Source organism: Microcebus murinus, chromosome 6, assembly GCF_040939455.1.
Source record: "Microcebus murinus isolate Inina chromosome 6, M.murinus_Inina_mat1.0, whole genome shotgun sequence".
Classification (NCBI taxonomy): Eukaryota; Metazoa; Chordata; class Mammalia; order Primates; family Cheirogaleidae; genus Microcebus; species Microcebus murinus.
This window is the reverse complement of record NC_134109.1, coordinates 67,628,806-68,205,521: the sequence shown is the minus strand read 5'-3', so window position 1 is coordinate 68,205,521 and position 576,716 is coordinate 67,628,806. Positions and strand designations below refer to the sequence as shown.

The following is a 576,716-nucleotide window of genomic DNA, read 5'->3' as shown; positions in this document are numbered from 1 at the left end:
GGTTTGGCAGGAAAATAAAAATGTTCTATTTTTGTTCTTTTATAAACTTATAAGATTTTAATTTCTATATTGCGTAGGTTTTATAATATACACAATTATATAGCATACAACTCATGCATGTATATTTTATTAGTAGATAAATGTTCACAGATAGGGAATGTATGCTCCAAAAATGTTTTGGCATATATTGCCATCCATTTCTGGGAACTTCTGAGCAGGATGAGGGTGGTGGGTGCCCATGGTAGTGAGGGGCACAGAGGGCGTGGAAGTGGAAGGGCATGAAATGATGACCCCTCTGGCCTGAGTCTGTGTGTGTGGGGTGCTTATGAAAGGGTGACTATGAGGGTCAGTTTTCTCTAATGTATGCCTGGGGAGACTCACCTGCCTGCCACCACCACTCCAAACAGTGGCCTGGACTAGTCTCAGAGCAGTACTGGGTCTGTAAACCAATGGAGGCTAAAGCCTGGAAGGACATATTTATCCATCCAAAGTCAGGATCAGGCCAGGCCGGAAGTGCTTCCTAGTCCCTCCCTTCTACCCTCAATTTGCAACTGTGTGCTCATGCATGCGCACATAGCACAGCACACACGCCCACACTTGGAACTTCCTGTCAGTGGGAGGAAGACCTGGCTTGCAATGGAGAAGACGAGAGATTAAAGGCATGGAAGAAATGATCCAGTCTAGATCTCTCATTCTAGAGATTAGGAAACTAAAGCTCAGAAATATGGAACACAGACAGTTTCTGGCAGAACCAGGACTCAATTGTCCCAGTTTCCTAACTTCCAGCCTCTGAGCTTCCCACTGTCCCCTGGAATCCATCTCACCTTACTTATGCCCATTTCCTTACAGGGCAACTTTTACTTTGTAGGCTGGCCACATTCTCACAATACCAGGTCTTTGGGATGTTGGAAGCCATGGATGAGGCCCTCAATAAGGAGGGTACACATGGATGCATTGCTCACTTTTCCTTCATTTCAATATGATGCGATCCTCAAACAGTAAGCCTGTGAAATATTTCACACGAAGCAGCTCTTTCATCTTTATTTCCAAACCTTCTCAGTTAGCACTCCCAGGCCCTGTGCTCTACATAGAAGGTCCTCACTGTCTTATGGAGCAGGAACCCAAGCAAGTACTTGAAGCTTAATTGATCTGGATGTTTAGAATCGAACTTCATTAGCTGAAATTACTTCAGTTTGCCTAATTTGTTTCTCTATGTGAGCTCTGATAAGGTTGGTTTAACATCTTCTAAACTGTGGTGTTTATCATCATCAATGCCTACTCAAATTACCCCTGCAGAGTAATGGACCAGGAGAAAAATGGATTAAAAGGTACAGCTATTTTGTGTAGATATTTCTTCACATACCACACATAGTAAGTGGAATCTGAGTCATCACAAAAGAGCATTTATTTCCAAAAGACAAGTTCACTTCTTAAAAAACAAAACACAGCCAGAAAAATCCTTTTAATCATCAAGATTCTAACATATTTAGGCATAGGAATTCTATAAACTTTGAAATATTTTTTATTTATAGACAGGGATAAATGCATTGTTTTGTTATTTCTCCAATCTTTTAGAGACTTTGGACTAACCCATGTGTATGTGTTTATAAATACACATAATTGTGTTTGTGGACAAAGAATCTACCTGAAAAGAGATGAATATAAGAATGGCTCTATTGATCCATCCCAAATATAAAGACAATTTTAACATTATTGAAAGTCTCATCAAGTCTCTGGAAGGAACTGGTAGCAATGGTTGCTTCCAAAGTGTGCAGAGAGAGACTTTCTTCTACAAACTGGTTTATCCATGTCCAATTTCACATATTATCCTCTCCAAAATTTAAAAACAAAAAATGCATCGTCAATGACAATAATTCAAAATAATTAATTTTCCCATAATACTTAGCTTGTTTTCTGTGCTACATATATAGCCCATATTTTTATGTAAACTCAAATACCTTCATTCCAGTGCATTCTGGAGATAGCCCAGGAGGTGTTTCAGAGTTATGTTGACAGGCTGTCCATTGGTTGTTACTTTAACATGGAAATTTGATGTGAGAAATCATGGCCAGCCCTGAGAATGCAGAGACCTATTTTAACGTCATAACACCTACTCAATAATTTTGTGTCCTTTTCCTAGAAACTGGAACATGCAGGGGTTTCCATTCATTTATGCTGACAGAAGCCCTGTGTTCAAAAAAGAGCAGGCATTGACATATTTGTAAGAAGAGTCTCTTTTAGGGAGTCCTGCTAATCTTTCCACATTGATAAAAAGCAGCATATTTTTCACATTTCCTTGCACTCCTTAGGTATACTCAGTTACACTAGAAATAGACAATTCAGAGAATGAAACATATGATCAAGAGCCCAAATACCACACACACAAAACTAGGAAACTCAGATAATAATGCAAAAATTGTCTTTCTTATTTTTTAAGTTATATAATTGTATCAATGCTTCACTTCGCTTAAATGCCATGTATCCCTGGGCTGATGGCATGGGGGTGCAGATGATGCAGGAAGTCACTGTGGTCACGTTGACAGGCATATTTAGGTTTATCTGGTTTAGGTTTAGCCCTCACCAGTGGAAATCTGAAACATCTGTCCCTCTGGCCCCTTTCAAGTTGCCACACGCATCTACTCTCTTAAGGAGCCCTCGGAGTCACTTGTCACTTAAGGACCAATCCAGAAAACATCTGTACTGCTTCTTACTCGCCTGGGCAGTGTCTGTGCTTTGCTGTCATTCATCTCCAAACCTCATTCCAGGTCCTTCCCCCCGTCACATAAACACAGGACACCACTGGAACTGCCCACTGGGCTCAGGAAATGCCACCTGTTCTGTGCTTGGGCCCTTGCTGCTGCCATCACCTTGCCAATGGAGAGGGAAATAGCCACCCTCTTCTTTGGGTTTGAACCTTTTACCAGGATCCCACAGCAAGGTTTCATGGGTTCAGAGCTTCTACGGTGCTTTTACTTTTTTAAAAACAGCTTTACTGAGATATAACACACATACTATTATAATTTTCCCATTTAAAGTGTACAGATGAATGTTTTTGGGGTATATTAATATTACATTAATATAATTATATATTAAATATATAATTATAACAATATATAATAATATAATTGTAATATTATATTATATTATTAATTTTTTAAAATTATAAAATATACATAACAGAACATTTGCCATGTCAACCATTTTTAAGTGTACAATACAGCGGCATTAATTACATTCATAATGTTGTACAATAATCATCACTATTTCCAAAGCTTTTTCATCACCCTAAACAGAAACTCTTAACCATTAAATTATAACTCCCTATTTTTTCCTCCAAAACCCCTGGTAACCTCTAATCTATTTTCTGTCTATGCACTTGCATATTCTAGGTACCTCATGTAAGTAGAATCATAGTTGTCCTTTTGTTTCTGGCTTCTTTCATTTAGTATAATGTCTTCCAGTTTCGTTCACGTTGTAGCAAGTGTCAGAACTTCATTGCTTTCCATGGCTGAATACTATTTTGTTGTATGAATATATCAATTTGTTTATTCATTCATCTCTTGATGGATGTGACACTTGGGTTGTTTCCATCTTTTGGCTATTGTGAATAATGCTGCTACGAACATTGACGTGCAAATATTGGCTTGAGTCTGTTTTCAATTCCTTCAGTGTACAGTTAGGAGAGGAATTGCTGGGTCATATGGAAATTCTGTTTAGCTTTTCGAGGAACCTTCAAACTGTTTGCCACCGCAGGCGAACCGTTGTGTATTCCCAGCAGCTATGCATGACGGTCAGTGTTTTACACAAACACCACCTTTCCCCCCTGAGGCAGGCAAACACTGACAGGGCTGCTTGGAAGGGGCAGTTTCAAATGACAACCACTAGTCCATAGTGTTTGGCTCACAGGTGCATGTTCAGAGGCTCCCAGTGCCCCATCCTAATCTGGATTCTGCTTGTTCCTCCAGTCCAGTCTTCTGGTCATGCCTGTCTGTGCCTGGCTCCCAGTAATGGATACTGTTTGAGTTCCAGTCCCTGAAACCTCTGAAGCCTTAATGCAAATGAGTCAACAGACACAGATACCAGAAAGGAGACCCGCTGCTAGCGCCACACGCAGATCTCTACTTGGGTTCAGTTGGGCGAAATTTTAATACCCTTATCACACAGAGTCTGGCCTGATGGCTCTGTCTGAAGAGGCTGAACAATGAGTGAGAAGTTAGTCATTCATTCAATGAGTTATCAGTTGGTTAATACGCTGTGTGAGTCCAGGCCCTACAAGAAGCAGGCTCCCAGACAGGATGAGATGTGTAAGAAATCTATTTGGAACTGCCTGTGAAGGACAGAGCTGTCAGTCTGAGATGTAGGTCTGACCCCTAGTGACAGAGGGAAGGGAAGTTGGAGGAAGCATCCAAGGCTGCTGGGCAATTTGAGGACATCTGGCAATGCTGTGTAAGAGGTCCTCAAGTCAAAGTTGGCCACCAGCGGAGGACCCCTGCCTCCCAGGAACAGGCCTGCCTCAGTATCCCTGTCATGCTCGGTCTGCGGCTAGAAGTGGCCCTGGGGAGGAATGGCCTCAGTGCAGACTCGGGGGTGGATTTCAGAGCAACAGCTGGGGCCACAGTCCGAGTTTGGAAAGGCACGATTCCACTGAGATAGATGATCCAGTGGGTTTGAGTGTGGTGTGACATTTAGAATGAGTCTCAGGAGATCTGTGGGAAAGAAATGCTACTGAGAGGATCTTTTGCCGTTTCCTGTCAGGGGAACCTCTCTCTTGACAGCCCTCTGGGATAGTCACACTGTCGCACTTTTGCTTATCACATCTGCCTGGACAACTCCCCACCTTCTGAAATGCCTGGGTTCTGGGGGCAACTGTGTGTTAACTTTCTTGGTCAAGATGGGATTTCTAACTATGTCAACCTTGACATGAAATTGCTCAGCGCTGGGTCCTCTGGGTGCCTGTAGTTTGGAGAGTGCTCTGACAACCATGAAACCACTCTATTTTCATTAGGTCACTTACCCAAATGGCTCAAGTGGTAGGGTCAGAACTGGAACACAGGGCTCCTGACTCCTAACTTTTTCAGGAGCTTTGGATGGTATTTTACTTTTTTATTAAGTTCTCGTTGTGTGGGATGATTTGGACCCCTGAAGACTTCATTTTTGACCATGAATCTCTCAAGTCTGTGGGCATCTAAGAGGAGGAATGTTTTCCCCAGTGTTCTGGGAGGACTTCATTCTATGGCATTTCACCTCATCTCTGGGGCCTTCCTTTAACTCTGTTTCCTCCTGGCCCAATTCTCCTGCCTCGAAGCATCCTTTCTCAGTCCTCACGGCAAGCCTCCGCTGTGTTTTTCTGGCTGCATTTGGCTCTCTTCCCTAGAGCCAGGGCCCCACCAGGTGGGTCCAAGATCTATCTTCCCACCTTTGTGCTGAGGGACCCCCTCCAGGAAGGTTGGGGTCTGCAGCCTGGATCAAAGATAGAATCACCGATGTGCACGGAATCAGCTTTTGGGTTCAATGGTCCTCAGATACCTTCCAGTCCTTGGAATCCATAAACCTCTAGAACTCTAGCAGGAATATACTCTTCTATGCGGCAATGAGTTAAATTAGAGAAAATGTGTTGACTGGGGACAGGGCAGGGAGTAGTTGATTAATTAGGGGCTGTATCAAGCATTGGTATGCATTAGCATTCAGCTGTTGCAGAGTTTTAAGTAGAAACCTCTTCCCCTGAAGGAAAAATTCAAGGTCCATTCATTTACTAAAGGCTACTAATTTTCACTAAGAATGGAGTGCTAGACTGTCAGCCCTAGGGCCGGGGAGGCTGTGCTTATACAGTTCAAAGAGAAGCCTCAGGAGGTTCCCTTTCCCTGCTTTCTCTGAGTGGTCTTGGGAGGGAGTCTTGTACTCCCTGCACCATCCCTCTTTGGTGGGAATGGGGGTGATGCTGTCTTTGGTGTCCGGAAAAACTTTAATTTTAAAGCTTTAAAATCGTAAAACATGTAAGACAATGGCACATACTGCTCTGCTTCCATTTTGCTCTTGTTAATAAAAAAATTGAGACTTTTGGTCAAACAAGGCAAGCAGTAAGGCTGGCAATGCAAACAGCGATGGCAGGACCCCACTTTGCAGAGGCTAACACAAGTGAAAAATCCTTTTCACACTCAGTAACTGATTTTATCTTAAATCCATCTTGGAGGTTGTCAGGGCACATACTGTTGTCTTATTTAATTAAAAACATTCCTTCTTTCAGCACAGAAGTCCTTAGTACCTACTAAGATTCCCTTCCTAATATTTATTGAGTACTTACCATATGCCGGGCACAGGCTACTTGCTATCTAATCTAAGGCCCAAAGTGACCCTGTGAAATAGATGCTACTGTTAACCCCGTTTGGCAGATGTGGAAATAAATGCAAGTACAGAAGAGTAATGTGATTTACCTAAAATACTGGGATGGCCGAGCTAGGATCCGAGTTTCTGCAGTCTGACTTCGGAACCCATGCTCTGGTCTGTTCCATGGCACTGACAAGTAGTCTATTAAACACATGGAGGAAAAATGGCTCAGTTATAGTTGATAAGTGCTATGGAGGAAAAGTACAATGTGCCAGGAGAAAGTATAACAGGGGTCTTAGCAGTCTGGGGAGTAAGGCAAATCTTCCCCAAGGAAATAATATTACCAAAAACTAGGCACTTGTCCATCAGTCTGAATCAGAAAAACAAGGACGAGTGGTTTGGGGAGAAGGAAAGAGAAATTTTATTACTTTGCTGGCAAAGGATGAAAAGTGATAGACTTTCTCGTGTCAAAATCCAAATTTCCTGAACCTAAGCAGAAATACAGAGCTTTTAAAGGGAGGGCCCCTCAGTTCTAGGCTATTGTGGTTAACTATTCTAATTGTCCCAGCTCCTCCAAAGCAAAGCCTGTGAACCCTGCCAGCTGCCCACCTGGGGGGCTGGTGCCCCTGGGGTAAGAACTAAAGACCTTCTCCCTGCTCCTCCCAACCACTGGCCTGAGGCAGGGATGCAAGTTTCAGTGCTCAAAAAGAATGGGGGAAATTTCAAAGAGACAGAAAATATTTTTGCAATTTTTTCAGGCCATTTCCTTTTATAGTAACACTTAAACTGAGGCCTGAAAGAGGGGTAAGAGCAAGACAGGGGAGGGGGGTGAGGGTGAGAAGAGCATGCAGACAGAGACCGGAAGGAACTGAGGGGGTGGGTCTGGTTTCTCTGCTGCGGAGACAGCTTGCGGGAGCAGAGGCTTGAGGTTGAAGAGACATGCAGGCCTTTGCAGCCCATATGAGAATTTGACTTGGTCTAAAAGCGCTGGGAAGCCACTGAAGAGAAGATTTGAACCTATAAAGACAAGTGTGGTTGCTGTGAAGATCAAAAGAGGCAAAGCGGAAGTGGGGAGCTGGGAGACCACTGCAGGAAGTGGAGGAGAGGAGGGGCGTCTGCAGACGTCAAGTGCCCTGGTGATTGACGTGGGCTGGAAGAGAGGAAAAGCGGAGGACATTCAGATGTGTGGCAAAAGCCCTCAGGTGGTGGTGGTGCCATCTCCTCGGAGCAAACACTAAAGAAAAACCAGGTTGGTGATGGGGGGGAATAAATAGGGCACAGAGTTTTGTACAGGTTAACTTTCAGAGATCAAGGCAACATGCAGAGAAATGAATGAATTGGGAGCTCACAAGGGAGATCTGTGCTAAATATACACATTGGTGACTCACCGAGATGGTGGTTGAAGCCCCAGGGAAGAGTAAAGATGAGATGAGAAAGACCTAGATTATAACCCAGGGCCCCACAATATTTAAAGGTCTTATATAGAAGGAGGACCCACCAAAGGAGAGTGAGGAGAAAAAAATCAGTGATAAAAAAGCCCGATGGAACAATGAGGCTGTGGGAGAGAGTGAAAAAACACAGGCGCAGCATGTAATTACTGTGGAGAATCAGGTTAAAATTAGGCCTGAAAAGTGGATGTTGGTTTACGTATTTGCAAGGCGTGAGTGGCCTTGGGAGGAATCATTTCAGAGCATGTGGGTGGAGACAACATACCGAGTGAGCCTAAGGTGCATGAGTGGAGGGTCAGCGAGTGGAGGGAGAGGGGTGAGTGGATGGAGCCCGAGAGTAAACCGAATACAGATTACAGCATTTCACTCTGTTGTGAGGGACGTTGCAGCGACCCCTGGAGGCTGCGCGGGAAGCCACGGTTCCGGAGCTTGTGCACAGGGGTGCCTGCTGGACATTCCTGCTTCTGGAGCCACCAGCGGGGCCTGATCCTTTCCTGACTGAACCCCCTGCTGTTGACTCTGACGGTGGTAATAAAAAATTGCTCCCAAGGGACTGCTGAATGCGTAATTTTATTCTAGCTTAGGTTCAGAGTTTTTCTCCAGGTTAGACATGGCTGCCTCAAACATAACCGGTGATTTTGGCTGTCTGTAATAATGCAAGATTTGTGTCTCCCTTCCTGTTACAGACCTCCTGATTCATAACAAAACTGAGTGTCTTAGATCAGAGAAATAAAGAATATGCTGAATATGTCAGTGCATTTAATTAATGTGTAGCACCTGGTTTTGTGGTGAGAGAGAGCTGAATGAAGGGGCAGGAGGCTTTAGGACACTAACACCCAGTATTGCCTTGCCTGTGGCCTGTGGCTTTGACGAAGCCTTCTTGCATATTTGGGGTCGAGGGCAAAATGAGAAGTAGGCGGCATGTTTTTGTGTGCTCGGCCGTGCAGCCCCGGAGCCGGGATGGACATTGCCTCCAGCCGTGTACTCACCGAGTCTCAGTGAATGCCGGGGAGGAGAGATCGTATGCGACGTTTACACAAAGCACTCCTTCACCCATCAGTCCTGTCCAAAACCCATTTATCCTTTGAGAATGTTACCAAATTCTGACAAGAGTGAAAGGTGAGCTAAGATAACTTACTGCTCATACAGTTCCTCCCTTCTGGCACCATCATTTCTTCAAAAGGAAGAAGAAAAATTCTTCCGTACTCGTAGAGGCCTTCCTTCTGAGGGGACAGGGGGACCTGTAGGCGTTTGAGGGACACAGCAAAAAAAGAGAAGAAGCTTTTTGTGTGTTGGCATATGTGTTTCTTCGCGTATGCGCATGTGTATGTTTGTGAGTGTGTTTGAAGCCAATTTGTAAATTCGGATCATAAAACTCCTGAAGAAGTTCAAGGCAGTGATTCAAGGATGTTTCAAGACTCCATGTGAAAGAAAAAAATTCACTTGTTTACTTGGACTTAAAGGGCATGCTTAAAAATATTACCTGGATTTACTAGATGTTTTGCCTGTGAGTAGTTGTAACTTGGCCTAAATTTTGTCCTAACTTCACATCTGTAGATTGCTCTGCCCTCCAGCTATTATATCGTTATATCCTGGCTAATGATAAAGTGGATCATTATTTATAATTTTATAATTTTTCAGTAGCCTTATGTTGGAGGTTGTTTTGAGCATTTCCTTCTCTGTGGTAGAGATATTAGCTACAGTTCATAGAACTATCCTTCTTCTTTCCAACTTCTCCTTACGGTAGCAATGACAGGTATAAAAATAAAGCTGAAAGCTGAAATAGCACATCTTTCTATGAGATGCCCCCTCACTTTGAGGCTTTTGATTCTGCAGAGCAACTACCTTTTTGATAAACCAGGAGGCAAGGCATTTTACTTAGGAGAAAGTCTCAGTGGGTTTCCGTGTCTTTGTCACAAAGCTATCGCCTCTTGAAAGATATTGTCCCCATGTCTGGAAAGCAACTGACCCATGAGAAAAATGGAGCTCGCCTCAAATCTCAAACCTCACTGCTTTGTACAATTAGATATTACTAGAATCTGATTGAGGCCCAAAGATGAGCAAACACAAGTCTGCAGCCTGCAGAGTCCACCCAATTCCGGGAAGACCTTTTATTGAAAAAATCCTTAATAGTGAAATTTCTACAAGAAATTTATTTCACTTAGTTTCTTAATAAATCTCCCTGTAATTTCTCAGTAGACCACGTGGACAATATTTACTTGATTTGAATAAATGATTAGCAATATGCATAAGGAAGCTTCTCTTTAGAGTGTATCAATTGATTAATGACTTGAACAAAATTCACTTTATGGCCGTTGGCTGCATTATTAGTCATTTTATGATAATGAGTTTTTGTTGCTTTAAAATGCAACTTTGCAGCCTGAGCAAGAGCAAGACCCTGTCTCTACAAAAAACTGAAAAATTAGCTGGGTTTGGTGGCGGGTGCTTATAATCCCAGCTACTTGGGAGGCTGAGGCAGGAGGATTGCTTGAGCCCAGGAGTTTGAAGTTGCAGTGAGCTATAATCATGCCACTGCACTCTAGCCAGGTGACAGAGCAAGACCCTGTCTCAAGAAAAAAAAAGTAAAATGAAAAATGCATCTTTCTTTATGGAACTCAGTTATGATCATGTGTGTTTGGAGGTTAGCTAGCGAATATGTGACCATACTCACCCTGTGATCATTTAGTGATTGGTTTTGCATGAAAAATTCACAAAGCTTTTTGATAGTGCACCCTTGAAGACCATGACATGTGGACTCATATAATGGGAAGGCTCTTAGATCTCTTCCAGCCAAAGCCCCTGATTTGCAGAAAAGTAAACTAAGGCATAGAGGTAACAAAAGCGTAATGTGTGTTGTTAGGCTTCCCACCCTAAATCAGCACAAGTTTCTCAGATGCCTCTACTGTGCCTTGTACTGCCCCAGGTGCTGGTGGAAATGCATGATTTTTGTCTAAAGTTTACCCTCTAGTAGGAGAGGTGAAACTGGCACCTATAAACATTTAAAGATAGCACACAGCAATATATCACTTATGACCCATATTCCAGTGGTCCCCAACGTTTTTGGCACCAGGGACCGGTTTCATGGAAGACAGTTTTTTCACAGATGGCGGGGTGGAGGGTGGAGCATGGATGGTTTGGGGACAATTCAATCATTATACTTACCATGCAGTCAAACCTCTCTGCTAATGATAACCTGTATTTGCAGCCACCCCCCAGCGCAAGCATCACTGCCTCAGATCATCAGGCATTAGGTTCTCCTGAGGCACGTGCAACCTAGATCTCTCGCATGCGCAGTTTACAGTAGGGTTTGCACTCCTATGAGAATGTAATGCTGTCACTGATCTGACAGGAAGTGGAGTTTATGGGGTGATGGCAGTGATGGGGAGCGGCTGTAAATACAGATTAAGATTCACTCGCTCACCTCCTGCTCACCTCCTGCTGAGCAGCCCAGTCCCTAACAGGCCACTGACCAGTATAGGTCCATGGCTGCAGGTTGGGGACTGCAGCCATACTCAATGTAACAGGCTGTGTTTTATAGCCATGCTACGTATTAGGATCAGGCCATGGTTCAGGTTGGAAAACGAAGCAGGCTTTGAGGTGGAGCAGAGCAGTGACAGCCATCATTCTGTGGTACAACGTCAAACTGGGCCACATGCAGCTTCCACCTGGGTCGTGTGTGGCAGAACTGGTAGGTGTCGGAGGGTGGGGCTACAGGATGCAGAGAATCCTGATGCTCTTACCCCATGGGATTTTTCTTCCTCCTCTTTCAGGCAGTGTCTTTTCAAACAGTAGGCCAGTGCAGAACAGTAGCTAATAGCACAGGTTCTAGAGCCAGATGGACCTGGGTAGGAGTCTCAGCCTTGCCACTTGGTCATTGTATAACTTTGAGCAAATTATTTTACTCAAGTTTTATTCTCTCATCTGTAAAATGAGGAAAATAATTAATGCCTGCCTCGATATAATTCTGTGAAGATCAATTGAGATAATGCATAGAAGTAGAGTACCCAGGATCTGACATAGAACACTGCTTATTACAATGATATATTGGCTGGGTGTGGTGGCTAATGCCTATAATCCTAGAATTTGGGGAGGCCAAGGCAGGAAGATTGTTTGAGGCTGGGAGTTCATGACTAGCTATGAGCAAAAGCCAGATGCTATCTCTACAAAAAATAGAAAAAGTAACCGGGTTTGGTGATGTGCACTTATTGTCCTAGCTACTCGGGATGCTGAGGCAGGAGGATGGCTTGAGCCCAGGAGTTTGAGGTTGCAGTGAGCTATGATGACACTACTGCACTCTAGCCTGGGCAACAGAGTGATACTTTGTCTCAAGAAAAAAATCTATCATTAATATACTTAAATCAACTATACTGTTAGCAATGAGAAAGAAAGAGAAGGAGAGGCCGGGCGCGGTGGCTCACGCCTGTGCACTCTGGGAGGCCTAGGTGGGCAGATTGCTCAAGCTCAGGAGTTTGAAACTAGCCTGAGCAAGAGCAAGACCCCGTCTCTACCATAAATAGAAAGAAAGTAATTGGCCAACTAATATATATATATAGAAAAAATTAGCCGAGCATGGTGGTGCATGCCTGTAATCCCAGCTACTTGGGAGGCTGAGGCAGGAGGATCGCTTGAGCCCAGGAGATTGAGGTTGCTGTGAGCTAGGCTGACGCCACGGCACTCACTCTAGCCTGGGCAACAAAGCGAGACTCTTGTCTCAAAAAAAAAAAAAAAAAAAAGAAAGAGAAGGAGAGAGAGAGAGACAGAGAGGGTGTGTGTGTTTGTGTGTCTGTGTGTTTGTGTGTGTGTGTCTGTGTTGCCATATATCATGTTCTGGCTGTTTTAGCCATCAAAGAGAGATTTGGACTATGGAGTCTAATTGGTTGTCCAATGAATAGCTCTATGATGGCTGAAAACAACAAATGGTGTCAGGGTGGAAGCATAAGGTGCAGTTCATTTGTTAATTGGTCCTGTCAATTATCAATTATTAGGTGTTTACCAATCAGCTTCTTTTTTTTTTTTTATAGGCACAAAAGAAGACTACTTTTCCCAGACATCCTCACAGACAGGTTTAGGCCATGTGACTGCATTATGACCAATAAGATGTGAGAAGAATTGATGTCCACTACTTCAGTGTTGGACATAAAACTACCTGTGAGATTCCCTACTCTCTCCACTTTTCTTCTATGGTCGCATGTTTCATATAGTATAACTAGTATTAATAAACAGGAAGAGCACATATATCTGAGTTATTGCTCATAGCAGAACCAGTGAATGGAGTTGCCCACACTTTATTAAACATTGCATGAACAAGTAAGAAATTTTTATTATGTTGAGCTTCTGATTGGGGATATTATAATGCTGTAATAATAATAATAATTTGGGGACTATTATAGAAACTAGCATTAATTACCTTTACTTGCAAACTGGCCAACTGTTCAGATGCAAAAAAAATGAAGATAATAAAAATGTTCAAGCTGGGCGCGGTGGCTCACGCCTGTAATCCTAGCACTCTGGGAGGCTGAGGCAGGCGGATTGCTCGAGGTCAGGAGTTCGAAACCAGCCTGAGCAAGAGCAAGACCCCGTCTCTACTATAAATAGAAAGAAATTAATTGGCCAACTAATATATATATAAAATTAGCCGGGCATGGTGGCGCATGCCTATAGTCCCAGCTACTCGGGAGGCTGAGGCAGGAGGATTGCTTGAGCCCAGGAGTTTGAGGTTGCTGTGAGCTAGGCTGATGCCACGGCACTCACTCTAGCCTGGTCAACAAGCGAGACTCTGTCTCAAAAAAAAAAAAAGAATGTTCATATCCAAACAATTCATAGAACATGTTTAATAACAATCAACTGTATTAATAAAATATACAAGCCATTTTTTAACTTCACCAAAAAAATTATGTTGTTGGGTTGAGTTTCCTTTTGAATTTGCTATTAGCCAAAAAGTGTTTTTTAAAAATAATTCCCCAAAAGGCAACATTCTTACTCAGTTCTCAGAATAGGATACATGTTTAGTTACTACCAGGGAATGCCCTTCACTATATGCTGCTGAGTGAAAAAAAAAAAAATCTTGTTTCAAAAAGGTACAGATTTGGTCCACTGGAAAAAAAATTACAGAGTCAATTGTGATGTCTCTCATGGTGGTAGGGTTATGAATACTCAAGTACTTTTTTCCATTTACTTTATTATATTTTCTAAGTCTTCTACAGTAAGCATGTATGACTTATGAACAAAAAGATGATAAAAAGCCATCTTTAAAGTATTCTTTAAAATTTATTTCATTCTTTTAAGTTCTTTATGTGTTTACAGATAACCTCTGAAGTTACTAAAATATAAAAAGAAAAACAAATATCAACAAAACAGATTATTAACATAAGAATTTGATAGCAAAACACTTGAAGCACAGAGATTTGAACTTATAGGCTTTAGCAACTTAAGCCATGTCATTAGTTGCAAGTTTTGGGGAGGAAGTGTATAACTGAGCTAGCAGTGCTGGGTGATTTTTGAAAGAAGGGATCTTAAACTGAAATAGCAGAAAGACAGAACCTTGGACTAAAATACATATGTTTGCTTTGGAGAAATACCAATAATCAAAATAAAGACATTTCTGGTGCAGGTTCTTTAAAAGTCCTCTAGTGGGCTTGCTTGCTTGCTTTTCTTTCTTTTTAAATTTTTTTTTACTGCTTTATTGAGGTATAATTGATACACCAAAAACCTGCCCATATTTAATGTATACAACTTAATAGTTTGGCCATATTCATACACCCACAAAACCATCACCAAGGTCAGGGTAATAGACATATCCACTACCCCCAAACATTTCTTGTTGTCCTCCTCCTTTTTGTGGGATGAGAGCACAACATGAGATCTACCCTTAAGAAAATTTTTAAGAGCTCAATAGAGTATGGTCAACTACAGAAACTATGTTGCACAGCAGATCTCTTGAAGTTGTTTGCCTTGACTAACTATCATAAAATTTTATACTTATTGAAAAATAACTCCCCATTTCTCTCTCCCTAGACCTTGGCAACCACCATTCTACTCTCTGTTTCTATGAATTTGACTATTTTAGATAACCTCATATAAGTGGAATCATGCAGTATTTGTCCTTCTATTTTACTTAGCACAATGTCCTCCAGATTCACCTGTGTTGTCACATATGGTAGGATTTCATTCTTTTTTAATGCTGAATAATATTTTCTTGAATGTATGTACCACATTTTCTTTATCCATCAATGGTCATGTAGGTTGTTTCCATATCTTGGCTGTTGTGAATAATGCTGCAAGGAACGTGGGAGTGCAGATATCTTTGAGATTCTGATTTTGGATCTATACTCATAAGTGGCATTGTTGGATCATATGGTAGTTTAATTTTTGATTTTTAAAGGAACCTCCACACTATTTTCCATAGTGGCTGCATCATTTTACTGTCCCACCAACCATGTACAAGGGTTCCAATTTCTCTACATCCTCATCAACCCTTGTTATCTTTTGACTTTTTGATAATAGCCATTCTAATATGTGTGAAGTGTGCATCATACACCATAACCAAGTGGGATTTATGCCTGGAATGCAACGATGGTTTGATATATGCAAATTAACTAATGTGACACACCACACTAATAGAATGAGGGCTCAAAATCACATTATCATCCTAATAGATGCATAAAAAGCATTTGACAAAATGCAGCATCTTTTCATAATAAAAACTCTTAATAAATGAGGTATAGAAGAAATGTACCTCAACATAATAAAGACCACATGTGACAAGTCCACAGCTAACATCATCATTACTGGTGGAAAACCAAAAGCTTTTCCTCTTAGATCTGGAACAAGAGAAGAATGCCCACTCTCACTACTTCTATTTAGTATAGTACTGTAAGTCCTAGACAGAGAAATTAGGCATGAAAGAGAAATAAAAGGCATCCAAGTCAGAAAAGAAGTAGTAAAATTATCTCTATTTGTGGATGACATGATCTTATAGGTAGAAAACCCTAAAGAGCCCACAAGAAAGCATACATTTTTAAAGCCAATAAATGAATCTTGTAGTTATAAGAGACAAAATAAACACACATAAATCAGTTATGTTTTTATACACTAACAATGAAGTATCTAAAAAGAAAATTAAGGGAAGAATCCCATCCCATTTATAATAGTATCAAAAAGAATAGAATACCTAGGAATAAACTTAACCAAGGAGGTAAAAGATTAGTACACTGGAAACTATAAAACATTGAAAAATATCAAAGAAGACAAAAATAAATGAAAAATATCTGTGTTCATGGATTGAAAGATTTAATATTGCTAAAATGTTCATACTACCGAAAGTAATCTACAGATTCCATATTATTCCCACCAATATTCCAATGACATTTTCTATAGAAATAGAAAAAAAATCTTAAAATTTATATGGAAGTCCAAAGACCCTGAATAGACAAAGCAAACTTGGGAAAGAAGAGAAAAGCCAGAGGCATCATACTTTCTGATTCCAAAATATAATAAAAAGTTATATTAATTAAAATAGTATGGTACTGGCATAAAGTTAGACTAATGGAACAGAATAGAGAGCCTGGAAATAAACCCCTGTATACATATGGACAACTGGTCTTCTACAAGTATAGCAAAAATATGTAATAGGGAAAAAACAGTCTCTTCAACAAATGTTGCTGGAAAAACTGGATATCCACATGCAAAAGAATAAAATTGGATGCTTATGCCATACACAAAAACCAATTAAAAATGGATTAAAGACTTAAACATGAGACCTGAAACAGTAAAATTCCTAGCAGAAAACATAAGGGAAATCTGACAATAGTTTTGGCAATGATTTCTTGGATATGACACAAAAAGCACAGACAACAAAAGCAAAAATAGACAACTGGGGCTACATCTAACTACAAAGTTTCTGCACAATCAGTAGAATGAAAAGGCAACCTATGGAATAAGAGAAAATATTTGCAAACTATGTATCTGATAATGAGTTAAAGTCTAAAATAAATAAAGAATTACTATAGCTCAATAGCAAAAATAAAACATGACAAAACCAAATAACCCAATTAAAAATGGGCAAAAGACTTGAATAGACATTTCTTCAAAGAAGACATACAAATGGCAGATGACAGCTACATGAAAAGGTATCCCAAATCACTAATTTTCAAGAAATCCAAATCAAAACCTCAAGGGGCCTAAGACTTTGTAAGGGTCTCCTCTCTACCTGTCCACATCCTACCTCTTCACCTGATCCTCATAAATTCTACACACCTGCCCCTATATTCTAGGTTGTGGCAGTGAGGTGGATGTTCCTCCATCTGACTTAGGTTGTAGTAACATTTAGGTGCAGTAAAATTAAGATAGGAGATTGGAAAGCATTAGATACTTTGTGCACTCCTTAATACTTTACCTTCTTGAATTCAATTTTATGAGTCCTTTTAATATTGTTCAATTTGATTATGGAAATCATATAAATAGGATTAGAAAGAGCATTGAGTTTGGAATCAGATCTGAATTCTTTTGCCTGATCTTGTTATGAACTTTAGTCAACTTATTTAATCTTTATTTTTAAAAAAGATGATAAAAGCATATTTCTCAAACAGGCACTTGTCCATAAACAATACGACATATATACGTTCTTTATTTCAAATGGAGAAACATGATTTGTCTGAACTCTGCATTCAGGCCAAAGTATAACTGAAAAATTTGGAAACCTGAATATTCCACTTAATTTTCTTAAATAATGTATAAAGCTGAAGGGTTTTAGAGGTCATCTAATTCAACATCTCCCTCTTCTTTTACCTCTAACTCCACTGTTGGAGGTGAGGAAAATGAGGCCCAACAAGGGAACTTGGGATGTTCTGGAATGTGCTGCCTTGGCCTCACAGCTGGGTAATTTCAAAGCGAGGCTTTATGCCCTCTTTGTGGTATCTCGTCCCCTCCTATGTGACTTGGTCCTGGTAGGAGTACCAAGATCTCTCTGTGGCACTGCCTTGTCTTAGACCTCACAAACATCCATTGTTGCCAAGCGGGGACCCAGCGCAGCTTGAGCCGTCAGTGGGTGCAGATGGCCAGGAATTGGGGTGGTCAGAGCAACCTGAAGACATTGGCTTTTCTCCAGTTGGACCAAACTTTGGATGGTGGCACTAGTTCCTTCTCCTTAATAGTTTGACCCTTTAGACTTGGCTTAGGTTTTATTTTCTCTTATCCCATTTTATTCAATTGAAGTTTGGTCTCCATAGGTCTTCCTAAGGAAGTGGATCTGAGCTTCAGCACACAATTGCAAAGCCTTCAGTGAGCATTTGCTAAGTGCAGCACTGTGGTAGGCCTGATGACCCACTCACACTTTGTCATGCCATCTTTATCATACCACTGCCTGTCACTTACATTGAATAAAACCCAAGTTCACATGGCTAGCCAGCTGTTCCTTCTTAGATTAAATGTAAGGATGCCAAAGTCAGTCCTATAAATAGACTGGAGATTGTCACTGTTCCCCTCCACTGACACATGTTGCTATTTGAATTATTAGGTTGATAGTAAGGGGGGTGAAGGTGGGGCAAACCTCCAGCCAGCTTGCACACTGCAGTTCCCTCTATTGCAGGTACTCAGAACCAATGCAGGCACTGCAAAAGCAGCTGGTCTCCATATACTATCCAGAAGACACAAGCTTTATTTACTCTCACTTCATGGTAGACGGGGAAGAAAAGAATATTTCCTAAAAGTTTTTTCTCTGTTGACATCTGCACATAACATGACTTTCCTGGAGGTGTGTGGCTGCAGGTGCAATATGTGATGGTGTTGTTATACCTCCAACAAGCCAGAATATATTTTTTTCTGACCCTGACTTTGTAACCAGGATCCTCATATAATTCATTCTTTAACAAACAAACAAACAAGCAAACAAACAAACAAACAAAACCATTTAAAAATGAGTCTTACCTCTAAAACCACCTTAACGTTCAGTGAACTATTACATTACTGAAAGAACCCAGAATACATTTCCTAGATTACTTATTTGCAGTGAATCATGATCAGTTATTCTTCATATTTGTGTTGACTTTTCACCTATTTATGTCTGCCAACAAACATTCAAATTCCTCAAAACTAAGGATCTGATCTTGCACTTTTCCCCTCATTGTCTGTAGTGACCCAGAATTGTTTAAGGTAGATGCTGAGTAAATATTTTTAGTGGGCTAAATAGTGATCTGCTGCTGCTATCCATTTATTTCTTAACTCAGTTTAAGTTCAGAAATGATTAGAGCAAATGCTAGAGACTAATTTTTCCTATCCCCCAAACCCACCTCCTCAGCTCCGTGTAAGTGAGGAAACGGCCACAGTTGAGTTGCCGGGACAACACAGCCCGTTAGTGGAAGCATCAGGACATGACTTTGCAGTTCAATGCTCTTTCCACCACCAGGTGCTGCATCTAATCATCTAATGGCGGCAGGAGGAAATAGGACATAAAACAGGTAAGTCTGTGAGGGAGAAAGCACCAGGAGATGCTGGGAGAGTGAGGTAGAATCTGGGCCAGGGGAAGGGAGCCCACCAGGGACCATGGTGGAATGTAAGCATAAGGGCAATGGAGGGCAGGCTGCACCCAGCTTCTGTCTTGCCAAGGTCCATACCAGCAGTGGCAGGTAGCACATTCGTGTTCCAAAGACGGCTGCCACAGTGCATACGTCCCACAAGTCCTCCACAGGTGGCCTTAGACGGTGTCTAATTCCCCTCCCTTGAATTTGGACTGGCCTGTGCTTTTCCAGTAAACAGGAGAATGTGACTTCTAAGGCTAAATGCAAAGAGATCACACAGCTTTTGTCTCATTCTCTGGGAACACTCACTGGGGGCGAAGGTGGGGGCATCAAGTCCAACTCCCCTGAGACTGCCACGCTGGAGAGGCAGCACGTAGGTGCCCCAGTGGACAGTCCCAACTGAGCCCAGCTTTCCAGCCATCCCTGCCCAGGTGACAGACATGTCAGTGATCCCTGGTTGGCCCCTCCAGACCAGCCCATCTGCCAGGTGAACCCCACCGAGTGGCCTCAGTAGATTCTGCAGGGGTGAGGGGTGGGAAGGTGAAGAATTGCACAGTCAAGTCTGACTGAATTTCTGACCAATACATACATACATACATGCATAACCAATAAAGTATACAAAAATAGTTTTAGGCCACTAAGTTTGGGCACAGTTTGTTACATAGCAACAGTTAGTGGAAAGCTAGCTTCTTCTACACATATGAACATACCCCTCAGGTTTTTCTCATTAAGTGAATCTTACTTGCCTGCCCTGGCACTGAGCGAAAAGTTGCACACCTTGGTTTTAACAGGCCCGGGCTCTGCCAGCCCTGTGGGGTCCATCAGTCCTGCTCGGCCAGCGAGCTTCTATTTGCAGGTGGACGCTGGATGGTGTTATGAGTCATGGCATAGCTCGATGGAAAATCCATTTTTAGTTCAGTGTACAAACAGGAATTGGTTCTATTTGAAAAGAAGAATTTAAAACACCCCGCATGGTGCCACAGTGCAAAGGAGAGAGCTAACCGTGGGAGAGAGATGGTGCTAAAGAACATGGACCCAGAATACTCAGCCCAGAGAGACAAAGAACCACACTCTCTCACAGCCATTTTCCCTCACAAATTACTCAGGCAACATATTCCACAAAGTCTGCCAGAGAAAAGTCTTGCCGTCCAAAATCACTTCCGGGTATAGAAAGGCCTCTCATTTTTGTGCTGGGTTCTGAAAGTTAGGGCTGGTATGGGAATGTGATAGGTGTGTACGGAATATTGTCTTTCCAGAGATAGCTACAGGGCATCTCCTGCCTCACATACCCCTGCCCCATAAGGAAGGGAGTCTGTTGCCCCTTCCTTTGAGTCTGTGCTGACCTTGTGATACTTTTGACCAATAAAATGTAGTGGAAGAGATGTTTGGGGACTTTAAGAAGCCTGACAGCTTCCACTTCTGCCCTCTGGGTGAAGCCAGCGTCCATGTCAGAAGTCCAACTATCCTGAGACAGCTGTGCCACGAGAGTCCCAGTCTTGCCACACGGAGAGGCCATGTGGAGGAGGACGGAAGCCTCCAGTGGCCGCCCCACCCAAGTCCCAGCTGCCAGCCAGCACCAACTTGCTGGCTCCATGAACAAGGTCATCTTGATAGTAGATCTTCTGACTCCAGTCAAGCTGCCCCAGCTGACAGTGCAGCTGCTGAGACCTGCTCAAGCTGCACACTCACAAACCAACCAACGGTGCTGCTGTCCTAGGCCAGGAAGTTTGAGTGGGCTGTTATGTCGAGACAGAAAGCCCAAATAGGATGAAAAGGCATAGCACCGGTTTGTGGCTTGTGGATGTGGAGCAACGGGGGTCTGAAAGCAAGTGCCAGGACAAAGGCTTGGAAATCCAGGGACGGGCCTCAGCGCTGGAGTCAACAGGGGTGGCCGAGAGTCATAAAACAGATCCCCAACGGAGAGTCTCCCTTGTAATTCAGACAAAGTGGAAGAACAGGGACAGAACCAGGAGAGGATACAGAGGAATGGGAAATGCAGTAAGTGTTTTTTTTTTTAAGTGCCAGATCAAGACATATTTTTAACTTTTTAAAATGACCTTTTCATAGAAATTGCTTAAAGAATACATTAAAGGAAGTACGAAACAAACATTTCTGAAATATCTGTGATTTTAATAGGGCCCTGAAGCAAGTGCACATCCCCAGCCCCAAGGCAAGGGCAAGAGAAGCATGACAAAAGTCAGCCACTGCGAAGCCTTTCCCGTGCCAGGGAGGGTTCCCACGCAGTCCTGATGGGCGAGGCAGAAAGGACCATCAGGACACCCTGCAAGTCACTGTCAATTTTATATGTGCCTAGCTTCTTGCAAGGGCCCAGACATTGCCATCCGATCCTTTTGTTATCTTCATAAAGCTCTGAGTTAAAGAACCCCCCTGGATACTATTATATAAATACATACTCAGGAGGGTCTCCGCTAATGTGAAGATTTTAGTACTCAGAATGTGTAAGAAGCTAGGTAAGCATCACCATTTCCAGAATTCTATCTTAATTGTGTCTATTTCCAACTGTGTGAACTATGTGGCACATTAGCATAGATCATGATTGATGCGCTATCACCCTAAAGAAATTGGATTTATTATTCCACTCATCTTTTGCTTCAGTCACATTCAGAATGTGATAAATTTCTAGTGTCTCAGCAAAAGTTATGCTGAGGATAATATTTGTCCTATCCATTAACAGAGCTGAGCCTAAGTTAAATTATGGAATATTCCAAGAGTATTTCTTATGTCTGCTCCTCTTTTTGTAATATGTTGCCCCTTTCCCCACGGGAGACTGGAACATCACATCCCCTAACAACTGACCTCAGTCCTCTGGTGCCCACCAAGGCCTGCCTCTCCCATGTACTTTGTGCTCCTGACCCATCCCTTCCCCCAAGAACACTCACTCATTCTCATGATGAAATATTATATGTGATATACTTTCTTTGAATAATTTTTATTGACATGGTAAAATGTTTACAGCATCATTTATTTATTTATTTATTTTATTTATTTATTTATTTTGAGACAGAGTCTCACTTTGTTGCCCAGGCTAGAGTGAGTGCCATGGCGTCAGCCTAGTTCACAGCAACCTCAAACTCCTGGCTCAAGCAATCCTCCTGCCTCAGCCTCCCAAGTAGCTGGGACTACAGGCATTCGCCACCATGCCCGGCTAATTTTTTGTATATATATTAGTTGGCCAATTAATTTCTTTCTATTTATAGTAGAGACGGGGTCTCACTCTTGCTCAGGCTGGTTTCGAACTCCTGACCTCGAGCAATCCGCCTGCCTCGGCCTCCCAGAGAGCTAGGATTACAGGCGTGAGCCACCGTGCCCGGCCAGCATCATTTATTTTTAAAAGGACACAAAACCATATAACATCCACAATATTAAAAAATGAATAGGGGTGGAAATTTCATTATTTTAACTACTAACAGTAATATCCCTTTCGGGTGGCAAACTATCCTTGCATTAGACAATAACTTGATATAAGCATTTGAGTTAGAAAGGGAGACCTCAGAGTGGAGAGTTGGTAGCAGCCTGAGAAACAGCAAGAAGTGGCTAAAGTGCCCTGCATGAGGCCAGGATCAGGGAAGGAGAGCTGGGCGGCATTCCCAGAATGAGCACAGCAGGCTATATGGTGGCCAGTGGGGACCCTCTGGCAGTGGGGATGGCCAAAGGATGTTGTCAGGAAGGCCTCTGGCTGGTATTTTATTTGAAATTGCAATGTACACTTCTACTCCCTGGTCTTCAGCTTACCGCAGGCACAAATGTGAGTGGTGTGTGTGTGCGCGCGCATACACGCATTCATGCACTCATACCGTGTTTCCCTGAAAATAAGACAGGGTATTATATTTATTTTTTCTCAAGAAGACACCCTAAGACTTATTTTCAGGGGATGTGTTATTTTTTTTTAAGTATGGTACAATAATCTACATTTACTCAAATATGGTTAAGTCGTCTTCTTCTGGAATATCATCATAACTCTCCAAACTCCGAATTCCATCCTGAATTTCTTGCGACTCTATTTCCTTTGGAACCATTGGCCCCAATCTCTCATGTCAAGCAACAGAGCTCTGATGGGGCAGATGAGAAGGACTGCTCATCTTCTTTACTGCTCTGCGACGAAATGCATGGGTTGTGCAGAAATGCTGCATAGCTACGCCCATCACTAGGTCTTATTTTTGAGGTAGGGCTTATATTGTGCAAATGCTTAAAAATCCTGCTAGAGCTTATTTTATGGGTAGGTCTTATTTTCGGGGAAACACGGTACATGCACAAGTGTGTACATTGCAGGAGGGGGTAGACCTGGTAATGAGAAGAGATAGCATCTCTGGAGGCAGGAGCTGGAACCAAGAGCTGACTGTGAGAAAATAATCTCCTCATCAATCTGCAGAAATTCGGGGGAGGGCTTTGGACTTCTACAAGGAGAAAAATGGGTTTGTGTTATTTTATCCAGACCTCAAATCCATGCAATTCTAGCTAGCCTATTGATTATAGACACATCTATAACTATATAGCTGGAAACAAGAATCAAATGTTAAGGTAAGATATTTCATGGGGAGGGGGATGATTTTCTTCTTTAAAGTTTTCTCCACTATGTTTTCTACAATGAGCATTTATTATTTTTAAAATTAGAAAGTTATTTTAAAAATGGACTCATTCTGAGCTCCCCTGGCTTTAGCCATCAAGTTACGAAGGATTTAACAAATTAATCTCATACCTGGTGTTAATGACTAATAATGTATAATGAATGAATAATAACAAACATGTGCAGGCGCATGTGCATTTTAGCAGAGGACTCCAGGAGACTGTAATTCTGTAAGGCACAGGAATACAATCTCAGCCAGAGAAAGACAAGTATGGCTCAAGTCAAGTAGCTCCATAGTCTACCTTCCTGAAGACCAGTGTTACCCTTTAGCTAGAGATGTGGGTAAACCCTGGAATTAGAAGAAGAGTTTTATCTCATGAATAATGGTTGAGAAAAGGAGGAGCATTCTCCAAGGCATCCAGAGACTTACCTGTGGAAATCCTGGTTCTGTTTTGGGAAAATTGGCACTGATATTTCCTAGTGGGTTCTTGAACTATCATGGATTGTTTTCTTTTGGAATTTTTTTTTTTTACACATTTACTCTTTACTCTTACTTGCTCTCCAGTGTGGATAGAATCTCAAATAGCTTGAAGCCCAGGATTTGTGGATATATGTTCATGAGGGCAGGGACCATGTCTCTCCTCCCCAGCTACATCTCTAGGACCTAGGACAAAGCCAGAGACGTAGAAAAAGATACAACGATTAATAATAACTTCTATTATCAAGTGTTGAGAGTGCGAAAGACCAAATGTACTGTAAGGATCTCATGCATACTTAGAACATGCCTATGAAATAAAGACTATCATAATCCCTATTTTACAAATTTAAAAAGCTGGGGCACAGGTGAGTTAAGTTAGTCACTTGCCTAAGTTCACACAAATGGAAAATTGGGAAGCCAGGCAGTGAACCCAGACTGCCTGATGACAGAGCCCACATTCTGATGGCTGTGCTGTGGTAGCTGCCCAGCAAATGGAAGAGGGGCATGGAGGGAGGGAAATAGGGAGGAAATTGTTCGATTTTCTAAAGTACTTTTTCTCCTTCTACAGAAGATGCTGTGGAGGTCAATAATTCCCTCTGAATTCAGTTGGGGACGCCTTGTATTTCTCTATCACGTGATGGGAATTTGACTCCAGGCACCCTTATCCGAACCCCTCACATTAGATGAGTCATTTGGGGTCGGCCTTGCATTAATTTGGCTTTCTGTCTGTTGGAGGTGTCTCAGGTAGGACGCTGGTCGGGGGAGCCTTTTCCCAAAGAGGCTTTTCCCCTCCCGAAACACTAGAGGGCAGTATTTCAACAGGTCTGACGATTTTGAACATGTCATAACAAACATATGCTTCCATTATTTTCAGCAAAAAAGCCTGTTGGACTGATTATTTCAGCTCAAGAATTTTAGAGTCCAGGGGAGGATGCATTTTAATGACTCCAGGGAACGGATCAAATTAAACACATTATCCAGGATTTTCTTCCCTGGCCTCCTCTCACCCGCCTTCTCAGCGCTTCTGTCTGCACCGCATGAGTTTCCGCCTGGTGAATCCTCCCCTTGCAAAGAGGCAGCCCTTGCTAAAGAACCAGGGACCAGAAAAGGGCTCAGCAGCTTGTCTTGGCGTAGATCCTCCAAGGTCACCTTCCAGCAGATCAAACTTAGGACCCATTGAAAGTTGTGTGCCCAGGCGGCATGCCTGCAGCTGGACAGGGCGGCCCTTGATAGGGAAAAACAAACCTAGACCCAGCCGCTGCCACACCTGATGACTTACCCTGAGCTACACATCGTTTAGGAGCTTTACATATATGATCTCTGATCCTCCCAAAAACCTTGCAAGAAAAATCGTTTTACTATTTTACAGACAAAGAAACAAATGCAGAGAGATTAAAAAACGTGATCAAGGTCACAAAGCTAGCAAGTACAGAGCTGGGACCCACACTAAAATGTCCAGCCCCAGAGCCTGCAGTACACATGGCATCTCCCTAAAGCCAAGCTCCTGCTTCTTTTATCCCCTTACACTTGGCTGGAACAGTAAGTGTGCACACTAAATGATTTCCCTAGTAGGGGAGACGATGGACAGAGGGGCAGGCTTCTTCTTTGGGATCCTTCAGTATAGACTTCTAAGTTCTCTTTATCGTCTATGTCCTGCAGTTCCTGGAATAATCTGGCATTTAGTGGGTGCTCAGTCCTGTGCAGAGCAACTTAATTGCATTTAATGATAATCTAACTCCTCGGGTTATTTGACAGATTTATTCATAATTGTAAAGAAGTTTATTTCTGCCTTACCTTTATATAGGAGTTGTTTCTGCCCAGCTTCTTGTTAAATACCCTCAGAAACCCACAAGGAAGTGTTGCATTGATTTCTTAGCTTTATTCCCACTGATAAGAGACATACGTGACTTTTTAAAAGGCAGAACTAACCAATCAATCAAAGCAAGCAGCTGTAACCTGATTTTAGAGCAATCTGCAGGATAAGAGTTGGCCATGGAAAAATAATTTCCTATCACAGTGTGGGATAACGTGCAAATGAAGTTTAAACTCCAGCCTCCTTCACATCACAGAATGTCAGGGAAGTGCCAAGCAGAATGTGTTTATGAATGGGAAAGCCGATGGTGCTACATTTTCTCTTAGGTTAGTCTCAATCTTGTATTCGTAATGGACAAAATAGCTCTAAACATTTCTAAATATTTCACTCCATATGGTCCAAATCCCAAACTTAAAAATATCGACCAACTGCCCACAGAGAAGATTATTTAAAGAAAAATAAAGAACCAATTTAATTGGAAAATCTCAGGAAAGTTTTCTCACAGTTAAAATATTGGCTGCCTGCCCTGTGGTGTAGTTGAATCTGATTTTAGCAAAGGCTGGACAAATAGTCATTAACCATGTCATGGAAAGTGGACAGTTGAACTAGGTGACTCAGGAGAAGTTCCCACCAACTCTACAATTCTTATAAATGAAGCACATGAACGGTGACTGCTGTTACTCTTAATAAAGCCCACCATGTTGTCTTGCAAAGATTCAGGACCGTGATCTAATCCTTCTGCACTGGTGTCAGTGGCTCTTCACCTTTCCCCAGACCCATCTTTCAACTCTTGCAAACAGTAAAGGCCACACGTTGTGAATACACTTCAAAGAAAAGGAAAGAAACTGTGGTCATTAAAAGTGGGTCACCACTGACAGAGATGGGTTAGGAAATGGTCACTTTGCCTAAAATGAGAAAGCTTTGTGGCTCTCCTCACTATCTTGAAAACTAGATGATACATGACAGACACAACTATAAGCAGAAATCCTCTAATTCTTTCTTTCAGCTCTGTGCCCAACAGCATAGCCCTGGCAAGAGAATGGTTGTGTGAACCCCCCAATGTGCTCACCCAGGCCTGCAGAGCACTTGCAAGGTTGTGGTCCCTCCTGGGTGAATAGAGTAGCTGGCCCCACATTAAGCAGCCCTGGACAGCTCACCTATCATCATCCTTGCCTTGCCTAGCTAACAAATCAATCTTTCTTTCTTTCTCTCTCTCTTTCTTTCTTTCTTTCTTTCTTTCTTTCTTTCTTTCTTTCTTTCTTTCTTTCTTTCTTTCTTTCTTTCTTTCTCTCTCTCTCTCTCTCTCTCTCTCTCTCTCTTTCTTTCTTTCTTTCTTTCTGACAGAGTCTCACTCTGTTGCCTGGGCTACAGTGCCATGGCGTCAGCCTGGCTCACAGCAACCTCAAATATCTGGCCTCAAGCAATTCTCCTGCTTCAGCCTTCCAAGTAGCTGGGACTACAGGCATGCGCCACCATGCCTGGCTAATTTTTTCTCTATATATTTTTAGTTGTCCAGCTAATGTCTTTCTATTTTTTAGTAGAGACAGGGTCTCGCTCTTGCTTAGGCTGGTCTCGAACTGAGCTCAAACAATCCGCCTGCTTCGGTCTCCCGGAGTGCTAGGATTACAGGCGTGAGCCATCGCACCTGGCCAACAAACATTTCTTGGGCAACTACCAACCATGTGCCAGGTACTATTGTAGGTACTCACGACACAGCAGCGAAAAAGTCAGTCAGGGTTCCTGCTCTCATAGGACTTAATTCTAGCAAGGGGGAAAGAGACTGAAAAAGTGAATATATAAGAAAATAATAGTAACATTTGCTGTGAAGAAAATAAAACATGGAGGAGGGAAGAGGAGGGGCTGGGGAACTCTTTTAGAGTGTCTGGTGAGGGAGGCCTCTGAGGGAGGCTGGTGAAGAGGCCAGCCACCACAGATTCGGACAAGAGCATTCCAGGCAGAGTGAACAGCAAGTCCAAAGGGTCTAAGGTGGCAATGGCCTTGGTGTGCTTGAGAAGCAGTGAGGAGACCAGTGGGGCTGGAGTGTCGTGAATGCAAAGATCGTGGCGTGAGATGAGGTTGGGGGAGAAGCAGCTGTCCTGTGACTGGGGAGTGACTGAGTCTTGACTGCACTTTGGACCACGACCCATCCTCAGTCGTTGGATAAGGGACATTTCAGGACAGTCACCTTTCCTGAACCTTATTTGGGGTACTGGTTAGTATCTAGCCATAATCACAGGAGGCAGGTGTGGCCAGAATTCTCCCAGAATGACCTCCGCCCTTGGCCATGTGAGGCTTGAAGCTGAAGTCGGGTAGGGACAAAAGCAAACACTTTGGTCCTTCATCAACTTTGAAAACCCCATCAAGCATCCATTTCCTCTGCCATTTTAAGGGCAAGGCCAATATTTAAAAATATTCCAAGCACCCATAATATTTCCCATTGTATCATTGACTCACCCACATAAGAGTTTACCTCCGAGTGCCATCAAAACAGCACTCTCTCTGCTGAGCCGAACCATTTAAAACATCAGATTATTGCAGTCAACTTAAGAACAGCCCAGAAGGGGAATAAGGCTGATGGCTGGGATTTCAGGACGTGCTGTAGTACAAGCTCTGCCAAACACAGCTCTGTCCCCCTAGGATATGTATTCTGCGTTACACTTATATCCTCTCTACGTGGTGGAAAATTCCTAGTCTTGGAAAATAGATTTGAATGAGAAACAATTTCAAAAGGCATCTAAAGAGAGTCTCCCTGGGACGTGGTTCTTTGGGAGAAGGGTGTCCAGATACCAGCTCACCAAAACGTAGAGAAAAATCGGGTCCAGACCACCCCTGCTCTTCCTCCCCCAGCTTCCCTGGTGGCTGTGTCATTTTACAAGCAAGCACCTTACCACTTTGGCCTCCGCCCTGTGTCCTAATCTTGCCCTGGGCTGGCTGCCACCCCATCCTACCGAGTCACCCAGGCGATAGATAGTTCAGGGGACTAAGCGCCAGCCGCCTGGCGTGGGTCCCAGCCCGGTCTGGGGGCGCCACCGCCGCAGACGAGGCGCAGAGGCCCGGCGGGTTTCCTCGCGAGGGACGGCTCTAGTGGGACGGGCGCCCGGCGAACGCCTTTGGGGGCACTGTGAGACCCTCGTGCGCAGTGTGGGTGGCCTGCGTGCGACCTGGAATCCGGAAAAACTAATCTCCCCGCTCTTCTGCTTTCCTGCACGGCCGGGCCCTTCTCCCACTCGGAACATCCAAATGGAAAGAGGAAGAAACAGTTAAACGTTTAGGTTTATTTTCTTCGATTTGACTTCCACACTAGGCCCTTAAGTATCAAAAGGGCCAGCCTCAGGGGAGCGGAACCCGGTATACGCCCCAGCGACCACGATGAACTGGCAACAAGAGACCCCCGGCGGCCCCAGGGCCTCCCTGCAGGGGAGGTGGGGGAAGCGGAGCGGGCCCAGGACCTACCGTGGGGGCCGCGACGGCTGGGGCGGGAGGCCAGCGCCCTAACGGAGGGCAGAGCAGGTCTCCTCTCCGCAGAGGGGCCAGCCGGACGCTGGGGCGGCGAGCTGCTACCCACACCGCCCTAGGGGACATTTCCCACGCTCATCACGGTCCTGGGACACTAGCAAGCTCTCCCCTTATGAAACAGAGCAAGTGGCGTAGACTTAGAGGTGTGTGGGGGGTGGGGGGTGTAGGACACCTTGCTACACGTTCTAGGTGATCAGCTGTGATGATTGGCATTGGCGCAAGAGAGTTTAAGGGAGTCGAATAAATAGTATTCTTTCCCCCAACATTTGAAATACTATCCAGGAATCTTGGGAGACAAATGAGCGCTGGTATTTGGGGAGCCAAAAACCACAAGGGGTTGACTGAGTGGCTTTAGGCCTTAGATGGAATAAACATGGGTCACATGATTTTTTTTTTTTTTTTTTACTTTGGGATTTGTAGAATTTTGGAGTACCACATAGCCGGTTTTTACTGTTGAGTGATTGGTTTGTGACTGGTGAGACCTGGGCCTTAGATATTAGTAAGCACAGTGCAGTGGGATTTTGACTTGCAGGGAATGGCAACTTTATCCCCAGACAAGTAGCTGTTTTTGTACAGGCAGAGCAGTGACTGCCAGGCTTACAAACTTGCAGGAGCTGCACTGGTCTCAGCAAACAGGGAGCTGAGGCAAGGCTTTGGTCTGAGGGAAAAGAGAATGTTTTCATATGTCAGCCTTTTAAGTACAGGAGAGGAAACAATATTTGCATTGCTTGGCTGCAATCTATACTACAAAACTTTAAAAACCAAAGGAAGACACCTTTCATGTGTCCTACAAATTTATATATGAAGTTCTACCTTTAAAATGATGTGCCAGGCATAAATAGGTAGGGCTGTATCAGCTCTCCACCTTCTGGTCTTCTTTTATAATATTTTCAAAATTCAGCAAAAAGTATTACCAGAGATAGAGAGGGACATTATGTAAAGATAAAGTGGTCAGTTCACGAAGAGAACATTAACTATCCTAACTGGGTATGAACCTAATAACAGAGCTTTAAAATTCATGAAGCAAGAACTTATAGAACCAAAAGAATAAAGAGTCAAATCCACAATTATAGTTGAAGATTTCAACATTCCTCTCTTAGTAACTGATAGAAAAAATAGACAGAAAATGAGTAAAGACATTGAAGTCCTAAACAACATTATCAGTCAAGTTGGCCTAATTGAAATGTATAGAATATTTCACCCTAAAACAGCATCATATATACTCTTTTCACATGAACATGAAATATTCATCAAGATTTCGAGTCATACAACAAGTCTCAATCTCAACAAATGAAAAAAGATCAAAACATACAGAAGAACTAGGACACAATGGAATTAATTACAAATTAAGAGAAATATATCTAGAAAATTATAAATTAAAAATGTATTTTATATATGCAATGTTTAGAGGGAAATTTATAACATTAAATGCTTTTATTAAAAAAGAAAAAAATGTCTCAAAGATGTCAACTTCCACCTCAAAAAAATGAAAAAAGAAAGCATACTAAATCTAAAGCAAAAAAGAAGGAAATAATATAAACAACATTAGAAATTAGGAAAATAGAAAATGAAGAAACAATAGAGAAAAACAATAAAATGAAAACCTAATAGCAGTGGGCTGAATAATGGTCCTGCAAAGATATCCATATTCTAATGTCTAGGACCTGGGAATGTGATACCTTACATGGTAAAAGGTACTTTACAGGATTTTATCCAAGTGGGTCCTCCAATGTGATTACAAGCATCCTTATTAGAGGGAGGTAGGAGGAGCAGAGTTAGTGTAGGAGAAGCAAGAAGTTGGAAGAGGCAGGAAAAGGTCACAGGGTATGGAATGCAAGTGGGCTCTAGAAACTAAAAAAGACAAGAAAATGGATGCTGACTTCAGAGCCTCCAGAAGGAATCAGCCCTGCCAACACCTTCACTTCAATCCTGTGAGCCTGATTTTAGATTTCTGACTCCTAGAACTGTAAAGTAATAAATTTGTGTTGTTTTATGCCATGAAGTTTGTGGTGATTTATTACAGCCGCAATAGGAAAGTAATATAATAATCCTTTAAAAAGATTAATAAAATAAATAAATCTGTAGTCTGACTTATTAGGAAAACAAGAAAGAAAGTAAAAATTACCAACATCAGAAATAAAAAAGAGGAATCACTTCATATTCTCCAGATGGTAGAAGGATAATGAAAGAAAATTATGAACAACATTATGTCAATAAATTCTACAGCTAAAATGAAATGAACAAATTCTATTCAAGACAGAAATTATTATAGTTCAATCAAGAAGAAAAGGATATTAAAAATAATATCCTTTTTAAAGGATAGAATCCTACAGAAAGAAAATAGATAACCCAAAAGATATATAGATAAATAACCATTATCCATTTAAAGAATTGAATTCATATTTGAAAGCTTCCCACCAAAACAACACTAAGGAAACGCCAAGCCCAGATGGCTTCACTGTGAATTATCCTAAACATTTAAGGAAGAAATAATACCAGTTGTATAGAAACTCTTCCACAAAATAAAAGAGGAAGTCATATTTCCCAGCTCATTTATGAAGTCAGCTCTACTTTGTGCCAAAGCCAGGCAAAAACATTACAAGAGAAGAAAACTACAGACCAATATTTCTCATGAATATACATGTAAAAATTCTCAATATAATTTTAGCAAATTGAATCCAAAAATGTATAAAAAGGGTAATACATAATGCCCAAGTGGGGTTTGTCTGAGACATGGAAGGCTGATTTAATATTAGAAATCAAAGGGTAGGGCAAGATGGTTGACTAGAGACATTGGTCCCCAGATCATCTCTGAAAGAAGGAAAAGTTTTAGATGAAAAAAATAAAAAGCATAGCTCAGGTGTAATTCTGAGGGAAAAGTGCTAGAACCTACTGGAGATTCCATGGGAAGAAGTTGCGGAGCAGAAAAAGAGGAGTAAGATATCAGCAGAGATTAACGCTGAGAAACTTGGAGTCTTGTGAAAAGGGTAGGTGGCGGTTGTGTTTCTCCTCCCCTCACACCTCTGGTAGTCATCAGGCTCCTGAGCTGCTGGAGAGCTTCTCTACCTTGATGAGCCCAAAAGCTGCTGCTGCCAGAGAACTGGGAGCTTCCTGAAAACAAAGCACCGGCCGCCAGCCCCCTTGGGGTCACTCCCTGTCGCCCCATCCCTGAGCTGAGAAAGTGGGCCCATACTGCTTCTCCACCCATTATGGGCCTTTGTCTTCCCAAGAGAGATTCAGTCCTTCAGTTTTCATGTCACTGGTCCCCACACAAGCATTTCCCAACTCCTTCCTAGATTGCAATGGCCACAGAGGCCAGTAAGTTTCAAGGGAACTGTGTGATTCCAGAGCTTGGACATTCCAGAAAGTCTGCCTGGAAAGAGAGAGGGACAAAGGGTAGGAGAGTGCCAGCTCTCCTCCATTTGGACCCTTTTCTTCCCCTCGTCTCCCTTGCCCACTGCTGCTGAGTGGCACAGGTGCCCCAAGGGACAATTGAGCCAAGACTCTCAGGAGCAACTGCTTCCCCTCTGTTGTCACTTCCACTGTACTGAGGTTTCAACAGAGAGTAGAGTTCACACCTTTCCTCTTAATGACCTGCAGCAGACCAAGGGGTACTCATACTACAAGCCCACTGCCTGCCAGCCCTCCTTGGTGCCTCTCACCTGGCTGCTGTATCAGAGCAGGGCATAGCTCAAAGTGGAAGGACATTAAGCCTACTTGAGCACTCCACAGGCAACTCAGGACCAGCACACTTCTCCTGGACATAGTCAGGGAATGAACTTGGGGGACCAGGAGACAGGCCCACAGGCTGGATCCTATACCTCAGTACTCAAATGTGTTGCTTGAGGGAACAAAGGGGAGATTTGTGAATATCAGGAGATGAGGAGCCCACATAGGTAGAACAGAGAGGAGAGTGCAGCGTGGGTCCCCACTGCAGTGCACTCATAGAACACCCCTCCCCCAATAGGAAAGCCATGATTTTTGTCCAGGGTGGGATCCTGGGCAGGGAAGCTACCAGCCTGTGGCACAATTGCTTGTGAGTTCAGCTAGTTTGGGCTGCTGCTTGCAGCCAGATGCCAGAAAGAGACCTTGGGGCAGGGTAGGAGGGAGAAGAGTGAAATCCACTCCTGACAGCCAGTCTGTGAATTTCAGACAGCCCCTCTCCCCATTAGCAGTCTTTCTGGCTTGGTGGGGCCACTTCACCCCTCCCTGGTGGCTTTCCTCAGTGGTCTGGGAGTAGCCCTTTGGCTCCTGCAGAAATAGCTCTTGTGTCTGCCTTTGTGGAGCCTGAACACAGGCTCATCTGACCCATCCCCAACCTAGACTCTCTCCTCCACCTATCTCTGCTGTGGTGGAGAATAAGGAGTCCCTTGGGAGCCCCAAGGCCACACCTACCACCTGGGACATCAGAGTGCTTCTCCTGATCAACTAGAGCTAGTCACAAGTCCCAAAAAGCACTACTGCAGTTGGCTCTTTTCTGTAAGTGCCATCTGCTGGCAGGGAAGATAACTTGTACAGCCCATTACAGCATTTACTGATTCAACCATGTAGGGAATGACTGACTGTTACCCACAAGCACCATCTACTGTTTCAGAGATTAAACTGGGTGTCCCAGTATAATTCATACTGTTAAGAAGACCACAGGACTGGGGAAAGAGAAAAGATTTCAAAGACATCCATCCTTCCTTGTCAATAAGAGACAGGGAATCTGCTGATGCACATAGTACACAAGGCTACAGTCTACAAATAGCAAGCAATTGAGAAAATCACCACACTAAGTAAATGTATAACTAAGATATCTATTCAGAACCTACACCTCCATCAAAGTACTCTCAGGAAAAGCCAAAAGTCTTTACCCAACAAGAGCTACTGACACACCATTAAGGGGGGGGAAGCTCCGTCTAAACAACAAAAACAAAAAATCCAAAAACAAGAAGTGACAGGTGCTCCAGATGAGAAGGAATCAGTGCAAGAACTCCAGAAGTATGAAACATCAGAGCGAAAGGGCAACCCCAAAGGAGCACACCAGTTCTCTAGCAATGGATCCCAACCAAAATGAAAATATTAAAATGACAGATAAAGCATTCCATGTATAGGAATTCCATGTAAGGAAGCTAAATGAAATTCAAGAGAAAATGGAAAACAAAGTCAAACGAGAAAAACAATTCAGCTAATGATTGAAAAATTCACTAAAGAGATTGACATATCTTTAAAAAAATCAAATAGAACTTCTGGAAATGAAAAACTCATTTAGAGAAATACAAAACACAGTGGAAAGTTGTATGAACAGACTAGACCAAGCATAATAAAGAACTATAGAGTTTGAAGAAAACCCTTTTGAATTAACCCAGTCAGTCAAAAATAAAGAACAAAGAATCAAGAGGAATGAACAAAGTCTATGAGAATATGGGATTATGTAAAATGGCTAAATATTAGAATCACAGACATCGCTGAGAGTGTATAAGAAAATGTACAAAGCCTGGAAGACCTATTGGAGGGAATAATTGAGGAAAACTTCTCTGGTCTAGCCAAAGATTTAGACATAAATATAGAAGAGGCTCAAGGAACACGAGAAATCCATTGCAAAGAGGGAATCAGCAAGACACATAGTCATCAGACTGGCCAAAGCCAACACGAAGGAAGAACTCTTGTGAGCTGTGAGGTGAAAACATCAAATAACTTACAAAGGAAAACCCATCACGTTAACAGCAGACTTCTCAAGAGAAATCTTACAAGTCAAAAAAGAATGGGGTAAGATCTTCAGTCTCCTTAAAAGAATTACTGCCACCCAAGAATTTTGTATGCTGTTAAACAAAATTTCATAAATGATAGGGAAATAAAGTCTTTCCTAGACAAGGAAACACTAAGGGAATTTGTCACTATTAGACCTGTCCTATAAGAAATGCTCAAAAGTGCATTATATATGCAATAGCATAGTAGATAATAACCAGTGTAAAAACAAAAGTTATACCTCACAGCTCTTATAAAAACAATAATACAAGAGAGAAAACAAAAAATAAGGTATTATCCAACATGTTGAACAGAACTGCATCCCACATATCAATACTAAAACTCAACATGAGCAGTATGAATGCCCTACTTAAAAGACATAGAATGGCTGAACAGATGAAAAAATATTACCAAAGTATTTTCTATCTCCAAGAAACATATCTAAATCATAAGAACTCACACAGATTCAAAGTAATGGGATGGAAAAAAATATTTCACTCAAATGGAAATCAAAAGTGAGCAGGTGTAGCCATTTTCATATGAAATAAAATAGATTTTGAATTAAAAATGATAAAAAAGACAAAGATGGTCATTATATAATGGTAAAGGGAGCAATTCAACAAGAGACATAACAACTCTAAATATATATGTATCTAAGTATCTAACACAGGAGCTCCCATTTTCATAAAGCAAATTATTCTAGATCTAAGGAAAGAAATAAACAGTAGCTTGTTAATAGTCAGGGACTTCTGCTAATGGGAATTTTGAAAAAGAGTCAGGGACTTTAACACTCCACTGACAGAACTAGACAGACCATTGAAGCTGAAATTAAGATGGAAACACTAGACTTAAATAGGACCTGGCACAAATGGACCCAACAGACATTTACAGAGCGTCTTACTCAAAACTACTGAATATACCGTCTTTTGTTCACTCCATGAGACTTTCTCCAACATTGACCATATCTTAGCCCACAAAACAAGTCTCAAAAAATTCAAAAAAATCAAAATCATATCATGTATCTTCTCATATCACAGTGGATTAAAACTAGAAATTGATTCCAAGAGAAACACTCAAATATACACAGAAGTCATGAATTTAAAGAATCTGCTGCTGAATGATCCTTGGGTCAAGGATGAAATTAAGATAGAAATCAAATGACTCCTCAAACTGAATGACACAGGGCACAGAAGGTTTCAAAATCTATGAAATATAGTAAAAGCAGCCATAAGGGAAAAGTTCATCAAAAAGACAGAAAGATCACAAGTTAACAACCTAATATCACATCTCAAGGCACTAAGAAAAAGAAGAACAAACCCAAGGCAGCAGAAGAAATGAAATAACAAAGCTCAGAGCAGAACTGAATGAAATGGAAAAAGAAAGAAAGAAGAAAGAAAGAAAGAAAGTATTGATGAAATAATAACTTGGTTCTTTGTAAAGATAAACAAAATCAATAAACCATTAGCCAGATTAATCAGAAATAAAAGACAAAGAACTCAAATAATCACAATTAGAAATGACAAAGGAGACATTACAACTGATACTACAGAAATAAAAAATATCATTTGTGACTACCATGAAAATCTCTATGAAAACAAACTAGAAAATCTAAAGAAAATGGATAAGTTCCTAAAAACACACAGCCTCCCAAGCCTCAATTAAGAATAAATAGAAACACTGAACAGACCAACAGTGAGCAGCAAGGCTGAAGCAGTAATAAAATGTCTCCCAACAAAATAGCTTTGGCACAGATGGATTCACAGCTGAATTCTTCCAGACCCACAAAGAACTGGTACCAATCCCACAGAAACTATTTCATAACATCAAGGAGGAGGAATTCTCCCTAATGTATTCTATGAAGCCAGTATCGCCTTGTACCAAATCCAGGAAAAGACATAACATAAAAACAAAACTACAGACCAATATACCTTATGAACATAGAGCAAAAATCCTCAACAAATACTAGCAAGTCAAATTCAACAGCACATCAAAAAGATAATCTACCATGATCAAGTGGGTTTCATCCTGAGGATGCAAGAATGGCTTACATATGCAAATCAATAAATGTGATTCACCACATAAAGAAAAACAAAAACAGAGACCATATGATCATCTCAATAGGTGCAGAAAAAGCATTCATTAATATTCAACACCCTTTCATGATAAAAACCCTTAATGAACTAGGCATACAAGGAACATAGCTCAAAATTATAAGCACCATATATGAGAAAGCCACAGCTAATATCATACTAAATTGGGAAAACTTGAAAACTTTCTATATAATAATTGGAGCAAGACAAGTGTGCCCACTGTCACCACTTCTATTCAACATAATATTGCAAGTCCCAGTCACAGCAATCAGGCAAGAGAAGGAAATTGGGAAAGAATAGGTCAAACTATCTCTGTTTGCTGATGATATGGTCTTGTATCTAGAAAGGCCTTTAGATTCCACCAAAATACTCCTGGAATTGACAAAGAAATTCAGCGAAGTCTCAGGTTGCAAAATCAATGTACACAAATCAGTGGCATTTCTATATACTGATAACACTCAAGCAGAGAGTCAAATCAAAGACTCAATATCATTCACAATAGCTACAAAAATAAAATACTTAGGAATAGACTTAACTAAGGAGGTAAAAGATCTCTATGAGGATAACTACACAATAACGATGAAAGGAATCACAGATGACGTAAACAATGGAGAAACATTCCCTGCTCATGGATTGGTAGAATCAACATCATTTAAAATGTTCAGAATGCCCAAAGTTATTTACAGATTCCATGCCATCTCTATCAAGATACCAGCATCATATTTCACAGATCCAGAAAAAATAATCCTAAGCTTCCTTTGGAACCAGAAAAGAGCCTGAATAGCCAAAGAAATCTTAAGCAAAAAGAACAAATCTGTAGGCAATACATTACCTGACTTCAAATTGTACTACAAGGCTATAATAACCAAAACAGCATGATACTGGTATAAAAGTAGAGACATAGACCAATGAAACAGAATAGAGAACCCAGAAATAAAACCATCTACCTACAACCATCTGATCTTGGACAAAGCAGAGAACAACATATACTGGGGAAAGGAAGCCCAACTCAAAAAATAGTCCTGGTAAAATTGGATAGCCATATGCAGAAGAATGAAACAGACCCTTATCTTTTGCCATATACAAAAATTAATTTAAGATGGATTAAAGATTTCAATGTAAGGCATGAAACCACAAAAAATTCTGTAAGAAAACATAGGAAAAACTCTTTTATTTTATTTTTTTTATTTTAAATACTGCCATTAATGAGAGAAAAACTCTTTTAGACATTAGCCTAGGTAAAGAATTTATGACTAAGACCAAAAGGCAAATATAGCAACAACAAAAATAAATAAATAGAAATTAATTAAATTAAAAAGCTTCTGCACAACAATGGAAATAATCAACAGAATGGATAGGCAACCCACAGAATGGGAGAAAATATTAGCAAACTATGCAACCAACAAGGGACTCATATCCAGAATCTACAAAGAACTGAAACCAGCAAGAAAAAACCCAAATAACCCCATCAAAAAGTGGGCAAAAGGCATAAAAAGTAGTTTTTGAAAGAAGATAAATGTCCAACCAACATATGAAAAAATGCTCAATATCATTAATCATTAGGAAAAGGCAAATTAAAACTACAATGAGTTACCACCTTACCCGTATCAGAATGGCCATTTTTTTTTTTTTTTTTTTTTTTGAGACAGAGTCTCGCTTTGTTGTCCAGGCTAGAGTGAGTGCCGTGGCGTCAGCCTAGCTCACAGCAACCTCAGACTCCTGGGCTTGAGTGATCCTTCTGCCTCAGCCTCCCGAGTAGCTGGGACTACAGGCATGCGCCACCATGCCCGGCTAATTTTTTATATATATATCAGTTGGCCAATTAATTTCTTTCTATTTATAGTAGAGACGGGGTCTCGCTCTTGCTCAGGCTGGTTTTGAACTCCTGACCTTGAGCAATCCGCCCGCCTCGGCCTCCCAAGAGCTAGGATTACAGGCGTGAGCCACAGCACCCGGCCCAGAATGGCCATTTTTAAAAAGTCAAAAAACAATAGATTGTGCTTGTGTGCATGCAGAGAGAAGGGAATATTTATTTATACACTGTTGGTGGGACTGCAAATTAGTAAAATATCTATGGAAAACAGTATGGAGATACCTTAAAGAAATAAACGTAGATCTACCATTCCATTAAGCAATCCCCCTACTGGGTATCTACCCAAAGGAAACAAAGTCATTTATTAAAGAGACACCTGCACTTGAATGTTTATCGCAGCTGAATTCACAATTGAAAGATGTGGAATCTGGCTGGGCATGGTGGCTCACGCCTGTAATCCTAGCACTTTGGGAGGCCAAGGCGGGGGGAAGATTGCTTGAGCTCAGGATTTCGAGACCAGCCTGAGCAAGAGCGAGACCCTGTCTCTACTAAAATAGAAAGCATTTAGCCGAACAACTAAAAATAGAAAAAAAAGTTAGCTGGGCATGGTGATGCATGCCTGTAGTCCCAGATATCCAGGAGGCTGAGGCAGGAGAATCGCTTGAACCCAGGAGTTTGAGGTTGCTGTGAGCTAGGCTGACGCCACAGCACTCTAGCCCAGGCAAGAGAGTGAGACTGTGTCTCAAAAAAATAAATAAATAAAAAAATAAAGATGGAGAATCAACCTAAGTATCCTTCATTTCATGAATGGATAAAGAAAATGTGATATATGTGTGTGTGTGTGTGTGTGTGTGTGTATACACACCACGGAGTACTACTCAGCCATAAAAAGGAATGAAATAACGTCATTTGCAACAACATGGAGTGAACTGGAGACCGTTATCCTAAGTGAAGTATCTCAGGAATGGAAAACCAATTATCATTCATTATGTTCTTACTAGTAAGTTAGAGCTAATATATGGGTACACATGGGCACAGAGCTATATAAAAGACATGAGAAACCAAGAAGAGGTGGAGTAGGAGGGTGGATATGGGATAACAACTTAGCTATTGGGGACAATGAACACTATTCTGGTGATGGGCACACCAGAAACTCTGACTTTAGCATTCTACAAAATATGCAGTTAACAAAAACACTTGTGCCCCCTTTAATCAATATTTTGAAATTAAAAAATTGGAAAGATGATTCTGAAATTTATATGATAATGCAAAGGCCTAGAATAGACCAAGCAATTTTGAAAAAGAAGAAAAAAGTTAGAGGACTTATCCTAATTTTAAGACTTTCTATAAAGCTATTTGTAATGACAGTGGCATGTTGGCATAAGAACAAACGTATATATTAGTGGATCAGAAGAGAGAGTTCAGAAAGAGACTCACACATAGATGAACAACTGATTTTTGATAAAACTACCAAGGCAATTCAATAAAGTAGGGATGGTCTTTTAAACAAAGAGTGCTAGAACAAACTATATGAGGAAAAAAATACTTTGACTTTTACCTCACATCATATGTAAAAATTAACTTGAAAGGACCGTAGATTTAAATGTAAGAGCTAAACTACAACATTTCTGGGAAAAAAAAAAAACAGGGAAAAAAATGTTTTGTGACCTTTAAGTAGGCAAAAATTTCTTAGATAGGAACTTGAACACCAAAATTAAAAACTTATACTCTTTAAACAGCATTGTTAAGAAAATGCAAAGGCAAATCATAGCCTGGGAGAAAACGTTTGTAAAGCATGTATTTTGCAGAAAGATTTGTGTTCAGAATATATAACAAACTCTTACAATTCAATAATGAGAAAAGACAACTTGATTTAAAAAAAAAAAGGCAAAAGATTTAAACAGGCACTTCACTAAAGAAGATAGATGCTTGATCAATAAGATGCTCAACACTACTGGGCATTAGGAACATGCAAATGAGATAGTAAACATATCCACTAGGGTGGCTAACATTAAAAAGACTGTCAAAATACTAATATTTTTAGTATCTTAATACATTAAAAGACTTCCCAAAATAATGGGGGGATTGTGAAGCAACTGGAATGGTCATACATTGCTGGTAGTAATGCAAAATGATACAGCCTCCTCTTCAGAAAATAGTTTGGCAGTTTCTTAAATAGTTAAATGTACACTTATAATGTGGCCTGACAATCCCATGCCTAGGTATTTATCTAAGAGAATTAAAAAAATATGTACATAGAAAGACTTGTATGTGTCTTTTCATAGTGGTGTTATTCATAATTTCCCCACACTGGAAACTACTGAAATATCCACTAACTGGTAAGTGCACAAACAAATTCTGGTATATCCATACCATGGGGTATTACTCAGGGATATAAATGAACCACTACTGACATGTGCAACAATATGGATGAATCTCAAAAGCTTGTGGTAAATGAATGAACCCAGACCTGTGAGACTACACACTTATGACTCATTTATATAAAATTTTAAAGAGGTAAAGTATAGTGACAGAGCTGATCAATGAATCCTCTGGGCTGTGGGTGGGGGAGAGTGTTGACTTCGAAGAGACATAAGGGGATTTTGGGGAGTGATGAAAATGTTGTGTGTCATGATTGTCATGGTGGTTATAAGACTGTATACATTTGTTAAAATTCATCAAACTGTATACTTAAAAATGGTGAATTCTATGGTATGTAAATTATGCTTTGATAAAGCTGATTAAAATAAAATTTACTGAACTTTTCAGAAAATAAGAGAACTGAGGGAATAGAGCATACAAATCATATTCCCCTGTTACAGAATAAGACATAGCTCAAAGACAGGCTACCAGAGCCTGGACCATTGAAAGGCTGAGGAAAGACGGGTCTTGAGGAACACATGGCAGAAGTCCTGTTTCTCACTGGGTCCTGGGGCACAGGCTTCAGAACCAGTGGCAGCAGTTTCCATTCAGGAATCTGCTGAGAGTGATTTTCCAGCTGAAACTAATGTGAGACGAGAGCAAAAGCTTTCCTTAGAGACAGCCTTCCTGGGTGTGAGTAATTTTAGAACAAAAACCAGGGACAAGCACCACGTGTCCCTTTCATTTTTTTTTATTTTTTACTTTTTTTTACTGTAGTATTCTTTGTATAGTATTGCCCCAAATCACTGTAGCATTGTGTGTATCCCTGTCTCTCTCTACACACATACCACAGACATTAATTTTTGTTCTGAATCATTTGAGAATAAGTTCAAGACATCATGACCAAATTGCAGAAGGATTAACATTTATAAAATATACAAAACAATACTATAATATTTGTAAATACACACATACATAGCAGAAACAGAAAGATAAGAACAGGAATGATAAACACCAAATTCAGGTAAGTGGCCACCTTGGGAACAGGGAAGGAAATGTGTTCAGGGAGGGGTACCTGGAAGCCTCACTATCTGGAATATTTTTCTTAAGCTGTATGGTGGGTACATATTTATTATTGTCTGTAACTCTTTACTGCTAGGATTACAGGTGTGAGCCACAGCACCTGGCCATTTTTTTTTTAAATATCACACTTGTCCCTTTTAATCCTATGTGACATAGGATTAAAAATGCCTCTTCACAAGCTATAGTGGAGACAACGTCACTAGACAGAACCCATGTTGTCTTCAGCGATGGGATGCCAGAAACACAGTTCTCAAAGGCAGATGGAATGAAGATGTTTTCAACATGCTGGATTGGAGACGAAGGCACCACAAAAATAAAACCCAGTGACTAGGACGGCCACTGTTGCAAATTTCTAAATGTTGTTAGAAGGTGTGTGTAGCCACGTCTTAAATTCCACCCTCTAATTGCATAGGCAGAGGTGGCCTTCCTGTTCCCTCCTCCTATTATGGTGAAAATGGTGCATATTTAGCCTCTGATGAGAGACATGATTCAAATTTTGAGTTCAAAGTCATGTTCTCTCAACAAAGACAGCATCATGGCAAAACTAAAACTTAGAATTTCATCGCATGTCTGCCTGTCAGTCCCTCTCTCAAATACCACTGGCTCTCTGCTACGTTCTTTAGCAATAATAAGGAGAAGGTTCTGGGAATATGATTTTGCCTAGGACATCTGTTAACTGCTAAGGATTGCTATGTTTTCCAAAACAAGCGTCTGCAAGAATGGTACTTGGATAATCTTTAGTATTTTCCTTTATCTTCTTCAAAATGAGGCGCATATGTATAGAGTTTAACTCTTAAGATTCTAAGAGAACTATACCTATTCCAGTGGAAGAGAACTCAGCTCCAGCTGCTAAAAGAGCTACAATTCTACCTAGGTATAGAGTATTCCTCTGATGGGCTCAGAAGAATAAAAAATTGGGAAGGATGGAATTCGGGTCTTTGGGCTTTTAGCACAAAGCCAGATAATTTAATTTTAGACTTTAATATTCTGAGGATTCAAGTTTGGAGTTGTAATTTCAAACTGAGAAATTCATGACGGAAGAAAGCTTATACTCAAATTTGGAACATTTTATTATTGACATTTTATTGGAATATCTTAGTGTCATTTAATTTCACTGCACAATCTCTAATGAGCTACTTTGGACAATGTGGCCGGATGTAATTTAGGATGGGAAATAGCATAGGGAGTGCTTGAGTCTAGTATGGCTTTTGAGTTTATTTATGTTCTAATCCATTTTATAGCTTTCTGGGGACAAAAATCCTCACGGTGCACAAGCAGTCGTAGGAAGGACTAACGATCAGTATTGAGGGAGAGGCCTGGGCAGTGGGCGCTACACCGTTCTGATAGCTGGCTGGTTCCTTCCCCTGGAGGCGGTGCCACACCCCTGCTGGATGAAGGGTTGAGCCTGCAGGCCAAAAGGGGACAAAACGCTGAAGCTAAGGAATGATGGGAGGAGACACTTATTCCACTCTCTTCTATTCCAACGTTTGTCAAGGTTGAGAACATTGCATTAGAGAGGTGATTCAGCATCACTTAGGAACTTGTTAGAAGTACAGATTCTCGGGCCTTGCCCAGACCTACTGCATCAGAAACTCATAAGTGGGTGCAGAAATCTATGTTTGTAACAAGCCCTGCAAATGGTTCTGGTACACGCCCAAGTCTGACAGCCTCTGCCGGAAGAACTCTGCCTGCCCTCGCCACACTCTTGCTTTTTCCTGGTAAGTAGGGAAAGAGTGGGAGTAACTGATGAGGTCAATGAGTTTGGGAGAAGAAACTGGGCATTTGAGGCAGTTCCGACATTGCTTTCTTCAGTCCCTTCTGGTTTCCCTTTCTTTGGGAACTGCTTGTAGATGGGAAATATGCTGCTCTGGTCTTACTGTCCCCACCGTGTGGCAAGACTGAAGGGCAGGCACTGCTCCTAGCAGAGAGGCTCGGAGCTGGGAAGTTTAATTTAGCCAGCAGTAGTAAGTCCATTTGCCTCTCACACCTATGCCAGGTTCCCAAGAGCCCTGTCATTAATAGTTGATGTCCAACTGTCTGACCCCCTGTTTGTCATGCAGTTGGTTCTGAACTTGGGCAGGAAAGAGAGGTGATATTTACTTGGGCCCCTCAACTAGACTTTGGGGCAGCAGTGGCACCTGTGGCTTAGGCGTGTGTGGCCACTCTGAACCCCACTAGGCACCTTACTCTGCAAAGGTACTTTGGAGTGTGAATAAGGAATAAAAGGCATATAGAAATTATTTACTGGGTTCTGCTGTTGGAATACTCAGAACATTCCTAAACATCTCTACTACCATAAATTCATTTGTTTTTAAGAAACAGAGTCAAGGAGAAGAATATTGTTCATATCATAGGCTAAGAACTCTCCCTCAGAAATTAGTCATAAACAGGAAGCAATGAAAACTCAGATTAGTTCATTATGTTGTCTACTAGACCCAGATGCACTTTTAAAAATTGTTCATTTCAACTTTTGGATTCTCTATGGGGGGGCCCTCAAACTTTTTAAACAGGGGGCCAGTTCACTGTCCCTCAGACCATTGGAGGGCCAGGCTATAGTGTAAAAAAAACTATGAACAAATTCCTATGCACACTGTGCGTATTTTATTTTGAAGTAAAAAAAACAAACTGGCAAAAACACCCACATGTGGCCCACGGGCCGTAGTTTGAGGACGCCTGCTATGGTATATGTTCAACTTATTACCACTATCCATTCATGATCACAGCTAATCAAGAGTCATTCAGACTTGAGGGATATCTAAAATGGAATACACTTTAGGAACTGAAGAGGCAAGTGGCTAGAAAACTTTTTCAACCATATTTTTTGGTTTTAAGTTCTAGCATTGCAAACATGTATATTTTTCTGTCCTATGACAATATTTTATGATTAACTGTGCATTTTCTTTTCTGTTCCTTTTATAGTTTCTGGGTCTCTAAGATTAAATTAGCCACACATCAATAAACTATATTTTCATTATTTCAACAAAACTCTGCCACTTCCGAAGATGAATTGTTGAAGTACAAGAAGAGGTTAAAGTCACAGGGAGGAAGATAAAAATGTGAAGGTAGTTAAGTGCAGGCTTTTGCGTCTCACTGAATATTTTCCCTGTGGATTGTTCTCCTTAACGTTTTCCTTAAGTAATGATTTAGTCAGAATCAGATGTTATAATTATTCACATACAGAACTGGGAAATACAAAAAACAAAGTCAGCTTGCCCATCATGATTCTGTGCAACTTGGACCAGTACTGAAGCTCACCTTCAGGATGGATTAAATTAAGAGCGCCAAATGTAACAGCAAGATTCACCGAGCATTGGCATCTAGAAAGAAAATCAGATTAGAATTATACTACAATCTATTATTGGCTTATAAACAGGTTACACTGATTGTGCTCCAAAATTTCATTTATTGTCAATTGTTTAGGACATAAAATGCCTAAAAGTAATCGTATTGATAAAGATTAGGTCCCTTGTCTAATCCATATGGGCAGACATTTAATCCTACAATTTGACCACACATTTACGATAAAATACTATACCTTTGTGATGAAAAGTAGTATTATTATGGCAGCACTAGAAATTCAGCCAGCAAAAGAAATAATGAATATTTAATAGCCGTTGTTTATTTTGGCTGTTTTAGAGGATAAAGGGATAGAATAATTTTGATAAAATTTTGAATAGGCTTGCTATGCACTTTTAAATGTTCTAGAATTTGGTGACACTGATACCTTAGGGGTAGTTTTCTTTTACCTGAAGTTTCTTGGGAATTTTGAGTAATTGCTTCTTTTTCTGCAAGCCAAAGTACCTTTTAAGAAGGGAAAAAAATGTTTCCAAAGGTAAACAGGCCAGGATTGAAAGAGAGAACAGAAAGAGGGGTGGGGTTAAGGTATGTGCATGTGTGTGCCTTGATTTGACAAATAGAGTTGCTTGGATAATATTAACTGAGCTCTGAAAGCTGGCAAAGCTAAGGAAAGGTAGGGAGGATGGCCTGGGAGGTCCCCCATGGCAATCACAAGCGAAGAGAGAGAAAATTTGTTTGAATGAGATATATACATAGTTTCTTAAATTGCTCCTAGATGGTGTTCACCCAGAACTTTGTCACTTCTTGACTTGGGAGACAACTCAAGTAGTCTCCAGGAGACAGGTGCTTTACAAATGTCCATTTGTGCATATGGGAGCTCCTAAGGTGTTCATGACTGGGGTCTCCTGGGCAAATTGATTTGCTTAGGTGCTAACCTGGCTAAGATTTGGCCATGCCAGTTCTTTGTAGCCTCGGTATTATTCAAAGGCAAATCAGTGGCTTCTAGATCGTATGGTGCATTGGAGCCACTACTGAATTCTTGGCCTGAATTGATTTCCCCCTCTTTTTATGGGCTCAGCCAGCATCTTGGTGGCAAGGCAGTGAAAGCATTGAGAGGAAGAACTCCTGCCTTTTTACAAATTGCTCATGAATTTTCAAGTGTGCCTGTTGGCTGCTGATAGTGGCAGCTTCCTTAGACCTCCTACCGGATAATGTTCTTGGACACGGTTGCTGGAAAAGGTAGCAAATGAACTGAACTTCTTGTCCAGCACGTCAGATCAAAAGCAAACAGGCAGGGTTGTGCCAAGTGTAATTCACAAAAATGGCCCCAAGGAAATGAATGCAAGTGTAAGCCGGGCTGCTCTCTACAAGGGTAGGCAGTGTGAGGGCATCTGCTGCAGTCATCTGCTGCAGAGCGAATTGTCCCAAAGCTGAAAACCAATTTGAGAAAAGGCAGATATGAAGGTAGGAGCTCTCTGCCATAGCAAAGTGTCAGAGAGGACTTCAGCTGACAGGAGACCAGAACCACTGTAGGATATATTTCTGAATTGCAAAGAGATAAGTATAAAATGCATATATACTTTTTAGGACTTCATAATTAGCAATCAAATTCCTTTTGTAAACAGAGCATTGCATTCCTCTTTGTGATGTTTTAAGTGCCTTTTGAAAACCACATCTCACAGAGTGGTTTAATTCTGAGTCACTCTTGGCAAATGAATTTCCTGAGACATTCAGAGGAAAGCCCTGAATCCAGCTGAAAGAGGGACAAGCACGTTTAAATGGAAACTCTGATCCTGTCTGATAGCATCTGGCATTTCCATTTTGGCTTACTTATTTGCAAATTAAACTTTCTACAAAAATCATATGGGGAAGCCCAACAATAAGCTTTTATACTTTTCCTGTGAATACCAGCAGTGGTAAAAAGCTTTATTCTAAAATTAATAAAAAAGAGCTCTCTCCTGATTAATAACCCACAAAGCCCCAAACGAGTTTAGGAAATTTGGTGATAAATACAGAACTCATATTTTCCTGCCTTCTGGTTCTAATCTTCCCTGTTGGGGTCAGGACTTGGGACACTGCAGGGCCATTTTTATGAAGGTAAAATTGTTAGCAATGCCTTGGCATTTGAGACTAGCATCCATTCTGATCCTCTTCCTTTTCTTCTCGTTTCCCTTTCCCTTTTGTGTTATTATTCCACCTTCCTTTCTCACCCCCAGGAAGCAGGCTTTTGGATCACTCCAATGACGAGTTCATGATTGGTGGGGTCTACCCACTTGAGGATTATTTTGTCTTCCTTTCCATAAAGTCCCCCTAGGCTAAAAATCATGGGCCCAGGACAATTTCCTCACTCCCTGTTCTTTATTCTTTCTAAACATCTCTGGCATCTAGCTTTGCACAAAATCTAACACACAAAATTGGCACAATCACTTTCTAAAACTGTCTGGCAGTACCTGCGAAAGCTGGCTGTATGCACATCCCATGACCCAGCAATTGTGCTGCTTGGTATGCATGTAACCAAGACGGGTCTGCATGCATGTAAAGCACACGTACATGAATGCTCATACCAGCACTGTTCAGAATGGTAAAGAGCTGGAAGCAACTCATCGTAAGTAACTGATTAAAAACTGTGTAAATAAAATACAGCAATAAGAAAGAACAAACTGCAATTAACAACATGTATTACCCTCATGAAAATAATGTTGAGTAAATGAAGCTAGACAGAAATACTCATGTGGTGTGTGTGTGTGTGTGTGTGTGTGTGTGTGTGTGTTTCAAAAATAGGCCAAACTCATCTATGGTGTTTGGAGTCAGGATAGCAAGGACAGGGATGGAGAGAATGACAAGAAGGAGGCCCAAAGAGGGTTTCTTGGTGCAGGAATGACCTGTTTCTTGATCTGAATGTTGTGTACACAGTTGTGTTCACTTTGTGTACTTTTCCATTTATATTACATTAAAATTTCACTTTAAAAGCAAAAAAAAAAAAATCAAACACTGAAAATTATTCTGAGACACATTCTTCTCTTTCCAAAAATATAACCATTTCTGTATAAAACTTATCCATACAGAAAGCTCAATTCTACCATAGAACAAACTACCCTTGGCTATTATCTTAGCAGTCATGGTTATCAGTGTCAGTGGTAAAGCTTTGCATCTAGCTAAAAGGTGTTTCTAGAAAAGTTAGCATAATACCTGCAGAAATTCACCAACTGTTTGAGGGCGTGGCATGCGTCAGGCGTTGTTTCAGGTACTGTGGTGAGAAAAATGGGTCCCTGCCTTCAGAGACCTCCTTGTCTACTTCTTGACTCTCCTACTCCCCTGCCTTTCTTCACCCGGGCCCCATCCCACTTACTCTGCTGAGTCTATCATCTTTTCTGTCTTTTCCTGTGGATACATCTCTTCCCCTTTTCTACTGTGAACACAGGAACTTTCTGTTCATGAAATCATTCTGTAACGGAGTTGGAACTACAAGGGCACTGGGGCACGAAGACAACTGAGGACTGGATTCCAGATATCACTAGTCATGCATCGACTATGCCACCTCCCAGTTACGTGGATCACGACCACCACAACCCCTGCTCAGCTACTCGTTGCTAACACTAACCTGTTAGCTGAACACTCAGCTCTGATATATGCAATTCTGGAAGTTGTGTTAACCTTTCAGCCACAACATGACCAGTTAACACAACAAAGTAATTTGAAGAATTATATCCAAGTGGCAGAAAACATTTAGCTATCACCAGAAGTTATTACTAATAAGTAAGAATGTTTCAGAAATATGCCTATTGTTCAGGTACTGAGAGAGATATTCTAACTCCATGGTTCCATACCTGGAGTCCCTGGATCTCTAGGTAAGAACCAGGACCTTAAGTTATATGCAGTATGGTAAAAAGCCTCACAGAAACTGCACAGCTATCCACAATAATATTTTACAGGCTAGGTAAAAGATGAATTTTTATGTTTGAATAGAATTATATGATCTTTGTATAGTAAACAGTTTAGTTCATGTTGGTTGCACAACATGATTGACAATTTGCTATGACTTTGATAAATGCAAATTGATAGTCTAATGATTACTTAGTATATGGAGTTTTCTTGAAAGATAGATTTCAAAATATGAGGTCTTTGGGGTTAATAAAATAATAAAATGGCTTCCTAGTAGTGAAACATTTGGCACGTACTGATGTAGTTTTGGGTGTCTTGCCCTTCTGCAGGACCAGCAGAGGGCGCTGGAATTAAGTGATTTCCTTGAGCTGTTCTTGTTTCAAGGGCATAAGACAACAAAGGCAAGGATGACTAGAACACAGCAGAATCCCCTGAAGATTGAAGAGTGACCACACTGGATGGCAAATTCACTTCATGTAAGAGCTTCTAGGATTAATGTGTAAGAAGGAATGGTTTTTTTTTTGTTTTTTTTTTGAGACAGAGTCTTGCTTTGTTGCCTAGGCTAGAGTGAGTGCCGTGGCGTCAGCCTAGCTCACAGCAACCTCAAACTCCTGGGCTCAAGCGATCCTTCTGTCTCAGCCTCCCAAGTAGCTGGGACTACAGGCATGAGCCACCATGCCCGGCTAATTTTTTCTATATATATTAGTTGGCCAATTAGTTTCTTTCTATTTATAGTAGAGACGGGGTCTCGCTCTTGCTCAGGCTGGTTTCGAACTCGCGACCTCGAGCGATCCGCCCGCCTCGGCCTCCCAGAGAGCTAGGATTACAGGCGTGAGCCACCGCGCCCGGCCTGAAGGAATGGTTTTTTGATGGCAGTTTTGTTTCTATTGTGGTCTATGATTGCCCACAATTGTTTAGAAACAGGCCATTCCTAGTACATGTTCATTCAGGGCAGAGCTGAATGGATGAGCTTACCTATGACCTTGTGAAATGTCATTTTCATCATAGGGAGCAGGTCTGAGCATGTTAAAATAGTGACGCTGTCTCAGCATTTCTGGGCTTGGTTCCTCTTCCACTCCCCCCTGTTCCTCTGAGGAGGACCCTGGAGGAATTATTTCAGGCATAAATAAGGAGGAAAGGGGGCTTCTCTTTGATCAGGGGTTACAAATTTCCCCTTTCTCCTCACCCAACAGATATAAGGAAGGTGCACCCTGCCTGGCCATCCTGAAGGGAGGCTATGCCTCTGGGAACAAATGCAGTCAGGACAGTCTGAGCTCGGTCATTTCATTTCTTCTACACAACTGATTATCTCTTTCTGGAGAAACTGAACATGGGTCATCTTGTCTTGCTGCTTTTAATAACTACACATTCCACTGATTATTCTTCTACAGGTTCACATTGAATTTCATTAAGGCACTTAATTATAAGAATTCTCATATTCATCATTTCTTCACATCTTAAATGTTCCTACAGTTTTCAAACTTGTTTACTCAAGCTGGTTACTTGGCTTTCAAACTAATTTTATTTATTTGAACTTTTTTCTCTTTTCTTTTTTTTTTAAATTGACATATAATAATGGCATATATTTATGGGATACAGAGTGATGTTTTGATACATATAATGTTAGTAATCATATCAGGGTAATTAGTATATTTATCATCTTGAACATTTATCATTTTTTTGTATTGGGAACATTCAGTATCCACCCTCTAGCTACTTGAAGCTATATATTATTGTTGACTATAGTCATCCAACAGTGGTATAGACCACTAGAACTTATTTCTCCTATCCAGCTATAATTTTGTTTTCTTTAACAAGTCTCTCCATATCCCTCCCTCATTTCTCCCTACTCCTCCCAGCCTCTAATATCCTCTGTACTACTTTTTAATTCTATGAGATCAACTTCTTTTAGTTTCCACATATGAGTGAGAACATGCAGCATTTAACTTTCTGTTCCTGGCTTATTTCACTTAACCTAGTGTCTTCCAGTTCCATCATGTTGCCTTGAATGATAGGATTTCACTCTTTTTATGCCCGAATAGTATCCATTGTGTACCACATTTTCTTTATCCATATATCTATTGTTGGACACCTAGGTTGATTACATATTTCAGTTATTGTGAATACTGATGCAAAAGCATGGTGGTGCAGATGCCTTTTTGATATACTGATTTCCTTTTCTTTAGATAAATGTCCAGTAGTAGGAATGCTGGATCATGTGGTAGTTCTATTAGCAGTTTTTTGAGGAACTTCCATAGTGTTCTCTATGGTGGCTGTACTAGTTTACATTCCCAGTGGTTAAAAGTTCCCTTTTCTCTGCATCCTCACCAGCATTGGTTATTTTTATCTCATTGATAACAGCCATTTTAACTGGGGTGAGATGATACCTCATTGTGGTTTTGATTTGTATTTCCCTGATGATTAGTGATGTTGAGCATTTTTTCATATACCTGTTGGCTATTTGTATGTCTTCTTTTGGGAAATGTCTGTTCAGATCATTTGCCCATTTTTTAATGGGACTATTGGCTTTTTTGTTGTTGAGATGTTTGAGATCCTCGTATATTCAGTATACTGCCAAAGCAATCCTGAGCAAAAAGAACAAAGCTGGAAGCATCTCGCTACCAGACTTCAACATATGCTCCAAAGCTGTAGAAACCAAAACATCCCGGTACTGGAATAAAAACTGACATATAGACTAAAGGGACAGAATGGAGAATCCAGAAATCAATACACATATGTATAGCTGATTGATTTTTGACAAAGGCACCAAGAACACATTGGTGAAAGGACAGTATGTTCAATTAATGGTGTTGGGGAAACTGAGAATCCATATGCAGAGGAATGAAACTAGATCCCTACCTCTCACCATATATGAAAATCAACTCAGATGCATCAAAGACGATTGGGAGGACTCACTGTCTGGAAAGGGTAGAGTGGGTCTGAGCACTGGGGACTTTGGGAAGGTAATGGAAGGTGAAGGTCTTAGGGGAGCACTGTGGAAAGGAAGGCCAAGACAGACTGTAGTATCTTACAGTTTTGTCTTAGACTAGGCCCGTGGGCTTATAACTGCCAAGTATTCTTTTCTTTGGAAAGCAAACAGAAAATTGTTGCTGTTTCAGGGAAGTTATGGTAAAGAGATCTTTTTATGAACTTGAGACCAATAAACTACACTCAGTTGAGCACCATGTAGCAGACAAAGGCAGTTGACTAGAGAGTGATAAAACTGAAGTTGATTTGGTATTCACTTAATTCACAGGGGCAGGGGAACCAAGGAAGAGAGGGACTCAGCTCCTGGCTAAAATTCAAAGTGTAACTTGAGAATTAGTGTAAAGAACCCTGGGGTTAGAGGCGCCAGGTGTGCAACTTTGGGTTGGTCACTCAACTTGGCTGAATCTTGGCTTCTTCAGAAACAAAGGGAAGGTAAGAAAAACAGCCCTTCTGCCTTACAGGAATTTTATGGCAATCAGGAGATAATGTGTCTGAAAGTGCTTTGTAAATTGAAAATCACTAATCAGATATCAGAGACTATTGCTCTCATTCCATTAATATTCTCAGGCTTTTCTTGTTTTGCCTGGCCTTCCTTCTCTTACGTGCCTTAGATGATGTTCTTTAGATACTAGGTAAAAATTATACTGGGAATCTCTTTCATTTTATAGTGTTTTCACATATATAGGCCTACCTTGTATACCCTGGTTACCAATCTCCAAGTAAAAATTTCCTTCTTTGATTTATTACCCAAACTTCACAAAACATACACATTTCTCAATAGGTTTTTGACTGATGTTTACATTTTTAAAAATTTATATTAAATCCCCTCAAATCAATGAATCATGTTTAACAAAAGAACATGAAGGAGAAGTCTTGAGTTACCATTTCAAATATCAGTGGTTGTCTTAGTCCATTTTACACTGCTATAACAGAATACCACAGGCTGAGTAATTTATGATGAACAGAAACTTATTTGGCTTACAGTTCTGGAGGCTGGAAAGACCAAGAGAATAGTGATGGTGTCTGGTGAGGGCTTTCATGCTTTGTCATCCATGGCAGAATGTAGAAGGGCAAGAGAACATGCATTTGAGTAACAGCGAGAGAAGCAGCTGAACTTGTTTTTATTACAAATCTACTCTCTCAGTAATAAGCCTACTCCTGAAATAATGATATAAATCTATTTATGAGGGCAGAGCCTTCATGACCTAATCACCTCTTGAAGGTTCCACCTCTCAACACTGTTCCATTGGGGATTAAGTTTCCAACACATGAACTTTGGGGAACACATTCCAACCATCGTATTGGTTGAGCACCAGAAACCCGTGTGTAGATTATTTGAAAAGCACACCCAGTGTCAACAACAGCCTTGCTGGCCTGAGGGGCAAGTTACTATTTATACTAAGCCACCATTTGTTAATCACCTAAGTGCCTATCTCCTCCCAAATGTAGATTATTAATCATCTTATTAATTGTTTGGTAATCTGTGAATGATGTTTTGAGCCTTTCCCATTCTAACATGGTAGTTTGTTATTAAAAATATAAGTGTTTTAATTACACTTTAGGAAAGTGAGTGGGTGTTTGGTTTTAGGCATACTGTAAGTTTTACATTTAAAATAATAACAAAGAGTTTCTGCATTATTGTTTTCTTACAGAATATGTGATTTTCAGGGATGGATAACTGAATTTAAGCATGAGAAATATGCATTATTATTTCATTTTGATCCTCCCTGTTTGTTAAGATAAAAAACTTGAGGCTCAAAGGAGTTTAAATTTTTTCTAGGGTCCCCAGCTTCTTGTAGAGAATGAATCGGAGCAGTTGTGATACGGGTTGGTCTGTATCACAGACCAACAGGTTGGTCTGAAATCTTTCTAGACTGTTTTAGGCTGGACCTTTTTTCTCCCAGAGAGCTCTGTTGGGAGCTGTGTCTCTGTGTATAACTCTGCAGAACCAACCTCCCCACCTTCCATAGCCCTGGGAGAGCTCAGATGATTGGCAGGTAGTCTCTCAAGGACAACAGACACCACATCCCTTGTCTTAGTCAGCTTGGGCTGCTATAGCAAATTCCCACAGACTTGGTGACTTAAGCAATGGAAATTTATTTCTTATGGTTCTGGAGGCTGGGGCTAATGTGGGGAAGGAGTGAGGAAAGATTGCCTTTTAAGAGACAGGAGCAGGGCAGATATGATGATGATATCTTTAATTTTATATAAAGGTTGTTTTTATACTTCTTCAAATCCTCTTTCACTTATAAACTTCTTGAGGGTAAGAAAAGTGTCTGATTTATCTATCTATCCTTCCAGCTTCTACCAGTAATATATTCTTGCACACAGGTAGCATTTAACAAATATTGGTTGAATAAATTAATAAATTTAAATTTCAGGAAACCAAAAATAAAAGTAGTTCTCAATTGATTTTTATATATTATTTTTAATGCAAAAAGTTAAATTTAATAAATCTTTTTGTTCTCAAGGACTCACATACATGTTAAAGATATAAGAATGTTGGGGATAATTGTTTAATTTTTACCCTCTTTGCTTTTTGGAAAAAAGCATTATTTCTATAGATAACTATGTTTCTTCAAAGTTGATTTACAACTGATTTTCAACACTTCATGTTGAATGAGAGCATCTTTCAGCTTAATTTCCACTTGTAATATTTACTTTATATTTTGTGTACTGTACATTCAATCAAACATGAAGACTATCTAAATGATATTATTTCTACATATGATTTTTGATTGTAGCCATTACACAAAATAAGCTATGTCTAATATTAGCTGGAGCAATTGATTTTTTATGTTGACCTTGTGTCCTATAACCTTGCTAAGTGCATTAGCTCTCATAGCTTTTTTGTAGCCTCCTTAGTATTTGCCATGTATGATCATGTCATCTGTGAATAAAGAAAATTTTACTTCACTGTCTGCCAGTAAAAGACAGACATTTTTTAAAGAAATACAATAAATCCAGCATTTAACAACATAGACTTAATATTCAACATCCAATTAAAAATTATTAGATATTCAAAGAAGCAAGGAGTGACATATAACCAGTAGAAAAATCAGTTAATAGAAATAGACCCAGAAATAATAAAGATCATTTAATAAACAGGCAAGGACTTTAGAATAGCTATTATATATCTTCAAGAATTTTAAGAAAAACTTAAAAATAACAAAGAGAAATATGGAAGATATAAAAAGATTGAAATGAAACTTCTAGAGGTGAAAAATATGATATCTAAAATTTAAAAAAAAATTAGTGGATGGGATTAACACAGGTATTTTGCTGGCCTCTCTCCAGGACCTTAGCAAGGCCTCTTCCTTTCCCTTGAATACTCCCTATCTTCTTTGAACCAAAACAGGCTCAGACATGACTCTCTTCTTCTTGGAATTCAGGATCGAGGAAGGTTGGGCTGCCATAAATTACACCATCTGTTTTGTTCTGTGATTATCTCTCATTCTGAAACATTTGTGACTATTCCCCAGTCTACATTTGGGAGGGGAGAGGAGGTTACTTAGGTGATTACTTATATAACTTGCTTTAATTTTATACTTTTTTCTTGATACTAATTTATTTATAGGAGTGTCAAACGTCAAAGAGCTGCAATTTCATAGTCTTCAGTCATTTCTCCCTTAGAATGTATATGGTAGATTCAAAGACAGGAGCTTCAGGAGGACTCCTGATCTCTAACTGGGAGTTGCCCAAATTCTCTTTCCCCACAGATTTTTATGTAAAATATAACCATTTGGCCTCTGCTCCTAGAACCAGTTCATTCAGGGTCTGGATTATAGAGAAAATTGTTGAAAATGATCTTAGAATGTCCCACTGTTATAGGCATATATAGAGGGGATGAAAATTAGACCATAAAATCTATTTCCCAATTTTCAAAAAGTTCTTCGAGCATTTCCACACAGAGCTTGTGTGACTAATAGGCTATAAATAAATATAACTTTGATGCATTATGCAGCATGTAGTCTGACTGGAACTGAGACAAATGAGGCAAATAGAGGCTTTATTCAGAATCATCAGAATATTTAATGATAAAGTTCAGCTAAAGCATATGTGATTTTTTCCAAGCCTAAATTGCAAGGAAGTACTTTTAGATGACCCTCTAAATGCAGATGTTAAAGTTTATGTATTCTTATTTCTCTCACTTGTAAAATATGACAAAAATTGCAAATTTATAAAAACATCAAATAAAATTAGCGAGCATTCCTCAAAACATATTAGTGAGGGGTTTCCTTGAGTTACTCATATTCATCACGTTTCTGTTTTCACTATTATTTTAATTTAGTTTTAATAGGTACATGTGGTGGTTAATTATATGTGTGAACTTGACTGACTAAGGGATGATGAGATATCTGGTAATGCATGTTTGTGAGGGTGTTTCTGGGAGAGATTAGCTTTATAATTGATAGATAGAGTAATATGGCTCTCACCAATGTGGTTGGGCATCGGACAATCCATCGAGGCTTGAATAGAGCAAGAAGGTGAAGGAAGGGTGAATTAGCTCTCTCTGCTTGAGCTGGGACATCCATCTTCTCTGGCTCTTGGACATCAGTACTCCTGGTTCTTAGGCCTTCAGACTCAAACCAGGACTTAACATCATTGGCTTCCATGGTTCTCGGGTATTCAGGCTTGGCCTGGAACTACATCACCAGCTTTCCTGGGTCTCCAACTTACAGACAGCAGATCTCAGCTTCCATAATTACGTGGCCCAATTCTTCATATTTAGTCTCTTTCTATATACGTATACATATATATACATACACACACACACACACACACACACCGTGTTTCCCTGAAAATAAGACCTACCCATAAAATAAGCCGTAGCAGGATTTCTAAGCATTTGTGCAATATAAGCCCTACCCCAAAAATAAGACCTAGTGATGGGCGTGGCTACGCAGCATATCTGCACAACCCATGTATCTTGTCGCCGATCAGTAAAGAAGACGAGCAGCCCTTCTCATCTGCCCCATGAGAGCTCTACACATCCCCTGAAAATAAGCCCTAGGGTGTCTTCTTGAGGAAAAATAAATATAAGACCTTGTCTTATTTTCGGGAAAACACAGTATATACCTACAAACACATATATGTGCACACACACATATATATATCTCCTATTATTCTGTTTCTCTAGAGAACACTGACTTAATACAATAATACATTCACATGGTTCAAAAATTATATTTAGATGTGTATGTGTTGTATATGTGTGCATGCACATGTGTGTATGTGTGTGTACATTAAAGTTTCAAACTGTGTTCCCCATCTGCTTAGATCTATACCACCACCTGCACCACTATTATTGTTTGCTTATCTATTCAGCATATCTTTGTTGCTATTTGAGATGACATCATAAAAAAACCCTGAAACACACACACACACACACACACACACACACACACAAAGATATTAGTTTATATTCTTATTTTCCTACCTTTTCACCCAAATTGTAACATGCCATACACACTGTTGTGTACCAGAGGCATGCCAAGGGCATGCTATTGTTCTGTTTCTCTGAAATACCTTGACCAGTACAGTCATAATGTATTATTCTTTTAATTTTATGCTGGGTCTGTTTGAAAATGCTATTTTTGGCATTTGGGCACTGATATTTATAAATGAAACTGTCTATACTTTTGTTCTTTCTGTGCTACCATTGTCAGATTTAGGTATCAAAATTATACTCAAATCAAAAAAATAATTTGGAGTTTTCTTTCATTTCTTATGTTCTGGAACAGTTGCAATATGCTTATCTGTTTTTTAATAATTTAGCAGAATTCCCTGTGAAGCTATTTGGGACTGATGCCATGTGAGAAATGCTTTTTCTGATTGTTAGGTAGTCATATTTCCTAGAGAGTGATCCATCTCATCCAGATTTATTTGCACAGAATTTAGCAAAGTAGTCCATATGACTCCTTCATTTTTCTCTCTTTGGGGAGATATATTCATTTATTATCCTTGCATTTGCACTTTCTCCATTTGGGCTGTCTTATCCCCCTTTGTACTTCTTTTCTTCACTCCTGTTGAACAGCTTCCTCATTTATTACTTTTGAAAGACGCTAGTGGATTAATTCATTATTATGATAAGTGGAAATAAAGGAAAGAATCAGGCATTTATCTTGCCTTTTTTCAGTGAACTCAGGGTACCTCAGGGTAACCAAGTGGTTGCTGGGGGGAAATTTTTCTTTATGGGAGTATTCCAGCTAATAAACAGAAAAGGAATGATGGAATATCCCCTTCTGCAAATGCCAGTGAGCTAATGAATCTGGGCACTGATAATCAATGGCTGCTAACATAACAAAAAAGGACACCAGCAGGCATTATGTGTCTTCTGTTAGAGATTCAAAATCATGACGGGGTCTCGGCAAAATAGTGAATCTAAATCTGATCAAAATCAGATCTAACTATCAATTTATGGGAAATACAGATGAGAGTAAAGGATGAACAAAAATATTTCTTCTTCTTTATGGAAAATTGAAACTTGGTTTAGCTTTGTTTCCTTGAAAGCTGGACATTGCTTATGATAAAACTGACTCCTAATGGGTTAAACTGAATCTACTGGGAAGAGTATGAATAAACTATAAATACATGCTGGGAAGCCATAGCTATGGGTTCCTCTGAGTGTGGTGACTCTCATACGCCTTACCCCTTGCTGAGCCTTAGCAGCCAGGCCTATAGAAGTGTTGGAAGAGATATTGGACTCTTTTTGGGATGTGGAGTTTCTAGGCCACAGGGTCTCTGACACTTAATAAGTGGCTTCATTCTCGTGCACTTGAGCTCTGTCTTGAGAGGCCAAAGAAGACTAGCCTGTGGACAGCTGTTAGGACTCCACTTGAAAGGAAATGCCCTATCCTCGCATGCTGTGACTCCTGCACTTGTATTTTTCTAAGTAATTTTCAATGCTAAGTGTGGCCTTTTTATGGTTGAGTAAGTCTATTTGTCTAGTTGAGACTAAGAAGAGCCCCACAACAGGAACTGATAGCAGGAAACAGTAGCATGGTAAATGGCACCATGGGGATACAACCAGCCAATCAGCACTACAAAACCTCCATAGGACAAAGGATCCAGGTTTCCTCAACATGTAAACTGTAGGGAAAAGAAAGAGATGGAGGGCAAGTTACTATTGAAAAGAAACTGAAAATACATATCAACCATTGCAATGTATGGGCCTTATATGAATCTTAAATCAAATGTACTATAAAAACAATACATGACAATGAAGGAAATTTGAGCACTGATTACATATTTCATGATAATTTTGGAAATATTATTTTAGTTGCAATAATTTTGTCATCGTTATGTTTTTTTAAAATACTTTCTTCAGAAAAGTACACTAAAATATTTATGGATGAGATGATGATAATTTCTGGAATTTGCATCTAAATAATCAAGTGGGGGTGAGAGGAATGTACCAATCACCAGCTTCAACAACTATCAATGCAATGCATGGTGGTCACATGGTGGCTCATCAAGCTTATCTCTCTGCTTTCACACACACTTGATATTTTCTATAATGGAAAGTAAAATACTACTACTATTACTGCTACTACCACCACCACCAAACATCATGACTATGTGCAGTTTACTCCACCAATGTAAGGATGATTCAATATAAGAAAATAAATGAATACAATTCACTATATTAATTATTCTAAAATGAAAAGTCATATGATCACTTTCATAGATCCTGAAAAATCCTTCAACAAAATTCAACATCCATTTCTGACAAAAATGTTTAGCAAAATAGCAATCAAAAGATACTGTCTATATATTTATATTATTTTTATTTTTTATGTAGCTCCTAGAAAATTTAATATTATACATATGGTTCATGTTATTTATTCTATTGCATACTACTACTTTAGAAATCTTTTCTGGTTTATAGGAAATAGAGGATGAAGCAATAGGTTAAGTTGCTGCATGAGGAAACATTTAGCCAAATCCAAAATCAGGATAACAATTGGAGTAGACTTTCAAAAAGTCAGTGTTATTAAAGAAAAAATGAAGTGGGAAAACTGTTGTAGATTAAAAGTGTCCAAAGAGACGTAGCAACAAAATACAATATGGGAATCTTAACTGGATGTTCAAAAGCAGAAAAAACAAACAAACAACTATAAAAGACATTTGGGGGACAATTCAGAAATATTAATATAGACTGGATAGGTTTCAGGTGACATTATGGAATTTTGTCACCTGAAATTTTCTTAGCAAAATAGTGACGTGGTTTTATAGGATAATGTCCTTATTCTTAGAACATGCAAGCTGAAATATTTAAAGTTCATGAGGACTACAATTTATTCTCAAAGAATTCAGCACAAAAGTAGGAAATGTTACCAGTTGTTGATGGCATTTGGAAGTTTATTATATCATTCTTTAAACTTTTCTGTATCTTTGACATTTTTCAAAGGAAAGGGTTAAGGAAAAAGCAGAAAGCAATTTGACCCCACTGGTCTAAGATGAGATAATTTGAGCATCAAAAAGAATAATGAATGCAATTGTTTGGAAAACCCTCAAATATACAAAAATTCATGCGATCATAATAATACTCCAAACAAACAAACAAACCAACATATCATCATTTATGATTGGATTTTCCTTTTATACTGATTTATTATTCTGGAAATTGATAGATTAAAGAAAAAAATAAATATTTCTTTTATTCTTCCTAGACAAACTATATTTCAGGCTACCAAATATTGGACATAGAAAAGTATACTACTTTATAGAAGAATGACAGTAACAAATGCAGAAGGAATAATAGTATGAAAAAATCACAAATTTTTAATCTTTAATGAAATAAAAGACCTAAGCAATGGCCCTCATGGTTGCTAAAACCATGATATTAAATCTTGATGGGGAATGTTATAATAGATATAAAAATCTGATCAATCTTATATAACTTAGAACAAGGAGATATCATGATGCTATGTTAATATCAAGACATTGCATCGGTTATAAAGTTTTCTTGCCAAACATTTTTACTTGAATCTTATCAGGCTTCTAGATCTAAGTACCAGTGTGCAGGAAATACAAGGATAGAGGAACAAGTTAAACAATATCAAGAAGAAGCAATCAGTGAAATCCAGAATGTAGACTATTCTACAAGAAAGATGCCTTGGTTTCTTCAAGACGTACTCATAGGAAAACTGAAAGAGGGTTCGATTAAAAGACACTGAAATGATACAACAACCAAATGCAATAATACGTGACTTCATTTGGATGCTGATTCAAGTGAACCTAAGAGAGAAAGATATAGTTGAGATAATCAGAAAAATTGGCTATATTGACTCCAAAAAGATAAAACTTTCCCCTGAAATCCAATTTCTTGGTGATACAGAAATTTACCCAATGTTTTGAATTTCAAGGAAACTGTTTATTCACTCATTATTAATTCATTCATGCATAAGATTCGTTCTGAGTCCATGCTGCGTACACAGCACTGTAGAGAAAGAAACAGTGCACGTCACGGAGCCTGCCCTGTAGGAGCTCACGGGGCGGTGGGGAGGTGGGGTACGCATCTGCAGTCTCAATGGGAGGCATTGCGTGCCTGGGGAAGCTCAGGGCAGGAGAAATTCTTTTAATTGGAAGGATTGGAAAAGACTTCTAAGGTAAGTGGTGAGCTGAGTCTTGAATTTGGGTAGGCTTATTGGGTGGAAAGTGAGGAGGTGGCAGTCTTAATGTTCATCCTAAAATACTTTTGCTTTTTCATCTTGGTCATATGGCAATGAGATCATAAATTTTGACCATTTCTTATTTTCTTCCCCCATGCCCTACTCCTTACAATGGACACAAAAATTAACATTCTTCCCTTCTTTATTCCCTATTCTTCCTCAGTAAGTTCTTACCTTGACTTATTTATCCTTTCCACAAATATGCACTGCGCATTCACTGAAGCTGGCTAAATAAATACGGTAGCTTCTCTCCCGCTGCAAGTCTGAGGGGCCAGATCTTGAGCTAACTCCATCCCAGAAAGTTCAGGTTAGCAATGTTGGGTTTCTAGAACCTTTTCTTCCTTTCTGGTTAATAACAAACCCAGGCCCTATTAATCCCATAGGAAAAGCAACATTCATTTCCAGGGACTCCAGGGAAAACACTGCCTAATGGAATTGCATGAGCCCTATCAGCTCATGTCTTTTTCTGAAACCCTTTCCCTCTGTGCTCATAAAGTCTGCAGAGTAAATCCTTATTAAACTGATAGCTATTATTCAAAACAGCTCACATTTCAGAGCAATTACTATTCCCCAGCCAACTAAATGCCCAATTAGTCTTTAATAAAAACAGCACCTAGTACAGTGCCCAGCAGAGAAAGGTATTTAACAAATCTTTTATTGCCTAATTCATTTAACTCAGGTGACCAAATGACATTTATATAATTTTTCCAAAAATAAATATTGCCCATGGGTTGACTATATGGAAATTATTTTGACTAACTTCCTTGTTATGAAGAAAACGAATCTACAACTGGGAAGGCTTAGACATTATTCCTTTTATACATTATCCCTGTCAAGAACAGGAGAATTGGTCATCATTATTGTTTTAATATAGACTCAATCTAGGCCAACGATCGTGCAAGTTTCCTTTCCTCGCCTCTAATCACCTTCTTCTCTGCAAGGTATGTGGGAGGTCAGGCAGGCAGGGTAAATGGCCCTCCCTGGGCATCAGTGCAGGAGCACAAGGATTGCGAAAGTCCACCTGGGACACATGACAAGGACCCCAACACTATTGTACTGGGTTCTTAAAAAAGAATTATAACCAATATGGTTTTTTAAAACTGAACTATCAGAATGAATAATCTTAAATGGATTTACTAGATTCCTCAAAGCAGCATTTCAACTATTTTAAGCTTAATTTTGACCACCAGTTCCTCCCACCAGAAAATGGCAGTAGCTCTTTACCAGGTAAAGGGTCCATGTCTTGATTCTCTAGCAGTATGTGTTGATATGTTGTCTTCTTTTCATTTATATTACAGAGGACTCAGAAGATTAGCTCTTCAAAGAATTCAGTGTACAACTCTTCAATTAAAAGAGATTTGCTATGCTTGCTACAAATTCTGATAAGATTTTTTTCCCCTGCACAATGTAATAACCTATGCTGCCTTCCTCTCACTTTTACTTTTTGCTTTAAGCTTGCAAATAGTGCTCTCTTATATGCTGCTCATCCCTCACGCCTGTGTGCGCTTGCAGAGAACAGTCTCTGAACTATTGTTCATTTTGAGCTCTCTCTTGGCTTGGGAGCCAGTGCTATTTGTTTTAGAGAAGCAACATGCTATTTTGGAAAGAGTATGCAATCTGGGGTTGAATGCCTCAAGTTCAAATCCCAGCTCTATTGCTTACCAGACAGCTGACTTTGAATAATTCAATTAATGTCTATGGTCTTCACTTTTCTGATCTATTAAATAGGAATAAAATATTACCAATCTCAGAATTTTGTGACAATTAATTAAAATAATGAGTAATATTCCTACTGTATAATCTGTGCCTAATATTGTATTTCATTAACTCTAAGACACAACTGATTATAAAACGTGGCATGATGGGTGGATAATATTTTCTGGGAGCAGGATTGAACACCGGAAAGCTATGTGCCAGAAGAGACTGTGCATCTGAGGGAAGCCGGTGATTTGGAAAAGAGGACAAAGACAAAAACAGGGAAATGAAGGGTTCTGAGGGCAAAAAACTCAACTGATTTTGTTTGGCCCAGCTGTAAACCTTCCAGTAGAAGGGGGACTAAAATTTATAATTCTTTTGAACCATGTTTTGGTTTCCTACAATTCCTGGCTCTATTTGAGAGGACTATTTTGACTGCAAGTAGAAGAAGAAAAAAAAGAGCTTTCAAGAACAATTCACAAAGTTTAAGGTGAGATCAGATGGTCAGAGGCTGCTGTCCTGGTCAGGGACACCTGTGTGGGTGGCCTCCTTCCAGCTCTGCTCTAGACTTTGGAACAAAAGCTCTGTGTTCTCTTCCTTATGAGCAGGGCGGTGGGGTAAAGAGGGCGGAGAGGGGTGTGAGCCCAAGGGGAAGAAACATGGAGCCCCTGTTTGGCTTTGCTCCAGGCCTAGATCTGTCTTTCATCTAGATCAGGTACATAAAGAGGTGGGCTTGGAGGCAACCCAGTCAGTATAGGATTTAAGGATTCAGGAACCCGATTCCTGACCTTGTTCAATGCTTTTCCATTTGTAACAACTGGCATAACCTACGTGGAAGTGAGGGACAGAATGGAGTAAATTAAAAACAGTCAAATTGGGAACTCCAATAGAGGAAAGGGACAGAGACAAAGTCTTTTGCTTCAGAGACATCTAGGAGAGCCAAGATAAACACATGCCGAATGTTAATTGTGGCCACACTGGACCCCTTTTCCCTCCTACCCCTTCATTTCCATCACTCTAGCAATACCTCCTTTTATTCTAATTCCTTTAAACATCCAATGACGTTTCAGATGCTATAACTTCTTTTCCAACCCTGGTAGAACATCATCTCAGGAGGCTGCTGAATGAATTTTTGGGCTGAACATACATCAAACTCATTATATTTCATAAAACATGCATCAAACTATTTCCACATCCGTCAAATCATTTATCACAAAGCAACAGTGGCTTCCCCCACCTTGGGGACCTGAGTCAAGGAAAGGGAAGTGGGTGGCATCGAGGCTGAAGGCTGTTGCTTCAGATAGCAGTTCTTGAAGAAGTAGCAGCTTCTTCCCTCTTGAAGGAAGCTGGACACCCAGGGATTGTTGGGGCTGCACTCAGCAGGGAAGGAAACAGGTAGGCACATAAAGTAAGCCCTGAATACATGGGCTTAGGCTGGGGCAATGGGTTTCTCCTTTTAAAGGTCAGCATGACACCAGAATAAGGTCCTCCTTTTATAAGGTCAAGCTCAATAACTACATCCTGAAGCCAGGGGAATCCCAATGGGCATGAGATTGTTTGGGCAGAAATAAAATTATTTCTCTACTTTTTGCTCTAAGCTCTGAAAGCTTCCAGCTTGCACACCAAACTGCTGCATTGTGTGTTTGCTGACGCAGAAGAATAGCACTTCCCTATAGCATACCACCAGATGGTAATTGGATTCTAATAATAGAACAAAATACAGAGAAGTCCCACTGCTTGGCTGGGTTTTAACTGATGTGACGCAGAGAGTCAGCCCCTCCGCTGTGTGCCCATGTGGGGAGTGAGCTGTGAAGATTTGGGGCCTGTTAAGCTCTCTTAGACACACTGGGCCAGGGGAGGAGTTGCACAGTGACTGTTGGGGTGGCCCTGGGGGCTTCAGCTTTCTCTCTCCGGGCTGAGTCCAGTGGTCTGCTCCTTTCGCAGCATTTTCAGCAATCCCCAAGGGAGCTTGGGATGCTGCATTTGAAGCCAGCTATGCTCCCTTCTCTGCAGTCCTCGGTGCGAGTTGGCCTCCTGGAACCAGAGCTGCAACCCAAGGCAGGAGCCGATTTCTAGCTTTCGGACCACATTCATGTATGTGGTGACTCCCGGGTAGGTCCCTGCCATAAAACATAAAGTACCTTGGATGATATAGATTTTTCCTCAGGACCTTAATTCCAATTTGTGGAAAATAGGAATTATATATTAATAATTTAGGTATAGGACAGGCAACCTGCAGCACATCCCAGTGTATCTATAGCTCCCTAAAGGACATTTTCTCAGGAAGTTACTCATCACAAATGAGTCATCGGAAACTTGGACTCTCCTGACAAAACAGAGCCAGCTGATTAATGAAACTTCTGTTTTCCAGAGATCATTTCTGAAAACGTGCCCCTGCTGGCAATCCACTAGGTTAGGGTCCACCGACTAAGGAATTAGGACTACAAAGCACCTAAGATGATCACTGATTGCTTCATTCATTCAATACTAAGCACCAATATTTGCTTACGTGCTATTGGAGCTAAGAGTAAATCAATCAATCAATCAATCAAGACATGGGGACCTAGACCTAAAGGTATTTACAACTTGAATCATAGACTGAGCTTCAGAAATCACCTAGCCCAGGCCCCTTTTCTTGTAGATGAGGAAAATAGGGACCAGAGAAGTAAAGTGACTGGCTTGAAGTCACGAAACTAAATGATAAAAGAACCAGGACTGGCATGGCATGCCTCATACAGCTCACATCCACAATTCTATTTCCAATGAAGAAAAGTTTATTTTTATATCTACACTATTGTGTATGCCAGAATAAATTGGAAAAGGATGGGGGGTATCTGTACAGCAGGGGGAAAGTCAGAACTCAAAAGTCTCGACCTCCGGTCTTGGGTCTAGTCTTCTGAGGGACTACAGGTAGCCCAGTAGGCAGTTTAGAGAACGTGAATGCAGACACACACAGAAAAGGAAAGCAAAGCCTACACATGTGAGGCCTTGGCAGCCTCTGTGCTATCTAAATTCAGAGGGATTACTTTGGGCTGAGGAATGAAGGAAGGCTTCCTGGAGGCAGGGTCGTTTGAGCTAAACTTTGAAGGACAGCCACAATCCAGGTGAGGAACAGGAATAAGACCATCAAGCCTAGCCTGGCCCCACAGGTGCAGTCCTGGACACACGTAGAAGGGCTGTGTGGCTTGAGAAAAATCTAGATGCTTGCATTTTTAGTTAAAAAGAAAAGTTAAAAATGCTGAAAGCATCAAGAGTTAAATATCAGTGTCAAGAAGGAGAAAGTCAATTGTCTGAGGCAGCGTAGGAGAGACCAAAATCGTTGCCTGTTATAAAGTTAAGTGTAGCCCTAAATCTGAATGTTTGTATGTATGTGAGTGTGCTGAGAGATCCAAGAAGTTTTAAAGACTGATAAAACAATAGAAAATCCTGTGTTGATTTTGGGGATTGAATATGAGCCAGAAGGAAATATCTGGTGAAGAGCTGAGGTTAGCGTTCATGGAGCTAGATGTTCTTTGGGGCTTAGGTTAGTGAATAAATTACTCCGGAAATTACATATACAGATGTTTCCTGACTAGATGGTGACCTACTATGAGATTCTGGCTCCCTCCCCAGAACCAACCCCAAAGATGTCACATAAACAAGTTTGAGGCATCTAATAACATGGCAAAAACCAAAAAAAGATAAAAAGATACCAGAGAGGCGGATGGTGATTGGGTACGGGAGTGTGTATTAAGGGGACAGGGATGGGGGGAGTGAGTGTGGTGGGGAAGATCTGGTGCCAAGATTGGAAAGACAACACAGAAGAGTTTTCTATTAATATTATAGTTATGTCCTGCTCATTCTCTCGCATTGCTATGGACAGAAAACTGCTTGCCAGGCAGAAAACACAGTCCCACTGGCCCAGAACCAGTGAAGTATTGAGGAACATCAGGACAGTGCCGGAGCCCACCTGGGTGGAGAGCAGATCACACACTGGGCAGGCAGAGGCCTGGTCCCTGAGGTTCACTGTTTCCTCAGGCCTCTCATCCCATGGTATAAAGGTTAAGAGCAGGGGTTCTCAAACTTTTTAAACATGGGGCCAGTTCACTGTCCCCCAGACCATTGGAGAGTGCGCACTGTGGGCCCGGGATGAGTTGGCTGCTAAGCAGGACAGGCAGCTGTGGCAAAAACACCCGGTGGGCCAGATAAATGTCCTAGGTGGGCGGCACATGGCCTGTGGGCCGTAGTTTGAGGATGCCTGGTTAAGAGCGTGGGCTCTAAAGCCAGACTGCTTAGATTTCAATCCTGTCCCCACCATTTACTTCTCTATGACTTTGGGAAAGTTACTTAAGTTCTTTCTGTCTCTGTTTTCTTATCTCTAAAATGGACATAATCATACAACCTACCTCTTAGGTGGTTTAAAAGACACAATACATAGGAAGGTACATACAACTGGAACTGATATAAACTAAATGTTCAAGAAATGAACTGATAAACTAAATGTTCAAGAAATATTAGCTGTTATTGTGAAAACTGGAGGATGTAGCCTTGAGGGGAAATGTCACTAATTTGGGAGGCAGAGAATAAATAGGGAATGGTGGAACTTGGAGGCATGTTGTTCACACATTGCCAGCTCCCTGAACTCACCAGGAAAGGCATAGCTAGGGACTGGGTGTTGGACCCTGAGCAAGAACCCTTCCTTTCAGATATCCACTACTAGCCAAGGCTATTGATACTCCCAGGGTTATGTGATTCTTAGAGAAAAGGTGACTGTCAGAAAAAGTAACACAGGGAAACTAAAGAGAATGCAGACTTAATAAACCAGACAGAATCAAATTCAAAATACATACAGGAAATACCCTCTACTAGGATATAGGATAATACCTATTATTGGAATAAGGGAGAATTTTGGAAATAATGAAGAACAGGAAAGAAAAACTGACTGAAGGTACTAGGAATAAAATGTTAATTATCAACATAAGGAATTCAACAGATTATTTGAGAACAGAACAGAACAAAATGAACAAAGGAAATAAAAGCTCAGGTCAAGAAGCCTTCCAGAAGATTTTAAGAAAGATTAAAGCAGTTGAAACTATAAAATTTAAGGAGATGGAGGATAAAAATAGAAGTTAACATCTGTATGGGATTCCAATACGGGATTCTAGGCTTGGCCATGTGGCTTGTTTTAGCCAATGGGACAAGAGCAAAATTGATGCAAGCAGAGACTAGGAAAGGGCTCCCCATTGGGACTTATCATCTTTTGTTTCTTTCTGAAGCCTGAGTGGCACATGAGCAAGCCCAATCTAGCCAGATGGATGATGAGAAACATGTGGCCCAGTTGCCCTTGTTATACCAGCTGACTGCCATTTAACTCCTGGAAGCAGAGCCATTTAGCTGACAAGCAGCTGACTGCAGAAGAACCATCAGCAGAACCCAGTCCAAATTGCCAACCTATAGAAGCACAAGTTAATGAAAGGTTGTTTTTTAAGCCACTAAGTTTTAGCGTGTTTATTGCACAGCAATAGAAAGCTGATATACAGTATGTTAATATCTTAGACTGAAAGGAAGCAGAGTGTGCTAAGCAGAATAGATTTTTAAAATACACACACATTTAGAACCAGAAAATAAAAGACAAAGGGAAAATTCTAAAAGCTTTTGGTTAGAAAAAAAGCAGATCATCTTCAAAGGAAAAAGAATCAGATTGACATTAGCATCCTTAACAACCCTGGATATAACATAATTGATAATATTTTTCAAGTATCTAAGAAAGGAAACTTAAAATCCAGAATTTTACATCTAAGCGATCTTTAAATGTGGTGGTAAAATAAAGATATTCTAAGATATACCAGGCCCCAAAGTTTGAACATACAAAACACAGCTTAAAAAAATTATTAACATAATTACTCCAGTTAGAAAAAAAGTTAAAACCAAGGGCTATGGATATAAAGATGAAAAAATAAGTTAGTAAATTCAAGTTTTATTTAAATAAGTACTGAAGAAAGGAAAAGAGAGTGGAGGGAAGAAAAAGAGGAAAGGAAGATCGGGAATGTTCTTAATAATCCAGAACTAGAATCCTAGGAGATTGTGATGGGGAAAGGCTGAGTGGCATTGTAGTTAAGCACTAGGACTCTAGAGCCGGATGCCACAGGTCTAAATCCTACCTCAGCCATGCTGGCTGGGAAACCTTTGGTAAGTCTCTCTGGGCCTTAGTTGCCTCACTTGTTTAAAATGGGATTGATAATAAAGAATAGACCCAATATAGTAGGATTATTTTGAGGAGTAAAAGTATGGATCCATACCTGGTTTATAGTAAACTTTCCATAAATGTTTGATGTTATTATTAATATGGGTACGGGCTAAAGGAAGGTGGGAGATAACAATTAAAATAAATGAACCACATTGATTTAGATAGAAATAAACACTTTGAAGATAATGATACATAGTGGTGGGGACAGGGAAGGTATATTAGAGGGTCAGGAGAGGTCCCTGCAGAAATGACTTTTGTGCTGCAACAGGAACGATCATGATGCGAGTTACCAGGGCCAGAGCCCCACTCCCTTAAAGCATTCTAGGGAGAGAGCAGGTCCTTTGTGAGGAAGGATGGTTCATGCTTTCCAGGGAGGTGCACCCCAGAAGCAGGATCCACAGATACAAGGATTCCTGAGCCTGTGTGTGGTATACTCACAGCAACTCTCATTTTCAAGAAGTTATGTGAGCTTGAAAGATGACAGTCAGCTTGACAGGGGGCCAGGGACCAGTTGCCAGGGAGGCCTTCCTGAACAGTCTGCTCTACAAAGGAACTTCAGGACTTCCCTATTTCCCTGGGGAGAGGGCAGAGAGGAGAGAAAACCTTAGCAATGACTGAAATTGAATTTCCCATCAGTCAGAGGGATAAGGACCATAGAGTCAGCTTCATTAAAAAGTATGTGAGATTTCTAGTGCATTCTATTTTGTGCAGTAAGAGTCATATGTTTACTACAAAAGTGACTTCCCCTTACTTTCTCTACGTTTCTTCTCTTCCTTCAGCTCAACCCTTTAAGAGTCATCTTTGAGGTCCTTCTAGGAAGGAACACTTACTAATTTGATGGAATTCAGGAAATGATGTCAGTTACTTAAACTCCTGTAATAACAGCTGAGCCTTTTAACCACAGCAACGTCCCCGTGGGCTCCTGCTCAGCTAACATCATGACGCTCAAGCTAAGGTCTCTTTGGAGGGAAGAGATCTTTCTGAATCCTAACTTTCAGGTCAGACAAAAGGATATTGTAGGTCTCAGTTCAGTGAGGAAGGTAACAGTGGTCAGAATGCAAGACTCACTTGCATAGCTTCTTGAAGTGGTAACCATCACCACCATCACCACAATTCTCCTGGCCCTACCTCTAACTCAGAACCAGTTCTGACTTTTAACAATGCCTATTGCCACCGAACACTTCCCTCCAGTGTTCCTAGTTTCACCAGTGACTTTAGGTCTCTGATCACTATGATTCTCACAACCTAGCTCTGTTAGAATGGCTGTGGTTTTGGGGGGAATGCTGATTCACTCTGATCTCTTACTGGGCTTTCAAAGTGTATTTTCATGGAAAAATATTACCCTCCTGGCCAATTTCATAAAGATATTGTAGTTCTTAAAGCCTATGACTCTATATATCTTCTTGTGTGGGCTTGGGGAAGTTAATCTCTCCAAGCCTCGGTTTCCTTATCTATAAATTGGAAGAAGTAATAGGACAGATCTTGAAAGGTTATGATGAGGATTAAATGAGATAATACATGTAAAGCACTTAGCAACTGGCTCATAGCAGCTTGTAGTAAGTGCTTAATAACTGCTGTACGTGGCATTGGTGAAAAGGGAGAGGTCTACATTAGACAGGGTCCAATTAGTAAAATAGAAGCCATGCTGTGCATCCCAGGCATAATAGGTCTTAATTTGAAGAATTAGGGGCTTTGCAAACACTGGAGGAACCAGAGGTGCTGAGCATCGGGTAAACAATTCCCCAGATCTCAGCCTGAAACACTGGAGTGGGGGCTTCTCCTGAGCTCACCAGAAATCACCACAATCCTTAATAACTTATGAGGAACCTCCACCAATGATCTCTGTCTGAGTGATAATAAAAGTGTAACACATCAGAAGCTTGCAGGGAAGATGCCGTGACTCCCAGGTCTGTCCGTGTCAGGTTGCCATGGTCATTCCCCTGCTACCCTCAGAGTAAGGCATTGACTTCCCTCCCACCTGCAAGTCTCAGGTGAGTGCCGCTTGGCATAGACCCCCACCAGGAACCTCACAGGAAGGGGTTATGTAGTTCCCAGCTCCTTCTCCTGCCAAAGCATTGACCAGAGTCTCTCTGAAGGAGCAAACTGCACTGGTTAGAGTTTTCTCATCTTATTTCCACTCTGGTCAGAGATACTAATGAGCAGGGAAAGAGTCCTAGAGGCAAAAAATGACCTGGTTACCTGAGTCAGTAATCTTGGAGTAACAGAAGTTTTGCTGCAATCTGCTTAGGTTTTTTTTTTTTCCCAGAAAGAATTCTTCACATCACCTGGGGATATATTTCTTATTAATACAATGATTGCTTGTATTCATGTAACATCTCTTGGTTTGTAAAGCACGTCCAGGATCATGACCTTCACTTTTATCCTCACAAAACCCCTATGAGGTACATATTATTACTCCAGGGTCACAGGTGTGAAAAACAGAGCGCAGAGACTCTCCCAGCCTAAACCTAGACCTGCTATACCTGCGCTGCCATTGTATTTTTCAGGGTAGGAAATAAATAAGTAAACACATCAATCAGCAAGCATCTGGAGATCCTGTTTGTGCCAAAAGTAAAAGCAATCCAAACACAAAATATAAAATCTATACTATTAATATTTATGCTAAAAATGTTTCAAATATTCGCTACCAATCATAAAGGTATTTTGTCAAGTTATAGTCAGACTGACAGAATATTAAATTCAGACAGGACTTTACAGCCCCACCTCCCTGGTCCAGGAAGCCGAACCACCTGCCTCAGACATATGTATGCCTTGATGATAATGGCTTTGGAACTTCAAGTTGCTGGACTCCAAGATCCATTGGTGATGATTTACATGTTGACATGGACTTGGTGCATTATAATGGTAGTTTTAGTCCTTGAGATGACCTCCAAGTTTTAGTACTGTTCTTTTCCCACTGCCTATAGAAAATATAGTTATTAGAAGCTTTTATACTAGACAGTAAGTCTTTGATTAAACTTGGGAGGCCCAAGCACAAAGTTTTGACTGACAATAATGTAATCCGGGGCAGGAAGTAAACCCGAAATGGGTTCTAAGGAAGATAGTTGCGAGATGCCTCAAGCATGCTGAAAACAGCTGCACCAATTAAAAGGCAATTAAATGTGTAATAAATGGAAATGCTACAAAATTGTTCTGTTAAAAACTCCAGATGGGAATTGCTGGGGTGCACTCGCTGAGTGAGAAATGTGTGCCGAGATGAAGGTTGCCCATTTTTCAGCTGATGTGCTGCTCCGCAGTGCCAGCCAGGCACCTTTAAAAGTGACAACTCAGAAACTCAGTTCTTTTCAGAGTTCCACTCCAGCATGTGAGAATGGTGTGATTGCCACTGGCCCCGTTCAAGAGAGAAAAAGAAATGCAAAGTTCACAAATGCGGGCCAGTGGAGGATAGAGGGAAACAGGGAGAGGTATGCTGCCTGCAGTTCTGCCATGGCCTGGAGCCTGGAATCTGAGCATTTAACAGTACGAGGGGCGGCACAGAGAAAGCAGAACACGACCATGATGCTTGCGTGGAGTGAGCTAATGAGGAGCTGCATAGACTGTAGCAGTCCATACTCTCCCTTCTGGATAAGGGCCACCCCCACTTTTCTGTCTGATTTCATGTCATTCCATAGTCCAGGAAAAAAGATGTCTCAGTTGAATGTTGGTATATCAAATATTTATCACCCAGTTCTATTTTATAGGCCTCTCTTGGGCACCAGATAACAAGGTGAATCAGGCATGATCCATTGGGGAAACAGAACTACTATTCATCACGAGATAAGGGGTTTATGATCGGAATTAGTCCTGAGTCAATTACAAGAGGAGCTGGGGAGGTGAAGGTCCCGGATGGAAGTTAGAGGATCAGAGGGGGCAACATCCAGTGTTTCTGAGAAGCTAAGCATGTTCACCCTCCGAAACGGGACTTTGAGAAAGAGAGGGCCATGGGAGGTCTGTGGGCGGCTGTGCAGACCTGCTGGCACAGAGTGGGGCCCAGGGCTGTCCTAGGTCAACAGAGTTGACAGGAAGAAGAGCTGGATGCAGAGGGGAGGACAGGGAGGACAAGCTGGTGGCCATTGGCACCCCAGTGTCTTTTCAGTCACTGCCTCTAACCTTGGTGACTTCGGCCAGTAGCTGCTGATGCCTCACTTCTGCCATCCTTATCCCATGCAGGTGCCTCTTTTGGCAGACTCTCAACCAGACCCTGTAAGTAAGGGGACCTTAGGAGACAGCCTAATGGGATTGGCACAGGACACACTTCCCCACAGGGTGAGTAGTGATGACTGGAATGATCTGGTTCAGAGCTGAGACTTCAGGTTAGCATGCAGGGTAGGGGAAGACAGAGGGAAAGAAGAGAGTAGGAAATGGGGACCTGGAACCAGGTCAAGCATTGAAGGTGAAGGGCATGGAGAGCTGTGTGGTCTGAACAAATGTTAATACATTTCAGGGACAATAGAACTGGCTTTATGTCACTATAGGCACTGAAGCCATGTTCATTTTAAGCACTCGATTGTGTTTGCTTGAAGGTAGGCATGTGCCTCATGAATGTTAAAAGTGTTCTTACCTGTTAGAACATCCTGGAACCTGGTCTATATAATCAAGACTACTCTTGCAAAGCACCAGGATGGGGCCAACATACAGAATTGGCTGCAGCCACCCAAATTCCAGTCTCTTTCCATAACAGAGAAATGTTCTCCATCTCAACTTTTAGAAAGACAATAAAAAGTGCTGCTTGATAGGGACTCAGGTATGTTATGGATGGATTTTGTGCAGCCTACTTAGGTAGGTAGGTAGACAGATATAAAGACTTGTAGCTACATAAAACAAGCATTCTACAAATAAAACTACTCATCAACTACCATTTCTTCCTAAATCAGATATTAACTCCTAACTCAGGTTATGATAATAACTCAGGGTGGGAATACACATAGCCAGGAATGGATAAAGAAATATTTCTGTAGGGGTTTCCTGGACCTTACAGGTAGTAAAAAAGATTGTCAAACCCACATGAAGGTGAGCTTCAGGGTAGAAATTCTGGCAGGGAACCTGTTACAAAACTTCCAACTAGAACCCATGTCAAGATAGGCAAGCTTCTTTATCTCCCTTTGCTTGTGAGATGATTTCTTTTCCCTATTGTTCGTTTTAATAGCGTAGAAGCCTCTGAAGGAGCTAAACTTATGCCAGGCCTCCCCCTCTGGACTCTGCATGGGGCAAGCCTTGTCCCTGCCTCCAGCTCGGCCATTAACACCCAAGCCTCCTGCTCCCCGAAATGGGCTCTGATCTGGCTTACAGTTCTGCCCTGTTCATTTGGGCTCAATGTCCCTACTTTCTTCTGCATTCAGCCATGCATTTAAAAACTACTTGTGATATTTTATGCTGTATTTCCTATGTTTCATACCAGAGTTATTCAGTGGTTTTAGAATTCCAGATTTATGGAAAAGGTTGCCAAGATGACCACTAAAACTCCTTCTGGCCAACACTGTGTTACACATTGCAGCATCATCAGACTGGAAGTTTAATTATTACCCAGAATCAGAGAAAAACAGCTCTGGCTAAGAGAGGTTTCCCTGAGTCTTATCCTCTAGGAGTCTGGGGTTGGGGAATGACCCCCTCCCATCATCCTGCACTCATTATATTGTTGGGATTCTTTGAAATAGTGAAAGAAGGCTTTTCTTCTTGGTAAACTCTATTCTTTAAGTTTATGGATGGTGAGAAACCCTAATCATTGCCAATCTCTTGAAGGCAAGAATGTCTTAGTGCTCCGTTGTGGTTTTGAAGCTCTAAATTAATGATCTGTTGAGTAATGGAGAGAAACTGCTGGGAATTCCTGGATGTAGCAAACCCTCAGCTCCTCTCCCTGGTGCACTGAAAGTAGCCCGAGCCCACAAGTCAATGTGCCTTTTTGAAGATTAAGAACCAGTTAGTATTTGGAATAAAGGAAGAGGAGTAGAAAATAATTTTTTTTCACTCCTAGCTGGGAATATTTTAATGGAGGTTTTGACTTGTTCTTTTCAAATTATTTGCATGCTTCTTCCATGAAGGTAGTAAAGATTTCTTACCTGAGAAAGTGCATGAAAGTAGAAATAAATTAAATTTCATTCATTCAATAAAGATTTATTGTGCAGCTTCTACGTCAGTTTTAAGCATGAAGAGGAAGGGCCTCCCAAAGCACGTGGAAGGATCAGGCCCACTGTGTGGGGTGTTGTGACCTACAAATCCTCCTCTGCAGAAACCAGACAAAATGGCATCTTTTATTAAAGGAAATTGGCAGATAATGGGCTGCTCTGGGCCTATATTTGCTAGTTGGAGTAGATGAGGTTCAAAACCAGGGACTGAGCATGCCCAGTGACTGCACTCTTACATACGTGCAGCAACGGAGAGTTGAGTCAGGCATGAGGGGTGGAGAGAGGAGACAGACATGCTCCCCCAGTCTCCCAAGACTGTCCTGATGGAAAGCTCGGGCAACAGTCAAAAGTACATAAAATCAGATAATATGTGGAATGGATCTGCCGCTTGCTAAAGACCAGTGAAGCTGTTCCAAGTCCCTGACACCTGAGAATGGTTAACTATAATCTCAGGCCCTTAAAACCATGAACATTAAAGAAAGAAAGGGAGTTAGAGCTGGCAAGAAGTCAACAAAAAGCAAATGGAAGGATATGCATCCTTCTGCAATGCCATCAGCATGATCAGTGGTCTGAGCAGCAGCACCACCAAGCAACAAGAATGAAAAGTTTATGTACTGGACTGTTGTGCTAACTGCTGCAGAGATAGAAAGTGACTGACACTACAGTCTCTACTTCTGGAAGCTGAGAGAGCCCATCTGTGGCGTTACTTGATACGAACCACAAACTCCTCCTCGATAGCTGTGTCTGCATTCTCCGTCCCCTTTAAGAGGTATTGCCAGTCCTCCACCTTTCCAAGATCTCAATTAAATTGTAAATTAATTTTGGCTGAAATTAATAACATGTAAATAAATATAATTTACCTGAATAAGAATAATATAAATATACAAAGCATAAAGAGACATATAACTAAACAGTTGTCCCTCAGTATCCACAGGTTAGTTCCAGGACCCTCCCGGATATCAAAACCTGCAGATGTTCAAGTCCCTTATTTATAAGTCCCATAGTATTTGCATATAACCCATGCCCATCCTCCTGTATACTTTAAATCATCTCTAGATTACTTATAATGCCCAATACAATGTAAATACTGTGTAAATAGTTGTTATCCTATATTTTTTGTTTATATTATTTTTTATTGTTGTATTGTTATTTTTTACTGTGGTGTTTTTTTCTTCTGGAATATTTTGATCCATGGTTGGTTGAGTCTGCCTTGCGGAACCCAGGGAAAAGACAGGCCGACTGCATAGAATTTTGTATCCAGACAAACCAAAGTGTCTTCCAACTGCAGAGGTGAAAGGAAGGAGCGATTTGGGGAGTTGGGGGGAGGGAAAGGAAGAAGAGTAGGAGTTAGGAAACCCAGCACTGAATAAAACTTGCCCAGTCATAAAATTCCCTTAAGCTGGGCTCTTTGAAATATCCCCATTAACAAAGATAAAGAGCCCACAGATGTTCAGCCAGTCTAAGCAGTTGATTAGCAGAACGTCTAAGTGCTTCCATTATGAAGAGTGATACTTTCTCATTCAGAAGCAATAATGAGCTATTTCTTATTGATTCCACTGGGAGAGAGTCTAGAGGACTTCAATATTTTGTGCCTCTATGATGTTAGTGCAGGATTAAAGTTAAAAGGGAGCTATTAAGGTTACGAGTTAAAAAGAAGCCCACACACCTCTATGTAGCTTCACTGACAGAGGCTTCGCTGACCCACTGCATAGCTCAGGTGATTTTTGTGCTGACCTCCCTAGAATTTTGACTTCTGTAAATTCCTCACTTTACTACACTCTGATTTATCTTTCCCAGTCCTCTTGCTTACCCATTTTAAGAGATGCTAAATTACTTTAAGATCACCATAACCCTAAAGTTTACCAAATACAAAAGAAAAACAACACTTTTTTTTTTAATCTCTCTGCAGAACTTGACACTCCTTATTTAAAATCCTCCTCTCTTGGCTCTATCAAACCACTTCTTTTGCTACCTCAGATCATTTCTTACGTCTCCTTTAAGAGAGTCCTCTTCCTCTGCTGGCCCTGGAGTATTCCTCTTCCAGGTGCCACACTTGGCCTCTCATTGCCTCATGCTGCTCACTGTCCTCGGGTGATCTCATCCTTCTCATTGAGTTACCACCATCTCTAGTAGGTGCTCCCTCAAGTTCCTCATCATAAACCCAATTGTTCTATAGGCATTTTCAGCTCAGACTCAAGATATTGAAAAATTCACCATCATCTTCTTTCCTAAACTGGCTCTCATTCCAATATTTTCTCTTAATTCTTTTAACCTCCATTCATCCAGGTAACCTAGCAAGAATTTTAGTAGACAACTTTGATTCTTCCCACTTACTGACCATCCAGTGGTCATTTTCCTGCCTTCCAAACGTATAATCAGTACACACATGGTAGTTGTCAGAAACCCAACATTGGTTCCTTGAAACTAACCCTTCCTCCAGACAAGATAGAAAATAAAAAAATATTCTTTTCCAAGGCAGAGGATAGTACTATCCTTAAAGAACCAAAGGATGCAGGATTAATGGTCCCATTTAATTCACCAGTGTGGCCCAGACAAAAAAATAAAAGACAATTCTTAGAGGACGGCACTTGAGCACTGCAAATTCAACCAAGTGGTAGCCCCTGTTACTGCTACCACACTAGACTAGATGTGCTATCTTTGCTACCTAAATAGCATATTAACATAGCTTTAAGTAAATGTTTTGTGCCCATTGGCCTGGCAAGTGTGTTCTTTTCCATCCCAATCAGGAATGAGACCCAGAAACTGTTCACATTCACATGGGGTGGATGACAGTATACATTTATGGCCCCAAGGACAAACATACTCATTCCCCCAACTGTCAAGAGTGTTGGCTGCAGATGGTTCGCAGCTGAGTCTCTCCTAGGACTTTCCCTGCACTGAAGGGAGGTGCTTTATAAAAGGTTATGCACTTGGGGTCAGCCTATATTCAATGACTGATCAGTGCAGTGCCATGAGACCCACCCCATTCACCTTGACTCTGGACATCTCTGAAGGGCTGTCTTTGTGGGAAGGCTGAATTCTCTCTGCTGAAACTGCATATATTGCAGTTTAACTTCTCATTTACCCGGTCCTGCTTCCCTCACTCCCATAAGATATTGCTCCTGAGAACAATCCCCAATAAACTATATGTGTGCAAATCTCTGTCTGTGTCTCAGAATCTGTTTCCCATGGAACCCTATTCATGGCAGATGCTTAACCACTTGCATGACACCAGCATGTCATGTGATGCAAAACATCACTGTTTTGTTCTTCAGTGCTTTCCTCTGTATAGCAAACCCTTTCCCCCTATGGTAGAGGCTGTTATCTATTGTCCAGATCCCTTTCAGGAAGGAAGGACTGATTTCCCTAGCACTTGGAACTGGTGCTAGAAAACAGTCCTCAGTTTTCAGCCCTCTTTTGGAGAACATGACTTACCCTAAGTCACACCTCCTTCTATGGTTGGCCCTCACTCAACGACTGACCTACATGGTGGCACAATGGGTGGGCTCCCTCACTCCCATTTGGAAAGACTCTGAAGGGGCTACCTCAGCTTGAAAGCTCTTATGGGGTTGGCTGAAGCCTTTGCACTCACAGCTCAATTCCTCTCACTCCTTAATCCTGTGTCCTTCCCCTCCCAAGAGTGTTCCTTAATAAATGTTGTATGTGCTAATCCCCCTTTTAGAATCTGCTTCCTGATGACCCCAACCAACAATGTTCCTCTTTGACAAGATAATTCTTACTCATCCTGTAAGAATTCAGCTCCTTCAACTTAATTTTTTAATCGAGATAATTAAGTGTATTTAAATATGATTAACATTTATGCTTTTGCAGCACTTAGCATATAGACAAATTCCTAAACCACAAAAAGAAATCCTTTGTTAGGTCACATGACCCAATTCAGGTTTGGGAAATCATTATTCAGTATACACACTAAATCAAAGTGTTAAATTGGAATTGTGATTTATAAAATTGCCTCTTATGAGTTCAATTAGTGTGAATCAATTCCTCAAATTCCTGGTCATACCTATCTGATGAAATTTAGTTGCTAAAATGTCAAGGCTGAGGCCCTGACTTCTTAGAGCCCTCAGCAACGTGAAGCCCGGCTTAAAATGGTAATATGTAGGGACAATTTATTGAGCTCCTAATGTGAGTCAGGCTCTGTTTGGGGCACTTTGCTATTATTACTTTAATCTTTATAATGACCCTGCAATGCACCTTATCATTTTTGTACAGATGAGAAAACTGAGGCTTACAGCTAGGGACATACTGGGGCCCACTTTTATGGATTGTGACAGCCAATAGTATGAATCTCTTCCCAACTTTGAATTTGGTAACATCACATGGGTAGCTTGAAATCAACCATGGTGGGAGTATTTGCACCACAGAAATTGACACATTACAAATTAGGGCTTTATGTATTTATTTTGAGAGCCTGTTGTTAAACATTTACCAGTATACTACAGCTTATAGCTAATAGCCAGCTGGGCCAGGGTTCAAACTCAGGCCTGCCAGTCTCCAAACTGTTTCCTGTCCCTCTGTGTTAGGAGAAGCTAGAGGCTGAATTTCAGGGCCCAACACTTTGCTAAGCATCTGGCGTGCTCTACCGAGAAGTACCCCCCTCCCCTGCCCCCAAATCTTCCCCAACTAAATTCTGCTAATTCAAAATAGAATGCAAAGTTCAGCCAGGGGCTACCCGGAATTCCCTTTATTTGGTTTCAACTCTTGCCAAAAGGAAAAGTCAAATGATGAAGCTTTTAAAGAAAAGCCAAAGAGACAAAGACAACTTGGCTCCTCTTTGCTCAGTATCTGTGAATAAGTGCAAAGGAGGAACTGAACAAGTCATTAGTTCCCAATGCTTTGAGGAGCCCAACTGGAGAGCTCTTTTACTTGCTGTGAGGAGATGGACCCCATGGAAGCCTTAATCGACACCATCTAATTATAGGAGATAAAGTTAATCTCTGGGCCAAGTGTCCATCTGCTTCTCATTTCCAATCAGCACACATTAAGAGTGAACACAACATAAACTCAGGAACAACCTCAGTGATGCATTACATTTCCAAGACAGGAGTAAGACAAGAAATGAACTTCAAGGAAAAGAATAGAAGAATGGGCCAAATGCCTTACTAAAATCTGGCATGGACTAGAAGCATCTGTCATAAGGTGGAATAGAAAACAACTTTATCCTCACTTTCCTTATTCATACCTGCTCTGTGTTATAGTTTTTTCTTATCCTTTTGGTGAAATCTAGACCAGACTCCATCATTTCCAGATCATTCTCAGATAAGAAAAAGTTCTGTAACCATCACGTATAAAGTACACGAACTATCTCAGTAACTAAAATGTCCAGCCTTATGTAAGAATCAAAACCCAAACTCCTATTTGAAAAAGATGTTTGAATCTCCCTCCTACCCCAGCTTGGCCTTGCTCAGGATAGGAAGCCTGTAGTGGAAAGGAACATGGGGTGGGAGGTAGAAAGAGGCTGGAGTGCTGGCTGCTTCTTTCTCGATTCTGCCAACGGCTCTCTCCACTCCACTCTCAATTGGCTAGTTGGTACTTCTGTTCCCCTCTGGTGCTGGAGTGGAGGGGAGGGATAGAGGTGATAGGGCTGGGAAGGTCTTAGCTGACCATACAGTCATGAACTGACATTGCCTTCTTTGGGTGGGGCAGATGTTTAGAGCTTTCTTGCCTTACTGCACAGGCGAGAGCCTCCACTAAGTCCAGTGTGGATCATTTCTGATCTTAGGGGTTTATTTTTTTTTTGTAGACACTATCAGATTTATCACAGTATGTCAAAAGTTTTTACTATGAATCACTGTTGAATTTTATAAGATTTTTTTTACATCCATTGTGGTGGTCATATGATTTTGTTACTGTATAACTTGCATTAATTGATTTTCCAAATGTCAATTCTTGCATTTCTGGATTAAACCCCACTCAGTTATGATGTAATTTTCTTCCATAAATCACTGGATTCAATTTGTTAATATTGTAAGATTTTGCATTTGTATTTTTGAGAATGATGGGCTTATACAGGTTGAGTATTCCTAAGCCAAAGATCTGAAATTTGAAATGATTCAAAACTCAAAACCTTTTGAGCACCAACATGATGCTCAAAAGAAATGTTCATGGGAACATTTCAGATTGTGTATTTTTGGATTAGGTATGCTCAACTGGTAAGTATAATGCAAATATTCCAAAATCCTCCTCCCCCCCCCCAAAAAAAGATGAAATCCAAAACACTTCTGGCCCCAAGCATTTTGGATAAGGGATGCTCAACCTGTAAAATGTTTCTTTCTTGCAATGTTGCTATCAGGTTTTGTTATGGTCATGTTGTCCTCATACAATGATTTGAGAAGTATGCACTCTTTTTCTATTCTCTGGAGGAGTTACTTAAGCGTAGTGTTATTTTTTCCTTAAATGTTTCCTGAAAGCACTATTTCTAGAGATTCTTTGTGAGGAAAATCTATTTGATTTGGACATTCTGTGGGCTCTTTGGAGATTCTCCATCACTGGGGACCATTCACCTATACATCTCTGCTTCAGTAGATGTACTTTCTAGCTGGCTGCCTAAGGCGCGATTCTCTGTGATCTACCTCCCCTGACCTTTTCCCACTGTTTCTTCAGGTGGCTTCATGGGCAAAGTCCCTTTGAGATGGTCCAGACTTTCTCTCTCTCTGTCTCTGTCTTTCTCTCTACCCCTCTTTGCTTATCTCTGGTACATACACACAAAAAATATTTTCATCTTACATCCTTCCATAGAGAGAATGTAAATTACTGTCAAAGAAGGGAGCTCTACATTGCTGCCACATAATGTGCCACTACCCTCTAGCCACTCTGGATTTCTTAGCTGTGAGTCAGACACCAGAGAGCTCTGGTCTGGGCTCATTTGCAGCCCTCTGCAGAGTCTCCATGAAACCCTGATCACTAGGCTTGCAGGGAGGCATGAGCCTCCCTGATGAGGGGATAAAGAGGCTCAGAGACAACTTAGGTTCAAATAAAAGCCTTTCTCTAATCCCACTCCTTCTTTCTGGCTTCTTCAACCTCTTTTATAGGCCAAAGATGAGTGATGGGCTAAGAGTCACAGGTCCTCTGTAAGTGGTCCAGTAAGGTGTCTATAGTCTTGAAGTCGGCTGAAATTGAGACTGAGTTCCATGTTAACATTCTCCTACATTAGCTAAATGCCACAAAATATAAATATTGACAAATTGTATAGACAAGGATATAGAGAAGCCTATGCTATACCAAAACAATTTCTAAGTACTGTACAACAGTTTAAAATGCTACTCTGAAAAATTTTAAAGTCTATTATCTCTATTTCTTAATTTCCTGAATTGATCTCAGAATATAAAATGACAGTAGCTCTCAAAGTAGATGATTTTGCATCTCATGGTGCCAGACTCACATTGGGCCCCATTTTGCTTTCCCTTTGAGAGTTAGGATACAGTGGACCACATTCCCTTTATATGGCATTTCTTGGTCAGACCCTAGGTTTGCTGCTTTAGTGTTAGAAAGAGATCTTGTTTTTCCACCAGGACCTTTGCTTATGGCTGCCTGGGAGGCTTTAGCCACTGTGCAGAGGAAATATGAAGGATCCTCAAGAAATTGATGGAAAATGATTATGAAAAATTTATGCATGTATTTCAAAATTTTTCACACCAAAATTGGCTCATACTAACTTGTTATAACATGTCAGAACAGAATCTAGTTTGAGGCTCTAAGAAGGATAAGACATCAGTTTGAAAAGGACCCCTATCAGAGCAACATGCATTCTGCCAAAATTAAACCCAGAAAACCATAAAACTTATGGTGCAGCTTGAGTGGAAGAATGATGAAATCACTGATGCTCTATGAAAAGTTTATGGGGATAATGCTCCCAAAGAAATCAGCAGTTTATAAATGAATAGCTTGTTTTAAGAAAGAATGAGATGATATTGAAGATGAAACCCACAGTGGCAGACTATCCACATTAAATTGCAAGAAAAAATTTCATCTTGTTCATGCTCTAATTGAAGAGAACACATCTAAACCACAAGAATGCACACAGACTCAATGTGAAAGAATGGAAAAAATATTCCATGCAAATGGAAACCAAAAGTGAGCAGGTATAGCCATCCTCATATCAGATAAGATCAACTTTAAGCCAACAAAGGTAAAGAAAAAGAAGGTCATTATATAATGGTAAAAGGAGCTATTCAACAAGAAGACATAACAACCCTAAACATACATGTGCCCCACACAAGAACTCCCAGAAACATAAAGCAAATCTTACTAGAGCTAAGCAAAGAAATACACAGCACCATCATAACCACTGGGGACCACAACACCCCACCATCAGAGCCTGACAAATCATCAAAGCAGAAAATAAAGAAAAAATGGACTTAAACCAAACTCTAAATCAAATGGACCTAATAGACATTTACAGAACATTCTACCCCAAACTACAGAATAAACATTCTTCTCAGTAGCACATGGGACATTCTCCAAGATGGATTATATCTTAGGCCACAAAACAGATCTCAGGGATGCAAGAATGGTTTAACATACATAAATCAATGATGTGATTTGCCACACAAACAAAAGCAAAAACGAAGACCATATCTTCTATCCCAGGGATGCAAGGATGGATAAACATATGTAAATCAATAAATGTGACTCACCACATAAACAGGAGGAAAGACAATAACCATATGATTATCTCAATAGATGTAGAAAAAGCATTCGACAAAATCCAGCACCCTTTCATGATAAAAACTCTCAACAGACTAGGCATAGAAGGAACATATCTCAGAATTATATTAATAAAAGCCATATATGACAAACAAACACCAACATCACACTGAATGAGGAAAAATGGAAAGCATTCCCCCTAAGAACTGGAATAAGACAAGGATGCCCACTATCAACACTTCTATTCAACATAGTGCTGGAAATCCTAGCCTGGGCAATCAGGCAAGAGAAGAATATTAAGGGTATCCAAATTGGGAAAGAAGAGGTCAACCTATAGCTCTTCATTAATGATATGATTCTGTATCTTTTATAGAAAACCCCAAAGATTCTACCAAGATTCTCTTGGAATTGATAAATAAATTCAGCAAAGTCTCAGGATACAGAATCAACGTACACAAATCAGTAGCATATCTATATATTAATAACAGTCAAGCTGAGAGTCAAATCAAAGCCTCAATATCATTCACAATAGCCACAAAGAAAATAAAATAGCTAGGAATATACCTAACCAAGGAGGTGAAAGATCTCTACAAGGAGAACTATGAAACCCTGAGGAAAGAAATTGCAGAGGACACAAACAAAGGGAAAAATGTATCATGCTCATGGATAGGTGGAATAAACATTGTTAAAATGTCCAAACTACCCAAAGTGATTTATGAATTCAATGCAATCCCCATCAAATTACCAAAGTTACACATCACAGATTTAGAAAAAATAATTCCATGTTTCATTTGGAAACAGAAAAGAGCCCAAATAGCCAAAACAATCTTAAGCAAAAAGAACATATCTGGAGGCATCACATTACCAGACTTCATACTACACTACAAGGCTATAGTAACCAAAACAGCATCCTATTGGTATGAAAATATAGACATAGACCAATGGAACAGAACAGAGAACTCAGAAATAAAACCATCTACCAACAACCAACTGATCTTTGACAAAGCAGACAACAATGTATATGGGGGAAAAGAAGCCCTATTCAATGAATGGTGCTGGGAAAATTTGATAGACACATACAGAAGAATGGAATAGGACCTCTACTTCTCACCACTCACAAAAAATAATTCAAGATGGATAAAAGACTTAGATCTAAGGCATGAACCATAAGAATTCTAGAGGAAAATGTAGAGAAAACTCTTCTAGATGTCAGCTTAGGCAAAGAAATTATTACTAAGACACCAATGGCAATCATGGCAACAACAAAAATTAATCAATGGGGCTTGATTAAAATAAAAAGCTTCTGCACAGTGCAGCTAAGGAAATAATTAACAGAGCAAATTGACAACCTACAGTATGGGAGAAAATATTCTCAAGCTACACACATGATAAAGAGCTGATAACCAGAATTTATAAAGAATTCAAGCAAATCTGCAAGAAAAAACCAAACAGCCCTATTAGAAAGTGAGCAAAAGATAAGAAACTTCTCAAAAGAAGACAGACAAATGGCCAAATATATGAAAAAATGCTCAATATCACTAATCACCAGGGAAATGCAAATTAAAACCAAAATGAGATATCACCTTATGCCAGTTATTATAAAATGGCTTTTATCAGAAAGTCCAAGAACAATAGATACTGACATGTATCCAGGTAGAAGGGAATGCTTATACACTGTTTGTGATACTGCACATTACTACAACCTCTATGGAAAACAGTATGGAGACTCCTCAAAGAACTAAAAGCAGACTTACCATTCAATCCAACAATCTCACTGTTGGGTATCTACCAAAAGGAAATGAAGACTTTTCATCAAAAGACACCTACTCTCAAATGTTTATTTCAGCACAATTCACAACTGCAAGGATGTGGAATCAACCCAAATGCCCATCAATTCATGAATGGATTAATAATATGTGGTATATGTATACCATGGAGTACTACTCAGCCATAAAAGATGAAATAATGCCTTTTACAACAATCTAGATGGAACTGTAGACCATTCTCCTAAGTGAAGTATCTCAAGAATGGAAAAACAAACACATGTACTGACTATTAAATTGAAACTAACCCAAGAGCACACATCTGCACAGAGGCAAGTAAAATACAGTGGAAATTAACCAGGAGGGAGGGGGGAATAAACCAACCTAATGGATTATATGAAAACTATTTGGGTGACAGGCATACCTATAGCCAGTACTCAAACATTATAGAAATGATCCCTGTAACCTAAAACATTTGTACCCTCTTTATATTAATATTTTGAAATAAAAAAATTAAAATTAAAAAAGATAAAAACAACAATGAGACATAGCTAGAAGAGAGATATTTGAATGTCCTCATCACAAAGAAATGATAAATGTTTAAGGTGATAGATATGCTAAATACCTTGATTTGATAGTCATACAACTTATACATGTATTGAAATATGTTGTACCCCACAAATAGGTACAATGATTTTGTACTAATCACAATTTTAATTTAAAAAAGTAAAAAAGGAAGTAATTGAACCAAAGCTCTCAAAGCTCTGACCTTCTATGGTTCTAAAGAAAACTGAAGAGCCAGGTTGGTGGTAACTGTGGGTCTCAGTGACACACTTTGAATGGTGGTAAGAAGCACAGAACAATTGCTTCTGTCAAGGCAGAGATTTAAAGCCAATTTACATTGGGCTTGAGTTTTGTTTTTTTTTAATAGTAAACAGATTTTAAGGTGGTCCAGCTCTCCTGGAATACAACTATTAATATATATTTCCCATGTGTACCTTTTATCCTCTTGTAAGCCAATGGGAGGATTAACGGCAGGAGGCATTATTTCTGATCTTTGGGAGGGCAAGGGAAAGTTAAACAACAAAACTGGATCAATACAGAATTGTTTCTGCTTACAAAGACTTAGAACAACAGGGCATTAAATATAGGAGCCTTTAGTGCCCCCTAGAACAAGTTCCATATTTTATAGCCAGAAGTACTGAGGGTCACTCACGCCACTAGTTACAGGGAGTGTTGAGATTAGAATCCAGCTGCTTTTTGCACGATACTATGTTTTTCTGTACAGAAAGAAGAATATGTTCTTGGGCTTGCAGAAATTAAAATTTGACAAGCCAATTCTGCTTTTAGCATGAACAACTTTGTGGGTATCTTTTCTGCTCAAGAACCGATTCTTCTCTTTTCCTTGGAGCAGCAGTATGTTGGTAGGGTGAGAGGTGGGACAACCATGTTAGCCGATTCTGGGGGTCTGGAATGAGGACTAAGCAATTCCAGTTTATCCTGGGCTTCCCTCTAACAACATTGCTATGCTATGGCTATCTTCTGTCGGCTGTGTGGGCCAGCTGGTCTAGAAGGATGGTCTTCTGGGGAAGAGAAGATGGAAGATACAGAGGGCATCCTCTCTGGTCCCAGGGATTTTCCATAACCCGGTTCAGTCCTCTCTGAGGCTCTGCTGCCTTCCTGCCTTTACAGTCTATGAAACAACTCTATCTTAATATGTAGCACCCTCCTATTTTCCCCCCTTAAGCTGGTTTCAATTGAATTGGTGCTGTTACCTGCAACCAACAATTTTAACTGGCATGGTTCCTTCTTATCTTAGAAGGGTCATCTTCAGAAATTGAGCACTTTTAATTTTCGTTTAGTTCAATGGACACACGATCACAGAGGACCATTGTTCTCTTCAACTCTTTCCAGAAGCCAACACAATAGAGCCACCTCTCTCTCCTATCCAATCAATTGCTAAATCTGGACAGTTTTTCTTTCAGAAGGACTCTCAAATCTATCACTCTTATCAGCATCTAATGCCATTAAATTTAGGACTTTATTATTTCACGTTGGTCATTTGCAATAATCTCCCAATTGGTTGACTTGACTCTCTTCTCTCATTTTGAATCCACTATCCCTTGGCTATAGTCCTAAAGTTTGCTTTCATTAGAACCCTGCCTAAGTGCTAAAGTGTCAGAATTTCAACCACAGAATAGGTGAGTGCTGGGAAGGTCTAAACCACTCTATTATTTTTATATTGCTGCATAACAAATCACCGTAAATTTAACATCTCAAAAGGACACCCATTTATAGTCTCACAGTTCTGTAGGTCAGAGTCTGGTAGATTTGGGCAAATTCTAAGCTCAGTGTCTCCTAACGCCAAATTCAAGGTGTTGGCAGGACCAGAGTAGGCTCTTCCCGGGAGGCTCTGGAGAAGTCTCTTCTAAGCCATTCAGGTTGCTAGCAGGACTGAATTCCTTGTGGCTGTAGGACTGAAGTCTCCACTTCCTTGCTATCATCAGCTGTTGCTCTGCTCTGAGGGTCCACCCAGGTTCCTTGCCATGTGGTCCCCTCCATCTTCAAAGCAGCATCAGTGTATCAAGTCCTTCTCATGCTGCTACCTCTCTGACTTGCCCTTCTGCCACCAGCTGGAGAAAGGTCTTTGCCTTTAAATGTCTCATGTCATTAGAAGATTACAAACTCTGACTGGTTTGTAGCCTTACTTACACAGGCAGGATCCCCTTTGCCATATAGCACGGCATCAGTGAGGGAATGGTGGCTCATCATAGTCAGCGGTTCTGCCCACACTCAAGGTGTGGAGATTGTGCAAGGCTGATGTTCACTGGGGTTATTCTTAGAATTCTGCCTGCCACACCCAAAGCCGTGGGTGGGATTTCTCACCTTAGCAATATGGGATAGGTCAGAGGTATGAATTCAGGCATGTTTAATGTGATGGACTGATGAATGGTCCATGACTTTAGTGCAAGGGAGGTCTAGGCAGCAGCAGGGCCAAAGCTGGGGACAGTAGGTGAACTGTGTGCATTTGTGTGGTGGGAGAGGCAGTGTGAGGAAGAAGACTCTTGGGGCCCTGCCACAAGGGAAGGTAGGTAAGTAGTTTGTTATTATACAAGCCTTGTGAACAAAGGGTCAGATGTGTCTAGCAGAATATTTCCTTTGTTGGGGTAGCCAGAGCTTCTCTGGTCACTGTCCCGTCCCAGATGCTAATGAACGTCCCCAATCTCCTCAGTCTAGCATCTAAAGCCTTTTCTTTACAGGCTCCCACTTACATTTCAGCCTCATTTCTCACAAATTCTTCTAATGCATCTTCTGCTAAAGTTCTAGCAGAACTGGTACATAGTTAAATTGGTACCATAGTGAAAGGATCAACATCAGCCACTTGTTTCCCAGGAAGTTTCACAGCTGGTGCTGTTACCTTCATGAATTTACAGTGATCTGGGTCTGTCTTCAATCTTCAGGCTTGGAAACTTGATTTTGTCAGCACATCGAAAGCAGGCTTCCGCCTGGGGTAGCGCTCACAGGAACATTAGTAATATTTGCTATCTGGGTTTCCCTTGTGGCATGGTCTGATCTTTGCCTTCTCCTCCACTTGATCTCTGTCACTCCTGGGGTTTCCAGCCTCTCAACTTTGGCTCAGGAGGTATTCCTTCCTGGGCCCTTGTCTGTTCTATACTTTCCCAACAATTATATTAATAGCAGAACCAGCTATGTAATTTATAGGGCTCAGTGCAAAATGAAAGTGTGGGGCTCTTGTTCAGAAATGCTTAGGAATTTTAAGATAGTGACTGCAAAGTATTAAAGCAAGTGTGGGGTCCTGTGCCACTGCACAGGTTAATGATTTAAAGCCAGCCCACATTTGCAGGGTCTCCCCATTGCTCTCCATTCTCACTCCTGTTCACCTTCACACAGTGAGTTCTCAAAAAGTGCTTTTGAATGACAGCCAAGGATCTCAGATGTACTGGAAAGATGTGGAGATCTTAAGGTTTGTCTAAATCTATAAACATTGCATTGAGAGGAAGTCTTTGACTTAATGCATATTATAAAAATGATAACAGAAAATAGCAGAAACAGAAAATAGCAACTCAATGTAGGAAAAGTCATGTAGTTGAAATGTGGAATACCACCAGGCCAGCCATGGAAGCAGCAAATAGTAGGGAAAGTACAGGATCTCTTTCTTGAGCTACAAGAAGGAAAGAGAGTGGAGTGAAAAAATGAAAAAATAACCCGAGATAGCAAATAGCAAAGCTTTTAGGCTTTGTAAACCTGCTCTTTCTAAGGGTGCCAAAGGCATTCCTGAAAGTACCTTGGAGTAGGGTTGGCACAGTGGGGCTGGGGTGGGGGAGCAGGATAGGGTTACGGTGGGGTGGGGTGGGGGTACCGTTCTCGAAACAGCAGTCATCTAATGATCTTTGATCATTAGCAAGACTGCATTCTGCCTTCCCATGCTAGCCTGATGGGACAGTGAGAATTATGAAATGGCTGTTGGCAGATGAATGGGGTTGCCTCTGCCATCTGTCTTCCAAATGATCCTGTAGGTACAGCTATTATTTCAGTCAGACACTGGCAGGCGGGCAATTGTTCACAGGCTCTTTGAAGAATAGCTGCTGTCAAGGGTTTGGTGAGTGTTACGACTTCCCACAGACCCGTTTTCAGCATGTCTGAGACATTAAAACATGGCGGGGACATGGCCTGTGACTGACCAGGAATTCTTAGCCGTCTTTCCCCTCACCTCAGCCCCTCTGCTCCTCTTCCCAGTTTCCTCCCTCCTCCTCTCAGCACCCTGCTCTGTGTTGAACGCCTCCCCCTGTCTCCTTCACTGCAGGCTTTTTCTTCTAGTCCATTTCCCCTCCTTTCTCTTTTCTTCCCTCTTCCTCTCACAAATTACACAAGTATCTTGGGAGAAAAGTTAATGCTGCCTCCAGGAGGCTGGGAGTGAGGGGAAGGGAACAAGAAAGGAGTGTGGAGGCAGGACATACAAAGGGAAGGAAGATTGCACCAAATCAACTACAAATGCAACCAAAGGCACTCTGGAGTCCCCGGGTGGGGGTGGGGGCTATCTTGGGGAAGGAGAGATGCAAAGAGGAATCAAGAAAGAAGAGATGCATTAAAAAGACACCCCACATTAAATGTTGTGTCAATCCTGGCTAGTAAGTTGGTTGGAAGATAAAAAAACCAGCTAGAAGATAGAGCCTCATTAAAATCCCCCAAAGGTAGGTGTGAACTTGAGCATATTAAATAGCTTCCTGTAATTTGGTGTGCTCATTTTGTCAGCATTTTAATTTTCATCCCTTTATGGACCAATTTGAGTGACATGATCCGGCCCACATCTCGTTTGATGATGTGACAGAGAGATTCAAAGTGCCACACTCAGTTTTCGCCTTTGCACTCCTAAGAACCCTACTAGCATAGACTCAGAGTTGAGGAGCACCCACTGTTTAACCTCCCATCTGGAGCAGGACACGTCTTTGAAAGGATAACACCTTGAGACTCAAGTTCAGGGTAGAATCAATGATTGTTCTTCAAGCCCTATAAATATGGTAAGACATCTAGGGCTCACTGTCTTTTCCCTTCAGCTTGCTTATATTCTTATACTCTTTCTCTTCGACTCTTCCTCCTTTTCTCTTCTTTACCCCTTCATCCACTACCACCATTCTTCTCATAAGTATCACTTAAAAACCAAACCAAACTAAACCAAAACAAACAAAACACCAGCTGCTTCAACTGCAGGAGGTGTCATTCATCAAAATCACTCTATCTCATTAGATAATGTAACTTACATTTCCTCACTTCAATTTGCCAGTAAGAGAATCTGAGTATTGTATGCCAATGTATCCCCCAAAGTTCATGTGCTAGACACTTAATACCCAATGCAACAGTACTGGGAGGTGCTAGGTCATGAAGGCTCCACCCTCATGAATGGATTAATGCCCTTATTGTGGGAGTGGGTTTGTTATAAAAGCTAGTTTGTGCCCTCTTGCTTACTCTCTCTTTCTGCTCCTCTCTTTTCTCCTTTTCCTGCTCCTTCCCCTCCCCCATGCTCTCTTGCCCTTCCACCTCCTGTTATGGGATGATGCAGCAAGAAGGTCCTCACCAGGTGTCTCTCCCTCAATCTTGGACTTCCCAGCCTCTAGAACCATGAGCCAAATAAATTTCTGCTCATTATAAATTACCCAGCTCAGGTATTCTACTATAGAAACACAAAGTGGACTGAGACAGTCAAGTAAAATGTCTGTTTTACTCACCATTAACCAAAAATAGTCTCTACTGAGATTTTAGTGGCATAAAAACTTGGAGATCATTTTTGATACGGCATTGAGATTCAAGTTCAAGGCTATTTGTAACAGAGTGTGGTAGTTAGTTCCAGTGGTTTCCTGTCTAATGCCCTATCAGAGTGACCATGTGGATTTTCCTGAAGCCAGGTACATTTGAGAATGGCAGAAATCCCTATTCATGATTACACCAAGACAACAGATATAAACCTGAACTGTCCTGGACAAACCCAGATGCACTGCACCCTGCCCATCACAGAAAGGCAAGCAAGGATGGTTCCCTCCTCTGAATGCCTATTATTGCATAAAAGTAAAAAAGAAAAAATTAGTGTGTAGAATAAATTCATTGACTTGGGAAAAGTGTGCAAAAACAGAAGAGAGGGCAGGACAAAATTTTTGGAAAAATACGCTCTTAGGAGCTGGGAAGAAGGTGAGTCAGAGAGCTACAGAACAGCAGACTTCATTTCAGTGCTTCTGCAGAGAACTGGCTACTGGCAGTTTGACTGGGACATCCCTGAGAAAGCAGCCACAGCAGTGTGACAGATAAGGAATTAGACTTGTAGGGTGAGTCAAGATTGTTCCCTCATGATGTTTGTTGTGCAGAGGTGGCGAGAGAATGGTATCTTAAGGCCCTCGTGATAGAGGAGACAGGCACTTGCCTTTTAAGAGAAGGAAAAGTGGGAAGAGAGAGAACAAAGACACAGAGAAAGGAGGCTGTGGATGATGGAACAAGGTCCTGGAAGCAGACGTCTCCTGGCAGAGTCGGGGATGCAGGGCTCTGGAAGAAAGATCCTCCGCAAACAGGCATAGGGCTGTGACGATTGGGTGTGTAGAGATGCAAAAGAACTTAGACCAGTAGATGGTGGGAAGTGAAAGTACTTTAGGTAGGATAGTCCTGATCTTAGCACAGTAGAAAATTAGATCATTTGCCAAAAGTAAGGGATTTAGCAAAAGAGGCTTGGGGAGGATGGTAAAGGTGTGCCTTTGCACAGGTGCTATGCCATGTTGACAGAGGATCTGCTGAGATGATCTACCAGGCATGCTCCAGGCCAGTTTTGTGATCAGGAAGATTTTAATGTAAGGAACTGTTAATTAGTAAAACGTGGTTAATCACTAAGAGACCCAGAAGTAGGAGGTGCAGTGTGCACAGAGTCTAGCTCCAGTATCACAAAGCAGGGCAAAGAAGGGCAGATTTGGAATTGGGAACAATAAATTGATAAGTGGCCTAGATGAATAAAAAGATTGTCCAATACTGTAGATAAATAATTTTGCGGCTTAGAAACCATTATTCCTTCTTTCCAGATTCAAAATCCTAGGGAAAAGGGAAGAACTCAGGAGTCAGAGGAAATTCGTGGCTATAGATGTTGGGCAGGAGCAGTGGTGGTACCCGGTCATAGCTAATGCAAAATAGGACAATAGCAAGCAGGGCATATTTCATTTACTTGTTTGTTTTGGGAAATCAAGTGACCTCTAACAACTGCTTCCTGCCTTCCAGAGGCTGGGGAAGCTGATTGTAACGCAGCTGCTCCAGTGAGGGTGAGCTCAGCAGCAGTGTGCTGAGAGGAGGACTGTGCCGAGTGGGCAGGAGAGGCTAGTGGTTACAGACCAGAGCCGAGCGGGGGCTGAGTTCGGGTGGGAGGTACAGGCAATTTGAATCCTGACAAGTGTTGACAGTTTGCCTTCTAAAATGTGATCTCAATTTACACTCCTATTCAATAGATCTGATTTTGAAGTGTAATCAAGCTTTTCAAAGATTTGCTTTCCTCTAAATTAGGAGTGATACTGAATATCTTTTCATGTGCTTAGTTATTTGGACTTTTTTTTCCTGCAAACTCTCATTTGTATCCTTCTTCATGGAGACTTTAAGCATAGGGCAGGTACAATTTAAGAGAATCTTTTGAAAAGAATCTGTGCCTGGTGAATCTTAGGCCCCAGATGTACTTTGGCGAACAAAATAGACATGGTTCCTGGCCTCCCAGAGATAAATGTGTTGTAGAGGAGACAATAAAGAAGTAAACAAGTGTATAAATACACATGTCCATACGTTCTATGGAAGGAAAGAAGCATATGCTGTGACAGCCTCTCACCCCCTCATCGATTCTAGACGTGGTGGTCAGGGAAAGTCTTTCTGAGGAGACATTCAGGTGGAGACTGATAGTCGAGAAAGGATTAGCTGTGTGAAGAGGAAAGGGGGAGGGGTCCTCTTGGCAGCAGACACAGCACCCGAGATGATTTTCGAGGGCGAAAAAGCCTGGCATGTTTGGAGACCTGGAGGACGGCCGGGCCAGGTAAAGCAAGTGAGTGTGAGGTGGCTTTATCCTGTCCTGACTGAGCTCTGGAGGGGGTGGGGTAGTCCTCTAGGCCTAAGCAGACCCAGGAACTGTATTTAAGGCTTTGTTTCTCTAAATAAAACCCTGCAAAGAAATTTTAGGCCAATGTCTTTTGTGGGTTGGCTTATGGCATTAAGCCTTGTGGGGAATGTTAGGAGCTGTCGTCTGTCCAATGGCTGCAGAAAGTAGATTCAGCACATTGCCCGTTCCTGCCGCTCATGCTGTGTGAAGATAATACTCATTAGAGTTCTCCTCTGCCCCTGGCTTTTGCCTTCATTCACCCTCATTGCACCTCAGGGGGGAAACAGAACAGGGACCTGCAGGAAGCCCAATGGCGTGGCCTGTGGTTCACGCTCCTTCCTCCTTGTGGTGTCCTCAAACTCTCGCACCCGGCACACGGGCGGGCAGTGTGCGCACAAGGGCAGCCTGTGTCAGGGGGAATGGCTCCCCCGCCATGGAGAATCATGGGGGAGCCCAGAGGAACAGAAGCACGAAGCAGCCATCATAGACCAGCTCGGCCTCAGGCTCCAGGGAGACCATTATGCCTCCTTCCAGTCCTTCCCGCTGCTCTTTCCAAAGGGAGAGTGGGGCCAGGTGGGGCTCCCCAGAGGGGAGCGCAGAGCCGGCTGCGGGTCTCCCTGGTCAGGATGACGTGTGGCTCTTGTGCGCGGAGCTGAGGAAAGCGGAATCTTTCCTCTCTCTGGAAGGACGCCCTTGGATCTCATCCTTTCATCTGTATCCTGCGTCCCCGGGGTAACTGATGAATCGCCATTCCTTCCACTTCTACCCAGGGGCTTTCCAAGACTTTGGCCATTTCTGTGCCCTCTCCATGTTACTCTGCTGTTAGGATGACCACACCCAGTGAGCACCTGAGTGTTCCTTGGTTCGGTGCCTCCCTGTGCATGGGGAGGTATGTCTCACCTCCCTGAATGGTTTCTGAAATTTCGTTCTGTTTGTTTAACGAGTCTTCTCAGGTGGGGAGAGATCAGTTTCTCCAACAGGGTGTCAGCCTCTCAAGAGTTGGCACGGGTCCTGGGGTGGGCTGTGTCCATGCTGACCCTTCTAGCACTGTGCTGGGCCTCCCTTGCCCCCTGGGGTGCTCAGAATTTTTTCCCCTTGGAGTGGTCTCTAGTCCAGCTACCTCCTGCCCTGAGCAGTTTGGGACTGTGCCATGATGGCAAGTAGAGTCGAAGTGTCTGGGGGAGATTGTTTATTCTTTGAGGGGGACAAGGAAGTCATGATACCATCTACAGGGCTGGGCCTATAGGGGAAGGGGTGGTGGTGGGTAAAGGAATCCCCTAAATGTTGGGTAGAACAGCGGAAGACCGAAGTTTTAGTGAGTAACCCACACCTCCTCTCAGCACTTGGTACTTCCCAGAGCCCTTTCACATTCCACATCTCCCCAGGCCTCTGAGGTAGACAGGGTGGGGATTATTTTCCTTTGAAACACAAAGAACCAGATACAGAAAAATTACTTCAGGACACAAAGCTAGTGACAAAGTCAGGAGGCTCTCTGCTAGGAAGGATACCAGTGAATTTACTTTTTCAAAGAGAAGCTTGCATGGTTTGCAATTTGGTAAAAAACAAACAACACAGAGTGCAATATTTAGAGGAATTTAGTGCAATATTTACTAACAGTTTGGGATTTGGGTGGGAGCAGGTCCATTAATATCAACAGTTTGGGATTTGGGTGGGAGCAGGTCCTTTGCAAATGGCCTAATGATGTTAGTAAGTGACAGCAGCAGGAGAACTAGAGAAAAACAGTATGCTGAAAACAAGAGTTTTTCTGAGACCTTCTTTCCCTCTTTGAGTTGAATGGCTCAAGATGCTTCCAGAAAAGGTGTGCTATTATTGATTTACACTTTAGTGAGATATTAGTTATGTCCTTTTTTTCCTCTTAGGGCTATTTTTACTCTAGGCCCAGGTTCAATTTGTGAAGTAAATGGTTTTCTTTTCAGCAGTCCCAACTTTTTTGGCACCAGGGACCCTTTTTCATGAAAGACAATTTTTCCACACACCAGTGAGGCAGGAGGATGATTTTGGGATGATTCAAGCATGTTACATTTATTATGCACTTTATTTCTATTATTATTACATTGTAATATATAACGAAATAATTATACAACTCACCATAGGTTGGGGGCCCCTGCTTTAAATTATTTTCAATTTAAGTCATTTGGGAATGGTTTATTTCTGAGAAAGGCCTTCTCAGCATCCTTGGAATCATACTGAAAACATCTGTAGAACCATCTTGAGCTTCTTTTTTAAAGAGGAGTGTCAATTACTGTCCAAAGGACATGTCAAATAATCTCCCAGACCATAAAATAATCTCCCAGACCATAAAATCATTTCTTTCCATCCCCGTAGTTGATGACACTGAGTCCAATTTGTCTCACTTCTCTTTCTTGTGAATTTAGCTTTTTTGGAAATTTATTCTAGAAAGTGGCCACCACTGGGTGCCTTTTTGGCCAGGAGTTTCTCCTTCATCCTAGAGCTGGGATCTATAGAATGTCAACGGTTCTGTATCCCTGGGCTATAAAAATGGCCAGAGAGGCTTGGGTAATGTCTGGCCCATCTGCCCTGTGCTGACTATTTTTTATGGAAAGTATGTCCATTCTGCCATCCAGCAGCAGGGTCTGGCTGGCACTGTGAGCCTGTCAGGCCTACTACTTAGTTTGGGGTCCATTACAGGGAAGTAGCCCACTGCTGAGCTAATGAACTTGAGCCCCTATGTGACACAGGAGCTAAAGGCTTTACACTCATTATTTCATTTAATCCTTATAATAACCTGGGAAGTAGATAATCACCCCAGTTTTAAAGCTAAGAAAAACAAGCAGAGAGAGAAAGACAGTAACTTCCCAAGGCCACACACCCGGTCAACTGAGCTGGATTTCAAGCAGGGCAGGTGGACCTCGGCCCTCACTCTTAACCAGAATGCAACGCTGCCTCCAGCAAACCACCGCAAGGCGGCGCCCTGCCCTCGTACACGCCGGTCAGAAAGAGATGTGTTTTATTTTTCCACTTGGGAAGGTGTGGGGTAGGGCATAATTCATATTCTTTTTTCCTAGCGTTTTCTTTCTGTCCAGATGCCAAGGCTCCTTCAAAATCGGTAAGTTTCAGACCAATGTAAATGTCTCTACCAGTATAGGTCATGGTAACTCCAGGTCTAAACCTACCCCCTTCCGGAAAGAAGACAGCACACTGTGAATAAAATGGCATTTTCAATAGCAGGAACCAGATTTTCCTTCCTGGGGTAGTAAAAGAAAGAATTAGTTTTAAGGAAAACTAAGAGAAAGCTTGATGCTTCGACCGCCAAGGATGCAGCATTATAATTAAACAGATTATTGGTGCACATGGTCAAAGCATATAACAGGAATTTTCTTCATAAGTTGTGGATCACCCAAGCCATGTTTTAGATATCAGGGTAAAGCTCAGAGAAGTCATGGGTTCATTTTTCTTCTTTCCATGTCATCTGACAAGTGGCAAAGCAATTGTGATACAATGTCATAGGACAAAGGCTCCAGATCTACTGTTGACAAGTGACACCTGGGACTTGTAGGGCTAGAAATTCCTGTCCAGCTTCCAACACACCTAAGTGTGGATGTGTGATGAGGCCAGGCACCATATAAACAGGCACCCTTGGACTGCTGAGCATGTGAAAGGCAGGAAAAATAAGTATAAAAAAAATCTTCACTCCGTCTGAGAGAATCAATAGCATTTTAAGTGTCTAACAGACAAAATGTGACAGCAGCAACAACAGATATCAGCAGTCAACTCAGAGTCACTGAGGTCTGTGCGGAGTGCCTGTGGGCTGAAGGAGGCAAGCCGGCTTGGTCTGCCCCACTCTATTTGGAGGGCACCTGGTGCAGGTGCCCAGTGGGATGGGCCACTGGAGCAGGCCCCTGAACTGTGACGCCCAGGACCATGGCTCATCAGCGCAAAGAAGAAAATGTGGTAGAAAACTTTAGGGGAGGAAGGAAGGGAGGCAGGAAGTTGAAAATACAACTCAGGAAATCCAGAGGCTCCAGGTGAGGCCCAAGGGAGAAGATACAACGGGGTTCAGGCCAGGTTACACCGTAGCAGCAACAGAGCTTAAGTGCACATTACATTTAATTTCCAATTTCCTTGACCGCTTTAACTTGCTGCTTTAAATCTAGGAAGCATCTGGGGAAGCCAGGTGCCCCACCATGCAGGGCCTGCTGAAGCCTTTTTTTTTTTTTTTTTTTTTTTTTTGTTTACAAAAGATGATTACAGACATCAAAAAGACAAATTTGGGAGTAAAATATGTGATTTTTTTTTTGTTTTTTTCTTCTGTTTTGTTTTGTTTTTATAAATGTGTGTCTTTTTAAAAGCTTCCCAATTGGTTGTGACAGGCAGCCAGGGTAGAGGAACTGCCCTAAGCAACTGTAAACCCACACTTTATTGGTGAGTAACACCTTAGGAAGGGTGGGTTAAAGCAGGATCTAGGATCAAAGAAGGGACAGGAAGCAAGGAGAAGGACACGGAAAGGACAAAGGAGACTGTCCAAAAGGCAATTTCTGAATTTTCAAAAAGCAAACCAGAAGAAAATCCATCATTTGCACCATCTTATTAAAGGGACTGTTGGTGCATTCATATATATATATATATACAGTGAGACATGCCTTGTAGGTGGGATGTGTTCTTTCTCCAAGTCTCTTATGTCCTCACTTCTTTTCATGCTCCGATAATGGCCCAGCTCTGGCATTTCCAGTTCCACTGACCCTAGGAAGTACTGTCTCCTGCCCATCCATGGTCAGATGGGCAAGAGGGTTCGTGAAATGACCTCAGGGGTCATCTAGGAGAACAGCACAGCTTTGCTCTTCATGCCAGCTGGGTGTGCACATGTGAACACGCATGCATGTGTGTAGTACCACCCAGGCTAGCCCATGCCAGGGGAGAGGCACACAGAATGGGCAGCAACAGGAAATAATGATCAGACTTTTGGTTTGAAATTTATTTCTGGTATTTCCCACCAGCTCTTCTTTTCTTCTGTCTACCCTCCCCTACCACACCCGCCCCAATCTGCTTGTTTAGACAGCCAATGATTATAATAAACCAAGAGTTTTCCCTAAGTATGTTCCCATTCAGAGCAGGGGAAAGGTACCATCTACTTTTCATATTAATCCTCCCATGAAATGTGAGAGTTGGCTGTGGTATAATTGCTAATAAAAACTATATTAAGGAAAAAAAATCATCTCTGCAAGGCATTCTGCTTATAATTTAGTTCACAAGAGCAGGTGCTTTTAAATGCATAATTAACTTAAGGCTGAGTCCTCCTCTAGCCAAACAGTCTCTCTCTCCATTCTTCCCTGAAAGGTGGAGACTGCAGTCTTTCCCTCCCACCTGCAGTCCTCCCAGGAAATATTTCAAAGTCCCGTCTGCTTTACCGAGTGTCCATGCCAACCCAGAGATGGCTGTTCTGCTACCTGGTAGTCACCCAAGTCACGTCCCTGAGAAACAAATGGGGCGATGGAATAAGTTGCATTTGCTTTTCCATAAAAATAAATCAACATAATGTGAGCCAGTCTTCTTTCCGATTTAACAGGGCATGAAGCTAGTCTGCTGAATGAGGGCACATGCTATAGTAAGTACTTGAGCACATCACTGACATCAGCAGAAAGGTGACTATCAATTGGCTTAATTGCTTCACCCATGAGCAGGAAAAAAAATACTTAACTCCTGCTGCATAAATAGATGCCCATCGTCTAATTTAAGGTTAGCTCTTTCGTCATTTTTATTTTTCAAGTTTTTTTTAATTAGCATGTATGTAGTGAAACTTTATTATAATACTAAATCTAGTTCCCAGGTCTCCGTTTAGGGAGATTTTCCCATTAGCATCAAAAGTGTGGTGATGTGTACCTACTTGGTAGTATTTTATAGATTTCACAAATAACTGAAAGAAACACACTTTCATCACAGAGTTAAAATATTTAATGACAAAATTAGGGTTTGCTGTCATAGTGAATCAATAGAGCAGGTGTCACTTGTCTCTAAATTAAACAAAAATTATATTTCACATCTTACAGAACTTCTGGAGAATAGCTGTATAACAGACATCAGCAATGTTACAATTCTGAAAATGAAGAGCAAAACCTATCTTTAATATCTTTTACTTAGGGAATCCTGTAAATATTTTTATATAAATACACAACCTTTGCTAGCCACAAAAGTAGTATTAAAACAGATTTCACTGTAATTTTAAGTCTAACACATAATTTTAACTATTTTAAGAGTTTAAAAAAAGTTAACTACTGATGTTACATTTTACAAATACATTCTTTAATATGAAACATTAACCTGAATAACTGCATACTTCCTGTACACAGATACCTAATAATACTAGTGAGGAATACTACAGCTACGTTCCAGGAAGAAGCGGTAACACTGGAAAGTTTCTTTTCTTTATGTGTTATCAATATAATTTGAGAAATCCTTCACAGAAATACAGTATCCCCCAAATTCATAGTGAAGTGCAGAAATAAAACAAACTGAAATTGTCTTCTAGCAAGCTCAACCAAATGGGTCCTAAATGATGTGAGTTATTTTAGCAATTTTCTCTAGGTTGGAACGTAATATTTGCACCGAAGCACCTTCTACAAAAACATAGCAAAGAACTTCACATGTGTTATCCCAGGGCTCCTCTGCCAGAGGCTGGGGGGTGGAGGAGGGGCAGGGACTGCTGTTAGTGCCTCTCTGCTGGTGGAGACCTACGCAGGACTTGGACTCAGGGAGGTCAAGGGCATGGGCCATTCTTCTAATCCAGGCTATTTCCAGTAACAGTTAGGTCTAAAAGGATAAACAGAGTGAGGGCAATATGTGGAATATTTACATATATGATAAGAGTAACTATCACGATTCCACCAGGGAGGAAGGCTCTCAGATTTCACAGTATGCTTATGACCTCACCTTCTGCTATTTCAGAAGCAGCTTCCCAAGCACTGTTGTTAGACAGTTGGCAACCAATTTTATTCTTGAGTTTGGCTGATTATCAAGGGGTTTTAGATTTACCCTTTCAATTATTTATACCAACTATCTATTTCTGAAACCAGAATGCAATTTGGGGAGATGAATATTTCTCTCTCTCTGTATGTGTATGTGTATGTGTGTGTGTATATGTTTTCTGAACAGAGGTCTGCACACAAAATCTGTTTGGAGTGCTATTTGGGGCTTTTCTTAGCAATTATATAGTCTTCTAATGGTACCCACCAAATGGCATGTTGTTCCTTACTTCTTTAAACTTTTAAGACACTAAAAGTATAAAATATTAAACTTACATAATTTACTATATAAATTTTACAGAGTTTTTTTGAATTGGATCATCTTTAAGAGGATTCAGCCATTTGTCTCCAGCAAGTCCCATCTCCCTTTGGACATGCACTGCCTACAATATTTTTTCCCCTAATAGACTTTCTGTCTCCTTGGGAATGCTTTATCAGGAGAATTCAAGCTATTTAAATGAGCATTAATTATCCAAGAGTCATCTTACGCTGCTATGTAAGAGGCTATAGTATAGTATAGACTTTACTGGCTCAATGGATAGGAAGGAACAGAAGGGGTCCTGACAATTCAGGCAGCTTAAAAATCAATGCACCGCAGTGGGAGGCCCACAGCGTGCCTAAGATGTGCAGCCTGCCTCCTTTTTCATTAAGAAAAAGAACAGCTTTTTTAGGTTTAGCATTTTAACACTCTAGGAAACAAAACTTCTAGACTCTGAACCCTACACAGAAAATCAGGAGGAATGTGACCAATTTTATTTAATCTGCCTGGAATGCAAAGGCATCACGACTGTGGTGTTTTATGTCATATTCAGCAAGTTGCAATTGCCATGAAATGCAATTTGTCAAGAAAGCCACATGTTAAATTACATTAAATAAATAAACAGCAATAACAGCATCAAAACCTCCAAAACTCAGATACCAAAATATTGAAGGCCCTTTCCCAAGGACATTGTGAGGTTGTCTCTAAAATAGGCACGACTTTGTAAGACAAGAAAAAAACATTTTAAATGTAGTATGTTTTCACATTATCATTGACACAGACCTTTATCTGGACAAATCAATTTTTGATAAAAAAAACCACCTTTCAATAGCAGCTACCACAATTGGGGCAATGACAAAAGAGACAAACATCCATGAATACACAGAGGGTTTTAAATAGGCTTTTCCTTAGGTTTTTACTCTCAAATTTTTATCCTTCATATGATAATTCCAAATAATCAGCCTGGAAGCAACAGCAGGAGTATTTAAACTGTAGCTCAGAAAGCAGATTTCTATCTGTGATTCTGATTTGTTTTTTTGAATGCTGGTGATGGTTCATGCAAAAAGATTACTACGTAAAGGGCAAAGTCTAAGATTGCTATTTCCATGATAAATCCACTGTTTTCCATAATATAGAATTTTAACCTTCAAATTAGGAGCAGCTAGAAGAATGAGTGAAACCAATCACTGCTTGACTTTTATTTTCATCCAGGAACAATAGCATCTGATGTCTTCCTGCTTAGTATCAGGGGAAAAAACTACATGTTGACAACTTTGACCTAGCTCCGTTTATCATTTGGTCCAAATTGCATATTCAAACTACAAAAAAATTTTTTTCAAAAGGAAAACACATTCAAACACACATACACACACGCACAGGGGAATAAAAACAAAACCAAAATGAAGCTGATGCTATTGTAGCATTTCCTAGCAAGATCATTAGGGAAATGTATAAACACAACACCTTTTCTTTCATAGTAACATTTGAAAAGGAAAAACAAAAATACTCTAAATGTCCAAATATTGGAAAAAAAGAAGCAAGCGGAAGTCCGGAATTCTTGTAAAAACTGCTGAACAAACTCTTCCATTTCTCTTAAGAGGGTCACCAGGATGGGCAGTTTCTCAACATTTGTGCTTCATGGCAAGCTAAGGAGAGAATGAGAAAAGTGAGACCTCATTAGCAGGGAGACTTCACTGGGCTGCTCCCTCTCTTCACATCCACAGTGAGAAGCAGCACCAGGCTTCTACTCTGTGTGGCAGATCACCGTTACTGTTTTTACAGTGGCACCTAGTAAATATGCAACCTGTTCTCAAATTGTTCATTTAACATTGCATGCGTTACTCTTGCTTACAGTGATTTTGTTGGTGCGTGGGTCCAGGTGGGAGAGAATGCTGTGTGGTCTTTCATCCCACTGGAGGAACAAATGGAAAAACCAATGCACAGGCAGGAGCAGCAGCTGGGGTCCTCACGTTTCTGGTTATCCAAAAAAGCTACACTCCTAAAATGTCAGTATTTACTGACATCTCATGAAATATTGAAAATTAATAGCTTGTAGAGAGACAATCTGCAATAATCTACTCCACATCCAGCCTGGACATTCTACCAAGTCCAAAGCACCTGACCATTTAATTGTGTTACTAAGGCCGAGCAATAGACCAAATCCAGACTTTAACTTATTCCTTCCCCACTGGTGTTTAACAAAGGTGGTCTATTGAAATGTTAGATCTTTATAAATGGTAACATCACATACCACTGTATCATTCAACAGTTTCCCAAGCCCAGCTGGAGCCCATGATGAGGTATTTAAGGAAATTATATGCAGGTACAGAACATACAATTAAATCTGTTTTTGCTTTTCTCAGCCAGTTCTTTACCAAGGAGCCCATTCACTGATGAACAGAAGGCTAACCGAGGCTGCTCCTGTTTAGGGATTAATCCCCGTGGTTGGGGCTGGGAGCAACTGGGGTTAAGGTTCTGAGGCTCAGAAATCCTTGAGGAAAGATATGAGGGAAGAACAGGGGATTCTATGTAGGTGATAACTTTGTAGAAAGCCCTGTCATCTGCATCCCGACCAGACCATCTGCCTTTTAAGAATAAGACAGAGCCCACTGATTCCACCCAGTGGTGCTCTGCATCATTCCAGACGATGTCAATAACCCCTTCCTCCAGCAAATCCCAGGGCAATCTGAGTCCTTCCTTTTTCTTCTTGATGTCTTTGACAAAGAAGTTTTAACCCTGGGATGCCATCTCAGCTAGGCCACCAGCAAAAGCACCAGTGCCCCGGCCAGGCCTGTATGTGATGGAGAAGCCTGTGGATCCACCCTCGTGTGGATTAATCTCTGCTTGGAAAGCCTCAGCTGAAAGAGCTCCTGTTAGTTCTGTCTGGCAGTGAAGACCTCCAGAGACCTGCTGCAGTGCTGATGCTGACAGTTGTCAACTGTCAGACACAGTGTTTGTGAAGTTCTGAGCATGCCCAGGCTGCCACGCCGAGTGCTGTGGGCTTTTGCCAAGAAGGGTAGAGGTGGCTAATGACTCCTGACCTCAAAGAGTTTACAGTCCAGGAAACATGGTTGGTGCAAATGGCAGAGCCAGGGCTCTACCTCAGATCTGTGCCACCCTTGGCCACACACTGAGCCCCACCACTATTTGGTCCCCCCGTCTTGCTCTGTCTCTAGTTCTTATGCATTATTCAGCAACATGGACCATCAAATCAACACAGAGCTGTTAAGTGTTGTGCATAATAAATATCAACCATAAATATTTGATCAGTGCTGCTGTCCTGGTATTCATTCAGCTGTTAACTTTCTGCTAACAGGCTCGTGCCAAGTTACCACTGACATCAATCTTCAGCAGTGATTGTGCTGCTGCTCAAACCAGACCCTGGATGCCATGACAGTGCGTCAGGAATGGAGCTAAGAGGAGCCCCTGGGCCATGATCACTAAGCTTTGCAGAAATACAGCTGGATTGGACATTTTGCTACTTGAGGTATTGCCATGGTCTGAATGTTCCATGCTCCCCACCCCCAAATTCATATGTTAAAACCTAACCCCTAAGATGATGGTATCAGAAGGTGGGGCCTTTGGGAGGTGATTAGGTCATGAGGGGAGAGCCCTTGTGAATGAAATTAGTGTCCTGATAAAGAGGCTGGCCAGAGACCCCTGTCCCTTCCACCACAGGAGGACAGGGTGAGAAGGTGCCATCTATGGAACAGGAAGCAGGCCCTCGCCAGACTGAATCTGCCGGTGCCTTGATCTTAGACTTCCCAACCTCCAGAACTGTAAGAAATAAATTTCTGTTGTTTGTAAGCTACTGAGTTTGTGGTATTTTGCTACAGCAGCCTAAACAGACTAAATAAGTGGCATCGTTCTAGTTCTTTAAAAATTCCCTGGGAATTAGGAGCTTTAGAATATGGAAGGCAGGAAGACAGGGCAGAAAGAGCACTGGACGCAGTGAGGTCAGGACACCTGCTGCTACAAATCTGCTGCACGACCTTGAGCTCTTAAGCCACAGCTGCTCCATACCTCAGCTTCCTCATATTTCTGTAAAACAGTGTTCAACTCTAAATGCTGATGGATTTGTTTAGGTGTCACAGTTCCCAAAGCAGTTTAAAATGTCCTTTTGAGATATTTTGTTTGCTTCGTATCTCGTGGGAAGCCTTCTCTTTCAATGCTATGTAACCCATTCCACCTAAATAATGATAACGAAATCGTGACTGATATCCGGGAGATACTTTAAGAGATCTGAGTTCTTGAGGTCGCTTCTGGCCTAAAGACCCAAGGGAAGCACCTGACTATAGGATGGATAGAGACAGCCATTCCCTCCCAGTGAGAGAAACACCACGCTCCCCTCCTCCCCCACAGACGTAGGCTTGTGCAAAACAAGGCAGATCAATGTTCTTTTCTGCGAGAAATGTCATTTGAGGATGCCTAGGTGTGGGTAACGCTTTTGCCTGCTGACTCACTGCCCGTGGCAGGCCATCAAAGCGCTGCACACACCACAGCTTCGTGCTTTTGGGGGCAGGGTGCAGTGAGTGAGCTGCTTCTGTGGTTGAGCTGCGCTTTCCTAAGGGCTGGGACTGTGCCAAGCCCACAGCTCGGGAAGGGACCACACTTCCGCAAGCCGGGTGAACTGGATCTGGGGGCTGAGGGGGCCGAAGGATCATCGTCCTTTTGCTCTGGAGAGGACGAGCACCGACCTATCTAGAAGGCAGCGTTGTACAAAAATGATCCATTCACTCTTGTACCTGGATCATTGCAGGAGTCCTGGGAAAAGCTCTCAGCCCAAAGATCCTTTTGAACTCCAGCCTAGAAAGGTGTGCCATACTCTCCAGCTGGGGTTGGGTGCCCTTATTTAACCAGGAGCTAGGGGAGGTTGTCACCTGGAATGGCTGTTCTCTGCTCACGACTCTACCATGTGCACTGTGCCTCCCTGTAAACACGGCCCTCTCTTTGTGAGTCTACAGAGCCACACCTGTCTGGGGCAGGGGGTTGGGGGGAAGGCCTGATTCCATCTCTGAACTCTCCCCTCACCAGCAGGTCTGGCTGGGACCTGGCCGGTGAAATGACCTCTTCGTGGCCTGCCTACGCTAGCGGGTCCAAATCAGGAATTCCAGTCCCTGGGAAAACAGTCACACCTTATCTAAAGAGGTCAGCCTGCTCGTTAGGAATGCTGCCAATGCCAGTGATTCATAGGCACACATCCCAGCTTCAGAAAACTGCAAGTCTGGCTATGACACGGTCTCTCTCACCCTCCCTCATACCACTAACAGCCACCAGCAGGCCCTCCCGCTCTCCCTGAGAACATCGACAGGAGGGGAAGCCAAAATAAATACAAACTGCCCGTGCCTCGAACCTCTCTACTGAAAGCAGGTAACTGCATGGCATAGATTCTCACCCTGGTCAAGCCAGAGGCCCCTTTTCTTTGCTTTTGGTAGCCTCATAAGTTCTGACAGGTCCTATTTTGAGGATGCCCTGTGTTTAGATAGTAACATCATTTAGCAGAGAGCCCTCTCACCCCTTTCCCTTAGAGTTTGGAAGGCACAAAATCTTGCCCTCCATTTCTTCCCTATCCACGTGCTGAGGACCCTCAAGTGCCAGTGAGGATTCTCCAAGCCCCTCACTCTGCTCCTCATGCGACTGAATAGGGCAGGTTCAGCAGAAACAGTTGTTAAAGAACTAATTATAAATAATAGCAATTCAAATGTGCTACATATTATGCTAAGAGCTTTGAACGTATCCAATTCTCTCCACATCCTAGGAGGTACATACTATTATTAATTAGCACTATTTTACTGATGAAGATACTTAGGCTTAGAGAAATTAAGCACTTGCCCAAGGTCACTGAGATGGTTAACGACAGAGCTGGATTCAAACACAAGATATTAACTACTATACCATATTACTTTCCCAGCTACCTAGCACACTTGGCCATGATATCAGGGAAACAGGGCTACCAGGGCCAAGAACTCAGGCCATCTGATTAGGTTATCCAACCCAGTGTTTATGCAACCCCCTTTGAGAGGGACACCTCCGTAGATGACATCCAGGCATTGTTTACTGCACTTTAGGAAGGGCGATTTCATGGTCTTCCTTGGTAACCTGGTTCATGGTTTAATCATTAACCTGAACACTTGTTCTGGCAGAATTTTATCAGTGCACTATTGATTGCTCTGTTCTGTGTGGGAAGACATGAAAAATAATTGCCTGCACTATCACCTTTCCCAGACTTGAAGACAGTCATAAAGTTATTCCCTTTAGCCTTGCCTTCCCTAACTCGACACTCTGTTTCCCCAGATTTTCACTGTCCATCCCCTATTCAAATGGTATTAAGCTACTGCTGTTATAAATGAAGATTCACATTTCTAATGAATTCTAGCATTTCCATCTCATCACTATCTGAGTATTAATTACAAAGGGAGGATCAGGGAATTACAAAGGGATCAGGGAAACCTTAAATCTGAGCTCACTCACTCCCCCTGCAACAGCAATCTGAGGCTCTGGCCTCCGGCACAGCTGCCTGCAATTCCAGACAGATCTGGCCCGTTTTCCTCCACGGGACTCCAAGTGGGCCCCCTATGCAGCCGTGCAGGAGAACCCTGTCACGACAGAGAATAAACGAGACAACAAGACAGATCTGCACGAGGGGGATGCCGGAAGAGAAGGCAGGAAGCAGCCACTGGAATCGGATCCCCAGCTGGGCCTGAGTGTGACCCTCCGGCTCAGCTGTGGAAAGTTTTAGGTTATCCATTCTTGTTTAAATAGCAAAAGTGGGGTTTCTGTTAAAGCCAGTTAATTTTTTTCCCCAAAGGTCACCTGAAAAGCGTATCCGAAGGGCTAGATCATGAGTCTGACATGCCAACGCAAGTCATCAGCAGATGTTGTTTCTGGAAATCTAAATTCAAACCAACCAGAAGAGAACTGCCCTTTGATCCGAGCACAGGAACAGTAATAAATTCTCTTTATCACCTGAACAACAGGGCTCTGTCTTTTGGTCTGTGACTGCTTAGATAGCCGGCTGCCAATAACAACTCCCCTTTTCCCTTCTGAAAGGCACGGTTCTTAGCGATTGTGCGAATGTGCCTAGTGCAGGCTCGGTCACGTGGGCAACGCCATTCTCTGGGTTTGGAGGGAATCTTGTTGGCAGCTCAGCATCGGACTGGTCATTCTTAAAGAACTGAGCTCCGAAATAACAATCGGGGCCCCTCTCAGAGGGAAAACTGGCCCTGAGGTGCGCTGTGCCTTGGGACTTGGGTTTGCTTTGCATGTGGTGAGGACATAGCATAGAAGACTCAGAACAGGATGGAAAAATAAGCATGAGCAGCCTGAAGTCCTCCATGCATGGGCCAAGGGAGAGGGATAGAGGGATATTCTAAGACCTGACTTCTTTTTGTCCCCCCTCGTCCTGTGCCCTGAAACTTGAACCCTGGGCAGGAGCTAAAGATGGTCCATATTTCCTAAAGATCCAAGGTCAGAAGGTCAGAGAGGGATGAGGCCATCAGAAAGGAGATAACCACAGAAACCAGGTACAAGAATACATTTTTCAAGACTCTGGCATTTAGAGAACAGCAGATGGGAATTGAATAAATGGGCCAAAAACAAAACAAAAAAAAGCTTGATTTTGTATCTCTCATCATGGAAAATACTGAAATAAAGTTTCTTGTCACCGTAGCTCCCCGACAGCCCAGCACTGAGACCCCCGCCCCTCTGTCGGCCCACCTTGTGCGCAGTTTCTGCAAACTGCTGGGCGCTGTTCTTCAGGTCTTCTGTCTTCTCCTCTGCCCGGCCTAACCGCTCCCCGCGCTCGTTCAAGGCCTGGCTCGCCTTCTGCACCGCGCTGGTCACGCTGTCGGCAGCGGAGTGGAGGATGCTGTTTCCTGAAAGAAGGAAAGCAAGAGCCTCAGAAGCCGGCATGGCAGACCTACGGTGACCAGACCCTGCCGGAGGGAAGTGCCCGGGGAGAGGAGTGCGGGCCACTCCGTGGAAAGGCCCCCAGCCTCGTGTCTAGGAGACAAGCTGGCGTTTCTTCTGCTTTGGTCTGACTGACTCACTTGTAGGAAGAACAGCCACTGACTGCAGGATTTGACTGAGCAAATCCTGAATGCTGCTACGGACTCCCACCACTGACATGCCAGATGCTTCCCTCCTGCCAGTGTGCTACCTGGGGAGGCTCAACAGCACAGTGCCTATCTGGATTCAGGACCTGGATTGCAAAGGTCACTGAGAATTCTGACAAGTCCACAGAACTGTACAAGTTCAGCAAGACATATCTGGATCTTATGTGCATTTCCTTTTGACCTGTGGTTTAGGTGAACCACCACAGGAAAACTGGGGCCACAGAACTTTTCTCAATATAATGTTTCATTCTCCTTTCAACTCTTGTCCTCCACTTTACCCCTTCATCCAGCAAGTAAGCAATACCCCCGAATGTATAGCTGCACATAAGTGTTGTGCGTTAGTCTCAAAAGTTCAAAGCAGAGGTGTCGTCTCCCAGCCTGAATCCTGTACCATGGCTCGGACGGTAGGGCCTCCTTGCTTCTGATCTCTAGTACCCGGAGCCTCAGCACCACACTTAACCAGCAGGTAAAAAATGGTTGCAGAAACCAGCCCTAGAAGAAACCTGGCACTCCTAAATTCAGGAGTGATGATACCAAGAAAGTTGAAACCATCACATCTCAAAGGGTCATGCATTCCTGACATCTCATTTGCTAGAACTGGGCAGCAAAATTCATTAGTGCAGAAGTTGCAGATGTATAACCCACAGAGAACTAGCAACTTGCAAAATGACTACAAGGAGATTTATAGCTGCATTTTGTTAACATTGAGTAGAAGATATTTAATGGCATTTTATATAATAGATTTATGTCTTTGAATAAGTTTATGACATTATTTAACTTTGTACCTGGGATGGATACATCTAGCCAGACAGCTTTTAATAGAAATGCGATTTCCACTAGTCTCAGCTGCAAAGGCTTCCTAATTTCTCCTCTGTGCGAACCGTCTGTGGTTTGTGGTTTTCAGATAAAGAAAGTGCCTGGCCTGGTAGAAGCACTTAGTAAATGGTTTTCCATTTTTCTTCTTTAAGGGTAGATTTCAAGGGCTTCAACTATGCACTAAGGGAGGGAGAATGGGATTAACTCAGTGTTACTCAACTGCATCAAGCACTACATAAACCAGGATAAATTAGCACAGAGGAAGAGGGAGCAAAGTAGATGTAGCCCTGGAGAAATCTGGTTGAGCGCACGAGTTGGAATGCAAGATTGGGGTCTTCAGAACAGATTTAGGAGGAGACTTTCACATTATATTCCTGACTATGGTGAAAGCCAACCACCACTGCCTGCCATGAGAATAGCATTTTGCAAGCATAAGACACCTTCATAAATACTATGTCATTTGATTGTCACAATTCCACTAAGATTGAGCTTAGTAGAGGTTAAGAACCTTGCACAAGACTTTATCACCAGGACAATGACATGGCTAGCACAGGAACCTGGTTTTCCAATGACTTTTCTTTATTCCGTCCCTTCTTCTTTGAAGATATGTTGTTGGCCCAGGGAAAGCAATCACTATGACACATTGTGGGCAGACTCGCCTATAGGCGGGTTTTGACAAGTTATTTCCCAAGGTAACGCCTGACCGTGTCCGTCCTCAAGGTACTTCAGCAGGTAAATTAAGAGTTATTGCCCATGCCGCATTGCAAGTCAAGTGTTCCCAAGAAGGAAGAGGGCAACGGGGTGGAACAGGAAGTTGGAAAAGGGACTGGAAGGTGCAGGGGAGTGGGGAAAGAGCACAAGAAAATCTCCTTTTCCTTATATATAGCCATAGTTTAGCCACCAGAGGACAGGGAAAAGATGGGGCACAGAATCTGCAACTTCACAGCTAGGAATAGCTGCATGAAATCAAAGGAATTTTAGAATTAGATGCCATAAAATTAAGAGGGCATATAGCAAAGACCTGCCTTTTCCCATTGGAATTGACTCACATGCTCTCCTAAAAGTTACACACCTCTGTTTTTCTGGAATGAATTCACTACATATAAGCCATACTGCTTTCTTGTCATGATGTCCTTGAATTTAATCTTGTACATGATGTCAGGTAACACCACACTCAGATTTATATGATACTGTTTAGCCAACAGTCAGAGTTAGGACCAAATGTTATAACTAAAAGGGAATCAAATGCTGTCTTCACTATTCAAAGATGACATTGCTGACCACTATCAACAGGAAATCCACTTTTATTAATGGTTATTTTAGGTATAAGAATGAATTTGAACAAATCTCATTTCCTCATTTGAAAAGATCCCTCCCAGTTTCAATTCTACTTACATTTCAGGCCCAGTTAAGTCCCATCACCTTTATCAAATTTCAGGTCAATTCCATTGTCAGCCCTGTAAGTACTGGCTATATCCTTGGGCGCTTAATCAAGTACAGTCATGGGCAACTCTTCTCCTACATGACTTCTTCATTTGGATTACAAACTCCCTGAGTGCACCATTTCACTCTGTTCACCATCCCCTAATCTTTAATATTTCTTCTCTTTTGACTTCGATCTCCTGCTCACTTTCTTCTCTCTGGGCTCCTCTTGTTCATACTGCAATCCCAGGTTCTGTCCTGCACTCTCTTCTCTTTTGCACTCTGCTGACTCTCCCTAGGACAATCTTATCCAGCTCGTGGCTTCAATGACCAAATCCTTATCTTGCACTAGGTTGTGCTGCTGAGCTCCAGACACGTATGTTTTCTTACTGGACAACTCCAACAGAGTGACACAAAGTCATCTCAATTCAGTACATCTAACCCTGACCACATTATCTTTCCCCTCACACCTGCTTTTCCTTTGGGCGTCCCTTCTTTGTGAATAACCTCAATATCTGCCAAGATTCTAATCCAGCCAGAAATCTGGGAGTCTAGATTCCTCCCTCACTTTAAGCTCACACAAATAAAGGTTCCTTCTTATACAACTCTCCACTCTGCCCTCTTTACCATTTGCATTGCCCCACACATACACAAAATCTTTACTACATCTCTGATGATTACTAGAAATTGCTGGTTCAAAGGGCATAAATGTTTTTGAGACTCTTAGTGTGTGTTGAAAATTGCTTCCCTGAAAGATTCACTCAACATTCCAAACTATTCACGAAGTGCCTACCACGTGCAAGGCACTGTTATGTTAATACAATTGATTGACTGACTGAGGGAGCGATGTCATTGATCTGATCTTCAGTTTTTTCCTCTGTAAAATGCAGGTCATGCCATTCACCCCACATGGCTACTATGGAGATGAAGAAACAGTGCTTGTAGGTGCTCAATGGAAGTCTCTCCGCCTCCCTTAAGACCACATCTGCTCTCTAGGGAACTTTGGGAAAATGGTGCAATCCCATGCAATTCCATTGCATGTCTCCCTCTCTTCTCTCCTATCTTGGGGCTAAGCATTTTGAGGCCTGCATGATATCCTCAGTATATATCTTTGTATATCCTGCTGTGTGTAGCACAGCATGTTGCTCAGACAGGGAGTTGAACACATATTCATTAAATCAAGGCATGCTTCGTAAATAGGACACCTAACTCAAAAGTTGGGGCCTATCAGATCGAACTGAGTTAAATCTGAAAATAAAGCAGTCTCCTGAGGCAGACAGAACAGTAATTCTCTCCAAGTAGACAGGATGCATATTAACACCAAAATTTATTCAAGCAGTCTGAGAAGCTGTCAACCACAGCAAATGAAGTCAACTAATTTTTGAATTGGTCTCTGGAGAATAGAGCAGAGACCAATATTGTTTCATCAATGTTGTCTTCACATCAGTTCTACTCAATGTGTGCTTTTAAAAATATATATGCTGGCATCTTATATGTCAAGTGATTTAGAAGACTTTATTGAGAGAGTAATTTGAGATAAATACAAAAAAATAGTATTCGGTCATGTTAGTATACTTAAAAGAAATTTAAATATATAGGAAAATGAGGGAAAAGCGTGAAGTATATTGAAAAATGACAACAGCAGAGTAAGAAGAAGAGGAAAGATTTTTAGAAGCACATAAACTATATCAACAGCTCAAATAGCAACATAATTTCATTCGATTATCCTGGACTTCAGGGTATATCTTGGTAATTAAAGTTTTTAACAAATGCACATATAGATATTTGAAATGTAAAATACTCATCCTGTTTGGAAAACAAGGCAGCAAGAAAATCATCTGAAAAATAAATAAATGATAAATATATGCCCACCTGTATACTCAGTGCTGAGTCAATATGCTTAGCTAATAGCATTCTTTCAAAACAGAAATTTCTTAATAATTTTGCTTGTACTACTTCCATTCCACAATGAATATAACCACTTAGGAATAAAGCCTCATGTATCTAAACTATCTTAGAGGAAAACCAATGTGAAATTATGGGAAAAAATTATAATATATATGTATAAAATGGATTTGGGTTCAAATAAACTTACAAAAATTGGCAGGGAGATTTATTTATATTAAATCTGTTAATAGACCAGGAACATTAGTAACTCTCATACAGAGTGCCCAAGGCATTCAATAATAATTTATTCTCTGAGTAGATTAAATAGACCCTATTCTGTTCTCATTTAATGTACTAATTTTTGTAGCAAAACCATTTTCATGGCTAGGGCATAGGTACAACTTAAGTTTGGTTCAGTATCAGTAACATACAAATTAATTTTACTGGATACAAAGTTGTTGTTTCTTTTCTACCTCCAATCTATGACCATTTTATTGCTCAGTGCCTCTACCACTAGAGGACACATTAGCAAAATAGAAGTTACATGGAGACCTGGTTCCCTGACAGCTTGTTCTCTTAGTCCTAAAGCCACTCAGTGCCACTTATACACTATTTTGCTCCCATCAGTGGTCATTCAGCTAAATGGTAATCAGGATGTTTCAAAGGGGGCTTGCTTAGTACTGTGACTTGCACCAAACATTTTACAGATGAATAATAATTTAAATAAAAATGATGACATTAGCTTTTACTTCTATAAACAGAGTGATAGCAAAGGGCTACCCAGTGAAATAAGTTAGTTCTTAATTCACAGACTCCATTATTTATCTGTGAGCTCAGACAATACCAAGCTTTATCTACATTACATTGACTAATCAATACTAAATCACGCCACTGCATTTCAATGTTGGACAACCTCTAGTTTCCTCTTTTAAGATGAAGATTCTTCCAAAAGGTTAAATTTCATTTGTACTTTTGTGGTAATGACTTAGCAGATAAATTCTTTTAAAAATCCTGGTTCCATCAAGCCTTTCTAAAAGGAAGAGTTGTTAACCCTTGCTGGGCACGAATGCAGTATGAACATCAGCCAATCACAATCACAGAACAGCTACCATTCACTGAATGTGTACTAGGTGGCAGGTACTATTGTAAGGTGTCACCATTCCTCAAAGGAAGATATTCTTACCCTTATTTTACAGCTGAGGAAAATGCATGTTCAGGGAGGTAAAGTATCTTACCTAAGATGACCCAGTTATTGACCCCAAAGCTCTGAACAGCTAGGCCAGCATTTGCCAAAGTGATTCTTTGGGTTAAAATGCTACAAGGAAAACTCAGTTCTATGGCAAATGACTTTGTGAAATGAGATCTAGCCAGGCTCCTTTATTGCAAGATTTTGGAGAACCTTTAATATGCTAATGTAAACTGCAAATGAAAAGGAGGCAGGGGTGAGAATAGGAGAGGTATGGTATGCAGACTCCCCGAACATATTTACTCACAGGGCTTTTTTGCATAGCATATCTTAGGGTGGAGTTCTGCAGAATTCACACTGGAAAATGCTACAATAGACTATGCTGACTTCTAAGTTAAAGGAAGAAAAATAAATAAATCCAGGCTGTCTTCATCTATTTAATAATAGACAGACTGGTCATGTAATTACATTAAAAAGGCTTGCTTTAGAGAGGCAGTGGAACAGATATAGCATGTTGAATGGCAGTTCCAGAATTATCTTTTGTCTCAAGTTGGTGGCTAATTTCAAGGACCAAGAAACTTGTTTGTTGCCTGGAGCTGAATGACAAAGAAAAATGGACTCAGGGCTCAGGAATACTTTGTAAACCCATACACTCAAAAGCCTATTTGAAGGAGACCTGGTAGTTATGTATTGCTAGAGTTGCCAAGGAAGACCAGACCGTTCTCTAAGGTAAATGTCTTCTGTTGGCTATGTTAAGGAAATTTAGTGGAACCTGGGCCTGTTTCCAAGTCACAGACATGCCCTAGAGGCTAACTAAAGACTCAGGAAAAAGCCCAATGCCTCCTCCCTGTCCTGTAGACAACTATGCGTTCAAATTCTCCTTTCAATTCACTGTTCCAATATTTCCAATGACAAGGGTCAAACATTTATAATTTATTCATGTCCCTTTAAACACTTAAACTCAGGATATGCAGAAAAACTCATCAGTATCTTTAATATTAGTGTTTATTTAACCTTGGTTCTTACAAATATGCTCATGTAAGAGTTATACAGTATCAGAAAAATGAATTCAAGAACATTTCTTTTGGTTCTATTTTGTTCCGAGAATATTAGGTTCTCAGACAGATGGCTGAAGTGCAGCCTCAAAGAGGGAACCCTTGTTCTGAAGTTAAAAACCTAAAGTGGCTCTAAATTTGGCAACATGGATTTTGTTCACTGTGTTTGATTATGTTTGATGACAAACCAGTTATGATCTGCAGGTCTCTGCTTTTATTACAGTTGGAAGCTACTGACTTACTTTAACAACTATAATCTCGAGTTTGGATATATACAATTCGAAAATCCTTTACACAGTGCTACTTTAACCATAGTAGTACTGTGGTTAAAAAAACAAATTCTGTTCAACATAGGGAGCCAGCTCCTTAATAGCCACGTGACCTTGAATAAATTACTCCTTTGTGCTTTAGTTTCCTCACCTGCCATGGGGATTGGTCTAGTACTTTCTCATAAGACCGTGTGAAGAGTCAATGAGGTAATGTACAAATGGGGCACTGAGAACAGTATTGGGCACATAGTAGACACTCAACTTCAGCCATAACTAAAGGGGTAAACTTCAATTACCTGGCACTAAAGAGTCTTTCTGTCCCTACTCCCATCACCAGGAACATTTGTGAAGGAGTAGTCTACTACTCTTGCTACCTGTCACACTTCCCAATCATGTGAAACTTCAGGGGACTGCCTCCACCTGACGCTGCTAACATTGTTCTCTCAAACTCAGTGACCTATTGAGTCCATTGTCTATTTTAAGTTATCTCCACTTGGGCACCAGACCACAAACGGACTGACTTCTCCTGAAGGCTGCTCTTTCTCTTGACTTCTGGAACGCACTACCTCTTTGTCCTTGCCTGTCACTTCAATTATTCCCTTCACTCCTTTCCTGGTTAGGGGTATGACATTAGAAAGGTCCAGGCTTGAGTATGGCTCTGCCAAATACGTACTGTGTGGCCTCAGATAAGTTACTCAATCTCTACATACCTATGTTTTCTCATCGGTTTAATAGCAATAAAAACAGTACCTATTTTTCATGGGGTTCCTTTGTAAGAATTAAGTGAAATATACACTTAGCATATGCTAGTGATGCAGTATGAATGCAATACAGCTCGTATCAATAGTAATAACCGAGCCCATTTATTACATACGTGCCAGGCACTGCCTATACTTGTCTGCTTCACGAATTATACCTAATGTTAACCCAATCTTTCCCTCCCCACCCTCCATCTGACCTCCTCCTCCTGAATTCACTGTGTTAGTTAATGGCCCTGCTATGCTCAATTCACTTTTGACTCTAACCTGATGTCACACACCCAGGTGTTCATGAGTCCAGGGCACTCTGTCTCAGCAGGGGCTCTTCGCTTAGCCCTCCCTGTCATTTCTAGTCCCTATGGTGCTTTAGATCTGTTCAGTCTTACTGGACAACCACAGCAGCCTGGATGGTTTTCCTGCCACCAGCCTGTAAATTCTCTAGTGCTTCATCTTCTTTCCAGGCTGCTAACCAGATCACGATACTTTCTTGTTGTCATGCTTTGCCAGCTCTCCCCCAGCACAACACGGGCAACTAGGGAAGGCCCTTCTTGATCTAGTTCCAGGTTACTCACCTGCCACCCCCCATAGGCTCCACAACCTCTGTCTACTGCCTCACTGTTTTCTTGACAAGTTTTAGAAAGTCTTTAAAGTTTGACCAGTTTCTTACTAAAGGTAGAACATATCACAAATAAATTTGAAACAAAATCAATGTGAATAAAAAGCTTAACAAGGAACACTGTGTCCAGCTCTGTTCCTAAGGGTATCTCAATATGAACAGAAACAATTTTGTTTTTCCTTTCTGCAGCATTAGTACTCAAATGCAAACCTAGCACTCAGATTTTGGTGTCTAGCAATATTTTCTGCTAGAAGAAAGCAAAGTTCTTTGGGAAGTGGCAGATTCCATGCCTTGGGGCAAGGAAAACTCAGATAGGCCTGAAATACCTTATTATTGCCAGACAGCAATAATACCAAGATGGTAGGGATGGTGCTAAAAGGAAAAAGAAGCCAGTTTCAAGTGGATCACTGGGCTAGTTGTGATATTTAGAACATCAGTATTAATAAAAGTTATCGTAATAAATGTATTAAAGTAATTTTATATAACTTTGTGGAAGCCATAACTTCTTAATGATAAACAAGAGGTGATATAAAATGTACAAAAATGAAGTTTAAATATAAAATTGATTATAATTGGATGCTTAATTTTATTGATTTTAATTAGTAAGAAGTATTAAAATATTTGTGTATTTCTTCTAAGTATTTATCTATATACAAAGGTATGTATTTGTCTCCATCTATGTGGCAGCAATAGGTAAATACAAGAAATTATGAGTAAGCCAAATAAATTACAAAGAGTAGAAACTTATAGAAAGGACTGATGAGCATTAATGATCAAATATGAATATACCCACTTGGTAGAAAGAGAGACACATTCCAAAGTAGTCAATGTATTCTCTACTTTGGAAATTTGGCTATCTGGGAGACTGATCTCCCAGGTGAAGAAACCTCTAGATAATAAGGCATCTGTGTGTTTCCAATAATGCTAACATACCAGACTGATGTATAATAATGATATGGTGGAGGATTATGTAATGCTGGCCAAGCAAAATAAAGGATTCAGTATTCTGGGAGAAAAATCCATCAAGTTGAAATTGGGCTTAAACAGGGCTACTGAAGTGAAGCATGAAGTTCACACAAAGACCCAGTAAGATAACCAGGGCTCAAGTCTGAATCACCTTGGAAGAACCAGGCCCTGTGCACCACCAAAACCCAACTGATTGGCAACCTAATGCCCTAGGAAATATGAAAGGAAGCACTTGATTAAATTTGAAAGATGTGTGAAAGAGTAAAGAAATAATGAAGACATAAAATCCTGGTGTTGTTAGTTGATAGTAAGTTTAAATGTAATATTCTTTTTTGTAATTCTTATTTTTACATGTGTTTTATCTGTTTAAAGTATCTAAAAATACTCAAAATAATCAGTGCTATTAAAATGTGATTGTAACTTTAATGAAGGGAGTTTAATGAACTAAATTTCACCAACAAATGTCTAAAAGTTTAAAGAAATTTGGTTTTCCAAGTTTTGTCTAGTAGAAATATTTAATAAATTGAGCATGAAACAAAAGCGTTTCCTCTCTATGCACAAAAACCCATCAGTCTCCAAGGAATATAACTGACATTCTTACATATACCATCTCTTTTCTTGCCTCTGAGACTTTGTACACTCTGGTTACTCAACCAGCAATGCCCTTTCCTTCCACGACCACCTGATAAATTATACTCATCAGATGTCAGTCCACCTTTTCACATTTCCCTGCTGGTTTGTTTGTTTATTCATTGAAATACTTTTTGGCCACGTGTAATGTGCCACAGGCACAGCAGCAGGCTGGGAACACAGTCACAGGCAAAGCAGACGTGCTCTCCACACACACACCCCCGCCCCATGCCAGGCAAGGGGCTATGGTCTAGAAACAGGAGGCAGAGTGTGTGTGGTCAGGTGGACATTTGTAACATGTGCGTATACATGTTACGACTAAAAATTAAATGATTAAAACACAATGAACAATTGCCACACAGTTAAATGAACACTGTGCTGCGAAAGTGTATTCAAAAGGAACCCTGCAGTGACTTTTAGTTGCATTCAGATCTCTCATTACACCAGTCTTCTTTCGGTTCCTAACTTCCAGTTAGGAAGACCTGTTTGAAGAGGTAACTGTGATGTGAAGAGACGAGCTGGGGCAAAGTCCATGTGCAAAGGCTTGAAGGGGGAAAAAACCTTGTGTGTCCCAGGAACGGAAAGAAGACTGGTGTGGCCACGAAAGCGGGAAAGTGGCTTGAGAAGACACCAGAGAGATAAGTGGCAGTCCCATTATACAGGGTCTTACGGACCACAGTAATGAGAGATCTAAATGCAACTAAAAGTCACTGCAGGGTTTTAAAATAGGAATAATCTGGACTGAGATAATTTTTGAAGTTATTATTGTGACAACAGTATAGTTCAGGCATGGGAGCAAGAGAGGGGATAGAAAGAACAGTAAAGAAGCTATTGCCATAATTCAGGTAAGAGATATGGTGGCCTGTGCTAGGATGATACCAGTGGAGATGAGATAAGTAGAAGATTTAAGATAAATATCAGTGGATTGAATATGGGAGATGAGGGAGAAGGAAGAGCAATGAGTGAATCCCAGCTTTCTGGCTTGAGCAATTGGGTAGATAGTGGTGCAATTTACAAGATAAAAAAAAGCTGTCAGACAAACAAATTTACTTGGAGGGTGAGCAGATCTGAGAATCAAGTATTTCATTTTGGATAATGTTATGCTTAAGCTGCCTCTGAGATATCCAAGTGCAGTCAATAAGGCAAATAGATATTCCTCTGTGAAGCTCTGTGGAGAAGTCTGGGATAGAGATAAAATTTGTTGAGTCATCAGCATAAAGAGAGAACGGGAAAGGATAAGCTTAGCTAAGAGCATCAGCACCAAAGAGAGAAGGGAAAATGTTTGCAAACCCTACCTTTAAGAATTATAACATTGAGAGTAAGGTGAAGTAAAAGTGCCTGCTAAGGAAACTGAGAAGAAATAGCCTGAGAGGCAGAAGAAAACACAAGGTGAATTTGGCATAAGGGAAAGTTAAGTCAGGACAATGTATCAAGGAGGCAGCTAGGAGAGTGCCAAGATAATTCAATGGGAAAAACCAGTCTTTTCGATAAATGGCACTGGGACAACTAACTGGATATCCAGTTGCGAAAGAATGAATTTGGACCTCTGTATTACACCATGCACAAATTTAACTCAAAATAGATCAAAGACCTAAATAGAAGCTAAACTATAAAACTCCTAGAAGAAAGCAAAGGCATAAATCTTCATGACCCTAATTGAGGCAATGGTCTTAGATAGGACACCTAAAGCACAAGCAACAAAAGGAAAAAGTAGATACATTGAACTTCATCGAAAGTTTAAAAAGTAGGTTGTGCTTCCTCCTCTGTGTTGGAAATACATTATACTGCAATTATCAGTTTAAGTGTAGGCTTAGCCAATTAGACTACGAATTTCTTAAAAATCCTTGACTGTATACTTATGTATGATTTATGTATATAAATCATCTCTGTATACTTGGTCTAAGCAGAGTACCAGGACCATACATCACATGCATTATGTGTCTTGTGCTAGTGTATGAAAATAAATAATTTTTTAAAAATAGGAAATAAAATATAATGGGTAGAAAACATAAAGAGTGCTCATCAAAGAGAAAGAGTTCACCAAAGCTAACTTATTAACATAGGGTGGGAAATTAAATGGTCTTGGATTAAAACAATAAAAGATTAAGTTGTGTGAGGCTCTAGAACAGGCATCCTCAAACTACGGCCCACGGGCCACATGCCGCCCGCCGAGGACATTTATCCGGCCTGTCGGGTGTTTTTGCCGCTGCTGCCTGTCCTGCTTAGCAGCCCACTCCCAGGCCCGCAGTACACACTCTCCAACGGTCTGAGGGATAGTGAACTGGCCCCGTTTAAAACGTTTGAGGACCCCTGCTCTAGAAGAATGAGATTTGAGGCTGAATATCCTTTGCAATAAGCAAAAACAAGTTTACTGTGCTTTTAGCTTAAGAAAAAATATATATGTGACATTTAGGATGTGTCCAGAGAAGTTTTACCAAACTAATTAGAACTGTATCTCGTACTTGCTGTCATGAAGTCATGAGGTTTTTTGGGAATTGAGCATGACTTCCTCATGAAAAACAAGCAAACACCCCCATTGTTGAAGTTGGAGAGCAATTTAGGGGTCAAGCTTCTATAGAAAATTGTGGTCAGAGGGTAAGTAAAAGGATTTATTCAAGGGCACACCTCAGGTAATTGTAGAGCTGGCCCCAGAAGCCAAGTTTGCTGGGTTGGAGCTCAGGGATGTTTTTGACTACTCAGTCTTCAAGCTTTTTGTACGAATATTATCTAAAATTTAATAAAAATTGAATATATGGAAGTTAAGAATCTGACAATTCATTTTCTTAAAACAATCCATGCTCGTGTCTCCTTGGGAAAGTGTTGCCTGCCTTTTGGAGAGCTTCCCCTTAGCGAGCACGTACACGTATACCAGTTCATGATTTCAATATACAACACTACCAAGCTTTGCTTGCAAGCTCGTAAAATCCCTAAGTTTCAAAGTTTGGGTCAATTATGCTTTAGACATTGTCATCGAGGGCTCTGTCTCATGCTGGCACCCACACAGACTTGAGAATCATTTAATTTCTTGGTTTAATTTGGTAAAGGTAAAACTGAAAATCCTACTTTGTAGACAGACTGGGAATATAGTGATGAATGAGCAGCCAGGCTAATACAAGTACAATTTCTTTCCAGGATAATAGTTGCAGGGGGATTTTTGTCATCTCTCTGGTATCACTTAATTTTGAAATTGATATGAAATCCCAATTGGTTTTATGACTATTCATTCATCATTCTATGGTCTTAATGTGTCTTGTTGGGTAACTAATGATTTCCTGTGACATATTTACTTCCCAAGAAGGATGCTCTAAAAACCCCTGCCAACCAGTCATTAAAATCCACTACAATTATCATCAATGGAATCAAATTACTATCAATTACACAGAGGAATTAATCCACACTGCATCATTTTAAACACAGACGTTTTCAATTCATATTAACAAGAGGCAAACTGAAGGAAAGAATGTCACTGAGGACCTGGATGCCTATGACCAAAGTGACAAGTGCAACCCATTTCCGTTTGCACTATTATTAGAAACTACGATTTGCTAAGTGCCTGCTATACCAGCAACTGTGCTAAATGCTTTGTATTTATTATTCTATTAATCCTAATGGCTACCCCTTAAGATAGATACTATTATTCCCCTTTTAAAACTGATGAAACTCAGAAACTCACTTAAAATTATACTGTTAGTGATAAAATCTTGATTTGAATTCAAGTCCAGTTGACTTCTAAAATCACTATTTTTAGTACCATGACTTTCTACAGTTTCTTAAAGGTACACCTTGTGAGGTAAAGTCTTAAAGCATAAAGACTCGATTGTCATTTGTCCCAGCCACATGACACTGCAGGTTCACCTAGGATATGAGCAGGGCACTTGCATGGTCCTTTCTCTGCCTGATGTCTCCAGCTCTTTTCATCAGCTTAGTGACCTTCGTCACAATGCCTGTTCCAGGAATCCAGTTCTGATTCCCTGAGGCTGAGGGAGGTATTCTACCCATGCTTTGCATTTCTCTAATGGAGCATTTATTACAATGCACCCAAACTGCTCGTCTACTTATTTGTATAACTCTTTAACGAGGAGCTTCTTGATCACAGGGGTAACCTCATTTTTTTTTTTTTGCATCTCCAGGCACCATGTCTATCAATTAGTAGGTGTACAACAGAGGCCCATTGAATGGACAGTGAACTGATAAAGAATGGAAGATGTTTTTGGTTTTGCAAAGATGCGATGAGGTTACTATTTATACCTAAATCCTTACTTTCATTGGCATTCATCTTGGACTGTGCTATTCTAATTAGCACATAGAAAGGATCGACTTCTGGATATGGTAAATAAAACTGAAGTTATACAGCATTTTTAAAAATTTTAAATTTTGGGGGGATTTTTAAAAATTCTATCAAAGATATAATCATGTACAAAATACATCAAGTTGAAGATATTTTGATTAATATGGAAAAATTTGTTTTTAATATAAATAGCACTGTTTCCAAAAATTGTTGTTATGGGTCTGACAGGAAAAAGATGACACACAGAGTGAGTGAAAACCAAACCAGATTTTGCTCCTTCCTGTGTTTATTCCGTTTACGATATGAAGGAAGGTGTGTTTTTCACATCTCCTCTGTATAAATACCACACTTTATAAAAGGATTATGATTGAGAAGTCAATTTAAAAGAATGAACTTCCAGTATATTCCATCCCTAGCCAACATATAGGTTGAAATGTTAACAAAATGACATCTAAAAGATAAAGATTTCGGCCAATTTAAAAATATATCACATTTCACTTATTAAGCTTAATAAGTGGTATTATAAACCATTTACAATCCTTGTGTGAAGGATCTTAGATACTGAGGGATGAAGAATCCTCATACTTTTAAAGTAAGGTGACTCTTACACACCATGGGAGTAATTTAGACACTAATGGGCCTTGGAACCTACAAGGTGGAGAGACCACACAGTGCTGAAGAAATGATGATGATTTGGTTGGGGTGGGAACAATGAGAAGAACTGAGGTGACCAGTGATTGGACTATTTCAACTATTCCATGAAAAGATGAGAAGGGTTTGAACTATAAGAGTAAATATGGAAATGAAAAAGTAGAGTTGTAAGAGACCCCAAGAGAGATGGGCTTGTTAAAGATGCCTTACTTGTTTGCAGACAACGGATCAGTCACAGATTTCTAAAAGGGGAATGGTGCAGTCTCACTATGAGATCAAATTCAAGTTACCCGATGTGAGTTTCAGAATTTCAAAAAGTGCTTCTCAAGTTTTCCTCCGTGATGCACATGGAGGGTCTGTAGAATTAATTCTAGGTGTTCACAAAACTGTGTTTTGTTTTCCTTCTTCTGAATACATAGGAAGTATATATTTTCAAGCCTTCTTTGCAGGTAGATTGGTCACCTGGCCAGCAGGCTGTAAGCAGAAGCAATGAGTGCTATTTCTGGGCTAAGGAGAACCCTGAGTGGCCCTCCAGCTCTCTTCTTCCCTGTGGAATTTCACTCTGGAAGGCCAGTGTTGCAATGACGGAAAGACAAGGGATACTGGATCCTTGAGTCACCACTCAGGAGTTGCCCTAGGGAGGCACTAAATTCACAGACCTTGTTGGAGTGAGAAATAATGTTTTATTTGCTAAGCCACTGAAATTGGGAGATGTGTTTGTTACTGCAGCATCACTGAGTGTTGCTCTGACCAATAAAAGGGGTGATGTTCACAATTTTCAGCACATTCTAAGGAGAGTACTCAGATTTAGACCCTTTTGAAAAACTTTTTTTAAACTAAAATCAAGTCAATGCCATTATTTTTGTATATGAGAGTAGGAGGGGTAGAATTCATACATGCATCCTATAAGCATGTAATAAATAAAATTAACCACTCAAAAGATTTTTAAAATACTTGTGTTAAGAGAAAAAAAATGAACATCTTATTTATTGATTTATTGACTGACAGGGTCTCCCTCTGTTGCCTGAGCTAGAGTGCAGTGTTATCTTTGTAGCTCACTGCAGCCTCAAACTCCTGGGCTCAAGTGATCCTCCTTCCTCAGCCTTCTCAGTAGCAGAGGCTACAGGAAGATGCCACCACTCTCGACTAATTCTTACATTTTTTGGAGAGTCAGAGTATCACTATTGCCCAGACTAGTCTCAAACTCCTGGGCTCAAGCAATCCTCCCACCTTGGTCTCCTAAAGTGCTGGGATTATGTGAAGATCATCTAATTTAAAAAAAAACAATAACTAAATATTATTTTTTGAAAGTTATTTTTCAGATGGAGATACCCATTTTATACTTTTCTTCTTATTAGAAATGCATCCATGGGTAAATTAAAATAAAAAAAATATCAGTAAGGTGAAGAATGTCATAGCAGCCAGGTGTGACTACAGTGCAGTCACCATAACTTCTGGGGGACTAGAAGCAGCAGCAGAGAGAAGCAGGTGGTGGCTGTCACTTCACTCTTTTCATCGCCATTCAAGAAAGCCAGCAGCAACGTCAGTTAGTGAGCAATAGCCTTGACTGTGTGTATGAAATCACATTCACTTTGGACTTTTAATGATTTTTAATAAGATAACTGGCAGCATGCCTTTAATACCAGTACTACTTGATTCAGTACAGAAAGGGACTTTGCACGTGTAAAATATTTCTCACTCAAGACCTCGTCAAAATACTAAAGATAAATAGCATTTGAAAATTCACAACTCAGAAGTGAAAAAAATCAATAACCAGTCAAAATGGTAGCAACTAAGTGACAGACAAAATTTTCCTTATTTTAGTTCTTACAATGGGATAAAGATGGGTGGAAAGATAGACAGAGGTCAACAAAAGAAAAAGGAAGGTGAACAGGGAAAGATATTCTTTTTCTCAATTCTTTAATTCTTCAGAAAAAAAATCTTGCTTCAAGTAAAATCTTACATGAGTCTAATTAAGCACTTTTACTGCAGGATGGAGCTATAATTAAAGCCTTACCTTATATGGCTTACTAACTTGCAGCTGCAAGCTAACTGTTTTAACATATCATCATATTGGCAATGGTTTGACAAAATGTAGTAATCATTTCCTTTTGTGGACTAAAAGACATCAAGAACATGAATATTTTAATTCATATGTTAGCTGATACAGACATCATTATTAGAGGTTACAGGGTATATATGGCATTGCAATTTTTTCTATTCCCTTTTTTTAGGTAATTGAATGCTTTGCTTATTTTGAATAAATGTAACTTGACACAAATGGTCTAAAACAAGGGGTAGAAACAGCAGGGAAGATGAAAGAAAATAGGACAAATTCCCAAGCTCTGTAGAACACAGGGAAATTTAGTATTTTTAAAGATGAAAAAAGGGGCCTGACACCTATGCAAACTTGGAAGTCAATCAGATAGTTATTTCCATCAAAATATTTAAATTATTACTTTTCTAAGAAGCTAGTCGTGTCTTTCTCTAAGTTCAGGAGGAGAAGCATAGCCATCATTTGAAATCTGAAATTGCCACCTAACTACACAAGTTAGTTACATAACCACAAGTTCTTCTTGTGGACATATTTGTGTTTGTGCTTTACTCAAAAGGAAACCAGCAAGCCAAATGTTTTTCTGTGGCTTTAAGGGTAGTGGGCAGGCTGGAATCCTCAGTCCCTGGGACTTTGGGGCTGGGTGCATATAGAACACCTAACACAACAGCCAACTGAGGGCTCTGCTACATGGGGACTTGCGCTCATTTCAGCAAGAGCTAGGACAGAATTAATCTCTGTGAAATGAAAAATAAAAAAAGTCAACCGATAAGTAGGGCATGTAATACTGCTATTAATCAAAGAGGTCTAGGGTGCTGCTCTAACATGACTAGCTGTAGACAAGCATCTTTATCTTGGACTGTCCCATCCTAAGGGGTATCTGCCAGACTGAGTCATCTCGAGGAAGTACAAGTGTTAGAGATGCCCTGGTGAGCTGTGGGTGGCTGGAAATAGTAACTAGAAAGGAAGAACAACAGCTAATGATCTCTTGGGGTTTAGCAACCAAAAAGAATCTTTTCCTTTTTGTTAAATTCTAATCAAAGCTCCGGATTCAGTTCCCCAACTGAGAGTTTCACTCGCTTTTAAATTAGCATCAACTTGTCTACTGTGGTCTGTAACTGTGGAACTGAAGGAAATGTAGATATTTTCAAAAATAGCCAGTAACTTATGGGCCCTTCCATGTTTTATTATTAAGTATCTAGCATTTAATTTCGTTTAGAAAGGTACTGAGGGGAAGTGAGCAAGTTTGAGCATGAACAACTCAACTGGCCTTCCTTCTTTAATTCCTTCTACTTCTCACACATTTTAAAATTCCCAACAAATTTAAATAGTGATGCTTTCTAAAGGTTGAGAATAAAAAGTCAATCAGGCTAAAGAAAATGAAACAACAACAACAAAAATCCAAACCATTGAAAAAAAAGATAGTTCAGATCATCCAAAGGCCACCAGGCCATGAAAATAAAGGCTGGAAAAGTTACAAAGATCTCCCCTCTCAACTGGGAACCTGGCCAAGCAACCCCACAGGGAGTTGAGTTCTGTGATTACGAGTGAAAGTTGCATTGTCTGTCCCTGTCTGCCCTCCTCCTGTTCTGTTCTCTAATTTTAGACATATCGGCCTTGGCAGCATCCTTTAACAAAAAGATTGGCAGCTAGCACTTCAAATCCTACATCTGACATTTCCCACAGTAAGAGAAAGGGGTAGAATCCCCTACCATCTTCTTGTAGGTGAACAATATTTATGTAATCACCAAAAACATCATTTTTTAAAAATTTTATTTTATTTTTATTTCGGTATATTATGGGGGTACAGATTTTAAGGTTTCAATAAATGCCCTTTCCCCCTCCCCCCCCACAAGTCTGAGTTTCCAGCATGACCATCCCCCAGATGGTGCACATCTCACTCATTAAAAAACATCATTTTTTATTCTATCATTTTAAAACCAGAAGTTAACAAATATAACTTTGATTTGTTTTTCCCTGTCAAAGTCAAATGAATTCAGTAACTATCCTTCTTGGAATGGACTTCAGCATGGATTAACCATCCATTGAATGCACATAGCATATATTCCTTATTACTCTTGTCTAGAATTTTAGCTTCAGTTACTTTAAGAAAACAGCCAAAATACTATTAAACTAATCATTAGAGGACTGGAACCATATCCTTACCGACTTCTTTCTAATTATACTACCCTTCATATTTTCAGAGTACACTAAGAACTCTTATTAAACATACCCTCCCCCCCAAAAAAAATGCCATTTCTGACTAAAGACCTATTCTTCAGGACAGGAGTAAAGCACACGTTGTCTATAATGGACAAAATAGTAAATATTTTAGGCTTTGTGAGTCATAATGTATCTGGTGCAATTACTCAACTCTGCTGTTGTAGTGTGAAAGCAGCCACATACAATATGTAAATGCATGTGCATATCTGTGTTTCAATAAAACTTTATTTACAAAAACAGGCTGGATTTGGCTCAAGGCCTATAGTTTTGTGGACCTCTGTTCTAGGGTCATAGCTAATAGATTATCACAACTGGCTAGGACCAGCACATCACCAATTTATATAACACATGGTGTTATCTACTTTAAAGAGATGATTAACCATGAACAAAAGAGAATTTGGCTCATGATCTATTGATATAGTGTCCCCTATTTTCCAAACCAAAATTTAGAATATATGCTCAAACAATATGCAAACAAACAAACAAACAAAAAAATTCACTCAATATTTGGTTCTGTGTTTAAAGAATCACATTTCCTGAGAAGGTGACTATCCCTAAAAACCTAAGATGTATGGTAACCATATATATGGTGAGACTTATCATTCTTGAAATATAAAAGTACTGATAGCTAATATGTATTGAATATTTATTCTGTACCAGCCACTGTTCAAAGGCAACTACAAGAAACTCAATCTTCAAAACAACTTTGTGAGGTAGGTACTGTTATTATCCCTACTTTACCAATGGGAAAACTGAGGACCAGATAAATAATTTGGGTAGATCATAAGGCTAGTAGGTGAAAGAGTTGGGATTTGAACGCAGGCATTCTTACTACTGAATCTGTGCTCTTAATCACTACTCTCTGGAGAGGAAGAGGAAAAGGAAGGCAAGTCAGGGCTCAGCCCTGGGAATTTCACCTGGCTGGTCTTTGTTGATCAGCAAATATTTACTGACTCCTTACCATGTGATGAATAGCAAGCTTAGTGTTTCACATATATTAGGCTATTCAATTCTGCCCACAGTGCTATATGGGAGGAACTACTACCCTGTTCTACAAAAACAAAACAGTGGCTTAGGATAGTTATGAATTGCTCAAGGACATACATGTGGTAAGTGATGGAACCATCTATGCTGGTTCTGTTGTGATTACCATTCATTTGAAAATAAGGTGATCACTTTCTAAATCCTATCTGCAGGAGATTCATGTTACAGAGAAGGGAAGTGTTCTAGGCTAGCAGGTTCTCTCCTTATGATGTAGGGCTGTGTATGTGACGGAGGCCTCTTGAGCCTTTACTTCTCTTACACAAGACCTGCACCACAAGGTTGCTTAGAATTCAGATTCTTTCCTCCATCTAACCCCATCAACAGATTGATTCCTGCAAAGAAGGCTTTGTAGATAACAAAAAATGTGGATTCTTTGTTCAGCCTTTTCCTTATTTGCCCTTTGTTCAGCCCTTTTTTCCTTATTTGCCCTTTGTTCAGCCCTTTTTTCCTTATTTGCCCTTTGTTCAGCCCTTTTTTCCTTATTTACCCAGGCATCAGTGCCTATCTGGAACCCTCAAACTCCCCATTGTTCCAAAGAAGGGATTACTGGCACACACTTCAGGTCACTTCATCCTGCGGACTTTAGGCTTTGTCTGCTGCTACAGCTATGGGAGTTCTCTCTTGGGATCTACTTTGACCTTTACTGTGTTTGTCAACCCTTCCCACATGCAGAAGTTTGTAATTAGAGATAGCTACTGATCTCATCAGAGACAGAGTTTGCATTCCTACATTCTCCTAGTTAACTGTGGGTAATCTTCAAGAAGAGAGGGGAATACCCTTTTTTATTCCATCATTTTAAAACCAGAAGTTAACAAATATAACTTTGATTTTTTTTCCCCCTATCAAAGTCAAATGAATTCAGTAACTATCCTTCTTGGAATGGACTTCAGCATGGATTAACCATCCATTGAATGCACATAGCATACATTTCTTATTACTTTTGTCTAGAATTTTAGCTTCAGTTACTTTAAGAAAACAGCCAAAATACTTTTGGCAATTAAGGTTGGCAATGTATTTTTACCACATGTGATCACTATTGTTTCTTACATCTTACTCCTACCCTTTGGCTTCACTTTTCTTCAGGTCAAAGCATACCACTTAGTATTAACAGTTCTTCTGGTAAGGGTCTGGAGATGGTGAATAATCAATCTTTGCTTTTCTAAAAATATCTTTGTATTTCTCTTACATCTATATTATAGTCTAGCTGGGTATGGAATTCTAGATGGACAGCTATTTCTGGAACTTTGAAGATATTAATTGACTTTTAGCATCTCTTGTTGCTAAGGACAAGCCATCAGTTTGTCCTTCCATTGTGGGAAGACTGTCTTTTGTTTTTAGCAGCTTTTAAAATTTTGTTTTTTTCCTGAATGTTCTGCTGTTTCATTATGTTTTTCTCTAGGTAAAGCTTTTGTTATATTTTCAAGTGTGGCATTTGGTGATTTTGTTAATCTGAGTATTCAATTCAGGAAAAGTTTTAGCCATCATTTCTTTTGAATATTGTTTTTGTACCATTCTTAAATTCTCTTTTTCAGAAACTCCTACGAGATGAGCGGTTAGAACCTCTCATTCTATCTTCCATGTACAACTACTCTTTTATATTCTTCATCACTCTATTACATTATGGGTAAATTTCTCATTATCTTGCCATTAATTCAGTGTTTGACTATGCCCAGTCTAGAGTTTATTCTATCAAATGAGTATATTTAAAATATTATATTTTTCATTTCCAGAATTTTTTCCTACTACTTTGTCTTTTCATGTTTTTATTTCTGTTTTATAGCATCTTATTTTTTTCTAATTCTTTCTTTCATTGAGTATCCTAAATATATTTATTTTAAAGTCATTTTCAGATTTTTATTTCCATTTCATTTGGGGGTGAATTCAACTCTCAATTGTTCTTTTTGTTGTCTTTTTCATGTATTATAGAATTTGGTGTAAACATTCTTCTTCATTGTGAGATTTTAATTTCTTCCTTCTTCTCTTCATTGCCTTGACCCTTTCTCCCTATATAACAGTTTTATTGTTTCCTATACTGGCCCTTAATGCAACCAAGACTTAAAATGATGGTCTGGGTCTCCTGGCCTGGGTGATATTCTGGACATAGCAGAACTGGACCTAGGTAGTGGCCAGCTGGAACCGGGTCTTGGGTGGGAGACTATGTCTACTTTCTCTTGCCTCCTTGAAATGCAGATTCATATCAGCCACTGATCCAGGGGAATAGATGGTCAGTGTATTTGTAGACTCCTTTCATGGGGTGAGAAGACTTGGTTCCAAGCAATTAATCTGGCTCCCGTATCTTGCTGGGGGTACTTTTAGTCTCTACCATAGAATAGAATTCAGACATCCTCTTTCCAGACCTGGGGCCTAGCAGCTTCATTCATACCAACTGCTCTGTAATTTTCTTATGTTCTGGTTTATGGATATACTCATTTTTTCCCCCAAAAGTGGCTATTCTTTTTAATTTCTTCTATTTTACATGTGATGGTGCTGAAGTAGCTTCAAAATACAAATGTATAATGTCAAACTGCTCCACTATTCAATTTCCAAACATTCATTTTTATCACTACGACAATCTAAAAATTCTACATTGTTCAGGAAAGGTAATATTTCTTTTTCCCTTTGTTTTTACTAGCAAACAAAGAAAAAAGTGATTATTTCTGACAGATTCACTTATTTACTGCTGGCTAATTGAAAGTGGATGGCCCCAAATGATAACTTAATTTACTTTTGTTAACAGGAAAAAACAAAGGATTGAGAAGCAGCAGCGGCAATTCAGTGACCCTATCTATTATCATGTGCATTATAACCTGAAACTGCTGCAGTTTTACCTAATCTTAATCAGAGAGAAATCAGCTATTTGTGCATGCATTTACTCAGCTTTTAAGAGATGAAGCTGAGAAGTATAATAGGCCCAAAAGAGGAAATCATAATTTTGAAATTATTTTCTTAGTGATTACTAAAGAAAGCTTTATCACATTCATTCAAATTATTTACTTCCCAAAAGAAGATTTATATATATTCTACTTCTGAAGGCTGCCTTACCTAGGACTCCATTTCAATTACTCATGCATGTTGCTGGCTTAAGTGTTTATTATGCACAAGAGTTGAGGAATATAAATGTACCACAATTTATGAGACATGTATTCTTGAAAACTTATGTATGTGCTGAATTTTAACACATCAAATTACATTTTCCTTTTGAATTATAATTTCAAATGTGTTTCTAGAGGAAAAGAAAATATGATCTAAAATACCATAAGAAAAAGCAGAATTAGAAAAGTGAACTTAACAGTCAAGCACTTAACCGGAAAATAACTTAATGATAAAGCAGTGTATTCCTTAATTCAAATGTTATACAGAAACATATCACCCAATGTCAAGAGCAATACTAATGGCAAATGAAATGAGAACAGTATTTAATTTTATTGGAGAAATACTTAAAACTTTTAAACAAAAACCTGTGTTAATGATAGTTGCTTTGAAGAGTTTTTCTACTTTTCTGTAATTGAGAAGGTAGAAAGAACAGATTTTAAAGATAGAGTTGGCTTCAAATCTTGACTTTGAGTGACTGTGTGACTTGAGGCTAGTTAAGTCATCTCGCTGAGGCTCAGTTTCTTCACGTGTAAACAGGAATAACAATAACTACTTTTTAGAGTGAAATGTGAACTAAAAAAGTTGCTTGGTATATAGTAGGAACTCAATATGGCCACTGTCAGTGTCATCACTCACTGGCTTTTTTCCTGGATGACAAGAAAAATGCAAATACAAATACGTTTGACTGCATCGCTACTGTATCTGAGGGAAGGGACATTTCAGAAGCCATGTTTCTCTATCTCCACTCCCTTCTCTGTCTGAATGGAAATCAAATTCTATACCAATTTCCCTTAACAGGGAGGAAGGCAGGACAAGAACAGGAGGACAGGATTAAAAGAAAACATTAATTATAACAGCTACCACTGAGGGCTCACTATGTTCCACAGTACTCCCTATGCACCATGCTAAATGTTTTATACATGATCTTGTTTAATCCTTACAACAACCCTGTGGGGGAAGCATTAGTATTCTATTTAAGAAGAGGAAATCAAGCTTACAGTTTAAGTAACTCATTCAAAGATCAGTAACAGATCTGGTCTGCCCAGTGAATGACAGACCAGAAGTTCAAACCTAGATCTCTATACCCAAAGCCTTTTTCTTTTAAATGACATCATACCACATCCTACCAGGAAGACAGGATTTATAAACAACATGTGACATAATAAGAATATATATTTGGTCTCTGCCCTCAGTTCCTGGCACACAGCTCCTAAAATCCTTGGAATTTCCTGAGTGATAGGGACATCTTTTGTTGTTCATCATAAGCCCTTTACAATCATACCTGAATTTATGCTAATGAGGTAATTCTTGGAGGACAGGGGCTGGTTGCCAGAAGAACCAAGCTAACATTACAGGGTTGTAATCCACCCCCTCACCTGAAACCACCAGAGAGAGGACAAGGCCTGGAAATGGAGCTCATCACTACGGGCCATTGATCTAATTAAGCATGCTTGCATAAAGAGAGCTCAATAAAAACCCCAAACTGACGGGATTTGGACAGCTGCTATTGTGAACACATCCACAGGCAGGGAGGGTGGTTCACCTCTACTCCATGGTGACAGAAGCTCTTGTGCTTGGGACCCTTCTGGACCCTTTATGTACCTTTTCATCTGGCTGTTTATCTATATCCTTTATAGTGTTCTTTATAATGAACCTGTAAATGAAAGTGTTTCCCTGAGTTCTGTGAGCTGTTACAGTAAATCATCAAGACTGAGGAGGAAGTCATGGAAACCACTTTGTAGCCAAGTTGGACAGAAGTGTGGGTAACCTGAGGACTCACTCTCTGTGACTGGCATCTGAAGCGGGGGTCAGTCTTGTGGGACTGCACCCTTAACCTGCAGGGTCTGCACTAACTCTGGGCAGTGTCAGAATTGGATGGAATTGTAGGACACTCAGATGATGCCCCAGAGAACTGGAGAATTACTTCATGTGGGAAACCTACTCATTTGATGTCAGAAGTGTTCTGTGAATAGAAACAGATCTTATTAGCATTAACACAACACTCTAGAGAAGGAACTGCATACCCTAAGTGATACAGAAAACTGTTAACATGGTAACTGCATTTTAGGTGCTCATGTTGAATCCCTTTTAAGTTATGTTTGAATTAAAGACAGAAATCCAACTAGCTAATGTGAACTTGTCTGTAATGACTATGTGTTAAATAAACTTGACCTTGACATTTTGTATCAAAGCTATAAAGAGAATTGTCAGTCTCTCAAAAGGAGCACCATCAGGTTATTTAAAAGTAAGGCATTATGACCATTTTACAAGGGGGCAGGGAAGGGACACATCGAGGAAAAGGTTAATTTTTAACAAAATCAAGTGACCTACGATATCTTCACCATCAAAAGCTTTCAATATCAAGTACCCTAAGACTTCCTAGAAACTTGTAAAAAGCCTGTGAAATTATCAAGAAAAAAATAAATTCCTTAAGTAAACAGGAAGGGCCAAGGTACAAATATACGGCTGGTAAAAAGTAAGGACCTTCTTGATATCGCAGAACATAGCAAGCCCTTCTGGTTACTTAAGTACTGGGTTTTCATAAAAAAATTTAGGTGCTTCTAAATTTAAATGTCTTACAATTATAACAGATTACTACAAGTAATAGATTCTTTAGGAAATATATAAAAGTATATCTTATGAATAGAAAAAAATAAATGTAGGACAATATTACATATTATTACAGCTTTTAGAATTGTTTAGGAAAATGGTGTGGTAGGTAGAATAATGGCTTCCCAAACTTCCCATCCTAGTCCCTGGAGCCTGTGATTGGTATTGGGACTTTGCAGAAGTGATTAAAAGTTGAGGATCTTGAGAAGATTATGGTGAATTATCTGGGTGGACCCAATATAAACACAAGGGTCTTTTAAAGAGGGAGGCAGGAGCGTCACAGACAGATTTGAAGATGTGTGCTGGGGACTTTGAAAACATGGGACGAGACCACGAGCCAAGGAACACAAGCAGCTTCGGAAGGTGGAAAAGTTGAGGAATCAAATTCTCCTCTAGGCCCTCTAGAAGAAACACAGCACTACTGACTCATTTTAGACCTCTCAGCTTCAGAACTATATGATAAATTTGTGTTGTTCTAAGCTACTACGTTTGTGGTAACTTGTCATAGCAGCAAAAGGAAACTGATATAAATGGCCAACGTGATAAACTTTATTGTGGCTGGCAAAATTAAAATACACATCAACTCTGAGATGAACATTTGCTTTTAAATGATCTAAATCTTTTAAAAAATATTATATTTTATAAGATTAAAAGTCAATAGCTTAAAGAAAATACACAAGCATGGTATATATTGACACTATAAAAACTTTCTTACAATTGCAAAAAGTGTTTTTTCCCCCCTTTACCTGTTCTCCAAAACAATCTAACATACCTAGAAACCAGCCATCAGGACAAGCTTTGGCTTTTATCACAGATGTGTGAATCTACTCTGACCTTGTGAAAAACATTTTTTTCCCCCTCACAGGTCTTAGCCTCTCATAATGGGAACAGGGAAGATCAATAAAACCAACCAACTGTGAAAATAAGGTCCATGGGACAGAGTAAAATATTGACAGAGGGAATAATACATAACAATATAGAGGAATAATCACAAGGAGATTAGATCTCTGTGCAATGTTATATGTGAATCATATTCTGCCCCATTTAATCCTCCCTGTTATAAGGTGCATAAAGCCGATCCGGACCAGAATGTTCTCAATTAGGTTAATGAGGGAGATATTGATTCCACTTGAAAGTTCTTTTCTATTGGGCATAGTATTATAGGTAATTATAACAATTACATTTAGATTTTCAAAAAGTACAACTAGTTAAAAGTGGGCCAGAGCTGGTAGGCAAGGGGTTTATCAAAGGACCCTAGAGAGACTGGTCGCTTCCATTACCAAGAAAGCCATTAGATTGGTCAGAGAGGAAGCCAAATTTTTGAAGTGGCAGCTTCCTGTTAGGCTTGTTTTGTTCTTACAGTTCTTCAGGAGGTAAGAACTCTACTCTTCCTCCATAATTGGGGGCCTCTGTTTGGCTGGGTGCACCCAAGAGTCTGTCTCAAGCGCTTTTCATTGTTCTTGACAATAAACTGACTCCTCAAAGCCAAGCCAGAGACATGCCGACTCAAGATTGAACTATCTTTTCTGCATGAAATTAACCAGGAATCTGATGTTCAGTTATAAAAGTGCTTTAGTGGAATTCTTATCTTACTACTTACAATTTGCATTTTTACATTAGTCTATGTATTATAGAATTGCCACAATAAGGCACTGATCCTCTAAGTTCTTTGAACATCCCCTCTTTAGCAGCCTCTCATGTTTTTATATGTTTGTTTGTATCTTTGAATGACTAATCCATTATGCCATTGAGATCTCCATTCCACATTCTCATAAAGTCCTTGTCATTGTTTGGCCATCACAAAGTTTGTCTACATAGCAATAAACTTACTTTGTTTTCCATGTTTGTTTTGGTTGCCTATAAACTGGGAGAGTGGTTGCCAGATAAAAAGAACATCCAATAAAATTTGAATTTCAGGTAAATAATGGATCATTTTTTAGTATAAGTATGTTCCATGCATTATGTCCTGTATTTTTAATTTGCCAAATCTGGCAACCTTAATGCCCTTGTTTCTTGCAACAAACCCAATCTTAGGTGGGCATATTGCAGGCAGAAAGGTAAGGAACATTTGCTCTTATAAATATGAAGTCCCCACCTTCAGATTTACATCAATGTCCAAATTTCAAACAACTACCTATGCTAAATCTAGTGATTTAACCTTATTTTAATGATCAGAAAAAAGGTTGAAAGTTTTACAAGTTTAGGATATAATGTGAAAATTTCTTTTTAAAAAGCCATTTGATTCACTCTTTCATTAAAGGTTTTAGAAATCTTATATTCCTATGTAGTTTCTCAGGTACCAACTTCCTTACCCCTATCCTGGGTAAGAAACAGAACTATATAGCCTTCAACCTTGAGGATTATATTCTGATCTGCTGTCCACAAATTGGGTACTCTGAGTGGTCTCCCCAGAGGTGGGGATGAATTTCCCAAAGGACCACTTTTAGAACCAGTTATTGTTCTTGAGAATTTACAACTTCTCTAAAATTCCATGTAAGCTTTAGGTCTTGATGTTTCTATGTTACAACAGAGCAACAGCTTTTAAATGCCAGCTGTTGGTGGAATTTTTATTGGCCGCTGTGACATAATACAAATAAGGACAGTGAATTAAATTTTTCATAAAGGTAAATCTTTTCAACTTAAGAAGCAGTCACTTTATTTCCAAAGATTATGTCCTTTTTATTATTAAACTTTTTTTAAGTGAAATTATGGCGATACTGAATATAGTTTTTTGTTTTTTTTAACTTTCCTTCATTAAAAAATTGGTTGGCAAACTGTGCCTCTCAGATTCTTTTAACAATTTTCCCTGTAAATCTAAAACCATGGGCATCATGCAGAATGTTTTTTATGTCTGTTTCAAAACTACCACTTCATGTGTCTAACAATATTAAATGGTTTTACTTCTGATTCATGTATCTCTAGTTTTGGCAGTTGAAAGAAAACTGGACTCAAGAAAATAGTCTAGGCTGAGGACACGTTGTTTAAAAAAGAATATTTCCATTCTCTTGTAAAGTTCAGAAAATGTGCTTTAGGTTTTTTCTTTCCTACCAGAAGATCTGAATTATGTGCCCTGATCTCTGGCACAGTGTCACTCGATATATTTTAAACATCGTTGTTTTGGTAAGTCAGCAGTAACACATGCACTCTATAAATGTCGAACACAAAATGCAACACATTCAGCATTCCATAAACCATGGCAAACAACTCAGCATCCCAGATATTTGAAATATCTGTGACATAGCTCAGCTCATTCTCACTTGGAACAAAGAAATACTATTATTTTTTCAATCCTTATGGCCAACATGGATTAGGACAGCTCAAGAATGTTTTCTTGGTTCTTTCATAAGAAAAGGCTTTTGATAAATATGTTGGAAGAAATCATGTAATATTATAAATATGCACATTACAATTTGCATTAAAATAGAATATTTAGGCATGTACTAGTATTTAAAAAAATCCCATTTTGCCTAATATTTTAAAATTTACTTTAATCCTCATGTCACCCTTTCAAGGTATGTGTTACCCTGAAAAAAAGAGCATAGAGAGGCTGAGTAGTATCTAAGCAGCTCAAAGTTACAGAGCTAATGAGTGATGCCATCAAGGGGAGGGATAAGTGAGTCCAGTTTGTGCTCCTGTCTCCAGATCAAGTTATATATTTATGTCTTCTGGTTGACTCTGAAAGTAGGAATAGCTCTCATCTGTTGAGGATTATTTAACCATGGGATAGATACTTTGTGGACAAAATATGTCCACAATCCTTGTCAAGCCAGCAAATGATACCTTGGAAGTCCCCTTATAGTGTGTTCGTTTGGTACAAGATTTTGATGAGGAGATATGACCCCAAAGCATTTAATGCACAAAGTCACTCCTGGCTCAGGATGACACACCATAACCCACAGTTGTTTCACAGCATGCATTTCTGGGTAGCTTACAGCCAAAGAGCAATGAAAAAGAAAAAATTGCATCTGTGACCCAATTTTTGTTTAGTTTCTAGTCATTTATATCATGCACCGAATTGGATGGAACCTAAGAAAGTAGTCCTTCAATTTTAGTTACTTCAATTCTCTCGCTTAATATAAAAGCATCTACCTTTTATTCACCTCCTGGGAACAAGATGAGGTTGAACGGCTGAATCAGAAAATATGAGAAAGTACGTACTTACCAAACATAATGACTAGTAATGTCACCCTAAATTTAAAAAATACATAAAAGATTCATATCTAGAAACATTTTATTAATATAACTTCTGCCAGAATGTCATGCTCCTAATAGTGTTCAGTGGACATCAGATGGTTATGTTGGTGCGTCACACAGGACCGTAAACACACTTGTGTTTGATGCGCTGGGTAGGGTGGATCCCAATAACAAAAGCCCCCAAATCTCCCAACTGGGCTTTTCTAATTGTATACTTTTCTAATTGTATAATATATGTACTATTATTTTTATTGATGCATTTTTTTTTGCTTCAATTCTTTATTCCTTTCTCTCTCCAAAAGGTTTTCTTGGAACTCAGAAAACAATACCTCAAGATAAAGGGCACAGCAGCAAAAGTTTTCCTCCAACCTTCTCTGGCCCTTCTGTCTCTCAGACCCATTCTCCCTTGAGGCTAGCCACAGAAATTAGAATCCTTCTTCCCCAAGGTGGGTCCTAGAAACCAGAATTTCTTTTCTCCAAAGCCAGCCATAAAAACTAAAAATATTACTCTAACTCCACCCCCTCCTTCCTTTCTTTCCATGTAAAACCTGGCCATAAAGAAATTATCTGGCCTACCTTGTTTGACTGTAGGTCATAAGACCCCATTCTAGAGAAGGTCCTGCCATATACTCAGAAGGTAGGACTGCTGCTCAGAGAGGCCAAGAAGAATCTAGATGGGCTCTGCAGAGCTTCCCCACTCGGTCTATTGGCATTAGCTTATACCCTTCTCGTGTGCTTGTATTTCCACGTGACTGTTCACACTTTGTTGAGCATAAGCATGAACATGGACAATTTCCTCTGTATTTTTAGATCTTCATTCTAAAGACTCCCATGTACACGTTAATAAATGTGTACTTTTTTTTCTCCTATCAATCTGCTTCTTATCAGTGATTTCCAGCAAAACTTCAGAGGGCAAAGGGCAAGTTTTCCCTTGGCCCCTGCAGTGTCTATAAGGCAGGTCTTCAATGAAATATCATGCTGTCTAGGAGAAGATGTTTTGGCTGCAGTGAGGAGGATGGAGTGATGAAAGGGTGGGTGATAAGTCTGTGTGTGCACATGATTAATGTAATTAACAGCCATTTACAGAGAACTTTCACACATAATTTTTAATTCAGCCCTCACAAAGATCTTGTTAAATTGGGGGTCATCCCCTCTTCCGCTTAACTGTATCAATATAAGGAAAAGATGACTTGTGCTTATTAAGGGAACTTGGAAGGCAGAGTCTCCAATTAACAGATGAGGAATAAGTGGCAGATCTTGAGTGAAACACCAGTTCTGGCTCTTAATAGCTGTGGGATCTTGGGCAAATTCCCCATGAATCATCATCCTCATTTGTACTATGGTGGGAGATAAATGAAGTTTGTTATCTTGTTACTTTTTCCAAGGGCAACAAAAATAGTCACTAGAGGAACTATGTCATGGATTCGTCTTGATTTAAAACTGTAAGAAACGTTTCACTGCTCTGTCGTAGCAGTGAATCAGCTAAGAAGCCTGGTCTCCTCCATACCGCTGTGTCTACATGGGGGCATCAAGCAGCAACATGGTGCTTTTAACACAACTTAACTTTGTCTGTGAATTACAGTCTCTACTATGAGTGTCTGTGCACACATCCTCCAAGGATACAGAAGTTTGAGCAGTGGGGACAAAATTACACAGGGCTTTATTCTTCAGAAACAAGCAACTCATTTTAATGTGCCCCTGGTCAGAGCATGTGTAGAAGTGTGAGCTTCACACCCCACAGAGCCTTTATTCATTTACAGGAAATGTTAAAACAGAAGGAAAAAATGTAAAAATTATGGCAAATGTTACAGATTCACTTAAAACACTATATTAATATACCAGTATTAAGAATGACCATATTGATCACATTTTTAAAAATAAGAACTTGGTTAGAAAGCACAGGTATGCTTTTTTAAAAAACAATAATGTGTTACCTTGCCTTACACTTGTCTACGCCTAGGGTACTCACAAGGTAAAATATGTGCACACCTCATGGAGGGCTGACCTTGCACTGTTTGGAAGAAAAGTACAATGCAAAGTCACATTTTGATTGAATCTGAGATTCTGTTTCTCCCCAGGGGAAAGCATTCAGGTTTCCTTTAGCATACAAATCAGCAGGGCCAACCAGGGCCAGTTGGTATGAAGGAGACATCAGAGACATCTGTGTCCCTGGAATTCTAATAAGTGCTCAGAAGTCTGGGCTTTATAGTATCATCTGAAGGGCTGTGCATACAAAGGCAATGCTTAACAATTACTCTTTGATGATAATGAAAATATATGGCACTTCAAAATAGCCTCTTTTATATTGGAGGTAACTCAGCAACTAAGTAAAGCCCTATATCTAGAATGGAAATTACATGCATCCTGGAAACCTCAGTCTTCAGGAAAAATGGAGAAAACGAAGCATACTTTAAAGAAAACTATAGCAAAATTGATGCAGGAAACTCATCTAAAGTGGGATAAGGTATTGCCACTTGTCCTCCTCCAGATAAGGGGAGCCCCTAGAAGTGGGCCTAAGTTAAGCCCCTAAGAAATAGTTTATGGGAAACCCTTCCTAGCACCCTGAGGTAAGTACGGTAACATAACTATAAGTGGAGTAACGCAATATGTCAAATAAATCAAATACTAACCACTATACACGAGTTTGCCTCTTTCAGGTCCCCGCCTCAGTTGAAAGCATCCCTCCATCCCTTTAAACCAGGAGACTGAGAGTTGCTTAAAGCTTGGAAAGAATAAGGACCCAATCATCAACTGGTGAAATGGGAGGGACCCTAGGAAGATGGAGAGACAACTCCTCGATGAGGATTTTCACTGCTGAGTTTGTTATTTTTGCCCAGGTTTCTTTCTTACCCAGCCCTGTATGAGACATTATGCACAAGGTGACAGTAAGGACCCATAGTCCTACTGGTGTCTCAGATACCAAGTGGGGTAAAATCTCTCTTATCAGGTATCCTCCATTTGGCCTTGTCAATCCTCATGGTTGTAGTTGTTCCTTATGCCCTCTTCACCTGGTAATCTGTTACATCCTTTATTTTTGTACAAACCAGAAAGAGCAATGGCATAAATAAGTACAAACCTTCCAACTAAAACATCACCCCAATTTGGTGGGAAGTAGCTCAATGACTACGTCACTCTTCCTCCCGTAGATATAGAACGGCAAAATTGATATTGGGGACTATGGACAGAAGTAAGGGTCTGAAAAAGGGAAAAATGTTTTACGTATTATCTCTTTAAAATCTTTCACCCTTTTTGAGGAATTAAAATCTGGATTCCTGCCTGAGGCCAGTAATCAAAGGGAAAGGACAGTGTTTTTTGTTCTTTGTTTTCTAGTATCTTAAACCACTAGATATGGCTCAGTAGAATTATCTGGACAGAGGTCACAAGAGCTATAAACAGTAATAGCCCGAAGCTGAAAACCCCTTTAAAAACCTTATATTTCTGCTTAAAGGGGGGGACAATGGTTCTTAAGATGAGAGTCTGCCATCCTCCTCATTTGCCTGAAAATTGATGAACTTCTCTTTCCTTTTCCTCAAACCACTTGTCCTCATTATTCATTTTGCCTCAGGGACAAGTACCGAACTTTCTGTAACAGAGCTAACATTGAAATAAAACTGTCTGGATTAACTGATGCAATAAAAGAGAGTTCATTTCATCCTGCCCTTGTCTGTCTGTCTGGCAACTGCTAACCATATTTTAAAATGCAGCTCAGCCATCACCTTGCTGTCATGGCAATGTTTTATACCTGTTTACATCTGATGTCTGCCCACAAGGGTAAGTAAAGTTGGCAAAGATGTCTACACTGTAGTTGGATCTCCACAGTTAGCTCAGTGCCTCTGAAGGAGCTCAGGAAATTTTGTCCTAAAATATGACTCCTTGGTATTTTGAATTCAGGCCCTTAGAGATTAACGGGGCCTTGGAAAAGTACCATTGACTTCCTTTCCCTTCCCTGTGATCTCACTATATTGTAGGCAAGAAAATTGAGAATGCAACCAGATCTGGCCCACATCTTTAAAATGATGTCTGACAGATAACACAATATCTGTCTCTCAGGTTAATTTACAAGTCAATCTGTTTCCCCCATCCATTCATTCTCCCGAATATCCATTCATCCTCCCTAGCAACCATTTATTTATTGCCCCGAAACAGAATTACCTATATTCCTCATCTTCCCTTCTCCTCCCCTAAACAGTAGGTATAAAAATATCTGGATCTCATGGGGATATTGAGTAATCACTCTGTGATTCTCCCTATGAGCATGGTAAATAAATCTTTCTCTTATTAATCTACCTTAACTGTGAGCTTATCTTCTCACCCCTATACCAGACACAGAGGCAGCGCTGATTAAATGCTTGTGGGATCGATGAGGAAACATGCATAACAGGGCCTCAAACAACAGTAGGCGGAGCCCACTGAAGGATCACCCTATAAAACAGATGAAAGAATAAGAGATAATGGAATGAGTTAGCCAGGGTGTCTGGGCTCACAGTTCAAGAAAAGGGCTAGGATATACTTCAGTTTATACTTGCCTTGAAGAATAAGTCATTTTTTCCCCCTGCAAATAATTTATACTACTTATTATAAAAGAAAACAGGTTTGCAAAGAACCTACTTTGTGATTCTAACACAGAAGTTGTCAATACCACTAAAGTTTTCTATATAGTTCACAGTAGCTGGCAAATAAATTCTAGGTTAACAGTGATCAGTGGGAATGGTAGGTGTAAATAAAATAGCAGTGTGGGAGGCATGTGGGATTTCCTCACATTTTACTAAGTATAATGAAGTAAAATAAAACAATAAAGTCTCTCTTGGGAGCTCCACCTAATATAACATGCCCTTTAACTAAACTGATGCTCTATTTGGAGCAGACCATGTCTCTTCAGAATGAATTAGCTGAAAGCAAGTCTCTCCTCTGGAGTCTAAGTTTCTACACATGTGATTAACTCCTTTGAGGTATCTTTGAAGTACAAAAATATGTCATACCACATATAACAGTATAACATCATCTCTAATTACAACAAGAGCTACTATCTCAGAAGTACATCCAACCCATTTGAACCAGAGACTTCACTTTCACGGTCCCCTATCATTCATGATGCCATCTCACATTTCAGCAGCCAGAATTGGCTCCACGCCTCTGCCTTCCATCTGTGTAAGCTGTTACGTAGCTTAAGGACCTAGCAACGAAATCAATGGCTTTCTATTTCTGAAAGGCGACTGATGTTAAATGAACTAAAAGAGAGGTAGAGCAGAGGTGAACAATGACCAAGGCTAGAAGATGTTGTCCTAGCTTACTGATCCTCCAAACTTCTGGAGAAGAGAAGACTCCGCAGAGATGCTGCCAAAGTATGAGAAGGACTCCTCCCCTCCACACTTCAGCAGAGCCGCCTGCCCTCTTGCAGTTTGTGAGGACCTTCAAGTACCCCTGTAGGCTTTACTTGGATCTTTCCCGAACTAGCATCAGAAGATCAAAGCTTCCCTGCCTGTCTTCTAGAGATAAGGAAATATCATTTTGGAGAAAGATTTTCAAACATGCCCAAGAATCCATTTCATTTCTGTGTAACTCACTTTCCTTAAGAGAAAAAGAAAAATGTGGTCATATGGGATATATATAATCAATAAATGTAATATAAGAGTAGAACTGCATGAAATTGCAGGTATTTAAATGATAAACCTATGTTGAACTGATAACAGAGAAAGTCAGGTGGATTTGTTTCCAGTTCTCTGACTCAGATGAAAGTCATTCAAAATTGCTGGGCCTCAGTTTTTCTAATAGCAGGATTGGGCCAGATACAGATGTGAAAATAAATAAAATTTAAGAGCTGCTGGAATTCCAAAAACACTTCAAGCCTTGCGAGAGATGTGACTGTGATCTGAGTCAAGGAGCATGTTTTGCAATTCTGCTTAGATTACAGTTTAACTTCCTTCCTCATTGTTCTTATTCTGTAAATGACTAGGAAGGACCAGAGACCAGACCTCCCCCTTCCAATAATTGATCTTTGATATAGATTAACTGCCTCCTTTATTGTCCTATACCTAACTCAGTTCAGAAGGCACTCTGAACAAGGACCCCCATGACAATTACTTCTATAGTGTGGAATGTTAAACATACCTTTACCAAGACAAAAGGACCATCTATACTAATCAGATCATTGTAACTATGCATTAAGCCTTACACAAAGAGATGCTGAAATTTTGCTAAAATTTCCTAAGCTTTGTATATATAAGCCATCCCAAATTTCCACACTTTGGAACATTGACTTCCATTCTTTAGAATACGTGCTCCCTGGGTGGGCTCATCCTCAACCCTTGCATTTGAATAAACTCTCTTTAAACTGGATTCTGACCATTTTGGTTATTTTAGGTTGACACAGAGTACTTGAGAGACCCTGCAGGTGGCCTGGGCTGTTGCATCTTCCCCATACTTTCATCTATTTAATCTATTGAAGTTCTAGTGGACAAGGACAAACAAACAAATAACAAAAAGCGAGATGATTTTAAAGGTCCTTGATGATTTTATTGTTCTTAGGATGAAAATATAGATTAAGAGTTATTATCTTAAATATATACCTGCAACAAAACTATAAAAAGTTAAAACTATCCATAATTGCTGGTCATCTCTCCCCTCCCTTTTTTAACACCTAGGAATGTGCTAGCCAAAATAGTTCCAACGATTATTGCAAAACTCCAGGGGGCACCATTCATAACAAAGACAACATCAGTAGTGTCTCCTAGAATGTGCCACTCAGTGGCCCTAAGGAAGATGCTTTTAGAGTGGAGTGGGCCTGTGTTGGCATCTTATCTCTACCACTAACTAGCTATATGACCATTGGCACGCTATTAATAATCTCTTTGATCCTGTCTCCTTCTCTGTAAAACAGAGATAATAAATTGTATTTCCAAAGGCTGCTATAAAAATTGAATTAGATACCATATGTACAGAACCTGGTGTAGGGCAGCACACCAATGCCAATATTAATTCTCTAAAATCACAAAACTATCTTATTTTACAGCAGGAAAAACAACTGTGTCTAGGACTTTTGGCCCACACATCCTATCAGGAGAGACCAAAATATATTATGAAATTGGGAACAGGTTTCATCTGCTAAAGATTCAGAAGGTACCTAAAAGTTAAAGAGATCAGAAGGTAGTGACCCCAGAATCGCTCAATCTTTAAATCTTACAACTGTGATAACTGGCAGAAAGGAAGACTAATCAGCACGCTAATTTATCAGGGTGTGTTGGCACAACTGTTATAGAGGATAAGAAACTGTTTAAACAAGACAGGCTGCATTCATTAAGGACATATGTGCTGCCAACAAATTACAACATGTTTAATTCAAATGTTTTTTGCCTTCCTTAGGAATCCAGGACTTGTCAATATTTAACTGCACTAAATCTTTTATTTGATTCTTCAGTTAAGAAGCAATTAACCTACACAATAAAACTATAATTTAGGAATTATAGATCTTCAAAATGATAGAGCAGAAAGCGATTTTAGATATCATCTAGTCTAACCTCCACATGGCTCACCTGGGAACACTGAGGTCTAGAGAGGGTGAGAAACACACCCACAATCACAAGAGGCAAAGCCAACTCTGGCACTCGGTCTCGTTTTTTCTTACTACAGGAAACCAATCTTTAGCTTTATCCAATACATATACCAATGATTTAACATATGGGGTATATGGGTTCTCATTTCAACTCTGCATCATTTGGGGCTCATAAGGCAATGAATGACACCCAAAGGACTGGATCAATGATTGACAGAAGCAGCAGGGTAAGACTGTGTGGGAAGGTTTGAGGATATTCAGGAAGGTGAACGAATAACACATTAGGGGGTCTGTCAGCCTGGGGTTTGGGTAGTGGCAATTAGGGTCTATTAAGGGACCAAATATAGAATTATTTTCCATATCTAGGACATAGCACAGTGACTAGCATGTAGGAGATACTTATGATGAACTGCGAGTAAGCAAATGAATGAATGAGAGGACCTGTTCTGAGAGAAGAAATGAGAGCTTTAGAGGCAGCAGAGAAGAGGGCCTGCCTAGTGCAGTCCTTCAGGGGAGAAGGAAGAACAGAGCGAGCAAAGCTATCCCCAGCCTTAGCAGGAAGGAGGTACCTTGTTCCTCTTGCAAGGACAGTGAGCCTGTGGCCATTTTGCTTCCATCCACATTTCCATTCTGAGCAAGTGCAGTAGTTCCCATGGTATGGGGTCTGTTTCTGGCTACTTTGCTCAGGATGGACCATGAAGCAGTAGAATGTTTGAGGGGAGTCTTTCTCCAAAAGCAACGGAAATTTCAAATTCATAATGTTACATTATTTTTAGAGAAAACTCTGCGCTTACATGCCTACGCATGCAAGCTACTGACCATATGGACATGGATGAGAAAAAGTGTTTCACAGCAGGATCAAGAAACAAACCTGATCCCAGGCTAGCAGAGCAGACCCCACCTAACGAAGGATGAGGGAAATGTGGGATTTCCTGGCCAACTATCTATTTGCTAAAACCGCGGCCATCTGTGGTCCTAAGCCTGGTGTGCTTTCGATCTTGTGCCAAGTCTGTTAAGACTGGACTTTCAAAGCAGGAGTCATCTGAAGAGCACTGGGGGCATAGACATGATAGAGAGCTGTACCTCATTACATTTTCCAAATAGGTCAGTGTTTGAAATTCCCTGTCCTTTAAACATCTATGTCTAATATTTTTCACTTTCGAACCACAGGATATGGTCACTTTGAAGAAAATATGCACCACTCATGACCTCTTGTAGTTTTCTAGGATTAAATAGAAAAAAAGCTATAATGATGGAGTCTGCATCAATGCCTAAGGAAGACCTTTTGGGGATCTTATGATGTAAGGAACTTCCTATTTAAGAGGAATGTCAACACTTTGGTGGATAATAATGAAGAACTGAACAGTGACTTCTCCATACAACAACTAGCAGACTAAGAGCAAAATAACAATGTGTGTGTTAGTTGCTAAGAAAGAATAGTGGATTTTCCCCCATGTTTATATGAAAGATCTATACAGCCCATGGAGAATTTTTAATTTTTAATGTGATCTTCACTTAACATCTGATTAAGGCAAAGATGGTGCATTTAAAAAAAAGTCTTTCAAAATTAAGAGAACAGACCTGGCATGGTGGCTAACACCTGTAATCCTAGCACTCAGGGAGGCCAAGATGGGAGGATTGCTTGAGGCCAGGAGTTCAAGACCAGCCTAAGCAAGAGTGAGATACTATATCAAAAAATAGAAAAATTAGCTGGGTGCAGTGGTATGCATGTCTAGTCCCAGCTGCTCAGGAGGCTGAGGCAGGAACACTGTAAGAGCCCAGGAGTCTGAGGTTGAAGTAAGCTAAGATGACACCACTGCACTGTAGCCAGGGAGACAGAGCAAGATACTGTCTCGAAAAAATAAAAAAAAACCCTCCCAAAACCAAGAAAACAGTTCAGTGAAAAGACCAATGACACAAACGCTCTTCCACAACTTACAGAGTTGGCAAGGCTTTTCTTATAAATTTAGCACAGTTTCAATTCTTTTATAAAGAAATGCCACCTAAAAGAAATGTGCTAAGCACCCTCTAACTGTTTCTCATTATGTTGCCAACGCTGCCACTCACCCTTAACACTGGCTTATAGCACTTATCCTAACTCAGCTCTGCATGCCATTCAAGGAATAAATGAGGTGTTACTTGAAAGAAAGAGATAGCATCTGTTGGGATTTTTATATTAATACTTGTAAAACATCTTGAGAAATAATAGGAAAAAGCAACCCAGAAAACTGTGTTCTGCAATGAAATTATAGAAAAAAGGTAGTAAAGAAACTAAACTAAAAGGTTTTCCTAATAGAGGGACTGGTTTGTTCCCATAGTATGAATAATCTTAGCTAGTTGGTAACTCTTCTAAAAAGACCAGCTTCTCTATAAGAGTGAAAACATAGCACAGTGTCTAGATTTAACATACAACAACCTCCTTAGAATGGTTCTCATGCTGTCTGGCTCTGAGCATTTTGATTCTTCTCTTGTTTTTGTCTTTAATTATGCTGCTGAACACCTAATTTTTATGTAAAAGTGAACTTAGGGAAACAGGATGACTAAAGTCCTACAAATGTCCACTCACCTCCCATAATTTTGGATTGGCAGTTAATAAACTCCGGCTTCCTGTCCGTGAGGTACCTCTGGCAGGTGTGGTGGAGGATCTGGAAGAAGGTGCATTTTTCTGAGGCTGTGCTGGCTACCCACTGGTCAAAAGCATTTTCAAACAACAAATCAAACTCTGCAGAATCCTGGAAAAGATAGTGAAATAACTACTGATCTTAATCTATAACAACTGCTGCTTCCTGCTTACCCCTGTCAAAAGACTCATAAAGGCTAAAACAAAGACTCTGATCCCAATCATAAGGCTCATCTTTAATAAGATCCAAGAATATAGAAACTCCACATTTTTCTGTTTAGCAAGCAAACCCCAAATCTTACAGTATTTATAGATGTCCCTAGGAAGTTAGTATCACAGAGGTTGAGATAATCTAAATACACATTGACTGACGCCAGAATTCAGACCACATATTGTCTTCCCAATTACATGGAAAAAAATTCCTTCAGGTTCTCAGCGGTGACCTATATTAATCTTGCTCCTACACTTTGGTAGGAGAAGATTCCCTTCTATTATTTTAGGGAATATACTATGTATTCCCTAAATATATATACTGTATATAATAACAGTTCATACTTTATTATGTTTCATTATTGCTGTTTTGTGTGGAGTGGGAGAGAAGGGCATGCACTTTGAATAGACAGCTATATCATAAAATGTGTCTCTTATTAAGTCCAGTGGAATCTTAATACATAATTTTTAGAGTACCATTCATTTATTTGATTTTTGGTAAATAAACCTCATCACTGTGGCATTAGGAAATAAATGAAGCTTTGATGAACATGGTCTTTTTCATATTGATAACCATGGATATGATTATCTGAACTCTGCCCTTTGTACTTTGTTGATAAACATGACTGGAGGTAGCATTTCTTCAATATGCATCCCCTTAGGCTCCTTCATTAATCATTATGAAAAGATTTATAATTTCCCATAAGAAGGGAACGGGCATCAGAAATTTTCAGTCATGGAACTGAAATAGAGAAATAGCCTTGTTAAGGATGATTCAAATCACCACCACCACTACCAAGGTCAATCAGAGTCATCTTGTGAAGACAATGCCTTTGCTCAGCACTGAGCAATTCACTCACCCGATTAGGATCAATACCATTAACCTGGCGAAGCTGCTCGAGCATCCACTGTGATCTCCGAACAAAAGACGTGGAGCCTTCAAACTGTTTGACCTTTGTGATGGACGCCTGTGTGGGTTTCTTGTTTGTCACTGCCAAGAAGAGATCACTCAGATTAGTGCTTCTGCAGGTTGGTGGTTTGTTTTCTCATTCACTGTTGTTCCTACATGACCCCTAGTGCGCATATGTACATTGAGGGAGAGGAGAGAATAGGAATGAAAATGCGTGCCTTTGGTGAAGGGTGAACACATAAAAAATAGAAGTTATAATCTCCACTCTCAAGCAATTTACAATATAATTATAATTATAGGGCCGGTCCATTTATGTCTTCATCCATTCAAACTAAAAACAATTTAACTGAATAACATCAAGCACCTTTAATGGAGGCTACAAGTGCACAATTACAGCTTGCTAGAAAAGAAGCTCGCAGGGCTGACAGGCATCAGGTAGGGTTCATTAGGAAAGCTGAATTTTAAATGAAATGAAGGTTACTGGCTCCCCTAGAGAACTGCAGTGCATATTTCTAATTTTATAGTACAGTGTAAATAACTCAGTCTTCAGTGATAAGAAGTAATATCTTCACTAAAAAAAGAGGCTCTATAAATTGTCCAGTTTGTATCTTTGTATCTAGTTTGCATCTAATTATGACTGTACCTGGCATTCTGGGCATATCTCCCACACAAATTCCTGCGGTCACCACATTTGCAGGACCAGGACAATTTCTTCTCCCAGACTCAGTGAGTTCTTCCCCCAGCTTCTTCTGTGCTGAAGAGGGACAGCATCATCTCTCAGACTGATGTCACACTTCAGGGCCAGGAGAGAGGTACGCTGACTAGTTTTGCATCTGATTACTTCGTGACTTAGAGACTCAAAGGTGGGGAGGTAATTAAGGGTCTTAAAAGGGCTTCCTTAAAAGCTCCTCATGAGCTCTGGCTATAGGAATTAGTAAGTTTAAATAGAAATGAGGCTATAAAGGAAGTAGGGAAAGTGGAAATCACCACTATCACCACTGTTTGTAATGAATTCAATCCTACTCACTGACTTGCTGAAGACGATGCATCCATGGCATATTCTTTCTCTGTCTCAAATGACCCCGTGGATTCCATATTTTCAAATAACTATGCACATGCTCAACAAGAGGCAAAAAGATTTCTTGAGGGATGAAGGACAGAAAGCACCTGCTCCAGTCACAGGTGGTGGTAAGAAGACCCTATGTGTGGTTCATGTATCCCATGGTCTATTGCAGTTTCAGCATCCGGGGGTCACGAAAGTAGAAAAGCAGAGACCCCGAGAGGGCAATAAAAGGTGGCTGCTCTGCCTTTAGATCTGGTGACAACCTATTTTCCTGCCACTGAAAACTGTCTTCATGACCTCAGTATTATCTTCTCCCTTTGTTCCTAACCAGAACTTAGCACAGATTATTTTTAACATCAAATAATGGTTTGGTTTATTACAAATTATTTCAGTTATATTTGGCTAAAAGCTTCTGAACATTTCACACCAATTACATTTACTTTCATGGTTAAAAAGTCATCATTCCCTTAATATCCACGATCAGAGGAAATTTTATAGTCTTCTATTCACAAGTGGCCTCTCTTTAACAGGTTCCAAGCCTGTTAAGTCCCATTAGGAATAACCATTTCCCTAACTGAATTGAGGCAATATTGTCAGTCTTCCCGGGACTCTATTTAATTTGATTCATTTATTTTTTTGTGCCTCCTATGACACAAATGGGAGACCAAATAGGCTTCTCTGGTAGTCATACTTTGCTCTTATATTTTAATGTTAAAGAAAACAGCACACCTGGAATATATGCAGGTCCTAAAATGTGCTTAAAAGATTAAAGAATGCTTTTAAATAACAGGAAAACATGGGTTCCTGTATTAGACACACACCCATAAACACACAAAGAGGATTTCCTCCTCTGTTTATGTAAATCATACGACAGTTAAGTATCCTGGGAAACACGAAGGTTTTCCTTCTAACTTTAGTTAAAGTTATAAACTCCTATTTTTATTTCTGGTCCATTTGTTTCCAAGTAGTTTACAGCATTTTTAAGGCTCGAACACAATGTAAGATAACTGTGTATTATTGGCATGTGTAGAAGGCACAGTTTAGGAAGGCAAATTCCATTGGAAGTTTGTCATCGAAATGAGGCAGGCAGGAACCCCACCCACAATGACAGATGTCCCCACAGAATTCCTCAACAGCGGCCATGCTGCAGAGCAGGCATTTTAATGGGGGCAGTTGCTGTCCATTTCTGTCTTTTTTCCCCTATTAGTTTTTTCCTTGCTCTGTTCTTAGAGTCTGGCTAGTTTTTCCTGGGCAATGAGCCTGGTTTGGTTTAATTTTTGTTTATTGTTATTATCTCCAACATCCTAGTTTCTATTTTGAAGCAGATGCCTTAAAATTACATTATTATATACACATTATATACAGTTAAATAAAGACTTTTCCCCTTCTGAAATCAAAACACTTGCATAAACATACCACTGCCAGATTTTTTTGAGTACTATAGTTGAAGAAAGCACAGTTTAACCACTTAACCATGTTTTTGGGGTCAATAGCTGATAAAAAATAAGTCAGTCACTCAAAATTCCAGATGTCTATTAAAAAACCAATAATGTACTTTCTCCTTCCAAAGGAAAGCTAATTGATACCACCCCCTGGGAAATGCAACCAAATTACCTGGGTCAGTACTATCACAGTACTATATGTCCAATAGCCCCCCCGCCCCCATACTACAGACTCCCAAATTCACTATTTTGAATTACTTTAAGGACTAGATAATCAGGGCATTTATGTTATGCCTCCAATACTCACGAGGAAAAGACAGATACAGAGGCCTTTAAAAAGGGGCAGAATGGGCATGACGCTCCTAGCTAACACTGCAGACCACCCAGACTCGGCCTATGCCCCTGCTGCCCACACTGGTATCAGAGGCCTGGCAGAAGCATTGGGGCAACCAACTCCAGGTCACTTTGCTATCAACTCTGAAAAAGGAATGTGGTTTTCCTAGCTCCACACCTCTCTTTAGCTTTCATGTAGATGTCATACTACATCTCAGCTATGGTTAAGAAGCAGTGATATGAACCATTATATCCAGAGTATCATTACCATCATTACTCAAGTAACATCTCCACTTCATGAACTAAAGGTCTAATGAGGTCTTTTAAAAATGGCCCATCCATGAGACATTTTACAAAAAATAAAATCAGATACCTGGCTAGAATCAAAAAGTGGAGACCACTGGTCTTGTTTGTGCCAAATCAGAAAATTCTATTTAATCTAAAACCAATAAGCCAGCCAATAACAAAGTAGCAACTAGTCATATCAAACCTGGTTCTGCAACAAGTTAGGAAGGTAGAATTGGTGGAATAGGGAACTAGGACTGACAAGGAAAAGAAAGAGAAATGCAAGTTACTTGCATGTTAAGCAAAATGTGAGAAGAGCAAATACTCTGCCAATGACTCAGAGGCTGATCTTCCATTTCAAGGTCCAATGGTTGAGAAATCAAGTTTTTCAAAAAGCCACACTCTTTCACCTAAAATCTCATTATTCACAACATCATCTCTCAACAATTCCAAAAGGGAAAAATCAATTTTGCCCAAGATACAAATTATCTATTTTAAAGGAAACAATCAGCATATAAATAAAATGATTATTAACCACCTCTACATTCCCTATTATATCATATTTCAGTATTTTTGTATGCTTACTTTTATACACATTGAACTTAAATTGAATCTTATAACTTTCTATAGCTATTTCTCTAAAAAGAAGAAAGAAAAAGCAAAGGTGCTAAAGGAGGATGAATTGTATCCTCACTACAGTTTGACTTTGAGGGTAGGCAGGTAAAATGCATGATTTACTATACCTGCATGCTTAAGATACCTTAAAATTTCATCATGTGCAGTCCTGCTACTATCTCATGGTTAAGGGAAGGCCAGCATTTTGTGGTGCACCTTGTTCTCTGCTCTACTAGAGTCTACTGGCCAGACATTTTGACCTTAACAAGAATATTAATGAGAAACAATGTGGGGCCCAAAAAAGGGCATCATTCTCATAGAATCTTATCAGGGATGCTCTTTGGCTGTGTGAGAGGTGACTGACAAATGGGGAAAAAAAAGATATCCTCTGAAATGTGGGTTCAGGAAGTAAAGGCAAGACTGAGCGCGCCTTCTAGATACTGCTATGGAAGGGGAACAGTCTGACAAGCCAAGGTGAGAAATGATTATTTGGAGCCAGTTTCTTTACTGCTCTTCCAAAAGTCTAATGTATGATAATTCTAGGTAGATTTCACAGTATGCATGGGAAATAAATATTAGGTCTGTGGCTGCATCAGCTATCTTATCAGGTAAGGTGGCTGAATGTTTACAAAGCGTAAAAGCAAAAATATCTAGATTGTTACCTCAAATGCTCTCAGAACAGCGAAACATCTCTCTGCTACAGTTAGTGGGAAATGGAGCATGGTGCTCTCCACACAGGATGGATCTATTACTTCTCCCATTATTTCTCAATGTGTTATAATTTAGGGACATGGTAAGTGTTTAGACTTCCCAGGCCACACAACCCTAGGTTCCAAAACCAGAACAACTCATCAAATGGTCAAGTTTGTCTCTGGGGTCCTCTCTCTCTCCTTCTGTCCCCTCCCCCCATCTCAGGTACTGGGGGCTCTTTGGCCAGTCCTGATAAGACCCAAATGGGCCTCACAGGGTATTCTTGAATCTGCATATTTTAAGGAAGATGGGTTGTGTGTGTTTAGTTCAAAGGAAAAACAAGAAAAATGGTGGCATTTCAGTCACGAGCACCCAGCCAGTGGGGGAGAATGAAGGAAGCTCTTCAGCAGTCCCTGCTCCACTAACCCTAAAGGGGAAGGAGGCGGTAGAATCGGTGCATAGGGCTTCAAGGAAGCTGACTTCCTCAATTTTCTGAAGGGATAATCATAAAGAAAGACATTTTCGATACAAAAGATTCCTTATTTGGTATCACTAAAAAAGGTATCCCCTACAACACATTCTTATCTCCATATTGGAGGAGGAGGAGGAAGGAGTAAAGGAGATAAGGGAAACTCTAGGAAATTTCTCCAAAGGGAGCAATCATTTGTATTTCTTTTGTAAATAAGTCTGGGTAAGTCTTTCAGTAGAAAGAGAAGAATAAAAATCATCTTGTATCAAACATTCTACAGGAAGGCTGCTTTTAATACAAAGGCACAGAACCTGTCTGGAACAGTTAACAGCTATACATTAAGAGAGTAAGTGACTGTTCCACACCAACTCTGCAGGAAGTTCTAGCTGGTTTTAATATTTCGAACTACCAACAAGGAAGCAGGATTACTTTTGGAATGTACAACTTCAATGCCACAGGCCCATAGTTGGTACTTATAAAATTTAGTCCCTTCTAATTTTAATCTTTACCCTGTTCAGAATTTTACTTTTTATAAACTACAAAAATATATGGTTTTTTATTTTGAAAGGGCGTTCTCTTTTTCCAGTAAACGAGAGGTTCAGGTATATCACAAGTAGTCTTGGAATATTAAATTTTAATCTTGAAATCAGAAAGCTGAGCCCCCAGAAGGCTTGCATTTCCTACTGCCCTAGCCAGACTAAAACCATGATGTCTTTTATATTATAACTTGATATGCACTGCTAATGGATGTGGGCATGCATAAATGAGTGGGTGAAGAAATGAATGGCTCCTCAACAAAGGGAAAAACCTTTCTTGCATCCACCAGAAATCATGAACGACCAAAAACTTATTTCAGGTTCAACTGTTCAGTTTTAAAACTCAAGCTGCAATTTTAAGAGATTCAATCATTTTCTTACTAGAAAAGAGGGGTATCCTGAGAACTACAAGTGAAATATAGAAAATGGTAATAACCAAGAAGTTATAGAAATATCAGGAGACCAGAACGAGAGGAAGTTGGGGGTTAAAACCTCTTACTGCAATCTCTTTTCCTGCAATCCTTATTTTAGCTGCATCTCTCTTAAGAAATTGTTTATTTCGGCCTCCTTGAAGATATGATTCCAGTCTCTTAAGATTCAGCAACCCAAGGTTCCCATTGTGTTTGATTTTTTGACTTCCTTAGCCTTTTCCCCATAGATCTGCAGAAAAAATCAATTATTTAGGATAAAAGGGAAGCACACAATGAGTTATAAAACCTGGTTAATATTAGTTATTTCAGCTTTATATTTTATATAAAAAGGGTATAATATGTCTGATTCATGCAAACTGTGGAACAAACAAATCAACAGGCCCAAGCCAAGAAGGTAAATGCCCAGAGTTGTGACAACTGTGATGGTTTCTGAAAGAGATTAAATCGAACACCACCTACTACCATGAAAATAACAGAAGGGGTTAACCACAGTCATAAAGTCTTATTCTGTTCTTACTTCCTCAATTCTGGAAACAGATGTAAACATCATTTTTGATCTATTCTTAGGAGAGATTTACAGAGTTTCAAAAAACAAAGGCATCAAAGAAACAGCTACCTGATTCAAAAATGTATTATATTTCTACATGAGAAGCTCAAAGTCTGAAAAGAAAAACTTAAAAAAGAGATTCCTTTAAATATTTTGTTTTTCTTTAATATTACCCATTATATACTGCAAAGTGTAGGCCAAGCAGCAAATTCTCTTCAAGAAAACACCATGCTTGTAGAAATTCAATACACATTTTACCTAGAAGAGCTGATAAAAAGCATTCTTAGAGTTCACATGCCCTTTACAATGAGAAGAGATGGAAGCATTTCTGCAGCATCTACTTCCTTTATCCTCCCCAGTGATGGAAGAGGTGCACTGGGTCACCACTGGGTGAAGGTTGGACCTACTATTGTGCTTCCCTGATACCATATACCCATTGCTGAGCATTAACTTTCAAGATGTATTTTCTCGAAAAGACCCATGGAAGGATGTTATATGGTTATGTGGGTATGGATTCCCTTCAATGTGAGAAGACCATTCCCCCCTGCCTGAAGTAACCTAAAATGAACAAAATATATGAAACAATGGTTTTCAAGGTATTGTATACCAAGCAATGAAGGACAGTGATACCTGAGAGATGGGAAGGAATGAGCCCTATGATTGGACTAGTTTACTGCTTTGAAAGAGTTTCTGGGCTGCGGTGCAGCACGGAAGAACCAAGGGAGAGACTGGCAGACTCTCTGAGTTGAAAAGATAGAGTCGAGAGCCCAGGGAGACAATGGTGATTAAAATTCTAGGAACAGAGTACTGGAGAGCAGAGAACTACTACACAGAGAACTCCTGAGATCTGCAGAGATTTGGCCTGGAGTGTTCAGCTGAGTGCTGCTCACTACACATATGTGAGGAAACTTTGTGAGGTTAGAGAAAGAATTATTTAAAATGAATAGAGAATACAGTACTCTATGCTCACATAAGGCTGAGAAGAGTGTCTGTTTCTATCAGCCAGACTGGAAAGCTTCAAGATTCATGTGGCACTAGGTAGAATATACAGAAAGGTCTTGCTTCATTAGTAATGAATAATTAGCCTTAGATAGAGTAATGACCTAGTCTAGTCCTGCCTACCAAACGACAATGTAGTATGGAATTTATCCATATAAAAAGTAAAATGTATTACAATAATAGCAAAATTTGAGATGGGAATATGGAAGCAAACTATTGGAATATTGTCATGCTGTACATAAAGTAGTATAATATCACTTGAAGACAGACTATGTTAAGTTAAAGAAGTATACTATAAACTCTAAAGCAACCACTAAAATAATAAAAAAAAGAGCTCTAACTGTAATGGATATGTCAACTTGACTGGCCCATGGTGCTCAGATAGCTGGTCAAACATTGTTCTGGATGTTTTAATGAAGGTGATTCTGGATGAGATTAACATTTATTACAGATTGATGGACTTGGGTAAAGCAGATTGCCCTCCTTAACGTGGGTCAGCCTCATCCAATCAGGTGAGGACTGAATACAACAACAGATTGATCCCTCTGCAAGCAAGAAGGGATTCTACCAGCAGCTGGCCTTCACACTTGTACTGTATCACTGGTTCTTTCTTGGGCCTCCAGCCTACCCTGCAGATTTTGGACTGGCAAGTCATAGTCACATAAGCCAATTCCTTAAAACAAATTCTCTTTTTCTCTTACTTTCTCTATATACACATCCATTTGTTCTGTTTCTCTGGAGAACCATGACTAATATAATAGCTAATAAGCCAAAAAAGAAAACAATTTTATTTACAGAAGTATCTGAAACAATGAAATACTTAGGGATATACTTAATCAAAGAAGTTTGTTGTTGTTGTTTTTTTGAGACAGAGTCTTACTCTGTTGCCCAAGATAGAGTGCCGTGGTGTTAGCCTAATTCACAGCAACCTCCAATTCCTGGGCTCAAGGAATCCTCCTGCCTCAGCCTCCCAAGTAGCTGCCACCATCATGCCTGGCTAATATATATATATATATATATTTTTTTTTTTTTAGTTGGCCAGTTAATTTCTATTTTTAGTAGACGGGGTCTTGCTCTTGCTCAGGCTGGTTTCAAACTCTTGACCTTGAGTGATCCGCTCGCTTTGGCTTCCCAGAGTGCTAGGATTACAGAAGTGAGCCACCACACCTGGCCTAATCAAATTAGTTTAAGACTTGTGCACTGGAAACTACAAAACATTGTTGAAAGAGACTGAAGACTTAAATGTAAAAACATCTCATGTTCAAGGATTGGGAGACTTAATATTGTTAAGACAGTAATAAACCCCAAATTAATCTACAGATTCAAATGGAGAGACATACCATGGTAATGGGTATGGGTAAAGACTCAATATTATTAGGATGTCCACTCTGCTCAGTTTGAGCGATAGATTTAATACTATCTCAATGAAAATTCCAGTAGTATTTTTTTTTTGTAGAACACAACAAATTTATTATGAAAATTCATATGGAAATTCAAAAGACTAGGAGAGCAAAACAACTTTGGAAAAATCAAACCCAAAGGTGAAAGACTTACAGTATCTGGTTTTACAACTTGTTATAAAACTAAATGCTATGGTTTGAATGTTTGTGTATCCTACGAAATTCATGTTGAAACTTAATCCTCAATGCAACAGTATCAAGAAGTGGGAGCTTTAGGAAGTCCCAGCTACTTGGGAGGCTGAGGCAGGAGGATTGCTTGAGCCTAGGAGTTGGAGGTTGCTGTGAGCTAGGCTGATGCCACGGCATTCTAACCTGGGCAACAGAGTCAGACTCTGTCTCAAAAAAACCCCCCAAAAAACAAAACAACCCTTTTCAATTAAATATATCCCTAAGTATGTCATTCTTTTGCATACTTCTGTAAAAAGAACTGTTTTCTTTGTTGGCTTATTAGCTATTATATTAGTCATGGTTCTCCAGAGAAACAGAACCAGTGGATGTGTATATAGTAATTAGGCCATGATGATTCCACCTCATGGACAGGCTTAGTGCCCTTATCAAAGGACTGGGCAGAACTTAGCTAGGCCTCTTTGCCCTTCTGTCATGTAAGGACAGCATCTCAGCATTCACCTCCAGAGAATGCAGCCACAAGGCTCCATCTTGGAAGAACCAACCAGGCTCTCACCTGATATTGAACCTGCCAGTGCCTTGATGTTGGAGTTTTCCAGCCTCCAGAACTGTGAGAAATATATTTCTGTTGTTTATAAATTACTCAGTCTCAGGTGTTTTGTAATAGCAGCACAAATAGACTAAAACACTAAACTAATCAGGACAATGTGCTACTGGTATCAAGACAGGCACGTGGATCAGTGGGACAGAACGGAGAGGCCAGGAAAAGACCAGCACATACAGGGAAAACAGATTTCAACAAAAGCACAAAGGCAATGGAGCAAGGAGAGTCTTTTCAACAAATGGGACTGGAACAACTGGATATCTACATGCAAAAAAAAGGAACTTTCAGTTCATACTTTGTACTACACATAAAAAGTAATTCGAAATGGATGACAGATCTAAATGTAAAGGCTTAAAACTACAAAACTTTTAGAAGAAAAGAAAGAAGAAAATCTTTGTGACCTTGAGTTAGGCAAAGACTTCTTATGTATGGCACTAAAAGCATAATTCATGAAAAAACATATTAATAAGGACTTCACCAAAAAATTCTTCTCTTTAAGAGAATAAAAAAAAAAGCCACAAACTGGGAGAAAATATTTGCAAATCATTTATCCTATAAAGGACTTGCATTGAGAGTATATACTTAAAAACCTTCAAAACTGAATAAAAGAAAATAAACAATCCAACTTAAAAAATAAACAAAATATTTTGAACGAATACTTCACTAAAGAATATATGAATGGAAAATAAGCACATGAAAAGATGCTCAACATCATTAGTCATTAGGGAAATGTAAATTAAACTACAGTAACATACCATTATACACCTATTAAAATTAAATTCAAAAGACTGACCATACCAAGTGTTGGCTTCTATACAAATATTCAGAGCACCTTTATTTGTAATATCCCCAAACTGGAAATAACCAAAACACTGATGAGCAGGACAGTGGATAAACTGTGGTATGTCTGTACATACAATACTACTGAGCAATGAAAAGGAATGCACTATTGATATACACTACAACATGGGTGAATCTCAAAATAATTATGATGAGTGAAAGAGGGCAGACCAAAGAAGAGTACATATTGTATGCTTCCATTTATATAAAATTTTAGGAAATACAAACTAATGCAGAACAGAAAGCAAATTGGCTGCACATATAAGGTTAAAAGGTGGGATGTGGGAAGACTGGGGGCCAGCACTAGCATCACCGCTTCAGCTCCACCTCAGATCATCAGGCATTACTTTCTCATAAGGGACATGCAACCTAGATCCCTTGCATGCGCAGTTTACAGTAGGTATCGTGCTCCTATGAGAATCTATTGCTGCCACTGATTTGAAAGGAGGTGAAGCTCAGGCAGTGATGCCTGTGATAGGGAATGGCTATAAATACAGATGAAGCTTCGCTCGCTCATCCTCCACTCACCTGGTGGTGTGACCTGGTTCTTAACAGGCCATGGACCAGTAATGGTCTACTGCCTGGAGGTTAGGAACTACAGCTATATATCTTCTATTGGTTCTGTTTCTCTGGAGAACTCTGACTGATACAAACCTCAAGACATTCTTCGGGGTACAACATGCCTTTTGGACACCACAGTTAACAGTTAATGCTAAAGCCTAAAGGTGGAAAAGAACTTGACATATTCAAGAAACAGTAAGAGGACTACGGTGGCAAAACATGCCAAGGAAAGGAAAGAATGGGTTAGGTCAGAGATGAAAGTAGGTGCAGATCATGGAGACTCTCATGTACAAGGCTTTGTAAACATGAAGCAGGAGTGTACAGGATCTGACTACATATTAAGAAATACTGTCCAGTTGCGGTACCCAAACAGATCATGGCAAGAGTGTTCATGAAAGCAGAGAAACCCTTTGGAACTGCTATTGCAATAGTCCAGGAGAGAGGTGCCAGCAGTGCCTGAGACCAGATGGCAACAGGGCAGACATAGAGAAAAGGGGATGGTCTACCCTACTCGCCACAGCTGTAGCATCTCTGGATGAAGATCCCCAAGGTCAGTCACCAAGTCCTAGTCATCTTCACACCCAATGTCTAGTGTTTTGTTGGCCATTGTTTAATGAATATCATGCCTTGTATTAATATATGTCAGAATAAAGATCACTCTCTACTTTGTATTTTTGTTTATCTGTATGTGCTGTCTCATCTACCAGATGACGAATACCCCAAGAATACAAGACTATGTCTTTGTGTTCCTTAGAATACCCGGTACGGTGCTTCTACCCAGAGTTTTAATTCAAATATCCATCACATGACATATCTCCATTTCCCACAGAAATAACCAAGTATTTCCTCTGTGTACTGACGACTGTGGTTAGCAGTATCTCACCCACCCTATTCTCTTTTTTGGCCATGTCTCTGTTTTTTTTTTTTTTTCTTTTTTCTTTTTTTAATTCTAGGGTCATTTAAGGCAATGTGGGGTGGGGAAGAGTAAGCAGGCACACCTGACAACCAAATTCTCCCACCTCGGAAAGAGCTGCTTCTCTCACACAGAGAACCAGCATCTCCATGCCTTCTGCTGGGAATTCCAAAGTGGAACACATTGTTATGCACATCATTAGTATTTACGTAGCAGCCTATGAATCATTTCTAAAATAAATGATGCTACTTGTGTTAAATGATTTCTTCCTAAGAAAACTCCCTGGGGATCTTTCCATAGCACAGCCTTGATAAAGATACGGAACAAAAGAAATAAAACACCTGACCCTCTGGTGCTAGATGAGCGGCTGACAGCCTCAGCTTTCTCTGTTCAATTCCCCATGGACAATTCCTACATAAACTGCAACATAACTGGAGGACAAACTTTCTTAAGGAGGTGAGGCACAACTAGCAACACATTAGCTCTTCTCAAAACTCAGCCGGCCATGATGTCTGCACACCTCCTTTTGCTTGTTCCATGGTCTCTTTCCCCTCCCTCAGACTTATAGCCTAGACTAGAGATTATTCTGATAAAGCCAACCAGAATCAGAGAACAGTCACCATATTAAGGCCATTACTCCATGACAAAGAGAAGCTGCTGCTCCCAGTAAACACTAAGGATAGTCACTAAACTCTGTTCCCTGGGGCTGAGGGATATAGCTAAGTGCTTCTCCAACCTTTTGGTGCCTACACTATGGAGTGCGGTTCCTCAGTTTTACCAGATGTCACTATGTGTCTTTCACTGTGAAGGTAAAGACATTATACTAAAAAAATGAGTAGTGGGACCAAGCATTATTGATAATGGTCTGTGTTAGGCAGAAAATAAATTTATTGAAAGATCATGCATACCAATAAGTGCACCTACCAATCTGAATTCTCAAATCCTTTGCATGAAATTAATTTGGTACCAAAACCTCAGCTTTCTTTGACTGAAATTGGGAGCAGAAATGACCACCTTTGCATTCCAGGGTAACCTATACTAGTTTTAAAGCTTAACAAGGAGCCAAATATGTGAAGTCCTAAGATAAATGAAACACTAAAAATGATAACTTCTATTGGCTCCTTCAAAAGCAGTGTGTGCAGTCTTTTAATGAAGAAGCTAAAGTTCTGTTCAGCTTATCAAACCAATTTGATGTAATTAAAGTTCATTTAACTGATTTTACATGTATGGTTTGCATTTCTGTCTATGTAATCAAGGTAATACAGAATTATAGAGTGGGAAGATACTGAAGAGGTTTATTCTCCACTCCATGTCTTACCTTTGGGCATGTTACCTTCTAAGCTACATTATATAGGTGTTTTTCTCTAACTTCTTTTACTTTCATAAAAATAACATACAACTCACTCTAATAATTAAAAAGCCTCATTGACAAGACATTCTTTCAAGTTATGATTATAGCCATTTGCATTTGTCTATATTTTCACATCCTCAAACGTTGACATTTAAATGGTCTCCAGTTTTCTCCATATTAAAACCATACTGGTTCATTCAGCCTCCCCAGATAGGTCTCTCCCCACATCCCCAGTCACCACCACTGTGTGGTCCTCCACTGACACTAGCTGAGCTCACCACATTCCCTTTCAGATGGAGGCAGACCTAAGCAGCATAGTTCAAAAATACATCACAAAAATGCCAAACATAACACAAGTTCACATTCAGCATCAGATTGATCTGAACTATTCGAGAGTGCCAGTATTTCTAAAACCTGTGATGCTACAGGCTCATGGTCATCCTATTATTATCTACCCATTCTTTAGTAACCTTCTTAAATAGAGGAAAATTTTGATTGAAATTTTAATCTTATTTTTTCTTTATGAGCCACACCAATATTTTGCATACTATTATGTTCTTATGCCATTATTTTCATATGGCAAGAAAGCCCATTTTGAACCCCTCAAGGGAGAGAAGCTATTTCCTGTCCTCACCAGAGAGTTTTATACTAGAGAGGCAAGGCTTCTGCTTCCATCCCTTCTCCAGTCCCTACTCCCATCAAAGTACAGTGGAGTACCTTGCAGAGTTCACTGCACACAGTAAGCATCAATAGTGAGAATCCACTGAATGACTCCTGTGACTATTGGGGGAGGGGTTGCTGGAAGTGAGAGGATGGCATTGGGGAAAGAGATTGAAAAATGAAAGCTCTGCATGAAGTCTGCCCGTGGAGGTGTAATTGGTAGTTGCCATGGTGTGAGTGACTTCCACGGAGAGGTTGCATATGTGCTGCAGGTCTGGCTCTCTCGAGCTATATATATATATATATATATATATATATATGTGTATATATATATATATGAGGAAATGTGCCAGATGATGCCGTCCGGGGTTCAAAGGTCACAAGAACTCTCACAATGCAGCAGCCAGCTGAATATCTACTACCTGCAGAAGCAAATGATGAAATACCTCCTCTCCGGAGTGCAGACTGTTTGCATTGTGTAGCTGCTTTCCAGCCAAGGCCCACTCCTGGACGGTGCCTGGAGGACTTGAGATAAGAATGAAGCACATTTTTAAATGTGAAGACCACTAACTCAGAAACTCTGATGTCTTCCCATAAACTGTAGTTCACCCAAATATCATTGTCTAGAACTATGGATCGAAACACTCACTTCACTGCTCAGAGGCAGCAGCTTTATAGGAACCAGCCTCTCTGGACAGATGAGGCATCAGAGGCACTGCACTTGCCTGAGAGTCTTCACTAACAATCTGGTGCCTCCGCCTTGTTCCGTTTAACGGCTGAAGGGATCAACTTCTTGATTATTTCTTCAAACATCCTTATGGAGGATTTCTTAGACCAGGTACAAATTTGTACTTTTTCTCCATCTGGCTTCATGGGCCAAGATCTCCATGGCCAACAGAATAATTTCTTAGCCTTTGCTAAGCCTTCAGCGTACCTTAGCACCAAGGGGTACTGACACTTCTATGAAGAAGGAAAACTTCCCAGGAACTACCAATATTCAACAAATAATCAGAAAAACTAAACTATGCCAAAATTCCCACAAAGGCTCACTTGTTCAAAATCAAGTTTTAGTCTATCAGCAAATCAGCACACTCCTAGACACTCTGTTATGTCAACAAGAAATCCAAATGAGTCTCAGAAGATACATATTCATGAATAAAATGCAAAAGAAAAAAAAAAAAGGATGAAAGACAAATGCATTTGTGCCTGGAAATACAAACCTATTTTGGCAAGTCAACAATTACAGATAAAGTAACAGGCCATGGTTATCCAACTGTCTTCCTATTAAATCTTTTCTCAGCTGCTGTTATTTCATACTTGAAGTCAGTTATAATATATAATGCTGGTCATGCACATTTTGGAGTTCTCAGGCACTTGTGACCCTGTATAGTACAGACACATAGGCTATCATAAACCCTAAATACTGATAAAAGTGTGCCAATTCTGAGCAGAGTTAAGGAAGTGACTGACACAGTGACTAACAAAGGCCACTTCAGGGTTCGATGTAATTACAAAGATAGCATTCATGCCTCTTTTCTATGCGCTTCCTCTGCCAAAGAGGTCAAGGATGTGATCAAGAGTTCTATGGGGAGAAGTCAGCATTTACCCAAACATATTGCAAAAGCGCCCTCTTGATGGCAGGCCATCACCTCCAAATCCTCACGGTTAGAAAGCAGTCTGTGCATATGACCTGGGTGCAAGTCCTTACCACTGCTGTTGATTATCTCATTGCTACACGTAGAAGATGCTACCCTGATGAATAAAATCACTCTAATAATTCAAGTCTACATTGCAGGACTTATTTTTAGAAAAACAAAGGCTTGATTCTTTCAGCAATGCAATGGATCATCATAACTGGCCCCGGGTACAGTATGCCTGGCTGGTCCCCACCTCTTCAGCCTCACTTCCTACTCCATACTCCATGACCGACTGCCCCAACACATGCCATAGCTTATCCCATCTGCACGCTGCTGCATCTGTGACTTCTCAGCCTGGGATGGCTTCATGGCCACTTCCGGCAAATCTACAGTGTGCTCACCCTTCACCAGCCAAGTCTACAGCCTCCCTCTGCCCCAAGACTTTTCTCAGCAATCCAACGCACATTCCCTCCCTTTCTGAAAGCAAGTCTGGTATTTCTCTCATTTTGGGACTTTGTTATATTGAATCTAATTTAGAAACACAAAGGATACTGTTTGCATGCAAATGATTGGTCCTAAACTGCCAGGTTTTTTTTGTTTTTATTTTTAATTTAATAGATTAGACCTTTCTTATACATCTTATTCATTCTGTTCATTTGCTTGGGAAGCATTTTCCCCCCACAGGTAGTGCACAAGGAAGCTTCAGACAAAATTCTGATGACTTAGAAAAAATTCTAAGTCCAGAATGCACGAACCTCCCTCAAATGAAAATGTATTCCCTGATAATGTTGCAGTAGGGTCTTATTGTTCATTAGTTTTTTGGTACTCTTGGCAAAAACCATCTTCTCAATGGTCTTCAGGTTACATTTAGATGACAAGAAAATCAAGCAAGAAATGGTAGTTATATCTCAGTGCCAACAGAAGGTTCAACAATCCACATGAGCCAGGAGAGTTTTCAGAGAGGCAAGTTCTAAACAGAGACTTGAAGAAAGAAAGAGAGGAAACCAAATCTCTCAGAAAGGAGGAGGAATAAACTCACAGATAGTCACTCTCTCAAGTTTGAGAATGAATGGCAAAAATGACACATTTCCAAAGGGAAGGGAATAAAGATGGAAACGGCCACAACGTGAGTGGTTGGAAATTCTAATGAAATGGACAATGAAAACAATGACTTCCATCTCTAGACTCAGGCCATTGTGGCTTCCTCATGAAAGGAAACACAGGAAAGGTCACTGCCTTCTGCATGCGACATTTATTTTTCCTCCTTTGTGCTGGACCACAACCATTAGCTTTCTCCCTTCTCCTGAGAACTCTTTTGTAAAGAGATTCATTTTGCAGATGCAAGTCCATGCCCTGGTTCTTTTTTCCCTGACTGGTGGGAACAATGAGGGTGTGGGGGAAGAATATAGGGATGGTGTCCAAACATAACAGACACAGGCAGTATCTGCCTGAACTCCTGTGCACATTCTGTTCCTAAGACAACATGTCTAACAATCCACAGACCACCGCACCAGCCCCACGCACCAGACCCACACAGACCATGTGTCTAATATTTCTGATGTGCAGACACAAAAGCCATCCACTGTCAATTCTGCTGCCCTACAAATGATACAAGAGAAGCATTTGTAGGATCGCAAACTGAAATTACCACACACTGATCACTGCAAATGGGAACTCCCAAATCTTAAGTAATGGCAAATTTTAAGAGATTGGAGGGTGGGGGCAGAGGGACCACTTGTTTTTTCCTTGGAAAATTGTTCATTCCCTCTCTCCTCCTTTTGAGGCTGCAAGAAGATTTCCTGGCCAGGGGTCCGAATCGAGGGCAGGGGGCTGGGGAGAGGACATCCTGGCTGTATATTAAAGCCAGGGGCAGGAGAGGGATAGTCACTAAGATTCTGATGCCCAGTGCTCAGGCCTTGATTTCAGATTTGTGTTATGATTCAACTCATACTACTGACAACATTTCCATGGAGTGTTGCTCAGATATGTTCAAAAGAGGAGAGTCAAAGTCTCTTGCCCAAGTTCCACCCTCAGGTACAGACTCATCATGCTACAGGCTCCATCCCATCCAGGCCATATCGGCCACCCCACTCTACAGGCTCTGGAGAAACACAGCTAGAATCCAATGCCCTCCTAACGTAAATGAGCTTTGTTCACCAAAGTGTAAGCCAAGCAAGAAGCCAGTACAGTTCATGCATCGTTGTAGGTAGAAGGACAGTTTAAAGTGGAAAGCTAATTAAGTGGCTATTTTTTTTTTTCAGATATGAGAAAAAGTTGTTTGTTGAGACAACAAAGTAAAAGGAAAATTATGTGAGAATACATGAAATATTTTCTTCTGGGGGCATTATAAAAGGTCCATCTGCATGGGGTCCTGGCATATACAATGGAACTTCAAAAGATCAACCTGCTGTCTCCTGAGAGAAAGGCAATGCTCTTTCCTGATTCCCTGTCAGTAGAACATGCTCATTAAAATGGCTGTCCAATGGAGGCCAATGTTTCTAGTGTCAGATCTCCTTATGGTTCTTCACCTGCTCCATCATGGACCAAAACAGCATTAGGAGCACAGGATTTGGCCTAGAAACTATGTGATCCCCGCTGTAAAGAAAGCTGCTCTACATGGGAAATGAACCTTGTACCCATTAGCACAGGACTGCAGCTGACTGAATAACAGCAACCATCGAGGGGGCAGGGGAAGCATCAGAGAGACAGCACTAGACTGCGTGCCAGGGGCTGGGGTCCTTGTGCCCACTCTGCCTGCCTGTCCACGGGCATGTCAGACACGTGTCTCCTCTTGTCTGGGTGAGTCACAATTTCATCATTTGCAAGATAAAACTAGACCAGAAGGACACCATGAGACCCTTCTGGTTCTGGTGTTCTAGGATTCTATGAGTCATGTAAATGCATGCTACACACTGGGGCACCCATTCTCTCAGGCCCAGATGCCTCACTAATAAATATAATGACAGACAGAATACCGTTTTATAGATTAAAAATAGTAAGGTCAAGCTTTCCAAACAAAAGTTGAAAATGTAAAATATCTATTCATTTTTAAATGTCTAACACACAAAAGTTATCTTCAACTCCTTATACCCAGTCACTGTTTTAAGACTCATCTGAGATTGTCAGAGAGATTGCTGGATGAACTGTTGGGGAGGGGGTGGCGGGGGGAGGTGTCTTGGCAAGAGGGGAGCTTTATGCTATGGGAAAGCTATTCTGTTGGGAGTGGCAAAATGTTATACTCATAACTTTGCTAAATTCCCCTACATGGAATCATAGCTGAATATGAGAAGTTTATGTAAATTTTCTGTTTGAGTTAAGAGGAATTTAAACTGCTAACATTTGAATCATAAAGCAGTGTGACTACTCTTTTCTTCTGCAAAAAATCTGAAGGCACAAATAACATTCATTCAAACAAATATTTATTCTGCGCATATTGAAGGAAAAGTGATGCATAAAGAGTGGAGGGAGGGGAGATGAGCTGAGGGGTGAAAATAAGTATGAGGTGATTCAAGTACACCCTACTAGTCAAGGAGTCTGCATTTCAGAAGAGAAATGACAAGTCCCTAAGTGCTGAAATACAAGCAGGATATGTAAATACCACAGTGTGTATTTCTTACCACCAGCAGGTGTATAATTAGGTGTCTGGAGGAGGGAAAGATCATGCACTAGATAGAGTGGAGGGGTGGGGCAAGAGGTGGGTTTTCGGTGCATGCAAGACAGATTCTTTATGAAGAAGTGTCATTTGAGCTGTGGCCGAAAGGACAGGTGTGGCCGATAAGGATCAAAACAAAGAGAAGCAAAATAGATCTGATTTATCCCTCAAACCACCCTCATGCTTCCATAGCTTAAAAAAAAAAAAAAAAAAAAAAAGAGCCCCAGCAAGTGGGAAGGGCCAGTTTACAAGTATAGAAATAAAGCCAACAAGCGAGCAGCTGATTTCTTTTAGATTGCCTTGACCTGGGATGAAGCTTAACACAACTCATATCCTGGACAAGAATCCTGAATACTTCTCTATGCTCAAATTTAATGTTTAGGAAGTAATCTCGTTAAATACATATTTATACTCAAAAACAGAACTTTAAGCTTCCTGGTCTTGTTTCCTGGCCTCAACACAAAGGCACTATTATCTTTTCAAAAAGGAAATTATTCCAGTGCCCCTGCCCAGGTTCTGACAACTCCTGTTTGCCCTCAGTCTTCTTCCTCTTCTTGAAAGGATGCCCAGGGTTATATCACACACCAGGGTGGGACAGCGCATGGGGTTTGATGTAGGAGCAGCAATGACGTGCTTCTGTTTCTGTTTAAACTGCAGGAACAGTAAGGAACATTTAGAATCTCACTTCCCTTGAGATCTGCTACCCATTAACAATTCAGCTGCAAGGCTAGGTTCATTTCATTTTAAAATGTAAGTCAAGAGCCTAAAATTGGTAATTGGGCATTTAATTGGGTATGCGAAGACATTTACTGGATTTTAACAGCTTCAACAGGTAATGTTTAAGAACATTAAAAATTGGAGCAATGATGAATCAGATGCAAATGGAAAATGAATGAAATTTGGCACTATAATTTAACACACAGCTGACTAGTGTTTTCAGCTGACGATGTTGAGCTAGGTTGGTTTTCTTAAATTTCCTTATATGACAGGGATTATCAAAATATTTCACTTTTCAAGCTTGGTTTCCCTTTGTACAAAACTCTACCTTTAAAGTGTTTAATTCAGTTTGGCAGCTATATATTTGACCTACTATGCAGTTGGTATTACTTCAGCCTATAGGGAACACGAAGAAGTATGAGCTTTATTAACACAGCATGGTCAAACAGCAAAGAACATCTGTGAATACATTAGAAATATGGCCATTCACGGGGGCATCCAGAAGGCATTGGCTAGACGTCTGTTAATTGAATAGAATGGCTCTTCTATGATGCGCTATACCCAAAGACCTCAAAGCCATTTATCAATACTGTCACTGCCTTCTGACTATTTGTTCTTTTTTAAACTTTAACGAGGTAATACAATATTCACATGATTCCAAAACAATATATTGAGACATCTTACTCCCACCCCTGTGTCCACTTACTCCATTCCTTCCCTCCTCTCCTGCCCTCTTGCATACCTTCAGAGAATTTCTTTTGGTGGAAACAACAAAAAGGAATAGTCTCATTTTCCCTCTTTCTTGCACAAAAAGTAGCACATTATGTACATTTTCTTTCTTTCCTTCCTCCCTCCTTTCTTTCTTTACATTCCTTAACATTGTATCTTAGAACTTTTTCAAGATTCATAGAAAGATCCAAATTCATAGGGAACTTCTTCTTCATGCAGCTGCATATTTACTCCATCCGGAGGATGTTCCATGGATTATTTAACCATCCCCCCACTGATAGACACTGAATTATTTCCAATCTTTTACTACTGGGAACAATGACACATGAATAATCTTACAAGTATACCTTGAACTAAAGTTCCAGAAGTAGGTTGGCTTCTTGCAAATGCAAATGGACCTGTAATTTTAGTAAACATTGCCCTTGGCCTTTCATAAGCACTATAACACCTTGCATTCCTACCAGAAATCTCTACGATACCAATTTCCTCACACATATGCCAAGACAGCAAATAGTCAAGCTACATTTTTGCCAATCTGAGAGATAAGAAATTATATTCAGTGTAGTTTTAATTGGCATTTGTCTTACTATTATGTTTAAGGTACATTCGTATTTCTTTTCTTGTGAATCATCTGTTCATGTTTTTTGCCCATTTTTCTATTGTGTGGTCATGTTTTCTTATTTCTAGTGGGTTTTTCTATTCTAAGGTGATTAGCCCTTTGTCATATGATTATTCTCCCAGTATGTCATTTGTTTTTTAACTTCTGATGATTTGTGTGCCATGACATTTTGGCAGTTTGGCTTTTTATACTTTAACAAAAAACAGTCATCCATCAATCTTTTCTTCTATGGTTTCATGATTTTTAGACATAGTTCGGAAATCCTTCCCCACTCCAAAGAATCTCAGTTTTTAAATTTTTTTCTGATTTCATTTTTTATATTTAAATATTTAATCTATTTGGAATTTATGAAGGAGTGCAGTATAAGGCATTCATCCAACTTTATTTTTTCCACATGATGATTCTCAGTTTGTTCCAACACTATTAACAGGTTTTTTTTTTTTTTCATCTCTTATTTGAGATACTGTCTTTATTGTACACCAAATTCTCCATGCACTTGTGATGACCACAAATTCTACACATGGCCTTTACCAGATACCTCATCCAGTGCTGGAAAAAGACCTAAATTCAAATACCTAATGACCTTTTCTTAAACTGAACTTTCTCCGAAGACACATTGGGACTTTCAGTCCCAAGACATGTTTCATCCTCATTAGTTGGTGTTCTGTCTGACAAAAAATTCACTAATTGCTTTCTCCTTTGGAGGTGACTTGATGTGTGTTTGAATAGATTTAGGTGAGCAATGCAAACAATGCCTGTGCATTGCTTACAGCAATGACACTGTGAGCAAGAAAGAATGGCTATAAAAGTACACAGTATCTGAGTTCTCATCGTACACTGTGTGACCTGAACAGCCACAGGCCTAAACATGTTTAAGTTGATAAACATACAAAAGCCTATTGATATTCTATAAAAGAATAAACATATGTGAACTCTTAAGAAGAAAATAAGCAACAAAACCTAATGACCAAGTAAGTTTAAACTATATGAGCCATGTCACTAAAGTAGGGAAGAAAACAGCTTCCTTTTAAGGAAAAAGAAGAAAATTTCCATTATTCAGTTAATCATTCCTACTTATTCATAATCAAATATTACTAGAAAATAATATGTAAGATTGGTTTTTGCTATGGTCATTCATATCTTCTCTAGCCCTATATATAATGAGTATTTATTATATAGAGAAGGAAAGCATAATAGAAGTTTTCCTTCCTTAAAAAAAAAAAGAAAAAGAACAAAGTTAAGAGTAAAATTCTTTTCTAGTAATCCATTTTGATACTGCAATTAATAACTTAGTATCAAGATATTATTGATCCAACAAATAAAAAATAAAAAATAAAAACCCTCCTGCTCTCTTCCCTGCTCCAGACTGGCTCTCAGCTGTAGATCAATATTTCTTTTCATTCAGACTCCATGATCTCATTTGGTACACTTTTACTTTCTTGCTTGCATCCAAGATAACTGACTCTCAGGGTTTGTTTGATGGCAATTCTATTACAGTCCTAAACCAATTATTTCAAGAAGAGATGAGGAAAAAGGAGAGGGACTATACAAACAACTTGACAGAATCCATTTTACTCCTCTCCTTTTACTGTTTCTTGCCTTTCTACAGAGCCTTTCTTTCCCTGAGCTCCAGGCACTCTTTTACAAAACAGAAACAGGATCTTGGCTGGCAGGAGCTGCCCCCTGTGAACAATAAAAAGCCAAGCAGAGATAATGATTCCCACACAGGAGCAGGGCAGCTCCTGTGACAGGCAGCAAACTCCCTGCTGGGGGCGTCCGGCTGTCTGCCCCCAACCCACCACTAACATGGGGGCTACCCTTCGATGACTCATTTCTTGCTCCTATGATCTTGGTATATACTCTCCTTCACTTAGCAAGTGGTGAATCTGTTTCCACCAGTAGGCTGGTCAGCCATGTACTCTGAGAAGGGTCTGGCTGCATCTGCGAGTGAAAGACTAAGATGTGACATTAATTACAGAACTGACATTTGTCTTCTCTCTGTGTCATGCTCCAAGTTGTCTTGTGCTAAGGGGCACTGGGAAAATACTTTAAAAAATAGATTTACTAATTCACTATATTGTTCACAATATTCCCTAGGGAAACCTGTGGAAAATTTCCTTAGCCAGGCACCACAGGAATTTACTTTTGGCACTGGAAAAAAAAAAAAATGCAGTGCTCAGGAAACAAAGATTTTAAAAATTTCCCAGAGAATGTAAAACCTATTCCCAAGCCCTTAGGGGTACATTAATGCTTAGTTCATGACCACATGTTTACTATGCCATGGGTGTGACCGAGGCTTGTCCTGTCAAAGGTTTTGTGCTCAATGTGCATAGAGAGGAAGAGCTTCTAAAGAATGGGCAAGGTCGTAACTGGGAAAAGCACAGGAAGTAGTAATAGCACCATGTCCCCAGTGCAGAATCTGCAGTCCAGGTGCACGATGGACTGCTCCCCATCATCTGGTGCTGGGAATGTGGGCTCCGTATGTGAAAAGGAAAGGTAAAGGGAGACACAAGAGTAAAATCTGGAGATAGCCCAGCTCCCATTAATAGAAAAGACACTAATTAAAAATAACCAAATATAAAAAGTGGGTCATGTATGGATCAATGATGAGAACATGTCATGAATCAAAGATTACGATGATTCTAATTCTGCACACCCTGGTCCTGAAAAGGAAAGAAGGGTGAGAAGGACGCTAGAGGGCAGAGAAGAGGACTTAGCAGAGCAGTGTTGTAGGGCAGTTCCAATTTCTGAAAGGTTAGATGAGTCACATTTCATAAGATTTCTACTTTCATCCACTGAAAGGGTGTTTTCCCATTATTTTGAAAATCCCCAAACCAAAGATACTATTCAGATAGTATCCTTCTATTATTTTAAGACCAATGTCCTCACAGTCTTTTCTTCTCCCACTTGCTGTCCTATAATGCCTTACTTTGCAGGTGATGTTACCTCCAGTGAGCGATCCAGAGATTTGATCTCCTGGAGTATTTTGGCAAATCTGAACAGAAGGTGGTAATATTTGGAAATTCCCAAGCTGTACTCAGTGTCTGTGGGCCACTAATGCAAGGGTAAAACTGAGAGGCTGCGCTCTACATCTTCCTTGGAACTCTATGACTTCCTGAATCTCCTTGTTTTCTGACGGCCGTAGTAGGTGGCCAGAGCTCCAGCCAGCAGATGCAGTTTATGTTGGAATACTTTTCAAGCTATGGCAGAAAAGCAAATCCCTGTCTAGGGAATAGGCTTCAGAAAAAAAAACAAAAACAAAAAAAAACTCAAGTCAGTATTTGAGCCTCCATTCAAATCATCATGAAAAACACATTTAAACTTTGTATTAGGAAAAACATTTGAAACAAGACAAAATGTTAAGAATGACAAATCTGAGTAAAACAATGGAGATGACATTTACAAATTTTGTGTATATGAAATACAGAAACAGAACTTACTACTGATGTCCATTTACAGCCACTCATGGCATGGAGACAGCTGGGCTGGCCTGGAGTTTACCTAAATATCCAGAAGGCAGGTGAACAGACTAGGAAATCACGTGAGGACTGTTCCCAGCAGTGACAGGGTTGCACATTTAAAAGCTGACGATCTGAGCTGGCACACTGGGGAGGATAAAGGCAACGCTGGGGGTAGGCACAGCTCTGCTCATCATTCTGGAGTGTAGCTACCAAAAGGGTGGGGAAGAGAGAGGAACTGTGCCTGCGCGGGCTAGTGGTCGGCTGGAGAGACGATGTGCAAGACAGATTAACAAATATCTCTGTTAATGGGGAAGATCCACTCCGATTTGCCCCAAATTAGAGGATAGTGGCCTACAGGCTGGGGGTGCGAATCAGGATGTCAGTTTTCCCTCCCCACACCTTGGCAGTGTCCTCCTCTCACTGACGCCGTAACTTATCTCAAGGCAGGTTCCTACCCGAACTGGCCATCAATGCCTATCCTCTCCTGGGTGACTGGGCGTAAAAGGGGTCTTCCCATACCTCTGGGACCTGGTCCCAACTTAACTAACCTTGAGTGCCTGAACCTCAGGCAGAACTGCCTTTGTTTCCTCCTCAGAAGCAGCAGCAGGGGTTGAGTATGCCCAACCACAGAGCCGCCCCACCTGTCTCCACAGCTCCCCTTCTCTCTTTCACATGCCTCACTGGGGATTTATTTAGTCATTCTCTTCTACTTTCCTATGCCACTTCTAGTCATTCTCAGCAAAACTTCATAGATAAGTAAATAGATAAACAGAACTCTTAAATGAGATCTCCCTCAACTTCCTTATCCTCATATATAATCAGCTCCGCTTGATATGTAACTCAAACTTACGTATCTAAAAGCTAGCAATATTTTTGATACTTTGCATATTCTTTGAGCCAGTAATGTTATTTCTAGAAACTGCTCCAGAGAAAATAATAGGGAATGTGAAAAAAGCTTTAATTGCATGTCTAAGTCATGGCATTGTTTATAATAATGAAATAAAGGCAATAACTTCAATTCCCAATGAAAAGGGATAGGTGGCCAGGCACAGTGGTTCACACCTGTAATCCCAGCACTCTGAGAGGCTGAGGAAGGAGAATCGTTTGAGGTCAAGAGTTCAAGACCAGCCTGAGCAAGAGGGAGACCCCATCTTCACTAAAAATAGAAAAAATTAGCTGGACGTGGTGGTATGCGCCTGTAACCCAACTACTTGGGAGGCTGGGACAGGAGGATCACTGGAGCCTGGGAGTTTGAGGTTGCTGTGAGCTAGGCTGAGGCTATAGCACTCTAGTCCAGGCAACATAGCAAGACTGTCTCAAAAAGGGGGGGAGGGGTGATTGGTTACATGCATTGCTATATTTTCATATAATTGGATATTATGGGACAGTTATAATGCTATAAAATAATGACGTAGAAAGATGTTCACTTAGAAAAGGAAATTATGAAACAATATGTGCATAGGTCTCATGACTATATATGAAGATACACAAAAATAGTACTCCTCTGAGTGTTTATTTCTCTGCAAACAGAGTACTTTTCTGTACTTCCCAAATTTTCTACAAGCATTTTTTAAATACACTATAGGTTTAGGTTTATTTAGAAAAGTTGTAAAAATAATACAGAGAGAGTCTCTTGGTACCCCAGACACATCTTCCTCTACTGTTAACCTCTTAAGGTACGTGAGAACATTCATCACAACTCATGAATCCATACTGATACACTATTAAGCCCATACTTTATGCAGATTTCCTTAGTTTTTACATAATGTCTTTTATTCCAGGATCCCATCAAGTATACCACTACATTTTTTGGTAATAAAAAATATGTATAGCTAAAAAACTGTGATCAAGGAAGCCACAAAAATTTATGCCATAAACCATGGAGACAGTGCTCACGAGGGGCAGAAACCTCAAATATTATAAATCTGCAAGTGCTGAAGGGTCTGCTGTACGTGAACTACCTTTACTCCCTCAAGTGCCCATGTTGAATACTTTCAAAGGCTGCTGTTAGATGTGAAAAACTCCCCAAAATTTAACTTGTTTCAGAAATATGACCTACTAAAATCACTGGCCTGGAATTAGCACAGTCTCCATTATCTTGTTTTGGTTCTGAGTGCTGGCTTACTGACCAGTTTTTGTTCTTCCATAGTGTCTAAATCCCCTGGGATTCTTCTGCAAAAGCTAATGGAAATGTATGACTTATCCTCCTTAAAAAAGAATGCTTTTAAAAAATGTTTTGAATTGGAGCTTTCCTACAACACAGGCTCTTAAATAATTGGCAAACAAAGGAACGAAATAACAAGCTATGTTTAAAGGAGTGGAAAACTAAAACAAAACCCTTTTTTATTGAAGGCTGCCTTCCTCTCGTTAAGAAATCTCATACTCACTTTTTAGCATCTAACTATCTAGCTATCTTTATAAAAAGGACACATCTTATTCAGAAGAAAAAGATACAGAAGACTGTAGTAAGCCACTGAGATTCAATAGATCTATCAGCCACCTGTGTTCTGTGGAGTGGGACTGGCTGTAGACCAATCTAATCCTTAAAAGGTATGCTAGAAAAAAAAAACAACAAAAAAACAGAACAATTTCCTCATGTCAAAACATATTCATGCCTTCAAACATAATTTTAAAGAACTTTGGCTAAAAGGACCTGAAGAGCAGCTTCCAACAGCTCCTGATTTCCATCTTCCACTCATAATGGAAATTCAGTAATAGAAGGCACTGATATCTCCATTTCTGAATCAACAAATTTTCATTTTAAATTCCAGTGACACACTGAAGGAATCTTATTTTGACTTGCTTCTCAAAGGACAGTAATTCTAATATAGCTCCATCTTGCAAAAGCAATAAAAAAACCCCTAAGCTTTGCCTATCTGAGCCAAGAGTCAGGAAGAGATGGGTAGCAGTTGCTGACAGGGCATTTCAAAGACTGTGCCTCTATGTCTTCTCCCCAAACACCCAGATAGAATGGCTTGGTACCAACGTAGTCCTCCTGGCAAATCAATCTTCAGTGCCAACTCTCCAAAAATATGGACGTATTCAGAAAAGCATATGGATCTGTGATGTTTATTAATACTATTTATGAACCCTCTGTTTTCATATTTTTGCCCCGTGAGAGGTACATTCAAAATGAAATATTGAATTCTAAAACTCCTCATTGTGCCTTGATGTGATTTTTGTCTTTAAGTCCAAAGTTACACGAGAAATGAATATTTTTAAAGTCCTATAAACAAAAGACAAAAGGAAGTATATCCTCCATAGTTTTATCAGGAAAACACAAGTAAAGAAACTGCTTTCCTAGATTTTCCAAGACTAAGCTCACTGCTTTCCTTAGTGTTTTGTCTTGGCCCAGCCATGAAAAATCAAGAAGCAAGTACCCATTTAGAAGGATTCACCTGTCTGCTCAAGGGTAAAATAAAACTTACTGTGGTATCTCTGAAAATCTAGGAGGACCACTAAGTTTCTGTGATATTTTTATTCATTACTTTGATCTAAGAGCATTGCTTTAAAAAAAAAAATACATCTGATATCTGGGATTTGAGCAATTTTCTGAGGTATTTGCGACCTCTCCCAGGTGCTGCCAAAAAAAGCTAGTCTTAATGCTCTGACGAGTCTCCCTATCTCCAAAATAAGTGTTCTGAGCAGAGTCTGTTTTCCTGTGCTACAGATTTGGCACATCTGAGGCCACAGGGCAAACGGCTAAGGCTGGGCAGGCTTGCTTCCGGAGATCCACCCAGGACCCCCACAGTGCCTGGAATGTGCAGGCCTCAGAGACCGTTACCTTCAGCCCCCTACATTCACAGGGAGGCCACCGTGGACCAGAGAAGGGCAAATTTGTCCAAGAAGTAGTACTCAGGTAGTTCTGGTTCTTCTGGTTTCTCCACTAGTAAGAGCAGTTGGACTTGTTAACAACCCACAAACAAATGACATTCATCCTCTCAGCCTTCTTTCTCCCTGATATCCTTCCCATTCATCCAGTGTTTAGTCCAGACTGATCTAAATATCTTTGGTCTCTATTTTTAGGTTAAAATGACCCTAAAGAGCACTGGTCATGTAGATCCCCTCTATGACATCCATGTCACTTGACCTCACCTAGTGGTAGGAAGTTTACCACTTCTTGTGAAGGGATGCCATTGACTTCATGTATAGAAATACATGAACATGGTTCCTGAATCCCAGAAAACAAATCTGGTTTGCCTTTTGTTTAGGATCCTCATGCATTTGGTCTTATCCAGAGGAAATATGCCTGGCTTCTTCCTCTATGCTTAACACACTGCTTTGTCTCCTTTTTCAATTGCTCTAATCCCCAATCTCCTCAGCTAGACTGGTATCTCTTTCAGGGAAGGAGGAGACAACACTTTTTGTAAGTAACTTGCTGAATCCTCTACTTGCCTCAATAGATTAGAGTTCATAAAACAGAGAAGGGAAGCATTAATTATTAAGTAATTTTTGATATTATAGTCTTTGATATAATTCTTAATTGGTGCCAATTTTTGAAACATAGCGAAGTGGTTAAAAACACCTTGTTTTATTTATTTATTTGTTTGTTTTTGAGACAGTCTCACTCTGTCACCTGGGCTAGCATGTCATGGTATCAGCCCAGCTCACAGCAACCTCAAAATCCTAGGCTTAAGCAATTCTCTTCCTTCAGCCTCCTGAGTAGCTGGGACTACAGGCTCAAGCCACCACGCCCGGCTAATTTTTTCTATTTTTACTTGCCTGTCTAATTTTTTCTATTTTTAGTAGAGACAGGGTCTCACTCTTGCTCAGGCTGATCTTGAACTCCTGAGCTCAAGGGATCTTCCTGTCTCAGCCTCCCAGAGTGCTAGGATTACAGGTGTGAACCACCTGATCAAAACCAACTTGCTTTTGAGTAAAATCCAGCTACAAGTGCTTAATCTGCTACTTCTTATCTGTATGACTTTGGTTGCAATACTTTCTGCCTCAATGTTCTTATATATTTTATATATAAAATAGGAATATATATTTTTATATATAATTTATATATTTTATATATTAAATATTTATATATTTTATAATATATTATATTTATATATAATATATATTATATATAATATTTATATATATTAAATATTTATATATTTTATATATAATTTATATATAAATTATATATAAAAATATGCATTTTATATATAATAGGAATAATATATATTATATATAAATTTATATATAAATTATATATATTTTATATTATTGATATCCAACTTAGTCAAGAAAAAAAATAAATTCTATATATTTTATAAATAAAATAGGGATAATAGTAACTATAAATTTGAGTTATTACAAGGATCATAAATAAGATAATGTATTTAATGACCTTTAGTACAGGGCCTGACATATTAATTACTCAATAAATGCTGGTTATCATAATAATCATCTCTGGGAAATCTTTGATATCTAGAACTCATCAACAATTTAGATTAGATGTTCTCATTATTTTATTCTGGAATTTGGTAGCATTAATAGCTAACAATTCTGTTCACCTTTATGACTTGTCATTTTATATTAACTTTAAATATTTATACATTTTTTAGTACTTTATGCAATCTGAACTTATACCTGACTTTCAAAGTAACACTGTCATTCTATGTCACGTTATTCTTGTGCCACATGCATTTTACCTACCTTAGAATTAAAATACCAATAAAACAATTGAAAAAGGACTTGCAACTAGTAAGTAAGTAAATCTGGATTAAAATCCAAGTTTCCCAACTCCTAGTCAAGCCCTAGAATATCTTGCTGTTTCTTGAATTCAATTCATAGGTACCAAGCAATGCCCTCTACTCCCTGAATCCTCTCAAAAAAGGCAGTGAAAACATAAAACTCCTGACTCTGTGTTTCTAAACAACTAACGTGGAACTCTAGAATTTCATCTAGTTTCTGCCCCACCCTAAGTGATGTTAGGGATCAAAGCCTGAATAACAACATATTTTGGCAGGAAAGGTATTTTGGTATTTTGCTTCCATGAATTTATGAGCTCTTGACAGTTAAGGCCTCAGTGAACTATCTCTTAAATTATTATCTATCTCCATCTACTCTTTGGTGCTTTATTTCATTATAGCTTTTGTTTTTGTAAGTAGTAAAAAGGTAAGTCATGTAAGCACCCTTAGTTTTTTCCTCAAGATCAGCAACATCCTGAACCTGTTAATTTATCATCACTAGAAACTAAGGGATTCCAAACAAAAACCAAACATTATACTTAGAACACACTGCCACTATTAATTTTTCCACTTCCATTATTCAATTTTAGTCTCCTCATAGCAAAAATAAAAAGGTTTATGTTTTAGAGGAAATTCACTTTTCTCAGCCTTTCTTCCCAAAATCTATATTTGGATTCAACACTCAGTGGTCTGAAACATTAATGGGGCTTTCCATTGAGCCATTACCCTTTTTCTCTTTTTGTTTTGCAAACAGGGCTTATTAAATCTTTGCTGTAGGCAGTAGAAACGAAGAACAGTGAGAATATGCTGATGTGAAAGGTTTCACTGAACTCAAGCAAATCATTTCTGATTTGCCACAACTCCTAATAGTAAATGCCCCAAAAGCATGCTGTTTGGGTGGCAAATATAAATTCACATCACATAAAACACACTAAAAGAAAATTTAAAAAATCCCACCCACCTCCCTACACTAAGGGTGTAATGCAGAGATGTTGACTGCAGATGCTTCCCACTAAGCATCTTCAAATCAGTGTGAAGAATAAATCCCTGGTGCTGGTGCAGCTTGAAGCAAGTCCTACTAGCAGTGAGGGAAGGAAACTGGTATATTTTAGGGCACACTGTATTTCTTTATTTTAGCTATTCGCCATTCTATTTTAAGCGTAGAGACACACACACAATTAAATTTAATAACACAGTTTGAAGCAACACACTGCACAATTAAGTTTAATAATTAATCAAGTGATATGGAAAGCAAAGCCAGTATCTTTGTATTCTTCATAATTCATAGAAAAATTAACCAGATTCCAGGTCAAGACCATGGTCTGCATGCACGTCTTTACTTGCAGTTTCTCTTAAACGTGACTAAAATGACAATCGGGAGATTGTGTTTTAAAGGCACAAACACCGCAGAGACAAACAAAATGAAAGAGAATACAATATCAACAAAACTTTGCAAGCTAAAGAGCAAATATATAGGTGGTTAGTGACCCAAGCAAGCCCAAGAAAGCTGAAACCTAAGCTGGCAGTGGGGTGATGCCACAAAGCAATCCAATTATGGCACAGAACAGAACCTCCTAAAAGCTAAGGATTTTATGGCATCAAGTACCTTTGGAAGTAGGGGTGAAGATGGAGCTAAAATAGAAGGAAGGGCTTGAAAGTCTGTTCAAGAAGCATTTAGATGCCCCAATTCCTTTCTCTGTTTTTATAGGTAGATGCCTGCCTTTTTCAACCCTCTATGTACCAGATACAATTTAGGGGAGGGGCAATGTACTAAAAATAATGCTGTTGTTTTTTTCTTCAAAAAGATCACTCACATACTTATGCTTAGACTCCTCATTCCTACTTTTTTTTACTCAGCTTCCAAGAACCTGGCAGCTGGACCATGCTAAACGTACAGGCAGGCGATTAGAAAATCCTTCCCTGGGGAATCTAACCTGGACAAGAAGTCATTCAGATGTTGACATCAGGGGCTCCCCCATGAAACAGCACAGTGGGATCACCTTACAGGGAAGCCCACAGGCAACAATACCCAAACACATGCTCGGGGCTTCTAATTGGCTTTTAAGGCTCTACTCTTAAATATGAGCAGACAACCAAGCATCACTGAGCCAAGTCTCTAGCATAAAAATTAAAGACCTAAACAGGCAGTTACAATCAACTTGGAGAGAACAGAACTACGTAGGGAAATTTTTTTTTTTTAAATCTATCATAATACTCTCAAAAAGGTAACAGAAGATGGTCTATTCATAAAACAAGAACAGGATGCTATAAGAAAATTTAGAGAAGAAAACTTTACTTAGATTTTATATGTGTGTGTATATAAATTTTTAAAACTCAATTACTCGATTGTGGACTTAGAAACCAAAGTTAAGAAAATCTTCTCCCAAAAACAGAGTGGGAAGACAGGAAAAAAAATGAAAAGAAATTAGGAGAATAAATCCAGGAGGGTCATACTAATCAGGGTCCTTTGCAGAGAAATGAATTCATGCTATTTTGTTTTAGTAGGAATTATTAAAATATTTCTTACAATACATGAAATGACATAATCTATGGAAGGTCTAAAGAAACAGACTTAACGTTGAGCTTTCAGTACAACTCCCAAATAAGCCACAGTACCTCTGTGGAAGGAAGCAGTACCTCTTCTAACATCCAGAGACGGCTTCCTAAAGTGGCCAACTGCTGTGATAGCTGCCAACTCCAGAAGCATGTTAGTGTTGCCAAGATCAGGGATTCACAGCTATTGCTGCTGGCTGCCAAGCCAGGCTGTGCCTGCTACAATCTACACGAGCAAACTGGATGGTAAGCAGCGTGCGTCTTGACCCTCACAGAGCGAGTGACCAAACACTGGGATGCCTGCTAATGCTGTCCCAGAGTAAAAAGCCTCTGCAGCTGTGCCTGCCAACAGAATAGGAAGAAGTACAGCTAAATCTATTAATAAGTGACATGCACAACACTAGCCATGAAAGAGTCTGGGAAATATCAATAATACAACGTTTAGCTTTCTAGCCTTTGCAGTACCAAAGGTAGACTGGAAGGGAATTGGAATGGATGTGAGATAATTCCTATCTGTCACAAAATCCTCAACATCTGAATAACAAAGTATTTGAAAGAAAGAAAAAGGCAGAGAGAATATGGGTTTTGGTGGATGGGGGTTCACGCGTGAAGTTAATTCGAGAAAATTTGAAAAAAGGAATTTCAATGGTAAAGGGGCCCACTGAGTTCCACTACAATAGATGAAAGGAAACCGCTCCTAGACATATTACTATGAAATGACAGAACATTGGGGATGAAAAGATCTCGTAAGCTTTTGTAGAGGAGGGAAATAAATGTCTTATAGGAAAAAATCAGGAAATTAGAACACTTTTGGACTTAACACAATACTGGAATCTAGATGACAAAGGAGCAACACCTTCAAAATTTCAAAAGAGGTTTTTTCCTTTGAAATAAATCAAAACAGGACATAAACAGGTATTAAAAGTATAGTTAGCTACTATTTATTCTTCAGAGGGATCAGTGCTGTGAAGAGAGAGACTCGAACTCCCAGTTGATTGCCCTATTTTATTTAAATTTGACACATTTATTCCAATTGAGAATTCTATACCCAGCAGAGCTATCAATCAATTTTCAGGGTAGAATTACATTTTCAAGCAGGCAAGCTGTTCACACCAGCGCACTGCTGGTATCCAGGGCTCTATTCTAAAACTCATCCTGAGACTTCTCTTTGTCTCTCTCCTGTGTTGAATCCCTGTTTTTTATATTTCATGTTTTCCTCTTACTCAGATATGCCCTTGTTCTCCAAGAGTTTCCTAAGGAAGGGCTCATAACATCTTCTGTGCACAGATACCTCTGGGTAGTGTGTTCATTAGGGGTGCAAATAAGGCCTAAAAACAAATGAGGAGAAGAGACTGTTTCTACCAATCATGGAGTTCTTCTAACAGGTTTAGGAACATTTCATTCTCAGACAAAAATGTGCTACATTTAAATAAAGGATTGGACAATCAAATGGGGGTTTGAGTCCATCTCTCCACAGTGCTGCTCCCCTGGGAAGAGTAAACAGGGGCTGACTACACCCTGAATATATACCACACTCACACACTGTATGTGCTTAGTCAGTGGTAGGTCAACAGACAAGGAAAATGGGAAGAGATGAGTAAAAGACCACAGTCTCATTTCACTCTAAAACCTCACCATTAATGCATTCTCTTTTCCCATCCTCTAAAGAAAAGTGTCAGGAGATGCCTTAGGAAATTTACTTAAGATTTCTTTTGAATATTATTATAATCTATCTCATTTAACTAAATAGAAGAAAACTGATATTCTTTTTATCCACCACTGGTATTGGCCTTGAGGAAACCCACATTTCCTTGATAAATTAGAAAGAGTATCTAGAAAAATATTTAGGAAAATGCTTTGGTTTGCTCAACATATACATAAAATCTCCCACACAAAATTAAAAGATGACTCTAATGGAACACTGTTTCTTCTCTTCTGACATTTCTATCATAAAACTTCTTCTAGTGTCTTGAACATGCAACGCTTCTTCCATATGATCCTTGAGCAGGAAGTGCCCTCCTTATGGAATGGCTCCTGCTTCTACATTTCTTTGTTAACTCCTATTAATCCTTCAGAGAACAGCTCAAAAGTCACATACCCAGGAAAGCCTTCCCATAGCTCGGGACCAGATCAGGCTCCCTTTATAAATGTTCCTGGCTTTTAGTACTTTTCCTTCTTGGCACTGATCTCAGTGTATAATTATATATTTCTGAAATTATTTGACTGTATTACCCCCTCTTATACATGCACACATCAAGTCTTACATTCTATGGAGTGGTGTCTGTTTGTTCACCCATGTATTCACAGTGTCTAACACAATGCAGGCAGCCCATGAATAGGTAATATATAAATGAGTTAATAAAAACAGGTGTGTAGATAGAAAGGGAAGGAAACAGGTGTATAGACAAAAAGAGAGGGATAACGGAGGGAGGGAGAGGGGGACAAAAAGAGGGTGGAAGGAAGGGGCGAGAAAGAAAGTTCTAGCTACAAATCCTGAGTTTAGGTAGAAGTATTTATTTTTTATTATATATATATATATATATATATATATATACACACACACACTTATTTTGCTTTAGAAATTTCAGAGGCTGTCAGAGGACTTACAAAATGAGCTTGATGTTTCTATACTCCTCTAAGGGGGAAATGATTAGGAAAAGGAAGAAATCCCAGGTTGTATCCTCAGACAGTAATCTGGTAATCCGATTCTGGTCAACCACTCCCTTTGGATCGACAGTCTCTTTCTTCTCTAAAGTCATGCAAAGGGAAGGGCCACTGACCCTCTCCTGCCCACATGTTGTCCCCTGTGAGCATTCGGAGCAGACTGCTAGAGCAGGTCTCTGAACTCTGGTCCTTGTGTCCTGGTGTCCCACTGACAAGTACTGAATTGTAATCCTCTGGGCTATCCTGTTCCCATGCTGGCTCCATGTGGCCCACGGACCGCAAGGGCTGCTGAGACGTGGTGTGCTACAGCCACATGGGAGAATATCAACGGTGAGGCACACTGCAAGACGTCACCAAGATGGGGCTGGGAGAGAAATGAGAGAGAGAGAGAGCGAACTGGACCCTGCACATTTTCAACTGTCAATTACTGTAACTAGAACTCCCAGAGCCCCAAAGAGGGAGCAGAATGAGCCTTGTTTTCCACATTCCACTGCTCTGAAGCACTCTGTGGGGAGACATTCAGCAGGAGGAGAGCCCGGAGAACAGCACTTCCAACCAACAGGCTGCAGAGGGGTTTGCACTCCCTCCCCACCGGATACGGTGAGTGCAACCTGCCCCCTGTCCTCCAGGTGGGACATGGGAGCAGACCCCAGAGACTAAGATACCCAGAGATGTTAACTGTCTAAAAATTACTCATTTTGATCCAATGATAGTAATATTAACAGAGAACAAAGGGAAAGTGGCCTTTCACATGAACAAATCCAGCTCTAACAACAAAAATAACAACAGGTGAGTGCTTATTATGTGTCGGGGCCTATTTTAAGCATTCTGCATATATTAACTCATTTAATCTTCCTCACAAACCTAAGAAATTACCATTCTTAAATCTACTGCCCAGATGGAGAAACCAAGGTACACAGAGGTCAAGGAATTTGCCCCAGGCCACGCAGCTAGGAAGTGGCAGAATGGAGATGAGAGCCTTGGCCATGGCCTCTGTCTTATTCACCCTGCAGTGCTGCCTCCCAAGGCTGGAAATCCCCAAGCACTTAAAGTGTCAGGTAATGAATAATATAGACAAAAACAAGAGAGCCTGCATCGATACAGAATGTGGAGTTTAGTAGAGAGGGATCTGTGACTTTCACTTATGACTGAAATCTTGTAATTCCCAACACAAGAGGCATAACAAATAAAAATTGGGGCTTTGAGGGATACTCAATGGTGAGTTACTACATTCTCATTCTTTGAAGGGGAATAAAATATATGCTCCTCCCACTAATATTTTCCAGGAATTCCCAAATTAGAGAATAGACTTCTTTAAGTAACATTTAATTTTAAGATCACAGATATTGGCATATTTAGGGGAACAGCTACCTTTATAATAAAATCATACTGGGTCTGAACTCCAGCCTAGCCATTAATTTCTCTTTTGTGTACGTGGCGTTTTTAAAAAGATCACATGATATAAAATAATGATGAAATATAAACAAGAATAAAAATCAGAACCAAGGATCACAGAAATAGATATACAGCATCAAACCAGGGAATGGAAAAAAAGCACGTGATGTATAGGCTCTATAATAAAAGCAGGATGGGACTGGATTAAGTTATGTTAAAGAATTTGGACTTAGTTTTAGAAAATTAATCAAGACTATTAAAATCAGGCTTTCATTTTAGAAATTAAAAAGTTTTGGCAGAGCTGAGGATTGCTTAAATGGAAAAGGACAGAAAAACCAAAGACCAATTTGGAAAGTACCTCAAGGTTTCATAAGAGAGGAGATGCAGGCCTAAAACAGACCTGTGTAAAGGGACCAGGACTTAGTAACTGACTTGAATGTAAAAGGTGAATGACTTGGAAGACCAAGTCCAGTGCTAAGGTTTCTAGCCTGGGGAAGGTGATAGAGGATGATGCAGTTAACCATGAAGGGATTCTTCAGGGATGCCAGTAGGTGCTATATTGGCCTAGCTTTGGGTCAGGCGGAAATATTTACTGGACAGCTAAGGCAGGGTGGACTAGAGGCAGTCCTGTTAACTGGAGGGGAAGCAGGACAGGTCCCTGTCCCAGGAACAGGAAACTTAATGCTGGTTAGAAGAGCTCTAAACAGGTTCCCTATCCCCTAACCCACAGAACACACTGCATTTTCTTTTTGCTATATTCATCATCTGAGAGTTTGCACTGCTCACATGTATATGCTTTATGGGGTACTTACCCATGCCTCACAACTCTGCTCCCACCTGCATAGCTGTCCCCTGTAGCTGTCCCTGCAAATGAAGCAGGGACATACAACCCTCCCCACCCAGCCTAAGGAACTCAGATTGTGCTACAAATGGCAGCTGCCAAGCAATGAAAAGCTGATGGAGAATATGGCTTTCTACATGCATAACTTTTCAGAACTTTATTTTTAAAGTTTTCCCTTCTAACCCTTCTCTTTCTTTTTGTTTTTATGCTTGGGAAATTTTCTCCAACTCCTTCTATGTCATGTCCCAGTGGCTTTATGATATTTGCCTCCAGCCCCCTCTGGCTATTTTCCTTTATTTCTCACGTATTAGTAGTTCTAACCTCTAAAAAAAAAAAAATAAAATAAAAAAGATCCTAAGAATGCCAAGTCAATATCTCCATTTTCATCTCATTCACTAACAATGGCCCATGTGTTAAGCACCTAAATGTTCCCAAGAACTATTTTCCTCACTAAAATTAGTTTAATTTATAGTTCGTCAAAATAGTGGCATTTTCCAATATCAACAGCAAAGGAGAGAGGAACAGAACGTGAATGTGTCCAGAGTTTTCCATTGTGAAATAACCATTTGATTGACGGCAGCCATGAAACTAATTAAAAACCACAAGGATTCTCATGTTTTGCTGTTTATCCTTTTCTATTTGTCCCATTACAGAAGAGTGATTTGAAGTGATTTAAACGTGGTGGGCTTGCACTCCAACTAGAGGGCCCATTCTTCAGCTCTGATCTAAACAACAGGTCTAGGCTTCTGGCACTGTCCCCAGGGAGAGAGGAAGGGGGTTACGAGGAGTTGCACTTAATTTCTCTTCTCTTAAGAGCTATGGCAGCACTCAGCCCCTCCTGGTGGCATATTCTTATATTGGGCAAGCTGCCCATATGCCAAATTCTGCCCAGTAGAGGTCTAGACACCCACAGAATTGAGATTAGACACATTTACATGTAACAATATAACACACTCAAAAATAGGACAGGAAAAAAAAAAAACATCCTCTCAAATGCACAAAAGACAGAGCAGAAATGCAACTATAATAGTAATTCAGGACACTAAGAACTTCAAAAGTGGTAGCTAGAATATAGCAGAGTGTGAGCTCTGGAGTCAGCTCACTTGGGCTGACATTCCCTTAGCTGTGTTACTTTGGGCACACTGCCTAACCTCTCTGAATGTGGGGTCCTCACCAGTAAGTGGGGTGATAATTACACTTTCTCTTAGTATTGTCTTGAGGAGTGAATGAGATAATTTACGTAAAGTGATTAACACAGTTCTAGCATACAGAACTCACTTAAGAGTAGCTATATTAATTATTGCTTGTCAACATACTTATTATTAGAAACCAAGAAGAGGAATGTGGAGAATCTTTGGTGGAGCTGAAGTATGAGCTACAACTAGGCTCTCTTCAAACTCAGAAATCTAACCATAGAATAAGCAGCAACACTTCTGAAATGAATGTCCCGGGAGAAGGATGTGACTGCATGAAGTCTTCAGCCTTTAAAAGTCCACAATGTAGTATTCTTAGGATGTGTGCCAACCTGTCAGCCCGGTGGCACTTGGCTGTTGTGTACTGGCTGTGGCTGCTTCCTACACTTTGGTACTACTAAAAGCATAACTGGCAAGTTTTGCTGTACCAAGAAATGTCCTATATAAATGTTACTAGAAACTATAGCATTATCAACAATATCTGTTCAGGATTTCATTTTCCACAGAATTATACAAACGAAAGGAAATAGATGGCAAGAAAAGCAAAGGCAGAACTTATGTGTGGACTGATGTTGAGGCTACAATTCAGCTTTAGGTTCTGATTCCAGAGTCCTGGGGTAGCTCCTTGTTTCAAGAACAGAACCTGCTGTCAGGTTCCTCCTATTCAAGGAGATGAAACAGAAGAGTTTACGTGATCAGAGACTTGCCAACATGTTGTTTCTGGGTCCCACTCAAACTACTGGAAATGAGTCTCTTGGGAGGAAGGAGGGGGAACCCAGAATCTGCATTATAACAAGCAGCATTCTATGCATATTAAGATTTGAGAACCACTACTCCAGGGGCTCGTAATTCAGTAGAGGTCACGGGATATACACACAAGCTTTTCTAATACTAGGCAGTTTCTGATACGTACCACAATAAAGATACGGAATATAAAAGCTGAACAAAGGAGAGAAAGTGTCATTCCAAACTGGAAAATCTAGGAGAACCTCCCAGACTGGGAACCTGGGAGGTGGTTAGGACTAACGGCAGAAAAAAGTTAGGCTAGCAAGGAGGAGAAAAGGGACACATAAGCTGTCATAGGCAGAGGGAAAAAACAAAAGCATCAGGAGTAAGTGTGTCTGGAATACATCTGGGCAGATAGTGTTACTGGGGCCTGAGGGACTGAGCTTGTAGGGAGGGGTCACTGTTTTCACTAGAGGGAGAAAGGTGGTACAGCTGGATGAGAGACAAGACTGAAGGCCTTATATGCTAGTCCAAGTCTGAGTTCTAGTGTCTCTTTCTCCCTCTAGTGAAAACAGTGACCCCTCCCTACAAGCTCAATCCCTCAGGCCCCAGTAACACTATCTGCCCAGATATATTCCAGACACCTTACTCCTGATGCTTTTGTTTTTTCCCTCTGCCTATGACAGCTCGAGTGTCCCTTTTCTCCTCCTTGCTAGCCCAGTATCTAAACCTCTGCGGAAGGTTTCTGCAGAGGGGTCATAATCAGATTTCAGGCCCATAATCCCTTATCTACTTTCCAAAATTCAAAAAGCTATAGAAAACAGAAGTTTTTTTATATCCCCATTTTTGGCAAAACCTGCCATGAAATGAAGTGAGGTTACTTATAGTTGCTGTTTATCCAACTTATTGTGAATATTCACACATTTTGCTACAAAAATATTAATGTGGTTGATTACGGGTACTGCCCCAAATCCCACTTGGAGATATTACATAAAATTTAGTTCATGTCCTATGTACCATTTCTGAACTCAGAAGAACTGAATTCCGAAACACATCTGGGACTAAGGTTTTGATAAGGGATCACGGATCTTCGCAAACAACAGGAGAGGTTAAGTAGCCCCTCGCTGCTTTAACAGTCCAAGGGGACCTTTTAAGAGGTTATATGTAAGTGTGGGCAATCAGTGGCCAATTTTCTATGACCATGTACTTGCTGTGGAGGTTTGCCTACAAGGGCAGTTGCCTGTGGACGAAGTCGTTTGGCTGTTATAATTCTTCTTCATTACAGTTATCAGCTTCCGCCTCCCTGTCTCCCTGAGTGTGAATAAACAAAGTACATAATGCTGCAGATTGGAAAATACGTGGCGAAGTGGCGTAGATAAAGGCTGTCTCGTCTTTGTGTGGCTGTCTGTGTATGCACATGTTTCTGTATAACAAAATCCAGTGATACCAAAGCTGCAGAGCTCCTTAGAAATCATTTAGTTCAACTCGTTCAGAACACAGATGAGGAAACTGAAGTTAAAAGAGAGGTCATTCGCTAGAGATCTCACCTCTGAGGCTTTTGCAGCTACCCCAAGTTTCCGTTCTGACTACAATCTCTTATTGAACAAAGGGTTCATCTGTTGTGACTAGACATTGGCAATTCAAGAAGCATTTAATAAATACTCTTCAATTGTGATTTTTATAAGTATAATTGCACCACTGGGTAATATTACTGAACCCCACTGAATCACATACTTTTCTAACCAAGTACTGAAATGGTAAGGGATTTAGACTTGAGTCCATGCTGTATCAATGACTGATACAAGAAAAGCTAAAGAAATACCCGAAGTATTTTTTAAAGGCATTTAAGTTTATATAAAGGTATTATATATATGTATACGCACATGAAAACTCCTACAAAAACCAGAGGATAACAAAATTGAATCTTACCAAACCTTTATAGAATGAAGAACTACACTTAGAAACTATAGGAAAAAAGGCATTGGAAAAGACATAAAGATCTAACTATACATTCTTATTTATTTCTTTTATTTAAAAGCTTGAAACCAAAATAAGAAGCAAATAAGACATGAGGAATTATTCTTAGAAAATATTTCACATATAGGTCCAGAGTTCTTTCTTCTACAAAGAACTTACCTATATTAGGGAGAAAAACACCAAGATTCCTAAATAATCAGGTTAAGGACATGAATAGACATTCCCCAAAAGAATAAATATTAATAACTTTAGTAAGCAAATCCATAACAAAATGTTTAGGTACTCCATAATGAAACACAAATAAAAACAGGAGCAGTACCATAGCTTACCTACAAATTGGCATAGATTAGAAAAATGATGATAATCAGTGCTAGGAGAATGTGATGAAATACACATTCGGGTATATTACTAGTAGCAACCATTTCTGGAAGTTATTTAACAAATTCAAGTTACTCAAAATATTCACATAGCTTACCCTAGTAATTCTATATTTGAAACCTACCCTAAAGAAATAATGAACCCTGTAAACTTAAGTCTGAACATGGATATTTATTGCACCATTATTTATAACACTGAAAAAATCATAATCACTGTGTTCAATAATCTAGCAAAGATAAATAGATCAAGAGAGTCTATTCAAAATGATATTATGCAACCAGTGAAGTGGTGCTTAATTAATCTTAGGTAATAACAGGAAAATGCTTATGACTGAATAGTAAATGAAAAGATTAGGAATCATGATGATTAATACAGAATAATTATAGCTTGGTAAATAAGTGAAGTTAATCTATAAATAGAAAAAAAAATCAAAGCCTGATTGGAAATAAAAGAAAATGATTGGTGAACATGGGTCACTTGTTTTCTTTTTAACTAGTTTATATTTCCCAAAATATCTTTAGATGTTGTACAGAAATTTGGTTTATAAATTTATTTCAATAAAATTAAAGTATTATATTAAATAAAAAATCAATACTAATTTGTCCTCTGCTTTATTCCCGTAAGAATGTTGGAAGATACTTCCTAGGAAATAAGAAAATTCAAATTAGCACAAACATTACAGGGATATCTTACTTAATAAACCCTTTCTACTATGCCAGAAGAAATCAGAAGTGCTTTGAACCTCACTGAAGCACAATTACAATCCTGTGAGGGGGGTGCTATCATTACCAACCTGTTACACAGGGCATCAAGAAAGTGAGTAGGGCTCAGATGTCAGACATCTGGTAAGAACTTGAACCCTGGCCATTTGGCTTGAGCGGTGCTCTTAGACCCACACTATGTAGCCTCTCACTGAGCTCTGAAGTGAGAAGGTCACTGGATCTCATTAGCGCCAACTTTCACAAAGAAAGAGAAGTACAGAGAGGTTACGCAACTTGCTAAATGCCACATAACAAATTAGTAGGTAAACAGAGTATTATGTTGTACAGACTGTAACTTATGAACACCGATAAAGACAAAAATGAATGTAAACAATCTTAACTTATCTGCTCAATTTTGATCCTAATATTAACTTTTTCTTTTTTTCATCTTCTTGGGCCCAGATTAACAGCAAGGCACATTTCCATGGTTCGCAGGGAGAACTTATATCCCCCAAATCCTAGGGCTAGCAGACCTCAAGCTCTTTCCTCTCAGTTCTTTCTATCAGAGAGCTCCATGTCACCCCCGGTTGGGGTAACATCATCACTGAAACGTCTTCATCAAAGCACCTACCGGGTGTGGCACAATCCCAGGCTTTGTAAAACATCAAACTCCAACAGAACTTTCTGAACTACAGGAAAGCAGTGTAAGAGTCAAAACAAAATAAAACCACTTGCCAACAGCAAGAAAGAAGCTCTGTGTATGCTTATTTTCTAATCTATCATGAAGTCCAAAATAAACTCCAGGCTTCCTCATCGCATCTGATATAGATTAAGAGAGTCAGATCTCTGTTGGAAGAGAAATGTTGGGAGAGCTCTACACCATATAACTGGGATAAATGACAAGAGAAAGTTCTACAAAATTATTCCCCTGAGCTACTGTGGCTTAGTCATGCCTAATTCTTTCAGTGTGTTATTTAGAGGTTTCTGGACCCATCCTTCATGGGACAGAAAGAGAAGTAAATGAGGTCCATATCAGACTGTGAGGATGACAGGGTGCAATGATGCTGCCATAAAAATCATGGAAATGCATTACCTCCCACCCAGGACAGAAGCATCAGCCTGTCCTGCAAGGCAAGTGCAGTGTCTGTCTTTTCAAAGGAACTAGGACTCTCAACGGCCCCATTCTGACTAAATATCAGAAATAAATGATGACCAACAAAATCTAAAGCAGAGAGGAAGGCAGTAAAATTTGGGATGGATACATAAGTGGGAGAAGGAGGAGAAATTCTGCTTGTAGCAGCACAAACTGTATTATCCCTGGACAGACTGAGTTGTAAAATTTACAACTTAAAGCAAGAAAATTTTATTTAAAAGTCAAACCTCTGAGTTTTTTTTGTCATGAGCTCCCAACTAAAAAAAAAAAGAAAAAAGAAATATAAGAAATAAAAGCCAAACCTCAAAATTGAAAATTAAACTACTAGTCTCATTTTTGAAAAATGGAAAAAAAGAAATTATTTATTTGAACTGTACTGACATGTTTTTTTGTTTGTTGGCTTTTGTTCATATTAAAAACAGGACTAAGTAGAGGGTAGATTATGAACATTTTGTTTCATTGTGTAAAATCAAAATGTTTTCAAATCTAGCTATTTAGGCTCATTTTAGACATATATACTTCTTTAAGGTTAAAAAACTGAATGAATTACTGCAACATACCCAATAGCATGGCTAATTTTTTTTAAAACTGGTAATACCAAGTGAAGTCTAGGATTTAGAACACTTAACACATTACAAGTGGACTATAAAATATAACAACCACTTAAAAAACTGTTGGCAGTTTCTGATATGATTAAGTATTAATATAACATTCCTATGATCCAGCAATTCCATTGTGATCTGTATAGGCAAGAAAAATGGGTACATATGTCCACAAAGACTTATGCTAGAATGTACAAAGCCACTTTATTCACCACAAAGACTTATACTAGAATGTACAAAGCAACTTTATTCACCACAACTAAAAACTGGAAGCAACCCAAATGTACAGAAGAATGGACAAACTATGACATATCCATATTACAGAATACTGTCAGCAATAAAAAAACAAAACTATTTACACTAACACATGAAACCATATGGGATGGATCTCAAAAACATACTCAAGGAAAGAAACCAAGACGTAAAAGAGTTAATACAAGCTGTATGAGTCCACTCATGTGACGTTGATGAACAGATATAGCTATCTATGGTGATAAGAATCAGAGGAGTGTTTATCTCTAAGCATGGGGGTTACTAACTGGAAAGAGGAATAAGAGAGCTTCCTGGGATGATGGAAATGTTCTGTATCTTGATCTGGGTCGTTTTCAAATGGGTGTTCACATAAGTAAAATAGCAAGCTGCACACTCACATGTGCATTTTACTGCATACACATTGCACCTCAATAAAATATAAAATAAATCATTAGTTTTTACTATACTAAATTTTTACCATCAACTAATTTTATATCTATAAGACAACCAAAAATTTGTAAGTAAATTTAAGAAAACCCATTTTTTTGGCTAATGAAAGGATGTGTGCAATGATTTAGCTGCAAGAATGTTGATTGTAAAATTGTTTCTTACAGGCAAAAATCAGAAAAACAGATTTAAATGGCCAATGATAGGGGATTAGTTGTGGGTATATTTATCTTAGAACTCTATACCTGAACTAAATCAAACTGCTGCATTAATATTTGCTATAGACATGGAACGATAAGATTTAGCAAAAGAAAAATGGGATATAAAAATATATATGGTTGCTATGGACTAAGTGTTTGTACCCTCCAAATTCATACACTGGAGCCCTAATCCTCAGTATGGCTACATTTGAAGATAGGGCCATTATTCTGGCCACAGATGCTTCCCTAAGTATCCCAAGAATGAGGACCATCTCATTGGTTTTTTCAGTAACTTCACAGCTCTTTGGACAGACAGCTGATGAATGATCATCAAATATTCACTAACATATTATAGCTTGATGATGTACTGAGTTACAAACACTATTTGTCTATCTCTTCCACTAGTTTTGTAGGAGCACTGGTTCCATTAACTTAGGCCTATTTCCTAACAAAAGAGGAAAATATGAGAAAGTTAATCAAGAAATAAAATCTTAAAATATCTCAAGTGGGGGAGGTTGATGAGATGGGTATAGCAGAGTTTCTGGGATACTGCTTCATTTAGACATTTTCTGTTTCTAATTTCAGGTGCTCTTTGTATAAATACAAGGCTAGTGGCAGGTCTTCAGTTAAAGCTCTATCTCCAACAGGTGATCCACACACTTTCACCAAGGATCACAGTGAGTTATGTAAAATATTTTGGAACATATTCAAAACTCTTTGAATAAGAGTTTACATTTCATTGAACTTTGATGGAACTATGGAAGGTGGCTAATAATCACACTAAAACGTGGCTCACAGCAAGCCACTTATAACCATTTAGCAGAGATTAAAAAAAATTTTTTTTTTATTAACCAAAGTTTGTTTATTGAATTCCTCTGAATTATCATATGTGCCTAAGGCTTTCTGGTAAAATTTCCTGATATGTAACAGCTCCCATTTTTTGGTAGGTGAATTTGATTTGATTAATCTTAGCTTTTGTTGTTTTGTTGAAACAGTACTGAGCATAGACTGGACGATCTACTCTGAGAACCAAGGTAACACAAGCACTCTTAGGTATTTGGGCTCCTGTCTAAAAGCCACCTCTTCTTCTACTGCCCAAGGGCCCTGTCTTTGTCTCTCTTATGGCCCTGTCAGTTACTGCTTTACATCACACATATGTCACTTTATGTTTTCTCTCTCCTACACTGAAAGCTACAGAAGGACAGAGTATTCATCTGGATTTTCTATAGTGCCTACGATGGAGCAAAGGGTCTTTATAAATATTTGTGGTATAAGTTACAATTGGTACAAAAACAAAATTCCAAATTTTAAGATGCCTAAAAGTTCAGACAGAGAAAACCAGAACATCCAAGTGAGACCTCTCTATTGTCAAAAAAATAATCTGCAAAATAAGAATGTTATATTTTGTTATTTGTACCTTACGAATCTAACATGGATGGGTAAAAAGAATATGAACTTCAAAGCTAAAAAATCCAAGTTTAAGCAAAGCTTCACCATTCACTCCATTAAAAAAACTTGTACAAATATGTGACATCACTGGGTTTCAATTTTCTCATCTATAAAAATAGCAATGTTACTTCACAGAATACTTGCTGTGAAGAATGAAATGAGATTTTTTTCCACAAAAGGTCTCGTACATGTATATACTAGTTTTATCTTTCCGATTCTGTGCCTCCTTCCCATCCTGACCAAATCTTTGTACTCTTTGCTGCATTAAGATATAGTTTGGCTGACCAGATCTAGACAGGCTTTGAATAGTCCCTTTGCAGCAAGAACGATGACGTTCAGTCACACAACTCAAAGGCTGGCTTCAGGGTGTAGGCAAAGGATGTCAGAGGCCTGGCCCCGGGAGCACTCGTGTGAGTGACCTTGTCGGTTGTTCATATTAAAAACAACAGAATTAAGAAAACGAAATAAAACATCTTCCCCCAAATCCCCCACCTCCAATTTAAACACAGACGCAAAGTCATTTTACTGGTTTATGTGAAGAACCTATGTGAATAACATAGGTGAATACATCCAACCACAACTTCATACCTAAATGGCTAATTATCCCATCTAAGTTGACAGGGGCCCACTGCTCTAACATACCCTTGATGTGTCTGTTATGGATTGAACAACGTCCCCCCAAATTCAGAAGTTGAAGCCCTAATCCCCAATGTGACTGTGTTTGGAGACAGAGCCTTTAAAAAGAAAATTAAGATTAACTGAGGTCATAAGGATGGGACCCTAATCCAATAGGACTGATATCCTTATAAAGAAGAGGAGACACCAGGAGTGCACAGGCACACAGGAAAGGCCATGTGAGGACACAGCAAGAGGGCAGCAGTCCACAAGCCAGGAAGAGCAGCTTCCAGACAGCAAGCTCATCAGCACCTAGATCTTGGACTTCCAGCTTCCAGAACTGTAAGAAAATAAATTTTTGTTGTTTAAGCCTCCCAATCTGTGGTATTCTGTAATGGTAGCCTTACTAGATGAATATAGCATCTAGAGCAGTTCTATTTGATTATAGTCAGTCACTGGAAAATTATCATCCCATTCAAATATTGGTTATTAGAGAAGATGTTGAAAGACTCCAGCTTGAGAGTTCAAGTCTTGGCTTTGCCAACAGTCGAAATGTGGCCTGGGGTAAAACATTTAGTCTCTTTCTGTGTCAGTTTCTCATCTATTATAGATAGGTGTCCTTTCCAAATTAAAAATCCTGTGATTTATTTGAATTTATATGCCAGTTTGTATGAATTTTTTTTTTTTTTCCTATTGGAGACCAGAAAAGGGGCAGGCTAGAATGATCTCAAATAGGATTGACTTGGATTTAACTGCCTACTCTTTTGAGCTATTTATTCCAAAATACCTATGGTGTCTTAAATGTCAGGAGACTTCAGTTCAAATCTCAGGAAGATACTCTCAGGTTAGGTTATGTATATCTTTTAAGCCTCAAGTTGCTCTTCAGTAAAATGGGCTAGTAATACCTGTTTATAGGAGTGCTACACTACATAAAGAACATGAGAAAGTGATTGCAAAGTGCCTGGAATGCAGCAGACATTTAATACATGTTTGTTGAATCTGGATCTTCCTTTGCACTCCCCACCCTCAGGTTCTGGTTCTTTGCTCTCCTGTCCCTGCCTAAGGAAGAAAACCTTGAGAATCTACAGGAAGCCTGCTATTCTGACCTACAAACAACACGGAACCTATGGCTCTGTGACCTGTGAAGCAAACACTGCCAAAGGAGGAAGAGAACCATGAGGTTAGTTGTCTCAATCCAGTTCCACATATTGTACAATCTTTCCAAGCAGGAATCACCTTTGTTTCCATAACACCCTCTTTCATTTACTCCAACAAACGAATATGTAAGGCTTTTTATGTGTCAGTTCCTAAACAAACCTTCAGGGGATACACAATGTAGAACTAAGATAGGATCTACTTGTAGTTGAAGCTCATGAAGCTTTTTGCTCCTACACCTGTGTGTGCGTGCATGTGCGTGTGTGCACACACACACACACACACCTTTTGTAGAATATGGTGCCAAGATAAATTGTGGGCCACACAAATCATCTTATCCTATCCATTATAATAAGTAATTATAGAAACCTGAGGGTAAACACTTTCAGTAGGAAAAAAAGACATGCATGAATACACACAGAACACTCAAATCAACTATCTCTAATTATTATCATTTCTTAATGATTAAATTTCCCTAGAAGGTGAATGTATCTTGATTAAAGATGTCTTTCCATTGTCCAAATAATCAGATTTTTTAAAAAGCCTACGAATGACAATTTAATCTTTTTTTTTTTTTTGAGGATCTCAGAATGGTCTCTTTTTTCTCAATCCAAATCTTACTGCTATAAAATGAATGATAGTATGTGTTCCTTTTCAATTTACATATAAATTGATCCTTTAGGCTAAAAATATGCAGAGTTAAGGACATATTAATGATATTTTACAATGCATAAAAATTTCAATATCAGGTAGGTGTATGGCATACATTTTAGTCTTTTATATGAAGCCATTTTAATAATTTTTTATATAGTGCAATTCAATCAACAGGACAAAAATAGCCATTGTCTCAATTGACATTGATTATCATCTTTTGTGTGCAGAAAAGATATTTAACTTTCTGTGCTTGTGGAATGTCAAAGTCATAGTACTGTATATTTCAGCATGTTCCTTTTTTAATTGGTCATCTTATTTTTAAAGCCACTGGGTTAGATATTTTAAAGGATTGTTCTGTTATGAAATCTAACCTGAGAATGAAACACTCATGATAAATTTTCATTTAAAGGTAAAGGAAAATGAAGGGGAGTGCTGAATCACAAGTTTCCATGTCAAGTGGTGCCCTCACTACAGGCAATATAGCTAAGTCTAATTTCTAAGCTGGCAGTTGACTTTTTACTTTTTCTTTGCAGTAAATTGATGTAGTAGGAATATATTAGGTCAAGAAGATGATTTGTCTACTTCACTATGTTCTCCAAGAAAAACAAAGAAAGCAGAAAGCACTCAGAGGAGGGCCAAAACATATATTTGGAAGCATTTGAAAAATAAGTTTAAAAATACACATTCATATGTGGGAGCTAAAAAAAAAAAAAAAAAAAAGCTGATCTCATGGAAGCAGAGTATATTACGGTGGGTACCAGAGGCTGGGAAGGGTAGGGGCAGAGGGGGACAAGGAAAAGATGCCTAATGGGTACAAAAATAGAGTTAAATAGAAGAAATAAGTTGTAGTTTTCGATAGCACGGTACGGTGACTATAGTTAACCATTTATGTGTATTTCCTATTTCAAAATAGTTAGAAAACTTAGAATGTGGCCGGGCGCGGTGGCTCACGCTTGTAATCCTAGCACTCTGGGAGGCCGAGGCGGGCGGATTGCTCAAGGTCAGGAGTTCAAAACCAGCCTGAGCGAGACCCCGTCTCTACTATAAAAAATAGAAAGAAATTAATTGGCAAACTAATATATATATATATAAAGTTAGCTGGGCATGGTGGCACGTGCCTGTAGTCCCAGCTACTCGGGAGGCTGAGGCAGTAGGATTGCTTGAGCCCAGGAGATTGAGGTTGCTGTGAGCTAGGCTGATGCCACGGCACTCGCTCTAGCCTGAGCAACAAAGCAAGACTCTGTCTCAAAAAAAAAAAAAAAAAAAAAAAAAAAAAAACTTAGAATGTTTCTAACACAAAGAAATGATAATTATTTGAGGTGATGGATATCCCAGTTACCCAAATTTGATCAATATATAGACATGTATCAAAATAGCACATATATCCCAGAAATATGTACAATCATTAAGTATCAATAAAAAACAAATGAACAGAACACATGCAGGCATTAAAATTTTATTTAAAAATATATAACATGCAAAATTGGTTCCATTATCATACAGTGTAAAGAGTATTCTATATAATATCACCTCATTTACACAAAAATGTCTTACGGGCATTAGAGAAGATTGGAAAAATACACCAAAATGTTAAATTAGAATTGCCATGAAAGAGACTTTGAATTTTAAGTGACTTTTCTTCTTCTCCATACTTATTATTTTTTAAGAATGAGAATGTATTGCTTTTTAATTAAAAAAAAAACAACCCTAAAACAAGGTAGTCATCTCAAGTTCTTCTTATACTTGAAGGAATATTAGATAGCATTCTGTCCATGAAAGAGATGCTGATATCAGTCCCTCTTTTCAAATTTTTTTGCCAAATCCTTGTTTTCCATTTGATTTGGGGTGTGTTTCTCCTCCTCTGTTAGATCTCTAAATGTTGAAGCATACCAGGTCTCTGTCTTGGCTACACTGTCCTCCTGGGTGATCTCAACCATCCAGGGCATTGCTTCAAACACCACTCCAAAGCTAAGGAATCCCAAGTCTATATCTGAAGCCCACATCAACTCCCTGAACTCCAGGGTGCAACCCTCTAATCAACAACCCCACTGAGAGTCTGTAAGAGGCCTCTCAAACTTAACATGGCCAATTAGCATTACTGATTTGCTATCTTTTCCCTCTCCTGGTCTTTCAGCTTTATAGTAAATGGTATCGTTATTCATTTACTTACAATGAAAAAGTAGATATTATCTTTGATTCCACTCTTTTCCTTACCATCTCACCCAACTCACTCCTCTAGCAAGACCTGTTAGTGCCACCTCTACATATATCCTGAACACACCACTGGTCCCCACTTTTATGGCTTTCACTTGGCCCAAGACACCATCACATCACCCGTGGATCTCTGTGCAAGCCTCCTAAGTGGTATACACTCTGACCCCATTTGTCTCCAGGGTAGCCAGAATGTGAAACAAGTCATGCCATGTCTTTGCTTAAAAACTGCACCCCATGTCCCACCAGGCATATGGTAAGTTCCATATCACGTCTGACAAGGCTTTACGGAATCTGGACTCACCTACCTCCTCAATCTTATTTCCTCATTCCCACTGTGCCCCAGACACTGACCTTTCTTTGGTCCCTCAAATGCATCACACTTTTTTGTACTTTTTGTCTCTTCTGCCTAGAAAGCTTTCTCAGGTTTGCCTCCACAAATCGTCTTTCCCTTATTACTCAGAGCAAAGCAGATCTGAAACTTGTCCCAAGTTTCATAAGGCTTGTGTTGTGCCAGGAATGCCAGACCAGCAGCTGCTTTCAGGAGATCCAACGGCCCCCCTGGATGGCTGGGCTGAGCTGCAGCACTTGCAAAAGGAGCCAGTTATTCCTGCAGTCAGGTTTCACTTCAGGCAAAGCCCATCACCCAACAGCAACTAAACTCTAGATTACATGGCTCAAGGACAAGTTAATGGGATTTGGCAGAACATTAAAGGAAACAAGAAATTACAAAGGAAAATGCACTTAAAATAGAAATAGGTAAAATACACAGTAGTAGAATTTGTGCCAGCTAAATACACCATATTTACATTTCTGTGTTATCTTTAGGGACAAGCAGGAAAGAAGACACAGAGTCACTGAAGTATTTCTAAATTTGTTTGAATCTGCATTTAACTTTACCTTTACTATTCCTGAAAAATCAGAATATGGGCATCTATTGAATCAAAAGTGTTACACACTGGCATATAGGTCTGGCTTTGAATAAGGTCAGTTTACAAACTCCAGGCTTGCCAGCCGGGAGCCCCCGCCACAGGGGCAGTGCAGCCCCAGCAGCACGGTGTGCAGGGAGGGCTCCACAGTCCACGGCCCAATGCACATTAACCTCCCTGGTTTTCATAGCAACAGATGCAGGACCTAACATCTAGAGATTTTGTGTGATTTGACCAAAGAATCAGTTATAAAGACTAGACACTAGACAACATTCTTCTCAGTCCTAGTACATTACAAAATAAAATTATGGTACCTGAAAAGTACGATGCTCTGGAATCCAGGAGAAATGCTAAACCTTGTCCTGTCACCAACAAGCAAGTGTGACCTTCAGTGAGTCACGCTCTTTGGGGCTTGGTCCTCGTGTAAAATGGGTATAACCACATCTTTAGCTCTCCCGTAGGATTGTTCTAAGGGGTAATCGTGACCTCTAATCACACCTCCTATGGCTCTTCCCAGCTCACGTCACCTGTCCACCCTAGCCTAGTGGCTGTCCCCATGCAAAACATGCTCCCACTTCAAGGCCTGTGCACTTGCTGATTCCTAGAATGCTCTTCTCTTGATATCCACAGCTTGTCTCTCCTTAATGTCTCTCCTTAATATCTCCTTGATATCCACAGCTTGTCTCTCCTCCACTGCTTAAATGTCCCCATAGAAGAGGCCTTCTCTGACTACCCAAAATAAAAGTGACCCCACCCCCAACCCACACTCCTCTTTCACCTACATTGCTTTATAGTTAACGTATTTATTCTCCATCTGATATAGCTGATTAGTTGTTTGTCTGTCTTCCCACAACTAGATTGCAAATTTCATGAAAGATGGGGTTTCTGCCTATGTTGCTCACTGCCTGGTAACCCTATAGCCTGGTACAGAGGCTGGTATGGAACATGCCCTTAAATACTGACCTGATAAATGGATGAAAACTGAATATAACAATTGTATGAATGACTGTGTTGTGATTTTCACCTTCTAATCCTTTCTGGGTCTACAGACTTCTATCTATACATAAGAGAGGTTATGTACAGCTTTCTTGGTATTAAAACCCATGTTTTTAATCAGGGTAAACTTTGCAACTCAATCATTTTATATGAGCTAGCAGATCACAGGCCTATTAAATACATGTATGTATATGGCAATCCAAGTTTAACAACATAAATCCTAGCAAAGCCCTCAAACCTTCTACTTCTATCTGTATTGCTCATAGAGATGTTAAAACAACTATCTCCACCCAGAATTGCTAGACCTGTAAAAAAGTTAGAAAGTAAAAATAAAATTTCTCACAACAGAGGAACCATATGACAGACAGCAAAAAGTTCCTGAACAACCCAGTGGCCACTTCTGGGAAGGAAAAAAGGGAAAAGAATGGAATGGTGTTGGTAAGGTTTTAGCTGTAGCTGTGATATTTAAAAAGACGAGGAAATATGGCAAAACATTAAATCTGGATGTATCTTATACAGGTTCAAACTATTTCATAATTAATAAAACAAAAAGAAATCAAAGCTGTAGGACATCCCCATTATAGACATCAGCTTCTGAAAGTTGGAAAACATCTCAGCAGTCATCCAGACCAATCTATATCCAAAGCCTGAGTTCCCCCTCTGACAGCCCAATAGTTGGTCATTTTCCTGGCAGTGCTGTTTGGTAATTTCTTTACATACACAACCATAGTGGATGCCTGTTCCATTCTTCAGAGTGAGTGTTCTAGACCTTTATTCTATTATCTTCTTTACCCCAGCAGCCTCATCCATGGCAGAGCACACAGCTGAGAAAAACCAGAAGAGTTCTTCAGTTCCTCCTCGTCTTCCTCTGAGTGTGTGCACGCACGTTTGTGTGCATGTTTAGAAACTTTTCATTTAACTGAAATCAGCCTATCTGTTGACTTCCACCCTTTGGCCTGTGTGCTCTCCAGTCACAGAGAGTTATTTAACTTTTTTGTCCACATGGCAGCCCTCCAAATATTGAGAGACAGCAGGTATGTCCCCTTGAGTTCTTTCACATTAAACATTACCCCCTTGTTCAACTTGTGCAATGGAAAGAGAGATGCTAACGTACTACCAATGGCAGGCAGTATCTGTTTGGTGTGAGAGTCCCAGCAAGCTGGTATTCTGCGTAAGTAATGCTATGTTTCTATGTAGCCCATATTAACAAAGAATTCATGGAACTCAAAAGTTTTTTTAACTGCTTCAGATCTGAGAGAGATTAGAATTTAGTGTGATTATTTTTCTGTAGTCTTTAACGCAGTCTCTTCCTTTCAAATTCAGAACAAAACCAAGGCCCTAGATTAGCTTTTTCAATTAAATAATTCAAGATTTTAAGTTAAGATACAAAAGTTATCTTGGATGGATGTTACCGAAAGCCACTTGATAACCCCATTTGGACAGGGATAGGTGGCTAGATGAGGTTTATAATGAGGTGATAGAAAATGAAATGTCATATAAAAGTGAAATGCAGCAACCAGTGTGTGCCAAATAATTGTTAAAATCTTTAGCAATGAATAGAGTTTGCAATTTAGATGTACTTCATCTAAAAAAAATCACGCAGCCTTGCTATAAGTGTGTGCTTTACCTAAAGGCTTAAACAACAATTTATGAAAGAATATGATGACTTGATATGGCATAAGGTGCAAATGAGTAAATGTGATACAACAGACCAATGCCACTCAAAGTGTGGTCTGCAGACCATGCTATCTGTTACTACTCTGCAGTAACAAGAAAAATTGAGATAAACCACTTAGAAATTTTTATAGACATGGACAGGGTAGTTGTATGCTTGTTGAATCTAATATTTTAAAAATATGGACTTGTCTTTTTTTCTCATTTCATCTTTCTAGCAATTCATTTTAACCCTATTTTACTAAGGCATTGGTCTAAATAGATTGGAAATTTAAAAACGGATCCTCCACTACAGATATTTTCAGAAGCCAGCACTAGGTTAATTGGGATTTGAGCTCCTTTTCTTATTTACATAATTTCTTCATTGCAATCCTGATTTATGAGACCAATCTTAATGTTGCAAACACCTACACTGCCAGGAGATGGGTATAATTAGGGGGCAATTCACAGAATCATTAAATGATATGAAACTCAAACTATCTTAAAGGACACTAAAGAGCAGAACTGCCATTGAGGGGAAAGTAGCCAAAAAATAGCAGCTCAACTATTACAGCCACTCATTCCTTCACTGGCCAAACAAGAATTATTCCCTCCTTGCTGAAGGGCCAAAGTTCTGGAGACGAGTGCCACTTAATAAAGAATGGATCATTTTTGTTCATGACTTGGGCTACTTGGAAAAGGAAATGTCTGCAAGCCCATTTAGAACCCTAGCTGAGAGCTATGCTGTGAGGAAGAGAGGAAAGACTATAAGGCAATTAGACTTCACTGAAAATTTTTTAAACAATTTGAAAAGTGAATTGCTTTGCTGTAGTATATAATTTCCATGTTTAACCTTGTATTTTAAAGACATCAATTAAAAACAATGAGAGATGAAATCTTTATACAGTTTTTGGAAAAATCCTGCTGCTGCTCCTGGTTCACATTTTACCAGTCTCAAAAGAAAAAACATCACCAAGGAAGTGGAAATGGGATAAAGGCGTCAGCAGGATATAGGAAAATACTACTCCAGGGAAGGGTTTAAGGATGTGGGGAAGGATTCAAGAGCACTGCAGCTGACAGACAGCTTGGCCCTTCCCTTTCCTCTGCTCTGCCTTGCTTTGATGTCAACATGTCATTCTCCAGCAACTCAGGCTTATCGGGATTTACTGAGCCTTAAATTATACATCATCTTTCACTGTCATTTGGTAACAGATACTAAAGCCGGTATCAGAAAATATGCCACTGTGATGCAAGAAATAGAGTTATTTAAAATTAATTTCTCATAGATTTTATCTTACAGGCACCTTAATTTCCGGTGGCTGAGGTCAACATGCTTCTAATTAATCATTTGTCATCCCAGGACTATGTTCCAAGTTTTGGTCACAAGATATAGTTTAAAGTTGTCCTTGCCCTTATTTTTTAGTATGACAGATTAGTAGTACTTAACTATTAATATGCACAGCACTATTTTATATACTCTCAATCACAAGATTGAGATGCAACATCTGCATATTAAACAGAATAGTCAAATGCTTAGCTTTTTTTTTTTTTTTTTTTTTTTTTTTTTGAGACAGAGTCTCGCTTTGTTGCCCAGGCTAGAGTGAGTGCCGTGGCGTCAGCCTAGCTCACAGCAACCTCAAACTCCTGGGCTCAAGTGATCCTTCTGCCTCAGCCTCCCGAGTAGCTGGGACTACAGGCATGAGCCACCATGCCCGGCTAATTTTTTTTTTTTTATATATATATATTAGTTGGCCAATTAATTTCTTTCTATTTATAGTAGAGACGGGGTCTCACTCTTGCTCAGGCTGGTTTTGAACTCCTGACCTTGAGCAATCCGCCCGCCTCGGCCTCCCAAGAGCTAGGATTACAGGCGTGAGCCACAGCGCCCGGCCTAAATGCTTAGCTTTTTATTTTGTTTTTTAATAGAATTCCAAAATACTAGCTAATGTAATGATTTCTTATACTCTCCTTAATAAGTCAAAGGATGAAAAATCTATGAATTTGTAACAATGACAAATCTTCAAAGACAGGCTGACTGTATTGTCCTTCCCTTTCCTAAAGAAAATATCCATCCCTTTTATTCCTCATTTAAAAGACCACATGCAACTATCCTATGTGCCAGGGCCATAGCCCCTTGCAGCCTTCGCATGGACTCTGCTGGCTCCCTGTAGATGTCTCTCTTTTCCCTAATCTATCCATTGTCACAAAGACTCTTTCCTTTTTTACCTTTTGCATTCGAAATGCACATTAGAAAGATGGCTTGCACATAATTCTCGGATGGAGATTTGCAATGATGTATCAAGATTTATGAGCTTGCCTGATAGCATTTCAGTATTTCACTCATACATTTCCAAAGGATATGGCTCTTAGCTTAACAGGTTTTGCTCATTTTCAGAAAATTATTGTCTGGAATGTTTCAAACATGTAAGTACTAGGCAGCAGGACTGCCACGAAGCAAAACATTAGTCTCCCACAGCTTTTACCAGAAGTTATTTATCACAAAGTTTGGGTCAACAGTGTCTTCTTCAAGGAGGAGTAAGAGGAATCACAGATGAGGACAATTTGTCTTGTTTCTCAGAGCTTAACAAAAGTACGCAATTGCATTTCACGTCACTGCTGTCTATAGAGGTCAGACTTGGAGCTCTCACTATTCCTGTAACAACCTCAATCAATGTAGAGATAGAACAAAAATGACTAAATTGAGATAAGAGCACAAATGAGATGGTTTTGCAAATTCTTTCATTTCAACTATGGTTCAGAATTACACTCTGATATATTTCCTTCAGATAGTGGTAGAAGTGAGGTTTTCAAAAGCCATCTACAGATGGTCCACTGAGCTACCCAGAAATTACACACACGTTATAGATCATGGATTCTTTCACTACTAAAACAGTGGAATAACTATTACTATTAGCATTCATATTACTATTACTATTATGATTACTACTGCAGCTGTATTTTATCCTAAGCCAATAAAAAACAAAGCAATGGTTCTTACTTACCAAGAACAAGTAAATCATTTGGACTTTTAAATATAGTCCAGTAAGAGGATATACAATTTTTTATTTGCTTCGTCCTTCTGGTGAAGAAGCTAAGCTATAAGACTTTTAAAAAATTAACAGAAATTAACATAAACTGTGAGGTCATGGTATGTTTATACCAATAAATAATCTTCCTCTCCTTTTTCTATCCCTTTCTGATCAATATGCATACCCATAACTCTGTCCAGCTAGTTCTAATACAGCTACAAGATAAATAATCTTTATCAGGTGAAGGTGAAATAAATAAATGAAGCAGTCAATCAATCAATTTCTTTCTCTTCCTAGGCCAAGGTTTATAGAACAAAAATAGATAAATTGTGAACCTAAAAGAAAATTGCAATGAAAATAAAACAAAGAAATGCAGTTTATACTCTCAAAAATTCACTAATATTTCAGAACTGATTTCTTAATAGGCTTTAACAGACAGATACATGTCTTCTTTTTAAAATCATGATGTTTTAACTTAATTAATATAATTAGAACTCTGATTTTGAAGTAACTATCAGAAAGACTCTGATAGTTAGAGAGTTACCAGTATTTCATTGTATAACTTAAGGTAAAATCACTCCCAAGAAATATGACATAAAAGGTCCTCAGGCCCTAGGTTTTGGATAAATATGAGTTTCATGATCAGGGAATCTGGTGGTCTGTGTCTAAATTTCCATGGAAGCTTAACTGAGCTTAGAGGACAGAAGATTGACCAGGGATGTGGAGAATATACCAAAAGGCCAGAGACATCACCCTGACAGCGCCTGAGGCATAAAAATCTAGCCTTTGCAACTGTGTAACTAAAATAGCAAATTTTCTGCAGATTATTTTAAGGGATAATTTAAATTTCTTTAAAAAGTTTAATCTCTACCTGACTACAGCTGTAGGAGGATGTCTGGAATTTGTTTTGCAGGGTGAGTGGGGAGTATTTTATTTAAAAAATCTTTTTTGATCTCCAGAAAATTTTAGGGAGAACTCAGGGTTCTGGAGTAGAATACCTCCAAAGTTTCCCAGTGTCTGAATTATCTCTAGGATCTGTGACCCCTGGGGACTTGAATTCTCAAAATGTGATTCATGGACAAACAGCTCTTTACAACCCTGGATTCAGAGTATGGACTTCTTCACCTTAGGAATTAGAGGTAGTTAATTCTCAGACACAAATATGACATTCCTAGACCAGATGTCCTGAGGTCATCCTGTCATGGACAAACCAGGGTTGGCACAGAGCAATCTCATGATTTAAGAGTAGCTGAGAAAAATCCAGAAAACTATTGTAGGAGGAAGAAAATGCAATTGTGCTCCTCATCCACTTGCTTATTTCCAGGAAGTTAAGGCGTTGAACTCTAAATTAGTGTGGTAAAAGTACGCTAAAATCCTCGTTCAACGTTATTCCTAATCATAGCAACTCATGTAATGATCTTGTAGAAAAACCCCATACTCTCAGGAATGAAACAAAAACTAGAAGAAAAGATAACAAAATGGGATAGGCAAAAGTATATTTGGTTTCCTATATTTTGCACACTTTTTGACAAGGTACCAGCAACCCATGTGGGAAGAGAAGGATGATCACACATTCCTCGTTGAAGAGGACTGTGAGAAAGGGCTGTTACCACGGTGCACAGTAGGTTCCAAACATGGAATGCAGCTTTAGCAACAGCCTTCCCCAAACACCAACAGCACCCAAAATACTCAAAGACAATGTCTGGGAGGTCAAAATTTTAAATTAGAAATCAAGCATCCCAGGTTTGGGAAACTGGATATCCATACACTAAAGAATGAAGTTGGACACCTACCTCATGCTATATATTAAAATAAAAATTAACTCAAAATTAACCACAGACATAAATGTAAGAGCTAAAACTTCAAAGATGTAGATATAAATCTATGTGACCTTTGGATAAAGTTTCTTAGGGCACTAAAAGCCCAAGAGACAAAAGAAAAAAAATAAATTGGATTTCAACAAAATTAAAAACTTTGTGCCTGAAAGAAATCAATCAATAAAGTGAGAAGACAACCTACAGAATGGGAGAAAATATTTGCTAACCACATATTTGGTGAGGGACTTATACCAGGAATATATAAAGAGGCCAGGCACGGTGGCTTATGCTTATAATACTAGCCCTTTGGGAGGCCAAGGTGGGAGGATCACTTTAGGCCAGGAGTTGAGAACAGCATGGGCAATATAGCAAGTCCCCATCTGTACAAAAATATAAATAAAATTAGCTGCATGTGGTGGCCCGTGCCTGTAGTTCCAGCTACTTGGGAGGTGGAGACAGGAGGATTGTATGAGCCTAGGCATTTGAGGTTACAGGGAGCTATGATCAGGCCACTCTGCCTTTGGCCTGGTCAACAAAGTAAGCCACTCTTTAAGAAGGAAAAATTACCCTATAACAAATACACTGGCAGGAATGTGTAGTGTTTCATTTCCCAGTTCTTCACAAAAACATCTTGAATGTTTTAACAAATGATGAATAAATGCCAAAAATAAAAAAACAAAATTTAAGTTACCTTTAGGGTTCATCAGCTTTCCTTAAAGAAGAATTATTTCTCTTCAGAAAGAAGGTGAAGAGGTGATTTTATTTTTAATCAAATGTCCCTCAAGTTGCTAAATACCTCAGATTAAATTCACCTCCCACTTGGGATCTGGAGGAGTGATCATGTCCAATCTATGACAATTTTAACAAACCTGTGAATATACTTCACACCTGTGACTCTGCCGCCACACACTTAATTTTCTTTGTGTAGTACAGTGACTTGGTTAATGAAATAAACGAATATTTGTCAGTGGACACAGTAGTGGGCGAAGGTGAGGCATGCATACTTAGTTAAGGATGGTGTAGGTGGGTGATAGGCTAATTTCTTATAATCTTTACTTGCTTATGGTACCCAAGAGCCTAAACTATGACAGTATGCTTGCAATAAAGAAATAGCTAGACATATGACAGGATCTAAGAGAGAGAAATTAGGTCATATTGAATATTACAGAAGTTTCATTTGTGGCCTACCAAAAAATGTAAAGTGAAAAGAGAGAAACCTTGGGAAAAGTTCAGATTTCCAGAGATTGATATCTAGAGCCTTTAAAATGTTTTTGTGATTTTTATGCATAGCTTTAGGACAGAACATTCAACAGTATCTAGGTGTCAGAAAGCACCACAAACCCATCTTGACACTCACCAGTGTACTTGCTCCTAGTATTCATAATGCAAAGAAAGAATTAGGAACTCTATACTCAAAACACATATGGAGGAAGGTGTGTAAATGTTCTCATTTTTGTACACTAATTTTTTTTAAAGAAGTGTTAGCTGTGGCCATTTTCTAAAATAACAAGGGTATCATTTACACTTCATTTTTTAATGTTTTTTTCCTGATAGTTTGAAAATATTTGCTCATTAAAATCCTTAACTATGTTTAACATCTGATCAACACCACATCTTCTCTTTCTCATTTCCAAAATGCTGAGTTGATTCTTCAGGGGGTATGTAATACTTTCTTGCTGGTAATAGTTTAAATATCATTTTTCTAGCTTGGTGAGAATGAAACTCAAGGCTAACTGCACATTTCTAGCTATTCTTTTTCTCTTTCTAAATACAACTCACCATACTCTACTTGAATGGGAAGAATTCTGCTAGCTGGCAAGGCCTTGGCCCGGGAGGAGCCATGCTGCTCCAAGAGCTCCTCAACAAGTCTGGTCCCAGTCTTCCTTACCTGCCCCCACCCCAGCGCCTCCTCGACACCACGTCCTTCAGGCCCCTAAACCATTTCACAGTCTCTTGCCTTCTGTATCAATTGTCCTTAGAGGTTTAGCCTTTCCCAGAATAGTATGAAGGGTTTGCCAAGGAACTCATATCCACAAGGAGAGACTGTCTTTTCCCACAAACTGTGGTCTGTTTTGCTTGTTTCTGGGAAACAGGAAAATGAGCCCTATTATCCATATAGCAGCACACGCCATGACCACATGAGATGATGCAAACAAAAGATCTAGAAATCCGGTATGTGGGATGTATTGCTGCCTGTGCAACAAACACAACACAAGGGTTTAATACTTAATAAACCTGGCTTCGCAGTCAGAGACCTGGTTTCAAATAGGCTTGATCTTTTAGTAACTGCCACTTAGTAGGCTAGCTTTGTAATCTTTTTAAACCACATCTTTCTTATCTATAAAATGGGAATAGCATCACTTACCTCACAGGGATGTGGTGGGGAGCCAAAGAAGTATTTGTGAAATAATTAATACAACACCGTACATATAATACAATATCTCAATGAAAGGTAACAATTACTACTGTTTTCATTCTGTTGAACAAAGCAAACCTGGTATGAGGTATATAATCCCAGCTTCAACCAGGAAACTATTTGAGGGCTCCCTAATGGTTCAATAAGGTGCTTAGAGCAGAGTGTGATCTCTGCGAAGAAATTTATAGTTATCTTCTAAGAAATGCAATTTTACTAAAATTTTCCAATATTTGCAAACACACATACTACAAAGCATTGGCTTAATTCAACCTACATAATATCTTTTCTTTTTGAATATCAAAAGGTATCTGTTTAGTGCTTAAGTTCTTTCTTTTTGTTTAAATACTACTTTACTATAAGAGGGTAGGATGCCAAACCAATTCAAAGTTTAGAATCAACTGGCATTAAAACAGTAGGAGCTACCCGGTTTAATGCCAACTGCAAGGCCTGTTGCTTTTCCTTCAGAACAACGATCCACTCTGCACAGGCACATGCAGGAGTCCCTGCGGCTTGGGAAAGCCAGGCAGCAAATTACAGTCATTTTCTCATAGGAAGGAAACTGCTCCCATCTGCCTATTTTAGCCCATTTTATTGACTATGGCCTTTCCTGCTATATTTTTAAATAATAGCTAAAAAAAAAAAAAATCCCAATCCTTCCTTTCATGTTTCAGCTCTTTCTTGTTTCAAAATTGGCCCCACATCCCACCCTTTCCATTGCTGGTCTCTGTGCTCCTTTCTGCAGCCCCACCACCATCAGCCTTGGCAAGACACTCAGTGGACTCCCACATTCCTCGATCTTCATTCCCTCCCAACCCTCGTTTTTTCAGAATACCATGCATCCCATTCCAGGCCTTGCCAGCACTGCTTTCACACAGCAGTCGTTTACCTGAGTCTTTGCACAGTCTGATTTACTGCGTCAGCAGCCACGTCCCCAGAATGAGTCATGCTCCAACTCTTCTGTTAAGTCCTCTGTCCCTTATTTATCTCCTACCTCCTCCCTTTTACCTCCTCTCCCTCACTCTTCCCTCTCTCCAGCAAATCCTTGATGGAAAATTAGCGAAGAATCTCAGGATTAAAGGGAGGCTTGTGTGTTATGAAAACCAACTCCCTAACTTCATAGATGAGAAACTGATGCTCAGAGGAAGTAAGTGACCTCTGCAGAGGTACCCAGTTAACGAGGGGGGGGGGGGAGCTGGGAGCAGTGATTCCCCTGTTTTGATTCCTGATCAGATGTGTTCCCAACACTGCAGCTGCTCTCACCTAGCAGAGCTATTGATGCCATTATTTTCCCTTTCCTTAATCTGCTTAGCCAAAGGTAGATCTCCCTCTTGCCACAGCAAGGCTATCAACTCTGTAAAGATAATCTCTTTTCCTCTTACTAAATCTTAGTGGCTGGAATTCTGCTTGTTTTCAAAATTCTCCTAAGAGCATATCTCTACAATCTTCCAATTCCTGCAAGTACATGGGGATGCTGTCATTTCCAACAGCAGCCTGGACACCAGATAAATGCATCCTTCTATTTGGTGACCATGACTCATTATTTTGCACCCACCTGCCTAGGAAGTAATCCTCGCTTACTCCACTTTAAGCAGAGTGGATCTTTGACACATTAGAGAAACCTCCCAAGAAGTCCATGCCATCACCACCCCCAAGTATGCACTTTAGTTATAATAATAGAGAAGATGATTCTGGTCATTAATGAATTTAAATGAAAGAATGGCATATCAAATTCAATGATGGACTTTATGCCACAGATTTGAGCCACTCTGAATTCAATATTCTAATCTTTAACCTAATTTTTATCTCTCAGTTAAGTATTTCTTCCTTTTGCTTGCATTTTTATTTTTAATATGAAATATTTCTGACATTCAGCCACAATGAGATATCACCTTACCCCAGTTTGAATGGCTTTTATTAAAAAGTCCAAGAACAATAGATGCTGGCATGGATGCAGAGAGAAACGAATGCTTATACACTCTTGGTGGGACTGCAAATTAGTACAATCTCTATGGAAAACAGCATGGAGAGTTCTCAAAGAACTAAAAATAGAACTACCATGTGATCCAGCAATCCCACTGCTGGGTATCTACCCAAAGGAAAAGAAGTCATTTTATCAAAAAGACACCTGCACTCAAATGTTTATTGCAGCACAATTCAAAATTGCAAAGATGTGAAATCAACCCAAATGCCCATCACTTCATGAGTGGATTAACAAAATATGGTATAGGTACACCATGGAGTACTAATCAGCCATGAAGAAGGATGTATTAAGGCCTTTTGCAACAATTTGCATGGAACTGGAGACCGTTATCCTAAGTGAAGTGTCTAAAGAATGGAAAAGCAAACACCACATGTAGTCACTGTTAAACTGGAACTAACTGATGAGCACATACGTGCACAGAGGGAAGTAAAACTCAGTGGAAGTCAAGCAGGGGTGAGGGGAAGGTGAAAACTTACCTAATGGGTACAATAAAGACTATCTGGGTGATGGGCATACATTTAACCTGGACTCAAGCATTGCAAAAGCAATCCATGTAACCCAAAACATCTGTACCCCTATAATACTCTGAAACTTAAAAAAAATTCACATTGTACCCCATGAATATGCAAAATTATTACATGTCAATTAAAATATATATATTTAAAAATAACATTATATCAAACTGAGCTATATAAAAACATATAGAGAACAAATAACAAATATTCAAGTATCCATGATCCAATATAAGAAATAATCCATAACCATAGATATCTTTATGTATCCATTTGTGATATTTCCCCTGCCACCAGGAAAGGTGACCAAAAATCTAAATTTGATGTTTGTAATGCCCATACATGTCATTGTTCTTTTTTTATACATAAATATGTATATATATATATATATATATACTAATCCTATATAACATATAATACTTTTTATATTTGTAAAATTTTATAAAAATGGCAGTACAGGAAATATATCCTTCTGCAACTAGCATTTATGCTTAACATTATGTTTGTAGAACTTATTAATTAATGTAGCTTTAGTTATTTTTTTATTGCTGTATAGTATTTTATTTTATTTAAAATATCACAATTTTAAATCCATTTTCCTATTTACAGATAGTTATATTCAAGTTCTCAATATTATAAGCACTGTTGTCCTAAAAGTTCTTTTTCATGTTTCTTGTGAACATGCTCATTTCTCTAGGGTATAAGCTGAGCCCTATAAGCACATCTTAAACTTTAGAAGGTTTTGCCAAACAGTTCTCCAAAGTGGTTATATCAATTTAAATTCCTATTCAATGTATTAGAGCTCCGCCCTTACCAATGCTTGTTCTACCAAACTTCAGAAACTTTTTCCAATCTGATGAGTGTGAAATGGCATCCCATTTCTTGATTACTAGTGAGGCTGAGTATCTTTCATGTTTACTGATTATTTGCATTTCCTCTTCTTTCAGCTACCTGGTCATAGCTTTTGCCCATTTTATACTGAGTTGTTTTTATTGTTCTACAGCAATTCTTATATTTTATTTCTTTGTCAATTACACAAACTTGCAAATATCTCTCCCTTGCATGTGGCCATTTTTTCAGTCTGTTTATGGTGGTTTTAGTGTACAGAGGCACTTTTAATGCAGTCAAATTAACAATCTTTGCCTTTACAATCTGTCCTTTTTGTAGTTGTTCAAGGAATCCTTCTTTACTCTGAGAAATAAAAATATACGTCTACATATTTTGTGCTAAAAGCTTTAAAGCTTTGCTCTTTTTACATTTAGATCTTTAATCCACAGAATTGATTTCTGCACATGATATAAGCTAGAGGTCCACTGTCTTCTCATTATGAATAATCACATGTCATGGTTCCAATTACTGAGGAGTTAGCCTACCTTTGCCCTTTAATGCCACCTGTAAGACATTAAGTTTCCATATATGCATGGATCATTAATTTATTTTGTCTCTTCACTTTGCTTTATTAGCAGTTTATATTTTTGTGAAAATGGCCCAGAAAAGTTCTTCTTATTCTAGGATAAATACAGACCAAAACTGAACTGATGATGGAGATGCTGAGTGGTTGACAGGTATATTCACAATAAACTAAGTGACTCATTTCTTCTTTTTTCCCCCCACTGCTTCACTTTGAGTCTGTATGAGTCCTTGTGGTTTAGGTATTTTTCCTGGAGACAGAAGATAGTTGGGTTGTATTTTTTCATCTATTCAGCTAGCCTGTGTCTCTTGGGTGGGGCATTTAGACTGTTCACATTGATTGATAGAATTGATATGTGGGATGCTCTTCTGTTCATCATGGTGGGTAGTACCTTATTGCTTTGTCATTTCACTTGTGCTATTGTTTTATTGGAGCTCCGAGCTTTAGCTTTTGGGCAGTTTTACCCTAGTGGGTGTCTATTGTGCTGATCCATGTATAATGCCATTCTGATTATTTCTGTAGGGCAGATATGGTCTTGACAAATTTCCTCAGTGTTTGCTTGCCTGGAAAAGTCTTTGTTTTTACTTCATATATGAAACTTAGTTTTGAAGGATACAAAATTCTAGGCTGGCAGTTGTTCTGTTTAAGGAGACTGAAGATGGGACCCCAATCCCCTCTGGCTTGTAAGGTCTCAGTTGAGAAGTCTGCAGTTAGCCTGATGGATTTTACCTTTGTAAGTTACTTGATGTTTTCACCTCGTGGCTCACAGGAGTTCCTCCTTCATGTTGATTTTGGCCAGTCTGATGACGGTGATTGCCTCTTTGTAATGAATCTCCCAGGTGTTTGTTGAGCTTCTTATACCTGGATGTATAAATCTCTAACAAGACCAGGGAAATTTTCCTCAATTATTCCCTCAGATAGGTTTTCCAGCCCTTGTGCATTTTCTTCTTTACCTGCAGGGATGTCTATGATTCCTATATTTGGCTGTTTTGCGTAATCCCATATTTCTTGTAGGCTTTGTTAATTCCTCTGACTTCTCCATTCTTTGTTTTTGACTGAGTTAATTCAAAAGAGTTTTCTTCAAGCTCTAAGATTCTTCTTCCTGGTCTAGTCTATGCTTAAAACTTTCCATTGTGTTTTGTATTTCCTCAAATGAATTTTTCATTTCCAGAAGTTCTATTTTTATTTATATATTGATCTCTTTAGTGAGTTTTTCATTCATTTCCTGAATTGTTTTTCAGGTTTCTTTGAGTTTGTTTTCCATTTTCTCTTGGATTTCATTGAGCTTCCTTACAATTCATATTTGGAATTCTTTATCTGTCATTTCAATGTTTTCATTTTGGTTGGTATTCATTACTAGAGAGCTGGTTTTCCCTTTTGGAGGTGTGCTTTCATTCTGATTTTTCATACTTCTGGCATTCTCTCACTGATTCCTTCTCTTCTGGGGCAACTGTCACTTTTCATTTTTGTATTTTCTTTTGTTTAGATGGGGCTTTTTTTCCCCTTCCCTCTCACTTGTAAAGGAGTGTCTGTAGCATAAGTTGGGTAAGAACTTTTGACTTCAGTTTGGCTTTTGGATGGATACCTTGGTTACAGATATCCTTGGTCTGGTGGTTTTCTTAGCTGCTAGTTGTTTGTAGGCTATAGCAGTGGTGAGCTATGTGTGTGGGAAGGTTTCCTGTCTCTCTTTAATGAGGGAGGATGGAGGTCTCTGAGATACTTTCTTTTTCTCCAGCCCTGTGGTCTTAAGAGTGTGAATTGTATCAGCACACCCAGTTTAATCTCTGAGCCAGCAGGTGGTGCTTGTGGGTAAGAATCAGCCACACCCTGTATGACTGAGTTGGCAAATACTGTGCAAATTGACCTCCCTGTCAGTAGGTGATGCTGGAAGAAACAAGCTTCAGTGTTGTTTGGGAGACTTGTGATGGGCTCTAGTCCCTCAGGAGAAGCACTCAAATGCCTCCGGTGGTGGGTGGGGCCCTGGAACTCCCAGATGAGTCCTTCTTCCTCATCACAGCAAAAACATGTGAGGGAGCATGGCTGGCCAGGATAGGTAGGGTGAGCCTGCCCTCAGGCTCCACAAATGCTGATAAGGTAGCTGTTACAGCAGGGGTCAAAGATCTGCTTCCAGTTTCTGGGTAAAGCCATGAAGGAGGGGCTGAAGTGGCTCCACCCAACCAGAAAGACTGCTTGTGGAGGCAGGGTCATCTTAGATTCACAATCTGATTGTCAGGAACAGGTTTTGTTCTTCTACCTGCCATCTCCACTCTGTGGTCTCCCTCTGGTGTCTGCCAGCAGGCAGGAACTCAAACTAGCTGAGCTCCCCTTTGAGGGTGCTGTGGGCTGGGAGCTTCCCTGTTCAGGATCCTGCTCTGGGCTGAGAGTATGGCCTTCCTGTGGGGGGAGGGGTGCTCTACTAGTGCATTGTGGCTGGGACCCACACTGCACTCTCTTTTCAGTTCTGCCCATAAGGGAACCCTCACCTCCCAAGATTAGTTCAGAAATCTCCCCTCTGTGCCCCTGAGCAACAAGATCGAGTCCTGGGGCTATAGGGTCTGGCCTGTAGGCCTGTCCACCGGTCTCTGAAGATCACTTCCTAACCGTGCCAGGGAGAAGTGTGCTGGTCTTGCTCAAGCAGTTTTGATGTCCCTCTGCTTCAGAATGTGCCCTCTTCTGATGGAGTGTTCAGGCAAGCAGCACCAGGGAGGGCTGATGACCAGAGAGCTCACAATCCAAGCACCTCATAGTCTGATGCAGATCTTTAAGAGAAAAGGTCTGAGCCCTGTTCTCTGTGGAAGCCCCAACAGAGGGTAAGCAGCAGCTCCTGAGAGCCCCGGCTCAAGTGTCTCTCTCGGCAGCTGGGGGCAGAATAGGGGAAGGAGAGGAATAGAGTCTGAATAGAGGAAGCAAGCACTGTGGTCATCTCTGCCTCTCTCTTTGGAAGGCAGCTAACTGGGAATGTCCAGGCTCTGGGATCATGCAGATCCCTTGGGACCCACCAACTTCCTGTGGCTCCCACAGTCCGGAGTTGAGAGATGTTTGTGTGAGAATAAGCAAGATGAAAACAGATGGGCTGATGCTCCGTGGGGGGGACAAAGGGGCACAGTGGGTGGAGAAGCAATATGGCGCCTACCATCTTGGCTTGGATCTGTGTTAATGGGAAACGCCCCAAGGGGGCTGGCAGCCTGGTGCTTTATCCTCAAAAAGTTCCCAGGTCATTGGTGGCAGCAGCTTTTGGGCTCATGAGGGTAAGAAGGCTCTCTAATAGCTCAGCAGTCTTCTGACTGCCAGAGATGCGAGGGAGGGAAAAACAAACCACTCCACCTGCCCTTTTCGCTGGACTCCAAGACACTCGGGGATTGACCTCTGCCAGTATCTTGCTCCTTCTTGTTCTGCTTCACAACTTCCTTCTGTGGAATTTCTTGTAGGTTCTGGCACTTTTCCTTCAGAATTATACCCAATCTATGATTGTTTGTTTGTTTGTTCTTCTTTTTCATCTAAAACTTTTCCTTCTTCTTTCTGAGATGATCTGGCAGCGGGTGTCTCTGGTCGACCATCTTCCAAGGGAAGTCTAAGTGACTCATTTTTAAGCCAGTAATGCAATTATTCTTCACAAAAATTACAAATCACTATACAGACCTTTGAGTTCACTTAGAAATAGATAAAATCTCAAATGCCAAGGGAGTAGTAAGAAAAAATGAGGGTGGCAATGGTCATGATCCACCTAAAACTAAGATTTACTTCTTAATCATTAAGAATAAGAATTGCTTGTTGCTCGTTTGGTATTTCTACATTCTCATTAGCCTGTCTGATGCTAAAGGATCCCCAGGATCCCCTAAGCTACAGACCCTGGGTCCTAGGGGAACTTACAATCAGTGAAGGACACACACAAGGTCACGGCTGGGTCTAACATGTCAGATTATGAGAAGTAACAGCTAGAGGTACAGACTTACAGGAAGGAACAATTATTCTGCCCAAGGGAAGTTCAGGGAATTAACACAAGGAAGCAATACCGGATGAACTCCTGTCTCTGTAAATTTTGCTAGAAAAGACATAGCTAAAATTCAGCTACCATAAAGAGAGAAATAAGAAACCATTGGACCAAGATACTCTTCTGCCCATACAGTTAGCAGGTTTCAGTTTAATTCCACATTCAGGATATTGTACTCAATATCCTGGATTTGATAAACTACTCACAGTTACAAATTCACCCCATGCTCAAAGCATATGACATGTAAAGACAGAATTACATAGGATTGACACTTCATCTTATAGGTGAATTTATAATAGAACTTCATTAAATGGTGTATTCCCCTAAATAAATGCATTTTCATTTACTTACTCACAAAATGTGGACTCCTAAGAGTCCTTCCACTGCTCACTGTAAGGTGCACCTAGATAAAGATAGCCCTTGCCCAGTTTCAGCTTCACATGAAGCACATTGCAAACAGCTGAACACAAAGATATTAGGTACTGTGGACCAGAACATTTCCTACCATTACTGGTGACACTAAACAAGACTAATTCCATTCAAGGCACAAGCAATTACAGGCAAAACAACTAAAGTAACAATGGCCAGAAAACACTCTGTGAGATAATGTCACAGATATACAGATAGTCTCCTCCAAATATGTGAAATTACAATTGCAGTGGAGGGAGAGAAGCCTCGGTCTTGTTCCCAGCAGCTGCCCTGTCCCTAAGGAAGTACAAAGAATGGCTTTCGCAATTCTCCAGTCAGAAACTTCTCAACTCCATGGGATTTCTAAGTAATTTCTTAGAAACCAGTAATTCCACTTTTATTTTCTTCTTCCCAGTATGATCTACAGTAATAGTAATTCCACTTTACTTGTTGATGGGGACAACAAGGAGCAACAGGAGCAACAAGGAGCATCCGGGTCCTGCCCAGGCCAGCCAGCAGCAGCCACCAACGCCAAAGTCAGAAGATGACAGGCAGGAGGAGCTGGGACAGCCCGATGAGCTGGAGGAGGAAGATGCCCCCCGCCTTCAGGAAAGGAAGAGCAGACAGGTGCGTGGAGTCGCAGGCGCCAATACGCTCCGGAAGCCCAACTTCCAGTTTTTGGAACCAAAATATGGCTATTTTCACTGTAAAGATTGTAAGACCAGGTGGGAGAGTGCTTATGTGTGGTGCATTTCTGGAACTAATAAGGTTTATTTCAAACAACTCTGTTGCAAATGCCAAAAGAGTTTTAACCCTTATCGAGTAGAAGCAATCCAATGTCAGACCTGTTCAAAGTCTCGTTGCTCCTGTCCTCAAAAGAAAAGACACATTGATCTAAGGAGGCCTCATCGACAAGAACTGTGTGGTCGCTGCAAAGACAAGAGATTCTCCTGTGGGCACATTCACAGCCTTAAATACATCGGGTGATAAGACCATATATATGAACCAATCAAAACAGCAGTAATTGCTTACCTAATTGACTTTGGAAAATACTGAAAAGGCTTATATAACAGGTTTTTCAAGTATTTCACAATCTGAAAATATCCTCCAGAAATACATTTTAGGATTTCCATCTTCCCCTTACCTTAAAGTGTGAAGGAAGAAGAAATCAACTAACACCTGACTTTCTTTCCCTTCCCCCTTTTTTATTTTAATAGATTTTGGAAATACAAGCTGAATTCCATTACATGTATATACTGTATAGTGGTAAAGTCTGGGGTTAGCTAAAAACAAACTTTCTGATTTGCTTGTAAGTTATCTCACAACACAAATAAAGACACATTTTGCCTTCACACTCCCAGGAGTCCCTGGAACATATTACGGTACCTAGAAAACTCAGAAGAGGCAAGTGTTTCAGAATGGCTTGGATATAAAACAAAGACAGGATAGTACTGCTAAAATGGAAATATTTATGCAGTAAGGATTCTGACATGTTCCCAAATATTTCTGCTCTCCTGGCTGCCTAGTTTTATTTAATTTTTGGCAAGGGGCTTTGATGCTTATTTCTTTCTTACTACTTTTCTTCTTTGTATAAACAAACAAGCATTTATTTGATTTCCAATCTGTCTAGCTAAGTCCTGGTAGAAAAAAAGGAGAAAAAATTCTTGCCAAAGGGAGCATAACACTATGGGGATTGCAAGTAGGTGGTAAAAACTGGGACAAGAAGCATGGGACTAATAGAAGAGATTAAATACACTTTCTAAAACAGCTTCTCTAAATGTCTTTGGGCTCGCAACATTGCTCTGACTAGTCATATAGATATTTTTCTACATGTAAGAATGGCATGGGAACTCTATCTCAGAGTTCTTTATTTTGCATAAATAACAATTTATGCTAAGTAAGTTAAAGAGTCAAGATTTCACCTATTTTATTCCCTGTGATTACTGAGAAAAATGTATAGGCTGAGGAACTCCATTAGTGCACTGCTATCACTGTTGTGTGCTTGCTTAGATGATTTTCATCTACAACTAGAAAGTAAATTTGTAAATAAATTGTGAATTATGGTTTTTTTAAAAAAATACTTCCAGGCCGGGCGCTGTGGCTCACGCCTGTAATCCTAGCTCTTGGGAGGCCGAGGCGGGCGGATTGCTCAAGGTCAGGAGTTCAAAACCAGCCTGAGCGAGACCCCGTCTCTACTATAAATAGAAAGAAATTAATTGGCCAACTGATATATATATATAAAATTAGCCGGGCATGGTGGTGCATGCCTGTAGTCCCAGCTACCTGGGAGGCTGAGACAGAAGGATCGCTCGAGCCCAGGAGTTTGAGGTTGCTGTGAGCTAGGCTGACGCCACGGCACTCACTCTAGCCCGGGCAACAAAGCGAGACTCTGTCTCAAAAAAAAAAAAAAAAAAAAAAAAAAGAAACAGGGAAAAAAAAAATAAAAAAATACTTCCAATGTAGAGGCTAGTCAGTTATCTATTAGGAGAGTATAACATGGTAGTTAAGAGCAGCCTCTAAAGGCAGGCTGCTCAGTTCCTGTCCCAGCTCTGCAGTTCACTATCTGTGTGAGCAGGGACACGTTATTTAACCTTTCTAGGCCTGGTTGCTCATCTGTCAAAGGAAGGTAATAACACTAACTATGTCACAGGGGTGAAGATCAAATGAGCTAATATATATGCAACACTCAGAACAATAACTAGAGAAGAGTGAGTACTAAGTGTTGGCTTCTGCTATTTTTTTTTTTTAAATAAAATTTCCAGTTGCTATAAGCCAAGGTTGGCTCCCTAATTTTAAAATAATGGGGCAAAATTTAGTGGACAAAAACAAGTGAAACCTTTTATGTAGAATATTTTCACTGAAAATGAGAAATGTAAAGAAATCATAATGGATGAATTTCTAGTGTTCTTCACATGCTATGAGTATGATATTCAGGAATTGCATGCAGAATTAGGCACTTGAGGCTCACTATTAAAGAAGAATGTTTATGAATGCAAGACTGATGTGTTGGGAATAATGGAGGTTTCTCCAGGGTTTCCACACTGTCCCCATTCCCTGGCCCACCCTGCCAAAGGCCCTTCCATACCCTCCCTCCTGGCTGAAAGATCTACTTTTCCTCAAATGTTAATCTTTGGTTCTCAGTTGTTGAGGTTGTTTCTCTCTTGGCCTCTGAGCTATGTTGATGTCTTTCTAAAACAGTCAAGTGGAACAAGCAACAATATTTTTTCATGTTATCTATAATTGCCAAAAACAGAACATACTTATGCTCAAACTCCTTTAAAAATCCTAGGAGTGATATCACTTGAATCTTGGTTTGCTGAAAAAGTGTTTGTAACTATTGTACTCGGCAATAACCTTTCTCCTAAAGACATCTTCAAAGAACAGTTTATTTATTTTCTAAATCACTTCTGATGTTGTCCTTTTCCCTGCTTTTGTGCCACAACAGATGCACAGTCTCTATGTCCTTCATCCAAGGGATGGATTGCAGTAGCCTTCCTTCGGGTGACATTAGCAGAAATGTCAACCAGATACGTCTTGGGTTTATTTTCTTTAGTATAGTTTCCCCCTCCCTTCAGTGCATTATGTTAACCTTTAAAGTGAAATATTTCCAAGTCTTTATAATTGCAACTTCAATAAAAAGTTCTTTTTCTCTAGTTCCAGAGAGCACATAATCAGTCAGGGATTTAATTCTCATTAATCTTAGTATACTGCATAGACAGCCTTTGAATTACCATCCAATGTTGTTACACCTCTGCACACAGAGACAATTGAGTGGAGGGAAGGGCGAGGAAACACTAGAAAACTGAAACAGAGAGGTGCCCTGAGATGCCCTATCTACTGGAAAACAGTCCTCCAGAATTTAGAACAATAAATCCCTAATTAGATTGATCTGTCAGTACCCCACAGGCTTCCTCTTCTCACTTTCCTTAGGAAACCAGACCTAATCTATACAAATGCTCATCATTACCAATGAGAAATTCAAAACTGAGTACAATTATACAGGAAGGTAAGAGAATTCAGCCCCCAGCACTACCATAGGAAAAACTGGAAAATGGGGCAGGAATATTCTGGAATATAGAAAGATTCCAGTTCACCCCTTATTAACCTTACTCCCTGTCAATGTTTCTAAACAAACCAGGCATCCTTAGGGTTTACTGTATTTTTTTTCTTCCATGTCTTGTTTTTATCCTGTTCACAGCCACATGCTAAGCTGTTCATTTATAATTTTAATAGTCTCTAGTTCACAATCCATTATTTCTTCTCCTTCTAGCTTATTAATCTATTAACAACTTCACACTGTGAAAATAAATTAGGATTAGATAACCTACCCAGCTTTTGACACCACTTTCCAGCTCTTTAGCAATCGCTTCAGATACTCATAAACCTAAATATAGAAGCAAGAAACACATAGCTGAAATAATTTAGTATCTTAGTGATTAAAGCAAAAACACGCAATCACCATCTCAAAATCTCCAAGTCAGCCTTGCAGCTGTCATATCTGATCATTGTTTATTTTGATTTATTCATTCCAAAGGTACATGAGACCATGCACCCCTAGCACATAAAGATTTCTAGTGTCTGCTGCCTGAGTATTAGGAAGAAAGAACTAAAGTTATTTAAATTTACTGAAAAATAAAAGCACTCTGCATATCAATCCAAGAAGTTCCCTTGGATTAGAAATTTCCATTAAAACCCAACATAAGCTTTAGATTTTTTTTTAAAAAATGGGGGTGACATTCCATAAGGCCAACAGATGACAGAGGATATAGGGTAAAAGTTCAGCAAAATGACCAAGAGAAACACACCCTTCAGGTTTTTAAGCCTCATAGCTAAACCAAATAGAAGAGTATGCTCAGAAAGAAAAAGTAAAAAGAAGACACCTAAAAAAAAATCTCTTCACAGGTTTGTTCTTCAACCAATCCCAAGTACAGACTGGACATTTGAATAAAATCTGCAACTTTGTGAGAAAACTTTGGAAAGCCATAGACATTTTGGATAAAGTTGTTATAAAATCAAGGAGTTCTTAGAAGCCTTTTAATTTTCCAATTTCCCGGACGCTTACCATCATAATGGCAAACATTTTCCATTCCATCTTCCCACATGCCCACACAGAACTGAAGCTGTTTTCCCCCAAACTGCTTTAAGGTTTGAAATACCCAAGCTAAAGGCCAGATTTCTGAATGTCTCCCTGTGCTGATGACAATTTATAGTCCAAACCAATCCCTTTCTGATACAGCAAATTATTTTGTCTTTTACTGGAGACTGCAGAGATTTAAAGTAGTAGTTTGCAGTTCTAAAAAGCATTCATGCCCACGTCGGCAGTTTCAGGAAGCTTTATTGTTGAACTTCCAAGGAAGCTAATAAACATTTGTCTGGTTTCCCATTTAGATTTTCGGTACTGGAAGAATACACGGCACAAGAGGCATTTCTTCAAATTAGATATTTTTATATCAGCAACAAAATTTATGGACTGCACCAGGTTTAAAAGGCCTAAGTAGAGAAACAGTGTTCTACAAAGAGTGGGCAAGTGACCTCTATTTCACCCTGGGCATCATTCAATGAACTGGAATGACTACTATTAGGAAAACACGTTCCATTTAATTTCTTTTCCCTTCTTCCCGTCTGATCTCGGCACTTTGAGAAGTCCAGTCTGGCAGAAAAGGTAGTGGTGCTGTACCAAATTAGTTTCTAGAGAATCTAGAAAATATGCTGTTTTCTAATCACAAAGCAGCACTTCATCGTATACAAAAAAAGTATATGGCTGAGGCTTCTAGATGCAAGGCTCAAACTTTTACAGGCACCTTAACTGACAGATATTTCCTAGGCCATAGGCACAGATTTGTTTTATTTCATTAGATTTCTTCAAGAGTTCCTATGCTTCTGTTAAGGTCAGAGCTACTCCACTTTTGGAAGCAGAATCCACCTGCAGCTGTGACATAGTGCTCAGACAGCTCACCACCCCCTTCTGTGGGGCAGACCCACGACAAATCACATGGAGATAAGAGCAGCCCGCACCTGTCAGATCTCCCCATAGCTGCACTTCCCTAAAAATGTGGAAACTATTTTAATATATTTTTAATTTGCCCACTGCACTTTTCGTTCTTAAAGACAAGCGACCTTTCCTTTGAAAAATCCTATCTTTTATGAGAAAGTCTTCACCACACATTTTTTTTTGTAACTATGGCATTGTGCTAGTTATAAGTTTTATGAACAAAACTTTTACCTGGACATAAGATTCTTAAAAAGAAATTCTTTCATGGTGACCTGTTAGGGGGAGAGATGTCTGTGCTTTATTCTCTACAAACTTAGCAAATCACTACTCTGGGGATCACACCCGGGGTCGCTGCCACCACAATGAACTGATAACACTAAAGAGAAAGCCTCTGGAGATGCTCTACAGAGTTAGAAAGAGTGGGGGGTTTACTAAAATTACAACTGCATCAAAGAGTGTAGACAAGGGCTGGAAAGTGTGTGTTTGGACAACAGGACTAGAGACTTTGGTTCTAAGAAAATTTTTTAAAAATGGTTATTATACTGAAATTTAAATAAAATTAAAAGGAGTTACCTGGATGTGTAAAAATATATACCATTTTTTAAAATTTAAATTTAAATTTTAGCGTATTATGGGGGTACAAGTGTTAAGGTTACATATATTGCCCATGCCTCCCCCCCCACCCCCCACCCCCGGCTCGAGTAAGAACTTCAAGCATGTCCATCCCCCAAACGTTGCATATCTTACTCATCTGCATTCTCAGAAGGCTATTGTTTAACCCTCCCAAGACGAGAAAGTTAAATATTGAGTTATTACCCATTTTCTTCCTCATTGCTCTGAGTTTCCATAAAACTTTCCTTGGTACAGTTGGGCTTCTTTCTTCTTTGGAAAGTAAAAGCACATTTAAAAGACTCATTCATTCCTTAATGTTTATGGAGCACTGACTATGTTTCAGGTACTAGGTTTAGTATTGAGCAGGAACACATGAAATATGTGCTCTTCTAGAGCTTATATTATAGTGAGGAGAGGAGAAAAATGATCAAGAAAATACAAATTTTCTTGGCGCTTGGTGGAGGCCAGCCAGTCAGTGATCAGCTATACAAAGAACAAAAAGACAGACGGGAGGCCAACAGAAAATAAGAGGGAAAAGCAAATGCCCTACAAAGAAACTTTGATATACCTAAAGAATATGCAGAGATCCAATGTGGTTGGGGCAACCAGATAGGGGATGAGGAGTAAGAGAGAAGCTAGGACTTCACACACACAAAAAAAGGCACTGCATGGTTTAGGGTCTTGTAAGCCACAACATACATTTGGACTTATTCTAAGTATAAGATTTAGATTAATAACATTTGGATTTATTGATGGAGCCATTTGATAGTTATAAGTGGGAAAATAAGATATAACTGAATTTATGTTTGGTTTGTTGTCTATAAAATGCATGATATTGAGTGGGATATGAGAATGGGAGTGAACCAGCTAGGTGGCTTTTCCAGGGGTTCAGGAGAGAGGAAACAGCGGCTTGGAATAGTGGGGTAGCAGATGAATGGACAAAATGGGCTGAATCAGGGATGCCCTCTGCAGATAGAACCAGTAGCTCCTGCTGGTTGATTAGATGTGGGGGGATACGAGAAATGGAGAAATCAAGAATGACTCCATGATTTTTGGCTTGAATAGCTATTTGTCAACTATTGCCATTTGTTGTAAAAAGAACTAGGGGCAAAAGGGATTTGGTGAACAAAGAGGGAATCTACAGCTCTCTGTGTTGGCCATGTTCAGTTTGGGAAGCCTAGTGGACATACAAATGGAAATGGTGACTGGACAGCTGGATAAGAACATTGAAAGCAGTGGAAAGTGGTCAAAGCTGAAGATATCATTTGGAAATCTTAGGCACATAGATGATATTTAATGTCACACAACTGGAAACCGCCTAAGGAGCACTTACAGATAGAGAAGGGTAGAAGACCTAGGAGCTAAAACACAGTCTTCAGAGGTCACAAGGAATAAAAGGCAGCAAAGCAAACAGAATTAAAGGATAGAGAAACCATTCAATGTCTGCACAGAATAAGGGGCTAATACTTCACCAAAAAGTTTTAGTATTTATTAATATTATTATTGCTGTTGTTATTGTAATTTCTTTTCAGTTTATTTTTATTTATTTATTTATCTTTGCAGTCTCTACACCTTCGCCTTTGGGAATTGGGATTATTTTGTGAATCTAAAAACAAAGCTCATCAAGCTTCATCACATTGTGTTTATATGATAGAGTATGTGCTCCTAGGAAAACTTTTTAAAGATAGATTTAGCAATTTTCAATTGTATCCTATGTTTTATCAAAATTGATCATGTTCTTTTAATGGAATTATTTTTTTAATACAAAATGTATAGAGCCTAGTCAAAAGAAAAGCCTCACTTCTATGTCAAACTCTTATATTCTTAGGGAAATTAGGTGATTTTTCCAGGGTTACAGAGCAATTTAAAGATCAGAGAATTAATAACTATTGAGCACCTAGATAAAGCAAAGTGAAAAAGATTGAGAAAATAGTAAATGCAGGGGGGAAAAAAAGACCAAAATTGAAGCAATGAGAGAGCGGACAGCAGTAGAGTACCAGGATGATCTCACAAAGGATAACTTGTCTAAAGAAAAAAAAATCTAATGATTGGAGCATAAAATATTAAGATGCATGATAGAAGAAAACTTCCCTGAAATAAAAAAAAATGAACTTATAGGTTTTATAGAGCACATGTGTTAATATAAAGACATATCCTGGTTAAGTTTCTAAACCTAAAATGTAAAGAAATAATTTTTCTAACATTAAGACTGAATAAAATTGAGTCAGCTGCAAAAGGGGAAAATAAATCAGACTGGCTGTAAGCTTCTCCCTGGCAACATTCAATGACAGAAGCCAATAAAACAACTACAAAGTACAGAAAGAAAAAGAAGCATGATCCAAGAATGTTTTACACCACATTCTTGTTGAAGTATAAACACAACAGGCAGACGTTCTCAAACACGAAAGAACGCAGAGACTATATGCAGCATGTTCGTTACTTCTTGAAAAGGTTACTATTAATAGATAATCTATGACAAAGTCCAGCCTATTAAGAGATGAATAAAAATAAAAACTATAAAATGGAGAGGCCATAGTTAAAGATTTTGGGATAAGCATTAAATCCATTAACATACAGAACTAAGACAAAAATTGTAGGAAGGAAGCATGCTTGTAGAATAGAATGTAAATATTATAGTCCCTGACAAAGTAAAAATAATACAACTACTAAAAGATAAGAGGCATAGGAGGAAAAGTGGGAGGAAGTATAATTATTTGTTTATAAAATCAATAAAGTCATTCTCTAAAACAACATTCCTAAGGCAAGGACACTGAATTTCTATAGAGAACACCAAAAGGTGCTTTTAAGAATATTTCACAATATTGAGATACTCTAAGGAGTAAAAAAAAAAAAAAAACCTCAAAAAATATTTCATTTATTTTTGATTTATACAACTAATACATTTCACAAGGTTGTTTAGGTCTCCGGCAGTGGGATGGGTGAAAGAGGAGAACACAAAAAGGAAGGTACAGAAAACTTCTCTAGGAGACTGTTTTCCCCATAGAGAAATCTGTACCATCTACAGCTATAAAAACTGATATTCCAATATAGCACTAAATTAAAATCCTTTAGTAAATATGAAAAAGTAGAAATGGCAAATGTAGAATCATTAGGCATACTCAGCTTTTCATAGAACAGACCCACTTTACTACAGTGTATCCTGCAGAGCCTCTTCAGTGAAGATAGGTTTTGCTGGACAACATTTATAACATAGCAATTTCCAAATCACAGAAAGAAACAAATTTGGGGCAATGGAGAAAAAGGTAGAAGCTGTAGAAAAGGTGGAAAATAAAGTTGAGAATGAACTGAAGTGTCAAAACAGAAAGAGATAAAAAGCAAAATATAGAAAAAATACATTCATATACATGATTCATGTGAAAAAGCTCAGCAAAAATTAAGAGCCAAACTAAGGCAAAACAAATAAGAATAATCCGAAAGGCAACAGGGAAAAAAACGTGTTGTGGAGATATGTGTGGTGAAGGAGTTTCGAGAGGAAGTGGAATTAATAAAATGAAGTTGGATGGGCTTTGTATACAAAATATAAATAATAGTATTTTCTAAAAATATAAGGAGGAAATGTGTCTGTAAAGAGTATAAAACTTCCATTTTCAAAATACATGATTAACTTGGAATTACAGAATTATAATAAACTAAAATAGAATTATACTAGATTGCTTTTTCTTTGATGTCTTTTCTTGAAATCCAAGATAAGCTAACATGTCTCCACCTAGGAATTCTTTCTTCTCAGATGTAGCATTGCTCTTGAAAATAATATTTTCTTGATGAACACATACCACAAAGCACCTAGTGTCCATGCACAGAGTAGACAGAAATAATTTGGCAAGTGTCTCTCATATCTACTTTCATAGGAGAGATCCAGCCCAAGAATCCAAAAGAAGCGAGAGAAATATGAGAACGTGTAGAATCACAAAGCACACATGACTCTTCCTTTGGTCTAAAAGTGTAACTTTAGGTTGGCTAGGACCAGATATCTTTGAACTTAGCTTACTTTTTGTGTCTCTAGCTGGTATTTGTGTCTGTGGCTCTACTGGCTAGAGCCCTGTGTTAGGTCAGAGCTAAAACTTACAGCTATTTGCAAGTCTGGTGGCTTACTCTGCTCCGTTAGTCCCAGGCTCTACTTGAACACTGTCCATTTGTTTTCTCAACACTGTTGTTCACTGCTCCCCACAAACGTGGGTAACAGGTAAAAGAACATGAATGGATTGATTCTTAGACACTAAGGGGAGGTGTTTGATGCACCAACAAGAGAGTGGCACACTCTTTAGTTGCTGAGTTAGGAATGCCACCTTCAGATAGAAGAGATCACTACTTTGAAGTAAGGTGGAGAAATGGAAAATATGAAAATATAGGAAGAATGTGAAGGAAAAATCCATTCACTTCACAAAGGTCATAATGTATAGATTAGAATTCACCATATCCAAGTCACCATCAATTGTTAAGATGTGCTATTATTTGTGTGACACTAAATAAGTAAAAAGACTATCAATTAAACCATGACATATTTATTTATGACATACTTTTATTTTATACTTACCCAAAGAGCTTTTTTAGTCTTAGACTTATCATGCTGCTATATTCCCTGCCCTTTTCTATATACTGAACAGTAGAATCTTTTTGAAGGCAGTTAATGAGGCAATTATACTCAACCCTATCTTAATTGAAGTGAAGACAATATGAGCAGTTAAGCCCAATCGGCACAATCACAATTACCTCGTGACTGCCGCCTGGCTGACAGCAACTTAGAGATTCTAAGATGTGTCACAATTTCAGAGATGGCAAAATGTTTTTTAAAAAAAAACCTTAGAAATATACAAAATATAGTAATTTATATCATTTCTGATCGTAGCTGATATATGTTTTAAACATATGTACACATAACATGAATAAAAAACCTTGAAAAAATATTTTCTTTGCTGTGTTATCTTTAAATATCATTGTTTCTGACATTAAGCTTTATGGTCTGTGTGTGTGCATGTGTGCAGCCATTAGGCGGGGATAACAGAAAATTACCTGTGTACATTTAGGTTTTCAGAGATTTGGGTAATCATTTTGCTCCCAGTATTCTGGGCCTTATGGATGGAAGGCATTTTAGAACTGCCAAGCAAAAATCACTTAATGCTTTGCCACTTTGCCAATGCAGCAACATGTTAATTAGGTGCAAAATTATATACAAAAATTCTGCCTGGCTTTATGTGGGAAAGAAAATAATTCAACTTCTTTATCTATGATGCACACATTGTACACGACAACAGAAATCACAAAAAAACTTTAGAAAAGGGAAAATCAGATTCTAGTATTTGGCTGTTTGATCTGAAAACACACAATATGCTGGGATCACGGCAATCTCACTTTTTATCCCCTAATACAAGAGCAGTATTAACTGAAATGTATAAGCAGACCCTGCCCACCTAAGTTCAGGATTACTTATCGCCTGAGATCTCAGTAATAGCTAACTCAGTCATGCAAAGATTTAGTTTTTCGTGAGATTCCATTTCTCCCTTCCTTGATGACTTTATGATTATAATGCTTAACCATGCTTTATACCTGCCAAAAAAACTAATATCCCACCCCAAAGCCCCTGTTTATTGTATGGTAGACACTGTTCCTCCAATCATTTCTAAGGGTTATAGAATCAACATCTACATCGAATCCCTTTCCAGAATTCTGCAGCCCAGAGGAAGTCATTCTTTGAAATTTTAATCAGAAAAGGAAAACACACACACACATACAAACTCCACAAAACATAGTTAGCTCATTGTACCAGCACTAGACTACATTATAAGGAAGACATTTCAATTTTTAAATATCGTTTATTTGCCACTAATGAGGGCAAGTCAGGTCTGGCCCTCTTGGAAGCAAAGCAGAAAGCATCTCCATGGTGACCTACTCTCCAAAGCTTTCAAGATGATCCTAAATATCAAGTACCTTCCCACTGGCTAGACATTCCCATCAGAAAACTCACTTTGCTGGTTTAAGGCACTTAACAAATATTCAGCATGCTCAAATAAGTCTTATTGGTGGAATAACAAAGGCAGAGGGCTGATGTCCAGAAGGAAGAAAGCCATAACCCCAGAATTGAAAAAATTACATAAGTATAAGGAATTAAAAAGGCAGAAAATGAACTCTAATTATAGCCCAATGTTCTATGAAAAGAAATTAATCATATTGCAGTTATTTGCCTTTGTCTAAGGAGGTGCAGTTGGTTAAGATCAAGCCAAATACCAAGATGTTCTGCTGCAGTTACCAAATAACATTTACATCCCCTCATGGTGCTCTGGCAACCAAGGCAAGAGAGATACTCATCAAAAGACCACGTGGACACATGGAATAAATGCAGCTCTTGGTATCTGAGTACCTTCCTGACTTCTATGCTAGTTTGGGAAGTCTTGATTCCAACTCTAGATGCTCAGTTAGGCAAGCTTAAAGGCAATGGGTTCCTCTGAAACAACAGAGATAAATGAAAGATTTTAGCAAAAGGTTCAATTAGATGTGGTTACACTAAATTTTCCCAAGTATATCTATTATATGTTACCTTCTTCTTTAGAGTTATTGCTTTGTTGGGCTAACCTGAGAGGTAAAAACTAGGGATTTCTTGCAATTTTGCTGATTGTGATGGCCATTATCTCTAAGTCAAAGCTATCAAGATGTGTTTATGAATCCCTAACTTTGTGTATGTCATATGTGCACTGTATCGTGATGTTGCAACTCTCAGATATTCTAGAAATACAACGTGGACATTCATTTTCTAACAGCCACATTAAAAACTAAAAAGAAACAGGTAATGATAATCATATATTTCATTTAACCTAACATGTAAGTATAGAAAAGTTATTAAGTCATGTTATTCTTTCATACTAAGTCTTCAAAATCTGGTATATATTCTATTAATTAAGATTAGATTTAATTAAAGTGCTCAATAGCCACATATAGCTAGTGGCTATTGTGCTAGATGGCACAGTTCTAGGCCTTTATAAGACATGACAAACTGATGCCCACATCCTTCAGAAAGAAGGGTTCTGGTACCTCTTTGACAAGTATCTTGACGAGACGTGTCATCTTCTGCTCTCTAATAAGACCTCCTGCTCTCTAATAAGACCTCCTGCTCTCTAAACCCCAAATGTCACTCTCTGAGAAATCCGCTATATTTGTGTTTTTATGAAACTGAAAGAGCAATGTGGGCCCTAAAGATGAACTTTGGAGAGGGGTCTGCCTGTCCATCCAATTGGTATCTACAACAGAACACCCCACTGCAGTAAAAAGAATGACGTTTACCAGAATAGTTCCCAGTATAAGATCTAAAGACAGGATGTAGTATTTAGAAGGAATGGAGAAGGATGGTTTCAGTTCCAAAACTCTTACCCTTCTGTGGGCACAGGTAACCTTATTGAATGTATGATTGATAAAAGGTAGAGGGCAGAAAAACTGCAGCTCAGAATTGTGACTATACAAACCCAACATTCATATTGCAAGTGTTGTGCCAGACGGCCTTTCCATGGGTGAGAAACCCATGAAGTATATGGTCTGTGGCTAAGAGGATGTTCACGTTCCCTTTATCCTCAATCTACCATCTGCAACTTTTCATTATTGCTAAGCTGGCTTGATGCTGGGAGCCTCTTTTTTGACCTTTCAGTAAATAAGCTCATTGCAGGCTAAGCACTACGGGTCTATATTTATGCTGGTGCATGTCAGAGACCTGTTCACCTGGATGCAATCCTCTTCTGAAATCAATCTGCTTCTCTCTTTTCCACAGTACATCCCCTAGGCCACCCTACCTCACCCCAACCCCAAACAGACATTAAAGCCAAGTAATCATCCAGGGACTTGGCAAGCAGGGGTATGCATGTCAATCGAAAAGATGAAAAATTCAGCTGTAAAATTTGACAACATAACCAGTTTCTTTTGGTTTTATCCACAAATTTACCCATTAATACGAAGCAACTACACTGTCAGACACCATGCTAGATACTGTGTTTACAAAGTTGAGTAATATAAGATCACTAAGCTCAATGTCCTGCCATCTAGTAGGAGAGAAGACAAACTGCAGGGCAACGTGATAAGGGCTGTGATAAGGACACACGAGGACACTATGGGAGTACAGAGGAGGGGCACGACTCAGACTGGAGGCCTCAAGCAGGCACCTGGGGGAGACGACCTGTGAGGTGAGGCTGGAAGGGCTCGTTCAATTCGGCTGGGTGAGGAAATAGGAAATGCAACTAAAGGGTGATGGAAGAATATGAAAGTTCATCAGATTAACCAATAAAGCTCACTCTGACATGAAGGTGGTGTGTCGGGATAGGGAAGAGAGCGACTAGATGTGAGAAGGAAGTGTGGGGAGTGGAAAGTTGAGTAATGAAGAAGCAAAAACCAGATCACTAAGGGTTCTGGGGCCAAGCAGGAGCAGACCCTGTGTTCACTACATCTGATTCACTCCCATGAATATCTGCCCAACAGCCCAGCAATCTGTCCTCACTCAGGCCCTGTCTGCCTCTCAGGGTTAGGCCGGGCAGCCCTCCACCTGGCCCAGCCCCACACTTACCCTAGGTGTCTGCTCTGTCTGCCTCAGCCCCTCTCTTCCTTGGCTCCTTCCTCTCCTTGAGAGAGTGTCACTGTATGTACTTAAGTCAGGGACAACGAGTGTGAGTGCATCCCGGAGACCAATACCAGTTAATGCTTCCTTCGGTTTCGCAGAGGCTGTGAGGAGCAGGCACAGGGCCTCACACGGGACTTGCTGGCTAAATGCCAACAGGCCGCATGATGTGCATCGGCACAAGCTCCTCTTCAGTGAGTCTCGCTGGGTGATGTGTTTGCTGCAATTCATCCTGTGTCTGAGAAACTCGAAATTGTAAAGAGATTAACTGCTGAGAATAGAGAATGCAAATCTGATGTTGGGGACACAGTCAACTTGTGAAGAGCAATGATTCAAGAAACTGCAGGGTGGAGTTTGACAGAACTCCTAAAAGAAAGTGAAGGGAAATAGAGCAAAGGGAAGAAAACCAGAAATCAGTTCTTTCTGATAGGGCTTGAACCACTTTTGACCCCACTAGCCGAGCTCTCGACTGAAACAGTGAAAATGAGATCAAGGGAATATAAGTGTTGCCATTTGAGCCTCATTTTTATCAAGGAAAATTAGAACCATATTTCAAAGCAGACTGGATTACCAAATAGTCATTCATGCTGCCAACAACTCCATCCTGAGGTGGAGAACCCTAAGCCCAGCAGATTGCCTGGGGGGGGGAGCGGGGGGGGGGGGGGGAGTGGCCTTCACACACAGTGGGTGAAGGTGGGAAGGAGGTTGCCTAGGTGATCACCACATGCAGTTTCCACCACCTTCTGGAACTTCAGGGGCCACGGGGAGTGGGAGACAGTGTGTTCAGGAAACTCTCTTCATGATGCGTGAATGGCATTCTCTCACACTGCTCCCAAGAATAATGAAACAACCAGAATCAAATGGCCAGTTATCTCATTTCCATGCCTGTCCACTGGCAGCTTGATTTTTTATTCAGCACTTACTGAACACAACTGCCTTTGCTCTGAGGGTAGGTAGTGCCGTGAAGAGCAAATCAATTACTCACAAATGGCAGGTGTCTTCATGAAAAATAATGAGGGGATTCGTGCCCTTTTGGCCAATTCTCAATTCCACAAACCAATATCTAAGTACATATTTAATTGTTTTCAAACTGATAGCTGTGTAGAAAAATCAAAATAGGTATACCTACTAGCAGGGAGAAAAGTGTCATGGTGAGAAAACTGTGAAAGAGGAGTCACAGACTAACCTTAAGTTAATTAGAATCAGTTCTTTATGGTGAAATCCCTTCTAGAAAACATGTTTATCCACTCTTCAGGGGCTCACAGGGTTAGCATCTTATCTGGTAACCTTTATCCTCTTCTTAACAGAACCCTGATTTAGGGGCAGGATGCGTATGGGGAGTGAGCAATGTGTTTTCCACTTCTCCTCATTCGCAGGTAGGGTGGCCAAAAAATTGCACTTGGAAGTCACCTGGGTTTCTGGGAGAACCCACTGAAAGCTGGCCTGCTCCTTTTGCCCTCCCCCCTGCCCCTTCCTTCTTCCCGAATGGCAGGTGTGACCCTACAGGTGCCCGCTCTCCTTGCAACCACAGGCAATCGGAGCCAGGTAAGGCAGAGGAACAGAGGTACCCGCCCTGACTCCTAAGAGGAAAAAAACCCTGATTTATTTAAGCCACTGTTTATTCTGGCTTTTGACTAGGTACAGCTGAACAGAATCCTAACTGATGATTTATTCTAAATGTTCCATCAGAATCGAACCCTTAAATTTTTACATCTTTCAGTTTTATGTTCCTTATGACATTTAGTAATTAAATTCTGAATTCTTCATTAAAAAGGTAAACTCAATGGAAACTGCCAGGTTTAGTTCTGAAGAAGGACATCTGAAAACTTAATTGCTATGGATAATAAAACAGTCTCTCTTCAGTACCGAATTGAATATATTTAATAAAAGGTACTGCTATGTAATTGGATTATAACATTCAGAAAGGAATAAAAATTGGTTTCAATGGTTAGAATAATGTCTGTATCTTGACCTTTAAATAAATCACTGAAATTTCTTTAACAGTAGGAGCTCTAGCTTTGACTCTGAAGTACCAAAGAACTGGCATGAATACATATTTTCTCATTTATAAAGGGTAATTTGGTGATTTGAAACAGTTACTTATTTATACAGTCATTGAAATTCATCTGTTGCTTTTTTTTGTACTAAGCAACATGAATTTCTTAAATGCTTTGTTTTCTCTCCCAAACAATTTGAAACAGAAATGAGGGTTTTTTTGTTTGTTTTTAGGTTTTTGCCCTCACCTTTCTCCATCTTTCTTTAGTCTGTCCAAATGTAGCTTCCTCTACCAGAAGAGGCTGAGAGCGTGCAAGAAAAAGCTGTCAATTCAAGGAACTAACCAGTGAAGGGTTGACAAGTCATTTTTTTTTCACCTTCAAAGATGAGTAACAGTAAAGTTTGGAGGAACCCTATTGAGTTCTGCCATCACACAGAAGGTCTCTTCTCTTCCTCAAGCTTGGGCACGCTGACCACCAAGGAGAGCAGCAAACAGTAAGGACACCTCCAGCTGGGACGGGGCAGGCTCTGCTCTCAGGCAGAGGTAGATAAACACAGCTGTTTTTCTTTTTGCTTTAAAACCTCCAAGGAAAAAAGTTCTAATTAAAGTTATTTTTAAACGCATCACAGTGGCATAGCCCTCACCACGTCAGACATGAAGAGCCAGCGTTCTGCTGGGAGCAAGTGGAAATTAAGGGAAGGGTGTCCTTAGAAGCCCATGGTATTCCCCATGGTGTTCCCTGGAGACAGTGCCTTGGACAGACCACACCGCACTGGACATTTTTGCCATGTTCAGATCAAAGCTGAAGCTAAAGGGGCTTTGAAATGTTTTTGTCCAGTGCTCTGGGTTTGCCTCGCTAAGTCATTAAAGAGTTTTAAACCAAACTCTTCAATCCAAGGCTCTCATCACTAGATTATGAACACCTTACAGTATGAAACTTGAACACATACCCATTATATTCCTGTCCTAGCTTTTCCTACCTTTGCTCTCCTCTCTGTACATACAACCTCTTTTCTTGTTTTCTCAAACTCTCCAATCTTCAAAACCTATGCTCTTCTCATTACATCTCAGTCATCTTCCTCTTATCTTTTTTCCCTCTAGATCACTCAGTTTCCTTTCCCTGTCTTCTCTACCTGTTTTGACTTAGGACAGTCCCCTCCACCTCCTTATGGAAGACACACTGGAAGACCTTCTGCGTCATTATTTGGACATGGGGAGTTTGTTTTGAGTGTGGAAAGAGAACAGAACTGGGAGTAAGAAGCCTAAATTTTAACCCTGACTCTGCCACTAGCAAAAGATAAGATCTTAAGAGATTTTTCTCACTGCCTTCTCTAATACCTCCCCCATTGACAACATGAGGGCGATGGACCCAATGCTCTCTGAGGCCTCTTATTCAACAAACCAATGATTAAGTAACTGCTCCATGCATGACGTCTTAAAAGGTATTATGCCTCTAATGGCTCACAATTTATTGGGTACAAAAATAATCCTTGAACTTTAGCATGCATAAGAACCAACCAAGAAGATTTGTTTTAAAAATCAGATTCTTAACTCCAACATCCCACAGATCATGGTTTGGCAAGTCTTTTGTAGTGGACCCCAGGACTCTGCTATTTTCTGAGCACCTGACATTGTTCTGAATCAGTCAGCCTTTGGACCATACTTGAAAACACCACTGTACAAACAAGGCTAGTCAGACCATCACTGCCACTATGGTCATAGATAGACAGATGTGCCCTATCTTGAAGGAGTTTCCAACGTTGCAAAATAATAAGAATTTAAAAAATAATAGCAATAACAGCTGAAATTTACCAAACATGGACTATGTGCTTAGCATCATTCTAAAGGCTTTCTGTATGTTAAAAACATATTAACTCATTGGCTCCTTCACAAAAACAGCTTAGTTAGAAACATAATATAGCAGTTTTTCCCTAGAATTAGTAACTAGGTGACTTTCACTTGATTTGAGAATAATGAAAATGGTTAAGTTGAGAGAACAGAACAATGACATGTGAAGGAATTCAGTTTTCTGATTCTCTGGGACCAAACTGGTTTGAATCAGCTGAGGCTTATGCTCAGACAGGAGTGACAGCCGCGATGGGAACAGCCCACAGAAGGGGACACAGATGGCTTTTTGAAGAAAATAGGGATTGAGGAGCACAACGTGGTGAAAGAGACAGCGATGGAGAAGTAAATGAGAAAATCCAGAACAATTTCAGCAGAATGCCAGGAGGCACAGTGTACACATTTGCAGGCACGACTCGCAAAGACCAATTACAGACAAGAAGAGTCACTGCCAACTACGGTGGAAAGGAGCCAAGAAGGGGAAGAAGAATATCATTTATGCATCGGCTCCACAGAACAGAGATGCTTCCACAAACAAAACTTCCATTCTTAGATACTAAGCACTCTTTACACATGGGGGAAAGTGACTAAAAATAAAGGCTGGGGAGTGGGCTGCTCAACTTAATAGTAAATAGGGAGTGATTGAATAAGAATGTGTAACACAGCTAAAGTTTAATGACAAAAAAGCCCAAATCCATACATTTCCCAATGGTAGAATGACATCACCACCTCCAAACAGTCTTTTTGAAAGAGAACACCTTGTCCCCACATATTGCAAGATGCACTTTTTATTTATAAGGATCCAAGCTCAGAAGTATCATCTTGTTATATAAACTCATATCTCTACACATATTGATTTCTGACTTCAGGAAGATTGCTCAGATTTTCACTAGTGACTAATGGCTTCTTGGGTCAGATCAGTTTCCAATCTGAAAACAAACATTAATTTCACACACAAATAAGTCTCCATATGCAGTATCCTTTGCCCTAGTATTACACAGAAGTCACAAAGTACTACATCCATGAAAACAGGAGAAAAGATGCCAAATCCCACTTCTCTCTGAAGAAAGCAAAAGTACTTGAGAAGGACCTGCACTTTGAAATAGCTCTAAAACTCATAAAAATCCATTTTCGAACCCACAGTGGGAAAGCTACAAGACTTTGTTGAGATTCCTAGGGATTGGCACTGCCCAGTACCTGGACCCAAAGAATCTCCAAGGGAAACTGTAATGATTATGAAAAGCCTTGACTTTATGCCTTTAATGAAACTTTTCACCTACCTCTCAGAGTCCAGGGACCTGATGCTTTGCTCAAAGAATCTCTGTGTAGTGCCAGCAGCTCAGGCTGTAGGGCAGCACTCAAAGCCCTGTGGCATGAAGGTGCCTCACATTCAGTAACAGACTCTGTGACTGGCTCAGAGAGGGACTCCTGACATTATTCTCACATGGTTGATTTTCTGAATTTAGAGAAATGGGAAAAACCAACTAAGAACTGTATTCTGACCATGAGCACATGAGACAACATCTTTAATAATTCTCCACGGACCAGTTTCTCTTCTTCTGTGGCCACTACAGCTGGGGCTCTCCTCAACTAACCAGAGACCAAAAAGGAATAGAGTTTATCCTTAACAAAACTTTCAAAAATTAATATCAGGTGATAGATGAAAAGAGAATATTCCATCTCTAAGAGCAAAAAAAGTTACTGATTCTGTTACATAACAATTAAGACAGAGCTAGCGTGATTGGTTATTAATTCCTCAAGACGTCACACAGAATCTAAGTACTGAAGGAGATGGGTTTTCCCCGTCACCGCAATTTATTCCACAGCATAAAATGGAGAATAAGATCTAGTAGTCATCCTAAAGTTAATCCTAATATCTTGGTGCACATCTTCATACCCAGTGCCCTTAGATGATGACATCAGTGGGGGAGGGGAAGGCACACAGAGTAGCTGAAAAGATGAGGAAACAACTAAAAGTAACCACAGGGGAAAAGGCATGAATCCAACTGAATTGGTAATAAAATACAACAGGAAAAAGCAGAGAGTAAAGCACCATTAGAACAAATGCACTTATCTTACAAACAAAAGCTGGGTACAGCTGGACACCTCCTCATACAATGCCATTATTTTAATATCTAATATTTTTTATTTAAAAACAGTAACACAAGTGTAAAATGCATGGGCCAGAAGGCAAGGTTTTTCTCTAAACTGAGTAATGATATCTCATCCCTAGTTTATTTTAATCTTCAAAATTTCAGAAATGCAGAAACTAAGAGGATTCCATAGAGGAGTAACAGACAACTACAGAGATGGAAAATGGGAACTTCAGTTTAGCACTAGTTGGCCTTGAAAAGGCAAGACTGAGAGGCACCTTAATGGCATTCCGGATTGCTAAGAGTTCTTCCCAGAGGGACTGTGGCAAGCCATTCACCATGTTCCTCACAGTGAGAGAGAGAGAGAGAGAGAGAGAGAGAGAGAGAGAGAGAGAGAGAGAGACAGAGAGACATAAAAGACAGTTACAAACAAATAGATAATTTATAAATGGAAATATTTCTCATAGAATGAATGAGGAAACTGTCTTTAATTTTGCCAAAATCTATTTCCTTAAAATTTCAGATGAATAAAAATAGTGTTAAATTAAGTTTAGCCCGAAGCTGCTTCCTTACATATTTCAAGTTCAGCTTAAAGGTTTCTGCATACATAGTGAACTATAACCTAACAACATGTGTAAACAGACTGTAACCTTCTCTTGTAACAAGAGGCCAAGTCTCAGTCAATCAGAGGTAGCCAACTGTTCAAACCATGTTCAAGTGAGGAAAAGGCCAAGCTGTTACCAATCCAGCTGTTTCTTCACCTCTCTTCTGTTTTTTGTATGTCATCTTCCCTTTTTCTGGCCATAAATGCCATCCAACCATGTGGCAGCCCTGGAGTTGCTCTGAGCCTGTACTTCTGAGGGCTTCCCAATTAGCAAATCATTCTTTGCTCAATTAAACTCTGTTAAATTTAATTTGTCTCAAGTTTTTCTTTTAACAATAGCAACTGGCTTTCTTACGCCCATCAAATTTCAACTGCAAAGACTCACTCCTCCCCTCACTAAATAACTAAACATTTAAAATGACCACATGTGGAACAATAGGCACTCTGTACATGGCTGGAGAAGAGTGTAAATTGTTACTACATTTTGGCAATCTGTTTGGCAGCATATACTGAAACTAAAGTGATACATACTCTTTAATCTGGCAATTCTATTTCTACATATACCTAACAGGAATATGTGGGTATATCCACCAAAAGATGTGTATCAGAATATTCATAGCAGCACTATTTGTAATAACCAAACCCTGAAAAAAGTCTAAATGTCAATCAACAATAGAATGATACAAAAAAATAGTGATACATTTTTACAATAGAATCCTATTCAGCAATGAGAATGACAAACTATAGCTACATGCAATATGGGTGAATGAATCTCATAAACAATACTGAAAGGAAGAAGCCAAGCACTAAATAGTATATACTATAGGATTCCATTTACATAAAGTTCATAATCAGGCAAATCTAAACTATAGTGTTAGAAATCACAATAATGATTATCCTCTGTCATTACTTATCATATATATTTTTTGTCTTTTAGTACACGCTGAACTCTAGACACATGACTTTTTAAGTGAATATTTAGTTGAAAATATTCTCTTATATAACCCTAAATGCCAAGCTAATATTATATCACATTTCTTTACTGTATAATTTTTGCTCATTCTTTATTTTAAAAATTTTGTCATAATCTGATAGAAAAACGTCAAGGTACTTAATTATATATTTCTATTTCTTTTTGTACAACTGCCAAACTAAATAGACCATAAGTTCTTTGCTGTATTTTTGTTATTTTAATTTTTTGCTCTTATAAAATGTGTTTCATTCTTTATGAAATATACTTTCTCTAAAAACTTTTTAATACTTTCTTTGAATTTATACATATGAGATATAAATATACATGGGATAATTGGGAAAACTGAACACTGACTTGATATTAGGCATTAAGGAATTTGTTGTTGTGATATTGGTACTTTGTACTTTTTAAAAGTCTCTGTTTTTTACTGCACTCCAGCCCAGGCAACAGGGTGAGACTCTGTGGGGGGGGGGGCAGGTGGTAGAGTCTCTGTTTTTTAAATATACACATACGGAAATACTGAAGAATGAAATGATATGATTTACATAAAAATAATCCAATGAGAAGAAGTGGATGGGAAATAAATATGACTGTCTGGATGATGGATACCTGGGGGCTCATTATATTATGCTCTCTACTGTTGCATATTTGTAACTTTTATATAAAAATAGCAAAAAATAGTATGACTTTTTTTTTCATTTGGGTAAATACCCAGTAGTGGGATGGCTGGATCAAATGGTAGAACTACTTTTAGTTCGTTGAGGAGTCTCATATTCCATACAGGTTATACTAACAGTTCCACTAACAGTGTATAAGTGTTCCTTTCTCTCTGCATCCACACCAGTATCTTGTTTTGGAACTTTTTGATACAAACTATTCTCACTGGAGTTAGGTGATATCTCATTATAGTTCTGATTTGTATTTCTCTGATAATTAGAGACACTGAGCATTTTTTCACATGTTTAATGGCATTAGTCTATCTTCTTTTGAAAGGCTTCTGTACATGTCTTTCTCCCACTTTTTAATGGGGCTGTTTGGGGTTTTTTTGCCTGATTTGCTTGAGTTCTTTGTAGATTCTGGTTATTAGCCCTTTAATGGATGTATAGCTTACAAATATTTTCTCCCATTCTGTAGGTTGTCTATTTTTTCTATTAACTTTTTCTTTAGCTGTGCAGAAGCTTTTTCAATTTAATAAAGTCCTATTTATTTTTGTTGTTGCTGTGATTGCCATTGGGGTCTTCCTCATAAGTTCTTTTCCTAGGCCAATATCTAGAAGAGTTTTTCCAACATTTTCTTCTAGAATTCTTATGGTTTCATGCCTTATATTTAATTCTTTTATCCATCTTGAATTAATGTTTGTGAGTAGTGAGAGATATGGATCCTGTTTTAAACTTCTGTATGTAGTTTTCAAACTTTTGCATCCAATTTTCCTAGCACCATTTATTAAATAGAGCTTCTTTTCCCCAGTGTATATTATTGCCTGCTTTGTCAAAGATCAGATGGCTATATGTGGATTGTTTTATATCTGGGTTCTCTGTTCTGTTCCACAAGTCTATGTCTCTTTTTTTGTGCCAGTCCCATGCTGTTTTTGTTACTATGGCCCTGCAGTATAGCATGAAGTCTGGTAAAATAATGCCTTCATATTTGTTCCTTTTGCTTTACTTGAATGTTTATTGCAGCACAATCACAATCACAAAGATTGGAATTAACCCAAGTGCCCGTCAATTTATAAGTAATAAAATGTGGTGTATTTATACCATTGAGTACTACTCAGTCACAAGAAAAAAATGATGAATTAATGCCCTTTGTAGCAATCTAGATGGAACTAGAGACCATCCTTCTAAGTGAAGTATCCCAAAAATGGAAAAACAAACACCACACGTACTCACTATTAAATTGGAACTAACAGATCAGCACTCATGAGCACATACAGAAGTAAAACTCAACAGAAATCAAGCAGGAAGGAATGGGTGAACTCACACCTAATGAGTACAATGTATACTACTAGAGTGATAGGCACACTTATACTTTTTAACTCAAGCTGTACAAAAATAACCATGCAATCAAAACATTTGTACCCCCATGATATTCTGAAATAAATACATATATTTAAAAAATAATCTAGAAAATTTCATTAAGACAGATAAACTTATTTCAAATTTGTAGAGTTTGAAGTGGCCTATTTAAGTAAATGCACATAAATAGTCAATATATGTTAGCATGAAGATAGTTATCATATATTATATTCACCTATTAATAGCATAGACTTTCCCCCTAAACCTCCACAAAATTCATTGCTAATATTTTGCCCAACCAAAAGCAAACCTGAAGAGTGCTAATCTAAAATATCATTTTGTATTTCTCTTTTTGACTTATTCTAGATAAAACTACATTTCTAAAGTGGTAGGATTGTAATTCTTCATGCTCTGCAAGTAGCATTTAATCCTGAATTATGGAAATTGAATCCCAACTCCACAAGTAAAACTCTCTTTATCATTAGAACAAAATTCTGAGTTGAAAGAATTTAAAGTATTGTTATTCAAGGAAAACATAATACACTAGGAATAAATAAGCTCCTCATCTCACTAAGCATAAAAGCAAAAAGGTATGTTTTCCCTCTTGATTAGTTTAATGCTGTCCACAAATGCCATCAAACAAGCAAAACTAGAAAAGGTGTGACCAAGGGGCATTCCAGCCCAGAGAAGGAAACCACCACATCGGGAAGCTTTTGAGAGTAAGGAGATATCTCCAAACATACTTTATTTCTTCATATATTTGTGAGTATGTGCAAATGCTTAATATATAGACAATTCACTGCTTAAATTTCTATTAAATTTCTGATAGATAGAATGAGGGCGACATCTTCTATACCTCTTATAGCATTCCTTTGTGGCGAAAGGAATGGGCCTCATCTAAATGTCTAAAATCCTAGGTGTTGAGAATATAGTCACTTACTCCAGGAGTCTCCCCTCAGAGGAGAGTAGCCTATGGCTGCCATAACAAATTTACTACAAACCAAGCAGCTTAAACAACCTAAGTTTCTCACAGTTCTGGAGGTCAGCACTCCAAAATCATGACGTCAGAAGACCATACTCCTTTTGGAGGTATGAGGGGAGAACCTGTTCCTTGGCCCTTCCAGCTTCTGCCAGCTGCCAACACTCCTTGACTTGGGGCTGCAACACCTGCCTTTCCATAGCCGCCTCCGTGTGCATCTCATCTCACTCTGCCTCGTTCTTATAAAGACACATGTGATGGCACTTAAGGCCCAAGAGGATGAGAATCCAGGGTAACTTCTTCACTGGAAAATCCTCAACTTAATATCTGCGAAGACTCTTTCAAAAACAAGTGAACTTCACAGGTTCCTGGGATAAAAAGGAGGTCATATGATGAGAGTCATCACCACTCTCCATCAACATCCATCACTTTCCCGTTGTTTGCTGTGCTGTGGTCACACTGGCCTCCTGTCTGTTCCTCAGGGGTGTCACACTCCCAGCTGAGTGTGTGCTCTGCCTGTGGGCCTCCCTAGGATATCCTCTCCTGCTGCTTCCACCACCCCTTCCCAATACCCCCAGGAAACTCTTTTTCAACCCACACATCCAAGTTTGCCACTCACTTCCTACTGAGGATGTCAAGTTCTTCTGCTCTGTTTTCCTTCATAGGAATCAATTCGGTATTTCAACACTGATTATGTCTCTCTCTGCCTCTGATTACCACGAAAACAGTTGATCATGCTTATTTTTGTCCACAGTTAAGATCATAATAAATATGTATTAAATGAACGAAAAACTGAACTCAGGCCAAATGGTGATCATAGGCTTAGAAATCGCCCATACTAACAGCAGAGGTCAGCATCTTCTTCCAAACGGGCATAGAAAAGACCTGGGGCACGAAGCCTGGAATGAACAAGGAATGCTACTTGCTGTTCTTGGATGGGGTGGAGGTGACAATGGAGAAGTTTGGAAGAAGAGAGTGAGCTCCCAGGATGGGCTGAGGATCCTTGCAAGGGCTGCCAACTCTTAAGAAGAAGACAGGGAGCTGGTCACTGGCTCTTGGAAAGTAACCAGTACTTTCCCAAAGAACACAGGCCCATCTATCACCTTTGGCATGCATGAGAGGGGTTACCAAGCCCAGGTCTTAACCAATCACAGCTCCTTAACAAAGGTACCAACATGGAAATAAAGCTATTTCACAGCCTAACTGCTTTCTAAGGAGGGTGGGTCCTGATGACTAGCACGTTCTCCAGAGACCAGTGCCAGGGCACTGAACCAAGTGGGTTAACAACAGGACATGATAACCACAGCAGTCGCTTCATTCAACAGCACCTACTATGCACCATGAAATAAGCCAGGCGCTTCACGTAGGCAGTATCACCTTTCATCTCTAGAACCACACCCACCACTCAGCTTTAGAGCTGAGGAAACCAGGGCACAAAGAGGAGAAGAAACTCACCCAAGATCACACAGCTGGTGTCAGTATAAGATTGAAACCCAAGTCTGTGTGACTCAGAAGCCTACACTCTTTTCTCCACTGCACGGTGCAGCTATTGGCTACTGATCCCCACATATACTCAAGCACACAAGAAAGAGCTGAGTTTTCAAATGGCAGACAACTGAGCAATTGAACATGAAGAAAACACTGCCTATTAGGTGTTTGGCCACATGGGTCAATAGAATTAAGGGGGAAAAATCACTGAAGCTTTGAACAGACTGAAGTTACACAGAAAAGTATAAGACCTCAGCAAGGAATTCAGCACCAAGTTACAGAGGCTGGCACACTGACAGCAGAGGGCTTTGCCACTGTCTGCCGGGATGCAGGGACAGATATTTGGTCAGGGATGAGGCTGAGACACTACAGACTAAGCCCTCAGATGAAGGGTTTGGCTTTTAAAGCCTTTAATAGAAGAAAATCCAAATGAATAGCATTAGTTTGCATAAAAATGAACATGGAGAAAATAAAATGATAAACCAGAAATTTGTTTTCAGAAGTTTCTTTTACATCCTTAAAGTATGTTATCAAACTGCAGTTATCAAACTGCAGGGAATCCCAGCTCCTCAGGGACTGGGCGCTCAGCTTAAGCCATACTGGTGCACAGACTTGTGAAAGCTGCTTGCTGTGGTTTAAGATTCTCCACCCAATTAAGACATATTAAGAAGAAAATAAGAATCGACAGCGGGTCAGCTAAAAAAACAAAACAAACAAACAGAAAAACACGCTTAATGAGGGGCAGGAATTTGTGTTTTGTTTTTTTAAACACACTGACTGGCCATACCTTCAAAACCAAAAATTTGAACTTCATTCTTAACAGGTTGTAGCATTCATGCTGGGGACAGGGCCATGGCACTTGGTTATTAACAGGTAACACAGCCACAAAGTAGTCAGGTTGTGGATCCCACTGTGTTCTTTACTTGAACATACTGCTTTTTAAGCATTCAGTGTATTCTTGTGGCTCCTAAACTCCCTGAGGATGGAACCACATTTTGCGTGATTCTGCACTCCTCCAGCTCCCTCACCCCTAAATACCATGCTTAGTACCCCCAAATGCCAGCCAGCATTTATTGAGGTTTATGGTGTGCTAGGCTCTTTGCTGGTGGTCTTATTTAATTTACACACTAAGCCCATGAGGTGTGTATGAGTTGTCCCCATTGTCTAGGTGAGGAAAGCAGTTCAAGGAGGTTAGGCATGTTCTGTGACCACAGCTAGAAAGGGATACGGCTGAGATCTGAATAGAGTTGTGTAGGATTCCAGTCATGCTCTTATACTATGCCAAAACCTTCCAGCACATTTAACGACATCCATAGACATCCAGCCTTGCTTTACATTGAAACTGCATTGGTTTGTCACTGACTTGCCCTTCAGAAGAGACAGATATTTTCCATCTTCGGAACAGATAATTTCATACAAGCTACTGACAAAATTTGTGATCAGGATCCTAATGTGTGTCAATTGGCTCCTTGATAGAACTTTGATTCCTGTTTGAGGAGCACGCAAAGCCACCAGCTGCTTTCTTGCCTTTTCTAGTCCCGTCTCTGACAGGTGACTGATGACTTTAATTCCTTAGGGCCAGTAGAAGAATGCTATCAAATGTCTGATAAGAGTGATGAAGAAACTACCATTTATTAAGCATTTATTATGTCCTGGGGCCAAGCAAGGTGGTTTATGTATATCTTCTCATACAATTTTTTTAAGTCCTCACAATAGCCCTCCAAGATAGATATTTTTAACCAGCATTTTACATATGTGGACACTGTGGCTCAGAAAAGCCAAGTGACTCTCCCTAGGCCATACAGCTAGTCACTAGCAGAAACGAATCCAAATCCATGTTTTTTTCATCTCCAAAGCTTTTGCTCTTACACGGTTACTTAGGATGAGTTATTTTGATCCTGGAAATGGGAGAAAACAAAACATATTATGCACACAAAACTATCCCTTGATTAGCTATTACTGGGCCATGGTATTCCCCACAAATGGTAATCTATGCATAACAAAATAAAGCCTCAGATCAGAAGGGGCTTATATAACTTCTTACTGATACAGTATATACAACTTGCCAGTGTACATAAAGAACTCTATGTTTTCCAGACCCATCAGAAACTTGGCAAAATGATATTCTACAAAGTATCTCTCATAAAAACAAAACTAAAGTGCTAATTGGATTCAATGTGGTTAAGCTAAAAATAGAGTAATCCGACTCATAAAACCAAGTAAATCATTTCAATCCAAATCTCACTTTTTAATAGTGCGCAGACTGAAGTATTTATGACGCTAACTACATTGTATAACATCGAGTTCTGTATCCTCAAAAGACTCTAAGTACTATCATCCTATTCCTACCTCTAGGCAAAAATTTAACTGGTCCCAGGAAAATTTAAACTCATTTCTGCAAAACTCTCCCCCTGCTTACAACCTCTAAGATACTTCCAAGCCCAGACTAAAAGAGCTCATTTCATGGGGAAGAAGATTCCTTTCTTCCTCTGACCTCAACGTTCACAGAGCTGGATTGTAGCTCAAAATAAAATTAGATTTTGGAAGGAAGCAAGTTTAAGATATTATGTAGAAAAACCTTGGCAACAAGATTCCTGTCATATCATAGTCTTAAAGCCTAAGAATTTTATCTGAAAGACTGGCTGTATAGTGACTTAAAAAAAAAAATACCACAAACACTTTCTGAAATTGAAGAAGGCATTTATAATCCTAAGTGCCCTTAGTTAGTAAATCAATTTATGAAAATGAGTAATGTAAGCCTCTTTAGTATCAAGTTGGATTTTTTCTCTAATACCCTCTGTTAAAAAGAAAAACCAACAGAAGCCAAATTAAATGAAATCAAAGTGCATTTAACACAATGTCCTCTAAATTCATGGTAACAACTGTTACCACACAAAAAGATTCCAAGCAAGAGTCTGTAAGTAGCAACAATGAACAAATGAATGCTTCTTACTGCGAGATAAGGAACTAAGTACTATGGAATAATGATCTAACCAGGAAGTCCAGGTGTTTGTCATAATGTGCATCGAAATCAACCCCAGATAGAATTATCTAAGAAGGTGTAAAATGGTGATGGCACTTGATCAATAAATGTTCTCAGTGTTACTACTACTACCACCACCAGTAATTTTAGAGGAGCTGCCACTTTCTGCAAATAAAAATCCTCTCAGGGAAGGTGTTCAAATGACCTATCAGCCTTTACAGGTTTTTATAAACTACAGTATTTCTTTACTAACATCTCAGATCGGTCACTCTGAGGAACTGTTTTTAACAGTGTCGGGAAGGGAAGAGAAAGTGATTTCAGGGTCAAGGAACAGTGGCAAACCATGTTGGTTTGCAGAGAGGCTCTGGGAAGCCAAGGGCATTAGTTGCATAGGACACCTGAGTCAGGAGCAATGCAGACAGGGAGAATGGGGAACAGGGGAAGCCTGCCTTCAGACAAGCTCTGAAATACGCACAGAAAATCAAGTCTAATCTCAGAGCTATGTTATTTTTGAAAACAAATTAATATTTTTAACAGTTCTAAATTCCATAGAAGAGTGTGTTTATCTTTATTTATATAAGTGACTTGTGTTTATATATGATGTGACAAATGTGAATGTCTTTTGGAGACATGGTATTTGAATTTAAGTTTAAAGAAATTTCTTTCCCAAAGAGGGTTGGCATAGCAGTGCTGTAAGTATTGGTCTATAGAGTCCTTATATATAAAGTATAAAAGCTGACAAATAAAGAGGAATAATTATGTACAAAAAAGGAAAGGCATTAGCTCAAGCAGAATTGCTCATAAGGGAACCAAGGACTTTGCTATTATCAGCCAAAGAGGCTCCCCTGGATGAATCAATAAGTGTAAGGTCCAGAAAGGAAATATTGGTTTCCCTTTTTAAACAGTACAAAAGGCCAAGAAGCTTTAGAACTAAATAAACCAGGCTCAACCTGATGATACTGTACTAAAAGCAAAGTCACAGATATTTACATTCAGTCCAAATCAAACCTAATATTAGAACTGAAACAAATAGTTGTCTCAGTCAGATTTCAGTTTCCAAAAAGAGAGACATCACTTGCAACTACTAGGTTAGTGCTAAGCTCTGTGACAGGCCCCCCAATGCATGTTAGGAGACTGAGTCTACAGAATAGCTGGGTCCCTACCTTCCAGAAAGCCATGGAATCTGGGGGTATGTGGGGGGTTGAGGAGTGGAGGCTGAGGCTGATTCCAAAGAGCAGTCATACACTCAGTACTTCGGGCAACTACCTCTAAAGGCACAGATTTTTACAGCAGTCCATCTCAGTCCACTGGCCAGAAGTTATTAGCAGTAGCCAAGGCTTCTACCATCTAGGTCTTTAGCCAGGGGTTTCTAACCATTTTTTATTATCCCCTTAATAAAAAAAAATTATGGCCACTAATCCCTAATAATGTATATTTATAAAGTATATAAAAAGACTATTCTAATATATTATGGCAATTATAAAGCATACATGAAGTATATAAATTAGAAAACAGTTGTATCATACATTTTAAATTGAAATTATAATATTTTCTTCTCTTAACCCAAAGGATCAGGCAGTACACCACATTTAGAGACACAATGGCATCGTTGGCCTTTCCCCTCTAAAACACTCCTATTAGGCACTTTCCACTTTATGGGTACCTAAGTCTAGAGGGAAGTGACAGGGAAGTGGGATAGGCCTGCACACTTGGCCTTTATGGAGGAATCCATAGGGAGTTTCTAACAATAACCAAACCTTAGAAGAGAGATAGCCACTATTCCCAAGACTGAGTGGTACAAAGTGCTCTTGCATACTGATGTGAAAAGGAATGGCACAGAGATATATATCTTCCAATTCAGCTTAACCACTAATCCCACCTCTTCTTCATCTAAACCCAATTCAATCAGAGTCAAAAATCAAACTGGCAAGAAGATCTGAACACTGTTTTTCTTTCTTGTGCCTGAGCGTAGTGGTTGTGTGATGTTGGGCAAGACATTTAACCTCTGTGGTCCTCATTTTTCACATAAACATTGGCATTAGCTTTGAGAATGATTAAGAATTCTTCTAGGCCAGGCGTGGTGGCTCACGTCTGTAATCCTAGCACTCTGGGAGGCCAAGGCGGGTGGATTGCTCAAGGTCAGGAGTTCGAAACCAGCCTGAGCAAGAGCGATACACCCCATCTCTACTAAAAATGGAAAGAAATTAATTGACCAACTAAAAATATATATACAAAAAATTATCTGGGCATGGTGGTGCATGCCTGTAGTCCCAGCTACTTGGGAGGCTGAGGTGGTAGGATCACTTGAGCCCAGAAGTTTGAGGTTGCTGTGAGCTAGGCTGATGTCACCGCACTCACTCTAGCCTGGGCAACAAAGTGAGACTCTGTCTCAAAAAAAAAAAAAAAAAGAATTGTAGACATAAAAATCTAAAGTTAAAAAAAAATTCTTAAGAAGTTAATTTTCTTCATCCTGGTTGACTCAAATGTTGGATCTGATATAATGTCAAATGTGAATCATTAATTAAATGCACTGACGTAGAAAAAAAGCATGAATGTGTTTGTTGACATTTACCACTTGCCCCGCCCCTCATATAACAATACAATAGATGGTTAATGTATTCATAATTGAACCAGACCAAAAAAATGAGGTACCTCTTTTGAGGAACATCAGGGCTGACTCTGGGTAAGAAACCTTCTTCCCCTCTCTTTCTCTGCAAACATAGACACAATCACTGACACATACCTGCAAATGCATATGGAAATCAAATAATGGCATACTCTAAAGGGAACAGACAGCATATGTACTTCAAAGAGAACTTGGTGTAAAACAATGTTAAATATCACAGTGATTTTTAACTGGTTGTTAAGCACACAGAATGAAACAAGATAAAGAGTTCTGGTGGAACTGGGTTTTAAAAATAAGCTCATTTTGATCCACAGCAGATGACTAAGCAAGGCACAGAGAACTGAGGTTCCAGGCCCCTTCTACCACTCCCTAGCAGTGTGGATGTTTCTCTAACAAGTTATCCATGTGCTCCTCAGTTTTTTCATCTGCAAGATGGGTATTTAAAATAGAAAGAAGACCACAAATATTATTTCTCCTGGTGAAAACTGAAAATATAAAATATCCAGCAATAGATGAATGCTTAACTATTCTCTGGTACTCAAGGAGCCATTAATCTTATCTTTATAAAAGTTGTGTAAAAAATAAAACTCTTGTTACCATGTTAAATAAAAAAGGAGAACAAATTGTACCTAGAATATTACAAAGGGGGAGGAATATTAAAAAGTATGAAGCCTGAAAAGACAAAGTCATGATTTTCCCGTTGGTTTTTCTTTTCTTTCTTTTTTCTCCTTGGTGCCACATTTAATTTTTTTTTAAATAAAGAACATGTATGCATTTATTAGGAGAAATATACTTAAAAATTCATGGATGCAAAAACAGTTGACTTTTACCCATCCACAAGATGGAAAGGATGGAAGGACAGAGAGAACCTACATAACTGCCACTTACGCACATTAGCTAGAAAATGGAAGAGCACAGCTCACCATTCTGGTGCTTCTGCTTAGGAAAACGAAAACCTGGATCTCAAGGAATCAAAGCTGAGTATGTTCTTGCCATCTCAAACCCACTTGCCAACCCCCTACAGGCTTCTCAGAACAGCATACTTTGTTTAAATGAATATAAACATTGAAATGCAGTAACACAGTTTACCATGAGATCTACAACCTAAGCCACATGGGATCCACGTATGGTAGATGAAGAATAATTTATGTTAAAAGCTGGGGTGGGCAGCTAGGGGGAAGACAGAATGAATATCCTCAGAGAGGTTAAATCTAAAAAACAAAAATGGAGCTTCCATTTTTCCCTTGAAAGCCTTCTTTAAGGGAATGTAGAATTGAAACCGATTACTTATGAGAAAAGAGCATTTGGGGAAAGTTTTGATATATTCAATTCCCATTAAAAGATCATTTATTCCTCCATAACATGAACTCTTTCTTTAGAAGAAACACTCAGGTACTTCAAAAATTTGAGATAACAGCTTCCCACTGTAGCCCACAATGGAAGAATTTATAAATGGCTCATTATGGATGATTCTAAAAGTCTGAATATATCAGAGAAACTTGTATTTTTTCTTGGTAACTGGGCTATTAGGTAGAATAAAATTTCCTGCTCGGTAATTTGATGAATTCCAAGGGAATTAAAAGACCACCCAGCAGCATCTTAGTGTGAATAATAGTAAGTTAAAAAAAAAAAAGACCAAAGCCAAACCAAGCACCAGCTGGAATAACCCAGAGTGAACGTGTGAGCTCACAGCTGGAGCTTGAATCCAGAAATGGAGCCCTGAGCTCAGGTGGTCTCAGCTCTCATGAAGACTCCTAGGGAGACTGGGCAGGAGCAGGGCTATGCCCAATTCCCCCCACGCACTTTGTTTGTTCCACAGGGGGACTGTGGTCAGGGCACTAAGGACACAGGTGTCTGCAGCACAGTTCCTACCCTCTAGAGGCTGCCAGTCTGCAGAATTAAACAGAAAGCCAACCGACAAAACCCAGCAATGCTAAGTGCTATGAATGGGGATGACAGGGAAGGCCAGAGGAGGAGCATGTTCATGCTCAGAGCACAGTAACTACCTGGTCATATATCCTTTATGGTACTGGACAACCTGGCAACCTCACTACACTCTGGTTATTTATAGTTTCTTTTGGAAAGTTCTGCATATGGTTTAGCATGACTGTAATTGGGGTGGAAATGTCACTCAATCATATTCTGAGCGTGCGCGCGCGTGCGTGTGTGTGTGTGTGTGTGTGTGTGTGTGTGTGTGTGTGTGTGTGTGTGTGTAAAGGAAGGGCAACAGGAAAGAGCTGGAGAAACAAGAACCTGATCCGGGCTGAAAAGCTGGGTGCACAGGCATTTGTATCGGCCTCTCCCACTTCTACTATTTGCTTAACTGTGCACTTGATTGACCCCAGAAAATGTTTTGTTTTATTTTGTTATGATTTTTCTTTTGATCCAGTGAAGATAGGTGTAGGAAAATAACATCTCCCATTTCAGGGACAGGACCTGGATCAACTAAGCCAGTCCTATCTCCCCATGAAGTTTGACAAGGAGGCCTGAACACAATGGACTTCGGCGCCCAGTATACCCAGCAATGTGCAAATCCTCATGGGAGCAGGGTGGACATTTTCAAACTCTCGGAAATAGAACAGCAGCATGATGCCACCTAGAATTCTAGTTGGGGGTAAAATAAGTTTGGAGCCTTGAGAATCAAGAGGAGCCTGGCTTACAAATCAGCAGTCAGAATGACCTGGAATCTGCATATCAGGAGTGAGACACAGACAGGAGAGGAAAAAGAGTTGAGAGAGAAAGGGGAAAGCAGCACAGGAGGATAGGTAGGAAACCCCCACAACCAAATCTGGGCTATCATGTGACTTTGCCTCACATGACTTGGCTAACAGATACCTGTCATCAATACACATTAACATCTTTTAAAAAACTGCAGATGAATTACCTTCGCATGGTAAGAACCAGTGGGTGTCCCACTAATGATAATAATCTTGCTCATAAAGCTGAGTACCTTCTATGTATCAGGCATTATACGCACATACATAGTTCAGTTACTCTTCAAAATACCCGTGGGAAATAGATACTATTGCCATTTTCTAGATGAGATGAGAAAACTGAGCCCCAAAGACATGACAGAGCTAGTACGGTCAGTATTTCACCGCAAGTCAGTCCTATGCCTAAGCCTGCGTTCTTCTGTAGCTGGGGTGGGAGAATACAGGGAGCAAAAGGGACTCTTGGCGTCCCTAAGTGCCTCTGACAAAGGAAAACCTGATGGTGTTAAACTCTCCTTACCACGGCAAGGCGCACTAACTCCTAAAAGCGTTCACTAAGAAAATTACCCAAAACAAAGAATTCATCTGCATGTCTTAAAACAGTGCCTTCGTGGTAGGCTGCTGTGCAGGCTGTCTGCCAGGTACACAGTGCCTCGCCAGCCGCTTTCCTTCTGGAAAGCCGCCTTAGTTTGCCATCTCCCTAACCACCACTTGCTCTACCTTTGCAATTAGTCAAAACTCATCAAAACGAACAGAAGTGAGTGAGCTGTGAAACTCCTGTTCTTAACAGTGGGCTGTGTGGTGGGAGAGCACACAGATGGAGTTTCCTTTTTAAATGAAATGTTTTGGCACTAGCCTGTGTTAAGAGTTTTCCCTCGTTTCCATCTGGTTTTAGTATTGGAACGCATACACGAGAGAATGGAAAAAGAAAACTCTGTTGGCGTGCTAAACCACTAGAAAAGCTGAAGTGGCTGACAGCACATCCTCTAAATCCTTGGAGACTAGAACACTCTGCTCAAGGAATGTTGCCACATTATTTTTAAGAGAGCTCTGTTCCTCAAACCCAGCCCTGTCCTGGAGAAAAAATTACTAAGTGTATCTTCTTTGAAGTCATATGGATCCAGGTGTGATCAGCCCTGGGCAGCATACTTACTGACTTTAAACTTAGGCTATTTCACCTGTAAAGCAGAAACAACAACAGAAGGCTGCTGTGAGGATTAAATGAGGTGATACACGTTAAGTGCTCAGTTACCTAGTGTTGGACCCTCAACAATTCACAAGGCTTTAGAAAGACAATTATTATTACCAGTAGTTTTCACAGTAAGACGTCTAGAACCACCCAAGTTCTAAATCTGAAAAAAAAAAAAATTAAAGCATCTACTTTTTCTATTATGCAACTGAAAAAAAATAAGTTCATATGTGCCAGTGTCCCCGTCAGGAGCCTCTGTGAATTTCCCTGGGGAACTAATTTTCTCTCTAAAAGTTAAATATATCTACTAACAGTGTCATTCTAATTGTGAATTTCTTAATGGCCCAGTTATTGGTATACAGGACTTTCACCACCTAGCCAGACCTTAAACCTGTAAGACATCAAAGTAATATCAAGACATGTTTATCAGTGAAGATGTGCAAGTTTGGGATGTCTTCTCTCACACAACTCCTATTCCTATAAGAGAAGGAGAGCAGAGCCTAAGGACATAGGCAGTAGAATCGGACTACATGGGTTCAAATCTTTGTTTTGTTACTCACTAGCTCATGATCTTGGCAAGCTAATTCATCTCTGTATGGTCAGTTTCATCCTCTACAAAATAAGAACAGTATTATTATCCACCTTATAGCATTATCTTAATGATTAAAGGAGTTAATATTTGGAAAGGGTATGGGACCATGCCTGATATAGGAACTCAATAAATACCATTACTACTATTATTATTACTATTATTAATCTCAAGGTGGGCTGGTGCCACCCTGACCATATTGAGCATTGGATGGGTGCATGGCAAGTGCTATATTGAAGGTCATTTATAAATGATACTTGGTGGTTAAACTAGTGGGCTAGAAAACATCTCAGAAGAAAACCCTCTTTTAACTTCATGCAATCAACAGTGATTGTTGTAAATGTTTTGACTCAAATCCAACAAATAGTATAACAAAGAATACTGCATTTTTATAAAATTAAAAAGGATGTAGGAAAGCTTATAAAATCAAGGCACTGCAAATCACTTTGATTTTTATTGCATTTTCTTCTAGAGTTAAAGTTTTATATCTGAATTTACATAGCATATCTCTGCAATAAAGAGACAAAAGGCTTACCCTTTTGTATATTCCTAATATAGGAAAGTCTATTAATCAATAACCTCAGAAATATGACAGGAAAACACTGTGTGGGTCAAAAGTGTTCCATGTCTCTATCAATTGTGAAGAGTTAGAAAGGAATCTGCTCCCTAAAAGACAGCCCTCAGGGGGAGGAGGGGATGGGTATAAATGAGATATGCAACATCTGGGGGATGGTCACACTTGAAGCTCTGACTCAAGGGGGAATGGGGGGCATGGGCAATATATGTAACCTTAACATTTGTACCCCCAAAATACGCTGAAATTAAAAAAAATGGAAAAAAAAAGACAGCCCTCTCTACCATACCCCTCCTGGGCCAAGTAAGAAGAAACGAGGTGCTGTGGCAACATGAGTATTGCCATGGGTCAGGGATTGGGTGGATGTCTGAGTGTGCCACTTCCAAAATTGTGGCCACACGAGGTCACGACCTCTGAGGAACACTGGTTCCTTCATCTAAGAAATGAGGAACATATCACCCAGCGGTCAGAGATGCTGCAGGGATTGACTATAATTAAAACAAATAACATGCACAAGATGATTGCTTTTTTACTTTCTTTCACATAATTTTCTAAACATTTCTTACTTTCAGCAATATTTACTTGAATAATAAAGAATAAATATGCAGCATTATTGTAGTTGTTTTGCATTTCCTCTCTCACTGCTAATACCTTTGTACACCTCTGATATCAGTGTGAATTTCTTTATTTTTCCTGGACAAAAACTCTTGGGAAGTCAACTCACCACTGCTCAATAAGCCATTTCTATGATGGCCAAATCTCATCTATCACATTCTCCTCTCTCTTCTAATATTTACATACTTTGAGATGAGAGCCAGTCTGAATTAGAAAGTAGATAAGAATTCTTTCTTATGCCACATTGCTGGCAATTAAATCTGGGCACCCTAATTCCAGTAAAAAATAGAATTTTCTCAAACCCTCATATATGTTTAAATGTTAATATAACCTGAATTCCTTCCTACATGATATGAATGGAATAATGATGAAATTTCGTATAAAACTTTCAAGGGGCTTCAGAATCCTAGAATCTCAGAGTCCAAATGAACCTCAACTCTAACTACTCTAAACTTTTCAACTAAATAAATTAAAGCTCAGAAAAATGCAGAGGTTTGACAATAGCCAGATGACAAAGAAGAAGCTAAAAAATATTTTGTAATAAAATTGAGTACCCAAAATACATTATGTCAAATGTTCCAATAAGACAACCCAGAGTATACCTCCCCCAAAATAGTGAAACTTCTCAACCTTAGCTTCAGAAGTTCTTGCATAAACTTTCAAAATATAAATAAGCTTCTGCACTACCCCTGGTACTGCATTAGTAGAACTATGGTAGAATCAGGCCATCTGAATTTTGAGAAACTCTACAGGTATTCTAAGGGACATCTAGAGTTGAAAACCACTGAGATAAAGGGCAGTAAAACCAGGTTCCACAATCTTAATCCATGTCATTACCTTCTTTGGGTACCATTTACATAAATTACTTCATCAAAGAGCATTCAGAACTTTTAAAAGAAAATTTTGCTTTCTCTATAAATCTTAAATCATTTTGAAAAGATTTAAGATTTTCTGCTTCGACAAAATATGTAGAAGAATGTACTAATCACAAAAATTAAAGTTCCCACATGCTCCTTCTGTGGGGAAAAGTAGCAACCAAGGAAAGATTTTTATCCCTTTATGGATATGAAGACTAGCATCATATATTACACATACAGAATTAAAATGGGAACAGGAAAACAGATTTTAAACATGAAATTACAGAATGCTCAGTAGGTAACTGGACTCTAATAATAAACTGATTTTAATGTAGCATGTTTCTAGTTTAGTTGTATAGACCCAAATTACCATGAAGGGAACAAGTGACTTATAGAAATTATTATGGGTGGGGCTTGCTTTACACTTTGGGTTAACAGTTCTCAGTTATAAATAAAGTCTACACTATAATCAAGTATGTAAGTAAGCAAAAACTCAAATAGCATCTTCCCCTAAACATCTATTGTGTCTTGACCCAGCAATGTGCCAGGCGCTATAATGAATTCAGAATACATCAGTTCCAGTCTTTCAGCAACCTGTCCATAAGCACAGGTTTATATGATACACAGCTGCTTCTATCTGAGGGTTCAAAAAGGCCATCTGTAATAACTTCTCATACTTATAAAGGAGAGGACAAGTTTCCACTAACTTTATGGGGCAGACTAAAATAAAAGAAGGTTAATAAATTCTTATAATCATCCGCTAGTGACTCTGTAAAATTTTTAAAAATCAATTTTATTGAGATATATTTACATATAATCAAAGGTACCCATGTTAAGTGTGAAGTTTATGGTGTATACATTTTTATGTATACACCTGGGTAATCACTGCTACAACGATTTAACACTTGCACCCCAGCAAAAAAAATCCCCTGAGCTCCCTCACAGTCAGTTCTGTCACTATAGCTTAGTTTTGTCTGTTCTACAATTTCACATAAATACAATCACACAGTATATAGTCTCTTTTTTTTTCATACAACATAATGCTTTTGAGATTCATCCATGTTGCTGTATACATTGGTAATTCATTTCTTTTCGTTGCCAGGTTGTAGTCCATGGTAAAAATATAAAATAATTTGTTCATTCAACATGTAGATGGGTATTTGAGTTACTTCTGATTTTGGGTTATTATGAATAAGACTGTTACGAACATTTGTGTACAAGTCTTTATGTGGACATATGTTTTTATTTCTCTTGAGTATATGCCTAGGAATGGAGTGTGTGTTTGACTTTATAAAAAGTGCCACATTGTTAACCAAAGTAGTTATATCACTTTTACATTCTCATCAACAAAGTATGAAAGCTTAAATTGCTCAACATACTTGTTAACACTTGGTATTGTATTTTAATTTTAGTCATTGCTGAAAAGAAAAAGTGGAAACCAATGCTTCAAGAATACTAATTGCAGAGGCATCTTGGTATATAAATCCTTCCATATCATTCAATGTCAATCAGGGAATCCAATGAGAAACATTCAAATCCTATCCCAAATACCATGGCTAAACTAGAAAAATTATTTTTCTCCTTACAGAATTACAGCAAAATAACCCAAGAAAGATCATCTTATTTCCCCCCACTCCAGCACCTTTTTTGGATACCTCCAAAGTACATATAACTCACGCTGAAAATAATAAGTCTTACAATCGGGGACCTCTAACTATCAGGTCATAAACTGTACTAGATACTGGAAAAAAAATTCACACAAAGAAACGTTAGTAAAACATACTGGGCATACATAAAACACCCATGCCTAGATGCATACTTTGGCAAGCTTTTAAACTCATGACACTTCTCCCCCACCCCTTTTTTCTTATTTTAATGCTTCATGCTATTTGAAGAGCAGTTAAAAATTATTTGCAGACCTTGCCCTAATTTGGACAAAGTTTGCCTGCTCAAAATGAATAGCTGGTTTTCATCAACCAAACACAAAGCTTAAAGGGCCTGGCCTCCCAGAAAGTGCAGGCAGTTCACACTAATAGCCGGAAGAAGCCTGTCATTACAGGTCTCTGCTTTCACTTCACAGCCTCCTGTGCCAGTTGAGCTACAAAGAGGTCGTTGGTAGACTGAATAGGAGAAAAGGAGGAACTCAAAATCCTGCTTAGTCTTTTAACGAAGCTGCCATTCCCTATGCCTGCAATGCCCTCTCACTCACACAATCCTTTTTTCAAAACCAGAGAAGCCCTACTTTTCTTGAAGCTCTTGATTCTCCCAACCAGGTCAGATTCTCCTTATACATGCTTTCACATCACTGTATATTTCTTTTTTAACCTTATTAGTTTATGTTTGTTTTAGTGAGTAACTTGTTAATGTCTACGGCTTCTCCCCCATGAAATTAGGTAAGCTGCGTGAGTGTTTCTCATAGTTGTACTCCCAGAACTCAGAGTGCCCAGCACATAAAAGTTACTTAATAAATATTTGACTAATTAATTGCTAACTAAAACATTATCAATGATGTGACTGATATGCCTCTAAGCTTCACATAAAATAGAAAATAAAGGCAGCTGCTTCTTTCTCAATTATGAGAAAAATCAAACTGCAAAAACTTGGGTGTCAAAGTTTGCCTGGCCTTCTCCTGCTCCAATTTCCACTAGACTGTCTGCTTAAATGTCAGATCTACTTTATCAATGTATCCTCTCAAAATTCAAAGCCATGAAAAGAATGAAGACTTTCAGAACAAAAGATTTTCCTCCATTAGAATGCAACAAAAAAGCAATTCTCATAGTTTCGGACATTAAACCTGAAGGTCTTGGTAATTTGTAAAGGAAATGTAGTTATCCAATAAGTCCCAGGTCATTATCTTCTATGACCAGGGAAATGGTTATGTTATTTCACTGAGATGAGGCTGTTAGCATCCCCATATCACTCTTGCAGACTTCATGATCAGAAACAGGCAGACAGTAGCATATCTCTGAATTGCAAACCAAATTATTCTCTTTTAAGTACAGGTATGTACCAGGCTTCTCACCTACCTTTCTTTCAACTACTCATCTACAAGAAATCTCAAGGAAACATTCAGAGAATAGAGTTTAAAAAAATTAGAATCACTAAGTGTCTGTGCTCAGCTGATATTCAGCTTAGCTCAAACACAAAACAAAATTTATTGAAATATTCATTATTGTGTACACAGAACTCTAGAATCTAAATTTAAGAATATGGAAATATTTTTAAGACCTGAGTTTCATTAACAAAATATTAGGAAGGTATTAGGAAAAGCTACTTCTTTCTTTCACTTAGACATTAGATACTAACTGAGCTCCCACTATATGCCAGGCACAGCACAGCACACTAAAGAAATACAAATATCTTCTAACAGTAACCAAATTTTATTAACTTAATCTTTATTTGGGAAAAAGAGAGGCCAATGTTTCCAGGTCAATTGTCTCATATTCATTTAAATAAAAGCTTTCTTCTAACCACTGAAAAGTTACTCTAACCAAAGTTCTATGCTCTTATTTCATTTTAATCTAATATGCAGTCTTTTAAATTTACATGTTCTGGTAAAAAGTTATTTTTAGCCCAAAGTTAGTTCTGATAAACTTAAATGATCAGAGGCTTAATTTTTTTAAAAGCTAAAAATGGGTCCAAAAAAATAAAACTTTATTACCAAACCACAATTGAAGGAAATAATAAAAGATGAATTAAGGTAAGCTTAAATCTTCCATTGCCCCATTACAAGAAATATTATTAGGAATATTACAAATGTCCCACATGCTTAGATTAGCATCACTCATAACTCCATGGAAAATTCATCCAAATTTTATCTCAAAAATCTTAGCGTGAATCCACAGTAAATCCCACAGATCTCCTATAATCACAAACAGAAAATGGGAAAAAAAATTCAACAAAATTCTAAGCTTAATAAACAGATGTCTCTTCCTGACAAGGCTATGGCTGTCAGGCAAAGCAATGACTTGTGAACTAAACTGATTTTCTCACATTCCATAGGTGCCAATATTAGTCTTGAGACATGCCATTACTGATTATTGGCAACTGTCTAGAAAAAGAAAGCCAATGAAACTCAGAGTGCTAGTAATGACAATTACCCAAATACCAGGCATTGTTCTAAAACAAAAATCCCAGAGGACAGCTCACTCTGGCGGTATCCTGATGAAGGCAAGTATGGACAAACGTGTCTGCCAAACCCTTTACAGAAGCTCTTAATGAACAGAAAAATACATTAAAATTGAACTTCATTACCTTTCCAATACATGGCAACCCCACAACTACAAGTGCCACAAGTAAAGAAGGATCAGACGAAGACAACAGAGAAACAGGGAGGAGGCTGGGAGAGCAGACATTACAAAACCTGTGCATATAACACTCCTGGACACTCAGAATTTACTGTTTTAAAATAGGAGTTGCTTTAATAATATTAATATCTAGTTTTCATTACCTGACAGGCAGATGTAAGTTAAGTATTCGCCTTGACCCCCAGTTGCCAAGAAAGGAATCTTTTTCTTTGTCCTCCTCTTGACTTGGACAGCTCCCAGCATCCTTTCATCAAGAGGTGCAAAAATTTCCTTGCTGATGGCAGATTTGGCACTCATCGTAGAACAAGTGAGGAGGGCACGTAGTGAATTTTCTAAAGAAGAAAAAGAAAAGGAAAGTTGGAACTGACAACATTGTAAGGTCTCATATAAGAATGAGCAGCACGCTGATTTGCAGGTGAGGTAATTTCCAATTTGCAGTTTAACCTCTTACTTGAAATGCATTATAGAAACATTAAAAGCAAGGTCTTCATATTTGTAATAACGAAAAAATAAAAAAGGAATATGCATTTACGCCCTGAAAATGTCAAACACAATGTGAGATGAGCAGCATGAAATGGGATCTAGAAAGTTTGTTCATTTCCACCCCAAAGGCACCGAACTTGAACTGACAAGCAGTATCCACCCTATTCCTGTCCCGTAAGGAACAAGATTTCACACTTGCAGTTGAGAAATCTTTCCACTGCCCAACAATCCTTAAAGTCAAGAAGTTCTTCATACTCCTTTAAAACCTCTTTTAACTCTAGTGCAAATCCATTTCCCTAATTCTATTCATAGTGGAAATAATTATATCATCTTCTACATAGTAACTATACATGCAACAGAAGACCATTAAATTAATACCCTTCTGCTGCCTTTGATTAGGCTAGGTAAGAAATTCTTATTTATTAGCCTCTTTCAGTGGGCCCTACTTTCCAGTGTTCCTCTGCATCTAGTTGCCACACTTTGGACCCTTGATAAATAATCCACATATTTCTTCAGCAAAAGTGAACACAGAATTCTAAAAACGTATCTGACTAATGCTAAGTATGTTGGAAAAGTTACCCGGGAGTTCCTACATGTTATGCTCCTGTGGTTAACTGGCAATGGGTGCCCAATAATTAAGAAATAAAGCAGCATGTTGCTATGATATATGATGTACTATATGATATACTATGTATATATGATATACTATGATTTAGTACAGTATATATGATAGTAGTATATATGATATACTATGATTTCCTTTAAGTTAGCAAACAGAATTTCCTCCATAATGATTTGCCCCATGACTTTCAACTTAAGCAGGGTGTTGTAATTTACCAGGGACATTTTTCCAAAAGAGAGAAACACATACTAGTTCTTTTCTAGCTCCAAGGCCTCCCAACTCTCACCATTGGGGAACAGGTAAAAAAGAAAGCCAGTGGTAGCTCAATGCAATGCAGAAAGCAAGCCACAGTCCCAAATTCATCTGGCATCCTCTGACCAGAACCTTCCCCACTGGCACAGCTTTTGCTTTTTCATCACAGATTCACATTTTTCTAAAACTGTAGTTAAAAGAAATAGAAAGCTATCATTTTATTGTATACAATCTGTCAGAAAAAAAAGAAAACATGCATGTTTTACCAAACTCTTAGGAAATTCTGTTCTTTTTGGAAAACTGGTGAGAAATGGAAATGACATTACCATTTTGTTTTGTATAGTGAAATTCAGTAACTAAGACCAAAAAAATTTTAAAAAGGGGAAAGATAAAACCAGTAATTTCACTGAACACAAATTTTTGAATCAAACAAACCCAAGTTCAAATTATAGCTCCAACATCTATACTTATGTGATTTATGAGTAAATCTCTTAAAATTGCATATCATCAGTTTACTAACTACAACATGGAGATATCTTCACCTACTTTCTGGAACTGAAGAATTAAATTAAAAAATACATATAGATCACTTATTCTAGTGCCTGGGTTTAAAAATGTGTTTCAAAGTGGAAAACCTTGATTAACTTCACTACTATGATATAAAAATAAAAGGCCCTCTGAACTTGTAGTAACTGAGTAAATGCTGCCATCCACACCAGAAGGTATGTGCAAAAGTGAAACCCAACTTAATTTACCAAAGCCTCACTTTTCTCACTCATGGGTATGAGACCCCCTAAATAGGGATAAATGGTCTCTCATATGGAAGGCTCTATACTAAATGTCATAAGGGTGAGGAATTAATAGGCATCATCCTCAGGAAACTTAGTAGTAGACAATTATCAGACTCACTCCATGTGAAATTATTGAAAGTTTCTGTTCAGGGCAATGATATTAACAGGCCTGTGTGGAGCACACATATGTGTATGTTTTTAGTGTCACCCTAGGAACGGGAATGTACAGTGGGTTAGAAGGGAGAGAATCAGACTGTAAAAGGAGTACCATTATAGCAATAACTTTGTGGCAGTAACCTATAAGACTATCCCAAATCTGCTTGTGCATCTGAATGTGGCATAGAAAGCTTTTCAAAAACGCAGACTCCTGGGCCCCTCCTTGATACCCACCAAATCAGAATCCTTGGATCTGTATTTTAAACAACTCTAACTTGCTCTCATGCAGCCATGTAGTCATCCTACCACCTAATTTAAAAACTGTTGGCCTAAAGAACTGAAGTCTAAACTAGAAAGGGTGGTGATGGGAATGGGAAGGAAGAATGAATCATTTCTGGAAAGAATACAGGAGTAATGGGGTTTTCCTCCTGATTCAACCAAGCAGCTTTATCAGGTCTGACCTCTTACTGTTGGTTAATCAATGTCCAGCCCAAGGCTGAGACCCCACTGCAAGAAAGTAAGCGGAACACAACAATGCACAGCAATGGTGCACCAATGACCATAGTTACTTCAACCTACATCACCCCATGGAAGCCTTTTCTTTTCTTGGTCCACAGCTTCTGTAGGATATAATTACAAAGCTTTTCCATCCAAGAACCAACCTACAATATGATTTGCAAGTCAAAGCAGTCAGTAAGCGTTAGATGCAAAAACTAATCATGGTTAGTTTTGATCTTCCTCAAGGCCTTTTTCATGTATCTTCTTTTCACTTTTGGCCACCTCACCCAAACATATCCCATTTTTGTTAGTACATGGTTACTGTAAGTGAATGGCCCTCCAGCACCCGTGCCACCAGGAAAATAAGACTGTCCTTTAGGGTGGGAGTTGCAAACTCAAATGACCTCAGGATCAGGCAGATGAAGCACATTAGTAAAGGAGTACAAGTGTAAGATGTTTTTGTCCTGCAGCATCAACATTTTTGGTTTCCAGTAGTGGAAATGATATTTGTCCTCTGTGGTCAGAAGACCAGGAGGAGGGATAGGGAAATTAAAAATTTCCAGCAAATTAAAAATTGCCAAAAGGCCTTAAATATTTCTCATTTGAGAAGAACTTCCTCTGATGAGACAACAATGCCATCTATTTAGTTTAACACTATTAGATATTTATCTAACTTCATTCACTTCCCTGTTCTGATCTCATGTTTAACATGCAATCTTCTGATGTTTTGGCCCTGTGCTATGCCAAAACAAGTATTTTGGACTCTCTGACAGTTATACTTGCCATTGTAAATGAGGAACCTGGAATTTTAGGTATCAGCCTCATAAACTAGTTAACGTGACTCAACACTGAGGCTGATGCACTCAACATGCTGATGTAAAGTTTCAGTCTTCAAATTTAAGAGCCAAGGTGATATCACCCTGGAAGACTTTTGAGGAGAATCAGCTGGTCCTCTCTACTGCAAAGGAACTCCAGTATGGTGAACCCAAATAACTTGGAAATAAGATTATTTTCTAAAATTGGATTTCTCTGCATTGTCACTTTGTTTTTGAAATTCTACAAATGCAACTTTGACTCCCACCTATAATCTGATGACATTAATCATGCATCTAGCTCAGTATGCCTTCCTGGCTTTAAACCCATGTTATCTAGCTGCAGACTAAGTATTTCCACGGAGAGTTAACCTAGACTCCTCCTCCTCCCTCAAAGCTCCCAACCTCCCAGTCCTATGGCTTTGATTTAATATTTCTGGACTCTACCAGTTTTTCTTCATTCTCACTTCCTCCACCTTAATTTAGGTTTTCACCAACCCTGGCCTGAATGATTTTGATGCCTCCTATAAAAGGGTTCCAGTACTGCTCCCAATGCACAATCAACCCTCTGCACTGCCCATTATAATATCCTGAAGGATGAATATGAATAAAACTTAACTGTATTTGTTTCTTCTCTATGCCTCGGGTCTTGACAAAGAAACAGAATTACCTTAACAAGGAAAAGGTCAATGTTGTAAATGTTGAAACCAAAGTAGAGAAATGTTAAATTATCTTGCTTAAACTCCACAGATTATAAATACTAAATGCTACAAGTCATGTTTTTACACCATCATGAAATCTAAAGATAATCTAAAAATATTAATTTTGCTCCAAAGCTCAAAAACGTTATAGGTAGTCAGGAAATATGCATTTGTTATGCAAAGACAATCTTTTTTTTTTATTTCATATTAGGACCAATGAGATAATTAGAGGCCAATTTAGCCCTTTTATGAATGTTTACTTAAGGAAAGGTCGCTGATTCTTAATATACAAAATTTTTACTTAGACAACATTACTCTTTCATAAGATAGTTCGCAAGATGAAAACGTTAGTTTATGTCATGTAGGCATGTAGATAAACAATAAATTAGACAAAAATGTTAGTCCACCAAGCCAATCTTTCCACGCAGTTCAACTACTACTCTTAACCAATAGTTCTTCCAAGTAGAATCTGAAGAGTCAGATATGCCAGTAGAATAGACAGATAACTTTAATCTGATGATAACATTCAAAGTTTAAAAGTGCAATCACTCCAAGTTCAATCATTCTTTACTGGTACAAACAACAAGGGCTATGGCATGGACTTGCAATGGTGAGAATCTGTAGGTAAATAGCAGACCAAGAATCCCATACTTAGGCCTTCACAAGCTTTACAAAATGGGAACTAGATCAATAAGCCTACAGAAAATCTTCTAACAACATATTGAAGAAGACAGAAACTTCTAAACAGGAAAAACAAAAATGACAGGGATATGAACAAAAGCTAAAAATATTTTCTATTCTGCTAGAAAAATAGCTGGAGAAAGGCAAGAAATATCTTAAAAGAAGAATTTCAAATTAAGACTGCATATCTCTTTCACCTGGGGTGCCCAGGTCCTGCTCACAGAGATTCAGGGGACCTGGGGGCAGGGCCTAGGACTTGTTTTCTGGATGAACTCTTTGGTTTATTCCGCTGTATAAGATTCAGAACCACTGTCTTCGGGTTTTTCCCCCTATATTTCATAAATTATTTATAAAATAGATGAAAAGCCTCCATACATGGCAGATACTGTGTAAAGCCCTAGTAATGAATCCCTGAAGTTTGCATAGCACTTCATGATTTACAAAGCACTTCCACATTCAATCCCACATGCACAATCAAGATAACCACTAAATGAATCTCCCAAGTTTGCTTCAAGACTGTAAATTAGCATCCTTAGATATGTGCTTTTATGAATAAACTGTCACTTTTAACCCACTCCACTGCTCTAAGGATTATAAAGAAGCATTATAATTGCTCTCTCACAGAGATTAACATTTGAGTTGGAGCCCTATGAACCAGCAACTCTGGTATAAGAGAAAGTGGTGTGAGCATTCACATGTGCATGTTTATTATAGATGCATGCCTCCCTCAGATTCATTTTAAGAGAAAAACACTATAAACAACCTAAATATCAATCTTCATTGGTGAAATACAGAATAGACCATCTACCTAACAGAATATGACATATCCTTTTAAAACCATGGGATAGACCTATAAATATTGACTTGGAAAAGTGACCATGAAACAATAGAGTGAAAAAAAGAAGGTTACAAAACAGAAAATGTGCTCATAAATGTACAAGTGTATGTATATATTTATATGCATAAAGAGATGTCTAGAAAAAAGTTTTCCAAAATGTTAATGTGATTATCTCTGGATTTTGAAATGAAAAAATAGGTCAGAGATTCTGCAAGTCAGTATCCTTACTACATGATAACCTTAGTAGAGTGCTCCTTAAACATTATGGTTTTGAGGTATACTCTTTCCCCCAAACTGGAATACATATCAAAATACATTTCATTGATCCAATTATCAGGCTTCCCTACTCTCTTTTCAGCTTCAGTCCAAACATAGTGTTAAGAACACCAAAGTAAATTAGTAAACTTCCACCCTCAAAGAGTTGAGAGGAAAACAAATGCTGTAAATAACTACAGGCCTGGAAGACATTCTTGTGAGACAAAAATGGCACCTTTCTCTGACCAACCATGCTCCACACCCGGGCCCGTGGCCTGGTGAACAGGGTACCGACTACAGAGTAGCTTGCACCTGCTCTCTTGGACAACCACCTCTGGAGCAGTGCAAGAACAGCACAACCTTACACAACATCCCTGGTCATAACATTTAATTCTTTAAGGAAGGAAATAATAAATCTCCTTTCTACCATCAGACTACCAAATAAGAGGAGACTTGGTTGGCTTTCTTTTCCCTCTATATACCAACTCTCCACGTAGGAGACATTATGTTCACAGGACTGATTCTCTGAGCCTGTGACTCATGTCTGCTTCAATTATAAACCTAGCCTAGACTATTTTCATCTCCTCTTTCCTTGTTTATATGTTCAGTAAGCACATTCTTCTTGTAGGTTTCATATCTAAAGAACAAATCCTGTTCTACACCCAGAAAAAACCTGTGTTTATTTACATTGTGTGTATACTTTTTAACCCTGTCAATCACTACATCCAAACTTTAACAAATGATACCACAAAGCTGAAAAATAACACTGCCAAGAGCTATAAAGGATATGCCATTTGGAGGATTAAGATAAGATGAAGATTTCATAAGCATCACACATTCAAGGGATTCTGTAACAGAACCTCCACATTTACAAGTTTAAACTTCAAGAACCATTTAAGTCAGTTCTACATCACCCATGTACCCATTCTATAGTAATGGGTAGAAATAAAGTACCAAAGAGAAGGTTAAGCTGGAATGCTCTCACTGGTACATTATGAATTATGACAATATTATCACCCAAAATGTCAGACAGGCCTTAAAAAGTGAACTGAACCATATCAAAACAAACAAAAAAGAGAACAAAGAGTAATAAGAGAAAACAAACCAAAAGGAGTTCAAATTGTTGGCACCCACCAATTTTTACTGAGCACTCATGTCATCATGATATCTAATAGCTGGTTGACAAACTAAGAAAACAATGTATTGACTTGAGAACATCACTGATAGCAGATGGCACTGGCAATAGGTAAATCTATCCCAACCACATTCAAATGGACAAAAGCCACACAAGGATTAACTTAACACGGAAATAAACATTTTAATTATGTGCGGCTGAATGAGTATGTTTCTTTTACTCACAGTGAAGAAAAGACAGAAGAGGGGGAAAGCACTAAACCCATACATAAAAAGATGTGGAAGGCTTAGGAAGTGGTTCAGATGTTTTCCCATTAGAGGACCATTTGATGACAGAAGTTATAGATTAATAAAACAAAAATGTAGCTACCACTAAAAATAAACAAATAAATGAATAAACTCTCCAGCACATACAAGATAAGCCCCTTATATCATATATTTGTTGATTCAAACCTTAGGTAAATTTTAAGTTTTCTTGATTTAAGCTAATTCTATTTTAGAACAGATTTCAGATACAACACTAAAAAACTCTTGAGACTTTAAGAACTCCCATTTTTAAGTGCATGAAACTTATAAAAACCTAAGATACAGTTGAAACAAGGTTACGTGTTTTCTAAAATTTTTCAAATCAGAGCAAAACTTTTTCAAAATATTCTCTAAATCTAACATTTAAAACATTTCCTGGGGCGGAGCAAGATGGCGGACGAATAACACCGCCAGACAGAGTGTCTCTGAAGAAAAGACAGATTGTAGCAGAAATTAGAGGGAAGAAGCAAGAAGACAAGCATACAGCGGACAAGGGCCGGAAGGAGGGGTACCTGAGACCCCGGGAGACTCCACGGGAGGAGGCTGCGGAGGAGAACTGGAGGCTGAGACCACCGGAGCAGCCCGCAGACCAGCAGTAAGGACTTTCTGGCTGAGCAGCACCATTCCAGCCCCGCCCTGACAGCATTCCCTGGAAGCAGAGGACAGAACTTTGACCCCTGCTAACAGCCTGAGGGCAGGCTTACCCAACCCAGCTCCGCCCAGAACAAGAGCTGTTAACAGGACACAAAATCAACAGCATAGCCTGTTCCTCCAAGCAAACACCACCTACTGACAGGGACGGCATCTTGCACAGCCTTTCCACGGCACCCACTGACTTAATATACAGGGAGTGGTCCAATTTCACCCACAGACACCACCTAACGCCTCAGAAACTAAACAAGGTATGTGAATACCCAAACAATAACTTAAGGAAAGAAACAACAACCGATTGACATGGGAAGAAATCAGCGAAAGAACTCAGGAAATATGAAGAACCAAACGGAAAACACACCCCCAAAGAGGAGCACCAGACGCCTAGAAATGGACACCGACCAAAATCAGGCAACCAATATGACAGAAGAGGAATTTCGTATGTGGATCATAAGAACACTCACCCAGCTGCAACAACAACTCAATAACCAACACAAAGAAACCACAAAAAGCCTCCAGGATATGGGAAAAGAAATAGAGACAATGAAGAAAAGTGTAACCGAACTCCTGGAAATGAAGAATCAATTCAAGGAACTACAAAATACAGTGGAAAGTCTCAAGAACAGGGTAGATCAAACAGAAGAAAGAATCTCAGAGCTTGAAGATAACACCCCCAATTAAATAAATCAGTCACAGAAATAGAGCAGAGAAACAAGAGAAAAGAGCAAAGCCTACAAGAGATGTGGGATTATGTGAAGAAACTTAATGTGAGGGTCATAGGGTTACAAGAAGGGGAAGAAGACAACACTCAAGGGTTGGACAAGCTGTTTGAAGATATAATAGAGGAAAACTTCCCAGGCCTTGCTCAAAATCTTGATATACAAGTTCAAGGAGCTCAGAGGACCCCTGGGAGATTCAACGTAAACAGGAAGACGTCACGACATGCAGTCATCAGACTGACCAAAGTATCAACTAAAGAGGCCCTTCTAAGAGCTGTAAGACAAAAGAAGCAAGTAACATACAAGGGAAAGCCAATTCGAATAACATCAGACTTCTCTAATGAGACCTTACAAGCAAGGAGAGACTGGGGCCCCATTCTCACTCTTTTGAAACAAAACAATGCCCAGCCTAGAATATTATTCCCTGCAAAACTAAGCTTCGTATATGAAGGAGAAATAAAAACATTCTCATACAAGCAAAGGCTCAGAGAATTCACCAAGACAAGACCAGCCCTACAAGAAGTACTTAAAACAGCGTTACGCACGGAACATCATAATATTAACCCACGAATATAAAAACAACCAAAACCCAAAGATATTAAAGGCCAGATATTACAATGGCTCAAGACAGAAATCATAGCAACAACATCCAACCCAACAGAATGATCAGTAATCTACCTTACCTATCAGTTCTCTCAATAAATGTGAATGGCTTAAACTCTCCACTCAAGAGACATAGGCTGGCTGAATGGATAAGAAAATACAGGCCAAGTATATGCTGTCTTCAGGAAACACATCTAACCTGCAAGGATGCATATAGACTAAAATTAAAAGGGTGTAGATCAATATTCCAAGCAAATAGAAGCCAAAAGAAGGCTGGTGTGGCAGTTCTAATTTCAGACGATTTAGTTTTTCAACCAACAAAAGTAGTAAAAGACAAAGAGGGTCATTATATAATGGTGAAGGGCACAGTCCAACAAGAAGACATAACAATTTTAAATATATATGCACCCAACTTAGGTGCACCCAGATTCATAAAGAAAACCTTACTGGAGCTAAGCAAATGGATTAATAGCAACTCCATAATCGCCGGAGATTTCAACACCCCACTGACGGCACGAGACAGATCCTCCAAACAGAAACTTAATAAAGAAATAATGGACTTAAACAAAACTCTAGAACAATTGGGTCTGACTGACATCTACAGAACATTCTACCCAAAATCCACTGAATATATGTTCTTCTCATCAGCTCACGGGACATTCTCTAAGATTGACCATATCCTAGGACACAAAGTAAATCTCAAGAAATTTAAAAAAATAGAAATCATACCATGTACCTTCTCAGATCACAGTGGAATAAAACTAGAAATCAACCCTAACAGAAACTCACATTTCTACACAAAAATGTGGAAATTAAACAACCTCCTACTAAATGATTACTTCATAAATGAAGAAAGCAAGACGGAAATAAAAAAGTTCTATGAAGAAAACGACAATGGAGAGACAAGTTATCAACTCCTCTGGGACACAGCTAAAGCAGTTCTGAGAGGAAAGTTTATCTCCATAAATGCCTATAACCAAAAGACAAGAAGATCACAAATAGACAATCTAATGAAACGACTCAAAGAGCTGGAAAAAGAAGAACAGACCAACCCCAAACCCAGCAGAAGAAGTGAAATCAACAAGATCAAATCAGAACTAAACGAAATTGAAAACAGGGAAGCTATTCAGGAGATTAATAAAACAAAAAGTTGGTTCTTTGAAAAAATAAACAAAATTGACACACCATTGACTAAGCTAACGAAAAGCAGAAAAGAGAAATCTCTAATAAGCTCCATCTGGAATAAAAAAGGAGATATCACAACTGATCCCAAAGAGATACAAGATACAATTTATGAATACTACAAAAATCTTTATGCACACAAACTAGAAAATGTGGAGGAAATGGACAAATTTCTAGAAACACACAGCCTCCCTAGTCTCAACCAGGAAGAAATAGATTCCCTGAACAGACCAATCTCAACAGCTGAAATAGAAACAGCAATTAAAAATCTCCCTAAAAAGAAAAGTCCCGGTCCAGATGGCTTCAAACCTGAATTTTACCATACTTACAAAGAAGAACTAGTACCTATCTTGCAGAAACTATTGCACAACATCGAGAAGAACGGAAACCTCCCCGACACCTTTTATGAAGTGAATATTACTCTGATACCAAAACCAGGAAAGGATGCAACAAAAAAAGAAAACTACAGACCAATATCCCTAATGAATATAGATGCAAAAATTTTCAACAAAATCTTAGCTAACCGAATCCAGACACTTATCAAAAAAATAATCCACCACGACCAAGTGGGCTTCATCCCAGGGATGCAGGGATGGTTCAACATACGTAAATCTATAAATGCACTTCACCACATAAACAGAAGCAAAAACAAAGACCACATGATCCTTTCAATATATGCAGAAAAAGCTTTTGACAAAATTCAACACCCTTTCATGATACGAACACTTAAGAAAATAGGCATACAAGGGACATGCCTACAAATGATACCAGCCATATATGACAGACCCATAGCCAACATCATACTGAATGGGGAAAAATTGAAATCATTCCCACTTAGAACTGGAACCAGACAAGGCTGCCCAATATCTCCACTTCTGTTCAACATAGTACTGGAAGTCTTGGCTACAGCAATCAGACAGGAAAATGGAATCAAAGGTATCCAAATAGGGGCAGAAGAGATCAAACTTTCACTGTTTGCTGATGATATGATATTGTATCTAGAAAACCCCAAGGATTCAACCAAGAAACTCTTGGAACTGATCAATGAATTTAGTAAAGTCTCAGGATACAAAATCAATACACAGAAATCAGAGGCATTCATATACGCCAACAACAATCTAATTGAGAACCAAATCAAAGACTCAATTCCCTTCACAATAGCAACAAAGAAATTAAAGTACCTAGGAATATACTTAACCAAGGACGTAAAAGACCTCTACAGGGAGAACTATGAAACACTGAGGAAGGAAATAGCAGAGGATGTAAACAGATGGAAATCCATACCATGCTCGTGGATCGGCAGACTCAATATCATCAAAATGTCTATACTACCCAAACTGATCTACAGATTCAATGCAATACCTATTAAAATCCCATCAGCATTCTTCACAAATATAGAAAAAATAATTTTACGCTTCGTATGGAACCAAAGAAGATTCCGAATATCAAGAGCAATTCTGGGCAACAAAAACAAAATGGGAGCCATTAATATGCCAGATATCAAACTATACTACAAAGCTGTAGTAATTAAAACAATATGGTATTGGCACAAAAATAGAAAAAATAATTTTACGCTTCATATGGAACCAAAGAAGACCCTGAATATCAAGAGCAATTCTAGACAACAAAAACAAAATGCGAGGCATTAATATGCCAGATATCAAACTATACTACAAAGCTGTAGTAATTAAATCAATATGGTATTGGCACAAAAATAGGAATATTGACCAGTGGAACAGATGTGAGAATCCTGATATAAAACCATCCTCATATAGCCATCTCATCTTTGACAAAGCAGACAAAAAAAATACGCTGGGGAAAAGAATCCCTCTTCAATAAATGGTGCTGGGAAAACTGGATAGCCACCTGTAGAAGGCTAAAACAGGACCCACACCTTTCACCTCTCACAAAAACCAACTCACGCTGGATAACAGACTTAAACCTAAGGTATGAAACTATTAGAACTCTAGAGGAAAAAGTTGGAAACACTCTCCTAGACATCGGCCTGGGCAAAGAGTTTATGAAGAAGTCCCCAAAGGCAATCACAGCAGCAACAAAAATAAATAAATGGGACATGATCAAACTACAAAGCTTCTGCACAGCCAAAGAAATAGTCATCAAAGTAAACAGACAACCTACAGAATGAGAGAAAATTTTTGAATCCTATGCGTCCGATAAGGGACTGATAACTAGAATATACTTAGAACTCATGAAAATTAGGAAGAAAAAATCAAATAACCCCATTAAAAAGTAGGCAAAGGACTTGAACAGAAATTTTTCTAAAGAAGACAGAAGAATGACCAACAAACATATGAAAAAATGCTCAACATCTCTAATCATCAGGGAAATGCAAATCAAAACCACAATGAGATATCACTTAACCCCAGTGAGAATGGCCTTTATCAAAAAATCTCCAAACAATAAATGCTGGCGTGGTTGCGGAGAGAGAGGAACACTCCTACACTGCTGGTGGGACTGCAAACTAGTTCAACCTCTGTGGAAAGCAATATGGAGATACCTTAAAGCAATACAAGTGAATCTACCATTTGATCCAGCAATCCCATTGCTGGGCATCTACCCAAATGATCCAATGACACTCTACAAAAAAGACACCTGCACTCGAATGTTTATAGCAGCACAATTCATAATTGCAAGGCTGTGGAAACAGCCCAAGTGTCCATCAATCCAAGAATGGATTAATAAAATGTGGTATATGTATACCATGGAGTACTATTCAGCTCTAAGAAACAATGGTGATATAGCACATCTTATATTTTCCTGGTTAGAGCTGGAACCCATACTACTAAGTGAAGTATCCCAAGAATGGAAAAACAAGCACCGGATATATTCTCCAGCAAACTGGTATTAACTGAGTAGCACCTAAGTGGACACATAGGTGCTACAGTAATAGGGTATTGTGCAGGTGGGAGGGGGGCGGGGGGCAGGTATATACATACATAATGAGTGAGATGTGCACCATCTAGGGGATGGTCATGATGGAGACTCAGACTTTTGGGGGGAGGGGGGGAAATGGGCATTTATTGAAACCTTAAAATCTGTACCCCCATAATATGCCGAAATAAAAAAAAAAAAAAAAACATTTCCTACTTGAATCCCTGATTTGGAGAATGCCACCACTTTACCGCTTCCTGGCAGAGCTTCAGTGAGTTTCTGCAATTGCTATGTCATCGGTGTTAGACTCTGACATAAAGTCTTTCACAGTAGTGAGGGGCACAGAAGACAAGGGGCCACTTTACACATCACATCCTTAGGTTTCAAAGGTGAGACGCTGTGCCCTTCAATGCTTCCATTTCACAAGTGAAATTTCCAGTAAGGTTCATTAACACTCTGATCTCATAGGACCTGGCCAATGACTGTAATCTGACTTTAACCCTTCTCCCCAGTGGTGGGCTTCCTGAATTTAAGACAGTGAAGTAGAATCTCCATGGTGATAGGCTCCCTCTCAGTCTCCAAAAACACTTTGCCCACCTGTCAGCTACCTCGAATTCTGGCACAAGAGGTACATACACTGAGATATGTGACTTTGGTATTCAAAGATCCTTATTAATATGTTTTACCCTGGGAGGCAGGAAGAGACTTTATTTTACAGATGAGGAAACTAAAGCTCATAGTGGTTAAGCAAATTGTCCTAGATTACACAGCTTTTCATGGGCAAAGCAGAAATTTAAACCTAGGAAGCATGACTCCAGAAGAGTTTTTGCTCTTCCTTACTGTGTCACATTGAAGAAACAAGAAAGGTAGGGATAGGTGAGGCAGGAGTGCATTCTAGGTAAACAATTTCCACTGCTTCACAGTTCTGCCACTGAGCAGTCTCACTTTCTGGTGGACAAAAGATACTGTTATCATTCCTGCCCAGCAGCTACAGAGATAACAAACTAGGCTCTAGCTTGAAGTCATTCTTTCTGGATATCTGCTCATCTCAGGTATGCACGTCATGCTGTTTGGTTGGCAAAGTGGACTGCATAGTCTCTTAGGATAGAGCTTGTTTTGATTCCACAAATAAAACTGGGGAGTTGACAATACAATAGCCGAGAGATTCTACGACAGATCTCTGTCTCCATAAATGGGACAATGCCCACCAAAGCCTCATCACAGCTGTTTGCCACCCTCCTTTCAAGACCAGCAGTTTGCAACAGAAGTCAACTCCTGAGAAGAACTTGGATGACTGCCACAAGGCAGTTTTATGAACCTTGTAGGCTATTTTCCAAACCGGAAAGGGCTTAAATATGAAAGGCACATATTTCAAAGGTTTCTGCTGGTTCTCAAGGGAAACTCCTCTTTCCACTTCCTTTGCTGTATTACCCCCCTCTGGCATTTCAAAAACACAACTTGGACCCTCTTTGCTACCTCTCCCCTCACACTCTTTCTGTGCCTTCTATCTTTTACTGCCAGTACTTCAAACCACCTGAGCTTCACACATTTAAAAGGCTCTGCAAGGGAAAGTTCATCATTTCATTGTACTGAGAAGAATCTCTGCAAGACCTTCACAAACGAGCCAATCAACAACCACTCTTTGACATCTTTTTTGGGTCCTAGCCACCAGCAGCATATACCTAAGTTGAAAAGCAGGGGCAGGGCAGAATTCTGACATTCTTAAACTGAAAAGTTTAATAGCTGGGAATGATCCTAGTGATGGCCTAGCTCACCCAATGCTCTTATTTAACTCATAAGGAAACTGAAGTCCAGAGGGTGACTCCAAAGTCATACAGCTAAGGAAAAGCAAAGCCAAGGCAGCTAGATGTTGCTCTCCACTTTACTGCAATGCTCTTTCAAGTAAAACTCAGAGAAGCATGAAATGATAATATGAAATATTATAGCAGTCCCAAGTTTGTGGAAGGAAGGAATAGGTGGTATGTATGTTGAGAGAGCAAGGAGAAGAAAGAAATGGACAAACTGGTTAGTTGCCATGGAGAATCTTCTCAGGTTCATTTTTTGGGGCGAGGGGGAATGGGCATAAAATTAAGTGATGGATGGAATACCTGCAGCTCATAGGGTCCTAAACCTCAACTCTTGGCTATCACCTTTTATCCCTTGAATTTTCACAGTTTATATTTTCTCATTTGGCTGTCAAGGCCAAAAGCAATGATGGCCTGCCCAAGTGGAACAGCCTGGGGTACTCCAAGAAGCACAGAGTAACTATGGCCAAGTCCCAACCCACAGGCCTCTGTGCTGACCCCATCTGACAGGAGCCTCTCCTGCAGTCTCAGTGCTCTGAGCCACTGGCAGGAGAACACCCCCTGGGTGAAATCACATGTCCATCATCAGTCTAGGAATTAATATTCTGGTGGTGGTGGTCTCCTGAAAGTACATACTAACCACGCCAGCTGGTGTAAGGGGTTCTCAGTACCTATTTCAGGCCCTGGCAAACACCAGGGTAAAAAGATAGGAATCTGTCAAGCCCAGTTCTTGTCTTTGGAACTGTACCCTTCAAGTCTCAGTACAAAAACACCACCAGGTGCCTGCAATCTGTAATCAGTGCTCTATTAAAGTACTCTCAGAAATGCTGGAATTATCCTGATTTCCACACACAGCTGCACAAGGTCCTGTTGGGTAACTGTAAGAGTCTTTACAGGTTCACTTAAGAATCCCCAGAAGCAACAAATTAGAATGCCTTGGTTAGGATCCAACATCCCATGACAGTGAAATCTCCATGTGGGTGGGATGCTGGGTAGGTGGGCATCCTTATTCTATGTCTTGAGATGTAACAGAATAACCTACAAATCCAGGTCAGACTTAAGGTCCATATGCAAATGCAGGCTCTGCCCCATTCAATCAGCTCTTCTGTCATTCAATGTCAACCCCTTTTTAATCAGCATGTTCTGGAAAATAACTAACTTCTGACCTAACTAGATGTGCAGTATCTGATAGGGAAGAAAAAAAATCTATTAATTGAATACTACCATAACGTGAACTCAATTAACACTAGTACAAGTTTAATGGTATCACACATTAACAAATTATAAAGACATTCAAGCACCTGTGATCTAGGATCACCACTTAGAAGCTGGGGGCCAAAATACAGTGATCACTTCTGTCCTGCCCCAACCTGACAGGTGCTGTGGTGAAAAGAAGTCTACATTTGTCATCAGAGGACCTAGATCTGAGCCTGTCTTTGCCTTTACTAGATGAGTAACACTTAGGCAAAATCCAGCCTAAGACCTGCATCTTCATCTTTACAATGGGACAATGCCACCCATTTCAAAGGACTGTTGTGAAGGACCAAAAAGGGAGGTCATGAAAATCAGCTCCCGGGGTCTGTCTGCTCCCACCTGGGCTGCCTGGTCCTTGAAAGGCAGACAGGCACATCAGCATGTCAGCTTATATTTGCAAAAGCATGTGCATCACAGTGTATTTTACAAAGCCTTTTCTCAAGTGTCATCCTATTTCATCTTACAAACTTATGAAGGCGGTATTATTGCCTCTGCTTGACAGGTAAAGAGAATGGATGGGTCTTTCTCCTACAGTCTCATCCTATTCCCATTGCTCCTCTCTGCCTCACCTCATGTAACTGCCAATCGAAGCAAGAAAATAATGACAGGAGCCAACTGAAGCTTGCCCCACTGTGACTGAAGTGTTATTATCCAAGGGAGATGCAGAGTGGTGTGGACATTAAAAAAAAAAAAAAAAGGAAAAAGAAAAAACAGAAAATGGATACACAAAGACCAAAGCTGGGGTGAGACCACACACTCATTCAATATGGTGGTGCCGTCCCACACATTCAGGATACTGAGAGAACAAGACCAATAAAGTCCTTTCCCTCATGGAGCTTACACTCTAGTAGGGAAGAAGAACAATCAACTAGGTAGTCAATCAATGCAGCAGCTAAGAAGAGATCAACATAGGTCCTGTGGGTTCAGCTAATAGGCAAATGATAAAAAATAATAGCCACTGTCATTCACCACAAACCATGAAAAGGAAAATCAAATAATGTGGGCTCCAGGCCTTCTGAGAGGATATTCCTTTGGCCTTGAATGAATATTTTTGTCCTAGCAGCTTCTGCTCCTTATTAATAGAGGTAACAAAGAAATATCATCTAGGGACAGGACCTATCCTTTTTCATTCAACAAATATTTACTGGGTAACAACTATGACGTGGGCTGTGCACAAGAGTTGGAGATCACAGACAAATTAGATATATTCAAGGAAAAAAGTTTCCAGTCAAGGAGACAGACAAGGAAAACAGGCAACCAGCTAAATGAAGAATCTGAAGTTGCTGCTCCACAGTGGCAGAAGATGCAGGCACAGTTCAATCCTTCAGAGGCTGGTGATAAGAAGATACTTGTTCTATTAAGCCTATCCTTGAAATGTAATTAAAGAATTTAATTAAGTCGGACTATGTGGATTACACAAGTAGATCTACTTCAATGGAAAGCCATAAGCAACACTTCGGGAAGCCGTTAGCTCTGCATGTGTGACCTAGAACACATGCCCACTCTGGCCTCTACTTCCACCTGGAATCTGTGCAATGGGTGTGCCCCGAAACTGCTTCAGCCCAGGGAGACAGACAGACCCCCGTCTCAGGTGGAACACGGAGAACACTCTATTCTGCAGGGAACTATTTCTGCACAGAACCTACACACTTTCAGAGCAGCAAGAAAAAGTACATAAGTGGTCATGGAGATACCACAAGAAAAAGATGACTGAAACAAATAGGAACTCTGCAAATGTCCATTTGGTACTAGGTATTATTGGGAGGAACAGGGAGGTGGAAAGAAAACTACTTTAAAAATGCTCATCCCCACCTGTGTAGAGAAGTTCACCAAAGTGGGAATAGACAGACCTGAGGTCATAAATGGATAGTTTTGCAAGAAAAGTTTTCATGGCTCACACACATTTTAAAAAACATTTTATGTAAAACAGATTTCCAGTTTGTTGTAAAAGTTTGGAGGACTTGGCAACACTACACCCCTGCTCCCCACTATCTCTACAATCCCAAATTCACCAGTCCTCACCTCTCCCTATTTTTTCATCCAAACTGAGGCTTCACATGAAGTGACCCCATCATCCAAGTTGCTCTGTTTTTCTAATAACTTGCCTGTTCGCTAATTTATTCTTGTCTGGTTACTAACAATGCAGAAGTGATATAGATACTAAATTAATTAGCATGATTGGGAAAATGAGTAAGAATATATTTTCAGAAAGGTAGGGCACAGTTTAAAAAAAAAAAAAAGGAAGGTACTGCCCAATGGGAGAGTAAAGCAGAGATCAAGAAATTGTCACGTCCTTTTGGGGGAACTGAACCAAGGGCATCAAAATAAACAAAAAATAAGCCAAACATTCATATCCCATAGTCGTCTTAGAAGTTTTGTAAACACTTTATATTCTCTCTCTCTCTCCCCCAACATGCCAACTGATCTGATAAAGTGCCGCCCAGCGAGCTCTGGAGAGACACATACAAATAAGGTGGAATGTGTGTTGAGGAAGAAAGTGAGGTGGGGACGCCAGGGGTCTTTCTACAGCCAGCTGGTATAAAATTCTGGAGACTACTTCAGTCATATTTATCAAAAGCTCTGAAAATAGGCAGTACCTTTCCAATACCAATTCTACTCCTAGGAATTTTTCCAAAGGAAATCATCAAACAAGTGAGCAAAGATGCATATTCAAGGATGTTCATCTACTCAACTGGTATTCTTCAAAATACCAGCCTGGTAGTTTTCTTTCATCGATATCCTCTTTAATCTCTACATAGAATCTTAAAGAGTCAGTGTTCTACAGACACTTGAGGGCCCAAACTTTATGCATGTTTTCAACCCTTTCAACCAGGCATTTCATTATCTGTGTTCAAGTCTCTGCTACGAACTCAGGCATAAACAAGACAATTGCTGCCCATGGACAGGTCCACAGGGCAGGCACTATCCGGAGACTATGCCAGATGGAGCTCTGGACCTGCAAGGGCACTCTTTATAACCACTGCTGTTTCAGGGACCACTGGCTTCAAACTGAGAGCTTAAATACATAAGATCTGCATTTTGTTTTTTAAAAGAACTTTTATGTCTAGCCTTTCCCTCAAAGCCCCATGCAAACAGACTTCTGAGATTTCTATGTTCACCTCAAAGGTACCTAAGAAAGCCATAAATCACAAAATGCCAAAAGATCATTCCCAGGACAATCACCATTTGCTTTATGCACTAAACATCATTATGGAATCTGTCTGTTAATTCTCTGTGCCTTTCCATAACACAGAAATCACCTATGTTTCCGGACAGTTGTGTAAAGGTGACAGTTGATAGAACGGTTTCCTTATAAGGTAAGCCTAACCCCTGAAGAGAAAGAAGATAGGACTGGGAATTGGGAACTTTTACTAGCCAAATTAAGATAAAGTAAAACAAATTAAGATAGATAAATAACATATCTTTTTCAAAACAGTACCAATGCCTTAATAGGTTTGATGACTGGATGATGACTTGAGTACTTCTTGGCTGCAGCATTCCTTGAGGCTGAGTGACTTACAGAATGACTCTGCTGATTTCCACTATTCTAATTCTACCCCTCAGTTATCATATACTTCTCAATGGTATGTAAATATAAAGACAGCTCACTGTTCTTAGACGGAGAAAGCACAAACAATTAAATGCAAAAAAGTAATATCAATAGAGTGCAAAAAAAGACCTTTTCATTTTTTTCCTATGCAATTAACTTAGAAACCACATGGCAATTAGCCAAGAAAGAATGCTCAGAAAGAAACAAGCTTAATTACAGAATCCACATCCCACAGATACCTACTCTCTCTTACAAAATTAGGATGCTCTAATTTCTTAACAGAAGTTGAAGGAAAAAATTCCAAAAAGAATCTGGTTTGAGAAATATCTACTGAGCTGAGATTTTATTCTATATCATTAAATACTGAAGAACTCAAAAGAGAAAAAAAAAGCACTTCACAATCAGCTTTTAACAAGAAAGGAACAAAGAAGAAAACTAGAAGAAAAGATGTAGGAAGAAAAGAGAAGATTCCACAGTATTTCCAAAGACCCAGGCCAATCAACTTAGAGACAGCTCTACAGATCAGGGAACTTGTTTCTTGGTGGAAGAGGCCAGGCACTAAGCCAAGGGCCTAGGAAGCAGAGAATCTCCAATGAACCTTACTATTTCCAAGCATCTGGCCTCAGAATGCCAGCAAGGAGGCCACCCATCACCAGGGTGGGCTCTGTTCCACTAGACAGAGCATATGCTGAGCCAGTGACCCATGTATGTATGATATATCTTTGTCAAAGATAGCTGGAGAAGTCAAGATTTCTTCTCTGCTTTCTTATATGAGCATGATGGTTGTCCTCACCACTATACCTGAGGCACGTACAGTGGTTACACACATCATTTAGTCCATGGATTGCAGAATGGCTAGACTGGATCATGAGAGAGCTAGAGTTGGAACAGATGTTATTGAGAATCATGGATTCAGACTGAGATGATGCTTTTCAAGTGGTCCCATGGCTGCTTCTCTATGTAGCAGCTATGACTTCCAGATGGCTCCCAATGGCTCAGTGAATGTGTGCTTTTACCTATGAGGATTGGATCACGTTAGAAGAGGGTATCTTTGGAATTGTGTGTGGGAAATGAGTTATGAGCCAGGCAGGCAGGGTCATGCCTCAGAATGCCTTGCTTATCACTTTGTGCTTTTGAGGGAAGCTGTCAAATCTCCTAATTTTCTGAACCACATGGATATGCCTCCCCAGTCTGGGGTGAGTAGAATGATAGGGGAGGGAGAGCCTTAACTTAGGAAGTGTCTACCCAGCTACAATATGGTCTGCCTAAAAAGATAAATTGAGCCAATCAGATTCTGAAAGAATACTCAATTAATAGTGGGAGCTGAAGCTCCAAGGTCAGTTATACAGAGCGAGACTCAGATGAGAAGGCTGTTCCCATGCAAGCTAATGTCACAGAGAAAGCTGATCTGTAAACTGAGAAAAGGGTAGTGCAAAGAAAGAGGGACAGAGAGAGGGTGGGGAGAGAGAGCAGCGAGAGAAAGAGAAAGTGGAGAGAGGGAGAAGCCTCCAGAACTTCCTGTTCATATTCAGGCTTATGAAAAACTCCTGTTTTCTTAAAGTAACTGGAAAGAGATGCTATTTCTTACAACCAAAAGAACCTAGCAAAAGCACTGAATACTGGCAAATAAACCCAAATCTGCAAGTAGTATGTGTCTCTCTTTACTCATAAAATAGGCCTAACAGCTGCCCAAATCAGTTCATGCAGGTCATTGAGAGAACACAGATTAATGTGAATGTGCAATTTGTTATTAAGGGGTGTGGATAGTAAAATGACAGCCAGTTCAGAGTTTTAAATGCACTGAGAACTTCCATTGCCTATGTTAGCTGCTCAGTTCACTGAGCTTTTGTCATCCCCAAAGGCAACATAAATCCATTCAAAAGACATATTAATGCAAGATGACTTTTGTATTTTATGTAAGGGGAAAATCAACCAATTCAAGGTTATGATTCCCATAAACTCAAACCACACTAAATATGTCATCTTAAAAAGAGAGAGAGAAAGAAAAAGGAAGTATGCCTAGAAGACAAACTTTGGTGACAGACAAGTAGATCTCTCAGAACTGCTTTTTCTCCGTGACTGCATGGCCTCAAGGGCCTGCTTCTCACACAGGAAGTCTGACGAGGGAGCTGGTAGCTGGCCCCACCCAGCTCTCCATCCACTCCCAGTGGCAGCATGGAACCCCGGGCACCTGGTGGCCCTCCTCTCAAGATGATCATTCTTCCTCCTGCTGTTTCTCTACAGGCTGGGCTAATTGCCACTCTTTTCCAACCCATGCCCATAGCTCTATCACTGTACCAAGCTCATTGTAGGGAACTGTCATTTTCTGCTGATAAGTTTACATTTCCAACCAGATTCTGAGCTACTGAAGAAGTCCCAGAACCTAGCACAGTAGCTGGTACATCCCAGAGCTGAAAAAGGCTGTCATGAATGCATGGATCCATCCTGTTCCCCCTCCTGTTCCACCTTCCTGTCCCTGGCCTTTCTTTTAAGGGCACTACTTAGCCCATAGTCATGCTGAAAGAGAGAGACTGCTGTAACCAACCACCTACTAGCTTCGCCTTTCCCTGGCTCTGCTGCAGCCATACCAAAAACAAGACCATGACCAACCCTGTGAAGGCACAGTCTGCATTCCACATATTCCCTAAACATATTAAACCGATTTTTAAAAAATAACAGGGAAAGAAAGAAAAAGAAATCAAAGACACAATCTTACCAGCTTATATAAAACACCTAATGCAGGACCATAATTCAGGGGTCAGCTAACATAAAGGGCTACATAGTAAATATTTTAAGCTTCATATACCATATAGTCTCTGGTGCAACTGTTCAACTCTGCTACTATAGTGTTAAAAAAGTCATAGACAAGACAAATGCATGGACATGACTGTGTGCCAATAGAACTTTATTCATAAAAACAAGTGGCTGACCTACAAGCTAGAGTTTGCTGCCCTCTGATTAATCTAATGCAACACATACCAGGTATATATGTATGTGCAAAACATCTATGTCAGCTGCTGAGGTATATATAGCACAGCATCCCAAGCCTACATTATACTGGAGGAGAACCAACCATAAATAACTGAAAAAATTTCTGATGAGTAGGATAAGAGAAGCACAAACAACACTGAACAGTCAACTTTAGGAAAAAAAAAAGTTTCCAGTCCTACGTTCCTATCTATGTATCCAAGTCAGAACACAACTCCTCCCATCCCTCAAAATAAATTGCCAAATTCTGTTCAATTCTCCTTTCTAAATCTTTCCACATCTACTTACTTCTCTCTCTCTTTTGCCATTGCTCTAAATCACAGTGACATCATCTCCTGCCTAGATTACTACCAACATCCTCTGAACTGAAGAACCAGTACCTAGTTTTACCTCCCTTCAACCCACCTCCCACAGTGTACCAGCTGTCTCTCAGCCCAAGCCACCCTTTGCATTCTGCTTTATAATGCTGGAGTTAGAAATCTGCAAACCACATCTCCCAGATCCCTTTGCAACTGGCTTTTTGTTACACTCTGTCTGTGACAGCCACTGGCAGGAGACTAGAAAGCAGAGGTTAAGAGAAGAAACTCTCTTCTGCCTCCTGTCAGCCTCTACAGCAGCAGACAGCTCCAGCTCCCCACACTGTTAGCACTCTGTGTACCAGCCATGGACTTTCCTTTGATGATGTGAGCACCAGCCACAAGGCAATCCCCCCCAGAGGTCCAAGTACCTCCTTAGCAGGCAGCACATCAGCTCTATGACAGCTCCTACTCTGAGTGTCTAGGTTAGTTAACATCACCCATTTCCTCTTATCTGTCCCAGCCCCAGGGATGGCAGCTGCTTCCTAAGTTCCTAGTCTATATTGCCTCTGCTCCCAGTATTTACTCTTCCATCCAATACCCTACACATCCCTGATTCCCCGTGTTAAATTACCTCAGTTAGTATCTGAAATACTAACTTTGCATCTCTTTTCTGACCTGATGCAGTACTTGGTGCCAAGAGTGGTTTGGAGGAAACAGACTAATAATGGGATTCTGTGATTGCTTTCTTACCTCTCTGACCTTTAACAGTGAGGATCTCCTTGTCTCCCTCCAACACATTCCCTACATGGCACCTACTACGATTCTTCTAGAATGTCTGTCATCCCCTCAATGACTCACCACTGCCATCAGAGAGTGGGTTTGATAAGGCTCTCCAGGTTCTAGAGCCACCACTTCTCTAACTTCTCTAGCCACTACTTCCTCCTCCCTCAAGCTCTAAGCTCAAACCACTCTGAACCTCCTTTCTACTAAATCTCTTTCAATCCCTTCACAAAGCTATCTCCTCAGCCTTGTATATTGCCCAAATCTTCTTTGTTCACCTGGTTAACTTCCCACTTGGGTCAGAAAGCACTTTCTCCAAGAGGTCATCCCAGATCAAAAAACTTTTATCTTTGGGATTCATTCATAGGCTAATCACATAGACAAAACTACCTTAGAAATATAGTAACTAAACTCCCTTGGATGTTTATCACTCCATACTCTCCCCTTTTAGAGGACTAGCCTGATTCTAACTTCCACTCTAAAAAGTGTACTGAGATCCCAATAAACTTTATTGCTTTCCCTTCACAAACTTCATACACCAGATTTTAGAAACTGTTTTAAACCAAGTATGCTATAAATCTGAACATTGCTTTCAGAACTCAAATGTAAAGAAAAGTACATCAACGAGGTAAAAATCATTATATTGATCTTTCTGTATAGATTTACTATATAAATTAGAGAAAAGCTTCCATGTTTCGAACCCATTCTCCTCCTCTCCACACAAATAGTTGAAATAATAAAATAAATGGCTTAGTTTTCCTGTAGTTTTGTAATTTAAGAGTAAAAGTAATAAACTTAAATAAATTTTACTGCTCCAAACTTAACCTACCTTCCATACTTAAAATTTATTTATGATAAGTCAAACATTTACTAAAAGCTCATAGGTTAATATTTTTTTCTAATGCTTCTTGGCTATTTAGAAGACTTCTTTTTGTTGAGTACGCATCATAATATTTTGCTGTTCAAGGTTTTAGTCCTTAGGAATTTGGTTAATCATTTACTTTTTTCCTTAATCTCTTGGTAGCAATAATACACCTAGCAGAGATCAATGATAGCACATATTCTCCCTTATTTATTTTCAGGCACAGTAATAATATTAGGACTATCCCTAGCATGAGGTTAAAATAGCACAGCACCAGGAAAGTGGAAATTATTCTCTGAAGTTGGTTAGCTTTTTAAAATAGAAAAATTGTTCCCACTTTTCATTGTTACTTTATTATCTCTTGACTTTAAGTGTGGATCAAATGCCTGCTCCTGTCCCTTTTTCTCCCTGCCTTCCTTCCTCATACCAATCCTTCCTAACCTTGCAATAACCGACCGAAGTCGGCTTCCTATACCTGAATCTCTCAGCCTCACTTCCCTCTGCTATATCCCTAGTAGTTCACGCAAAACAATAATCCCCAAATCACTTCTTGTGCATTTCAGTTTAATCGCATCTCATTTTTGGCATCGCATAGGCCTCCTTATTTTTCTCTTTTCAAAAAAAGGAAGGGAAGAGAAGGAGAAGGAAATTTTGGTGACAGAGACATAGTCCAGAGCACACAAAGGCACAAGGGTGAATGGGAATGCACCCTGAGAACTGACAGCCAGAGAAAGAAAGGGAAACGCAAAAGTGCAGAAGGCCTCCAATCTCATCCAACCTCTCATTTTACAGATTAAGAAACTGAGGTCCACAAAGGGGAAGTGACATTACCTAGATTCACAAAGCATCTATGTGTTAAAGCCATTTCCCGCAAACAGGCCAGAATCCTGCCCACTGTTCTCAGTGTGCACGGTCCTCACCATCCCTCCACTACGGCACTGACGCATACAGGTGCTCCTGTACTGAAGCCAAGACAACCTGCTTGTACTTCCTAAAGTCAAACTTGACACCATCATCCAGGCCTTAACTTTCTCATGTGCCCCCTGCTGCCTACTCAACTTTTTTCCTTGATCTCTTGGTAGCAATAATACACTTAGCAGAGATCAATGATAGCACATATTCTCCCTTATCTATTTTCATATTCTCGGGAGAATATGAAATACCAAATCAAATACCAAATCAAATATCAAATCAAATATCACATCTACCAAGATTCAGTTCAAACCCCTTCTATGGCTGCTTTCTTATTCTCATTCATCCCAACTCCTACTCAAACTAACCCTTAATCTAACTGAATATTTTGTAACTTCCATCAGAGTACTCATAAGATATTACCATATGTATTTGTTTTCCTGTGTTCATTGACTAAACCATAAACCCCTTGTGGACAGTATCCTATTATTACGCATCTTTGTGTTCCCAATCCAGAGCTCAGTGACCCATGCCTAGGAAGCACTACATAAATGTTTTAAAATATTTATAATTCTTTTGATTATATAAGCAATACAAAAATGCACAAAATAAAAAATAAAAGGATACAATAAACCCATCCTTCAGAGATAACTATTGTTAATGGCATGCCATACAATCTCTTAGACTTCTTTCTGTGACTATCTAATTCATATACAAAAATAATTATTTTCAATAAGATAAAGTATTTTTACCTGAAAAATTATATATTAAATAAATAAAAAATAGTGTGTATGCACATAAAAAGATAATGTATCCTATTTTTTAAAACTGTAATATGTTTTTCTGGATACAAATGCCATATTTTGACCATTTTTCTATTAATGGATATTCATACTCTTTCCAATTTTTCAATAGTAAAAAATATAACCATTGTGTATCCAAATATTTTTGTAGAAATTGGCACATATTTAAAATGTTGATATGTCTAATATCCTTTCAAAATGCTATACTAATTTTAATTAACCCTTTACCCTTAGTGTATGAGATCGCATTTTTCCTGTCTGATACTTAGTATTATCAATCTTAATAGCCTTTGCCAATCTGCTAAGTGAAAAATGGCATGTTATTAAATTTGCATTTCTTAGGTTATTAATGATGTTGATCACCATTGTATATGGTTGTCCAGGAAGTGAGAAGGGGTTATTAAAATAAAAGCAAAGGGAAAATTTTTTCAATAATGTCAAACTAATATCCTCTTATGCATGAGTTGCAGATGACAAGTGAGAACTTCAGTATTTTTATTTAGTGATTGAACTAAAATTTTCAGAAATATTGGAAATAAAAGAAAAATTCCTCACTAATAAATGTAGGAATTTCAGTTCAAGTCAATTTAAGGTAACCACAAAATCTCTTTCAACTAAATTATATGTTGCTAAAGAATGACTACTACTTAAGAAAGACCATGACCTCTTATATAGGATTCTGTAAATAAATCAAGCTCAGCTACTTTGGCCCAACTGTTAGAACTCATGACTTTGTACAAATCAATCTGACATTATTGAATGCCTAATGCAGGCTTGGGAGAGACACTGAAGATATAAATATTGCTAACATCTAGGCCTTGACCTTGAAGAGTTGCCGTTTTCTGTTGTTTTAAAAGGAAACTATTTTGGAATAGTATTGTTTTGCTATCACAAAAACTTCAAGGAATGCTCCTTAAAATACTGATATTCAGTATTCAATATTCCAGGGATAGAAAGCTCAACTCCGGCCATTTCCAAGAAATTAACAAAAACATTACCACCTATGGGAGAAAATGAAGACTGCTTTCAACCTGTTACATATGCTCCTCTCATACCAGGAAACATTCATCCTTTTAAATTACATATTATATGAAAGATAATTTGGTTATTTTATAATTAATATACAGATGCTCCTCAACTTACAATGAGGTTATGTCCCCATAAACTCATCATAAGTTGAAAATGCAATAAGTCAAAAATGCATTTAATATACCCATCATAAAGTCAAACTCATTGTAAAGTCAAAAAATTGTAAGTTGAACCATCATAAGTCCAGGTGCTCCTCAACAAGGGGTTATGTCTCAACAGAAAATCCAAAAATCATAAGTCAATCTATGGTAAATCAGGGACCATCTATATGGTAAATCAGGGACCAAATATGTATTTCCCATTACACTACAATACTAAAAAAAAGAAAAAAGAAAAAAAATACCATTAGTCATATCTTATTCAAACTGCAGAAAACCAAACACAAACAGAAATCTTAAAGGAAGCCAGAAGGGAAAAAAAAAAACCTTACTTATAGAAGAACAAGGACAACAATTACAGCAGACTGCTCATCAGAAACCATGCAAGCAAGACGAGTGGAATAAAACTTTCAGATTGTTGATGGAAAAGAAATTTTTCACTCAAACCAACATTTATTGAGTATCCATGCTATTATCTACTACAGGCATCCTCAAACTATGGCCTGCAGGCCACATGCGGGCCGCCTAGCACATTTATACAGCCCTCCGGGTGTTTTTGCCACCGCTGCCCGTCCTGCTTAGCAGCCGACTTGTCCCAGGCCCACAGTGCGCACTCTCCAATGGTCTGAGGGGTGGTGAACTGGCCTGCTGTTTAAAAACTTTGAGGACACCTGATCTAGGATATAAAAAAGAAAAACTAAAACATGAATGTTTCTCTGAATGAACTAACAGGTAGGCTAGGAAAGAAACTGTAATAGGATAAGTAATACGTAGTACTAGTGGATGTGAATAAAATGCTACGGGAATCCAAAGGGACTAAATATGATCTGTGGGGGGGGGCACTCACAGGTGACATTTGAAGACTGTAGAATGTCTCCCTCCCTCACATCCTACCACACCCCAGTAAGACTTCAGTTTAATAACAGAGGATTGTAGCTCAAAGAGTTGCAAGACACAGACATTCTCCTAGGAGCAGTACATAGGAAAGCCCAAAGCCAAGAAGGGAGACAAAAACAAGGTCACCAGAGGAATTTGAAACCTCTGATACCTCTAGCCACAACAAACTGCACACAGTCCCACTCCTAGCAGAAAGAATACTGTTATGTAAATGGTTTTATGAAGATAACAGTGATTTGGGTGTTAGGACAAAGATGCTAATAGTTTGTCTGGGGTACAAATTATAAATGTTTTTCTGCTTATCAATCCCTAGGGACATCACCAGAAAGGCCTGAGAATTTTCTTTAAAGTTCTGTAGAACACACTTTAAAAACAATTTTTTTTTAAACATGAGGGGATTGAGTTAGGCTCTTGCGGTTTATGGTCTGTGATTTCTGATTAACTATCAGAAAAGAATGTGAAGACAGAGGCTTTTCTTTTCTCTTGGAACAAATATTTGAATGTCTCTGTCTTTGATGATAAGGACTTACTAAATGATCAGTTTAAATGCAAGAAGACTCCAGGTCCCTGCCTTAAAATAATTCACCATCTAATACATAAAACTAATAAGGATTTGTGTATATATAGGGCATTCTGGCTATAGTTTCTGGCATAGATCTTCTAAAATCGGTAGAATTCCTGAGTGATAGATGTGCCTTTTATTATTCTTGACAAACCCCTTTCAACCATACCAGAGTTTATTCTATAAGATGACTCTTTGGGGCCCCTAGATAGCCTCAGAATAGGGGCTGGTCACCAACAAGACAAGGCATGATTGGAACTTTCAGTCCCCCCTCCCCCCAATTCTTCATGTCTCTTATTGTGGTTTTTATTTCTAACATTTTCTTTTGATTCTTAGAGTTTCATTCTCTCTGCCTATATTACCCATCTGTACTTGCATGTTGTCTACTTTTTCTACTAGAGCCCTTAAGGTATCATAGTTCTTTTGAATTCCTTGTCTGATAATTCCAACATCTGTTTCATATCAGAATCTGGGTTTTGATTATTACTTTGTCTCTTCAGACTGTGTTCTTTCTTGCCTTTTGGCATGCCTTGTAATTTTTTGTTGCATATGAGATATTGTATCAGTTTATAGGATGTGAGGTAAGCAGGGCTTTGGTGTGATAATTTATTATTTTTCCACCATAGTGAATATAATGAAGCCAGAGGGAAGCATTATCTTCTACAATAAAGCAAATTCTTGAACTCACCCATCATTATTCCCTGTTCAAACATGTGCCTTCTCTAGGTCTTTTGTATAAAATGTAGCATGTAGAGTCACTAGGCTAGTTTCTCAGGCTACCACTCGTAACATCATTTAAGCCACGGTGAAAGATGTACTCACACCACCCATCAAGGTTAGAGAGAGCACCAATCTATGCATTTTACAAACTAGGTGCTTTTCTTGTAACTCAACAAACTGAAACTTCACGAGGTCATTCTCTAAAATTATTCTCTGTAAGCAGATGAGGTTGCACCAATACTTTTAGGACACTGTAAGTGAATCGGGATGCAATATTTAACTCCTTCACTAATAATCATCACAGACCCTTCAGAGAGAAGACAATAAGCTCCCTATTTCCAACTTTAATAATTTTTTGAAGTTAATTTATGGCAGGGAATTCCATACCATTGAATTCTTGTCTCAGTCCTGTTAAAGAAAGAGTAATTTCTCTGACTTCACAAAGCTGGTCAAAGTAAAGCAACAAGTCAGCAATGAAATGTTCATATCACAGATGCTTAAATATAAAGGTTAAAGAAGCAAAGATATGAATATGATCTGCTTCACTGACTTCTGGCAAAAGATTCTTAAACTGACAAAAGAAGCAAGAAGAGCAAGATCAGAGAAAAGCTCTAGCCAGCTTCTTTCAAAGTGACCTTTTAGCTGAAAGGCAAGGGAAGACCAGTTGTTAAGACTAAAAATAAGGAAGATGGGGACAGTAGCCCCACTGATGCACAAAAAAATAGACATGCTGATGAAACCTCTAATTACCACGGAGAATGGAGCACTCTTCCTGTGAAATACCTTCTCTCCTAGCCTTTCGTGTCTCAAATCCTGTTAAGTTACCACGCTGTTCCATCATCATTATTAAAATATGCTTTTAGGAAGAAACGTAAGTCCCCAAGGGATGGATTTCGGCTGTAATTTTATTAGGGAAACAAGCCTAATTACGGATGTGCATGTGTCCCTTTTCAGAGAATTCTCCGGAACCATCGGTAGTCAAGTAGGACTGAACAGTACAAACCTAGCTACCAGGCAGGAAAAGATTAATATGTTGTTCTTTTATTAGATTTAGCAATACAGTCCATTTAATAACATGAGATGATTCTTCTGCCAAGAAAAGCATAGGAATACAGTTTGGCATCACCACCAGAATACCTTTTAGACCAGGTCAAGACACTCACACAGCAACCATTTACAATGCATGTCACAACTTTCCCTTCTTAAACCTCGTGCTGGGTGACTCCTGTTATTGGCTGAGGCCACACCAGTGTCACAACATTAAACAACAAGATGAAGCATCACATGAATTGACAGTAACACAATGGCAGCAGGAAGTGATGTTCCCCAGGGAAAGAACTATTCACCAAGTATGAAATTAGCTTGAGAAATTCTCCCAGTAAGAAATTCAATCAATTAATTCATCAAACATTTATTGAATCATACATAATATATTAAGCACTGTGTTATACTTTGGAGTAAGAGACTAGGAAAAAGGATACAAAGACAGTTGGGGCCCAGTGACCTCTAAGGAGTGTACCATACCATCTCAGAAGGCAGACAGACAAGTCGACAGTAACAAGAACAGATGGGAATAATAGTGCAAATTGAAGAGGGAGGTTGATAAGGAGCTAAAGAAGAAAGCAGCTGATCTGCAAATTCTAACTTGAAATACAGTGATAGGCCAAATGAAGGGTGCCACTGAATCTGCAAAAACTAACAACTAAAACATGGTCGAGTAGAATTTTCTCAGGCTACACCCACTAATCCCCACATCTCACCATCTACCATTCTCAACACTCAGCAAAGTAACAACTTTGCTTCTTCCACTGTGGGTCCAGCTCAATCGAATTCAAGGGGAATAGGGCACTTAATCAACTTGCTCTGGACAATCTGCCAAACGGTTCACCAGATCAATGGTCCATATGAGAATTATAGAGAAAGGGGAAAGGAAGGCAATACTAAGTAGGATTGTGGTGGACCCCCTCAAAGTAGTTTTAGAGGCGAACCTGATTGGACTGGGAGTCACAGAGAAACAGCACCTAAGACTAATGTACCTCTTGGCTCTTAATAAAATCACTTATTGTTTAAGCAATTTCACTTGAGTGTTGTGTTACCTTCAGCTGAGAGTCCCACTTGAGGAGATCTGGTCAACTAGAGCTGTTAGCTCTTCAAGGGCAGAGTTCACGTTTCTTTCACTTCTGTGTATCTCTAATAGCACCTAACACAAGGTAGGCATTAAAATAATTGAGGAAAAGAAAAAAGAGGTATAAAAATCAAAGTCCAGGTTGCATTCACTAGACTCTACCCCTCAGACACTGGGTAGAGGTGGGGGCAGTGCACAGCAAGGAGCATAGATATCTCTAAGCAATTAATGGTGAGCACAGTAATAAATACACACACAGCCTGAGCCACCAGCATAAAAACCAGCTTTGTCCAGAGCACTGATTCTGCCATGCAGGTGGAAACGACTAGGTCCAGTAACCTGACGAAGTAAGACTAAGGCACCAAAAGTGTATGCAGTCTTTACCTCTCTCATTTACCACACATAATGCCAATATTTTAGGAAAGACTAGTCACTGCTGGGAGTCAGTCATAATCCCAACAGACATAATATGATGAATGTTGACATCCCAAAAGATCAAAATCTTGAAAATATAAATCTCAAAAAAATAATTTAAAAAAATTTAAAGATATTTATTTACATTTTTAAAGGAGATTATTTGAGAAACATAAAAACATGACAGAATACTGCGTAGACCGCTTTACACAATAAAATAGGCAATAATAACACACATATTTTTGCAATCATAAACATTCAGGTATACTAACAACATTTGCATGGGTATAACAGTTATGAGCAAACAAACCACATTCATAAAGAAATAGGTCAAAAGGGAAATGTACAAACACATATCACTATGGTTGGTAAGTGCGACTCAGCTTTTTAACTACAATCATCTGAAATACCATGACAGACATCCTAAGCCTCTTGATGAGATAGATCAAAAACCACAAGGGGTCACCCCAGCATATGCAGTCACCCAAAGTGCTGAGATCTTAAGAAATGTTATCTTTCACAAATACAGATGTACTGAATAGAGATCTCATCATTTGTTGACAGAGTTTCAACATTTTTTATGAATAGACACAATGCTTACATACAAAGTCAACATTGTAATAATGCAGTTTCATGGAGTCCAATTTGCAAAAAGTACATGAATTAGAATTCTCTAAAAGTTTACACACAATTTATACTTCCAGTATTGGAAATGATGCAAAGATGAAATACGAAGCATAGCAAACTGTAAAAAATAATGCTAACAATTTAAAACAGTAGGAAACAAATAGACATAAGAAAAAGAAAAAAAACCTAAAAGAATTCAACATATGAAAAAGTGTATTACAGGGAGAGATTCTGGGCAAGTGCACAAAGATAGTCCATAAGAGATGGACTAATGTCATGCAATTATCCTGTGATTATGATTTTAGATGTTAGGAATTTTTAGACTAGAGATTTTAATCTTTTGGGATTTCAACACTGGGGATTGTGATTATATACCATGGTGTCTTTGGGGATTATGATTCAAATCCATCACTGCCAAAATAGACCCCAAAATGTAAAATGGCTCAAACACCTCTGTTCTTGTTCCCATGACAGGGAACTAGTGAAAGAGTTGTTCTCTTCCTCATATTGAACCAGGGATTCGGGCTGATGGGCTCTGCTGTCTTTACCATCATTCTATTGGCTAGAACTCAGGCTGCACCTAACTGCAATGGAGGCTGGGAAATGCATTCTTGCTGTGGGCTCAGGAAGAGAAAAATGTAGATGTTAGTGAGAAGTCTACGGCTTCTATCACTGTATTTTATGGCTTTTCCTTCCCCTTCCGAGCTTTCCCTTGCCCTGTTTCTGTGTGTGGGTGTGTACATATGTATGTGTGAGAAACAAGTGCCAGGAACCCTCACATAAACAGGGCTGGTGCTTTATTCCGAAGGAAAGAGAATAACCTGATATTAGGGCCCAGGAGCAGCAGCACATGGAGCATCTCTGCTTCAAGCAAGGGAGATACATTCTCCTGTGTCCACATGCCCTTAGAGCCCTTATCAGGATTCAGCCAGATAATACTCATGAGAGGCTCATGTCCAAGCTGGCAAATATTAGGACAACATAAAATTTCCCTCATGAACCGCAGCAAAATGCTAAATATTTCCTTGGGGCCCTCGATGATTCCATTTTCTGACCAAGAAACATCATGTCTTAGACATAGTACTTTCCTCACCAACACTAGAAGCTGGCTTTCTTCTCAGAGAAATTTTTCAGAGAAATCAGATTTCCCTTCAAAGACATTTTACATGTCAAATACTACATAGAAGCAGCGCTGCACTGAAATGTGAGCATGAGAACTGACTCAGTTACCCCACACTAGCACTTGACTGAGCGCTAAAGTCCCAAAACACTTGACTCAAAGTCAGGCCTCAGCAAGATGAGAAATCAGCATATGACATGGACTTTCACAGTCTATCCCAGTGTTAAATCACTGACATGCAAATGATCTACTCCATGAGTACTCTAGACTAGACCACATGCCCCTTTGGCAAGGTACCTATGTGAGTTATCTTGCCAGCCTCCACAATGCCTTGTCTATGCCTTCATGCAATAAGCATTTGTTGAATGAATAGTCATTTTTCTATTTGTCATTAGTAAGTCCTCTGCATGTGTCCGTGTGATGGCTGTCAGTCTTGAGGACACTTTGCTGTGTGACTCATTCTGTACACAACCTTGCGAATAGGTGTGGGGTAAGTGCTTTCTGTGATGATGGCAGTGGTGACTATGACAGCACAATCAGCCACATTATAGTAAAGGACTGTGGTATTTCATGCCTGTGGGTCCAGTCACCAAAAGTAGCGCAAGACCTCACATCCTAACAAGGTTCCCTCACCCTGTGGCATGATTCCTGTCCCCTTCCCTGTTTTAATTTTCTCCATAGCTCATATCACTATCTGACAACTTATTTGTGTGTCTGTCTCCCCAAGCAGAAGCTCTGTGAGGGCAGGGAATTATGCCCATGTTGTCCGGCACCCAATCAGCGCTGGGCGCATTAGAAGTACTCAATAAACATTTGTGGAAGGAATAAATGAAAGAAATAAGATTATGTGGATGATGGCCGGGCGCGGTGGCTCACGCCTGTAATCCTAGCTCTCTGGGAGGCCGAGGCGGGCGGATTGCTCGAGGTCGGGAGTTCGAAACCAGCCTGAGCAAGAGCGAGACCCCGTCTCTACTATAAATAGAAAGAAACTAATTGGTCAACTAATATATAGAGAAAAAATTAGCCGGGCATGGTGGCACATGCCTGTAGTCCCAGCTACTTGGGAGGCTGAGACAGAAGGATCGCTTGAGCCCAGGAGTTTGAGGTTGCTGTGAGCTAGGCTGACGCCACGGCACTCACTCTAGCCTAGGCAACAAAGCAAGACTCTGTCTCAAAATAAAAAAAAAAAAAAAAGATTATGTGGATGATTTTCTCCAAATCTGAAGATTCTAGAGCCACAAAAGAAATTACTCCTGCCATGCTCCAGCACAGTCATATTCTTTTGAACATCTCAAAAGGAGATCCCACAGATGAGACAGAAGCCATTTTTTTGTACCAGAAAGGAGAAACCCAACTATCCTGTCATCTTAAAGTCCCCAAATAAACTGACAATGGACAGAATCTCCAGGATTGGTCACACTTCTGGTAGCTTTTCTCCAAAAAAGAACCACATGTGCAGGCCTGGCATATTTCCCTCCTGGCTCCCACTTCACTCCGGAGCCCTGGATCTAGCTCTCTGAGCCAGAACCAGCGCCCATGGCAGGAAGCCAGACAGGAGGATGGGAAATTTCTCCGCTTCAGAAGCAAATCTGCCTGAGTCCCACATGAACCCAATGTCAGGCTCTAGACTCAACTTTATACACTGGAAGTAGCCACAATTCATTTTTTAAAAAAAGTTAAAATTCCCAAACATGGCCATTTACCTGATAAGACATATTACTTTAGATTGTTAAGGAATCACTGAATGTTATAATTAACTTGACAAGCTGTTGCTTGATGTAGCTTTAAAATTCATGTTTTACTTAATGTTGGCACATGAGGAACAGTGTCTATTGGCAACAATAATCCCTATTTATTCATTCTTCTGTTGACTCTCGAACAGTGATTAAATAATACTCCGAAAGTAAAAGAGACTACCAGCCTGACGATGTGTAACACAAAAGACATTTTACACATCAAAAGTTTTTATACCTACAGAACATTTTACACATTACGAGTTCTTACAAAATAGTATCTAACAATTCACAGAAGAATGGCTAAGTTTTTAAATCCCAAAAAGAAGAATGGTTCTAATATTTTCCACTATACTTCTTAAACTTTCCACCAAGACTTTATTCAAATATACTCTGGTCAAAGGTTTGTTTCAAGTTTTATTAGTAAATACTACGCCAGCCAGCCACCCAGCCAATGTGTATTATGTGCTAATGCCAGAGACAGGCATGGAGAATTCCAAGACTAAAATATAACTTCGATCACAAGTTACTGGATTCATTAGCAAAACAAAATCGACAAACTGGAGGATAGTTAAGATTATTTCTAAGTTATTTGTTTTGTTTTGAAACAAACTGTCTTTCAGAAGAGTCTCACAGAACTATAAGACTATATTACGAGACATCAAGTTAAAAATGTTTTAAGCAAATTAAAAAATGAAACTTCAAATAGTTTGATAAGTAGAGAATGGGTATCAATGGGTTCTAATATTTGATGTTTTAAAACTTAAATATACAGCTTCAGATATTATTGAATTTTCTAGGGATTTTTTCCCTCTAAATCTCTTTTGCAGATTACCTGGGTTCTTTGGTTTTCTGTGTTCTACTTGCCTCTCAAAGTAAGAGAGAGAAAAATACAAATTATATAAAACTATACAATAAATAATTTAAACACATTTCCTTCCCAGACCCAAGGTACAAAATGTTGGGTTGTAAAGGATTAGATAGCATAATCAAAAGCATAGAGAAGCTCTCCTCCCTCAGTAAAACAGAAACCCAACAAACCCAGTCCAACAAACTGAGGAACATGGCATCGTCACAATGTTGTCACCTACTCTTTGAGAACTCACTCCAGCTTGGTGCTGACCCTCAACTAAGAGATGCAGGTTTTCTAATCCTATTGGCTTCTGTTACTGGGCTCCAAAGCACCTACATGTAGCCTCTTCATGCAAAATGACATCACGCCAGAAAGTTAAATTTAGAACCAAAATACCACAAATTTGTATATTACATGTTGCCAGATTCTCAGCAACGTGACTGTCACCTTATGAGCTTCAAATCATTCAACACCATTATTTTTTTTAGAAGGAGTGGCACTCTCCAGAGAGAAATGCTATTCTAATGAGCTATTCCCAATCTCCCCCATCAGCCTAACTTTAGCTGGTTTTGTTTTTATTTTTTTTTTAACTCTAAAACACTTAAAGCATTCCAAACACAACTGCTACCAACAGTGGCTCACTGAGATTTGAGAGAAGGGGTCTTCAGAGCTTCAAAAGTACACTTAGAGATTCTAACATAGCCTTATTTTCTCTTGGAAATCATCTGCATAAGAGATTCCACCTCCAGATGCATTCCTGGAATTCTGAGTTCTCACCACAGAGACTTTTAGCAAAGCCAGTCCTCATAAATAAAGAGTTGTTAAGTTATGGCTCACTTTACAATGGATACTCTCCCTGGAGACTTGAAAAGAGATTTATGGACTGCTCCAAAGTTGTCTCTAATTAGACACAGAGTGAAAACAAAAATAATCTAGTCCTTATTTCCACTGCAACAAAATTTTTTCTCCAGTATTCAGGCAATTAATTTAGTTCCAATTTCTACTCCCCAGGTCTTTATATTATTTGCTTTTAAGAGAAAGAAGGGAATTAAGTAAAGAAAACCCAAAATTTAAATGACTTCAGATTGATTGGGCTACTTCATACTTAGGTAAATAAATAAGCATGGCATAAACTAATGTTTCATATACATGTAAAACATGTTTTTATAAAGCATTTACCTACCTTTAATCGAGCCTTTTAGTCAGGACTGCACCTCATGGAAAACTCCATACACAAAGCACCTTTGCCCCTAGTATTTCAAGGCCCTTATGAGGAGAACTTTCTAAACAGGAAACCAAAGCGCAGCAAGGCGGGGCTATCTGCAGTGTTACCAGAACCCAGAATTCCTGGCATTCTCCAGCCATAAGTTCAAGGCTCCTATCATCATATACCATATGCCTTCCATGTGAAGATGAGTTTGTTCAATGACTTATTTTTTTTTTTTAGAATTTGGTCAAAGTGGCAAACATGAAAGAAAAAAAAATTTTGACAAGATGGTAGTGGCATGGAGTTTCTCAGCCCATCCCTATGAAAGAACCACTTTTCTACTTTATACTCTGATGTTCAGGTATTCTAAAGCTACCTTCATCAAAGTCAGTGAGATGACATGCTAGAAAAGCCCAAGAAACTAATAGTCCAAATACAGAAATCTCAATGTAACTAATCCCCTAAAGCAGATATTTAGATCATTTCACTATGACAGATTTAATGTTGAGACAAAAAACCAATGCTCCAGTGAAAAGTGAATTTGCTCATAAACACAAAAACTTATGCAGTATTTAAAATTTACTTTCCAACAAAGAAATTTATATTCCATCCAGAGCCCTGCAATCTTTGACATAATCTTTGCTCTACTCTCCACCGGAACCACAAAGTAATTACAAAGCACCTGAATGGTGATGTGGGCTCTGATCCAAGCTTCCTACAAGATGACACTTTTCCAGATGGCACCTGAGGCTGTCAGGTGTAGTCAGGTGTTTCTTACATTGGTAAAATACTCAAGGACATTATGTAAGACTGCTGCTCTCCTGTATATGCACTAACTTCAGACAGCCACTGCTGTTTTGGAAGCACACTTCCTTTTCTTACAAGGGAACTCTTCCATGTACCTGGGAAATAAGAGTTAATGTTGGTCATAAGCCAGGAAAAGCTATAGTTATTAGAAATGGTGACAAAATGATGGGTTCAGTCCAAGAGAGTGAGACAAAATAAAAATTCCCCAGAGACTACAAAACCCAGTCATTTTAAGGAGGCATATTTTAGAGATTTGTTTACTATTCAGTGATGGAAAAATGAGAGTCCCAGGCTTAAGGCACCATTATGTAGCTTTTAAAATTGCAAGATGCTTTCTTGAAAAGTTTGGTTCAACTAACTGCAAGATGAAAACAAGTATTTCCAAGCCACACAGTTGAGCAATAAATTGCTTCCTGGGTTCAGAAATTAGTAGAAAACACATGAGCCATTATCAAACTCCACAGGCAAGGCAGGCTCTTCTCTGGATGACTGAGAGCTTCAAAAGTTAATGAGTTACTACTGTATCCTGAATTTCCCTACCATGACCAGAAAGACAACACATTCAGAACATTGTTTTCTATTACACCATGAAGCTAGAGCAGACACTCATCTTGCCCCTACATTTGTTTTTCCCTTTTTGAACGTCATTCCATTTGAGAAAAAGGACAGCTAATTTTACTTAGTGTACCCTAACACATTCATGTCTAACATAGCATGCGGGCTTTATAGCTTCTACACTTTAATTGACCAAACTTTTGCACAGCAGTGATTCTGTTTAACATAAACATCTAGTTTCAAATTCTAGTTTTACCACTTATTAACTGTGATACTTGGAACAGATCATTCACATTCTCTCTCTCTCTCTCTCTCTCTCTGTCTCTCTCTCTCTTTCATAGACACACACACACACAGCTGAAAAAAAGGGAGAGCTAATTTATAAGGCCAGCAATGATTACATGTATGTGGCAGGAAATGTAAAAGACAGTGTCTAGAACAGTAGTTCTCCAGTTTTTGGCCTTAGGACCCCTTTACACTCAGAAATTATTCAATACTTCAAAGAGCTTACCTTTAAAAATTTTAGAAAACATAAGAATACACATGCACACATTCCAATAGCCAATATGTGGCCTCTTAGAAAACTCCACTATACACACGTGAGATAATAAAAGAACTAAATTATGTCTTAGTATTACTATGAAATTGTTTTGACCTTATGGACTCCCTAACAGGATCTTAAGAACCCCTCGGCATCCTCAGACCACACTTGGAGAACCACTGGCCTAGCATGCAGAAAGCAAAGAAGCTGTCAAAGACTATTAGGGTTGTTTCAAAAGGATTCGGGAACCAACACAAAGGGGCTCCCACTAGCCAAAGATGAGACAATGTTAGTTTCAGTAAGAACAAACTCAATGTATTGAAACACCAATATTTTTAAATTCATGAATTTTTAACGAGTCACCCCTTTTTCTCCCTCCCAACTACTCCCAATTGGTAATCTTTGGACACTAGAAAGCCAACTATTTTGAAAACTGGTAAATAAAGTAAAAGGATCAAGTATTAGTCTTGTCTTTCCTATATAACTGTACCTCTGGAAGGCCAAATGGCTGATTAGCAGGAGTTTCTCTTTGGAGAAGTAGTTTAACTAATACATGAAGAAATGATTGACATGAGATAACATTTTGAAACACCTAATGAATTGGTAGATTTAGGGAGCAACAATTGTCACTGGCTGTCAACATGTCTCTCTCACTCACTCATACATGCACACGGGCAATCGATGTTAAGTGCCTTCTGATGGGAATGCATAATACCCCTCATATAGTATTCTTGACAAAAAATTCAAACAATTTGATACAGCCTCTAGATGTAACTACTAGTTCACAAGAAATACAGAGGTTAGAGGAATATGTTAAACAGAGGAACATTTAACATTTAACTCCAAGGGATGTAATAAGCAAAATCCAGACAAGAAGAAACTTTACAGGATAAATAGTCCAGCTAAGCAAAAAATAAATCACAAGGAAACGATGGTAAAGAGTGAATGTGTAGATTAAAAGGGACTGCAGAGGCGTGTCAATCAACTGCACTGTATGGACCTTATTTGAATACTGATGCAAACCGAAAAGAAAAATGAGACACAAATGCCAACACTGACTTAGCTACTCCATATTCAATTATATTAGAGAATTTGTAAGGTGCGAGAATGGTAATACAGCATTAAAAGAAAAAAAGAGTCCTTATCTTTTAGAGATGTGTACAGAAATATTTACTAGTGAAAAAAATTGGATGTCAGGGATTTGCCTCAAAATAATCAGGAGTAGGGAGGGGAGGCTGGGGTCCAGAAGAAGCAAGATTGGCCATAAATGGATAGTTGTTGATACTGGGAGAGAGGCACATGGGATCTATATTACATTCTCTTTACCTCTGTACATGTTTGCAATTTTCCATAATGAAGAACGTTTAAAAATAAAAACTAAACGTAGCCATGAAGTGCCTGCTTGTCTTCTCCAGGTAAACCATGAGATGCTGAGAGGCAGGACCTGCCCCGCACTCAGCACCACGCAGGGCACGCAGGAAGCATCGTGGCGATATTAATGAACCAGGCTGCCAGCCAAAGATCTGCAAAGCCACACTGTGGCAAGGTATGCTCAGCAAGGTTCTGAGCCAGCTGTCTCCGAACCTCACACATCTTTTCAACAAAGCAGAAAACAAAACTGTATTTATAGTATGAGCATAACCAAGAACCATAAACAAAAACTCTACATAGAAAAAGGTGTAAAAAGCCCTTCATAGAAACAGAAAATATGTGAAAACAGTAAGGTTTTTTTTCTCTCTCTTGGGTATAGTGACAGTGGAAATTTGTTTTTCTTTGCTTCTATTTCTCTGAATTTTCTGTGATTACCATATTATTTTCAATGTTGGAGATAACCCTAAAAATTTTTTACTTTTAAGTCATTTATACCAATGCTCTATCGATGGCTATTTTCACATAACAATGATATTTAGTTATATTTCTATGAACCTTCCTATGGCTTGGGTAAAGGACAAATATTCTGAAGAAAATGTTGAAAACTATCGTGAAGGGATTTTTAAATTGAATTATAAAAGCAATACAAGAACACCCTTATTCATATTTGGGAAGAAGAAGATAGCCATTATCTTTTCCTCTGCAAAATAAAGGAGAATTACTATTAAAAAAAATCACATACAGACAATCTGGATCAAGGGAACCTCTTAATAAGGGTTCTTCTAAAACTTCAGTTCCAGCACAGAAAGCTGGGGACAAACAGGGATATCTAGGACCTAATGAAAGGGTCTCCTCTTTCTGGGCTCTCCTCTATACCTCCTTTTCCACATACTCTGCTCACTCACCCCCTTAACCCCTCCCACCAGCTCAAGGGAGGAAGGAAAAGGAAAGTTTCATTTCATGCCAAGATTCCACACCTGGCAACACCATATTCTCCAAGGGAAGATACATCCCACAAACAAATGAATTTATTATTTTTTAGAGAAAATGTTCCCTTTAGATAAAGATTCTTAAAGAACTTAGGCAACAGTTAGAATCCCATGCAAACTTTAATTATTCCACTTAGAAAATAAATGAAACAATATGTGCACCAGTGACTATTAATAATTGAACATGAAAAAAGAAAAATGTTGGAAATTTGGCATGGATAATTGTTATGTTTTCCACACGAGTCTAATTAAACTTGATTTAGACTGCATAGTGCCTTTTTTTAAACCCCGCTATTAAATAAACAAACAACAACAAGAAAAAAAAGGCTAAAACTGCCACTTCTCCTGTGCTCCCATATGTTGTGGGAGGTTGTACTTAAAAGAGGAAAAAATTCAAAATGACTCAATATATGGCAGTGTAACCTTGTAGCTAAGAGTGTGAGCATTGGACCAGATTGCCAAGGTTAAAATTGTTACTCTTCCATTTATTAGCTGTGTGACCTCGGGAAAGCTGTTGAACCTCTCTGTGCATCATGCATTCCTTATCTATTAATATAAAATAAAGATATAAGTTTATTCTTATGGAATGTCATAGAGTTGTTATAATAACTAAGATGAGAAACTGAAAAATGCTTAGGACAGTGCCTAACACATACAGACTCAACAAATGCTACCTACTATTATTAATAAAATCCATAAAACTTTTTCTTTTTTTTCCATTTTTTTACCCAAGAAAAAAAGATTTTACAAACTTCTAATTGTTTAGCCTCATCAGTGAATATTGTAATCTATTTTAAACTTTGACTCTTGTATTTTCCCCAAAGTAAAAATTAACTTTTTCTCTAGGGAAAAAAAAAAAGATGGAGTTAGACACCCCTTTACTTTGTGCAATAAAGGATGGAAGCTGCTCCTGCACACTGACAAACAAAACAAACAAAAAATAATGGTAGCAGATTCCTAACTCCTTGAACCCAGAAAGATCACATTGTTTGAGGCCCTGTGCAATCCTCAGAAATAAAGAGTGAGTGACCTCCCTCAACTCCTCTGTATTGGAGATCTCCTTTCCAATTATACTAAATCCCCCATGGGTCTTTTAAGTGAAAAGAAATTCAGAAAATCTATGCCAAAAAGAACAATCAGGAGGAATTCCCATGGTTCTAGAGAAAGGAACACAAATATTAAAAATACTTACATATCATATACAACTTTTGCCCAAAAGAAAACACTAGATGTGAGCCTGAGGAGATTTAAAAAGTGCTGTCCCTGTCCAGATGTATAGTGTATAACACTGAATAGGTAGTCAAACATTAGAAATTCATGCAGATAGTCCAGTAATGGCATAATCAATACCCTAGTCAGCTAGGTGTCAGGTACAAAGTAGTATCTCTGGTTTTATATATTTGCACCCAAGCAAAAGTGCTGGTAATGAGACCATTTTTTATTTACCAAATTCCTGGAAAATAAACAGCATTTTAAACAGTGGTTCATGCCTGTGATCCTAACACTTTGGGAAGCTGAGGTGGGAGGATTACTTGAGGTCAGGAGTTCAAGAAAATGCTAGATGTGTCTGTACTATCAGGGAGACTACTTGTTTGTGGACTCACTAACAAGACGTGAAAAGGATTGCTGGAATCATAAAGTAAACCTAGGAAAGCATAAAACTTAAAAAAAATACCAAAACATCAATATATTCCAGGCTACTAAGTCCCATGTGGGAAAGGAGAGATGGAATGGGATCGACATAATACTTCAGGCTCTAACTGCATGTGTATTTGGTGTGAGAACTAAAAGCAAAGTCATAGGCTTACACTGAACAAAAGAAGCTGGCAGACAGAGATTTTAAAAGTTTGAGATAAGTGCTTTCCGTGTCCAGATGTATGGTGTATAGCGCTGAATATGCAGTAAAACATTTATTAGGAATACAAATAGTCCAGTAATGACATAATCAATACCCTAGTCAATTAGATGCCAGGTATAAAGTAGTATCTCTGGTTTTATATATTTTCACCCTAGCAAAAGTGCTTGTAATCAGATAATTTTTTATTTACCAGAATTCTTAGAAAATGAACAGTATTTATTTGTGGTAGTTGTTAGGGTATAAAAGTAAAGACTCCTCACTCCTCCATGGCTGCCCCAATGTGGATAGAGCCTTGACTGATATTCAAGGGAGAAAGATATAAAGTAGGAATAGAATCAGCAAAGCTGGTGAAAGATCATACATGTCAAACTGTGACCTTCAAGTCTTCACTAAAGTCTATTTCATGGGACTAGGATTCCTGTGGAAACCAATGTGGGAGAAATGCTACATTCAGATTCTGCATGAGGGAGGCAGAAACAGCTTCTTTAGAAGCCAGAAGCTCAGAGGCAGGGGAACATGAAGAAAGCACAGGGAAGTGTGGGATCACCAGAAGGCTCTGGGTTGATCCAAAGGGCAGGGAATACCAGGAGATATTCAGTTACCAAGATTAAAGGGGGGTAGCATATAAGAATGCAATGTATTCAAAGATGAAAGATTCCCCAGGAACCTGCAAGTTATGGTCATATAACTAAGGGTGGTCTTGGGCCAGAATGCATCCCAATGACTTACCTGACTAAGTAATCCCCGGAGAACACTAAAGGGTAGGAACATTTTGGAGGAAGTTTACTTCTAACTCCCAGAACAAACCTGGTTGGAAGACAGCATCCAAACAGTGAGAACTTATTGGGCTTGGCTATTTCTCCCAGGCCTTGGATCATAGTGGGCATGGGCAGCTCAGCAAGACAGACAGGTACACAGTGGTTGAGAGCTCTAACTGTGAAGCTAAACTGCCTCGCTTTGAATCCCAGCTTGCCATCTACTTGCTCAAATTCAGTACTTGTTCAGTTTGCTCAGGCATCCATCCTGAATGCTCCCTCTGTCCAGATGCTCTTGGTTGTGGCTCACCCACGGATCTTCTCCCCGAGTAAGCCACAGGACTTCTCTATAACACACAATACAACTATATACTGCCCCCAGCTCAGCACATCCAGAATATTTGTAACCTATCTTTGTACATCTTCTTTTCTATTCAGTCATCACTGTATTGTATGGCTTCTTTATTTTCCCATCCTTCCTGCAGTGCACACAAGCAGGACTCCCAGAGATTCTTAATACATCTCACACCCCAGCCCCTGCCTGTGACTTCTGATTTGTCTGCAACTCACTCCTTAATGTAGCTAAGTGCTGAGTCTGAGTGCCTCCCCCAGGCCTCGGCAGCAATTCACCAGGCCCCCTGCAGTTCCCACAAGGCCCAGAGGCCTCTCTGAGCCCAGACTCTTCTCTTTGCCAGATGTGTCTTCAAAGCAATGACCTTTAATATTATGGAAGGCTGTAAGTATCCCTAAGACCCCAAATCCTCCTGGCTTCTCAAAGTAAGGACCTAGAATTTACTAAAAAGTACCAGAAGTAGAAACTAACCATCAGAGAGGAGTAATGTGATAAAATATCAGGAGATCAAGCCTCTATTTTTTATACTATTCATTGGCAATACCACCCAGGGTTAGGGTACTCTCCTGGCATTCTCTCTATTTCCTTTTTATCTTTCCTGCTTCAAGAGTGACTGTTCAGTCATGCAGCTTGGTGTAGCAGAACAATCCTGGCTCAGGAACCCAGAGACCTGCATCTGGTCCCAATGTGCCACTGTAAACGGCACGGCCTAGGGACAGTCACCAACCTCTCTAGGCCCCAGCTTCCTTCTACGTAACACTGTGGATGCTGAGCTCTGTTTCCAGCCTTGTCCTGCCTAGGGGTAAGTTCTTAATTTTTAAAATTATTCAATGTACAATCTTTCTCATCAGCTACCCAGCCCCGGTGAGAACAGCCACCACTAACTAATAACCCACTATGTGCCAGGCATCATTCTTGGCAGTTTCCCATCTCAACTGAGACTTCCTGAAAGATCTTAGGGAGGCTAGGGTTCCTCAGTTGCAATTTAAATTTAACTCTCTTCTGCTCTGCTGAGCCCAAGAGGCGATGCTAGGTGGGCTTCCACCTCACCTTCCACATTTACAGGCTTTCTCACACTAGTGTAGACATACACAAAAGCATAGAAAAATAAACAGCTACAGATGACTTGTGTCCAGAATGAACTATTTGTCCTTAGAAAAATGCTAAGAACAAAGCAGGTGGTTAGTTATTTTGGGAGCAAGAAAAAATAATCAAGGCAGGGCTAGAACTGTTACTTGGGTAAAACAGCATAAGATAGTAGAAGTCAAGGAGATGCAATGCTCATCAGCAACTGTTTATTCTTCTTATTAGAGAAAAGTGAAGCAATCCTTGAAGGCCTGAAGCCCCAGATAGGAGAACCCTAGTCTCAGGACTCCTGAATACACCACAGTCTAAAGGAACTTGTGGATTCATAAGCCTTGAGTTGGGTAGAGAAGTGCTTCTTACCTTGAGAATGGTTTGAGAATTAAGGTTTCTCATAACCTTAACCTATGAATCTATCAAAGAGTTAACTTAGTAAGTTACACAAACAATAAACACAAAGGAGTCAAAGAAAGGAAAGATCTGTATCAGGTAGGACTTGGTTTTGGCCTTGCTGGGAATGGAAAAATGGATGAGACATGGACAAAGGGGAAGATAGTATCAGGAGGAGGGAAAAGTAAAGGCAAAGGAAGGGATGAATGAACAGGTTCCTTGGGAAAGAATAAGGAGCTATATCTAAAGAAAGCACAGTGAGTTGCCTAGTTGGCAGCAAAGTTGCTCTAGGCTATAAAACATTTCATTCCATGGCAGATATTTTGAGTGCTGCTGGACTTCTGCCATCTTTTCTCATCATCCTCAGCCTGGAAATCTGGACACTCCTACCCTGTGCTTTGCCATTTACCTAATATTTTTTGAATCAGTAACAAATAGAGCTGTGTCTAAAAGATTACATGTTCAAATTCTTTTTTTTTCCAGATTATAGATTTCTGCATTCTGATTACTTAGTGAGGATTTTTTTATCACAACCTTCAGCTGTTTTGAGATGAGCAGATTTAGTCTTATTATAAAATTTGTTTCTTGGTGAGTCTTTCAAACTCCCTTCCCTGTTAAGTATAAGAAATGTTGGCTCCAAAGCCTTGCCATTCAGAGTAGTATTTTTTGAGCTCTCAGAATTATTGCATATAAACTACAGACTGGTGGGCTTGCTTGGTTTCAGTTACTGCCAAAGCCCAACACACATTATACATAACAACAGATGTCTCTAACATAGCTTCCTACTAACTCTTCCTCCAAAGCTCATCATAGTGAGAGCCACAAAAGATTCAGTTAAACTTGCCCTGTTCTTGAAGATTTTGATTGCACTTGTCAGTCACCTTCAGAAGCAACATGACCATGTAAGGCAAAAAAAGAGCTCTAAATTATCATAGTAATTGAAAACTCTATGAGTTCAAAAGGTTTAAATGACTTAACATTTTCTAAAGTAGCATAAAGTGATTAAAGACATATTTTTCCCTATAAAATATCGCTCCTAGTACATATTTCAAAAACAGAGAGGTGTGCCCCAAACCATATACAAATACTCTTCCAGCTGAATTTCCAGTGAAACCAAAGGTAAGGAGGTTTAGAGAAAATGGAAAATCTGTTATTAATGAATAGTCAACCCAATTACATCATGTGAATCCTGGATAAAATCTTTCTCACCTCCCCTAATTCTACAACCAGCATGGGTAACCTCAATATCAAAACCCATTGACACTCTGTTCTCTTCTCTGAGGGCTTCACATCCAACCACCATCTCCTCCACTGCACCTGAGCCACCCACCACCCAAACATTCTGCCCTTTGTCTGCAATACCCTCAGCTTCAGCTTCCTTATTAAAATCCCTTTCACTGTGACAAACCATTTGGGCCTCATCAGAAGTTCCATGTCACATCCCTTCCTACTCTACTTCCTTTCTAAAGGCCATCATTTTGATAACATACTTTCCATAGCACTGTTGTCAAATGCACTAACTTACCTTGCTCACCCTCCTTTTGCCCTTCCCCTTCTGCCTAACTCCACCTTAGATGATGCCCAGTGTGTCTACACCTGAGCACCTGGGCACTGGAGAAAGCCACATGTAGGCAGATAGTATCACTCTACATTCATGAGTCCCAACTGCAAACAAGTCCTCAACCAGGTTGGGCAACCCCACATTTCTCTTACCAACTCATTTTCTCACTCTCCTTGACTGCTGTTTCACTCTCAAACCTCCACCTCTTCTGACTCAAGAGGTTTAAATTACTTAACATTTTCTAAAGTAATATAAGTGATTAAAGATATATTTTCCCTATAAAATATCATTCCTAGTACAGATTTCAAAAACAGAATGGTGCACACCACCACCACCCCCATTCTGTGAATGGAAGCCATCTTGCATAGCACCTTCCTGTTATCAGACTTTCATCTGGAGCAGCCCTCAGCTTCTCTCTTATAGCATCTTCTTCCCTCTTCTCATTTAAGGCCAACCACTCCATTTGGGCTTTAGATTCCACTCCATCCTAGCTTCTCAGGCTCACATGATCAATGAACCCTTGCTTCCCCTGTTAATCTAACGAACTACTCCCTTTCAGCCAGATCTTTCCCACCAGCTCTTCACCATACTCGAGTTCTTCCTTTAAAGCACTCCAACTCGACCTCACATGGCTCTAGCTACTGACCTATTTTTCTACTTCTCTTCACAGGAAAAACAGAAATTTTCTTCCTGAGTGTCTCCATTTTTCACTTCCCATTCATTTTTCAACCCATTCCAATCTGGCTTGACCCCATACTTCACTGAATCAGCTTCAGTTCAGGTCAATAAAATAATGACCTCTTTACTACCAAATGCAAAGCAGATGACGTCTTGCAATGTTCAACAATGTCTCCCTGAAACACCCCTTACCCTGGCCTCTATGACCAATACTTTCCTTTCTAATGCCATGGCTCCCTTCTCTTTACAGACTTGTCCTCTCCCATTTATTCTTTATGGTTCAAGTTCCTGCAAGCTTGAACCGAGGCCCCCTTCTCTTTTCACTCTATATGAGGAGTCGAAAGCACAAATACCCACAGAGGCAAGAAAGGAACATAATTTAGTGAAGTAAAATTTAATTTTATTTCCCTCTCAACCCTACAATTTACAACACAGCAGAACTAGTAGGATAATTGGCAAGAGATCTCAGGCATTAGGGTAAGATGACAATAGGGAGTGGTATGGACTATAATAAAATAGAGAGCCAATGCTCCTACTAGAATAATAATTACTTAGCTCAAGCTGAAAATCCCAATTTCTATGTGAAAACTCACAATTTTTAAGTGTTGGCAACTGTGTCAATTAAGATTTTTTATGGTATAAAAGTAAAAGAAATCCTGGTTTAAACTAGGTTGCATCAAAAGGAGAATTTATTGGCTAACTTAACTGAAACGCCTAGAGGTACAGCTTCGCACAGGCTTTAATCAACATGATCGGGACTACTTTCTCTATCTAGATTCCACTTCTTCTCTGTGTCCCCATTCTCAGATAAGCTCTACCCCATGGGTAGCAAGGCAGTTGCTAGACCTCCGGCCCACATCCTGCCAGGTTTAAGAAAATAAGAAGCTCTCTCTTTCTGGAGATCCTCCACAGTCTCAAAATTCCCTCTGATTGGGCCAACTTGAATGATAAACCCATTCTCAAACCAACTATTGTGGCTAGGCAACTCGGGAGTGATTGTCCAGCCCTGGGTCACACATTTCATTCAGCGCCAGAGACAGAACTTTATGTGAAGCACAAAGTCTGAGATTGGAGAACAGAAGATTTCTCAAAAGGAAATTTAGGGGCTGCTACCAAAAGAGAAAATATATTCTGGGCAGCCAAAAACACATAAATATATGCTATAGCGACTCATTCAAATATTTTAAAAACACTACACAGGCCAAATAAAACAGGTTTGCTGGCTGAAGGTGGCTTGTCAACCTCCAGTTCCAATCCTTCTTTCTCTTCTCGTTTCCTAGGTGATCTCATCCAAGGCTGAGCCTTCACCTACCATCTTTATGCTGAAAATGCCGCGTTTTTATCTCTGACTCACAAATTCAACTGCCTACTCAACATCATCACTTGCATGCCTCAAACTCATCTCAAATTCAATTTGTCCAATATGAAATTCATGATCTTCCTATCCCCCACCCCTCTCCTACCCAAAGCTGGCCTTCCCTGGCATTTTTATTGCAAAGGAGCAGGGCGCTGAGGGGAGACAACTTGTTACTTTAGCATTAGCACTTTTAAATAAGGAGTCATAAAAAGCAACCCTAACCTGAATATTGGTACTACAAATCTCCAAAAAGCATTTTAAAATCTTCAACAAAGATACTAGAAACTTTTAACAGAATTTCAAGGATACAAATAACTATCTCACTTATAAACAAGTGGGGACCATTAAGAATGGTTAAAAAATTATTGTATAATGGGTATAGAGTTCCAGTTTGGGATGACAACAAATTTCTGGAGATGGATAGTGGTGATGGTGCACAACAATGTGAACGTAACTAATGCCACTGAACTGTACACTTAAAAATGGGTTAATATGGTAAGTTTTATGTTCTGTATATTTCACCAACATAAAAAAAACTTATGAAAATGATATACGTGTTAAAAAAAAGATATGCTCTTTTAAAGTCTTTAATTATTAACTACAGTTTGAACTTGGTGACATTATATCCTATTAGGTGTAATGTAAATTAGGGGTGCATTATACTACAAATGTATCATGATTCCATGGAAAGTTTCTTTTCTGCTCTTTGGAATAGGATCAACATGACTGAGGTACTGTTTAAAAAGAAAAGAAAAATCTTTCAGGAAGTCAACTGAAAGACTACATTGAAATTCTTTGTTACTTCCAATATTCTAGAAAAATATTTAATATCTTAATTCATCTAAATTTGCAATTTCCATTTTCCATCTCCTTCCCATTTTTAAGACACATAGACATAAACTTTCATCATAACAAATACAAAGGGAGAAAGATTGTCAAGGGATGTCCAAAAGTGCTTTTACTAAAGTTGTTTGTTGGTACAGCCATAGTTTTCTAGCAAATATATTATCTGATTTCTTCCTGACAGTAACCCAAGATGTAACCAACACTTAAGTGCACATACAGTAACATTCATTGGGTGTCAGGGAGATGGGGGGGAGGGGATGGGTATATTCACACCTAATGGGTGTGGTGTACACTGTCTGGGGGATGCACACACTTGAACCTCCAACTCAGGCAGGGCAAAGGCAATATATATAACCTAAACATTTGTATCCCTGTAATATGCTGAAATAAAAATAAAAATTTAAAAAAAATAACCCAGGATGCTACTAGGGCAACTATTACCATATTTTGGCAAATATAAGAAATCACTGATCGTAAGACGGACCAATATTGTATGTCCCACTATACTGGGGGAAAACTATGACAAATTTAACCATGACACACACAATATCTGTAAAACACACCTTATTTTCAGATATGTTAAAATGTAAAATAAACAAAAATGTATGTCTTAGAATCTGTGAAAACTTTATCAGAAGCTGATGCTTTCTTATCTTCACAGATAAGAAACCAGAGGCTCAGAGGCTAACCCAAAGTTAAAGTTAATACATTCAAGAACGGACTTGGCCCCACAGGATCAGTTTCCTAATCCGTTCTCCCCTGACTCCTGTTCCTGGGTCTCAATGATCTCTAGAGTTCCTTCTGGGCCTCCAAAAGCTTTTCTGACACACAAAGTCGGTAAAGGAAAATTATAAATGAATCAATTTAGTAAATATTTTTAAATTGACATAGATTCTAAGAATAATTTAAATCTTGACTATTCTCCAACTCCTAGACAGCCTAAGAATACTGCTAGCTTAAATAGCAACATATGCCAGGTGTGTAAGAAAATGACTACATCATTAATTTCACTGCTAACTCAGTAGGGAGCAAGCTGGCACAAAAACTTACAGTTGACAATTAATTTTAAATGTGATTTAGAAGATGATTTTCACTTAGGAAGTATTATTACTGAGCATTTAGTCAAGCTAAGACTTTCTTTGGTAATAAACTATCCATTTAATGATTTTGTTTGTTTCCCAAAAAAAGCCCATTTGGAAAGGTGCCACATTGTAACTAATTACTGCACAAACTAATGCAAAGCACATGTGTAAGCCTAATAGTTCTAATCAACCTGTGCAGGAGACCTTTTGATTTCTAAACCCAACATCCATTAAAAAGAAAATGTGTTGCAAAAGCCAAAAAATTTTGGAGTGTGGCATATCTGAATAAGTCTGATAGGCTTAATTCATGACAAGCCTTTTTTTATTTAAATCTAATCGGTTCACATTTTGTATTCCCCACAACACCTACAGCAATCATTTAAACAAACTGGAAAATAAGTGCACATGATGATATATATATATTAAGGAAAAATGACTTTCCCTCTGTTTTGTTCCTTCTTCCTAGCTCTGTGCTGGTTCTTGGTGGTAACTGCCCTAAGTGTGTCTTTTTGTCAAAGGTACATCAAACTGAATACTGGAAGTCCTCAAGGAGCTGACAGTCAAATCAATGAGGAAACATAAATAATATGCGCGTGACAGATTACCTTTAAGTATCTTAGTAACTGAGCAACACATTAAACGTTTCAGCATCACGTCCAAGCAGCACTGGATGTGAAATTAGGAGACCTGGTGCAGCCAGTTGCTAGATATGACCCTGGGCAAGTCACGTCTCCTTCAGGGCTACCACAAAAGAAATTAAGGCAAAAGAAAAATCTGCAAACCTAAAAGCACTGCATAATATAAAGTATCATTAATGACACCAGAAAAAAGGTCCTGTTGCCCAGAATATTGCAGTGATTTCCTTTTGAGGTCCCTTAAGATGAAGTTCGAGGACTCCTAAAATGAAAAACTAATCATCCCATTCCCAGGCGTAAAGACTCCTTATTGCCAAAGGATAAACACTCAACTGTTTAGCTTAGCAGATAAGGTCCTGCAAAAACTGCCTTCTCTACAGCCCCTTTCCTGGCTTTATTTTTCAGAGATCACAGCAAATACACAGCTGTTCCCTGATGACATTCTCTTTCACATGTTTTTGCCTTTACATTTCTGGTGGGGTTTCTGGCTGTGATTATCCTGCTAAACCCAGGACTCCACAGATTCCCATTATTGAACCTTCCACATTATCTTGGGGATTTGAGCATCTGTAGGATAATGAGGGTCAATGCCTTATTCTCTTTTTTTTAATTTTTATTTCAGAGTTTTATGGGGGTACACACATTTTGGTTACATAATTTGCTTTTGTACAGTTTGAGTCAGTTATAAGTGTGGTGTGCCCTTCACCCAGTTAATGTGCACTGTACCTGTTAGGTGTGAATTTACCCATCCCCTTCTCCCCCCAACCTTATTCTTATCAGTTGTCCCCATACCTCATACAAAGCCCAACCTACAGTAGCTCAATAAATGTTCTTTGAGTGACAGGCAAGAGAAATCCTTATTTGCATACCACAAAAACATGGTGCCAAGAAGAGAATCTCAAGGGAAGACTGTCAACTGAAAAAAGGCTTAAAGGCCCTAATAAAAATACTACAGGTACACATCTCTTATCCAAATCCCCTAAGGCCAAACGTGTTTTGGAATTCAGAATTTTTGACATTTTAGAAAGGTAATATGGTACACATACCTTATGCTCCTAGTAGGATCTAGGTCAGCACCCATACTCAAACACAGTAAGACTGCCGCAGCAAAACTTATAAATAATCCCACTAAATGAGATAAAGGAAAAATATAAACAGACTCATGTTCATTCAAGTCAGATCTAGCCACCAAATGAGTAAGAAGAGTTTTCAGAGCCTTTTAGATTTTGCAATTAGAAAGAGGACAGTGGATCCATACCACCTTATTTGTGGTATGGATCATATCCCCTTCTCATTTGCCCAAAAATTCACTATGCCAGGACTGATCCATAGTTAGGCAACAAATAAAAGTGGTCATACACCCAACCAGCAGCAGAAGGGGTTCAGAGGCACATAAAAATGGCTATCATCATGGGTAACTGCTGCAGCCCCTTAGACCATTCAAAAAAAATTTTTAAAGACTTGCTGGATCTAGCACTAAGGGACCATGCGAGAGAAGCAGTGATACAGAGAGCAGGAAATGAATGAATGAATGACTGTATGCCTGCATGCATACATAAATATTGCTAGGAAATACAATAACCCCTATTATTGATTTCTAAGTGGCTCTCTAGTTGCAGGGACAGAAATGTACACATACAAACAATAGCATTCATACACCAAAATCAAACTATCCCAAACAAAGCTAACTTGCTTCCATATCAAAATAGAACCAGTAATGCATAAATACAAATGTAGCTCATTTTATTGAGCTCATTGACTCTGCTTTACTATACTTTGTAAATGTTACATTTTTTCTACAAATTGGAGGTTTGTGGCAACCCTGTGTCAAGCACCATTTTTCCAACAGCATGTGCTTACTTTGTGTCTCTGGGTCACATTTTGGTAATTCTTGCAATATTTCAAACTTTTTCATTATTATTATATCTGTTATATTGACCTGTGATCACTGATCTTTCATGTTACTACTGTAATTGTTTTGGGAGCACCCATACAAGATGGCAAACTTAATAAACGTGTGTGTTCTGACTATTCCACCAACCAGCTATTCCACCATCTCTTTTCCTTTCCTTAGGCCTCTCTATTCCTTGAATACAACAATAATGAAATTAGGCCACATAACAACCCCACAATGACCTCTAACTGTTCAAGTGAAAGGAAGAGTCGCACATCTCTAACTTTCAATTAAAAGCTAGATATGATTAAGCTTAGCGAGGAAGGCATGTCAAAAGCCAAGATAGGTGAAAGCTGGGCCTCTTGCACCAAACAGCCACATTGTGAATACAAAAAAAAAGTTCTTGAAGGAAATTTAAAGTATACTCTGGTGAACACATGAATGACAGGAAAACAAAATAGCCTTATTGCTGATATAGGGGGATTCTGAATGGTATGGATAAAAGATCAAAATGGCCATAGCACCCCCTTAAGCCAAAAGCTAATCCACAGCAATTCCCTAACTCTCTTTAACTCTATGAACACTGAGAGACGAGGAAGCTGCAGAAGAAAAGCCTAAAGCTAGCAGAGGTTGGTTCATGAGGTTTAAGGAAAGAAGCTGTCTCCGTAACACAAGAGTCCAAGGTGAAGCAGCAAGTGCTGATGTAGAGGCTGCAGCAAGTTATCCAGAAGATAGAGCTAAGACAACTGATGAAGGTTGCTACATTAAGCAACAGATTTGCAATGCAGACAAAAGTGCCTCACACTGGAAGAAGATGCCATCTAGGACTTTTCATAGCTAAAGAGGAAAAGGCAATGTCTGGCTTCAAACCTTCAAAGGACAGACTGATTTTCTTATTAGGGGCTAAGGTAGCTGGTGACTTTAACTTGAAGTCTATGCTCATTTACCATTCCAAAAATCTTAGGGCCCTTAAGCATTATGCTAAATCTATTCTGCCTGTGCTCCATAAATGGAACAATAAAGCCTGGATGACAGCACTTCTGTTTACAGCATGGCTTATTGATTATTTTAAGCCCACTGTTGAGACCTACTGCTCAGAAAATAAGATTCCTTTCAAAATATTACTACTCATTGACAATCGACCTGGTCACCCAAGAGCTTTGAGGGAGATGCACAAAGAGATTAATGTTAGTTTCACATCTGCCACCACAACATCCATTCTGTAGCCCAGGGATCAATGAGAAATTTTGACTTTCAAGTCATCTTACTTAAGGAAAAAAATCTGTTAGGCTGCCAGAGATGGATCTGGGCAAAGTCAATTGAAAACCTCCTGGAAAGGATTCACCATTCTGGATGCCATTAAGAACATTTGTGATTCACAGGAGGAGGTCAAAATATCAACATCAACAGGAGTTTGGAAGAAGTTGATTCCAACCCTTTCAAAGGTTCAAAACTTTAGCAGAGGAAGTTACTGCAGGTGTGGTAGAAATCACAGGAGAACTGGAATTAGTAGAGGAGATGTGACTGAATTGCTACAATAGCATAATCAAACTTGAATGAATAAAGAGTTCTTATGCATGAATAAAGTAGTTTCTTGAGATGGCATCTACCCCTGGTGAAGAGGCTGTGAATGTTACAGAAGTAACAACAAAGGATTTAGAATATTACATAAACTGAGCTGATAAAGCGGTAGTAGAATTTGAGAGGACTGATTCCAATTTTGAAAGAAGTTCTACTGTGGGTAAAATGCTATCAAACAGCAGAGAAATCTCTTATGAAAGGAAGTCAATTGATGCAGCAAACTTCACTGTTGTCTTATTTTAAGAAATTGCCACGGCCACCCCAACCTTTAGCAACCACCAGCCTGATCAGTCAACTCCCATCAACATCAGAGCAAGACCTATCAGAAAACAGATTAGGACTCATTGAAGGCTCAGATCACCATTAGCATTTTTTAGCAAGAAAAGTATTTTTTAATTCAGGTATGTACATCGTTTTTAAGATATACACTTAATAGACTAGAGTATAATATAAACATAACTTTTATATCCACCAGGAAACAAAAATTCGTAACTCACTTTATTATTGCAATATTTACTTTCTTGTGGTGAGTCTGGAACTGAACCCACAATATGTACAAGGTATGTTTGTACATAAATATATTCTTTTAAACAACCAGAAAGACTCCCATATAATGCCTCATGTGAAAAATTTCTTTTAGACCCAAGTGCTGGCAGGAATATAAAGCTTTCCCTGAGAAACTGGTAGGTTCATTGCTTTCTATTAATAAAAAGACAGACTACATAATTAAGAACAGGAAAGGGAATGCATAATTCCATTTCCAATGAATCCTACCACCTGGACTCCCATTTTGTGGTTACCTATGAACCTAAGAGTATTCCAGGGAGCAGGAGAATTCTGCCTCAGAACATTTATAACAGACACTACTTGATTCTATCACACACCAGAGGCCAATAATAACAGGTTTAGCTACCATTTACCCTACTGAGCCCTCATTGCATGCAAGGCAGGGAGCTAAGCACTTTCAAAGTCTCAACTAATCCTCACATTAGTAATAGAACCTATCTCCTAAGTTTACTATCCCATTTTACATATAAGGAACTGGATGTTTCAGTAAAGATCCCAGAGCTTTAACACATTAACTGCCATGTGATTTGTATTCAACTCATGCTAGTTTTGAGCCTGGGGCCTCGTGAAGCATATGTAACTCACAGGTCTCTTCACTTTGGGAGCTGCGAGAACTATTTTTCAAGTTGCATATAACTCACACACAGAAAACAATAAAAAATAACCTTTTCAATAAATTAGAAAGGATCGTTTTGTTTTCGAAGTTCTTACTCTATTTTTGTATTAAAACACTGCAGTCCCAAGGAAAAAAATTTTTTCTAGTGGGGCAATGTGTTAAAGAAGGAAAGCCAAATGATTGTGATGTCATCCCTTGCCAATTACTTGGTTTCCACTCTGAAAGAAATGGCACATCTCAGACTTATCCTCCAAAACACACATTTCTATTCCCTACTATTCATCTTTTTCAGAACACATGTAGCAGAAACAACACTCTCATTCACACCAAAAGCCTTTCCCACGTAGTATCCCAGCTAAAAATGTGTTCTCTCCCTTTCTCCCTTCTCAGCTCTCCTTGAGTGTGCCCCACCCACTCATCCATCCATCCCCTTCTGGGCACCTCAATTATACCAGGTGCCATGCTGAGGATACAAAATGTACAAGTCACAGCCACAGCTCTCAAATTTCAGTCCAGATGTAAGCAAATAATCAAACTTGAGCATGGTAAGTTGTATATGGCACAGGATTAAAACAAATCGACTCTGCCTTGTGTAGAAGTTCAATGGTCAAAAAAGGCTTCCAAGAGGTAGTGATCCTTGACTGGGTCTGAAGAATGAAAGCAAAGATAGAAGATGGATGAGGAGGTCAATGCTACCAGGACACTTCAAGCCCTTCAGAATACTATCAAATAATCCTGGAGAGTTAAGTTGGGAAAGAGAGGTAGAGCAGTCCAACAGGCTGGAGGAGGAAAGGTGAACAGCCCTAGTTGCCCAAAGACCAGTTTTCCATGCCTGGCTGACCATGGCACCAGGACAGCACCCTGCCCTATAAGAGAGGACAGCTGAATGCACAAAAGAAGCCAAGGTGCTCATCGACTCACTAGGAAAGCCTGGCCACTTCCTTCCCCAGCTCTCCTCTCAGCACCCTTATCCCACTACAAGCCCTGCGGATTCTAACAACTAGTCTCTTGCCCTTTTTGAAGGCCAGTATCTGCCAATTACTCATGCCCTTAAGACCTTAAGTTGAGGATAAGACAGTATTCCCTCAAGGGTGCTTCATTCTGAGGGGCAGTATAGTAAACAAAACGCTTGCTGTGCTGGGCAAGGAAATAGGAGAATTGATTTTAAACAGCTTTTAAAGGGAAATAGCTAGATCATAGATCAGTTACACATAGCTTCAATATCCACTTAAACACCAGGGCACAATAAAGGCTGACAACACTGATGGGTTCTTATCCGCTGCTCCTGGGCCTTTAAGGCTGTAATTTTCATGCTTTCTGAAATTGCTGTGGCCTGTCTTCATCTGACTCATGGATTCCCACCTCCTCTTTAAAAAGAAAGAACAAAATCCTATTGTTATATAACATATTCTTTATTTTTAATTAAGGTGGATTTAAATTAACTGTTATGAGAATTTCCCAACACCCTATATGATAATTAATGAGACACAGCCTGATTTCCTACACAAATTCAGAGTGAAGAAAGTCACAAGTTCAAGGATTCGCCCCTCATAAATACCAAGATGATAAAGAAGTGACAATATGTTTCAACACATATCCCAGTTCCTACAAGTGGAAATTTGGCCAGACCAGTATACTATAAAATATCAGTATACTTCAAAATTATTTATTCAAATACACCAATATTATTGCCAAATTCAATAAATATTTATAGTGCAATAAATCTTTATATTAATTTTAGAACAAGACAAAGCCATTGCTTAGTTCTCCCCTCGTACTGAATAAATTAAAGCTTTGGTTAATACAATAGAAAGCATGGAAACCATTTCTAAGAGAGAATAACTTTAAACTGAAAGTTAGATTTTAAAATGAGTCTTAGAAGTATTTTAAAATTCTAAAATATTACAGTAAGTCAAGAAATCAAGAGATTGGAATTAAGAGCACTGAGTTTACTATTAATTCATGATACCACTGTACAGACTCAGTTTCCTAACATGTAAGACAGAGGTATCTAGAAAGAAGAGAGTGTGAGAAGAAGAAACGACAAAATGGTTAATTAGATACCTAAAGCCTTTTCTTGGTTAAAAACAATGGATTTTATGATATACACAGAATAGATCCTTTCTAGAAAGAAATAAGTTCCCTATTTTAATTAAAAGATAAACGCTTTTTTAAAAAAACAAAAAATAGAGAATAAATCTGCTTCAATCATCTCAGCACAAGAGTAAACTTCTATTTTTATGAAAATGTCAGTTTATAAAATAAACATGACTGAGAAGTACAAAATATTTGTGAAAGATGCCTATATGTATCTTCCAAGGAATTTTTTTTGCTCAGTTTTATATATCCCAATATACAGGATAAACAAGAATAATTTGGCTCATACTATTATTTCCTATTATCTCTAGTTATTTTTAAAGAGGAACATGTTTATCAATAGCATGCTTAGGACAACAGTTAAGCACAGTAGAGTAGAAATACCACAAGGAGATTCTCGGACCTAAGAAACTCCCTGCTTCCAACTAAAGGTTGAAATGGACAAGAGTATCACCGAGTTTCAAAAGAAAATGAAAGGTAGAAAATACAGAATAAATACAGTGGTAAAGACAGAAAGAAATACAAACAGAAAGACAGAATGTTTGAAGCGACAGAAAAAAATAAACAGTCTTGAAATACAAGACCTACTAAGACAATAGATGCAAATAAGAGGAAAACCGACCAACAACAGGAAAATCATTTTGGACAGAGACCCGAACATGGTTCGGGCATTTTACTCTGCAGGAATAAAGGACCGTGGAAGTACTGATCCAGATGGCAGTCACCACACTGGAATTATCCTCTCTCTGGTCTTCAGGAAGGTTGGTGGTGGGTCATCTCCCATCGCTCTACCCTGAGGGTCGAGAATAAAAAATCACTTGTCCTCAGCCCACTCTGAACCCTGGGGTTGTTACGAGCCTTGAGCACCCCAGGACCTGAAATCTAAAAACGATCTCAATAAAAAAGAAACTAGATCTAACCTATCTTTCACTCATCTCTCCCCAAGTCTTCAGAATCACATCAACCAAAAACTCACCCACTGACTCATCGTTTTACAGAAGGGTTGGGTAAGAAAAGAAACAGACACATTTACCTGAACACAAGCACTCACCCAAGGGCAATGTCTCATCTACCAAGTCAACTGTCACCATGGGGCCGTGCCCTCTGGGCTGCAGTGCCCACTAGTGGTGGGGAGGACTGCAGCAGAAAGGAAGCACAGATGGATAGAATCCTTCAATTAACTTAAAACCCTTCACATGTCAATTATTAAATATAACCATCTCAGCCACCCTAGAAGGCTGGTGTTACTAGGCTCATCCCACAGATGGTGGAGAAACTGAGGATCAGAAGGGTTGAGTCTAGCATAAATGGAACAAGACAGATTTCTAAGTGCTGAGAGGTTCAAAATGACTTGGAAATGCTTCCTGAATATTCAAGGCACATCCCTATATAGTTAAATGCCTTTGGGGCTCTACTCCAACTATGGACCTTTTCTCTTGCCCCAATCACACTGTTAACTGCTGCTTCCCACCAAGCACACATGCCATCTTTTTCAAGAAACTTCTCCTACTCAAATACATTAAACAAAAGTTAACCAAGTCCTACTATAAGGTATACCATGAGGATTCAAACTTAAATTAGAGAAAGATCCTGCTATCAAACAGTCTATGGTTTACTCTGGGAGATATGACTGTCTATGGAATGGCACCACCATCATCCAATCATGCCAGCTAGAGCCCGAGGAGCTATCTCTTGTGCCCCCATCTTTCTCACCTTGTACTTCCAAACCATCACCACATCCAGTCATATCACCTCTTTCTATCTCTCTGTACCTCCACCCAGTTCTCTCCATCTTCACCTCCCTGGTCAGGCTACCAACATTTCATCCTACACTACTGCAAAAACTTCCAAACTAGCCTATCTTTATCTTCTCTTGGACCTCTATAATTCATCCAACCATTCCCTTTACTGCAACCAAAGTGAATTTTGTACATCTGATCACTTCAAAATCATATTACAAACCCTCATAGCTCCAGGGAAAAGACTGTCTCATACCTATTATCCTCCACTCCCAGCCACAGGGGCCTTTTCTGCCCCTCACTCATACCAATGTCCCTTCCACCACAGGGCCTTTGCACATTCTGGACCTCTGTAATGTCATCTCTTCCCTCTTTAACTCCTACTCATACTTCAGATCTCAGCTCATCATCACTCCTTAGGAAAGCTACCCCAATTTCCCTGACTAGGCTATATCCCCTCAAACATGTATCCCCTGGAGCACTTATAACTGTTGTCATGTAACACTTTATGCGATTATTTTTATATACAGCCACGTTTTAAAAATTCTATAAAAGAGGAAGCCTTGTCTGGTTTTGTGGACCATGGAAATTGGTTACACACAGTATGTACTCTTGCTGAATGAATGAAAAGACAGAGATAAGTTCAATACAAAACAAAAATGAAAAAGGTGCCTGAGAAAGACGCAGATACAGAGCCCTGCAGGATTTTAAAGAGGAATTTCCTGGGGTCTCTTCACCTCAACATAGCACCGTAACACTCTGTCCCTGGAAGGAAGGGGGAGGGGAATTATGATATATTTATCTGTCCATTCTCCCCTCCAAAGCTGGGACAAGAAATAGAGACAAAGGAAGAAGTGGGGCTCTGCACAGGAGCTTGGCCCTGCAAGTTTGCTTGTGACAAAGACAGAGGAAAGAGGTACTGGTAATACCCACAAACCCACTGAAACAGTTGTTCCAGGTAAATTGCTCCCTGACACCCTTGGACAAGTACCACATCTTTCTATGGAAGCCCTTCCAGCATATAGATCATCACCCTTATGAGAAGCTGAAAATCTTTCCCCCTTCTTTTTTTCTTTCTTTATTTTTTTGAGACAGTCTCGCTTTGTTGCCCAGGCTAGAGTGAGTGCCATGGTGTCAGCCTAGCTCACAGCAACCTCAATCTCCTGGGCTCAAGCAATCCTCCTGCCTCAGCCTCCTGAGTAGCTGAGACTACAGGCATGCGCCACCATGCCCGGCTAATTTTTTCTCTATATATTAGCTGGCCAATTAATTTGTTTATATTTATAGTAGAGACGGGGTCTCGCTCTTGCTCAGGCTGGTTTCGAACTCCTGACCTCGAGCAATCCGCCCACCCCTGCCTCCCAGAGTATTAGGATTACAGGCATGAGCCACCACTCCTGGCCTTTCTCCCTTCTTTAAATGTCAATGGAGTCTCTGTCATTCAAAAATGTGTTTCTTCTCAAAATCCTCTACAATTAATTTCCCTATCCCTCACCTAAGCTAAGCATATTTAAAATGCAGGAGTTGCTCATATCAATATACTTCCTATTAATAAGTGCCTGATCTTCTCTCTTTTGATATCCAGTTTTTCAGGAATAGCCTCAGGTTCTGGCCATACTCTCCAGTCGCTCACTGCCTCAGTATAGCATGGTGTGGTAGGAGTCATACTGATGAGACGGGTGACCCTGGGACCAAGTGACAACTTCTCTGAGCCTTGGTTTCTGATTATGCAAAATCAGGCTAATAATAGCAAACATTCTCTTAAGAGAATTGAAAAATCATAAAATGTGCTCAGCACCAGTGCCTAGCACACTACATAGTACAACCATTAACTATTAATATAATTAATATCACATGGAGAAAGCCTCAGGCATTCCCTGGAATGAGATCCTTATTCACAAACCAAAGGCTTATATATAAAAAAAAAAAAGTCTATGAAAACTTCTCAGAAAAAAAAAAAAAAAAACTTTAGACAATTGTACCTGTAAGGTAACTCGGCCGTCGGTGGGAGATGTGTTTACTGCACCTCTGCCAGATACAACAGTGGAACCTGACCTACATCCTAGTTACACATCCAGGAACTAGTCATTAGTTACACCCACTCAAAAAATAAGGATGTGGAAGGTCCCTTACTCCTCCTATCACAATGTATACTTTGTGTTTACTCAGTACACTGTGAAATTCAAAATACAAAGCACTATTTATAAGTTTCTTCCTTTTGGCAGGAGGTGAATCATAAGTCCAAATGTCAACCAGCCAAGTCCAAACCTGACATGTACAACCTATACACGTGTGTAGGATGATATAATCTGGTAAGAAAATGGGTTTAGATGGTGGCCACATCAAGTGCACACAGCCCCTGGGGGACAACTGCTCCTTGGTAACACTGGCTCATCACACCTGCTGGGGAATCCTCTATAGAAATTAAATGTGGGATGAAAATGAATACCTTAGCAGAGGAGAATTTCATTAAAATGTTCTCATATTCTTTTTCTCAGACACTTCATTTTATCCAGGGAAAACAGTGTGAAAATGAATGAAATAAAATTCTAATCTGTATAGGAAATTTGGCTATCTGCTTACCCACGACCCTGCACTCTGTCATGAAAACCAAGGAGGTGCAGCATTAAAGGTGTCAAAGAAACCACCAAATGAAGAAACTATTCAACTGAGAAGCCTCAAGAGAAGCCTAAAGGCTTCTTTACTGCTACTTTAAATCAGAAAAACAGGTTGTAGTTCTGCTTTCTGTGTCCTCAGCTTTTAGACAATATTCCCAGTTGCAGTGGAAGAGGCGGTTTGGTGGGGCCCATGTTCCAGGAAGCATGAAAACCAGCCTCCAGGATGGCCAACTGCGTGCCTGTGTTTCTCAGGGGCAGCTGAATGCCCCAGGGTCTGTCAGAAAACAATCTGCCCAGGGCATTCTTTTCATTTCAGGAATAATTTCTGAAAGTCTTTACTGCACACCAAAGACATTAACCTGCTATGTCTCAGGCAAAACCAATGGGTGATTTTCTTTTAAGATCAGGAATGAATGAACAATAAAGGATTCAGCAATACTCTGCCTCTATTTTATACAACTGTCCATTCAGAAAAAGACTATTTTTTATACAGAACATAACTTCTAACAGTGATATTATTCATCAGCATGTCTTAAATTATTTCCTGGGTAGCTATTTGCCAGGTAGGGAAAAAAAAGGAGCAGATACAGCAAGGCCTACGGGTCAGACTCTGAGCCCTGGCAGGTCACTGAAAAGCCCTGAAGAGCTCCCGGGAACAACCGGACCCCATTTTTGTGTTTAGGAAGAATGAGTGTCCCAAAGCCCAACACATGCCACTAAGGATTCCTGTTCCCACACAGCCCCATCCTGTGGAGGCCGAAGGCAGTTCCTGGGGCTCTGTACCAGTGCAGACCCTCACCATCAGCACATGTTTTTCTGGCTGTAGCAGAGGCAGGGTGGGAAAAAGGAAAAGGTGAGACGGTGAAGTTTGACTCCTAAATTATGTTCTCTTTCTCTCTCTAAATCCCTGACTTTTCATCTATAAAATGAAAATACTCAAAATAGTAAATACCTCATAAATTATTGTCCAGTTTAAAAAAGTGCCTTCTTCCTCCCTGCTAATATCTTCAGCCTTCACCCAAGAAGGTAAGTTGCATCCCTTTATAGACAAGTCCTATAACTTAAGCTCTCTTTTTAAGTCACCATGAAACATGTTCCTTATTCACAGGACTGGGCTCTGAGAGGTCTTTTGCTATTTTCCAAAGTCACATACGTGCTCAAAGGTCATTTTGAAAGCAACTAAAAATATTCAAAAGGATATGTACTGAAAGTAATTCCAAAACATTTTCAGCAATTCTTTTGTAGTTGGTTTACTAGAGTGATTTCTACAAAAGGCAAACTCATCTGCAGGTTAAACAGTTTTAAGCTTTCAAGTGGTTTCATAACTTTACAATTGCTCTGGGCCACATACCCTTAGTTTCCTTGCTAACGGGTTGTATGCCTGTACAAATCATTCCCTGTCCTCCTCCTCCTTCCCCAGAAACACTTGGGGATATAATCAGCTATTATCAGTGACAAGTAACCCCCATGACTATAGATTTCAACACTTTTCACAAATGTTCCATGAAACTCTTTCTGTGTCTTTAAAAATATAAAACACACACACACACACACAAAACAACACAACTGAAAAATAAGCAAGAGACTTTTCACAAAAGATTCCAAATTGGGCTAGGCACGGTGGCTCACACCTATAATCCCAGTGCTTTGGGAGGTCAAGGCAGGAAGATGGCTTGAGCCCAGGAGTTCAAGACCAGCCTGGGCAACATAGCGAGACCCCATCTCTACAAAAAATTTTTTAAAAAAGTAGTCAAGGGTGGTAGTGTACATCTGTAGTCCCAGTTACCCAAGAGGTTGAAGCAAGAGGATCACTTGAGTCCCAGGAGTTCAAGGCTGCAGTGAGCTATGATCCCAGCTTGGGCAACAGAGCAAGACCCTGTCTCTTAAAAAAAAAAAAATCCATATTGCCAATACACATATGCAAACATGCTAAACTCCAAACAGCAAAAAGAGAAATGTAAATTAAAACCACAATGATAGACCCCTATACAAACATCACAATGGCTAAAATTAAAATGACTTCTCAGACTAAGTGTTGGCAAGAATGTGAGCAACAGAATTCCTACTCACATCTGATGGGTGTATAAAGGGCCACATTGGAGAAGTGTTCAGCTGCATCTACTAAAGCTCAACATATTCACATCTTAGGACTCAGCAGCTGTATACACACACAAACACACACACAATCAGAAATACAACCCTATGTTCACCAAAAGACACACATGAATGCTCACAGCAGCATTATTCACAATAGCCCAAAACTGGAAACAACCCAAACACCTACCATCAACAACTGTGGTATGTTTATACAAAGGAATACTATCCAACAATGAAAAGGAATAAACCTCTGCTACACAGAAAATACGAATGAATCTCACGAACAAAATCAAGGGAAAGAAGTCAGACATATGAACCCAAATAGAAACTCAAAGTAGAATGGTGGTAACCAGGGACTGAGGGTAGAGGAATTGGGAAGATGTTGGTCAAAAAATACAAAGTTTCAGTTAAACAGTAAGGAATAAGTTTAGGAGACCTACTGTACGACATGGTGATTCTAGTTAATAACAATGTATCACATACTTAAAAAATTATGAAGGGGGAAGATTTTAAGTGTTCTAACCACAAATAAATGCTAAGTATGTGAGGTAATAAATATGTTAATTAGATTGATTACTAATTCCACAGTGTATACATATATCAAATCATGTTGTACATGATAATACATATTTACATTTGTCAATTAAAAATAAACACAAAATTTTTAAAAAACAAAAAGCCAGGTATAAATTAAAACAAAAGTATGAGTGTAAGTATGTAAAGCTCAAAATTGGGCAGAAGTGCCTTGTGTGTGAGCAGTCAGTACAGCGGCTGCCACGGAGGAGGAAGCGGCTAGAAGGGGCACGAGGGAGGCCAGTGTTGCTCTCTTGCTCCATCTCTGTGAAGATTAAACAGATGTGCTTCTTCTTAAAAGGAAATTCACTGAACTGTACCCACAAAATTTGCACTTTTTTCTGTGTTTGTTATACTTCAATAAAATTATTTTTTCAAAAACACAAACCCATCTAGATGTCTCTTCCTGTGCAAAGTCAAACAGGGATCACCAGTGAAACTGTCCACTGGCATAAATGTCTTTAAGCAGTCAGGCCTGGTGTAATATAAAGAGCAAGAAACACCACGTCCTGCTCCCACCTTCAGGCCTGCTCCCAACTCTGTCACTTGTGAGCCTGTGATTCTGAGGGAGTCTGACTCTGTGGGCCACAGGTCAATTAAAAAAAAACTGGGTAATGAAGTACAAGAATCAAATGAGACACCATGAGAGTACTTTGTAACCATAAACAGGTATCCCAACATTCATTCTTAGGACATCATCATATAGCGCAGCAGATGAGTTGAAGGGCAGGGAGAACTTGAGGAGATTTAGGAAGAGTGTGAGGAGCTTTGGGGGTTACTTTAAGAGTTTTGGGGGTCAGTAGCATAGGTTCTTTATGGAATTTCATTTCAACTCAAATAGGAAGTCATACTTTTCATTCTCACAGTTGTATCACCAGAGCTTGCTCTATGATAAGCTTTATTTATATCAAGAATAGAGAGCTTCTCAGCTCATTTTTCATTTTGGAGGAATCAAGTTTCCTTTACTTTCAGCTTCTCTCTCATTCTGTCTTCAGCTGCTTTCTGACTGTCTTCATGCAGTTTGAAGTTTCCTGGTGTATATCTCTCTGGACGTCTTATGTCTCTTTTGGTCCCAGGTTAGGAATAAGGCCTTATCCAGGCAAGAAGGTGCTTGGAATACCAGGCTTGGCCGACACAGATTTGGCGGCTCTACCGCCTTGCTCCAAGGACTAGCCGCCGTCATTTCCTGGAAGCCTGTTAGAAACACTGACTCCCAGGCCCCACCCAAAACCTAGTGATTCAGAATCTCAAACTTGTCAGAATACCCAGGTGATCACATGTACAAAAGGTCTGAGAGGCACTGACCTAGGTCATATGGCCTGTAACCTGACAAACTCAGAGGCCTAGAACTAGAGGTCCCAGCTTTGCCCAGGTAATGGATGGAGTTCACGCTAAACAGCCCCTGTGTGAATGGCCTCACCCCAAACCTGGGCCCATATGAATGAGTGATGGTCCTATATCGCTTACTTAGTTTTCCAAATTCTAGTCCTTTTTCTGGAACTTGGGAGTGGGCAGAAAGGAGGTAGGGGATGAGGCAGATGGACAGAAGGGAAAATGGAAAGGCGTGTCTGGTCTTATTTCCCTGTAAGTCTCAGGAAAAGGGCGGGAGGCTGATATTTGAGAGCTAAAGCAAGGAGAAAAGGGGAATCTACTCATGCTGCTACACACTAGCGCGGGACCTTCGAGAAGCTACTTCACCTTTCTCTACCTCAGTCTTTTCAACCGTAAAATGGGACAAGTGACAGGACCTACTTCTCAGAGCTTGTGAGAATGAAAGGAATCAATATTTGTAAAGTGCTTAGAACTGTGTACTATGTTAGCACACAACAATCTCTAGGTAAATGTTAAGAAAAATTTATTATTTTTATGTCATCGAGTTGGTTTCTTTCTGACAAAAAAAAAATTAAGACTAGACAGTGTAGGGGAATCCCATTAGAAAAGCAGCTGTCCAGCTCAATGTATTTTTATTGACTCTCTACCATATGCCAGACATGCTAATTTGTATCCTCAAGAAGGAATTCATAGTCTAGTGGGGTTTGAGAGAAAAGGCTAGTCCTAAAGAAGGTATCCGAGTTCAGGACTCCCTGTTCCATTTAAAAATCAACTAGTAGATAGACCAGTGGGTGTGTGATTGGCAATGTCAGAAAAGGATGTGGAAGTCTCATTTCCCAGTAGGTAAAATTGGGAGAAATATCCACTTTATTAGCTTTGAGTTCTTTGTATAGGTATCAACTTCCTATCTCCAAGGTAGAGTTTTTAATTATTGTCATAGTTGTATAAGGATTTAATTTTAAATCCTTACTTCAGGAACACCCAGCTTTATACTCCTAGCTTCTTCTCAGCCACAGGACAGCTTCCTTATTGCTATTTAATGATAGGGTAGATTAATTCTTCAAGAATAATATTAACTTTTCAACCACTAGGTACTGCTGGCTTTTAGCTTAGACTATACAAGGTAACACGTTCCTAGGCAGTCTAAAAACAAAGAACGGCTCACTTCTATATACCCTATCTGACCAAGCTTAGTTAGACAGTTAGCCAAACTGTGGCTCAGACAGTGGTCATGGAAGGTGACTGGATTGTAGCCCACATATTCACCTGCCAAAGGAATCAGACAATTCTCACTTCCTAACAACACTTCCACCTCCACCTCCTGGAAGTAGAGTAAGTCCCAGTAAAGCCTAGTGTATTAGGCTTCAACCCAAATAATCTTATCTTTGATGATCTGATGTTGGTGCAACATCCCTGGCATTGTAACAAAGTGAACAATCTCATTTTCTTCAAAGTCATCAGGTGTCAAAGACTCAAACCTGCCAATCCATGAAAGAGTCAAACAAGAAGGTGGAACAGGGTCTCACAGGGTAGGAGAGCAATGAAAGTCAAGATATGAAGGCTGGAAACTAGTTTGATTTATTGCACTTGTGGCTTTGTTAGTTTACGTCTTAAAAACTATTTGTATATATTGTTTCCCAGAAGAAAGTTAAAAGGATCTGTCAACTTAATAGAAATGTAAACACAATCTCTTATTTCCTCCCACTTCAAATGATAAAGGAGACAGAAACAGAACAAAAGTTCACAATCACCAACTCACCTTCATAACCTATGAGGACACAATGCCCCGAGCCAGCTTTGTAGAGTAATTGTGTATACTTTACAGAAGTGCCCACAAGCCCACCCCACCGGGAAGGCGGGCCAGAGGGGTGAGAATTCATCCCATATAGTGACAGAGGAAGCTGTGAGTCATGAGAGCAAGTGGCACAGGCTCCAGGTGAGAGAATAGCAGCCAATGTCAGGTTTTAGTTCCTAATTCTTCCTCACCAATTGCTCTCCATTAACCTAATTCAATTTAACTTTCCCAGAGTTAATAGATTCATGGGAGGTAAGCTAATGAAAGGCCCAGATTTTCTGAAGTCAACAATGAAGCAAATATTTTCAACCTCATCCCTGGAAACTTTAACACATGCTGCTAATGAAGCTCAAATGTTTGCATTTTCACTCTCCCTTTATTTCCTCGAGCTTTCAGATTAGCTAAGTGTTAAGTGGGGATGGAAAGCAGCTAGGCAAGGATGGGTACATCCCACCACCCCAAGGAAATGTAGCACCAACTGAGCAACTCAGGAATGACTTTATGATCAAAAAGAAACCAACTCCATAACAGCAGAGTAAAGACCAAACATGTTGACTAAAAATGATCCAGCTTCAGCTGAGACTAGTACAGAGGCTTTTACCAAAACTCTGGTAATTTGAAAACTAATGAGCAAATTAATTTTGCCCTGAGAACTAGGATTCATAGCCTGTCTCCTTCACCCTGTCCCCATACCAACCCCACCCACACGAATCAAAAACCTCTTGGCCTTGGCTTTCATCCATATGTTTTGTTCCTTAATCCTCACCATGGAATCCTTGGTCCTTATGGGCAGAAGGCAAATAGCATGTAACACTCCAGGCACATCATGCTAGGCACCTTTCTATGAGTTCAGTCTTACTCTGATCTTCTAGATAAGAAGCCCGTGGCTCAGATGTTAATTACCTTGCCCAAGGTCTCACAGCACAGCAGCAGTGGAGCTATATTTCACTTAGCTCTGACCCATTCCAAAGCCACCTTCTCTACTCAAAGTGTGATCCACAGAGCAGCAGCAACCACATCGAGGGAGCTTGTTAGAACTGCAGAATATCAGAACCCAAAATCTGCAAGTGCTTCCTGAACATGAGTTTGAGAAGCACAGCTACACCACACCGCCAAAGAAAGAAGAGTGTCTCTGTCCAGGGCTCAAATGCCCCAGCCCCAGTGGGTTAAACCTCATTTCATATCATGACTCTTGCACCTAAATATGTTGATGTTCATGTAATGCCAAGTACCCCATGAACCCTGCTTGGATACAATCAGAGTTTTTAAAAAGAGGCAGGGAACAGTCTTGACAGAGTTCCCCAAACAAATTAGAAGATGACACTAAAATGAAATGCTACCACAGTCAAATCTTAGGGGAGAAGCTAAACACAAGCTGCATAGTCAGCATGCCCTCTGGTGGATCACACAAGGGAGCCTAATTATGGAATTCGTCTCCAGAGGGAAATCCAGAAACACACTCAAATTTAAAGATGATAAGGTATTTGCCATGAAAACTATCCCACTGACTCAGGAGCAACTTGAAACAAAACCCTTTTAACTCAGAGAAAGGACTTTTGGATGAGACAATAACAGGATAATCCTAGAAGACGAAAAGACAGACAATGAGAAACGAATAATCCAGATATTTTTTCCCAGTAGCAGAAAGTTTGACCTGAAACTGACACCTCACCCCTGGACTTTTCTCATTACTTTTTTTTCACTCTCCTTTGGCCCCAGCCACATTCTTCCTTTATTGTTTTTTGTTGTTGTTGTTGTTGTTGTTTAATTGAGATACAATTCATACAGCATAAAATTCACCCTTTCAAAATGTACAATTCAGTAGTTTTTAGTGTATTCACAAAGTTGTGCAATCATCACCATATTTAATTCCTGAGCATTCTCATCACCCCAAAAAGAAACCCCATACCCATCAACAGACACTCCCCATTTCTCCTTCTCCCCAGCCCCTAGAAACCACTAATCTAATTTTGTCACTATGGATTTTCCTATTCTTGACATTTCATAATGGAATCAAATACTAAGTGCTCTTTCGTGGCTGGCTTCTTTCACAAGGCATGTTTTCAAGGTCTATCAATATTGTCACATGAATCAAAACTTCATTCCCTTTTTATGGTTGAATAGTTTTCCACTGTATAGAGATACACATTTTGTTTATCCATTCTTCATTTGATGAACATTTGGGCTGTTTCCACTTTGGGGCTATTAAGAATAAGGCTGCTATGAACATTCATATACAAGTATATACATGAACATGTTTTCAGTTCTCTTAGGTATATACCCAGGAGTGGAACTGGCCATTAGGAAGCCAATATTTAACATTTTGAGGAACTGCCAAACTGTTTTCCAAAGGGGCCGCTCCATTTTACATTCCCATCAGCAATCTACTGTGCAAGGGTTCCAATTTCTCCACAACCTCCATTTGTTATTATGTATCTTTTTGGTCCTAGCCATCCTGGTGGGTGTGAAGTGGCATCTCACTGCAGTTTTGATTTGCATTTCTCTAATGACTAAGGGCCCAGGAATACTTCCATTCTTGAGTTCTGTCCCATGCACGCCCCCTTGCTCTCATCCTGAGTGCTGTGCCTCCACTCCTGCTTATCCTCACCATGCTCTCCTGTCATCACTAGGACTCCTCCGCCACTCCAGTGAATTTACAGAAGAAAGAACTTGGTAGCTTATTTGACCACCACCACAGATTCACTAAGTCTCACACAGTGCTGTGCACAATCCTTTTTCTTGTATGTGCTGAAAATTATTGACATGCAGGCACAAATACAAGTCTTCACACTCCTGCTTCATTCTCTCCCAACCTAAAATGCCCCTTCTCTCTAGAAAAGTGCTACCCACCATTTACAATAGCACATTCAAGCTCCTTTATGGAGACTTTCTTTGCCACCACAGCTTAAAATGTTCCTCTCTGCTCTGAAATAAGAAACAAGTAATCACAGATAGAGTACATTCATCAATTAATATCTGTATTTAATGGATGACCCTATATGTCAGGGATTACTCTAGATGAAACCACCCTATCCATAGATGGTGTTAAACAACATATTAGAATAGTTGGAATGTACTGATTTAGTGATGGAGTCCTGAAGGATATTTACATAACATTAAAAATGTTCAGTGTTCTGGGAAATGTGGACTTAGATAAATATAACCAAGTTATTACTGTTTATATTGTTACCTATAGTACTTCTCAGAGTCTTTGATATAATAATGCCTATATTGAGAATCTCTATAAGAGGAAAAACTAATAGGCAGTGCTTCCCAAATTGATATGTCCGTTCTAAGAGCACCTCTATTATTATCCACACCAACAACATTCTTCCAACATACTCTGGGAACTGCTGAGTTAATTCAACTGCTGCTCAATTCTATTGGCTGGACAGCATGGAATAGAAACCATGTTTTCTACTGGGGTAAGGAACTAAATTTGCTTTGTTTTAGGATGCCACCCATTGGTAGACACTCTATTAACATGCCAGGTTACCAAAAAAGAAGAAGAGAAACTGTATGTTAAATGTGTTCATAGTTTTTAAGACCCATCTGGATTCTGAAATTGGAAAAAATATATCTTAAAATGGAGCTACTGCAGTTTAACCAGAGTTTTAGTTTAAAAGCACCCTCTAGGAACATTGAGACTGGTGTTCCAGGAATGGGCCTTGACTCTCTGTGACCCAGTAACAGCAGCCCTGATAACCAAAGAGAAATAAAGCATCACAATGACTATCTTACAACAGATTTATTAAAGGGAGCAAAGACATCATGTACTGAGAAAAGTGAACAACAGTGATAAGAGGCTTCCCTCACACTGGAAAAAAGAAATCCCAGCAGCAAAAAGCAGAGGTAACACCCAAAATATAAACATCAAGTTATGGGAAGGAATTTTAAAATAGAAATATTCCCTACTTATATTAAGTGGGAGAAACCATTTAAATCAGCTAACAAATCTTAAGAATTACAACCTGAAGGCTATTCCTTCACCAAGTGCTGATTACTGTCAGGAAGACAGTTTTGGGCCTTGAAGTTTTATCTATTCGAACACTAAGTGGTACACTTGAGTTTTTGAATAGGTTTCTGATTTACTGATACGTTTCTCTAGTGCTAATCATTTCAAAACTAAAACAAAGCACAAATGGACGGCTTAGATAAAGCATGAGGGTCAGCTGGGATCCCCTTTGGTACAACACAAAAACTAGTCAAAGTGCTGACTGACCTCCTCGAAAACCTAGTCCATTTGGGTGCTACATTACATAAACCTTATTTCTTCCTTAGGATGTTATCGCAAAAACCCTCCTGACTCAAGCAGGCTCCCGGAGCCTCTCTGATGCAAAGCAGTTAAAATTCAAGGCCACAATCTAGGTCATCGTCAGTCATGGCAAGCTCTCAGCACAGAACCATGGCTTGGGAGACAAGAAGAGCCGAACATTGGGTTGAGTCAAAACAGTGCTTGATTATAAACTAAATTACACAGGACACCACACTGATACTGCACAGCTACCCCTGCAAGCTAGCCTTCCACCCTCTTGGAAAGTGAGAGAGAGTCTCAGCCACTGCCAATACCACCTTCCTCCAAAAGGTCTTTGCCGAGTCTAACTACCATGGGACATCTGTAGTGGGGTGTACTTCATGCCACCCACCACCCACCCAGGCCTGGGTAAGCTGTCCATTCGGAAAAGACACCACTGCAAATGCTTTTCAAACTTGCTCCTAAATGATTTAATCTGTCCTCCAACCACAAGAGTGAAGCGGTCAGAATTGTATATAACCTTCTTTCCTCGAATGTCTGAGGTCCCCAAAGGAAAGAAGAAATAAGGTAGTTATTGGATTTATCAATATAAAGGTCGCCAATCTCTGACTACCCAAGAGTGATCTAGAAACCAGAGATTAAGTATTTTACAGTATGAAAAGAAAGGGGGAATCCTACCTTTTTGTAAAATTCATTCATTTGAAGAGCAATCAGAATTATTAATATTAAAATTAGACAACAGTGATTGGCACAGGTATTGGAATACAAAATTCTTAAGGCAAACTAACTTCCCAAAGTGCCCCAAAGAATATCTGTCTCTATAGATGAGGCAGTAAAATAATGGCATTTCAGAACAAAGCTCATCTCTCTTACTCTCACCCATAATCAAGTGATTCCACGGGCAGGGTCTATAGCAGCATTTGCATTATCTGGAACAAGTCAGAAATGCAAATTCTTAGACCTCCACCCTAGACCTAGAGAATCAGACTCTGGCAGTGTAGCCCAACAATCTGTGGTTTAACAAGCCCTCCAGGTCTTTCTGATGATCATGTGTGAGAACCACTGCCCTAGGATTAGGGAAGATGCAGCACCCAGAGTGGCTCAGGAGCCTGCTTAGAGCCTTATTAACCGAGTGGCAAACTCACCTGTTCTTGCCTCCAACTGGCATTGGCTTTTTATCTCACAGACTGATTTCACAGATGTGGGGTTGAGTCCTTACTTCAAGGTCACTATTAGAGGTCAAGTCAAGAAGTTGCCAGGGTCTGGTGACGACTTCATCAACCTTGGATCTCAAACTAAGGCCTTGCTGACATGCCAATTCTGGGGGCCAGGACCATAAATGCTGATAAATCAACCCCGGTCATCTCCTAATCTACATCATGCTGCCTCCCTCAGATAAATATGAGGACTGGAGCTCTGACACTTAAAAGACAGATGGATTTTTAAGATAGAGTGGGGAAAAAAGGTAAATAGCCACTTCCAAAGACTCAAGCAACTAAACCAGTTGATGAGGGATGGGTAGAGAGGAGAAGACTTAGATGTGTTATAATTTTAGATTAACTCAAAATACCTGAGTAAAGAGCACAGAGATACTACCTAAGAGCTGAATGGTGCTTTAAAGTTTCTTAGCACTTTTCATTTCCATTATTTTATCCAAGTCTCACAACAAACCTGCAATGGAGGAAGATAAGGCCACCATTATTTCCATCTGACAGAAGAGAAAACTGAAGTTTTAGAGTGGCTAATATTTTGACCATCAGCACTGTCGTCAGCTGTTAAGCTGAAACTTGACCTCAGGTCTGTCTGGCTCTAGAACTGTGTAGCGTATCCATACCATGTGCTTCCCACATCTGGAAATCTGCCCCAAAGCAGACTACCCCCAAGGAAAAAGCAAAGAGAAAAACATGCAGCAGAAATGGTGAGCCCCTAAATCCTGACACTTGAGTAGTGTGAGAGTGTCCCTTTAAGAACTTAACACACAAACTCAACAGCCAAGGTGTTCAGCCAAAAAAGAAAAAAAGAGAGAGAGGCATATTTCTAGCCTGCATAATCATTTCTGGACCGATTCCCACTAGCAGCCTCCGAGGCGAACAGCGGCTCACTGCCTGGGCTGAAGCTCCTCCACCCCCAGGGTTATGACAGCACAGCTCTGACTAGTGTGCAGGCAAAACCCCGAAACTCAAAACAAGAAGTGAAAAAGTGGAGCCAGGGGAAACCGTCGTCATCCTCCACACCCTTGCAATCTGCACAATGCCAGTTCCAGGGTCCTGGGGTTGCCCAGACCGCGATCTTAGAAGCCAGTGGAATGTGGTGGATGATCCTGTGGACCCCTGGCCCTATTCTTTCCCATCCAGTCCCCGAGGAAGGACAAAGGAAGGGGAAGGGGTTCGCTTTAAAGTCCTGGGGCCAGACTCAAAGGCAGATACACCCCAGGCGCCCTCTCCTAAGAAACAGTGTCATTCCAACTGTCCACCTCCAGGTACCATCCTCTGAGAAGATGAATGGGACGGGGTAGTAGAGTGTCATAAACCTTAGGAAGGGCTAGAGGAAAAAGCGGGCCACCCACTTACTCCAGCCACGTTGCCCCGCCGTATGTGTGAGGCACGATTCCGGCGTGCACTGCAGGCGCGAATTCGGAACCTGGCGCCCTTGACCACGTCTGAGGTCTGGAGATGGGGCACTGCCCGGTGGTGCTAAGAGCCCAGGGGGCAGGAAGCCGTGCCCGCCAGAAAAGCCCGCCACAGTTTTGGCAGCAATGATTTTCCTAGAAGACGCCAGGGCTCACAAAGATAGGGGTGATTTGCAGGTTTTTGTCGGGGGCAGGGGAGCTCAGCCTAGGGACGCAGCGACCCACTGAGCTCCCCACACTGGTGGTCTCGGGCCGGCACCTCCGGGGCCCATCCTACCGCAGGGGCAGTGAGGAAAGAAGGGCTCCATCCTCAACTTTCTCGGAGGAAACTGCTCCGCTCCGCGGTTTGCCCAATCCTGCCCAAACACCGGGTCCCAGGTCTGGAGCGAAGCAGGGACCCAAGTCACTCTCTGCACGCACAAAACAGCTGCTCCGGAGCGCGCAGCCCCTTCTCCCGCCACCCACCAACTTGAAAGCATCTCTGGGCGTCCGCCTACTCCTCTAGCCCCGCAGCCGGCCGCTACCCGGGCCGCCCGCATCGGACGGAGCGCCAGGCGCCCCAACAGCGGGGAAGACTGCAACCGCATCCCCCCGCCACCCGGTCTGGCCTCCGCCCTGCCCGCCCGGGCCCCCACGCCCCGGCCCTACCGTGCAGCCTGGCTCGTGTCCCGGCCGTGCCAGTGCGCGGCACGCGTCCCGGCCGACGAGGCTCCTCCCCGGGGGCTGCCCCGCGCGGAGCTCCGGGCTCCGGGCTCCGAACAAGGCTCAGCCGCCCCGGGTGCTGGCTCCCCGCCGCTCGCGGCTCCCGCTGCCGCGCGCGAAGAGGGAGGGGTGGGGGAAACTCCCGGCAACTCTAACTCCGGGCGCTGGAGCTCCAGCTGCAGCCGAGCGCCCGCCCGCCGCCGAATGCGAGCGCCCGCGAAGCGAAGCTGCCCCCGCGGCTGCCTCTGAGCATGCCCAGTGCCGCCGTGGGCGAGCCCGAGCGCCCTGGCCCGGGGCAAAGAGCAGCGGCAGGGGGCCGGGACCCGCCCCAGCTTCCAAGCGCGGGCGTGAGGGGAGGAAGGGAAGGGCGGGTGTAGGGCGAGCGCCCTGAGCAAAGGACCAGGGAGAACCTTGGTCAGTGCGTGAGGGCCAAAGCGAGTTTCACAGGTTGTGGGAAGTTTGTGGGCTAGGAAGGTGGGCTGCTTCCATGAGCCTCCCTGTAAGACTATTTTCCAAAGGACAACCAGGAAACATTTTTTCTCCCGGAAAGAACGAGTGGACCCAGCAGATAGGTTTTTATCCAGGGCACTCCTTCCTTTATGCTTAGGATCCCAAACTCAGAGCTAATGGGGCCTGGCAGGCAATGTGAGTGAGTGAAATGGGTAGGAGGCGAACCGGAGAGCCCCAAAGGCAGGGCCGCTGCTCTGCTCTAAATGCCCAGCGTGATCCTGCAAGAATTCCGACCTGGTTTTGCTAGATTTTCTGATTCTTCAAGGAAAGATAGAGATCTAGATTTTTTTTTCATGTAAAATATCCTTATTTTTAAATCTTGATAATACATTCAATCTTTTCAGAGCACTCGGGACCCAACAAAACATGTCTGGGTCCCTTTCTTGCTGAACTTCACAGACAGGGATTTAGGAGCTGTGATTCTGCATTCTTTTAGCAAAGAGGTGCTGAGTGCCCACTGTGGTTTGGGAAGGCGCTGGAAAGGATCCAGGATGAGTCAGACTGCCTTCAAAGTACTACCAGTTACTAGGGGAAATGGGTTTTCCTGACAGTAGAGAGCTACAGATAAATGCTGAAGCATTCAAGAAGGGAGAAGTTACTAATGTAGAAAGGGGTTGTGAGAAATAACTTTTGGGAAACATCGTTGTTAAAAGTATCTACGTGGGGAGTCACTGCAGGATCAGTAACAGTGCCCCTTGGAAGACAGTTTGGAGTGTGAAGCAAAAGGAAACACCAGTAATACTGACCCTGTGTCTTTATATGAGATTTTGGTAGTTTTTCTTCATGCATTTTTGCATTAATTTTTATGTTTTTAAACATTGCATTAAAATATTAATCTTGATTACTGAGTTCTGTAGCGAACCCTTAGATTTTGCATGCCTCCTCACCCTGGCCTGGCCCTGTGGAGGTTTTCAGTGGTGCTACACAGGCCTGTTTGATTGGAGTATGAAGGGCAAGAAGTAGCATAGTGAAATGGGAAAGAGGGTTTGAGTAGTGGATGGGGGTTCAGGCAGAGGGTCCGATTGCCAGTCTGTGTCGCCTGCACTTTACTTATGGGCTGTGTGGAGCTAGCAGAAATGCTGGCGGAAGAGCATGGCATAATCCAAACTGAACTCAAGGAAGGTGGGCCCTGCAGGAGACCCAGGAAAGTGGTTTGGAGGAAAAGAATGAGAGAAATGGGGATACCTAGGGCATGTGCACTGTTGCAGTTTTATGAAAATCAGAGAGATTTCCCTGATAAAGCCACATATGTTCTGCCTATCTCTGGAGAGACAGGTGATAGGGTCTAATTAGTGCCAACTGGTGGGGCTGCAGGATCCCAGCCTAAACCTTAGCCTTTTCCCCTCAGGTTTCCATGGGCAAGCTGCACTTTCCTCATCTGTGGAATAGAAAACAGTTCTCATGGAGTTTTTGTGAGGATTCAGAGAAATATTGTATGTCTAAGGGCTTTGAAAATGTTAGGAGTTCTTATCATCTATATAAAATCTGAATCGAAATAAGGAAGTCCTACTGCTTTACAAAAATTGTCTTAAGTAGCAAGTTTCTTTGATTTAGTAAGCTCTTTTTGTATGTTGGGATGCTTTTTACAAAACTTTGGAATAAGCTTTTGGGTAATTCAACAGTTTCGTGAAGCAAGGTATTTCTGTACTAGTTTCTATCACCAGTTACCCCTTCCTTTCACTACTTTCTTTTTTTATGTTCCCTTTCATCTTCTTCTTCTTCTCAATATTGGAGATCTAGCCACAATGACTCCCCCCCTCCTCTGTATACAGTGTCCTCTAACTCACATTAGAGGTCATCAGTGTAGTGTCTGCCTCAACCAGACACCTGGGACCTACCTTACTCAGTGCAGTGGGTGGTTCTCCCTGCAGGTGAGCTAATCAGTTGCTGCATTCATGGAGAACAGACCACCACTTATATGTGAGAAGTATTTGAAGCATGTAGAACTCTCAAAGAAAAAAAATGCTTGTGTGTTTACACAAGAAACCTTTCAGAAGTCATGGAAAGGAGGAAGTAGTTAGCCCAGCGACCTATCACATAACAGGTAGTTACAAATATTTGCAGAATAAATAGCAATTTCCATCATCAAAATCTTCTGTGTATCTGTTCCACCCCTCACAGTTCCTAAGAATTATTATTTTTAAAAATCACAATAATGGTAAGGCCATAAAGAAGAACAAGAACAGGATGTAAACATTTATACAGGGAGGGGACTCTGTGCTTTAACAAGCAAAATGCTTTGCTTAAGTTTTAAATTGTATTTTTAATTTGTATCAGTAAATAGGGCTTGATACTAAAAAAAAAAAAAAGTTCAATGCAAAAAAGCCCAGTACAAGGAAAAGCAAGTTTCCCTCCCCAAGAACTACTATTTTTGCCTGTTTCTTGCAGATAGTTACAGAAATACCCTATGCATATGAGAGCAAACATAGTTGTTTTGTTTTGTTCCTTAAAGTCTAATCATAAAATGATAGAACTGAAAAAGACCTTATAGTTCATCTAGATGCCAAGTTAGACTTTTAACTTGCTATTATATTCTGGGGGAAGGAAAGGAAAACATAAAAGCCATCTTCTCCGTGGCATAAGTGAACTCATGGTTGTAATGTTGCTAGGACACATGGCAAAACCCTCCTTGTGAGTATTAATTGGTAGAAGACAAGCCTGAGTTCAGAGTAACCCTGAAACTCATAATGCTCCCCGTCAACCTCAACCTAAAACACCCATGGATTTAGATGTCTTAGGTTGCTTAGGGCTATAGAAAGAAGTGCTGTCTAAATAACAAATGGAATGAATTGACATGGACACAGAGAGCTTTATTTGAAATTGGGCATTGTAACATAACTATTCAAACAGAATCATGTATACATCATCACTCATAGTATATGTTTAAAACTAGTGAAATATATATATATTTTGTAAATTCTTCTCCATAGTGTAGCTAATAGCTTTTCTAATTCTTCATTCTGATGATGTGATTTGAGGTAAGAAATTCAGTAAGTCATTAACTTAACAAATTTAAGGTTGAACCATATGAAACTGCCATTTTTGTTGGTTATAGTCTCTTGAATCTTGAAAATTTCATATGTTTCAATCTTTATCATATGCCCCCAAATTAGTCATTGTTGTTAGAACTGGAAGAGTCCCTCCTTTAAGTTTCCTAGAATACCATTTGTTTTCCTACAAAACCTATGTCACTAAGCTAGCTCTAAGAAACCTATTTAATTTCCGAAGTTTGTAGTAGTACCAGATTCATATCTGATCCTGGGCATTGGACCCATTCTGTGCAAAAGGGTCAAGAAAAAGGAGGAAATTTCTCTTCTTTTGGTGAATATAGCACCAGCCTTTGTTGGTCTTGAAATAGGTAAAAATACTCATTTTTATTTCTGTTCCTTCTGTACCTTACTTCTCCATTGTTTTCCTGAAACCCTTTTCCATGTGCTTATTGTCCTCATTCTGTCTGGCCTTAGTTTTCGTAACTCACCTAGTTTGTCTTTTATCCCCTATTCTTAATAATCAGCATTCCATCTGAGTGTGGTGGCTCATGCTTGTAATCCTAGCACTTTGGGAGGCTGAGGCAGGAAAATTGCTTTAGGCCAGGAGTTCAAGACCAGACTGGGCAACATAGTCAGACCCCTGTCTCTACAAAAAATAAAGAAATTAGCTGCTCAGGAGGCTGAAGCAGAAGGACCACTTGAACCCAGGAGTTTGAGGTTGTAGTCAGCTATGCTGATGCCACTGCACTCTAGCCAGGTGACAGAGCAAGACTGTCTCGGAAAAAAAAAAAAAAAAAAAAAAAAAAAAAAAGCATTCTTTTCTTTAGGACTGAGTAAAATAACATGATTAAATTAATTCACACTCATGTGTGCAATGTTATCAACCTTTCCAAACATATATGCAATTTTAAGAGTATTTTAATCTCAAAGGAACATTTCTATAATAAAAATTTGGAGAATTAAAAATGACAAGAGAAAAAATTCTGGTAGTGAGGGGTAGAAATAATAAGGAATGGGAACATTTAGTTTAGTTCCCTATCATTCTACATTTTGTAATTTCTTCTCATTCTTTTTCTTCAGAACTATGGATTCTTTTAAAATTTTGGATTTTGTTTTGTTTTTCACAATGGCTCCCCTAGCAATAGCAACAAGCATCTCCAGGGCCAGGGATAGATCTGTGGCTGTTGCTTGTATGTGACATTTGTAAATTTGGAATGAGACTTGTCACTTTTAGTGACATTGTTATGATGGGGTCTGGGAGACCTGGAGAATTCAGACGGGCTTATGGAGTTTATGCGTGGGACCATATTTTGTTTCCTACACAATTAGCCTCAGTCTGTGGTTTTGTCCTTCAAGATTCTAGCTGTTTTATAACTGGAGTCCACCTTCTTTTTTGACTGAGTTGCCAAGGTACAACATTCTGTCTTTAATTTACTTAAACATATGGTTTCTTTCTCTTCTATGCTTTTAAGAACCAGGATAAACATTGACTATTGACATCAAATTTGGTGAGCCTTGGCCCACCGCCATTCACCATAAGATAGAGAATTTCTGAGAGACGTGGTAAACTATGGGTCTCATTTCTTCCCTCTCACATGTATTGGCTTTCTGTTTCTGTGTCTCTAATTATATTACTTTATCCCCTAAGATGCTTCAGCTTTCATATGCCAGCATATAGATGAGACATAGACTAGAAGGAAAGACAGTTCCTTGGAAAACATAAAACAAAGCAGTTTTTGTCTTGCAAAAGGACTTGGTTACATCCTGAACTTGGTTGCTCTGTAATAGTTTTATATTTCTTTGTCACATTCTTTCAATTAGATTGTTAGTTCCTTGAGTGCCTGGAACAAGTCTTAAGGGTCTTTAATTACCTCACCAATGCCTATGGCAGAGGCAGGAGCACATCAACAAGTGACAATGACAACCTGTCACCATTCAGGTGAATCATCACGGACAGGAGATAGTTCATTTTAGAGATAAGAAATCAGATATTGAGAACAGGCACATAAGTGTCAAATCGTGATAACTTTTACCATCAAAAGGTACGTCGTGCTATTAAAAGTGTATGTGAGAAATAGCGGACAAAGGAAAGGAAGACTTCTTTGAAGAAATAATGATTAAGCTGAGGTCTGCAAATAAATCTGAAACAGGCAAACAGGCAAATGAAAAGCAAAGCTAGAGAATTTCAGGCAGAGAAAATAGCGTGTACAAAAGCACTGAGTAGGATGGACATATGTAAAGGTTGGAAGGAATCTTAAAGGTCTTTCAGTTTAAACTGTCACTGACCCCATAGACTTTCCCATGTAGCTTAACATCTAATAAGAACAGCTGCCGTAAGAACAAACTGTCCTTAGCAAGAGCCATCAAACAGTCTGGTGTTTAAAAGCAGCATGGCATGGTAGAAAAGGTATGGATTTCATTGGACGGATTTGGGTTTGAAACTCTGTTCCAACTCCTTCTTGCTTTATAGTCTTAGGCAAATTCTATAACTTCTCTAACGATCAGACTTCTTATCTCTAAAATGTGCAGATGGCTATCTACTTATGGTTTTTATTGAAGGATTAAAAAGGTACACATATGCAATATACTTAGCACAGTACCTGGGCCACAGCAAATGCTGAATAAATATTGCTATTAATACTTTCATCCCATGGATACCCATCTTGGTAACTTCAAGAAAAATGGAAGGGGAAAACCAAGAGTGTGTTTTGAATTTCCAATCTGAGCTATTTCCTAGAAGCCCTGCCTTTGCCACTGGCAATCCTATTTTATCTCCACAGATGGAATATAGCATATCTTCTTTCTCAAAAGCAATTTACATACATAGAAACTGCTTTTGAAAACATTTTAACCTTCTCTTGTCCATATGTCCTAGTGTTTCTGCCTATTACTATATTTCCAAAGAAAGGGCCAAAGAATGTAGATGAATACTTTAGAGATTCCATCATTTGTGTTTATGAAGTTATGGCTCAAGATTTACTAAGAGATTTTTTTTCTATATCATAAATTTATTTTTAATAGTGAGTAGTTCTGGATTTTGATCACAAATAGGTAAGCATGGCTCTTCTTCCCTTATTTCTTGAGTTGCTTGAATTAGAAGTCTTGGAGAATGATATCCAGCAGAAAAATGAAAATACACAAAGGTTGTTTTAACCACCCTCTGCAGCAGCAGAGCCTCTACCTGAACTCAGAAATGGTTTGTTGTATTAAGTTCAGAGCTCCGTAGACAGAATGGTCCTAATTAATGCTTCCTTTATTTCAGCAGTATTTTTGAAGGACCTATTTTTAGTTTAAAATTACTCCGTCTCCACCAAGATCCAGAAAATCTGCTAGGCTTTGAGCAAACAAAGAATCCCTTATTCTGTTGGGACACAGGCGAGTCAGAGACCACACAGGGCTACTATCTCACCCAGAGTTTCTGTGCTGCTGGTTTAGAAAGGATAGACCAATATATTCCATCCATAATCTGAGACGGAGAGGACTCCTGTATTACATACATCAGCTCTTTCTCCTGTTCGTTGGGGACCCTGAACCCTCCCCAAAGACTAATAGTGTAAGAAACACCTGCTGCTCTCTCCCCAGAAGCTCTTCAGGCCAAATAGACCTGCACAGCCAGACATGGCCCTGTGATTCGCTGTGACTGCCCCATCTTGAAAACATGAGGCCTAGGATGTTGCTATTCAAAGTGAACTTCTCTTTTCAGACTAGCAGCTTCGGCATTACCCAGGAGCTTGCTGGAAATGCAGACTGTCCTGCATAGCCCAGGCCTGTTGAATCAGAATCTGCACTTGAACAAGATCTCCAGGTAATTCATTTACACATTAAAGTTTAAGAAGCGCTTCCCTAGCATGCCCAATCAGAAAGATTGGAGAAAGACAAACAGCCCTTTAAAGGTGAAATCAATTTTCTTTGCCCTTGATGTCCTGTCTTATTCCAATCTCCAGGCCTCATCTCTGTGTAGCTAAAGCCTACCCTCTTTCCTGGAGCTGTCTGAAATGCCTCCTCTGTGGAAAGCCTCACTGATCGTGTCAGCCAGAGGCCTCTCTCACTCATGTACCTGTATCTTTCCTTTGGCTTTTACCATGATTTGCTTATACTGCACAAGTATCTATGCACAGATATAATTTGTCCTGCTTGAGGCCTTGCTGGAAGCTTCTTTATATCCTCTATGGTGTCTGGCAGGGCAGGCCCTGGGAAAAAAAGCTTATTTGTTTATAGGAAGGAAGGAAGGAAGGAAGGAAGGAAGGAAGGAAGGAAGGAAGGAAGGAGGGAGGGAGGGAGGGAGGGAGGGAGGGAGGGAGGGAGGGAGGGAGGGAGGGAGGGAGGGAGGGAGGAAGAGCTCCATCAGTGAAGTAAATAGCTCTGGAAAACGGAGTTCAGTCCCGGGGTGAACTTGAGCCTGATCGGTATGGGAACCCAGGAACCATGTTGCGTCCATCCTAGAAGAGCCCCAGAGCCCCAGTACGCTGTGGGCATGGGACTGTCCCAGTTTTCCAGAAGCTAATTGGCCTGGATCAGATCCCAATCCACCCCATCACAGCACTCACCAACCAGATCTGGCCCAAAGCAGGCCTCTTTCGAGAAGTAGAATCATAGTTGTGTTTGCCAGGACCTTGACCCCTGGCTTTAAGCATGCCGTGGGCTCTAAAAGTACTAACTCCTTGTTCTATGTCTATTCCCAATTGAAAGTTAATATATTTATTTTTTTCTTAAAATAAAAGTATTTTGGAAAATGTTTTTTAGTGTATAGCATTTTTTTAATCTTTTTGAAAAATATTACAATATTCATAATTCAAGTTTTATACTGCCTCCTTGAGTAAAGGCAATGAGTTTCTAGCTACAACTTAAAAGTTAAAAGAACAAGTCATCTCATTACTTTTAATTGATATCTGAATCAATTAAAAACTTTGGCCCCAGATTAAACATATGATATATATCATATTTATAATAAATATATTTTCCCAACAGACATCCTGGTCTCATTATAATTTTATCACATATAAAATATAATGGGAAAGGTTCTCAGGACTTACAAGAAATTAGACTTCACTAGTGTCAATAAAGTTGTGACTCATAAAATGAATGCATGAGAGAGATTTTGTGGCAGGAACTGCAGTTCGCATAGAGTAGGGCATAACTTCTTTGATAAGCATTTAAAAAGTATGGCCAATTTATCCAAGATTAATCTTCTTGGGGTACCATAACCTGTTACAACACTTCCAAAGAAAAATTGGTGAACTTATGGGGAAAAAATATTTAGAGGTTTTAATCCAATGAGTCCTACCTCTGTGAGTTTTTCTCAAGGAGATACTTAAAAAAAAAAAAAAAGGAAACAGCTCTATTATAACACTTAGTTATAATAGGGAAAATGGATAACACTTTTTAGAAAATGGGGAAGTAAGTACATTTTGTCATATTTATTTGATGGATTATTATGTGTCTTTTATAAATGATAAATAGAATAACCAGAGTGTTTATGAAACCAGCTCAATTGAAAAAAAAAAGTCAGAACATGAAATCATATAAAAGTGTTATTGCCACTGATCATATACCCAATATTAAAAGTTTACTCTAGGCCAGGCACTATAATAGACACTGGGTATTCAGCCATGAAAAAGAGGAATAGGTTCCTGACACATTGACCTCACAGTCTGATGAGGTGGAAAGATTTTTAAAAAGTTACAAACTATGACCCATGCTATGAAGTAAGGTTGTTCATAAATAATAGGTGGACATAAGCTGGTTGCAGTGTGGTGGGGGGTTGTTCATGAAGGCAACCTCTTTGAGAAGGTGAAGGAAGAATCAGAATTAGCCAAGGAAAGATTAGGGGAAGAATGTTCCAGGTGAAGACAACAGGAACAGAAACCCAGAGGTGGGAAAGAGTTCAATGCTATCACAGAAGTAAAGACAGACCAGAGTGATGGAAACATGATGAGTGAGAGGAGAATGGTAAAACCGAGGGACTAGGTCACACTATGCCTTCAGGATTTATCTTTTTAGTTCTATCGGAAGCCACTGAAGCTTGTGGAGCACAGGAGTGACCTATTTACATTGTAAGACCACTCTTGTGCTATATGGTTAAGTGGCTTGAAATATATCAAGAGCAAAATAAGAGAAACCACTGTGGAGACCATTGTATTATAGTAATACAGGTGAGAGAGATGAAAGTGGTATAGACTAGATTTAAAACTGGGGAAATGAGGAAAAGTAGACAGATTGAGCTAGATGTTGGAGGTAGGAAAAACAAAATTTACTGATGGCTTGTGAGTAGGGATGGAAATATTAATGACAATCTCCATATTGTTTTCTTAAACCACTGAGTAGGTGATGTCATTCATTTATTTGGTATGCCTGGAAATTCAGGAAGGAAACTTAAAAATCTATTTTGGGCACGAAGTTGAGAATTTCACAGAGAAAAAAAGTAGAGGAGTGAAATAGTTCAGTATATATGTATGGAACTCAGAAAATAGGTCTGTTTGGAAATTATATATTTGGGAGCCATTAGCATTTAGATGGTATTTAGTGCTATAGTATCAAATGATTGTAGAATGCCTGGGGTGAAAGCCCATTTTCAGCTCCAAGGAACTCTACAGCATTAAGAGGTCTTCCGGAGGAGGAAGAGCTATCGAAGGTGACTTCCAGGTTGGAAAGGGATTGAGTAATTCTAGGGCAAAGAAAATAGTATTTCCAGAAGGAAGGTGTGGTCGGCTGTGTTGAATACTTGCTGAGAGACCCAGCAAGATGATGTGCTCCTATGCATAAAAAATAGTTGTTTTATTACAGTGGCTGTTTTAAATGTAGTTTTATAATGTTTAAGCTTTATTTAATAATTAAAACTTAATATATGATTAATTTAATAGCTTAATTTCAGATGGAGGTATTTACTTGATTTTGATCCCCAAATTCTTGTATTAATTATTATGTTTCACATCTCTCTATTTATCTTCACCTTATCTGTTAAAAGTTGACTCCCTTAACCTTCCAAATTCTAACAGCATAACTTCTAAATGCACAAAGTGCCAGCTTTTGCAGTAGACACCACATAGAATGTACAATTGGCTCCATATAAAAGATTTCAAATGATCTATAACAAATGTTCTATTTCTTTCTTTATTTATAGAATTTTGCCAAAAATGCTCCTTTCCTTAAAAAAATTATCTTATTCAGATAAATTCTGATCTCGATTTGACAGATATGTATTAGACAAAGATAACTGAAAATATCAGAACATGGGCGTTTTTTGTTTGTTTGTTTGTTTTGGTTTGGTTTGTTTTACAGTCTGATATTTGGGAACTAAAGAAAGAAAGTGAAATGGTTTGGACAGGAAAAGCAGAAACTGTTGTCTTCCCAGTTCAGGGGTGGGGGCGTTGGGGCAATCCTCTAACTCCTCACCTTCCACCCTCCACTTAAATACCTTGAATATTCATTTTCTTCATAATGACTCAGAGCATTGGTACCCTGTGGTATTCATTAATAGAAAAAGAAGAAGGAAGGAACCTCCAAAAGGACTGGTTTCAGCAAAATTGGCAGGACTCCATTCACTTCCTCTAACTCTGCACCTTAGGCTTTAATTATATGTTACACAGTCTTCTCTCCTCAAGTACAAATTCTTGGCAAGAATTCAAATTTATGCAGATTGTCTTCTCTAACCCTCTACAACTGTGTTATGTTTACCAGAATCAGTCCAAAGCTAGTGCAGTGAATGAATGTTTCATGAGACAGGATAGATCTCGTCACTCATTTGTATTCTTTCTTTTCTACTTCTTATCCATGTCGTTGGGTATATTCAAGCAGATGTCAAGAAAATACGTCATCCTTTTCGTTGTGTTATACATGACACAATATAACCCACACACCTCTGGGGACAACGGGAGTAAGTGGGAATGTTGGAGACCTCGCAGCTGGATGGGGGGGAGACGTGGCAGGGGCCACAGGGCCAGAGAGGACCGTTCTCCAGAAGGGATGATTGCATGTTTCCGGTGACGTTCTTGATTCTTAATTTTTCACCTAGAGAGAATTAAATATGGTTGTGTTTAACTTGTGTTTTTTTTCCTTTCAGCTATTGGAGGAGCCCTCCCAGGTCACAGAGGAAAAACTTCTATGACAACTATCTCTTTTTATCATAAACCAGCTACCCTCTTTGGAGAACTATTCACTCACTTTGGTTGTTCTTGGGGGTAGACTTGCTGTGAAATTGTCCGACTATGTTAAGAATAGATATTTTTCATCCTACTGAAAGCTATTGTCTTAGTTCAGGCTGCACTAACAAAGTACCATAGACTAGGTGGCTTATAAACAGCAGAAGTTTATTTCTCACAGTTTTGAAGGCTGAAAGTCCAGGATCAGGGTGCCAGTCTGGTCAGGTTCTGGTGAGGGCCCTCTTCTGGGCTGAAACTCCTCTTCTCATTGTATTCTCTCATGATGGAAAGAGTTTGAAGCCTGGGGTCTCGGCATGCATCTGTAGTCTTAGCTACTCGGAAGGCTGAGGTGGGAGGATCCCTTGAGCCCAGGAGTTTGACACTGTAGTGAGTGATGATTGTGATGCTGCATTCCACACTGGGTGACAGAGTGAGAGCCTATCTCTTTAAAAATAATTAGTTAAAAATTTTTAATTAAAAAAAATAAGTTGAGAGAGCTCCCTGGAGTCCCTTTGATAAAGGCACTAATCCCACTCATGGGACTTCTTCATGGCCTAATTACCTCCCAAAGGCTCTACCTCCTAATACACATTGAGGATTAGGATTTCAACATAAGAATTCTGGGGAGACATAAACGATCAGTCCATAATAGTTATATTGGTGTACAAAGAATGTCTGTTACCGTAGCGTAGTGGCTCACATATGGGCAAATGGTTTACTTGAATAGTTAGTGAGATAAGAAAAAGAGAGAAAGTAATGGGATAATTAAAGCAAAAGCAGAACATGGAAGTGGTCACCCAAGAACTGATTTAAAATTTCTCTCAACACCAAAATTAAAGTCTTCTTTTACATATGTTTTCATGTAATGGCTTGTAGGTTACTTCGTTTTCAAATATTTTAGCATGAGTTTTCCCAACACAAATTTTCTTAAAAAGGGTTGTATGAATAGCAGGACAGCAATATGCTATTGTTTGGGAGCAATTTTCTGTTCTACGCATCCATCCATCCATCCATATTTATTATTTTTGCAGTTTATACAGTCATCTAGGAATATACAGTAGGTTTTAGGTAATTCACATGAAAAATTTAGAGTTAGCAAAAAAATATTTAAAATTTCTGCCTTCAGTTACATAGGAAATCTATGATCATTGTAGCAAAATTAGAAAATACATATAAGCAAACAGGGGAAGAAAAAACTCCATAACTGTACCACCTAGAGGTAATCTCTGTTAAAATTTCATTGTTTCTCTTTACAAAACTACCTATATGTATGTAATTACAATGAACTCATACTGTGCATACTGGTCTGTAAACTGCCTTTATCATTAAGTATTATGCTGTAACCTTTCTCCATGATCTTAATATAAAGCTATATAATTGTTTTTAATGGCCCATCTTTGGTTGTTTTTAGGTTTGTTTGGGGTTCATTTTCCATGATAAATCACACTTGAAAGAACATTGTTGTTTATACATTTGTCTTATTTTTTCTACATATTTCCACAGGATAAATTCCTGGAAGTGATATGGATAATGCAAAGGGTATGCATATGTTTAAGATGCCTGTCAGGGTAAGCCCCAGAAAGGATATTCACTTATATTTCGTCTAGTAACATAACTTCTACCATACCTTCCCATCAATGCTCAGTGTTGCTTTTTGAAAGATTTACCCCTCAGCTGTTTCCTTTTATATATCTTATATCTTCTCTAATTGAGAACAATTTGAGAAATTCCTCATTCTATTGTGTTATACAAAAAAACAAAATAAGACTTAAGAAATGTCTTGAATGAAATGGAATAAGTAAATATAACCATGACAGCAAAGCACTCTTCTTTCTCAGGAAAAAAATAAAATCCTCTTAATTTTAGTCTTAAGATTGTTTGGAATAATATCTAACCAAGTCGTAACCCTTTACAATTTCATGATATTAAATAGGGCTTGTTGGAAATGAGTCATTTTGTACACATTGGGAGTTTTATGGTTAGTTTAATGTCACTGAATTTAATTAACTTAAATTGTCACTTGCACATCATTATGCTTTGGTAAACTCTTCTCAGACAGCTCTTAGTACTGAACAAAAATTTACAGTTCCCTCTAAGTTACAAGATCTATTAGATTAATTTATTACTTGAAGAAACTGAAGCACAAACCAGTAGATCCTTCAGTAGCAAGAATAAAACACACCGTAAAGTTATAAAGGTATAGATGTTATCATGGAGGAAGAGAAAATTAACTTACATATTTTCAGGTGCCAAGCTCAGTCTTTTGCAATCACTCATAGATAAGATTACAAACCAATGCCAGAATTTCAAATAGGGTTTTTGCTTGGAAGTGACAGTTGATTTCGGAAACTCACCCTTGTGTATTCTTCAACTTCCAGAAATCGCACAAGTACATAAGAAAGAAATTCTCCTTTATTACATGGTTCTATTTTAAGAAGGCAAAATTAGAAACAAAAGTTATTTTTAATATTATGATATAAAGTATTACAGTGAAGGATATATGAAAAATCTAAGATTTCTTCAAGAATAATTCCTAAAATATATTTTTATTATCTTAACCATTCATGCTTATTTTGGAGGAAATTAGGAAATTCTAATTACATAATTAGACTCTAAAGGACTTCCTTCCAACATACTTTTGCACAGCTATTTTCTGCTTTGTATGTATTTTTTTTAAAGATTGACATAGAACTTTACATTTTAAAGTACTTGATTGACAATAACATTTTTCTATACACTGTCATGCTCAAAAAATTTCCTTTTAAAATAATTTATACTTTAAACAATAGATCTCTATTGGTCTTTATTGCTCTTTCATCATATGTGTTTTCTGAGAGTGTCTTTTTATTCAAATTTAGTTCAACATATATTTACTGAATAATTGCTTAGTACAAGACTCTACGTCAGAGCTCAAAAGAACTAGGAGGCTTGAGAGAGAAATCAGATTAGTGGTTCCAGGGGCTGGAGAGGGAGAATGAGGAATGCCTCTTTAATGGGTATGGGATCTCCTTTTTGGATGATGCAAAAGTTAAGGAACTACATAGTGGTGATTGTTGTACAACATTGTGACTGTGCTAAATGCCACTCAGTTGTACACTTTAAAATGAGTAAAGTGGTAACATTATATATTTTACCAGAATAAAAAAAATCTGGCAAACAGAAGAAAAAGAGCTAGTATGGACAATGAAGGAAAGGCATAAATATTCTGCTTCAGATGTTAATTTAATGAAGAAATATATTTAACTTGTCCTTCCAATCTCACTATTGAGTTCATGCAGTAACTGTGTCTAATCCAATTTAATAAGTATATATTATTAGGGCATTCATTGTACTTCACACTGCACAGGAATGCTGAAATGAGCAATCTATGGTTCTTGCCTTCAAGTGGCTTTCAATTTTATGGTGACTAAAAATAGCTCATAAAATGTATAATACAAGACAGAATGCCATAAAGCTGTACTACAGAGATGAACATAGCACTAAGAAAGTGCAAAGGATAATTAGTTTAATTATTAGACAAAGAGTCAGGGAGGATATAGCTTTGTACTTGATCTTCAAGGATGGCTATGATTTTGCCAATCTCATAAGATGGCAAATACCAGTCCAGGTGTAAGGAAGAAGATGAGAAAAAGTATAGTGCCAAGAAATGAAAGGTAGTTATAGATAGCACAGAGCACCCACGCTTGGCCGACGGGCATAGTTTAATAGGCCAAACAGTGGAAGTTAAGGTTGAAAGGTGTCAGAGTTTGAAAGTAACTTAGAAGTAATTTATTCCTACTCTCCACCTACAAAATGGATCTTTTCTACAAAGCCTGACAAGTGGCCATTCAGCTGCCCTTGGAATCTCTCTAGTGACTCAGAAGTCACTGTAAGCTAAGGCAGCCCAGACTGCTGTTAGGGAACTGAAATTGTGAAGAGTTCTTATACTGATCAGAAATCTGCCTCCACACGGTATCTATCTATTTATGTTCATTCTGCTTTCTGAAACTATACAAAATAACATGAAATATTTTTCCCATATCAGCTCTTCTAGTATTTGAGTCAAGAAATATATTCTCCTTTTTTTCTTCTCTTTTCCAAATTAGATATTCCCAGGTCCTTTCATTGTTTCTCTTTTGACATGCTTTTTAAGACTACTGCAATCTGTTCTCTGTAAATTCTCACATCCATTTTCAATGTATCAACGAATACTGAATTTATTTCTCTAAGCTTGTTCTGAGTAGAATAACTTCTGCTTCTAATACAGCCTAAGGTTCTATTCAAGTTTCTGGCAAGCACATCACTGATTAGAGTTAACAAACACCTGTCTAAAATTGTTTTCTGTAAGTGAAAATATTAAGTTATTTCTTCCCAATTCAGTACACAGTGTTGAACTTCTAAATATATCATGGGGTAAGATTGGGCCTATAACTGTATACTGTAAGAAACTTTTGGATCTTACATATCAAGAAAATCAGCTTTGTTTTTAAAAATAATTTATGGTTGTAAATAAATTCATTTTATAAACTTGTTCTTTTTTTTGTTGTAGAGATGGGATCTTGCTGTGTTGCTCAGGCTGGTCTCCAACTCCTGGCCTCAAGCAATCCTCCCACCTCAGCCTACCAAACTGCTAGGATTACAGGTGTGAGCCACCATGCCCAGCTGAAACTTTAGGATCTTGATTCTTTCATGTGGTATATTAGCTACTCTGCTATCTTCTTGACATTTATTAATTTGGTAAGCATGTCATTGATGTTGATATTCAAGGCATTAATAAGCTGTTTCAGTGAAAATGATAGGTGATAGAATTTTAAACAAACTGCTAAAATTGTCCTTCTGGGTAGACTTTAAATTAGCCATTAATTGGTCATCTGTGGAAATGGTCCTTGAACTAATTATGAATTCACTCAATTATATTTTCATTTTTATTAGCCAATATTTTATTATTTTGCTCACAGGTTTTTGTTATGGAGCATATTTTAAAATGCATTGCTAAAATTAGCATACTAGCTAGGAGCTCAGGCTTTGGAGTTAAAATTTGGAGACTGGAATTGGGCATAGTCAGCTGCCAGCCATCCTCTTGGGCAAATTACCTGCTTCTCTGTGCTTCAGTTTCCTTGTCTATAAAATGTGTGTAGAAACACTACCCATTTTAAAAGGTTGTCATTTGGATTAAATACACTATTACCTAGCAATACTAAAAATAAGAAGACATTAATTATTACTATTTTTATTATGGTGATTTTTAAATGTCTACGAATTCATCAATATTTCTCCCTTTAAAAGATTGGCCTAATTTCTCACCCCTTATGTGTGTGGACTAGGCTTAGTGACTTAGTGACTTCTAAAATATGGACTGTGGCATTGTTTTTCTATAAAAAGAATCAGGGATACCTCCTTACTCTCTCCTGGATTGCTCACTCTAGGGGAAGGTAACTGCGACATCATGATAACTGTGTCAGTTTTCTGTTTGTGTGTAACAAGTTGCCACACATTTAGCAGCAGCCAATTATCAACTCACAATTCTGTGGGTCAGAATTCAGCATGGCACAGCTAGGTTTTCAGGGTATCACATGGCTGAAACCATAGTGTCAGGCAGGCTGAGTTCTCATCTGGAGGATCTGGGGAAAAATCAGCTTTCAAACTCACTCTTGGTAGAATTTATTAATAGTTTAATAAATTTATTTATACTATTAATTTATTATAGTGCAACCAACAGTTCAAGGTCTCCATTTCCTTGCTGGTTGTCAGCCTGGCCACCCTTAGCTCTCAGAGGCTGCCCACATGCCTTGCCAGGAGGCCCTCTCCAAATGCTTTCTATCCTTTGAATCTCTGACTTGCCCTTCTAGGACTAGCCAGAGAAGACTCTCAACCTTTTAGGGGCTCATTTGTTTATGTAAGGCCCACCTGGATGATCTCCCTTTCTTAAGGACATCTGATTTGGGAACTTAATTGCATCTATAAAATCCCTTTACAGCACTACCTATATTACTGTTTGATTTAATAACTGGAAGAAGGTATGTGTGCATGAGAGGCCAGGACTTGGGGCCACGTTAGAATTCCACCTACCACAGGTACTGATTGGTAGAGCAGGATGTCAAACCCAGGTAGTCAGGCTTCAGAGTCCATGCCCTTAACTATTAATGCTATGCTAAGCTGCCCCATTATATTCTTAGGTTATGGCCGTATTGTGGAAAGAATGGCATAACATGAGGAATTGAAACAATCTTCTGTATACCTCTATAATATATAGTATATGTATATAGAGATGTATATTCATATATTTACATATATGTATATAATCTTCTGTTAGCTACCAAGTATTTTTGAACAAGGACATTATATGCTCAGAAAATGCTTGCAGAAGTCTACTTAAACAGAAGGAATCCACAGAGGAAAATTGGAAGCAAGGAGAATATTTGGGGTGTTATCCAACATCCCAACATGGAAATAATAATTGCTCGTAAGTTGTGAAAGTGACAGCCTGAGAGGATAGAGAGATTGGATGGGAAATCATTGATGACATAGAATCTACTGGATTTAGCAAGTTGATTTACTATCGGATGTTGAAGGAGAGTCTTGGGACTTTAGGTGTCAAGAGATATTAATATAAATATGGGAGAATTAAAGATATACATTGGCGAGTTATTCAATGGTGGTAATTTCTCAAGTTGTGTATGGATGACATTCCCATGGAACTATGTAAGGGAAAAAAGTAGAGCTGAAGGAAGAATGTTAGGGGATACTTAAATATAGAAGTGTAGTAAGTATAAAGTCAAAGAGAGAAAGAAAAGGAACATTTTAAAAAGCAGAAGAAGAATGAGAAGAGTTAAGTAGAACAGAGTTTCAAGAAGGAATTGGGTAAGTAATATCAATTTATGCCCTATCTTAAGGTTAGAGAGGATGCGGGCTGAGAAGTTAAATTACAATCCGTTTTAAAGTAACTGGTAAAAAAATGAGGAGGTAGCCAGTATATTTCCAAGTTCAGCAATCTGGGAAAGCTGACACAGAAAATAAATCAAATATGTTTCTCTTAAAGATGAGGAGAATGACCTGGTCTCCGAAGCCCATTCTAATTCTAATGTTCTTCCTCTTGGGAGCTAGAGAATACTGAAAGATTTCAAATGATGGCTAGTTAAATATTTCTCTCAGTGGAGGTTGTTCATTTAATTCACTGCCAAAAATAGCAATGTTGCATCTTAAGTGTTTCCTGAATTTAAAACCCTGGACACATTATTTGGGCGTTGGTCATTCACTGCAATGAAAGTCAGAGTGACGCGGTTCTGTCATGAGAGACATCTGACATCCATTCATGACAGACCTCCACCACTCATTTGTCCAAGCCACCACCACCCTTCAACCAAACCGCCCTGCACCAAGCTAGCAGAGCTTCTGGTGACCTTGGGAGAAGGGGCACCACATCCTCCAAACCTGGTAACCAAGATTACAATACGTGGATGTGCTGGACACCGACCAGAACCACGGTAAAAGGGCTTGAATAAGCACTTGCCACGCTCTGGTCCATATGCTACATTCCACAACTCGGCCAGTTTTACTGAAGACAATGAATGTTTTTTTCACAAATGTATACATGTCATTGTTAATTTCTTTCTTTTCTTCTCTTTTTCTTCTAACTTTTCCTAATTATCTTAGGAAAATCAAACTCTCAACTCTCTCATTCTCTGCCCACTTTCCCCTTTTTCCATTTGCTCAAAAACCAGCCTTAATTCTAATAAAAGTAAGGGAATACTGATTATACACCTCTATCAAGAAAATTAAATTTATATGCTTTGAAGTTAAATTAGGCATTGTGAGGAACTGACACCATTAATTTCCAAAGTCCATGAAAATTATTAATAGAAGCTATTCCTTTGAAAGTATGAACAAAATTACCCTATACATTATCACAGTCCTTTAGAAAATGTTTTCCCTTAAGCAGCAATATTCTGATTCTGCCTGTCTATTTAACTGTTGACATTGCAGAAGTCTGGTTTTCTACTATTTTTCATTGCTAATGTCTAATAATTCAGATATATTATGAGGAAAAAGTAGAATTCTGTATAATCCAGAAATTCAGCCACTATCTTCAATACTGTTGTTAGAAGAAAATGCATTCTATATTTCTAAAAAGTGAATTCCAAGTTTAGAGCACAAACTATTTGAAAGTTGAAAACTGTGCATATGCAACTAAAGTACAGTTAAACATCTTTTCTATAAGCTAACCAATCTGAATTTCCTGGCGTTATTCTGTTCAAGTTACATCCCTGTGCAATACCACCACGATCCCACTGTTCTGAATTTAGGGAAGTAGCAACTCAGAATGGCCAAGACCTTGGAAAGAATTATGTTCCAATCTTGATTCAATCACTTACATGTCCTATGGTTTTGGGGAAATGATTTAACTCCTTTTAACCTTAGTTTCCTATTCTGTAAAATAAAAATAACATGAGTGCCTCTCTTAGATTATTGTGAACATTAAATCAGATTATGTATTGTAAGTTCCTGGCACATATTAGGCACTCAATGATTACTATTTCCAGGTAGTAGAACTGTGGTCTTTTTTTTTTTTTTTTTTTAATCATGCACCCATATCAGTAAAAATATTTTCATTATAGGCCGGGCGCTGTGGCTCACGCCTGTAATCCTAGCTCTTGGGAGGCCGAGGCGGGCGGATTGCTCAAGGTCAGGAGTTCGAAACCAGCCTGAGCAAGAGCGAGACCCCGTCTCTACTATAAATAGAAAGAAATTAATTGGCCAACTGATATATATATAAAAAATTAGCCGGGCATGGTGGCACATGCCTGTAGTCCCAGCTACCCAGGAGGCTGAGGCAGAAGGATCACTCGAGCCCAGGAGTTTGAGGTTGCTGTGAGCTAGGCTGACGCCACGGCATTCACTCTAGCCTGGGCAACAAAGCGAGACTCTGTCTCAAAAAAAAAAAAAAAAAAAAAATTTCATTATATAGTCTTTATTTATTCTTTAATAAATTATCTACATTTTCCTTCTAGACCAATATAGCATGGACCAACAACATAAATACTTTCTTCTCAGATTCCAGTGAATTATCTTATGTCCAGCAGAGGTATGTGCACCTTGCTTTGGAGATGATCACTGTAGGATATGAATGGATATGGAAGAGGGGCTTAAAAGATTTGCCTCTGCCTGTTTCCTAAGCTGTAAGTTATAATATATGGAAATGTATAAGAAGTGGAAGGAGTGATCCCTCTGGACAGGTGGCTATCCATATTTTTGTATTTTGTGATCTATCATGAATGTGTCACAGAAAACCATCCAGGGATTTTAGCAGGATAATGTGAAACATTAGCATTACTTTATTGGTTTACCCTTCTCTACCTCCAGGTATTAGAAGAATCTGCTGGGTGAAAATGCCTGCAAGTAGTTCATACTATTGAGTTGACTGGAGGAAGTAAGATTCAGGAGGGTTAAACTAATCTTTCATTTATGTTTCACATTGGATGCTATCATTTACACACAGAAATATTAAAACTAGTTTAATGTTCTGTTTTCCTAAAGAGTATATTTGTCCCTGATTGTGGAACTATTCTTGATACATGGGATTTTACATTACTCTTCAAAAATAAGAGAATCTGGTGTTTGATTTCCATGTGACTTCTGAATTTTCTAGATGTTCAGCAGTGACTTTTATATATTCATTTTTCATTATTTCATCCAGTTCATTATCATAATGCTGTTATTACTACATTATTGATTCCTTTGTTATTTTATTTCTATTCAGTATTGTAATAATATAAAAATAGTTAAATGAATTGGGACTTGTGAAACATGTCGATGTGATGTGCAACCCTAAAAAAAAAATGAGAGTGTCACCTAATGCTAAGATGAACTGAATTTTATCACTTTAGGCTCAGAATGGGGGTAAATTAATCTCACTGAGTAGCTTTTAATTCCTGGAAGGTAGCAACGCTGTTTATGTTTCTCTGTATTTATATATCTAAGATGAAGCTATTACTCCGGGCCCCAGTGCATACTGTTGAATGAATGAATGAGTAAATGATTTTCTGTCTGGGAGATTTAACTTTCTTAAAGATTGCCACAGAACAAAGCTGGACTTAAGTATATCTGGGAAAGTTTATATTGCTTTAAAGTCTTTCTTCATCCTCTAAGTGACATTTTTGCTGACCAGTCTGAGTTATCCAGTTTCCCCTACTTTGTTTCCTCTTTGGTTTCATAGGTACCGATCAAGATGGCTTTCATGATGAAGATTATATCTTAGAAGGATAAGGAAACTGATCGTAATGTAGGTAAGAATGCATTTTGATGTCTGATCCAGTTAAATATCATTCATCTGACCCTTGCTTGTCTGATCTGCTTGTCTACCTATTTAGAAACTGGAGACTATGACCCACATGGGAAGAATACAACAGTAGAGTCCAAATTCATTTCAGATCCTCTCTAATGAAGGGATCTCAAAGTTGTTCAGGCTGTGAGACAATCTAAAGCAAAGCACGTCCTTCCTTGAGTGATGCACAATTTGTTTGGATAGTAAATTTGTATTCAAATTTAACTGTCATTTCAAATGAGGTCTAAAATTTTGTGTTTATAAACTAAAATCGAATCTGTGTTCTGCTAAGAAGTCAGGCTGCCAGACTTTGGCTAACTAGCAGGTTCCTACTGAGCATGCATGTGAGGGATAGTTGCTTTGTAGATGCATTATCAGTGTTGACTTGCTTTGGTGTGGTTTTCAGTCACTACTGTCTTTTTTAAAAACATAAATTGTCATTAGTTTCATCATTATGCATTTATTTTCATTTAAGATCATGTGATTAATTCTACAACTGTAGTGATGTGTATTTGCATTAAAAGTATTATGGTCACTTTTTTTCTGTAACTAGACTTCAGAGACATGTGTAATCAACATGAGTTGTCTATTGTTAAAATGTATATATATAATCTTTTCTGAATTTTTTTGTATAATCACACTTCTGTTAATCACTGAATTCTTTTTCTAGTGAAGACTGGAATAGATCAAGAAATTTTGTGACCAGTAGGATAAATAATTTTGATTTTATATCATTATATTGTGTCCAGTTCTGACTGATTCCATTACAGTCTATGTCAGGGACTGTCAATGAACTTTAAAGAAAAAGAAAATGACCCAATCCCAGATGTTAGGGTTAGTGACACTTTGGGTAAAGAGAGGTAAAGGAAAGAATGTTGATGATTGAAGCGCCTAGGATCTTTTGCTGAATATTTAAGCTTAAGATTTGCACCATCTTCTTTGCTAGCCACTAGCCAAATGTGACTATTTAAATTTAAATTTTTATTTATTAAAATTAAATGAAAAATTTGGTACCAGCATGGCACTAGCCACATTTTAAGGCCTCCATAGCTTCATGTGGCTAGTGGTTTCTGATTGGACACCATAGATATAGAACATTTCTATTATCACAGAAAGTGCTACTGAAAGCATTGAATTAGACTATAAAACATTCAAACAAATTTTATTCAAGAACTAGCAGTGGTAGCTGACAGAATGGTACACAGCACTCCCAAACTGTTCAATTTGTAGAAGAAAGAAGTAAACAGACTATTATTCAATCCAAAATAAATGATGGAACCCCTAAATAGAATAAATTGTCAGTCAGCTTAGTAAGTTTGGAGAAGAATTTGTTTTGAGAAACATAGACCTAACAGTGTCACATATTAGTGACAGTCAAAACTTGTGACACTACCTTTGTTTACAGCAGGGAAGTGATTCACACTTTTTAAAGGGGTCTTAGTTTCTGATATGTGTGCTTCAAGACAGGGACTGTTCCTTTTTAATTTTAGACAATCGGGTTAGTGCTTTTCTAAATAGGCATTTAAATTAATTGTTAGATAAAATCACAATTTAAGTAAAGCTATGTATATCACCTGTATGGCTGCCCATGATACCTTGAATGCTTTCCATATTTGGGGAATTTCTCACTTTAAGAGCCCCACTTTTCCAACATGGAAGTTCTGACTTTGAAGGTAAAAACTCAAAATCCTCAGTCTAAAACAAAGGATGAGCTTCAGACAGGTGACCTAGGCTCAACCAGCAGATACAACCACACAAAACTTTATGCCAGAGGGAGCCACCTAAGGAAACAGGCTCCACAGGAAATGCTGGTTGTTGCTCCTGTGGGTGGCACAGGGGCGTCCAGTTTTGATAGTGGCAGCGGTGTAGCGTTGGCAGGGCTGCTGCCTGGTGCAGAAGTGGTGGTAGGGCTGGCTGCAGCAGCCATTTCAGCCCAGTTCATAGCATGTGACTCTTGGCAGTGGAGGTGGGGACCACAGTTTCCTCATCAGACAGTTCTCTGGTTTGGTTTTGAGCATTATTCCTGAGAGCTTAACCTCCAGTCTGTTTCTTTGGCTTTTCCATTTTTTTGTGGGCTACCTAATACCCTTTAATAGATACTTTTTCTGCTTAAACTAGCCAGAATGCATTTTGTGGTTGCAGCTAAGAACCCTGATGATACAGGCAATGATGTCACTTTGTGTTTTTGACTCATAGATATTAATTACTTTGGTCAATATGCATTTATGGCATGTGTACCAAGCTCTGTGTTAGGATCTCGCTGAGCTTCCCAACTAGAGGGCCTTTGTGAATAGCGATGTAAGAGCTGAAATACAGGAAGTTGGACAGGTGTTAGACATGTTGAGATTGAAGGGATTCTCCTTTCCTACCACCCCAAATCCTATCTGTCACCAAACCCTCACAATTGTATGTATTTCTTAAATATCTTTCCTGTCTTTCCATACCTCCTTTCTCCTTTCACAGCCTTTCATTCATTTACTTTTTATTTCTTACTTAAATTATTGAAATAGCCAATTGCAACAGCTAAAACCATGTGGTTCCTCCCAGGCTGTGTTGTTACCTGTCATTGCTTATGCTGTTCTGAGAACCTAGAAAACCCTGCCTTTCCCCTTATGCATGTGGACACCTCCTACTTATATTTTTAGCTGTAGATTATGTCTTTTCTATCTCACATACTATGTTGTATGGTAATTATATGGTTATTCATTTGACTTATGCAACTAGAGCACATTATCATGTTTTTCACTGTTGTGTCTCCAAGACTTGCGCCAGTGCCTGGTGTATAATAGGGACACTATCAATACTTGTTGAGAGAACAAATGACTTATAATTATTTATCACATTTTATCTCCCTGTTCAGTCTATGAGCTTCTTCAGACTAGTACAATGTTTAGTGTATAATAGGGACTCAATAATGATTTCTTGTACACATTAATGAGGTACATATGGGGCATTGTTGAAGGTAATTGATGGCAATCAAAGTTATGATTCTAATGCTCAGAATAGAAGATAGGGCTGGAAATAAGGATTTAGGAATTGTCAGGTGGTCGTTTGTGGCAGCCATGTGAAGGATTCTTTCAAATCACAGACTGGAGGGAGCGTAACTGACCTATGGCCTCAGCTGCTGTACTTTGCAATCCTTCCCATATTTGCCCTCAGGCCAGCCTTCCAAATGTGGCTTCCAGGCATTGACTGGGGGCAGGAGGGATGCTATGGAAGGCCCATTTCTCAGAGATGGGGAACTTCCCTGATAAGTGACTTTAGTATGAGGACTCTCCAGCAACATTGCCAAATACTCCTCAGAACTGCTTAGCATCACCTAATTTTTCTTCCCTCTCTTTTGCTTGGGATCAGGATGGCATCATAATCTGTTGGGTCTCCTAGCCTCTATACGCTTTCTTCCCATTTTCTTTCGAAGGCATTTCCCCAAATAAAATTCATGCACATTTAATCTTGTCCTGGGTGTGGGTCTTGTTCCAGAGATCTGCGAATTTAAAAGCTCAGGCTATCTGCACTTCTCACACCCAACCAGATCATTGCAATGGGTACTCCCATTCAAAAGGGAGAAGAATGAAAGCATAGAGCAACAACTAGACTATAGCAATTCTGAAGTCTAGCCAGGGTACATGCCACCAGTTTCTCCTATTTCAGATTAGAGATATTCATTGATTAGAGCTCATTCTGCTTTCTGAATAGATCCCTAATCCAGTAGTCCCCAACCTTTTTGGCACCAGGGACCATTTTCATGAAAGACAATTTTCCATAGACTTTGGGGGGAGGGATGGTTTCGGGATGATTCAAGCTCTTTACATTCATTATGCACTTTATTTCTATTATTATTACATTGTAATATATAATAAAATAATTATGCAACTCACCATAGGTTGGGCACCCCTGCACTAATCCATTGTTCTCCTAGACTCTTTTTTCTACCCTCTGGGCTCTTGCTTCACATTCTGAAATTTCTTGTTTTTCTGTAAGAAGTGAACTGTGTTGTAGTTGAGTCACTTTTTCAGTTTGCTTCCTGCCAGTAGAAAATTAAGGCCCAGAGGCCTCTTTCCATTTTGCATGATCTATGTACCTTTTAGTTCAGGTGATGTAATTCCCTTAAAACATTGTGAGTTTCCTGTGAATCTGAGTGGGTTCATTCCATGCCTCAAAAGTCATATCCATAATTCTTTTTGAGACAGACCTTTGTCTCTACTCTGGGCCATTTTAAAGATAGTAACTTTAAGCTTTGTAGAAGCTGGGTTTTTTTGTTTGTTTATTTTTATTTGTTTGTTCAGCCAAAAGTATGTACTGATTACTACCTAAAATCATTCAGAGGTCTTAACAAGGAATCTTACAATCCAACATACTGGTGGTTTGATCTTTACTCTGAGGCCATTTCTTACTTTGAGAATCCCTTCTGAAGAGAGTGGGGATGAGAAAGTTTTCCAATCTGACAAATCCTGGCCCATCTATGTGTCCTCTAAATTATGCTTGTAAACAGAACAATTCCTTCTTTAGCTTATCTCTGTTTTCAATTCTTTATCATACCCAACAAAAAACACCAGTTGAGAATTTCAACATTTTGCCTGGAAATCCAAAAGGTTAGTAGGCAATTTTATATCTTCTAGGTTACCGCAGATGATATATTTGCCAATTGTTCCACCACTTCATAACACAGGTCTCCCTGTTCCTGCTTCTATGCAATGTCTCATTGTTTCCACTGACATTCTCCTCACTGCCCTTCCAGCCCCCACCAGCTGTCAGTCACAAAAAATGTCATGTCTTTCAGGTTTTTGTTATGATTGCACTCTACTTCCAGGTATCAATTTATGTTTTAAGGGAATTATGTCACCTGGGCTAAAAGTTACAGACATCATTCAAAACAAAAAGAGTTACCTATTGCTGTATAACACATTATCGCATACAACAACAAATTATTGTTTCTCATGATTCCATGGGGTGGCTGGGCATTTTTTTGCTATTTTCTCTGGGGATTACTCATGCATTCAGCTACAGGCTTAGCTGGGATGGTAGGTCCAAGATGACCTCACTTGCATGCTTCACAGTAGGTTCTGGCTATTGGCTAGGGTAACTTGTCCCCACCTCCACCCCAGCACACCCCTATGCTCCCCACCACTATGTTTTCTCTTCCTTTCCAGAAGGCTAGACTGGTGCCTGTCTACGGCAGACTCTGGGCAGTGTTCCAACACAACAAAAGCAGGAGCTACAAGGCTGCTTGTAGTCTATCCTCAAAAGTCACGCGGTGCTACATCTGCTACATTCTATTGATCAAAGCAAGTCACAAAGCCAGCCCAGATTCCAGGGGTGAGGAAATAGATTTCCTCTCGTGATGGGAGAAGTGGCAAAGTCAACCGCAAAAGAATATCCACTCATGAATGGGGGGTTTGCTGTGGCCATCTTTGCCAACTACCCACCACAGTCACTAACCCAGCTGCACATCTTAGATTCCTCTTCTCCACTACTTCACACACTGATCTATTAACCCTTTGCACTCGGATGTCGAGCGTGGATAATGTCGAGTGGATAATGAAAAAAAAAAGCAAGCAAGTACAAAGGGTTAAAATGTCTCTTGATTCTGTCTCCTAAATATTTCTGAAACATAACCCTTCCTCTATGTTCACAACGCCACTGCTTTAAGGCCTTTATGATTTCTTGCCTTTACAATTGAAATGATCTTCCTGCCAATAGTTCTTCCTCCAGTGCACCAGCAAGATCCTTCAAAATGCAAGTCTGGTAATATATTTCCATAGCTTAAAATCTTTCCGTTGGTTCTGGTAGCATTCTCTTTCTCAATCTAGGTGTTGGTTACACAGGTGTCTTTACTTTGTGAAAATTCATTGAGCTGTAAACTTATGATTTGTGCACCTTTCTGTATGTATAACTGAAATGAAAAGGTTTTATTTAAAAATACCCCCATAGCTTCCCATGGTCCCCAGGATAGAGTCAAAATCTTTAGCTTGATATTTAAAGCATTTTGTGATTCTTGTTTTTTCAACTTCTTGTCACTACCTCAACATATGTGTGCCTAATTACCTGTGTTCTGCAAATAAATTTTTTGTACTATTTACCTTTGCTCTGCCTGGCATGCTCTTTCACGATTGCTTAACTTTTTAGCTGCAATTTCTCCAGATTAAACACAAGTGGCGTCTTTGGGGACAATTTTAAATTCTCTTAAGGCTTTGGTCCCCAACCCCTGGGTGGAGGACCAGTACTGGTCCACAGCCTGTTAGAAACTATACCACACAGCAGGAAGCGAGTGGCAGGTGAGCAAGCAAAGCTCATCTGTATTTACAGCCACTCTCCATTGCTCACATTACTGCCTGAACTCTGCCTCCCCACCCCAACCTCCCCTCCTCACCCTCTGGTCTGTGAAAAAATTGTCTTCCATGAAACCAGTCCCTGGTTCTAAAAAGGTTGGGGACCACTGTTTAAGGCATTTATTTCTTGGGTGCCCAAATCACACTGCACACACCTCTAACACAATACTCTTACATTGCTGTACATATTTATTTTTATTTCTGACTCTTCTATTGTATGGTAAATTCCCCCATGGCCAGGAACATGTCATATTTGTCTTTCCCCAGTAGCTAACATTGTGTTTGGCATATGGTATTGCTATGGACTGCATGTTTGTGTCCTGCCAATATTCATATGTTGAAATCCTAACAGTCAAGGTAATGGTATTAGGAGGTGAGGTCTTTAGGAAGTGATTAGGTGATGAGGGCAGAACCCTCATGAATGGAATTAGTGCTCTTATAAAAGTAACCCCCCAAGAGCTCCCTTGCCCCTTTTGCCATGTGAGGTTACAGCAAAAAGATGGCCATGTAAGGACCAGGAAGTGGACCCTCACCAGACACCAAATTGGCCAGCACTTTGATATTGGACTTCCCAGCCTCCAGAACTATGAGAAAGAAATTCCTGTTATTTATATGCCATCCAGTTTATGGTTTTGTCACAGCAGCCTAAACAGACTAAGAAATACGTAGCTCACAAACATGCTTGGAATACATGAATGAGGGAGGTAGATGGAGGAAATGTAATGTATGAGTGGTGCTGTGAAAAAATTACACTCCAATTGAGTAAATAAAATATAGACACATAAGTCAAATGGAAATACGATGCAAAAGTAAATGAGTCGCAAGTAACACGCCGTTAAATGCTAATCGACCATGAGTGATGTGGGAGTCAAACGAGAGACATGCTCAGGGCATGGAGCGGTAGGGACTCAACACCTAAATCTGAAAAGTTATTTGGGTGGCAGGAAAGAGAGATGAAGACAATTCCAGTAATTAGGATAACTTAAAATATCTAGGAAGCGATGAAGGCCTGAAAGGCCTTTTTTCTGAGATGAAGTACTTGAGAATGCTGTATGTAGAAGGGAAGAAGTTGCGTTTTTTTTTTTGTTTTTTTTTTTCTTTAGAAAGAGGTAGAAGATGCCAGAGAGGGATAGGGGATAATTGATTGATGGGCCAAGATCCAAGAACAGATAGAAGGCAAAGAATCAAGGACATTTGGAAAATGTGACCAAGGAAAGTCTGAAGATTCCATGAAATGGTGACATTTTTGCTGTAAGTGGGGAAAACCCACGCTGGAAGGCTTCAATCTTCTTGGCCTAGTAAGAAGTGAAGTTATCTACTTTAAACAGACAGGATGGAAGTGGGAGATTGAGAACATGTGGGACAAGCCGGGGAATCAGGTAAAGACGAATACAGAGCCCAACGCTGAAGTAAGGAGACAGACACAAGATACAGATCTATGGGGAAATGCATTGTCCGTGTGTGTATTAGAGGTGCACTTTAGGGGTGTGTGTGTGTGTGTGTGTGTGTGTGTGTATACATATATATGTTTATTACAAAATCCCATCACACAGAAATAAACATTATTAGGTGACATTACAACGAAAAGATCCAGAAGGTCTGGTGTCTAACTGACTGGATATGGGGCTTGGGCATGAGGTGCCCAGTTGGCCAGGGTGAGTTGGAGCACTGGGAAGAGTAAGTGTGCCTTCGCCAGAACTGCAGTGGCCGGGAGGGTCACCAGGTTTTAGAAAGAAGATGCTGTACATGGATAGTTTTAGGCATTAGATTTGATGTAGAAAATCATAAAATGAAAGAGATAGATTCTCATAGCTTTACATAGCTAAGGCTTTGGTAATGAATTAATGATGAGAGTGGGATAGTAGATAACACAGAGATAGGGGAACTAGAACATGGTTGGTGAGGAAGGAAAAGAACAAGGCAAGTGCTATGACCAGAGGCTAAGGAGCAAAGATTTCCAACCGTATTTAGTGTACAAAGAAGTCAAGGAGAAAGAGAACAAGGAATACCTCAATTCCATGATTAGCTGAAAAACTGGCCATTGATTTTCTTTAAATTATGGCCTCGCTTTCATAATTAGCTTTAAAATGGATTATCCCACAATACCACAAGTTGTTGCTCAAATGTTCCTTTGATTGGTTCATTACAAAAGGGAAAGACATTTTTTTTCCCCAGCATTAAGGAGTAGAGTCTATGCAGGGGTCAAAAATTTTCAAGAGAAAACTTCACATTTGCTTTGAAAGCCTTTGTAAGGTGGGTCTTTACTTTCATTGTTTGCTTTGCCACGTTGGATTTATGTCATTATTTTTCACTGGACAATTTTCGTAGGCTTCTGGTGCAAGATGATATTGCTTCCTAGACAATACTTCCTGCCAATATATATAGAGGCAATATTTTTGAGTGTAATCTTCTCTGAAACTATCTTGGCATTTTTGCTGAGAGGCAGTTTAAACTAGAGAGAAGCTGACCAACTGCCCAAGAGGACAATATCCTTGACTAGTTTGTATCTAATTCTTTGTTTTTTATTCTGAAGCTCTGTATTTTTAATGGAGGCTCTTAATTTTCTTGCTATCAATGTGTAAAACCAGCTACCAAGAGAAATAATTATAGCAGATTTTGTGCATAAATTGAATGTGCCAGCGTCATTATTAAAGTGCATTTACAAAGGACTTTTCCCTGGGCTTTATCTATGACTGAGGGATGAGATAATAAACAACATCAGACTGAATGCTTTTATTCAACTTATATTTACAGAATAATCCAGGCAAATGGATGAGAATTTTTTAGATGTACCCAAAACCTGTACTATTCATAGCTGTTATGTATAATTAACAATATACCACAAAGTATGAAAGCAACATTTTAGTATTTTGTTCCACATATTAATGCTACTAAAATTAAATTCTCTATCAGTCCCACCTCAAATTATTCTTATAACCACTTAGAGACAGCTTTGTTTTTCTGAAATATCTTTCTTGCTTCTCAGTTATGCATTACAGAAAATTATTCTGCATCTCATCCAAGCTCAAAAGAAAAAAAAATCCCAGTTTTAAGTGCATGCTAAAATGGTGTCAAGAGAAAACTCAAAATAGAAGCCCCAGGACAGAGAGAGATCATTTTGTTCAGTAAGTTTAAATGTAGTATTAGAGGTCAGCGTCCACCAAATTGAGCATCCAGGCTATTATTGTTCAAAATTTCAAGTTGAAACTTTCAAGCGATGGGTAAAATGGAAGGAGTAAACAATACCTGCAGGAAGTTTTCTTCCAGATGTATGCCTGCTAGAGACCTCCAAATACACATCCTGAGCATGTGAGTAGGTGGTGTTGCTAGGTATTATTGACTCAAATGTATTACTTTTTGAAACATTTGTAACTATTGTCTTTAGCTGCATTTATCTGAGGGAAACCAAAATATTTCTCCCCAAAACCCTGAGGATTATTAACACTCAGCCTCAGCCTCTCTTTGCCTGATGGCAGGACATAAATCCGTCCTTACTGGAGACAGCACTTGTTTATTGGCTCAGAGAAGAGACCAGCAGGCACCAGTGGAATGTGGGAACAGATTTTACTATCTTCCCACCTTTTAAAAGACCAGAACTATGCTCTCCTTTGTCTCTCCAGTATATAGGATTTATGGCTGTGTTAAAATACTATTTAAGCAAGGCCCCTAAGCCACTGCCTTGAGAGAGAAATACTTTTGGACTGAAGCCCCTCCCGCGTGATGGGCACAGCATGCACTAATAAACTTCTGCTTATATTTTGTGAATTTGACTTTTGTTTTGAACCTAAAAAGGAAAGGAAAAACATTACGATTTCTCCTCTACATAGAAACCAAAAAATGGTTCTTTGGGCTGCTATTATGTGCATGGTATTGTGTTTAAGTGTTTGTGGGAGCTAAGATGATGAGGTCCAAGTTTATGTTCCGTGAGACACCAGGAGTGGAGGTGCGTGGGTGTAGGAGGGAGCATGGGGGAGGCAGGCTCAGCGGGCACAGGGGTGGAGTGATCATGCCAGAACCGTCCCCTGTTGTAGGCAGCTGCTCTCGCTAGAGAGGAACCCTCATCAGCCTGGACTCCAAACCAAACTACTTATCTCTGCCAGGATGAAAAGAGATGCAGAGTATTTATTAAGTGTCAAGAAGTCGTTCCATATGAAAGTAATCTTAAACAGGTAATCTCAAGGAATTTCAAAGCTGAAACTATCTCTTTACTTCTGTTTTTCCAATAATGGTAAACTAGGGTAGATACTCATGAAACATTGAATGTCTGTTGGTTGTAGGTTGAACATACGAATCTCTAAGTTAAAGACAGAAAGATTGATTTATTCTTTATTCTCACAATATTGAAATTCAACTCTTTAGGGGCTATACTTCTCTTTCTTACTTCATCGTTATCAGTGAAAATGGATTTTTCTACCATGATTCAGAAAAGAAAACTATCCTTGATCATATAGTTAAAAGTAAATTCATCCCAAACTTTAACACAAAGCATTTTCCAATTTGGTAGAAAAGTGAAAAAGTTTTCTTCCTGCTCTGCTTTCTGTGGGTATGTACTTCATAAATCTTTTTCTTCAATTTTCTTTTACATGGTATAATTGCCTCTTGGCTAGCTCCTCCAGGTGTCCAAATGCTGAACCTGAAGTTCAACATTCTGGAATTGAACTTACTATACTCCCTCCAAACATGCTTAACCTTCCTTGACAAATTCCTACTCATCCTACATTGCTCAGCCTAAATTTCACTTCTCCTCTTGTGCCTTTCTAGCTTTCTCAAGTGAAGTAGCTGTTTCTATTGTCTCATGCTACTTTTTCACATGCTTACTATTTTATTTACATACTATTTCATCATTGTTAGCTCCTCAAAAGCAAGGACTCTAACTTGTGTCCTTTCAGCTACAGCACTGCATGGCATAGATTAGACACTGAAAATCTTTGTTGAATCAATTTACATACATCTGCTGCTGTCTTTCTTCTTTGTCTTAATGCAAACATTTCTCAAGGATAAGACATTTTGATTTGCTTAGTATTAGATGTCATTAACAAACTATTAGATTTTGGTTAAGCCTCTTAATCACTTGGATTCAGTTTCCTCATTGATAAAACATAGAAGAAATGTTTTTTTCTTTCTTTAAATAATAATGATATAAATATATACACGTTTCTTTCTTTCAATGTTTTTCTTCTTCCTCACAGGCTCCACTTTGAGGTCTGGATCAAAAGGAGAGTTGAAGACAATAAAAGATTTTTTTTTGTTTTTTAAGACAGAGACAGAGTCTCGCTTTGTTGCTCAGGCTAGAGTGAGTGCAGTGGCGTCAGCCTAGCTCACAACAACCTCAAATTCCTGGGCTCAAGTGATCCTGCTGCCTCAGCCTCCTGAGTAGCTGGGACTACAGGCATGCACCACCATGCCCAGCTAATTTTTTTTTCTCTATATATTAGTTGGCCAATTAATTTCTTTTCTATTTATAGTAGAGACGGGGACTCGCTCTTGCTCAGGCTGGTTTCAAACTCCTGACCTCGAGCAATGCACCTGCCTTGGCCTCCCAGAGTGCTAGGATTACAGGCGTGAGCAACCGTGCCCAGCCAAAGATTTTTAATTCTGGAGAAGAAAGATCTTAGGGGGGAACAGAGGCACTTTCTTCAACTATAGAAAGGACTTTCATTTGGAAGAAGGGCAACTGAGTCTGCGTGGCTACAGGAGCTAGAGCTAGGACTAATGGGTGAAAATCATTAAGAAACATCTGAACATCAGATAGAATTTAGTACATGTTGTCTATGGCTTACATCCCAGATGTGTGAATTTCAAGGATCAGTAAAATACCCATGCCACCCAAATTTGGAGACTGATCAGGTTTTTAATGTTTTATTTTAGCAAATTAAAAAAAAAAAACAAACAAGCCAAACAACAACAAAAAAGCAAAATGACTTTTTACTGTGACCATAATTCATAAAGGAAAAGATAATTTTACCAAAAAAGGTAGGAAAGTAGGAAAAACATAATAAAGAATAGGTTCTTTTGGGTAAGGATAGTGGCAGCCTTACAAGGCTACACACACACACACACACACACACACACACACACACACACACACGCATATTATTTTTTCCCTTCATTTTGCTTAGATCTTACAAACATTGATACTGATTTAATGGGCCTGCAGATCAGTATTTGAGCATCAGTGTCCTAGGACTCTTTTTAAGCCTGGCATTCAACAATAAGAGGTCAAGATATACACACATACACTCACACACACACACATACACACATATTTACATATTTACATTTAATTTGGAGGCTTATCTCAATCTAAGAAGACATTTTTCTACAAAAATTTGTTTGAACCTGATATATACTTATATTGCTTTGACTTAATTTTTACAGATAGAACATTATATTTTTGAACAAGATCCTTGATTTTGAAATCTCTTTCTACATCATGTTTTTCTTTGAATCTCTAAAACAAATAAGTGTTTATTGGTCTGGAATTCTGGATGTAAATATAATGCTGGGTTCTTAGCATGGTTCAAATTGTATCTTTATGAAAACCTTACTTTGAAAGATGAAGGCACGGCAGGCCAGGAGACCTTTCTGCTGCTGGTTTCCTGGGTAATATGAGATTGCTCTGATCAGGGTCCAGGATGAACCCAGTAGGAGGTGGCTCTCCCAAGGGTGGGCGTGGTGGGTATAGGATTGATTACTGGTGGCCTGAGATAAGTAGCTGAAGGGGAGCCTATTTCTTAGGACAAGAGCAAAGCCACTGCTTAGATAAAAGGGTCTTGGTATTATTGCAGCCAGAGGGAAAGACTTTGACCTCTACCCAGGTGTGGAGTAAGACTTACACAGTAAATTATAAGGAAGTTTGGATTCCCAAGTTTATGGGCATCGGTGGTGAAATTCACAGCTTCAGGAGGTGTGGAAGGCTCCTGCAGTGCTGTCATAAGTGGGCATGAAGTTTGCATTGTCACATTTGTTCAATTTCTCCTGAACATAAGATACTTTAACAGAAGGTGCTCCTAGAAGTAGTACTTTTTTTCTCCCTATAGGCAATTAGGTTATACTCAGGAACTTGCCTATAACATCTTGTAGTCATAAATATAGAGCTCTGCCTGTGTTCCACCCAAAGCTACTGTAAAAATGTAACATAAATACAGGGTTTCAAATTAAAATTCTCAGTAACTATTATACATTATTAAAATGGCCCACTTTATAAAGATAACGAAGTTGTCATGCTAAATGACATAGCCGAATTATAAAAACAGGTTAGGGTAAATTAGTCATATAAATTGAGAAGTATAGGCTTCCAGATAAATGCATCAAATGCCTTTGAAAAATTAAGAAATATAGGCTCATTTCTGAAATCGAAGAGCAAAACATACATAGTAAGTGAATCATTTCCCTTTTTCTCCCTCTAAATAATATTTAAATTGAGTGTGCAAAGCTGGTGAATCACCCTTTTGGAATAGCCTATCTATTGGTTTTAGAAGGGCTCTCACAAACTCTTCCCAGAAATTAGAATAATGACCACAGTAAAATCCCCCAAAGCTTGTCTAAGCCTGAGGCGTGGAGTTTTATTGAGATCCTGATGTATATGTCCTGGCAGCACAACCACAGGGCTAAGTTGTAGTGTTTTGCAAGAGTCACCCAGAAATCCCCAGGGTTCAGTCTGACGCTCTAAAGAAATGCCTGCAAGAGTCACTTTCTAGAAGACTCTGAATCTTAACCCCTTAGCTAAACTCCAGATACTTCTTGTGGCTTCCATGTGGGTGAACATAGCATGAGAATTTGTCTTCTTTAAAAATTAAATTCCAAGGGAAAGATGTGATTTTGGGTCTATTGTCTCATTCCCTAAAGAAAAGAAGAGTGTCATTATTGAGGTTATCACTACATATGTGAAATGGAGATTTTTAAGGAAACTATCTAGGTAATTCAGGCAGCCCAAATTTTTCTTTCATCTGGAATACACAGATGAGCAAAATAAGTATTAGTGTGTGTGCATTGTTTTCTTTTCTCTGTGGGAGGTAGGAGTGGTTTCTGCAGTAATTGTTTGACTAACTGCCTCCATCCTCTGCCTTTGTGTGCAAACAGCCTATGCCCCCTCTTGCTATCTTATCAGTGTGTGTTTGCTTCTCTTCCAAAGGTATTTGAACCATCTTATTATTGTTATTTGCCCTCAATACTCCTTTTAGATATGGCAGAGAGTAGCCTATCAATTCCATTTTGACGATGGAAAAATGGACCTCGAGGGCGATTATGTGGTTGTTGCTGGTGGAGGCAGAACCAGACCTGGGTCTTGTGACTCACAGTCAGGAGCTCTCCATCCCACACTGCACTGTGGAATGTGTTCCTCCTCGCCTAAAATTACAGCTGAAACCACTAAAAGCTAGCAAGACCAGTTCTCCTGGTAAAAGCACTAGGTCTTAATGATGAATGTCTAAGAAACCCAAGATAAAAAACTATGCCAACTTCAAAGCCAACCATGGAAATATCTCAAGGGAGCAGGGAGACAGGTCTGCGTGTTGTACCTAGAGCACCTAGAAATATTCACCTCTACTGACAATTCATCTGTACCTATTGAAGGGTGACAATATGCCACCCCAAAATATGCCACGTGGCATAAAGATTATTGTGAACTAAAGGCACTTAAAAAAACAGCAAGTATGATAAGGGTATTCTGACCCTCCCCTTTTTCTTCCTGAAAGGAGATAAAATGCCCATATGGTAGATGTGCTCTCTACATCAGAAAGAAGGTGACATTCTTATCATCAGGGTGGGAAGACAGAGAATTCTGTACTAACAGACCTTGTTAAAATAATTCTTATCTTCCTTTAGCCTCCCCACCATAGGTCAGATACTTTTCAACAATTACTTCTCTTTGTTCAATCTAGTATAAAAGCATTTCAGTTTTGCAACTTCTTTGGGGCTTCATCTCCTTATGAGAGCTCCCGTGTCATGTAAAACGTATGTCCACTAAATTTGTATGCTTTTCTCCTGTTAATTTATCTAAGGTCAGTTTAATTCTCAGCCCCAACAGAAAAACCCTAAGAGGGTAGAGGTAAAACTTTCCCTCACCTATATTATTTTTTTCCTCAGCACCCTTTTCCTGGGATCTCAGAGTCAGAATCGTTTGTAAAGCACCTCAACGATTTTCTCTGCCTTTCCAACCAGATTCTCAAACTGGCTGAACTATATTAATTAGAGGCTGCCCTGGTCACCATGTAAGGCAATAGATTAAACTACTAGCTTAGTTGAGAAAAATATCTGTTGCCTTCTCCCTGCAGTACACCTAGAAGGAGGCCATGTCCTGGCAGATAATCAATACCTATTAGAGCAGAAATTGATGTGTCCAATCAGGTAATGCCCTGATTGGATTTTCTCTACAGCGGAGGGAAAATTTGCCCAGAGGAATCACTGTATGCTGGTTTCTTCTTTCAAAAGTGAGGGCAGCCTGTTGCCACCTTGTTACCTGGGGACCACATGGCGTGAGCACCGCTATTTTCATTGTCTGCACTATCATGGATTTAGATTTTGAACCATATCTGAAGTGTCCTAAGTTTTCTCTTCTATTATGTTTGTATGTCATTCTGAGGTCAGACATATGGAATGTGGGGCATCTAAATCTACCAGATCAGTAAGGAGGAATTGACAGTATAATTTTTGCAAATTAGCAGTAGAATTTATAATACTGAATTGATTGAATTACAGTGAGGCTACACAGAATTCACTTAAGATCATATAAATATGTATTAGTCATCACAGTTGTTGTGACATAAATCATGAATAATTTAGTAAAAATTTATTGGGCACATACTAAATACAAAACACTAAGATGAATTCTGTACAACTGTTTTATTTCTGAATGTTTTCACTTCATGTACATTTTTGAGGGTTTGTAGTTAACATTTACTAAAGAACAATGATTTGTTTTTGACTTTATTGAGCTAGATTCATTTTGTGTTTCATGAGTCTCTCTTTTTTCCACTTATTCTTTTATTTGGACATATTCACGGGGTACAAGTGCAATTCTGCTGTGTTGATATATTTCATTGTGGTGAAGTCAGGGCCTTCAGTTTTTCCATCACTGGAGCAACACACATTGTACCCACCAAGCCACCTCCCATCATCCATCCCATACCCCTCGGAGTCTCCACTGCCCATCATTCCACACTCTGCTTCCATGTGAACACATTATTTAGCTCCCACTTATAAGTGAGAACATGTGGTATTTGTCTTTCTGCATCCCAGTTGTTTCACTTAAGACCATGGCCTCCAGTTCCATCCACGTTACTGCAAAAGACATGATTTTGTTCATTTTAGGGCTAAATAGTATTCTACTGTGTGTATATACCACATTTTCTTTATCCTATGATTATCTTTTATTTTTTACTGTTATCTATGCTGACTGTTGTGTTATAAATCAATTTAGAAAATAATATATAGTAGTGGCAGATATGTTTTCACCTGCAGTGTCTTTGTTATGTAACTGATGTCTCTCATTTTAATAAGTAAGAGATGAGGTAGATGCTTCTCGTATTTCAGAAAGAAATACAACTTATCAATTTAAAAAAATGGATGGGGAGATTTCAGCATCTTGCTGTGGCTTATGGATAGATTTTGGGAAAGTGTCCCAGAGCCTGAAAGTTTAGACAGCGACTGTTGATTCCAGACTTTGCCCCATTTTCACCTTTGTCATGTCTTGAGGATTTGTGACCAACCTCCTGGTTATACAATCTCTTGACTAAGGAGAACTTGAGAGGTCAGGCAAAGATTGCTCTGTCATAGAGATTAGGCAAAACCAAATTCATTTCATTAACTGTAAATAGTAGGGCAGGTGGAAGAAAACGTGAAACTGGCTGCCTCCCTCCTCTGAAACCATGAATACTCTTCCCTGAATGAAACCCTGAGCTTTCAAAGTATTTTCTATGAAGGCTGGGAACACAATCACAGTTAGTGAAAATTTTTCCTTAATTATATAGAATACCTTTTTGCCTCAGAGGAAGGTAAAAGGGTCTACCTCTATACTGAATGAAGATGCTGGTGTCTAACCTTCTAAAGTCTTTTGGCTGCTTATCCATGTATCTCTAGTTTTGGTCTAAGCAGCTCTGTTGTAAGGCTTAGCCTCAACCTTTTGTGATCACATCGAAGTAGAATCCAGCTTTTCAGATGAGGATAAAATCACTCCCACAAGCCTTGGCAGACCTGTCGCAGTGCTGGGGATCAATGTGTACTCCCAAGGGCGGGTGACTGAGTGACAGGCCAGGGCTGGAGACGTTATCTATGGATAGACGTTGCCAAGTCCACCCATAGGAGGCTCCACATTCTGTTGGAACGGATAACAGGGGTAAGGAGAAGGGCCACAAACATGGTGTTGAAATAGAAATTTCTGAATGTTTTCCTATAGCACAAGGAAACATAGCAGGGTGATGTTAGAATACAAAATCAATTTAGAAAATAAAATATAGTAGTGGTAGTCCTCACTATAAGGAGTACTAAAACTGTTACTACAAAGGAAACTTAACCAGTACTGGCCAACTGAGCAGACGAAAATTTACAAAAATTTATTAAATCAATAAAGAAACACATAAGTTGCATTTTTGCATCTTGTTGGTGATTTCTTTTTAAAAGCAGATTTAGCAGCTCCTTCCTACTGCATCATTCCCTTTCAATTTGCAACTCTCATACTAGGAGGCTTTTAACTCCTTTTCTTCTGACCATATTCAAGGTAGGATCATATTCAAGAGAGCTTGAGTGGCTGTCCAGGATTGAATAAAGCACCAGGCTACACGGTTTATCTATACCCTTGACTGAATCATCCCAACAATGTTATGAGATATGTAAGTAATATTCTTGTCCCTCTTAAGTATGAGATTCTGTTGCTTGTCCTATTAACTTGCATGCTTAGCACTGCATCTTCTCTGAAGAGCCCATGATGAGTTTAAGGCACCTGACCCCATTAGTAGGGTGCAATATCTTAGGGTCAGCGATAGCTCTTGTGTGCCCAGCAGTCAGCGGCCTTCCCCCTTCATTCCTTGCCATCTGCCCAGTCTGTGCAATGATGGTCATGTCCTGGTTACCTCGGCTTGGACTGCAGCCTCAGAACCAACTCCCCATCTCTTGGCTGGGTCCCTGACATCCTGCCTTATCCTGACTATTAGCCACAATTACTCAGGCAATTCTTTGATTCCTTCCCACTTTCTTTGCTTATACCTAGACTCCTGGATCCCAGATTCCGTATAACTACTTCCCTAACTGCCCTTGCTTCTCAATGGGCTGACACTCCGGATTGTCCTCCTGATGTTTTGGATCTCAGCATGATTTTTGAGTGTCCTTGCTACTTCAGCACCAGTATTTCCCTCCTCAGGCTCAGATCTCAGCTTTGTGGTGCCCATAGCTCATTCAATTTGGGAAGCCTTCTTAATACACAATTATCAACATTAACTTAGGTATACACGTAAATACTTATTTAGAATGAGAAAGTAAATCACAATGTGGCTCCTTGGAGATTCATGTCCCTTTTTTCAGAGAGCTCCTTAGGTAATTTGTCAGAAATGCTTACACAAAATGCTTCCTGTTGTCACCTGGCTTCCCTTAGCACACTCTGAATACTCATAGACCAGTGCAAGGAAGGGGCCCTAAAGCCCAAGTGTCTCTAGCTTCATAATAAATGACTCTGACTCCTTCACTGTAGCTTTTTGCTCTGGCTATTAGTTCCAGAGAACCAAAACTCAGAGAGAGAGACAGAGAGACAGAGAGACAGGAAGAGAGGGAGAGGTAATGTGCATGTGTGTGTACATGTGAGTATGAGTGAGAGATTTGATTCCAACCATTGCCTCCAGTTTACCAGTTCGCTCTCCTGTGGTGCAGAACTCCTCTCCTATACGGCATTTTTATATTTGCTGTTACTTATTGACAGGCTGCTCTGCTGGAAGATTAGTGCATTTATGGTACTTCCTGTTACATTGTGAGGTGTGGCCAGGCATGAGTTGATTAACCACCTTGGAGAGGCAAGAGTCTAGAACACACCCAGCCAGGCCTAGGAGGCCCTAGAGGGTGTGCCGGCTGCAGGCAGAGCATGGTATCTGGACAGCAGGGAGACAGGTGACTGGGCCATCTGGTGAAATTGGAACAAAAGGGAGGTCACCACTGGAAAAACAGGGATCCACATAGGCCAGTGGAGTCCAGCACTATGGCCCTCTCCTCCTTGAACCAGAGGCCTGGAAAGCAGAGCAGAGGGCTCAGCTCTGGGCATCTGGCAAGCACTGCCTCAGATGACAGAGCACCACCTGGAGTTTGGAGGAAGAATTTCAGTTCTGGTGACTTCAGGAATCCTGGATGGTTATTGGGAGAGGAATCCAGCATGGTGATCAATAGATAGATTGAACTGCTAGAAACAGGATCAAATTTGGAGGCCAGATCTTGGAAAGACTCAGAGGCAGTGGCATTATATCGAGGCTAGAAATGTTTGAATTTTGGGGATAGAAACATCCACCACTATACTCTGCACAGCCTTGAGCAAGTTGTTTACTTTCACCATCTGTCCCTGGCCTCTTTAAAATTCTGTTTAAATAATAACTGTGTTTAAGAGTTACTTTGATAATTAAATGAGGTAACCTCTAGGTGCATGATGCTCATTATAAAGTGTTTCATGGAAGGAACCAGATCTTATTCTAATTTTATTGCTGGTGCCTAATTATAGAAGCTGGCACATAGTAGGCCTGTTATAATTGTGCCTAATCACCTACAAGATGACTGGCATACAGATGTATCTGTATAGATAGATTGATGTGGATATATAGAGCTATGTATGTGTATATAATAATATAAACTTATTTGTATATTTATCTATTATCTATTAGTTTTTCAAACTGAGTATAAGGTCAGGGCCAGAGTAGCATAAGTGATGACAATTCTCAGATAATGTGAAGCTATAGTTCTGTCCCACCTCCAAGGGGACCAAGGCTGGGCCTGCAGGTGTGAGTGAGGAGGCCCTACTGCACAGGCAAAGAAAGGAAAGAAGCAGGGATAAGAACTAGGTAGACTGACTTGTTTGTTTGAAAATACCCTTTCCACTTAAAATGGAGTTGGAATCAAAGTTTAGACTGATTTTCCTAAAGCATCGATCACTATTTGTTTTCATGCTTCTGACTGTTTAAAGAAAATGAGGCTCAGCTAAAGTCTTCTTGGGACAAGACTCAAGTATTAAGTATTCAGTGAGTTTCACTATTTCCCTGTTTGCCCTGAGGGCATCTTTTGCAAGGGATAATGAAGTGTTCTCACTGATTCTCTATTTGGTTTTCAGACTTTGATGTGCTTAAATAAAATTTTTGGTATTGCCTTTGATCCAGTGAAGCCCAGAGCTGCCCTCTACTTCATGGAGGCAGCAGGAGTTAGTTCAGCCTTGTATGGCAGATAGCTTGGGTCAACAGCAGAGAGCTCAGCATAGGGGCCAGAAGCAAGGGCTTTGGCCACAGATAAGCCTCAAACCAAGTCGTGGCTCTGCCATTTGCTAAACATCTCATTTTATGCATGCTCCATCTCTGCTTAAAAGCATCAGTTTACTCATTGGTAAAAGGGTTAAAATAATAACAAATACCTCATAGGCTTATTGTGACTCTTAAATAAATAATACCAATATAATAGTACAGTGCCTGGCACAGAGTATGTGCTTAATGCAAATTAGCTGTTTGTGTAAGGGAGAAGGAAGGGAAAGATGCACAGGTGAGGGCAACCGCCTGACAGCAGTGAGGATGGGTGAGGAGCCTGGTGTGCTTCTGGGTGCGTTTGTGTGGAGTGCAGGGCTTGGAGGAGTGGTGAGAAACAAGAACTTGCATCCTGGCAGCAGGGGGGCCAGATTCCTAGGTGCTGAGTTCTACTAGTCTGGCCCATCCCTTTCTTTCCAAGTTGCATCTCCAACAGTGGAGCTTGTTAAAAGTAGAGATGCTTGGGCCTCATTCTAGACTAACTGAATCAGAAGTCTCCATGGTGTTACCTGGAAATCTATATTTAAAAAATGTTCCCCAGGTGGATTCTGATACAGCTGATTGGCAGACTGGCTTTTGGGAAACGCTGATATATGTACTTAGATCACATGGTGTCTATGGTCTATTGCAACTCAGCAAGTTTACGGTTTGCTCAAAGTTAGGTTGGGTTCACAAATTAAATTCAGGTCAGTGCACTTTCTTTCCTAGAGGTGGCTACAACTTCTTTTTTTTTTTTTTTAATTGGTAGTTGCTATCATTTATTGTGATTACTAAGGCTATTTTTTTTATTTCAGCATATTATGGGGGTACAAATGTTAAGGTTACGTATATTGCCCATGCCTCCCCTCGAGTCAGAGCTTCAAACGTGACCATCCCCTAAACGTTGCACATCTCACTCATTATGTTTGTACATACCCATCCCCTCCTCCACCTTCCTACCTGCCCAACACCCGATAAATGTTATTCCTATATGTCCACTGAGGTGTTGATCCATTAATACCAATTTGCTGGTGAGTACATGTGGTGCTTGTTTTTCCATTCTTGAGATACTTCACTTAGTAGAATGGGTTCCATCTCTATCCAGGAAAATTAGTCTTCCCTCCACATTTCCTCTAGATGAGCTCATTTAGCAATCTATATGTGGCTTTTGAAGTCCTTCAGGCTACCTTGGAAGCTCATCTGCTACTACAGCTAGCTTAGCGTTTTCAACTTGTTCTCATTCTAGGGTGCCTATGAGGCAGGCCTCTTGGCACATCTAAAGTGTGACTGTCAAGCAAGTGGCATCTGTTACCTATTATCAGAAGAAGAAGTAGGAGCACTTCTGCCCACTGCATCTTGGTATTGGAGTTGCCAAGGAAAACACAATGTTTCGCTCCCAAAGAGAAGAGACTGAGCAAAATCAGCTTCAGTGGTGGGCAGTGGTCTCCCGTGGCCAGTGGGTCATTCCTGGGAGCTGATGCATGGAGCTTGGTCCTCACATACCTCTTCTGTACTGTAGCAGAAGAAACCTGTCCCCTCCCCACAGGGGACAGATACAATAGTGGGGTTGGCTAGGGGCCATATGACATGCATCCTTAAGCAGAACAAAGAAGGATACATGGAGTCCAAAACAGGGAAAGACATTCCCACACAAGGTGACAAGCCCAGTACAGGCTGTGAGGACTCATTATCTCTTGGTAAGGGAGCATTCTAGGCCCGAGGCCTGTTCCTAGGCAGCCAAGCGGGGGTGGAAAGACTGCTGGCATGGTACTGCCTTTCCCAACAGTGACCTTGCTAACAGGCTCCTGTGACTGTCACTGCCTCACCTAGCTTCAGATTTCCTCTTAGAAATGAAGATCTGCCCACATTCAAAGCCATCATTATCAAAGCCATTTCTCTGAAGTCTTCTGAAGAATAATCTGGGCACATCTGAGAATTAATGTCTTTTAACATACTGTGAACAAAAGAGAGAGTTCTGTTTAGATTGAATCCTCCAGACTCATTAGTTACTGGGCTATGTCTTATGCTCACTTTTGTTGTTGCACTAAAACTTTTTTAAAAAGTGTTCTTCTAAACTGAGAACCTTAGAAACTTTTCAAGATCTCCCTGAGCAGTTGTTCTGGACTTTTGTGTTTTTGTAAGTCATTTTATTTTGCCTTTGCATATGCCAGGATCTATTCCTTTTGAGCATTTGTAATTGTACACTGCAGAGAGTTCCTGTGGCAATAAGGAACAATTTTATTAAAGTCCAATTTATCCCTTCACTGTTTTTATGCTACCTAGAACAAGATAGGTTTTGTAAGTTCTGATTTCACAGACATGCAAGTTTCAACATTTTCTCTGTTGTAAAAATCAATATCCCTGAAAACATAATGATAATAAAAATGTCTTAGATTCCCAGTATAACCAAGAATGTCCTGGCATAAAGTATTAGGTCATCAATTTGTGAGGAACACTAAGGAGAACTGAGATGGAATCAGATATAATCACTCAAACAATAGTAGGACAGGAGGACTGGGAGGGGGATGTGGTTTGTCATCATATCCATGACTGGTGACAGTTTGGTTAGCTTACCATGTCAGTGCCTTGTTCATCATAGTATATGTCTTTCCCCACTTAACTATTCCCAGGCTGTTATATCCTTGTTCCCCAGATGTCAATCCCAGGCAAGATCTGGAAAGAGATTAAAGAAATGACTAAATCTGCTTCCGTTTCAGGCATGCTGGATGTTGGCCACAATAGACAGCCCCATCTTATGCGCATTTAGCACATAAGAACATAATGGGACACATGAAGAGATTTGATTAGCTACCCAATAGCTCACTCCCAAACCAGCGAATGTCCAAGCCAGTGAGAATGGTGCTAGTGTGACCCTAAGGCTACGTGCAGTCTTGCCATGAGTTCCTAGAGCTTTTAAATGGAACAATGAGAAAAGAAGATATTTTTCCCCATTTCAAGATGCAAAGATCTGAGGCTCAGGGTGGTCAGGACATAATCTTAAAGTAGGTTTACTAAAGTGGACTTTCCTTCAACTCAGAAAGGAGCTAAGTAGAAGCAGGAAGAGAAACAGTAGGCTTGAAGAGAGAACTAGGCATATAACTTCCCTGGGGACCTTGGAAGGATAGTTATTCATATTTTAACTAGGAAATATTCAGGCTAAGTTCCAAAAACAATTCATATGTTTTCCCTGCTTTTTAATTTGTTCAGGAAATTCTAAAATGGAATTAATTATTGGGTCTCAAAAATGGTTACTCATATATATAGACCATAATATTTAATAGTTATGAAAGTGGAATTAGTTTTAAAATATTAACATACATTTGAAACCACTTATAATTATTCTAAAACAACAAAAGTAAAATAGGACAAGACGTCTAAGCAAAAATGTATAATACTTCTTACTGCATGCTAAAGAAAATGAATTTAAAATTAGACATTAGCTAGACCTTCAGTCTAAATAGAGGTATCTCATCTGTGCTTGCCTAACATTCCATGAAAATCCCTCTTAAAATGTACAAGCATTTTTTTAAAAAAACAAATAGCATGGCTCTGATAAGCAGGATATAGGAAGACTATGTGCCAGCTCGAGCAGGATTTCCCAATATTGCGGCATCAGTGGTGTTGGATAGAGAAGCACAGTTACGGACTCTGTTTGCTCCACCCTCTGCTTGGAAAAGTACACATCATCTGGCAGAAGACGTGAAAAAGCCCTCTGTTACCAACACAGCCTGTTGCTAGCTTAAGGATTCCAACCAGAAAGTCAGGCAACCACATTCCTTTCTGCAAGAGGACGATATTTTTTACAGGCAGCCAGATCAGGGCTCTCTTCTTCTTCTCTTTCTTCTCTTCTTGTTCTTAATTAGAGACTATAGGTTTTAGAAGAAACTGTGCCAGATATGGGATACAGTGCAGTGGAATGTCAGGGAGTACCTGGTGGTGGCACTTTGACTTGGGATCACAAGCATGACAGATGGGGGCAGAGGCAAGAAATGCCTGGCAGCAGGAGTGAGTGAGTGTGCTTGGACATGGGAGGGTGTGTGAGGGGCTTCACATCTTATCTTTAGAAAACAAGTAATTGAAGACTGTGCCTAAGCTTCTAACATAGTCAAGAGATTCTGGCAGTGAGAGAAGAAGGTTTATTTATTTATCAAAAAAATATTAATTGAGCAACTGCTATGTGCCAAATGCCGTTTGGTAGTAAAGAAGTATTATTTAAAAAGGGAGACTAGGATCTGGTTCTAGTGTGTGTGTGGGGGGGGAGGGAGGAGTGGGGGGGCACAAAATAAGCAAACCATTGAAAAAGTGTAATCTTTGATAATCATCAATATGATGAAGAAAATAAGACGGGGTGGTGGTACAGAACTGGGGCTCCTCAGACCACTTCATTTAGCTGCAGTATAATCTGAGCCCAAGGCTACAGGGCTTGTCTAGGAGAAACTAGAACAGATGGGGCAGAAGAAATAAAATTTCTGTTTCTTTTCTTGTTTGATCTTCACCATACCCTGTTATGCAGGTGCTATTGCCATCCTGTTTTAAGTTGAAGGAAACCTAAGGTAATAAATGGGCAAAGAAAAAAAAAATTAAGAGAAGTCTTAAGCAGTTAATGTGTCTGAACATGTTAAAATTCATAAGTAATGAAATAAATATACTAATAAAGGAATGAAATTTAAAATTACAATTAGAAACCATTTTCAACAACCAAATCTGCAAAAACCAAATTATTTCTAGTGATGGTGGTATAAAATTTGACTTTCTCATTTGCTGCTGAGGAGAAGGTTAATTGGTACAACTTATCAGTAAAACAATCTTATCTGTTGGAATAAGTCACAAGGAAATAACCAGAAAAGCAAATAAAGAGTAATATAACAGATGCCAACTATAGTACTATTTACAAAATCCCCAATTGGAAACAACCTACATGTTTGACAGTAGAGGAATACTTCCATTTGTAGAACCATTACATGGTCATTAAAGATGAAGTTCATGAAGATTTATTAATGACACGAGGAATGATTACTGAAATGTTAAATGAAAAAGTAGGCTAGAAGTTGTATATGTGGCATGGTGAATTTTGGTAAGTGGACCGCCTGAGGTCGAAGTGGACATATAACTGTTCGACTAGAAATTACACTTCCCAGTTTCCCTTAGCAAAGTGAGGCACATAACCGAGTTCTGGCCTATAGCATTGAGCAGAAATGATGTCAGCAATTTCTAGACCATGTTCCCCAAAGAAAGCTGCTTGTTTTCCACATCCTCTGTTCCCTTTTCCATAGGCTGATGTATGAATGTGGCTGTGAGGTAAGCCAGTGTTGACCATGATAACAAGAACACTCTAAGGAATTGCAGAACAAGATAGAAGGAGACTTAATCCCTGGGTAATTTTGTGGAGTAGAGCTTCTACCTGCTGAACTTATCCAGTGGAACTTTAACAAGAGAAATATGCTTTTATCTGGTTTTCAGCTGTTGTGATTTGGTCTCTGTTTAAGAAGTTGAACTAATACTGAAACTAATACACATAGAAACTATGTAAAATATATAAACATTTTCATTTCTTATGATTATTTAACACTTAAAGACACTAATGGTTTTAGTAATAAAACTAAGTAGCAAGTTCTGATAGATTTGTTAATGAAAGCAGAATTCTTAATATTATGCCATTCTGGCAATCATGGGCATATGTTTCAGAAAAGCACTTAGATATAAATTTAAAAATAGTAGAACCAGATGCAAATGTAAAACAGTGAAAGCTCTGCTTAGTTGCTATAAGGTTTTAACTTGATCACAGATCTGTGGAGTGTTGGTTGTAATTTTTGTTTTTCATTCCTGCCCATCACTCCCAGAGTGGGATATTGTGTGCTCATTTATCCAGTTGACTCTTGTCAGAAATTTATAGCTATAGATTGATACATTGTTCCAGTTTGGGGCCAAGGGGGAGCTTCCTGTACCACAAGTGAAAGGTAAGAAAGAGAGTGAGAGACAGGCCTTTCTCTCAGGACAACTTCACTTCCTCCTCTTCATCAGCATTATTTACTAGAACCAAGATAAATAGTCAGCCGGGGCTTCTAGAAGCCCATTAGGCTGCATTGCAATGTCTTATTGTTCTAGCAAAGGAAAACTATGGTAGAACCAGCACAGGAGGGACAGTTTGCTGCCGGGGAGTGGGGGAAGACAGAAACACAAATGGAGACTGAGTTATGGGGGGGAGAGGAAGAGAATGGCGCATAAGAGAAGGTCAAGTCCAAATCCAAGTTTAGCAATCTGGTCCAGTTCAGGCAGGCTTTAAATCCAGAGGAAGGGAATGAGGCATTTAAACTACAGGGAAAAGACGATGCGACAATCAGGAAGAGTAGTGTACTTCCAGAAAATCTTTCTAAATATAAGAATGAAGAAAGAGCAAGGACAAAAACCCAATCTTCAGAGAAATCAGCTGTCTGGACAGAGACAAAAAGGAGGCTCCATTCCACGATGCAAGCAGAGGGCAAGGCTGTGCCGGTTGGCACTTGTGTCCTGTGGGTAGAGGGAGAGACCTGGGCATCCACATGGCAAGAAAGGAGACAAGAAAAGGAGAAGAACTCTCACATTTACAGAGCATCTAACATTCCATATATCCTATTTAATTCTTGCACCTATCCTGGGAGCAACAGAAATGTTCAGTGATTTGATCAAGATCATGAATTTAATAGGTGGAGGATTTAGGTTTGATTGACTCTAAAATCTATATTCTTTTTTAGGCCATTTTGGGGATTTTCAGGGATTGTTGTCCAATAAATAGCTCTTCCATAAATTGAGAGTTAAAGAAACCTAAGCTATTTCCCAAACCTGATGACTTGCAGGGTGAGAACTGTTGATTTACTTCCCACAAGAAGCCTCTTGTTAGTACACAGAGTGGGAAGAGGAAGCCTACAGATAGATAGGGAGATGCCCAATGAGGAGTCTGAAGAATGGCTCTACCCCACTTTCCCAAGAATCTCAGCTTGCTTTTGTTCCTGATTAACTCCAAGTGGCCTCATACTGTCTATCAGTGACCATAGCAATCTTCCAAAGAATTTTCAGGAGACTAATAGCTTAAAGGAAATTCTATGGTAAAATATGAGAAGATGCCCAATTCTAAAACTGATCAGGTAAAACCAGATTAAATTAACCATTATGTACTATTTTTGTGTCATCAAGTAGAGGAAAATTATACATGTTTTTCATACCCAGAGTTTTCAAGAGTATAGAGAAAAAAACAACTTGAATTTGCTGTTGGTAGGCATGTAAGTTGACAGCAGCACCTATTTGCTCAATTTACCCAGAAATTTCACCTTTGTCATCTTTCTTACAGAAGTAATCATGCAACTGTGCAAGATATGTGTACACGGATATATAATCTAATACTATTTTTTTAAAAAAAACCCTGAAACCAAGTAAATATCCATTCATAAAGAGTTAAACAAATCACAGGGCATTTCTCTCTAAGGAGTACTATGAACCTAATTAAAATGTGGTTGAACTATATATACTTTCATGGATGGGTTTCTAGAATTTATTGAGTGCAAAAAAGCAAGTTAATGAGGTATATCACAAAAAATGACATACCTGTGTGCTCATATACCTCTGTGTGACACAGAGAAAGGTCAGAAAGGGTACCTACCTTTTAGTGGTTATTTGAGGAAAGAGAAGGAGGAATAGGGAAGGGGTGAATATGGTGACCCCCACTCTTCATGCATTTTTGCATGGATTGAACTTTAGGAAGATAAATTGAGCATTTATTACTGTTATAATTTTAGAAAACTCAAAATAAAAGTGAAGGAAAGTGAATAGTAGACAATTTTTTTTTTGCACCAAAGGCAGGAAATGATGACTTGAGGTCATGGGTGATTCTGTATCAGCATCTACCACGGAAATACGGACACATGCTGAAATTTTCTCCACATAGGAGAGCCAGAAAAATCTGCTCCAGGCAGAACTCAAGCTAGTAGAACAAAAATCTAGTTTCTCCTATATACCGGTGTACTCCAGCCAGTGTTCCTAGTATCATTGTCTATTCCTCAGCAATTCTTTTGACTCTGAACTTCAGATTAACCTCTTGTTTTTCCCCTGAAGCATTTTTTTCTTCCCATAAATTTACATTTTAATGTTTACTGTGTTCATGACATTGTAAGATTCTTTATAACAGGTGCAAAAAATTTTGCAAAAGTTTTATAAAAAAAAGTTATCAAACTTTTGCAAATTTTTTTATACATGAATAAAAGGCAATGCCTCTCAGGAGGTTATAATCAAACCAGTTGTCACTAGCATGTAGTATATGTATGAAATTAATTCAGAAAATAATATCAGAGGTTAACTTCCCCCCAATTGTACATATAGCTGATTTCCTTTCATTTAACTTTGAATAAAAAGTAAGGGTTAAATGGAAGATATGGAGAAGATCGGAGAGGTGAATAGAAGAGAGGAAAGTCAGGAGGAGAATGAAAGATGATGATAAGACATTGAGGGATAAGATAGCATCAAATAGTAAGACTTTCTTTTAAGCTCTTGGGTGGTACCACAATGTAAATGACAGCCCATAAAAGAAAGCTTTTAACTCAACTGTGTCATTCTTTTCATGAGTCTTGAACCCCTGCATATGGCCTCTTCCCTGTCCTGTAATTTGGTTTGTCCAATCCCTCCAACCACTAGGTTTACTTTCCTCTTTGTAGTCTAACCTCGCGCCTCAGAATTGACATGTGGTGTCTATGACAGCTGCTGTCATCCTTAACTAGGGTTCAATGTTCTCCTGTGGTAGACAGAATAACGCTCCCCTCTCCAAGATGTCCATGTGTTAATCCCTAGAACCTGTGACTATGTTACCTTACAAAGGGGAATTCGGGTTGTTAATCAGCTGACCTTACAATGGGGAGACTATGATCAGTTTTCCAGATTGGCCCTTACAAGTGGAAGAGTGAGGCACAGAGGAGGTCAGAGTCATGCAACAGGAGAGGGCCTGGCCTTGCCTTTGTGGTTCTGAAAGTGGAGGAAGGAGGTCATCAGCCAAGAAGTTTAGACAACCTCTAGAAGCTGGAAAAGGCAAGGAGACATCCTACCAGAGCCCACAGAAAGGAACTTGCTGGTGCCTTGATTTTAGCCCAGTAAGACCCCTATCAGATTTCTAACCAGAAGAATTATAAAATAATAAATTTTTGTTGCTTTTATGCCCCTCAGTTTTGTGGTAATTTGCTATAGCAGCAATAGGAATCTAATATACCCTGCCTACTTTAATATAAAGATATCTTTCTGGTCTGTCCCAAAGCCCTCAAGACCCTCTAACTTTCTGGAGTCTCCTGTGGGCACTGAAAAGAAGGTTCTGAAGATGGCCAGGAAATGGACTGCCAATGAGATGAGTTGACTTGCTCATCTGTTTCCCCTTCCATCCCAACTACCCCTTCATTCTTCCTTTCGGCAAAGAGCTCCTTCTAAGCACTGTCTCAAGAGTTGGAAACAGAACAAATGGGACTACACATCAGTAACAAGGCATGTATTTGAGATATGATTGGTTTTAGTGCAGTGTCAGAACTGGATGATTGACCCCATCTAAATTCAATGGGGATTGCTTAGTAAACACTTATGATTATTTATGGCCAGTGGAAGCTAGATTGCTGTTCTGTGCTTATAGTAAAGTAGAATTATATTCTACTAGGTTTAGGTTAATAGATGGCTGCGTAAATGACACTGGAGACTCACTCTCCACTCTCTAAATGTGAAAGAAGTCATTAGCAGATAAACTATATGAATAAATATTCACTGTGGAAGCTACCTGTCCTGGTAGATTAGTCACTCACAAACTTTAGAATACATAAAAGTCACCTGGAGACCTTGTTACAAAAATGTCAATTTCCAGCTCTGCTGCTAGTAATTCCAACTGAGTAGGCCTGGGATGTATTTTTTGACATGTGCCCAAATGATTCTTATGCAGGTAGGTAGTCAGTGCAGCACACAATGAGCATGGCCTGAAAGAGTCCTGCTTAGGATGGAGAGAGATGGCATTCAGACACACTAGTGCTTTGACAATCAGTAATTTCCCAACTTTTCTGCTTTGGTCCTCTTCACATGTATACAGTTTTTCACCATTACCTCATTTCATAAGAACGTGCATGCTTGTGTGTGGTCACACATCATAGTCTCTAGGTGGGCATGTGTAAAGCCCCCCCAGGGTCTGATACTATTTGCCTACTTCCTACTCCACTCATCAACAGGTGGTTCTTAGCCTGGAGAAAAGCAAGTGTTTCTGGGTGGGGAATTTCTGGGTATGAGGAGACATTTGCTAGCACTCAAGGCATCATGGGACTTGCATTGTGGTGAGTAGCAACAAGTCCTTGCACTTAGGAATGTTCCTTCCTTTCAAAGGTAGGGAGAAATAATCTAGTCCCTTCTCCATGAGGACTTACTGTCCAAAGTCTAGACTTCCTTTGATCTTGGCAGGTGGGACATGGGAGGGAGCCCTGCCTGCAGGTGTGCAGGTTGAGTGTAAATTCTAAAAGGGTGAGTGTAGCTGGAATCTAGTTGAGGTTCTACTCGCCAACCTGGATGTTGGAGTAAGGGCATGGTCTGGGTCTGGCTGGAGGAAAAGCCACCTTTAAAAAATCCACACACACCCCAAATGCCCATCAATTCATGAGTGGATTAACAATGTGGTATCCATATACCATGGAATACTACTCAGCCATGAATAAGGATGATTTAATGCCTTTTACAACAATTCGGATGCAACTGAAGACCATTATTCTAAGTGAAGTACCTAAAGAATGGAAAAACAAACATCACATGTACTCACTATTAGACTGGAACTAACTGATGAGCACAAATGTGCACAGAGGGAAGTAAATTGCAAAGGGAATCAAGCAAGGGGGAGAGAGGTAGAGCAGATGGACGAAAACCTACCTAGAGGATACAATGAACACTATCTGGGTGACAGCCACACTTTTAACCCTGACTCGAGCATTACGAAAGTGATCCATGCAATCAAAAACATTTATACCCCCATAATACTTTGAAAGTAAAAAAAAAAAAGAATCTGAAAACAGAGTGTGTAAACATACTAGGTGATATTTTATCTAGACCTTAAATTAGTATTCAGGACAAAACAATTTCAACAAAATTAAAATATAGTATGTAGAATTATGAAATAACTATACACATTTTATTTTGAAAGATCTATGTGTTAACTAAAATAAAGAAAAAGAAAAGCAAATAAATAATCCACACAGTCTCTGCTAGTTGTGGCTCTGCCAGGTGGCACGCCCATGGTTCTCTGTCTTAACCTCCCTCCTTGACTTCAGTAACTTTAGGACTAGGGTGATAGAAAAAAGGAAAAACAGGATGAAATTTAGGAAGAACTGTGTTTACTGCCGCATTTTCCAACTGTTGGAAATCCCTGCTTTCCTGACAATAATCAGGCCTCATGAAAGGCCTACCCTTAGGACTCTCAGCTGCGCTCGCTCATCTACCCACTGGAAAAACAAATTCTTCAGTTAGTGACGCATTATCCCCTTGTGTCCTGTCAATCCTCTTCTGTGCCAATTTCCAGCTTATCAGCGAGACTTGCTTAATGCCTGAGGCCGAGGTACTGCAGTATCTTTTAATTAACTAGTTGCAGGCAGCTAATTACTTTACTGCAGTTTCTCATCAGTATACAAAGTCTATTGACTCCAAGTTGGAAAATGCCTCTGAACATTTTGAAAGCCATTACAAAACTTCTATTAGAAGAGGCATCTTTTAAAATACCACCCATCATCGAGCTCAGAAGAAGAAGAAGGGGGAAGCATGGAGGAAGCAAACTTGAAAGTTATGTTTCTTTTTGGTCCCTTCCCCTTTATATTTCCTGTCAAAGTAATCCCCCAAGAGGTTTTGTAGAAGTTCTCACCTCCTCACAACCTACTGTCCTCTCCCAGTGATGACAGCGATCCTGGAACTGCTGCACCCCCCCGTTCTGAGCGGTTCCCATCCTGAACTCTCTGACCACAGTAAGACTGAGAAAGCTGCCTCCCCGCTCCAGCGACAGGCCACCGAAGCGGCAGGAAACCTTTCTGATTAACGATTTTGGTACTTGGCTCCCAAGCACTTGCTGACCAGTCTCTTTGGTCCAGATCCAGCCTTGCCTCCAACCCGCTGGCTGAAGTGTCTGTGGCTTTCTGTAAAAGGCTGGACACACTCTCCTTATTAAAGCAAGATTAGCAGGTGCTAAGGAGGGTATTACAGATCATTAGCCAACTAATCATTAAAGTACCTCATTGAGGAGTTTTCCCAAGAAGACCGTATATTGTGCTCGTGCTCTCGCTAGATGGCCAGGCACGGGCAGGGTATTTCACATGGAATCCACCTCAATTGTCACACACTATGAGCTAGGGATTATGCTTGATCTTCAGTCGATAAACTGGAGGTGCAGAGAATTGGAATAACCTGTAAAGCCACACATCTGATTAAAAACAAAACAAGGCAGAAGAAAGAAAGTGCTTTAGAGGGAAAGGAGGTAGTAGTGAAACACTTCATATTGAGAGCAAATACTTGCTTGGGATGAATATATTTTTCTGTCTGACTCCTCTGCTGGGTCAGCAGATCAGTGCCGCAGTAGTATTTGCTGGGTTGAGAAACGATTTTACTTTGTTGGTCTCATTTGATTTTTCATCCCTTTATAGCTGAAGCCTGTCTTGGCCAAAATGATCTCAGACATAATGTTATTTCTGCTCTTTCGCCTATTCTGTCAGTTTAATAAATATAATGACTACTCTTTTTCCTTCTAGATGTACATATCCTATAAATTGGTGTGGGGCAAGAGAAAACGCCAGAGGGTCAGCAGAAGGTCAGCAGCTCACAACCTTGGCTGCACATTAGAATCACCTGGAGAGATCTGGAAGGAGCCTGGGCGCAGGCCACGCTCCAACCTGCTCAATTAGCATCTCTGGGGAAGGGGAAAGGCACCGATGTCAGCCTCGCTGGGTGTGGCCCAGGCATCAGTGTTTTCTAAGGTATTTCTGGTATTTCTCACAGTGCTCCTGCAACTTTAATGTGTGCTTGAAGCACTGGGGGGGCTGTTAAAGTGCAGGTTCTGACGCAGCAGGCGTGTCAGCACTGAGAGTCTGCATTTCTGACAAGCTCCCAGGTGCGGCTGCTGCTTCTAGGCTGTCCACATTTGGGGTAGTGAGGCTCTAGATGAGCTGTTCTCAGAATGTGGTCCCTGGAACTGTAGCATCCGCATCACTAGGGATCTTGTTAGAAATGGAAATTCTTGGGCCCCATCCCAGACCTGGTGAATCAGTTCCTCCAGCGGGTGAAGCCCAGTAATCGGCTTTAACAAAAACCTCCAGTTGATCCTGATGTACATTGAAGTTTGAGAACCACTCCTCAATAACAGTTTCCAGTTTGCTTCAGTGTTAGGCTTTTAAGAGGCAAGAAAGAGAGGCCAGTTTATACCAAGCGATGGAGCAGGCTCATTACAAGGATTCTTGTGGAAATGAGATCAGGCTTCACAGGAACCCAGGAAAAGTTGCACAGCCAGGATATATGTGAGGCTCCACTGTGGCACAGAGAGGCATCCCAGGAACCGGGATGTGCTGGGAGCATGAAGTCTTATTCAGCGTCTGGAATGACTGGCCAGGCTGACTCATTGCTCGGCCAGCTGGAGGGATTCGCTGTTTCTTCCTCCAGTGCCGCCTCTTATGATGACCGAGCAATTCTTCCCCAGCTCTGCTTACAGCATAGTGGCTTAGTTGGAGTCCTGGAATGAGGTTACTTGAGTTAGAATTCTGGCTTACTATGTGTATAAGAAGGCATTTTACCTAACCTCTCTTGGCCTCAGTTTCCATGTCTTGAAAAATGGGAATACAAATTGTACCTACCTTATAGATTTGTAGGATTAAAGGAAATAATATATGTAACATATTTAGAGCATTGCCTGGGACCCAGTAACTGCTCAAAAAATCAGGCTATCGCTATTGTCTTTTTGTGTCTTTATGCTTCTAGTTGCATCTTCCACTAACTGACTCTCAATCTAAACCTGAGTTCAAATGTTTGAGAAAGAGACACAGATTGCTGTAGTGAGTCACTGGTGTGGTTACCGGGCCAAGCTCTCCCACCAAGCATCTGTGTACATCCCGTGTATTTGCTGCGTGGAGTTAGAGGCCCTCCTCTGGTCCATGATACTTCTCCTACTTGAGAAGACCCGTTCAGGTTATAACCAAAGGGGGAAGAAAGCAAATGCGATATTGCGCCACCTACAGGAACTCTGGGGCTAGTCCAAGGCAGCGTGCTCCTCAAGGTGTGCTGGTCCCTTAACTTGGCCCAGTCAATCTCACCATCTGCTGATGAGCTTTTGTGTCTGACTCCACAATGTAGAAAACCCGTTTTTACATGAATCTACTAGATTGCAACTTAGCACGTGGGTTACATAAGTGGGGACTCTGCTGTGCCATTGCTGTCACTTCTCCCCCCTCCTCTGGAATCACAGGAATGGATTTACATGAAAGGAGGAGATGCTGCTCATTGATATAGGCAAAGACGATGCCAATATGTGTAGTATTCCTAGGAATAGGAATTCCTAGGAATAAATACTACACAATTTAAAAAGTCATCCCTCCTCACCTTCCCTAGAACTTTAAAAAGAAATATCTTTGCTGTTGTCTATAAGCTTGGAGGAAACAGGAACTTTTTTCTCTTAGAAACACTTTTCAGCTGGTCTCCTGTGAAAAAGCCACTGGGTTAATCTACTCAGATGTGTTAACTTTATAGTTCACTGATATTAAGAGCAGTTTTGTAATGAATCCTCCATGGATAAGACAGTCCTTAATAGTATAAGTGGTAACTACTTGCTCTTTCCCTATTTACTGACTTCTGAGTGATGAGTTAGAGCCATGCGGAGTGTGAGATGCTTCCCTTTATAGTTTTAAATTTGCATGATGGCATTCCATTCTTGAGCATCTAGAATGTCTCTGCTGTCTTTTCTTTCTCTTTGTAGGAAAGAAGAAAGAAAAATAGTACCATGATTATAATGAAAAGTCTCATAATGATCTGAGGCTACCCTTGGTTCCCATCCCTCCTGTCTGCATCCTGCAGTCATTAGTTTCCTTATCAGAGGATTTTCAACTTGGAAGAGATATCTGGTTCAACGTCTGACTTGAATAAGCCTGGATAATACAGACCTCCTGTAAAGAAAATAAATTCTTGCAGATTTCCAGTGTTACCTTCTTCACTTTTTATTAGGAAATTTCTTAAATATATAAAACTAGATATATGTGTTATACATTATAAAAACTAAAACAAATTTGCAAATTAAATATAATCAAAACTAAAACCAATACAGTTCAAATTAACAATTAAAAAAGAAGATATTGGTTGAACTTAAATTGTTAATGCTGAGTGTATTACCATGTTTCCCCCCAAATAAGACAGGGTCTCATATTTATTTTTCCTCAACAAGACACCCTAGGGCTTATTTTCAGGGGATGTGTTATTTTCCCCTCAAAGCCTCAGCTTGCAGCACATACAGGATGGCTGGGACCTGACAGGGGGAGCCGACCTTGTTGGTGGGGCAGCCCGCAGCTTTCTGGTCACCTCTGGGATAGTAGCTGTCACATTGGGGCAGATGAGAAGGGTTGTTCATCTTCTTTACCGCTTCGTGATGAAATGCATGGGTTGTGCAGATACACTGTGTAGCCACGCCCATCACTAAGTCTTATTTTGGGGGTAGGGCTTATATTGCACAAATGTTTAGAAATCCTGCTAGGGCTTATTTTAAGGGTAGATCTTATTTTCAGGGAAACACGGTAGTGGAAAGATGTGTTGGCATAACCCATTCATTTTATAACTAAAGAGGGAAGAAAACATATGCAATATTGCGCCACCTACAGGAACTCTGGGTCTAGTCCAGGGCAGTGTGCTCCTTAAGGTATGCTAGTCTCTTAGCTTGGTCCAATCAGCTATGACTATTTTAATTATTGGCAATAGTTATTTATTTTCATTTTCATTATTTTGTTATTTTAATAATAAAGTTTTAAAACTATTACCAGTGGATCAATTTAGAATACATACTCCTTATACTGAAAAATAAAAAGTGTCATTAAACAGAGTGTTTATTGCATCTTTACTGGCAACATGTATATGGCACTTAGCAAAGGCACAGATACTTGAATGTTTGGCTTTTCAACACTTACATGCCATAAAATGATTCAATTTTCCCATCACTTTTCTCTGTTCAGATTGCTACAAAAGTCTTGCACAACGTGTAATGTCATTTGTCCTTGGGTTGGTGTACACCTCATTATAAACACAAACACATAGGCAGCCACTGGACTCTCATGTTCATTCAGATGACATGGCTATGTTTGCATTAATATATAGATTATCATCAAAATGATAACATAAAGTTACATTCTTATAGACTTTTTGAGTTTGGGGAAAATCTGAGGACCATCAGATGTCCTAGGGACTCCAAGTTAAGAAACATTGGTTGAGTTACTGCCTAAGTTTCACCCCATTTCGTTCTCACAGAAACCCTACGAGGTAGACACTAGCATTGACCCAGTTTTACAGGGAAGGGTTCTGGGGCATAATGAGTTTAAGCAGTGAGAGAGGAAGCAGGATTTCATTCCAGGTCCATCTGTCTCCAAAGCCTCTCTCCCTGAGATCTATCAATACCTCTACTCTAGAAAATCTGTTTGGCTACTTCAGGGACCTGCACAGGAGCAATAGCATGCCTATCTTTTCTGCAATTTCTTGAGGAAACTCAAGGCAAAGATGGCAACCATAAGCTGAACTAATGCAGTGCCTGTTTTGTGGAGCAAAGGTCTCAATTTTAATGAGAACTCATTTACCCAACACATATAATTTCTCTCAGAGTCACTTTCAAAGGCATTCAAGCCTGATATGGACATTTTAGACCCCATACCTGAGGCCAGTGCTGAGCTGTATTGTTGGGTAGGCATTGCTGTCTGTGTCTTAAAGTCTGGCAGCTTATTCATGCATTTATTCACTAACTCATTGTACAGAATAGCGGGCTACCCTCCCAGGTAGCCTATCAGTATCAGAAAGCAACTCACAGGTCCTGATCCTCCCATTTACAGATTCAGGGCTTTGCTCCTGGTTCCCTCCCTCACCATTGTGTAGCAGTGCCTCCTTTTTTCTTCTAGTAGAGGGCGTGGATTTACTGGAGAGTGGTAAAAAGCACTGACTAATCTTGGCATCTAGAAGCTCTGGGTGAAAGTCTCTCTTCTGCTGCTAAAAGCTCTGTGACCTTGGACAGATCACTTATCTCCTCTGAGCACATTATTCCCCTCTTTAAAATGAAAATATTGATATTGAATTCACAGGTGTATTGTAAGGGGTCCATGAGACCACGTGTGTGATAATCGTAAAAACTTTAAAGCATTTTCAACAGCAGACCGGGTATTTCCCCAGAACACTTATTGAGTATTTAATAAGTGTCATGATCTGTGCTGGCACTTGTGAAATAGAAAGATCAGACATGATCCCTGATCTTAATGAACTTTAGTGAAGGAGGCTAGCATTTAAATGACAATATCATGATGTAATAAGATAAGCATAATTGCAGAAATATGTGCAATGAAATAGACGCAGTACTCAAAGTGGCTTGAGTGGGACAGACTGAGCTTCTTAGAGCAGAGACATGAATTTAGCCTTCAACTGTCATTAAAAGTCATAGAGACACACAGCAGCATGGTGGATTTGGGAATTAGAGTCAGTGAGGTGGGGCAGGATATGAGGTAAATGCCACTTGGTCACAGAGAACCAAGGCTCCATCCTTCAAACTTGTTCTACTTTCCTTGTACCATGATTAGATAACAGTTGTAATGCCCACCCATGCAATTTCCTTTCTACCTAGAATTGTAGAAGGTAATTACTTTGTGTCAGTGTAGAATGTGTTTTAAGGATGAAAACCATCAAACAGTCTTCATTTAATCAACTTTTGCTGCTGTTAGTGCATTTGAGTTGCAGAACCAGCTCTGAGAGCTTAAGGCTACTTCATTAGGGTGTAGCTCTTTTGGATAGGGCTCCTTTCCCTTTGGCAGGCTCTTGATTTCCTCTGAATACATCATTTGGCCACTGCATTGTTGCTCTTTGATTGTCTGTTTAGGTCCCCAGAGCTAGAATACACTTAACCAAATTTACTATAAACAAAGGAGATTTTATCTCTGCAGTTCTTTAGGAAACAGGAAACTTTTCCTTTCCCTCTATGAAGTTGATGCCTGGAGCACTGAGTGAATCAACCTGTCTGTCTTATTGAATTGATCGGAATATTTGGCATCTTTCATTCCCAAGCCTTGTTGTTATTATCATCTTGAGATTTTTGTGAAGGACACAGTTCGTATTACGTTATTCTGCAATGTAACGCAATCAAGCCATGACTCAGGCAGTGTTGATATCTTCTGAATGACATTTTCAACAAATGCTCCAAACAATGTGGATCAAATGGCATCATCCACTGAGCTAAGGAAGTGTTGCTGGAGCCTATATTATTCTCGGTCCACTGCCTTAAACCTCAGGGAACAATTAAATACCTGTGTATCGGAGACAACGAAAAGGGAAAGTGAGAATTAAGTTTTGTAGGCTCTTTAGATTTGATTTGACCGGTGACATGATTTCACAGCCTACTTCATAGCCAAAGGCCCTTTTTACAGATAACTTTCCCAGTCTGATTTTGAAAATGTGTGTGTAGTTTTTAGAAAGTGTGGTCTAAATCAGAAGTTTCCAATGTGGGGGGATCACACCCACAAGACAATCCATTGTCACACTGGAAGAATATATTAGAACCCATATCTATGTTTATATTTATAAAAAAGGATGAATGGGAGCTTCATGTAATAAAGAAATTGATAATGCTCTCAGATGGTCTGGATGTCCAATGGCCAAGGTGCCACGAGGGAAGGGTGGGAGCTGTACAGCAGTGATGTCACTCAGCCATTTTCTTTCAGCATCTTGTGATGTTTTGTAGGTAGAAGCATAGTTAAGTGAGCCAGGGCCTTAAAAGATTTCTGTAACAAAACCATGTAGTGAAGGTAATATTAGGTAATAATGCAAGGTCAATGGGGGAGCTGATCATATCTGACAAAAAGTTGACCAAAACCTTCAAAATTATAAGCAAAACTGTTTGAAGTGTGGATTTTACTACGGGCTAAACTGTGTCCCCACCCCACCCAATTCATATGTTGAATCCTAACTCCCAGTAACTCAGAATGAGACCTTATTTGGGAAATTGAGTCTTTACAGAGGTAATTAAAGAGGTCATTAGTGTGGGCCCTAGTTCAATATGACAGTGTCCTTATAAAAAGAGAAAATCTGGACACAGATATAAATAGAGGGAAGACCATGAAGACACAGGGAGAAGATTGACGTTCACAAGCCAAGGAGAGAGACCAGGAACAGATCCGTCCCTTCACAGCCCTCACAAGAAACCAATGCTGACACTTTGATTTTGGACTTCCAGCCTCTAGAATTGTGAGAAAAGAAATTTCTGTTATTTAAGCCACCCAGTCTTAGAACTTTATTAAGCAGCCACAGCAAATGAATACACATTCACAGCCAGTCTCATTAGCAACGTGCCTTAGTCACTGTGCATTATGCCTTGAGTTATTAGTTAATAATAGTGGCATGCTAGTAGGACTAGAATGACATTTGAAACTAAGCTTTCAGAACATGAAGACAAACTAAAAATTTACAGTGAAATGTATTTAATCATACTGCCATCACAGAAAATATTACTATCAATAATAAGATGTCTAGGAAGAGAAGAAACGCTTTTTGCACCTTTGAAAAACAAAATAATTTTAAAAAATAGTGATGTTTGTTTTAATTCAGCTTCTAAAATTATTTTATCTCCACTTTACTATATAGGTACTATGCTATTGTCCATATAGTAGCACATGTATGTAATTTATAAATAAATAAATATACTTAAAAATGGTTGAATGCTCAAATGTGTTTTATCGGTGGAGCATGTAATTAAAAATGTTTAGGGACCACTGGCCATGATAATGTGGCTTAGATTCCTCATTTCTAAACCTGGATATTTTAGGTTTTCCAGATATAGAAGATGATGTGGTAATTTGTCAAGGAAATAGAAGTTATGAACTAATCAACGTTTCATTCTAACAGGAAAGAGTTTATGAATTGTGTGACTCATATTCTCCTATGAGGATTTAAATAAAAAGGTTTTCTTGATAGATTTCAAGTTTTAAAGATAGTTTCCAAAATGTTTTAAACAACTCTGTTTTTGGACGGAAAATAAATTTTGTTAATTTTTTTCTTTAACATTTGTCTTCTATTCAATACTACTGGTAAAATTCTCATAATGGCAAGAAACTCAAGTACAGCCCTAAAGAGTAGTAAAGGATCTTTATGAACCCATTTGTTTGGCAGTTTTCTTGAGTGTTACATATATAAGAAAACCAGGAGGGCCGGCAGCCCCCCTAGAGAATGCAATTTAATGCTGCCAAGGCATCAGGGAGTAGAACTGGGTAAGGAGACACCTTCATACACATCACATACACACTCATACACACAGGCACACACACTCACACCCCTCCACATGTATGTACACATACATGTACACACATCAGCATTTATGTATCATAGGAAAAAGACTTGCCTGACTTTTTACCAGAGAGCCAGCTACTACTAACTTCCACAGGAGAAGAATCTATAGTAATCAGCATTCCACATATTTTGAATGGCAAGCTTCAGATGAGCAGCAGTGCAATAAATGAGAATTCAAGCCTGTTGTAATTTTGATTCTGTTCCAAAATGATTCTTGTTCTCTAAAGAACAAAACATTTAGGAAGTGTAAGTACATAGTGATTTGCCTTATGAGGTTGAAGTTTGTCTGTGTTTTCTGATCACCATCAAGAAAAGCAGAAAGAGAAACATTGGTTCAGGATGGTTTCTACTTATGCCTCACAAGCAAACTTGATTTTATTTATCAGTCTTGCAATCATCACATGTCCCAGGAGGCATGTAAGTGAACCAAGTTATGGTTCTATGCAGTCACCACTGCCTGTCACTCACAGCCTGCAAGTCTCTGCCAATGTCAGAAGTTGGAAATTTGTTATGATGGTTAGGACCAGTCCTCGTCTCTGTCCCTTATCAGCCAGCTCCTAGTGGAGCATAAATTGCTTGGGTGGCAAAAGTTATCATCTTGAGAAGAAGGTGTGGATGGAAAATAACAGAGAGGTAAGACCAAATCCTAGGGTACTCTGGCACTAAGAGATTGAGAAAAGGGGACTGGGATCAGGGAGATAGCAGGAAAACAAACTAAGAGTGTCGTCATGGTTCCCAACAGAAGAGAGTGTGATAAGCTCTATGAAATGACACCCCTATTCCCACCTCCACCAATTCCCCATTTATTGTTTTCAGCTGCAGAGATGGTCATTTTCTTCTATGTTGTGAGGTCACTAAATGTATCAGTAGTTCTGAGCCCTCAGAAACATTTGGGGTTTTTGCAACCTATAAGAAATGACCTCAATGTCATCCTTTACTTCCTATTTTATATTACCCCCCCCTTTTTTGCTAACCAATCCTCATGGGATTAGCATATACTAAGGGAGACTATGTTTAGATTGGAGGGAGAATTTTACTGAAGGTTTAGAGATATTTTGGCAATGATATTTCATCCAACATGTATTTACTAACTGCTTATCAGTTATAAGATGCTATTCTAAATGCTGTAGTAAATAGAAAATTGTTCTATGTTCACTGAAGTCAAGATGTCCTCAAATGTCTGCAATGTAGGAATGAAATTATTATAAGAAAATGAAGCATAAAGTGCTGAGGGGGTCAAAAGGAGGAAGGGCCCATTTTCAGTGGGAAGGATTATAAAAGACATGAAAGGGGAATTAATATGTGAGTCGGCCTCAAGGAATCACTGCCATCACTGGGTTTCAAAACACAGAAGTGAAATAAAGGGCAATTTAGGAAAATAGAAACAATATGAGGACAGGCACAGAGATGGGAAAGTATAGCTCATTTTGGAGAAAAAAGGTAGTTGTCAAATTTAGCTGGGGCATAAAGATATATATGTAAAAAGAAAAAAAGTGAATAAGGTTAGAGGAGAAGTGATGGCGAGTGTCAGAGAGCTGGGGACAGTGTGGCAGGGAGGTCTGGAAGGCAGGGAAGCCACGTGGCGACCTGCAGAGGGCACGTGCTTTGGGGTCAGAGATGGATTAGGAAATCTGTCCAGAGACAGATTAGGATTAGGAAATCCAGGCTCTCCCAAATACTAACTCTGCAAGTCAAAGCACCTCTCTAAATCTATGTTGTTCTAGTGTAGAAGGCACTTTCACACTTACCTAAAAAGAAAGAAACAAACAGCACCAAACCAAACCATGATATTCATAATGTCAGTCTTGAGACATGAACAAGAAGTTAAATTATGTTCAGCATATCTTGTTCAAGAAATCAGGGAAGGGACTAGGAGGCTGGGTTAGGGCACCTAGGAATCTCTGAGGCTAGCTTTCCTAAGACAGGTTAGTGTAGACTGTACAGGAAAGAGAGATGTGATAAGGCCTTTTGTGTTTCGAAGGTTTAAAATCTAACTATACGCCCCTCTCTGGGGGAGGAAAGAGAGAAGAGAGAGATTCTGGATCTATGAGGTGGTGGATGTTGGACAGTGTCCTGAACAGCATCCCCGGGGGCTAGGCAGCATCTGGGAAGTGGGTGTATGTGACACAAAAGAGCAAGGAACAAAGAGCTGCAACCATGCGGCAGAGCTCAGCAATGGGAGATGGGGCTGTCCTTCCTCAGGGAACCACAGAAATCTTCACCTGGGTCTAGACCCCCAAGGCTTCTTTGCAGGGTGAGTACCCATCGCTGGGTGGACCCAGCCTCCAACAGTGCCACGCTGTGGCAGAGAGGACCAGTGGCAGTTACAATCCCCTCGGACTGCGGTTCTCGCTGCCCCTGCCTGAAAGCTGAGCAGCCCACTCCCCGGAGTGGGAGAGCCCCGGCATTTAGGAGCAAAGCAATCGTATATGTGGAGGAGGCTTAGAAAGGCCGATAGCATGCCTTCTGACGATAGAGAATATAAGAATTTGAGAAATTAATTGAAAAGTAAAGAGAAGTGGCTATCTGTAATTCAAATTTGTAGGGCAGTTCTAGGTGGTAATTAGAATAAAATAATTAGTATAAAAAAGAAAAATATATCTAGTTCTAAAGGACTAACTTTTGTCTCTCTAGAAAATTCAGCTCTGTAGAAACTCACATTCCCTAATGTTCTGGATTGGGGAGATTTTGTTTGGTTTTCATTCATCAGGGAATGAAATGAAAGGATTGAATTTTCCCTTTAAATTTAACTCAGGTTCAATGAGTCTGTGGATGAGAAAGTCTCTAATAATCCTAGATGTCCTGTCTATACCTTTTAACATCTCTACATTTACTCCTCGAGTTTCTTATGGATGAGGAAGGATTTTGAAAGGGAGACAATGAGAAAAACATCACTCACATTAGTTTCCGACTGAATCACAGCTGTTCCTGGTCAATCATCATTAGGTGAAGCTCTAAATTTCAATCAGCATCTTGGTTTATTGAGTACTGGGTCTGCTAAGAAGTCCTTGAAAGGTGCAATGAATAAGATCAAAGCAGGGCATTTCTTCCTTGTTAACTAGTTTATCATTTATTATTGGTTGAGTGCTTATCAGGGTTTGGAAAATAAATCAAATTCTTAGATTTAGCAGGTTCTATAGTGGTTGTTTAGTTCAACCTTTTATACCAGGCAGGAGAACTTTCCACAAGACCCTGCCCTTTTGTGACAGAAGATCAATCAATGTAGGGTCTGCTAAAACACACCGAGGTTTGTAAAACTCACTACTTTGTGGGGCATCCACTTGTTATTCAAAGTGTAGTCTGAGAGCTGCAGCCGGGAGTTAGCAAGAAGTGCTGAATCTTGGACCCCCAACCCCAGACCTACTGAATTGGAATCATCATTTGACATGATTTCTGAGTGTTTGTATACACTTCTTGTTCGAGAAGCACTGGATTATTCCATTGTTGGATGGTTTTCAATGTTAGGAAATGACATCTTACTAAAAAGCTAGACTTGCGGCTTTAAGGCCACTTTGTGGCCCTCTAGGTCCTTAACTGCAGCCTTTTGACTGAATCCAAATTTTACAGAGCAAATCCTTTTATTAAGAGGGGTGCGGCAGAGAAAGATGCAGCTTTTCTTGCCTCCTTTGGTGCTTAAAAAAGATGAATCTTGAAATCAGAAGGCTGCAGGCTCCTCACCCCTGCTTGGCAGTTAACCCTACTTCCCGCCATTCCTGCAGTTACATGGCCTGGCTGCCGCTGCCACTGCATCATCTCGTCCCCCGCCCTCCGTGGTTTCTGACTCTGCTCAGGTGAGGGCTGCGCTATGGCACAGCCGTGGCCATACAGCTGTGGGGGCTCTGGCAGATGCAATGCTTGGGTCATATCCTGTTGCATCCACCAAGACTCTGGCTCTCCGGTGCCTCTTGAAGGGATGTGGAAAGGTAACTAAGAAGTGTAGGGGTATGTATGCCACGTGGGGGTGCAGGGGACAGGAAGGATCTGGGAGATAACTTGCTGGCTCTTCTCCCTCCTGCTGACCTGCTCCTGGTACATTGCCTGCCCCACCTCTCCAGAGACTCGTGGTCAGCCGTGTTTCCTGGGAAGCTGCAGACAACTTGAGAAGATTGTGCTTTGTTCTTGCTCTCCTCTTGTCCCTGCCGCACACTCTTTTCCCTTTCCATTTTCTCTGCGATTGTACCCCCAAATAAAGCAGTAATACCTAAGCTTTGCCACAGAGTCTGTTTTCTAAGGAGCCTAGACTAAGACATCTGCCTTGTATACGCTTCACTCCCTGCTTCTAATTCTGCCATCTGGCTAGCTTTGGAGTGGTCGACATCTTTCACACAACTTCCTTCGCATTCTAGAAGACAGCCACCATGCCCTCTCTTCACTTGGTTAAATACCCTTAATTTCTGTTGATGATTTCTCAAAATGTAGTTTTCGGGTCTCCCACTTCTTGTCTCACTTTTTTATAGGTCATTATTTTCTTGAATTTTGACTCCCTCCCGATGTGGTTGGTACAGAGCTGAGTTTGTGAGCAGGGGACTTCTCATTTCTTTTATTGTGGGCATCACAGTACAATTAATACAGATATGCAACCTGGGCCTGCTGTTGTGAGAAGAACACTGACTATCTGGGTTGTGGTGATTCGACAGGTTAAAAATGAGCGTAGGGAAATTAGACTTGAGTCGGCAAAACATATCTGGTTTGGCCTTCTGTGTCAGCTCTGAGAGAGGCCCAGGTCCTCTGCTGGCCATGGAGTTCCTCGGATCTCCCTGTTCCTCAAAGATGCATCGTGTTGACTCTCAAGGCAGGGGTGGTGGGATGAAGTGTCCATCTTCTTTGGAGACTTACTCCCCTTGGGGTTAAAGTCTTTGTCTTCTATAATCCAGGCAAGCCCAGAGCCAGAGGATTCCTGAAAAACATTAAAGATTGCAGCACATTTAGGTTCTCTGTCCCAGAATGCGAATCTCAGATGATCATCTAATAACCATTCAAACTCTTCTAAGGTCTAGGACAATTTTACCTTTCTGAATGTTTTTTTTTTTTTCTTAAAGACTGTATTTCCCATCCCCAAAGTTTAGGAGCTTTTATGATTTACGAATAGGCATTGACTGAGTGCCCACTGGGAGCGAGTCCTGCCCCAGTCTTACCAGAAGCACAGAGAAGGGTAAGAGATGGTGCCTCCAGGGTCTTGCAAAGACGAGGAATACCATACAATGAGGTTCGTCATGTTACAAGGAGCCCGTGAGCACCGAATGAGTTCAGAGGAGGGAGGACCCTATATCTTAGAGCAATCAGAGAGGCACTATGGAATCTCAGTGAAGAGAAGACTTTTAGACTTGTTGTAAGGCTCTTTCCTTTAGCCTTCCTAGCAGAAAGTTACCGAGACCCAATTCTTTAGGTCGCTGGAAACTGTGTTGGTATTTCCCTTATACCTGAAGGCAAAGGCAGGGGTTATACTCTCTGATATTTATAGAATGCTGTAAACATATATGGTATAGTACCTTACAGGGCAAGAGGAATGACATTGAAACATTTTTGTTTTCAGTTTAAAAGACTGGTGAAGAAGCCATACAAAAATAAACATCAAAAAACATCCTTCTATTCAGAATTAATACTTTCAGCTTAATCTCGGCCTCCTGTCCCTTGGAGATCGGAGAAAGCAGACTCAATCATTGTTGCTGTATTTATAAAGCTATTTTTAAAAATGTAGAAGGGCTACAGTACAAGGCCAGGGAAAGTCAAGCAGAGAAATTTGGGGAGGTATTTTATCACCCACCAGCCGGTTTGTAACAGTTAATTCTAAATGATTCATGGTAAGGATACAACACTAGATTGGTTTCTTTATGCCCCCAGAACACTCCTTCTGGGCAGTCTTGTTTTATGAATATGAAGGTGCACAGAGAATGCAAATTAGTTTTAATATTTTATGGCTAACTTTACCGTGGCTCCTGAGGTCTGAATCCGGAGGGGAGGCATGCAGGGCTATAAAGCAAGAACCAGTTGGAGAAGCCAGGGTGAGCTGTTAAACACATCCATAACCCCTCTTCATTTTTGATGGGGGATGGTGGTCTGTCTTAAAGTTGTGGTTTTCCATCTATGGGTTCTGCAAAGACCTTGAAATTATAGGTAAAATACAGTGTGCATTCAAGCGTTACAAAAAGATATTCCCTACCCTCCATCATCTTCCTTTGCCAAATCACTCTGCAACAACTGTCATTCATGGGCAGCTATTCTCACTCCATAACACTTTCGTCCTTTGTTCCTTCTCCACTCCCACTGCTTCATTTGACCAGCCTTAACAAAACAAACAAACAAACAAACCAAACACTTTTGCAAGCCTAGAAACTCTCATTTTATTATTAAAAATTTTGCATATTTTCATTCTCACTCTTGCAATCCACTCTGCTCTCAGTGGTCAGTGAACTCAAAAAAACCCCCAAACCTTAATCTATATCTAATACATGGTGGGAGGGGGACAAAGAAAACACAACTCTCTTTCGTGGCTTTCTTTTGTGCTTGGAATAAAAATCCAAAATTCTATCCTCCAGCCTAGACCATGTCAATGGCTCCCCTAGTTACAATGTGCCTTCCATTCTGGCTTCCTCTCTGTTCCATATACGGTGTTCTCTTCCCTGATTTTGTTCTCACTGTCTGCAAACTCTCTGTTCTCTTTGCCTGGACAAATTCAACCCATCCTACAAGCTCAGCTTCAATTGTACACTCACAAAGAGAAATGATTGGATTCTTTTACCTAAACTTAATTTTCCTATTATGTTTGTATGTATAGTATCTCTCCTTTTCAGAGTTTATTATCATATTTTAAAACTATGTATTTATCTTTGTATGTATTTACATAGTGTTTTCCTCCCTTCATAGAGTCAAGTTACCATGAAGACAGGTGCCTCCCTTCCCCCCCATTAACCTGTTACTACACCTGGCTGAGTACACTCCTGAAATATTATAGGGTTTCTATAACTGTTTATTGACAGACTGACTGAATATATGAATATGACTGGCATTTAAATTAAGAAGAATAAAAAAATTATGAATGCTAGAACAGAATGCAGACATTAAAAATTATTTAGATACATATTTATTGGCATAGAAAGATATCCTGGTCAATTTTTGATTGGAAAAAAATAATTTATAAGACACTGTGTATTGTTTTAATATAATATATTAAAAAGAAAATAGGATACAAAGTATGTAAAATTTCATTTAGACAGGAGGTGTAAATTCAAGAGATTTATTGTACAATATAGTGACTATAGTTAACAGCATTGTATTATATATTTGAAAATTGCTGAGAGTAGATTTTATTTAAATGTTCTCACTACAAAAAAAATATGGGAGATATGTTAGCCGAAGTTAATTAGCTTGATTTAGTCACTCCACAAGGTATACATATATCAAAACAACATGTTATATACCATAATTACATATGATTTTTGTCAATTAAAAAAATAAAAGAAAAATATTGATATATATGTATATATCAAAATATAAACAACTTCTTTAGATGCCAGATTTTCTGTGGTTTCTATTTGATTTTACTTATTTGTATCTTCTTACATTTAATTTTTTTGTTTTAAAGTTATAGAATCCATTAATTAATCCACTGATTCATTCAATAGCTATTTATTATCTACTTTGTATCAAGATTGTTCCAGAAACTGGATTTATGTGCCGATTATAAAATTCAAATCCAAATCCTCTTGTGTACATCCTCTTTTTAAACCTTCCTCTCTAGTTAACCACTTCTACAGTATAGATAGATCCCTCTAGGTGTTTTCTCTAGTCGTTTGATAATATTTATATAATATAAATTTTATTTCTTTATGCATTTATAGATATTTTTAACATAATATGATCATACTATGACTATCTTTCTGTGACTTCTTTATTTGTTTATTTATTTATTTATTTTTTGAGAAAGAGTCTCACTCTGTTGCCTGGGCTAGAGTGCTGTGGCGTCAGCCTAGCTCACAGCAACCTCAAATTACTGGGCTCAAGCGATCCTTCTGCCTCAGCCTCCTGAGTAGCTGGGACTACAGGCATGCGCCACCATCCCTGGCTAATTTTTTCTATATATGTTTAGTTGGCCAATTAATTTCCTTATATTTTTAGTAGAGACAGGGTCTCGTTCTTGCTCAGGCTGGTTTTGAACTCCTGACCTTGAGCAATTCGCTCGCCTCGGCCTCCCAGAATGCTAGTATTATAAGCGTGAGCCACCGCGCCCGGCTGACTTCTTTTTTTATAATAATATACCCAGGAAAAATTTTTATGGCACTATGTTTAAGTGTACCTCATTATAAAAGAAAAAAAGCTGCATGTTTACATAATTAGTTCATCAGTTCTCCTATTAATGAACACTTAGGTTGTTACTAATTTATTCTCTGAGGTTCCTTAAAACATATGTGCACACAAATACAACAATATGTTATTTAATTAGCAGTAAGATTAAGAGAAAAGGAATGCTTAGTCATAAATGACAAAAGACAAAAGTTACACCAAAATGGCTTAACACAGCAAGAAATCCCTCATTATATTTGAGGGCTAGGCATGAGAAGGTGACTGCTAAGTTGCAGCCACTTTTCAACTTGAAATTGACCTTTTGGTGTCTAGAAATTCTTAAATTGAGCCAATTTAAACACACTGCCAAAGCACTTTCAGTAGTAGCAATATTTTATGAGCAGATTTAATTATTCACATTGTTGATGCCATTGTAATAATTTTTAGGTAGATGAAAGGGGTTTAAGTTCAGACTTTTCCCAAAAGGAGAATATTTTCCCTCAGTGAGTTATTTTATGTAGGTGATGTTTGCTGATAAAAAATCTGGTAAAAAGAAATCTCTCAGAATCTTTTATACTGTATTTAAGTTTTTTTGTTACCTGAATTTGAGATCATAAAGGAAGAAATATATGAATAAGTAGAAGGATATAAAGAGAAAAACAGCATTTCTTGAAAAGGGGCATGAAATTGCCTCCATTCCTGACTTTCTGTTCATTAGTCTAGTTTATTGATTTTTTATTTATATATATCTTTAGTTCCTCATTTACTTAGTTTTATTTATTTTTATCTTTTTAGAGTGACATCCATTGACATCCCCGGGTGCACTCAGGTTGGTCCTGAAGCTTATACAATTTGGTGGCCTTTTAAAAATACAAAGTTAGGTTTGTATATTATTATTCATAATACAAAGTAAATATTTAGAATGAGAAAAGAAATAACAAGTTACAATTTTTAAAATGTTGACAAACACCACAAACATCACAAAGTCCTGTTTATTAGTTAATAGCCTGTCACACCTAAATAAAACTTAACTTCTGTATTTTCTTGGCTGTATATTTTTATCACCTCTTTATAAGACAATTCTGTAATGTTATTTTGTATTGAGAGAATAGAAAGAGAATTAAGACTTTCTTCTGTCTGATTAATTTAAAAATTTAAACTCATTTTTGATAGTTGATATGCATAAAACATGCAACTTCACACACAAATATACTCAATTTTTACAACACCTTTATAGATTTGCATTTTGAAAATACAAGAATTCTAATGCATGTTAGTTCATGCGATTTACACCAGAAAAGAAAAAAAAATATACGGTACATTTCTATTGTATAAACTGCATTATAGAATATATTCCTGATAGGAAATATATTGTATACATTGTATGTATTGTATGTGTAGGTGTTTATAAAGGTAGAATCTTGCCACATTTATACATGTGGTGATTGGAAGAATTTTTCACATAGCAGTCTCTACCTTGGTCTATTTCAAACTTTTTTTTCCTCCACTACCCACAGACTGTAGGTGCTGGCTGCCTCAGGACACCCTCACGTTGTAATATGACCTCTGGTCCTGAACTTTTCAGTTGAGGGAGGGTTAGCAAGATGGGCAGTAAAAGTATTCCAGAAAGTCATTCCTACATGGGATGGCTAGCAATTTTAACCATACAAGAAAGTGACTGCAAACAACATGAACATACCACAAGAAATCCTAATTAAATATGTTCCCATCTCAATTTTGCCAGATCCCCAGAATGCCTGCAGCCACTCCCACAAACTCATCACAGAGGGAAGTGTGGCAGAGAGGAAAGGCAAACTGGGAAGAAGCAGTGGTCTTAACTCGTTGAGATTGATTTTTTTATCTGTTACAAATTTTATGAAAACATAAATGACAACCCCTCCCTGAACTTTATAGAATGGAATGAGGGGCTGTGAGTGTAGGTTTCATTAATTTCTTGATAAATTTATTTCTGAAGGCTTTCAAATTCTTTTCAAAACAAAGAAGGGGAGAGAGAAATGAAGGGAGAGGGGAGGTCAAACTTGAGTTTCTTACATAGATTTTATTTGGAAGCTACACTGGTACACTTTCATATGTTTGAAAAATGCTCATGCTTCTAACACTAATACTTATTGGGTAAACATATATGTTACCTTATGCTAAATTAGATGTAAAATAAACAAGACAGTTTTGGAACTTGCCTTTTAAAAGCTTAGAATCTATCATTTCAAAGGTTATGCTATGGATTTCAGGTCTGAAAATTAGAAGTTCAACTTTGTATACCTTAATTTTTTTCTGTTACTTATTCTTAATATTTTTAAGTAAAATTTACAGAAAGTGGAATGCACACCTTAAGAGTGCAGATCACATCAAGAGTTTTGAGAAATATAGAAACCTCTGTAGTTCTTCCCCCAATCAAAATATACTTTTATCATCCCCCAAATTTCCTCCTGCTACTTTGTAGTCAACATTCTTCTCCCACCTTAACGCAATCATTCTTTTGATTTCTATCATCATAGATTAGTATTACCTTACCTGCTCTTGGACTTCATATAAACAAAATCATACATGCTATTTTGTGTCGAATTTTTTTTGATCAACATAATGCTCTTGAAATTTATTTATGCCGTTCTGTGTATCAGAAGTTCATTCATTTTTATTGATGAGTAGTATTTCATTTTATGGATATTTGTCTATTCATTATCCTGTTGATGGACATTTGGTTTGTTTCAGATTTTGGCTCTTATGCATAAGGCTGCTGTGAACATTTTGTGCAGGTCTTTTTGTGAATTTGTGTTTTTGTTTCTCTTGGGTAAGTAGCTAGGATGGAATTGCTGGGTCAAAGAACAGGTGTATGTTTAACTTTAGAAGACACTGGCAGCCTCCATTCCTTCTTCAGTGAAACATAGTACCAGTTCTTTAGTTCTTCTCAAGTACTTGGGGATCCTCAGAGGAATGAGTCTATTAAAACAAGAATGATTATTAATTAAAGTTTGTGACAAAGTATGCAATTTTTATGTCAAAAATTTCAACTTGGTAAATAGTTGTTTTAATTACCTGAAATTAAACTTAATAATTACTGAGGCATCCCAAAAGCCTTAAAGGTCAGTGTACTTCACAGAATATCTTGGAGAATTTTTTTTAAACAGGAAATTATATCAGGCAGGAAAAAAAATTACACAGTTATTTTAACAGAAAGAATTTAATATAAACAATTGTTAACTGGATATGAAATTATTAGCCAGGTAACTGAAGAGGAAAAATTGAACAGGAAAGTGTAATAGAAGTAGCAATTACAAAAGCATCTACCTTCTCCTAAGCATGGAGGAACAGGGAAAAGGGTTGGAATTATTAAAATGTAGTACTATGGGCCAAAACTCAGACTGTATGGGCACTACTTGGCTGGAGTGGAGGTCTTGGGGCAGGGCTGGGTGAGGGTGAATAGAGGGGCTGTATGACAGGGGTCTGCATGCTATGGCCAATGGACAAAGCCCAGCCACTACCTGTTTTTTGCATGGTCTGTGAGCTAAGAATGGTTTTTACATTTGTAAATGGCTGAAAAAAATCAAAAGAATAATTGGATTAGTTTCCTAGGTCCACTGTAACAAAATACCACAAACTGGGAGGCTTAAACCAACAGAAATGTATTCTCTCACAGTTCTGGAAACTAGAATTCCAACAGCAAGTTGTCAGCAGGGCTATGCTCCGGCTTAGACTCTGGGGAGAAGCCTTCTTCACGGCTTTCCAGTTTTCTGGCGGTGGCTGTCAATCCTTGGCATTCCTTGGCTTGAAGCTGCTTCAGTCCAATCTTTGCCTACGTTTTCATATAGTGTACTTCTCTTTGCATGTCCATGTCTTTACACAACATTTTCCTCTTACAATGACACCAGTCATATTGGATTAGGGCCACCTTAATGACCTCATCTTAAATTTATCTGCAAAGATCTTATTTCCAAATAAGATTACATTCACAGGCAGGGGGGTTTGGACTACAGCATAATTTTCTGAGGGACACAATTCAACCCATAACAATAATTGTATTTCATGACACATGAAAATTATAAAAATATCCAAATGTCAGTGTCCATAAAAGAAGTTATACTTGCCATGTTTATTCATTGAAATATTGTTTACAGCCACTGCTATAAGGGCAGAGTTGAGTAGTACAAAAACATATGGCCTGCAAAGCCTCAAATGTTTACTATTTGGTCCTTTATAGCAAAGGTTTTCTGATATCTGTTCCATGTGACTGGTTTTGAAGAATTGGAAAAAGTGCAAATTGGATTCAATTGCTGGTACTGGAAGGACTCTTAGGTGAAGAAGACACATTAATTGCGTGATGCTCAGAGGGACATGAAAAGACAGAAAGCCCCCAGGGAGCAAATATGAGAGGAGGAAGACTCTTCATTCTCCTCCTGTGTTTTAGTTTCCCGGTGTTGCCTGCTATTGGAGATGAAGAGGGAAGAAGCTGAAAAAGCGGAAGTGCGGTTTGTGGAGTTCCAGTCCTAGAAACATGAAGGTATCATTACACCTCGTAGATATGAAATGGATACACAATAGCTTATATATTGATATCCAAGAAACTAATGTTCTTATAGATATATAACTAAACTTACATTTTTATATACATATATAAACTAACTTATCATTTTGAGATGATTATAGATTCACGTACAATTCTAAGAAATAATACAGAGAAATCCTATATACACTTATTCATTTCCACCATCTTGCAGAACTTTAGTACAATATTATGACCACAATATCGACTGTGATATTGACTGTGTGATATTGTGACCATGATATTGACTGTGTGAATGTAAGTTTTATTTTCTCTGGCTAAAAGCTGGCGAGTGCAATTTCTGGGTTGTATGGTGGTTCTATGTTTGTTTTTTAAGAAGTTGCCAAACTGATCTCCAGAGTGGCTGTAGCATTTTACATTCCCACCAGCAATATATGTATGAGTAATCCCGCTTCTCCAAATCCTTGCCAATATTTGGTATTGTCACTTCTTTTTTATTTTAGCCATACTCATGGGCATGTAATGATACCTCATTGTGGTTTTAATTTACATTTCCTAATAGCTTATGATGTTAAATGTCTTTTAATGTGCATATTTGCCATCTGTATATCCTCTTCATTAATATGTCTGTTCATGTTTTTTGTCCATTTTCTAATTGGATTTTTTATTAAGTTTTTAGGGTTGTTTATTATAGATACTAATCCCTTGTCAGATATATGGTTTGAAAATATTTCCCACCCAATCTGTAGTATATCTCTTCATCCTTTTAATAGGATCTTTCACAGAGCAAAAGTTTTTAATTTTGATGGAATCCAATTTATCAATTTTTGTCTCATGGATCATACTTTTGGTCTCAAGTCTAATAATTCTTTATCTAGTCCTAGGTTCTGAAGAGTTTCTCCTGTGGTTATTTTTTTTCCTAATAATTTTACATTTTCATTTAAGTCTTTAATTCTTTAAGGCTTTTTGAGTTACTTTTGGTTTAATGTGTGAAGTTTAAATTGAAGTTCATCTTTTTGGCTTATGAATGTCCAATTGCTCTAAGAACTGTTGCTGAGAAGATTATCCTTCCTCCCTTGAGTTGCTTTTGCTCCCTTGTGAAAAATAAATTGGACATATTTGTGTGAGTCTATTTTGGGTTCTACATTCTGTTCCATTGATCTGTATGTCTTTCCTCCCTAATACCTTATAGTCATAATTACTGTAACTATATAATAAATTGAAATCTAGTGGACTATTTCTTCTTGTTTTATTCTTTTTTATTGTTTGTTTGTTTTGAGACAGGGTCTCCTTCTATCACCCAGGCTAGAGTGCGGTGGCTCACAGCAACCTCAAACTACTTGGCTGAAGCAATCCTCCTGGCTCAGCCTCCCTAGTAGCTGGGATGCCACCATGCCTGGGCAATTTTTCTATTTTTTGTGGAGATGGGGTCTTACTGTGTTGCTCAGGTTGGTCTCAAGCTTCTGGCCTCAAATGATCCTCCTGCTTTGGTCTCCCAAAGTGCTGGATTACAGGTGTAAGCCACTGCTCCCAGCCTCAATCAAAGTTGTTTTATCTCTTCTAGTTCTTTTGTCTTTCTACATAAATTTTAGAATAATTTTGTCTCTATCTACACATTGTCTTGATGGAAATTAGATGGGAATTGCGTTAAACCTGCATGTTGAGAAGTCTGTGAATCAGGAGTTAGCTATTTGCAGAACCGATTTGCCTGTGACCCTTTCCATTGTTTAATTGCCTGCATTAATATTAATTAAGACACACATTCCTGTGTGCGCGTGCATGAGAGTGTGTGTGCCTGTAAAGAAAAATGGGGAGATTTCCATAGAGTCTGGCATAAGCAGCTCAATGAGGGTGTAGGAGCCCAGGTGATAAAACTGCCAGGTAGAACCTTTAGATGTAGGTATTTTGATGTGGCCAATTTGGTTGAGGTAATTTGATGCAGCCCATTTAAAAGACAACATCACTGTCTTATTGCCAACTTCTATTAGCAACAGGTATTCCTACGTCATTCCTAACCCCCATTCATGGGGGATTGTCATGTTCAATTGTGTTTATTTTTGTATTTACCGACATTTTCGTCTCAAATATGAAAATTTTAAATTAATTAAAAATATGAATATGTCATACATTTACATGGATAAAAATATCAAAACAGTATATAAAGAAATGCACCTTATATTCTTATATCTACCCTACCCTTATGCATCCAATCTACACTGTCCCCAACAGGTAACCACTTTTTAATTTGTTTATCATTGCAGAATTCTCTGCATATATTTTCACATATACACTTAGAACGTTTACTTTAAAAAACTATCACTGAAAATGTAAATATATGAAAGTTTGACTTTTGGTTTTTTTACTTTGTCAGACAGTAGATATGGTTTATGATCTCAGTTTGGTTAATTTTTTTAACAAGAAAATTTATAATAATGTATCATGACAGTCAGCACCTTCATTTTAAAAATTTTTGTTAAAACTTTTTAAATTTTGGCAAGGTTTTCCTCACTTTCTTACCTTCCATATAATAATATTATTAAATACATCTATTTAATTTTAGGGCTTGAGGACTTTATAAATAATATATTCTTATTCCTTTATTTGGAAGACTTGCTGAGAGAAAGCAAAGAGAAGGAGCTTGTTCAAAGCCACAGGGCCAGTTTGTGGTAGAGCTGGGGCTGGAACAGAGGTCCGGTGCAGGGCTGCCCTCTGCCTATATCCCCCAAAAGCTCTTTGCTGTGAGATGACTCAGATTTATTATTACCATGGCTGAAATCCATGGAAAAATGTTTCTGCCATTCATTTCAATCCTCTGCCAGTCATGTGGTTCATCCTTTATAAATGAGAATTTCTTCTTTTTTTGCTGACAGCTTCATGATTTTAGTTGTTTCTGCTCTCTTAGCATTTGCTCAGTTCAATGATTAATCCTCCAGTTGGCATCCACTTAGATTGGAGTAATATCTTGCCAACCAGAATGAATAAGTGAATAATTGAAATTTTTATCAAGGATGAAACTTCTTTATTATATTATATTTATTATATATGATAGTTTCAATTTTCCGAATTTCTCTTGTCAAATGCACTCTTTCTCATTATCTTCTTTATGTAATGTTTAATTTAAATGGCCAGTCTTGGGTTCTTATGCAAGAAAATGTTAGCATGACCCTCAACCAACACTTTTCAAGTTGGGCTTGGCTTGTATTAATGTAGTAGTCTGACCCCTAGTGGTTATATGAGACATCTGCACCGCTCATTGTAGGAGCAAATTTTAACTGGATTTTCCGAAAAGTGAATCATTGGACAATAAATTTCTTCTTGCAAATAAATAACATAAAAATGAGAACAAAATTATGAGTTCAGAGAAGAAATAATAAAAAATGGTAATTAAGGCAGAATTATATTTCTGTGAAAATAATTTCTGAATTGGAATTTTTACTGGTTGTTAGTCATGCATAACATAATCAGGCTTCACTTATAAATGCCCTTATGTTCCAGGAATCCATTCTATGTCATTTATTGGAAACAAAAACTTGTTTCTTCTCCAAAATTAATGTTTCGTCATTGTCCCAGAATAGTCCTTTCTAATCTGCTATAGAATTGGAATCAAATTTAGAGCTGGATGAGAGTTTTGCGGTCTGAAGATCAGAGACCCAGAAAGGGTTGGTCACAAAGTGAAGTCATAAAGTGAATTATCAGCAAATCTGAGCAGACTCTGTCTTTCATGACGCCCACAGTCTAGGAAGGCCGAGTCGCAGCAGGAGTCCAGCCTGGCCTTGATTTCCAGGAGCTGGGAGGCAAAGCCATTCTGCAGGAGAGCACAGGGCGGGTCTTGAGGGTGCAGGCCCGGGAAGGAAAGGCTGTACAAATTATAAATGTAATAGGTGCTCACTGGAAAATGTCCAAACAGAATGATATAAAGTAAAAAGTAACCCCCCTTCCTTAGCAGCCTGAATTCCTCCTTACCTATAGTTTAGAAATCTTTGATGTGAAACCACTAGATATTTTTCCTCACACTTTTTTCATATGTGTTTATATTATACAAATCATTCCATAACTTGATTTATTCGCTTAATAAAATATCTTGGACATCTTTCCCAGTCAGTATATTCTTTTTTTCCCCCCTTTATTAATATATGTTTTTGTCCTTTATTTTTATTCAAATCGTCATCTTAGAGTCTACAGTTAGTATATTCTTATTGTCTGTCTACTTACTGTTTTGATGTAAGGATGTGGCCTAATTTATTAACTATCCCCAGTTAATTTACATATAGGGGTTTTAAAATTTTTTCTGTTACTGTAAACAATACTTTAATGAACATTCCCGAACATTTAACTACAGACCTATGTATGCAAGCATACATACAGGGTAAATTCCATTAAAATAAAAATTTAGGTCAAAGCTTTACATAATTATAATTTTGAAAGTTAACAAAAGTATGCTTTTGAAGATGATATTGCCCCTCCTCCCTTTCTTCACTTTTTCCTTGTTCCCAGTGCCCGTCCTTTTGTCCTTCCTGAACACTTAACCTTTCTTTGTGAAAAGAATGAAGTCTTGCTATGAATTCCCTCAATTCCCACTTCTCTGTGTAGATGAGCTGACATTTTCTCCTCTCCCTCGCTCTTCCTGCCTCTCGAACAGCTGAGGAAGGTGCATCCTTCCCTTCGCCACCTGTTCATGTCTGTCACGTCTCTTTTAGGCTTTCTGAGACCTTCTCCCATTGGGTATCCCATTATCTATTGCTTCTTTAATCTCTTCTTGGCTTCTTTATTTCTACCTGACTTATAAAATTGTCTCCTCTATCCTAAACCATGCTCACCAAAGTCTATCTCCCTAACACTTTAGGTACTTAGTGAAAAAAGAATCGTTTTGTCAAATAAGTTTGAGTCATCCTATACCAAATCATCTTCCTTTTGAATATTTGTAACTCTCTGCAGCTTGGCATAGGTTCTGAACAGTTCTACAATAATAAGAAGAAATCTGTTTACCTTTGTTTCCTCAGTATATTGCCAAATTATTTAAACATAAAACCCACTCTTTCCCCCGTTTTTTCCCCCATTCTTTAATGTTTATTAACATCTATAAACACCTTTTAAGAAATTATGCTTTAAGCATAAAAAAATTTGTCTTGTCTCTGTGACTTTGCCAAATCCCATTCTTTTTTCCTTCTACAGTTTTTTTTTAATTAGAAAAATTTTAACTGACAATAATTGCACATATGTATGGGATACATAGTGATGTTGCAATACATATAAGTATAGCCATCAGATCAGGGCAACTAGCATATCCATCCTCTCAAACATTTACCATTTCTTTGTGTTGGGGACACTCAATATCCTCCTTCTAGCTACTTCAAACCATGTATTTTTGTTAACTGTAGTCATTCTACAGTGCAATAGAATGCTAGGACCTATTCCTCCAATAGCTGTAATTTTTGTATCCTTTAACAGATCTCTTCCTAACCCCCTTCCTCTCCCTTGCCAGCCTCTAGTATCCTCTGTTCTACTTTTTACTTCTATGAGATCAACTTTTTTTTTTTTAAGATTCCACATATGAGTAAGAACGTGTGATATTTGCCTTTCTGTTCCTGGCTTATTTCACTTAACATAATGTCCTCCAGTTCCATCCATGTTGCCTCAAATAACAGGATTTCATTCTTCTTTATGGCTTAATAGTATTCCATTCTGTATATATACCACATTTCCTTTATCCATTCATCCATTGTTGGACATCTAGGTTGAGTCCATATCTTAGCTCTTGTCAATAGTACTGCAATAAACACGGGTTCAGATATACTGAGTCTTTTTGATATACTGATTTCCTTTCTTTGGATAAATGCCCAGTAGTAGAATTGCTGGATAATGTGGCAGTTCTATTTGTAGTTTTTTGAGGAACTTCCATACTGTCCTCCATAGTGGCTGTATTAGTTTATATTCCTCCCAACAGTGTGTAAGAGTTCCCTTCTCTCTGCATCCTCACCAGCATTTGTTATTTTTTGTCTTTTTGATAATAGCCATTCTCACTGGGGTTAGATGATACCTCATTATGGTTTTAATTTGCATTTCCCTGATGATTAGTGATGTTGAGCATTTTTCCATTTATTTTTTTGGCCATTTACATGTCTTTAAAGCTAAAGTTTTTAGAAGTCTAGAGTCTATTGTTTTTCTGCACTTATTTTTTAAACTGCTTGTTCTCAGACAACCCATTGCAATATGGTCTCCACCCTGACCATCTACCGAAGTCTACTGAAGTTGTTCTGATTTTGAATGAGTTTCCAATTGCCAAATCTGGGAGCTTTCTCTCAGTTCTTGTCCTTGTATTTCTTGTTAAGAAAACAAAACATATCATTTAGTTTTGTTTGTTAAACTAAGGTTTTTGGTTTAATTGAAAGTGAACGTTTCTAATTGATACACATGGTTCTTGAAATTTCTTCTGTTTCCTTACTTCTGAACTCAAGAGCTCTCCAAGAGCACCAACATATTTTACGGTTTTCTTCTCAACAGCAGACAGGGATTCAGGCAGTTTAGGAACTAAAGTCTTGCTAGTTGGGAGGAACTTCAGCAGGGAGAGGAAGGGAGAAAGAAGGGCAGATAGGAGAAGTAGTGGTGATTTCTTTGTAAGTTGAGGATTGTCTAAATAGTTTTCCTAAAGAGAAGATGCAGAACTCAAACACTAGAATCTTTCACCCGACTGGAATGTACAGTCGAATATCCAGGCACGGCATGGAGTAGTGGTAGTGGGTTGTAATCCAACTATTTATTTTTCAACATCTCTTATTTTCAGATATTTTCCACAGCTTCTTTCTGGGGAAACAGATAGCAAATCTGAGTTATTTGTTCATTTTGGATTTTATTAGTAGAATAACTTACATTATTTTTGAGTTGGTATGTCATCATCATTTGCTTGTTGCTAAAGACTCCTGCTTTCCTAAAAATATTTCCAATTCTTCTATGTTTGTTCAGATGAATGTTTTCATCACAGCAATGGATTGTGGAAGTCAGGATACAACAGACCTGACTGCTTCTTCATGAGAGAGAGAAGTCCTAGGGCCAGCTGATGGCAGTTGTCAGGAGTCAGTGTCAGCATGATAAAGACATGATCTGGGACATAGAATTGGAAGTCAGTGGAGTCTTGTGTCAAAGGTGGAACCTGAGTAGAAGCAGAAAAGGAGGTCAGTTGTGGAAATTCATGGCCAACTGTGGAGGTGCAATAGCTGGATTCACATTCAATAAAATTATCCCAGTTAGCCCAGGACCAGTCTTTCAGATGGAAGGTGAGCAGCTTCTCCTTTCCCTTGCCTACTGCCTGCCTAGGAGAATGCTTTGTCATGCCTATGCCTGGAGAGGATTAAAAATTGTTTTTGGAAATTTTAATTATTTCATAAATTCCTTTGAGATGATAATCCTCATTTTTTAATCTTCTGTATTTTTTTAAAAAGCCCATACCTACTTTATTACATTAAATTATCAATAGATCTGCTTGGAGCATGGTGCTGCTGACTTATAATAGGCAGGTATCTTTCTTTTCATTTTATACCCAGAAAGTAGTTAAGTGAGAGCACCCTTTAGTGCAAATTTGTGGCAGAGTTGGGGATCTGGTAGGTTTCTGAGACACCTGAGTTGGGTACCTACCACCCAAATATAGTGGCTAGAAAACACTGTTGCCTAATGCTGCATGTGCAGAAGTTATTTCCTGCAAAAGAAATGTGGGGCTGTGCTAGGGAAAATAGATAGAAATTCAGTTTTTTTTCTCCTCAGTTCCACCTCCTTCCCTATAATAGTTGCATGTTCCTGAACTAGACTTATATAAAAATCAATCCTATTACCTGACTGTCTGGTGGCATGGGACATCTAGCATTAAGAAAAATGTCATTAAAGAAAATGGTGGCCTTTAAAGGGATTTCTATTGATTTTCAATAGGTTTACTGTTATCCTCAGGCTTTCAGACAACATTATCTCTTCCTATGGAAAATAGATTGTGCTTTTTGTTTTTAATCTGAACTTGCCTAGTGCAAGGAAACTACCAGAGTCATTCTTGATATATCAAATTGAGAACGTTACTGCAAAATTCACACTTGGGGGCACTTTGCATACCTATATGGATCAAAAGAAGCTATGGGAAGAGAAAGAGGGGAAAAATGGAACTGAGACAAAGAAAGGACTATGTGAGCTAATGATAAATAGAACAATGACTCAATATCACATATGGAGAAGAGTGACCTTGCTGAGACTCCAAGAGGCCACCTATGCAACAAGATTCCCTCCATCACCAATGAGCTCTGGTTGATCAAGGAAGATAAACCTAACTTTCCAAGTGCTCATGAACGCCAGGAAGCTAAAACAACTCTTGTTTGGGTTCAAAACAGCTCCTCTCTGAGATAATCTGTGAAGAGGTAGATAAGAAAAGGGAAGACATTTCTCTGCTAACTGGAGAGAAAGATAAGCCACAGAAAACTCGGGGCCAATGGTCCCAAATGACAGAGGCCCGAGACCAGCGTCAGTAGAAGATACTGGAGCAGGGAGACCACTGAGCTATAAGTAGTTGCTCTGATGGTGTTTGATGGTCTCTTCCCTTGTTGCCTCCTCTCCACTCTTAGAGACGCTGAGAAAGTGAATTTATTAAGAGTCCAATCCTTGTGAGGCTTAGGGGCCATTGCAAAGATACATGTAGTCACTTCTGGAAATTTTTCAAATATTTGGAGAGAGGATACCCTATATAAAAAAGCCAAGACTTTCTTCTCTTTACACAGTTGAGAACTTGGAGCACTGAGATTAGGGTTATGTACATGTAACTCTATTGTATTCCCTTCACATGCAGCCTGAATCTAAGACAGAGTAAGAATTATCCCTTTGTCCTCTGGTCACAACCTTGACTTTGTTTTTCCTTGCAAGGATACCCCTGATGTTTATTTCAATCACATTGCACTTTCTACAAAAAATCTTTAGGGGAAAGATTTATCTGTTATTCTACCTCCACCCCCAGATGTTTTTCTTATACTTAGGAACTGAGAAATTGATGTTATAAATTCTCTCTTGTAGCATTAGTGTCCCCAAGACTACTATGCTACATTTTCACCCCTTGTGAACATCTTTATCTAGCTGCACCATTGTCACTTTAAATTTAATTTATCCCAGATGGACCATCCTCATCTCCTTTTCTTCTCCAACTGGCTTCCCCTCCTTATCCCCATTACTATTAATGCTCTGTTGTCTCACTTGTCTCCTGTCTTGAAACTTCTGTATCAGGACATAGTTATTGAGCATACACTATGTGCCAATCACTGGGTGTCTTTGTTGGTTCAGGCTGCTATAACAGAATACTATGGATTGGGTGGCTTAAACAACAGAAATTTATTTCTCATAGTTCTTGCGGCTGGAAAGTCCAAAATCAAGGTGCCAGCAGATGCAGTGCTGGTGAGGGCCGGCTTCCTGGTTTGCAGAAGGCTGTGTTCTCATTCTATCTTCATATGGAGAGAGAGCGAGAACACGGGAGCACGAGCACTTTTATGTCTTTTCTTTCTAGGGCACTAATCCCATTCATGAGAGCTCCATCCTCATGACCGAATCACTTCCTAATACCATCACATTGGGGGTTAGGATTTCAACAGAATGAATTTTGGGGGAACGTAAACATTTAGTCCATAGCACTGGGTTAAAATTTGTGGAAGATACGGAGATGTGTGGACTCATTGATTGGATAATTTCGATGATACAAGCAGTCAGGCATGTCTAAGCAGTACAAATAGCTCCCTAATCACTTGCAGTGCAGGTGTGGGTGGAGAGGACACTGTGGGGCACTACCCAGATCCCCTCTGCAACAAGACACTCATTCTCCCACGGTACCCGAAGTGCTGGCTGCTGATGGTTTGCACCAGAGTTATTCTCTGAGCCTCACCATCTGCCTGCACACCCACCCCAATAACTGGACCTTTGGATAGGGCACCTTTCACTCAATTTGAAATAGCTCTGCTGCACCATTTGAGCTCCAGAGTCCCCGTGGCATTGGCATCACAGCTCAACCGCTCCCTCTGCCCAATCCTGCTTCCCTGGCTGTTCTATGAGTGTTATTCCTAGGAGACTCCCCAATAAATCAACCACACGCAAATCTCAGAGAGTCTTTCCCCCAGGGAATCCAGCCTAAGGAAGTGGCCATATTTCTTTTGTTCCCCTCTAAATTATGTTAAAGCTCATTTAAATATTTAACATTTAAGCAGATTAAAACTGGCGTAGCCCCTCCTAGCTGATTGTAGGATGTGCGTTTGTGCTCTCTTGGTCCCACTGCCCTTTCTCCTGGATTGTTTGAGAACTCAGAGGACTTTCTGAGCCTAAATAAGAGTTCCACTATCAAGTGTGGCGCTCACTCTGAGTCACTGTTGCTGCTGCACTCTGTCTGCTGGACTCCGGGCGTCCACCTCTCAGTGTGGCTCAGCCTGCTGCGGGGAAATTTGCAGGGAAGCACGTCCAGTCCTGAATGGGGCGAGCATGGCCTGTGGGTGCCTCCACTCCTTGACCAGGGTGCCCATCCCTGGTCCAATGGGTCCTCCTCCTCTTACCAATTCTTTTCAGTCACACTCAGAGACACTCCTTCCTGAAGCCAAGTGACCCAGAGGCTCTGAAGCTGCTGGGTTGTACCCCAATCCAACTCCACCCTACCCCAGCCCACTGAAAATAGACTTTTTGGGGGAATTGTATTAAATTTATAAATTTATTTGATGTTATATATTACTTTATAAAGAAAAATTCAGGTATTTATAATGACTTATCCAAGAACATAGAATCAACATCTGTTTGTTCAAATCTACTTCTGGGTCTTTTAGAAGTCTTTAAACATCTTTCTCATATAGGTTTTGTATATATTTTGCTAAGTTTATGCCTAAGTATTTTATTTTGCCATCTTTTGCCATGTGCATTGAGTTTTCCATTTTACCTTCTTGCTGGTATTTGTTTGGATGTATTGATTTTTTCCTATTTGGCCCTTTTAAAACTTGTATGTGCCCTTGTATCTATCTAATCTTTCTGCACTTGTTCAGATTCTACTAGTCCCTCAAGACCTATATCTGGTAATACAGCCTCTGTGAAATATTTTTTCTATTTGAACAAAATATTTTCCTGTTTCTAACCTGCATTATGTTTGTACTTTTTAAAAACACTTTCCATATTCTACCTTGTATTGTAATTCTTTATATGTTTGTCTTAATTTCTCTCTTAGTTTTTATCTTTTTAAAGACAGTGAGTGATCTCTTATTTATGCTTCCTTTTCTCTGTCATGTTAAGTCCTTTCCTTCCATGTAGTAGAGAGTTAAACAATATTATTTATGAAATTGAATTAATTCACCAGGGGAAGTTATGATAAAACCAAAAATATAGTTTCCTGAGTGGGTGCTATATTTATTTATTCATTCAACAAAAGTTTATTGAGCACCTACTTTGGGTCAGGCATTGTTCTCTTAGATCAAGAACTCTAAAACCTTTTTCTGGAAATATTTTTTTCCTTGAAAACCAAAATACATGATCTTGAGTTTGGTCATAGATGAAAGAATATAAAATATTTCTTTAAAAAGTATTTATTTAATAGAAGAACAATTATGTTGCATCAAAAACATTAAATTTGAAATCTCATGGAAAAACACACTAGCTAATATAATAAAGTCAAGGACAGGGATTTATTTTCCCATTAATTTATATTATATATATATATATATATATATGGAAAATTGTTTAGCTGAATAAAATGTGACATCTCTCAGAAGATTCAGTTGAGAAAGTTTTTAAGATGCTCTATTGTTCTATATTCTTCTCTCTACCAGCACATTATGCCTCACTCACATCCAGTGAGCTATTCTGGACATCTACTAGTTGATTTTTGATTCTTCATCATACTTTCCTGGATTCCATACTATCCCCTCAGTGCTACAGGGATTTCTCCTGCTCTTGGTAATTCTCTGACTCCAAACCTTTTGTGCACAATATTGTGTCCTCATTTTTCTCTTTTTGTTTATATATTTATAATGATTAATTGATTTTGTCTGCAAAGTTTTATCAGAAGATGTTATTTCATACATGAGAAGTCAAACCTTTATATCAATGATTAAGATTATTCAGAATTAGTTAACTTTATTATTTCTATAATGAATTGACATTAAAGTTGAGCTTGAGAATCTTTATACAAAAGAGAAATGTCTCTTGTAATAAAATGTCTTAATATTTGTGATCTTAAAAATTACATTTAATGTATTAACATTCTAATTTATCTCTTTCTACTCCTTTAGTGGTTAATTTCTTCTCTTTGATGGTTTCATTATTTGGTATATTTTTTATTAAGACATTGCTAGAAAAGCAAATTTGTTTACTTATTTAGCAAATTAAAATATTAAAAGGTCTTAACAAAGCAACTAATATTTTAATCTAGAATTAAGATGAATGATGGCTCCAAATACACCCAAGGAAACAGATATTACTCAGGAGAATCACCAAATTCAATATCAGCATTTAGAGGAGAGGATAGTGTTTCTCAAGGTGTGGTTCATGGATCAGAATTTCTTGATGTGAGGACTAAGACACACGCAGACTACAGATGATTCTCCTGCACACGACAGTGCAGCAGTCATTGAGCTAAGGTTAGTCAGACCCAACTTGATGATTGTTGATCGTTATTTTTTTGATTGCTACTTTTCAAGAATTGTTAGAACCTGCCCACCTCTCCTTCATAGAAGCAAGAATCCTTAGAATACAGAGACCTTAGAGATTATCTAGTCTAATGATATTTTTACAGGCAACACCACCAAGGTTCATAGAGCTTAATGACCTAGTCTAAGTTCATATGTTAGAGAAGACAGAATAAACGGGTTCAAATGGGAGTAACAGAGCATTCCCAAATGTGATAGGAATAGTAATAAGTCCTGGCTCTGCCACTAGGTGGATCTCAAGCCACTAATTTTTCAGTTATTTTGTCCTACCACTTAACCTCTCCTTTCCACACTTCCTTAAATACGGAATTGAGCAACTAAATGAATATTCTGGTGTATACTGGGGACTAATGATGTGTGTCATTGGCTTAGGCTTTAATTATTTCTCCCTCTTGGTAATGCTAAGTAACCAAGTTACTTTCCCTCAGGGGTACTCCAGGGGTATGCTACCCATAGAGAAAATCGTGTGGGAATTGGAGTTGGGGGACCTGAGTTTAAGTCCTGGTTAGCAATCAGCAAATGTAGTAAGCTGCTGCTGCTGCTGCCGCTTTTGTTATTGTTTTTAATAATTAAATGTATGACCTTGGGAGAGTCGTATCTCTAGATTTTAATTCCTCATTGTTAAAAACATTTCTGTTTCTCGCTTTACTGTAAAAATATATTTAAAAAGTTAATGAAATGCTTTGAAAAGTTAAAAGCACTATAGAAGTTATAATGTTATTGTCATTTTAATTATTACTAAAAGTAATAAGTATTCTACTATAACTTTTTAAGAATAAATCATTGATTTTATGATTTTTTTTCCTGAAAAGGATTTGTGGTGTCTTCAAAGGGCATAATAAAATAAAAATAGAGAAATATCAGGACCAAATAAGAAAGGAGAATATAAAGGTTGGCAGAGTGTAGCTTTGTTCATAGAATAGTAAATGTGGAGGTATAGACATTACTTCCATTGTATCCTTTGAATGTTCCTTCAAACAGCTGCCACCTGAGGAGAGACATCTGTTATATAGCACTTTTTAAAATTGTTTCTTAGATGCTTAAATGAGGGACACTTGATTGTAACTGAGGTGAACTGTACTATATAGCCAGGGTGAGGGGTCTCATGGCTTTGGTTTGTCTTCCATTTTCTTTTGAGTCTCTAGTTGGAAGGAGGGTGCTGGATGACATTTTAATAAACCTATATCCAAAATCACATTTTCAAAAATTTTCAAGGGATAAGGAAAATACATGAGATATATCTGTTAAAAAATCTGCTAGGGGATGCACAGTGAGGAACATATAAAAGTAACCTTGTGAATATTTACATGAATTAGAGGTTAGTAAAAGGTAACCGGGGGTGGGGGTGGCTCACACTGAGATCACTTCCTCAAAGAGGACATTCTTTCACTGCAGTGACAGCTGATTAAAAATGGATGGAACAATAATATGTTGTCTTTAGCATAAGATAATTAGGCCAAATCTCCAGGATATATACACATAGCTCATTGAGGTTCACTCTCTTAGCCGAAAGAAATGAAAATAGACATTGTGAGGTTTAGATACAGCAAAGATAATCAATTGAAATTGAAATGAGGTAGGGTTGATGGGAAGGGCCATTTTGAAAATGAAGTGAGTTGATTGACTGCAAGGTGAAGAGATAGAGGGGGAAGGAAGGAAAAATGAGAGGAAAGGCTCATGACGTAGGGTGGATGGATTAAATGAAGAAAGAGGCTCAATATTTTTATTGGGGATGGAGATAGACATATGGGACCTTCCACTCTACTTCCCTCCTGGGTTTGACAATCTGTTGTTAAATACTCGGAGGGTGGGCTTTTGGGTTGTGTATTTCTGTTATATAAGTGGAAAATCTCCCATAAGCCTTAGTGTGGCATCAGTGATTATCTCAGTAATTAATGAGATCAAATGATGGATTTGGATACTATTGGTGAACTCTTAATGTTAGCAGAAGAAAGGAGAAAAGATATATACTGGAAGAAGGTGGGAAGAAAAAGAAAGCACCAGAGCAGGAGGAGAAAGAGAGCATCACCTGACTTGCCTTTGTGTTATAGGGCAGCGGTACTTAACCCCTCACCATGTGATTCAGTAGTTCTGCGACAGCCTGAGAATTTGTGTCTCTTTTATTTATTTATGTATTCATTTATTTATTTATTGATCCCCAAGTCTCTGACACGCATTTCTAACAAGTTCCCAGATGATACTGATGCAGCTGGTTTGGGGACTACACTTTGAGAGCCACTGCTATAGGGGTTTAGTTTTACTCTGTTTATGGGAAGAGATTAGGAAAGACAGTTACCACTCTCTGGTATAGACTCCATTTTTGTCAGTTTGTTGAACAAATTGAAAGTGATTTTTAGAACACTATTAAAGGCTTTAAACCGCAAATTAAGAGCCTTAAAGACAAACAGGAAGGGTTAGCCACCATTACATGCGTCTATTGAGAGCCTGAACAATCATTAGAATGAATAACGGGGCTGCTTTATTCCAGTGCTGTGCATGGTAATAAGCGAGATTATGGGTGAAAAGTGACTTCTAACATGGTGCCTACTAAAATGGTATGTGAGGGGAATAAAAAAATCCACACGAATTCCATGATGAGTTTCCACATTCTTCTGTAGAAAGTTTCAGCGTCTCCTGTAAAAATTGTAAGCACCATCTTCTCTCCTTTCTGGTATAGTAATAAAATTGGTTATGAATGCTTTCGGCTGTAAGAAATAGACATTTCCATTTTTATATAAGAAATAGAAATCCCTGACCAACACTAGATTAATAAAAAGACACTTAGTTTCATTTCGTAACAAGAAGTCTGTAAATAGGTAGCTACTGGGGTTGGTTCAGTGGCTCAGTGAAGTCAGAATTGCTTTCTTTATAATTCTCTTGTCCTTTTCCTGTGGTAGCACCCATGTTGTTTATGGCCTAGCACACGGGCTGTCTTGGAGAACGTTTCATATGTGCTAGAGAAGACTGTGTGTGTTTATTGGGTGAGTGTTCTGCAAATGTCTGTTAGTGTCACTTGTCCTTGATTGGCAGGTGGGTGGAGCACAATCCTGGTCGTGGCTGCATGTGTCTACACAGCTTCCACCGTATTGATCTGGGGCCTGGGGCTTGTGAGGATGTGAGAGCAAATTCCTACCTCGAAAGCCTCGGGCTGTTGATGTTCTTACTGAGATTTCGCAGATTTTCTTCACTAGATATTTTCCATTTGCTGTATGCCCTTAGGACCATTTCCAGAGTTTAAACTTTTTTTTTTTTAAATAATATTATTTTCAGCAGTTGAATGGTTGCGTCATTGACAAGAGGGTCTGCATTCCTCGTATCACCACTCTGGAAGTTGGTCTCCCTTTCGTATATTTTTGATCCTAAGAGTATGTTTCTGTTATTTTACATCGATTAAATAAATTAAAGCTAGATATGTAAAATCATAGATTATGGGTTAATTATCTCAAGGTTGGCAAGAAAATCAACTTCCCAAGACAAATACTGTTTAAACAAAGAATTAATAACTTCTTCTAACAAATACAGTTTCTGATAACAAACATTTATAGTCTAAAAGTTATAAGTCAATGACCCCTGTAGTTTTTTTAAAAAATTCAATTTTTTCCTTTTAGTAAACAGATTCAGGGAAAAAAAATCAATTTTACAGTTGCAACGCAGTGAATAAGCATAACTTTCACTAAAATTTTGTGGCAACGAATATGCAAATACCACTCACATTCCCCTTATTTTTCATTTCAACAAAGGTAATTTATAACTCACTGCTTTGCATTCTCAAAAGCACTTATTTCAATAGCTCTTTACTTAAAATTTCTATTAGTTGCTATTGAAACATATGGCCTATGATTTTAATCAAGGCTGAATAAAAAATTTAGAGTTCAATAATTTATTTTTGAGCTGGTTTTAGAGCAGGTAAATGAAAGTAATATATGACACAATGAAAGTAATATATTCGAATATAACTCTTGGGGCAATTTTAAATTCAAAGACCAGTTTCATTAAATATAATGACACAATGAATCTTTTACACACCCTGCTGCATGAGATTTTCCAAAGAGATTTCTATTGCAACCAGTAGACTTGTTGCAGCCGACACCCAAGTGGTGCTTGGATCACCCACGACATGGCAATAACTAGTCCTAACAATCTGGCAGTTGTTATATTGTTATTTAATATGTCACAACCCTCTGAGCCGATGTGGACTAGATTGATGACCATGATCGGGGGGAGAGAGGAATGTGCTCAACTTTTATTGTTTGGAGACAGCTTCAGGGTTGTTGCCTGGTAACATACTGCAGAAGGCTGGTTTCTGTTCTCTCCTACACATGTGCTCCTCAAGTTGGTATCTATTCCCTAACTGCTCCTGCTCCCATGACATTTGTCCCATTCAGGGAGCACACCAAACTTGGGAGAGCTAGACTATAGAATTTATGAGCAACTTATCAGTCACTGAGAAAGAGAAGGTGGATGAGACTAAAGTTTACAAATCAATAGCCCAGCTCTGCCACACTCATCTTCCCTCACAAGTGGGGTTTCTGATGAAGTAAAATTGGGGCTTTAAAGCAATATAGTAATCCTTGCGTTAAGATCTGGCAATTGCATTTCATTTTTGATAGTTCAGCCTGTGCAGTTTTCATATTAAATAATAAAACCATTGGCTCCTGTACATAAAGGAGGGGTAGAATTATTACATGATGGCCATGTCCTTTCAGTCTTCATTCTTTCACAGCTTTCATGTCTATGCAGTATATTCAGGGTTGTAAAAGAAGCTGACCTCTCTGAATTTATTAATAGTGTCATTTGCCTAAGTATCTGGTAACTGTTAATAGAAACAGGCATTGAAGTCTAGTCACCTTTCCCGAGAAAAGTGCCATCACTCTCTGCCCCTTGATGACCCCAAATCACATTCCTGTGGCTACTTCTTTGCTGGTTGTTTCATGTAATTTTCTGTTATAAACATCACTGCTGTTCCTCTCTGATGTTGAGAAGGTTGTTCCATTAGGGTTTGTACATCTTTCTTAAAGTCATTGTCTTAGTCCACTTAGGCTGCTATAAACAAAATACTATAGAGTGGGCAGATTAAACAAACAGATATTTATTTCTCACAGTTCTGGAGGCTGTGAAGTCCAATATTCAGGTGCCAGCAGATTCAGTTCTTACTGAGATGGCTGCCTTCTTGCGTATCCTCAGATGGTGGAGAGAGGAAGTTTTGGTGTTTCTTCTTCTTATAAGGGAACTAATCCCATCAATGGTGCTCCATCATCATGACCTCATCTGACCTTAAAGGCTAACTCCTCATACCATCATCTTGGGGGTTAAGGCTTCAATATATGAATTTTGGTGGAGACACAACGTTTAGTCTGTAATGGTCATACATTGATAGGCTGATACATTCAATTTTCAATTAAATATGAGAAGTCTGAGATAACCAAGCCATGGGGTCTTAGAATTGGGCAGCCCAGGCAACTTAACTTTCCTATATCTGAGTGTACACTCTTTCCACTGGGGAACTTCTCCCAAGAGTAGGGTGGGCTAATCTTTATTTATCTGCTTGCTCCAGGGGCATCATTCACTGCATCTATCATTATATTATTACAGTCTTCTTTGCCATGTCTACCAGGATGCATAGCAGGTTATCGTACAAATTGAAATCCTGAAACTCTGTCTCTCTTGGAGTCTAGGCTCTGCTACCCCAGATTTTTGTTAAGTTATAAACAAGAGTGAATTTATATCATAATAAAGTTTCTTCCTGCTTTGAGAGTTCAGGGAATTACTTTTAGCTGGGAAAATTAGGGGAAGTTTCATAGAGAGAGCATCATTTAATTTGTATCTTCAGTGGTCAGCAGTGTTTTGACATGATGAGATGCAGAAAAAGGGATTTTAGAGAGAGGGAACAAAAATCAGGAATAGAGAAAGTATGGAGTTGGAGAGTAAAAGTGCCCTGTTTTGTTAAGCTAAAGTGGGTTAAGTTTAGAATGCTAAGAGATTGGTAATTAATTGTAAGGCATAATTGGAGGATTTGAACAAGAGAATGTAATGAATGCTGGGGGCTTTCCAACACTGCACAGCTTTTGTCTCTCAGGCCATAACCTTCTCACTATTTCTCTTTTAGAGCTTTGATTTCTTTTTAAACTTCAAGGTCCTTTCTGATTCCTAACAGCCTATATTGTTTTGAGCAATTGTGGAGGAGTGAAAAATTTTGTCTGTTTTAAGCTTTATTTAAATGGAATCATAGTTCTTGTACTCTTCTGTGATTTGAATCTTTTACTCAACATTATATTTTTTTTTTTTTTTTTTTTTTTTGAGACAGAGTCTCACTTTGTTGTCCAGGCTAGAGTGAGTGCCGTGGCGTCAGCCTAGCTCACAGCAACCTCAAACTCCTGGGCTCGAGCGATCCTACTGCCTCGGCCTCCCGAGTAGCTGGGACTACAGGCATGCGCCACCATGCCCGGCTAATTTTTTTATATACATATCAGTTGGCCAATTAATTTCTTTCTATTTATAGTAGAGACGGGGTCTCGCTCTTGCTCAGGCTGGTTTTGAACTCCTGACCTTGAGCAATCCGCCCGCCTCGGCCTCCCAGAGAGCTAGGATTACAGGCGTGAGCCACCGCGCCCGGCCAACATTATATTTTTGAGATTCCCTTATTGTCTGATTGTTGCTGTGTTTGTTTTCACTGTTTCATTTGTGTTTATTGCTTTATAATTTTCCTTTGTAGGAATATACCACAATTTATGCTTTCTATTATTGCTACTTTGGGGTTTTGAAAAATGCTGAAAAACACATTCATGAATAGGTATTTCTTCCAATGCACATGTACAAGAAGTTTCTCCAAGATCTATTTCCAGGACAGTAATTGTTAAATAAAGGGGATGCACATGCCAAATTCTTTTTTCTAAGCAGTTGCAAGTGGATGAGAGTTCCTATTGCTTCATGTCTTATTGTTCAATCTTTTAATTTCTGTCAAACTGGTGGGCATGAAATTATATCTTGCTATGACTTTATCTTGTATTTCCTTTGATCACCAATGAGCTTGAGCACCTTTCTTTTTTGTAGGGAGCAGACAGTGAGAAAGATGGTGATTTTTTTTTTTTTTTTTTACCATTTTGGTGATAGAATTTTCTATTTTTCCTTGTAGTTCTGTCAAGTTTTGCTTTATATGTTTTGATCATTTTATTAGACACATATAAGATTGTTGTAAATACTGGTAGTTTAAAATTTTGTCACTATCTTTATCTCTTATAAGTTTTTCTCTGTTTATTTTGCTTGATATTGGCTTACCAGCAACCTGTTTTATTAGTATTTCTCTTTTGCCACCTTTAACTTTGAAATTTTCTGTATCCTCACATTTTAGATTATATAGGTGTATATAAATACATATATATTTATATGCGTGTGATATACACACAACACACATATTTCTTTTGTATCCATTTTTGTCTTTTAACTGCCACATTTAATCTATTGACATTTAATGTAATAATATCTTCAGACTTAAATCTAACATCTTATTTTGTACTGTTATTCATCTTGTTCTATGTTTTTATATATGTTTTTAAATTTTCGTGTATTATGAATATTTAAATTATATATGCATTTATACATTTGTATATTTTTTCTCTAAATAAGTTCCTTGGCTGTGTGTTCTCTTCTTCCATTTTTTGGATTGATTTTTTTCTTTTATCAACTCACTTTCTCTCGACACTAGCTTAGAATTTATACAACTTTATTTTTATCATTTTCTGTACAAATTACCACATGAATCCCTAACTTATAAAATCCTATTGTTAAATAAAACCTTTACCATCTCAGAAAATACAAGGTCCATAAAACACTGTTATTCAATTTATCCCCCTCTCAATTGTATACTATTTTTTTGTATATTTAAATTCTATACTAAAAAACAATCCTAGAAGGCTTCTTTCTGAAGTATACATCTTTAGAATTTCTTTTAGTGTAGTGTGACAGTAAATTTATATGTCAGCTTGACTGGGCTAAAGGATGCCCAGATAGCTGGTAAAAATTATTTCTGGGTGTGTCTCTGAGGGTGTTCTTGGAAGAGATTAGCATTTGAATCAGTAGACTGAGTAAAGATCTGCCCTCACCAGTATAGGTGGGCTCTACTAAGGGCTCGAACACAAAGGCAGAAAGAAAGGGTGAATTAGCTCTCTCAGGATGAGCTGGGACATCCGTCTCCTGCTCTTGAACACTGGAGCTCCTAGTTCTCAGGCCTTCAGGAGTTGGGGACTTACACCAGCATCCTCCCCCAGTTTTCAGGCCTTTGGACTTGGACTGAACTATGCCCCTGGATTTCCTGGTTCTCCAGCTTACAGACAGCAGATCATGAGATTTTTCATCCTCCATAATTGCATGAGCCAATATCTATAACAAATCTCTCTCTCTCTCTCTCTCCATATCTATATGTAACCTATTGGTTCTGTTTCTCTGGAGAATGCTGATTACCACATGCAGGTTTGCAGCGGCAAATTCTTTCCATTTTTAGTCTCAAAATGTACGTGGTTTACTTTTACTGTTGAAGGGTTTGTCATTGGTTATGAAATTCTAGATTGGTAGTTTTTTTGTATTGTTTTTTAGCACATCGAACATACCGTGTTTGTAGCTTTCATTGCTGCCGTGAAAAAATCAAGATGATCTATCTTATTTCCTTGACTGATTAAGATCACTTGATGTATGGTGTCTTGTTTCCTCAAATGAATGATGTATGTAATTGTATCTCTAGATTATATCCATATCTAATGCTACATTTTTTTTCATTTATTATGCTTGATATTTATTGAAATTCCTGGATCTGACGTTTGGAGACTTTAACAAATTCTAGAATATTCTTGCTCATTATCTGTTTCAATATTATTATTCTAAATGCTCCCAATTATTTTATTTTATTTTTCCAGAACTTCTCTTAGATGCATGTTAGATCTTCTCAATCTTGTCTCTAGTTTCTTAATCTCTTTTTTAAAAAATGTACATTTCTTTGTCTTTCATGTCATGTTCTGAATAAGTTTTTGGATTTATCTTTTATCTAATTTTATTTCTTTCTAGTTGTGTCTAGTATGCTGTTTAAGATATCTATTGAGTTTTAGTATTTTTAGAAATTCTACTAAGTTATTTTCATATATGTTTTGCTATTCTTTATAATTTCCCTGCTCATATTTTCAACCACCCCTTTCATTTCTATATACATATTATAATATTTAATATTCTATGAGGAATATTAGCATTTTGATCATTTCAAAATCTCAAATTCTTTTCAGGTCTGAGCCTAACGTTTATTATTTTTTTATTGTTCTCACCTACAGTGTTGTTTCTTTGGGTGTTTTGTGATTTTTGACTTAATTTGCTAGTATTCATTTTAATTTCATGTATAGGAATATTTTTGAGGTCTCCAGAAATAATTTGTGTTTGCTTCTGCCAATTCCCTTAGGTGGCTACCAATGCAGAATCACTTTGAATTCTCAATTAAGGTTTTAGGGATTACACAGATTGCATGGTTTTGGCTTGCAAACTTGTATGAGGACTGGATTGTGGCTACAAATTCTCAGGGGAACTTTTTCCTCCCTCATTTTTTAGTGCCAAAGTTGAGACTATTGTATTCTTATGCCTGGGTATTTCTTTCTTTTTTATCCTTATACTGGGGGTGAAACCCATCGGGATTTCAGTTTTATCAAGAAGAATTTCTTATAAGATTCCTTACTTAGCACTTGCTCTAGGCTTTGCCTCTATCCCTTGAAACTTATGCAGACTTCAAAGCAGAAGTCGAAGGTCTCCAGAGTTCAGCAGAAGCACTCTTGCAAAGCCAGCGTAGGTACGCACTGACATTTCTGCTTTCTTACTTTCACCTCATTTTTGTCTTCTTCATATTCCTTTTTTCTTGCTTTTTGTTTTTTGAAAGAAAAATAAGAAAGCACATACCTTCTATCTGAAAACTGGCCCCATATACTTTTTAGATGGCACTAAACCAAACAAAAACCTGAAGATATGTTGGACTTAATTTTGAGTTCCTAAATAATTTGGATTAATGAGATATTTTCTTTTCATGAAACACTGAAATTCAAATTTTTGATTCTTTGTCCTTAGAGAGAAAATCACTCTAAAAAGCAATTTGATATATTTTTGTCTTCCTGATTCACAGTTTTAAAAATTTCTTATAAATAATCCCTGAAGATTGTCATTATAATTCATAAAATTATCTGAGAAAATTGTTAATAAGTATGACAGGAATCAGGGATGATTTAAATGTGCTATTAAAAACACTTCAGTGGAATTAGACCTAATATGTCCTTCCAATACCTAATTTTGGAAGGTAATTATAGATCAAATATTCAGTAAGATTGGGAGTTGATTTTCTTGCCTTAGGAATACAAGATTTTCATCCAAGTGACATTTACATTAATATACCTTGGAAATGGCATCTATATTAAATCTTACTGTGCTATCCATTCATGCAGTTGGGAAAAGCAGAAAATAAATGGAAAATTTCAGATGTACTCTGAAATAATCAAGCGATCTTGAGGAAAAGCTGAGTTATTTAGGAGGTATTGTCTCTTACCGTCACCCATTGTCATCCAATATTTTGTTTGAGTACCTATTTTTAAATCAGCTTCTACTTATTAACTTTTCCTTTAAATTTTTTTCTTTGCCTTTGAGCAAGGACAAACTTTCATTGTGCTTTATGAATCATTCAAATGATATGTTTGAGATGATATTTTCACTGACACTTGAAAAAAGCAGTTCACTGTATGTTTCCATCAGAGTAGGTGGCAATTATGAAAATAATCTTCAAATTCCCACCTTCACATTAGTGGCAACAGTAACTCAGGATTACACTGGTAGGAGGGCAATACTTGCTATATTAATGCCATTAATTTCTTAGAGATGAGTGACAGCAAGATACAGCCCTGCTGGCGACAATGCCAAGCAAATGCAACATCCTTGGCTTTAGGAATAGGTGGGATGAAGCAAGATTATGGTTTTGAAGTCATCTCTGCAGTCCCAGCACTGCAGGCTGGTCGGCATGCAGCTACAAGTATGCATTGATTTAATAAATTTTGAGAACAGAAATGCTTTCCAATTTTAAAATAAAGCCACTGTCATAAGAAATGTTAAGTATTTAATTCAAAATGCTCAGCTTCCTAGATATGAATATTAAAAAGATACAGAATTTATTAACCATGTTTTAGCTCAATATTGTGGTTTAACTCTGTATTTTATGAAACAATCATGACCTATATAGATCTTGGTTTATTTTTTCAGCCATGCCATAGTTAATGGACCTTAGACTCTGATAAAGGCATCCTTAACATTGCCCTCAGCTTGATTAAGTTTTAGACAGGCTTCTTCCTGATTCTAAGCCTCTGACCTCCTTTTTTTGTGACTGTTCACTTTAGAAAACTTGGAATTATAAATTCTTCCTCTGCCCCTTTAAGATGTAATTTTTAAAGAAAGCTTCATGTCAGTTTTACACCTCAGGCAAGTGTATACATTTAAATCATATAAGATATAGGCATTCCCAGTCCTGTAACCAGCCCCATGAACAAATTTCAATGACCCCTATATGTTTTTTTTTAAATAATCCTCTCCCTTAACTGACTAGTTCACTTTTTGAGTTGTTTCCCAGAAATGGTGGATTTTCTGTAAGACAGAGGAGCTGAGATTCTGAAGGCCCCTGGGCAGACTTCCTGATGCCAGGACTCACCACCCTCCTCAACCTGCCCCCAGTGCATGTAGTTCCTTGTTAGTTACACCATGACCTGTCCAAGGCCCGTGGCCCTGCCTTTAAAAGCCCATGATTTCTGTTAGCCAGAGAGATGGACTTGAGGCAGCTTCCCCATTCTCCTGACAAGAAGTCTGTCATACTAAAAAATTCCTTTTTGCCTTGGCAATCCTCATTGTCTCAGCAATTGGATATTTGTGTGACGAGCAACTGGACCTAGGCCAAAACACCCTGTGGTTTCAACAACGACTATGGGGGATCATCTGGGATGGGGTTGCTCATGGTTTAGTGGCTACAGAGCAGGGAGAGACCAAAATCTTTCCTTAGCAGCTGCCTGGCCACATTTGCCAAAGGGCAGCTTTGCACTCTCCCAACTCCGCTGTTACCATCCCAGGCCTCCGCTGCATTGTGATCGCCTCCTGTTTGCCTCCGAGGATAGGAACTCTGGATTTTGACATTTGTGTTCAGAAGAGTGAGTGCTATTATTTCAAGGTACCACACTGTGGGGAACACCCCTCTCAGCCTGGGGAACTCTAAGGAAATTCCTGGTTGTTTCTCTATTAATTTTGTAAAATTAAAATCTTTGTAGTAAAATCTTTGAAGATGGGTTTGTGTCTAGTATATCTTGGTGTCTTTCCAATTACCTAGAGTCAATCTTACACATAGTAGAAAATATTTTAAAGATATGTGTTGGGTAAGCAAACTAAAGACACATTAGCAAATGCAAAGCAATGTTCTTAGCCCTTGCCCCATCCCAGGCAGAGTTGCCTGGTAAGCAATGCCTTCAAGTGCATGCCCCACAGGCCTCTCTTCAATTACCTGTGCGATCAGAACTGCTGATTCTTGTACTTGCTTACCAGAGTTATAGGCAGAATCAATCGAATCACCTTCCAAGTTCAGGAAAACATGAATACAGTTAATGTAAGCAGAAAGTGCCTCTGTTGAAAAGGCACCCACTCTATGTTATAAAGGCTCCCAGCCTGTGTTATTCTATCTCCAGTCTTGAGTCAAGTCAAACTTTGACTCAAATAGGATATTACAGTTATAATTTGTATGAGGTAGCAAATCTGAAATTTTCGACTCCTTCAATTCATGAACATTAAAGTAAATGAGGATATTTATTTCAATTGGTTTGGCTCTCTGGGTGTGGTTTCTGGGAAAGCTATTGTTTTTTCCCTTGAATAAAAAGAGAGAGGTTGCATATGCTGTTAGCCCTTTCTTTTTTCTCTTCTTTCTTGTCTCCAACTTGATATAATATTCTCATTCCTAGAAGTGTAGCACATTTTGGAAGCATAAAGGATAAAAATATATGCTAAGGGTGGTAGAGTGAAAAGATGTAAAGTTGTGGGTTCCTAGTGGCAGCTTGGTATAGTTATATTAGTGCTAGACTTCTCGTTGTTAGTTAACACCATGGCATGCCCAAAGCCCGTGGCCCTGCCTTTAAAATCAGGGCCTTTTGTTTTTTTGTCTCTGTATTTTTGTTTTCTTTTTTGATGGGAAAAATAACCTCAATTTGTTAATGCTAATGTACTTGAGTTTCTGTTGTATGTAGACAAATGCAGACGTGACAAATATACTGGACATGCCTAGAACACTTGTGAATGAGCCAGCCGCCTGTGGCAGACCTGGCCTGTAAGTGTTTTGTGCCGTGTTCTGTCTGTTGAACAACTCTTTTGCCTGTTGAATTCAGTGACCTGAATTTTAAGATGACCATTCCAGTTTATAATTTAATGAGAAATTTGTGTGCCTCTTAGTGGAAACCTTTCTACCTTGGGAAGGAAGATCTATAAACCATCTGGACCCAAGGTTGCAAGGTTGCAATGGTGGAGTGTTATGTGTAATAGTGAAAAGGACTACTTTTATTTCCATCTGTTCATTTCAGGTGTATGTTTAATAGCAATGGAATAAATACCACCATATATTTTTCTCTGGTTCAAAACATGCTGCATCTTGGAGAATAGCCCACCAACTCTGGCGAATCTTCTGTAAAGCATCTCCAGGTGTGTCTCAGGCTACCTGATAAGATGAGGGAATAACATGGGTGCAAGCCCATTACTGAATTCCTGTCCCCTCTTTTGGTCTAAAATGACAGTAGAAATGAAAGAGGTTTTGGTAGTTCAAGATTTTTCATTTTTAGCTGAGATACCTGAATGTCCCTATCCCAAATCTCACAGTCCCACTCTTCCGAATAATGTCCTAACCTTACCACAAAAAACTTGCGTGTGCTTGCATTGAACAACCCAGTGGGGGTACCTGAAAGGAGTTGGAGCCACGGAGGAGATGGCACAGGAAAGAAATACCCTGGTGCCTCCCTGTATTCTACTACTTTAGATTGCGTTTTCTTGGGGCAAGGATTTGTGTGCAAGAAATGATTACAGAAGTGCTTCTGGGGGACGCTCATAGGGGACTGCAGGAGGCTGGGTCAGAGGGCGGCAAAAGCTAGGCTTTTCAGAGGGTGACTGTAGCTGTCCTGCAGGGAACAATTGGAGTGTAAACTCTGACTCAATTCTCCACCTTGCAAAGGGGGTGCATTTTCTCACTCCCACTCACCCCCAGTCATTGATGAAGATGGACTGCACCCACCCCAGACGGAAATTCCCATGCATCTCCAGCTCTATGCTAGACAAAGTGGGTTCCCGTACCTGAAAACAGGTGTCTGGAAAATAACTGCAGGCATTCCCTTGAAATGATATTACACAAAAGTGAATGGAGTACACACAAAAACCATGAAAAAGGGATCCCAGGTGATCTGAGTGCAGTAACAACTGAGCCTATAACTGTGCTCTGTTTTCTTTTTCTTTTTTTAATTTCAAAGTATTACGGGGGTACAAATGCTTTGGTTATATAAATTGCCTTTGCATTGCCCAAGTCAGAGCTACAAGTGTGCCTGTCCCCCAGACAGCACACACTGCATCTGTTAGGTGTGAATTTACTTATCCCTTCCTCCACCCTCCCACAGGTGCCTGACACCCTATAAATGTTACTTTCCATATGTGCACATAAGTGTTGATCAGTTATTACCAATTTGATGGTGAGTAGATGTGATGCATGTTTTTCCATTCCTATGATAATTCACTTAGAAGAATGGGATCTAGCTCTATCCAGGATAATACAATAGTTTACCATCGTTTTTTGTGGCTGAGTAGAACTCCATGGTATACATATATCACATTTTATTAATCCACTCATATATTGATGGGCACTTCGGTTGTTCCCACATCTTTGCAATTGTGAATTGTGCTGCTATAAACATTTGAGTACAGGTGTCTTTTTTTTATAGAATGTCTTTTGTTCTTTTGGGTAGATGCCCAGTAATGGGATTGCTGGATCAAATGGTAGTTCTACTTTTAGCTCTTTGAGGTTTCTCCATATTATTTTCCATAGACATTGTAATAGTTTGCAGTCCCACCAGCAGTATATGAATGTTCTTATCTCGCCACATCCATGAAAACATTTCTTGTTTTGAGACTTTTTGATAAAAGCCATTCTCACTGGAGATAAGTGGTACCTCATTGTGGTTTTGATTTGCATTTCCCTGATGATTAGAGATGTTGAGAATATTTCTGCTGGTGCCTATCATCGTTTAAAATTACTGGATGCCACAGGCAAGGAAGTATAGTTCCCTGTGAGATGGAATAGAGCAGAGAATGATGGAGAATGATCTGAGAACAGTCAGTTGACCCCACAGCATATCATAAAATTTCCCTCCTGACATTACATATTTTTCTATAACCATTCATTCTAAGGATTGCATAATAGGTCAAGGTACATATGTACATATTCATTTCTGCAGTTGCCTTTTTGGTTGGGAAGTAGCTCTTCCCTGGATAAATATTATGGAAAAACTCTGCAACCAGAATTTGGTTTATCTCCTTAATTTTTTCCTTAGGAAAAATAGTGTCAGCACTTTAATAGGGCTTTTGTGAAGATGAGGAGAGGTACAGCATTAGTCAAATACTATGGTAACATGTAAAATTCCTGGTATGAATATGTATCAGCAGACAAGATTTTACACAAGGTTTGGATTCCAAAGTCAGTTGTTTACAATTTAGTGTTTGAAAATCAGAACATATGTTTCAACTAAAATAATATTATAATTGGTATTTTGATTTTCGATATTTCTCATGGACTCATTTTAACCCAAATATAACTGAAGTGCTGAGTTATAGTATAAATAGCACTATCCTCTCCCCTTCTTTCTTTCTCTGGTTTTCTCTCTCAGCTCAATTAGTGTCTTCATGAAAGTCCATTGCCAAGCTGTGGAAGCAAAAACGCCTTACAGGTCATTTAGATTTGAGTAGAAATTTAGATTTATCATGGGCCAGAAGAATTTGGAATTAAATCTCTGTAATTGTGAGATAATTTATACTCTGAGAAAGAATTTTCAGACACTATGTGCAGAAAAATATTTTAAAAGAGAAGGTAACATTTTATTCTTAGTTTGTGTCCTATTAGCCCTGCATAGCTTATATTTGTTGCCTTCTAAGGTTAGTATTTGTATCTCTCAGGAACAGTGAAGCAGTGGTTTCCATTTTGAAAGCATTCACTATGAAATTTGACATTTAGAAGATGCTAGGCAGATGCAGCATGGAAGCTTTTATAATCTTGGGCACATTCTTGTGCTTTGCTTTGTTTGTTATATATAACCTTCTGTCTTGCTTTAAATGCTGTCTAGTTCTGTTGAAATATAACTATAATTAGCCTACATAATATAATCAGATAATCACTACTGGCTTACCATCAAGTCTGGCTGTAGATATATGTAGTTTTAATTTGTTTTTCAGAAATAGTTTATTGACTCATTTAAATAAAAATTTTAAGTAAACTTTATATTTTATAATAGATTTAAATTTATAGGAAAATTGCAGACATAGTACAAAGAGTTTGAATATATCCTACTTTCAGTTTCCCCTATTATTAGCATCTTACTGAATGGTACATTAGTCCCAATTAATGAATCAATATCGATCCACTTTTATTTAACTAAAGTCCATACTTTATTCAGGTTTTCTTAGTTTTTACCTAACTTTTTCTTTCTGTTCCAGGATCCCATCTGGGATATCACATGACATTTAGTCATCATGTCTCATTGGGCTCTCTTGGCTGTGACACTTTCTCAGACTATCCTTGTCTTTGATGACATTGACAATTTGAGGAGTTCTGGTCAGGTATTTTTTTAGATGTCCCTCAGTTGGGATTTATTTGATTTTTTTCTTTAAGATTAGATTGGGTTTGTGGGTTTTGTGGAGGTAGACACAGAGGTGAAGTGTCAGTCTCATATCATAGCAAAAGAACATGACTTATAATTGTATTAAATGATTAAATACATAAAAGCCCTCAGTACAGTAACTATCACACAGCACATATTATATGTTAGCTATCACTGTTGTTGCTATCATTCTTCATTCAATTTGCACAATGCTATAATTACAATAGCTAAGATCCCTCCCTATGATTTATAGATTTTGAAAATTCAAAGAGCATGCTTACTGTGAGTGTCTAAAAAATAAAAGAGAACATTACAGAAGTGTTGATGTGAGGCTTGATCACTTGGCTGAGGTAGTATTTGTCAGATTTCTCCACTGTAATATTTTCCCCCTTCTCATACTATATATATATATGTATGTATACATATATGTATATATATACACATATATACGTATATATGTGTATATATGTATATATGTGTATATATATACATATATGTATACATACATATATATACATATATATATATATATATATATATATATATATATATATATTTGAGACAGAGTCTCGCTCTGTTCCCCGGGCTAGAGTGCCAAGGCATCAGAATAGCTCACAGCAACCTCAAACTCCTGGGCTCAAGCGATCCTACTACTGCTTCAGCCTCTTGAGTAGCTGGGACTACAGACATGTGCCACCATGCCCGGCTAATTTTTTCTACATATTTTTAGTTGGCCAATTAATTTATTTCTATTTTTAGTAGAGATGAGGTCTCACTCTTGCTCAGGCTGATCTCAAACTCCTGACCTCAAATGATCCTCCTGCCTCAGCCTGTCAGAGTGCTAGAATTACAGGCATGAGCCACCGTGCCCAGCCAGTATATATATTTTTTGGAAGAAAGTCACTATGCATAGCTCACACTTTAGAAGTGGGGAATTAAGCTCCACTCCTTGAGGGTGGAATATCTACATAAATTATTTGAGTTTTAATTGGTTTTCATTTTAAATGTATATTTCTTTAAAAGTGGTAAGTTTGGTTCTGTAAATATAGGTTCAAAAATGAGGAAAATAATAATTTTCCACAACCATTTCAAGTTTAAATTAATTTAAAGCTTTTTGTCATAGCACCAAACCTCAGGTCTCTTTCAAAGACATATCCAGTAATCTGGAAGATATTGATTTAAAGGAAGAAAGTTTTCAAAGATAGATTTATATATACTGTGAAGATTGATCAAATTTCTTTCCATGTTAATCTGATGGACATTCAATAATCCGATGAATTATTTAGTATCATATGCAAATTTCCAAACTAGATTGAGGAGAAAAACTTCTTGCAGAAGAGGTTCCTTTTCTTTTCCCTGGCAGAGTTGTGTGTTGTATATCTTCATTACTTCCACTGGGAAGAGATTAACTTTTCACTGTTGATATGTTTTGGGTTTTATTTGGAACAGAACTCTCAGGTAGGAAAGTGATTTTACTCTTCAACTTGCAGAGCTTTCGATATCTATCATAATTCCTGTCATATCCTGTGGATATTACTTTGACCACTGCAGCAAGAAATTCTGATGTAATCAGTCAGTCTTCAGGGAGTTCTTTGAATCAAAACCATTAGGAGTCTCTAAATGAGCCCCGCTAGCGGCTCTCGCTGGGTTGTACTCACAGGTGAGTTTCCATCAGTAATTAGATATTTCATTCTTGGCACTGAACAAGCATACTTGTCATACTAGGACGCTGCAAGATTTGGAGCTTATTTGTGAAATAAAGGGGAGCAGAAAATGCAGACCTTACTGTGACAGTGAAGAAGACTATTGAATATTGAGTTTGGTTTTTTTTATTTGCTGGGGGTGTCATTTCATTTACCATCCATAGATTTAAAAAGAAGACTACTCTATCAATTTGTGTTATGCTAAAGTAAAATTTTACAAATTATTTTCATCCGCTTTATATCCTTGCCCTGTTCCAAATGGAGAATTTTGAGTATATTTTGCTTATCTTGTTTTTCAGTATACTCTTATCTATCAATATCTTAATCCATTCATCTGTCATCTGTTTATAAACTGTTCATATAACAGTGATATACAGAATTGAAGAAAATGGGTGGGATAATTGCAAACCCCGAGAGGATGGAGTAAGAGTAAGGTGGGGATATGGCTAAAACTTTTTTAAGAGTTCAGGGTTTTGATCCTGGTGTTGAACAAGTCTTATATGCTTCATATTTGGGCCCAATCCTAACACACTGCCAGTTATACAATAGACGCATTTTTTTTTTTTTACCTTAAGGAAGATGTGTGCTCTTGGTTTCTAGGAGGTCTGAGAGAAACAAACAAACAAAAAATCAATGAATCAGTGCAATCTTGCTTTGTCAACTAGAAAAGTAATTCTGTAAGCATAGTTTTGATTTAATAGATTTGGGATTGGGCATAGGGGTGCTCATTTTAAATATTTATTTTTCAAGTACTCCAAGAATTACACATTTATTAACATTATTTTATGATTTACAATTCTGGAACTAAATTTCCTATTTTTTTGAGTAACCTCAAAATTGCCTTTTGAGGGAGATTTCTAATTCCCAACCAAGATACCATCTTCTGTACACTTCCCACTTTTTCCAGGAGGATCTCAGCCTCCACTCCTCTTCCCCCAGCTCTGCCAATTGTTAAAGCACATGATGTCAAGAATTGTGAAAGGGTCTGAGATTTTACTCTATTTTCATGCTAACGTGTTAGCCCGCCATAGTTTCATAAGTGCTGGCAGGAAAAGTGAGACTCTCATGTCAGAGACAAAGGACTTTGTTACCCATGGCACAGCAAGCATCATGAGCTTCATGGTCATATTGGTTTCCTTGCCCACTAAGTCCCTTAAAAGCAATGAAAGCAGCCCAGCCAGATGCTGTGCACGTGGTAGATTTTTATCACCACTGGGAAATCCTAAATTTAGGAAACTCTCAGTTGTGTAAGAGGGCTGCTAGAAAACTTGCCCAAACTTTGCTTTAGAGGGAGACATGTTTATTATCCTGGTGAGGAAACAAATACACCCTCTGCCCTAGAGAGAGACACTACCTCTGTCTTCCAAGGCTTTTTGCTATGTAAACATCCTTGCAAAGCTAGTCTACAACAAAGGTGTCCTTGGTTTTTTCTTGGAAGACAGGTAGAAACACAGGAGAACTGTGAAGTATATTTGCCACATATGGCTCTACATAGTATATAAATGATCTATCATCCATCTATTTATCTATTGTCTATCTATCTAGAAAAATAAATAGCTGGACTCTACATATTCATTTTTTATCTATTTAATCATCCCATTATTTCTTCATTCATTCAAGTATCTCAATGTTTACCATGTCCCAGGCACTGTGCCTGGTACTGTGGCATGTTAGAAATACAACAGTCAGCTAGAAAGATGCAGCTCCTTATTGTGTGAAGCTTACAGTCCATGGGGGAAGGGAGACTTAACAACATAATTACACAAATTCCCACTAATTACAATGTGACAAATACAAATAAGATTCTAAGAAAGTGAATAACTTGAGACATCAAGGTTCTGATGGGGAAATGGTAAAGCACCTGCTAGAACTACCAAAAGACCTGTGTGCCTGGAGTGAAGAGAGTGAAGAGGAGAGTGGTCCTGAATATGGCTGGGAACACTCAGGGACCAGAGAACACAAGACCTTGACTACTGTGAAGGAGTTAGGATTTTATTCTGAGGGCACAACGGAAATACTGAAAGGTTTTAAGCAGGAGAATGGTGTCATCAGAACTGTGTTTGGAAAGACCACAGAGTCTCTGTGTGGACCATGACTAGAGGAGCACAGGATGAGATTTGGGGAATTTTATGTTAGGTGAAACGATGGACAAGTTGGTGGAAAAATCCAGGATAGAGGAAGATGGTTGGTTCTGAGATATTTAAGAGGCAAAACTAATAAACTTGTTGACTGGGTGAGAGGAGAATGGGACACATCAAAGAATGCTCCTGGATCTTGCTTGAACAGTGAGTGAGTGAATAGAAGCCTGTGCTGAGAAAGAACATGGTGAAGATGGGACAGGTTAAGTGTTGACAAATCACTGTCACTCAACATCTGTCACAATTATGTTTGAGAAAAATGTTATTTATTGAGCCTTGCCTCAAGGACATGAAATCCATTTATTTCTCTCTGTTATCTAGATTCCATTCCTGTATTGAGCTATGTGCTTCATAAAAACATTGTAGTCCTCCTAAGAAACGCTTTTATTGAACTGCTCTCTTGTGTAATGCCATCATTTTATACGGCGGATGTTATCAGAAAGAACTACATGACACTCACTGCAATGTTTTGTGAAGCTCAGGGCCTTCTCCATGAGAACATGTGGGGGAAATTATTCTGTGATCTTGGCACAGAATTAATAACTTTCTGAGCAAGTGGTGTGTTCTTAATTTATAGACATGAAACCATGGAACAGGCTGAGATTCTTTCTTTAAATGATTGGCTGTTAGAAAGCTTGGAAGCAATTTTGTTGCCCTCTTCTAACCAGGACATAGGGTTTTTCTGGTGTGCTGACCTCACTCTTACCTACGCACCCCTCATTTAATAATTAAACTCATTTAATTATTTATTTCCTCTTGTTGAACTGAATGTATTTCTAGTAAGCTGCTTTAAATCTTTTCTGGAACAAGTTGGAGTACAAATAAATAAGTGCAAATCTAAAACTAAGCCACTGGTGACTTTGGATAAATTCCTTTAATCTACTAGTCTTTTGTTTTTCATGTGTAAAATGAGGGTTTTGAACCAGATAAGCTCTTAGTGTTTTTTTCTTTTCCTTTCTTTTTCTTTTTTTAGCTCTCTAGTTTCTGTTTCTAAAGAAAATTAAGAGTGTTTTCAAGCTTGAGTCATCATAAGCAATAATTCAAGTACCTAAAATTGACTAAACATCAACTACCATCTCTTTGTTCATGGAATTATTGATTATTCAGAGCATTCCTGTTTTTTAAAATGACCAAGGAGCTGCTTTTGTCTTCCCTGACATTCACTACAATAGTCTACACAGCATTGTGTTATATTAAAACTAGAAACTAGTGTTTCTCTTGCCCTCTTTTCTTGCTCTTAATGAAGTTCAGCTCACTTGCAGCAATTTCAGAAGATGTTTGCTTTTTGCTTACTGTACACAAACAAGTCTCTCATGATCTGGACCCATTCTAAGAGTTACCCATTGCTAAGTGGGTTTCAAATGTCACTGCCCAGGCTCCTCAAAGAGGAAGGTATCCCTCTGAGGGATGGTCCAGGGTTTCTGGTTCCATGGCAATGAAGCTGAAGGATGACACCCTAAGGTGACAGCTGGTGTTAATTTGAATTGGCCTTCCTGAAAGTAAAACAAGACATTCCAATGCCAGTTCCCCTAGGTATTAGGATCCTTCATTGTGAACTGAGTTTGCTGTTTGGCACCATGACCTCATGTTACTCAAAGGCAGAGATGACTTTCCTCAGTCTGTCATCAGTTCAGGTATTGAACAGTTCAGGTATTGAATGCCTGAGTTAGTACAATAACATCTATTTACAAAACATCTCTGTGCATGGAGTTTTAGACTACATATAGGATTCCTTTGTATTACACTGTATACACAAATAAACATATGTTTTAGGTGCAACTCTTTTAACAAACATTTATTGCTTACCTTTAACGGACCACTCTCTGTGCTATTTCAGTTTACAGGAACAAATGAGTCCATCCTGCTTAGTAGCATCTGCTTGGTGTCTATTTGGGAAGATAAGCAAATGGGTACAATGCCGGAAGTTAAATACTCATCAAGCTGTATATAAAGAAGAATGAAGTACAGAAAGATGAACTTTTATTAGTGTCTTGAGACAGTGGATAGAGCAGGAGTGTTGAGGGACTATCTGGAAATTAGTTCATGGAAGAAGACATGAAATTAATTGTAGACTTCGTTTCATACTCTATTGTCCTAGCCACTGCAGGAAAATCCACTACAATAGAAAGATGTGACAGATGATGTAATTGTTTTCTGAGACAAAAGATTTCTTGCATTTGTGAGTCTTTGCTAAATTAATTTAGCATTTCAGTGAAGGGCAGAAGCAAGGAAAAGGAGAAATGATGTTCTTTGCAGGGTTGACCATATAGCACAGCACATGCAATGGCTTTGGAGGCTGACTGTCATTCCTCTGGGACAAAAGATATAAGAAGATACAGAGCAGAGTATAGGTAGATTCAGCCTCTCAAATAAGCTACAAAAGTAAAAATAGAGAAAAGCTAGTGTGGATTTCAAAGTAGAGAAGTGGGCAAGATTTCAGAAATCATTTTAGGTAAGCTCAGCAAGGATATAGGTCTAAGGACCTCTCTTTTCTCCTTTTCAAAGCCCCAGACATGAGATTCCTATTTCTGGGCTGTTATTAATTTGTTTGGGTACCCACCAAGTTCTAGGTACCACAGTCAACACAAACTTTGATATTTAAAACTTAAAAATCTTCATTTTTGTAAGCCCCAGAATAGAGGGAAAATGGGATAATGTTTGGGACATGTTGGACTTTCGTCTCACCAGGGCCCAAGTGACTCCCTGGGAGTGGGCGAGTGGTGTGCTCAGGTGTTCTAAGGGAGTGATACCCAGAGAAGTTAATTATTTGGTGCAGGATCACATAGACGTTGGTGACTTTTTTTTTTTTTAATTATTTTTTTTATTTTGGCATATTATGGGGGTACAGATTTTAAGGTTTCAATAAATGCCCATTTCCCCCCCTCCCCCCAAAAGTCTGAGTCTCCATCATGACCATCCCCCAGATGGTGCACATCTCACTCACTATGTATGTATATACCCGCCCCCCTCCCCCCTCCCACCTGCCCAATACCCTATTACTGTAGCACCTATGTGTCCACTTAGGTGCTACTCAGTTAATACCAGTTTGCTGGAGAATATATCTGGTACTTGTTTTTCCATTCTTGGGATACTTCACTTAGTAGTATGGGTTCCAGCTCTAACCAGGAAAATATAAGATGTGCTATATCACCATTGTTTCTTAGAGCTGAATAGTACTCCATGGTGTACATATACCACATTTTATTAATCCATTCTTGGATTGATGGGCACTTGGGCTGTTTCCACAGCCTTGCAATTATGAATTGTGCTGCTATAAACATTCGAGTGCAGGTGTCTTTTTTGTAGAGTGTCACTGGATCATTTGGGTAGATGCCCAGCAATGGGATTGCTGGATCAAATGGTAGATTCACTTGTATTGCTTTAAGGTATCTCCATATTGCTTTCCACAGAGGTTGAACTAGTTTGCAGTCCCACCAGCAGTGTAGGAGTGTTCCTCTCTCTCCGCAACCACGCCAGCATTTATTGTTTGGAGATTTTTTGATAAAGGCCATTCTCACTGGGGTTAAGTGATATCTCATTGTGGTTTTGATTTGCATTTCCCTGATGATTAGAGATGTTGAGCATTTCTTCATATGTTTGTTGGCCATTCTTCTGTCTTCTTTAGAAAACTTTCTGTTCAAGTCCTTTGCCCACTTTTTAATGGGGTTATTTGATTTTTTCTTCCTAATTTTCGTGAGTTCTAAGTATATTCTAGTTATCAGTCCCTTATCGGATGCATAGGATGCAAAAATTTTCTCCCATTCTGTAGGTTGTCTGTTTACTTTCATGACTATTTCTTTGGCTGTGCAGAAGCTTTGTAGTTTGATCATGTCCCATTTATTTATTTTTGTTGCTGCTGTGATTGCCTTTGGGGACTTCTTCATAAACTCTTTGCCCAGGCCGATGTCTAGGAGAGTGTTTCCAACTTTTTCCTCTAGAGTTCTAATAGTTTCATATCTTAGGTTTAAGTCTGTTATCCAGGACGTTGGCGACTTTTAATCAGAACACACAGTAGACTGAAGTGGCTTCCTCAGGAAGACGAGTAATCATGAGACCTTTGTGGAAAGTAATGATATAGCTCCTATCTTAAAGCATCTCTGAGTACCAGGCATGGTACTAGATGCTAATATATTATTTGGTATTCACTTGATATATATGAAATGTGTATACCATTTGTGATGTGAAAACCAAAGCTCCGAGATACTACGTAATTTCCCATTGAGGAAGAGTGTTTGAAAATAAGAATTACCTAGGCACTGTCTCAACACTGAATATAGAGGGGACAACAAAACTAATGTTTGTTGATCACTTACTGTTTTGGGGGTCAAAAAAGAGCCCTGGAAAGTAATTATTATTTTCATTTAAGATTAGAGGAAACTGAGACTCACAGAAGGTAGTTATTTGTCATATATTGAACAGCTACTAAATGATAGAGTTAGAATTTAAACTCAGACTTGCTTATTTCAAAGTTCATGTACTTTGGCATGATGAATGCAGGCAGAATTTGAACATATTGGGATTTTGTCTTGATCATCTTCTCCTTTATCCTTTTTCTTCCACCTTGGGGCTCCACACAACCTAGAGCTTAATTTGTGCTGAATTCTTGTTCTCTTCTCTCGGGTTGTTAAATAGCCTCTGCCAAACATAAAATGATAATTAATGTGATAAAAATGATACTTAATGTGATGACCAAGTGTGTATGAAATTTAGAAGGAACACTTTCTGATTTCTATTGATAAGGAAAAGCTTGCTGCATGGGTCCTGGGGAGAGAGGGTGGACAAGATTAGTCAAATGACCCTTTCTCCTAGTTTCTGGAGAGAATACAGTGTTTTACTGGGCAGGTACTTAGGAGGATAGTGGGTGACTTTGGGTCTAACAAAAAAAAAAAAAAAAATTTGTCTCTCACTCTTGAAAGCTAGTGACCATAACCTAGATCTAGAAGTTTATTCTTTTTGATTATTCAAGGATTTCTCAACCTTGCCATGATCCACATTGAGGTGGATGATTCTTTGATGTGGGAGACTGTCCTGTGCATTACATAATGCTTGGCAGCATCTGTAGCCTCACTCATTTGATACCAGCAGGATACTCTTAGTTATATATATTGTCGTGTGTGTATATATGACACATATATTTTTATATATTAATTATAATTAATGATATATGGCATATATCATATATATTTATTATATGTTATTATACACACACACACACACACACACACATACACACACACACACATACACACAAACACAAATAAAATAAAAATGTCTCCAGACTTTGCCAAATGTCCTCTTGGAGACAAAAATCACCCTTGGTTGAGAAACACTGGTTTAAAGCTACCAAGGTTTTCTAATGATAACTTTTACTAAGTCTGATTATATTTAAAAAAGTGGTTTTACAGATTGTTCTGTGTGAAGTGAGAAGAACTAAACCATGGAAGTCTACTTGTGCCCCTGTAATTAGTGTGGGTCTACTCTTCTGCTTGGTAGAAATATTTAAAGGAACTTTCTCTTTGAAAGAGATAAGCCAGGAAGCTGAAAATACCAACGGGTAGAAAATCTTCTTTTAATGAAAATCCAGCTGCCAAGAAAGAATCTATAAATGATTTCTTTTTGGGTTATTGTTCAGTTCCCCTGGATGGTATGCATAAAGTTGGTAGCGAATATTATTGGCTGAATTTCTGCTTAGCAGTTTTGTTAAAGTTCAAATACAAATTACACTTTACTTAGTGTCTAATTTAGTATATGGAACTTTATTCTGAGGCCCTGCAAGAGCTATAATTGTCACCCACCGCAGTCTGGACCTGTTAGCCAAGTGGCAGCCTCCTTTAATTAACTGTCAGCTTCTGTGTTGCTTTCATCCTCCTTAGCCAGGTAGTGTAGAAATGGTTCAGCGTTGTCCTTGGTGGTTTCTCCTGGACGTTAACTCTGGGAGAAGCACAGAGAAAGGACCAATTTCTTCTAACTGTTCAGTCAGTCATCAAGCCCAGGAGCCTTCCTCAGCGTTGTGACAGTAGTTGGAATTCTTTTTTGTATGAGTGCCTCTTTCTGCTAGCTCAGGTTTCAAAAAGTTGAATATTTTTCCTCATTATAGAAGAATTATATGCCCATTGTGGGAAATGTAGAAAATATATTATGAAGCAAATAATAGTTGTCCATAATCATATCATTAGGAGACAGTTGCCATTAAAATTTTAGATTATTTTCTTCTAGGGTTTTACTATGCATTTTACATTGATGATATCAAACTATAAAATATAATTTAGTGTCCTGCTAGTTAAACTTAGCTCTATATCAGGCTCGTTTCTCTGACATTTACAATTCTTAAAACTTAGTTTATAGAAAGAAGTGCTGAATGAATCACTGTAGAAATCCTTTTGCCGTAGGTAAAGAAATTCAGCATGATCCTCTTTATGCGGAAGGAAAATTAAAGCACAGAGTTGAAGTGATTTTTCTCATATCCATGTTAATTTTTTAGAGTAAAGGAAGAATTTGAATCAAAGATATTTGCATGTTAAGGTTTGTGTTTCAGAAAGATCACATTGGCATTGCTCTACAGCAATGCCAGGCTGGACAGGGAGACCAGTTAGGAAATTGGTGCAATAATTCAGGTGAAAAATGATGAAAACCTCATTGAAAAAAACCCAATCAAATAGGGGATTGAAAAGAGGTGATGGATTAAAGAGATATCAAAGAACCACAAGTGTCACTGGCATTTGGCAATGGTTTATGTGGAAAGTAAGGAAAAGGGAGGAATCCAGGCTGTTCTTAGGTGTTAGCGGAAACACTGTTTACCAACTAGCAGAAAGTAAATGGCAGAACGGTTTGGGAGGAAGATGATCAGTTCTATTTTGGATAAAGTGAAAAGAGAATTCCCACAGGACATGGAAGCAGACATATCTGATAGACTGTTGGCTTGAAGTTTGGTGGAGGAAAAAGGAAGGAGGGAGGGAGGAGGACACAGAGAGAGAGAGCAAGTATGCAAAGGATTTCTGGGCCAGAACAGTTGACTTGTGGTAGATTATTATTTATGGGGTAACTGATATCACTGAAGTAGATGAACTCACCTAGGGAGAACATGCACGGTGAAAAAAGAGAGCCTAAGATGGAATCCCTCTTTCACTCTAATAAAATTCTTTTTAAGTTGATCTCTTGGCTAACCTGTGATGTCATTCAAGGTCTCATTTCTTCACTGAGATGGCTTTTTGCCACCAAACAGAAATATTTTTTTCTGATCTCAGTTGCCCTCACTGCAGCATTTGACATTGATAGTAGCTTTCCCTGCCTTTCTGAAACTTGTTCCTCTTAAGACATATGTAACCTAGATGCATTAGTGAGCAATGTAGAATTTAATAAAAATTCCATAGGAGAGAATAAAAAGGATGTTCACATCTTAAGCTACATAGCATTTTGAGAAATTTTCATGGGATATCTCACTTCTCCCATGTCTATCTTCTCAACCCTTCAGCCTCTTGTGTTCTCTCTCCATGCTCTCGTCCTCTGTGTGTTTGTCTATCTTCCAGCAACTGGCATTTCAGCTTTACTCTTCCTGAGTCCTCCCCTGCCTCATCTCTGTCACACTTTCTATTCAGAGCAATTTACCTCTTTGTCTATCTCCAAGCTTTTATACCACTACTTACTACTTAATACTGTCTTCAAATACTCCATAGCCATTAGGACAAGGATGAAGATTTCAATTGTTCCCAGGTGGAAAAAACATATCTACTTGTTACCAAAATCTGTCCTTATGTGAAGGCCCCAGGAGATTACCTATAACAAAAACTGTTGATATTGAAATTAAAAATATATGCATTGAATGAGAGCCTTTTACGTTTGCCAACTGAGTGTGGAATTATGTCCATTTTTTCCTAGGAGTTCATCACCTTGTGAAACTAGCAGATGGTCTACTCTTTCATCTCACTCTGCTATTAATACAACCCTTTCTTTTTCCAATGGAGGGAAAAAGTGTGGCTTTTGCAGGGGTCTGGGGTGTGGGATTGAGGGGCCTTAAAAGGAACACACACATTTGGTAAGCATCTGCCCACACGGTTGGCACTGTGATTGCTTCATTCAACATTTCATCAACAACTACTGTGTGAGTTAAGTATTATTATTGTTCCCATTTTATAGATGAGGAAAGTGAGGACCAGCGGGGTGGGCCAGCTTACCCACAAGTGGAGGCACTCGGGTTGTCGTGGCTGGACCACACATGCTGCTGCTGAGAAGTCACACAGCAGCCACAGAAAACCACCCTATGTAGGGCCACTTGCTATTTTTCAGCCTTAAGGAAACTGATTTGGTTCTGTCCTTTTGTTGTTGCTTATTTTAGACTCCCTACACATGGGAAGAAGGCTAAACTTTCCATGCCCAGAGGCTAACGATCGGCTCAAAATATGGGCAGTGGAAAGAGGAATAGGGCTATAAATATGATTTTACAGGAGTCTTTTGTAAGAGAGCAGAAGGGCTCAAAACTATCAATTTGGAAATTTGCAAACTTAACGCTTGTGCTATTTAGAAAAAGCCTATCTTACCTTTAACCTCATGACTTAGCAGCTGACATATTTTTTTTTATTAATAATTAGGCCTCAGGCTATTTGGGAGAGGACATGTATACGGCTCCTATAGAGAAGTCTATGGAGCAGCCACTGTGCAAGGACGTGAACACTGGCACCTTCAGTCCCACTATAATCTCTTGTCCTCAGGTGATATTTGACAATAGTCATATAATTGCAATAATTCCAAGAGCACATAAAGCTGCTTCACTATGTAAGGAGGCTTCTTTTCATTTACATTTCTATTTTATTTTATTTTATCTTTGAGCTGGACCCTCGTCATTCACTTCTGTGGATGCTTTACCGTTTGCAATGTCAGTTTCCACGAAGGGCTTTGTGGGGCCAAATTTTGACAACCACAAAAATGTAGGAATTGATGCCAAACTAGCAAAACGCTAAATAATAAAATATATTGTCCTGTTAAATGAGAATAACATCTCCAAATTGAGGTGCTCAAGGAGGTGATGGCAAATAAAAATTTACTGCTTTTAGCTTTTTTTGTTCCACTACTTTGTTACTTGGAAGTAGGAATGTGTTTCTTTTGGTAAAGTAATATTTCAGAAATCAGGACTGAAACACAAAGAAGCAAACTTTTTGGAATAATGCAATCAGAGGAACCTTATGTAGCTCCTGGGTATTGAAGTGTCTTCACTCATGATTTTTTTTTTTAAGAGCTCTCATCATTCAAATGGTTCAATGACCATAATTCCCTTTTCATTTAAAATTGTTTAATATTTTTAAAAGATATTCTGCTGGAAGCTGTGGGGGATGCAGATGGAATATGACATCTTTCTTAATTTTTAGGGTTTTGTAATCCAGGGAGAGTGATAATGCAGGTAACTATAAGACAAGGAAGACTGGCATGAGGAAAGGCCCATTAATATCATAGACATAGTCCATTTGGAAAATAAGGGAAAGAAATATTGATTCTAGTTGCAGAAAATCTGGGGAGGAAAAGATGAAATCTAATCAAGTCTTTGAAGTATGCATAAGACTTCATGCGGAGGAGGAAGAGAGGAGCAGTTAGGACAGATGCAATAGTATGATTGAAGGCAAGGGAATGAGAATTGTATACCCTGAAATTGTATATCTGGAGATAAGTTTGCATGGGTATCTGGGGTTACTAAAAGTATTGCATAAATGAAAACTAATACTAGACTACAATAAAGACAGTTTTCAGAGTTGCATTTTCTGATTTTGAAAATCTAGATATAATGTAATACCTTTTTGCTCCAATGTTCCCCATCATTTTTTAGTAGTAGATTTTATATTCTAATATATACTTTCTGGGTTTTTTTTAAAATAATTTTTCTACATTTTCTCCTAAAATAACTTAAGCCTAATCTAGGACACCAAGGGTTCCTGCTTGTCCAGTTAAAATACGTCATAACTGACTTCTTTGTTTTCATTTCGGCCCTTCTTCAACTTTTCTTTCTGTGCAATAACCACAGGGGCCATTTAGAAATATAAAGCAGATCTTCTACTATTGTGCTTGAAATCCCTGAGTGAATTCCGTTATTCTTTTTTTTTAATAGATTAATGAATATACAGAAGATTTCGAATAGAAAATAAGTTATTTGTGATATATAAGGGAGAAGAGTCAGACACATCTGAAAGAACTTTCTATGGTGGTCCACAGAGCGAGTCTTCCTGTCAAGACTTGTATGTAATAATAGCCCACCATGGTCAGGCACTGCTCCCGGGACACATGTACACATTTAATCTTCACAACTATTATATGTATAAGGTACTATTATCATCTCCATTTTATAGGTGAGACAACAAAGGCACAGAGAATTTGTAACTAAAAAATGCAGACAAAGAAGTCTTAGCCATCTTCTAATCTCGTGGTACCCAAATACTGGACTGCAGGTCAGTGCTGTCTGCTTTACCTTTTCCACAGGTCATTTCTTGCTTCCCATTCCTTTTTATTAAGTTCAATTTGCTATTTATTTATGTCTATCTACAGTAAGGATCTGTGAGTAGTAATTTTCTTAATCTTTGTCTAAAAATGTCTTTATTTTGCCCACATTTTTTGAATGATGATTTAATAGGAAATAGAGTTTTACACTGAGATATTTTCCCCTGGCACATTGAAAAAGTACTCCTATGGATGCTAGCCTCTGTTGTTGCAGTTGAGAAATCTACTGTTTTTCTAATTGCTTTGTTTTTCTTCTCTGGCTGCTTTGATTTATTATAAAATTTTATTGATGCATAAAATACACATAGTAAGTGCAAAAATCATAAATGTACAAGGTAGTTGATATTTTTAATAAATATACACTCATTTAACTACCACCCAGATTGAGATTTAAAACATTTCCATTATCCAGAATGTTCCCTTATGCCTCTTTTCAGTCAATATCCGCCTCTCCTCTCTCAGCACCTGAAACTCTCACCTTTTTCTTAAATTTAAATTTTATTTATTTATCCTTTTACAGAGCTCCCCATCATGAATTATCCAGCTATCCTCCCTCTTTGTTTTTAATCATAAGCTCAGACTTGCACTTAGTTTCTGAAAAAAAATTTTTTTTGCCATTTTCTTTAGAATTTTTAGGTATTTGTAGCTGGAAGTTCTTTAAGTGATTCTACTTGACAAATGGCCTTAAGTAGAAGTCTAAAGAAAAGGTTATTCCACTTAAAATAAAATTATTTTATTTACTTTATTGCACTTAAAATAAAATCCCAACTCTTTAACCTGACTCATATTACTCTGTATGAAATGGCTCCTGTATACACCTTGAGCCTTATCTCAGACAGCTCCCTTCCTCATTCAAGCAGTACTGGCCTCATTTTCTTTTGTTTTGTTTCTGGCTTTTTTTTTTTTTTTTTTTTTTTTTTGAGACAGAGTCTTGCTTTGTTGCCCAGGATAGAGTGAGTGCCATGGCATCAGCCTGTCTCACAGCAACCTCAAACTCCTGGGCTCAAACAATCCTACTGCCTCAGCCTCCCAAGTAGCTGGGACTGCAGGAATGCACCACCATGCCCGGCTAATTTTTTTCTATATATATTAGTTGGCCAATTAGTTTCTTTCTATTTTTAGTAGAGACAGGGTCTTGCTCTTGCTCAGGCTGGTTTCGTACTCCTGACCTCGAGCGATCCCCCCGCCTCAGCCTCCCAGAGTGCTAGGATTACAGGCGTGAGCCACCACGCCCGGCCTGGCCTTATCTTGTTGCAGAACACAAATCCCCTTTCCTAAACTCCAGGCCTTGTCTTTGCTGCCCCTCTGCTTGGAATCTTTTCTTTTGCAGTTCTTTGTACGGCTAGTTTGTCCTTCAAGTCACAACTTCAATGTCAGCTCTTCAGTGTCCTCCTCAGAGTGGCCTCTCCCAGTTATTCTCTTTCTCATCACAATGTATATTTCCTTCATGGCACTTATCACAGTCTGTTGACATCTTAATTTGTAAATTTTTAAATTAAATTTAATGTTTTTAGTTCCTGACTGCCTCTCCATCTCAAATGTCAGCCCTCTAGAAGTTAGCTCTCTTAATTTTCTGATTCATCATTACAATATGTCTGGGGATTAGTGGAGTGGGCACATAATTAATGTTTGTTAAATAAATGAATAAAATAACTCTTATAGCTTCAGGAAATCTTTAACTCCAACGGACATAGATGTTACCTATGCTTGATCATGGAGCACTTGAAAAGTCCTGTTTCCACATCTTGAACCAGATTCCTTCAGTGCTTAAGGCACTGTTCACTAGGTGAGTTAGGCACTTTCTGAAATTTGAGCCGGTTCTTGCTAGTTAAAGATAAACCATTTAATACCTATAGCAAAGAAAAATGGCCTCTCAAAAGACATCAGAATGGCAATATTTCTGGGGTGGTTCTTGAAGAGTCTAAGACTCATTGATGTTTGGTCCCAGGAACACTTCTCTTCTTGTTATCTCATCCCCTACCTGCCCTTTCTGGGCCCAATTTTAAAGTTAAGCTCCAGTTCTTTCTTATCTCTCTTTTTCTTATATAAGCTACCTTACTATCAAGCTTTGAAACTATTTTTGCATTTCAAATAGAGTTCTGAAAATTCCTCCTGTAAATCAAAAGGGTTATCTGCCATTTGCTAAGCAGCTGATTTAAGAGAATAGGATATATAATTGATTCAGACCCTTAGACATCTCATTATATGTTTAAGCTTATATTTTATTGCTTCAGGAAAACCGTATAAAAGCAAAATCACAAATTCCAGCAGCATACCGAAGTGACTACATTGAGTGTAGATATTTGTGCCATTCAATCTCTCACAGTGGCAAAGCCATTTGTGAAAGCAAAGATAGCATGGAAGCCACTTAAATGAATACTTGTGCAGTGAACACATGAATAAGAATACTTTGATATTTTCAACCCAAGTGATAGACTTCTTTTCTTTATTCCCCCAATCTCTCATGTGTCTCTAATGGAATCAATGATTAATTAACTGATCAATATTTTTAATATTTATTGTATGTTTGTGCTGGGTTTAGCACTAGGGCAGGTCTTTTATACGGGGAGGGCAGTGGCATTAGTTGGGAAGTGTAGACAAAACTTTAAGACATTGTATTTGTACATGAAGATTAGAGAACAAAATAGTAGTCATTCAGCAAATATTTAGTGTCTATCGTATTAATATTAGATACTGTCTTAGATATTGGTTATAAATTCTCATGGACTTTAAATTCTACTGGAGTGAGCAAAACATTAAACAAACACATTGGAAAATTAGATGGCATATTATATGATGGTAAGTATTATGTAGTAAAATAAAGGAGGGAAGAAGTATCAGATGTTCAAGGAGTGGAGGCCTATCATTTTAAATAAGGTGGTCTGGGAAAAGGACAGTGAGAAGGTGATGTCTGAGCAAAGACTTGAGGGAAGGTGGAAGTCATGTGGATGTGACAGGAGTTTATGGTTATAAAGAAATTTAGTATTAAACAGATTATTTATATTCATTTCTAAACTTGAAGTTAATTTCACAATGGGCATATATCATCTTAATAAATAAGCAAACAATCTTGAAACCTCCATCAATACTATCAAATCAGTCAGCTTAATATTATATGGGGCTGCTCTGCTGGGCCTTCCCCATCCTGTTCTCACATTCAGTTGAGGTGAATGTCTGGCTGAGCAGATGGGCTGTTAATAATCTTGAGTCCTATTGTGCCATTGGAACCTTCATCCCCTCCTTAGCGTTAGATGTGTCACAAGGTGAGTCACGGAGCTGGTGAGGCAGATGGCACCTGTCTCTCACTGTGGTTAGATTAGACAGTGTTCTCTGCATACAGATGGAAGAGCAGACAGGCAATGCAGGTGGGTGGGAGGAAACCGACTACCCAGGGAATTCCCACTTGGAATCTTCTTCCCTGGCAGAAAACTGGAAGGTTGGTTGCCCTATATTTTTTCCTTCATTTTTAACAAGGATCTCCACAGTTTTATAACCTAAGAAACATGCTTCAAGAGGTAATTTCTCGAAAGACATTTCTCTAAAGAAGAAGTTTTTTGCTTTCATCGACTGGTTCAAGTGTGACTTTGCTATGACTTTCTAAACTTCTACCGAATCCTGCTGTTTTCTCCTCTGTACAGGAAAGGGCAGGCCTTGTTGATTACGGGATTGGGATATGACTTCCTTGAATGTTACCCAAAGGTGTTGTCTGTCTCACAGCACATGAAATATTATGTACCTTTACATATGGTCATCTCTGAAGATGGAAATAGGGATGGAGTTGGTATTATAAGGTATGTAATTTTGAGATAATTTTAACATTATTTCTGCTACTTACATATGATTAATAAATGATTACAGGTATTCCAAGTTAGTCATAGGATTCAGTTATTCTCATAAAATTCAAATGGTGCACCTGGAAGTCAGGTTTGTTTTCCCGTAAAGTGTTGGGAAAGATTGATATACTTTATTTTATGATATCTACTTAGGAAAACTTTTGCTAGAAGAAAAATATGACTATTGTGTAATCACTCATACCCAAAAGTGCAATTGCAAGAATCTAAAAGGATGGGGAGAAATAAACCTTTTTTGAGCACTTTCTGTGTGCTGGGTGCTTCGCATATGTGATCATTTATTTAAATTTCGCAAGAGCCCCATGAGGAAGACATTGTCCTCAGTTGACAGGCAGAAGAGTTCAAGAAACTTGTCCAAAAAAAAAAAAAAAAGGAAACTTGTCCAAGGTCACACACGGAGAAAAAGGTGGAGCCTGAATCGAATCCAGATCTGCCTGACTGTAAACCTCTTCTCACCACATTATTCCGTCTCCCTCTGGCCATTGGTTTCTGACTTTTTCATTAATATCATTAATTACTTTTTTAAGTGTGTTTTGTTGTCTCTTTGGCAGACAATAGGTATTAGGGGACAGCAATTGATTAAAACAATATAGTATAAAAACAGTATTAACTTTCTGTATTAGTTATTTATTGCTATGTAAAAATTGCCGCAATTGGGTGATAATGATGTGTCAATGTAGGTTCATCAGTTGCAACCAATGGACCACTCTGGTGGGGGATGTTGACAATGGGGGAGGCTGAGCACATGTTGGGGGGGAAAAGTATGAGGGATATTTCTGTATCTTCCTCTCAATTTTACTGTGAACCTGAAACTGCTCAAAAATGAAATCTTTAAAAAAGTTATCTCAAAACTTATTTACCCCAAAACATAGCAACTGAGAACAATAAATATTTATCTTACACAGTTTCTGAGATCAGGAATCTGAGCATGACCCAGCTGGGTGATTCTGGCTCAGGGTCTCTCCTGAGGTTGCACTCAGGCTGTTGGCCAGGACCGCAGTCAGCGGAGGGCTAGGCTAGGGCAGGAGGATCCGCTTGTAAGATGGCTGCTAGCAAGAGGCCCCGTTTTTTTTGCCACATGAGTCTCTCACTAGGTTACTCATCACATGGCAGCTAGCTTTTCCCTCAGACTATGTGATATAAGAGAGAAAGAGTGACCAACCTGGAAGCTGTGGAGTCTGTTCCAATCTAGTTTTGGAAGTGATGTATCATCATTTCTGCTGCATTCTATTGGTCAGTGTGGGAAGGGACCACACAACGGTGTGAATACCTGGAGGGGTTGAGAATTGGAAAAAGTTTTCCATGAATTGACTTTGTTGGGCTCTGTTTGCCTGCTTCTTTCATGATAATATTTAAAGCTTGCATAATTTGATCATTCTCTCATTAGCTTTGTATCAAGCACATGTGTTGGGAAGAACCTTGATTGTTCCTTTTGTAGAACTAACTCAGGCTTTATACTCTTAACACTCTTTATAGAAAGAAGTACAGAATTCTGTGTCCTATGTCTTATTTTAACCGTAACCCAAACTCCAAACCTTGGCATCCTGTGTCTGCAAATGATCTCAGTAATGGTTAAAAGAATCCAATAAAAGCTAACAAAATGCAGGGGCATCTTTCTATTCTGAAGTAACTTTTCTATTACTCTTTGTGGTAATTTTTGTTTTATCTCCAGTTGTCTCAGAGTGGAAGCTGGGAAAGTAAGCATAAATGTTCTTCCTCCAGTGCAAAGCACAGGTGCATTTGGTTTTATACACAAGTACTCAGGGAATGAACACTTGAGTTGGTTGTCTCTGAATTACAGCTCCATCTTCCCAGAACATGCAAGGCCCAAAAGACCGTCTGTGTCACTGTGGTAGATGTTGTAGCTTCTCCCTTCCAATGGTCAAGTGCAAAGTTTTGCATCTCAGTTCTTTCTAAACTCAGGGTGAACTCTTCTCCTACCTCAAGGTGACCAGTATCCTTCAGCAGCATAGAAGACCTAGTGTAGGGGTTCTAGTGTCAGTTCATCATGAAACTTTTAGCTTATTATTTCTCCAAGTTCAACAGAATCTTTGAAGGTGGGAAATATTTGTTAAAAATGCAGATTTGTAGGCTTTCTCCAGATATTCTGAACCAGAATCTCTGTAATTGGGGTTCAGACTATATCTTTGATTTTTAATTTAAATAATAGATTTACTAAAATGTGATTTTCATACCATAAAATTTGCCCTTTTAAAGTATACAATTCAATGGCTTTCAGTATATTCACAAAATTGTGCAACCACCACCAGTAACTAATTCCAGAACATATTTCATCACCCCCAAAGGAAATCCTAAACCTATTAGCAATCACTTTCCATACTTGCTCGCCTTAGCTCCTGGAAACCACTAATGTAGTTTCTGTTTCTATGAATTTGACTATCTGGATATTTCATGTAAATGGAATAATACAATGTGTACCCTTTGGTGACTGGTTTCTTTTACTTAGCATAATGATTTCAAAGTTCATCCATATTGAAGCATAAATAAGTACTTCATTCCTTTTTATTACCTAATAATAATCCATAATGTGGATATAGCATATGTTATTTTTCTATTTACCAGTTTGCTTCCAATTTGGGCCATTATAAATAAAGCTGCTATGAAATTTCACGTATAGATTTTGTGTGGATATATGTTTTCAGTTCTCTTGGATATTGTTATGGGCTGAATTATGCCTCCTCCCAGCTACAAATTCATATGTTGAATCTTTAACCCTCAGTACCTCCAAATATGACTACATTTGGGGATAAAGCTTTAATTTCCTTTTTTACACTAAAAGTGCCACATAGTTTTATTTTAATGATGTAAAAAGTAACTATTACAAATTAATAAGAAAAAAGATGGATAGGAAAAAACATTATATAAAGAGGGATTATACAAAGGAGATAAAATGGCCAAGCATTAATGAAAAGATGTTCAGTGTAATCATTAATTTTAGAACCACAAATTAAATGAGATCCCACTTAACAGGTGATGTGTAGGGTAAGGAGGCAATCTCCCTGCAGTATTGGGAGAGGTGTCCATTGGTAGAGTTAAGTAGACTGACAATATTTATCAAATTTCAAAATTGGGGATCTATATAAAGATATTCATTGGAACAATCCAGTAACCTGGAAACCCAGAGGTCCATCAATAATTCTGTGATTTAATGGAATTGGGAGCATCCAGAGAGTCACCTGGTGTTATCTTACACTACATTCATTTAAACTGGGCCAAAGCCTGGCAGGTGAAGGTGTCTGAGTGGTTTAATTTGAGCTGTGAGTCCCTGGGGGTCTGTGGGTCTATTCTGGGGCTAGAAGCAACTGAGCATGTGCATGTGGAGAAAATCTGTAGACACAGACACCACTTATAGAAGACTGGCTATGTCTGGAAGGCTATGAAGATTATTTCCCCACCCTCAACACACACAGGAAAATAAGGTTGTTTTCCTACACAAGCACTATAACATGGACAGTGCCAAGCATGGTTCACTCCCTGGGTGGTGCCTGAATTCCCCATTTGTTCCCAAAGTGTGTCTTCCCACCCCCTAATCCAGCCCTCTTACATGCACTTTTAAACGGCATAGTTTCTACATTAAATGCAAATAAAACAGTATTACTGGCCACAAATAATTGTAAAATGAAAATAACAGAAGTGAAGCTGTTATTCGATTCTCATAAGATGCTGTGGCTGCCCAAGATGGACCTGGGTCAGCAGGGAGGAGCCTCACTGAGCAGTGATGCGGACAGACATCCTACATGATCAGCATTACTGCCAAGTAAATAGATGGAAAAAACATGGTTCCAGTGTGTGCTGATGTCATGCAGCTAAAGCCAGACATGGGTCTCCCTGTCCCACCTTCCCCTGTAGGCAGCGCCAAAGTGGGCTCCTGGAGGGCCTGGATCTGGCCAGGGGCAGTGGGAGTGGGGCCTCAGGTCCAGACCCCCGTGCTGGTACCAGGTGGGTTCAGGGCCCTCTCCTGCACTCAACCCTATAGGTAGGTGGGGGCTGGGTAGGTGGTGGAGTCCAGGGTCCTCTGTTTCCCTCACCCTGCTGTGTGTCCACAGACCTGCGCCCGGATGTGGCAGCAGCATGAGGCCTGGCACTCAACGCTATGCAAAGGATGAAGCGGCAGCTGAAGGTGCAGGAGCAGGAGCCTGCCAGGTACACGTCCTTGTGCACCAACGAGGTGCCCTCTTTCTACGTGGCCATGGTCGATGTCAACAACGACTTCATGCTGCTGGCAGCATGACACCCACAGTGAGGGCCACAGGACACAGGCGAGGGCCACACGAGTCTGCCACATGCAGTTGCTGAACCCCGGTGGTTGGAGGAGGGAACACTGTGTTCACCTGGCAGGGAGACCCTAGAGAGACCACCTTGGCCATGACATCTCCATCCCTTCCAGACTGGCTCAGGCGTCAGCGAGATGAAAGCATCTCTTTTCTACCAGCTGCTGCTGCGGGGCCAGTCTTGCCCAGGTGGGAGGAGTGGCCCACACAGACACAGCAGCTGCTGTCTCTGAAAACTGACCTGCCAGCCAACTGCAGTGGTATTTCAGGAGTTGCAGAACAGAGTGAATTTTTTAAATTTCTTGTTCCGTTCTGATCAACTCAGACTGACGCCGGCCGATCAAGGGCCTGGGCGGAGCCATGATCCTGCTTTGGGTTGAGCAGGGAAGGAGAGAGAATCAGCCCTTGGGGTCTGCGTCTTAAAAGTGACTTGGTTTCTAGTCGCTGGGTACCCTGCAGAGCAGCCGGACATGGGAGGGTGTCTGAGTCCTGTGAGCTTCCTGAAGGCCCCGGTGAGATACCTGAGAGTTGGGGGACTTGCCCCCCCGCCCCCATCCGCAGGCGCTTTCGTGAATTCCCCCTGTTCCCTTCAGGGCTCAACCTTGGCCAAGGCAGGGCCAGTCCTTAGACACTGGGGATGAGGCGTGCAGAAACTTGAAAGTTCCAATATATTTTTCTGGCCTTAAATTAGCTGTGGTTTTTGCCCTAAATCACAGAACTTTGATCATAGTAATGCTTCTTTTAAGCCTTGTTTTTCCTCTTTCAAAATAACCTGACTTAACCTGTATGCACAGGGAGCCTCCTTTGAGTCAGCACTTTCAGCTTCCGATGGCAGAGTCTGCGGTCTCTGCACCCGGTGCTGTGGCTCCAGTGTCGAGCGCCCCCTGGCCAGGGGCGCGGGCGTGGGCCGCCAGGGGCGCGGGCGTGAGCAGCTCTGCTCCCGTGCGCCTGCCAGGCGCGGCGGCGTCGCTGTCTCCCGTACAACCTCCTCACAGAAGAAGCCTGTGGTAACCGGAAAAGTTCTGAGACGCAGGAGAAGGCTCAGGGTCTCCCACCCGGACATCAGTCGGCGCCCCAGACCCCTGCAGCCCGCCTGGCCTCTCCGACCTCGGCCCCTACAGGGACACCTCGGACTGACTGCCACGCGCTGCCGGTCCGCGGGGGAGGCCCCGGCTCGGCCTGAGGGCCGCGGGTCTCGCGGGTCGCCAGGCCGGGCGTCCAGGCCTCGGAGCTTGTGGTGGAGGTGGCCACGGGAGGAGGTGGCCACGGGAAGATGCGGCCGGGCCCTGCGCGCACCTGAGTGCCCCAGGTCCCCGGAGGAGATACAGCTTTTAAAGAGGTAATTAAGTTAAAAGGAGGCCATTAGAACAGGCCTTAATTCAGTCTGGCTGGTGACCCTGCACAGAGGGGGGCGCATGTGAAGAGGTAGCAAGAAGGTGGCCCTCCACCGGCCAACGAGAGAGGCCTCAGAGGAAACCAGCCCTGGTTGGCACCTCAATCTTGCACTTCCAGCCACTAGAACGATGAGAAAGTAAATTTCTGTTGGTTAAACCACCCAAACTAACACAGATACGTAGTGAGGAGTGGACTTGCTGGTCAGATGGTAACAGTGTACTTAACACTTGGAGGAACTGCCATACTCTTTTCTCAGAAATGATTGTACCATTTCACAATCCAGTTTCTCCACATCCTGGCCAACATTTGTTATTGTCTGTTTTGTTTTTGTTTTAATTTTAGCCATCCTTGTGGGTGTGAAATGGTATCTCATGGTGGTGTCGATTTGCATTTCGCTAATGACTCATGATGTTAAATGTTTCTGCACGTATATTTGCATTTTAAAAACAAGGTTCATAAAACATTTTTATCCATACCAAAGCTTGGGAACTGATGTTATAGATGTATCACAATCAAAGTCGTTACCCAGCTTAAACCTTTGCTCTGGGACGTTAGTGTCCAGATTAAAACTGGCCTCTGCTAAAGAATAGGAAAATAATTTATGATTAGGCTGATCAGTCTTCACAAGTATATGTGACCTCAGAAACTCCTCACCAGTCTGTTTCTTTGCACTGGAATCTATGACATTCAATCTCTGAGAGCCGTGAGTGGCAAAGTCCACTTTGTCTTGGGAGCTAGTGAGTGGGAAAGAGAAACCCTCTTTGTTATCTTGAGGTTGCCCCTCGACACCCCCGAGACCAGGCCCTCACTGCTGCCCCCTTGTGGATTAGCTATGGGCTGGCTTGGCTAAAACAGCTCAGCATCTCCTAATTTGGGTTTAATGCTTTACCCAGGTTCCAGTTGGGTTTTTGGCTTCCCTCCCTTTGAATTTGCATTCCCTTTTGTCCAATCCTGAAAATTCTAGGTGCTTTACACTACAACTGGAGTTTTACACTCTCCAGATGTAACTGAGTATTGATGCAACCTGGCTCTGAAACACTGCTTGACATTTTGGCAAACAAAAATTTTGACAATCTTTTTGAAGAAATGTTGGGCAGTGAGTTTTTGCTTATGCCTTTATTATAAATTACATGTTCTTATAAACAGGCAAGAAGATTCCTTTAAAATTAAGTGCTGTGTAAGGAAATCGGATGGAAATATGTCACTTACATCTCTTTTTATCATTGCTAGATTGGAGCGTGTCACTCATCTGCCTATTGGGGCCTTGAAATGCTGAGAGGAGGAATGAAGTTTTGCTTTCTCTCCTTGAACTTTCAGGTCAGTAGGCTGCCATTGTTAATAGCAATCCGAACACCCTGAAAATGCAATATGATTAGTTTGAAATTTCTAAATAAGGTTATTGAAAAGATGTAACAAATTTCAGCAATTTCTACACATTTATATTACCTGGATTGATATTTTTTATCTCTTCTGTTTGGGATAAGGGTAGGTAGTAAAGGGGGGATATTCAATCTTTGCATTTCAGAACTCAATAAACCTGGTGAAATTCTGTAATAGCAGGAGGGGCGCTAATCTGTTAGCTTTCAGCAAAATGGGAACTGTTTGTTATGATACATTTTAGTGATGATAGTTTCTTCGTAAGGTAGCTTTTGGTGTTACCTGAAAATAATTTAGCTTGACTTCTGCTTTACAGCAATTAAAATAAAATAGAAGATTAAAATCTTGCCTGATACACATTGGAATAGTTAGATTTTCATTTTCCATTTCCTCTTTTTCTATTTTTGGAGAATTCTCCATTCTCTTCTAAAGAAGCTCCAAGGACCCTTTCCTCCTTTCCCCCCCACTCTCTGATCCAGGATAAACTAGACCCCAAGGTTCAGCAGCTATACCAACTGCCTGGAAGCTACTCTAAGATTTTTGGACATGTTAGGTTTGAGGAGCTTAATGGACATCCAAGGGGGAGATATCCAACAGGCAGTTGCACACATGAACAACACATGTATTTTAAAAAGTTGGACAATGAAACCCATCTATTAAAACTCAGTGTTTCTGTTTTGAAAGCAAAATATTTTTAAGTATTGTGTCATAAAATATGAAATAATATAGAAGTAGCCCTATAGACAATTTGTGCATAATGTCCTAGTAATGTCTAAGGAAAGTGGTAACATCAATCCAAATTACAGAATTATCATAATGGTTTAGTTATATGGAAAGACTGTTAACATTTCATTGGTCACCATTGATGATCTCTTTTTATTAGATTTATATTTAACAGTGATTAAGTACTATGATGCGCTGGCAACAGAATTAAATAAGGGCTCAGAAATTGTTCCTCCCCAGTGATCTTATAATCTTGCTTTATGCACATGAATTTTCTTTTTTATTTCTTTAGTATGGACCACGGAACAGTTTGCATTATTACTGCTCATAAATTCTGCCTTGATGAGATTAGTTTTATAGATGTAGAATCAATAATACTTGAACACATTTGCAGCTGTGTATTACCCAATATTGCTCATTAATGGCTTTAAAAGAATCAGTGCATTTTGCTAGAAGCAAAGATAATGAGCCATTGATTATCCCTGCACAGCACAATTTACAGCCTATTTTATTTTTAATGCAACGTTAAATTAATTTGTAAAAGATCAGAAGCATTGCTTTATTTCCAAGCTGTGATTAAACAGTTATTGAACTTTTCATAGAGAACATTAATCAATTCTCCTCTCTTCTGACCTCCCAGAGTGCTTTGGAAATAAAGACGAATAGCTTGTGATCACTTGCCCTTCTTGTGAGGCAGCAAACTTGCAGGAGAAAACATCCTTGTGAGGCTGATTACGTGATGAAATGGGTCAGGAAAGGTCCTAGTCCATGGTATTTTTACTCAAATTCAGGTTATGGATGTATTCCAGATCACTGAGTGGAGAACAGAAATTTTCCTAAAGTTTTACATAAAAGCACCTTCAAGGGTATAAAGATGTGTAAAATGTAAGGTATGCATGATTCATATGTTTCTGCTTTAGATAGGTACGTAATTTAACTATGCTCACCTAGCTCAATACTCTCAATAGCTTTTTGAGTAAGCTTTTAAGATCACTTTAAAAAATTAACAAACTCACAGAATTTTCCTTTTCTTCATCACTTCTTAGCAACTTTCTGTCATTAAACAAGGCTAGCTAAATTAGGTATTAATTGTACGTGAAGACTAACATCATTGTGACCAAAAGCCCAGATCATTCAAATAATCTTTAGATACCAGTTTGATTTCAGAAGAAAGGACTGATTTATATTCTCAAAGTATAATAGGAATTAGGGAGAAATTATAAGAAAATGAGATGAACAGAGTAAAAAAGGTACTGTATAGATTCAGATGTTGTGATCTTTGATGGTAATGGGATTTTAATAGGGAAGATAAGACTGTTCTATCTGGGAACTAGCAGGATGTAGGGCCTCCTTCATTACAACTGGAGGAAGAGATTTACAGGAGCCAAGAACTTCAAGCAGACTTACCTATTAAGTGAAAGGCAAGTTCTAGAATTATGGGATAAGAAAACTATCGTGTAGGGGTTAAAAGAAGGTCCAAACAGAAATTAGTATCCAAGGGGTACAGGTAATCAGGCAAACTGTTGTATTAGGAGCTCAGAAAGAGGCAATGGAGGTCTACACAGTTGGTTAAAGCCCAGAAATGGAGTACCCGGGGACAAGTCACTCTCAGAGGCCCAGCAGAACACTTAGGGAAAAACTGTGAGCTCAAGATTCCAATTCATACTTATCATAATTAAGTAGCAGTCCTGTTTAAATTAGAATGAATTTAGTGGTGAAGTTCACCCACCATCAAATATTTACTGTACAATATTCTACAGGTCTGATTTGTTGGGTTAGATAATAGGGACATAGAGGGGACTTAGGGACCTAGCAATGATCTAGGGACAGTGAGATGCCTTCAGATGGTACTAACAGGGAACACTGATGAAAGTTTATTGAGGCTGGCCCTGTAAGCAGACAGGGGGGACAATCATTTAAAGAGGTTTAATGACTGATGGAAGGATCATCTGCTCAAAATGGTTCATCGATTGGCTTATTGTCTCATGTGGTATTTTCAAACCTTTGTTTTTTTCTATCTCTCTCTTTTTTTCTATATCTTTTTCCTAGATTTTATTCACTCTTTAGATAATTGCCTATCAAATATAGATATTTTGCATGGGCAAAAAATCTTATTGTTTGGAGGCTGACATGTTTTGGATTATCAGAAACCAAGGCACAGAGAGAATAGGACACAGGACAGATCAGTTTTGCGTGGGGCAGAAGGAGGATAGGATCAGGCACTTATGCTAATATCTCTGCAGATCACAGCCTAAAAGTGGTGGGTGGTACTGGACAACTGGGGAATTGTGAAGGCTGTTGGTGCTTTGAGGGAGTGGAGAAATTCAAATAAAGGAAAGCAGTGATTTGGTAAAGAAAGACTTCAACTCCCTCAAATGTTGCCCACAACTGCTCTGTATCATAATTCAACAGGTTAAACAAAGTTCATTTTTGAAGGAAAGACAAATCATTGCTCTGTTTCTCTCAATCTCTCTCTCTCTCTCTCTCTCTCTGTGTGTGTGTGTGTATTTTGTGTTGTGACTCAAACAAATACATATATAAATGAAACCAGACTAAAATCCACAAATGGGAGGGCAGTGAGATGCACTGAATGAGATGCAATAAGGGGTAGCTGTTCAGGTAATGGTGTTGTGAGAGTCATACTTGAACAGAGTCCGGGGGATATGCAAGGCATGATTAGTCATATGAAAGGAGAAAAGAGGGACACATAAAGGGTTGTGCATTTTAAAAGGATGTAATGAGGTAGGTACTAAAGAATTGTAATGAGTGACCTAAGGAGAAATTGATATAAGATTGAGGACGTGTTTAGTATTTATGGACTCAGGATATGGAGATATAAACATAAATAAAATATTTGTAGCAGCAAAGGGCTTTATGAAACCATAGTGCTTGTTCAGCATTGAACCCACATCATTGCCGTCGTCTTTTCTGTACCTGGTAGAGGCGCATACTGTTTTAAGGAAATTAATTATGCAAATATATATTTGTATATCTACACATAGAGATCACAAAATGATTGGTTACTTTTGAAAGGGATTCGTCTCAGCATTAATCAAGCTTTTTTAGGAGACTATTTCTTAGAACTGGCAGGGCCATAGGGAAAATATGATCCAAGCTCTTACCAAGGAGGATGCTATCCCAAACAAATCCATTACATAGCTATTGCTTTAGTGTTACTTTATAACACCTCATAATATATAGTAAGGATTTATTTTCTCAATTTTACAGATGGGAAACTAAAGTAAGAGGAAGTCCAAAGTCATTTAGCAAACTACCTCCTGATTCCAAATTCAGAGCTCTTCCTCTCCAGCTCTCTAGAGCTCCTACCTAGCTCTCTCACCTTCCATTAATATTATCAGATACCTCCTGTCTCTGAGACTTTGCCTGAAGTGGGGAATTATTGAGACAACTGGAAGGTGATACAGCTTTGGACTCAGATAGCCCCGAGTTCAAACATTGGCTTTGTCATTTAATTAAATCTCTTTAATAATACTTACTCATTTTTAAAATAGAATCAATGTCTATTTTTTAAAACAAGGATTAAGTGAGGTAATGAATGTAAACTGCCTAGGACAGTACCTGGCACTTAGTAGGTGCTCAAAAAGTGTTTGATGCCTGCTATATATATGCCTCAGGCATCTGCTTTGCCTGTGAATATATGCAGAACTGTCTTAAGGACTGGCTAATTTCTGCAACTATATGTGCTTTTTATAATATATAGTTCATTTCTTTTTAATATATACTATTCATCTAAGCATTTCTGCAGGCTATAAAATATTCATAAAATTCTTGATTTTGACATATTTCTAGCTATCATTTTGAATTAAAGATTATTGTTTGAACTACTAAAGAACTTTGCATAGGAATTTGACTTATTTGTCTTATACTTTAACTGAAATAAACTTAGTATTAGACGTCTGCCTAAGTTAGCCAAATTAATTCTGCTTTAATTCAAGTTCATCTCTGCAGTGGAAAATGACAGGCATTATTGAGTTCTGTTACACATTTAATAAGAAATATACACTTCTCATCCTTGTGGGAGCAATTTAATACACTGCAGAGCCTGTCAAAATTCAATTCAAGGTTGAATGACTAATGCATAAAAGTCAATTCCCTATCCTATCAGAGATAAAGCTAGTTATTTCTTTCTATCAAGTAGATGGGGATGCTATTTGGATCTCAGGTAGCAAGGGTTTGAAACTTTAGGCTTTGCAAAGTTAGAGGAGATGTGCGTGTGTGGAAAACTAGGCATTTTCAGGAGTAGATTCTGCTTAAAGAAACAAATCAACACAGAGAGTGTTTGACTTGGTCATTTTGCTCTTTATGTAGGTACCATTTCCATTGCCTTTGAATTTAGGAGCAAACTCAGCACTAAATCAAGAGCTGGAGGAATAAGGGAGGTTTTTTAAGGCTCTTATCTTCTATTGATGCAGCTGAAATCTCAAGTAATATATGTGCATGCATGTATGTTGTGTATATGCATGCATATATACATGTGTGCCTGTATATATATGCATGCACATAAGTGTGTGTGCAAAAGCACAAGCATGGGCATGGGTCCTGGCACTGCAGGCAACACTCATTTAACAACTATTTATTGAGCACTTGCCAGACATTGTTCTGGATGCCAAGGATATAAGAAAACCTACAAAAAGCCCTGCCCTATGGAGCTTATATTTTAGCAGAGAAAGACAGCAAATAATAAAAATAATAAATACATTATCTTACATGCCAGATGCTTGTTATGTGCTATTGAGAAAAATAAAACAGGGGCAGAATAAAAGAAGTATTATGGGAGGTATAACTTCATTAAACAGAGTGAGCACTGAAGGCTGATGTGAGCACAGAGTTATTTGAGGGAAAAGCATTTCAAGTAGAAAGAACAGAAATTACAGAGGCCCTGGGCATGCTGGCATGCTGGGGGAACACAGAGAAGGTCAGCGTGGTTGGAGCAGATTGGGTGAGAAGAAATAGTAGGCGATAAGGTCAGAGGAGTAATGGGAGTCTAGATCCTGTAAGCCCTTGGAGGTGACTGTAAGGTCTTGTTCTCTGAGTGAGATGGGAGCCACTGAGGATTTTACAGGAGGGATGTGATCTGACTCTGTTCCTCTGGTTTCTGTGTTGAGAATAGCTTGCAGAGGAGCATGGGGGAGCAGGGAGACTAATTAAAAGGCTGTGATATGACAGTAGGGGGACATTTGTTGATAATGCCATTGTAGAGGCATGGCCATGGTAGTGAAGGGCTGAAGTAGGTGGAAGACAAGCTATCTAGAGGAGAAAAGGTCAATTGTAAGGCCAAGTTATTGGCAAGATTATCTACATGTGTGAGGCTAAATGTTACCTACTGAGAAGACTGGCTGTGTATGGCTGCCTGCTGTCACTGTGCCTACAGAAACCATCGTGGGCATGCACTGAAAAAGCCTAGAGCAGGCTGACTGGCGTTTTACCTCTGTTGATTTGTAGCAGTGGTACTTCTTATTTGCCATTTAGCCAGATAATACCTAAACAGAGAATTAGTACAGTGTCTATGCATTTATTATGAAATGCCCTCTTTCATCAATATTCTCCCTATCCTGTCTTGAGCATTCCACTGATTAAATACATTTCTAATTCTCTTGGCATTGTGTTTTCATATTCTTTCTTTTCAGTGGAAATTCACTGTTTTAATAGATAAAGCAAGCCTTGTGCAGGCACATTTTTATAAGTCATTTATGTGGATAATTATGTGTCTTTTAAAATTTTTGCATCATACAAAATGTTTTGTATGATAAATATAAGCCAGTGTTTCTTTCATCACTCAATACAAAGCATTTAATTCATTTTTCCTGTATGGAGAGCACTATATGTATAGAACTCAGGAAAGAGCTACAAAAGGAATAGATGATATGATTTTTTTTTCGTAAAAGTTACAGAATAGTTCTGGTATGTGCAGAGAAAGCAACAGAACAATAATTTTCAAAGAAGTCCACCAAGCAGTCATCTAGCCAACTTCCTAGTAAAAAAGAGTGAATAGAATAATTTAGGCTCAACCACAGACAGCTTCTTAAAAAAAATTGGCATTAATTGAGCCATATTTTATAATAGGTGAGGTTCCATCTTAGAAGTAAGGAGAGAGAGAAATTCCAGAGGAGGGAATAAATTGAGTCTCATGCAGGAGATGTCAAAGCAGGCATGTTTAGAGTGGAAGATGCATGGAAGGAAAGGTTTAGAAGTCAAGCTGGTGAGTCTTCACTGCTGCATTGGGGATTTGATATGAGAATCACAGGATGCTGGATCAGTTGTGATATAATAAAAAATGGTACTGTAGCAGTCTGGGTGCAGATTGAGTAAGCATGGTCTAGCACAGTGGAGAATAGGAAAAGTGTGAAATGGCATGTGACACTGAAGATAACATTTAGAAGCCTTAATGTGAAATGGAATATGGCAGGGCAGAGTGTGGTAGGATTAATGGGAGGAAAGGAAGGTTCACAACATTGGAGAATAAAGAAAACTAGGCTTAGGAGAGGACAGGGGTTGAAAGGCACAGTGAGATCAAGCACCTTGTTCTCACTGTTGACTCCTTTCTCTCCCTCTCCCTCTCCCTCTTCCTCTCCCTCCCTCCCTCTCCCTCTCTCCCTCTCCCTCTCCTCTACCTCTCCCTCTCCCTCTCTCCTTCTCCCTCTCTCCCTCTCTCTCCCTCTCTCCCTCCCCCCTTCCCTGCATCTCATACTCTATGTCCAATCATTTACCCCTCTTTCTTATATTCTACGTCCAGTCATTTACAAACCATATGGAATCTATACTCAAAATCACCCAGAAACTAACAACTTCTCATCACCCCCACCAGCTGGTCCAAGCCATACTCTCACCTGGTTTATATCAATAACCTCCTGTCTGCTTCCCTATTCCCTCCCCTGCCTGCCCTGTGTTCTACTAGCAACTCAGCACAGGTTTTCTCACTGCTGACATTTTGGGCCAGATAATTCTTTGTGTGGGGAGTTGTATGAGGCTTGGCAGCATCCCAAGCCTTTACGTATTAAATAGCAGTAGCACATCTCCCTGCCCCAAGTCATACAATCAAAAATGTCCCCAGACATCGCCAAATGTTCCCTGATTGGTGGTGGAGGCATAATCCCCCATTGAGCTGGAGTGACTATTTTAAAAATATAAGTTATATCAAGTTTCTCCAAGTCTCAAACCTCTCAATTTATCTTCACAGTACCTAGAGAAAAGACCAAAGTTCCTACAGGAGCATCTAAGGCTTTGCCTAATGTAGTCTCACCTCTTCCAGCTAGATATTTTTTCTACCTCATCATCTTGCTTCCTTGCTGTTCCCCAACCACCCCAGGTATACTTTCATCAAAGGACTTTCCTCCTTGCTGTTTGCTTTGTCTGGAACATTCTTCTTCTCAGGCATCTCCAGGCTTGCTCCATCACCTCCTTCAGACATTCACTCAGAGGTTACCTGCTCCGAGTGGACTTTCCTGACCACAGATTTAAAATTGCATCCCTACCTTGCTTTATTTTCTTCACATACACGTCATCAAACATAGTCTAAATTAAACATTTTTAAATTCCTTATCTTGTCCATCACCTTACTAGGATATAAGCTCTATGAGGCAGGGTTTTCATTGCTTTTTATCATTTCTAGCACCTAGAACATTATCTGCACGGGTGCTCAGTAGATACCTGCCGAATGAATGAATGAATGAGTGGCAGTGGCAGTCAACAAAGAGAAGCATATGAAGTCATAGGCTTGGCCTACAGTGGAGCCCCCTGAACTTTCAGGATCTGGGGGCTTCTCTCATGGTCCCTTTGCTACTGCACCACTCTTGCTATTGTAGGCATTAAGCAGTGCCAGCCAGCAAACAGCCATGCTGGGACACTTGCCAAACTCAACAAATGCCATTTAGAAACAAAAGAACCTCAAATGGTGACATTGGCCATTTGTTAAACAAATCATTAGTTTTGACACAGAAGCTGCACATGTGATGAATCTACTAATTTACAAAGCATTATTGGACATTAGTTAATTGCCAGACAACTCTATATCCCAGGATACACTGAGGGAGCCTCTATTACTAAGGAGAGATTGGATAACTCAGCCCTTAACAATTACAAGGTTTATATATCAGAACGAGTGAGTGAATGGGTCTTACATCATCCTGGTGTTCCATTGCTACTTCTGGAATGGTTTCTGAGTTTTCATTTTTAAATAAAAGTTATATATATATTAATTCATGCTGAATATTTAAATGGAACAGAAAGATAAACAATTAGAATTAGTCTGTCTGCCCCAAATCCCCTTCTAGATACATTTTTAGGCATTATCCACAAATATAAAATATCTCAAGCATTCCACATCAGATTTCACTTATTGCAACATTTAGGAGATTTTTATGGCACAGAGATACTGAATTCTTGTTTAATGGTTGCATAGTATTCTCTTTGTCTTTCTAATAATTTAATTAGGCAGGCACTACTGATAGTTTGTGTTTAGGTTTTATTTTTTTTAACTATTATATCAATAACAAGATAAATGTACCTAAAATGTACCATGACATAATTTTGTGAGTATTTCTGTAAAGAACATTCCTGACAGAGGGATTTCTGAGGCAAGGAATATTTTGTTTAAAAATATGAAACTGCCATATTTATACTCTGAGTAGAAAGAGTACTTCTACTTTTGCTAAACTTTTATACTTTAAAACATTTTGATCTGTGCCAATCTGAAAGTTAAAAAATTATGTGTAATTTTTAAAGTTTGCATTTCTATAATTCTGAGTAAGGTTGAATATTCTTTTCCTTATGCCAATTGGTCTTGTATGTATGTGTGTGTATGTGTGTGTGAGAGAGAGAGAGAGGAGAGAGAGAGAGAGAGAGAGAGAGAGAGAGAGAGAGAGAGAGAGAGAGAAAGAGAAGGGGAGATTAACTGCCATTTAAAAGCTTTGGCCATTTCAAAAATGTGGTTGGCCTTTTCTGATAGATGTATGTCTCTGGGTAGGGCTTATTGTGGATTGGACTGAGGCTCCGTCCTTCGCCACTGGACTGTGACCCTGTAATGAAAGGACCATGCCATATTTATCTATTCCACAGTCTGGTAGATGGGTGGCTGTCTTTTATGAGTATAGATGGTGTGAAAAATTGACAAGAAGTCATTTGCTGTAGTAAGCAACTGGTACAGTGAAGCTAATGGACAAAGTGGTAAAATGTTGGCTATAACCGTAAAAATTTATATGGAAAAAATAATTAAGGAAATTAAGCAGTTTTAAGGAATTTTGGAGCTGATTGAAACAGGCAATATGCTAAAAACAATGTAAATAAATAATTATATCTGTACAGTTTTTGATGTCACATCACATTTTCATTTTAAGTTTGTGACATTTATAGTAAAATAATGAATATTTTAAAATATCCTTGTTATTCATTTGGGATTTTTTATTATTTTTATTATTATTCTACTAATGTTGATATTTTCTTTGTAAAGAGTTATGTGCTCAAGTGTGACTTTAATATTCAGGAGCTCATTTTTTTCTCTACTGTAGAGCAGGTATTTATTTTTATGAAGCAAGCAGAAATATAGAAATTATATAGAAAATGGAAAAATAGAAATTATGTACTAAAATTTCACTTAATTTGCTGGGGAAATTTTTTAACATATGGGGTGATGCAAGCCTTAAATTGAACAAACTTAATATTTAGAATACTTTTTCAGACCAAATACCTCTTGGAAGTAAGTGTATTATACATATTCTTTAATGTTTAGTGCATAGCTGTAATACAGACATTAAAGTCTCCTCTTCAAGTGATGAAAAATTTTAAGCATTGCATACATCATTTAAATGAATATGTGTATTTCATTTTTCCCTCTGTATTAAAAATAACTGAAAGACTATTAGACACCATACCAACTGTTTTAAAGTCATGATTGGCCTCAATTTTGTTTGTGGTCTTAAAGTATTAATTTGTGAAGGTTACATGTGAATATAAAAAGGACCCCTTTACAACCTATAGTTCTTAAAGGAAAATACTGGCACATCAGAAAACTAACACAATCTTGAATTCGTATTTAAGGTGTTAACAGAAGAAAAGTAAACAGAAGAATGAGGCAATACTATAAAGAACACATGAGATAGAAAAGACAATGTGCACTGGTCCAAGAGAATAGATGGGAACAGGTTCCATTATTTCCTGGCAACAATCCTTTTGGATGAAAAGAAAAAAAAAAAATGGAAAACCTGAAAGTATGGATGCATAGCTGCTTTAGGTTGAAGGTGAAAGTTCATGGATCTAAATGAGAGCCTGATTGGTAGGCCACTCAAGTTTAACTTGTCTGCAGTAAATCTAGCCTTCACATACATATTCTTTCCTAAGTCAATGAGCTATTCCTTTGTTTCATGGGCTAGAAAAGCAAAGTAATTGTTTTTTTGAAACCCCAAACAGTTTATTTCTTTTCTGGAATATGGAAAGTAAAAACCAAAATGATGCAAAGCTGAGAAAAAGGCCTAGAACATTTATCTAGAGCACACTGTGATTAATTACTGTATCTAAATGCTCGTTCTATTCATGCTGTAAGTAGTTTTATTTAATTCTTTTCACTTCTAGAATTTCTCTGTCTAGACTCTGCTGTCCATTCTTTGATAGCCAATAGATTACTCTTTGTCTGGGGCTACAGACTCCCTCCATCCCTCTGGGGTCCCTGGCCCCTGTGGGTCTTTGTTTCTAATGGCAGCACCTGTGGTGACTATCTCACCTGTATAAGTATTTGGGGCTGTTGGAACTGCTTCGTGCTGCTTGTAGGATTCAAGTGTGTGTGTGTGAGCATTCTTCAGGTTGTCCCCTAGATGATGACTGGGATTTGATTTTTGTGGTTTTTTTTTCCTTTGGTAACCATCATTGTTTTTATTTATTTTTCTATAATAATATTTTATTTTGTTTTTATTTTACTTTTTTGTGCTTGCATTTTTTAAAATTTCATCTTAGAATATTATGGGGATGTGAAACTTTGATTATATATATTGCCTTTGTACTGTCCAAGTCAGAGCTACAAGCGTGCCCATCCTGCAGAAAGTACACACTGCACCATTAGGTGTGCACATTAGTGTTGAGCAATTAGTACCAGTTTGATGGCGAGTACGTGTGGTGCTTGGTTTTCCATTCTCGTGATACTTCATTTCAAATAATGGGCTCCAGCTCCATCCAGGATAAGACAAGAGGTATTAATTCACCATTGTTTTTCCTTTTTTTTTTTTTTTTTTTTTTTTTTTTGAGACAGAGTCTCGCTTTGTTGCCCAGGCTAGAGTGAGTGCCGTGGCGTCAGCCTAGCTCACAGCAACCTCAAACTCCTGGGCTCCAGTGATCCTTCTGCCTCAGCCTCCCGGGTAGCTGGGACTACAGGCATGTGCCACCATGCCCGGCTAATTTTTATATATATATATCAGTTGGCCAATTAATTTCTTTCTATTTATAGTAGAGACGGGGTCTCGCTCTTGCTCAGGCTGGTTTTGAACTCCTGACCTTGAGCAATCCGCCCGCCTCGGCCTCCCAAGAGCTAGGATTACAGGCATGAGCCACAGCGCCCGGCCTGTTTTTAATGGCTGAGTAGTACTCCATGGTATACATATAGCACATTTTATTAATCCATTCATGTATTGATGGCACTTGGGTTGTTTCCACATCTTTGCAATTGTGAATTGTTCTGCTATAAACATTTGAGTACAGATATATTTATTATAGAATGTCTTTTTTATCCTTTGGATAGATGACCAGTAGTGGGATTGCTGGATCAAATGGTAGTTCTACTTTTAGTTCTTTGAGGTTTCTCCATACTACTTTCCATAGAAGTTGTACTAACTTACAGACCCACCAGCAGTCTATATGAGTGCACCTATCTCTCTGCATCCATGCCAACATTTGCTGTTTTGGGGCTTTTTGATAAAATCTATTTTCACTGGAGTTAAGTGATATCTTACTGTGGTTTTGATTTGCATTTCCTTGATGATTAGAGATGGTGAGCAATTTTTCATGTTAGTTGGCTATTAGTCTATCTTCTTTTGAAGTTTCTGTTCATGTTCTTTGCCCACTTTTTAATGGGGTTGTTTGATTTTTTCTTGTTAATTTTCCTGAGTTCTATACAGATTCTAGTTATCAACCCTTTATCAGATGTGTGGCGTGCAAATATTTTCTCCCATTCTGTAGGTTGTCTGTTTGTTCTAGTGGTAGTCTCCTTGGCTGTGCAGAAGCTTTTTAATTTGATCAGGTCCCATTTGTTTATTTTTGTTGTTGCTGTGATTGCTTCTGGGATCTTCTTCATAAATTCTTTGCCTAGGCTGATGTCAGTAAGAGTTTTTTAAAAATTTTATTGTGAAACTCTTATGGTTTCATGCATAGGTTTAAGTCTGTTATCCATTGTGAGTTGATTTTTGTGAGGGGTGAGAGGTACGAATCCTATTTCAGTCTTCTAAATGTGGCTGTCTAATTTTTCTATTACCAATTATTGCATAATTATTTTCCCCAGTGTATGTTTTTATCTGCTTTGTCAAAGATCAGATGATAATGTGAGGATGGTTTTATATCTGGACTTGCAGTCCTGTTCCATTGGTCAATGTTTCTGTTCTTGTCCCAGTCCCATGCTATTTTGGTTACTATAGCCTTGTAGTATAGCTTGAAGTCTGGTAGATTGATGCTTCCTAATTTTTTCTTTTTGCTTAAGGTTCCTTTTGCTATACGGGGTCTTCTCTGGTTCTGTATGAAGCATAGCAGTATTTTTTCTAGATCTGTGAAAAATGATGTTGGTATTTTAATGGGGATTGCATTGAATCTGTAGATCACTTTGGGTAGTATCGACATTTTAGCAATATTGATTCTGCCAATCCATGGCCATAGTATGGTTTTTCTATCTGTATATATCCTCTGCAATTTCTTTTCTCAGTGTTTCATAGTTCTCCCTATATAGGTCTATCACTTCCTTAGTTAAATATATGCCTAAATATTTTATTTTCTTTATGCTATTGTGAAAGGTACTGTGTCTTCAATTTGATTCTCAGCTTGATTGTTATTGGTGTATATGAAAGCTACTGACTTGTGTGTATTGATTTTATATCCTGATACTTACAAATTCAGTAATAAATTCAATCAATTCCAGGAGTCTCTTGGTTGAATCTTTTGTGGTTTTCTAGATATAAGATCATATCATCAGTAAAGAGTGATAGTTTGACCTCTTCCGCCACCAGTTGGATGCCCTTGATTTCTTTCCCTTGTCTGATTTCTCTGGCAAGGACTACCAACACTATATTGAATAGAAATGGAGATAGTGGACAACCTTGTATGGTTCCAGTTTTAAGCAGAATGCTTTCAACTTTCCCCCTTCAGTATGATGTTGGGTGTGGGTTTGTCCTATACAAGTTTAATAATTTTGAGGTATGTCCCATCTATGCCTATTTTATTAAGAATGCTTATCATAAAAGGGTGCTGAATTTTGTCAAATGCCATTTCTGTGTCTATTGATAGAATCATATGATCTTTGTATTTGCTTTTATTTATACAGTGAATTACATTTATAGATTTGTGTATGTTATGTTGAACCATTCTTGTATCTCTGGGATGAAGCTCACCTGATCATGATGAATCATGTACAATTGAATTCAGATTGCTAAAATTTCATTGATAATTTTTACATCTATGTTCATAAGGGATATTGGTCCGTAGTTTTCTTTTTCTATTGTGTCCTTTCCTGGTTTTGGTATCAAGGTAATATTGGCTTCATAGAATGAATTGGGGAGGATTGCTTACTTCTTAGACCACAGTGGAATAAAATTAGAAATCAATTCCAACAGAAACACTCATCTCTACACAAAATCATGGAAATTAAACAATCTATTGCTGAGTGATTATTGAGTCAAGGAGGAGATTCAGATGGAAATTAAAAGATTATTTGAACTACCTGATAATGGGGACACAAGTTACCAAAATCTGTGAGATATAGCAAGGTTTTCCTGAGAGGAAAACTCATAGTCTTAAATGCCCACATCCAAAAGACAGAATGATCACAAATCAACAAATTAATGAATCGTCTAAAGATCTGGGGAAAAAAATAAAAAAAGCAAATCAATCATAAACCCAGCAGAAGAAAAGAGATAACCAAGATCAGAGCAGAACTAAATGAAATCAAGAACAAAAGAGCTATACAGAAGATTAATGAAAGAAAAAGAAAAAGAAAAGATAAACAAAATTGATAGGCCTCTTGCTAGATTGACCCGAAGCAGAAAGGAAAGGATTTTAATAAACTCAATTAGAAATGAAAAAGAAGTCATAACTGGTATCATGGAAATACAAAACAGCATCTTTGAATACTATAAAAATATCTATGCCTCAAAACTTGAAAATGTGGAGGAAATGGATAAATTCATAGAAACATACATCCTCCCTAGGCTCAGTCACAATCAGGAAGAAACAGAATTCCTGAACAGACCAATTTCAAGCACCAAAATTGAAGCAGCAATAAAGAATCTTACAATAAAAGAAGTCCCAGACTACATGGGTTCACACTCAAATTTTACCAAACCTATAAAGAAGAACTGGTATGTATACTGCAGGAATTATTCCATGACGTTAAGAATGATGTAATCTTCCCTAACTCTTTCTACGATGACCGAGATTTGAGAGTCTGGCTTGCTTGCCTTGAGTTGAGACAAACTGTACTCTTCAGAGCTGCCTTGAGAATCTGTCTAAGGCTAGGACCTGAGTTGTCCTCATCCCCTTTCCTGTTCTGTTCCTGGTCTCTCCCGGGAGTGCTTCCTTAATAAATCTTCAGCATGGAAATCTCTGTCTCATAGTTTACTTCTGGGGACCCTTATTTAAGAGAGCTGGTTACACATAAAGTCAAACTTTTCTCTACTTTCCCTTTTTAAACTTACCCTCAGTCAATGGACAATAGCACACTATAGTACATCTGAATGATCCTGAGCTACAGTTTCAGATTTTTTTGTTTGTGATCTCATTTGAAGCATTATAGGAAATCTGTGAGATGGGCCAGACAGAAGATTACCCTTCCCACTACTCACAGATAGAAAACAAAGAACTAAATGACTTGCTCAAGCTCATGGAGCAGTCAGGGGCCAGTATGCATATTCTCTGATGTTTCATCTGCTCTGTTGTCTTCACCATTCAGCCTCTCTTCTTCCTGAGGCACCAAAAGCAAGCAAGGTCCCTCTTAGCCCTCTAGACCTGTGCTGGCCAAATAAGTAGCCCCTAGCCACACATTGATATTTAAAGTTAAATTAATTAAAATTAAATAGAATTTAAAATTCAGTTCCTCAGACTAGCTACATTTCATGCAGTTATAATAATACCTGTTGCAGAAGGTTCTTTGGACAAAGCTGTTGAAGACCCTCTACTCTTCAGAAGTCTTTAAGTATTCTGCCCTTCTCCTTCAGTGATTGCTTTAATTTATATTGTCTTCTGTTATCTCTGCCTTCCCCCCTCTCCACATTTTTCTCTTTGCACATAACTACTAACTTGACATGTTTTTCTTTTTTTAAGCAATCTTGGGACCAATGCCGGGGTGATTTGCTACTCTTGAATTTACCATTACAGAAATCTGAATTTTCACAAAACACATAGTAGACAGGTTTTGTGTAAAAGAGAAAGGAAGTGGCCATAAATATACATGTAATTAGAAAAGAAACTTTTATAAGCACCCGATGTTTCTCTCTCTAAAATACTAATGGAATAATTTCTGCTTTTGCCTACCACACAGATGTAGAATTGAGTGAAATTATGGAAATGAATGAGAGCACTGAGAATGAATTAGAACAATGCTAAAATGAATCTTTGAGTTTATTAATACAGGTAAAATGTAAGCCTATGGGATCATTATTTGATTTAAATTACATATTATATGTTAATAAACAGAAGACTGTCATTTCCTACAAAATGAAGAACACCTTTTTTTTCTAATGAGTAATAAAAGAGATTTAGAAAAAAATGACAAACTTCCTGATTTTAACCATTGAATATGCATTATCAACCAAACTGGTCAATTTTTCTTTCTCTGGAGTAAAGTAAACAATGACAACAACAACATCAAACAATGGTAAAAAAAGTGAAGTGATCATAAAATTCAGCAGGAGGGTGATTTTTTCTGTGGGAATTTGGAGACTGCCTTGGAACACCACAGTCTGAGAAGGTTTCATGAAGAGATGGGAGGAATTAGAAAAGCTAGAAATCTCCATTTCTAGTGGTAGGTATTTTTGGTAATGGAATTAAATCTAGGAACTAGAATCTTAAAAATTGAAGGCTAGAATGAAAATAAATTTTTCATGGACAATTTTAATAGAAATTCTTCCGCTTCTCTCTACAAGTACTTTTTTATTTGTTCTTTTTTTTATTGATATCATTAAGGAGAAAGGGTACTATTAAGCGAAAGAGTAGCTGTGTCTACTGAAAGGAATAAGAGCTAAGTTCTGCATAAAAAGGCAGAGATTGAAGGTAGAGGAGGGAGGAATGTGTTACCTCTGAAGATTCAGAGGGTAGCAAAAGGTGCCTTTATCCCATGGGGGAAAAGGTGAAGAAGTACGTAGTAGCCAGAGAAGTGCATTAGAGATGGGAAGTGTTAGATTTATCCAATGCTATATATAAATTACCCCCAAATTTGGTGACATAAAATAATCATTTATATGTTCACAGGCTCTGTGAGTCAGGAATTCTGAGTAAAGTTTGGTTGGCAGTTCTTGTTTAGGACCTCTCATGCAGTCGCAGTCATATGCTGGTTGGGGCTGCAGTTATCTGAAAATATGACTGGCTGCAGGACCAACTAGCATAGCTACTAAGTTAGTGCAGGCTGTTGGCTGGTGGCCTCATCAGTTCTTTTCCATGTGAGCCATTCCATGGGGCTGCTTGAGTGTCCACATGGCTTTCACCAAAGTCAGCAGTCCAAGAGGTCAAGTTGGAAGCTATGATGCCTTTTATGACTTAGTCTCAGAAGTAACACACTGTTACTTCCAGTGTGCATTATCGCTCGCTGAGCGCCAGCTCTGATTCAGTGTGGGAGGGGACTACACAAAGGCATAAAAATACCAGGCAATATGGATCACTGGGGCCCACCTTGGAGGCTGGCCACCACAGAAGGGGACTACAGAGATATTTAATAGGGATTTATAAATTACTTTTACATGTAATATGCCATGTAACCATTCCTCAGCTTCCTCACCCAATTTTCAGTAAATCTAAAATGCAAATGTTTCGTGGAGTTGGGTTCGCTTTTGGGGCCTGCTTTAAGTGGGCTTGAGGCACAAAGACAAGCCACCCACAACTTTGGACACATCCCCAAATGAAGCAGGAAGTCTCTGAATTATATTTATAAAAACTCCTATAAAAGTGATGGGAGTATCTAATTAAGAATTCTTTTTCTATTCTTCTTGCAAGTCACAGATTACTCTCATTTTGTTGACTACAATTAAAGTGAGAACATCTAATTCTTTCCTTTCTCCTAGGCAATGTGTAACTGAGGGTGAAGAGAATAGCTTTCTCCTATATTTGACCTTCTGTGTTAGCCTGAGACCAGAAAACCAGTATGGGAAATTCCTTCTAGCCCAATTTTTGCCATATTCACATCCTCAGAGGGCCATGTGAAACCCTCTCCTTCCACACAAGAACACTTTCCTTCTCTCCTCTCCCTTCCTGATATCTGAGGAGGAGAAACAGGAGCCTTGGGGATCCAGAACAAGAAATAGGAAGACTTTGGGAGGAAATGTGTTATTAAACAGTCCTTTGGAGAGGCAGAACTTCTCTTTTCATTCCATCTTCTGTCTCATGGGGGAAATGATTCATTCTGGAGAATGAGCTACTCAACACAAATAAAATCCAGGAAAGATGAAAGCAGAGGAAATGGGCTCCTGTACCACTGTGAAAGGGGTGAAGATCTGTCATCCCTATTTCAGGTTTAGTCAAAGATAATTTGAGTAGGTATTGTTTTTCATAAATGCACTTTGTGGCTCAAAGCTCCATGAATATTCTCTGACAAAACTGTTAATGTGAATTGATCACCTACTCGATAGCATTTCCCTTGGGAACCCATTTTAAAAGAGCTGTTGGTGTGATGGCTAGAGCATGCTACGCACACAGACTATCATCTATCTGATTTTCTGCTGAGGAGAATTACTGCAAAGGTACCAAAGCGGTTTGATTATCACAGGGAGACTTTTTATTTGTAGCTTTTTCAAGCTGTGCATTGAGTTGCTTTGCCTTCATTTAAACATTACGTTTTAAAATTAATTTAAAATACATCCAGGGAAAAGATTCCTTGGTGTAAAGCAAAAAGCTACAAAAAAGTGAAAGACTTAATTTCCTCAAAGGCTTCAAATTAAATTTCAATTTGATTTAATTAACATTTATTGAATGTCTGCAGGGAGCATGGCACTGTACTAGGTGCCAGAATTTGAAATATGCAGAAGTTCAAGAGGATTTCAAAGTCAATTTTATAAATTTGGGTAGATAAAAATAAGAATCATTTAAGCTATATTCTTTTTGAAGTCTGTGTTTCCTTTGATAAATTCTCACAATGGTGTTCAATCTGATTGAAAACTCCTTCGGAATGTGGTGAAGACAACAAAAACCATTCTTTCTTGAGCCTGAAATTTAGAATGGAGGAATTTTTCTTATTACTTCAAGAAATGGCCTAAATAGTAGAAAAAAATCAGTTTGAAAAATTAAACTAAAATTAGTGAATAATAGTGTTACTTTCAGAAAGACACAATAAAGTAAAAAGAATCTTGCTATATGCAGAATTTAACATTCCAGATTTGGAACATATTTATCTTTTAAGGGATGTTCTAAAAATAATAGAAGAAATAGTATTTCTTCTAGCATTACCAAGAATCAGAAATATAGTAGAGAGTAGAGTAAATTTTAGAACTGCAAAATTTTCTAAAATATCTATCAAAATCTAGCAAAATAGGTCCACCGAAATGCCTTCAGTGCAAACAAAGAAACAGTTTGTCTATGTTTTATCTCACTTTGTCGCATTTATCCTGTGGGATTTTTTTTTAATTAATTTCATTTTGAGTCCCTATCATTTATGGACAAGAGCTTCCGTTCCCACTGCACTGCAGTGGCACTTTGTTGTACATCATCCAACTGTGTATTTGTGAGTCTGTTTCTGGACTCTGTTTTGTTTTAGTTTTCTTTTTGTCTATCCTTGCATTCATTCCACACTGTCTTAATTACCGTGACTTAATATTAACCTTTGCTCTCTGAAAATCCTGTAACTGTATTTTTCTTCAATTTTGTTTCGAGTATTCTTAGGACTTTTTATGTCCATACGAATTTTAGAATCAGTTTATCATACCAATGATCAAAAAAAAAAAAAAAAAAAAAACACCCCAAAAGACCTCTTAGGATTTTAATTGGAACTGCATTTAATCTGTAGAGCAATTTGAGGAGATCTGAAACTTTACAATACTGAGTTTTACAATCCACAAACATGGTACATTTTACCATTTGAGTATGAGTAGCTTAAATTTCTCTCATTAATACTTTCCAGGTAAAAGTCCTATATAACTTGCATTAGACTTATTCCTAGTATGTGAGTGATGCTATTAAAAAGGGTAGAATTAAAACAAAATTTCCATTTTCTTGTTGCTGGTATATGAAAACACAGTTGATTTTTATATGATGACTTTTGACTTTGCATCTAGAGACTTTCCGAAATTCACTTACTACTTCTAATATTTTACCTGTAGATTCTTTTGGATTTACTAAGAACTAAACTATTTTGTCTGCAAATAATTTTAGTAATAGTTTTTCCTTTACAATCTTTATACCTTGTATGTCTTTTCCTTATGTTATTGCACTAGCTAAGGTATCGAGTTTAAAACTGAATAGATGAGGTGGGAGCAAACATCTCTGTCTTATTCCTGATTTCAGGGAGAAAGATTTTAACATTTTACCATTAAGTATGATGTTTGCTTTAAGTATTTTTGCAAATAAGGAGTGATTTTATTATATTTTAAAATTTCAGTTAATAATTGTTAATCATTGTTTCAGTTTTTTCTTTAGCCTATTTTCCTTCAACTTAAGACTGGGTCCTCCCACACTCTCCAATAGCTTTGTAAACAGTTTTGTAAAATGCCTTTCCATTTTCTACATTGTCAAATCTGCCAATTAGTCAGCTCCATTTTTCTTTTCTGGAGATGTAGAGACTGTTTGGATTCCAGCTGGAAGCTTCTGGTACTCCCTTTGCCATCATTCTGGGAATTCCAGTTACCTTTTTCTGGTTTCCAGATGCTGTTTCTGTTTTCTTTCTGTGGGCACCTGAGCTTCTGGTGCAGCGTGGAGCATCAGAGCAGGTCTGTGGGAGCCTCACTTGAGAGAGCTTGAGTGCTCTGAGGGGCTTTAGGACAGAAAGTGTGGAGGGGAAGAGTGGGAAGAAACAGCTGCCATTCTTCACTCCATGACAATGATGAGGCCATTTTGAGTAACATAACATTTGATCAATACCATATCCAAGAGTGTGTTTTCCATACCATTTATCAAAATGGCTAAATCACACTTAAAAAAAAATTAGTAAAATAGTCATGGAATTCCTGAAAAATCACTAAGGTTTGTTAAACTTTGAAATGGATTACCAAAGGGCCCAATGACCTTTCCTGTAAATAATGAGCATTTTTCATTCAACAAATATTTATTTAATATATATCAAGTACTGTTCTAGATGTTCTAGATGAAATAGGCGCTGTAGGTAGATTTGGAGCAAAGGAATGACATAATCTGACTTGTATTAATATTTTGAAGGGATCACTTGGGTCTGATGTTAGGAAGACACTGCAGGGGTCAAGGTCAGAAGTAGGGAGACCAGGGGAAGCTACTGAAGTGATTCTGGCTGGTGGTTCCAATCGAAATGGCAGCAGTGCAGGTGGTGAGAAGTAAGCCTCACCATTGCTAGGTAACACCACCCCAAAATTTAATGGGTTAAAATAATTTCTTTATCATAATCCTGTGGGCTGGCCAACTGATTCCTCTGATGGTTTCCTCTGGACTCACTCATGTGGCTGCATCTGCTGCAAGGCCGGCCTCTTTGCTGGCCAAGGGTTCTTGGTTCTCCCTCACTCAGCCTCTCTTCCTGCAGTGCTAGGAAGTTTCCTTGTGGATGTTACAAAGTACCTACCTCAAAGTCACGTAATATCACTTCTGACACAATCTATTTTTCAAAACAAGTCACAGGGTGGTCCAGGTATAAGGGGTGGGAAAATAGACTCCATTTGTTGATGGGAGAAACAGCAAAGTCACATTGCATCCCAGTATACAGGGACAGGAGGGATTTTTATCCATGTTTTTAGTCCACCAAAAAGTATTCCATATTTCGAGAGTCTAGATTGGACATGTGATGCAAGAGAAAGAGAGAAATCAAGAATGACTCTGAAGTTTTTTGGTTTAAGCAACTGGCATGAAATAGTTTTCATCAAGCGAGGTGGCGAAGACTGTGGGTAGACTAAGTTCTGGGTGAGAAGAGCAGAGTTCAGGCTGGGGCACGGAAGGGCACGGAAGGGCTGCACCCAACATGCAGCTCAATGTGAAGTCAAAGCCTGTCTGAGGAAGCAGAGGATGGCAAGTAGGCGTAGTTGGCTCTAGAATAGTGGCAAGAGAAAGTCTCCATTCTAGAAAGTTAGCCTATTCTGTGTAGAGATGGTTTGCTGGGCATTTACAGGAAGAGGTAAATAATGTCACAGGACAATTCCAGGATGAAGGCTTGCATGAGATTTTTAAGAAAACCCAGGGATACAGTGATTCAGAAACTGACATAGCAGCCTTGATGAGGCATCGAGAGATGCTCTTAAATAACCACTGCTTCACTGTGGATCTAGGGTGCTTAGCAAAAGACAGATATAGGCAAGAGCATGATATGTTGGAAAAAATCCCCATTGCCACACTGGAGATGAGTCTATAGCAAAGCTGTCCCTGAATCTTATAAATGTGGAATATGACCCACAAGTCAAAGTCATCTTCTTTTTCATTTTTCGAGTGTGTGTGTGGGAAGCTCCTAGGGAAACCTCTGATCTTCATCTAGGAATAAAGAGACCATGAATCACACTCAAAAAAGAGAATGGGGGGGGGTCAGTGTACCAGTGCTATGTTAAACTTCATTGGCAAGCCTCTGTGTGAAGGTATCTAAATGTACTTGTACACAGGTTTATATACGCAAATGTTGGTAACTGCTTGATTGACTTTTCTTTAGGTCAAGGACTCAGATGGTGAGGAAGGAGAAACAGGTTGCTCCTCAGGCTGGTGCACATTCTTGGCTCCATTTTACAAATAAATTGTAAAAGATGGAATATATTCTGTAGCTAGTTTGACAGTCTACCCATAGGTGGGAGGATGAACTCTATGACCTTTAAAAGTCAATTTTTATTACAAGATTTTGCATTCCAATTATGTCTGATGGACTATTTAAATAAATGATGGTTTTTCTATTAGGAAAGAAAATTGACTAGAATTCATTCTATTTGAGCTGCAAAAATTTGAAAATAGGTCAACTCTTAATTACCCAGGGTAATAGGGAACATCTTGGATGGATTATCCCAAACCACAGGTAATTAACAAAATGTGCAAATTAGGCACTGATTCATAGCATTCATTAAAATTTACATTTAATCTACTACTTAAGCAGCATACATTTGTAGATGAGCAAATCAACATGGTAAAAATAATTTGAAGATTAATATGCACATTTTAAATAAAATGTAGAGTTGAAAGTATTGCCAAAAGACTGGACACTTTTAATTATGTTGTACTCTAAAATTCAGAACATTTACCTAGGGCTTCATGGGGCACTTGGAAGATTTTATTATTTAATTTTTGTAAAAGGCAAAGGAGCAATCAATAAAGGTTTCCCACCCCCTGGAAACTCTCCTGCTGGCCCAGTGCTAGGCTCTGCCCTGAGTGCTGGTGCTCAGGCCGGTGAGGGCATACCTCTCTCCCCCAGTGCATTTCTATGAAAAGAAATAACAACAGCATGAAGACTAGGGCGAGTGGGGAAGTGAGAAAGAGAAACCTGAGACATGAATAATAACAGGACAATCTTTAACTAATTACGGAAACCAAAATTTTAGTGCTATTCTGGTATCATCTTCAATTTTTCAAAATAGCACCTAGCTAGAAAGACTTCTTGTTATGACAGATTTTGTTAAATTATTTTTTGTTATTCTAAAATTATTTGCTGGAATAATACATGCTGTTAGTGTTTTTATTTTTGTTGATGATTATTTATTGTGCGACACAACACTAGGCACTTTGCAAATGTTATCTCCTTTCTTACTTCTTATAATAGCCCTATGCAGTGAGGATTATTCTCGTTTTACAGATGATACATAATACTTAGAAAAGTTCATGATGGCATGTGGTAGAGATGGGGTTTAAACCCAGGCCTGTCTGATGCCAAAGCCCATGCTCTTTCTACTAGGGCACTGGTTTTCAAAATGTGCCTCTTTCCCCAAAACCCCCAACACTACCCTGACCAGGAGTATGCATCTCCTGGGAACTTGTTGGAAATCTAAATTCTCAGGCCTTACCCCAGACCTACTGAATCAGAAACTCTGAGGTTGGGGCCCAGTAATCTGTGTGTTCATGGGTTATTTCTTCACAGATGATTCTGATGCATGCTCAGATTTGAGAACTGCTGTATAATACTATGTCATGCTTCCTTGAAAATACCTTTATTATTTTTAACTAGAGGAACAGAATTTATTGCATGCATTGTTGTTGCATGAGGAAAGAAATCAATGGGTTTAATTTAACTGAGCTTCTTACCTGGACTTCTTGTTTCTAATTTCTTCCATTGTCAATTTTCTTGCTTGAAGCTGCTAGGAAAAACTTCTTCAAAATCATTCAAAGAGAATACAGTATAGTCTAAAGTATAGGTCTCCAAAAAGGACTGTGTACAAACTAGGCATGGATCAAGTATGCAAGATGATTCATTGGGCTGTAGGAAGAACATATTAGAGTTTTAATTTGTATTTTTTACCTAAAAATAAGAATGAAATAAACTTGACTAAAGCTTAATATGGGTTAACACATATCACATAAATTTATATATGAATAAACCTACATTGTCTGCAGGTATAGAGCCCTGGCTCATACACTCTTGGCTCTCCTTTGTACTCTAGCTGTTGAGTGGCAGCCAGGTGTGCACAGATGGGACCTGTCAGCCTCATGCTTCAGCTGCTCCATATCTCTCTCACCTATTATTGTGGACCTTTCTCTACTTCTGTCCAGCCATTCTCAAGCATTCACATATATGGAAGTGTAAGGAACTTGACTCAGCAGGAGCTGGGAGCCAATGGATAAATACTCACCTTTCCCATGTCCCAGGTGAACAATTCTGAGGTGCATTCTACATGGCTCCTCACAGCATCCATCCCCATTATGACCAACCTCATTGGCCCTGAACAGTACCTAGCTCAATTATGCTCCTTTGGATGGGCCTCTGACGTGTCCCTGTTTTCCCTTTTGCAGTTCCCACCCCTAGCTTCCCTTGGTGGCATCATTTCTGAAAATAAGCTCTGTTTGTGGAAGGCCCTGTCTTAGAATCTACTTTTTGAGGAATAACCTAGGCTAAGCAAGGTGCATACTGAAACATCTTTATGAAAGGGTATAAGATAAACATTTTGGTTGCCACTGGCCTAAAGCATCAATTATCAATGTATTTTTAAAGAAACAAGACTATGAGCCCATCATATGACATTCCAATATTTGTGTATGTGACACCCCCCATGAATGTGTGCTGCTTTTATGAGCATATTAGCTATAACTCTATCCATTTTTGTTCCACTCAAGGCAGCATATTGGTCCTAGTCAGTAAGAGTACTGCTATGATGGGGATGTTCTTAAATTTACTAAAACATATAGATAGAGCTAATCAGGTATAGTAGGCTTTAGCACTTTATCATCAATACTAAATTTATTTGAACTTGGTAACTAATCATAATATAAAGTGTGTTGGGTGGGATCCCTTGGTTGAAATCTCTGTCTAAAGCCAGATTTAGAACCTAGAACTTCAAGGTAACAATTATTTTTCATGTTTAAACAGTTTCTTAAGTCATTTATTCATATGCTGTTACATCTTTATATGAGACGTTATAGGAAGAAGTTTTTACCATTTTATTCCATGCTCAAAACCAGCTCAGGGATGTTATGAGAAGGGCACTTCACCTGTGTGATACTTTTTCCCAAAATCTATAACTTCAGTCTAATCATAAGAAAATGTCAGACAGCCCAAATTGAAGGACATTCTACAAAATACAAAATACTTGTCCAGTACTCTTCAAAAGTATCAAGGTCTTTCAAACAAGAAAAACTGAGAAACTGTCCTAGACTGGAGAGAGTAAGGGAACTGATGACTAAATGTGCTGTGATATCCTGAACTGGAACAGCAAAGAACATTAGTGGGAAAACTGGTGAAATATGAATAAAGTCTGTGATTTAGTTAATAGTATCATGCTAATATTAATTTTTAATTTTCATATATGTGCCATGGTTTTATAAGTTACTAACATTAGGGAAAACCGAGGGAAAGGCATATGGGAATACTTTGTGTCAATACTATCTTTGTAACTTTTCTCTAAATCTAAAATTCTTTAAAAGAAAATGTATTTAAAACCAGCAAATAAACAAACGAAACAACTCAAGTAGACTGAACCCTGGCTCATGTGGGCAGAATCTTGCCTGCAGGTCATTAGGAAATACTTAAGGAAACATGGTTTATAAAAGTAGAAGCACAGGTATAGAGAAGTCGTGTCTACACAGGCAAACGAAAGTGCTGAACTGAGATTTTGTCAACACTGTAGAGAGCCTATGTGTGCTATAAAGACCCAAAGCCTCCTTTTTTTTCCCCATTTAGAGCATTTTTGGTACAAAATTATCTAATCACTTCAAGATGCCACTTGGCATTGTGAATAAATCTAGCTCTGTTTCTTTAGGGGATTAAATGGTGGGCTCATCATCTTTTGTAATTATTTTTCTATTAGCAACTCTCAGTAAATACTTTTGCAATTGCCCATGAGATGTCAAGCACTCACAAAATGAAGCCCTAATTCTAGAGATGAAAGCCCTATTTTTGAATCAAACACTTATTTCACAAAGCTGCAAAATCTGCCCTTGAGAATCCCTGACAACTAAACTAAATATTTCATGGCTCCACATGATAATTATGCTGCCAGTTAAGTATTTTGCATTTTGTAAATAGTTGGGTATGTATTTTTTTCTCTATGAATTTCTGTGAAGACAGTTTGATGCAGAAACTTTAAAAAAAAAAAAAAAGGTTTTCCACATACCAGGAGGTATCAGCAATGATCAAGCTGTTGTGCAGTAACTACCTGTTTCACCTGAATTGAATGGTATGTCTCGTGTGAGTCATTGGGTCTATGGTGAGCTCTGCCAGCTGTATTTTTGAACTAATTTTCATATTTAACCCAAATGTGTGCTTGAAAATTTTGGGGTCATCATTAACAATCATAAAAATCAACATTCTATATCGTGAAGTTAGATGTAATCAGAGATTAAACTGGGTTAAATAAAATGTATTTCCATTTTAATCCTTCTTTAGAAACCTGGCTGTGTTCAGTACCAAGGGGTTCTATGCCAGTTCACAGCAGTAAGAGTGCAGAGGTACTAGGTTAGTATAATGTGATCATTACGTTGTCTATGACTAGATGTGTGTAAACAAGTCAATCAAAATTTGTCCTTATGTAGGTGACAAAACTATATCAAGAGATCTGGCACCTATCCCAGATGTTTCCCTCTTTCTTCTCTTTCATAAACTTGATATTGAAGCTTGACTGGAGCTTAATTTTGGACAATTAAACAAGTGATATTGTGGGGAGTAGAAGGAAGATCTTTTAATTCCAAATTCAGATTTCTTTCAGATAGAACCAAAATTTAACTAAAAAAAAAAAAAGACTTAACATTTTGCCTATTATAACTTATATTTTTAATGTATAGTGGATGCTTGGCGTTCACAAATTCAAATTTGTGATTTTGACTAAATGAAAAGTAAAAGCGCAGCTTTTGTGACGCATATGCAATGTAAGTGGCAACCTAGAATTGTACAACATAGACCTGCTGTTCCAAACAAAGCCTGTTTTCTCTCACATTTTACCATTGTGGTGAGGGACAAATTGGCATCATAGGCTTTTAGGATGGTTTTCAAGAGAGACTCCTTTAGCTGGTCAATATGGCTTGCTTACCATCCAGCAACCACATCTCAACTGACTTCTTATATATGCAGACATATTCCAGAAGTGGTTATAAAAGCAGATCTAAAAAGAAATCTGATAGCTGGTACTAGTGATGGAAGAGAAGAGAAATTTTATATGTTGGAGAAAAAAATTATAAAAATCAATTCTGCAGGTTGTGAAAATGTCCAGCTTTTTTCCCCTGGAGATTCTATCTATCCCTAAAGAATTTATTCTTCAGAACATAAAATCATAGAATGTCATTCCCTTTACTATCTACAAAAGCGATCAATTAGTAAACATATATTGAACTACTAATTTTGGTTTTAGCATGTTTTTCTAGGTTCGAGATCGAGTGAAAGAATGACCAGAAGTGGCATCAATCATCAAAAGTCTTCAAACATTTTTGATAAAACAAAAGAAACCTAGAGACAATTCAGGAACAATAACTGTGTTGCCGTAAAAGGCTGCCTAGAAAAAAAGGGGAGTCAGGAAAAGTGATTTCCAGTTCCAGCTCTTATAATAATCCCTCTCAAACACCTTCCAGAGGTTAATGTGCCACAGGAACCTGGGCCCAAGTTTAAACACAAGACCCTCATGCATCAGGTGATTATAATTTATTTCCCAGACTGTGACACTTCTTAGAGTGAAAGGGGCTTCATAAGTAATTATTCCATGGAGTATATTGAAATTGTCTTGGACAAACCAGGAAGAAAAGTAATTATATTCCTGTACTTCTGGGTTCTGGCTGATTCTCTCCATAGACCTCTTCCCAGTTAAAACATGCTCCTCATGGCATGTTTGTGCTTCTATTGAGTGATAAATAATTATATGCATCCTTTGCTTATATGTAAGAAAAAAAGGATCTTGATATTATTTGAGAACTTTGAAAATTATGTCCTCATTTTGGAATTTTAACCCCTTAGTGGGAAAATTCAGATAAGAAGGAAGAAAACCCAGCAACCCACAGGAGATATTTTGATCCAGACAAGGACTTTTGGTCACTTTCAAATCCCCTTGCCTAGGCAGCTGTTTGATCAGCCCATTTAAAATAATTTCTGACATAGATACCAATAAAATGAATTGAAGAAAATTGTTTTTCAGATTCCAAGTTGATAACAGTATACCCCCCTCAACAAATACCTGTGTGCTTACTCTGCACAGGGGTTATGCCATGTGCAACTATGCATATAGCATATGCATGAACAATGAAGAATATTAAACTTGCTTAAAAAACAGTAACAAGGAGAAACATATGCTAAATGTGTGTTTGAGAAAACAAAACCACAGGACCTAGAAAAGGAGAGAGAACTTGAATTTGAATGCATCAGGAAGGTAAATAGACTTACATGGTATGTGTGTTTGGGGGTGGGTGTGAGATGGGGAGGACAATCAGATTGTCTGTTTTTCAGTCTCTAAATGGTAACATGAAAAATTCTGTTCTCTAAATCTGGCTAGCCAAATTGTATAAAACTGGAATACAATTTTCCCTCAGAAATGAATTTATATCACTCCCCAAATGTGAAAGTTCAATCTACAAGACAAATTTGAGTTTACAGTCCATGCATTCACTACGTATGTATGTCACATTATTGAAGTGTGTTCTAAAGACATTGGGTAGAAATGCCCTTGTCTAAACAGTGCTTGGGCATGACTTGAGTGGCCCTGGTGATGTACTTTATATTAAGGTAAATGTGTAGACAAGCTTCTTGTGAATGTGTTGTGTAATAAATCCACAGCCAACTGCAGATTTATGGGCATTGTTATTCTGTTGTACAGATAGCACCTCCATTGAATTTAATGAGCTGAAATAGGTGAACAGTTCATTCTAATCTCCTGGTGTCTGGGACTCATGCACTCCCTGGAATCACAGAACACATGTCCTTCTCTTATTTTAAAACCCGAAGGTGCCTTTCTGATAAAGTTTCTCTTGAGGATAATGACATAGGGAGTAATTTTGGAAACATTTCCTTTGGTGTGTTGACTGTAAACCTATAGCAGGTACCTGTTGCTGTAAAACTGAGGTGATTTGTCAAATTTAAGATCCATGGAAGATTTGCTTTAATTGATTTTTGCTACTTTGCATGAGTTTATTACTTTGAGAATGCTTTAGATTCTTTCATCCATATGTTTCCTTTACTATTCAGAACAAACATTGGCAAGCAGTCTCTCTTCTGTGGTCTTTCATATGGTAATAACCGATTCTAGCATGTTTATCATAATTAGACAAAATTATGAAATTATGTCTTCATGGAAGACATGTCTACAAACCTAACTTGAAGTTCTCACTATATTTTAAAAAACAAGTGAATTCAGGTAAACAAGTGTAGAGACTAGAACTTTTAAGGTCTCTAATGGAAGCTTTGAAATCCCACAGTGCTGCATTTATACACAGGAAGTGTATTGCTAAAGTAAAACAATGGGTATATCTCAATGGGGTGTTCCCGGCATCCTGGGTGGAGCTGTGTGTGTGTACAAGTCTGTCTAGCTTATTGAAAGACTTTTAGAATCACTGGACTCCACACCCTAAATGCCAGGAGCACACTCCAATTATTGCAGCCATCAAGCACAATTATCTAAACAACTCTTCAGTACTTTCTTGCAGATGGCAAAAGAGTAAGTGCTACCCAGATGTGAGTAATTTCCAACTTGACAGATTATGTTTTCAAAGGTGACTTTGATGGGTTGGATTGTAGAACACATCTCTCTACGTAAGGACAGATATGAATGGTGACTACATCTCTAGGCTGGTGATGCCTGCCTGGCTTCCTTGGCCCCTATCCACAACCGCTACTTCTAGTTCTTTAGACTAAGATGATTTAATTCCAGCCTTTACATCTCCTTCTCTCTTCCTAAATTAAGTTCTTCTTAACATCAAGGAGATTTCAAGGACTCTTAGTTCAGGAGTCTATTGATTTAGGATCAGATTTTGGCCTGTTCAGAACTTGTTAGGGACTCTTACCTTGCCCCCACAGACCTAGTTACTATCTTGCACCCCAGTTATACTGATATGATCCTTGTCTGGCCCTAGAGCTTTATGTCTTGCTTTCCTTCTCTGTTTGCTGCTGCTGCCAGGGTCCTGGATACTTGCCCTATTGGCTCATAGATTCATTTGTTTCCTGTTCATTATGGAACCTTTCTGTTGTCAACCTCCCATCTGGACATCTGATTACCCCTTCCATCCAGGATGAAGATGCCATGTGTCCATCTGCTTATTGCAGTTTCTTCCTAAAGATTGTTTTTGGGTACTTCATTGAATGCCTACATTGTCTTGGTAGGTCTCCAGCTCCTGACTATTCTGGGATGGGCTTGCCTGAGCATTGAGCTTAATGGCTATCTCACTCTGCTGCTGATGGGATGCTCTGAAATCAGGGAACTGGGTATAAACAAGAGGAAAGCAAGCCTGTTGCAGTACAGCAATTTAACAAACTAAAAACAAATTGAATAAGAAATAGTTTCTTAATCTTTAAAGCTGACACTTAAAATGGTCTTAATTAGAGGAAAAGAGAAGATATGTGAAAATTTACTTTAAAAATTTGAATTATCTGAGCCTTTGAGGCAGGGTCTTGAGAAACTGATGGCAATGACTGTTATGGTTAATTTCCCTTCAGAACTTGTGGATTTATACTTCCTTGATATGCAAATATCATTAGCATTACTTTTAGGCTGATCAACTATAATTAGGATAATTTTTTTGCCTCACAAGTGAAATGGAAAGTGAGATTTTCCTCTCTAGGATAATTGGACACAAAATTAAATAGTGAGCAGAATGAAGGAAGGTGTTAAAAATAAATGTGTTTGTGTGGGTAAGCAAAACTAACAGCTTGATGGGGAGATGGAAATAACAGATAATGCACCTAAATGCTATTATTTTTATTTGGTATGGGGAAACATTTTGTGTTATTCATTTAATGTATGCTTATGTTACAGAAATCAAAAGAGGCAGAAGGATACCTAGTGAAAAGTGAGTCTTCCTCGTATCTTTTTACTCCAGCCATCCCAGTTGCCTTCCCCAGACAACATGCATTGTGGATTTCTTGTGTATCTTTCCAGAGATAGTCTATGAATATACAAACATGTGTATGTATGCGTGTGTCAATACACATATGTGCATATTTAAAATCTGAATTAATTATTTGGATAGATTTATTTTTAATTGGCATTGAAGTCTTTAAGGGGTGGAAGGCTCTTGTGAAGAAGTTCAATAAAACAGTAGTGTCAACCTTTATTAGAAACCTTGTTAGAAACCTATTTTTTTATTGTCTCATCTTTCAGTTGCAGTTGTATACCATCATTACTGTGATAACATCAATAATATCCATAACACTCATTGTGTCTGTGGAAGGCAACTGGGTCAGCTGGAGTGAAAGGGTATAAAGAAGACTCACTTTTCATTAGTTATCTTTTTGTCTCTTTTGATATCTGTAACACAGGCATACATTAAATGATTAAGACAAAATGTTTCCTTTTGCCAAAGAATAATATTAGCATTCATCTATGTCTACTTGTACTTCTGGAAGGATGTATGACTATTAATATGGTGTCTTGTGCTGTCCTTGGCCACAAATTATTTCATTTATGTCATCCTCTATTATTTTTTTTCCTTCTGTAACTCTTTCTTATTCAGATTATCCTAATGTTTGGATGTTATAATTTCTTATTCCTTCTTTAATTTTTTAATCTTATTTTTTCTAGTTTCTATTTCTTTATCCTTCTATTTTGCTTTCTGGGATACTTCCTCAAATGAATCTTCCAACCATTCTATTGATTTTTAAAAAAATTTTGTATCATGTTTTTGATTTCTGAGAACTTTCTTTTTTTGTAATGGAAGTACTAATATCTCCTTTCATTTCTCTGAGGATAACTTCAGATTAGATTTTTAAGCTTTTTTTTTTCCTACCTGCATAATCTCTGTTTTCTCTAAATGTTTTGTTTTTTTTTTCCAGTTTGTTTTTGTCTTTATCTTCTTTGTTAACTGAATTCTTCAGATTTTGGTTGACCCTTGGTTATCTGCTGGGATTGAAAGTGTGAGTCTAAAGCTCTCATGGAAGTGTAGGGATTTGAATTTCACTGTAGCGTGATTTATTGTTCTTGTTATCTTTTCCCCAGTTCTTGCTAGGGGATGAGGTCTGGCTCCTAGAGTTGTGGGAAAGTAAGGCCAGGGAAAGAAGGTCTCAGCACTTAGCATACAGCACTTAATATGCATTTGTTAACTTAATTCCTCTTCTCTGTGTGGTACTCAATTCCTCAATCATGGCTAGATCGGTTTAGAAACCTTGTTATACCCCTCTGAAGATAAAACTCTAGGTTTCTGCTGGTTTTTGGGAAAGACAATCATCTTTCAGCATGCTGTGGGGAAACAATCCAACTGCCACATACATAACTGTAATGAACTTTTTCTTATTTTAGCCTCTCTCTCTTCATTACTCACTCGCAGTTCCACAGGTAGCTGAAATTTACAGTGTAAATCATGATATTTAACAGTTTTCCTCACTGTTGGCTTCCGGTATCCCTGCCTTGGGTCTTTTGCTCATGATCTGCTTTCCATCTTCCAAAATTTTGTTGCTGTATTCTCTAGTACTTCCTATCTTGATGGATTTATGTCTTAAAAATCCATTTATTATAGTTTAATGGTATTGAATGAGGAAGTGAAATTCTATGTGTGTATTAAATCTTCCATCTTAATGGGGGAGCCCACTAATTGTTATTTCAAATAATGGGTCTCTATATATATTTTTTACATTTTAAAACATTTTTAAAACAACACAAGTTTGTCTTACATTACTTTTTTATAATATTAATTTGCATATCTATATATTCTGAATTTTCTATAGTTGTTAATGTTTTACTTTGTTTAAAAAAACAAAACAAAACACAATCCCATAAGAATTATTTTGAAAATCCTAAACATTTTCTTGTCCTCCAAAATAGAAATTACTTGAGGTAAAATAAACAGAGTTACATGTAATGAAAGAATGGAATCACTATACAGTAGTCTTCCCTTATTCATAGCGGATATGTTCCAAGACCCCCAGTGGATGCCTTAAACCATGGATAGGACCAGACCTGATTGCCATGAATGAGAATACATATTTGTTCATGTATTCCACACAGGGATTTAATGCCTTTCCATCTTAACTAAGCACTTATTATATCGTATACTGTGGCCATAACTTTTGCAGTTTGAGGGCTAACAGCAAAACTAACACAAATTTCTTTTCCTTCTTTACAATTTCATAGGTAGATTTGTTCTTACCATAGATCTTAGCAACTTCAGCATATGATTTTTTTTCTTTCCTTATTACGTTGAGAATTTTCATCTTCTCACTTAAAGGGGACACTTTATAGCTTCTCTTTGGCATATTGGAATTGCCAGCATCTTCTCTTTGTGTTTTGGGGCCATTATTAAGTAAAATAAGGGTTACTTAAATACAAAGAATGTGATATGTTGACAGCTGATCTGATAACTGAGCCAGTTACTGAGTGACTAGTGGGAAGGTAGATTCTACAGTGTGGATACGCTGGACAAAGGGCAGCAAAGGGATGCAAGTCCAGGCAGGATGGAGTGGAATGGCCTGAAACTTCATCACAATAGGACATAATTTAAAACTTAGACATTGTTTATTTTTGGAATTTTCAAATTTAGTATTTTTGGACCATGGTTGACTGCAGGTAACTAAAACCTTAAGAAAGCGAAATCAGGGATAGAGGGTTCCTACACAGTATGTACATTATCTTCTGAGGAAGATGATAATTTGGGGTGTTTTTTCTGATAGCCAATAGATGGTGCCATCGGCCAAGGTTAGCTTTGTTGTGGTTTGGGTTTAAGGGAGGGGTGGGGTGGTGCTTTGAGACCTGTAAAGGCTGAGGGACATCACATATCGACTTTCCATGTTTGGTGCTTATGTAAGTTTGGCACACTTTCATTTTGTTATATTTGCCCATTCTCAGATGTAGAATGAATCTTGGTTGCAGTTTTTCAGTTAGTGCTTATTTCAGCTGCTTTGGGATTTTACCTTAAAGGTCAAGGGATCTAGCTGATTTAAATGAGGTATTTTATTCAGCAGAAACCCTATTAAATGCATTAAGAGAGTTTACTTTTAATTAATCATGGAAATAATAAATGAGGGAGAAAAGGCTGATATAAATCCACCCACAATTATGAAATCTCCTTTGCTAAAGGCTGATGTTTTCTTCCGTGACATTTTATTCATTTCTACTAGGGAAACCAGGTTGTTCTTGAATTGTACAATAATTAAGAAATCCAGAAGGTGAAGGCAATAAAAGCAATGCCACTACCTGCTGCTAAATATGACATGGAGCTCATATCCTTAAAATAAATATCTTTGGATTCGAAGCCCAACTGCTGCCTATCTTTATAGATATTTTTCTGTTTTTTTTAAAAAAATCTTCTTTTTATTAAAAGAATTACTTTTTATTTGGCAGCTCTTGATGTTCATTTTTTTTTTTTTACCAATTTTCATCTAGTCAAATGCTGATTTAATTAAAAGTAACTAATGATAATTTCATATAAACCTATACAGGTCCATGGAGGTTCAATACTTGCATAAATAAGGTGATGACTGAAACTAAGAAATTCAGGCTCAATTTTCTAGAAGCTGATAACAATATGCTTTGTGTAGAATGATGTAGTTCTCAAAATTTCAACAATTTTATTTCTTTTGCTTTTATTTTTTCCCCCCATCATATCCTTTGTAGGAGAATGAGCTAATGTAGCTAATGAGAAACATATTATCTAAAAAGAATGGAAAGCAGGTTCTAAGAGTTCAGGTAATACTCAGGAGCAGATAAGACAAAAGGGGTTTAATACACAGACCACGTAGCATAGGAGTGAAGGATTAACAATGAAAGAATTTGAACACAACTGTTCTTATGCATTTTATTGCAACTATGATTTTCTGACTTCCTTATTTTCCTTCCTTCACCTTCTCTTTCAACTTATAATGGAAATTGAACAAAAATGAAATGCTGGTTGGAGGCTAACTGCCCAAAATGAATTAGGTTGAAAAGATAAGATAAAGAAATGGTTCTCAAATATTTCTTGATAAGGCATAAAGGAAATGAGAACCAGAGAGAAGATTGGGAACAATATATTTGGCCTCTGGTATTATTATTTAGTTTATTTGCAGACTATGCAGTTGTGGTTCAAGATGCAAAATTTTGTCCCCCCAAATACAACTATTACTTTGTTGGATGCTTTATTTTCCAAGACTGAAAAATAACAATGGAAAAGTGAATATGTAGGTGTATATGCCACGTATGTTTCTACATAATCTGAGGGTAGAACAACAGTGGGGCCTGTCTGATTGATCCTTGATTTTTCTTAACTTTTTTAAATTATATATTGTCCATCTTTGTATCTTTTACTTTCTGTGAGATATACTTTGTCTTTCAACAATTCTATGAAAATTTTCATTTCTGATATGCTTTTAATTTTCAAGATCCCTTTTCTGATTTTTTTCGTAACATTTTCTTCTCACTTCATCTGATGATATTAATTAAAGGGCATTTTTATTTAAAAAAATTTTCTTTGGATCCCTACATTATCTCTTTTTCACCTGGGAATTCTTTTTTTTCTTTGTGTTTGTTTTGGACTTTGTCTATTTTTACTCTACTCACTGTTATGAATGCTTTGTATCTAAAATCTCATTTAATCTTTACAACAATTTTATGAAGTAGAAATCTCATCATTGCATTTTACAAATAGAAACATTGGGCTAATGAAAGGTTAATTTGTCATCCATGGTCATGTATTTAGTAAGTGTTGGAGTCAGGATATGAACCTTGGCTGTCTGTCTCAAGCATCTGGTATCTTAAGCACTAAGTACTGTGTAGAAACTGTGTGTAGCTGGACCTCTCAGTTGCTGGACTTCTCTATGGGAGGACAGGGCAGGACCCAGATGATTGCTGGAAGCCCTTGGTCTATTGCATCTATATATGTCTCCTCTGAAAGAAACTCTCTGTTCTGTGTTGGGGAACTATGAGTCTGGGAAAGGGGTTAGCATCTTCATCACTCAGCAGGTGGATGGTTTTCAGCCGAGTGCCTTATCCCTTCCCTCCACTGTGCTGAATTTTCCCAAATTTGGAGCCTCCCTGGTTCAATTTTTCTAGAACATAAAACACTCTGCTTTGGTGGTGATGGGAGAGGAGTTGTCACTTGGCTACATGGGTGGGAGAGGAGAACTGGCAGTCTAAGTCCTTCTCATATACACTTTTGATTGCCCATTCACCTATACACATTCTATTTCTCCTCATTCCTCACCCTACATTCAGAGGGGTCTACTGCTTCCAATTCCTGAGTCTACCAAAATTCTGTGGTATGAATTGATTTCTTAGTTTCCCATTAGTGCTGTAACAAATTGCCACAAATTAAGGGGCTTTAACAATGCAAATTTATTATCTTACAGTTCTGGAGGTCAGAAGTCCAAAATGAGTCTTAATGGAGCCCAAATCAAGGTGTTGGCATGGCTGTGTTCTTTCTGATGGCTCCAGGGGAGAATGCTTTCTTGCCTTTTCCAGGTTTTTGAGCCTGCCTGCATTGCTTGGTTTGGAAACCACATCACTCCAACATCTCATACTCTGACTCTTGTGTCTCCCTCTGTCTCTTTCAAGAACCCTTATGATTATACTTGGCTCGCCTGAATAATCCCCAATAATATCCCAGCTAAGATCCTACTTAATCACATCTACAAGGTCCCATCTGCCATTTAAAGTAACATGTTTACAGTTCCAGGGATTGGGCTGTGGATATTTTGGGGGGCCTTAGTTAGCTGTCCACATTGGCATGCTTCTTACTGACTTTCCCCTGTGCTGACAATTTGGTTCCAGATTTGCCTCTCTGCAGTCAATTACCATCATCTACCTGTCATTCATCCTCTGCTATGTTTCTTACATCTCTTATCTGCTGTCATCTCCTCTCTCATTTCCTGTTTTTGTGGGTGTATATATTTTAAAATCTTTTACTATCATATTTGAGGTACATTCAACTTCCATTTTTAACTAGAAAGCTGTACTTATGAGAAATCTCAGATGCAAAGTGTCTTAGTCTGTGTATGCTGCTATAACAAAATATCTGAGTCTGGGTAATTAACAAAGAACATAAATTTATTTTCTCAGAATTTAGGAGGTTGGGAAGTTCAAAATCCCAGGGTTGGAAAGTTCGGTTGTCTGGGGAGGGCCACAACTTCTGGAGAGGAGGAATGCTATGTCTTCACATGATGGAAGGCAGAAAGGCAAGAGACTGAACAAAGGCATCATGAAGCTTCTTTTCTAAGGGATTTCATTCACAAGGGAGGAGCCCTCCTGTACTAAAATCACCTCTTAAGGGCTTTCAATACTATCAAATTGGCAACACTTAAAGTTTGGACGGGACACATTCAAACCATAGCACAGAGAATTTATCTGACTTGCTCAAGGTCATGAAGAAGAGCAGGAGTATAAGACTATCAGGTTGGTCTTTTTTTTTTAAACTGCTGCTTCTTTACACCAATGGCCCAGGCTTTCTGTGTAGAAGCAAAGAAACTGTATTGATGCAAGCGAGAGAAAAGATCAGAAAATTTTACTTATGCCTTTCCACATTTGCAGACTTTCCCAGATAAGAGTCTTAATAACAATATTCACTGAGTGTTCATCATGTACCATTCACTCTTCTAAGGGCTGTATTCCTCATGACAACTCTTGGAAATACGAGTCTGTGTAATCCCAGTTTTTCAGGTAGACAGTGAAGGCAAAGAAATTTCATTCACTTGCCCCCGAGTATACAGCAAAGAGAGACTCCTAGAATTGATAAATAAATTCAGCAGAGTTTGGGGTTACAAAATCAATGTACACAAATCAGTAGAATTTCTATACACTGATAACAGTCAAGCAGAGGGTCAAACAAAGACTCAGTACCATTCACATTAGCTACAAAGAAAAGAAAATACCTAGGAATATACTTAACCAAGGAGGTGATAGATCTCTACAAAGAGAACTACAAAACATCGAGGAAAGAAATCACAGATGACACAAATACAAAAACCTATCATCCTCATGGATCAGTAGAGTTAACATTATTAAAATGTCCATACTACCCAAAGTGATTTACAGATCCAATGAAATCATCATGAAAATACCAACATCATATTTCACAGATCTGGAAAAAATAATTCTATGCTTCATTCAGAACCAGAAAAGATCCCAAATAGCTAAAGCAATCTTAAGCAAAAAGAACAAATCTGCAGGCATCACATTACCAGACTTCAAACTATGCTGTAAGGTTATAGTAACCAAAACAACATGGTAATGGTGCAAAAATAGAGACTTAGACCAGTGGAACAGAACAGAGAACCCAGAGCTAAAACCATCCACATATAGCCAACTGATCTTTGACAAAGTAGAGAATGAGAGGCACTGGGGAAAAGAATTCCTATTCAATAAATTGTGCTGAGAAATTGGATAGCCACGTGCAGAAGAATGAAACATGATCCATATCTCTTATCACTCACAAAAATTAATTTAAGATGGACAAAAGACTTAAATGTAAGGCATGAAACTGTAAGAATTCTCGAAGGAAATGTTGGAGAAACTCTACTAGATATTGGCATAGACAAAGAATTTATGAAGAATACCCCAAGCGCAATCACAGCAACAACAAAAATAAATAAATAGGACTTGATTAAATTAAAAGGCTTCTGCATAGTAAATGAAATAATCAACAGAGGAAATAGAGAACTTACAGAATGGGAGAAAATATTCACAAGCTATACAACTGATACAGGGCTAATAACCAGAATCTAAAAAGAACTCTAGCAAATCAGCAAGAAATAATCAAACAACCCCATCAAAAAGTGGGCAAAAGATATGAACGGAGCTTCTCAAAAGAAGAAAGACAAATGGCTAATAAAGCTATGATAAAATGTTCAACATCACTAATTATAGGAAAATGTAAATTAAAACCACAGTGAGATGTCACCTTACCCCAGTTAGAATGACTTTTATTAAAAAATCCCAAAACAACAGATGCTGGAATGGATGCAGACAGAAAGGAAAACTGGTTGGTGGGACTGCAAATTAGTACAATCTCTATGGAAAACAGTATGGAGATTCCTCAAAGAACTAAAAGTAGATTTACTATTTGATCCAGCAGTCCTCCTACAGGTTATTTACCCTAAGGAAAAGAAGCCATTTTATCAAAAAGACACCTGCACTCAAATGTTTATTGCAGCACAATTCACAATTGCAAAGATGTGAAATCAACTTGATTGCCCATCAATTTGTGAGTGGATTAACAAAATGTGGTGTATGTATACCATGGGATACTGATCCACCATGAAGAAGGATGCTGTAGGGTTTTTTGCAGCAATTTGGATGGAACTGGATACCATTATCCTAAGTGAATATCTAAACAATGAAAAAACAAATACCACATGCACTTGCTATTAAATGGGAACTAACTGATGAGTACACGTGTACGCAGAGAGAAGTAAAACTCAATGGAAATCAAGCCTGGGGGAGGAGAAGAGAGAATATGGGTGAAAACCTACCTAACAGGTACAATAAACACTATCTGGGTGATAGGCACACTTATAACCCTGGAAAAATTGATACATGTAACAAAAAACATTTATACCCCCATAATATTTTGAAATAGTAATTTAAAAAGTGCCTCACATAAAATTGTGCACTCAGAGGTTACAGAGGGAAAGTGGTGAAGACTGGCTATTTTATACTTAGATTGGACAAGGGGGCCGAACAAGCTCATGGAGCCTGCTCAGCTGCTGTCTTTTTCTATTGTTTTGTAACATGTTCTGCTCTCATGTTCTGTGGAGTGTTGCCAATTAAAGCAGTGACAAAAATTTTACCAAATGATGAAACACTGGTAAGTATAAGCACCAAGCTCACTTCATTTCTTCAAATCCATGTTTTTAATCTGAATATTCTTTCTTTTTTATTTGCATGTCATTTTCAATTCTACTACTCTCCCTCCAATTTTCTTATAGTAATTTTATTTTCATTGTGATTAATGTTCCTTCAGGTCCCTAGTGTTTATTCAAGGGCCTGCTGCTGTTATGACTATTTCATCTTTTCTAGCATCCTAGGGACATTTGCACTCTTAACTTTCCCTTCTGCTTCAGTTACTCTTTTGTTGCTTTCATTTCACTTTTTCTTCTTTCTTTTCTCAGATTGTAGCCTGAGCAAATAATAGAAACACTTTCTTCATTACAGCGTCCTTTCTTCTCTCAGAAAAAAAAAATAATTTCCCTGTATGACGATGAATAGGATCTGCAAAGAAAAACCTTAGCTTCAAAACATTCAGGCAATTAATAGGAGAGAGCAATAAGTTCATAAGAAGGCAAGAAACAACATATCATTCTGAAAAAACCTTCAATAGTTTTGAAGCAAGTGCCTGTTTTGTGACAAATGATACTGAAGGAAGTAGGAGAGAGGGCACTTAACTCTCAGGGTATTGCTGAATCTCCTTCCAAATCATCAAAAATGATAATAAACAATACAGTCTTGTCTGTAGAAGAGACATTATTTTGTTCCACAATGCTGTATATTTTTGTCAACTGCTCTAAGCCTCCTGTGGTTTCAAAATGTATTGGTGCTTTGGGGCAATTTGTCTTTAATGGTTATGCTAAAAAAAGAATTCATATAGCTAGTTTGTTCTTTAAGGTCACTTTTCTACCATGATCAAAGTGTCTAAGTTTCACCGACAGTGAGCACACTCCATTTTTCAATATGGTAACATTCCTTTATGATGTGGCTTATTACATGAAATTTGCTAGGGCACAGTTCAAACACATGTCTAAAATGAAACCATCACAAATAACAAAAGGCTTATGTCATATGACTGGTTTATAATTATGCTCCATATTTGGATTTGTTATACAAAAATATTTTGGAAGAATCATGGGTTTCATTGTTTCAGACGTAGGCATTCATTGGTTATTTTCAGCACCTTTACTCCCATCTGTGCTGTTACCTGCTGCCACCTGGATGTCTTGCCCACAGTGATCAGTGGGACTGGAGAAGGAAAGAAAATGACTTTCATTCTTTCTGTAAGAATTCCTTAGGGAAGTGGACAGGGCAACATTCCTTATGCCAGTTGACATTGCCGGCTGTATTTTTTTTTTTTTTTTTTTGACTTACAAATTAGCAGACTGTTACCAAGAGATAGATGGAGTTCTCATGTTTCAGAGTGTATGCTTAGGTATACTAGAAATGAGAAATCTCTATTCATGTTTTGAGCTCTCTAGCAGGGGGCCTATATTCTAACTGGAAGGAACAAATCAAGTAACCGAATAATAGAATGAAACCATTTACCACTAAGAGATGTATGGTTCTAGTCAGCTGTAAGAGTCACAGGACTGCAAGTAATATTTTCAGTGCAGCCAATGACTGGAGTGGCCTGGCATGAAATAAAGAAAAGGAGCACAAATGAGGATGATGAAGAGAAGTGTTTGTGCAGGACTTTTAACCCTTAGAGAGTCTGGCCTAGTTTATCACAGAGAACAGGGAGCAGGTACTAGTGACAAAGACTGGGTTCAGTATCAAGTTTCCATATGGCTGTCTAGAATCTGTATAAGGGACAGGAAGGTCGTATTAGTGGGATAAAACTCTAAAATATAAAAACCTACTTCCAAGGCGTGTTTAATGAGTATCATTTTATTTCAAAAAATTTACCGTTTTTCCAAGATTTTACTTCATCATATTAATTGTAAGATTTGGAGAATCTTATCATCCAGATATTTAAAATTTTTTCTTCTAGTATTTAAAAAATTTTTCTTGTGTATGTATGCTTGGGTATTTTATGTATTTTATTAATTATTCTTGAAATCCAACAATATATAGACATTTAAGTTGGCTTTGATTTTTCATTATTGAAAATAATGCTCTTATAAGCAAATTTTACATATAGCTTTGTATTTAAAATTATTTCTCCAGGCAAGATAACTATAAATAGAAACACTGGTTTAAAAGCTGTAAGCAAGTTTAGGCTCTTGACATATGTTGTTATTTTTTTCCCAAGAAAGAGTAAATTAATTAACTCTTCTACCAGCAAAAGAGGATTGCCTACTTTATTGCACCCTCATCAGCATTGGGGATTATTTTCTTTTTAATCTCTCTTAATTTAGTTATTATGTTTAATTTACATTTTGAGTTGTTACTTGGATTGGATATTTTATATGTTTATTAGCTACTTAAATTTCTTCTTAAAATTATTTATTAATGTCCAATTGGTGTTCTTAAATTATTAAACTATATTAAGTTTTTATACTCCTTGCTGAAATGTGGAAAAAAAAATGTCCTGGCCGGGCGTGGTGGCTCACGCTTGTAATCCTAGCACTCTGGGAGGCCGAGGCGGGCGGATTGCTCAAGGTCAGGAGTTCAAAACCAGCCTGAGCGAGACCCCGTCTCTACTATAAAAAAATAGAAAGAAACTAATTGGCCAACTAATATATATATATAAAAAAATTAGCCGGGCATGGTGGCTCGTGCCTGTAGTCCCAGCTACTCAGGAGGCTGAGACAGGAGGATCGCTTGAGCCCAGGAGTTTGAGGTTGCTGTGAGCTAGGCTGACGCCACGGCACTCACTCTAGCCTAGGCAAGAAAGCTAGACTCTGTCTCAAAAAAAAAAAAAAAAAAAAAATGTCCTGGCATGTCTCATCCAACCATTAACAGATCTTGGATTTTTAATTTTTAGAAGAATACAAAGACTCTCTTTTAATAATTCTGTGGTCTTCATATAATGAGAATTTTAGCTTTCTTAATTATGACCGATATTACTATAACTCTCACTACAGGTGACACTCGACTCATCAGAATGACCAAAAGCATTTATTAAATATGTACTTTCATATGGCATTGTATTAGGGGTAACACAAATGCTGTTTTACTAAGTATAGCCGCTATTAATTCTCATGCTTGGCCCTTGTAAATAATAGCTGATTAATTACTGCACTTATTTTGAGAACTAGTTATTCTGTGCCCAGTATTTGGTTACCTGGGGATTTCAGTGACCTTAAATACTCCTCTTACTTATTTTTTTCTGGATTTTCAGCTTTACCACACATTGTTTGTGCTCTGATAGGCAGGTACAAGCTGAAAACCATTGCCAGGCATCCACAATTGCATGTCAATCCCCCTCCCACCTGAAGACATATTACTCACCACCCAGAGTGAATCAGAAAGGGCTTTAAATAAAAGAGAACCCTTTGTTTTAGCTTTGACAACATTTCCCCACTTAAATTTAAACATTTCTCACTACCCACAGGGATGAATATCTTTCTGGACTATTAGGACATTACTAAGGTTCTGGCTCCTTGACTCTGGCATACAAACTTCTTTGACCTTGAATTAAAAACTTTCTCTTGTTTATTGGTTTGATAATGTCTTTCCAAAGCTAGTCAAGCAGTGCTGCCACATGGGAGCTGTTTTAAGGTCTCATATGAGCCCTGAGATGTATTTTTGTGTTCTGGCAGTGACCTCTCAAAGCCTCTATGTTTGTGGTCAGTGAGGTCCCCATGTGCCTGGGGTCCCATACTGCTACTTGAGCAAACAGTGATGCCGACCACCCTGTGGTGGGTTCACCCGGGCTGCTGCCCTGAGCAGAGGGCACGCTGCACTGCATCACACTGTACTCTGACCCTCTGTGACTACAGGACTTCTGCCACATCTCTTAGCCTCAGTTTCCTCATCTGTAAAAGAACAGAACTGGAGTAGATGGTTACAAAGATTCCTTCTATCTGTATGGAAGAATAGATGAATGAATCTATCAATGAATGAATCTGACTCTGATCCCCTCTGTAGACTTAATTTTTTAAAAAAAGTTCTAATCCTCTTACCCCAGAACATTAATTATTTTAGTAAACATTTGAGACTTACAACCATGTGTCAATGATCAGACGATCAGTTAGGAATTTAGTTTTTATTCTCCCAAACTACAGGAGCAAATAAAAAGTTACTAAAAATATGTACAGAATCAAAAAGTCTGAGCAATCACATGGTAAAGTCAGGTTGTCATCTCGAGGCTGTGAGGCTGTGAGGCTGTGAGCTAGGTGATGCTGTGGCCACAACAGTGGACACAGTCAGGAAAAGCTAAGGTGTGAAGGGTCAGCAGCTATCACAGAGAAATTCTGCAGAATCTCTTCTTATAATTAAGGCAAGACAGATTTTGCATTATAAGACTAGATATTTTGTGGCGGTATGGGGCTGTCAGCTCTCCTCCACAAAGCTATGAAGAAAGTATTAATATAGCTGTGGGGAATTCTTTACCCTGATCCCTTCCCCACACCCAGGGAAATAGCTCTCAATTTTTTATTTTTAATTTTTGTTTGAAATAAAGTCCTAAGTTAGCCAAAAAAAAAAAAAAGAAAGAAAGTATTAATAGATGTGGAAATACAGATAAAACATGGGAAATCAGAGCAGTCCTGGGCCACAGAGCCAGTGGCTTGATGATAGAACTTAAGAGCCTATCCTGAATGAAGTACAGAATTATTTGAACCTTTAAGATTTAACGTATTTGTAACTCGTTTATCTAAGTTGTGTTTTTTTCTCAATAATTTCTTTGTTTATAAAATTCCAGTGAAAAGAGTTCTATGTGAATATATTACAGTTGAAGTTGAGAAATGTAGATTTAGGAGGAGGGCCAATTATATATTTGGTTAGTGTACTAAGTTCCAATAGTGACCAACAGACAGTAGGCATCCTGAGCAGTAATGCTATCCTAAGCAAGAACTGTGTTTAAATTGGCATCTGCAAAGATGGTATTTTTTGTGTGTGCTAATTTTATCTTATTTTGTTTTATTTTTTAATTATTTTTTTATTTCAGATTATTACAGAAGTACAAATGTTTATGTAACACACATTGCCTTTGCCTCACCCGAGTCAGAGCTTCAAGCATGCCCATCCCCCAGACAGTGTGCACTGTACCCTACAGATGGTCTTTATGCCTCTATCTGTATGTATACTTATTAGGTTTATTTGTTAGGGCACTGTTTGGAAAATTGATCAACTATAAACAAGCATCTGAAGTATAAAATAAGCTAAATCACTGGCTTGAGCTGTCTTATTTTAGGCTGATTACAAATAAGTATAATTTAAAAAGTTAAATACATGTTTTAAGTTATAATAAAAAAATTTTGAATTTCACCAGTTAACATTTAAAAATAAATTCCTGATTGTTTTGAGTGTAAAATTCACATTAAGTAGATTCTGCTGCTCAGATATACATTAATATTGGTAGCTTGATAGGAAAATTTTCATTGTGATCAAAATAAGGAATAAATTAAACTTATATTCCAAATGAATTATGGATAGAAACACTTGAGGTATAAAAATGTTGGGAAAACTTATAGCTCTCTATCGATGCTTATGTATCTGTCTGTATTTTTTCTTATAGTCATCATGCAATCAGATAATAAAAATGCTATATAAAAAAGATTTTAAGAAAAATAAGATAGATTTACATTTTTAAACTCTAAGTCTTTGAAGGAAGTGAAGTAGATTTGACCCAGGGTTAGAATTGCGCTTGAGGGTATTAAGCTCACAAAAGTGAGGGGAGTCTGTTGTCCAGGCTGGTTCTGCCCTGGTCAATCCTTTTGCTATTTATCTTTTTGGCTTCACGACTCTTGATTTATTTTAAAAGGATAAAGCCATTTTCTGCAGCTTATTCTGTACTGCCAAAGTGTACTGTTTACACAATCTACTAGAATTTAATGTTGTCTATAGAATTTTGAGTTTCATTCCAACTTTCAGAGAATTGTTCATTTATTTTGAAAATATTATGAAACCAGAATTCTCAAATAAACTCTTTGTGATATTCTACTTTAGAAATATAGAGGCCAATAACTATAGAGATGCTCATATCAGGGGCTTTATTTATTGTTTTTTATTTTGGGTTCAGCAATAGTAACTGCTGAGCAACTCCTAGGATTTACTATGATTAGCTTAGCCAGTAAGTTCCCTGTCACGCCCCCTCGCCAGCAAGGAAGACACGGCAATTGGAGTTCTTCTGACAGCGCTTTAATGGGGATTGCTTAGCTGGTTACATGCGGAAGACGCCGAGGCGTTCTCTGCGGCTGCTTATATAGACAGTAAGTACACGGGGCATAACCTGATTGGTCAACACAGAACAGGAGAGGAGGCAAGGCTTTGCACATGCGCTGAACATCTGTTTGTCAGACGCACAGTAGGGTGTGACCAGGAAGCGGGCGCCATCTAGGAATGGCGTTGCCACCGCGCCCGACAGTTCCCAGACAGATTCAAAAGCTGTTATCTGTGATATTATCTTGCATCTTCTACATCAGCTTACAGTTCTAAGATTATATTTTCTGTATAGTAGGAATTCATGTTTAGAGAGAAATGTGATTGCCTAATTGATTCTGAACCTAGAAACTCAATGGTAGCTTTTGCTGTAGTTAACCTGAAAATACCCTGCTCCTGCTCTGTAGTAGACAATTCTTATGGGCCAAGAACTTGTCTTTGATCTTAGTGTCTCCCCTAGTGTTTAGCACACTATTTTGCTTGTGATATGCCATCAATAAACTTTTCTTAAGTTATGTATGCCAGGAGGTGTGATGGTATAATATTAGTAGTTTGATTTCTTTTAGATTTTTATAATTAAATGCTACAGTGATTTAGGTTGAGGTTAGTATAGAGTAATATATTTAACAATCAAAATCTTTTTTTGAAAGCTATTTATTTCTTGCCTGTATTCATCCCAATATTTCCCAGTACCTCCATCCCACTACTGGGAAATTATATTTCTTAATGTGCACTTTGCTGACCCTTACCTTGTCTGCTACTGTAGAGCCTCACCACTTGGTGTACTTCCCTAAGAATCTCTGGAGTCCAAGCTGGGGGAGTGGGGGTATGTCCCATATAAACTTGTGAATCTGGGTAGAAATCTACTTTGCAGTGTCTACATGCTTTCCTTCAGCTATGCTCTAGGCCATCTGCAGTGGTGCTGCCCTATCCAAACCGTACCACCACTTCTGCCTGTTCCTGCTGCTGCTTCTGCCAGGCACCACCACCACCAAAGCTTCCAGGCACCACTGCTGATTATACTGGGAGTGGCTGTCTTTGTTGGGGCTGTAGATGCCTTGGAACTCTGGAGGGGCGGAGTCTCCCTAGTGTCCTATGGTAAGAAGTCCCAGAACCAAACTTCAGGGGGAGGGTACAGGGCAGGCATATAATGCCTTATTTCCCTTTCTTGCATATTACTCTGCTAGAGGGATACTGAAGTATTTTCACCTCGAGGCTATATTTTAAAGAAATTTTAGTGCAAACAGCTCTTTTGGTCTTCTCTAACAACCTTCTCTGCCATAGGCGTAGTATATGAGTTCATGGGAAGACAGGTTGGGGCAAATCTGAGAGAAACTCTGTGCTTTCTCAGTGTCCCTAATGACTCATGAGAAATTGTTATTATTTTAAACTGATTTACCTACCTTCCTTTAAGGTCATTTTTCTCCAATATGATTTTCAGTCCTTATGAAAATAAACTTATGTGAAATTTAACACACATTATGTAAAATTTAACAATATCAAACACAAATATAAAATTCTAATATTTTCTAGGATATACAAACAAATCACCTAAAAAAGACCAAGAATCATGTTGACATCAAATTTCTAAGAAGAATCAGATTGATATCAGATTTTTCATTAGCAGTAATAGATTTTAAAAAAGATAATGGGGAAATGCTTTTAAAGAAGATAGCATTGCATTTAAAATTTTTATATCCATGCATCCTAATTGTTATTCAGATGTCAAGGAAGAATGAAAACATTTTTAGGCATAAAGGACTTCAGAAAATTTGCTGTACAAAGATCCACACTGAAAACATTTGGAAGAAATACTCAAATAATAAGAGACAAAAATACAGGATATGATCCAGGAAATATAAGACTATTAATTAAAATGCATACTGGCCATAAACAACTGTCATGGCTAAACTGAAGCATACTGGCAGAATAGCAGCCTGGACAGGGAGAGCAGATCACTTAGTAAGATTTACAGTTGTCTTAGGGGGAAAAAAATGTTAAGTCAAAAGAAAAAAAAAGAAAAGAAAAGATACAGAGAAAGCAGTGAATATCTACACAAACCCAGAACTGAAATTCTTGACTATCCACATGACAGAATTGGGGACAGGCAAGACAAGTTATCAAATGATACAAAAACATGCAAAAGTAATTTTCTTGTTAGGGCAAAATATAGAAATTGATCAGCTTATGGTACCTTCATGAGTCTCCCTTTTCTGTCCTTAACTTGTCTATGTTGTCCTTTCAACTATATCCCTCTCTTTTCTTTCTTCTTCCTATCTTTCTCTTTACCTTCTATACTGCCATTCTCATTCCAAGTTTCCACAGTTGGAGACATTTGGTATAGAATATAGGATGGGATATTGAAGGCATAGTTGCTGTCATTGGAAAGAGGGTGCAGAAAGGTCTATGTTTGACAAATATTAATCTTGCATGGAAGACTATTTAACCTTTAGTCCATATAACTTATTTAAAATATAATGCCAAGAACAGCTTGTATTCTTTTATTCTCTTTTAAAATTGTTGCTTCCTGTAGCAATGACATACACTCAATGAATATTTCCTCCTCTAAATGTTTCTAAAACAAAAATCAAACCCTAAATCACTCCCACAAATCCATTAAGCCAGAAATTATAGACCACATTTTATTTGTCCATTAACATATAGAGAGAGCACATTAATCTTTCTTACAAGGTTAGCCCAATGTTTAGGTTCACCTTACTTACTTACTTGAATCCTTCCTAAGAGCTCTAATTTTTCAATGTGTCCCAGTGGCATCCATCTATATTTCCAGAAAATTCACTTTGGGCAGTCTTGTCAACCATATAAACCATAAATTCAATAAAGTTTAAGTCAATACGTATTTGTTAAATATTTTTATGTTCAGAGTACTCTGTTGGGTACTATGGACAAATACAAAGAAGTTTTAATTTTTAATACTTTATTGGGAGAAACACACATAGAAAATACCATTCAGTTCAATCCGATTAGGTAAATTTTTACTGAGAATGGATGATGTCTAGGCACTGTTTGGTGCTTGAAAAATTCGTAGTTTAGGATGAAGAAAATAGAAATGTATGGAGCATTATGGGAACGCAGGTGAGTCAGGGCTTAATCATGCTGAGTTGGCAGTAAACTCAGTGAATGGAGGAGGCAACACTTCATCTGGGCCTTATACTATGACTAGTACTGCACCAGCTAGACAAGAGAGAGACATTCTAAGTAGATTGAACTGCAGGAGTGAAGGTAAGGAAGCATGAAAATACATCCCGGACTTACAGTGTGTGGTCTGGGATTGTTTGGTGAAATGGTAGAGCAGCGGCCTGCCAGTAGTCTATCTAGGTGGTCTCCTAGGAGACAACTCATCATAAGGGGAGAACATCAGACAGGCAAGCTTGGCTCAGGAATTAACCACTCCCCCCCAGCAATTAAAAACTGATATTGAATGCAGTTTCATGGATTACTCTGGCCAAGGATGACTACTGATAAAGTGTTTAGAAAAGGGAAAAAAAAAAGTTTATTTGCTAAGATTGCAACAAAGATGAGGTTTTAAAAGGACCAGCTCATAAACTTAAAAATACAGTGAGTATTTAAAGAAAACATTCCCCATAATATTACTAAGGTGATCATGTTTACCAGCCAGCTCTTGTCAAAATGCTGTGTAACAAACCACTACAAAACCTAGTAGCTTTAACAAGCATATAAGTGTGTCATCTGGGGCGTGTGAGTTCTAGTCTGGAATTAGCTGGTGGTGCCAAGCTTCTGTTTGGCCTCAAACCTTCTCTGGGTTTCAGTGGGCTAGCTAGGGAATGTCCTTTCAGGTGATGACAAAATGTCAGGGGTGAATAGATAGAGGTGGTCTCTGTCAAGGATTGGGGTGTACACTGGCAAGCTGTCACTCTCACTTACATCCCATTGGTCAAAACAAGTTGCATGGTCAGCCCAACACCAATAGTGTGGGCAAGTATACTTACCTCCACTGGGTGGAACTGCAAAGCCATGTGCCAAAAGGCAAGGATGGAGGGAGGGTGAAGAACTGAAAACATTCTACCACATTGACAGATCATGGCGGAAAACAGAAAACTTTGTCATATCCACAAACATTGTGGACACACACACATGCATATACTTTTCAGACATCAGTATTGCAAAAATTAGAACATTGTTTTTGTTAGAGAATCGGTTATGGAAAAGGCTCAAGGTTCACTTATTTTGGAGACTAGAACTAGACAAGGTAACCTTGTTTTTAAGAAATGTAGGGGTTTTTGTTGTTTATTTGAGGAGTTAGTGCTTGTTTGCTTTTACTGACTGTGAGAAGTTATGGATGTGATTCTCCGTAAAGGTAGCAAGTATCCTCTGTTCTACACAAAGAACTCCTGTCTAAATCTGACATGCGAGTTAGGGATAGTATAACATAATATGAGGCTAGAAAAAAAAATTGTCTGGGATCAGGTTGTGAATTATATGCGTATCAGGGTAAAGAGTTTGACTGTACCCTCTGAGGAGTCATCAGAAAGCTTTGAATACAGGAGATTTGAATATATCAGATTTATGTTTTAGAAATCTGACTTTAATGACAAATGAAGAAAGACAAAGAGAGATACATGAATGTAGACGAAATATAACTTGATGCAAGGTAGACAATGATTATTATTCTAAAAGAGAACTACAGCAATGAGAGAGCAGAGAGTGGAAAAATTAATCCCATCAAGGAGATTTGAGGAAGGCCACTCCATAGATAGTTATCAAAATGACTTTGACAAATTAAAAACAAATAATAGGGGAGAGAAAACAAGCAAGAAAGAAGGTAGAACATTCATTTATTCAGCAAATATGTTATGTGCTAACTGGTTCTGGGCACTGTGATAGCTAAGTATTGAGGATGTAAATTTGGACAAATTCAGAAATATTTCTTGCCCTTTAGGAGTTTATATACAGTGGAGAGTCAGACATTAACCAGAGAGTATTGAAAAAGACATTTAAAACTGTATCTGTAACAATCCCTGTGAATGAGAGATACACAGTGCTAAGAGACTGTTCAACAAGGAGTTTCACCTGGTGAGGTTAGGGAGCTCAAGGAATTCTTCCATTAGGAAGCAACACTTAAACTGAGACCTGAGAGATTAGAAGGGGTTAATTAGGTAAAGATAGTAGGGATGACTTCTGACAATATTGAGGGCTTACTACATATTTTCTAAATGCTTTACATGTATCAAATCTTTTCATTATAAGAATAACTCCATGATAGAGAGTCTGTTATAATCCCTATTTTACAGGTATTAAAACTGTGGTTCCTAGAGAGTTTAGGATTATACAGCCAGTAAATAGTGCACCTGGCATATGAACCCATACAATCTGTTCCAATGCTCCTGTTCTCCCTGTTCTCATTATACCATCTCCCCAGATAAGGAAAAGAATTCCAGGCAGAAGAAATAATATGTTCAAAGATCTGAAGGAAGCATTTCCAGAATGAGGAACTAAAAGCAGGCAATGTCACAGAAATTGATGTAGCAAGCAGAAGTGTGAATGGGGTCAGGTAGGAAAGGCAGACAGAGGTCATTGATACAGGGCTCTGTAATCCATGTGAAGGACTTTTTCTTTTCTTTCTCTTCTTTTTTCCTGAGAAATTATAAGATATTAAAGCATTTTAAGCAGAGAGATCATACTTTTATACTTTCATTTTGAAAATATTTTGGGGAGGGAATAGGGAGCAGCATAGATACAAAGGGTCATTTGGGGGCTATTGTGTCATGCCAAGCAAGAAGTGATGGTAGTTTAGAAAAGATGGCCATTGCAAAAGATGAGCAGTTGTGGGTGGATTGTAAAGCTTTTTGGTGGGTAAAATTTCAAGGACGTTGTGAATTGAAAATCAGAGGGGGAAGAGATGTGTCAAGAATGACTTCTGGTTTCTGGCTGGCTGGCTGGAGACACCACTGAGCACAGACTCGTCTGATAGATTATTTTCAAAACTGGGCAAGGTCAGCTCTGGCATATTTGAGGATTGAGAAATGGGGGAAAAGAAAAGCAGTCTAGGATGATTGTAGCAGGTAGTGCTTGTCTATGGCTTTTCCTCTTACTGCTGTAAATTGAGAGTTTTCAGTTGCCACAAATATATAGAAGCATCTAAAAATAGGAAAAGAAATTCACTTCCTTTGGCCGACAAAATTAGTGACGAGAATTACTTTATTAAGCTCAGGATTATTCTTATATACATTATATAGCATATAGATTATATATGTAGTATAGCATATATAGATTGAATATAGATTTTCTGGTCAACATAATGAATGGTAGAAGAACCATAAAGCTGAGTAATTTCAAGTAGCTCTCATTCAAAATGAGTTATATTTTTTCACTGCCTAGAATTTAATGAATTAGAGAGTTCTAGGATTAGAAGGCATTTCAAGGGATTAAAATCTATTTTTCCTTCAAGCTTAAATGTATTTATGGCCACAAGCTATTTTTTCCATTAATATTAGCCACAGGGAACTAGCATTAATTGATTGATTGACTAACAAATAGTTTTTTTTCTCATCTTTCCAAAGATGAGAAGAAAAAAACCTCGTAAGCGCCTTTTCACTTGAAAATCAGATTGATTGAAAGAAATGCTTTACCTTAAAGGACAAACCTACTATGTTGCAAAAATCTAATTAGGCTTAAAAGTACCATTAAATGCAATTGAACATTTCAAGCAAGTAGATTGGAATAGAAACTTTAGGTGATAAGCAGGGTACTAAATATATTTCAAAGTGAGGTACAGATATAAAAGAAACTGCCCCACTAGAAGCTATTTTTAATTAGCACTTTACTTTTGGCTCACTTGTTAAAGAGTTAATTAAGGGTACTTACACTCATAAATTTAATTTTGCTTTTATGCCCTTTCTTGAGACAGCAAATTGTCATGAACTGTAAAACACACGGAAGATTATTTTCGAACTCTTGATTACATTCATTGTAAAAACTTTACAGCTCAATCAAAAACATATACTCACTAGCAAATTGGTATTAGCTGACCAACACCTAAGTGGACATACAGGAATAACATTTATCGGGTGTCGGGCAGGTCAGGGATAGGGGATGGGTATATACGTACATAATGAATGCAATGCGCACCAACTGGGGGATAGACACTCTTGAAGCTGACTGGGGGGGGGAGGAGGGGCAAGGGCAATATACGTAACCTTAACATTTATACCCCCACAATATGCTGGAAAAAATTTTTAAAAAATTTTAGATAAAATTACTTACTGAATAAATTATTCACCCAAATCACAGTTGATGAGTAATAAAGCATGTATAATTTGCATCCATGCATTAATATAATCACTAAAATTAGCCTTTACCTAGTAATCAACTAGTTTTTTAATTTCTTAAGAATACTTTCTTTGCATCCTCTAAACAAAATTTTAGTGTTTATATCTGTCATAATCTAAAATTTTATATAAACCTCAATTTTAAATTTCTTTTTAAAATTTTATTTCAGAATATTACAGGGGTACAAATGTTTCAGTTACATAAATTGCTTTATGTATCATTTGAATCAAAGTTACAAGTATGGGAGGAGGGGATGGGTAAATTTTTAAATTTCTATCAAAATATTCCATGTTTGCATTGGTAGAGAAAAAGTTATATATGTATGTGTAGAAAGAGAGACAGAGACAGAGACAGAGAGACCAGGACAGAAAGAATACAAAAGAGAATGGGATTAAGAGATGGTACAGAAATTAAGCATTTATTCAAATTAATTTTATACATAAGATACCTAATATGTACGTCATAAAATAAAATATACAATTTTACTACATGTAATAGATTTCAAATTATACATTTTAAAAATGCTTATTTTAAAGATTTCCATATTCATGTGTAAAAACACTTGTATACTAGCTCATTGTGTTTATAGTAACATGACTGTTTCTTTATTTCATAAAAAAAAAAAAAACTTGGTCTAGGCAGTTTTTCAGTGAATTTGGGTGACAGACAGATGGGCAAGATGCAATGCTTTAGAACAATGGTTCTCCACAATGCTGTTGTGACCCTCTAGGGATTGTTTTTGAAATATGTGGAGGTGCGGAGGTGTTTTGCGTTGCCACAATGATTGGAGAACTTTACTGCTATTTTATGAGTGGGATCAAGATGTTAGCTATCCAACCCTGTCCACGAGAGTTTGATAAACCATGCAACTTGATCATATGCTTCTCTGTACAACTCCTGAATATTCTATCACTCATTCACGTAGGTGAAAACTGCCTTTACAATTAGTTGAGCCTAAAACCTAAATTGTTTATGCATATCCAGACAAAGTATTTTTTCCAGAGCTTTAATATACACTGAATATTCCAGAAATACAACTGCAATGCATACTGAAGAAAAATTTATATTGTCTTATTTTTCATTTTACAAAGATATGTTTTCCACTCTGATAAAAGTAGATATTTTAGTAACTAATACACTGCAACTCCTCGGTCTGCCTTTCCTTCTATTGTAGCTCTCTGTAAAGTAATATAGTTATTTAAGAAAGTATGCAGCTTTCAGTTCATATATGCAACATTGATATAATCAACACAAACACCTCTAAACTTTCTTATCTACACTAAATTCAGATTTTCAATATAGATTCAGCTGGACAAGTAATTTTTCAAAATATTACGCAGAGATGACCAGCAATCACGTCATCTTTTTAAATGGTTCCTCTGCTTACCATGTGTGAAATCATATATAATTTACTTTACCTTGCTAAGCTTCAATTTCAAATGTAATAATTATAGCATCTCATAGTATTATAGTAGTAAATATAATAGTGCATATAAAAATGTTTTATGCAGTATTGACATAAAATAGGCTCTCAGAAAATTTTAATATTAAAAATATTAATAGGAGGAGGATCAAGATGGCGGACGAGAAACACCACCAGAAAGAGTGTCTCTGCAGAAAAGACAGATTCTAGCAGAAATTAGAGGAAAGAAGCAAGAAGGTGAGCATACAGCAGACGAGGGCCGGAAGGAGGGTTACCTGAGACCCCGGGAGACTCCACTGGAGGAGGCTACGGAGGAGAACTGGAAGCTGAGACCACTGGAGCAGCCCGGAGACCAGCGGCAAGGGTAGGTGGATAAATCACCTTTCCCCTCCCCTGCATTTGGGACTGCTGGTGGGCTCCCCAGAGGGTGGAGAGACCTGCGGACACCAGCCCAGAGACAGCCGCCACCAGCTAGAGGTGAGCCTGTACCGGACACGGCACCAGACTCCCAAATCCCTCGGGGCACCTCCGTGTGCACATTCTTGAGCCGCATGGCAGGCGCCATATTGCCTCCTCCTCCCCTCCGCCAACCCTACCCGAGGCTGCCCAGAGAGACAATACAGCCACCAGCCAGAGGCACCTCCAGGGAATGGGACCTTCCCTTTTGGGACCCTATAGCTGACTAAGGGGAACTCAGACTGTGAGCTCCCTACCCGCCAGCCCTCCCAGGTGCTGCTGGCACGGTGTTCCCAGGAGAATGGTGCTGACTCAGAGGCTGAGAGACACAGACACAGCTTGGGCTCCCTTTGGGTGAATTGGAACCAGAACTCCTCTCCCTGGTGGGGATACAGTTTGAACTCTGGGACCCAGAGGTCGGACCTGCAGACCAGATCCTGTGCACCGAGGTCTAGCATTGCTGGGGCACAGAAGGGATATTTGTGAACAGCCTGCTGAGGTGTGTGTGCCTCCAGGGGCAGATCAGTGTCCTAGAGGGCAACTCTCCCCCCAAAGGGAGGCCGTGCGCCCAGCCCAGGTGGCGTTCCTGTGCAGGGAACCTCCCCGCCGGTATCACAGTCCGGGGAGGCCTGGTGGCTTGTGGTCTGGCCTGCTGGCACAGGCCCAGGAGTAGCTGCGGGAGTTGGGGAGGGTGGAAAGAAGCCAGGCCCGCTCCAGACTGCGGGTCTCAGACAGCCCCACCCCCACACACAGACTTTCTGGCTGAGCGGAACCATTCCAGCCCCGCCCTGACAGCTTTTCCTGGAAGCAGAGAACAGAACTTTGATCCCTGCTAACAACATTGGTGGTGCCTGAGGGCAGGCTTACCCAACCCAGCTCCACCCAGAACAAGAGCTGATAACAGGACACAAAATCAACAGCATAGCCTGTTCCTTCAAGCAAGTGCCACCTACTGACAGGGACGGCATCCTGCACAGCCTTTTCACGGCACCCACTGACTCATTATACAGGGAGTGGTCGAATCTCACCCACAGACACCACCTAATGGCTCAGAAATTAAACAAGGTGTGTGAATACCCAAACAAAAACCTAAAGGAAAGAAACAACAACTGATCCATATGGGAAGAAATCAGCGAAGGAACTCAGGAAATATGAAGAACCAAACGGAAAACTCTCCCCCAAAGAGGAGCCCCAGCCCCCTAGAAACGGGCACCAACCAAAATCAGGCAACCAAAATGACAGAAGAGGAATTTTGTCTGTGGATCATAAGAACACTCACCGACCTTCAACAACAACTTAATAACCAACACAAAGAAACCACAAAAAGCCTCCAGGACCTGGAAAAAGAAATAGACACAATGAAGAAAAGTTTAACCAAACTCCTGGAAATGAAGAATCAATTCAGGGAACTACAAAATACAGTGGAACGTCTCAAGAACAGGGTAGATCAAACAGAAGAAAGAATCTCAGAGATTGAAGATAACACCCTCCAACTAAATAAAACCATCACAGAGATAGAGCAGAGAAACAAGAGAAAAGAGCAAAGCCTACAAGAGATGTGGGATTATGTGAAGAAACCTAATGTGAGGGTCATAGGATTACCAGAAGGGGAAGAGGACAACACCCAAGGGTTGGACAAGCTATTTGAAGATATAATAGAGGAAAATTTCCCAGGCCTTGCTCAAAATCTCGATATACAAGTTCAAGAAGCTCAGAGGACCCCTGGGAGATTCAATGCAAACAGGAAGACGTCACGACATGCAGTCATCAGACTGACCAAAATATCAACTAAAGAGGCCCTTCTAAGAGCTGTAAGACAAAAGAAGCAAGTAACATACAAGGGAAAGCCAATTCGAATAACACCAGACTTCTCTAATGAGACTTTACAAGCAAGGAGAGACTGGGGCCCCATTCTCACTCTTCTGAAACAAAACAATGCCCACCCTAGAATATTATTCCCTGCAAAACTAAGCTTCATATATGAAGGAGAAATAAAGACATTCTCAGACAAGCAAAGGCTCAGAGAATTCACCAAGACAAGACCAGCCCTACAAGAAGTACTCAAAACAGTGTTATGCACAGAACACCATAATAAAAACTCACGAATATAAAAACAACCAAAACCCAAAGATTAAAGGCCAGATAATACAATGGCTCAAGAGAGAAATCAAAGCAATAACATCCAACCCAACAGAATGAACAGTAATCTACCTTACCTATCAGTTCTCTCAATAAATGTGAATGGCTTAAACTCTCCACTCAAGAGACATAGGCTGGCTGAATGGATAAGAAAATACAGGCCAAGTATATGCTGTCTTCAGGAAACACATCTAACCTGCAAGGATGCATATAGACTAAAAGTAAAAGGGTGGAGATCAGTATTCCAGGCAAGTGGAAGCCAAAAGAAGCCTGGCATGGCAGTTCTAATTTCAGATGATTTAGTTTTTAAAGCAACAAAAGTAGTGAAAGACAAAGAGGGTCATTATATAATGGTGAAGGGCACACTTCAACAAGAAGAGATAACAATTTTAAATATATATGTACCCAACTGAGGTGCACCCAGTTTCATAAAGCAAACCTTACTGGATCTAAGCAAATGGATTAATAGCAACTCCATAATCACCGGAGATTTCAACACCCCACTGATGGCACAAGACAGATCCTCTAAACAGAAAATTAATAAAGAAATAATGGACTTAAACAAAACCTTGGAACAACTGGGTCTGACTGACATCTACAGGACATTCTACCCACAATCCACTGAATATACGTTCTTATCATCAGCTCACGGACATTCTCCAAGATTGACCATATCCTAGGACACAAAGTAAATCTCAAGAAATTAAAAAAAATAGAAATCATACCATGTACCCTCTCAGATCACAGTGGAATAAAAGTAGGAATCAACCCTAACAGAAACTCACATTTCTACACAAAAACGTGGAAATTAAACAACCTTCTACTAAATGATTACTTCATAAATGAAGAAATCAAGATGGAAATAAAAAAATTCTATACTTCTACATTGCTTGTGGGACTGCAAATTAGTTCAACCTCTGTGGAAAGCAATATGGAGATACCTTAAAGCGATACAAGTGAATCTACCATTTGATCCAGCAATCCCATTGCTGGGCATCTACCCAAAAGATCCAATGACACTCTACAAAAAAGACACCTGCACTTGAATGTTTATAGCAGCACAATTCATAATTGCAAGGCTGTGGAAACAGCCCAAGTGCCCATCAATCCAAGAATGGATTAATAAAATGTGGTATATGTATACCATGGAGTACTATTCAGCTCTAAGAAACAATGGTGATATAGCACATCTTATATTTTCCTGGTTAGAGCTGGAACCCATACTATTAAATGAAGTTTCCCAAGAATGGAAAAACAAGCACCACATATACTCACCAGCAAATTGGTATTAACTGAACAGCACCTAAGTGGTCACATAGGTACTTCAGTAATAGGGTATTGGGCAGGGGGAAGGGGGGCGGGTATATACATATATAGTGAGTGAGATGTGCACCATCTGGGGGATGGTCATGCTGGAGACTCAGACTTGTGGGGGGAGGGGGGGAAATGGGCATTTATTGAAACCTTAAAATCTGTATCCCCATAATATGCTGAAATAAAAAAAAATTAAAAAAAACTAAAAAAATATTAATTATTAGTAATTGCAGATTATATAATTATGAATATTTTACTTTTTATCATCATTTTTGAGGAATTTTTTATTGATAGATAATATTTGTACATATTTATAGGTTATATGTGATATTTTAATGCATGCTTAGAATGTGTAATGATCAAGTCAGGGTATTTAGGATATCTATCACCTTGAACATTTATCATTTCTTTTTGTTGGGAACACTTCAAGTTCTCTCTTCTAGCTATTTTAAAATATATGATATATTGTTTTAAACTATAGTCACCATACTGTGCTATCAAACACTAGAACTTATTCCGTCTCACTATATATTTGTATCTATTAACCTGCCTCTCTTCATCCCGGCACTCCCTTCACCACACATACCCTTCATAACCTCTGATAACTATCGTTGTACTCTCCACCTCACCTTCATGAGGTGAGCCCTTTTAGCTCCCACATATGAGTGAGAACATGTGATATTTGTCTTTCTCTGCCTGGCTTATTTCTCTTAACAAAATGTCCTTTAGTTCCATCCATGTTGCTTCAAATGACAGGATTTCATTCTTTTTTGTGACCTAATGTATTCCATTGTGTATATCTACCATATTTTTTCATCTGTTCATCTGTTGATGGAGACTTAGGTTGATTCTATGTCTTGGTTATTGTGAATAGCACTGCAATAAACATGGGGGTGTAGGTATCCCTTTGATATGTTGATTTTCTTTCTTTTGGACAAATATTCAGTAGTAGGATTGCTGGATTATATGGTAGTTCTATTTGTAGTTTTTTGAGACATCTTCATACTGTTTTCTGTAATGGCTGGGCTAATTTACATTCCCATCAAGAGTGTATAAGAGTTTCCTTTTCTCTGCATCTTTGCCAGCATTTGTTATTTTTTTGTCTTTTTCGTAATAGCCATTCTACTAGGGTAAGATGATATCTCATTGTGGTTTTGATTTGCATTTCTCTGATGATTAATGATGTTGAGCATTTTTTCATATACCTGTTGGCCATTTGTATGCCTTCTTTTGAGAAATATCTATTCAGATCCTTTGCCCACTTTTTAAGGGGGTTATTTGTTTAATTTATTTTTTGCTGCTGAGTTGTTTTAGTTCTTTTTATATCCTGGGTTATAATGGGTCCATTGTTAGATGAATACTTTGCAAGTATTTTCTCCCACTCTGGTTGTCTTTTCACAATGTTGGTTACTTCCTTTGCTGTGCAGAGGATTTTTAGTTTCAATATATTTGTCTATTTTTGTTTTTGTTGTCTGTTTTTGAGGTCTTAGCCATGAATCTTTGCCTAGACCAATGTCCCTAAGCATTTTCCCTGTTTTCTTCTAGTAGTTATATAGTTTTGAGTCTTACTTTTAAGGCTTAATTGAATTTAGTGTTGACTTTTGTATATGAGAGATATGGGTCTAATGGCATTCTTCACAGAAATAGAAAATACAATACAAAAATTCTTATGGAACCACAAAAGATTCTAGATAGCCAAAGCAATCCTAAGCAAAAAACAAAAATCTGGAGGTATCATGCTGTCTTCAAAATATATGACAAGGCTGTAGCAACCAAAACAGCATGGTATTGGTATAAAAACAGACACATAGAGCAATGGACAACAGAATAGGGAACTCAGAAATAAATCCATGCATTTACAGACAACTAATTTTTGACAAAGGCACCAAGATTATCAATTGGGGTAAGGACATCCTTTTCAATAAATGGTCCTGGGAAAACTGGATATTTTGCCCATATTCTTCAAAAATATGTTCACATTATTACTAAAATGTTTAGGCTCATAAAATTAAAATAATGCAGATAAAGTTGGAAATTATTAGCTAAAGGCTTAAAGTGTCAGATCAATCTGACACTCATTGAGTCCAAGTTCAAATTCATGTACACTGAGTTCATATGTGAAGAAAAATAACAAAATTAGAGATCATGTATAAAATACTGAGTATATATAGGTAAAGGTGGTTTTTGAAAGTTTATAATTTTTAGCTTTATAAATAAAACTTTTATCTTTATAATATCTATTAAATGTTTTCACATTTTCAAGGAATATATAATACATGAAAATAAGGACAGGTGTGGTAGCTCATCCCTGGAATCCCAGCACTTTGGGAGGCAAGGGTGGGTGGATTGCTTGAGGCCAGGAATTGAAGACCAGCCTGGGCAACATAGTGAGACCTTGTCTCTACAAAAATAAGAAAAAAAATTAGCTGGGGGTGGTGGTGCACACCTGTAGTACTGGCTACTTGGGAGACTGAGACAAGAAGATCACTTGAGCCCTAGAGTTCAAGGCTACAGTGAGCTATGATCATGCCATTGCATTTTGGCCTGGGTGATAGATAGAAACCCTGTTTCAAAAAAAAAAAAAAAAATAGGAAATAGCCTGAATAGTAAACTATAATTATTAATTTTCATTTCATTTTAACACATTGACTGCCACACACAGCAAAACAGAAAATTTTCCTTGGGGCCACAGTGTTTTATTGTGAAAATAGAATAAAAACTTCGAGTGTAATTTAAAGGTAAACATAAATAGAAAAATGAAATTTATTGACTTCTGTTTATCTAATCCATTTCTTAGAATTAAATTGGTTAATATTAATTATAACAATAAGAACACCAACAACTAAGATTTCATGTATGCTTCACATGGCCCTGGGGTCAAAACTAGAGTGGGTTAAATACAACTCTCATGGCAGTCAATGTGTTAAACTCATGGTTATGTTCTAACGATAAAATTATGTTGCCATTAGATGTGAACATACAAAAGAAACTGAGATAACTGACTTGTGCAAACATCATTTCTTTCCTTCCTTGAAAGAAATGGAAAAAAGCAGTTACTAATGTAACTATTTTCTTGTTTACTGGCTTCCTTTACTTCATAGGAGACCCTATTTCTCATCATCTTATAGCATATTTTTTTGAAATTCTGTATTTTACATAATGTGCATCTTTAAAAGTTTTTTTTTTTTTTTTTTTTTTTTTTGAGACAGAGTCTCGCTTTGTTGCCCAGGCTAGAGTGAGTGCCGTGGTGTCAGCCTAGCTCACAGCAACCTCAAACTCCTGGACTTGAGTGATCCTTCTGCCTCAGCCTCCCGGGTAGCTGGGACTACAGGCATGCGTCACCATGCCCGGCTAATTTTTTATATATATCAGTTGGCCAATTAATTTCTTTCTATTTATAGTAGAGACGGGGTCTCGCTCTTGCTCAGGCTGGTTTTGAACTCCTGACCTTGAGCAATCCGCCCGCCTCGGCCTCCCAAGAGCTAGGATTACAGGCGTGAGCCACAGCGCCCGGCCTAAAAGTTTTTTTTTAAAAAAACTGTTTAGCTCTTTCTCAATTTACTTTTATCTTGGTGGGGGATAAAGATGGAATGATTTTTTTAAAGAATATTGTCATTATATTTCAAAGTAGTGAATTTTCCCTTAAGAATTTGGCTCTACATGGTTTCCACTTTGCTAATTTTCTGTATATTTGCTTGCACAAAGACATTTCATTGAAAAACTATTGACTCCTTCTCACATAGTAAAACTAAGAAATACTGTGATTCTTTCAAGTAATAATTCTTGCTTGGTAATTTTAAAAATTGCTGATATGGATAGTAAGAAATTATATAATATCTATTCAATACTTTTCTTTGAGTAAAGAGATATAATCAGCTTGGCTTATGGTCCCATTAGAAATAAGGTATTATGACCTAGAAAGGAAATGGTCAAGGTTCAGTCAGTGAGCCTATTTCTAAAGGGTATAAACTGACTTAAAATATACAATGTCTAACAAAGAGCTGGAAGAACAAAAATCAGAGAATTTAGCTATTCTTAGAAGATGAAGAGCAGAGGGCATATTGAATTGATCATTGACAATTGTGGTGATCAAGTGCTGGCCGATACTTCATGGCACAGAAATTAGAAAATCTATACATTTAATTAGTTCTGGTTTCAGGAAATAATTTCTACATTTCTTATCTTAAACCATAATTAACTTAGGCAATGCTATAGAATGTACTATTTGTAAACTGTTTTATGCTTTGATAATGGCTAAATTTTCCCCTAAATTTTCTCCATCTGTAAGTGTGTGATAGCTGGAAGCCAACGTGGGGATTCTGCCAAAAGCTCGGCATGTCAAATTTCAATTACATATTCAAGAACAAGGGATGCAAACACAGGGCCATCCATGTGGCCCCACTGGGCATACTGCAAGAGGAACTTGAGGCAGAATTCCAGATATCACTGACTACTGTTAGCCCCCACTTTGACTGACGGACCACAGGGATGCTTTGGATCCCTAGAAAATAGTGTTAATTGAGAGCTTGTATTTAGAAACTTTTGAAAGATCTTGGTATTTCCCTTTCTCCGGTGTTTGGCCACTTTCGAGAAAGGCTTTCAGTTACCTTAGGGAAGAGTTGGAGAAAGATTTTCAGTACATCTTTGTGCAGAGTTACGTAGTTCTTTCTCAAGGGGTTCCAAACTTCTTCAGTTAAGAAGGTTGAAGTCCATGAACTAGCTTCACTGTGGAAACAGTATGAGAGGTTTTGACTCTGCACTGTGGACCTTAAATTCTCATTAATGGCCTTGGGTTTTTCTGTTATACAGATCAGTTAGTATTTTAGAAGTCACCCATCTATTTCCTTCCTATAAAAACCATAATCAATGAGCCATTGTTAGATCTATGAAGGTCCAAACATTCAGACTACCATGTTATCTCTGCTTTCTGCTCCCCATTATGGATATTAGGTCTACCTTGCTTCTGGTGGTTAACCACTGCCAGCTGGTCTTTGCCACTTGAGGACCCCATAATCTCATCTCAAACCAGGGAGCACATCTCTATAGTGGTATATTCATTCCGCTTTCACCCTGTCCTAGACAGATGTATCTGCTATGGGAAACAGACTCCCCAAACTGTTTTTTCATCTCAACTCCACCACAATGAACACATAAGAGCACTTCTGTAACCAAATGGGGGATTTTCCCCCAACACGAAGCAGTGGACACCGGCTGGGTGTCCTCTAATTCAGGGGTCCCCAACCTATGGTGAGTTGTATAATTATTTTATTATATATCACAATGTAATAATAATAGAAGTGAAGTACACAATAAAGTAATGTGCTTAAATCATTCCAAAACTATCTTCCCCTTCTCCAGTCTATGGAGGAATTGTCTTTCATGAAAACAGTCCCTGGTGCCAGAAAGTTTGGGGACCATTGCTTCTGACACCATCTGCCTCCTGGGAAATAATGTCAGATCCCACAGGGTGAGCACTTAGTCCCCAAGACACTACCCCGCGCCCTAACCCCAGACACCAGTAGCAAATCCAGGCCTCTAGAGCTTCTGACCAATTGGCTTCAAGTTGGGGTTCCCATGGCACCCTCCCTCTTTGGTTTCAATTGATTTGGTGAAGCAGCTCAGAGAACTCAGAGAAACACTTAAGTTTACCACTTTATTATCAAGGATATTACAAAGAATACAGATGAAGAGATGCGTAGGATGAGGTTTGTGGGAAGGAGTATGGAGCTTTCATGCCCTCCCTGGGCACTCCACCCTCCAGTAACCTCTACGTGTTCAGCTATCTGGAAGCTCTCCAACGCCAGTGCTCTTGGATTGGTATAGAGGCTTCATGACATAGGCATGATTGAAAACAATGTAGAAATGTGATTGGACAAAAAGCACATGATCTAAACAGAAAAAGGCCTGTCCAGATTATTTCTGGCCTCTCTGTGCAGCATTTCTTCCTCCAGGGTGTGGGGCACAATACTCTCTGGAATGAGGGTCTTTTGACCCACAAACATTAGAGTCCTGCCATGGGCAGGTGAAAGGAAGACAGGAGGAGGTCAGAGAGAGAGAGAGATTCTGTCTCCTGAGGCCTGCTCCTGATTCCTAAAGCATCCCAACACTATAACAAGGACTATGGGAGTCATGAGCCAGGAACTGTAGATGAAAGCATATACATCATAATGCCACAGATCCCACAGAGCACCCTTGGGGTTCCAAGTGATCACCTTGGTTGAGAGTGACACTGAAATCTTTTGTGATAAAATCTAAAAGGCTAACTCCACTGGTACTGTCAAGGAAGATTTGTTCCTACCTGCAACTAATTGGCTTTTAAATAGCTGTGTATGTCAAATTCACCACAGTTCTTATTAGAGTTTTGGAAATGCTGAATCAAGGAATTGTTTGAATAAGATACCATCACAGAAGGATCATATCATTATTATCAACTAATGTTCAAGTAATGCCCAGTGCATTAAAACTGTTGAGGTAGAGTTGAAGGAATGTATCAAGTTGCATGGCTCAGACAGACACTGACTGGCTGTGTGTGACTTTGGGTAAGTTGTTCAATCTGAGTCTTAAGTATTTTTTTCATGTCAGAGGGGTAAAGTAATACCACCTGACTACCCATTAGGCAGTTATAAGGATAAAATAAGTGGAAACTTTGCTAGACTGGTATACACACAGGGCAAAAGATTTCAGAATGGAAAAATTGTGAACATCTATAGACAGAAGGTGTTATTGCTCTTATTATTTTTGGGTGCAAGAGGAGAATGAGGTTGGTACATGCTTGCAGTAGTTAGGCACTGATTTTGTTTTATTGTTTAAAATATAGCTGCCTATTGAAGCATATGGGAGTTTGTTATGATGCTGTGTCTCCTTTTTTGTATGTATGAATTTTACATGATAATGTTAGAAGGTTAAAAAAATACAGGTCCCTAATTTAGAATGATTCTATATTTAGAGCTGTTTTAAGAAAGGGGGCTCTTATTATAGAAGAAAAGTGATTGGAAATATGTAAGAAAAAAAGGAAAAGAGTATGAATGAGAGTTGTAAAGATAAGAAGGGATCAAAAAGTAAATCATACTTGATGTTGGAAAGGAATTGAGAAGGGGCAAATTGAGTATTTTTTTTTGTAAAGAAACACAGGGTAGAAAATAGTGATTAAAAAGAAGTCAGGAAGTGGACAATAGACACAATAATTTAGTGGGAAAACAGGAAAGAGACTCTCCATCCCTGCCAAGGCTTCAGCTACCATCTGTGTATGTATGCATCCCTAATCTGAGACTGGGACCCTGACTGTTGTTCTGGGTTCCAGACCCCTGTGCCCACAGGCCTAGTGGGCATTTACTCTTACAGTCCTGCAGCTCTTCAAACTTGACATGTCCAATGTAGCCATTACTTACTATTTACTTCCTCCTTGCCCCAAACTTACAAATATTTGTGTATGCACCTGTGTGCATATCCACACACACACACGAACACACAATCAATTGCTCTTTACTTTTATTCTCCCTGTCTTGGTTAATGCCACCCTAACATCCACTCAAGCCACACACTTTTTCTTCTCTATTCTTTTCCACATCCAACTGGCTACCAAGTCTTACTGCTTCTGACTTCTGACTTGGTTAAATAACCTTTTCATTCCTTTATATTTCCATTCTTCTTCTATAATGCTTATGTCTTGAAAAGTTACTCTTTTGATGCTGGCTCACAAATCCTGTAAGCTTTCTTAATTATTTTTTTTTCTCCTTATGACTGTATATTTTCAAGTCTTTGACAGACTCAAATCGGTCTTGTCTTTTTTTTTTAATTTTTATCCTTTCTTTTCTTTTATTTTTTTCTAGCATATTATGGGGGTACAAATGTGTAGGTTACATATTTTTCCCTTGCCCCCCTCACGAGTCAAAGCTTCAAGCATGTCAATCCACCAGGTGGTGTGCATCACACTCATTATGTATGCACATACCCATTCCCTTTCCTGCCACCTGCCCAACACCCAATAGATATTATTCCTGTATGTCCACTTAGGTGTTGATCAGTTAATACCAATTTGCTGGTGAGGACTTGTTTTTCCATTCTTGGGATACTTCGCTTAGTAGAATGGATTCCAGCTCTATCCAGGAAAATACAAGAAGTGCTATATCACTGTTGTTTCACATAGCTGAATAGGACTCCATGGTATACATATACCAGATTTTATTAATCCACTCATGTATTGATGGGCACTTCAGTTGTTTCCACATCTTTGCAATTGTGAATTGTGCTGCTATAAACATTCGAGTACAGGTGTCTTTTTTATAGAGTGACTTTTGTTCTTTTGGGTAGATGCCCAGTAATGGGATTGCTGGATCAAATGGTAGAGCTACTTGTATTGCTTTAAGGTATCTCCATATTGCTTTCTACAGGGGTTGAACTAGTTTTCAGGCCTCCCCAACATATTTTATGAAGCAAACATAACCCTGATACCAAAACCAGGAAAGGATGCAACAAAAAAAGAAAACTACAGACCGATATCCCTTATGAATATAGATGTAAAAATTCTCAACAAAATTCTAGCTAATCAAATCCAGGTGCTTCACAAGAAAATAATCCATCACAACCAAGTGGCCTTCATCCCAAGGATGCAGGGATGGTTCAACATATGCAAATATATAAATGTAATTCACCATATAAACAGAAGCAACAACAAAGACCATATAATCCTCTCAATAGACACTGAAAAAGCATTTGACAAAATTCAACACCCTTTTATGATAAGAATGCTTAACAAAATAGGCATAGACGGGGCTTATCTAAAAATGATACAAGCCATATATGACAAACCCACAGCCAACATTATACTGAATGGGGAAAAATTGTCTTGTCTTTAAATTCTTTATTCTGCATGATCAATTCTGCTATTGATGCCCTTGATTACATTTTCCATTTTTATTGCATTTCTCAACTATATAATTTGTTTAATTTTTTAAAATTTCAATCTGCCCATTAATTTTTTTAATCTGATCACTTATTGTTTTGCTCATTTTGTTGAATTGCTTCCCTATACTTTATTCAAGTTCAGTGAACTTCCTTAAAACAGTTATTTTGAATTCTTTGTCAGGTGGCTAATACATCTGATTTTTTGGTGGGGAGGGGTCAGTCACTGGCATTTTATTTTGTTCCTTTGGTGATGTCATGTTTCCCTGATTGTTCTTCATCTTTGTGGTCATGCGTCAATGTCTGCATGTTTGAAGAAGTAGGTACTTATTTCAGTCATTAAAGACTGGCATTGTCTGGGAAAGCCTTTTGATAGTCAACCCATCTAGAGATTCTGAGCAGGCTGCCTGGCATGTCTCTAAACCCCTTGGGTTGCTGGAGCTGGTGAGGTATTGGGGCACACCAGAATTTCAGGGACTCTGAGGCCAGACTGGAGCACGCCTGAAACCCAGGCTTGGGTAATGTGGTGGGCCAGAAATAGATTATGCTATGGAAGTCTAAGCCTGGGGCTGTGTGGTCCTGCCTGGCACTGGGATGAATCTGAAGGCTCTGGCTGCCAGTACCAGCCTGGAATCTGGAGCCATGGGCGCTCTCCAGTGCTGGGTTTTACTGTGGTTGGCCGGTATTGGGGTGCAAGACAATGTCCTATTCTTACCTCCCTTTCTTTTCTGTGATTGGTGGTATCTTTCTCCATGCTGTGCTCCCTGGGGTTAGGGAAGGGGTGATATAGGTAATGCAAAGCTGTCCTTTCTACCTTCCTCAATGCATCTCTTCTTATCGTGCTATAACCAGTTACTGTAAGCTCTCATGTTTTTCTTAGCTCTTTCGAAGGTATTTTTTGCAAGGATAGTTGCTCTAATTGATGTTTCTGTGAAGAGAAACTTGCTGGAGAGTCCTATTCTGCCATTTTGTTACCTCCTCCATCTCCATTTTGAAGATAAGGAAACTGAAGAACAGACGGATGAAATAGCTTGCCTTGGTCACATATTGTAGATCTGTTGGGTGGCGCCCGTGCCTGTTCTCTGAATTTTAAATGCTTTTCTGGACTTTAATGTTTGTTGTTCTAAACAATTTTTAGGCCACTTCTATGTAGATAAATAACGCTACCTAAACTCCATGTATTATGAAAGATTAGGGTTTACCTTTGTGCCAGCCATTCACTTGTTCATGTGGTTTTGGTTTAAACTTGACCCTAATGTCATTTTAAGACCAAAGATTGAATTGGAATGGCTCCTTTCCAATAAAGGAATTTGAAATAAGAAAATGAGGGCATTTTAGATATGGCCATATTTAAACTGTTCTAGGGCAACATATATGAAGCCAGATTGTCTTTATTTTGCATAGGAATTTATTTTTATAGGATCTACTCATTGCCATGCTAGTGACAAACCCAGCTACAGTGAAAAACCCAAAATCATTACACATATTTGGTAAATGTCAAATTACTTTACTGTCTTTTCTAGGTTTAGGGGAACGTAAAATCATGTTTAAGAAGAAATATTTTATTCCAACTTCAAGGATTATGAGCCACAACATCAGTAGATCTGAATAAGTGCAAGAGAGGGCTTCTTGGTTTTATTAAAATTTTTCATTTGTCTGAAATTTAGCAGCATATTGCCATATCGGGTTCAGGCTAGGATCAGAGTTTATGATTAGAATCAATATGCTTAACATTTCTCAAATTGAAATTCCACATAAGTCAACCTGATTTATCAATAGTCTATTATTCAGTAAGACAACCTCAATATCAATGCCATCTAGGAATTTATGGAATCAATCACACTTCAGAGATTGTCACTTGTTTTTCACTGTGTGCCTTACAGTCATGTTTGGCTGGGAATAATTTGTAAGTCAACATAAATGTAGTAGTATAGGTAAATCAGAGAGGAAAAGTTTTGGAATGAAGAGAAAAAACTTCCAAGATAAAGGGCTACCATATAAACTTGAAAAGAGGGTGAACCAAAAGATTAAGGAGTATAATAAAATAGATAATTACCCATAAAATTATGAGTATATGAAGGCAGGGATGAAACAGAAAATCTTGGGGACAGGTTTCAGAAACTTGAAGCCCTAGAAATAAAATAGCAATAAGGGAATTAAGAAAGTAAATTAGTGTATTTTTTAAATTGTTATTTATTTATTTGAAACAGAGTCTCATTCTGTTGCCCGGGCCAGAGTGCCGTGGCAACAGCCTAGTTCACAGCAACCTCAAACTCCTGGGCTCAAATGATCCTCCTGCCTCAGCCTCCCCAGTAGCTGGGACTACAGGTGCGCACCATGATGCCTGGCTAATTTTTTTTCTTCTATTTTTAGTAAAGATGGAACGGGGTCTTGCCCTTGCTCAGGCTGTTCTCAAACTCCTGACCTTAAGTGATCCTCCTGCCTTGGCCTCCTGGAGTCTTAGGATTATAGACATGAGCCACTGCACCCAGCCATAAATTAGTGTATTTCAGCCCTGGCCAAACATTAGCATCACTTGAGGAACTATAAAAAATGCTAATCAATCTGAGGTGAGACCTGAGCACAGTCTTTGAAAGCTCCCAGGCAATTCTGATGTTTATATAGAGTTAAGAAACTCTAAATTAAATGGTGCTTTAAAGGCTGTTTATGGGTCTCTCCATTTTGAAAGATCAAAGATGTGAGCTATAAACAGAGATTTATGTCAATTTTATCTTGATAACATTTCAAAATCTTTATTTTCTGTGGAAGTCCTTAGGATGAAATCTGACTTGTTAGAACAATAACAGCCCCCAATGGCTCATATCTGACATCTATTTCAGAACCGTTTATATTTTTATAAGGGTAATATATTTTTTAAAATGTGTGTTGACCCTTTCTTACTCATCATAGTTATGAAAGAAATTAAAGAAAATATAATTCTCACTTCAGAAAGAATTTTGAAAAGACCATAGCTCCATTTCTTCATGTTGATTTAAACAGCAGTTGCACTGATTTTTATTCTCTTTTCTAAAGAAATTATCAAAAATCCTTTTTATTTTATTTTTTTATTTCAGCATATTACGGGGGTACAAATGTGTAGGTTACGTACATTGCCCTTGCCCCTCCTCCCCCCTCAAGTCAGAGCTTCAAGCATGTCTATCCCCCAGATGGTGCATATGGCACTCATTATGTATGTGTGTACCCATCCCTTCCTCCCTCTTCCCACCTGCCTGACACCTGATAAATGTTATTCCTGTATGTCCACTTAGGTGTTGATCAGTTAATACCAATTTGCTGGTGAGTACATGTGGTGCTTGTTTTTCCATTCTTGGGATACTTCACTTAGTAAAATGGGTTCCAGCTCTATCCAGGAAAATACAAGAGGTGCTATATCACCCTTGTTTTTTATAACTGAATAGTACTCCATGGTATACGTATACCACATTTTATTAATCCATTCACATATTAATGGGCACTTTGGTTGTTTCCACATCTTTATAATTGTGAATTGTGCTGCTATAAACATTTGAGTGCAGGTGTCTTTTTTATAGAGTGTCTTTTATTCTTTTGGGTAGATGCCCAGTAATGGGATTGCTGGATCAAATAGTAGATTCACTTGTATCGCTTTGAGGTATCTCCATATTGCTTTACACAGAGGTTGAACTAGTTTGCAGTCCCACCAGCACTGTAGGAGTTTTCCTATCTCTCCACATCCACGCCAGCATTTATTGTTTGGGGACTTGTTAATAAAGGCCATTCTCACTGGAGATAAGTGATATCTCAATGTGGTTTTGATTTACATTTCCCTGATGATTAGAGATGTTGAGCATTTTTTCATATTTGGTGGCCATTATTCTGTCTTCTTTTGGAAAGTTTCTGTTCATGTCCTTTGCCCACTTTTTGATAGGGTTGTTTGATTTTTCCTTGCTGATTTTCCTGAGTTCTAAATAGATTCTAGTTATTAGCTCTTTATCGAATGTGTAGCTTGCAAAATTTTTCTCCCATTCTGTATGTTGTCTGTTTGCTCTCATAACAGTGTGTTTGGCTATGCAGAAGCTTTTTAATTTGATCGGTCCCATTTATTTGCCAAAAATCCTTTTTAGTATTTGTATGATATGAAACATCTATTTTGTGTAGATATAAAAGAATTTTCTACATGACATTATACATTTGTCAAAACTTACAAAATATACAACTCAAAAGTGAACCCTAACATAAGCTACAGACTTTGGGTGATAATAGTGTTCCAATGTTAGTTCATCGATTGAAACAAATATACCACTATGGTGTGGGATATTGACAGTGGGGGAGGCTATACCTATGCAGGGCTGGGTATATATAGGAACTTTCTGTACCTTACACTCAATTTTGGTGTGAACTTAAAACAACTCTAAAATTAGAGTTTATTAGTTAAAAAAGAATTTTCTTTATTCTTTTTTCAGGAATTTAAAAAGTAGTAGCTAGGACTATTGGCTTTTTAAATTAATTTACAGACAGTTATAACTATTGTTATAAACCAGTGGATCAAGGGGACTCGGACACCAAAATCCAATCAGCCAAATTTAATTTATTCCTGCACAGGGGCTGTCACCACTCCATGCAAGGAGGGAGAGCAGCCCCGAACTTTCTCATTCTGGGGGTTTTATACCCCTTGGGCTGACCCTGCACTGCAAAGCAATCTGGTTACAGAAGCTGGAGATGTGCAGTTAGCTGCATCCTCTTGTAAGTTGCCGATTAGCTACATTTTTTGTTTTTAACATAAAGTTTCCACTCAACTTCCCCTCTCGCCTCCCATCCCATACTAAGTATTGTCTACCTGGTTAATTTTCCTTTTCCACACTATAATGGCCAAACATACTTTATTAGTTCCCTATGATTGCTGTAACAAATTACCAAAAACTTGGTGACATAAAATAACATAAATTTATTCTCTCACAATTCTGGAGCCAGAAGTCCAAAATCAGTGTCACAAACAGGGCCATGCTCTCTCTGGAGGCTCCAGGTGAAAATCTGTTCCTTGCCTCTTTCAGTTTCTGGTGGCTGTCAGCATTCTTTGAGCTGTGGCAGCATCATTTCATTCTCTGCTTCCATAGTCACCTTTCCTTTGTGCACGTGTGTGTGTGTGTGTGTGTGTGTGTGTGTGTAAATCTCCTTGTTTCCCTCTTATGAGGGTACCTGTGATTGCATTTAAGGCCCACGTAGATAATCCAGGTGAATCTCCTCATCTCAAGATCTTTAATTTAACCATGTCTGCAGAGAACCCTCCTCTCACCTTTTTGTCTTATAAAGTAACATTCACAGGGTTAGGAATTAGGAATTGGATATATTTGGAAGCAGGGAGCTTCCAAATTTCAGCCTGCTGCAAATACCAGGTGGAAAAAAATTGGCCTTAAGAAAATTCACTTTAAAATGTGTCCCCAGTTAGAATGTTACCTAGTATCCCTCCATCATCCCTGAAGCATTGATGGGCTGTACTGGGAATTGTCCTCTCCTTATCCACTTCTGAGCTTGTCTCACTCTTTGGATGGAACTGTGGGTGTGTCTTCTCCCCACCTGCAGTGACAGCTTCTGAGGGGGAAGTATTATATTCCATAAATGCTTATCCTCTACTGTGTTTCCTAGGCACATTGTAGTTATGTAATAAATATCTGTTGCATTAATTAAATAACAACCTTCCCACTCTCACCCTGCCCCATTTAATGGAAAAGTCAGATCTTGATGAGGTATTCCTATATGTATAATGGCCAGTGTAATAGAGAAGGTCTCAGGTTTGTAGAAAACAAAAGAAATATTTCCTTGTAGAATAGCTGCAGATAATATTTAATGCTGACAAGACTGTTAAGCAGCAACTCTTGGACTCCCAGCCTGTGTGGGAGTTGCTGCTTAACAGTCTTGTCAATCTGTTGCTTCTGTAATGGAACCAGTAAAATTAATTAAAATAAGGTTGACTTTCAACAGAAGTCATGCAAGAACTACATAAACAGAAGTGGTGGCCATTGAGCTTCTTTGAGTCACTAAAGCATGATCTGAAAATGTGTGAACCTGAGGGCATTGTGCAACTTTAAAAAAGGCTTAGGAAGTTTTTTTCTTCAGCATCAATAACAGTCTGACCCTTGGTTTCAGAAGATACTATTTCTAGCTCATCAGAGGCATGTGGGTGGACTGAGTCATTCTCATTCCCTCCCAGTGTACTACTCCCTCCTCTCCATCCTCCCCCAACATCCGTGAACAATTGGCCACTTTCTGTCCTGAAGAATGCAATAACTTATAGTGCTTCTGAAGAAAAACTCAAAAAGCCAATCACACATATGAATTTGTAGCAAATCAGGTTTCATTAAGTTGCCTTAAGTTTGTATCTGTCAATTCTGCTTCCTTTTACTGCTGTGATCTAAGATGGAACATCAGCAAGAACATTTTGATATAGCAACACCGATAATGCCAGGCCATTTTTTTTTAGTTAAATCCTGCTGTGGGCTAAGAAGATGAATAATGAAGAATAAAACAAATGGCACTGGATGCTCCTGTTTTATGGGCACTGAGGGTTTTCTTTTTTGCATTCTCCAGAATGGGATGTAATTCTGAAAGAGGGAACCTAAAAGTCTTTGCATGGGTGAATCATAGAGTCTCCGCAATCTATAAAGCCCCAGGTTTCTCTCAAAAATATTTGTAGGATGCTCCAGGAGATTCTCTATACTGACAAGGCCATGGTCAGGGACCGCACTTTGCTGTCACAATTGTGCCGATTTCCCTGCATCTAGAAGTTATGCTCCTTGGGTAGCCCTGGTGTCAATTAATTAGATATTAATAGCGGAACATATGTGCTGCTCTCCCCTGCTGCCTCTTGGCTTTAAACAGGCTGCTGAGGGTCGGGAGGAGTGACTGCTGGAATGTACGAAGGCTTTGGAAGAATGTGGAGGTAAAGCACGTTATGCTTCCAGCCTTGGGTTTGACTGCTTGTTTCCAACTCTGCTTTGCCAGAAGAAGGCCTCCTCCTGACCCTACCTCTCGTCTTTTATGTCCTTGAAGCTCTCCCAGAAATAGCTCATTGAATCAGAGGTGATGTGGCTTCCCAAAGGCCTGACTCATATAACCTCCTTGGAGATAAATATTTAGGGGAAACAAGAAAAAAAGCCAGTAAGGCTTTATTTTCAGGGATTGAGTTGGGGAAGCCAAAATGCTCCCCAATAGGAGCACACTCTACTCCTGTGTTTCTGATACTAGAATGTTAAGTATAATTTCTTGAATGCAGCTTCCTAGTCAGAGTTTTGAGGTGGAAGACCTTTTAGGAAAAAGCCTGAAGTGCTACTTTATACTTGTTCTTTGGGAAATCCCAATTCTGTTTATTTAAAAGTTTTATTAGTAGTCAGACGGCTCACTGTACACTGCCCATGCTTTAGCTAGGCTCTTCCAACAGATGACAAAGCCTCAGGATGACAGCCTGTTTGAAAAGAGCTGCCTTGTCGAAATATTCACATGATTATCTTACATCAGCTGCCCATGGAGACTGGGACTTCCCCCTTTTGTCGCAAAAACACTTTTTCTTATGGTATCTTTGCTGTGAATGAAGGTTTCTCTAATCTGGTCTGGGTGGTGCAGAGGTGAGAACACTGGGAGGCATGCGGTCTGATTCCATTTCTGTACCACCTTCATGAGTTCCTTGGGCAAGGTGGCTTTGAGCTCAGTCTTCTGATCTATTACATGTTTGGGTTGACCAGGTGATGTCACAGGCGCCTCCAGCCTGACTACCTCTGGATCAAAAAGCTTTTTGAGCTACTTGGTACATCCTCAATAGCTGTTCACTAATTTTGTTATATGGAAGGTTCTAGGAAAGATCTAGCACCATCCCTATTCTTAAAGACCTGATTTGTTCAAAAAATGCTGATGAACTACATGATCATTCCCATAATCGTGCCTGCATTTATATAGGGATAGAGTTGTAAAGTGTCTTTGCATGTATTATCTCAAATAACTTGTTTAGAGCATTTTATATAAGAGAAGGCTGAGGCTCAGAATGAATATTAAGATGCTCATTCAAGACCTTGAGGCTAGTTGTCTTAGTCTGTTTTGTGTTAAAAAGGAATATCTGAGGCTGCGTAATTTATAAAGAAAAGAGGTTTATTTGGCTCATGGTTCTGCAGGCTACAGGAGAAGCATTGCACCAGCCTCTGCCCAGCTTCTGGTGAGGGTCTCTGGCTGCTTCCACTCTCATGGCGGAAGGCAAAGGGGAGCCAGAGTGTGCAGAGATCACTGTGAGAGAGGAAGTGAGAGAGCAGGGAGCTGCCAGGCTCTTGCTAACAACCAACTCTTGTGGAATTAATAGAGTGAGAACTCATCCAGGCCTGAAGGAGGGCATTAGTCTATTCATGAGAGATCAGCCCACATGACCCAAATACCATCCCATCTCCAGCACTAATTCTTCAAATTTCAACATGAGTTTTGGAGACAAACATCCAAACCATAGCACTAGTAAATGGTTGGGCTGGGACTAGGACCCACTTTTTTTCACTTGAAGTCTGATACTCTTTCCACTTCACTATAATAAAACACCACTGAACTAGCACAAGCTAGAATGGAATAATACCATCTAAATGGTATAGGCTATACTGTAAGTATGTCTTCTGTAAAGGAGGTAGCAAGTGATTAGTAAAGGTCACATTTTATTCTCTCTTAAAAGATATTAGAAAAGTCAATACTATTGCCATGGTGAGCATTCCTGTAAGTTACATTTATTCTTAAAGTACATATACAGCATTTGTTTTGTTTTTATGAATTAGACTTTATAGTGCTGATTGTTTTTCCCATTCTGAGTAGTTTTTTGTCCATCACAGATTTCCATCTGTATAACATTTTCTTCTTTTGGTGCTCAAAATAAGTGATTAGTAACCTTGATAGAGAATGTTGGTGTCAGGAAGAGGCACAAATTAACTTTTATCCCACTATTTAGGGGTCATCCTATAAGAAGTCTTATCTATAGCTCTATTATTTGGACTAGGAAATAAACCCTAGGAAAGATATGGAACTATATTGGCTAGATTATTATTATTTAACTCCTATTAAAGACCAATTGGCGGGATCTCTCTTAAGTTGACATGACTAAGATTACAAGCTACTAGAGGGCAGGAATTAATCAACAATTTATAGTTTTATAATGTTTTTCTTATTAGAATTGACTCTTCTTTTAATATTATTTTCTGGTCTTTGGTTGTTTTGTAACTTTTAATTGAATTAAATTTCACCAAATGAAGGACAGTAGCATTTGAGGTCTATAGTAGTGTTTAATACATTGGGGATGAGAAAGGAGAGAAAAGAACAATAGAGAGCCCAATTAATTCTTTCCCTGTGAACTCACTATGAACCTTCTATGGTTAGGAGAGCAAATTGCACTCAAAACTCCATTGTTCAGGAAAGAGCCTTTGTTTAAAGAACTAATGCAAATTCCAAGACTTCAGCTTATTGAATTTACTTCAATGGCTTGTGGCCAAAAATTTAATGAGGACTGAAACAGCTGATATCTCTCACCATTCAACTCTGCACCATTGGGACTATAGTTGATGAGAGAAAGAGTTGTCTTAAAGTTCAAGACAGAGTTAATATATTCTGTCTATTTGCAACTTTTATCAAAATGAAGTCACCTTCATAACAATGACTTGTAGCATAATTTTGTCCTCATTTGCCATTTTTAGCTGAAATTTTGAGTGAAAATAAAGGAAAATAAATCACTCTGTCCTTCTCTTTCTCTTTTTACCTTACAGAGTTGGAGAGCCCTTTCAAATTTCAGAGTAACTGGGACGAGAGAAAAGGAGAAAATATCTTTTTAGTAGTCTGGAAAGTTAATTTGAGTGATTAGCTTTGTGTGAATTCTAGAAGGGTAAGCTTAGAATTCTTACTCTCAATAAATATTTAATGAATAATTCTGAGTGAGCTAAACCAAGAAGAATGAAAAATGAGAAGACAAGGACCATGTATGTCTTAGATTTTTCTCTTCATCTCTCCTTGTAAGCAATAGACTGCTTTCAATGGTTTCCAGTATCTTTACCATTTATAGAATACTCAGAAGATAATGCATTACTATGGCATGCCTAAGGTCTCTGAAAAACAAAGTTGTGAATCCCAGAACTTTCCATGTGGAATAGAGCTATACTGATACAGAGAAATTAGGATATTATTAGACATTGTGTGAGTATGTGCATGTGTGTTTGTGTGTTTGTACTTGTACATGTTTTCCTTCTGGGTTCTTGTTAAATATCTTGGAGATTACAAATTCTTTTTTATTTTTTCATTTTTTTAATTTTTTATTTCTAATGAGTCCCCTTGCCAAATGAAGATTACAAATTCTATCACTTTCCTGAGGATCAAAAATGAGTATGAATATTATCAATCAGCATTAAGTTATGGTTTTTATTTATTTATTTATTTACTTAGCATAAGGACAAGTAGGAAGCTGCTTTCCTGGCTTTGTGTTTTATAGAGTCTGTATAGGGTAAAACATTGGGCATTAGATTAAAAATAGGAAATAAACCCTTGACTATAATGTTGTTTGGAATCTTCTACCTTTTTGCTTAGAGATGTATTTTTCATGCCTCAGATATAAAACTAACTCTAGGCAAATTAATACCAGGTTTTAATCTGAGTTGAAACTCTAGAGACGATGGCTCTATTATTCACATGTTGAATACCTGAACCTCAGGCACTGATGTTTTAACGAAGAACATAGTTCAGTGGAAATAGACTTTTACTGTATATTATCAGGCAGGTGAATTTAATGTGAAACTCATTTCCATAATTAGGGCTATTGAGAGTGTCACTGTAATTATGGTTACTTAAAAAAAGTTCCTTCCTAATTATCATCTGAGGGTGTGCTCTCAGTGGATTAATGATAGCATTACCCACTGCTGAGCTAGATTCAGGATTAAATAGACCAAACATCTGCTGCTGTGACATCTACCCAATGCACTTTACGGTAATATATTAGGTCAGACCTCTATTGACTTATCTTTAAAAGCTATGTTTGCTTCAATTAGTCAGAAAGTTTTAGCAGAAGTGGACTTAATGCCTGAATTAGTGGGAAAAATCTTTCAAATTTTCACTTTATTTTGTAAGTAGAAAGGGAATTCCTATGTGTGGTGCAAGGTAAATGCTAATTATTAACTTCATTTGGATTTTATTTTATTTTCAAGCATTTCTTCTTAGCATGGTAAGAAATTGGCTGGGATGGAAAATACTTTTTTTATTTTATTTTATTTTTTTATTTTTTTTTGAGACAGAGTCTCACTTTGTTGCCCAGGCTAGACTGAGTGCCATGGCGTGTCTACCTCACAGCAATCTCAAACTCCTGGGCTCAATAAATCCTCCTGCCTCAGCCTCTCAAGTAGCTGGGACTACAGGCATGTGCCACCATGCCTGGCTAATTTTTCTCTATATATTAGTTGGCCAATTAATTTCTTTATATTTATAGTAGAGACAGGGTCTCGCTGTTGTTCAGGCTGGTTTCGAACTCCTGACCTCGAGCAATCCGCCTGCCTCAGCCTCCTGGAGTGCTAGGATTATAGGCATGAGCCACCTCGCCTGGCCTGAGAATAATTTTTTACATTTTAAAATTTTCATTGTAGAAAATATGAACTGATCTAGGGGAAATCAGAATTTCTTGGAGAAAGGAAGTGGGCATTTTGCCTTTAAATTATACATGAGGCCATGAAACAATGAGGTGAATTATTTTTGTGCTCATAGATATTATAGATCATACTGATTAGAAAGGGACTTTTTTGTGGGGGGTAGTTCCAAATCAGACAGCATCCTTAGAATAATTCTGTTAATATGCAAATCTATTTTTGTCAGGTAATAAACATCTATAAAATATTCACTATTTATTTTTAAATTATTTATTCCATAAATGATCATGCTCTTTCCACAAAAGTAAGCTCAGACTGGAAGGAGCTGAACTTGATAAAGTAATTGGTCAATTGTCAAGAGAATTTCTACCTAGAAAATCTATTTTTCCAATATGAGTTTATTTTTATATGACTGGCTATATAATATACTATTGAGATAGGTTTTACAAGAGATGTTCCAGTTTGTGGCAAGGTAATGAGCTAGTGGAATCCTTGTGGGATTGTATATGCTAGAAAAACCCTCTGGGAGTTTCCAGCTCAGCATTCGTGGAGCTTAGACATTGTCACTCCTTCCTAAAAACAAGTAAAAAGATGAACAAACTAAAAAATCAACAACTCTTCTTAGATTCATCAGAGAAGTGAGGTCACAGGGCAAACTGATGCTCCTCAAATTGGAGACAGACAGACAGACACAAAGAATCACAATTTACCAGAGCAGAAACGCACAACCAGAAACTTCTTCTGGAACCAGTGCCAGGGTAGGAAAATTTGAACTGTAGCTGATGAATTACCAGAGGCTCTGTGTGAACAAATCTGAGTCTAGGGAAGCTGAGTCATGAGGGGACCTCAACTTTTGTGAGTTTTACCTCTAATATCTCTACTAGGTCCTCACAGTGAGCATCCCTTTGTGCTTCCAGCAGGGGAAAGGAGAAAGGAACCATTTTGAAATAAGCCAGAGCACTCTGCTCTTCTTAACAACGTCTACCCTCAGGAGAAACTGCTTTACCAGAGTCTAACCTGCTGGGGTTTTATCAGAATCTAACCTACCTAGGAGAAGGGAAATGCCCAACTCCAGTACCCCCCATAGCCAATCTAATGGGAGAAAAATTCTGAGAGGCACTGATAAAGCTCACAAAACAAGGGCACAAGCTTACCAAAGGACCGATACCTAATTATTGGATGATAGAACACTTCCCCTTTCTCCACACCACTAAATGCCCATTTAATGGCATTACTTTCACCCAGTACATTATATTTAGATTTTAAAAAAATTAGAAGGCATGTAAAAGGAAAAAAAACAGTTTGAGGAGGTAAAGTAAACATCAGAACCAGCATCAGATATGGTAGGGATGTTGGAATTATCAGACTGGGAATCCAAAACAACTATGATTAATATGTTAAGGGCTCTAATGGAAAAAATTAGACAATATGCAAGAACAAGGGGCAATGTAAGCAGAGATGGAAATTGTAAGAAAGGATAAAAAACAAATGCTAGAGATCAAAAATACTGTAGCAGAAATAAAGAATGCCTTTGATAGGCTCATTAGTAGACTGGATGTGGCTGAGGAAAGAATCTCTGAGGTTGAGGATATGACAATAAAAAATTCCAAAGCTGAAAACAAAGAAAAAAAAACTGAGCCCCTTCCCCTCCAAATCTAAATCAAAAAACAGAACAGGATATTCAAGAACCGTGAGACAAATACAAAAGGTCTAAACATAAATAAAATAGAAACAACAAAGGTGAAGAATGGGAGGATAAACAAAGAAATTTTGAAGCAGTAATGACTGAAAATTTCCCCAAATTTATGTCAGACACCTAACACAGATCCAGGAAGCTCAGAGAACACCATGCAGGATAAATGCCAAAACACTACACTTAGACATATCATATAATATTCAAATTTCAGAAAATGAAAGATAAAAATATCCTGTTTTTTTTTTTTTTTTGCACAGTCATAAAACAGCCTCTGAAAGAAAAAATATTTTGAAAGAAGCCAGAGGATAGAAACACCTTACCTACAGAGGAGCAACGATAAAATTACATTTGACTTCTCCTCAGAAAACATACAATAAGGGAGTGGAGTGAAATATTTGAATGGTTGAGGGGGAAAAACAATCCCTACTAAATAGAATTTTGTTTCCTGTGAAATTATCCTTCAAGAGAGAAGGAGAAACAATTTCTCAAACAAAAATTGCGGGAATTTCTTGCCAGTAGATCTGCCTTGCAAGACATATTTAAGAAGTTCTTCAGTGAGAAAGAAAATGATACAAGTCAGAAACTTGGATCAACATAAAGAAAGCATGAGTATCAGAGAACGAGTAAGTGAAAAAGGTGTCTCAGCCACCTGGGACCAAAGAACCTAATTTGTGTCTTGGAATTCCTCCTTCTGTGCCTCTTAAATGACCCAGAACTGCAGCCCTTCCTCTTTGGGCTGTTCCTGAACCAGGTGCCTGGTCACTGTGCTCAGGAACCTCTCAACATTCTGGCTGCCAGCTCTGGCTCCCACCTCCATACACCCGGATTGCGCTTATTAGAGTCTTTTCTTTTCTGCCTCTCATTAATTTATCAAGAGGTGTGTCAATTTTGTTTATTTTTTCAAAGAACCAAATTTTTTTATTCATCTTCCATATAGTTTTTTGTTATTGATTTCATTTAGTTCTGCTCTGATTATTGTTATTTCTTTTCTTTTGCTGGGTTTGGGGTTGGTTTTCTCATCCTTTTCCAGTTCTTTGAGATAATTCATTAGATTGTTGATTTGTGATCTTTCTGTCTCTTGGATGTAGGCATTTATGGATATAAATTTTCTTCTCAGGACTGCTTTAGCTATGTCCCACAAATTTTGATAACTTGTGTCTCCTTTATCATTTAGTTCAAAGAATCTTTTGATTTACATCTTAATTTCCTCCTTAACACAATAACCATTTAGTATAAGGTTCTTAGTTTCCATGACTTTGTGTAGAGATGAGAGTTTCTGTTGGAGTTGATTTCTAATTTTATTCCACTGTGGTCTGAGAAGATGCATGGTATAATTTCTACTTTTTTAAATGTGTTGAGACATGGACACAGTATTAGAAACACACAGCCTCCCTAGGCTCAATCAGGAAGTAATAGAATTCCTGAACAGCTCAATTATCAAGTACCAAAATTGAAGAAGCAATAAAAAATCTTCCTAAAAAGAAAAGTCTCGAACCAGATGGTTTCACACCCGAACTTTAACAGACCTACAAAGAAGAACTGGTGCCTATTCCTGCAGAAATTATTCCACAACACCAAGAAGGAAGGAATCCTCTCAACATGTTTTATGAAGCCAACATCACCCTAATACCAAAACCAGGAAAGGACACAACAAAACAAGAAAACTACAGACAAATATCCCTTATGAATATAGATGCAAAAATTCTCAAGAAAATCCTAGCAAACTGAATTCAGGTGCTTATCGAAAAATAATCCGTCATGACCAAGTGGGCTTCATCCCAAAGATGCAGAGATGGTTCAACATATGGAAGTCTATAAATGTAATTCACCACATAATCTTTCAGTAAATCTGTGGATTTGGTAGAATAGGAATAATTATTCCATGTTTAAATACAAAGGAACTCAAATGTAATATTGCATATGGATCAAACTGTAGTGTTGACTACAAAGTAACACATTAAAGAATGCTCACAAATGCCAATTGGTTACTCCATAAGGGAGTCTATTTTGTCCATTTGCTCTGCTTTATTTCTCTTTATGAGTTGCATTTTAATTTATTTTAAATTTATTTACTAAGTAACATTTGATACTTATAAAACTGCAATATAAAATATATGTGATGATTATTAAGCATAATAATAAAGTGAACTCCTGTGAAGCCAGCACCCTCTATAAGAACAGAAACAACTCTAATAGAATTTATCTATGTGTTACTTTCTTCCTCTGCTCTCTACCCACCTCCCACCTAGAGATAATGACTATTTTAGATTTTGTATTGATCTTTATCTTCTTAAAGGGAGTTTTAAAAAAAATCATTTGTGCAGGTATTCCTCAATAATTCATTACTTAGTGTTGAGTTGTTTGGTTTGTACCTTTACAAAAATGGTAACACTCTGTAGTCATCTGTGATTTGCTTTTTTCATTAATATTATGTTTAAAGATTCATTTCTAGTGTTTTGGTTGATGTGGTCCATTAATTTTCATTGTTGAGGAATAGACACTTGTGTAAAATTACTAACTTATTAATCTATTTATCCGTATGCTTGTCAGTGAAGCTGAACATTTGAGTTGCTCTCCATTTTTTCATGAACATGAACAATGTTTCTATGAACTTACATTTGTATACAAGTGTTTTTCTATGTATTTATCCAAGAGAAAAGTTATAAAATATGCATATATTGAATTTTAGTAGGTAATAGCGCAGTGTTTTCCAAAGTGCTTGTATATTTTACAGTGTAAAAGAGTTCCAATTGATCAACATTTTTACCATTTTTTGTTAGTGTCATACTTTTAAATTTTTTCCAGTTTTGCGGGTGTATATAGCGCTTTCTCTTCAAGTTTTAAGAATTTCCTTGAATAGAAGTGGGGTTTGTTTCTTTTAAAGTCCTTACTCCCACCCAGAAATTGCCACCCCTCCTAATCCACGTGTTCACAGAGAAATTAGAGCCTGTTTCTTTGTTAATGAAAACTATGAAGTCTGCCGCCTTTATAGAGAAAACGGAACTCTCCCAGGCCTTCCTTTTCTGTTTCCTCATGTGTACATTGTGACTTACCACTGACACAGGAAGAGAATACAAATTCTCGGTCTCAGGACTCTCTCCCCCAACCCCACCCCTGCCACTTAGATTGTACAAACAAGAGTATATGTGATGTAGATCCAATTTTTCTCCTCTTTGATCTACTGAAAACATGCCTGCTCTGCTGAGAATATTAAAGCTTTGAAGCTGCATGGTTGGTAACATGTTGAGTGAGAGAGTCAGAAATCCATGGGGGGGGGCATGAATGATGGATTTTCTACAGCAGCAGGGACAGAATCTGCTGCTCATCAAAGACTGGAAAGCAGGCCTCCCTGAGAGGTCAAGACAGAAGAAAAATGAGCTTGGAATAAGGAGGTACATGATAGAGATGTAGATATCTTCAATAAATATGAAAGTTAAGGATTAGGGGCACATGTGAGCTACATTCTGAGATTTGGCTTTCCAGGTAGCAATATTTTCATAGATATTTAAAAGCCAAGAAGATATTTTTCATCCCTAGAAGTTATCAGTGGATATTTTGAGGCCTAGAAATAGCGAATGACTTGCTCAGGATTACACAGCTAGTTATTATCAGACCTAGATTAAACTCCGCAATATCTGAGCACTTACTATGTGAGCCTGCTTTCCATTGAAACTCAAGCTATATTGCTTCCTCTACTCTGTTCTCTAGGTTTTCTTTTGCTGATTAAACTGAAACAATGCCACAGTATGCAAACTCCTAAGGAAGAAATAAAATATATATTGTGTTCTGTTAAACTGAAGGTTTATGACAAAAATAAAATAATTTGTTAAAGAATTTATATTTGAACTCTTACAACAAAGATGGCTTCTTTCTTTCTTAGAAGTCAACTGTGACACAGGGATCTCTGTGAATATGATTTGAAAGGAAATGTTCTCAGAAAAAAAAAGACCAGTTAAAGGCATAGGGAATGGGTTAGGAAAAGGAAGGAGGCCAGGCAAGCAATGCCCACACAGAATGACTAGTTCAGCCCAATGACTGGCATAGGCTACATCTTGGAGTTGTCTCCATGGGGAAGCAAGGGAGCTGGGGTATGTCTGTACACTTACAAGTCATTCATTGGTTAAGGGCTATCCCTGTGGTGAGGGGAAGTGAATCCCCAAGCACTTCTGGCTTTCCTTATGCACAATGCAGTTTCTAGCAGCCTGAAGGAAGCCTAACAAAGTCTCACAGCTGGCTACTGGATGAAAAAGTACATCCGTAGCTGGTGTGCATGAACATGGTAAAGAGATCCAAAGAGATATAGCAGAGCACTGGCTATTTATGTTACTGCTTTAAACTAGATCTTTCCTATAACAAAATTCTCTGAAGCAATGATGGTGTAGTGAAACTCTTCTATGTAAAGAATGTATTTACCTGGGTTGTCTCACACACAGCTGATAAAAACCAAATTCATATAACTTTATTGAGGGGAAGGTTTGAAAATATATTTCAAAAGTCTTAAACATAGAAAATTTCTAATAAAAATAAGAAGTACTATTGTAAATTGTCTATTGCATTATAGATATCTTGCTATGTCATTTTCTTGCATTATCTCAAAGCTTCCCAGCAACCTAATTATGTAGATACTATCCTCATTTCATATATGAGGAAACTAAGGCTTATGGATTGATTGAGCTGCTCAAGTCACACAGCTAGTAAGTAGTATAGCTAGAATTTGAACCAGGTCTATTTAATTCCAGATACTGTGCTTGATCCAAGAACCATTTCCATTAAAAGATTAAGAATAAGTGTAAAATGTCATCCATAGTAATGTCCTATAATGTTATATTTATATTAAAATTTTGAAATAATATACATGTCTAAGAATTTATGTCTGGTTGAAGAATTTGTATTAAAATTATATGATGAAATAATTTTTAATACTTAAAACTTATGTTGAAAATCTATATTTTGTTTGCCATGGAAAGCTGTTTACTGTATAATATTAAGTTTAAAAATCAGGCTCAAAAAAATCTATATAAAGCAAAACAAAACTATACATGATCAGTAGGTCATACGAAAGAATAAGCCCAAGCACTGAATGGTATTTCTGACCATCCTTTTCTAAAGGTCTATGAAATCCACTCACCTCTTGCTATGGTTTGAGTGTGTCCCCCAAAGATCATTGGAAATTTAATCTACAATGCACCAGTTTTGAGAGGTGGGCCTAATAAGAGGCAGGGCCCATGTGAATGAATTAATATTGTTAAGGGAGTGTGTTACTTATTGTAAGATGAGCTTGTTATAAGATGAGTTAGGCCCCCTTTTGTTCTCTTGCTCTCTCTTTCACTCTCTTTGCCTTTCTGCCATGGGATGATGCAGGAAGAAGAAGACCCTCATTAGATAGATGTCAGTGCCATTCTCTTGGACTTCCCAGCCATAAGCCAAATAAATTTCTGTGGATTATAAATTACCCAGCCTGTAGTACTCTGTTATATAGAACCATAAAACAGACCAAGACACCCCTCAAATTCTTTTTTCAGACATTCCTTCAAAGTAGTGAAGTGCTACATTTTTTCTAAAATTTTTTTGAATTTGATCACTATAAATGAATGAGGAGAACCTTCCTAAAGTCTTGTACTTAGGACAATTTAACCTTTCATTCTCACTGTAATCCTGCTGTCCTCATTTTTCATGGAGGTTATTGGAGGCCTTTCTCTTCTGTTCTTGGTTAATCTCACAAAAGGTTTGTCAATTTTATTAATCTTTTCAAAGAACCAACTTTTGTCGATCCTTTGTATTTTGTTGTTGTTGTTGTAGCTCTTGTTTTCCATTTTATTCACTTCTTCTCTGAAATTTGTTATCTCTTTTATTCTGCTGGCTTTGTGTTTAGTTTGTTTTTCCTTTTATAGTTCCTTGAGTTGTGACATTAGATTGTTAATTTGTGATCTTTCTGTCTTTTTGATATAGGCATTTAAGGCTATGAATTTTTCCCTGAGGAAAGCTTTTGCTGTGTTTGATAGATTTTGATAACTTTTGTCCCCTTTGTCAGTTCAAAGAATCTTTTGATTTCCATCTTCATATCATTCTTGACCCAATAATCACTCAGCAGCAGGTTGCTTAATTTCCATGACTTTTTTCAAGTTTGAGTGTTTCTCTTATGATTGATTTCTAGTTTTATTCCATTGTGGTCTGAGAAAATACATGGTATGATCTTGATGTTTTTGAATTTGTTGAGACCTGTTTTGTGGCATAAGATATGATCAATCTTGGAAAATGTCCTGTGTGCTGCTGAGAAGAATGTGTGTTAGTTTGGGGGTAGAATGTTCTGTAAATGTCTGTTAGGTCCATTTGATTTAGAGTCTGGTTCAAGTCCATTGTTTATTTTCTGCTTTGAGGATTTGTCAAGCTCTGACAGTGGGGTGTTGAGGTCCTTTGTAGTTATGATGGTGCTATTTATTTCTTTGCTTAGCTCTAGTAAAATTTGCTTTATGTATCTGGGAGCTCCAGTGTTAGGCACATATACATTTAGAACTGCTATTTCTCCTCATTGAATTATTCCCTTTACCTTTATATAATGACCCTATTTGTCTTCCTTTACCTTTGTTGGCTTAAAGTCAATTTTATCTGATATGAGAATGGCTATACCTGCTCTCCTTTGATTTCCATATGCATGGAATACTTTTTTTCTATCCTTTCACCTTGAGTCTGTGTGCATCCTTGTAGTTAGATACGTTTCCTGGAGACAGCAGATACTTGAGTTCTGTTTTTCCATCCTTTTGGCTAGCCTATGTCTTTTGAGAGGAACATTCAGACTGTTAATGTTAAGTGATAGAATGTTATATGGGATGTTGATCTGTTCATTCCGTTTAGTAGTACCTTATTGCTTTATTTTCCCTCTTGTGCTACTGTTTCATAAGAGTTGTGAGTTTGGGAGTTTCGGGGGTGATTTTGCATTGGTGGTTATCTATTATGGTGATTGGTGTATAACACTGCTCTCAGTGTTTCCTACAGGGCAGATCTGGTTATGGCAAATTCCCTTAGTGTTTGCTTGTCTGAAACAGACTTAAGTTCCCCATCAATTGTGAAACTTAGTTTTGTAGGATACAAAATTATAGGCTGGCAGGAGTTCTCTTTAAGAAGATTGATGATGGGGCCCCATGCCTTTCTGGCTTATAAGGTTTCCACTGAGAAGTCTACAGTTAGCCTGGTGGGTTTGTCTTTGTGAGTTATTTGTTGCTTTCATTTTGCTGCTCGCAGAATTTTCTCCTTCATTTTGACTTTGGCTAGGTTGATTACTATATGTTTTGGAGATGTCCTATTTGCTATGAATCTTCTTGGTGGTTGATGTCCATCTTTTATCTGTATGTCTGAATCTCTGGTGATACCAGGGAAGTTCTCCCCAATAATTCCCTCAAACAGGTTTTTCATGCTTTGAGCTTTTTCTTCTCTCTCAGTGATACCAATAATTTGAATATTAGTTCACTTCTTATAGTCCCATATCTCTCTCAATGATTGCTTAGACTGTTTTATACTGTTCTCTGCCTCTTTGCATGACTGGGTTACCTTGAGAGCCTTGTCTTCAGCCTCTGAGATTCTTTCTTTGCCTTGGTTTAGTTTGTTATTGAAGCTTTCTGCTGTGTTTTGAAGTTCCCCAAATGACTCTTTGTTTTCTTTAAGTTCTATTATTTCCTTTCTTATGCTGTCTAGCTATTTAGCAACTGTTTCATTGATTTCCTAAAATATTTCTTTTGTTTTCTTTCTGTTGGTTTTTAACATTCTCTTCAATTCCACTCATCTTATTTCCCATGCATATTCTGAATTCTATTTCTGTCATTTTGACAATTTCCTTGTGGGTGGAGTCCACTACCGTAGCTCCATTGTGCCAACATAGTTTTTATCTATCAGTTAGAGGAAGACAGGAATGTAAACACATTATTGAAGTACTATGTTATTTGCACTGCATCAGAATCATATGGAGGGTAGATTGGTGCCACACAGAAAGGAGAGGTCAATTCTACCTTTTTTCAGGAGAAAAGTATTTTTTTTTAAGTTTTCATAAGGGAAGTGATTGAATTGAGTTTTCCTTTTTTCTTTCTTAGAGATATCCAAATGTAGACATTTCAGAGGGCTTCCCATCCATTATTTTCTAGCATTTCTTCTCTTATATTTAATAAAATATATGAGTACCAGATACTATGCTGGGTACCAAACAGTGAGATGAGACAAGAAACTAGTTTATGGATCTGTGTTCATAGTATATTACAAAACATTTGGACAGCAAGACACAAATAGATGAATGAGATTCAAGATGAGATTTTCCAAAGGGCTGTTCTCAATTGACAGGAAACGGCCATGTGTCTTCACACAAAGGTACCATATGCTGTTGGGCATGCCCATTTTTTTTTTTTTTAGACAGAGTCTCACTCTGTTGCCCCAGCTAGAGTGCCATGGTGTCAGCCTACCTCACAGCAACCTCAGACTCCTGGGCTCAACCAATCCTTCTGCCTCAGCCTCCTGAGTAGCTGGGATTACAGGCATGTGCCACCATGCCCAACTAAATTTTTCTGTATATTTTTAGTTGGCCAATTAATTTCTTTCTATTTATAGTAGAGACAGGGTCTCGCTCTTGCTCAGGCTGGTTTTGAACTCTTGACCTTGAGCAATCTGCCTGCCTCGGCCTTCCAGAGTGCTAGGATTACAGGCGTGAGCCATTGCACCCGGCCCTTTATTTTTAAATAATTGATAAAATACCAAAATAATGATAACAACAGCTAAGATCTATCAAGGACTGTGTGTGGTTTATAGACCTTCACAAATATTTCTCTAGCAGTAACAGTATATTTGGAGGGAGATTTATAAAAGGTAAATATCTTAGTTTTTGTCACTTACATCTCCATGACTAAAACATACGTCTATTTAGTATAAAGAGCTAAGTATCTGCACATGTTTTCCTTTAGCAAATTGTTTTAAAAAGGAGGATTTTGTTACTGTGCTAGTTTAAAGAAACCACTTTGTGCAGATTGACTTACCTTCACTACATTTGACAGATGCACGATGATATGTATCACTTTTGGTACTCCCATCCTGAAGTATCATTCAGAACAGTGGGGGAATAAATAGAACTTCAGAGAACTTGGTGTTACTCCAATAAGTCTTAAATATGAATGAGTGGGAAGCTCTGAAATTTGATGTTCAGAAGAATATCATAAATCAAAATTTCTTTGGCTTTAAAAAGTTGTCTGGATGAAATACATAATATGATTCATCTTTATTCATTTTTGGGGCAAAAGGAGCAGAGATTCATAAAAGCTGAGAATATCATTTTGCTCTTTTCTACTGTATTATGATCTATTAAGATTCTACTGGTGGTGTTGTTCAGTTATCCTTAGAGAAAGGCCAGGAGAACCTGGGAGAATGACAACACTACATTTGTTTTAAAGATAAAAATGGAAATTGTACCATCAAAATTGAGCTGCAGGAATATAATTCAGAATGAGAGAGTTATGCCGAAATTACTGGGCTACAGTACAAGGATACAATTAGGGATAAAGATAATTTTAGTAAACACTTAATAATTTAATCCAAAAAACAGATTTTTAAATAAAGTGTCAGAAAAAAGTAGTGGTATATATTGGTATATTCATGCCATTTGATGTCAGGTTTATAGACTTCAGTTTTTGTTTTCTACTTAATTATGTTTTCTTTCCCATATATATATTTTTGCTAACCTTGTATTGTTCACATTGACATATGCAAAGTTAATTAAAATATACTTAAATGGGCAATATCTATACTGTCATTTGTGGCCCTTTTATGATGAAGGCCTAATGAAGAATGATGAGAACATTTCTGTAGCTGTTAGGAGGCCTAAATTCTAGGTCCAGCTCTAGCCCTAATAAGCTTGGTGACCTTGGGTAAATCACATAATTTTATTAATCTTCAGCTTTCTCATCTATGAAATGAAGTTGGGCCATATGATTTTGAAAGTCCCTTCCATCTCTAAAATTATACTGTCAGCTCTCATTTTTACTAATTTGGAGGAGCAATGATCTGCTGCTATGAAACAGTAGATTAATCCTCATTGTTTCTGCCTAATTGGCATGAGAAGGGACAGAAACTGGGATAAGCAGAAGGGATGCAGCTCTCATTGCTGCATGTGGGCACAGGACAAAACTTCTCAGTGCTCTGAGCGTCTTCCTGTTGCCCTTTAGCCCCACTGTCCAGATGCTCTTGACCACTTTAAGAGCTGGGATCTGACCTTCAGTGTATATAACCATCTATTGATGTCTTTGGTTTAATATTTTTTTCCTGAAGATCTTTCTCAAATATATAAAAATTCCAGCATTTAATTATGGTAATATATCTGCTACTATTTGCTATGTCAGGTTTATAGACTTCAGTTTTTGGACGGACAAGGAGATATTTAAGGGTTCCACATCTATTTTACATTGGGCAGCTATAGACTGAAAGTCGAAGATCATCGACATTATCTTAGGGAAACTCTGGAACCATATCTCAGTGATGTTCTTAAATACAAACAAAAAATTCATAAGATTGAAAAAAAAACTCAATTAAATTGAAATACATGTTCCTCCTCATCAGATTTTAAGTTCCTTGAGGATGAGGGTTAAGGCTTATTCACTATTGCCTATCCATGTCTTGTATGGTGTTTCACACATAGTTGGTGCTCAACCAACATTTATCAAATGGACACATAGATGAGCTACCCTTGCACATTTTCTGCTTTCTTCTAGAAACTTTGAATACTGGATTATTGGCTTATTGCTGGCAATTCTGTTCTCAGAGGTGCAGATGGGGCTGAAGTCTTAGAGAATTGAAGGGGAGGGTATATTGATCTGCTTGGGCTGCCATAACAAAATACCACAGTTGTGGTAGATTAAACAGCAGCGATTTATTTTCTACAGTTCTGGATGCTGGAAAATCCAGAATCAAGTTTCCATCAGGGTAGGGTTTTTGGTGAGGCCTCTGTTCCTGGTTTGCAGATAGCTGCCTTCTCTCTGGGGTCCTCACAAGACAGAGAGAGAAAGACATTTTTAGTGTCTAATTTTACAAGGATACTAATCCTATCAAATCATGGTTCCATCCTCATGACCTCAATTAACCTAATTAATTCCATAGAACTACTTTCTCCAAATACAGGCACCACTGAGTGTTAAGCCTTCAACATATGAATTTGGAGGGACACAGTTCAGTCCACAGCAGATGGTCAAGGTGCCGTAGTGAAATATGCAGGGGACTCTAAGAACAGAAAATCCAAATGCTCATTCTGGCTCTGACATTAACTAGCTGAAGACCTAGAGAATACCCACTGTTTTCTCATGTGTAAAGTATTTGGGCTAGACAATATGAAGTTTACTTTCACATTTCCTTTCACATTCAGACTCTGCACCTATGTGAAGATCTAATGAATCTTCACATAGGTGCAAAGTGGAACAAACTAGCTGCCCGAACTAAAAACAGTAATATACTTCTAGAGTATTGCCATAAGTAGTTTCTCAAAATACCACATAGTAAACTTAACTTTTTAATTTTTTTATTTCAGAGTATTATAGGGGTACACACACTTTGGTTACATAAATTGCCTTTGTACCACCTGAGTCAGAGCTACAAGTGTGCCCATTCCTCAGACAGCAAGAACCACATTCATTAGGTGTGAATTTACCCATCCCCTTTTCCCCCCTCCCAAATGCCTGACACCCTATGAATGTTACTTCCTAAATGTGCACATAAGTGTTGATCAATTAGTACCAATTTAATGGTGAATATATATGGTGTTTGTTTTTCCATTCTTGTGATACTTCATGTAGAAGAATGGGCTCCAGCTTCATACAGGATAATATAATAGGTAGTTCAAAAGGTTTTTTTTATGCCTAAGTAGTATTCCATGGTATACATATACCACATTTTATTAATTCACTCATGTATTGATGGGCACTTGGGTTGTTTTCACATCTTTGCAATTTAAGCTTAACTTTTGATCAAAAGTTCTCAAAGCTTTTCAGTGAAGTTTAATATACAAGATTTGTGGATACATTTATGCCACATTTGTGGCTCAGGAATCTGTATAGCTTCCTGGAGAATGAAATGGCTCGCATTTATAAGGGGGATTAGAAAAGTTAGCAGTGCTTGAAAACTAAAGTAACATTCTCCATTACTCCTTGCTTCTTTAGATCTTCTCAGAGTCAGATTGATTCCTTCATTGTTGTTGGTGTTTTCCAAATGGAACTAAGTACCAAAATAACTTTTATGGTATATTTTTGAAATAAACTTACACTTAGGGAATTAATACATAAATACAAGTAACAGAAATGTTCATTAGACATTTAAATGATAATGACTTTACCATTTTACAATGTTTATTTCTGTCTATACATACTTTTCTGTCATTTCTGTTGTGTTTACTGTTCTTCAAAGTAGTTTTTTTTTTTTTTTTTTTTTTTGAGACAGAGTCTCGCTTTGTTGCCCAGGCTAGAGTGAGTGCCGTGGCGTCAGCCTAGCTCACAGCAACCTCAAACTCCTGGGCTGGAGTGATCCTTCTGCCTCAGCCTCCCAGGTAGCTGGGACTACAGGCATGCGCCACCATGCCCGGCTAATTTTTTATATATATATCAGTTGGCCAATTAATTTCTTTCTATTTATAGTAGAGACGGGGTCTCGCTCTTGCTCAGGCTGGTTTTTTGAACTCCTGACCTTGAGCAATCCGCCCGCCTCGGCCTCCCAAGAGCTAGGATTACAGGCGTGAGCCACAGCGCCCGGCCCAAAGTAGTTTTATACAAGCTGAACTAAACTGATATGCACTGCTTTGCTGAGAATTTCAATATTTTATTGCTTGGTTGGACTAGTTATAAAGACAAGGACTGACAAAGCTTACTAAGAGAGTATCATAATTGTAAATGTTTTTTAAAAAATCAGGAATTAGAATATGTCTTTTAAATTTTAAAAAGAAAAAGTTTTTGAATTAATTTATTTGGGTTGTTAATTTCACAGAATTCTAGAACTGAAAGGACTTTCAATGATAGTATAATCCAGCTTTGGAGGTGTAATCCAACTTTTATACATTACAATGCCCATAAATTCTCTATAGCTTAAAGTTTTTCTATTAGTTCCAGGTATTTCATCATTCATTCACTTATCACACATTTTCTTAGTTATTTATTCATCATTTGATGAACAAGGCAATGCAGTATAGTGGTTAATAGCATGGGCTCAAGTTAAAATCTTGGTTTCTCCATATTATCTGTATATGATCTTACTCTGTAAACTTCAGTTTCCTCATCTTTAAGTTGGGGCTAATGAAAATGCCTACTTCACAAATTTCTTTTAATGATTAAATGAGTTATCTAATATGTGTAAAACACTTCAGAAGAGTGCCTGACACATATAAATGGCTCAATAAGTGTCAGCCACTCATAAATACCCATAAGGTTGTTATGAGGATTAAATAGATGATGGTTATAAAGCTTTCAGTAAAATATCTGACACATAGAATCCTTCAATAAAGAAGAACCATTATTATTAGGAAATATATATGTAGGTTTTGGAGTAAAAAAGATGAATAAGAGTCATTGAGTTTTCAAAGATTGTCTTCAGTCTTTCTTTACATCTTAATCTTCTCTTAGAAGAAACTAAGCTAGGAGAACAGAACTCAGGTTCTCTCTGGATGCAGAAAACCTCTGGAAAATGCCTAACAGAAGAAGAACCAAAAGAGTTGAGCAGATCCCATTGCATTTCTTTCAGACCCTTTACTCAATAACTTGTCTCACAGAAAATGAAGAACACAAACTCATCTTTATTTAGGAGCTTCAGACTAGGAGAAATAAAATGATGGAAGAGATAGGGTAGAGGTAGTAAAATAGTCTTTGGAGGTAGATTTTAAAAATTAATTTTTATAGAAAGGTAAATACTTAGGGGGACATTGAGCAGAATCTTAAATTAATGAACAATTTGACTAAGGAGATAAAAGAAACACTAAATGTAGTGGGGAGGAGCCAAGATGGCCAACTAGAGATATTGCTTGTTGGACCGTCCTGGTGGGAAGGTAGGATATTGGATTGAGAAGTGTCATAGCTCAGATGTGGATCACACAGAGAGATGAAAGAGATGACTGGGAACCTCACAGAGAAAAACAGCAAAGCCAAGAAGGAAGAACATAAAGAGGAGAAGATATTGGTTAGGATCAAACCCAGAGAGGCTCAGAGCCCAGTGAAAAGGTAAGGGGGATTCCACCCCACCTCCTAGGTCCCTGGGGTGAACAATGGGGCACTACGTTTATGAAAGGCTTTTTCATGCTCCATGAGCTCAGGCATGGCAGCAAGTAAGGATAGTGGGGTGAACTAGCAATACCCAGGAGTTTGAGCAATCCATGAGTTACTCCTCCAGGGAGAGTGCCATAAGAGGCCAGAGAGCCAGCTTTCTTCCAACCAGAAACTTTCTCCTCTGTACCTCCTCTAACTACTGCAACTGAGAAAGCAGTTTGAGCACAGGCTGACTGGGAGCTGTAGTCCCTCCTCTCCATTACAACTGTGAGAGTAATTTGAGCCAAGAAGTTCACAAACAGCAGCTTCTCTCAGGCAGGCATGCACTTTAGGCTGAGGTTTCCACAGAGAGTTGGGCCCACATCACTTTCCTTGAGGACTTGTGATGGAACAGGTGTGCACAGTTTGGGAACTCCCTGCCACTGGCATTTTGCCAGGTCAAATGCTGGTGGCTCAGATAAGCAAGAAGGTCCTGGTTCCCCCAGACATGAGAGGGGTACAGGGGGATGTAGAGGAGAAGTCTGGGAGCTGGAATTGGGAAGGAAGCCTGCACAGACATATTTAAGAGGAGAGTGTGGTGGTGTGCTGAGAAATGGAGATCTGGGAGTGTGCCCATCCCCCACCCCCTTGCTGGAGAACCACCATATTGGATAAGGGTGTGGCATTTGGAGAAGAAAACCTAGCCCTTGGCTCCATGGCAAACAAACACCTGACCCTCAGGTGTACTTGCTGACTGGGTGCTGTGGTCCCTTCCCCCAGTCATTATAACAGGAAGAACAGATTATGTGGAGAGGTTAATGAGCAGTTGCTTCTCTCAGTGGGAGCATGCTCCTGGATGAGGGCCCCACAGAGAGGACAACCCTTCTTCCTTTGAGGACTTGTGCACAATCTGGGTGCACCTAGAGATGCATACTAGTAGGTCAGAAACACACACCAGGTGGGGTTTGAGAGCTGGACAGAGGTGGTGAGGAAGCACGTGTGGACTGAACTAACAGGAGTGTGCTGTGGGGGTCCAAGGAGTGGTGATTTGGAAACATGCTCACCCATCCCCACAGAAAACTGCACTATTGTATAAGGGTGAAATGATTTGGGCCTGGAGCCTTAGCACATAAGCCGTTAGGCCCCTCCCCTATGAACAGCCTTCCCAGTTTGGAGAGCATGTCCTGACCCTCTTATTATTGGCTCTCCCTAGTGGTGGGAAAAGCAGCTTCTGAGTCCCACTGAGGCTTTTCAAAGCCTTTCAGGCTCCTGCAACCTAGTCATGAACTGCCTTGCTCCTCCCACCTCAGTGGTGGTAGAGATCAAACAATGCCCTAGGAGGTACAGGGTCCCTTCTGAAGCTTGGCCCACTCAGAACTGGAACAAGACACCACTTCTACTCAACATAATGCTAGAAGTCCTAGACAGAGCAATCAGGCAAGAGAAGGAAATTAAGTGTATCCAAATGGGGAAAGAGGTGGTCAAGCTATTGTTCTTTGCTGATGATATGATCTTATATTAGAAAACCCCAAAGATTTTGCTAAGAGTCTCCTGGAATTTATAAATAAATTCAGCAAAGTCTCAGGGTACAAAATCAATGTACACAAATCAGTAGCATTTCTATACACCAAAAACAGTCAAGCTGAGAATCAAATCAAAGACTCAGTACACTTCATTATAGCTACAAAGAAAATAAAATACCTATGAATGTATTTAATGAAATAGGTAAAAGATCTCTACAAAGAGAACTATGAATCACTGAGGGAGGAAATTTCAGATGATATGAACAAATGGAAAAACATATCATGCTCACAGAATCAACATTGTTAAAATGTCCATACTACCCAAAGTGTACTACAGATTCAATGCAACCTCCATCAAAATACCAGTTATTTCTCACAGACCTAGAAAAAATAATTCTATTTTTCATCTGGAACCAGAAAGAGCCAAAATAGCCAAAGCAACCTTAAACAAAAGTAACAAATCTGGAGGCTTCACTTTTCCAAACTTTAAGCTATACAACAAGGAGTAACCAGTAACCAAAACAGCATGCTACTGGCATAAGAACAGCGACATAGACCAATGGAACAAAACTGAGAACCCAGATATAAAACCATCCACATATTGCCATCTGATCTTTGACAAAGTAGACAGTAATATATGCTGGGAAAAGAATCCCTATTCAATAAATGGTGCTGGGAAAATTTGGATAGTCACATGTAGAAGATTGAAACAGGATACATATTTCTATTTCTCACCACTCATAAAAATTAAGATGGATAATTATGAATTAATATCCATTCAAGATGGATAATGAACTTTAAGACATGAAACCATAAGAATTCTAGAAGAAAATGTTGGAAAAACTCTTCTAGATATTGTCCTTGGCAAAGAATTTAAGAAAAAAACCCCAAGGGTAATCACAGCAACACGAAAAATAAATAAATGGGACTTGATTAAATTAAAAAGCTTCCACACATCCAAGGAAACCAACAACAGAGCAAATAGACAACCTATAAAATGGGAGAAAATATTCACATGCTGTACATCCAATAAAGGTCCAATAACCAGAATATACAAAGAATTCAAGCAAATCAGCAAGAGAAGAAATCAAAGAAAACCATTAAATGCAGGCCAATGACATGAACAGAAGGTTGTCAAAAGAAGATAGACTATTGGCTGACAAACATATGAAAAAATGCTCAACATCACTAATCATCAGAGAAATGCAAATCAAAACCACAATTAGATATCACCTAACCCCAGTGAGAATGGCTGTTATCATGTGGAGAGAAACAAACACTTTATACACTTTTGGTGTGTCTGCAAATTAATGCAACTTCTATGGGAAACAGTATGGAGATTCCTCAGAGAACTAAAAGTATACCTACCATTTGATCCAGCAATCCCACTATGGGCTATTTACGCAAAGGAAAAAAAATCATTTTATGAAAAAGACACTTGCACTAGAATGCTTATTGCAGCACAATTCACAATTGCAAAGGTATGGAATCAGCCCAAGTGTCCATTAATTCATGAGTGGATTAACAAAATTTGGTATATATACAGCATGGAGTACTCAGCTATAAAAAATGAATTAATACTTTTTGCAACAATCTGGATGGAACTGGAGACCATCTTCCTAAGTAAAGTATTGCAAGAATGGAAAAACAAACACCACATGTACTCACTGTTAAATTTGACCTAACTGATCAGCACTCATGTACACAGATAGAAGTAAAACTCAGTGGAAATCATGCACGTGCAAGAGGGGAGAAAGGGATGGGTGAAATCATACCTAACCTGTACAGTGTATGTTATTTGGGTGATGGGTACACTTATAACTTCAACTTGAACGGTACAAAAAGCAATCCATGTAACCAGAACATTTGTATCCCTGTAACATTCTGAAATTAAGAAAATACACTAAATGCTACCAAGTCTCCAAAACTAGAAAGAGGGGGAGTAAATTAAGAGGATGACTTTCATACATAGAAGGTAATGTACTTCAAGAGGTACTATTGTTTTAAAGGATTTTGGAGAAATGATTAAGGTCATAAATAATTATTCAGAGAAGCCAAGATAAAGGACGATACCATAGAAAAAAACCACGTTCTTATAGAACTAAAAGTCTATTCCAGTAAGGCCATATGACACTCCCATAATTTGTTTCATTGCTAGATAAGTGGATAATTGGTTACTGTTATTTTGTTAAACCTGTGAACTTTTATTATAATTAAAACAATTTACATAGAAATAAATTATTTCTCCAGTTTAACAATTCAGTATGGAAATCTCTCCTAGGACATTCATGTTTAGGATAAGTCTAAAACCTTCCTCTCTCTAGTTAAATAATGCCCTTAATAGGCAAAAATTAATAAACAATATGGCTTGTTTAGCCTTCTTTGCAAGGATGTTATTCTGCATTTCTTTAATTATGTAGGCAACTGTCAAAGTTTTCAGTAGTTCTCAAATCATGTATATTCCATAGAGATCTGAACTGTAGGTCTACATGATCATTAAGTCTTATAAATAAGCACATCTCATTGTACCTATCTCCTGAATAAGTAAGCATTTATCTACAAGAGTATGTGTTTTTCCAGATATGTATCTTTGAATACTTTTCTTTATACCTTCAACTGATGCAATATAAAACCTCTTTTTATTTACCTCTGGTATTCCTGTTAATTTATCCATCTCGGTGTAATTCTTAAACCACTGCATCTCATATTACATTTCCCTGTAAATGTAAATTCAGTCAGTGCTCACTTCCATTTATCCATTTCATTATACTTTCTCACCGTCATGTTCATTTTTATTAGTTTTAGATTTCTCCCTGACAGAGAAAGGAAAGAGTCATGCTTGCTCCTTGCCTCTTTAATATGACCTAAGTACTATTTTCTAATTTTTTGTAGCTATGTTTGTGTGGTCAATGTCTGGCAGGATACCCAGGGACCATTCTAGAAATGTTCTTTTCTGAGTGAATTTTCTGCTTTGGCTCTTTTCCATTCTTTGCATGAACTGTTTGCCACGTAAGGAAACTGTTTCTAAATACTGTTCATTCAAAACCTTCATAGACTGTATCCTAGTAACTTTTGGAGGGCAGAGAGGGGCTGTTTCCACATTTATTATTTTACCAGGTATTTTAAGTTTCCTCATATTCTAGCAGTGTTGAAGTAAGAAAAAAATGAAAAACATATGCTGTCTCTGTGGACTTCACTTTGTATAATCTGTGTCAAAAGAAAAAATAATGGGAAGACAGCTCTTATTTATTTGATACAACATTTCAAACTAATTTTATATTTCAATATGTCCCCCCTTTGTTGGGTCCTAAATGTAACATCTCAGGCAGAGCAAACACCTTCTCAGTTATTTGTTGAGGTTCTTCTCAGAGATAGATGTCTGGTGTTCGTGTTTCTCAGTAGACTTTTCTATATACAGAACCAGCAAACATGAAAGTGGGTGATATGCAGGGCCAAAATGCTGCCCCCATTTGTTTCCTGTGTAAGCCCACCATAATGCTTGAAATTACCAAAGCTACAGTTATTGGCAAAATATTTTCTATGGCATCCACTGAAGGTTCAGAAAAAAATTAGCATAAAATGGTTAGAGAAATGTAGCTGATTTAAAATGATCTCTGCCTGGAAATCTTTCAGGGCAGTCTCTCCCAACTTTCTTTTAAAAGTTTCGTTGATTAATTTCTTTCTTTCTTCATTCATACATAAGTAGTGAGTTCCTGACATATGCCAACCTATGATTTCTAGCCAAGGTGAAAAAAGATAGAATTTATATTGCCACTTTAAACAGACACTGAGAGTCAATCTAGTGAGGAAAAATGGAAGAATTTCAATTATTTGGAAGAAAATGAAGTAGCATGCAGAAAAACACTTAGTGGTCTGTGCCTGCTACCTGATAGAGGCAGCCCTGTCAACATCAAAGAAATTTGGAAGCTACTTATTCTTCTATCTATGTCTGCCTTTGGGTCAGGCCTGAGTTGTCCTAAATTTGGGCAGCTGTGCATCATCAGTAAGACACTTTTCTGTATCGTTTCAGAAACAACATGCAGCTCAGGGATGCAGAATTCTTGAATC

The 576,716-nt window shown here is 39.0% G+C and overlaps 2 protein-coding genes and 1 long non-coding RNA gene across 4 annotated transcripts; 2 read left to right on the top strand and 1 right to left on the bottom strand.

Annotated features, from left to right (window-relative positions):
- The first annotated feature begins 7,369 nt into the window (after positions 1 to 7,369).
- LOC109730552 (uncharacterized) lies at positions 7,370 to 13,007 on the top strand. The gene is made up of 2 exons (XR_012919638.1): positions 7,370 to 7,573; positions 12,794 to 13,007. It is a non-coding gene; the product is annotated as an uncharacterized LOC109730552 (long non-coding RNA).
- Positions 13,008 to 101,607: 88,600 nt separating this feature from the next.
- On the bottom strand, positions 101,608 to 344,399 carry STXBP6 (syntaxin binding protein 6). 2 transcript variants are annotated; one of them, XM_076004143.1, is made up of 7 exons: positions 344,080 to 344,122; positions 341,948 to 342,473; positions 266,648 to 266,836; positions 152,066 to 152,196; positions 150,942 to 151,107; positions 110,668 to 110,825; positions 101,608 to 104,597 (listed from the first exon to the last, which is right to left on the bottom strand). In XM_076004143.1, exons 3-7 carry the CDS (start codon positions 266,799 to 266,801, stop codon positions 104,574 to 104,576), a joined length of 633 nt encoding a protein of 210 aa, XP_075860258.1. In that variant the 5' UTR covers positions 266,802 to 266,836; positions 341,948 to 342,473; positions 344,080 to 344,122; the 3' UTR covers positions 101,608 to 104,573. The 2 variants fall into 2 exon arrangements, with proteins under 2 accessions (XP_075860258.1, XP_012607749.1); XM_012752295.3 differs by lacking the exon at positions 341,948 to 342,473 and having other exon boundaries at positions 344,080 to 344,399.
- Positions 223,302 to 223,835, top strand: LOC105864429 (protein ZAR1-like). The gene has a single exon (XM_076003640.1). The coding sequence runs from the start codon at positions 223,302 to 223,304 to the stop codon at positions 223,833 to 223,835; it is 534 nt and encodes a 177-aa protein (XP_075859755.1).
- Positions 344,400 to 576,716: the final 232,317 nt, after the last annotated feature.

What these genes read in the sequence shown, in the direction of transcription:
- STXBP6 (XM_012752295.3), bottom strand. Translation starts at nt 266,801, where the DNA reads ATGAGTGCCAAATCTGCCATCAGCAAGGAAATTTTTGCACCTCTTGAT. An exon ending in AACTTACATCTGCCTGTCAG is followed by an intron (nt 152,197 to 266,647) that starts GTAATGAAAACT and finishes TCTTCTTGGCAG; the next exon opens with TGACAAACAAGAAACCCACA. An exon ending in ATGGTATTGATCCTAATCGG is followed by an intron (nt 151,108 to 152,065) that starts GTGAGTGAATTG and finishes TATCTTTTCCAG; the next exon opens with GATTCTGCAGAGTTTGATTT.
- LOC105864429 (XM_076003640.1), top strand. Translation starts at nt 223,302, where the DNA reads ATGGGGACAACAAGGAGCAACAGGAGCAACAAGGAGCATCCGGGTCCT.